At 39.7% G+C, this 457,431-nt stretch overlaps 2 protein-coding genes, 3 long non-coding RNA genes and 1 pseudogene across 39 annotated transcripts; 3 read left to right on the forward strand and 3 right to left on the reverse strand.

Annotated features, from left to right (window-relative positions):
* The first annotated feature begins 7,379 nt into the window (after positions 1-7,379).
* ASXL2 (ASXL transcriptional regulator 2) lies at positions 7,380-146,001 on the forward strand. Of its 2 annotated transcripts, XM_082356866.1 has the most exons (12): positions 7,380-7,786; positions 52,103-52,185; positions 86,530-86,638; positions 89,994-90,144; positions 102,463-102,578; positions 106,345-106,474; positions 107,248-107,391; positions 115,435-115,598; positions 119,537-119,633; positions 121,966-122,071; positions 124,358-125,075; positions 128,648-146,001. In XM_082356866.1, the coding sequence occupies exons 1-12, from the start codon at positions 7,730-7,732 to the stop codon at positions 131,129-131,131; spliced, it is 4,359 nt and encodes a 1,452-aa protein (XP_082212992.1). In that variant the 5' UTR covers positions 7,380-7,729; the 3' UTR covers positions 131,132-146,001. The 2 variants fall into 2 exon arrangements, with proteins under 2 accessions (XP_082212992.1, XP_082212993.1); XM_082356867.1 differs by lacking the exon at positions 52,103-52,185 and having other exon boundaries at positions 7,701-7,786.
* Positions 11,775-359,987, reverse strand: LOC309611905. The gene is made up of 2 exons (XR_014234825.1): positions 346,303-359,987; positions 11,775-45,777 (listed from the first exon to the last, which is right to left on the reverse strand). It is a non-coding gene; the product is annotated as an uncharacterized lncRNA (long non-coding RNA).
* LOC309611904 lies at positions 147,286-163,447 on the forward strand. Of its 2 annotated transcripts, XR_014234824.1 has the most exons (3): positions 147,286-158,253; positions 159,873-160,218; positions 161,717-163,447. It is a non-coding gene; the product is annotated as an uncharacterized lncRNA (long non-coding RNA). The 2 variants fall into 2 exon arrangements; XR_014234823.1 differs by having other exon boundaries at positions 159,873-163,447.
* LOC309611907 lies at positions 176,109-183,904 on the reverse strand. Its single transcript, XR_014234827.1, has 2 exons — positions 183,699-183,904; positions 176,109-177,287 (listed from the first exon to the last, which is right to left on the reverse strand). It is a non-coding gene; the product is annotated as an uncharacterized lncRNA (long non-coding RNA).
* DTNB (dystrobrevin beta) lies at positions 183,941-436,070 on the forward strand. 32 transcript variants are annotated; one of them, XM_082356910.1, is made up of 21 exons: positions 183,941-184,174; positions 207,012-207,079; positions 218,806-218,886; positions 222,494-222,707; positions 248,360-248,445; positions 258,590-258,744; positions 273,720-273,825; positions 276,381-276,547; positions 309,230-309,354; positions 359,994-360,071; positions 376,867-376,956; positions 380,789-380,876; positions 391,767-391,852; positions 392,725-392,838; positions 397,695-397,791; positions 402,687-402,707; positions 425,639-425,798; positions 426,582-426,671; positions 430,138-430,223; positions 433,681-433,715; positions 435,584-436,056. In XM_082356910.1, the coding sequence occupies exons 2-21, from the start codon at positions 207,013-207,015 to the stop codon at positions 435,909-435,911; spliced, it is 2,274 nt and encodes a 757-aa protein (XP_082213036.1). In that variant the 5' UTR covers positions 183,941-184,174; position 207,012; the 3' UTR covers positions 435,912-436,056. The 32 variants fall into 32 exon arrangements, 31 of the variants coding, with proteins under 31 accessions (XP_082213036.1, XP_082213025.1, XP_082213034.1 ...); XM_082356908.1 differs by having other exon boundaries at positions 184,041-184,174; positions 435,513-435,803; XM_082356909.1 differs by having other exon boundaries at positions 184,041-184,174; positions 435,516-435,803.
* LOC309611899 (general transcription factor IIH subunit 3 pseudogene) lies at positions 332,794-338,031 on the reverse strand (annotated as a pseudogene). The gene has a single exon. The product of its transcript is annotated as a general transcription factor IIH subunit 3 pseudogene (transcript).
* Positions 436,071-457,431: the final 21,361 nt, after the last annotated feature.

A 457,431-nucleotide genomic window follows, 5' to 3' on the forward strand; every position in this document is an offset into this window, starting at 1 on the left:
ACATACGATTACCAAAAAAAAAAAAATTTACATCGAAATACAGTGATCAGCTTATTAGAAAAATGAATTTGTGATATGGTGGTATAGGTGCTTCACTGTTAATGCCTCACATAACAAGATATAGTGGCAGGTCTAGTAATACTGAAATTGTGAAGTTATGATAAATATAAAAATATTTCTGTAATATAATATGAAAATATCTGAGATTTCTGTTCGTGACAAAGTCATAGGTGACAAATCAGTTTAAATTTAGTGAAAATAAAGATGTAATTTTGTCTAAGCTAATGGACCCCTCCCTTGGACCCCAGGTTAAGAAACCTGATCTAGAAACTGAGGACATAATGTCCCCTGGAAGACCAGTTCAAAGCCCTCCTAACTGGTTTCCCTGCTTCTAATCTCATTTACTCTCCCTGCCCCATCCACTCTCTTCACAGGTTGTCATTCTAAAGGGCTCCTCTTTGGGTCCTTGCTGGACACCCTCCCCAGACCTAAGCCCCATAGAGTTTATTACCTTTTCACCTATGTCACTCTAGGGTTTTGCGTATATGTTTATGATTGCATGTATGACAATGTATGGTATTTAATTTGTTTATAGGTCTTTTTTACTTTAATATGAGCTACTTGGGAGTAGGGGCTGTGTCTTGTTATTTATTCATTTATCTGCTTTTTAATTTAATACAACTATATTGAGCATCTCCTATTACAAGGTGCTATTCTAGACACTGAAAATATAATAATGAACATGATAGACACAGTCTTTTTCCTCCCTGTTTTGCCATCTTGCACTCATGTCTGGTCCTCAGTGCTTGGCTCATGGTTGAAAGATACTAAATTAATCTGTTTAATTGAACTGGATTGATATTTCAAGGTCGTATTTGTCCCTAAGGGAAATATTTCTTGAGACATTCCTTAATCTTCATATCCTCATATAAATTGCCAGGTATACAGCAGACACTGAATAGTCAATTCCTTTCCTTCCCTTTCCTCTTGCTGTCCTAATCACCAAGTATGCTAAATCTTGTTGCATAGTAGAGAAATGGAAACAGCTGGGTACATAAAAGTTTTGCAGGAAGGAAGAAGAGTTGAGAAAGTCTACTTTTATCCTCTTTCCTGGTCAGGTATAATATACAAGATACAATAACTAACATTTATTGATGGCTTACAATGTACTAGGTGCTAAGCACTTTACATCTATTACCTCATTCAGACCTCATAATAATCCTAGTAGAGAGAAGTGAGGCTTAAAAAGTTTAAGTGGCTTGCCCAACTTCTGACAGTCAGGTGAGGGAATTCCAGCCCAGTCAGTCTGAGTCTGGCACCTCTTTCTGTGTGCAGCCACAGCTGTTGACCAATGTAGAGTCAGAGGCAAGGACTTTGAACAGGATCCACCTACAGCGTGCCTCCTGGTCATGACCTAAGTCAAGGCAAGCATGTTTTTTCTTTTTTAAAAAATTATTTTATTTATTTATTTATTTTTGGCTGCGTTGGGTCTTCGTTGCTGCATGCGGGTTTTCTCTAGTTGTGGTGAGCGGGGGCTGCTCTTCATTGCGGTGAGCAGGCTTCTCATTGCGGTGGCTTTTCTTGTTGCAGAGCACAGGCTCTAGGCGCATGGGCTTCAGTAGTTGTGGCTCATGGGCTCTAGAGCGCAGGCTCAGTAGTGTGGCACAGGGGCTTAGTTGCTCCGCGGCATGTGGGATCTTCCCAGACCAGGGCTCGAACCTGTGTCTCCTGCATTGGCAGGCGGATTCTTAACCACTGCGCCACCAGGGAAGCCCCTCAATACATTTTGGATTGCTTCCCATGGGGCAAGCTATTCTCCATTGACTATGAATCTGTTTATATTTTGACCTTGGGTCCTTTCTCTTTCCACACAAAGTACATAACCCAGTACGCTTCCTGAAGCTTGGCCCATTGGGAAGATTTTCCCTCACTACTATCTTTCAAGAGTACTTGAGGGGCTTCCCTGGTGGCGCAGTGGTTAAGAATCTGCCTGCCAATGCAGGGGACATGGGTTCGAGCCCTGGTCTGGGAAGATCCCACATGCCGCGGAGCAACTAGGCCCGTGAGCCACAACTACTGAGCCTGTGCGTCTGGAGCCTGTGCTCCGCAACGGGAGAGGCCGCGACAGTGAGGGGCCCGCGCACCGCGATGAAGAGTGGCCCCCGCTCGCCGCAACTGGAGAAAGCCCTCACACAGAAAGGAAGACCCAACACAGCCAAAAATAAAATATAATAAATAAATAAATTTTAAAAAAAGAGTACTTGAGTAGACTGTCCTGCAGCCGAGGTCCATTTTCATCTTGCTCCTACGTACCAAGCTGACCCATCCATGAACCGTGCTTGGTTTTTCTCCTCCTTTGTCAGCTGGTCACAAGGAAACCTCCCATGCAGCCACAGTGTGAGCTGAAGGGAGGTGTCAGTGCAGCAGTACTGTGTGACTCGGTGACCTGGACCCCCTGATTTGTGTAGCTTACTTATGCTCTCCAGCCTGCTTGTGCCCAGTCCCAGATGGAACACTTGCATCTTACAGTGAGTTGCTATTCGACCCATCTGACATTATGATTTGGTAGAGGTGACTGACAGAATCAAGCTCATAGTAGACAGTTTTCTGGCTGCATGGTCAGGAGCTCTATCTCTACTGGGGCTCAGTGTCATGCCAGGAGTGTTTTTCTCAAAAAGTGTGTAATTCTTCACCACACATGGCAATTGATTGATTTTGTGGTGGTCTGCAGTCATCCTTTGGTAACCAAAAATAATATCTATTTTATCCTCTCCCTTTTTTTCATCAAATGGGACCATACCATGCATATGATTCTATACCTTGCCTTTTTCACTTTAATATTTCTTAGATCTCTTTCCATGAAAGAGTAGCAAGGGTATTTATCTCAGTATTATTTATAATAGCACTGAAATGTTGGTTAAAGGAAATGTTAACTGGAGGAGATTGGTTAAAATTATTATACATAATCCAAACACTGGAATTATATGTAGCTCTTTAAAATTATGCTGCATGTTGGAGTTTGAGGTTGTTAATCTGCCCAAGTTTGGCAAAAAATTGAAAGATACATAGAGGAGGTAATAAGATGGAGATAAAAATATCACCTTCACAATGATAAAACTGTTGTAGATAAAACAGCTTAGATGTGAGGGCCAAATGGGCTTGCTAGCACTTCCTGTCCCCAATTTCCCCAAGTCTAGACCTTAGGATACCTCATCTTAGTGAAAGTTTAGCTGTGCAGAGAAGACGTACTTAATCAGATACAGTGCCTCATAATGGTCCAGGGCAGGCAGGAAAGCAATGGGGGTGAATTCTTTATAGTCTTTCAATAGATTAGCTGCATCAAACAAGAAATGTGGATCAATGGCTGTCACTCCCCAGGTATACAGGCACCTCATGCCTCTTCAGACTAGGGAATGAGTAAGAGATAGAGCAAGGGACTTCCCTGGTGGTCCAGTGGTTAAGATTTCACCTTCCGATGCAGGAGGGTACGGGTTCAATCCCTGGTCGGGGAGCTAGGATCCCACATGCCTTGGGACCAAAAAACCAAAAAGCATAAAGCAGAACCAATATTGTAACAAATCCAATAAAGACTTTAAAAATGGTCCACATCAAAAAAAAAAAAATCTTAAAAAAAAAAAAAAAAAGAGACAGAGCAAGAGGCCAGATGGTTACTCTAGGGCATTTCCTCCACATGGAAATACCAGGTATTGTATTACTGTATCTCCGGTCCTTCTAGGTCCATATTTATTAAAATGGAAATACAGTCTGTGATATATTTTAAGTATAAAAATATGATTAGGGCTTCCCTGGTGGCACAGTGGTTGAGAATCTTCCTGCCAATGCAGGGGACACAGGTTCGAGCCCTGGTCTGAGAAGATCCCACATGCCGCGGAGCGACTAGGCCCGTGAGCCACAATTGCTGAGCCTGCGCGTCTGGAGCCTGTGCTCCGCAACAAGAGAGGCCGTGATAGTGAGAGGCCCACTCACCGCAATGAAGAGTGGCCCCCGCTTGCCGCAACTAGAGAAAGCCCTCGCACAGAAACGAAGACCCAACACAGCCATAAATAAATAAATAAATAAATAAATTAAAAAAATATGATTAAACAGCATACATAATATAATTCCATTTTCATTAAAAGATATATATGTATATGCGTAAAATAAATATAAAATTGTCATTATACATGCTATTTTGTCATAAACAAAATATGAAAATAATCTGGGTAATTTCTTTGTGGTGGAATTTAAATTTTCTTCTTTTTATTTTGAAATACCCTATTGCTGCATTGCCCACACTCATTTCCAGTGTACATATCTTCCAGCTGCTGTATTGGCAGCAGAGGACTCATAACTGCATTTTTCTCTAGAGAACTGCCCTTGGTCAACAAGAGTTATCTTTCCTGGAAATGCCTGGGAGGTTACAACTGACCCCCTTTCTCACCAGGGAAGGCCTGAGTATAAGAGTGATGAGCAGATACCGAAGCCTCACCTCATATCTCAAGGTGGGATAATTCTGTGGGGCCATTAATGCTTGGCTGAGGTACCAGGCTGAAACCACATCTTCCCTTAGCTTCTTTTTTTTGGGGGGCGTATAGTTGATTTACAATGTTGTGTTAGTTTCAGGGGTACAGCAAAGTGAGTCAGTTATACGTATACATATATCCACTCTTTTTTAGATTCTTTTTCCATATAGGTCATTACAGAGTATTGAATAGAGTTCCCTGTGCTACACAATAGGTCCTTATTAGTTATCTATTTTATATATAGCAGTGTGTATAAGTCAATCCCAATCTTCCAATTTATCCTTAGCTTCTTTTCCTATCATGTTTCCTTCAAATCCTTATAGGTTTCTCCTGAGAGCACTTCAATAAATTAATTGCACAAGGGGTCAAGTCTCAGTCTCTGCTTCTACAGATGTAATGAATATCTATGGACTTTTTATGAGAAATTTTGTAAACATGAAAAATAGTTATTTTTATTTTGAAAATAAAAGTCTCATGTGGATTCCAAGATAGAGCATGACAGGCATGGGGCTGGATATCTGTAGCCTGAAAATTCTTGACTTCATTTTCTGTAGTACCCTAAGCTAAAGTTTGTAAAAGCAGGTCGTGCACTTTACCACACAAGAGTCAGACCTCTATTTTTTAATGTAGAGGAGAGTATCGTTACACTTAGAAGGGCAGAAGAGTGGGTGGAAGCTGTGGAGGTGGAGACTGTGAGTGTAGGCCACGCTTTCAAGATATTTATGGGTGAAGAAGAGAAAGAAAAATAATTTGGTGGAGTAAGGTGGTAGGGTAAAGAGATTTCTTTATTTAATCTAGAAGGATCTTGAGTAGGTTTGTAGAAAATGGTGGAGGGGAGTCAGAGCTAGAAAATTTTTTAAAAAGGCGTATTTTATGAACTAACATTCCAAAGATGGTGAGAAGCCTGGGCTCCTGTATACAGTATGGTATGCAGTGTACTGAAGGAAGGATTAGCCTATAGTAAGGAGAAGGCGGTTAGGATTAGCAAATTTATAGGAAAATCTAGGGGCTGAAGGGAGACAGGGTGGGACTGCAACTGGTGGCCGCTAATTTTTATATGATGTATGAATCAATATTATTCGTCAAATGAAAAGACAAAAGCAGAAGTAGGGCTAAGAAATTTGACTTTATTAGGAATTATGGAGGGTGTCGTAATGGGGGAGGGTTGGGCTTTAAGAAGAACAATCTGGGATCCTATGAAGAGTGGGTTTGAGTAGGGTGGGAGTAGAGACAGGACATTTAGGGATATCCAGAACTAGAGTGGGAATGATATGAGAGATGCAAATAGGCATAACAAATTGAATCAATACACACTGGGACAAAAATACTCTCTGGGGAATTATATATAATTTAATAATAATAATAATGATAATAATAACCATTCAGATCTGTGGAAGATTAAAAAGTAGGAACTGCAATACCACAGTCCCTACCCTTGAAATTAAAATCTGGGAATGGAGCTCCAGAAAATCAAAGTAAGGACAGTGGGAATATCTGTCCTAGCAGGATCTGAAAACAAGCTGAGGTAAAGTGCCCAGGCAACAGGGCTAGATGGCAAGTCCCAGCCAGCAGCTGGGAATGGAGAGGTGCTTCTTGAACTGACTATTGGCATAGGCTTTAGAGTGAGATGGTACATGCCCTGCATGTTACGGGTAGTGCTATGACTGACTAAAGAAATTTGGGAAAATATATCTATTATGAATTGCTGATATGCGGCTGTCTGATCAATGACTGAAGGAGAAAAATAAGGAAGTATCTAAATGCCTCTCAAACTCCCTATTAAGACTTTGTGTGCGTGTGTGTAACAGACCCCTTTTAAAACTTGAGGAAAAGTTATATGAATCTTCTCAGAAAATGCACAACACACAAAATATTGCCCATAATTTTAGGGGGGTCCATAAACTTCTGAAACCTATCCATGGACTCCAAGTTAAGTATTGTTCTCAACTGTCTTTTCTCCCAATAAACAGCTCAACTCTCTGTCCTATTTTAGAAAATAGTAAGTTAGTAGATCGGAAGCAGCTTCTGGAAGCAGGTGGATTTGGGAGATCAGTAGGCGTTACTACACATTCTGTACTTTGCTAAGTATAAAGACATGGAAATGCGATGGGAGATGCCACATTCTGGATCTTTCAGGAGGCTGTTATGGACACTACAAATAATTGTTTCTGACCACAGATACAGCTGAATCATTCAGCAAATATTTACCGGGCTCCTGATATGTACAGGCACTGTGCCAGGGAGCGAGCTCACCAAGATAAAAAAGACATCATTTGTGTCCTTGATGAGACATTCGCATGTAAAAGCGTGAATGTAGTTACTGGTGGCCTTAAAATAAAGGTCACCTAAGACTGAGAGGCATTCTGGAGAGACGGAAAGGACTCTGAGCTCGTAGTTTGATTTTTGGCTTCACCATAGTCTAGACTCGTGAGTTTGGCGTCACTCAATCTCAAATTGCTTCATCTACCAAAGGGGGTTAAAAAAGTGGACGAAAATTGTTGTAAATCTTCAAAATGATAACCTTTCTAAAAATGAACGTGGACAAATAAAAAATGAAAGTTCGAGGCTTACTGAAAGTGATAGTTGGGAGGGTCGCCCCTAGAGAGAAGAGCCCGGGTCTCCCCCCATCTCTATAGCCACCGCGGCGCCGCACGCGGTCAGAATCCACTCAATAAACCTTCCGGGCCGGATCAAGTTCCGCTTCCGCAGGCAGGTTTTCGCTGTAGGCAAAAGCGCAAGACGCCCGACGCAGCGTAGCGTCGGACCTCCCCGATGCGCATGCTCTCTAGGCGAGGCGGAGCGCGGAGGGCGGGGGAGTGGCCAGGCGCGGCGGCTGGCCGGCTCGCTCTCCCTGCATCCCCGCGCGGGAGGCGGGGGCGCGCGCGCGCTCGTTCGCGCGGCCGGCTGCGTACAGTAGTGACGGCCGCGCGGGAGCGGTCACATGACCGTAGCGGCTGCCTGTACAGTAAGGACCCAATATGGCAGCGGCGGTAGCAGTGGTAACGGCAGCAGGAGGACCGGCCGCCCCATAGACCGCCCCCCGCGCACCACCCCCGCCGCTTCCTCTGCTTGGGTGCTCCTCCGGCCTGACTTCCCCTTTCTCCCATCTTTCCCGGCACCGCGGGAAAAACAGCGCAGGGCAGAGCAGGCAGGGAGGGCGGCCGCAGCCCGGACACGGGAGCCTCCCAGTCAGTTCAAGACCCGACATGAGGGAAAAGGGCCGTAGGAAGAAGGGCAGGACCTGGGCGGAGGCCGCCAAGACGGTAAGGAGGAGGGAGCGGACGGGAAGGCCGGGAGGATTTCGTTCCCTCGCCGCCCGCCGGTTGCAGGGGAAGGGAGGTCACTGGCCCTGCGACCCGGCTGAGGGGGCACAAAACCGCGCGGCGAGGGCGGAGGTTAGTGTCGGGTTTGTGGTCCCTGTGGGAATGGAGGCGCCCGGCGGAAGAGGGTCGCCGCGGGGCTGTGGCTTCTCCCTGCATCTGCGACGAGTCCTCTTGGTGTTTTGAAGCTGCCTCTCGGGGTCACGACGCTCTCGCCCCCGCTCTGTGGTAGCCCCCGCCCCGGCATGGGGAAGTCTCTTGGGCTTGCACAGTAACCGGTTCTTCTCCCTTGTGTGGCTGAAGAGCCCCCATTGGATGCAGATAGGAGAAGGCTTGTGCGTGTACCCAGCCCCGGAAAGAAGAGGGGAGCGCTGGAGCTGGGTAGAATTGACCCGCTGTAGCGGACACGCCGCCTGACCCCGGGCCCCTTGCCTGTCTGGGCTCCCGGATCAGGCCGGAGGTCACGAGGCTCTTGTTTTACGTTTGTTGTTGGAGCTGAAAGTGCAGGAGGTGTTTAGAAACGAAGTAACAGGTGGGACTTGTAGAATTTTTTTTTTCTGTTTCCGTAGAGACCTACTCTGAACAAGGCAGCAATGCATGGTGGGACCTGTAGTTTACCCGGCCTTGACTTTTCCGTAGCTAAAGTGATGGTGACCTCACGAAGTTGTAATTAGTGGATAAAACCATCTTTTTTTTTCCTTCTGAATTTATTATAACGAAATTTAGAGGTAGGTTTAAAAAAATAGAATATTGAGGATGAATGAGAAGTTACGTTTTATGAAAAAGTTAAAAGCGTCCACTATGTGGAAATGAAAGGTTTGGAAAAGTAAGGTTTATTCCATCTTTGAGGGCGCAGCAGAAAAGTAATAGGATATAAAACAGCATTTTAGTGTTGGGAAGTGAGAAGGACTGGAGGCATTATCTTTAATGGTGAATCATGTCAGTAATACTTACACAACATGGAGAGCCCTTCTAAATGAACCTTTATTATGTGTTGTGTTTTATTTTTTAAAGGGGAGTTTTCTGAATATAAAAGTAATAAGTGTTCACTGTGGGAAAATTAGTGGAAAATTATAGATTTTTAGTATAAAGAAGGAAATAAATCATGTATTTCACTCCTCAGAGCTCTGTTAACATTTGGTATATTACCATCCAGTCTTTTTTATTTATTTCCCCCAATCTGGGTCCTATTGTTTATTCAGTCTTACACATTTGTTTTGTAAACCTTGTGCATTTGTTTTGTAAATGTTTTGTGTTAGGGGGTTGATGAGTCTTCAACTTGTATGTGTTTTAGTTGGAACTGTGAAAAAAAGTTAGTGAATAAATAAAAGCACATTTTATTTGTTGAGTGTTTTCACTTAACAGTATGTCTTCGTAATTGTGACTGCTGGTCGTTTCCCTCTAAAGAAAAAACTCTAGAAATAGTTTTTTTGGGTGGTGGGGAAATTGGTCCTTCACAAAAGACTATTTTACTTTGTTCTACTTGATTAGTACTACCTCAGGACCTCTTTTATTTAAGGAAGGATGGTAAATTTTATTTATAGGTAAGCAGATCCCAACTCTAATTATGTTAATTAATTTTAAGTCTCTAGAATGTCATGAGTACTTTTTGAATTATCTCTTTGGATAAAATAATCATTGGGAGATTGTGACAGGAAAAATTTGCATTTACTGTTTAGATTTTCCTATAATAAATTAGTATATTTGCTCATTTATAATAAACATTTCAAGCCTTAACTAGGTATGTGAAAGTACTTAAAAGATGTAAAGACTAGTTTAATCAATAGAGCTCTGAGTTCTGAAGGGATTAGTATATTAGTGGCTTGGTATTTTTATTTGATTCTGGCAAATGTATAAGACTTCAGTCTAAATAAAAATGAATTTTAGAAAGAGAATGGTGACACTAAAACTTTTTTTTCTTTTTTCTAGTAGCCAAAATCTAGAAAACACTCTACTCTTTTTTTTCTTTCTTTTTTTTTTAACATCTTTATTGGAGTATAATTGCTTTACAATGTTGCATTAATTTCTGCTGTATAACAAAGTGATTTAGCTATATGTATACATATATCCGCATATCCTCTCCCTCCCACTCTCTCTATCCCACCCCTCTAGAGGTCACAAAGCACCGAGCTCATCTCCCTGTGCTAGGCAGCTGCTTCCCACTAGCTATCTATTTTACATTTGGTAGTGTATATATGTCCATGCCGCTCTCTCACTTTGTCCCAGGTTACTCTTCCCCCTCCCCGTGTCCTCAAGTCCATTCTCTACGTCTGAGTCTTTATTCCTGTCCTGCCCCTAGGTTCATCAGAACCACTTTTTTTTTTTTAGTTTCCATATATATGTGTTAGCATACGGTATTTGTTTTTCTCTTTCTGACTTACTTTACTCTGTATGACAGAGTCTAGGTCCATCCACCTCACTACAAATAACTCAATTTCGTTTCTTTGTATGGCTGAGTAATATTCCATTGTATATATGTGCCACATCTTCTTTATCCATTCATCTGTCGATGGACACTTAGGTTGCTTCCATGTCCTGGCTGTTGTAAATAGTGCTGTAATGAACATTGAGGTACATGTCTCTCTTTGAATTATGGTTTTCTCAGGGTATATGCCCAGTAGTGGGATTGCTGGGTCATATGGTAGTTCTATTTTTAGTTTTTTAAGGAACCTCCAGACTGTTCTCCATAGTGGCTGTATCAATTTACATTCCCACCAACAGTGCAAGAGGGTTCCCTTTTCTCCACACCCTCTCCAGCATTTATTGTTTGTAGATTTTTTGATGATGGCCATTCTGGAACACTCTACTCTTTTTTGTTTGTTTTACCATCTATAAAGTGAAGGATTAAAGTAAACCTCAGTGTTGAAAAGGTTTCTGTTTGTAGGAGGAATAGGTAGAAGTAAATGTGAAAGGAATAGACAAAAGTAAATCTTTTAATATTTTCAGATGCAGAATAATGAGATCAGAAAATTAGTGGTTTGACAAATGGAAAGTTTAACTTTGACCTAAATTAGGAAACTGTATATTTATAAGATCAAGAGGACCAGGAGAAGTAAGTCTTAAACTTATTTCATAGGCATTAAGGTCAGATGTTCTAGGAACAGTTTCAGAAAGGATATATTAAAATTATTTACTGAGTATAGGCAGTATCTGCTTCCTATTTCATTGTGTTCTTGGTACCTGCATTGTAGAGTTATCCTGTTTTAGGGAGCATTATTAAAATGGGGTTGTATTCCTGACCAATGATATAGCAACAGATAAATAAAATTCTTCATTCAGTAATATATATGTATATGTACATACGTGATTTGGGGTGTTGTGTGTATGTGAGAGAGCTATACAAATTGATATAAGATTGCTATAAACAATCTGAAAAAGCAAAATAAGATTCATAATTATTATATAATTATAAAATTATGCCAAAAGGCTGATTAAATGTAGAGTGTAGACTGGTTCCAATAACTAAGGACATCAGACAGAGAAATAATGGGGTTGAGATTCAACTGAACTTGAATGCTCATTCACATTCACTACACTGGATTGTGTCCCTACTGATCTTATATTTGTCTCATATAAGTACATTAGTTATAAAAAGCATTATTCAAGTATTTAATTAACAGTCTTACATGTTTTACATTTTATTATTATTATTTTTTTATTTTTGGCCGCGCCCCACGGCTTGCAGGATCTCAGTTTCCCAACCAGGGACTGAACCCGGGCCATGGCAGTGAAATCCTGGAATCCTAACCACTAGGCCACCAGGGAACTCCCATTACATGTTTTAAATTTCAAAGGTGGCAGTGATGGTGGTGATGAAGTGATTTGGATGAGAGATCTGTAGTAGAGTGTTTGGTGCAATTTAAATGGAAAAATTTGTAGTAAGCCAGAGATATTGAGAACCATTACATTGACTTTAGAACTATGTTCAAAGTTCTGCTCATTCTTTTTAAAAAAACAAAACAAAACATTGTGTCATGTAAACATTTGGTGACATCCCTGAGGAATTAAGCTGTTTTTGCAAAGCAGAGCTTTCGAAATAGTATAATCTTGATGATACCATTTTCTTTTTGATTTTTCCCTTGTCACCCACCACAACTAGGGCAGCATTAAAAGGGAAACATGTCCTTTTAGGACAAGTTTGTTGTGATTGCAGATGCAAGGGGCAGAGAGGCAGACCTTAGAGATTGCACTAGAGGTACCTTTGTGTATCTTTGGGGAGTGAAGTGGTCAAAGTATAAGTGAAGTATGGGTGTTAGAGATCAGGAGCACAGCAGATCTTTAGCATGTGATTTGTAGACTGAAGAAAAAGTGGTTTGTTTTTATGTTTGTATTTCTATGTAGACTTCACTTAGTGGTTAATACTATTTTGAAAGTACATAGGTTTTTATTTATGTTATTTACCTAAAGTCATTTAACTTTAGGGAATAAGTTGGAAAATAGAAAGTTTCTATTAAAGGAGTAACTCTCATATGCTCATTACTTTTATGGAGGAAGTATTGAAAACAGAAAAGAATTACTTAAAAGTAAAATGATAAAATATATGTGATGATTAGAAAGAAAAACATCTGAAAATACACTTTAGAAAAAACAGACGTATTAACTTAGAAATGTTCAGTACTCTTAATCTTTACCATGAGTAATTTTCTTCTGCTAGGAGTATGGCCGGGCCTGGTAATATCTTCTTGGATCTATATTGACTAGGCCAGAGTCCTTGTATGTCTGTATTTGTATTGTATTTATAGTTGTATTAGAATCTCCAGGAGAGAGTGTGCATTTTGGAAAAACATATTAAATCTATTCTTTTGTAATGTTGTTTGTTTGTTTATTTATTTATTTATTTATTTTTGGCTGCATTGGGTCTTCGTTGCTGCCCAACGGACTTACTCTAGTTGCGGCGAGTGGAGGCTACTGTTCGTTGTGGTGTGAGGGCTTCTCATTGGGGTGGCTTCTTTTGTTGTGGAGCATGGGCTCTAGGCACGTGGGCTTCAGTAGTTGTGGCACGTGGGCTCAGTAGTTGTGGCTCGCGGGCTCAAGAGCGCAAGCTCAGTAATTGTGGCGCACGGGCTTAGTTGCTCAGCAGCATGTGGGATCTTCCCGGACCAGGGATCGAACCCGTGTCCCCTGCATTGGCAGGCAGACTCTTAACCACTGCGCCACCAGGGGAGCCCCTACCTTATTTTTAATTTCAGCTTTATTGAGGTATAATTGACATAAACTTATAAGAGATACATTTATGAAATTGCTATTTGCAAGTCTGTTTGTGCTCAGTGATTTGATGTAACATTCTTTGCTTGAGCGATTTTCATTCTTGCCTTAATGTTGAAGTAAAGTTCCCCTGTGTTTTGCTCTTGAATTTTGTATTATTTTCGGTTCATCTTTCCTTCTGTCCTGTTCTCATGATCCTGTCTTGAAAGCCCAGAAACTAAGGAAAAGAAAGGGGAAAAAAATCTTTTTTGAACACCTATTTCTGTGAGAGGTGCTGCTGCTGCATCTCCTAGAATTATGACGAGCTGAGAAAATGATGTCAGATTTGCAGAAGTCCTTGCTGTTTCCTCATCCACAAAATCTACTTTTAAAAGGCTGTGCAATTTTGCTGTCGGTGAAAGGGCATTATATTTTCACTACAAAAGCTGTCTGGAAGGAGGCCACTGTGTGTGGAAGATATAACTACAGGGAACTGATCAGTAAGGTTTGTTAAAACCTGCTATCTTTGTCCTTTTTACAAAAGCCTCTGAATGCCCCTCTACTTCTGTTTTCTTTCTTTCCATACCTCATAGAGGCCATCCTCATAGTTTATAGTGTTGTAGTATTGTGCAATTTAGTATTTTTAGTACAGTTTGACTTATCATGTTTTTATTGTTTTTTAAAAGGTTATTGAATATACTTAGTTTTAGAACTCTTTAGATATGACTTAAAAACAATAGTGCTTAAATTGAGTTACCGTTACAGTTATATAGGCTCGTTATTTTAAAAAAAGTAGAACAGCAGTTTGTAGAGAGTTAGTCTTGGATGAGTCACTATACGGAAAATAGGGATTAAGTGAAAGTCTGCATACGCAGATATTGAAAATAATTTAGTTATCAAACAAATTGACTATAGTTATAGTTGATAGTTTGAATACAGCTTTTTGGACTTTTATACTTGTATGTAGAAATATGTATAAACATGTATACCTATCTATATTTTATATACAGTTCTTCAATTTGCATTCTTTATGAATGTCAAGAATGCCTTTTAATGCCACTACTTATGTATCTGTTTCATTCTTCTTAATGATTTCTTAATATTCCATTGTTTTTAGATGTACCATCATTTAAAATAGTCATTTATAGTTTTTTTTTCCTCTTTTGTAACAGATACTTCAGTATATATATCTGGGCGTATGTGTATGTACATTTGTGTGAATGGAATAGTTAAGATAAAGAGTTTGTGAACTTGAGTTAGTGGCAGTTTATATTCCCCTCCAAAATTTTGAAGGTTCTTGTTTTTTCCCACTTTTCTCTGTTATCCAAGAAATCTATCAGTCTTTACTCTTTGCCATTTTGATATATTAACAAAGCATTTCTTTTGTTATTTTGTTCAGTAGAACTTGATGGAAATGTTCTATATCTGTGTTGTCCAGTGCACTAGCCACTAGTCACATGTGGCCATTGAGCACTTGAAATGTGGCTAGTTTGACTAAGGAACTGAATTTTGAATTTTATTTAATTTTAATTCATTTAAGCTTAAATAGCCACATTGGTTTAGTGGCTACTATTATAGACACTAAACAATAAGCTTCCTACGCTTATTGACTGTATATTTTTCAGTAAACTTGTCTATTCAGATCTTTTGCACTTTTTTTTTTTTTTTTGCTTCCTGGTCGTTTTTGTACTAATTTCTAAGAGTGCTTTTGTAGGTTAAGGAAACTGGCCCTTTGTCATATGTGTCACAGATCTGTTTCCCATTTTTGGCTTTTGACTTGATTTATGCAGTTTTTTTTTTATTCTGCCAGACATTTTTTATGTTTTTAAAAATATTTATTTATTTATTTATTTACTTATGGCTGTTTTGGGTCTTTGTTGCTGCGCGCGGGCTTTCTCTAGTTGCGGCGATCGGGGGCTACTCTTCGTTGCGGTGCACGGACTTCTCATTGTCGTGGCTTCTCTTGTTGCAGAGCACGGGCTCTAGGCGTGTGGGCTTCAGTAGTTGTGGCTCGCGAGCTCTAGAGCGCAGGCTCAGTAGTTGTGGCACAGAGGCTTAGTTGCTCTGCGGCATGTGGGATCTTCCTGGACCAGGGCTCGAACCCGTGTCCCCTGCATTGGCAGGCGGATTCTTAACCACTGCGCCACCAAGGAAGCCCGACATTTTTTCTGTTAATGTAAATAAATTTACCAGTCTTTACCTTTCGTGCTTTTCTAGGTTTTGAGTCCTATTAAGAAAAGCTTTCTCAAAGATTATAAGTTGAGTGCTTTTAAAGAAAATGGTTAGCCGTGAAGGTATATCTTCCCCAAATAAAATACATATTTTATTGTGGACAAGTAGGAGGAAATTCAGTTTATATATGTTAGTAAGTCTGTGTTCTTTGAAGGCAGAGACTTTTAAGTGTTTCTACCTGCAGAGTTTTAACTTGCTTTCTTGTACATGAGTGCTAAATCTTTGTTCACCTTTTTTTATTGGAGATAAAAGGGAAGACACTGTTCTCACATTCAAGAGAGCACAGTTTGAGTAAAATTAGTCAACTAATTTCGAATATCTTGAATATCTTTTTTGTGAAAAAAAGAAAGAAAGTTATTTCAAGACACACCAAGGTATTTGCCTCCCAAGACCCTTTTGAATTACATTTGGACATAGGGAAGTTTCTGTGATAATTCTTACTTCTGACCTTGCTTGACAAAAACTAAAATAGGTTAATGGTAAATACAGATGTACTTAATCCTGGGCATCAAGGGACATTGTAAACCTTATTAATTATAGCGTCTTCTCAGTAATTTGATCTATCTTTTAGTAAAAAATTATGTTTTGAAAGACTTTTCATTTGAAAATTCTTTGGCTGCTGACATTTAGCAGTTGATATTACATTTGGAATGGACTTTCATTGGAGTTCACAGCTTGGGATGGCCCAAATCATCTTGAATCTTTAACCCACTGATGTCTGAATTATTCAGTAGCTGGTTTAGCCATATTCAGTTTCAAATAAAGTGCTTAATGGTGTTAGTGACTTATTCTAAATAGTAACATAAAAATTTAAATGTGTTGCTATTGATTTATAGTGATTAGTTTCCTATATGATTTGAGTGGTTCTGACAAATTTTGTAAGTTTAAATGGATGGTACCCATGAAATGGGTTGATATTTTAGGAAAGGTTTTCTCTTTTACATTGTTTGTGTGTGGGGGAGAGAGAGAGAGGGAGAAAGAAGATGTCAAAAAGAGATGGATTACAAGATAAAGATAATAGAAGAACACTTTTCATGTATATCATTAATCACCTATGAAAGACATAATGAGGAATATAGGACTATTTTTTTGGCTGAGCCGTGCAGCCTGAGGGACCTTAGTTCCCCGACAGGGTTCGAACCCGTGCCCCCTGCATTGGGAGCGCAGAGTCTTAACCACTGGACCACCAGGGAAGTCCCAGGACTATTTTTTTTTTAAAATATTTTATTTATTTATTTATGACTGTGCTGGGTCTTCGTTTCTGTGTGAGGGCTTTCTCTAGTTGCGGCAAGTGGGGGCCACTCTTCATCGCGGTGCGCGGGCCTCTCGCTATCACGGCCTCTCTTGTTGCGGAGCACAGGCTCCAGACGCGCAGGCTCAGTAATTGTGGCTCACGGGCCCAGTTGCTCCGTGGCATGTGGGATCTTCCCAGACCAGGGCTCGAACCCGTGTCCCCTGCATTGGCAGGCAGATTCTCAACCACTGCACCACCAGGGAAGCCCCCAGGACTATTTTTAATAGCAACTTGGGAATAACCTTAACAATCTGGATCTGATCTTGGCTCTTTAATTTATTGAGTTTATTGTGTCAGCTTGAACAAGTTATTTAAACCAGTGCTCAAACATTAATGTGTAAAAGAATCATCTGGGGAGCTTATTATAATGTAGATGATTACTCAGTAGGTCTGCAGTGTAGCCAGGGAGTCTGCATTTGTAACAAGTTCATAGGTGATGCTGGTGGTTTGGTCTAAGAGCCACATTTGGAGTTGTAGGGATTTACACTAAGCGTTCTCAATTTCCCCAAATTGTAAAATAGAGATAATAATAGAATTTACCATTTGGAGTGTTAGGTGATTCGGCTAGAATGTATGAAAAGTTCTTTGTACAATGCCTAGTATGTTGTAAGCACTGTTTGTTAATATTACTGAGAAATTAGTAAATGTAGATCATTTTATGTTTCTGAATGGGAAAACTAAATATTGTGAAGATGTTATTTCTTAGCAGATGGGTGCAGAGGTTTGAAACAGTTCTAATGAAAAGCCTTCTAACCTCAGGGACCCCATTTGCCACTTGTTTCCCAAGGTCAGTGTGGAATCACACAGAGACTTAAACTAGCTATGGACAAGTTTGGGAACCCACTGAAAGATCCATCTCATGCTTTAGGAGATTCTGCCCCAAATCTCACTCTCTTGACTTATACTTTTTGAATTGCTGTGGAGAAGGGCATGTGGCAAGGAATGGCAGGCAGCCTCTGGTTGCTGAATGGCTCCTGGCCAAAAGTCAGCAAGAAAACAGAAAGGGACTAAAAGCTGCCAACAAGTAAGCTTCGTGGTAAGCTTGGAAAAGAATACAAGCCCAAGCCTCAGATAAGTTCACAGTCCCAGCTGTCACTTCAGTTTCAGCTCAGTGAGACCCTAAGCGACCCTAAGCAGAAGACCCTGTTAACCCATGCCCAGAATCCTGACGTAGAGAACTGTGAGATAACTTTGTATTGTTTTCACCTTTTATAATAAAATATAATCAAAAAATAAATTTGTGTTGTTGAGGCTGTATAATAGCAAACTAAAAGTATTACTGAAATTTGGTGGAGGAGGGAACATGGTAAGGTTGGTCTCAGGGAGGGTTTGACCTGGGTATTCAGGGGTGAATATGGATAAGGGTATTCCAGGCAGAAGAAAGGCTGACAAAATGCAGCATATGTTTTATGCATGCTATTTACCTTTGAGTATTGTGAAGTGTAGTAAAAGAAAAGGCCAGAAAAGGTAAGCGGGGACTAAAATGTGAGTTGTACAAATTGGGCGGACAAATATTTTTATTCTAGGAGTTGTAGAGAGTTTTTATGCAGGCAATAACATCTGTGTTTTGGGCCATTTGTGGGGTGTATTGTAGAGAGCTGAAGAATCTAGCTATGGCGAGGTTATAAGGGTTAGAGTGAGGCTCTCTTGAATTAGAAGGATGGGTGGGGGTATACCTTTTTTTTTTCTCATTTTATATCTATTCTCTGTACATCTATCCCACTTACAGGTCTCCAACAGAAGCCTATACTTAAGTTCTGCCAGTCTCCTGAAGTTTTCATAAATACAGGAGGTTCTGGAATGCTCTTCAACACAACAGAATTGTACGATTCTTGAGAGGAAAAAAGAAAGTAAACTCTTTCCCCAGTTATTCTAGCTCATGTTGATTTTTCTTTTCTCTGAATTCTCATACCACTGTTCTTTCCATTCTACTATCCTATGTGCCGCTGTTCTTCAGGTTTGTTGAGGTGGTACAATCAATCAGGAATCTGTGTTGCACAACTCCAGGGGGAACCATTCATATTTACATATTGTATTTATGTGAATATTGCTTCCTGGAGTTGTGCACCACAGTGGCTCTGGGCTCCATGATGCTTTTTGTGAAAACATCATTAAATATTTGTGACAACACTATTAAATATTGATATATTTATTTCTGATAAAAGGTAAGAATAGTTTTGCCAGGAGAAAACCTATTACAAGTTTGTGATAGGAAAGTCACACCTTGAGAACAGATGGGTGGGCGGCAAGAAGGGCATCTTTTCCAATCTTTCATTTAGTGTTGGATTTGCTTCACGTGTATTTCCCAGGTCTGTTTCCTGGCAGACAAGAGGTGGTAGCAAATGACAAAGGTTTAATGAAAATGTTTCTTATTAGCTGTATATTTTTTGTGAACACTTATTACCAGGTTGAGAAAGTTCCCTTTTATTTCTAGTTTGCTGAGAGTTTTTGTCATGAATGGATGTTGAATTTTGTCAAATGCTTTTTCTGAATCATTTGATCATTTGCTTTACTTTTTAGACTTTTAATATGGTGGGTTACATGGATTTTCAAATTTTGAATTGGCCTTGCATTCCTGAGGAAAGAAACCTCACTTGGTTGTGGTGTATTACAATCCAGATTGGATTTGTTGAGGACATTTATGGTTATGATCATGAGGGATATTAATTTGTAGTTTTCTTCTATTGTCTCTGTCTGGCTTTGGTATCAGGATAGTGCTGATCTCATAAAAAAGGAAGTCTTCCTTCCTATCCTATTTCCTGAAAGAGATTATAGTTGATCATCACTATTCGTGGATTCAGTACAGTTGACCCTTGAACAACTAGGGTGTTAGGGGCGCCAACCCTCTGCACAGTCAAAAATCCTTGAGTAATTTGTAGGCGGCCCTCCATATGAGCGTTTCTTCCATATCCATTGTTCCTCATCCACAGGTTCAACCCCCTTGAATCGTTTAGTACTGTAGTATTTACTGTTGAAAAAATTCCACATATAAGTGGACCTGTGCAGTTAAACCTGTGTTGTTCGAGGGGCAAGTGTATTTGTGAATTCACCTGCTTGCGAAAATATACTCCTAACCCCAGACAGTACTTGGCGCTTTTGCTCTTTTGTCCATTCATGGACATTTGCTGAGTGGCAAAACATTTGTCATCTGACACTGAGGTCTCTGCTGAAGTCGAACAAGGTGATCTGCCTTTTCATTTCAGCTCTCATAGTGAAAATATGTCCTGTTTGTGGTCTATTTAGTGCAATGGTGTTTGCATTTTTGTGCTTTTTGTTGGTGCTCTCACTATTTTTTTTTTTTTTTTTTTTTTTGGTGCTCTCACTATTTAAAATGGCTCCCAAGTATAGTACTGAAGTGCTGTCTAGTATTCTGAAGTGCAGGAAAGCTGTGATGTGCCTTATGGAGAAAATACCTGTGTTAGATAAACTTTGTTTAGCATGAGTTACAGTGCTTTTGGCCATGAGTTCAAAGTCAGTGAGTCAATAATATGTATTAAATATCTTTAAACCAAAACACACATAAAGACAAGGTTATGTATTGATCAGTTGACAAAAGTATGACCATAGGCTTGCAGGAACCTAACTGTGTATTTCATCTAGGAGCAGTGCTTCAGTATTTGCTGATTTAGTGTTCATGGCGACTTTATAGAACATAACTATTGTGAATAATGAGAATGGACTGTATGTAGAACTGGTGTTACTTCTTCTTTAAATGTTTGTTAGAGTTCACCAGTGAAACATTCTGGGGTCTGGAGATTTCTTTTGTGGAAGCCTTTTAACTATGAATTAAATTTCTTTTATAATTATAGAGCTATTCAGGTTATCTGTGTCTTCTTGGGTAAGTTTGAGTAGTTTGTGGTTTTCCAGGAATTGGTCCATTTCGTTTAAGTTGTTGAGTTTATGTCTGTAGTTTGTAGTATTCCCTTATCATTCATTGAGTCTGTAGTAATATATCCCCTCTTTATTCTTGATAACTGGTAATTTGTCTTTTCCCATTTTTTTCCGCTAGAGGTTTTTCAGTTGTTTTTTTTTAATCAATTGAAAGAACCAGCTTTTGGTTTCATTAATTTTTCTCTCTTTTTCTATTTTCACTCTTATTGATATTTACTATCTTTATTATTATTAGTGGTCACTTTTCATTCTCCCCTCCTACCAGCCTCTGGTAACCACTAATCAATCTACTTTCTGTGTCTGTGGGTTTGCCTATTCTGGACAGTTCATGTAAATGGAGTCATACAGCATGTGGCCTTTTGTGTATGGCTTCTTTCACTTAGCATAATGTTTTCAAAATTCATCCATATTGTAGCATGTTTCCTTTTTATGGCTGAATAATAGTCCATCATATGGATATACCACCTTTTATTCTCTTCATCAGTTGGTGGATATCTGGATTGTTTATACTTTTTGGCTGTTATGAATAATGCTGCCATGAACATTTCGTGTACAACTTTTTGTGTCAACATATGTTTAATTCTTTTTGGTATATAGGAGTGGCATTGCTAGGCCATATGTTAACTCTCTGTTTAACTTTTTGAGGAATTACCAAACTGTTTACCATATCAGCTGAACAGTTTTACAGCACTACCAGCAACGTTTGAGGGTTCTAATTTCTCCTTGCCAACACTTGTTGTTTTCCTTTTTTTCCCCTAAAATAATTATATCCGTTCTAGGGTATGCGAACTGTATTTTCCTAATGAATAATGATATTGAGCATCTTTTCATGTACTGACTGGCCATTTGTATATCTTCTTCTTGAGAAATATCTATTCATATCCTTTGCCCATTTAAAAATTGGATTATTTGTCTTTTTGCTGATTTCTAAGAATTCTTTATATACTGCATACAAGTCCCTTATCAGACACATTATTTGCAAATATTTTTTCCATTCTGTGGGTTGTTCTTTCACTTTCTTGATATGTCCTTTGGCACACAAATTTTTAATTTTGAGTAAGGGTTTATTTTTTTAATTTAATCATTAGATAATTTGTTTCTCTATTTTCATGTTTACTCACTCTTTTATTGATTCATCCAGTGACGTTTTGGTTTGGTTTGGTTATTTTTCAGTTCAAAAATTTCCGTTTGGTTTTTCTTTATATCTTCTACTTTGCTGAAACTTTGTATCTTTCCCTTCATTTCAAGCATGTTAACCGTTGGAGCATTTTTATAATAGCTGCTTTATTTATTTATTTATTTGGTTGCACCGGGTCTTAGTTGCAGCAGGTAGGCTCCTTTGTTGTGGCTTGTACTTTTTTTTTTTAAATTGATGTATAGTTGATTTACAACGTTGTGTCAGTTTCTGGTGTACGGCAAAGTGATTCAGTTATCCACATCTGTATTTATATACTTTTATTTATTTTATTTATTTATTATTTTTAGCTGCGTTGGGTCTTCATTGCTGCGTGCAGGCTTTCTCTAGTTGCGGCAACCTCGGGCTACTCTTTGTTGCGGTGCATGGGCTTCTCATTGCGGTGGCTTCTCTTGTTGTGGAGTACGGGCTCTAGGTGCACGGGCTTCAGTAGTTGTGGCTCACGGGCTCTAGAGCACAGGCTCAGTAGTTGTGGTCCACGGGCTTAGTTGCTCAGTGGTACGTGGGATCTTCCTGGACCAGGGCTTGAACCCGTGTCCCCTGCATTGGCAGGTGAATTCTTAACCACTGCGCCACCAGGGAAGACCTATATTTATATATATTCCTTTTCATATTCTTTTCCGTTATGGTTTATTACAGGATATTGAATATAGTTCCCTGTGCTGTATAGTAAGACTTTGTTTTTTATCTACTTTATATATAGTAGTTTGTATCTACTAATCCCAAACTCCTAATTTATCCCTCCCTCACCCCCTTTCCCCTTTGGTAACCATAAGTTTGTTTTCTATGTCTGTGAGTCTGTTTTATAAGTAAGTTCATTTGAGTCATATACAATAGCTGCTTTAAAGTCTTTGTGAAACATTTCCAATATCAGTGTTATTTTGTTTGTGTCTTTATTTTCTTTTCCTAAGCAAGTTGAGATTTTCCTTGTATACCAAATTTAGATTGTATTCCGGCCATTTTGGATATTGTATAATTGACACTCTGGGTCTTGTTTAAGTTCTGTGGAGAATGTTAATAGTTTTGTTTTAGCAAGTAGTTGACTGAATTGGGTTCAGGCCTCAGGTTCTGACCTGTGGGTTGTCTGTTCTGTGGGTTGTTGTTTCAATGTCAGTTAAGTTTTCAAAGCCTTTTTAGTGATGTTTGGATTTGTCCCTGTGTGTACCATCAGTGGACTGTCTGGGATTTGGGTGGTGGTCTTGCCCATGGGTTGTGAAACCATGGCCTGTGGGCTAAATCCAGCCCACTGCCTGTTTTCAAAAATAAAATTTTACTGGAATGCAGCCACGCCCATTTGTTTATGTATTTTTTGTGGGTGCTTTCATACTATAATAGTCATAGTTAAGCAGTTGCAACAGAGACTGTTGGGCCCACAAAACCTTAAATTTACTATATGGTACTTTATAGAAAAGGTTTGCTGATCCCTCATCTATCCCATAGTCAGTTCTCAAAGACTTTCTGTACTTTTTAGCGTTCAGTCCATGTATCCACAGCTCAGGTGTTAGCCAAGGAGTTCATAAGCAACTTTAAGGGGATCACTTTCCTGAGTTCTTTTGTCTGCAATCTTCCCAGTACTTTCAGATTCCCTGGGGGCTCCCCTTTTTCATTTATTTGGCCAGAAATTTGGGGGTTTCTTTATTCTACTCCTCTGTGTACTTCCTACAACTATGCCTCCGTCAGGCCAAGCAGCAGGAGACGTGAGAGGGAAAAAGAGCATAGTTCCTTTGATTGGAGGGGAAGATTTCCCTCCTTCAGAGTTTTGGGCACCTGCTTTCTCCATTGCTGCTGTTGCCACAGGATTACTTGGGGTTTGAGGTACAAGAGATCAGGGAAAATTAAAAATAGAAGAAAGAAAGAAAATGAGGAAGTTTCTGTTCTGTCTCTGAGCGTTTTGAGACACCTGTCCTGATGGAACACTTTCTGTCCACACTGATGCCCATTTCCAGATTTTGGGCTGTGTTAGTTCGGATTGAGATACTGGAGGCGAAAAATTGCTAACATCATTGCCAGTTTGGAGGTACTTTGCATTCAGGTGTTCCTCAATCTGCCTGCTACTATTTATTAATACTTTGTTGGGACTTCCATGGTGGCCCAGTGGTTAAGAATCCGCCTGCCAATGCAGGGAACACGGGTTCGAGCCCTGGGCCAGGAAGATCCCACATGCTGCGAAGCAACTAAGCCCGCGAGCCACAACTACTGAGCCTGTGCTCTAGAGACCGTGAGCCATGACTACTGAGCCCATGAGCCCTAGAGCCTGTGCACCTAGAGCCCATGCTCCACAACAAGAGAAGCCACCACAATGAGAAGCCCTCGCACTGCAACAAAGAGTAGCCCCTGTTCTCCGCAACTAGAGAAAGCCCGCATGCAGCAGTGGAGACCCAACGCAGCTATAAATGAATGAATGAATGAATGAATGAATAAAACATACATACATTGTTGGATTTTATTTACTAATATGTATTTTGTTGAGGATTTTTGCATCAGTGTTAACGAGATAATTGGTCTGCAGTTTTCTTTTTTTATAATGTCTTTGTCTGGTTTTGATATTAGGGTATTGTTGGCCTCAGAATGAGTTAGAAAGTATTCCCTCGGGTTCTTTCTTTTGGAAAAAAAATTGTAGAGAATTGGTATAATTTCTGCCTTATAATGTTTGGTAGAATTCACCAGTGAATCTATCTTAGCCTATTTTGGAAGGTTATTAATTAATCATTCATTGTTTTAGATTGTCTGTTTCTTCTTGTCAAGTTTTGACAGATTATGTCTTTCAGGGAATTGGTCCGTTTTATCTAGGTTGTCAAATTTGTGGGCATAATATTCCTTTATTATTCTTTTACTGCACATGTGGTCTGTAGTGATGTCCTCTCTTTCACTTCTGATACTGATAATTTTTCTTTATTTTTTTAAATTTTTTTATTTTAAAGCTTTAGGCTTACTGACTATATATAACTTTTCAGAGAACCAGCTTTTAGTTTTGTTGCTTTTTCTCTATGGTTTCCTGTTTTCAGCTTCACTGGTTTCTGCTCTAATTTTTATTATTTCTTTCTTCTGCTTACTTTGGATTTAATTTGCTCCTCTTTTTCTAGTTTCCTAAGATGGAAGCTTGGATTATTGAATTTAGATCTTTTTCTTTTCTAATATGAATTCAATGCTGTAAATCTCTTTCTTTGCCCTGCCTTTCCTGCATCTCACAAATTTTGGTAAGTTGTATTTTCATTTAGTTCATGATATTTTAAACCTTCTCTTGAGATTTCTTCTTTAACTCATATGTTATTTAGAAGTGTGTTGTTTAATGGCCATATAGTTTGGGATTTTTCCAGGTATCTTTCTGTTACTGATTTCTGGTTTAATTCCACTGTGACCTGGGAGCAGTCATAGCACGATTTCTATTCTTTTAAATTTATTAAGGTGTGTTTTATGACCCAGAATGTTCTCCTTCTTGGTGAATGCTCTAGTGATCTTGAGATGAAACCATTTACTTTGCAGAATCCTTAGCTGCTCCATTCAGGTTTTATAGCTACATTCTTTGGGAGTGATAGAGTGGAATATGCTTACCCCATCTTACCTGGAATTGGAACCCATCCTATATTTTGGAGTATTTCCTGTGGGAAGATTAGAAATATAGTTACTTGTAATTTGCTATGTGGTATACTGCTTTATTTAAGGGTTGTACTAATTTATAATGCCACCAGCAGTACGTGAGATTAGTTTTGCCCCATAGTGGATACATTTTAAAGCTAACATTTTTTGTGTAGAAGTTATAGAGAGATAGCTGGGAAGTTCATTTGTAATAGAATAATATTGCCTTACACGGCTAGAAAAGTTTAAAATATAAGTACTTAAACATATACATATTAGTCTGAAGTTTTCCCTATAAAATTTGGATTTCTTCCTGTGTTTATTTGTCACCACACCCTCCCTTTACCAGCCTCCCTTTGTAACATGAGGTTTTTTTTGTTTGTTTTAAAATTTCCTTTGAAAGGTAGACAAAATGGAGATAAAGAAGACATGGCTGCTGTAAAGTGAAGGAAGGCTCCAAACTAATGTACTCTGGGGTAGGGTGGAGATCACATTTTCTTCTGAAACCTTTTCTGACTTTTTTCCATATAGAGACCAAGGGACATAGTATCGTTATAAATATTGTCAGTTTTTAAAAAAATCAGGTTCTTAGCTTTGTAAGCTAATGGAAGGAGTGGTTCTTTGGTGAGTGTCTTAGGTTGGCTTAGGATAGGATCAATTTGCAAACACCAAATCTCAATGTCATATCATTGGAGATTCAATATATGGAACATTTAATTTAGTTAAATGTTTATTGAGGACTTGCTGTATGCCAGGCATGTGGATGTAGCAGTGAACAAATCAGGAGAAAAGAAAAGATCCCTGTCTGTATGGAACTTAATTTGTGGATGGGGGTGGAAGACAGACAACATGGTAAATAAATAAATTATATGTTTTGTTAGAGGTAAGTGCTATGGGAAAAAAATTAAGCAAGATGGCTGGGGAATGCTGGGCGAGTTTGGAGTCGTTTGCAATTTTAATTGGGTATTCAGGCAAGGCCTCACTGAGAAGCTGACTTTTGACCAAACATTTGAAGGAGGTGAAAGAGCAAAACTTTGCAGATACTCAGGGAAAGAGCATTCTACACAGAGGGAGCAGTCAGTGAAAAGACTGAGGCAGGAGTGTGCCTGTCTTGGTCTAGGAACTGTGAGGAGGCCAGCGTAGCTGAAGTAAAGTGATTGAGGAAGAGAGATGTAGGCGATGAAATCAGGGAGGCAACATGTTTATTGCTAGGGCTAAACTCTGTTGCCTAGAATTCTTGGTAGATTTTCCTATCTTCTTGTTCCAATTTACTTTCCAGCTCCTCTCATACTGAATGTCCTGCCTAGATAACTCAAGGACTTCTGAAATGATTCTGGATTGGCACTGGCCTGTGGAAGGTAGTTTCCATGGGGTATCATCCTTCTCTGTTGCAGGAAATAGCCAAGGTTTCAACCAAAAAATTTGTAAAGTCCTTCAGAGGCTTTCAGAAAATTATGACATTTTTATATTAAGTTTTAACACAGCCATTATTCAGAATATATTAGCTTCCTGGTTTGTTCAGTGTTCTTTATGCTGTATTTCTACAGTAAATTACTTCTGTCTGTATTACGGCAACTAGGATCTATATGTCTGTTGGATCAAGTATTGTTGAAACTGTGTCTGACTTCCCTTCTGACGGGATAGCGGTTTTACTGTTAAAGTATTGAACACCTACCACATATATAGCAGAAGTAATGCTAGCTAACTGAAATCAAAACATGATAACAAATAGGACAAAAAAAGGAAAACAGGCTAATTTTACTAAGCACTTGTGTATGTAAATTGTAAATACAGCAATATAATAAAACAACACACCATGATTAATGAGGATTAATTATTCCAGGAACGCAAAGCTCCTTTGTTTTTAGGAAATTATCATCAAATTATTAGGTCAAAAATGAGAAAACTATATGTAGAGATGTCAAAAATGAGAAACTATATGTAAAGATGGGTACTTGCCCAGCTCCCTAGGCAAGGATTTTATTTTCTAGACTCCCTTGTATGTAGGTGGTGTCAAGTGACTATTTTTAAAGTGAAATGTCAGCATAAATAATGTGTGTCACTTCTGGGTCAAGGTATTTAAGAGCAGGGTGTGCCTACTGAATAGAAACCAGCTGCACTGAACAGTTAATAATTTAGTTCACAGCTGAATAACTGTTTATAACTGAATAATAACTTGTATTGTGTTAAGCTAATGAAATTTTGGGATTTGGTTATAGCACCTAGTGTTACCTAACAGGTATGAGCTATATGATTATCTCACATGTCAAAAAAGCAGTTATTTAAATTCAATATCTGTTTAAAACCTTTCAATTAAAAGAAAGTGTTAAAACACATACATACCCAGGCAGGTAAGCTTAAGTAGAATTTCTTTCTCTATATGGGTGACTTAGATATAATTGACTCTTAAATTTATTTTCCTCCTAAAACAGTAGTCTTGGGAATAGTGGAAATAAACTCAGCATATTGCCCTTTTTAAAAAAAAATAGTAATAAGACACAACAAAACTTCCATTACCTGACCACTTTTTTTTTTTTTGAGTTTGGGCAGAAAGATGCTTTTATAACATAAAGACTGTTTTAGCCTAACAGCCAGCATGATAATGGTGGTGAAACACTAGAGACAAACAGTGGAAAAATTAGAACTACGACAAGAAAACTTGCTATCACTACTTTTATTTAGCATTGTTTTAGAAGTTGTAGCTAGTGTAGTTAGGCATGAAAAATAAATGAGGTGTAAGGAAGAAAAAAAGTATTGCTGTTTGCAGATATTATGATTGCTTATTTAGAAATCCCAAAAGAATCAACTAAAAATCTGTTAGAGATTTACGTAAGAGTTCAGAAAGGTGATTGTTAAGCAAATATATAAATAGAGTTCCTATATACCAATAATTAAAAATATTATGAAAAATATGTTTAGGAATATGTTGAATAAGAAATATACAGGGTCTAGGTGAAGAAAATAAAAATCCTGGGAAAGGATGGAAAAATTGAAGAGAGCCAGTTTGCACCTGGATTGGAAGAATCATTATGATAAAGATTTTAGTTCTTGTCAAGTAAATTTATAAATTTAAAGCAATTCCACTCTGACAAAACAAATCAAAAGTGCATTTGGGTTAGAATATATTTTTTTAAAGAAGTGTAGTGAGGCATAAATTATATTACTAGAGATTAACATGTATAGCAAAGATACAGTGATTAAAGCAAGATGGCAATGATGTGGAACTAGAAAAGACTAGTGAATAGTATAGATGTGAAAGCCCCAAGGCAGTCAGGTATATCTAAAAATTCAGTAAACAGGTAGTGTTGAAATCTAATCATCTTGAGAAAAAAACTTATATCCCTGCTTCATACCATACACTAAAACAAATTACAGAAGGGTTGACATTTATAGGGCTGTATAAATGTATATGTGTACAAGTAATGGGTGCATGTGGCAAAAATCCCCAGTACTTAAGGGTATACTTTTACCTCTCCAACTCTCTTTCCAGTGGAAAACACTGATAATGGTTTCTAAGATAAATGGCTAGAAAGTTCCTTCACATATATATAACACCTCCCCCCCCAAATTGAGGAGTCAAATGGTATCTATAATTCTGCAACTTGCTTTTTTCGCTTAATAATGTCTGAATGTCTTTGCATATCTGCACATAGAGTGCTACATTGTTCTTTTTCCTCATAGTATTTCATTATGAAAAAATTAAAACACACAACAAATTTGAATGAATTTTACAGAGAATACCCACCATATACCCACCACCTGGGGATTCTACCACTAACATTTATTATCTATCCACATTGCTCTTTAAAAAAAATTGTGGTATAATACACATAACATAAAATTTACCATTTTGATCATGTTTAAGTGTACAGTGTTAAGTATATGCACATTGTTGTGCATAAACTCTAGAACTTTTTCATCTTGCAAAACTGAAACTCTACCATTAAACAACTTCCCAACCCCCACTTCCCACAGTTCCTGACAGCCACTATTCTACTTCCAATTTCTTTGAATATCTCACCTCATAAAGTGAAATCATGCAATGTTTGTCTTTTTATGACTGACTTATTTCATTTAGCATGATGTCCTCAGGGTTCATCCATGTTGTAGCATGCGTCAGAATTTCCATTTTAAGATGAATAATTTCATCATAGGTGTATACCACATTTTAAAATCCATTCATCTGTCAATGGACAGTTGGTTTGTTTCTGCCTTTTGGCTATTTAATAATACTGCTGTGAACATGAGTGTACACAGATCTCTTTGAGATCCTGCTTTTGATTGTTCCAGATATATAACCAGAAGTGATATTGCTAGATCATATAATAATTCTATTTTTAATTTTTTGAGAGGAACCACCAAACTATTTTCCATAGCAGCTGCACCATTTTACGTTCCCATCAGCAATGCACAGGGTTCCAGTTTCTCTACATCCCTGCCAATAGTTGTTATTTCCTGTTTTGTGTTTTGTTTTTTTTTGTTTTTTTTTTTTTAAATATTTATTTATTTATTTATGGCTGTGTTGGGTCTTCGTTTCTGTGCGAGGGCTTTCTCTAGTTGTGGCAAGTGGGGGCCACTCTTCATCGCGGTGCGCGGGCCTCTCACTATCGCGGCCTCTCTTGTTGCGGAGCACAGGCTCCAGACGCCCAGGCTCAGTAATTGTGGCTCACGGGCCCAGCTGCTCCGCGGCATGTGGGATCTTCCCAGACCAGGGCTCGAACCCGTGTCCCCTGCATTGGCAGGCAGATTCTCAACCACTGCGCCACCAGGGAAGCCCTGTTTTGTTTTTTTTTAATAGCACCCATCTTAGTGGGTGTGATAACATCTTATTGTGGTTTTGATTTGCATTTCCCTAATGATTAGTGATTATTTTTATATGATTCTTGGCCATTAGTGTGTCTTCTTTGGAGAAATGTCTTACTCAAGTCCTTTCCCCATTTTTTTTCTTTTTTCTTTTATTAATTTTTATTAGAGTATGGTTGCTTTACAATGTTGTGTTAGCCTGCACTACACAGCAAAATGAGTCAGCCATACACATACAGATATCCCCTCCCTTTTGGACTTCCCTCCCGTTTAGGTTACTACAGTGCATTAGTTAGAGTTCCCTGTGCTACACAGTATGTTCCCATCAGTTGTCTATTTTATACATAGTATCAATAATGTCTGTGTGTCAATCCCAGTCTCCCAATTCCTCCCACCCTTTCCCCCTTGGTAGCCACGCATTTGTTCTCTATGTCTGTGTCTCCATTTCTGCTTTGCATATAAGATCATCTATACCATTTTTCTAGATTCCACATGTATGCATTGTTATACGATACTTGTTTCTCTCTTTCTGACTTCACTTTGTATGACACTCTCTAAGTCCATCCACGTCTCTGCAAATGACCCTATTTCATTCCTTTTTATGGCTGAGTAATATTCCATTGTATATATGTACCGCATCTTCTTTATCCATTCCTCTGTTGATGTACATTTAGGTTGCTTCCATGTCCTGGCTATTGTAAATAGTGCTGCTATGAACATTGGGGTGCATGTGTTTTTTATTTATTTATTTTATTTTTGGCTGTGTTGGGTCTTCGTTGCTGCATGCAGGCTTTCTCTAGGTGTGGTGAGTGGGGACTACTCTTCGTTGTGGTACGAGGGCTTCTCATTGCGGTGGCTTCTCTTGTTGCGGAGCACGGGCTCTAGGCGCGCGGGTTTCAGTAGTTGTGGCACGTGGGCTCAGTAGTTGTGGTGCATGGGCTTAGTTGCTCTGCGGCATGTGGGATCTTTCTGGACCAGGGCTTGAACCCATGTCCCCTTCATTGGCAGGTGGATTCTTAACCACTGCGCCACCAGGGAAGCCCTCTAGTTCTCTTTTAAATAAAACATTGACTGTTTTGTCTCTGAATAAGTGCATTTCACTATGTGCAGACAAGAGTAAGAGACTAAAATAACTAGGAATGATTTATATATGTATACACACACATACATATACGTATATAAAATAAATTGCTGAAATTACCCTTTTTAAGTACCTAAGTTAATTGAGAAGGAAGGATGTCATTGAAATGCTAGCAGACTTCCTGGATGAGGAGAGATTTTTATCTGAGCTTGGTTCTTTTGAGCAAGGATGTAGAAATCCAGATTCTGTTCGACATTTGGGAAACTCTACAGTCCTAAGATAATTGCCTTGTCTTGGTAGCTTCAAGGCGATGCTTTGGCTAGTTTCTGGGAATATTTTGTCACATAGTTCTGTAGTTTACAAAGCTTAAATGAAAAATATCATGTGAAATTTTGTTGTTGTTTTTTTTGGCTACAGTATGGTTAAAAGCTTTTTGTGAGTAGTAGGCTAATCATTGCCAGTGTTCACCATAATTTGCTTTACTGTTATGAACCCATATGTATGGATTCAGAATATAGATTTGTCTTTTACTTCAGGAGTTCCTGGTCTTGATCTAGTAATGAGTTCTGTCTCAGGACTGTTTTGAAAGTGGTAGAAAACCTATCCCAAAGTAGTAGAAGGAAGAAAAGGGAATTTATTGGTTTATTGCTGAAAAATATGGAGCAAGAGCTTCAGGTATGCTTGCATTCAGTCTTTAAATAATCACATTGTCAAGATTTTGTTTCTCTCTCTCTCTTTCCCTCTCTCTCTCTCTGCCTTGGGGATATTAGAAAGCTGTTAGCATCAGTCTCACACTATTCAAGTTTAAGTCCAGTAGTTGCTGGGGCAAAAAAAAAGATGTCTTTTACCTGTTATTCTTCTCCTTTAGCCTTAGTTTGAGTGTTGTCCCCATTTCTAAACCTGTTACTGTGGTCAAGAGGTTGCTTTCATGCTTTATTGTTAGTGTTGACTCCCACCATACAGATTGAGAATGGAGGAGGGGGGTGAATCTCCAAAAGAAAACCAGGGCCTTTTACCAGAAGAATGTTGAATGGTAGGTAAGTTGCTAAAAACACAAATCTACCTTAGTCTTCATGGGGTCTGTGGACTCACAAAAACTAACCATAAAAATTATATTTTTTTTTCTGAGAAGAGTCTTCATAGCTCTCATCAGACTTTCAAAGGGGTCTGCGCCCATGAGAAAGGTTAAGTATTTTATGGGTCTGGGGAGAAAAGGGCATTTTAACTGAGGATAGGTACATTACTAAAGGTGTACATGAGAATCATTTTTGAAAGACTGGAATTGGATTAAACTTAATCCAGTGAAGATAGTATGTTGAGGATAGTAGAGTATAAATTTGGATGTTGAAGATGACTTTGTGTTCAGATATTTGTTGAAATCAATTAAATATGGTAAAAAAAATCAAGTAGTTTAAGAGAATAAGTGAAATACATTTACATGTAATAAATTGCTTCCTTTTTCATAATTTTACCTTTCATTTACTTCTTTAGTCTAGGTATTAGAGTTGTGCTTTCCTTCTTGGTCCAAGATTTTTTTGGCATAGGGATTAAAAACAATTTTAATGACTTTACTTCTTTTTTTGTTTTGTTTTGTTTTTGGGGCTGCACCGTGAGGCGTGTGGGATCTTAGTTCTCCCACCAGGGATTGAACCTGGGCCCTGGCAGTGAAAGCGCTGGACTGCCAGGGAATTCCCTTATTTTAGCTTTTGTAATTTATGGTTTTATTGCATAAGAGTCAGAACATGTTTGAACACTTTGTGGTTTTTGTAATTATTGAAGTGTCCTATTACATAGGCAATTTTCCTAACAATTCCATTAGTGATTGGGAGAAAAAGTGGACTTTTTTGAAGAGTTTAAAGTTCGATATATCTTTGAAATCACGCTTACTGGTTTTATTATTCGTATACTCCTATCTCTGTCTTGTAATCATAAATGAGAATTGTAGTAGATAGAAAGTTGGGATAAGAGATGCACCCTAACTTTAATTAGGATCTATGATTGCTATCCCAATTCCATTTTTTAGTGAATGGTTTAGCCCACTTCATTTTATTGGAAAAAGTTTTCAGGGATGGCCTAATAACCCTAGAATTTGGAACCTACTTTTTAGCTTAGACATAGAATCCTTCTATTGAAATTCTTTTGTAGTAGTAACACATTATATTTATAGAGTGGTACTACCAGCCTTGGTTTCCTCCTCCTATTCCTTCTCCTTTGTTGGCTGAACCCTGTATGAAATCTTGATCCTCCAATGTGGACAAGAGTTGGGCATATTAGAAATGTATATAAGCAAAGGAAAATTACATGTTTTGAGCTGATAGAAATGTTTTAAGGAAATGTCTCAATATGCAGTTCTTTTAATTTTTTTGTTAGGGATTAATTGTTTTTTTTGGTGAACTATGGACACTTTTAACTAATTTCCCCTTTTCTTTCCCCTTGATTATCTGGCTAGTAATGTGCCTTGTGGAAAGTTTAAAAACAAAAGTGTAAAGAAGCAGGAAAAAATTATCTTACAATTAATTCTGTCACATAGAGGCATATTCTTAGTCATTTCAGGGTCAAAGTTCCCTTTTGGAATTTAATGAAAGCTGTGAATCTTCTCTCCAGAAAAAGATACAGACACTAAATACTGTACATAACTCCAAAGGAGTTCATGGAATCCTGAAGCCAGCTGTGTATCCTATGGGCCTAGACTGTAAGTTAATAACTGATCTAAGGTAATACCATCAACATTTTGACATTTATTTCTAATCCTTGTGTTCTTTTTCGTAACTGAAATCTTAATTGTGTAATCAGTTTTGCTTGTGGTTTTTGTATATCATAAGCGTTTCCTCATCACTGAAAACTCTGCTTACAGATATCTTTAATGACAACATAATATGTCATTGTTTTCAATTTAGAAATAATTTATTGGGTTCCTCTTATGTTTCAGGTATTGTCTAACTGGAAGGCCATAAAGATAAAAAGGCTTGTGGTTTCTGCTTTGCTCTTGAACTAAAGATCTCTTTATGAGGGGAGTTAAGTTGATTTACTTTATTATCTTAACATTGGGAATTTAGGTTGTTTATTTTTACAACTGTTAGAAATAGTACTACAGTGATCACCTTTGTGCCTAGCTGTCTTGTGTATTTCTGTTATTTTGCTTTTGTAGATTGCTAGAAGAAAAGTTGCTGGGTAAGAGGATGTCACTCTTTGAAAGACCCTTCAAGTTACATGTTCACTAAATTGCTTTCCAGAAAGTTGTGTTAGTTTACTTTCCCAGCTGTGTAGTGTGTAAGTGCCTGTCTTACTCAACCCTCGAAGGATTGAATATCACCAGTTTTGAAAATTTTTGCTGTTTTGTTAGATGACAGATAAACTTTCAGATATAGAAAGGAGCGGAGAGTTATGTCAGGTACAGAGAGCAGCATGTGGAGAGGTGGGACGTTGGCAGTGTGAGTGTTGCAGGACACTGGAAGACTCTGTTATAGTTTATTTCTTACACAGCTAGTGCTCCATATTAAACCCACTCTTGTTACCAACTTCTCAAGATAGAGGCTGGCAGCAGTCTCTAAAAATGACTTAATACAGGACGGTTAATGGAATAAGCTATAGTCTCTGCTACAGTGCCTGGTTCCAAGGCCATAGGTTCATCATTTCCCTCCAATTCTATGTATTCTAGATTTCCTTCACCCTTGGCCAGACTTCAGCTAATCTAGGTTGCTTGCCTGGTAGGGTGACCCAGACTATCGTTCCTGAAGGGACTGAGCCCCTGTTTGCCTTTCCCTCATCATGCCTTTGCCTTATGCTGCTGTTGCCTATTATTACCAGGCTTGGAAGCACTGAGAACCACCTAACTAGTACGGTTAGTTATCCCAACATTATAGTAACTCCTTTTTTTTGCCTCCTGGTCCATCAGCATGAGGAGCCCAAAGTGACCAACAGTTGTTAACTTCAGATTCAGATTAAAAGCCCTCTGATTAAAAATGTTTCCCCATGGGAATAAAGATCTCTAATTCTAGCAGAGCCTAAAGTTGCAGGAATGGGAAACGAGTTCTTGTATTTGCTCACTAGGGTTATAGGAACCAATCCTATTTCTATTCACACCTCTGTACTGTACTTTTAGGATGCATTTACTGTATTTTGGAGGCCATTCCAGTGTTCTCTCAGGCTTACTGCTTCTTGGTGATATAGTGTATGGTGAGATCAGTGCTCACTGCCCATTGTTAAATTTTGTTCATTGTAAAAAAAAGAGTCACTTGGTCTGAGGCAGTGTTTGCCCCATGTTGGTAAACTAGGTACCTTTGGATAGTGGTGCTGGCTGAGGCACTGAAGGCAGGGAAGGCAAACTTATCAGAATGGTTGTCAGTGCCAGTAAGGGCAAATTGCTGCCCCTTCAGGGTGGAGGAGGTCCAGTGTAGTCAACTTGCCATCCAAATGCTTAGCTCATCTCTTTGAGGGATTGTAACAAATAGGGGGCTCAGAGTTTGCCTTTGCTGATGACAAGTTGTGGACACTCAGCAGCAACAGTAGCTAAGCTGCGTCAGTTTTGAGAGAAGAAGGCTATGCTGATGGGCTCATGCATAGCCTTTATCCTTGTCACCATGACTTCTTCATTTGTGGGCTTGTACATGTACGGGGTGGTTTAAGCTAGGATCTGGAACATTTATTCAATAGCAACTCCACTCTCCCCAGCAGTTGGTTTAAAATTGCTAACTCCCTTGCTCTTCTGGACTGCCCTGTTGCTTTTTGGGCTCCCTTGGTGTAGGAGAAGTTCCTGAGGCAGGAAAGTGGAGAGACTTATGGAACCTTGAGATAGGCTACTATCAGCATGAGGTGGACACTGTGAGTGTTAAGTGGGAATTGCCTACAGCAACTGAGGCTGAGTTCATCCGTGGGCTGAGGAGTTGTGATACAGGGTACCAGTTATTTCTGCTGTATACTATACAAAAGAAGGGAAGCAGCCCCCCAGTCCATCATTAGAAGACTGATTGAATAAATTGTGGTATTTCCATATAATGGAATATTATGCAGCTGTAAAAAAAAAAGCTTTTTATATAAACATAAGGACCTCCAAGATGTATTAAATGAAAAAGGTCATGTATTGAATATTGTATATGCCTTGCTGCCTTTTGTTTGCAAAAGTGAGAAAAAAAATATTTGTGTTTGTTTATGATTGCTTTAATGCTAGAAGGATACACAGGAAACTAATAAGTGTCTGAGGAGGGGATGGGCGAGAATGGGAAGGAGATGGGACATGGGAGAGGAGCTAGGGGAGAATGGGAACGGATGGAAGGTGAGGGGAATGAAACATTTTACTTTATGCCTTTTTTTTTTTTTTAAACATGTTACCTGGTTTTTTTGTTCATTTGTTTTGTAAGTGAAACCACCCTGATGAAATACTTATTATTAGGTTTGAATTTTATTTTCCACGTGACTATATAAACTGAAACTTCTTTGAGCTAAACTAATCAAATAGATATTAAATGTTCCCATGCCTGGCAACTTGTCAGTCAGTTCTCAGCTTAAATGTTGCATGGTCATTGAGCCTGACTACTCAGTTGAATCCTCTCTCTTCACATTCACTGTCAAACTTGTCACCCTGTTTTATTTTGTTTATTGTACTTATCAGTACCAGAAAAAAAATTTTTTTGCTTACATATTTATCATCTGTTTCTACCACTAGAATACTAACTTCTTTAAAAGCAAGGACTTGCTGTATATTTGCCACCATTTCTTGGCATCCTATTTTTATTTTTGTTTGTTGGATACAATGGATGCAATATCTTTTACCCTAAGGATTTATTTATTTATTTAGCAAGCAGAGAACTTACATTCTTTCTTCTCCTCACTTCCCCTACCTACCGGCCCCCAACTCTCTTCACTGCCTCTGTTGTTTTGATCATTTAAGGTATTAAAACAGTCTGATTCTCAGATATGAGTAAGTTGAGTTTAATACAAATCATAATTTCCATCCTAACCCATTTTCCAATTTTTTTTCCCCTTAATTTGTGCTTCTCTTGAATTTCAGGGAGTGTGGTAAAATTTTCACTATTCCTACATTTTGTTTTAATTTCTTTAAATATCAACTTATTGAGGTATATGCCAGCTTTATTGAGGTATAATTTCCGTGTAATACAATACATACATTTTAAGCATACAGCTGACTTCTTTCTGACAAATGTATACACCCGTGTAACCACCACCTAATCAAGGTATAGAACATTTCTACTCATTTCCGTTTGTGGGTTTGACAAAGCTTGTTAGTTAATACATAAGTGTTTTATTATTTTGTAAGTTTCCTCTGTATTTGAAATATTGCATAATAGGAAGAGTTAAATCTTCTTTACCTTTGTTTCTTTATGTATCTTTTCAGTATTTCTTCTCTCATATTATAGTTGTCCATTTTTCCCTTCCCCTACTTGCTCTCTACCCTAGTTGTGAACTGCAGGGCTTGTTTCTTATTCATCTTTGTATCTCCAGTTTTTGGCACTTACAAAGCACTTAGTAAATGTTTGTTACAGTAAGAGTTAATTTTAGGAGTAGTATGGATGTATAACTGATTGACAGGCAGTATAGCTTAATGCTTAGGAGCAAAGAAGCTTGTCTTCCACCACTTATTAGCTGATGTGACCTTGGGCAAGTTACTTATTTTCTCTGTGCCTCAGTCTTCACATCTGAAGAAAATGCCATAATGGTTATCTACCTCATAGATTTATTGTAAAGATTAAATGAGTTAATATATGTAAAGTACTTAGAACAGTACCTGGCATTTAAATGCTAGATTAGTATTAACTTTTACTATTATTAATTCTTCAGAGTTTTGGGAGAATTAGGTGCTGAGAATTATTTTTTGCTTGAACCAGGGAGTGTGCATAACATTGTTGGATAATCAGGTGAAAAGAATCTAAGCTAGCAGATCAGAATGACTTGATAGAGCTGTTCAGAATTGAAGGACCTTTAGGTAAAGCTATACCCCTGAGCTTACAAAGCCAGCCTCTGTAATCTCTGGATATCCATAGCTACCTTTCTGTATAGATATGTATTTAAATAGTCTCAGTCCATTCTTACATTCAAGTTTCTGCCCCTGAATCTACAAACATATTTGCTTTTGCACTCACCTTTCAGCCTTCTTTTTTGTTAAAAAAAGAAAAAAGAAAGAGGCATTTTTACTCTTGTCTAAAGCCAGTGTTGCTCCCTGTGTTCCTAATTCCACCAGGCAACCATCACATGTTTTAGACCTATCCTATGCGAGGCACTAAGGGGTGCTAGGTGAGCAAGACAGGTGGTCCCGGTCCTCGTGCAGCTTATGTACCAGTGGGCAAGACAGATGATTTAAAATGCAATTATAGTAAGTACAGTGTGATAAGCACTAGTGGGGTGTATGGAATTCTGCTGTAGGAGCATAATTATTTTTGGAAACCATGGGAGGATGAAAATGCCCAAGGAGAGTAGAAATTGAGACAAGAAGAGAATCTTGAGAAGGATTAACATTCAGAGATTGTGGAGAATGAAGAGTTGCTGGTGGAGAGGTAGGAGGGAAACAAGGAGAGTCTCGTGTCACAGAAGCTGAACCAGAGGAGTGCATCTCAGGACAGAGGTAGTTAGTGATCAACAGATACTGCTCAGCAGCCAGGTAAGGTCCTTCTCCCTCTTTCCTTTTCAGATATTTGGCTCTATCCGTATTCCGTACGTCTAAATTCCATGCTTCCTTATTATTATCTGTTCAGCTCCTGAACTCCTATTGTTTGTTTAGTGAGTTTGGTAGGTGAGGGATACTGCATCCTCTGAATTCATTTGTTTCCAAGTGTCAAATTATAAGTAGCACAAGTTTGGATAAAGAGAGATTTGTCAAACTCTGAATCTATTTGGCTCTGGTATTGGCATGGGGAGAGTCGGTATAGCTAGGGATACCTCTGTTTCCTTTTATCCTGGTTCAGTGAAACTTGTTCAGGTCCATTTGACAAAACAATTATTCTTTGATTCCATGTTTTCCTTCACTGTTCTGGGAAGAGTTGTTTTGACTCCTTGTTGCCACCTCTGGATCTCCCATTGAGTGCTGACCGCCCCCCCACCGCCCCCCAATAAGCTTGATTTCTTCCCACCTGATTAAATGGAATCTGAACTTGTAAAGCTAAGAGCTGCTTGTTGCTAAATACAGTAGACCTTGAAGTTGCTGTCTCAACCTCTGGCGGTTTTTGACATTGCTGATCACTTTATCCTTTTTAAAATGCTTTCGTCTTTTCGGAGGCACCATATTCCCTTTTTTCTTCTTATTCCTCCTTAGTTTGTTTGCTAGTTTTTCTTCTCTGACTTTTCAGCATTGACATATTTGTTCTGTAGCATAGTCTCATCACTTCTCATTCTGCATGTTTCCTGGGGGACCTCATTCACTACTGTGACATTAAATTAAAGCTTTTGGACAGTAAATAAGTCATATGACACTGATGTAAATCTGTAAAGATTACCGTGTTTATTTTTTAAGATTTATTTATTATTTATTTATTTATTTTTGGCTGCGTCGGGTCTTGGTTGCTGCACGCTGGCTCTTCATTGTGGTGCGCGGGCTTCTCTCTAGTTGTGGCGTGTGGGTTTTCTCTCTCTAGTTGTGGCACTCAGGCTCCAGGGCGCGTGGGCTCTGTAGTTTGTGACACGCGGGCTCTAGTTGGGAAGCGAGAGCTCAGTAGTTGTGGCACGCTGGCTTAGTTGCCCCGCGGCATGTGGGATCTTAGTTCCCTGACCAGGGATCGAACCCGCGTCCCCTGCATTGTAAGGCGGATTCTTTACCACTGGACCACCAGGGAAGTCCCAAGATTACCGTGTTTTTATATGTATATTTTAAATGTAAAATAAAATTTTCCAGACTACACAAAAGTCAGCTTCTACATATCTGTGTATATGAATGTAATGAACTCGTAATTGCAGCAGTAATTAAAATACTGCTGTTATTTAGGCAAGAATCGAACCCAAATTTAGGAGCTGTTTACATTATTCTTGAATACTCAAAAAGTATAAGTTTTGTATCCTTTTCTTAGCTGGATGTAAGAATCTACAAGTAAAGAAATAGATGTAAAAAAAAAAAAAAAAGAAATAGATGTATTAGGTACACTTCAAAAAAACCAATTTATTTTATCATACTTTAATTCTGTGTAGTGTTGATTTTAATTCTTCTAAACAGTTATTCAGTTTGTCATAAAATAGTTCCTAAAAATTGTTTTGTAGATTAATGAACAATTCCAATGGAATGATTTTTTGTTTGATAAACACTGCCCTCCTGTGGTTAAAGTAAACTAAATGTTTTGTGAAACTACTGTAGTCTTTCCACTTAAATTAACTCGGGGTAAAATAATGTAGTAGTAATAGCTATACAGTAATAGTATTGTAATGGTAATGGAGTATCAGAAATATATGTGCCCGTTTTGTTTTCCTCTCCATCTCTCCCTCTTGGGTTTCTCTAGTGTGTCTCTGTACATTTTTTCTCACTGTTTATGTACAATTTCTTATAATTAAAAGAGTTAATTGTAAATGGAAAGATGGAGGAATATTAAGCTATTGAAGGGAGGGAAACTGCCCTTAAACATAGACATGCTAAAAGAAATCAAAAGAAAAGACCAGTGAGTTATAATACATGAAATTAATAAAAGCCTCCATGGAAAAAACAGTAATGAAAAGATGAAGAATAAAAAGGAAAAAGTATTTGCAGTAAATGTGACAGTAAAAGTTTTAATATATTTAATAATTTAATATGAAAACTAGAGCTCATACAAGTGGTATATACACAAGCAGACAGTGGTTATGAATAACCAGTTTACAAGTGAGGAAATACAGTAACTAAAGCACAAAAATATATTAAAATTCATAATGGTATTCCATAAAATGGTATTCATAATATTCCTAATGGTGTGTCAGATAAACAAACAAAAAAGCCCCATTCACCTTTGGAGTATACTAGAAAAACTAGCTAATTATTCTGATAATTAATAAATAGGACAGAATCAAGCACTTATCCTGCTTTTTTCTATATGAGTTGTATGTACTTCAGATAACCAACTAGTAGATGGAGGAAAGCATTTATTTTTAGAAGGATTCTAGCTTATAAATGAAGAAGGAAAGATAGGCTATCACCATTTTTCAACACCTAAATAATGAGTCTGAATAGTGGCTACTAATCAGTGGTTAGTAAAGCAATTAGGTTGGAATGCTGATGGGAAGCTTTGTAATGGGTGGATCAGGAGGACATCTGTCCCCCTGATTCATCTTGACATCTCAAAAAAGAGACCACAGATATTTTGTGTGTTCTCATGTGGGGGGGGTGGGGGGAGGGAGATGGGAAGTAAACAACACTGTCTATGAAGTTCTTTTGGTAAAATAAAATCTGAATCTGAGCAGCCCTCTAGGTAATTCTAATTTTCAGGAAATATGAGGGACAGAGTACTATACAATTAGCAAAATACAGAATGTGGGAAACTATAGTACAGTTTTCTTGGTTTCTTCAGTAAATAAATTGGAAGAAAAAAAGGAGAAATCCATAGATTAACAGAGACTTTAAGACATGTGTTAACCAAATGTGGTATGTATGGGTCTTCTTTGGACACTGATTTGAACAAACTAACTGTTAAAAGTGTTTTTTCCCCCATGAAAGTTGAGGACGTTGTGTAAATAATTTGATAATAAAGGAACTATAGTTACATTCTGAGGTATAAAATGATACTTTTATTTTTAAAAAAATGAGTCCTTATCCTTTTTTAGAGATCTGTACTAAAGTATTTATGAATGAAATGTTTGAGAATTGCTTCAGGATAATCCACTTTGTAGAGGTAGAGTGCCTGGAGGGTATAGATGAAACAAGGTAAGCCATGTGTCGACAGTTGTTGATTGCGGTGTTCCCAATAATTTTTTTTTTTCAAAACAATTTTTTATAAAAATTTTTTGGCCACACCTCAAGGCCTGTGGGATCTTAGTTCCCCGACCAGGGATCGAACCCGCACTGCCTGCAGTGGAAGTGCAGACTCTTAACCACCGAATCGCCAGGGAAGTCCCTCTCTACCTTTGTATATGTTTTAAAATGTTCATACTAAAAAGTTAAAAAGTAGAATACTTAAGTCTTTAATTGAAAAACATTTCTCTTTCTCTCCCAAACTATAAATGATTTATAGTTTTAAATATTGAGAAAATTTAGCATAAATAATTTTCTAGATTAAAATTAATTTCAAATGCCTAGTATGTAAAGGTACTAGTCATAAACTTTTTTTTTTTTTTTAAGGAAAGTAAACATCCCTTAAGCAGTTTTAACTAACTGGTTTCTTCTATTTTATTTCTTGAAAAAACAGTATACCTAGAAAATCAATGAAATTAATTTTCATTAAAAAGGCACACAGAAATTTTAGGTCTCTATTTCCAATAGCTTAATGTCCTATGTCAGCATACTTATATATTTTTATATAAATAGTAAAATTCAACCATATTAAAATAAAGTACTTCCTTGCTCTAGATAATAAATCAGGAAATATTTTTATTATTACCATTACCATGGATCATATAAATGTTTTAAATTCTAAATAGAGTTCATTCTGATAGTGGATTAATAGTTACCTTTCAATTAAGATTTGATATGCCAGAGAAATTTTTATTAATTTCCATTTCGTAGCTTCTTGGACAGAAAGCCAACAGCTCAGATGAACAGTAGAGCAGCCACATTCCCCAGTTTGCTCATCACCACTTTCTGGTAGAGTTGGGATTTGAACTCTGATATTCTGCCTTATTATGATTAATTAATCAAAATATTTTTGCATATGAATGTAAGTGCCTTATTCTGTGATATTTTATGCTTGTTTTTCTTGCAGAATAGCTTAATATCTAGTCTTTATATTTGGATATCTGTAATGTAAATAAGATTTAAAGAACATATAAGTGACTTTATAGGGACTGAAGTCTTGGCATTTAACTTAAAACTGTTTCATATTTTCGTAAATTTTAGTTTTTGTCTAATGTTTAGTATTATTGGCAGTATAGGGCATTGTTAACTACTTGTGAAGAAAATAGTGGAAAAATCAAAGGGGCAGCCGGAGAAAAGCATGCTGTCTTTTGTATTTTTCATCCCGCTTAAGAACACTGGTGAAATTTTAGATCAGGATATCAAATGTGAACTGGAAAAGATTTTTGTCATATAATTTATTAGTAATAACAAAAGCTACCATTTATGTCACTTGTGCTAAGTTAAGAATACTGCAGAATGTTTTACTTAATGTTCCTATCTATGAGGGTGTTACTACCCTCATTATACAGATGAAGGATTAAGATCGAGAGCTTTTAGTCATCAGTATTATGTCTTAGAGCTATTAGATGCAGGCTATTTGAGCTCTATACACTTTGAAGCACTTTCATATTTTGCATCAATTAAACTTTTTCCCCCCAACTAAAACCCCTTGATTATGTTAATAACATCCTTTACAGAGACCACCAAAACTGAGTCTTAGTCAATCCATTGTATGCTGGTATGGAGTATTTGTTATAAAAACTTGATATGTGACAGAAAATAAAGCAAATCCCACATTTGTAGTATTATGTAAATTTGTGTCATACATTTTAGTATTCAGGATTTCCTAATGATAGTAACAGAGTAAAATTTAATTGCCAGGTGGATGATTATATCTGTTTCCCTAGAAATCCCTTCTGTTTTTTGATTAAGGCAAGCGTAACACCCACTGCACAAAGTGTTTTTCAGTATGGTTTACAAAAACCTCTATATCTTCCCACTTTTTTTTTTTTTAATATTTTTTAAAATTTATTTTATTTATGGCTGTGTTGGGTCTTCGTTTCTGTGCGAGGGCTTTCTCTAGTTGTGGCAAGCGGGGGCTGCTCTTCATCGCGGTGCGCAGGCCTCTCACTATCGTGGTCTCTCTTGTTGCGGAGCACAGGCTCCAGACGCGCAGGCTCAGTAATTGTGGCTCACGGGCCCAGTTGCTCCGTGGCATGTGGGATCTTCCCAGACCAGGGCTCGAACCCGTGTGCCCTGCATTGGCAGGCAGATTCTCAACCACTGCGCCACCAGGGAAGACCCTTCCCACTTTTCTTAAGCAGAAGTTGTAGCAACAGAGTTCTTAGACTTAAGTGGCAGTATGTTTTCTTCCAGTAACCAAATGGGCTGTTTGAGGGGGAGTTCTGTGTTGGAAGTGAATCGGCCTGGAATAGCAACTAAATATAAAGCCTCACTTATACCCACACCAATGCTCTTTTAAGTTTTTTTAAAATTAATTAATTAATTAATTTTTGGCTGCATTGGGTCTTCATTGCACGCAGGCTTTCTCTAGTTGTGGTGAGTGGGGGCTACTCTTCGTTGCGGTGCGCGGGCTTTTCATCGCGGTGGCTTCTCGTTGCGGATCACGGGCTCTAGGCGTGCGGGCTTCCGTAGTTGTGGCATGTGGCTTCAGTAGTTGTGGCATGTGGCTTCAGTAGTTGTGGCATGTGGCTTCAGTAGTTGTGGCTCGCAGGCCCAGTAGTTGTGGCGCACGGGCTTAGTTGCTCCGCGGCATGTGGGATCTTCCCAGAGCAGGGCTCGAACCCGTGTCCCCTGCAATGGCAGGCAAATTCTTAACCACTGCGCCACCAGGGAAGTCCCCACACCAATGCTTTTGATTCAGTTTTTTGCTTTTGTCTAATAGGTTGTACATTTTCACTCTTTTAATTTGTTGGTAGAAATAAATTTTGTTTAGGTAGAGTTGTAATTTTATCTGACAAATCATTGAATATACTACTTTCTGTAATGGAAGTAAAAGGAATGTATTTCTGATGTTCAGACAGATCTCTGATTTTTTGTGTGTGTGATGTAGCTATTAAATTTTATAATTTTATTTTTTAATCTGATTTTTATTTAGATCAGATAGCTTATTTCAAAAAAGAGGAAATAGTAAAGTCTAAAACATAGGACAAGTTCAACCTCATTAGTAGCTAAAATTAAAAAATTTTTATATATTTTTTCAAATAATTACCAAGGATTTAAAAAGTGATATGAATGTTGGTTAATGGTTAACAGTAGTGAAACTCCTGTACACATGGTGGAAAGCAATTTGGCAATATTATATATTAAAATAACTTTATACAGCAGTTCCACTTGTTAGAAGACTTTGAAAATAGAAGCACTTAGTGGCATTTGTTACAATTAAAGAAAAAAAAAGGAGACAATAGCACACATTTATTGAGAATTTTATATATCCTCAAATTCTGAGCTAAACAGCTCAAAATAAAATATTCTCTTTGTCTCCCATGGCCACTCCATGAGTTATAGATATTTTTCTTGTTTTGATTTTACTGATGAAACTAAGGCCCAGAGATTAACTTTCTAAGGTCACAGAGCTTTAAATTTTAGAGTCAGGTATAAAATTAAGATCTGTCTCACTCTAAACATGTGTTGGTAACCATCGGGAAAGAGTGCCTCTTTAAGCAGTCTAAGTGTGCAACAGTAGGAAATGGATTAAGTGATTTACTGTGTATATGTATGTGTGCGGGTGTATATATATGTGTGTATGTATGTATATATATCAATCAGTGGAGTATCATGCTGCTATGAAATATATCAATAATAAATGTTGCAAGATTTGCAAAAAGGGCTTTTTTTTTTTTTAATTAATTTATTTATTTTTGGCTGTGTTGGGTCTTCGTTTCTGTGCAAGGGCTTTCTCCAGTTGTGGCGAGCGGGGGCCACTCTTCATCGCGGTGCACGGGCCTCTCACCGTCGCAGCCTCTCTTGTTGCGGAACACAGGCTCCAGACGCGCAGGCTCAGTAGTTGTGGCTCACGGGCTTAGTCGCTTCGCGGCATGTGGGATCTTCCCAGACCAGGGCTCGAACCCGTGTCCCCTGCATTGGCAGGCAGATTCTCAACCACTGCGCCACCAGGGAAGCCCTCTGCTATTCTCTTGAGTCTTACTTTCCTTTCTGGTAAAATTATAACTAAACCTGCTCTGCTGTTTCTTGGATTGTTGTGAGGGGCATATGAAATAGAATGGCTACATGATGTTTGTAACTGTAAGGCAGTTGTATGTAGGAATTAAGAGAAAGATGTAAAATTTTTGTATGTATTATCTGGGCAGCACTATAGGAAGATATGTCTTTAATATTGGGCGTGGGCTCGAGTTTTTCTTTGAAAGCCATATCAGTCTTTTGTGTTCTTTTTTGGCCATCTTTTATGTGTATATCTCTACGTAAGAACTTTTTTTATGTTACGTAAATTGGTACAGCATTATGGAAAACAGTTTGTAGGTTCCTCAAAAAATTAAAATTAGAACTACCATATGATCCAGCAGTCCTACTTCTGGGGATATATCCGAAGGAAATGAAATTACTGTCTTGGAGAGATATCTGCACCCTTGGTTCATTGCAGCATTTTTCACAGTAGCCAAGACATGGAAAAAACGTAAGTGTCCAACAACAGATGACTGGATAAAGAAAATTTATATATATATATGTAACAATATTATTCAGCCATAAAAAGAGGAAAATGTGCCATATGCAACAACTTAGATGAACCTTGAAGGCGTTCTGCTAAGTGAAATAAGTCAGACAGAGAGAGACAAATACTGCATGATCTCATTTATATATGGAATCCAAAGAAGTTAAACTCTTAGAAACAGAGTGTAGATTGATGGTTACCAGGAGTTGCGTGGTAGGAGAAATTGGGAGATGTTGGTCGAAGGGTACAAATGAGCAGTTATAAGATGAATATGTTCTGGGGATCTGATGCACAGCATGATGACTATAGTTAACAATACTGCATTATATACTTGAAATTTGCTTAGAGAGTAGGTCTGAAATGTTCTCACCACATACACAGAAAAGGGTACCTGTGTGAGGCAATGAATGTGTTAATCAACCTTAATGTGGTAATCATTTAACAATATATATGTATATCAAAGCATCACATTGTACACCTTAAACTTACATAGTGTTATTTGTCGGTTATATGTCAGTAAAGCTGGGGGAAAAATCTGGCTAAAGTAATAAAATATGTGTGTGTGTGTGTGTGTGTGTGTAGCGGTGGTGGTGCTTGTGAGTGTCTGAGTGTATTTTAGAGTGGTCAGGAATATCTCTGAAGAAGTGAAGTGAGGGAGAGAGTCCATGAATTTCTGGGGAATAACATTGCAAGAGGAGGGAGCAGGTACAGAGACCCTGAATTAGGAATGAATTGGTTATGTTTGAGAAAGGGCAAGAAGGTAATGTGAGAAAAGCGAGATGTAGAGTTTCATGTAGAATCTTTTAAACTGTATTGGGAATTCAGATTTTATTTTAATTTTAGTTAATTTTTTAAAAAGTGACAGGGAGCTTAAAAATCAGAGGAATATGTAATTTAAGCTTTAGGACGATCACTTAAGTGTCATGTGAATAGATTGGTGAGTCATATTAGGCATAACTTTGGCTGCCTGTAACAGTTCCTTAAATGATTTGGAAGTTTATTTCTCTTTCATGCAACAGTCTGGAGGTGTAGTTAGTCCACCGTTCTTAGGGTGCATCCTTATCTGTATGGTTCAGAATGGCTTTGTCACCTCCTCCACTTTCAAAACAACAGGGTGGAGGAGGGGCCAAAGAGGGATGTGTCCCTGCCTTTTGAAAATCTGGGTTTTTGAAGTTATCACTCCCCCTCACATTCTGTTGTCCAGAACCTGCATTCCACACCAAGATTTGAGGGAAGCTGAAAGAAGACCCCCTGTTCCCAGCCCCTGCACAGTCTCTTTTTTCATTTATAGCTATATAATATTCAATTGTGTAGGTATACCAGTTTTGTTAATATCTTATTATTAGATAAGAAGCCTTTAAACTTTTTTCTTTATTGAGTAATATAATGAATATTTTCTTATATTATCAATAGATTGTGTGTATATTTCCATTTCATGGTGTTCATTTACTATTGCCATGTTTTTGCTATCCAAAATAGTAGGGGAAAAAACCATTGAAAAGTGATTTTTTTGTATTTAATTGTTAGTGAGGTCAGACATTCAATATCGTTTTTCCCATAAATTTTTATTATGGGATATTGAATGTGTACACAAAAGCCAACAATAATATATTGAATATCTTTGTACCCATCTTGTAGCTTCTATAATTATCAACTTATAGCCAGTCTTGCAATACTTAAACTCCTATCTAAATTTCCTCTTGTATAATTTTGAAGCAAATCCCCAACATCATATAATTTCATCTGTAAGTATTTCAGTATGCAAATATTTTTTCATATGTCTTTTATCCAGTTGTTTTAACTCTTTTATGAGCTATCTGCCCATGTCCATGGTGTATTTTTTTTCATTTTCAGTAATTTTACACAATTTTATAATAGTATATAGACAGTAAGTACAGGTCCAGTTTTCTGTATGGGCCTTAATTTGGATAAAGGTAGTAAGTTAAATTTTGGACATGTTAAGTTTGAGATGGAATATCCGAGGTTGATGTATAAAAGCAGTTATAAACGGACTGTGCTGCTTCTTTTCATTTATCAAAATAGAGGTGATTGATGAAGTCTTGGGAATGGATGATTTTATTCAGGGAGGGTTGGAGTGAAAAGCAAAAGCTGCAAAATGATGCTTGTAAAGTATTTAAGGGATGCCCACAGAAAAAGACCAAGAAGAAACATCTTGGAAAAAAAGTCTGGAGAGAGCAGTGTCTAAGGAGGGAAAGGTTAATAACATTTATCTGATGTAGCATAGAGCTCAGAGAAGATGACAAACAAATATATTTGTTGGATTTTATGATTAAACAAATGAAAAAAGAGATGCAGACCAGGACACAGTGAGCTGTAGGGTGCAAGATAGACCTGAGTTTGAATTCCGACTGCCACTTGTCTTGCTGCATTATGTTTGGAAATTTGCTTATTGAGCATTAGTTATCCCACTTTTTAAATGGGGGTAATAAGACTTGTCTTTTAAGGTTGCTGAGACGTTTAACTGAGAGAATGATCAGCACTTGTTTGTGTCTTCTTTATAAATGGTAGTTGTGGACATCACATTTTGATACCTTACTGGCTGATCTAGAATATCTGACTTCAAGTGGTTTCTATTACACAAGTCCTGTATCTGTTGTTTTTGACTTGCTGTACTAATTGATATTCTTTTGATAGTATAGTATAGATTCTTGAGAATTGGTTCAATTTTAGCTTTCACTTGCATTTATTAATTGCCAAGGGTTCTAAGAATAGAAAGTGATTTAGGTATAAGAGAGTTTCTGCCTAAAATTTGGATTTAAAAAAAAAAAAGGAAAGAAACCAGAATTGACTTATAAGAAGTCAATTTAAAGTAAGCCTGTTAAAAAAAAAATAAATAAATAAAGTAAGCCTGTTAGGACTCCCCTGGTGGCGCAGTGGTTAAGAATCTGCCTGCCAATGCAGGAGACACGGGTTCGAGCCTTGGTCCGGGAAGAGCCCACATGCCACGTAGGCAACTAAGCCTGTGTACCACAACTACTGAGCCACAACTACTGAAGCCTGTGCGCCTGGAGCCCGTGCCCCACAACAAGAGAAGCCACTACAAAGAGAAGCCCTCGCACCACAACGGAGAGTAGTCACCGCTCGTTGCAACTAGAGAAAGCCCGCGTGCAGCAACGAAGACCCAACGCATCCAAAAATAAATAAATAAATTTAAAAATAAATAAAATAAAAAAATAGAAGTCTGTTAGTGGCAAATACTCTTCGTTTTCCTTTAATCTAAGAATGTCTTGATTTCTCCTTCATTCTTGGAAGATATTTTTGCTAGATAGGAATTTTGGAATTACAATCCTTGTCTTTCAGCACTTAAAAATGTTCTTCACTGTTTCTGCCTTCCATAGTTTCTGATGAGAAACCCACAGTCACTGGAATTGTTTTTCTCCTAAGTGGAATGTTGTTTTTCCTTGGCTGCCTTCAAGATTTTAAAATTTTCTTTAGTTTTCAGTAATTTGATTATGATATATCTGGGTACAGGTTTCTTTGAATTTATGTTGTTTGAGATTCATTGATTCTCCTGAAATTGTAAGTGTATATCTTTCACCAAATTTGGGAAGTTTTCTGCTGCTATTTCTTTAAATATGTTTTCTCCGTGCTACTCTTTATCTTCTCCTTTTGGGACTCTGATGACATGAATGTTAGACCTTTTGATATTGTCCCATTGGCTCTGTTCATTTACTTTTTCTATAATTTTTCTCTCTGTTCATCAGATTGGATAGTTTCTACTGCTCTATCTTCAGGTTTACTGATTCTCTCCTCTGTTATCTCTCTTCTGCAGTCGAGCCCCTCCAGAGAATTTTGGGTTTACTTTGGATATTGTGTTTTTTAGTCTTAAATTTTTATTTGCTTTATACACCACACAGGCACACACACAATAATGTAATGAATCTTACTTCTCTGCTGAGACTCTTAACTGTTTTTTTTTTCCCCCAAGAATCATCTTCCTGGCTTCTTGAAGCATGGTTATAGTAGCTGCCTTAAAGTCTTTGTCTGAAAATTCCAGAGTCTGTAGCATCTTGGGTTTGTTGTGTGTAGGTTGTCTTTTCTCTTGTGAGTTATTGAGATTTTCCTGGTTCTTCATATGTCAAGTAATTTTGGATCGTATATTAGACATTTTGATGTTAACGTTATGATACTCTGTCTCGTTTAAATGCTATGGAGAATGTTGTTGTTGTTATTACTTTATTTTTAGGGATGGGAGGATTTTTTAAGCAGGCATTTGGTCTTGTTAGGTTCAGGTCATAAGTTTCTGCCTACCCTTCTGTGCACTAAAATTCCGATGACTGATTTTCAAAGCCTTTGTTTCCATCTGTCCTGCATGTACACCACCGAGTGGCAAATTTGGGAACCTGATAGTATGTTTAGGGTCAGATCCACATGGGCATAGTTCTTGGGTGACGCCAGGAGTGTTTATAGAACTTCATGGTGTCACTTTCTTGAGCTCCTTTCTCTTTGCAAGTTCCCTGACACTTTCTGGCTCTTAGAGACCCTTCTTCCTTGTCCTATGGCTAGATAACTAGGGTTTCATTTTGGTGTTTTGCTGCACACTTCCACAACTGCATCTGCCTTTGATGCCAAGCAACAGGATGGTGGAGAAAGAATATAAACCATGGGAATTCCCTCCACACTCATGGGATTGGAAGGGATCCGCTTTCTTGAAGTTTTAGGTCCCTGTCCAGCCACTGCTGGTATCATCACTGCCACAGCTGCTGCCTTTGGATTGCTTGGGGGCAGGGTCTGAGAGAAAGGGCAGAAAACCTCAGAGGATCGTCCTCCCTTTTAGGGCCCCCCTTTACTGCTTTTCAGACAAAAAGAGAGAAGACTTCTCTTGGAGCCATTTCTGTCTGCACTTACTGTGCAGTTCTGAGTTTGGACTGACTTTGAGTCTAGGCTGAGTGGTCCTAGGGGAAACAAAACCAGGAAACTCACTGCTGGGTTAGTAGTACTTCTAATTTTGGTTTCCTCCCTGAAACCAACTGCTACCATTTTCAGAGTCCTCAGATAGCTGCTCCATGCATTCTGTCCAGGTTTTTAGTTGTATTCGGGAGAAACAGGATAATTTATGCTTATTACATCACCTTTACCAGAACCAGAACACGGATACTGTTTTAATTTCATTATAACTGTATTGTTCTTTTGTTTTGGTGAAGAAATTACTGAGCAACCAAGATGTACTAGACTTTGTTTGGAGATGTAAAGATGGATAATCTTTAAGGTGCTTCCAGTAAGTCCACAGGTAGTCATGTGATGAGGGAGTGGAGGCAGAAAGTAAACATAATTTCATATTATGCATTAATAATAATTGAATTATTAATCTTATCTTTTTTGATCCATTTCTGCTTCAGGATTTGACTTACAGTTTGTGACTGAAGGAGAGAATATCCTATTTATATTTCATTAATTTTCCACTTATTATCTGAAAATTTAAAGGATGAAAAGTCTCTGGATTTGTATATGCTGGAGGAAATTAATACATAGCTATAATAAATATAATTTATATATGTAATTATAATAAGAATAAAAATTAAAATAAGAAATAATTTACTATTATATACTTGTTTCTCAGGTCTTAGAAAAATATCCCAATACACCCATGAGTCATAAAGAAATTCTTCAAGTTATCCAGAGAGAAGGACTAAAAGAAATCAGGTGAGTTATTTAAGTATTATTAGTAATAATTATAATACTTGATTAGAATATTTGGAAGTATATAGCAGTCTACTTTAGTCCTGAAGATTGATTATTTAGAAATAACTGCTTTGTTAATTTATGATTTATTCAGCTCAGATCTTTGGAGTTTTCAGTCATAGCACAGTTACAAAACCAAAAGTAAGTTAGAAAAAAATTCTTAGAAGGTAGCTATCTCTACACCCATGCACTTTAATTCTTAGGAAGGCCTGGAGCCATCTTCAAGCCTTCATCTATCAGTTCAGGCTTTTGATTTAATAAGCTTAGTCATTAGCAAATTAAAAAGTCCTCTAGTTCGGGGAGAATGGTAAGTGTAAACAGTCTAGGAAAAAATAACCTTGGCCAAAAAGAATTAAATGGAAAAGATACATAAAGCAGTATGTGTTTCAAGTAATAGTCTTACTATGTTCAAATAAAACAGCCTGGGGTCAATTAATATAGGACCAAAGATAAAACACACTTTAATTTCTAAGAGCTTTATTATATTACTATAGCACATAATAGTCACTGTTCATAGTCAAGACCCTCTGCCATCAAGAAATATTAAAATTATGTTCAATATATTTTATATGTTAAGGCAGAAATCCGGGTGTCTACATTAGAGATATTTTCATTAAGAGAAAAAGGTTACAGTGCTACTAGTTGTTCTCACCTGGGGGTGGTATAGTGCAGGGGTCCCCAACCCCGCGGGCCACAGACCGCTAGTGGTCCATGGCCTATTAGGAACCGGGCCACACAGCAGGAGGTGAGCGGTGGGCGAGCGAGTGAAGCTTCATCTGTATTTACAGCCGCTCCCCATCACTTGCATTACCACCTGAGCTCTGCCTCCTGTCAGATCAGCTGCAGCATTAGATTCTTATAGGAGCTCGAACCCTGCTGTGAACTGCTCATGCGAGGGATCTAGGTTGCATGCTCCTTATGCGAATCTAATGCCTGATGATCTGAGGTGGAGCTGAGGCTGTGATGCAAGTGCTGGGGAGCGGCTGCAAATACAGATTATCATTAGCAGAGAGGTTTGACTGCACAGAGACCGTAATAAATCAATTGCTTGCAGACTCATATCAAAATCCTATCAGTGAGTGACAAGTGAAAACAAGCTCAGGGCTCCCACTGATTCTGCATTAAGGTGAGTTGTACAATTATTTCATTATATATTACAATGTAATAATGGAAATAAAGTGCACAATAAATGTAATGTGCTTGAATCATCCCAAAATCATCCCCCACCCACCCAACCCCCTGCCCCAGTTCGTGGAAAGATTGTCTTCCATGAAACTAGTCCCTGGTGCTAAAAAGGTTGGGGACCCCTGGTATAGTGTAATACCCATAGGGAAAGTGTTTAGGATTTTGGGGGGCTATTTTTTTTTTTTAATTTATTTATTTAATTTATTTATTTTTGGCTGCGTTGGGTCTTCATTGCTGTGCGCAGGCTTTCTCTAGTTGCTGTGCGCAGGCTCTAGGCGCACGGGCTTCAGCATTTGTGGCTCTAGAGCGCAGGCTCAGCAGTTGTGGCTCTCTGAGGCATGTGGGATCTTCCCGGACCAGGGCTCGAACCCATGTCCCCTGCATTGGCAGGCGGATTCCCAACCACTGCACCAGCAGGGAAGCCCTGGGGGGCTATTTTTGATTGTCACAATGATGAGAGAGGAGGGAGCACTATGGCATTTGGTTATTACTCTGAGGAACAAATTCTACTAACGTATTCTAATTTTTTTAATAACACTATTGGGTTTTATAGAACAGGAATGAGCAAGAGATTTCATTTCTTTTCATAAAATTAGACTATTCATAAAAATTTCATAAAATTTTCTATTCCTAAAAATACACACTGGGGAAATAGACCAGGAAACCTGATGTAAAGAGGTCAGACTCCATCAGTGCCCTAGGTCTAAATGACAATTGCAGGATCATCCATCTCTAACACAGTAAGGCTCTGACTTTAAACTTGTCATTATTATTTCTAGAGAGTAGGCAAGAACAGTAAATAAGAAAGAATACTAAATAAATAAAGAACAGAAGGGGAAAAACAGAAGAACTTAAAAAAAAAAGTGTAGCAAGATGGTGGAGTCATCAAAAATAGCTTCTGGTTTCACTTAGTAACAACTCACAAGAAGCTATTCTTGGTTAAACTATATTGTGGTGATATAGTTACGTGACCACAAAGCAGTACTTTTAAAGTCACCAGTGACTTCCATTTTGTCACCTCCACTGGACTTTTAGTTTTGCCTCTCGTTACCTCTCAGCATTATTTAACACATATGACTACTACTTCCTTTTTGAAACTCTGTATCATTACCTGAAGTGACCAAACATTCCTACTTTCCTTCCTTGCTCTGCAAGCTTCTTCTCAGTTTTTTTGCTTATTATCTTCTCTCTAACTGAAGTGCAATCGACATTCCCATAGCTTTTTTGGGGGTCACTTTTGTTTTGTCACTTCCCAGTTGTGTAGGGAAGCTAATTCCCACCTCAGCCTTTGTACATGCTGACCCCTTTACGTAGTTAACTGTTGTATTTTTCAGGTGTCAGCTTGAATATTTTCCAGAGAACTTTGGCTGACTTCCCAATCTAGATCACATTTTCCGTTTTTAGTTTGGTATAGTGTTCTGTGTTCTTTCTTTATAGCACTTAAGATTTGAAATTACATATCGTTTTGGTCTTCCAAAAAAATCATGTAGCTTCTCTATAGCTTACATTAAGCTAGTAGTAGCTCCATGAGGGCAGTGACATTTATCTTCCCCCCTCCCCCCCGCCCCCGGCTTGGCATGTAACAGGCATTGCAAACCTACTTGTTAATGAATATATGAAGTATCAGTGATTCAAATGTAGTTCTGGCTTATCCTCTTGCTGCATGATGTGTCTTAAATGGTAGTCTTAAAATCTTTAGAGTTTTCAGGTACATTATGGAATGAAGTAACTATGCTTATTGAAGACGTGCTCTTTTTTTTAACCAGTCTTGGGATTTAATTAACCAGGAAGGGGGATTATTGGGAGGGGCACCCCTGTAAAAATGTACAAAAGGTCTGTGGGGCTCTGTGGAAGGGGAGATAAATATGTACATGGAACCCCGCTTTCCTTTAGCCCCTCCTCCCCCAGCCCTGAGAGGGCATGAGGACTTGGGTGGTAGGTGAAGAGGAGGGGGGCACTTTGGCCTCTGGCTTAGTGAGCCTTTGGGGAGGCAGGCCAAGGGCCTAGGGGCCCTCAGAAGCGACGATGGTAAGATGTCCTCCTTTTTACAGTTTTATTTTCATTCCTTAATCCTCAGTACAAGGCTTTTCAGCTATTTTTCCCTTTGCTGTTTTCCCTCTGCTCCCCCATTTTGAAGAATCTCGCTTAATTTTGATTATTCCATACTATATTGTTTTATTCTAAAATGTATTAAAATGGAAGCAGCTCAAATGTCCATCAGAAGATGAATGGATAAATAAAATGTGGTATATACAGTCAGTGTAATATTATTCAGCCTTAAGAAGGAATGAAATTCTGATAACATGCTACATAGATGAACCTTAAAAACATGCTAAGTGAGTATATGTATAACTGATTCATTTTGATGTACAGTAGAAAGTAACACAACATTGTAAATCGATTGTACTCCAATAAAAATTTTAAAAAAATATGAAAGAGAATGTATGTATGTATTAAAAAAAAAATGCTGAGTGAAATAAGCCAGACACAAAAGGACAAATATTGTACAACTCCACTTACATGAGATACCTAGAATAGGCAAGCTCCTAGAGACAGAAAATGGAATAGAGGTTACCAGGGGCTGAGAGTAGGGGAGAATAGGGAGTTATTGTTTAATTGGTAGAATTTCTCTCTGGGATGATGAAAAAGTTCTAGAAATGGATAGTGGTAATGGTTGCACAGCATTGTAAATACTTAGTGCCACTAAATCGTACACTTATACAGGTTACCATTTTAGCCATTTTACTATGTATATTTTGCCACAACCAGTCAACAAAAAGAAGTATTAAAAATGAAGTGATTGGCTCCTGGCTGAGAAAGATTGAGATACTAGTCCCTTTAAGAAGTTAGGTGATAAGATTGAAAATAATTTACCCAAAGTATGGAAATTTGAATGAATTAATTAGAAACGTACAGTATTCTTAGAATATTATAACATTTAAATTAAATACTGTTTTATAACTATAAAGCATATCAGCATTTTAGAAAACAGGGAGAAAAAAAAAGGGTCCTTGAATTTTCCCCCTCATAATAGCTTATGACTTCATGTATTCCTTTTTTTTTTTGGATACCTAAACGAACTCCTTTTAAAGATAGAGTTTTCCATGGGAGTCATAGGGAAGAAAGAAGATATGGATTTTTTTGTTTCAGGTGAAAGGAACATTTTAAAGTGTTCTAAAAGTAGCTTAGTTCTGTTTAGAACAGATAAGAAGATGTGAAAAGTGTTGAAGTAGCCCTTAGGAAGAAAAGATAGAAAGATTTTAAAAGAAAGAAGAATTTGGGACTTGTAGGTTGTAGCAGTTATTGGTAATTTAGATAGATAGATGCTCTAACTACGGTATTTGATCATTCCTAAAGAAAAAGAAGTTAGTTTCTGTACTGTTTGCCAGTAAATAGTTATTTCAGAAAATTAAAAATGGTTTTTTTTTTTTATTTTAATAAATTTATTTATTTATTTTTGGCTGTGTTGGGCCTTCGTTTCTGTGCGAGGGCTTTCTCTAGTTGCGGTGGGCGGGGGGCCACTCTTCATCGCGGTGCGCAGGCCTCTCACCATCGCGGCCTCTCTTGTTGCGGAGCACAGGCTCCAGACGCGCAGGCTCAGTAGTTGTGGCTCACGGGCCTAGTTGCTCCGCGGTATGTGGGATCTTCCCAGACCAGGGCTCGAACCCGTGTCCCCTGCATTGGCAGGCAGATTCTCAACCACTGCGCCACCAGGAAGAAGCCCCTAAAACTGGTTTTTAAACAATTTGTTGTGACATCTCACTTTCTTGTTCAATTTTCCATGTCTGAAATATAGCCTAATTGTTCTTTCTCTTAACTTACATAGTAATGATAACTTGGCAGTAGTTCCCTAGGGTTGAGCTCTTCGACACAGAATTGCTAGTTCCAAATTTGAAGTACTGTTAGAACCTTTTGAAAAAATTCTGTAAGCTTTTAATCATTTGTTTTTACCTAGACAGTTTCCTTTTTAAAAAGTCAATATTGTTGACTGAATAGAGATTTTTTTTGAGTTTACTTGGTTGAAAAACCCCCATTCACATTATAGCTGATGTGTTATTGAGTCTAAATCATGCTATACATTTATGTGAATCTAAATATTGAAGAAATAGTTATTTTTGTTTCCCTCTCAAGACACTACAAATGAAATCAAGGGTTCAGAGAGACAGATGTATCCACTTCATACAGTTTGTGTACTTCAGTTTCTTTCTAAGGGAAATTATTCAGGGTTTTATTTTATCTTGAATCAATGTAACTTGTACAGCAAATGGCTGTCATTAGCCATCAGTGTATAAAATAGCCTTTCAAAAACTTAAGATGTTTCTTTTTTGTCTGATAATGTCTTAAGATATTTACAGTTTACAGGAAAACTATCTCAACACCCCCCTTTATTCCTGTTTTCTCCTGATTTGAGTCCATACTTCTTCCTGTGATTACAAACTATCCCATCGGTCATGAATACAAACCCCAGAGGTAATTCAAACTCTAGCCTCCCGAATATACTCACACAGCTTCATGGAGCTGTTTCTGGACTTTGGGGCATTCTTTTTTTAATCTTTTAAAATTAAGTTTGTAAAAGATCTCTGCGTCTTTGAGCTATAGTTCTGTAGTTCTCAGGGTCCAGTCAGCAGACAGAAGCTACATGGTTTGAACAGGGAAGTTATTAAGTTAACTGGTTAATTTATTAACTGGAAGTTATTAACTGGTAACCAAGAATTAACTATTGAAAGGTAAAGATAACACAAAAGAATACAGTAATAACAGATACGGGAAGTAACTGCTACCTGTAGGGCTGAGGCAGCGTGCCCCAGGAAGGAATAACTTTCAAGGAGGCCCCTCCATGTCCACAGGGGTTGTGATTCAGCTCTCCCTGGAGAAGGTGGGGCTCTGGTCCAGTGGATGACAAAGTTCACTGGTGCCATAGCCAGGGGTGGTACATAGAAAACTGCCTTCTGGGTAGTAGAAGAACTTGCTGGAAAGCCTCCTGCTGGGTTCTCAATTGGGGAGCCAGCTGAGGCAGCAGCAGAATTTTCTGGAAAGGCACCCACAGGCATTCTGCTGAACATTGCTGAAGGGTGAGCACCATTGAGTGTCCCTCATATTGCTGGGTGCTGCAAGCCATGAGAGCAAGCAGGCAAGAGCACACTAAAACTGGAAAGAAAAGGCTCCCTTTTTTCTTTCTGCAGTGTTCTCCCAGAACTATACTGACAAAACTTAACAGTGAGCCAGCTGGCAAAAGAGAAATGTTTATAGAATCCAACTCCATTGTCACAGAGAAGGGCAAAGAAGGTTGGATTTGGAGCTAAAAGTCAATAAATCGGTAACTGGCACAGAAGGCTTCAGTAGTTTTTCCATAGAATAACTGAGGTCATTGACTGGTCCCATGTACCACTTTTGTTTACTTGATTTCTTTCCATCTGCACCCCAGCTAAACTGATGCAGTGCTGTTGCCTGTATAGGATCTGAGATTTCCTATCTTTACTCAGGACATTAAGCCAGCATTTATCCTCCTCTCTTTATGAAAAAATCTTGACAATCTTTTATAATCAACTCAGTTATTACCTCCACAAAGCTGATGGCCTTTTCCTCTGCAGTTGAACATATCTTCCCCCTCTCAATATTTTTCTTTTTTAAAGGAGAATTATCACCTTATATTTTAATATTATCTTCACTTTTCTTACTAGATTAATTTTTTTTTCTTTTAACGTATTTTTTTAAATTTTATTTGTTTATTTATTTATGGCTGTGTTGGGTCTTCGTTTCTGTGCGAGAGCTTTCTCTAGTTGCAGCAAGTGGGGGCCACTCTTCATCGCGGTGCGCGGGCCTCTCACTATCGCGGCCTCTCTTGCTGCGGAGCACAGGCTCCAGACGCGCAGGCTCAGTAATTGTGGCTCACGGGCCCAGTTGCTCCGTGGCATGTGGGATCTTCCCAGACCAGGGCTCGAACCCGTGTCCCCTGCATTGGCAGGCAGATTCTCAACCACTGCGCCGCCAGGGAAGCCCCTAGATTAATTTTTTATTAAGATTTATGATCAGTTTCCATCAGAAGAATAGGCTCTCAATACCAGAGACAAATGGAACTTCACTATTTTAATTATTTTATTCATAGAATTACAGAGAAAATAGACAAGAAATATGATAGTTATGCTTTTAAATGGAAAATTCAGGTTCTTTATACTTATGGTTTAAAAAATTGAGTGATAAATTTGTACATGGGAGAAAGTAAAAAAACTTAAGAACTGAGATGACTTTAGAGATTATCTGATTCCAACGTATAATTTTGGATAGAACGAGGCCCCAAAAGCCAGTGTCTTCAAATCAGAATTTGCTTTTTCTTGAAATCCTCTCCTATTATTGTTTTGTTCTGGGTTAAGCTAAAATTGTATTCTAAATTTAGAATATATGTAACAAATACATAAATTATGAGACATAATAGTAAAAACACTTGTGAAATGTCCTTATCACCAAATATCATTGGAGTTGCCTCTGTGCTTCTACACTATCCCATTTGCTTCTCTTATTTTGCTGTTATGAACTCCCAGTATTATGCTGAGTTAGAATGGTGAGCACACACTTCTTTGCCTGCTTGTTCATAAGGGGAAAGCATTCCCTCTTCTATATTCTGGAAGATATTATATAAAATTAGTGTTAGTTCTTGAAATGTTTTGTGGAATTCTCAATTGAAAACCATCTGGACTTGGAGGTTTCTTTTTCAGGAGATTTTAAGTAACAAATTTGACTTCTTTAATGGTTATAGGACTATGCAAATTATGTTTCTTATTGGTTGAGTTTTGGTAGTTTGTTGTTTCTGAGGAATTTGTCCATTTCTTCTAAGTTGTCAAATTAATGAGTGTAAAATTGTTTGCACTGTTCCCTCACTGTCTTTTTTATGGTTGCAGAATATATAGTGACATCTCTGTTTTGTTCTTTCGTTTTTTTGGGGGGGGTGGGGCTGTGCCACATGGCATGTGGGATCTTAGTTCCCAACCAGGGATCGAACCGCCAGCAAAGTCCCCTGTTTTGTTCCTGATATTGGTAATTTTTATTTTCTCTCCTATCTTTGTCAGTCTTGCTAGAGATTTGTTAATTTTATTGATTTTTTTTAAAAAAAGAGACCAGAATTTTGTTTCACTGCTTTTTTTCTATTGTTTTTCTCTCTCTCTCTTTTTTTTAAATCATTTTATGACTCAGATTATGGTCTATCTTGGTGCATTAAATATTTCATACATGCTTGAAAAGCATGTGTATATGTTTTCTTCTGGGGTAGAGTGTTCTGTAAATGTAAGGTCATTTTGGTTAATAGGGTTGTTCAGATGGTCTATATCCATACTGATTTTCTGTCTACTTGTTTTATTGATCATTGAAAGCAGGGTGTTGAAGTCTCCAAGCATAATTGTGCATTTGTTTATTTCTCTTTTCTGTTATTTTTGTTTTTGCTTCAAGTATTTTGAATATTTGTTGTTAGGTACATATGCATTAAGGGCATTAAGTTTTCTTAGTCAATTGACCCTGTTTTCATTCTGTAATTACCCTCTTTATCCCTGATAATAGTCTTTGTTTTGAAGTTTATTTGGATACTAATAGAATACCTTTTTTTTTGTTTTGGTGGTGAGATGCGAGGCTTGCAGGATTAAGGATCTTAGTTCCCCCGACCAGGGATTGAACCCAGGCCCTTGGCAGTGAAAGCACGGGGTCCTAACCACTGGGCCACCAGGGAATTTCCTAATAGAATACTTTTGATTAGTGTTTGTGTGATATTTATTTTTTCCATTCTTTTAATTTATCTGTGTTTTTATTTTTTTATTTTATTTTTTAAAATAAATTTATTTATTTATTTTTGGCTGCATTGGGTCATTGTTGCTGTGCGTGGGCTTTCTCTAGTTGTGGCGAGCTGGGGCTACTCTTTGTTGCGGTGCACGGGCTTCTCATTGCGGTGGCTTCTCTTGTTGTGGAGCACGGACTCTAGGCACGCAGGCTTCAGTAGTTGTGGCTCCCGGGCTCTAGAGAGCAGGCTCAGTAGTTATGGCGCACGGGCTTAGTTGCTCCGCGCCATGTGGGATCTTCCTGGACCAGGACTCGAACCCGTTTCCCCTGCATTGGCAGGCAGATTCTTAACCACTGCGCCACCAGGGAAGCCCTACTGCCTTCTTTTGAACTGAGTATTTTGCACTGTATTTTATTTATTGACTTTCTGTCACTCTCTTTGTGTGTGCGTGTGTTTAAAGTAGTTGTTCTAGAGATCATAATACATATCCAACCTTTCACAGAATTCTTAGGATTGATATTTTACCATCTTAAATAAAGTGTAGATGCCTTACAACCATTTAGGTCCCTTTATCCATCCTCTGTATGTTATAGTTGTCATATGTGTTCCATCTCATACATGGAATTACCCACCAGACAGTATTATTAGTTTTGCTTTCAGGCCATAAATAGTTGAAAGACTATTTTTACCCAGATGTTTACCGTTTCTTTTGCTCTTCCTTCTTGCCTTAAGTTCCACATTTCCCTCTAGTATCATTTCCCTTCAGCCTGTAGAACTTTCCTTTTAGTATTTCTTTAAGAGCAGGTCTGCTGGTGATGAATTCTCTTAGTTTTCCTTCATCTGAGTATGTCTTTTTTTTTTTTTTTTGGCCTTCATTTTGAAGAATTTTTTGTTGGATATAGAATTCGGTATTGATAGTTCTTGTCTTTCAGTACTTTAAAAATGTTGCTCCACTGCCTTCTGGCCTCCATGGTTTTTGATGAGAAATACATGCTGTTTGAATCATTGCTCTCCTGTGAGCAGTACATGGTTTTCTCGGGTTGCTTTCAAGATAATTTCTTTCGCTTAGCTTTCAGCAGTTTGATTTTTAATGTGTCTAGGTGTGGGTTTCTTTGTGTTTAAATCTGTTTAGCATTCACTGAGCTTCTTGAATCTGTAGCTTTATGTCTTTTGCCAAATTTGGCAAGTTTTCAGCCATTCTCCAGATATTTTTTCTTCACCACATTCTTTCTCTTCTTCCAGTGTCGGGATTACCTCTGGGTACTTTACCACAGTTCCCTGAGTCTCTGCTCATTTTTTCCCAACCTTTTTTGTCTGTATTTCAGATTGGATCATTTCTGTTGCTCTCTTGTCACATCCCCTGACACTTTTCTCTGTCTTCTGCATTCAGCTATTGAGCCCATCCAGTGAGATTTTTTCAAATTTCTGATGTTATGTCTTTTAATTCCAAAATTTCTGGGTTTTTTTTTTAGTAGTTTCTGTTTCTCTGCTGAAAACCTCTGTCTTCCCATTAATTTCAAGTTCATTTATCCTAACCTCATGGATATAGTAATGAATGCTTTAAAGTTTTTGTCTGATAAGTCCAACATCTGGGTAATCTCAGGATTGGCAACTGTTGATTGTCTTTTCCCGTGAGAATTTGTCACATTTTCCTGGATCTTTGCTTATTGAGAAATTTAAGGTAGTATTCTGGACATTTTGAATATTATGTTGTTTTATGTTCTGTTTTTCTGTTAAAAACTTCTGGAGAATGGTGATTTCTTTGTTTTTTTAAAGTAGGTAGCCCAGCTATTAGACTATTCTCTTACCTTCTGTAAGTTTTAGTTTGATAATCAGTTCAGTTTTCAAAGCCTTTGCTCTGCTGTTCTGCATCTGTTCCATGCATGTGCCACTCAGGGTGAGTCTGAGATGTGAGTAGTGGTTCAGTTCTTAAAGGCTTTACTGTGTTAATTGGGAGTGTCCTAAGTATACACAGCTCAGGGGTGAGCCCAGGCCTCATGTGTAAATTAGGGGATTCCCTTGTCCTGTTCTTTTTCTCTCAGGAATTCCACGCCTCCCCCCACCCCCCAATTCTTAGAATTTTATCTGTCCCCTACAGTAGTACCTCTCCTCAACTAGGACCTGCTTTTTAGTCAAAATGGTGAGAAATAAGCCCCAGAAAATTCACTCTGTGAGAGTTTAGCCAACTGAAGTTAGAGGGTATAGTCCATGACTGTCCTCACTTATTATACCAACTGCATAGTTCACAGGTTTCTAAGACTACTCTCAAGGCTTGATAATTTGCTAGAGGAACTTGTATAACTCACTGAAAACAAACACTTGGTTTTGGGAAGGATACAGATTAAGATTCGTCAAGGGAAGAGACACATAAGGTAGAGTCAAAGTCTAGTACCCAACACAGAGCTTCCAGTCATCCTCTCCCCGTGACTTAGGACAGTGTTAATTGTCAACATCAGTGTGTGACAGTAAGCACAGAGTATTGCCACTAAGGAAGCTTACTTGAGCCTTGATGTCTAGAGTTTTTATTGGAGGGCCATCGCATTATTCAGTTTTCAGTGTCTAGCCCCTCTAGTGATCAGTCAATACCATGTGACCCAAGCCCCCACCCTAAGTCACATTATTGGTATGTCTCAAAGCCCCCACTCCAAATTACAGTGTTACTATCTGGCTGGCCCAAGGCCCTCATAGGGCCTAGCAGTTATCTCTTAGAAGCCAAGGGCAAGGCCAGCCTTCTCTATGGGTATGAGTAAATTCTATCCTATATACTCTCATATGAGTTAGGTTTTGACTTCCCAATGTGCCAGCTTTCTTAATTTTCAGTGTTTTAAGTAGTTGCTTTTAAAAAATTGACGTATAAGTCACATACCATAGAAGTCACCATTTTAAAGCATACAGCTCAGTGGGTTTTTTGTTTGTTTGTTTGTCTTTTAAGTATATTCACCCAAAACATTTTCATCACCCTGAAAAGAAACCCTGTACTGATTAGCCACTCCCCTTCTTTGTCCCCTGCAACTCTCCCCATGCCTCAGCCATAGGCAATCACTAACGTACTTTCTGTCTCCATGGATTTGCCAGTTTTGGATATTTCGTGTTATGAAATCATACACTATGTGGTCTTCTGTGACTGGTTTCTTTTGTATGTTATAATGATTTGAAGGATCATTCATGTGGTAGCATTTATCAGTACTTCATTCCTTCATTGCGGAATAATATTCCATTGTATACATATGCCACGTTTTGTTTACCCATTCATCCATTGATGGACATTTGGTTGTTTTCACTTCTTAGCTATGATGAATTATGTTACTGTGAACATTCATGTACAAGTTTGTGTGTGGGAAGTTGCTTTTTATATTTTTGTCCACAGTCTTTTGTTGTAACTAGCCAGAGAGAGAGAGAGACAGATACAGGCAGACAGGCAGACAGACATGGGCAGGCAGGAAGGCTGGCTGGCTATTGTGGGCCTGCTTTGTCTTCACCAGCACCAGAAATTCTGGTCAATTTTAAATCATGAAATTGGACTGAGCTTTAAATTCATGGAATCTTCCATGATTAACCACAAATTTCAAGCCAGAATCATGGTATTTTTCTTTGACTTAGAATAGAATTCTGGATTTTGGTGTAGCCTTTGTTTTCCAGTCATTTTTAAATTGCAATAAGAGGGAGGCGGGTATCACAAACAGTCTGGTGTAGGCCATTTAACACAGGTGTTTTATGACTAGGTGTTTGGAACCTCAGTGTTGACTAGTTCCATAATCGGAGCCTGTTTTTTCTACCAAATAAGTAAGTGGATGTGAATAGTACACAATAAACCAGTATGAATCCATTGGCATGGTTAAATGTTTAAGCATTGCTCTGTCCAAATGTGTAGTCAGTCCTCAAATGGAAATAAACCTACCCCAAATATTTACATCTGATAATTACTTTATATCTGATAATTACAAGATGATATGTAGTCTGACATTATATATCTTTTATATATATATATATATATGTGTATATATATGAAGAATGCACTGCAGCATTTAGGAGTTGAAGGGATTAAGGAGACGAATAAAGAGGATGTTTTACTAGATTATGCAAGATGTGGTGGTTTGGATTAGGATGAAGAGAATAGACAGATTTGAGATCATGTTTCAGGACTTGCTGTTGGATTGGATATGGGAGGTGTAAGGAAGGAGGAAATAAAACATTATTTCTAGGCTTCCTGATTGTACAGCTGCCATTTACCATAGAGAGGAAGAACAGAGGAATAAACTGGGAAAGTGAAGAGGGTTGATTAGTAAAGAATTCGTTGAGTATATTTTGTGGATTCAGAAAAAAAGGTTTGAACCTCATAAGGGGTGAGGGGACGTATTCAAGTGTGGGGACTGGTGTTGTTATACATGTCAGGACAGCAGTTAAAAGGTAGTAATGATCTGGAGCTGTAGAGTAGGTATCTGTTTTCAGAGATTAATATCTAATACCTGTTTCGGATGTTGATAAATAAATAGTTCCAGGTATGTTATAGAATCTAAAAATATATTCTTTTCCTTCTGTGGTAATAAACTTTAACTTATGTTATAAGTCTAGGTTTGTAAGTTAGGTACTGAAGACAGTTTTTTTAATGTAAATTTTTACTTTTGGAAAATTCCAAACTAAAACAAAAGTATGTATCCTCCAGCATAAATTATAAATAGTCCTCTCACCTCAGACTCTTTTGGGGTGAATTTTAGGTATTTTATTACTTCAGCATTCCAGTATGTATTTAACAGATAAGAACCAGAGAGACTATTTATGTACAGTTGGATATTCTGGTTTATTTTTAAAAACAGAGCAACTAAACATACACGTTAAGCATACATACTATTGATAAAACATACACAGAATAGTACGTAGTACATAAATCAAGTGCTTATGTACACTTTGAGACCATTCCTGCTAATCCTTAAAACGTTATCACTTGTTACTACTTCTATCCTTAGTCTGTTGTACAACAAGTTTTTCCTGCCAGTCAGCTGTGGCTGCCATTATTGTTTACAAATGTGCTTTTACAGCGTTAAGTTTAGGACTTCAAGCCTTCCTTCTGAAGTAACCATTGCTTTTAATAACTACCACTGCGCCCCCCGCCCCCTCAGAGTTCTTTTACCTGCTTTGCTCATTCTGTTGGCTGTATTATCTTGACTCTTTTTATATCAGCTAATAAAGAGTTTTTAGGAAAGAAGAAAATGGTATTCATTTCCTGAGACCCTATTCTTTTACTGTTTTTTGTTTTTGTTTTTTTTGGTCTTGCCATTCATGAGTAGAAGAGGAAAGAGAAAGAAAAAAGATTCTGGGTGTTCATGAATTTATTATCCACAGATTGAGTATATTCTGAATTAGACCATTTATGAGTGGTCCCAAGGGTTCATGATGCATAATAAGTAGTAATTTTGGTGAGGCCCATATGAATTTGAATCCTTTACACCATAAAATTCGTGTGGGTGAGTAAGTTGTGCAGCTAATAAATGGGTATAGCCAACTGCCTAGCTTTTAAATAAGGTTGAGCATTACTTATTTGTCACCTCTGAAACAAGTCAGGAAGTATTTAAAAGCATTGGTTCTTTATGGAAAAAGACCTGGAAAGGAAGACTAAGTGCTAGTTTTATAGTAGTATTGGCAGATTTGGGGACAAGCACGTGACTTGGATGTGCATTCCTTACAAATGAAGCCTACCTAGTTCTATTACAACATTATGCCCCTGATTAATTGTACCCCCAAATGGGTAATCTCTTTTGCATTCCTCATCTCTTCTCCCTCCTCAACCTCTTTTCCAAACCAGTCACTTTATTTTAGTCACAGAATGATACAGCTGGAAAAGATAATTAGGATATTATAGTCATATACCATTGTATTACTGAAGAATTAAGACCCATGGAGATTGAGACTCGGCCAGGGTAGGACAACTAGCTTAGTGAAACTAAAACTCAGGCTTAACTACTTACTTTTGTTCTTTTCTTCAGTATATACTGCCTCTACATCTATAGTTCTCCCTTTCCTTCTGACTAGTATATTTGCTCTATTGTTTTTCAAATAAAACTTATACCATGTGCTAACATAGAACATTAGGTTAGTTGCTGTCTAACTGTAAATTGCTTTCTGGAAGAATTTGAAATAAAAACCCCAGCCATTATAGTAACTTGGCTTCTGAAAGGGCCAGTACATTTTTAAAGAACTTATCTTATTGGAACATTTAAGTAGATCTTTATATTGTCTTGCAGAGCTCAAAATCGTTCTCTAGCAAGGAGTTTTTCTTATGTCTCAGTCTTGTATCCCAAGCAAACTCCTTTAGAGTTGGAATTGTAAAGATCTCTGGGAACCATCTAGCTAAAATCATGCTCAATAAACATTTGCCAGATTAAAATTTTACCTCTTTGGAGGTGTCCCAGCTGCTTCTGATTAGTATTAAATGCATTTACTTAGGAACAAAATCTCCCTCTCACATGGTATTTAAGTATGTTTTAGCTCACCTCCCACCCAAAACTAATCCAATTACCTAATTTTTTTCCTCATCTCTTCTTATATAAAAGTATATAGCAAAGGAAATAAAGTCAACATTCTCTACTACTTTTCAGCAGAAATCTTCGCCACAGAGCAGATCATTTGACTGCAAAACTGAATTGCCTTGAGGTGATTTCACTAGAAAGAGCTCAGTTTAAGAATAAAGAACATTATTAATTAAATTGATACCATATTTATCTAAGGTTGGCTGATACCTTTGAGTTCGGCCTGCATTTTCTTTACCTGCTAGTTGCGGTCTGCTTTCAAGGCTGCAAACCTTGTAGGGATGTCAAAAGGATTAATTATGAAAAAACAAACACAACATGCTTGGATATTAACAGAAAAGAGTATTCTTATCTATTGTTATTTAGCTTCATAATGAGTTCCATTATGGAACAAAGGGAAGCTAATAAACCTTAGGGTCTATAGCTGATGGCTTTATGATGGCTCCTTGAAATTTGAAATGCATGGGAAGGATATTAAAGAATGGGGAATATTCACTGTATCCACATTAACTTTAAGCTGCTGTAATAGTTTTACTCTGCCACGTAATTGAGGTACTGCAATTGTTACCTGAAATGGTTTAGACTATTTAGTTGATGTATTTTAGACACTGATATTTGGGACTAACTTGTAAAATCTAAAGAAGAAATTAATGTTTTGTGTACAAAGTGTTGGGGAGGGTACTAATTTGAAGAATTGTATATTCTGGGAGGGGAGGGGAAAGTTTATTTTTTGGCTTCATTGTTGCTTTGTAAAGAAAAATTAAAAGCTCTTTTTTTTTCCTTCTTTCATTTTCTTGGGGTGCATTCCAACTCCAGAAGGTAAGAATTACTTTATTCTAAAGAAGTATTATAGAGTTATAAGGCACTCTTTTACAAGTTTAATTGAACTTTACCCTTGGTTGCATGATTTTTACTTTATAAAACTAAATAATTAGTCTAGAAACTATTATAAATAAGAGTGATATTACTATGTAAATATTGGTTGTATGTGCTTTTTTTTTGTTCTCGCAATTTATAATAATCATTGTTTGGTCATATTTTTAGAAACCCAATCTACATTTAGTTTTATTAAAATCATTATTTGACTTTCTAGCATTAGGATACCTAATATTATACAGATTAATAAATGAAAATATTTCAGAGATTGGAAATGTGTGAGCTAACACTTGCTGTGTGGCTATAAGATTGAAAATGTATGTTTATGCTCTTACTGATTTAGAGAGAATATTGGTAAATCCTTTATGGGATTGACACGTACTTAAAACAAGGCCCAGAACAGGTTAAAATTCATAGTCTGGATCTTTACTGAATTGGTTTTTTATCTGTGTTTCTGTAACATTTTAGGTACACCTCTGTTATAGCAGTTCCCATGTTATATTATAGTTACTTCTTCTAATTATCTCACTTGCCTGTGACACTAGACAGTAGAAACCATATCCATGTGTTTTCATTTCACTTGGACATGACTTGCTTGGCTTTTAGTTAGAGCTTAATAAATCTTTTTAACTCCAGTTAAATTTGTATTCCATTAAGTTTGTTTACAAGAACCTGTTCATTTTTGAGTGTTAGTTTATGGAGGAAACCTTAATTCAGGTCATACAAACAGTTAAAATTATAATTTTAAAAATTTTAAAGTAGGTAAGAAAAAATGTTTTGTTTTTGTTTTTTGAGGGGGGCTTATTCTTGATTAGGTTCTTTAAGTATGAATAATAGGAACCAAATGTGAATAACTTAAGCAAAATGGAAGTTATTTGAAGAATGTGGGGTAGCTCACAGGCTCAAAGGAAAGAAACAAGCTCTGAAATAAAGAGAACTAAGGTAGCTGCAGAGATCAGGTAGCTCAAACTAATGGATGGGCTCATCAAGGCACTCCAGCTGGGATGAATTAGTCTATGTCTACTCTGCTCAAGGTTAAAAATTCAAAGAAGAGTGAACCTGGCTGGCCTAGTGTCCAGGGATGGTGAGGCATCTTGATGGACAGTCCTACAAAGACTATTTCCAGTGGGGTAAGGCATAGTTCCCCAAAGCAAGATTGCACATTCTTTCCAGAGGAAGAGAGAATATATATTGACCAGGCAGAAACAACAGATGTCCACTATGTTGCTTACTGTAGAAGATAAGAGTACAACAGAAAAACTTAAGCTACAAGCAATTGTAAGAACTCGTTTTTTTTTTTTTTAATAAATTTATTTATTTATTTTATTTTTATTTTTGTCTGTGTTGAGTCTTCGTTGCTGTGCACAGGCTTTCTCTAGTTGCCGTGAGCAGGGGCTACTCTTCGTTGTGGTGCGCGGGCTTCTCGTTGCGGTGGCTTTTCTTGTTGCGGAGCACGGGCTCTAGGCACGCAGGCTTCAGTAGTTGCAGCACGTGGGCTCAGTAGTTGTGGCTCACGGGCTCTAGTGCACAGGCTCAGTAGTTGTGGGGCACGGGCTTAGTTGCTCTGCGGCATGTGGGATCTTTCTGGACCAGGGCTGAAACCTGTGTCCCCTGCATTGGCAGGCAAATTCTTAACCACTGGCCCATCAGGGATGTCCCTAATTACGATATATCTTGGTGTTGGACTATTTTGAGTTTATCTTATTTAGATTTCCTGAGCTTCCCGCATATGTAGGTTTATTTTTCACCAAATAAGAGTTTTTCAGCCCTTAGTTCTTTGAATACTCTTTCTCCTTTCCTTCTGAGACTCTGATGATGTAAACTTTGAATGTTTTGTTATTATCAACTCCCTGAGGTTCTGTTAAATTTTTTCAGTTTTATTTTTCTCTCTGTTGTTCACATCAGGTAAATTTTATTGATCTGTCATTAAGGTCATTGACTCTGTCCTCTGTCATCTCCATTCCACTATTGAGCCAATCTAGAAGTTTAATAACAATTTAATTTTCAAAGCCTTTGCTGTGCTATTTTGGTCTTCTTGTTTTATTTGGTGATACAGAGTCTCTTAGTGATCTCTGCTGCATCTTTCTGAAGGAGTGGGAGGAGTTTCCACAGAACAGGCTGCCTGATGGCTCTAGATGTAGGGAAAAGGGAGTCTCCAGCTTGTAGGGACAGAGAGGCCTCCTGGGCCATATGCTTGTGATGGGGGACTCCCCGCCCCACCCCCCACCACTGGGTTGCTCAGCATCTCAGGGGAGGGAACTAGTAGTACCAGGCCCAGGAGGACAGAAAGGCTTCCTGGGCTGGGCTGCTTCTTGTGGTTTGATCCCACTCGCTGGTGCCACCTTGTGCTTCCTATTTTAGTCTTTATTTTTGAGGCTTGAGGGAAGATACTCGCAGTCAAAGCCATTTAATTATATGAGCTTTACTGTAACTCTGAGTTACTTCTGTGAGTTGGAAAATGCCAAGAATTGGTAAAATTCATGGATCAATTGACTACTTCAAAACTCTGAATCTCGACATAAATGGCTATGTCAAGACCGACAGCTCTTGTTCAAAAGCAGAAAATAATTGTAATCAATAGCTTTGGCTATTTAGGTGTATAAACTACATTGCTAAATGAACAAGAATACCAAATAGAACAGAGATAGAAAATTAAACAAATTCTTATTTTTTGATGTACCTAATCAAATTTGTTAAATTTTATTCTTTCCATAGCTCATTTCTTTCAGGACTATTTCTGTAACTTATATTGACAAGTATTTTATTTTCAGTTCCTGTTTTCCTCACTAATTCTTCTTTTACCTCAAAGAATATGTCCTCACATGTAACCCTCTGTATCGCTTTAGTTCAGAGATACATGGCTGTTTAGGAACTTGGCTCAACCAGTTAAGAAATGTTAGCATCCTGATCAGCTGAAATAAAGGCAGTTGATATTTCTTTATATGCAGTAGTTAGAGTGACAAGCACTGTGTTTGTCTTAAAGTCTTTTTCTTACCTCTTTCTCATCAGACTGAAAAGCAACATGCTGTAGTGAACGAATAGTGGAAATGGCCGTGGACTAAATAAGATAGGAGTCAAGTACTTTATGTTCCATATATTTACTTTAAAATAAGTCATAGAAACACTGGACTCTTTTTCCTCCCCTTTTGAAGCGGTTTTGCTCATTTCTTACTGGTAGTGGACAAGCCATGCTTTTTAAAAAACAGTAGTGGGAAAAAAAGACAATAATAGGAAGGTGAAGAGAATGAAGATTTATAGTGAAGTATTAAAAGGAGAGAGAGAGTATATAAGCACAGTTTCTGAAGAATCTTTTTTTGTTTCTATGACCTCCCTCTCCATGTTGTTCCTAGATTACTCTTACTTGTTTCGTGCCCTTTCACTACTCTGTTAATCCAAACTTCTCATTTTGTGGTCCCAACTGGGCCTGTTTGAAAGTTTTCCTGCATACCCTTTTACCCTTTCTCCAGTGGGTTTATTTCTGTTTGTTTCATGGCATGTTTGGGGAGGAAAATAGTTTGAAGAAACTAATTCACTAAAGGATAGATAAGTCGGATGCTACTTTTTAAATTTAAAAACTACATTTATGTTATTTCTTTTTAAAAAGTAGGTTAGTTGTTAACCCAAATGAACTTCTCTTTGGAAGAATGCAGGTAGTATGACCAAGGGAAGGCAAGCAAAAGGTTTTAACGAAAGTGTTTGTAAGAATACAAAAATTTTCAGTGAATTTAAAGCCTACCAAGACTAATAATTTAATGATTTCTAAACTCACTATTTTCCATCATAAGGGTGCTGTTGAGTTCAGTTTTGTTTTGTGTACTCTGTCAGGTAAGCATGCCACAAATCAGCTGTTGATTTTAAAGTTATGTGGTGCTGATTTGTTTTAGCTAGTATGTGGATAATGATTACTGTGTGTGTGTGTAGATACACGTATATCACATGAGTGAAAGGTTCTTATAAGTTTATTGTCTTTTTACATTTAATATTGACCTGAAATAGGGTTTAGTCAAGTATCTGTTTGGGGAACTAGATAATTCTGCATTTCTTTTAACCTTGAAAGTCTGAGTCCATTATTTAATCCTACTGAAATTCAGGGGATTGAACTTCGAAGGACAGAGTGTATAATAGTTGAGTCAGGGACAGGGAAGCCGATTATGTCTTAGTTTTGACAAGGCTATTCTGTAGGAAGGAGTACAGAAAAATGAACAAGAGATTGGGATTAAAGTCAAAATAAGGCAGGGTTATCTATTGCAGAGTGTTGTATGTCTAGGATTAAATAAATTAGACTGACGATGTCGCTTAAAGCTCTTTATCAAAGGTTTGAACTGGGGATAATAAATGTTGGAAGACATTGGTGAATTTTGAGGATGGATTGTAAAAGTTTTTTATATTAAATTTCTTTAGCTTGGTTGCAGCGGGGGAGATGCCAATGAGGAGAAGAGAGACCAAAAATCTGAAAAAGACTTCAGGGTTTCATGAAGAGTCTTAAAGTACTTGAAGGGCTGTCATATCGATTAGTGAAGAAATAATGTTAAATTTGTTTCCCCCACTTACAAAGATAGTTTATTACAAGGTCATTTTAGCAAATTCAGACAGTAGAGAAAATCACAGAGAGGAAAGAAAAGATCCTCCTAAATTTTTCCACCATGATAACCACTGATTTACATCATAAAATCAGGGCTAAAAAATGGAGTTAGAGGAAGATGTTAGAGGCTTAACTGTTAAGAATTAACTGTTAAGATGTTAAGAGTTAGAGGCTTAACTTAAGGAAGAATTTATGAATATTTGGAAATGCTTGAGGACATAGTGATTCTCCACCACATTATATGCTTGTGCAAAAGACTAGATGATTAACCTGTTTATGACGTTTTAGGAGGGGATATATAAGCATCTGTAGGTAAATGGACTAGATGACCTATGAAGCTCCTTGTCAACCTGTGGATTTTATCTGATTCTTGTCTGTAGGTATTTGCACCTGAGAGATGGTTATGTAAAGTGAGAGTAAGATAAAGAATGATCAAAAGTTGTAGGATTTTATTCGACCCAGTAATTCCATTTCTGGGTATATACACAAAAGAATAAAAAGCAAGGACTTGAATAGATAATTTTACACCGGTGTTCATAGCAGCATTATTCACAGTAGGCAAAAGATGGAAGCAACCCAAATGTTTATTGACAGATGAATGGATAAACAAAGTGTGGTATATACATTCAATGGAATATTTTTCAGCCTTAAAAAAGAAGGAAATTCTAACATATTCTACAACATGCATGAACTTCAGGACATTATACTAAGTGAAATAAACCAGACACAAGAGGACAAATATTGTATGATTTCACTTACATGAGAGACCTCAAGTATAAGTCATATTTATAGAGACAGAAAGTAGAGGGTGGTTGCCAGGGGCTGGTGTAGGAGGGAAATGGGGAGTTGTTTAGTGGGTGTAGAGTTTCAGTTTTGCAAGTTGAGAAGAGTTCTGGTGCTTGGTTGTGTAACAGTGTGAATGTACTTAAGTGGAAGTGAACTGTACACTTAGAAGTGGTTGAGATGGTAAATTTTATGTTATCTATATTTTCCCAAAATAAAGTTGTAGGATTTTGTTGTAATTTGAGTAGGGTACATTTTTATCTAATGTGGGAGAAACAACCACTGTATTTTATTAGTAGGAAATAATAAGACATTTGCCTAAGGTAGAGGGGATGAGCAGAGGTACTTCTTTAAATTTTTGTAGAAGGTAGTAAATGTTTATCTTGCCCTGTTAAATTTAAAATCTAAGCAGTGATAGAAGATTGTAGAAGAGTGTGAGTGTGAATTTTTTTAAATTTCTGCCTACAATGTGATGATACAGAATTGGTGTAACAAGTGAGTAAATTCTTCAAGAGTGCCAGACGGACCTTTAGAATTAGGAGAGCTATAGACAAGATAAAGAAAGGTAAAGATTTTTACTGAGAGTTGATGGGCCTTGTATGTTTATGAACCCTTTTGCAGACTTCACTTACAGTTTTATTTGTATCCTCAAGCTCCAGAAAGAAACTAAAAATGAAAGAAAACAATAGTGAAAATGTCCAGACTTTCTTTCAGTGGAGAAATTGGCGTGATTAGTTATGGGAAAGGTTATCAGTTAATTTTTAGAAGAGATCTTTAGTAAGTTCTAAACCTAAGTTTCTGATTTTGTTCAGTTCCTGAATTGATAGCAAATTTGCAATTGTGGCTAAAATTTTTACATTACTGAACATTTAAAGTCTGTACCAACTTGCCTCATCTTTCTGGTGAGAGGGAAATGTTAATTAATCATAAATGATAATATAGTGTGTGTGTGCACATGCGCGCACGCACACACTAGGAAATAAAGAGTCATATCATTTGGCTGCACTCAGTCCCAGTTCATTTATTTTTACATTAAAATGTAAGAATGTGTGCTTACGGAAACTTCCACTTTTTTTTTTTTTATATCACCAGCACTTACCCCCATGCAGTTACACAGTAGCTATTCTGTAAATGTTCAATGAATGAGAAACCAAGTTCGCTTCTTTTCCACATCATCTTTTTTTAAAAACTTTATTGAGGTGTAGCGTACATACCATAAAGTTCACCTATCTTAACTGTACAGTTCAGTGATTTTTAGCAAATTTACTGAGTTGTGCAGCTATCACTGTAATCCCCAGTAAGATTTTTCATACGTGTATACAGTTAATACTAGTTCCCACTGCCAGCCTCTAATCTACTTTCTGTCTCTGTAGATTTCCCATTTCTGGACATCTCATATAAATGGAGTCATATAATATGTGGTCTTTTGAGGTTAATCCATGTTGTAGCACTTACTAGCACTTCGTACTTTTTCATTGGTCCATATTGTTTTTATAGACTTCTTGTATATATTGCATATTTTTAGCTTTTTATTTATTTATTTGGGTTATTAATTTTAGACTTAAAAGTTGCAAAAGCAGTACAAAGAATTTTTATATAACTTTACCTAGATTCCACAAATGTTAACATTTTATATACTTTATCTATCTAGTTTGTGTTTCTGAAATGTCTGAGAATTGTAGACATGCTGCCCCATTCACATTTAAACACTTGAGTATACTTTCTAAAGGCAAGTATATTCTTTGACATAACCACAGTGTAACTATCAAAATCAGGATATTAATATAATATTACTTTCTAATCAACAGGCTTTATTTAAATTTGATAATTCTTCCACTGATGCCCCAATCCAGGATCACACATTGCATTTACATTTAGTTTTCATGTATCTTTACAGTCTCCTTTAATGTGGGAACATTCTTTTAGTCTTTGTCTTTCATGAGCTTGACATTTTTGAAGAGTTCAGACCAGCTATTTTGTAGACTGTCCTTCAGTTTGGATATATCTGATGTTTACTCATGATTAGATTCAGGTTGTACATTTTTGGCAGGAATGTCACAGAAATGATATGTCATTTTCACTACATCATATCAAAAAGTGTGTGATTTCAGTTTATCCCATTATTGGTGTTGATTACTCTGATCCCTTATTTTATGTGATGTCTGCCAAGGTTCTCCACTATAAAGATACAATTTTTCCTCCTTTGTAATTAACATCTTGTGTGTGGAGGGAGATACTTTGAGACTGTGTAAATATCTTGTTTCTCATTGTATCTTTGCCCACTGGTTTTAGCATCTCATTGTTAGTTATCTGTTGCTGCTTAACAACATTATCATAGATTTAGGAGCTTAAAACAACACACATTTATTATCTCAGTTTCTGTGTGTCAGCAGTCTGGGCGCATGGCTTTACTGGGTTCTCTGCAAGGCTGCAGCCAAGGTGTTGGTTCTTATCTGAAGGCTTAATTGGAGAAGGAACCACTTCTAAGCTAGGTGGTTGTTGGCAGGATTCAGATCCTTGGGGTTTATCGAAATGAGGTGATTCAGTTCCTGGCTGGCTGTTGGCTAGAGGCTACCATGGGTTCTTTGCCACTTGGGCCTCCCCAACCTGTATGCTTCCTTAAAGCCAGCAAGGGAGAGTCAGAGTCACTTTGCAAGGATACTGCAGTCTTTCTCGTAATGTAGTCACTGTTCTGCCCGCTCTGCTGTATTCTGTATTGGTTAGAAGCAAGTCACAGGTTTCACCTACATCAAGGGGAGGGCATTACACAGGATATACCAGGAAGTGATGATAATTGGTGGTCATTTTAGAGTATGTCCACCACAACTTCCACTGATAATACTTGCCTGCAGTGTGGTGGCCACATACGGTGATTTTCTAATTCCATAATTTCTTTGTTAGTTGGAATTACACTGCAAAGAATTCTCCCCCATTCATTGATTTGTTCATTTATTTATATGAGTATGAACTCATAGATTCTTCTCTTATTCTGTGGGTTATGATTTTCTATATTTATTTATTTTATTGCTTAAGTGGAAAGTAACAGTTTAATCCCTACACAAAGAAGTCTTTAGCATGGGTGCCTAAACAGATTTGTAGTATAATGAATCATTTATCAAACATACTTTAGATTAAAGGTAAATTTTAACATGTAAGCTATTCTGTAATACGTTTGCAAAGCCTTTGTAATTCTATTTGAAAATATACTTTGATGTAACAAACTTTTTGCGTTATTATCAAAATGTCATGATTGCTTTTATATTGATATTCTTCAAGGGAATAGCTGATTTTCCCCCTAAAGATCATTACCCTATAATTGAAATGATTAAAAGTTTTGGTGATGCAATCTAAACATACTCATTCTAAAACCACTGAATCCTCCTAGCTCCTTCATCTTTGGCTTGTCTCTTGATCTTTAAATGTTACATATAGGTATCCCTATTCTTAGCATTTGTGGGCATCTGTGACTGACTCTCTTTTTGAGTGTGTCTCTTCTTGTACAATACTTGGTCAACAAATACCTTGCTATTCATTGTGTCTTTTCTCTTTGGAAGTCTTGCACTTCAGTCTATATATAGTCTCCCTGCCCCCTTACCTGCTGTTCTAGTTTTCGTTTTGTTTTAAATAGCATGCCCTGTGAAAAGGAAGTGATTCTGAAAAAGAGCCTTACTGTGTTTCAGAAGTTATATTGTTTTAATAACTTATTCATATATTTTGGACTGTTTAATATTTTTGTAAAAATGATTCCTGATGACCAAAAAAAGGTCAATCAGTAATGAAAAAAATGTACACTAGAAAAATATCCTGAAATTCACTAGCCAGGAATAACCATTGTTTATTGCATTTAATTGAAGAAACTAAGAAAATTGCTAATTTTTTCACTGAAGATTATAAATATACTTCATTTAGGATATTAATTCCTAAATAATCTCTGAAGTTGAGGGAGAAGAAAATAGAAAAATTCTGAAGGTGTGTTGTCATTTTTAAAATGAAAGTTGAAAAAAATAGAAAGCATTTGCGTTTCTCTTATATCACTATAATTGCAGCTGTTTACTTTTTTTTCTCTAAACATTTGTCCATTCCTGAATTTTTTTATTTCTTTGTTGGCTAGATTTAAGTTTGTGGGTGGTCTTTTCCCTGAGCTCTCATGGGCTTGATATCTTTCTGTTGCTTCTTTGTTTGAATGACATCTTGGCTGGATATAAATTTTTTACTGTCCGGTATTGAGTATTGCTAAGAAAGCAGATGTTCCTTGCATTATACAGGGCTTATTAGTCAGTTTTTGCTGCATAACAGTCTTTAATTTCAGTGGTTTATAACAACGAATAGTTCCTTTTCTTCTTCATGTCTTTAGAGGAGCTGGGACTCAGTTATTGTTGCCTTGGCTTGGCTCTAGGCTGTGGGTTCTCTGTTCTCCTGGAATCAGTGGCCTGCTCTTGTGGCAGTCAGGAGTAAGTCAGACTATGCAAGCACATGTTAGCCGCTGTTTCTGTCATTTCTGTTATCATTTCACTGATCAAGTCTTACGGCCAAGCCCAACATCAGTGGGGAAGGGAAATAAATATATTTTCTTTACTGTAAGGTGGCATGATAGAGGGAGTGAATGATGAATTAAAAACAGTAATTCATTCTGCCACTTCTCTTTTCATGCCTAGATCTCAGCTTGATTCTTTCTTAGTCCTTGAAGTTTAAGATTTAGAAAAAAGTTAAGAAATATTTCTGAGTATCTTGGGTACTTGAGTTCGTCTGTACAGGTTTAGTAGTACTTTGCCTCTTCTTACATCATTCAGTATACACTGTGGATTCATAAACATAATATTTTCTCATTGGTAGGAGAGAGTTGTCACCTTTGAATATCCTACACTTTTCTTCTGCATCCTTTTCATACCTCTGTCAATATGAATGCTTTTGACCTAGATGCTTTGTCAGTTAAGGTATTTTCAGTTGTAAATAACAGGAAATGCGATGTAAACTGGCTTAAACATCAAAGGAAATTGTGTGTGATGTAAGTGAAAAAAACCTGGCAAAACTTGATCCAGGTGCTCTGGCAGTTTGATCAGTAACTCAGCTCTGCTTCCTTCATTTTTGTTCCATTTTCATCAGGCTCATCCATCATAGTTGCAGAATTATTGTTTATAGGTCCTGGAGCCTATATGCTTTCGGGTTTGAATATAGAAGAGAAGAGAGAATCTGCTTCCCAGAGCTTCAGCGAAATCACATGCTGTTGAATCTGGCTGGCCCACAATGGAGTCACATGTTAAATTAAAACTTTTTCATTACAATATATGTAGTTATAAATGATATGTATTTACGAAAAGTATTGGATGCTATACAACATTGGCATGGCTTCCTTAAACAGGATACATTAAGGCTGAAATCTGAAGAGTGAATTAATTGGAGCTTGCTAGGAGAAAAGGTGAGGGTTATCATTACAAGCAGAAGCATTAATTAGTACAAAGGCCAAGAAGTCAGGAGAATTGTAAGTTACAAAATGGAAAGAAGGCTAGAGTAGGCCAGAGCGGAGAGGGTGGGGGGGATCAGGTCACTTTGATAATTCTGGACTTTATTCTAAGAACATTGTGATATCATGGATGAATTTTAAGCTGGGCAGAGGTGGCACAATCATACTTGTTTTTATTTACTTATTATTTTTTCTTTTGGTTGGGTTGGTTGCTGTGCGCGGGCTTTCTCTAGCTGCGGCGAGTGGGGGCTACTCTTTGTTGCCGTGCGCGGGCTTCTCATTGCAGTGGCTTCTCTTGTTGTGGAGCACGGGCTCTAGGTGCGTGGGCTCAGTAGTTGTGGCATGTGGGCTCTAGGGCGCGTGGGCTTCAGTAGTTGTGGCACGTGGGCCCTAGAGTGCGCAGGCCTCAGTAGTTGCGGCACATGGGCTCAGTAGTTGTGGCTCACTGGCTTAATTGCTCCGCGGCATGTGGGATCTTACCGGACCAGGGATCGAACCTGTGTCCCCTGCATTGGCAGGCAGATTCTTAACCACTGTGCCACCAGGGAAGTGTCCCATACTTGTTTTTAAAAGGTCACTCTGGCTTCAGAGTGGAGAATTGATGGGGGTGAGTGAAGTTACTGTCACTTGAGATAGGTAGGGAACACTGGAACATTATGAAACTGGAATGGGGGAGCAAGTCGTTAAGGTAACTACCACAGTTACTCAGTCACTTCTCTGTGACATACACTTTATATATGAATTGCGATTCTGCACAAATTACAGATTAGATGGTATTTTCCTCAGTTTCACAGATGAGAAAATTAAGGGTGTTTACAGTGACTTGCCCATGGCCACACTCAGATATGAATTCACATTGGTATGAATACATAAATCTGGCTCGTTTGGCCACACAGTGATGTCTCTTTTCATGAGTTGCTACGTTTGTTTCCTCTGAGCAGTGTGATTATAGGCCTCAGGTCTTTCAGCCCTGCTGGCTACTGCTAAGGAACCACTTTTACTGCGGAGAGAATTAAATAAGGCTGTTGACAGCATGACTGAAGTTACTTTTGTTCTTGGGCCTTGTGTATGTTTCCTTCGTGGGGTAGATCAGCATAAAATTACAGCACTGCACTTGTTCCTTTCCTTGAGAGCCGCCCGCAACCCCTGCTCCAACGCCAGTCTCCTGAGCATGGACAAAAAAATTAAAAGCTAAATTATCTCATGATAGTTATGTAATATTTTGAGGTGTTTTTGCTTCAGCTGCTTCAGGTGTCAGGACTTAACCCCATATTATATTTACTTGACTTTACATCAGTATGATCTCCTTAGTACCAGTGTTTTATCACTTATGAAGGTGATGCCTGTTCCTTCAAGTTATTCAGTTATTTTTATTTAATTATATCATTCTGGAGTTACTTCCCTTGAAGGTATATTCCTGCCATCATGGGCAGTGTAGCCTATTTTACTTCTCTGCCATTGCTTCATTATTCATAAAAATAAACACTGCAAGGATTCTCTGGTTTTTTTTCTTTTTATAAGTATATTCTTTTAATTAATTTATTTATTTTTTTATATTTATTTTTGGCTGTGTTGGGTCTTTGTTTCTGTGCGAGGGCTTTCTCTAGTTGCGGCAAGCAGGGGCCACTCTTCATCGCGGTGCGCGGGCCTCTCACTATCGTGGCCTCTCTTGTGGCGGAGCACAGGCTCCAGACGCACAGGCTCAGTAGTTGTGGCTCACGGGCCTAGTTGCTCCACGGCATGTGGGATCTTCCCAGACCAGGGCTCGAACCCGTGTCCTCTGCATTAGCAGGCAGATTCTCAACCACTGCGCCACCAGGGAAGCCCGATTCTTTGGTTTTTTATGTTTTCTTGAAATCAAATCTATATTATTGTTTTAAACAGTATAGTGTTCTGTGTATCTTGTGGGTTTTTCGAAACTTTATTTCCTTCAAAGGAAAATTACACCGGCTTTGCAAGGAAAATATGATGGTGTCTGTATCTCTGTTACCACATCTTTTCACCAGATGTACATGTGTGCCATTTGCTTTCATTTTTATGGGTTTTACTGTAAGGAGTTTTTTTTTGTTTTGGTTTGGTTGAGTTGGGATTTTCTTGTTTGTTTTTTTGGCTTTTTGTTTGTTTGGTTTTGTTTTTGGTTCTAGGTACTAAGCCCTAGAAGAGATTGTTTCTTTCTCTCTGACCTAAAGTACTTTATATATACAAGCCTGTGTTCTCGATTCTATAATTCCAAAATCCAAAATGCTTGAAAAAGTTTTTTAGTCTTTTGGTACCAAACCTTATTTGTCAACAACACCTTCTCTTGAAACTGACATGAAACTATATGTAGTCTTTGTTTTTCCCACTTAGTGTGAATATTCATGTGTTTCACTGCGTTTGGTTATGGGATTGCTGCCCCTAATCTCTCTGGTGATATTACATAGTATATGGCATATCATGTTGCCTTTCTAAAATCCAAACAGATTTTTATGTCTGAAACATTTGGCCTTAAGTGTTTGGGGTCAGGGATTGTGGACTTATGTCTGTATTGGTAGCACTGGTTACAGGTGCTTGTGGCAGTTTATTCCCTTGTCTGTCTTTCCCATTAGACTTTGAACTAAGAAAGCTTTCCTCTTTGGCCCCACAGACCCTAGTTTATTGTGTACTTAGTAAACAGTACTAAACAGAGTTGGTACTTAATATTGAAATTGAATACCAAAAATTGGGGCAAAGCTTTACCCAGATAGGTTATTGAACTACAGATTATAGCATGTTTTCTTTTCACTTGATTATATGTTCTTTTTAAACAGTCTCTTTCCTGTTCTGCTTCTCTTTTCTTTCTTCTTACTGGAATCTTGACTTCACCACTGACTAATCACTGTGTGATCTTGAACAGCTTACTTAACACCTCAATACATTCGTTTGTTCATTTGTAAAAATGGTGTCATAATTTTGCTTACCTCGAAGGATTGTTGTGAGGGCTAACCAGAATGCTTCCTGGAATTTAGCACTCCTTTTGCTGTTAATGTTGCTGTTATTGATTCATATCCTGTTGGTTACCTTACTAACATATGGTGAACCATCCTCTTATTGACTTTGAGGTCATTTTTAGTGTTTTGACGCTTTTAACAATGCTGGAGTTAATCCTTGCATAGATGTCCATAAGTCTTTGTGGCCTTATTTTTGTAAGATAGATTGAAGTGGGATTGTTGCATCAGTGGCCCCTAATATTTTTAATTTTAGTGGGTATTTGCATGTTACTTTCTTAAGGCAGAATTGAGAAATGGGGGGGTAGGGTAGCAGTTTTCAGTCCCACCAACAGTCTATATAAGAGTGCTCATTTTCCCATAACCTTACCAGCAATGGATTTTATCAATTCATTTTAAAAAAGTAATTATATACTCACGGGAAATTATAAAAATAGTCCCATGGATACCTCACCCCGCTTCCTCCAGTGGTAATGTCTTATATAACTACAGTACAATATCAAAACCAGGAAACTGACCTTAGTACAGAACTGCTAACAAAGACCTGAATATATTTGATTTTTTCGAGTCTGACCAATGGTGTCTCGGTTTCATTTGTTTTCCTTTAACCACTGTAAGGTTTGGGCAGCTTTTCATGTATTCTGTTGGACATTTATATTGCATTTTCATATCCTTTATCCATTTTTTCTAATTGGTTGTTTGTATTTTCCTAGAAAGCTCTTTTAGGTATGCTTGGTATAGTTTTGTTGATGATTTTTTTTCCTGTACAGAAATTTTTATTTTTATTTAGTTATTAAGGTTTTCTTTTGTGGTTTGAGGGTTTTTCTCTCTTATGTAGAAAGGTTGCTCTATCCTGTAGGTTATACTGTTTTCCTTCTACTCTTTATATTTTGGCCTTTAATCCATTTGGAATATGTTTTTATATAAGCTGTGAGAATTAAATAATTATTTAATTATTAAATAAACTATTTTATTTAGGACTCTCTCGGTTGCTTGTGACTTAAAACCTCAACAAAATTCCAAAGGTGGGACTGTTTTAAGGCAAGGCTGGGTACAGTGGCATAACTAATATTACTAAAAAAAATGTTGCTGTTTTCCTCTTTTCTCAGCTCTGCCTTTTTGGGTGTTGAATTTTCCTCTATAATCCTTACCTAGCCTAGCCCTTCCTTTCTCTGTCCTTTGTGTTGTTCCACCCAAATTCCAGATACTCCCCTCATGGTCCTATGACTGAAAGTCTTAGGTATTATTTTCTCATACTGCTCAGGGGAAGAGAAAGATTCTCACCACAGGTGACCATGTCATAACTCAGTCTTCTTCTTGCTACACAGAAATAGTACCTTTTACATTTATTGTGATCTGTTTCTATATTTTCTATTTTGTTCCACCAGCAGTCTGTAAGAGTGAACATTTGCCTATTTATCCTGTCCCAGAAACACATTGCTTCAATAAAACTCTAATTCAATTATTATTATTCAATAATTATTCAATTCAGTAATTCATTATTCACTAATATTCTAATAATGTTCTTAGAGTACATTTTAATATCTTCTTAAGCAAGTCTCTCATCATTTATTTCCCAGAAATTTCTTGGCAATTTTTATATGTTTATTTGATACAAACTTGGGGGTTTTGACTAGAATTGCATTATGTGTATTTTTTTTTTTAAGATCTCTTTTTCTTTGTTTTTGTTTTTGTTTTTTTTTTAATTAATTAATTAATTAATTAATTATTTTTGGCCGTGTTGGGTCTTCGTTTCTGTGCGAGGGCTTTCTCTAGTTGTGGCAAGCGGGGACCACTCTTCATTGCGGTGCGTGGGCCTCTCACTATCGTGGCCTCTCTTGTTGCGGAGCATAGGCTCCAGACGCGCAGGCGCAGTAATTGTGGCTCACGGGCCTAGTTGCTCCGCGGCATGTGGGATCTTCCCAGACCAGGGCTCGAACCCGTGTCCCCTGCATTAGCAGGCACATTCTCAACCACTGACTGTGCCACCAGGGAAGCCCCCATTATGTGTATTTTTAACATGGAAATATCTAAATTAGATAAACATAACTGAAAATCAGCCTGGAGATGCTCAATGTTTTTCTTTTTCTTTTAAATTAATTAATTAATTAATTTTTATTTTTGCCTGCGTTGGGTCTTCGTTGCTGTGCGTGGGCTCTCTCTAGTTGTGGTGAGAGGGGCGTACTCTTTGTTGTGGGGCACAGGCTTCTCATTGCGGTGGCTTTTGTTGTTGCAGAGCACGGGCTCTAGGCAAGCAGGCTTCAGTAGTTGTGGCTTGCGGGCTCTAGAGTGCAGGCTCAGTAGTTGTGGCACACGGGCTTAGTTGCTCCGTGACATGTGGGATCTTCCCGGACCAGGGCTCAAACCCGTGTCCCCTGCATTGGCAGGCAGATTCTTAACCACTGCGCCACCAGGGAAGTCCCTCTTTTTTTGAAAAAAACATATTTTATTTATTTACTTATTTGATTGGCCCGGGTCTTAGTTGCATCAGGCAAGCTCCTTAGTTGCAGCTCATGGGCTCCTTAGTTGTGGCATGCAAACTCTTAGTTATGGCATGCATGTGGGATCTAGTTCCCTGACCAGGGATCAAACCCAGGCCCCCTGCACTGGGAGCGCGGAGTCTTAACCACTGTGCCACCAGGGAAGTCTCTTCATCATCTCCTCATCATTTTCTTTAACAAAAGGTTTTCCTTTATTTTCTTTGTTGTCCTCCATCTTTTCACTTTATTTTATTTTATTTTATTTTATTTATTTACTTATTTATTTATTTATGGCTGCGTTGGGTCTTCATTGCTATTAGCAGGCTTTTTCTAGCTGCAGCGAGTGTGGAGCACGGGCTCTAGGTGCGTGGGCTTCAGTAGTTGTGGCACGCAGGCTCAGTAGTTGTGGCACGCAGGCTCAGTAGTTGTGGCTCGCGGGCTCTAGAGTGCAGGCTCAGTAGTTGTGGTGCACGGGCTTAGTTGCTTCGCGGCATGTGGGATCTTCCCGGACAGGGCTCGAACCAGTGTCCCCTGCATTGGCAGGCGGATTCTTAACCACTGCGCCACGAGGGAAGTCCCCATCTTTTCAGTTTTTGACCCTCAACAACTTCACAGTACCAAAAGACAGTGGTCCTGCTCTCTCCCACAGAGAACTCTTATCTTTAGATACCCAAGATATCTAGCAGCCTCTTCCAGAAGGCTTCTTTGGGTTATTGAGTACTACCAGCAGAGGACTGAGAAGGGAGATATGGAAATGTGCAAATAAGTTGCCTTATCCCTCAGATATTGTGAGTTGTTTTTTTTTTTTTTAATTTAAGAATGCCACATATCTCCATTTATATTACTATAGGAAAATGAAGTTGATTACAATTAGAAAGGAAAATGATATATGTATATTTTCTACAGATAATTTATTATATACCTAAAACTGTAGAAAATATGATAAATGTATATTAGAATTAGTAAACTTTTAACCAGGTTTCTACATAGAAGATGAATATTCCAAAGCCTGCTTTATGTCTTTTTAAGTGATCTCATGATAGGTCTAAATACAAGAGACTATCGTAATATAGATAACTATGGAATCATTATATTTTACACCTGACACTAATACAATGTTATATGTCAATTATATCTCAATTTAAAAAAAGAGAGCATGGAAATGTGTTCGTTCCATAACTCAGATTCATTCAGTCTGGTGCAGCAGTATGCAGGGAGATTAATATTGTTTGTTTCTGTGTGTGTTTTCTTTTTCTTCCCTGTTTTACTTCTGGACATTTAAGGCTTGTGCTAAATGAAATAGATTAAAAAAATTTTTTTTCAGCTTTATTGAGGTGTATTAACAAATAAAATTGTAAGTGAAATAGAATCTTTAGAGAATATATTTGTGATACTTCTGTGAGAGAAATTTGTCTTGACTGAAATGTTAGATGCTGAATTGGGATTAAGAAAATTATAGAATTATTTTTTCTTTAGATATCTGGGAAGGAGTTTTACATCCATTTTCTCCATGGCAGCCTTTCTAGATTTATAGACTTTTTATAGTTTATAAAATGTGTTTATGTCAAATGAGTGTTGATTTGTTAATTTTATCTTAATTCAGTGTTACATAGGATATTCAGAGACAGAAACTAATCATTGTGTTCTCTCTCTCTCTCTTTTTTTTTTTTTTTTTTTTTTTGGCAGTGGAACTTCCCCTCTTGCATGCCTGAATGCAATGCTGCACACAAACTCCCGAGGTGAAGAGGGCATCTTCTACAAGGTTCCAGGTAGAATGGGAGTGTATACTTTGAAGGTAAATATATTTGTTAGGGAGTCATTTTAAAAGTGAAAACAGGAAGTAACTACATGTAGTAAATAATACTTGCATCATAGAGACAGAATTCTGTTCTTGAAAAGCTTACTTTCAGGAAGAGGTAAAATTTTCAATCCCGTATCCAATACATTTTTTTTTTTTAATTAATCTGTAACCATCTGTAGGTAGATTGGAGAAGTAACTTCATTTTTCATTCTTTGCCATAGTATTATTTTGAAAGGATGAAATGAAAATGACTTCCAGTGACTTTTAAAGGGCGTCACATATTTAAATAATAATGAGTGTTACTGTGGAGCATACAGCCTTGATGCTTTATATTACTTTCTGATTTAATTCTCCATTACAATTCAAAGTTGTGGTTATAATTCCTTTATTATGATAGAGAAAGCCGAAGTTCAGAAGATTGGATTTTCTTGCTCAGGGTTGGCCAGATAGTATCAGAACCAGAATATGAATCCATATCTGACTGAATTCCCATGTTCTTTTACCGTAACAGGCTTGCTAAGTTCTAATTTCTGCACTAAAAAGGGACCTTGACTTATCAGTGTCCTTTCAGTTACAAACAGAAAAACCAACTCAAATGAGCTTGAGTGAAACAGAGAATTTATTAGTTCACGTAACTGAAAATTCTAGGGAAACTCAGCCTGAATTTAGGAGCTCAAATGATTGTCATCAGGGATGGGTCCCTCCGCTTTCTTTTGGCTTCATTCTCAGGCAGGCCTTCTCCTCATCATACATGACTTCACTTCCAACCCCCACTCTGCAAGCTGTAAGTCTGGAGAGAAGGAGTCTCAGGAACTGAAGCAGGAGCCCTTTAGTTAGTTCTGATGTGGCTTAATTGGTTTGGCTTGGCCCATGTGCCTATACCAGAATGATCACCATTGCCAAACATATGGAGTCTTCTGATTGGCCACTCTTAAGTTCATTATCACCCTTGATGTGAAAGTGTGGTTAAACCCTCTCAAGCCAGATGAATTGAGGCAAGGGTTGTTTCTCAAAGGAAATTTATCAGCAGAAGGAGAGTTAATGCTTGGCAATCAATGACTATGTCCATGTATATGTGGGACTCTGTCCCCTCTTACCTTTTTAGTTTTGGCTGTAGTCATCACTGTGCTCACTGGTTGTGTGTAGCCCACTAACATTAAAAAGATCTAACTTACCCATAATACCTCCTTTTAAAACACCTTGTTGAACTTCACAGGGTTACAGGGATCTAGTCCCACATAGAGCTTTCTGTGTTTCTTTTAGGTTTTAGTTGTTCTAGACCTTCTATATTGTTAATAACACTTATTAAATGCCTATTCTATACCTGACACTGTAGAGGCTATAAAGAAGGATAAACTATGGTCCCTGATCTCTTGAAGCTCACATAGTTACTGAAATAATTGCATGCTCACAAAACATACTGTGCTGTAAAGTACTGTGAGAGCATAGAGAAATAAAGATTAACCTTGAATAAAGGGATCTGGAAGTTTTAGTTTGTTTTTCTGTTGTTTTAAAGTTGTAAAATTTGAGTTGAACTTTGGCAGATGAATAATGGAAGGAAGGGCCTTCCAGGACAAGGGAATAGCTTAAGCAAAGGCACAGATAAAAGGATTCAGAATGGATTTGAAAGTAAATTGGAGTGGTTAGACCATAATCTGTGTGTGGTCTAGTGTGGTAAGGAGTCAGGATGGGGTAAATGTTAGGTGAAGACCAAACTTTGGAGGCTTTTGAAAACCTGACTGAGCGGTTAAGAGAGAGAAGGAGGGAGGGTAGGTATGTGTTGAGGAAACGGCAGAGGTTTTTTTGGAGAATAGCGTGATCAGATCATGTTTAGGAAGATAATTCATGTAGGATACACTTAAGAGTAAAGCAAGAAAATTTGTCAAAAGGATGGTTATGATTGTTTGGAAGAGATAATTGGCCTAAACTGTGAGAGTGGTGAAAGAGATGGAGGCAAGGAACATTAGAGAAATAAAACGTAAACTATTTGGAGTGGGTAAAAGAAGGGGTGCAGTGATTCTAAGATTTGGGGCATGAGTTGATCCTGGAGGGATCACAAGTTTAAGAAGACAGTTATATTTGTATTTAAAGTACTTGTTGAACTTACAGATCAAGAGGTCTTGTTTGCAACTAACTCTATAAAAGTTTCCTGTATTTTGAAGGAAAGGATAGAAAAATAAAGGATATGTATTTTAAGAAAGTGTGAAATGGCACTGGAGTATAAACATAAGTGGAAAAAAACAGTTCCTTATTAGATCAGAGGTTACTATCTTGACTATAATGTTGTGAGTACTAGTTATAGGTAGGAGGGTCATGTGTCAGAATTACTTTTTATCTGATTATAAAAACAAATTATGTGGGAAAACAAAAAATATATTGAGAAGAAAAAAGAATCATCCATAGTTTTATAACTCAGAAATAACATTCACTAATGTGTTTATTTATATGTATATATTTTACATACTACATAGATACATAGTAGCTAATATTTATTGAGCTCTTATCATATGCCAGGCCTTGTTCTAAGCATTTTATATTTATTAACTCATTTAATTTCAGAATGATCTTTTAAGGTAGGTACTGTCACCCCATCTTATAGACAGGGAAACTGAGGCATAAGAGTTTAAGACTTTGACCAAGGCTGCATAATTAAGAGAAGATAAAGCCAGAATTCAAACCCCCAAAGTCTTAATTTCCTAGTTCTTGATCTTACAACTACCCTGTTATATCTCTCACATACTATGGCTGACACAGGTGTCCTTTCCGATTAGCATTCTCACTATCCAGTGCAGAAACCAAAGATTCATGTGTTGTTTTTTTTTTTTTTTTAAACCATTCCTTTTGTGTTTGACTCTTGCTACTTACTAACCAATTTTTGGAACCAGTTAGATTCAAATAATGCACTATCACTTGCTATCCAGACTCTTAACTGAATTTACAGTACATAGTGGTACTTACATACACACAAATATATATATATATTACATTGCATGATGGGTGTACATACATTTTAAAAAATTGTTATTATATAGATCTTATCCTGAAAATTTCATCATTTACCTGGATTTATATATACCAAGTTTTTTGTCTAATTTAAGCCTCTGTGTTGTGCCTGCATAAGATTGTCATGTATAATTTTATCTTTGAGTATGGATGGAAGCATTAACTAATTTGACCCAAAGAAGAGAGATGACAGGAATTCAGAAATTATTGCTGGTTCTGCTACTGAATCTTATAATACTAAAAATTAATCAGCACAATTAAAAGTCACAGCAATGCATATCAGAAATTTAATTCCTATTTGCTGAAATGGTAATGATTAATCCTAATTGGATGCCTGCATTTTCAGAAAGATGTGCCGGATGGGGTGAAAGAGCTATCAGAAGGTTCAGAAGAAAGCAGTGATGGTCAGTCAGATTCCCAGAGTTCTGAGAACAGCAGCAGCAGCAGTGATGGTGGCAGCAACAAGGAGGGAAAAAAGAGCAGGTGGAAAAGGAAAGGTAAATCCACCTGATCCCTCGATACACTACTGAATGCTGTAGGACAAATGCCCTTGTTAATAGTTCCTCTTTTTCTAGACCCCACTTCAGTTAAGTCTCTTTCCCTTACCAGTTAGATCAGTACTGTCCCGTGGAATTTCCTGCAGTGATGGAAGTGTTCTGCATCTATGCTGTCCAACTCAACAAAGTAGCCACTAGTTACTTGTGTCTTTTGAGCACTTGAAATATAGCTAGTGTGACAGAGGAACTGAATTTGTAATTTTATTTTAACTAAAATTTAAATAGCTACATGTGGCTAGTGGCCATCACATTGGATAACATGGCTCTGGGTTTTACCTGGGTTTATTTTTAGCTCTTGGCTGCCCGTAGCCTTTTTTAGGATGCTCTTATTTTATTTACCTCTCTAATGCTCTCTTTTAAAATTTGAGGACTTAATTGCTCTAAGAACTCTCTCCTTACTAGGAAAATAATGCTTTTCATTTCTACTAGCAAAGACTAAATTTAGTCTGCTGGTCTTTGCTCTCATCTCCTGCTTGGTTTCTGCTTCATAGCTTACCCAAAAACTTTCTTTAGGGAATAATATCTTTGTTGCCGCAGCTTCCCTGGGATTAATTTTCCAGTTAAGGATACATTTTATTACCTCTTCTTCTAATTATTTGTAGCTTCTTGTCAAGAGTCTTTTTGAAGAGGGGAAATCGTTTTTACCCCAATATTGATAAATTTAGCCATACATGGTGGGACAGATTTTAAGCCAGCTCATGCTGGTTCCTTTATAAGGACTGATATAGTGATATTCCAGAGCAATACAGACATCCAAGAGTTTCCCTAGCTTGGATGACCTCTTACGTTTGAGTCATAGGTGAGTTGCCTTTGGATCTAGAAGTTAGAGTGATGCTTGTTGGAATACTTGACTCATTAATTTTAAGTACCTCTAGAACTATTGATTTTGAACTATAACAGAAAAATCATCTGCTTTATTATCATTTCTGTGTTAATGTGTGCTACTCCTGGAGAAAATTCAGGTTAATTGGTGGCATTATCTGTGCTCTCTCATACAGCTACTACACTTGCAAGTTGCGCAAATTTTGAAACCAGAGGATCCTAGCTTTAAGATCACAACCAGTTAGAGAGCAGCTGAGACATCATGTGTTAGGAACAAATGGAATAAAGGCAAGGCAAGGCAAGGTTGGGACCTGTGACCAATATTCTTGATATGTGTTTTTTTAAAGTAATCCCTGTCAGTAGTGAAAGGAGATGTGTCCAGGACTTTATGTTTCTCAGAGTCTACTAAAGACCTTTTCTTTTTTTTTTGGAAGGATAGAGCCAAAAGTATTAAGGGCTCTGTCTCTCCTCTGCTTCTCCCCAGTTTAAATTTTTCTTTTTAAGTTTGGGAATTGTTGATCTAGGATTAGGAACCAAGCCAAGTCATCAGGCAAGAGAGACAGCTAGATTCATAATTTCTGGATGTGGCTGGAAACAGGGAACTCAGTACTAAAGGAGGTCGGACTAGTAAACTGGGAACAAAACCTTGGTTGTGGAGGTCTTTGCTTTTCAGTAGCTCATATGCTGCAGTGGCTGTTTTTTTTCGTTTTTTTTGTTTTTTTAACATCTTTATTGGAGTATAGTTGCTTTACAATGGTGTGTCAGTTTCTGCTTTATAACTGCAGTGGCTGTTTGAAGTAGTGGTTGTTTCATGGTTGTGAAAGGCTCTCTCTAAGGTAAATGTCTTGTGATACAGGAGGATTTAAAATAACAGTAGAACCCCATTGTCCGTAGCTTAATGGGTAGATTAAAATAGCATAACCTCGCCCCACACTCGGCATAATAATAGAAGATATTAACAGCAAGGTAATAGCAAATTCAAAATGGTGGTCCACATAAATTATTTTTGAACTGCCTCTGATTCATTCTTCTTCTAGAAATTGTCACAATATTACTTAGCCTCAGTTTACGTAAGATGAGATGTTCAGTAAAGATCTTTTCTGATTGTAGCCGATTAAACTGAGTATAGAATGGCCTTTATGTGGTGTTTGGAAGGTGGAGATGAGAGGTGCACATGATGGCATATGGACATGCTAACTACTCTAGCAGCTCTGATAGTCTTCAGAAATGGATGAATGCTGAGCGAGCAATAATGAAGAATGATTTCGTCTCTCATAGGATGTGCTTCTCTCATTCATGGGTCATGCATATGACATAGGCATAGAAATATAAAATTTTAGGTTTATATTATATATTTATGAATGTTTTTGTAGTCCAATGCAAGTTAAAGTGGAAAACTTGTAGTTAGCAGTGATAGTAGCAGCATGCTGCACAACAGTTCTAAGGCAGTTGCAGTTATTAATAAAGGTAAAACAAACTAAATGTGCCTATTGCTTTTTCTTATTTAGGGCTTTTACTCTCAGTCTGACATCACTTTATTTCAAATGCATTGTAAGACAGGAAGAACACTGAGATAGTATCAAAACCCACTTCCTTTTATGTACAAAAATAAAGAGCTCTGACAGCAAAACTGATACTTCTAGTTGGAAATCGATAGAAACTCTCCTGATATAGGTATACCTTTTAGCCAGATAGGAACAGAGAACAGAACTTTGAAATTCAGTCCAATGTTAACACTAGTTTATTGATTTCTGTGTAAGGTGGAAGAACTTAGAAGTTTGTAGTTCTGGTTCCTAATTTTCAGACAGGAAACATTGTTCAGAGACGAGCTTTTTGGAATTCCAATCCAAGGTAAGATGGAATAACGCCAGAAAAATGATTAAAATCAACTTTTCTGTTGCTTTTTTGTAGGACTGTAGCTAAGTGAAGTCTCTGCCTTTTCCCTAAAATATAAATACTGCAGCATGGAGCAACTACAAAAGCATTATTTTTATCTTATGAAAAAAGTTCTGTTAAATTTTGGTCTGCTTTCAAAATGTCAAGAAAAAAATTAAGTGAAATATGCTTTTTCACTTATAAGGTGTTACTAATTCTTTCCAGGAACATGAGCTCATTTTAATTTTACTGCTTCAGGAATTTGATACATAGTGTGTTTGGAGTTACTTAAAATACCGTAGACCTGTCTGCCCTCTAACAGCATTTATATATGTGTTAAGTTACTGAATAGTGATGATTTTATATATATATAGAAATGTCACCTTTAAAAAGTATACTGGAGAGAAAAACTCCTTTGGGCAAAGTTAATAACTTACATGGTGAAAGACCTTTGGGAGAGATGCTCTCTTCTCTCCTGGGGTGATTAGTGTCTGAGTTGGAGGTTTTAGCTTTGTCATGTATTAAAGACAGTTACACTACTAGGACTTGGATAGTTAGGGTACCCAGAAGCAAGGGAAGGTGTTCAGGTATGGCCTCTTCATCTTTGGTTAGGGGACTGTTTGAATATAATCAGGAGCCACAGCCTGCTCAGTTTGGAGTAGACTGTACTTGGTGTGAGGAGAAGGGATTTATAAATTTATTTATTTATTTTTGGCCGTGTTGGGTCTTCGTTTCTGTGCGAGGGCTTTCTCTAGCTGTGGTGAGCGGGGGCCATCCTTCATCGCGGTGCGCGGGTCTCTCACTATCACGGCCTCTCCTGTTGCGGAGCACAGGCTCCAGACGCGTAGGCTCAGTAGTTGTGGCTCACGGGCGTAGTCGCTCCGCGGCATGTGGGATCTTCCCAGACCAGGGCTCGAACCCGTGTCCCCTGCATTAGTAGGCAGATTCTCAACCACTGCGCCACCAGGGAAGCCCAGGAGAAGGGATTTAGAACTAAAACGGTCTGTTACTTCTGGAAATGAAATTCCTCTAAAGAAAGACTACTGTGAAAATAAAACTCTCCCTTAAGAGAAGGATTGCTGTTTTTGACCATGCACTCTTTCAACTATTAATCCTTCAACTATATAAAGCTCAATTTCAATTTTGATATTACTGCTCCATTATTTCTGTTAGTCTCTCTCATACTTCAGAGGGGCCCATTGAATGTCTTCAGGAGAAACTAAAATGCTAAGTCAGAGATTATTTACTAAACCTTTTAATTCAAATGCATCTAATATGAATAGTCCATTACCCTTTTGACCTTGTTCAATATGATAATCATTTGTTGAAATGGAAAATTCCCAATGCTATAATATATCTGAAAAATGGTACCTTCTGATCTTATACTCAGGGGATGGTACATATGTATCCAACAGCCTGAAACTACTTCCAGTAAACTGTGTAAAACTGGCTTTAATAAGCCTCAGTTCTAAAATTTGTTTCAAATATTTTTCTGAAAACACTTAAATTTGAGTTTAAAAAGATCTCTCTACTAGGTTGCTGTTTGGTTTTTGTGTGTGACATTTTTGGTTTTTTAAATCAAATAATGAGTGCTTTTGATCAGAACTTGTTAACCTTTTGTTATGTCTGTATGTTTATATGAAAGCAAGCATTTTTATTTCTAATCAGGTACTAAATAAGTTCTTAAATGAGTGCTTTTGACTCTGTTGTGCCGTCCACATTGGAGGACTAGTAGTTCAGGATATAATCTTGAGAAGTGTTGTTTAAGCAGTTAGTTTATTTGCAGAACCAAAGAGTTTTAAACTCTTTGTTTTTCAAGATTTTTTGGTTCTTTTGGCTCATCTCATTTCCATGTAAATTTTAGAATCAGCTAGTCAGTTTTCACATGCCCCCGCTCCCATTAACCTGCTAGGATTTTGATCGGGATTGCATTAAAACTGTATGTCAGTCTGGGCTCTGTTGCATGTTTACATTAAGCCTTTCAATCTATGAAAGTGATATTACTGCATTTTCTGCAGTCTTCTTTCATTAATATATAATTTTCTTTGTAGAGGTCTTGTACATCTTTTATTAGATTTATTCTTTGACATTTTTTATTCTATTATAAATGGATTTAAAATTTTTTCATTTCATGATTGCTTATTGCTAATACATAAAAATACATACAAGGACTTCCCTGGCGGTCCAGTGGTTAGGACGCCACACTTCCACTGCAGAGGGCATGGGTTCAGTTTCTGGTCGGGGAACTAAGATCCCACAAGCTGTGTGATGTGGGCAAAAAAACAAAAAAATACATATAGTTAATTTTTATAAATTGATTGTCAATGTCTGTGAAGGGTCTAGGATTCTGTCCTTTTTGTAAGCTAACAAGTTAGCTTTATATTGGTTCATGCATGTTGACAGAAGATGCAAGACTCCTGGGTCAGAGAAAAAGGACTTTATTACAGCATAGCAAGCAGTATGAACATGGCATATTTGTTGTGTTGGTTCCTCTTTATCTCCAAGTCTTCCATGGTTGATGAGATAATGGGCCCAGGTGCATGCTACTCATGCTGTCGGTTTGTATCTTAGCCAAGGAACACTGAGGTTGAGGAGTTCAATTCCTCCTTCCCTCCCTCCCTCTCTCCCTCCCTTCCTCCCCTCCATTTTTATTGAGATACAATTGACATACAACATTGTATAAGTTTAAGGTGTACAGCATAATGATTTGACTCACATATGTCATGAAATGATGACCACAGTAAGTTTAGTGAACATCCATCATCTCATGTATTGAAATAGATACAAAATTAAAGAAATTAAAAAAAAATTTTTTTCCTTGTGATGAGAACTTTTAGGGTGTACTTTCTTAACTTTCATATATAACATACAGTGGTATTAATTGTATTTATCATGTTGTACATTACATCCCTAGTACTTATTTATCTTCTAACTGGAAGTTTGTACCTTCATCAGTCCCCACAACCTCCCCACCTCTGGTAATCACAAATCTGATCATTTTTTCTATGAGTTTGTTTTTGAAGTATAGTTGACCTACAACACTGTGTCAGTTCCTGGTACAAAACATAGTGATTCCGTATTTCTATATTTCAGAATGATAACCATGATAAGTCGAGTTGTCCTCTGTCACCACACAAAGATATTACACCATTATTGACTATATTCCCCATAGGGTAGGATACATTACATGCCTGTGGCTCATTTATTTGGTAACAAAGTTTGTACCTCTTAATCTGCCTCACCTGTTTCTTTCTTCCCCTCACCACCATTCTCCCCTCTGGCAGCCACCTGTTTGTTCTCCATATCTGTGGGTCTGTTTCTGGGTTTGTTTGGGGTTTTTTTTGGCCACAATGCACAGCTTACAGGATCTTAGTTCCCTGACCAGGGATTGAACTTGGGCCATGGCAGTGAAAGTGCCAAGTCCTAACCATTGGACTGCCAAAGAGTTCCCATTCTGTTTCTGTTTAGTTTTGGTTGTTCATTTGTTTTGTTTTTTAGGTTCCACATATAAGTGAAATCATACAGTATTTGTCTTTGTTATTCTGGCTTCATTTAGTATAATATGCTCTCTGGATCCATCATTGTTGCCACACATGGTGACAAGATTTCATTCTTTTTTATTGCTGAGTAATGTGCCACGTTGTGTGTGTGTGTGTGTGCATGTGCTGTGTGTTTGTATGTACATGCATACATACATAGCACATCTTCTTTATCCATTCATCTGTTGGTGGGCACTTAGATTGCTTCCATATCTTGGCTGTTATAAATAATGCTGCAGTGAACATAGGGGTGCATATATCTTTCCTGATTACATTTTTGTTTTGTTTGGATAAATACCCAGGAGTGGAACTGCTGGATCATGTGGTAGTTCTATTTTTAATTTTTTGAGGAATCTTTGTTCTGTTTTTTCCATAGTGGCTGCACCAATTTACATTCCCACCAACAGTACATGAGGGTTCCCTTTTCTCCCCATCCTCGCCAGCCCTTGTTATTTGTTGTCTTTTTGATGATAGCTGTTCTGACAAGTGAGAGGTGATATCTCATTATGGTTTTGATTTGCATATCTCTGATGATTAGTCATGTTGAGCATCTTTCCATGTGCCTGTTGGCCAACTCTGTGTCTCCTTTCAGGGCTTTTAAATAGTAAGTGGAAGCAAGCCTACTTTGGGAAGAGTTAACTGCCTTCTCTCAGAGTTGCTGACTGTAAATACAGCATTCAGGGACTTGCATTCTTGCCATACCCAGCAAGTACTTGGAGCAACACTGAGGGCCCGTGGTGGATTGCCTCTCCCAACATTGATATTGTATCCAGCAACATTTCTAAATTATTTTCTAATCTAATGGTTTATATATAGGTTTATTCTTAGGATTGTCCACATATACAAACGTGTGATTTATGAGTAGTGGCAGTTTTATTTTTTTGCCATGTTATACTGGCTAGGGCTGCCAGTAAAGAGTGACATAGGAGTGGTAACATCAATCATCCTTTTCATTCTCTATATTTATAACGTAAAGTTTTGAATATTATGCCATTTTAAGAATGATGTTGACTATAATAGGTTATTGTAGACACTCTTTATTAGATGAAGTTAGTTCCTTTCTATTTGTAGTCTAAGAGATTTTATAATGAACAGATGTTGAATTTTATCAGTTGCTTTTCCTTCATCTACTATTTCAGTAGATATATTTTTTTCCTTTATTCTGTTAATGTGGTAAATTATGTTGGAACTCTCATATATTGCTGGTAGGAGTATAAATCGGTACAACCACTTTGGAAAACTGTTTCTCAGTATATACTATAGTTGAACATGCATCAGAATCACCTGGAGAGCTTATTATGATGCAGATTCCTGGGCCCCACCTTCAGAGTTTCTGGTTCAGTAGATCTGGGCTGGGATCTAGTAATTTGCATTCTAACAGATTTTTAGATAGTGATGGTTTTGTTCTTGGTACAACACCTTAGAAACCGATGGTTAAGACATTGTAGTAATAAGAGCAAAAGACTAGAAATTACCAAAATATTCATAAGAGTCCAGCTGAAGAAATTATGGTACATCTGCCAGTGGAATCTCATGCAGGTGTTAAAAGGAAGATCTCTTATGTTCTGTCTGTTCTCTTCCCCAGGATATATTATATTGATTATATTTTAAAAATCAAGGGTATGGACAATTTCTAGTACATGGTTTTTTTTGCTTAAAGAAGTGAGTTAACATATTAAAATACACACACACACGCACGCGCGCGTGCATTCTGTGTTTTCAGCAAAACAAAAATGCAAATAAAAAACAATGGAAGGATAAAAACTAATATAAATTATTTCCTTTAAGGGAAAGGATGTAATAAAGTGGTGTAGACAGGGGAGGGAGCTAGACTTATATGAAAGTAACTTGTTTTATAGCTTTACATAATTAAACCAATTAAAAATTTAAAATGCACTTTCTAGAAATATCAAACAACTTAAAGCAAACTCAAGTATATGTCAAATTTGAACATAATGACATAGGTAAGTTACTGTAGGATATGTCTTAGGTGTAGGAGACCAGACTCAGAGAAATCTTAAACTGCCTTCAGTAGTCTTCTTTTCAGTAATTATATTGATATGATTTCTTTGAAATTAAATCTATAATAGAAAACAAGTTAATAGTTACAGTAATGTTATTAGAAACCAGGATTATCTGGGAAGAAAAGCGATAGAAATATAAAATCAGAAAAGTTAAGTGACAATGCAGTAATCATAAATTCTGATTTGTTATCTTTTGCATGAATTTAAAAAATTTTTTCTTTTGAAAAAATTTCTTTTTTTTTTTGTTCCAGTCACTGAAAAGTTCTAGAACCATTGGTAACTGAGTAGCATCAAGTGCAGTGTTTTAATACCATTTTCAATAAAAAGGTATCAGGTCTCCTTGGAGAAGGGGGTGCTCCAAGTCTGGGCAAAAAAATTATGCAAGATTTGCCTAGGACTCTTTCTGTGCCAGATAGCAAGAAAGTGGTTGGATACTGCTGGGGCCATGTCCCAGAGATGGTTTACAACTTGAAGGAACTCCCACTACCCCAAAAGTGCACAGTTTGAGTGCCAAATTTTTAATAATTGCTAATGATGTAAACATTTCAAATATGTAAACATCTATGAGTTGATACTTAAAAAAATAAAATCAGTTTTAAGTGCTGTATTACTTTTCTAAGGCTGCTGTAACAGATTACCACAAACCAGGAGCCTTAAAACAACATAAATTTATTTATTTTCTCACAGTTCTAGACGCCAGAAGTCGCAAGTCAAGGTGTCAGCAGGGCTGTACTCCCTGCAGACACTCTAAGGGAGAAGAAGTCTGTTCTGTGTATTTTCTAGCTTCTGGTGGTTGCTGACATACTTTCCCTATGGCCATATCCTCCAGTCTCTGCCTCTGTCCACATGGCCTTCTCCTCTGTGCCTGTCTTGTGTCTAAGGTCACTTGTCATTTGATTTAAGGCCCACTGGAATAATCCAGGATGATCTCCTTATCGCAAAATCCTTAATTAAATCTGCCAAGACTCCTTTTCCAAATAATGTAACATTTCCACGTTCTGGGGGTTGGGACATGGACATGACTTTTGGTGGCCACCACTTAGCTCACTACAAGTACTCACTCATTCTGAAACTATACAGAGTCCAAATCTTGGTTGTACTCCTTACTAGCTGTGTCCTTTGTCAGGCTAATTAAATTTCCAGATAGGGAAAATTTAGATAATACCATCACAATATGCAGATGTGTATATTTATTTATTTATAAATGTATATCCTTGAAATTTTTTCTTTCTTTTTTTTTTTTTGGCATAGAAAAATGTCAGCAAGGATGCCATCCCAACTATATTATTTAGTTATCTCAGAGGGTAGAATTGGAGGAGATTGGGTGGGGGTAGAGAGAGAAGTTGTACCCATCATAGAGGGTAGTTACAAGAGTTCAGTGAAATTCTGTTCAAATGAACCTAGCGCAGCATTAGGCACATAGATGATGTTTAATTCATGGTTGCTCTAATAAAGTTATGTGTCTTGTAGACACTAAAAGAAACTAAAAGAGATGAGTTTCTCAACATGTGTTTAAATCTTATTTGCTGTTCGTAGTTTTGAACCCTTAATATTTAAAAGTTAGAGTAAAGTTTGTTTCATTAAAGTTATGAGACCAGTACTTGGCATTAAGTACTGGGAGGTGTTCCTCATTGGTGGGTCCTGGAATTTTCTTGATTTATTTCAGTTGGCTTTGAGATATGTTTATGGATTCATTTGTTAGAAAGGGCTTTTGCCGTAAAGGGAAACATTCCAAACAGTTTGCCCTGGTAATTACAGATAGCTTTATTGTCTCTTTTCCAGGCTACAAAGTAGAATTCTTATGTTCTTTAATGGGGTCATTTTGGCTTGGTCGTTTGTTTTCTGTTTATTTTCAGACAGTTATTGGGACAGGTGAGGACATGAATAATCTCAGATTTCTGCACACCATTAAAAAGAAAATAAATATAGTTAAATATTAATAGTTTTTAGCTTTATTTTCATAATGTCCCTTTAAAAACATTGGTCAAGTCAAAAAGACAGACAATATCAAATGTTGACAAGGATGTGGAGAAATTAGAACCCTCATACATTTCTGGTGGAATTGTAAAAAATGGTTCAGCCATCTTGGAAATCAGTTTAGCACTTCCTCAAAGAGTTTAAACATAGAGTTACTGAAAAAAACAGCAATTTCACTTTTAGGTATGAACCCAGGAGAATTGAAAACATATGTCCAACACAAAATTCTGCTAACGAGTGTTCGTAATGGCAAAAAGTGGAAGCAACTCAAATGTCCTTTTGAGCAACTCAAATGTCAAATCAGCTAATGAATAACAAAATGTGGCGTATACATACAATAGAATATTATTTGATGATAAAAAGGAATAAAGTATTGATACATGCTCTAACAGAGGTGAATCTTTAAAACATGCTAAGTTAAAAAAGCCATTCACAAAACAGCACATATTGTATGATACCATCTATATGAAATGTCCAGAATAGGCAAGTGCATAGGGACAAAAAATAGATTGGTGATTACCTTGGACTAGGGGAGTGGGTTAGGGGAAAGAGGAGTGACAGCTAACCAGTACAGGGTTTTTTTAGTGGGTGATGAAAATTGATAGTGATGATGGTTACACAACTTTGCAAATATATTAAAAGCCATTGAATTGTGCACTTTAGGTGAATTGTATGGCATATAAGTTATATCTCAGTGAAACTGTTATTTTAAAAAATTGGTCAACATCTAAGTGCACTAAGGATATGGTTTCTTTTTGTTGCTTAACCATCTCAAGAATTATCCAACTCCATTTTTTGTATATTACGGTGAATTTTTTTTTTTAACGCCACGCTTACTGTATGTCAGTTCTTTCCCATATATAACCTTATTATAAGGGTTGGGATACAAAGCTAAAGCTAACTATGATAGGTCTTCTTCTTAACATTGTCTACTGTTGTCCTCTTTAAATGTTGTCTACTGTGCATTCCTTTCTTAGGACATCTAAGAGTCCATTGAAATGCCATATTCCAAAGCTTATGTATTCCAGTGAACCATGCTTCTACATTCTTATGTCAGGTAGCTACCTGCCAGCATACTTTATATGGTATCTTAAGACTCGTTAGCCATACCATGAGATGCCATTTTGCTATCCAGGCCCTTTCAGTCCAGCTACTTTGAAATAAGGCATTAGTAAACATGGATTCTTTCAGAGTCATCACTAGCAGTAGTGATTATTATTTTTATTATTAAGGGGTCTGAATCAGCAATTTCTTTGTTATCTCGTATCATAAATAATACACTGTTGAACTTTATAGAACATAAAGATCTAATTGCTATTTATTATAAGAGGTATAGGCCCTTGAAGGGAAAACCCTCATTCACGTAATACTAAGGTTTGGCTAAGCTCTGATGAGGTATAAAACAGCTGGTGATGAAGTAGAGAGTGGTTACATCCTGTGCAAACCTACACTGATTCCATCAGAGAAATCCTAAAGTACCTTTTCACATGGGTAGACCTAAAACTATTGATGTAAGAGTTGAAGGAATATAAAAATTAAAGCTATGGTAGTGTTTGAGGTGGAATGGCCTTATTGCCTTCCATTTTAAAGATAGGGAAAACTGGAACCCATTCTATCAACCCAGGGCTCTTCCACAATATCATGTTGTTATTAGATTTACCTTAAGAACATAGATACTGTTCAACGGGCTCTAGCATCTTTTCTAAGTTTTATCTCAGTTGATGACTCATGGTTTATATTCTACTTCCTGCTTCTTCAGTCAATTCTATTGAAAAATTAAAGAATGAAAAGTAATGAATACTAACATCCATCCCTTCCCCATCCTATCATCCTTCACTAGAGCTTTCTGAGGAAATAAACTGAAAAGGGAGGCTGTTTGCAGTAGAACTCCAAAAAGAAGATCCTTCCCAAAAGTGTTTGGTCACAGTTCTTAATACAGGTAGCAGCATATGATTGGGGAAGGAATGGTGCTTGATATCAACTCTGATAACAAAACTTTTCATTGTCATTTTCCCCCCTAGTATCGTCTAGACTGTCACAACCTTCCTCTCCTCAGTCAGGCTGCCCATCACCCACCATTCCAGCAGGTAAAGTCATTTCTCCGTCACAGAAGCACAGCAAGAAGGCACTAAAGCAGGTAATCATGCTATTCTGTTTATCAGAATTATAATCTCCTACATTAAAAATGCATGATTCTGGCAGTCAGTGAAAATTTCTTGGAAGGATGTTAGGGAGAAATTTTGTGCAGTTTCCCACTTTATATTTAATAATTTATGCACCTCTGTGTTACAGGTTTGTGGTAGATACTCTTTTTATCACATTTTAAAAGTTCCTCATTAGTTTCCAATTTGCCGTGAGGGGTGTGTGTATGTGTGTGTGTATGTGTGTGTGTGTACGTAGGTATTGAATTTTTCAGGTTGAGTTTCTTCAGCATTTATGAAGATGATCAGGTAGCCTTTCTCTTTAAGTCAACCAATATATGGAATTTCAGGGCTAGACTTTCTAATGTTAATGTATTGTTAGCTCTCTGGAATAAACCCTATATGTTTGTTATATAATTTTTAATATGTTAATGGAATTTTCTTTTTTAAGATTTTAGCTTCGATTTTGTTATTTTCTTGTACTATCCTTATACAGTTTTGGAATCAGGATTGTTCTTAGCATCTAAAATAAGTTGTATAGCCCTCTATTATTTTTCTGATTTTTGGAAAAAATCATAGAAAGGATTTTTTTCCCTGAAAGTTCTGCAAATCTCACTTTTACAGCTCTTTTCCTAGCATTTCAATTTCATCTACTACCACTGGTCTCTTTTGATTTTCTGATTTTTGAGCCAATTTTGGAAATTTACTTTTCTTAGAAAATGCTCCATTTCACTTAATTTTCAAATATTGGTATAAAGTTGTACATAGTATTTTTTTTTATGTTTCTCTTTTGTTCATCAGTGTTGTTCGTTTGTGATGTATCTTCCTTTTCTCAGTGTTACTTGCCAACCATTTTATTGGGCTTTTCAAAGAACTTGCTTTCTATTTTTTGAAATGCAAATTATTAGTAAATTTAAATTTGACTAATAATTAAGGGCGCAGACTAATTTTATCCTCAGATTAGTATATATAATACAGCTTAATTATAACATCAAGCACAAGCACTGTCAAGTATGTGGGAAAATGACTACTTGTAGTGTACTGGTGGAATATAAATTCTTATAGCTACTTTGGAGAGATATTTTATGTTTATTAAAATTTTAAATGCATATCCCCCATGACTAAGTAGTTGAATATTTGGGAACTTATCTTAGAAAAATGCATGTATTCATACATACTTACATACATACACACACAGAAAAATGTTTGCATTAAAGTTTGTAATAGCAAAAACTTGCAAGTGGATATATATATATATATATATATATATATGGGAATTCCTTAATAAACAGCGGCATATCCATATGCTAGAAAATTATACAGGATTAAAAGTTTACCTTGTAATTAAGTTTTTCTCTATGCATAGACATGGAAACATCACCACACTATAATGTTTAATCATTAAAATCAAGTTGTGTTACAACATTCATTAAAAACATACACATAGCCACATACATACCCAGAACAATAGTATATTCTTAATGGAAATATGAATCTGTATATACACACAAACACACACATATAATGTAAGTGTAAAAAAAGCTCAATGAGGGAAAATAAATTGATGACTGTGGTTATCTCTGAGGATTGGGGGACAAGACTGAGTGGTGGGCAAAAGAGAGTTTAGCTTTATGTTTGAATTAAATGGTAAAAATGTATTCATGTCATAACTGTTTAATTAAAATTTTAAGGGAGTTCTCTGGCGGTCCAGTGGTTAGGACTCAGCGCTTTCACTGCTGGGACCCAGGTTCAATCCCTGGTCAGGGAACTAAGATCCCATAAGCTGCTCAGTGCGGCCTAAGATAGATAGATAGATAGATAGATAGATAGATAGATAGATAGATAGATGAGATAAAATTTTTTAAATTAAGTAGGTCTTAAAGTGCTTAAACCAAAAGTGCCTTTATTAAAAGATGTCCAAAAATTTGATAAGGTTAATTACCATCTGCCTGGGTATCCTGCAGCACTTGTATTTTTACACATTCTTTGCAAGAGTTTAAGAAGTATGAGATGCTTCTTTTCCACAGAGAAAAGGCAAATATTCTATTAAAACTTGTTAGCTTATTCATGACATATATACTACTCTGTATTATTCTCCTGTAATCTCAGGAGTCAAATACTGTATTTTCTTTAAAGAATACCAGTATGAGAAATTATATAAATTAGATTGTTGGTATGTAAAGTAAGGCCTTGCCTCCAGTATATGTTTTTCATATTATTAGGTGAGAAAACTTATTTCAGTGTAAGTTATCCTTTACCCCAGTGAAGGTTTTTTTTGTTGTTTGCTTTTTAAATTTTAAACAGAATTAGAACAGGGTTTGTAAGCTACTGAGGGAGGGGAAAACTGAGTACAGTTCTTAAACAGAGAGGCTGTAAGTTATTTTGTTTTCATCATATATCTGAATTTACGTGATCATAGCAGAAATAGATAAGATCAAGTGGCTCTATTAAATTTTGCATTAACTTAGAATGACCTAGGTACTGTGAATAGAAAGGAATGAATACTAATGGCTGCCACACAGGAAGCTTACAAGCATTTTCTGTTCTGATTGCAAAGAATGAGAGACAAGCTGTAATCAGTGATCAGACAGCACTGACATTATGCTTCTGCCTCACCTATTATAAATGTCGTAGGTGAACGCAAGCCAGACACCGGACTCTCTCGGTTTCTTTTCTCCGCTGACAGCTTAGACATTATGCTTCTGCCTCACCTCTTATAAATGTTGTAGGTGAACGCAAGCCAGACACCGGACTCTCTCGGTTTCTTTTCTCCGCTGACAGCCTAGATCACGGAGAGCAGGGGTTGCCACTGTGCTTGCATGGCATAGCCCGAGGTATATGTGAATGTGAAAAGGAGAAAACCAGACTGTGAAAAGGGAATGGGAGACAAGTCGGCAGCTATTCCGCACTTTTCTACATGATGGTCTTGAAGGTTAAAGCTTAAACTGGCATTTTAATGAGGTCGTAGATGTTCAACTTTTTCCTGAAATGTGGTTTTACTTTCTTAGTTTCTGTCTTTTTTTCTTTTTAAACCATTGAGTTTAAAAATAGCCTTTATATATCTTTATGATTAAAATCTGGGAAGCTATTTGTCTTTCTGTTCATTCTAAATAGTTTAGTATATTCTCTAAACTAAGAACATCGTAGAAATTAAAATATTCTGAAATAACCAGAAGGAATCATACTGTTCTTAGAACCCATGTTTTCCAATCTTCCTTCCCTTCAGTTTACTGCATTGCTATAAATTGCTGAGATTTATTTGGTCATTGGGCCAAATCTTACTGCTCTTACCTGAGATCAAATTCGAGTAGTTATTTACAACCTTTTGTTCAAATGCAGAACCTCTGAAACATACGTAAGCTAAATATTTACATTTCTACATAAAGTTGATGCAAATAGGACTCTTCTTGGTCTAGGGCTTAGAATTCTGTTTTCAGAATGATTGAAAACATCTAATTCTCTGCTACCACAAGTATGAGAAGTCCATGGCTTACTGGCGATTTTTAAGCTCTAAAAATGTTAATGACAATTTCTCCCATTTATTTAAAGGAGAACATTGGTAAAAAAAATATCCAAACTCTTAAGGATCATTTAAGCCTTGTGTTTAATTAGTTTAGTTTAGAGTTTTGTTTACTTTGATGGATTTCACAGAAATTGGATAATCAGCATACTCTTCTTTACCACTTAAAGTCATTTATTTTTTTGTTATTACTAAAAACTAAAGATTTGTTTTGTTTCTTACAGTCAGTTTTCTCTTTATAGGCTCTAAAACAGCAACAGCAGAAGAAACAGCAGCAGCAGCAATGCAGGCCAAGCATGTCCATCTCCTCCAACCAGCACCTCTCTCTGAAGACTGTCAAAGCAGCCAGTGACTCTGTAGCTGCCAAACCTGGTAGGCAGACTGTCTTTTCAGTGAAAGTTTCTTTTTCCAGTATTTTTGTATACCAAATTCATATACTATGTCCTTTATTTTTAAATTACTGTATTTAAATTACTGCCAAATCATCAGTATAAATCCTTCTAGGGTAAACGGGGAAATTTATGCAGAGTAATCATACAGTTGTTAAAAAATACATCATTGGGATTTACATGTTAGAATAAGATCAATGACTAACTTCCAATATGTCTAAATATTTGGAAGCCTCTAGTTAGTAACCTTATAAAGCTGATGTTTCCAAGATGCTCACACTGAACTCTTCACCGGTTCTCTCCTTTAAAAATAAAAGGTTTTCCTAAGAATTCATGATACATTTGGGTTTCCATTGGACATATCCACAGGCCTTTGGACTTTTTGTTGTTGTTGCTTATTTTGTTTTGAATTTAAACTGGTCTAGATACAGGCTTTGTATTTTATTACACAATTTAGTTTGATGCCAGCTGATTATATGCGTTGGCCAGATTTAAACTGTCTTGCAGAACTTTGCATTTTTGTTAGGAAGGAAATTTACCACCAGAAGCAAATAATGTGCTGGGAGGAGGAAAGGGATTTTATTTTACTTTTTGACTCCTAATTCTCAGACTCAGAACACATTTGAAGGGTCACATTGCCTCATACCTAACTCCTTTGGTTAGCGTTGAATGATTTAATTGTTCATTTGATTGATTGTTTAGTTTCTGTTTGTACCCTCAGGGTCACCCGTCTTTCATATATATTTTTTCCCCTAGCAATATGGGAAGGAAAGCAATCTGACGGACAGTCAAGCAGCCCTCAGAACTCAAACTCTAGCTTTTCTTCTTCAGTTAAAGTGGAAAATCCTTTGCTAAGCCTGGGAAAGAAGTCATTCCAGAGGTCTGACAGGCTTCACACAAGTAAGTTAATTTACAAAGACCTCAGTTCTCGCACCTTAAATTTTCAACTCTGTGTTTGAAATACATCAACTGTTTGGCTTAATTGCTCCTTCCTGTTCACCTTTGAGCTCTTGACTGTTTTCATGTTCTTCCTATCCTGTCTATCAAACTTCATTTCAGCATAAGATCTGTTATCAGCCATTTGTGGTTTATTTCTCTTTCTGACAAGAGGTTTCTTTATCCAGCATTATTTACCTTTTATCTCTGTGTACAGAAAGGTAGAAGGGCTTATAATTAAACATGGCAAACTGAACCCCTTTTCCTGCTTCCTCTAAAATCCCACTATAAAATGAGAATATGGAAATACAAAAGATTAAACCCATTAGGGTGAAGAAAGTAAGGAGACAACAGATGGACAGGAAATACCAACAGATTTTGAAAGATAAAAAAACTGGATGGAGTCTTTCGCAGAGCTGAGGAGCAGACGCCAGTAGTAAGCAAGCCAGCTAAGCCTGTAGAGCACCAGAAAGGTTTATGAATTGGAGATATCATATCAAGGATTGAGATATCTTTCTCATAGTAGAGAAAGATGAAGCATAGGGTTGAAAAGAAAAACCTTTGAAAGTTAATAAGAAGAAGTTTGATGCCTGAGCCTAGCAGGAGACAGGAGATTTATTTTGAGGTGAAATTAAACCATATAGACTTGAAATTCAGAGACACCACACATAGCTGAGGACAGATAATGAGGCAATGTACTGGACTCAGGGAAATCAAGTAAAATACAAATACTAAATAGTGATCCTCCTGCTTGCTTGGTTTCCAGAATGTTAGTAGTGAGGCATATTTCTACTTCCATTACTTTGTTCCTCTTCCCCACCTATGCTTCAGCAAGAGATTGTGGGATTGGTACTTAAAGAAATTGAATAGCCTCAGAAAAAAATCTGCAGGCAAATTTATAGATTCCCAACTAAAAGAGATCATCTTGATCATACTTCTGTGGAGCTCACCAGTCTACAAGATGCACCCAGGCACCCAAAATTTTCAGCCAGTCTTTTTAGTGCCTCTCTTTTACTTGTGATTACTAAGGATCACCTTTGAAGAAAACCTCCGTCATGAGAGAATCTGAAATACAGACTCAGAAGAAACAGTTCAGGAAGGAGAAAACTTAATAAACAAATAACTTTAAAAACTGTAATATCCACAGAAAGAAAAGATGATACTGCATCCATGAAAGAACAGAATACTATTTTAAAAATCAGAAAATAAAGAGTACCAGGATATTAAATAACATGGTAGCAAAAATAAAAAAATTTTAATAGAAATACTAAAAGTTAGAGGTGAAGACATTTCCCAGAACATAGGTCAAAGGAGAGATTCAAAAGGAGAGAGAAGGTAAGAAAGTAGGAACACCAATCTAGGCTGTCCAATGTCTTAAATAGTAGGAGTATCAGAAAGGAAGAACAGAAATTGAAAGGGAGGTAAATGATAAGAGAAATAATACAAGAAAATTCTGTAGAATTGAAAGCCACAGATGCCAGACTGAAAGTACATGATTCCTGTCAAGAAACATGAACATAAAGAAACCTGTTCCAAGACCATTCTTTTGAAATTTCAAAACATCTAGGACAACGAGAAGATTCCAAAGAGAAAAAAGTAGTTCACATATAAAGATTCAAGAATTGGGATGGCAGATATCTCAGCAGCAACATAGAAGCCAAACGATAGTGCAGAAATGCCAACAAAATTCTAAAGGAAAGTTATTTTACATTCTTTTATATAAAACAGACCCTACCAAACTATTAAGTGTGAGAATAGAATTAATGTTTTCAGACAAGTTCTTTGTAAAAATCTGGTTTGAATGTAGGTGGGATTGTAAATTGGTACATTTTTCTTAGAGACAGTATCTGCCTTAAACTCAATATGCCCTTTGAGCATCAGTCGCACTGCCAAAGATTAAAAATATTCATTTATTGGGACTTCCTGGTGCTCCAGTGGTTAAGACTCCACGCTTCCAAGGCAGGGGGCACGGGTTCGATCCCTGGTCGGGGAACTAAGATCGCACATGGTGTGTGGCGTGACCAAAAATTGAAAAAATAAAAATATTCATTTAGTCAACAAATACTTATAGAAGGTATACTAATATGCCAAGCACAGGTTTAGGGCCCAAGAGATGTGGTGATAAACAGAACAAAGTTTCTTCCTTATAGAGCCAATATTCTACTTAAATTCAGTTAAAGTCACAATTTTAGTGTCTTCATTCAATTGCATTTGAAACGTGGAGTTACAAAATTAAGAAAGTATGGGCCAAGAATTTCTGACTTTCATAACACAACTAGGAAAAATTAACTATAAAAAAAGAAGGCATGGTGTATTTAAGTTTGACCTAATGGCCAAGAAATAAATGAAAATTCATCTTCTTTCATGCAAATAGGGTTGTATGAAAAATAAATGAGTTAATACATGTCAGTGTTTAAAATAGTGCCTGACACTTAGGAAGCCCTATATACATGTGTTTACTGCTGCTGTCATTGATCATTGTTGTTATAATTACTACTAAGATTTCAAATTTATAAGTGTAGTGTAGTTATTCAACACAGAATTCTGTGTTGATTGGATCAAGCTTGTTTATCTGAAAAATAGTTCAGCCTTTTCCCCCCCTTGTTTTTTGGACTGCTTTTGGTATGGCTTGATTTATTAATAATTGAGAGAGATGTGTTGAAATCTCCTATCCTAATGGTGGCTTTGTTCACTTCTCCCTGTTGTTCTGTCAGTTTTCATATCACATATTTTGAAGCTACCTAATATTAGATATTTTCAAGTTTAAAATGTTCCTGGTGGATTGAACCCCCCCTTTTTTTTACCTTGTCAATCACTGATCAAGTGTTTTACTTAAAGTGTCTTTCGTTTGATATTACTAGAGGTGCACCAGTTTTCCTATGGTTAGTTTTTGCCTGTTACATTTTTACTTTGTTCATTTCTATGTCCTTGTACTTTAGGTATATCTCTTTACACAACATATAGCTTGCTGAATTTTCTTTATTTTCAATTCAATATATAAATCTTTTTTCTTTGGTGAATTTTATCCATTGATATTTATTGTGATTGTTAATCTATTTGGACTTGTTTCTACGATCTTATTTTTTTGTTGATCTTTGTCCTGATTTTTTTTTGTTTGTTTCCCTTTTTTTTAATGAGTAAAAAATTTTTTTTGGCTTGCCTCAACTTTTTTTTTTTTTTTTTTTTTAATTTTTATTGGAGGGATTTCCCTGGCGGTCCAGTGGTTAAGAATCTGCCCTTCCCCTGCACGGGGCTCAGATTCCATTCCTGGTTGGGGGACTAAGACCCCACATGCTGCTCAGTGCAGCCAAAATAAATAATTAATTTAAAAAAAAATTTTTATTGGAGTATAGTTGATTTACAACTTTGTGTTAGTTTCAGGTATACAGCAAAGTGATTCAGTTATACGTATACATACATTCATTCTTTTTTAGATTCTTTTCTCATATAGATTATCACAGAATATTGGGTAGAGTTCCCAGTGCTATACAGTAGGTCCTTGTTGGTTATCTGTCTTATATAGTAGTGTGCATGTGTTCATCCAAAGCTCCTGATTTATCCCTCCCCGCCACATTTCCCCTTTGGTAACCATAAGTTTGTTTTCTATATCTATAAGTCTGCTTCTGTTTTGTAAATAAGTTCATTTGTATTTTTTTAAAATTATATTCCACATATGAGTGATATCATATAATATTTGTCTTTGTGTTTCTGACTTACTTCACTTAGTATGATAATCTCTAGGTCCATCCATGTTGCTGCAAATTGCATTATTTCATTCTTTTTTATGGCTGAGTAATATTCCATTGTATATATGTACGACGTCTTCTTTATCCATTCCTCTGTTGATGGACATTTAGGTTGCTTCCATGTCTTGGCTGTTGTAAATAGTGCTGCAGTGAACATTAAGATGGCATGTATCCCTTCAGGTTATGATTTTTTTTTCCAGATATGTGCCCAGGAGTGCAATTGCTGGGTCATATAGTAGTTTTTAAGTTTTTTAAGGAACCTCCATACTGTTCTCCATGGTAGTTGTACCAATTTATATTCCCACCAACAGTGTAGAAGGGTTCCGTTTTCTCCACACCCTCTCCAGTATTTGTTGTTTGTAGACTCTTTGATGATGGCCATTCTGCCTGGTGTGAGGTGATACCTCATTGTAGTTTTGATTTGCATTTCTCTGATAATTAGTGATGTTGAGCATCTTTTCATGTGTTTTTTGGCCATCTGTATGCCTTCTTTGGAGAACTGTCTATTTAGATCTTGTGCCCATTTTTTGATTGAGTTGTTTGTTTTTTTGACATAGAGCTGCATGAGCTGTTTGTATATTTTGGAGATTAATTCCTTGAGAATTCCTTGAGACTATCTTTTCTCCGTTGTATATGCTTGCCTCCTTTGTCATAGATTAGTTGACCATAGGTGCATGGATTTCTCTCTGGACTTTCTATCCTGTTCCATTAATCTATATTTCTGTTTTTGTGCCAGTACCATGCAATTTTGATTACAGTAGCTTTGTAGTATAGTCTGAAGTCAGGGAGCCTGATTCCTCTAGCTCCATTTTTCTTTCTCAAGATTGCTTTGGCTATTCTGAGTCTTTTGTGTTTCCATACAAATTGTAAAAATTTTTGTTCTAATTCTGTGAAAAATGCCATGGGTAATTTGATAGGTATTGCATTGAATCTGTAGATTCGTTTTGGGTAGTATAGTCATTTTGACAATATTGATTCTTCTAGTCCAGAAACATGGTATATCTCTCCATCTATTTGTGTCATCTTTGAATTCTTTCCTCAGCATTTTATAGTTTTCTGAGTACAGGTCTTTTGCCTCCTAAGGTAGATTTATTCCTGGGTATTTTATTCTTTTTGATGCAATGGTAAATGGAATTGTTTCCTTAATTTCTCTTTCTGATCTTTTGTTGTTAGTGTATAGGAATGCAAGAGATTTCTGTGTATTAATTTTGTATCCTGCAACTTTACCAAATTCATTGGTGAGCTCCAGTAGCTTTCTGGTAGCCTTTAGGATTTTCTGTGTATAGTAGCGTGTCATCTGCAAACAGTGATAGTTTTACTTCCTCTTTTCCAATACAGATTGCTTTTATTTCTTTTTCTTCTCTGATTGCCGTGGCTAGAACTTTCAAAACTATGTTGCATAAAAGTGGCGAGAGTGGACATCTGTATCTTGTTCCTGATCTTAGAGGAAATTCAGTTTTTCACAATTGAGAATGATGTTAGCTGTGGGTTTGTCATATATGGCCTTTATTATGTTGAGGTAGGTTCCCTCTATGCCCACTTCCTGGAGAGTTTTTATCATAAGTGGGTGTTGAATTTTGTCAAAAGATTTTCTGCATCTACTGAGATGATCATATGGTTTTTATTCTTTAGTTTGTTAATGTGGTGTATCACATTGATTGATGTGCATGTATCAAAGAATCCTTGCATCCCTGGGGTAAATCCCACTTGATCATGGTATATGATCATGGTATATTGTTGGATTCGGTTTGCTAGTATTTTTATATGTTGTCCATTTTAATTCCTTCATAGTTTTTTTCTCTCTCTGCTGAGTTTCATATGCATCCTGTTTCTGTTCTATTAGTTTTAGGTGTGCAACATGATGATTTATATATGTATATAGTGTGAAATGATTACCACTGTAAGTAAACATTCATCACCTCACGCAGTTACATTTTTTTTTACCTTGTGATGAGAACTTTTAAGATTTATTCTTTTAGCAAAAAAGTGGCCATCTTGATTTTCTTCCAGAACTATGGAAGTACTTTATAACAATTTAGCACTGATCTTTTTCTATTTGGACTTAAATAATATTATTATCTGACGTTTTGCTTCTTTGTTTTTAATCTCACAGATCAGGCACTAGAATGCTATTGTTTTATGCAAGCATGTCTGTCTTTCTCCATTGTATTCCAGCCCATCCATCTGCAGTGATTTTCCTTCCTGTAGTACAGGTTTTTGAGAACTTTATTTACAGCATGTCTCTTGGTAGAAAATGCCCTCAATTTTTGTTTATTTCTATAAATATCTTTGTTTTATGTTCATTCAAGGAGAGTTTACTATACATATCATTACAGATGGATGGTTATTTTCTCTCAGCATTTTATAGTTAACCCATTTGTTACAGATTCCTTCATTGTTAAGATGCTTGCTGTTATTCTGTTCCTTTTTAGGAAATCTTTCCCTTCCTTATGGACGCTTTCAAGCTACTTCTTGTTCTTTGATGAGCAGTTTTACTAAGCGTGGATTTCTTTTCATCCTGCTTTGAATATGTTTTGCTTCTAGATCTTTAGGTTTGTGGTTTTCATCAGTTCTGGTAAATGTACTGCTGCAAATTATTCAAATATTTCCTTTTCCCATTCTCTTAATTTCTTCTTTCTGGGTCTCCAATCAAGCACATATATTAGACCTTCTCATTCTGTCATTCATGTTTCTGCTAAAGCTCTCAGAATGTTTTATCTGATCTGTCTTTTCTATATTCTGGATAAATTATTTGGCTATAATTCCCTCCTGTTTAATCCACTCATGGTATCTGATTTCAACAATTTTTAAAATTTAGTTTTTCAAAGTCTTTTTATTCATTCCTGATTATTTTAGCCTCATCTTTACAATTACATTCTTTATTTCTTTAATTATTTTATACATAGCTATTCTGTATTCTATGTATGTGACAGTTTCAGTGATAGCAGTACTTCTAGGTCTAAATCTTTTATTTCTGGTTACTGCTTACTTTCTGTCATACTGGCATACCTCCTGGTTTGTCAGGGTAATCTTTGTTAGGCAGTGCTGGATTTTAATTTGTAGGAATCCTATGGGCCTAAGTTAAGGGGAATCCTTTCCTATCAAGGGAGATGACTTTTGTTTGTGCCAGGAGCCAGAGGTTACCCACATCCAGGATTGTGTAACTTTATGCAAGTATTCCAAATTGTAGAATTTATGGATCCTAGATTCCTATGCACCTTAAAATTTTGCTGTGTATTGTTCAATTTTCTTCTAATAAGATTATACTGATTTCAGCCCCACCAGCATTATTTGAAAGTGGTTTTTGCTTTTTCCGTGAATAGTCCCATCACTATATTGCAATATTTGCCATTTGATAGATAAAACATGTTCATTAGTTTAACTGACATTTCTTTAAATATTAATACCTTAGCAGCTGTTTATGGTTAATCAACTATGAATTGCATGTTAATTCCTTTTGCTCATTTTTCTCTTGGTGATATTTATCTTTTTCATGTTGATTTATAGATGCACATTTAATATCAAGAATAGTAACCTTCTGGGACTTCCCTGGCGGTCCAGTGGTTAAGACTCTGCCCTTCCTTTGCAGGGGGCATGCGTTCGATCCCTGGTTGGGGAACTAAAGATCCTGCATGCCGCGTAGTGCAGCCAGGAAAAAAAATAATAATAATAGTAACCTTTTGTCATGGCTTGCAAATATTTTTCCAAGTTAGTCTTTTTTTTTTTTTGGTGCAAAAGTTTTAAACTTTGTACTCAAATCCATCAGTGTTTTGAAAGACTGAAACCTTCCTATTGTGAACAGATTTTCTGTTGACTGCTAAGCTATTCAATCATAACATTTTTAGCTAATGCAAATAAAATTGATGAAAAGAATTATCACGGGAAGGGAAAAAGAGCCTCAGTATGATTTATATATATATTTGAATTTTTCCATTTTTTAGTCATTCTGTGTAAACTTCCCTAGTTCCATTTGAGAAATGATCGAGTCTCAAACATAAAATGTATCTTTAGTATGGGAAAAGATGTACTTTTACAGACTTTATTCCATTTTTGCAGGGAAGATAACATATTCTTTTATCCTTTATGAACGAACAAAACTTAGCTTTGTTTATTTCTGAGAACCTTAAGTGTTACCTTCTTCACAGTGTGATATTTTAAAGTACTTACAACCGTGTTTTTTTTGCACTGCAGAGAAAGGTATAGTTTGATAAAAACAGGAATGTGAAGGAGGCCCAAGTGATTCTTTTCCATATTTTTATAGGGCAAATGAAGAGGACTAAATGTGCTGAAATTGATGTTGAGACACCAGACTCCATTCTGGTTAATACAAACCTACGAGCACTAATCAACAAACACACCTTTTCAGTCCTTCCTGGAGATTGCCAACAGCGACTGCTTCTACTACTTCCAGAGGTGGATCGACAGGTGCGTTCTTTCAGGCATATCAGCAGTTTTATAACCCATCTGGGGCTTCCTTCAATCATCACCTTTAGAACTCCTTAAGACTTTTTAAACGGCTTTTGTGTGTACCTGTAAAGAAGTGATATCAAAGGTATTAAACAAGAAATAATATTTTTAATAGGTTGGCCCTGTAAGGCTCATCAAGGAAAAGAACCCTCTTATCAGAAATGTCAAGATTATGGAATAAAATTTGTCTAGCTATCATATTAGGATGTAGACATCCACAGAATATAGTTCAGGAGGAAGAATTGTCTTAAGGCGTTACACTGGGGTTTTTTAATGGATTTTTGATGGGGTTAAGAATGTTAATTATTTTTCCTTCTTTTGTTAAATTTTTCTAAAACAAACATTTATTGCTTCTGTAATAAGTTTTGAAATCCAATATAAGTTATACTCCTTAAAAAAAACATACAGTACCCAGAAGAAATGCCAAAGGTTTGGAAGAGTCTAGTCAGGGACCAGAGAGATTTAGGTTGGTCAGGAATAAGGCAAAAGTCTAAGACTTAGGCTTTCATCAAGGAAGGAGTGACTAGCAAGTCAATCCCCCTTTTGATCTTCTGTTTCCTCCTCTGCAAAAGGATCATTATGATTTGTGAGGTTTGTTCAATTCTGAGATTTTTTTTTTTTTAATTAATGATTATTTCGAAGTACCTAACTATGTTCTAAGTAATCTGTTAGGCACTCCACTTTTTTCTAATTATTATAAAAACATGATGACAGAGAGTTGTTTTCCCTGGTTTACAGTAAGAAAGCTAGATATATTCCCTAGTTTATAGAAAAGTCAAAACTAAATCTTTCTCATTCTGAAAATCATTTTTCTACTAGACTATATTGATATCAATTTCATATTGCTATGAATCAGCACCTGTGAAAGGTCAGATTCCATTTCTGGGGAGTTCAGATAAGTCAGGTATACTACCAGCAGTAGGGACAAAGAAGTAAAACTGATCCTTCCCAGCTGCTGCTCTCCCCACCTTAACACTCCTTGGAGAAATTATAGCTTTGGGGATGCCCAGTTCTTGGTTAGAACAAGTTAGGAGACTGAAGTTTTGGCAGAGTTTTTAGAGAGCTTCTCTTCTTGCTAGGGATTGCTCTCATCTTTTTAAAAGACTCAAATTTTAGGTTGGGACTAATAACACAAGACCTAACAGAGGATATATCTATAGAATTCTAGTGTGGGTTCCTCAGAACTGTCTTTTTTTTTTTTTTTTTTGGGCTGTGTTGGGTCTTCGTTGCTGCGCACGGGCTTTCTCTAGTTGTGGTGAGCGGGGGCTACTCTTCGTTGCAATGCGCGGGCTTCTCATTGCAGTGGCTTCTCTTGTTGCGGAGCACAGGCTCTAGGCGTGTGGGCTCCAGTAGTTGCGGCACACGGGCTCAGTAGTTGTGGCGCACGGGCTTAGTTGCTCCACGGCACGTCGGATCTTCCCGGACCAGGGCTCGAACCCAGGTCCCCTGTGTTGGCAGGCAGATTCTTAACCACTGCGCCACCAGGGAAGCCCCAGAACTGTCTTTTGACTAATGGCCCTTATCCTGTCTTAGAAGGAGAATTGCCGCATGTAATTTCGGAATTAAAAGGGACCTTAAAACTTACCCAACTTCCCATTCCTGTGGGGTAATTTTAATAGGAGGCTACTTGCCTGTCTTTTTCAGTTATTGTGGTGGGAGGACATAGTAATCTGAGAATATGGAGTATGGAGTTTATTAGTGAATTTATTAATGAAATTCTGCTTCATTGTCAGATGAAATTTGGAGTTTATCAAAAATTCTGGTTATTACTAACATGAAACATTGGAAACCATCTTTTAGTGTATGGAGTACTCAACAATGAACAGTCGAAAAACATTATTTAGACCAGAGAAAGGAACAAGGGAGGGGCATGGATTAAAACATCTCTCTTCAGATATATTTGAAGACCAATCTGTGGAAGAGGTAAACTTCTTCGTTTCTCCAGGAAGCAAATTTGGGGTTAAAATAACATTTTTTTAAACAGTTGGAGCTGTTAAATTGTAGAATGGATTGACTTGTTTTGGAGAAACTTGCACAGCACTGGAATATTCAAGGAGATGTTGGATGACCTGTCCTCATAGGGAAGCCTGTTACTCCTCTGCCAAATCTATAGAGTACATATCAGCAGCCAGCAAACTGTAGCCCACAGGCCAATTTCAGCCCACTGCCTGTTTTTGTAAAGAAAGTTTTATTGGCATTCAGCCACTCCCATTAGTTTCTGCATATTATCTATAGCTACTTTCTGCCACAGTGTCAAGAGTTGAGTTGTTGCAACAGAGGGTATATGGCCTATTCGTAGTCTATCTCTTAACAGGAAGTTTCCCAATTTCTGCTCTAGGGCCAGGGGAAAATAATATTGGCCCAGATAGATTTAGAAAATAAAGTGAGTTGAGTTCCTTAATCCCTAGGATGTCCAAATAATTACCTAAATTTTCTTCAAAAAATTGTTTATGACTTTAAACTTAAATTTAGTCTTTTAATGCATCTAGAATATTTTTTATATTGTTCTGAAATTGTGGCTCAGCGTATTTTCTACCGACTAGATGGCCAATTGTTCCAGCAGTACATGTTTAATGACCATCTTTTTCTCTCAGTTTGAAATACCATCTTTGTTATATATTCTGTTCATTTACAGGCATTTTATATTTATAGGCACTCTCTCCTCTTTCACTCATTTCTTTGTTAACTCTAATGCTAGTAATAATTGTTTTGATTGCAGTGGCTTTGTGTGGTATGCTTAATAAATGGTAAGGCAATTCCCCCCTCTCAGTTTTTCATATTAATTTTTTTTCCATGTGAATTTTAAGATCATTTTATTAATGAAAAATCTGCATAGAGATTCTGGTAGAAATCTAGATATTAACTTTGGGCAGAATGACAGTTAATAAATAAAATCTCTAATGCAGAGAAGAAATCTTAAAACCTTTTGGCAAGACATCACAAATGAAGTCAGTGAACAGATAGATTGGAGGAAATATCTTTAAAGTATGTGGCAGTTTTACTATGTATAGCATGCAAAGGATTCTCACAAGATAGTTAAAAATAAGCATCCTCATAGAATAATGAGCAAATAATAGGAATTGGCATTTCACTAGATGGCAAATGTAAATATTCAATAAACATGCCAAAAGATACACAAAACTCCAGTAGTCAGGATGAAGGAAATTCTAATCATTTCAAACTCATTAATAGGCAAAAATTAAATAGCATGTTGATATCTCTTGTTCACAAGATAAGGAGTATGCTCGTATATTTCTAGTAGAAATGTGAATTATTTTATTAGCCTTTCTGGAAAATAATCTAACTGTCTCTTAGTTACACACACACACACACACACACACACACACACACAAGTATTTCTTTGCTTTCGGAACCTATCGCATAGAAAAAAGCACTAGTATATTCATCTTTACTGGAATGCTTATTGCAGCTTTGTTGATGATGGGAAAGCACTGGAAACAAAATATATGTTTATGATCAGGAAATTAGTAAATGTATTGAGGGACATTCATACAGTGAAACAATCTGCAGCTATTATAAAGGAGCTAAAACTATGCCAGTTGACTTGGAGAGACTTCCACTTGTATTATGTGAGAAAAGTACCTCTTATATATGTGTTTGCAGATGATTCTTTGAGTATAATTAACCAATGCGGAATGGAATTGAAAGGAGAGGAAGAAGGGAGGAGAGGTAAACAGGAAAGAAGTTTTTTAGAAAAAAAATAATATTACATTATAAAATAGAAGTGTCCATAATAAGCAGCATGGTATGATACAGTCATGTTTCTGTAAAATTTAACTTACACACATTCTTTTCTAAAAGGACAGGAACATCAAATTCCACATGATACAATTGGCTTTCTTTCTAAGCTTTCTGTGGCTTATTCTTTGACCCAGGTTGGTCCAGATGGTCTGATGAAGTTAAATGGCTCAGCCCTTAATAATGAATTCTTCACTTCAGCAGCCCAAGGCTGGAAGGAAAGACTTTCAGAAGGTAAGTGTTCAACTTTATGTGTCTCCTAGGATGTGTATGCACTTGGAAGGCATATTTGCACCTCTGAGCCTCAATGGGTATTTGCCCAGTTTTGGAAGGCAAAGGATAGAACATTTCATAGGGTAGAACTAGCTATTCTATGTGAAACACATTGCTAGACTTTTATTTAGAGCATCTAACCAGGTTTGGCTCCCGAAGGAGTTCAGCAGCATGTTTCTTTAAGGGTTTAAAGTCACCTGGTAAACTAAAAAAAATGTAGACTTTTAGGCCCTATTCCTAAAGATTCTGTTTCATTAATTCTAGCTTAATGCCTAGGAATTGGAATTTTAATAAGCAGAATATAGAATTAGAGTTATTTTATGGTGCTATGAATCATGGTTTGGTAAGCAGTGAGATAACTTCTTTCTTGCTGCCCAATCTCAATGAAACTAACAGTAAAAAGAATCTAAAAAACTAAGAACTTTTTAAAAAACTGCTTTGAGAAATGTTTCACGTACTGTAAAATTCACCCGTTTGCAGTGTACAGTTCAGTAGCAGCCAGAGCATTTTAATAAATACAGGTTATGATCAAGAATTGCTAACTGTGGTTACTGCTTTGCCATGTTTCTAATTCTGATCTAACAGATTTACAGAGGGTATATTATAAAGCATAAAAAAGTGATTGATTTGACTGCGTCTGCATAGCGTGTAGTATCGGTCACTATTAACAGTTCTTAACCCTGACTGCTCATTATAATCACTTGTGGTATTTTTTTAAAGTACAGACATCCGGGCCCCAAAAACAATGATTTTGTTTTGCCTGTGCTTCAGTGGGTTTTTTTAATATCTGTACTTTTCACTGTAGTTGTTGACTTTTCCCTTCCTGTTTTTCTTTTTAGGGCAAATTCTGTGTAGAAGGGATCTCTTACTGATTACTTTCAGCCTTTCTCTTTCTTGAAGATTTCCTTGAGCAGAGACCCCCTTTTTCTGAAAGAGTCAAAATCACATGAGCACTTTAAAACATACCTGTTACCAGTACTTTCTTTAAGAATAATTTGGATTTATGTTCCCTACTCCCCAACTTTTAAAAGTAGATATTATCAACAGTGATACCTTGATTATTATGTTACCTTTTTTTTGCATATGAGCAGTCACTGCTATACCTATAGTCATGCGATCATATTTCATGAGCAGCAAAAACTTTGAACACTGTATACATGTGAACAGAATTCAGTACTATTTATTCCTCATTCTATCAAGCACAGTAGACACAACCAAAGAGCAGAAATTCACAAGTTCTGGGTTGGATTCTGACAGCCAGATCCCTCTTCTCCCACTCATATGCCTAGGATTGTGATATCCACTATCCTCTAACACTTTTCCTTTCCCTCTTCTTACCCTCAGGAGGTCTTAAACTTCAAATCTACCATTTCCACTTCTTATTCTCTAATGTCCTGGGTATTAGAGAATAAAAAAACAGCCTATCTGAGTCACAGGTTTGAAGATGGCCTACCAAGCACATTCATTGTTCTCTACTGATAGAGTGGGAAGAATTGAGGCGTGGTTGGTAGTTTTGAAAATAAATGGCATATTCAGAGCAGCTGGGCCTTTGGCATATTGAGTGTCTTGTTGCTAGGGCACTAGACTCATACAGTTTCTGGAACAATTAGAAAACTAACAACTCCAAAACAACTCCCTACTTTTTTTTTTTTTTTTTTTTTTTTTTTGGCCACACCGTGCGGCTTGTGGGATCTTAGTTCACCGACCAGGGATTGAACCCAGGCCCTCGGCAGTGAAAGCACAAAGTCCTAACCACTGGGCCACCAGGGAATTCCTACTCCCTACCTTTTTACTGGAACCTCAAATGTCTTTAAGCAGGGCCATAACTGTTCATTATGCAGTTAGAGCTAAAAGGTCTAAAGCACAGGTTGCCTTGGAGAAACAGAACTTTTTAATAATAAAGTGTCCAGTGGCATTATTTACTGAAAGCCTATGACCAGATGACTATTTTTCCAGTGGAAGAGAAATGACAGACTCAAGGTTTGTAAGAAATCTAGAGGGACTATGATATTTGAAGCAGAGGTGAGGGTTGCTACAAGAAAGGCCCAGAGAAGTGGCCAGTTAACTTCAGCTGCGCACTGGTAACTACATGGAGTGGCGTGCAAGGGTTTTTATTTCACCTGATGGCTCCTAGGTAGTTCCCCTTACAGTGAGGAATTTGGGGGCATTTCTGTTACTTTCATGTGATAGTATTCTGACTCCTGCATGAGTCTGTCATGATTTACAAATAGTTGAAAGTAGCAAATAGCATATTTCTATTGAATATCTTTTTTTTCCCCCTTGGTACATACAGGTGAGTTTACACCTGAGATGCAGGTGAGAATTCGACAAGAGATTGAGAAGGAGAAAAAAGTAGAGCCTTGGAAAGAACAATTCTTTGAAAGCTACTATGGTCAGAGGTAAATATCAAGACAGGTTCTGTAAACCAGTGTTAATTCCTATACATACGTCATGTGGTGCTTCATCTTATTACCTTTCCAGAAAATCTAGTCTGCAATTTCCTTCATTTTTTTTCACTAGTTCTTTTTTACCAAGAAAAATTTTTTTTTCTTACGAATCTTAGGTACACAGAATTGGATTACTCATAATCCTTGACTCTTTTTTTTAAATTTATTTGGCCGTGTCGGGTCTTAGTTGTGGTGCGTGGGTTCTTCGTTGTGGTGTGCAGGCTCTTCCTTGTGGCACGCGGGCTTCTCTCTAGTTGTGGCGTGCGGGTTTTTCTCTCTCTAGTTGTGGCGCACGGGCTCGAGGGCGCATGGGCTCCAGAGCACGTGGACTCTCTCGTTGAGGCACTCAAGCTCATTAGTTACGGCGCATGGGCTTAGTTGCCCCACAGCATGTGGAATCTTAATTCTCTGACCAGGGATCAAACCCGCGTCCCCTCCATTGTAAGGCAGATTCTTTACCACTGGACCACCAGGGAAGTCCCAATCCTTGACTCTTAACACATTACCATTGTAGATGGTGTGTTTTCTTTTAAAAAAAAAAAAAAAAAAATTTATTATCTTGAATTAGAGTCCTTACTTTGAATAGATTGGTTTTTCTTCCAGTAACTTTATAATATATAAGAATACTGAAGTTCTATACATTTTTTTATTGTAGTCAGTTATCCCACAATAGGATAAGTTATCCAGAATCACTAAGGAATCCTGTAATATGGACCATTGTATTCAACGTGTAATTAAACAGCCTTTCTTCTGTAGAAGGCACTGGAAGATATTCATAGCTGAATCAAGATACAGACCCTTTTCTCAAGGGGCTATAGTCTGAGTCAGTTTTTTTCCTAACAAAATCTTAATGGGGGGATTTCCCCGGTGTTCTAGTGGTTAGGTGGTTAGGACTCGGCGCTTTCACTGCTGTGGCCCAGGTTCAATCCCTGGTTAGGGAGCTAAGGTCCCACAAGCCATGCAGTGCAGCCAAAAAAAAGAAAATCTTAATGGGGACACTTAAATAGATGACAGTGGAGCTATTGTTTGAAATAGAATTGAACACCCAGAGTTTTAATTGTCTATTAGTCTCCCTTCCTACCTGATGGCAGCCTGTAAGGATATTCCATAACCATAGCTTGAGAACGAATGGCTCTTTTCCTTATCTCCATGTAGTGTTCCTTGATCCCCTTCATGGTCATTTCAGAAGTGATTCTTAATGAGATGAAGAGCACTGTACACCAATTTTTCTACCTTCTTGGTATGAGCTTTGAGCTTTTCTACAGAAACGAGGGTGAATACATTTAGACCATTATTACAGGTAGCAGTTATTCCATAAATATTGTTCATTCCCTCCTTATAAGATGGAGCATTACAGCCATTCTTGCGTCTTTCTGTTTTTAGCTATTACTTTTTTGCCAGCTTTTTGGAAGGACTATATTTGATTACTGTCCAGATTTGTCCTTAGCCATTCCATCTCAGGGGTGCAGTACTGATTATTGAAGTCACCAAAGAGGGCTATCTTGTTTTTGCTTGTTGTAAGAGGAGTCTCTAGTGACCCCTACAGGGTAGCCTAGCTCTTAGCCAGGCCACACTGTGGAAGTCTCACTTGTTCTTCACTCCCAGGATAGCTCAGAGGCACTTGATCTCAGAATTTTAGAGCTATACCAAGTGAGTTCTCGTTTTCAACCTCTAGTGAATATTGGCAGCCAGCTCTCCTGCTGTCTCCTCAGGGTCCCTGAGATTTCTTGGGCCAGCCTTTCTGCAGGTGCTGCAGAGTAGAGCTGATCACAGTCCAAACCCACAGTCCCAGGGTACATGGGTCTTTGTCTTCTTTAACTGCTCTGTGGGTAGTCTGTGATCCATGCCTCTAGGCAATGTAGCCCCTTTGTAAGCAGAAGTAATAATAATAATTAACATTATATTGAGCTTTTATTATGTGCTAGGTGCTATTCTAAGTACTTCACATGCATTAATTTAGTTACTCATAATAGCAACACAATGTACAATTAAAGAAACTGAGATACAGAAGGCTAGTCACTTACTTATTACATGGATAGTAGGTATCAGAGCCAGGATTTGAATCCAGGCACTCTGGCTCCAGACCCTTCACTAATAATAATAGTGAAGATAATATATGAAAATTACCTACTAAGTGTCACAGGTTCTTCTAGACATTGTCATACACCATTCTCTCATAATATATTCAATAACATAGGCCATTTCTCAACTACAGTATTTCTTTCTTCCACCTTTTAGTTCTGGCCTGAGCCTTGAAGATTCAAAGAAATTGACAGCTTCACCCAACGATCCCAAAGTAAAGAAAACCCCAGCTGAGCAACCAAAATCCATGCTTCCTTCAGAGGCCTCTCCTGTCAGTATAGTCCCAGTAATTCCCCAGTTAGTGTCTAAAGAAGAAGTACTGCAACTGCCATCACCAGTCAGAAAAGAAGAGCATGAAAGCCAAGATAAGATGCAGCCAAACTCCAAATCCCCAGAGCCCCTACTTTCCTCAGCTACCAATACAAATGAGCTTAGCAGCGTTCCTCCCATCAAGTGCCCAAAGGATGAGGCTCTCTTGGAGCAAAAGCCAGTTGCCTCTGCTGAACAGGAGTCTGAGAAAGAGAATCATCTCACTACAACTTCAAATTATAACAAAAATGAAAGCCAAGAAGCTTTAGTTACATCCCTGAGCAAACCCAAGAGCCCTGGGGTAGAAACAACAGTAGTGAAGCCCATAGTAGAAGCAGGTCTACAGGAGACCACTATGAAAGAGCCTCCATCAACTCTGGCTGATCACAGCCCAGAAAGCCTCAAGAGGAAATCTTCTGTCACCCAAGAAGAGGCCCCTACAAACTGGGAGAAAAGACCACGTGTCACTGAGAATCGCCAGCACCAGCAGCCATTTCAAGTCTCCCCACAGCCCTTTCTCAGTAGAGGGGACAGGTTCCAGGTGCGGAAAGTACCACCTCTCAAGGTAAGAGAGCGGGAAGAATTGAAAAAGAAAGATGGTCTGAACACTAAGTTTTTGGTTGTACCTACTAAGTTTCAAATATTTGTGGTATTTCTTAATGCAGAAGCAGTTGTATATATTTGATATGCATGTAACTGTGGTCATATACGAGTAAAATTATTAAGAAACAGGCATTTAGAACTGCATCCTTATATGTATACATATAGCTGGTTCACTTTGTTCTACAGCAGAAACTAAGACAACATTGTAAAGCGATTATATTCCAATAAAAAAAAATCATAAAAAAAAGAACTGCGTCCTCACAGATCTTTATTGGGGTTTGAATACTTATTCAGATATCTGAATATCTAGTGCAGTCCACCTCCACCCACACCCCTGCTGGCTACTCTTGTATTTTAAGACAGTTATGGAAAGTATTTTGTCTCATGTGACAAAATAATAAGTATAATAATAAACAGGAGGAGGTCATTGATGTGATTAAGAGATCACATCTTTGTATCAAGAGCCATGATATGTAACACTTTATTGACTGGAGATGTAGTATTACAGCCACAGGCATTAGTTTCTACAAAAATTCCCAGTCAATAATGTGTCAATTATTGCTGCCATAGCTGATTTGATGTTCTGAGAGTCTGGAACTACCTTTTAGTTCCAGCCTTTTAAAGGAAATGTGTGTGGCTGCCATGAGTCACCGCTGGTCACCTGAGGGACCTTAGTAAGATGGAATAGCCTTGCTAAGCTCTACTGCTTAGGATATGGGATTAACTTGTGTCTTAGCCCTATATTGCTGCATATCAGATCTTTTAAATTTCTGTAGCAGTGTCACTGCCTTAGTGTGTACTTGGGCTTGTGCCTAATACCAGTTTGCAGTTCATTCTTCATTTTATTAATAGTATTTATTGATTTAATACATTTTATTAACAATATTTATTAACACTATTGTGTCTACTATGAACCCAGGCACTGGGTAGTATTCATTCACATTAGAATACAAGTAAAAAAAAAATAAGCCAAATAGAAATACTTTTTTCCCTTTTTTATTCAACTTAGACTAACCAAAGTCCTACTTGGAAACACTCAAGTTACTAGTACTTGACCTGTTTCATGCACTGTGAGACTTATCTCTCTCATTTTGCATCATAATAGTATGATGTTCTTCATTACTTTTTAATTTTAAGATTTGTGATTTCAGCACTTAGGAATCTCTCCTTTTTTCTTTTTCTTTTTTTTTGATATTTTTCTACCATTAGCATACACTGTCATGCTTTGCTAGAGATTCTGAGTTTTATGATAATGACTTGTATTCTTCTTCTTATAAAAATATGAGAAACCTTTCTTTAATGCATGTTAATTAGAACTTATCTCTAAACCTGAGAGCTGAGTTATAGTCTAGGTTTTACTTTATATAAATGACACTGGGTAAGAACCATCATTTCTATTTCCTCATCTTTCTGCTAATCCAAAGAGACTCTACACTGAAAACTTAAATCCATTGTGACCAAGTTAATGTTATTTAACTTTTTTCCTTTCTTTTACTTCTCCTTCCTCATTTCCCCAAAAACTTTCCACCAGAAGTTGCTTTAGTAACTCTCTTACCTTAGACCCTATCTCAAATCCCGTTTTCTTAGACAGAGCTTAATGTAATTTATAACAGAACAAAATCTTTTAAACAAAACTTAAATAGAAAAACAAAATTTGAATTTTATTACAAATGTTATATATGTATATGTGTATAAAATTATATATGCACATATATCTATTTTATATATGCATATCTACAATATAAAATATATACATATATGTATAGAGAGAGATGGACAACTCAAACAGACATTATGTATTTTCCATTCAGTGTACAATCATAATAGAAAGAATCTAATTCCTTTGCTATACCAGGGTAGGGCTTCTCAATAAGTTAAATTGTTGAATTGTTATCAGTGCCTAGAAAGCTTGTGTGGTTTTTGTACTTAAAAAAAAAAAAGTATAACATCTCATTTATTCTACATAAACAGGTAATAGGACTAGTTACATAAATAACTGAAAATTATCATTTTTAAGCATTAAAACTTTTTATTTTAACCACTCTTAAGGATTGTCCTTATTTAATCAACATGTTATTAATGATATTCAGTCATTATGATAGGTATCCTTTATTGTGCTGGATATGTTGTTATTCTCAAGATTATTCTAATGTAAAGTTGCTTGTTCCCTATATATGATTCCCCTACACAACTGTGCTTTTTACTTTCTTGTTTCTAATTTTCTAGTTTTATCTGTTTTTCCCCCTATTAGTTGTCTCTTCTAGATGGTATTACCAAGGGGCAACAGTTGCTTCTTTCTTACTCTGGGCAGTTTCTAAAATACTGTGTGCAGTTGGATGTAAAGCAGATTTCAGCTTTCAGAGAGAGATTGAGTATATCTCATGATGAGAAATATGTGGGCTTTGTGACAGGTGTTACAGAATCCTACAGGTCTAACTTCTGAATGACAGAGAATTCTTCAGGACTGCTGACCTTTTTAGAAATGGGTATTGCAGATAATGAAAAATCTTTAGTGACTTTATTAGTCTCAATTTAAGGAGTTCCAGAAAGATGACATGCATTTTCTTAGAGCTCAGCGGCTTAATATGTTTTTAATTACATGTCCTAGAACATCTGTAACAGTTTTTTGCTCTTTTAAGCTCTGCCAACTCTTAGAAAGGCCCAGATACTGGTTCATTCTAATTAATTCCAGTAGCTTTCAAAGTATTGTTTTGAACAGGAGTCAGATTCCTTTCAGGTATAATATTTTATGATATGAAAATCAGTGGTTTCAAACCTAATGATGCATCAGAATCTCGTAAGAAGCTTTTTAGAAATGCATTTTTTCTCTAGGAGTTCTATTTGTAATTTTAGGGACAGGACTGAGAGGATGTATATTTTTTAAAAGCTCCACAAATAAGTATAATGCCAGCAGGAGGTGAGAATGACTTTGGTTAACATTACAGACATTATATACCTACCCCGTCATGTGGGTGGGCAGAGTGGATCACACACTGTCTTCCTTCCAGTGCAGTCTAGAAGCCTCTGTAATTTGAGATAATTCAGCCTATATGCTTAGCTGTGCATGTGTGCGTGTGTAAAAGAGAAGAGAACAAGAATTTTCCTCTGGACCTCGGTAGTAAAGCCAAGAAGTAAAAGACAGTAATGGTGTGCTACTTCTTTATTTCTTCTGTTTCTGTCTTCTTGCTTTTACACACATTTTAAAATGTAGATACCATAGAAAGGTCTCTATCTTAAGTGATCAGCTATTATGAGTAGTAGTGACATTAAGAGAGAGCTGTGTTGTAAGAAGAGGTTTGAGGCTTTGGGGTGGGAGTGGATGTCGAGGGAGGGGAGTCCTTGGCACCAGTAGAGGAGTTGAAAGGACCCTGGAGACAAACCTGTGTGGCTGTCCCCATGGTTTGGTCTCTTAGTCACAGGTTTCCCGTCCTTGTCATAGGGTTCACCCTACTCAGAATTTGTGTTAATGAAGTTTGATTGCTCTTATAAATGAAAACTAAGCTCTGTTGTTTTTTTCCCCCCTAATTCTTTCAGATCCCGGTCTCCAGAATCTCCCCCATGCCGTTTCCTACATCGCAGGTCTCTCCCAGGGCTCGTTTTCCAATCTCCATCACTAGTCCTAACAGAACAGGAGCCAGAACTCTCGCAGACATCAAAGCAAAAGCCCAGCTGGTCAAAGCACAGAGGGCAGCAGCTGCTGCTGCAGCCGCAGCTGCTGCAGCCGCCTCAGTTGGAGGGACCATTCCAGGACCTGGCCCAGGGGGTGGACAAGGTCCAGGAGAGGGGGCTGAAAGGAGAACTGCTAGAGGAGGGAGTCCAGACTCAAACAGAGTCAGTGAAACTGGAAAGGGCCCCACACTGGAACTGGCAGGAACTGGAAGCAGGGGAGGTACGAGAGAGCTTTTACCCTGTGGTCCAGAGACTCAGCCCCAATCTGAGACCAAGACCCCAGGCCAGGCACAGTCTCACAGTGTCTCTGGAGCACAACTACAGCAAACCTCCTCAGTGCCTCCACCATCTGCCATCAGTGGAGCGTGCTCAAGTGTCCCGTCACCAGCCCACGCTAACACACCCCCACCAGCTTTAGGGAAAGTAAGTAATGAAAAACTGAATCCCTCCAGGGCGGCAGCCACGGTGGCCTCTCTTAGCCACCCACAGGGGCCCAGTAATGGTAGGCAGGAGAAGGCACCTCCTACTCCAGCAGATCCTGCTCTAATCGCAGGTGCCTCACCTGTTCATTTTGCAGTCGATGGCACAGTTGAGCCCAAAGCAGGTTCTAGTAAGAATACACCAAACCCTCCAGCCTCGGCAGAGATAAGTGCTAGTGCTTCAGTGGATATGACTCCCTCCCCTTTAACATCTTTATTAACAACAGCCTCTTTAGAGAAGCTTCCTGTACCCCAGGTCGTTGTAACCATAGCACCTACTGGATCAGCTCCATCCTCGAGCACTTTGCCAGCAGCTTCTAGCCTTAAGACCCTGGGAGCTTCTTCAAGTATGAATGGACCCATTTCAAGGCCAAGCTCTAATATCCCTGCTAATAATCCTTTGGTAACTCAGCTGCTGCAAGGCAAAGATGTTCCCCTGGAGCAAATTCTGCCTAAACCTCTCACCAAAGTTGAAATGAAAACTGTTCCACTAACTACAAAAGAGGAAAAGGGGATGATGATAGGAGCACTCACAGGTACCAGCGTAACAGAAAATAGCACCAGAGAGGAAGTTAATGAGAGACAGTCCCATCCAGCTACACAGCAACTGGGTAAAAGTTTGCAAAGTAAGCAGCTCCCCCAGGTTCCAAGACCCCTTCAGCTCTTTTCAGGTAAGGATCTAAGGGACGCTAGCATTGACACACACCAATACCAAGAAGGACTAAGTAAAGCAACCCAAGATCAGATCCTTCAGACACTCATCCAAAGGGTTCGGAGGCAGAATGTTCTCTCGTTTGTGCAGCCCTCCCAGTTCAACTTCACTCACTCAGGTTTCCAGTTAGAGGACATCTCCACAAGCCAGAGGTTTATGCTGGGTTTTGCTGGCAGAAGGACATCCAAGCCTGCAATGGCAGGTCACTACTTACTTAACATTTCCACCTATGGCCGGGGTTCAGAGAGCCTTAGGAGGACCCATTCTGTAAACCCCGAAGACCGATTTTGTCTAAGTAGCCCCACTGAGGCCTTGAAAATGGGATATACAGATTGTAAAAATGCAGCAGGAGATAGTAGCAGCGGTAAAGAAGATGATACTGATGAGGAAAGTACTGGTGATGAGCAAGAATCTGTCATGGTGAAGGAGGAGCCGCAGGCTTCCCAGAGTTCTGGCAAGTGTGAAGCAAGTTCAGGACCCCACAGTAGAGAAACCCTATCCACCAGTGACTGTTCAGCTAAAAAGAATGTGAAGGCAGAGACACCAGTGCCTGAGCAAACCACTTTAAGCAAGGAAAATTACCTGTTCACTAGAAGCCAAACATTTGATGAGAAGACCCTAGCCAGAGATTTTATTCAGGCAGCACAGAAGCAGATGGCTCACGCGGTGAGAGGTAAGACCGTGCGGAGCAGCCCCGAGCTTTTCAATTCTACTGCTCTTCCTCTACCTGCAGACAGTACTACCCATCAGTCTCTACTCCTTCCACCGCTGCAAACCCCAAAGCTGTATGGAAGCCCCACACAGATTGGGCCAAGCTACAGAGGCATGATCAACGTCTCCACCTCATCGGACTTGGACCATAACTCCGCCGTAGCGGGGATGCCTGACTGTAGCCAGGTACCTAGCAATGTCGGGGATGTCATGTCCTTTTCAGTGACTGTCACGACCATCCCTGCTGGCCAAGCTATGAATCCCAGCAACCACGGCCAGACCATTCCTGTTCAGGCCTTTCCTGAAGAGAACAGCATAGAGGACACACCTTCGAAATGTTACTGCCGATTGAAAGCCATGATCATGTGCAAGGGGTGTGGAGCCTTCTGCCACGATGATTGCATTGGCCCCTCCAAACTGTGTGTCTCCTGCCTTGTCGTTCGGTAATGAGACTAGAAGGAGAACACACTGTAAAGGAGGCAGGAAGGGGGAAGGGTTGACAGATGTGGTTTTTGAGTTCTTTTGGAATCACAGAAATAAACTAGGTTTCAGTTGTCTTAAGAGACAAGTGTTACTTAATCAGGAATACAGAGTACAGATCTTACATTTTAGAGGAAAAGCACCTTGTATAGTAAGTCCGAGTCAAGCAAGACTTTGTGAATTTGTGACAAGTTTGCACTTACAAAATCATGTAAATATGTCACATCTTGTTTTAACATTTTTCCAGGTGTTGAGGTAATAATGTATTACTTTGACTTCAGATTGATGTTCCACTTCATGTGACTTTGAAAAGTTTAATGCCATGCATGGTGAAAGGAAGCAATTTCCCGTCTGCCCTTTCTTAAGAGGCTAGGAAAAGAAAGGAGTGAGGGAATGGTCTGAAGAAATGACCATGTTGATTATGTCTTGACTGTCTGACTGCAGGCTTTACATAGGTTATTCAGCCTTCGCAGGAGTGGATTCAGGGTTTACACCGTCCCTTTACCTTAGATGGAACCTTCTCAAGTTCAAATTTTTGGTGATAAGGTATTAATTTCACAGGCAGTACTTCAGACTCTGAAAATTCTGACTTGGTTCTTGGCTTCCATGAACCAGTACTATTGCCAGGCACTCTGCTTGCAGTTTGCGGATCCCTGCTGTTCCCTAATCCCACTCCCTTGCCCTGAAGCAGGGAGTGTGGTCCATGAAAAGTTTGCCTCGCTGGGCCCCTTGGGTTACCATCACCTGTGCAGGGCAGTAATCCCAGCAATAATCTCCGAGGATTTAGTCATTCATGGGAGCTTACAAACAAGTTTGAAATACTAGTATAAAATTAACAGAAAAGTGTTAGGGCGATTTGAGCTATGTGTTTTGTTGGGTAAGCAGAGTAAAGGTGCAGAAACTGTTGAACTGAACATAAAGAACTTTGGAAAACAATTTTAACACTAGAAACAAAGTAGCCCCTCTCATCCTCTTCTCTCCCAACCTGTTACCTAATGTTCTACAGTCAGCTGTTGCTACAGGTAGAAAAACTCATTAATACCACATTTACCCATTCTGTTAAACCTGTTTTGACCTCCCGGGCATCTGAGGAATATGGGAGTCATCTTATATATTACTCTGAACATACACGTGTGCGTGCACACACACACACACAGTAAAAGTCAGACATTTTTCCTGTTTTAGAAAACATGTCCCCCTTCTTGGACTACTCTCTACGCACTAGAAATTTCTAATGTAAAGGGGCTTTAGTGAATGACTTAGGGAACATCTAGAAAGGAAAAGAAATCAGCTGCAAATTTTTATTGTTTGTTTTTGTTTATTCTTTTTTGTTTCCTTTTTGTTGAATCCTGTCTCTAGTGACTAAAGAATTTTTGAGTACATACATTTAGGTCATGGTTAAAGAACATTAAAATAAATCTACAGTTTACCAGAATTCGGTATTAAAAAGTTGGGGATTGTCAGTGTGCATCATTTGCATATTGATTTCAAATCTCCTAATTTCATGTATGTAAAGGACATATATTATTAGTGCAACCTAGTACAGTCATAGTTGTACTTAATATTCAGGATGTGATATATACAAAATGCAGAACAGTTTAAACTCGTTAACTAAGTCACATTCCAGATTAGGGGCAAGTAGGCAGTAGTAATCTTAGCTTTGCACCCATTCTGCTACCCACCCCTCCCTACCTCACCTCCCGCATTATACATACACTCTTTTAATACTTTCAAACCCCATAAGAAACTATTTACTTCTATTTTTTATTTTTTGTTTCTGAGTTTTTTGTGGCCCAAAGCAAATATAGGATTAATATCTGTGTTCTAGTTTCAGCCAAGATAATTTGATGTCCTTCTAACTTCCCTTTTTCTTCCAGCACACACATAGCTAAGAGGTAAGAAATCTGTCAGGATCCAGGGATAAGGAGCAAGTTCTCCAACCAATAACCAGTAGGAGTCAGAAACCATGGTTCTGTTCCCAAACTTTCAGTGCCCTGGGTAATCCCAGGGGGTGTTAAAAAGACCTATTGCCAGTTAAAACTCTCCATTCCCAGCTTCCTCACTCCCCACTTGAGTGGCAGGACTGAGGGGTGGTCTGCCTGCCGGAAGTGGTTGACTGTTTCAGAACCGACCCCACGGTGAGCACGAGTTAAACAATTTGGATTTTCAAAATGATTTTTCTTCTTCACACCTTTCCTATCATAGAAAGTCTCTCCTCCATGGTTCTCTTAATCTGAGGATGGACAAACTAACCAGGAAGGGAGGAAAGGCATCAGGGATTTTCAAGTCCATTTAGAGAGCAAACCATATCGTGCCTATTCATCTTGACCCAGGCTCTTGCAGATTAGGTCCTAAGCATTACTATTCACCAGATTCTCTTTACAAATAATACCCAGCTAATAAAATATTCAATAAATCGTCAACTAGGTACACTGCCTCACTCTTGACTGAATGAGAGAATAGTTAGATTCTCTTAGATTGGTAGAAAATTGAATGCAATCTTTCAGTTGGTTTCAAAACGGTTTCACATAGAAGGTCATTCATCTTATGTGCTGACTGAGCTGAAAAGAAGAATTACAATCTGGCCCTTTTGAAAATGAAGCAGTAGGAACAAGAAAACCTTTAAATTATTAGAATATGGTATTCCAGTACCTTTAAAGCAGTTTTTATCTTAGGTTTTCAGTTACTTTACCTTTCAATTCAGTCTGAAATGTTTCTAATAAGTGCTAAGCTTATTTTTATGGTATTAAGTTGCACTATTTCCAGTGACTAGTCAGGCATTATGCCTGATGCTTATGCCTCCAGGGTATGCTTCTCAAGCCTTCAGATAACCTTCCACTTCAGGTCACCTTGGGGAGGTGGCATTAACAATATATCATCTCAGTCTTACTTGCGAATGTTCTAAGTTGTCTAGTAGAGAAGACTCCCTAAATTTTAAAGAGTTTTTATTAAAATTCTCCATCCTATTAAACAGAAAATAAAGCCAAAATAACCTGGAGTTGTTTGCCCTACGTAACCCCTGTGTTGAAGATACTGAAGCTGTCTGTGGTACCCCATGTAACATCTTTAAGAATAAGGTCTGGCAGATGGGAAATTTTTCTTGGGGCAGGGGAAGCATACTTATATGGGCTGGGAAGGCACACAGTGTAGATATTTTAGGAGTTAGCACAGATTTAAATAAATAGCCAAAGGAAGACGTCATTGCCTTCCAGGTGAAGGCATAAATTCGTACATTAATAATTGGACCATTTACCATCCTAATTGCTCTTACTACCTTTCTTCACCTAAGAGTCCTTGAAGAACTCTTGGGTGAAATTATTTGTTATAATGAGGGGGTCTTCTCTGGTCATTACATCACTATTTGTTTCTAGAGCTCATTGTCAGTAAGCAGTACCAGGGTTGTTTTCTCTGTGACCTAGAGATTTCACAGCAAGGAGAGAAAAGTCTCCCCGTTGCATTACAACTATGTGCTAAGTAAACTTGGCCAAGGGTAGTTTGCAGCTCAATTTATAGAATAGTCCAAAGAGACTCCGAGAAACATGATGATAGGCAGGGATCTTTCCTACCGTGTTTCAATACCTACATAACCTATTGAAAGAGAACAATAGGTAAAACAGTTCCTAAAGTTGGAAGTAAGACCTTCATAGATTCTTGGTTACTTATTTTTTTTAATGCTTTACATTTGATACAACTATTAAAGATCAATTTTAAAAATAGCTTTCCAGTAATATATTTTAAGTAATATATATTTTAATATCTATGTAAAAAGTGACAGTGGGAGACTTTGAATTTCTCATATAAGGTATGTTTAATGTAGGGCCTCGCTGTTAAGGCACAAATTATTTCAAAGGAAGTTACTCTAAAGACACTCATTATTTCCAAAAAAATGCAATAAGGGGAAGAGTTTTGGAGTTTATTTTTTATTTTAATAGAAAATTGACTTATTTACCACAAGCTATTTTTTTTTCCTTCTGGCTAAAAGGTTTGTACAGACTGGTTTGGTAAATGCTAAACTTTTGTGTCTTTTGCCTTTTTAAAGGAATTGTTAACATTGGAATTGAGGGTATGTACAGAGAAGTTGGTGTCAACACCATTTAAAAAGTCATATTTTTTCACAAATATAGAAAAATCATTTTACATAAGAATTTTAAGTATTTGCAATAAATATATGTATATAGATTGTATGTATTCATATATTCTTATTTTTCATTTTATTATTAAGTAAAAGATAATTAAAGTGGAAATAAAAACCTTGGAGTTTTCGGTGCATCTTGAGGTCTGACATACATGTGAAAGTGGTGTGGGTAAGGGCCCTCAGTTGTTGCCTTATACTACTATTGGAAGATTACCAACAGATTGCATAGAAAATAGTAAAATGAGGAATTTGGTGATAAATCAGGGTAGCGTATTTCTTTCAAAACTCTAGTAAAAATATTAAATTCTCCTAATATGTCTGTCTCTGTGCTTTCACCCTTGAACTGTTCTCTCTCCTAACCACCTAATGTTACTGGGAAAGTAAAAACAAAACACAGTGCATTGTTTTTTAATGTGCCCATTGTTTGCTTCTAAGACAAAGAATGGCAAGAAAATATCTCGGGGGTGGTGGGGGCGGGAATAGGTTTTCCTTTCTCCACAGTGGTTAATAATTCATTAGCAAACATTCACTTCCACCACCTTCCAGGCTGTAGGGTTTATGTGAAGAAATAATATCGTGAAGACAATAGAAAACTTTTTTTCTGTTTCCCTTCTTTGAGAAGTGAGTTTTGCAGCCAGTTTTATGTCCTTCCCAATTGATCTGGAGATAGAAGGGCTAAGAGAACTTGAATGTTGATCTCCCTGATGTCAGGAAGGGTGTTTATGGAAATGAGGACTGAGCCAAACATTAGGAGAGGTTAACCATAACCTAGAGATAATCGAGTCCTGCTGTTCAAGAGAAGTCATTTTGTGATTGTAAATATTTAGTTTTAGGATATGATTGAGGAAGCAAAAGGATACCTAGATAGTCTTTGGGAATAAAGGCGTATAGTCTGTTCTTTAAAAATGAATAATATATAGCTTTATTGGTGACCTGAAAAGGAAATAAGGTCAGAGTTTGAAGAATATCTTAATGACCCATGAAACACTTTTAATTGTAGTTCACTAGTTCTCCCCATAATTCCTCAGTTGTGGTTATTTTAACTGATAAAAACAGCAATTTTTGGAAATTAGTAAGGATACTTAAGAAGAATGCTTCCCCCACCCCCACCCCGTAAGGCCACGCTCTGTGGCATGCAGGATCTTAGTTCCCCATCCAGGAATAGAACCCGTGCCCCCTGCATTGGGAGCACAGAGTCCTAACCACTGCACCACCAGGGAAGTCCCAAGAATGTTTTTTAAAAGACGGCCTTATTATTTTTCAAAAATGGAAAATTCAAACATAGGGCTGCCCAAAACATTGAAAATAGTTTAGATGTCTAAGAGAACAGCGCTAAGTCTTTGCTGAAAATACACTATTTCTAAAGGAAAAATTTTAAGTCTCAGGGAACATCTGCATCCTCGTAATTCCCATATATGGTAGATACGAATGAAGGTGAAATATTTAAATGTGTGTGAACCAGTTCATGATGACTGTTTACAAAGACCACCCCCCCCCCCCAATTTCTAATATGTACTTACTGTTATTTATTCCTACCTCACAGGAAGTAAAATTCATAGTCAGGTAATGACATAGGACCCTAAGTTATAGTTGGACTGCAGTTAATCGAGAAAGAGCAGTACATCATGACACAGCTTCAACTTGGATCCCCAGCTTTCCTTTATTTACATCACAGAGTCTTAGAAACCTGTGTTCATTGCTTTTAACACTAGTTGACCAAGAGTGGTCTTCACAAATCAAATTTCGCATGTTTCTAGTTCTTGTACATAAATCATGGTATTCACTAATTCAAATACCTTTTGAACATCTATGTGCTAAGCACTGTGCTAAGGTTCTGGTTAAGCAAAGGTAAAGAAAAGCAGTCATGTAAGTTGTAAAAGGTCTTCCTAAAAGTAGTAACCATACAGCACATGTCTAGTTCACAGCTCAAGGAGTAATGCATGCTACGTTATTTCCCAAGACGTGTTGGAAGTTTAAGAGTAAATGAACTATGAAATAGAAGCATTTGAGGCACTTGGCAAAACATGAAGAAAGAAAAGAAAGGCATTGCCCCTACATGAAATTACAGTGTGGAATTGAGGAGCCAGGTTGATAAAATTTACCTTTTTTTGACAACTGTCACTGCAAGATCTAGAGATTAATCAGAATTTCAAGGAATCTCTTGGTAATACCTAAATTGAGAAAATCAGGCCGAAAGCAATCCCATTCAATGAATACTGTTCAGTATGTCAGTAAAGATGCTTCATCTTAGGTTCAGCTAACCCTTTCAAATAACAGTTTGGTAAATAATGCAGCTTTCCTGTCAAACCCAAAATAAGCTAAAGGGAATAAAAAAACATAACCTTGATTTTCATCTTATAGACTGGTGAGAAGGAAGCGTATTCATTTAAAATTGTTAGAGATATTTCATCCCCTTTTTCCCTCCATAATGGATAAAATTACTGTTCTTTTTATTCTAATATTGTAGAATTGACTTTTTTTTTTTTTCCTTTCTACTTCTAAGTCACAGAACTTGAATTAAAAGAGGCTTCAGCCGGACACTACCCCTTATAAAGTGGCCTAAATCCTAATTCTTTAAGACTTTCTGGTAGAAAGGTTTTAAAAGGATAAATGAATATATTTTGTCAGTGCTTATTATTGAACTTTCCTTACCTGGGTTACTGGATTTGCAACTTGAATTCTGTATTCCAAAATATCCATGTTCACCTTCTAGTCAAAAAGTTATGAGGTGTAACCATGTAATACAGTCTCAACTCTGTCCAGGAACTAGGAGGGCAGATATCCTGTATTTTCCTTATACTTAGTGACATTAAATAGAAAATTGGGTTTCTTTCATAGGGCCTGTATAAACTAAGGAATCTCTATACCTCTGTGTATCTTTCAGTCTTAACCTAAAAAGGGAATCCCTACAAAGATTTCCTTATAACAAAAAGGACAGACTAAACCTGGAAGAGAGAGATGATCAGCTGTGGAGATGGGCTGTGACTAGATAGTGGGTTGTCCTGAAGAATAACTGCAAACTCAACTTTCCTGGTTCTTCAAGCTCAAAAGAAACTAAAGGGAATTTTTTAAATCCTGCCTTTCATCTTGACTGCAAAACCTATCGAGTGCCTAGGAGAGAAGAAAGGTAAACCCAAGACTGGATTTAAGATAGATTTAAGTAAACTTGGAATTATTCTTATCCTTTTACCGAATATTTTTTTTAAAGTTTTGGGTTCCCATAATGTAATGAATTGCCGTGAGTGGAACATGGAATTTGATTTGAGGCATTTTGTGGGCTAAGTAATAGTTTTCTGTTGAACTATATTGTCTATCTAGTGACAGCTTTTGCCACTGCTCAGGATTTAGGAGTGTGCACCTGTGTCTAAGTGACACAGACATTGGCTCATAAATACTATATTAAACCAACTTGAGTCAGCACTTTATTAACTTTAATCATGGATCCTCTTTTTAAGTACTTAATATTTAAAATTCAGATTAGCCCAATAAGAAAGCAATGCATTTAACGTCAAAATGTCTGAAGATAACTATTATTTTACACACAGTCTATGTCCTTCCTACGGAAAGTGTGGTACATAAAATTTTACATTTCTTGGGTCAGTTCTTTTCAAAACACCAGTGTCTAATGTTTTCAGGTACCTAGAGCTTGGGAATGCTGGAGTTGGACTTCGACTCCAAGTCAGCAGTTGTTTTCATTTTAGGTTTTCAGACATAGCAATTTGAAGTGACCCCAGCTGAACCTATATGTAATCACTTTGAACAAGCTTTAAATTATGAAACACTTCCAGAGTCTCAAATTTGGTCACCTGCTTGTTGCATAAGGAGACAGATTCTGGGCTGGGAAGGACCTGACAATTTGTTCTCTGATAATAAACTACTGATTGAAGAGCAAGTTTGTTATTAGAGACTTCACGAAACTTCTAGAACCCATGAAAGATCTAGAGTACATGATAAGTGAAACTCTAGAAATTAAAAACCTTTCTCTTAGCCGTAAGTGCTATGACCTATTTTTATTAAACCCGTCTTAATTCTGTGACTCATTGCATCATACCTTAAGAGAAATCAGAATGGAAGAAATGACCTTACGTTGGTCTTACTTTAAAATCTTTGTGCACATAGGCCTTAGCACTTTGACAGATAAAGCTCTGCCTTTTAGCTCCTTCTCACTCTTGTCTTTATTCTTCCCACTTTTAGACTGTTCCTTTTATTGGTCGTATAAAACTACCTTCAGAATTGAATGTATAATAATGTTTCTGCACATGGACAAACTGTATTTTAACGACTCATTTTATGTGTAATAAAGGCATACAGTTTTACTCCAGTGACTGTGCCTTTTCTTTTCCAAAGAAACCAGACACCATATTGAATGACTTACCTGCTTGTTTCCCCTTCCCCTGTTCCTGATTGCACAGTTGTCCCTGGGTCCTGGCTAAATTTGGGTACTACAGAGAATGCCAGTCTCTTCAGGCAACATGCAAAGAGAGTTAAAGAACTCAACATGAGCCATGAAGAGGGAATGTATTTCAAAAATTAAAAGGACACCTATACTACAAAGCTACAGTAATCAAAACAGTGTGGTAATGGCATAAAGACAGACATAGAGGTAAATGGAATAGAATGGAAAGCCCAGAAATGAATTCTCAAATATGTGGTCAAATGATTTTTGACAATGGTGCCGAGAGAAGTCAATGAGGAAAGGGCAGTCTTTTCAGTAAATGTTGGGAAAATCTGATATCCACATGCAAGAGAATAAAATTGGACCCTTCCTCTACACCATATATAAAAACTAACTCAAATGGATCAAAGGCCTAAGAGCTAAAGCTCTTAAAAGAAAACAGGGAAATCTTCATAATTGGATTTGACAATGATTTCTTGGATATGATGCCAAAAGCACAGGCAACAAAAGAAAAGATAAATTGGATTTCATTAAAAATTAAAAACCTGTGCATCAAAGGCCATTAACAGTGAAAAGGCAACCCACAGAATGGGAGAAAATATCAGTATTTGCAAATATTTCATATATTTAATTTAAAAAATCAGTATTCATAATACATAAGAAATTCCTACAACCCAACAACCAATTTAAAAAGTACTTGAATAAAGGACTTCAGTAAAGGACTTGGATAAATCTCCAAAAGATACATACAGGTGGCCAATAAGCACACAAAAAGATGCTCAACATCACTAATCACTAAGGAAATGCAAATGAGATACAACTTCACACACATTAGGATAGCTATATTGATCGTCAAAAAATAAAGCAATGTCAGCAAGGATGTAGAAAAATTGAATGCTTGTGCATTGCTGGTGGAAATGTAAATAGGTGCAACCACTGTGGAAAACAGTTTGCTTCTCAAAACAATTAAATGTAAGTACCTTATGATCCAGCAATTTCTGATATACACCCAAAAGGAATGAGAGCAGGAACAGAGATTTGTACACCAATGTTCATAGCAACATTATTCGCAATAGCTAAAAGGGGAAACAACACGAATGGATAAATAATGTGGTATATACATATGAGGATATTATTCAACCTTAAAAAGGAACGAAATCCTGACACATAATACAACATGGATGAACCTTGACATTATGCTCAGTGAAATAAGCCAGACATAAAAGGACAAATACTGTATGATTCCAGTTATATGAGATACCTAGAATAGTCAAATTCCTAGAGACAGAAAGTAGAATGGTGGTTGCCAGGGAATAAAGGTAGAGGGGGATGGGGAGTTATCGTTTAAAGTTCTGGAGATGGATGGTAGTGATGGTTGCATAACAATGTGAATGTACTTAATGCCAACTGTACACTTAAAAATGGTTAAAACGGTAAATTTTAATGTGTATTTTACCACAATAGAAAACAAAAGCAAAAGGAAACTCAAAGTGGATAGAGAAATAAAACTTGTGACACATTTTCTGAACAACATGAGAATGTTTTTTGTTTTATAAATTTATTGTATTTATTATTTTTGGCTGTGATGGGTCTTCGTTGCTGCGCGCGGGCTTTCTCTAGTTGCAGGGAGCGGGGACTACTCTTCGTTGCGGTGCGTGGGCTTCTCATTGCGGTGGCTTCTCTTGTTGTGGAGCACAGGCTCTAGGCGCACAGCCTCAGTAGTTGCAGCACGCGGACTCAATGGTTGTGGCTCGTGGGCTCTAGAGCACAGGCTCAGTAGTTGTGGCGCATGGACTTAGTTGCTCTGCAGCATGTGGGATCTTCCCAGATCAGGGCTCGAACCCGTGTCCCCTGCATTGGCAGGCGGGTTCTTAACCACTGCACCACCAGGGAAGTCCCAAGAATGTTTATTTAAAAAAGGTTTTAAGGAAATAAAGTATGTAAGTTCCACCAATGGAGTTAAAAAAGACCCTGTAGCACTGGAGAAACTAGTGATGACCTTAGAAGAAGCCATGCATCTTTGAAGGAAGCAAAGCTCTTGGAGCCCACCCTGTGCAGTGACTCAGAAAAGTGTCCTTGGACCTAAGAAGTTACAGCTGAGAATAGAACCAAGTACAACCAGGAACCCAGACTTAGTACAACTAGTACAGCCAGGAACCCAAAATGTATCATCAGTGCTGAAGGTTACCAGGAATTGATGACAACAAGAAGGAAGCACTTTTAAAAATAAGCAAAACTATTAACCATCCTCCTCTGACATATTAAGCAACGCTAGTGAAGAGTAGAATTCTTGTAGTGGACATCTTTTGTTGATCTGAGAGGCAAAAAGCTACTTCATTTTTTTTTTTTTTTTTAATTTTATTTATTCATTTATTTATTTATTTATGGCTGTGTTGGGTCTTCGTTTCTGCGCGAGGGCTTTCTCTAGTTGCGGCGAGTGGGGACCACTCTTCATCGCGGTGCACGGGCCTCTCACTATTGCGGCCTCTCTTGTTGCGGAGCACAGGCTCCAGACGCGCAGGCTCAGTAGTTGTGGCTCACGGGCCTAGTTGCTCCGCGGCATGTGGGATCTTCCCAGACCAGGGCTCGAACCCGTGTCCCCTGCATCAGCAGGCAGATTCTCAACCACTGCGCCACCAGGGAAGCCCTACTTCATTTTTTAAATGTGCGCTTTAAAATTTTTTAGTGAAGTCAAATACCTCTGTATGTGAGCTACTTCTGCTTCTTTGTGAATTGTCTCAACAGGACTTCCGTCAAGTTTCCTATTAGAGTGTTCCATTAAAAAAATTTCTTTAATTGAGATATAGTTGATTCACCATATATTAGTTTCAGGTGAACAACATATTAATTCAAAATGTTTATAGATTATACTCCATTTAAAGTTATAAAATATTGGCTATATTCCCTGTGCTGTACAATATATCCTTGTAGCTTAGAATGTTCCATAATTTCCTCAGTAAGTGTTCTTCATATAATAAGGATACTAATTTTTGCAATGTTTGTTGCACGTATTTTTCCTAGTTTCATGTCCCCCATTCTTGTTTATAGTCTGTTTTGCTATACAGAAACATTAAATTTTCTGTAATTAAATTGATAATTTTCCTTAAAGACTTTTGTTTTCATGATGTGCTTAAGAAGCCTTTTAACAATACATTGTTTGTAAAAAATTTAACCCCTGCTTTTTTTTTTCCTAGTTCTCCTACTGTTTAAATTTTTTTAGCAGTTCTATTAAATTATGACTGATATATAACAAACAGTACATATTTAAAGCATACAGTGTGATAAGTTTTGACATATTGTACCACCACAGTCAAGACTATGAACACAGTTGTCACCTCTACAATTTCCCTGTGCTTCTTTGTAGTCCCTCCAGCCCTGCTGACACCATCCCCAGGCAACCACTGATCTTTCAGTCACTACAGATTAGTTTGCATTTTCAAGAATTTTATACAAATGGAATCATACAGTATGTTTTTGTTTGTTTGTTTTGTTTTTGTTTTTTGGCTGCACTGCGCGGCTTGTGGGATCTTAGTTCCCCGACCAGGGATTGAACCCAGGCACTTGGCAGTAAGAGTGCGGAGTCCTAACCACTGGCCCTCCAGGGAATTCACAGTATGTATTTTTTACTGCTTGGCTTCTTTCACTCAGTACAGTTATTTTGACATTCATCTGTGTTGTCACCTGTAGGGGTAGTTCATTTCTGTTTATTGCTGAGTAGTATTCTATTGTGTGGACATCTGAGTTGTTTCTAGTGTTTGACTATTACAAATATAGCCACTATGAACATTTATGTACGACTCTTGGTACGGATATATGCTTTCATTTCTCTTGGGCAAATACCTAGGAGTGGAACGGCAGGACAATATGGTAGGTGTTATGTTTAGCTTTTTAAGAAGCTGCAAAACTATTAATATTTTCCGAAGTGATTGTAGTACTATTTTAAATCCCCACCAATGGTATGAGAGATCTAGTTTCTCCATATCCTAGTCAACATTTGGGTCAGTGTTTTAAATTTTAGCCATTTTAATAAGTGTGTAGTGTTATCTTCCTAATGACTAATGTTGTGGAACATCTTTTTATGTGCTTATTTGTCATCCATATACCTTTTTTCATGAAGTGTCAGTTCAACTCTTTTGCCCGTTTTTCCAATTATTTTATTTAGTCCTTTGATTTCCATATGAATTATAGAATCAGATGTCAGTTTCTATACAAACAGCATTTTGATTAGGATTGTGTTTATGATATACATCAATTTAGAGAGAATTGAGATCTTAACAGTATTTCACCATCAACCCATTATTCCATTCATTTATATGTTCTTTAGTTTCTCTCAGCAATGTCTTATAGGTTTCAGTAAATAAGTCTTTTGTATCTTTTGTCAGATTTAACCCTACATTAAAAAAATTTTAATGATATTGTAAGTGACAATTAAAAATTTTTTCAGTTTAAAACTTCAACACAATTTTTGAGCATCAGTTGGTAGATATGATGAAATGATAATTGATGGAAAACATTCAATTTATATTTTTATGCTGATTTTGTATTCTACCTTGCTAAACTCACTTATTAGTTTTATTATCACTTATTAGCTTCTTTGTACATTCCATCAGATTATAGATGACTGTTATCTCCAAAGACAAAAAGTTTTATTCTGGATAACCTTTCTTTTTCTTACCTGACCTCACTGGCTAGAACCTGTAGTACAATGTAGAATAGAAATGGTGAGAGTGGAAATCCTTTTTCCTTCTCTTACAGAGAAAGCATTTAGTATTTCATATTAAGTATGATGTTAGCTAAAGGTTTTTCCTAGATGCCCTTCATCAGGCTAAGGATGTTCCCTTTTATTACCTGCCAAGAGTTGGGGGTTTTTTGTTGTTGTTTTTTTTTTAAATCAGGAATGGATGTTGGATTTTGTCAAATGCCTTTTCTTCATTTATTGATTTGATATGGGTTTTCTTTTTCAGTTTGTTAATATGATAAATTACATTGATTGACATCAGAAAATTCAACCAGTTTTGGATTCATTGATTTTTTCTATTGGTTCTCTGTTTTCTTTTTCATTGATTTCCACTCTGATACTTATTATTATGTTTCATTCCTTCTGCTTATTTTAGGCTTAATTTGTTCTTTTTTGTCTAATGTCTTAATATGGAAGCTGATGTCATTAATTCAAGAATTTTCTTTTTTTATAATGTGTTTAGTACTATAAATTTCCCAAGTACTGCTTTAGTAGCATTCCAACAATTATAATATGTTGTTGTTTTATTTCTCTGCAGTTCAAAATACTTTCTAATTTTGATTTTGATTTCTTCTTTGACCAATGTGTAATTTAGAGGTGTGTTATCTAGTTTCAAGATATTTGAAGACTTTTCAGATATCAACCTCTTATAGATTTCTATTTTAATTCCATTGTAGTCAGAGAACATACTTTGTGTGACTTGAATCCTAAATCTATTAAGACTTGTTTTATGGCTCATAACATTCTGTGTGTTTTTGAAAAGAAAAATGTGTATTCTGCTGCCATTGGGGTAGTGTACCATAAATTTCAATTAAGTCAATTTGGTTGAAAAAGTCTATATTTTTACTGATTTTTCTATCTACTTGCTCTATCAATTATTGAGAGAGGAATATTGAAATTTTCAACTACAGTGGTAGATTTCTCTCTTTCTCCTTGCAATTCTTTCAGTTATTGATTCATATATTTTTTTAATAAACTTTTTTTAGAAGAGTTTTAGGGTTACAGCAAAACTGAAGGGAAAGTACAGAGAGTTAACGTATACCTGCAACCTCCCTACCCACCAACTACCAACATCCCACACCAGAGTGGTATATTTATTAAAATCAGTTGAAACATCATTATCACCCAATGTCTGTAGTTTACATTAGTGTTGTACCTTCTATGAGTTTTGACAAATGTATGGTGACATGTATCCACCATTATAGTGTGGTACAAAGTGGTTTCACTGCCCTAAAAATCCTCTGTACTCTACCTATCCCTCCCTCCCCCCCTCCCCCCAACCCCTGGCAAACACTGATCTTCTTTATTGTCTCCATCGTTTTGCCTTTTCCAGGATGTTGTGTAGTTGGAATCATAGCATATGTAGCCTTTTCAGATTGCCTTCTTTCAGTAACATGCATTTAAGTTTCCTCCATGTCTTTTATAAAATTTCTTTATCCACTCATGCATTGATGGACAATTAGGTTGCTTCCATATCTTTGCTATTGTAAATAATGTTGCAATGAACTTGGGGGTGCATATGTTCAAGTTAGTGTTTTTGTTTTCTTTGGATAAATATCAAGAATTGGCATTGCTGGATCATATGGTAGTTCTATTTTAAAATTTTTGAGGAACCTCCATACGGTTTTCCATAGTGGCTGCACGAGTTTACAGTCCCACCAACAGTGCATTCCTCACCAACACTTGTTATTTATTGTTTTTAATAATAGCCATTCTAACAGGTGTGAGGTGATATCTCATTGTGGTTTTGCCTTGCATTTCCCTGATGATTAGTGATGCTGAGCATCTTTTCATGTACCTGTTGGCCATCTGTATGTCTTCTTTGGAAAAATATCTGTTCAGATCTTCTGCCCAGTTTTTAATAAGGTTGTTTGTTTTCTTGCTATTGAGTTGTATGAATTCTTTATATATTTTAGATATTAACCCCTTATCAGATATATGATTTACAAATATTTTCAACTATTCAGTAGGTTGCCTTTTCATTTTGTTGATGATTTCCTTTGCTGTGCAGAAGCTTTTTAGTTTGATGTAATGAACTTTAAAAAAAAGTCTAGTTTGAAGCACAAAGCTGAGCTATAACTTCTTTGTTTTAGCCAGTGTCCATGCTTCTCTTTCCTAGGGCAATAAGCTTCAATCTCATTGTTTGACTGAAAGGTGCCAGGGGTGGGGGGAGGGTGTACGATGAGTTACTGAGAAGGGACAGTACATTATTATCCAATAATATGGATTGCATGTATTAATTAGATTGAAGAAAAGCTTCAAAACACCGAGATACAGGGTATTGAATGGAAGTCTATCCATGTGTATGTTGTTACTGGAATTTTATGACAGGGGTGAACTGGAGGAAAAAAAACAATTATAGATCTCAATCTTCTTTTTCAGTTCTGCATAGTAGGTGTTCAGTAAATCTATGTTGAATTAAATAGAATTCTTCATTTGCAATTTAAAATTTTCTTTTACATTTGAGAGATAGAGAAATAAAAAAAACAAAACAAGAAGGGGAAGGAAGGTTTTTTTAAAGTCTTATCAGTAACAGGGAAGAGTTAAATAATTTCAAATTATATTAAAATTATTAAATTTAAAAAGCTGAAGGGATAAATAAAGGCATATCAATGTTACATACTCTCTTTTTTTATAGTTTTTTAAAATTAATTAATTAATTTTATTATTATTCATTTTTGGCTGCGTTGGGTCTTCGTTTCTGTGCGAGGGCTTTCCCTAGTTGTGGCAAGCGGGGGCCACTCTTCATCGCGGTGCGCGGGCCTCTCACTGTCGCGGCCTCTCTTGTTGCGGAGCACAGGCTCCAGACGCGCAGGCTCAGTAGTTGTGGCCCACGGGCATAGCCACTCCGTGGCATGTGGGATCCTCCCAGACCAGGGCTCGAACCCGTGTGCCCCGCATTAGCAGGCAGATTCTCAACCACTGTGCCACCAGGAAAGCCCACATACTCTTTTAAGTGTACTTGTTGGGAATTTTAAAAATGCTCTTTTAAACATCACCTCTCCTCAATTTATTTGCAAATATGTATTTTAGACAATTAGATACATAGTGCAACTTTTCTGCTTACTGAAACAATTTTTCTCTATTTTAATATTTTATCGCAAGTAGTAATATTTGCAATCAAATATCTATTGAGCATTAACCATGTGCTTGAGGATTGGGAAAGAGTGGTCCCAGAGAGAAGGACAGGAGAGAAGATGATGGCGAACGTACTTCATAAGTATGACAGAACCTCACATGTCAAAGTTAAGTGGGCTCTGGTCCCCTGTAAAGGGCGACATCTGGGCGCTTCTATTATTCATGGCAATACCTCCATCCGTATCACACATCTACAATTCATAAAATGCTTTTAAAAATGTATCCCATTTCATCTTCATCACGCTCCTGTGAGGAAGAGATTATCATGTTTATTTAACATACAAAAATCTGAGGGCCAGAGGGGATAAAGGTCTTCAGTCATACAGAGTCTGCGTGGCAGAGTTGGGCGGGGAACCCCGGTTTCCTGAATCCTGGACGCCAGCTGCACCGCCATCCCGCTTCTGTGACGGGGGGAGCATGCCCTGCCATGGCTGTGGCCAGCCTGCTTGATTTTGTTCCCCTTCTGGTACTGCCATCTCCTAGGGAGGAGTCCCAGGCTCCTCCAGGGGAAAGAAAGCTCTGCAATTCGGCTAAATACAGCCTGGGAGAGGCTGCATCTCATTTGGACTAATTATCTTGTCACCCATCAGAAGAACAAAGAGTGAAGAATTTTCAGGACTCATCGTTCCCGTTCCTCTCACCAGCTGGGGCTTCCATGTAAAAGGCCTGACCTCGGGCCTGGAGGAGCAGACGTGTGAGCTGACTGAGGATTGTCAGATTGCCCCGAGGGAGACCATGGCGATGACGAGACTGTTTCAGTCTCCGGCACAATGGCTCTATTGAGACCTGGAAGCAGGCTGGCCTGGCGAGAGCGCCCTCAGTCCTGGAAATGCCCGGATGAGGGACAAAGAGCAAGGAGAGGCCCTCGGTGAACCATGCAGCCTGACGTCAGCTGCGTGCTCCACTGATACCCATTTTGCAAAGCTCGCCTTGTTCCTCCATCTAACCAACACTTACATGCTGTGTGCAAGGCATGTGGGGAGTTTATTAAATATCATGCCATAAGGAAGCCAGAAGATACTCTCACTGAGTCCCTAAGAGTTGAACTGAAAACCAAAGTTAGTGAAATTCGAGAGAAGGAAAGTACTTTGGTCAAGATATGTGCTTACATCATTAAGGTTTGGGGTCAAGAAGAGTTTCATTATTGAAGGTCAATAGGGGCAAGTCTAAGCAATGAAATATTGTCTCAGTGTAGCTTTTTTTTTTTTTTTTTTTAGTTTATTTATTGTTTTTGGCTGTGTTGGGTCTTCGTTTCTGTGCGAGGGCTTTCTCTAGTTGCGGCAAGCGGGGGCCACTCTTCATCGCGGTGCGCGGGCCTCTCACTGTTGCAGCCTCTCTGTTGCGGAGCACAGGCTCCAGACGCGCAGACTCAGTAGTTGTGGCTCACGGGCCCAGTTGCCCCGCGGCATGTAGGATCTTCCCAGACCAGGGCTCGAACCCGTGTGCCCTGCGCTGGCAGGCAGATTCTCAACCACTGTGCCACCAGGGAAGCCCTCAGTGTAGCTTTTATTAAAGTCTTATTTATATTAGGGAAGTGCTATAGAACACATGGCATCAGCCAGTGACAAAATTTTTTAAATGAAGAATGATGCTTAATAGAACACAAAATTCTGTTCACCACCAGTACTACAAATGATTCTGGTTAAGTTACTTTCTGTTGTGGATGACTTTATGATAGAGGCATAACATCTGCGGGTGGGCTCAAACAAACTGTTACATCCGAGAATCTGGACCAGCACATCTAACATCTGAAACAAGTTCCAAGTAAAACACTGCACTGGAAAAAAAATGTTTTGCACATTTCAGATCAGATGTTTGCACATTTTAAACTCAAATTTCATTTCTAAGAAAAGGCGTGTAGCTCATTCAGCCAATGGGACATGAAATACAGAGTTCAAAGGATTTACGTCACAGTTTGAATCATCATCCAACCCATCTGAGTGGGGACATGAGTCATACATCCAGCTTGTGGCTGGTACTGACTAGTGGATATTCAAACTTCATCATCAACAACAACAGTATGCATTTACTGACAATCTACTCTGATAAGGTGAATGAGCATGAAAAAATAGTCTTGAATTTCACAAACACATTCTAGCTTCTCTTCAGAGGGTTATACTGCTTCACCACAGGATTCTGCTTCAGAACCCAGCTGTGAGACAGGAGCTCCCGCCTCTACCCAGAAGCTGGAGGAGAGAAAAGTAGGCTAGAATCCAATGCAGTGCTTCTGGAAAGCCGTATAGAAGGCAAAGAAGTAAACAGAGTTGGGGAACCAGGGCTCTTGAAGCCTGGAAATTTAAGACTAGCCCTTTCCATTCCTTCTGTGCTTGTTCTCCTCCCCTCCCCTGTCCTGCACCCCACCCCCACTCCTTTGGTTCTCCTCCCTCCCTGCCTCCCTCCCTCACTCCCTCCATCTCCTTCTGGCTTCATTTTATTTTGCCTCACTCTTCCTCATCCTCTGCTTTGTCCAAAATTTTATTGCTGAACATATGTGAGAGAAACATCAGATCAAAAAACCAGTCACTCTGGAAGCCTGGACCACCCTAAAGACTAAGATTAATTATGCCCAGACAAGCTTTTAAAACACTTTTAAAATAAAGAAAACCAAATGAACTGAAAACTTGGGTTCAGTGGCCTTGAGATAATGTGGCTTATTTGCATATCTTGGTAGGGTTTTAAAGACAAGGTCTTTTCCAGGAGCTTTTCGTTTGAAAACCTACTTCTGTAAGAGAATCGGTCAAATATAAGCTCACCAAATGCAGGTATAGTGCTGGATACTCTGAACCAGACTCCCAGCTCAATTCTCTCTGCCGCTGACAGGAACGTGCTTCTGGATGGAGAAGTTGGAAGAGCCTCCTCCCCTTTCCCTGCTCTGACACGGGCAAGTGGCATAGGGCACAGAACAGAAGGGACAGTTTTTCTAAGACTTGTAAGGGTGATGCGTTTCTCTCCCTTCGTAGCCAAAAATAACGGATTGTGGACCAAGCAGGTCCCCTCTAGACCATGGTGTCTGAGTCTTGGCGTTCTGAAATCTGGGGCCAGGTGAGACTGTGTTGGGGGCTGTCCCGTGACTGTAGGATGTTTAGGAGTGTCCTTAGCCCCACCCACAAGAGTAGCACACCTCCCCCCACCCCCCAAAAAATGTCTCCAGACATTGCCGAATGTCTCCTGGGCAGCAAAATCGACCCTGGTTGAGAATCACTTCTTTAGAGAAGAGAAAGGAGTATTCTGTTCCAAAATATACAAAGAAGATCTCAAGTGTTTTAAAATGTTTAGGGAAAGATGATTGTTTAGAAAAAAAAATATGATGATAGCTTAAACTTCATAGCTTCCAAGTTGCTCTAAGCTGTTATTTCTGCTAAACTATAAGCTTCACGAGGGCAGGAACAACATGTATCTTATTTACTGCCATAGTCCTAGGACCCAGTATAGTGGCCAGGACATAATAGGTGCTTAATAAACATTTGTGGAATGCACCATTTAATAAGCAAATACTACATGCCAAGCACCAAGACATGTTCCTATATCAACCCTAATCCTCACAACAACACTAATGGAATAGGCATTAAAAGTAAAACTCTTCAATAAAGCAAATTCAGATGTCACATAATTGTTGACTCCCAACTCCTGCCCTTCTCCCAGCCTCCGTTCTCACATGGGATGAGCTAAAGTTCCTACTTTAGGGAGGGCCTTCTCTGGGGAGGTGGGGAGGCAGAGAGTGAGTCCCTGTGTCCTCAGTATTCTTCCAGCCAAATTTCCCTGGATCCAAAAGACACAATGGGTGCCAGAGAACTAGGAGATTCCTGGAATTATTGCTGCTGTCCTGGGAACTTTAGCCAGTCACAGGACCCATGCTTGTCCCCATCAATATTTAAACCAGAGTAAACAATGCACAGGGGGCACCAAACCACAGCTGAGACTGGAAAGGATTTGGTTCACATAGCCAGAACCCAAATCCAAGTCATTTCATTAACTTCTCAAAACAGGCCCTTGCATTTTATAAGATTGTCTTCTTTTGCCCACCTATCACCTTATGGTGGAGTGAGGTTTTACTGTATCATCTCCATGGTACAAACGAGGAAACTGAGGCTTTACAAGATTGCATGTCTTGTTCAAAAACACAGCTACTATGTGGTAACCCAAGATTTGAGCCATGCAAGGCTGGGCAGACTCCGTACTCTTTCCACATATACTCTTCCAGAGCGGAGCTGGTGATGGCCATTCTTGCGTTCCACGTGTTATAATTCCCTGAATGGTTTGTGTTGGGGGGGGTCAAATGCTCTATTGTGTGGGCTTGGGAGGGGCAGATGAACAGGAGCTGGTTTGGAGCCAACAACCTCAAAGCTATGCCAAGCTGGAGTGCAGCAGGCATCCCAGGATGAAGAGCAGGCAGGACTGGACTGGCCTGGTAAGAACAGGCAGAGGCAAAAAAATGCAGCGTCTACTGTGGAACTGTACAAGGTGAGGCAGAACCGAGATCAGCTGCTTGCTCATCGCTCCCGTGGTAGATGGGACCACTTAGTGGATCACTGCCTTTTAAAGAGGTCTGAGCAGGATGCCTGGTATCAGATAAGCCAGGCGTCTTGGCAACTTATCAAGACACGCCCCCCACCCCGGGGGGAAGACATGGTGTTGGGGAGCGTGCATGTTAAATTACATGCATATACAAATATTTGTGGGGGAGAAAGCTGGCTGGATACAGGAGTGAGCTAGTGTTCCTTACACATATTCTTTTTTATTTTTTAGAACTCTCATTCTTTTTTCTTTTTTTTATACATTTATTTTTGTTTATGAATTTTGGCTGTGTTGGGTCTTCATTGCTGCACGCGCAGACTTTCTCTAGTTGTGGTGAGCGGGGGCTACTCTTCGTTGCAGTGCGCGGGCTTCTCATTGCAGTGGCTTCTCTTGTCGTGGAGCATGGGCTCTAGAGCATGTGGGCTTCAGTAGATGTGGCACGTGGGCTCAGTAGTTGTGGCTCGCGAACTCTAGAGCACAGGCTCAGTAGTTGTGGCGCACAGGCTTAGTTGCTCCACGGCATGTGGGATCTTCCCGGACCAGGGATCGAACCTGTGTCCCCTGCATTGACAGGTGGATTCTTAACGACTGTGCCACCAGGGAAGTCCCCTCATTTATTTCTTAAGGAATGGAAATTTAGTAGCATATATTTTTAAAAATGTATTCAGATACTTACTGATATTTGCTATGTTCTAAGGTTAATTCAAGACCCTAGGGACATAAGACACGAGGTTTTTGCTCTTCTGGCACTGACATTCCGATGGGGGAGTACAGTGGGAAAGAAACATACACGTAAACAAATACACTAATTCCACCTAGGGATAATCATCCCTGAAATTGACACAATACTTTACAGTTTCCCAAATTATTACACTTATTGTTCTATATAGTATTGTGAAGCTCATTATAAATGATACTCTTTCTATTCCTCTGGGTCCTTGATAGACTGTGAACCCTAAGTGCATGTATCTTTTTAGCAGTGGCTCTTATCTCTTAAGCTATTATGTTTTCAGTGGGCTGGTTTTTAGCCTTATCACTTTTTTCCCAGCAATGTTAAAGTCCCAGCAATGTTAAATTATACAAAAGATCAATGAGTCAGTTGTGTCATTGATTTGCTGCAGTTATTAAAGAGGCTAGAAATCCCAGGTAAGAGCCTTTTGGATAAGGGGGCTTTTTTGTTATGGTGAAGATGTTCACATTAAGCATGTTGTAATAGGCTGAATAATGGTCCCCCTGAGATGTCCACATCCTAATCCTTGGAACCGGTGAATGTTACTGTATATGACAGAAGGGAAAAGGGACTTTGCTGGTATGATTAAGTTAAGGATTTTGAGCTGGGGAAATGATCTTGGCTTATCCGGATAGGCCCAATGTAATCACAAAAGTCCTTATAAGAGGGAAACGGGATTGAAGTAGGTTGAAGGCAATGGGATGATGGAAGCAGAGGGGAAAAAAGGCTGTGTGTGGTGGGGCCCCCTGCCAAGGAATGAGGATACCCTTTAGAAACCGGAAAGGCAATGAATTCTCTCCTAGAGCCTCCAGAAAGAAATAGCCCTGCAAGCCTTGATCTTTAACCCTGTAAAACTCATTTTGGACATCTGACTTCTAGGACTATAAAAGAATCATTTTGTGTTATTTTAAGCCATCGAGTTTTGGTGATTTTTTTCAGTAGCGATAGGAAACCAATAAATGTGTGTTTTCACCTAGACCACCCCCCAGTGGAAAAATGTATGAATCCTTCTCATTCCGTTTGCATCTCTTCTATCTGATTGCAGAGCAGCCCTCTATCTGGGAAGCCAGAAAGACACGGTTGTCTAGAGAAGGAAGGTCATGTAAGAGTGGGAATCTGATCTCCTTTTTCCCCAGCTGCTAACCTTATATCCTCTGCCTCCTGCCTTGTTTTAAATTCTCCCCTCTTTGCCTCTCCCTACTCCCAGTTGAGAGGTGCTGCATCGACCTGAACAGGCTAGAACTGGTCTGGAGTTACCTGAACTAGTCCTGATGTCTATTCCCTAGCAGCCAATTAAGGGCTCTGTAAAGGATAAATGAGTGAATGAATGCACAGGGAATTCAACGAGTCAGCAAGCATTTATTGAGCACCTACAATTTGCCAAGCACTGTACTGACACCAGAGAGCCAAAGGTAATTAAGCACATTCCCCGATCTTGAGAAAAGGCAAATGTGCACACCATTAATTACAAAGCAACATATAAAATTCCATAATAGAAGGATTGAATATGCCATAGCGACACAGGGCAGGGATTAATTCTGACTAGCGGATCAGAGGTGGCCCCATATAGGAAATATCATCTGATCAGGGGCTTTGAAGGATGCACAGGAATTTCAACGAGAAGAAGGAATAGATGTTCCAGGCAGAGGAGAAAAGCGATGAAAATGCATTGTTTAGCAGCCTGCAGTCTGCCTCACGCAGCCCTCTCCTTCACGTTACAGGTGGCTGTGCCCCTCATGTGGCTCCACTAACAAAATAACACTAAGCTTCATGGCGAAAGAGTGTGGGTAGGAGTCACGTGTGGAAACCAGAAATAGGCAAGTCATGATAAGGGACAATTTCCTTGTAAATATAGAATTACTGGCCTCAAATTAGTGACCACCCAGCCTTGTTTAAATTCTTCTATTCTAAATCCACCTTTTAAGTCTTATTCCCTATTAATATACAACCCAATGATAGTTGAGTATTTCTCCCTCCACACGTATGTAGAAACCACTATATAACTGTTCAGAAATGTATTTTTTAAATTGTGAGTACAAAAATTTTTACAGAAAAAAAGGGAATTTGATAAATGCCTATCTTGTATGTATCATTTAAGCTTTTCTGGCTTTTGTCAGAAAACTTACCAAAGTTAAATACTAACAAAGTTAGGGACTTCCCTGGTGTTGCAGTGGTTAAGAATCCGCTTGCCAATGCAGGGGACACGGGTTCGAGCCCTGGTCTGGGAAGATCCCACGTGCCGCGAAGCAACTAAACCCGTGCACCACAACTACTGAGCCCACGTGTCACAACTACTGAAGCCTGCATGCCTAGAGCCCCTGCTCCGCAGCAAGAGAAGCCATCGCAATGAGAAGCCCACGCACCGCAACGAAGAGTTGCCCCTGCTCACCGCAACTAGAGAAAGCCCGCGCGCAGCAACGAAGACCCAACGCAGCCAAAATTAAATAAATTAATAAATTTATTTTTTTAAAAAACTAGCAAAGTTAAACACTGACTTTTCAAAGTGAGCCTCCCTCCCTCCCACAGAGACTGGGAGAAGGGGCTCTAACTTCAGGTATTTCTGGAACAAGCTGTAAATTCCTTTGGCAACCTGGAGTTTTCTCAGGCAGGCACTTCTAGTGGGGCCTAGGGTCACCCTTAGGATGTGACCCTGAGCTGTTAGATACGATGTTAGTGTTTGTTCAAGTCCTTACAGACCAAGCTTGAGGCCCCTTGGGAAAGGGCTCAGAGGAGCCTGACTGAGTTTGGTGAAGGAGGGAATTGGTGTCGCCATTCAGGTGCCTTGTCTTGCCCCTGATGACTTTCCAGGTCCAGGTCCCAGTCCTTTGAGAGAGCTGCATCTATTTTGTTGCTCTTGGGAGCCCTGAGATACCTCTGTATTCTCAAAATAAATTTTCCTTCATTTAAGCGAATTGTCTGGAATTCTCTCCTCCAAAGGAAGCAATCCTAACCAAGACAAATCACATTACCTGTATCAACAGAGTCCACATACTTGCCATTTTTAATGGGTCAATGGCCATTCCTTCATGTTAATGTCTCGTAGCCTGTTTCGCAATGACTTGCGTCATTTCCAGATTTTTACACTTATAGATAGACCTGCAAGGAACGTATGTAAGAGTTACTTTTTCCTTCTTAAATAAGGTCAAAAGGTGGAATGACTTTAGAGCTCCTGTTACACTGCTTCCAGATCCTCTCCTGCTAAAGTGCCACTGGCCACATTTCAGGACATCAGTTTTCCCACAGCCCCATCTAAAGAGTTTCATTTTTATTTATTTTGGTTTGCGTAATGATGCCTTGGAATCGTTTCGCTGGTATTTTTAAATTGCTAATGCGGTTTGATGAAGATTAAATTACATAATATATATGCAGACCACAGCACAGAGCCTGGCATATAGTAAGCTATTATTATTATTGACCTTATATATTTGTGCTTTTTCTTATGTATTTGTGTCAAGGGTTGTTTCTCATTTTATCCACACGGCAGCTCTTTCCCAGTCTGTGTGCTGCCTCTGGCTCCGTCCTCGGGCCTCTTCTCTTTTCTGGCTCTGTTCGTGATTTCAGTCACATGTCTTTAATACTATCTGTATGCTGGCAGCTTACATTCATACCGCCAGCCTGGACCTCTCTCCTGTACTCCACACATGTCTCACTGCCTATTCAACATCTCCACTCGGACGTGGCATCTCAAACTCAACCTCTGAAGCTGACCTCCTGCTCCCCGTGAAAGCTGCTCCTCCCATCTCAGCGAATGGCAGCACCGTCCTCTCAGGTGCTCAAGTTAAAAACCTTTGAGTTTTCCTCGACTCCTCTTTTTCTCTCACACTCCACATCCAGCCTCTAAATCCTCTGGGCACTATCTTCAAAATATACCCAGAATCTAGCAACTTCTCCCCACCTCCAATCACCACCCTGGCCAAGACACTATCATCTCTCACCTGCAATCTCTCACCTCTCACCGAAGTGACCTTCCTATTTGTACACTTGGCCATCCTCAGCATTTCAGCTTTGACCTTGGCCTCCCTCCTGATCATGGGAAGTCTGCTATCGTCCCAACTTCATGGTGAGTTATAACGATGTGCAGTGGAAGAAGAGGACAGCTCATTAAAGGTGAGAAAACCATTCGTAGAAGCTCTCCAGCAGGGCTCCCCTCACTTGCCTGTCCCTAAACCAGTCATTGGCAAGAGGAATGGGATCACCGCACCGTCTGAGACTAATCGGGATTACCCCTGAGCTGGGGATAAGGTTACCTCCTCTGACAGGTAGACCCCTGAGCAGTACTGAGGCTCAGTTTGTTGAGGAAGAAATGGGGGACAGACTCTGTCACAATGTGGGAGGTCAGAGAGTCAGTAAAAGAGTCCAATTACTTTTCTGATCTGCTCAGCGTGGGTGGCCCCGGGGCCCACGGGCCTTGGCCGTATGCAAAGGAGCAGAGGTCTGCTCATGACCGAGCAGCGAGAGGCAACTTGGGTGTCTTTCTGCTGTTTGCTTATTGTATTGGTTTCCTAGGGCTACTGGAACAAATGACCACAAACTGGGTGGCTTAAAACAACAGAAATTTATTCTCTCATGGTTCTGGAGCCTGGAAGTCTGAAATCAAGGTGATGGCAGGGCAATGCTCTCCCAAGGCTCTAGGGGAGAATCTATTCCATGTCTTTCTCGAGCTTCTGGTGTCACCAGCAATACTTGGCTCACGGCTGCATCACTCCAGTCTCAATCTCTGCTGTCACATGGCCCTCTCCCTGTGTGTTTCTGGTTTCTCTTCTTCTAGGGACATAGCCATATTGGATTAAGGACCCATCCTACGCCAGTATGGCCTCATTCTAGCTAATCACATCTACACCGACCCTATTTCCAAATAAGGTTGCATTCTTAGGTCATGAGGTTAGGATGTCAGCATATCTTTTGTGGGGGACACAATTCAACCCATAACACTTATATTTAGAATATTAATTAAAACTTAAATTTTCTTTATTTCTTCCTTTCCAATCTGGATGTCTTTTCTTTCAGTTTCTTGCCTAATGGTGGGGCTTGACCTCCCCAGGTAGCACTGCACTAGCTGCATCCCATAAATTTTGGTATGTTGTGCTAAATTTTCTTTACAAATTATTGTATGTTGAGGCTTGACTTGAATTTGTTATGTAGGTAACTAAAATTTTGAAGATAAAAATGTATAAAATGTGTTTCTCACCTTTAAAGAGTGAGGGTAATTTACTGAATAATCAACTAGTAGCCATGAATTAAGAGCTATAGTGTCTATAGAGTGTATGAAGACATTGTGTATTAAATTCCTCTTTTTTCTTTTAGCTGTTCATGCCTAGGTTACGGCTTACAATAGTGCTAATGGGGCCAAAACTCCATCCCACTGCATACCTCTCGTCAGATACTCAAATTGCAGTTGCTGTGCTTAAGAAGAGGAGCCTCAGTAGACCTTACAATTGTAAGACTATATGTGAAATTTTCATTTTTCATTTCAGTGCATCACTGTTTCAAGTTTTATCTGCAAGCCGGCAACTTTTTCTTTAATCATCTCCATTTTACAGAACCATTGTTTAAGACCCATGAGTGGGATTAACTCAATGATAGCGCATTTACAGCCTTAGGAGTCCTAGGGATCGGAAGAGCCAAAGGCAGAAAAGGGAAGCATCACAATGAGACTGAACCTCCTATTGTTTCCCTCGGAAAAAGATAATTCTCATCACCTTCTCGCAGCTCTCTTCCCTGCAACGCCCAGCATCACAGTGGTACTAACACTCTTCCGGCATCACAGTGGTACTAACACTCTTCCGGCATCACAGTGGTACTAACACTCTTCCGGCTCACAGTGGTACTAACACTCTTCCGGCTCACAGTGGTACTAACACTCTTCCGGCTCACAGTGGTACTAACACTCTTCCGGCATCACAGTGGTACTAACACTCTTCCGGCTCACAGTGGTACTAACAGTCTTCCGGCTCACAGTGGTACTAACACTCTTCCGGCATCACAGTGGTACTAACACTCTTCCGGCTCACAGTGGTACTAACACTCTTCCGGCATCACAGTGGTACTAACACTCTTCCGGCTCACAGTGGTACTAACACTCTTCCGGCTCACAGTGGTACTAACACTCTTCCGGCATCACAGTGGTACTAACACTCTTCCGGCTCACAGTGGTACTAACAGTCTTCCGGCTCACAGTGGTACTAACACTCTTCCGGCATCACAGTGGTACTAACACTCTTCCGGCTCACAGTGGTACTAACACTCTTCCGGCATCACAGTGGTACTAACACTCTTCCGGCATCACAGTGGTACTAACACTCTTCCGGCATCACAGTGGTACTAACACTCTTCCGGCTCACAGTGGTACTAACACTCTTCCGGCTCACAGTGGTACTAACACTCTTCCGGCTCACAGTGGTACTAACACTCTTCCGGCATCACAGTGGTACTAACACTCTTCCGGCTCACAGTGGTACTAACAGTCTTCCGGCTCACAGTGGTACTAACACTCTTCCGGCATCACAGTGGTACTAACACTCTTCCGGCTCACAGTGGTACTAACACTCTTCCGGCATCACAGTGGTACTAACACTCTTCCGGCATCACAGTGGTACTAACACTCTTCCGGCATCACAGTGGTACTAACACGCTTCCGGCATCACAGTGGTACTAACACTCTTCCGGCATCACAGTGGTACTAACACTCTTCCGGCTCACAAGCATTGCCCTGCATATCCACAGGCGTTGGCTTGCTCTCTCCAACAAAGGCCTCCAAATCTCTCCTTATGCCTCAGGAGCGGGCGTTTCCTCCTACTGCCCTCTTTCCCCAGGGGAAGATGGTTTTGCTGTCTTGCTGAGTTCACTGTAGGAAAACTTGACATTCAGGCTAATATTTCTCTGACTGCGTTTCTTTGCATAAACACCCCTTGTTTATGCAGTTGCACCCTGGAGTGGCCAGCTGCTGGCATTTCCATCCTGTGGTATTTATAGGCTATTATCAAGGCTCCCCTCACCTCAGAGCTGTGAAAGGAGGTTGGCACTTTCAAGCTTACTTCTCCCTATGTCCACATACAGGCAGAGGCTGAAATCTGCTGCCCTGGAGCATAGCTCAGGATGAGGCGCCAGTCAACTCCCAATCTAGCTCAAACAGAAGTTGTCCAAATAAAAGGTCAGAGTTTGAGCTCTTCACACCACTTAGCCCAGACATCATCCCTCTCATGCTGTCAGTAGCGCATCGCCCAGCCTGCTGCTTAAGCAGCTGCTGAGGGGCTGCTCATCTTCACTTGCACCTGCATCAGGCCATTGACAAGCTCCTTGAACAGGCAGCGCAGGCTCTGGTTGCTGAGAACAGGCTGGGCTCAGTGCTGCCAGCCAGCCCATCTCTTGTGGACTTCACCGGGGATATTTTTGACCTTTCAAGGTTAGTGAATACTCAGCAGTTATATACAGTTCTCTTACTGTAGGTTTCAGTCCTGAGTATGGTTTATCATCTTGTAATTCAGAGAAGAAAAGGGACAGCAGAAAGTTAGCTTTTAATTAACTGTTACACTATAGCACTTTTTTTTTAAGTTTTATTTTATTTTATTGGGGTATAGTTGCTTTACAATGTTGCATTAGTTTCTGCTAAGTGAATCAGCTATATGTATACATATACCCCCTCCCTCTTGGACCTCCCTCCCCGCCCCCCATCCCACCCATCTAGGTCACCACAGAGCACCGAGCTGAGATCCCTGCTCTATACAGCAGGTTCCCACTGGCTATCTGCTTTACACATGGTAGTGGGTATATGTCAATCCCAATCTCCCAGTTCATCCCACCCCCCCTTCCCACCCTTATGTGTCCACACGTCCGTTCTCTTATGTCCGCGTCTCTATTCCTGCCCTGCTAACAGATTGTCACAACTCTCACAAGTTTTATTTTTTGCATATTGTTTTGTTTTTCATATTTTTAGCTATAACGATGTAGATATTTTCTACACTTAATAATACAATTACTTAATAGCATTTAATAAATATTTCCCTAAATTTCTACAAAATCTTTATAATAATAATTTTAATGACTACCTAATTCATTGAGTTGATGTGTATCACAGATGACATAACGCTTCCTTACTTGTTGCATTTTTAGATTTTTGCAGAAGTTAGTTGAAGAAGATGCCAGAGAATGCAGAACTCTGCAGGGGGGTAGTGAGGGGTGCCACAGAGAGGGGTTCTGGTGTTCACGTCATGTGAGGGCAACAGGCATCTTGGGGTTGGGCTTCTAACACAATGCCCAAAACAAACCACTCACCTATTTTATCAGAGACTAACCCTGGTTCTGTGTATGACTCATGTTTCATCCTTCTAAAAAAAAATAAAAATGGAAAGAAAAACATGTTGAGACATGTCTCATCTTTAGTACTGGATCAATCAAATGGTGCCCTGGAGTCCAAAAGCCAGAGCCTACTGGTCACCATGTGGTAAAACTTTTATTTGGCCCCAGGATGAGTGTGGCTGCCACTGGCATTTCTGCTTGGGGATTGTGAAGTGGGTTGTGAAGTGGGTAGTGTACAGGCTTATTTCATAGTTACAGCTGCTTGGTCCTGCCCGAGCACCTGGCCTCATTCTGCTGGTCAAGGGAGAGTTAATTAGCCTTAGGTCTGTGATTCTCAAACTTCAGTGTGATAAGAATCACCTTGAGGAGGAGCGCTGGAAGTATAGATTCTTAGTGCCCACCCCCAGAATGGTAGGTGTGGGGCGGGGCCTAGGAACCAGCATTTCTGACAGGTCCGCCAATAATCCTGATACCATGGTCAACAGGATATGAGACACACTGCCCTAGGACGTAGCTCAGGACTTGTAGTCAAGACTGTTTTCCGCCTGGAACCTACTCCTGATGCTATAGCTGGGTCCCACCAGTGTCCTCTGCCTCATTCTCAGGAAATGGGGCTCTGCTTGGCTCCTCTGCCCCTCCCCAGGCCTGGCTGGGCCCAATGACTGGCTCACAGACTCCATGACACTGCCTGCTGGAATATGGGTCACGACCTTTGCATTGCAACCATGGTTCTACTGCTGGGCTGTCTGCAAACTCACCAGCTGACTACTCGAAGTGACACCCACCAATCTGCAACCTCTCCTCGCTTCCAGTTCCCTCCCCTCACCAGCACACACACCGGGTACTGTAGGGGCCTTCTCCTCTCTCCTGCTGCTGGGGCCACTCCACGTGCCACCTCAACACCAGCCCCCAGCATGTCTGATCTCTGGGTCCCACTTCCTCTCGGCCAGGCCCATCCTGCCTCTGAAGGAACTGCTCTCCAGTCAGAACTCAGAACAGACATGCCAGGAGCTGTTCTGAACGCTGCGTGGGGCAGCAGCTGAGTCTACTTCCAGCTCCCATTTTTTCAGCCTTTCTGAGAGACAGCATGGGCATCCCACTCTCAGTCAATCGAATCCTTCATGGATCACCTCCAAAGTTCCACTTTTCCAGGTCTCCACGGTGCCCTTGTCTGTGCTCCTGACTAGGATGTTATGATATCCCTGGGCTTAAGAAGTCCACACTGGGGGACTTCCCTGGTAGCGCAGTGGTTAAGAACCCGCCTGCCAATGCAGGGGACACGAGGTCAATTCCCTGGTCCGGGAAGATCCCACATGCCGTGGAGCAACTAAGCCCGTGCGCCACGACTACTGAGCCTGCGCTCTAGAGCCCGCGAGCCACAACTACTGAGCCGGCGTGCCGCAACTACTGAGCCCTCGTGCTGCAACTACTGAGGCCTGTGCGCATAGAGCCCGAGCTCGGCAAAAAGAGAAGCCACCGCAGTGAGAAGCCCGCGCACCGCAACGAAGAGTAGCCCCCGCTCGCCGCAACTAGAGAAAGCCCGCGCGCAGCAACGAAGACCCAACACGGCCAAAAAAAAAAAAGAAGTCCACACTGCACTACCCAGGGGCCTCTTGCTCTCCTCGGTCATCAGCTCTTTAACATTTATAAGCAGATGAACATGAGACGAAATATACAGAGTTAGTGTTCTCGTCAGTCTGCAGACCAAATGAATGTGATATATTTAACGATGCCTTCTAATTATTCTGCTAGATAGTATTTAGCCATGAATAGTAAGCAGTAAGCTCTAGTTACAGGGATATATTGCTGATGACTCAGGTATGTGTTTATAAATGAGACCCGACCTCTGATTCATAAACGAATAAAGTTTGAATGTGTAGTTTATTGTTTGCCCATGCAATGGGCTTGTTTCACCACTAGGAGGCAAAGGTGCGGTCTTTCTGTCTTTCTCTTTTTCTGGGCTGCTTAAAACTACCTGGGAAGGTGCCAGAGAGCAGAGGGGTTCTAGGCTCCCCAAGTTCAAAAGAGGGTGGGGGGCCAGTGAAAGAAGCCACTGAGAAGGGAAAAGAAGGAAACCGGTATTTACTGATGGGCTGCTGTGCGCTGGATTCCGTGTGAAGCGCTTACACATACACGTCTCATTAATCCTTTTAGCTACGCAATACATAGATGAGAAAACTGAGAATCAGGGAGGTAATATGACCTGCCCAACAGAGCTAAGACTAGCAGAGCACAGATTTGACTAGAAGTGTGTCTTGACACCAAAGTCTGTGCTTTGACATACAAATAGTGCCAGAAAGGAAAGTCTAGGGTGCCTCACTAAAATTTGGCTTTTTTTCTTTAAAAAAAAAAAAAACCAATAACCAGCTCTGCTCTTATCAGCTGTGCCCAAACCACAGCTGTTTGTGTGCATTTGCTTACCAGGAACGGTGCTTTGGAAGCTTGGCATGGTTCCTTTTTTCCCCAAAAGTAAAATAGCCAACTGTTCTTGAATCCCTTTAGACTGACCTGACATCCCAGCCTAGGGCTCCAGAAACAGGTATGAGTGGCTGCCGTGCCATCAGCCCTGCCCAGGCAGGGGCATTGGTGCCCAGGTCTCCTTGTCCCATGCTCTCACAGGTCTGGCACCACCCATTTTGGTCAAAGTTGCATTGATCTATTTTTTTTTTTGAGAATTATGTATTTCATTATTATTATTTTTAAAATTTTTTGGCTGTGGGATCTTAGTTCCCCGACCAGGGACTGAACCCACGTCCCCTGCCTTGGGAGAGTGGAGTCTTAACCTCTGGACTGCCAGGGAAGTCCTGCATTGATCTATTTTTATTCAGTTATGTATATCATTTTAAAAACATATTATGAACAACTCCACTTGGTGGTATATACCCCAAAGCATTGAAAACAGGGACTGAGCAGATATTTGTACACCAATATTTATAGCAGCATTATTCACAATAGTCAAAAGGTGGAAACAATGCAAGTGTCCATTCACTGATGAATGGATAAAAAAATGTGTATACATTCAATGGAATATCATTCAGCTTCAAGAGGAAGGAAATCCTGACATGTGCTATAGAATGGATGAATCTTGAGGACATCATGCTAAGTGAAATAAGCCAGACACAAATGGACAAATATTGTATGGTTTCACTTATCTGAGATACCTAGAGTAGTCAAATTCGTGGAGACAGAAAGTAGTACAGTGGTTATTGGGGCTGGAGGGAGGGAGAAATGGAGCATTAGTGTTTAATGGGTACAGAGTTTCACTTGGGGATGATAGAAAAGTTTCAGAGATGGACAGTGGTGATGGTTGCACAACAAAGTGAATGTACCTAACACCATATAACTATACACTTAAAAATGGCTTAAATGGTAAATTTTATGTTAAGTTCAGTTTACTATGATTTTTAAAAAATTAAAATAATATCTCACTGAAAATCTCAGTTCAAAGTTCATGTCCTATCCTTTAAAGCAGCCTTGTCTCCCACTGATAACAGCCAAGGGAAAACATCCGTGGACACAAGAAAAAGCCCTGTTGTCTGGCTTGGCAAATAGGAGACCCCAGAAAAGGCTGCCTCTCTCAAGCACATCCCTGAAAGCTCCTGAGAGCCCCTCCCGTCCCACCCTTCCATCAGACTTGTGTCAGCCCCCAGCCTGGATAATCACCGTCATATGCTGCTTCTGTGTGAGGCTGCCAACCTTGCCAGGGAAAAGCTGAGTGCCAGCTGGCTGCACTTCTGATTCATGCTCTCCAACTCAACAGGGACTTCTGTACTGCCTGGAAATCCCATGTTTCCCAGATCAAATGCAATGAGTAGCTCATTTTTCACTGTGACTCTTCCAAATTCTTTCTGCTTTCTTTAAGCTCACCATTTTCAACATCCCCATCATGCCCACAGCAAAACATCTCCCTTTCTCCTTACTAACTTATTCTGTTCTTCTCCATCTGGTCTCCACCCACCCTTTTTGTTTTGCTTGGAGCTAATGCCCCAGGGCAATGAGCGCCTTCTCTTGACCCTCTCCATTCCCTACTGTGACCCAACATCAATGACCTTATATTTCAGGACCTGAATAAAGTTTGACTGAAGGAAAGTTTCTGTTAAGAAAAAAAAGTTTTGAATAGCATTGCCTTGGAGGACCAAGTGTGATCTCTTGCGATGGAGCTGACTTCACTAGTGCTCCCGTGCCCTCCTCTCCAGGGCATTGATGCTCAGTTCTCTTTTTATCCACCGTCTTCTCACCTACAAACATACTCAGTGGTGAATGCCCTAAAGCACACTTTCCCTTGACCCTGCTAACCATTCGGGTTGCCATCCAACTCTCCTCTCCCTACCGCCAAACTTAATGAAAAAGTTATCAGAGTCTGTCCCCACCCTGTGACTGTGCTCTCTGCTCCTTTGAGTCTGGCTTCCGCTCTGCCCTAAATTCTCACTTTGAGACCCCATCCCCCCACCCCACCTGCCTTAACCCCTGCACCATCACAGTCGACACTTGTCATCCAAGCCCTGAGGACCACGTGTCTCCTCTGTTCCCTCTGGTCGTCCAGTTTCTCTGTTGTTTGCTTCTTCTCCTCTGACGCCTACACATTGTTCTCTAAGTTTCTGCTGCAAGGCCTCTTCCCAGACACTTCTGCCTCTCCAGCTGCAGCCTTTTCCATGGATGGCTCTCAAATCTAACCCTGACTGCTCTATCAAGCTCACCTCTAACATCCACCTGCGTATTGGACAAGGCCACTTGCATTTACCTCACCCTATCCCAGGCCAGATCCTTCACTTTCCTCCCCGATCCAGCCCATTCCTCCTGGTTTCCTGTTCCCGTGGTCAGCATCCTCAAGTAGTTTGTCTCCCAGGCTTTAAGCCCTGTAGTTACCCACGACTCCTTCCTCCCACCCAAGTCAGTCACCAAATTCCATCAGCCCTGTCCCCGCAGGGTCCTTCACCCCTGTCCTTTCCTTTCTGTTGAGCCACTGAAACCCCAGCCAGGCTGCTTGCTTCCTGCCTTCCCGACGCCGATTCTGTCTCCACGCTCCTGTCACCGAGCATTATCCTAAAGCACAGCCAGGGAGACCATTTAAGGTGCAGCCCCTCCTGGCTCCAATCTCCCTTCCTACCAGATCTCTTACTGTCCCCGCTGTGTGTCCTCGGTGCAGCTTACCTGGACTCCTCACCGCTACTCAAGTGCCCCAGGGCTCCCCCATCTTTGCCTTTTGGCTTCCACTGTCTTCTCGGCCTGAAACGCCTTCTCAAGTCATCATCTCTGACAAAACCCACCCTTCAAGTCCCAGCACAAGTGATCCTTCCAGCTGGACATGATCTCTTCCTCTTCCTGACTTTGGTAGCACTGGTTCCCTGACTTTTAAATGTTCCGCCTTAGAGCACAGCGCCTTCTGTCTCTCTCTTCCTCCTGCTCCCACGCTGGGATGCAAGCTCTTTGCAGCGACAGCCTTGTTCTAGTCATCTTTGTATCCTCTTCAGTGTCTTCTCTAAAGTAGATGCTCAAAAACGCTGCTTGATTTGAATGGAGAAGATGCCCTTAACTTCAGATGGGGGAGATGAGGTGATGTGTCTTCTCTCAGTACCTCTCTCTGGTTTCCAGCAACAAAAACACCTTGGCAAGGTCACAGGCAACACACATGCCCTGTTTTTCGGTCTCCTGCCAGAACCATCTTGGGCAAAAGGTGGGTTATGTCAGGGTTTCTCAGAATTACCTTGGCATTCTCTTCCTGAGTCACCGTCTTTGGTGGAGTTATAGGCAGCCTAAATTACCCTCTCCTAGTTTAGGAACTCCTGGTCAGCGCTGGGTCCCTGGTGGGTTTGCTGGACACTGCCAGGAGATGTTCGTGCCCATGTCAGGCTTGGAGGGCTCCGGGCACCCCCACCCCAGGCCGAGTGTGGTGGGCTTTCCTGTTGTGCCTCCTTCAGGAATGAGAGTGAAGAGTAGAGGGAGATAATGGGGTTGAAAGCTTATTACAAGGCTAACTTGTAAGAGAGAAGAAAAAGCTCCATCATCTCAGCTCCTTCATACAGCTATTTTTGTGTTTGCATGTTCCTTCCAGCCTTGTCCATATGCAGAGCCTATTTTTACATGTAGTAATATTATATGTATATATATATATATTTCCTTTTTTACTAATTATGAAATCATAAACACTTTCCTATGATTCTATAGCTTTTCTAATAATTCTTGTAATGGCGCCACAATATTGCCCAGGCAATAATTTGTCTATCTTCTTTACTAGACATTTAGGTTATTTCTGATTTTTTTTTTTACATTTGAGGTGATACATGTAGGTTTTACCTTATGTTTAGTTATTTCCGCAGGATGAATACCTAAGAATGGGATTACGAAGTCAAAAGATAAACATTTTTATGACTCTTGACTCTTACTCGCATATTGCTTTCCAAAAGGGTTGCAGCGATTTATAGATAACAGTATTTCAGTGTTACCGTAGCCCATTTGATTGCTAAAGCCCACTCAGATCAACACAGGCTTGACTGCTTATTATGTGGGAGGCACTTACATATTTATTTATAAATTGAAATCTCATCCTAGAACCTTAGACTTTCAGAGTTGGAGGACATCTGCTCATTTTACAAAGGAAGACATGAGACCCAGAGAAATATTATGTGCAGTGTTCATGGTTGCATAGTTTGAAAACAGTAGCACATTGCATGTAGTAAACCTGAATCTGGGGACCTCAAGTCTGCTGCACTTTCTACCCCACCCAGATGGTGCAGTTTGGGTGTTTGTTTATTTCCTGTTAATGAGTGGTTGAGAAGTGACAGTGCGTGTTTGTCCTCTGGCCACCACCATCCTGACAGTCTCTCCCACGGCATGTCTTTGGGCAGTAGGGGTGGGAAAGCTCTGGACATTTAAGTCCCCACGGCTAAGCCAAGACCTCCGCTGAGTAATGAAACACTTAAAGGTGCTGTTTTCTAAAAAAGGGGCCTCTTTACCCCTCTTGGAGTAGTTCCTGCAGACTGTGGCATATTAAGCGTGAAGCAGCCTGTGATGCCCTGACCCTCGCCCTCCCTCCATGCCTTTGCTGACTCTCCTACCTTCTCTTGCAGTGCCGGGAAGAACCTCGTCCTGGCTCTCTATGTGCTTATCCTCTCTGACCTTCAATACCAGCTCCTCCTAGAAGGCTTTTTCATCTTCCTGTGTATCAGTTATCTATTGCTGCCTAACAAAACCATCCCGAAACTTTTTACTTTCACAATGACTTATAATTTCCCTATGATTCTGTGGCCTGGCTGAGTGGTTCCTCTGCTGATTTGGCCTGAAAACCTTCACTCAGTGCGGGGATATGCAGGCCTGATGGGCCAAGACATCCAGCAGCTGGTGGCTACCATCTGGGCACCTTGGTTCTCCTTCACGTGCCTCTCCTCCTCCAGTGGGCTGGACCAGTTTCCTCGACGGCAATGTTCCAGTGTGCAAGCACTTCTCCAGCCTCTAGTTGTGTCCTGTGTGCCATTGTCCCATTGGCCAAAGCAAATCACAACGCCAAGCTCAGAGTCCCTGGGAGAGGGAGATGCACTTGATATGTGTAAGGGGTGGCGTGATGCACTGGCTCATTACTCTAACAACCTACTACAGTTCTCCCTCTGTCACAAATGGGTCACATCCCTCCCACATGCAAAATACCCTCATCCCTCCCAGGGCCCTGGAGTCTCATTCATCATGACCCCGGGCCCGAAGTGTAGGGTCTCGTGATCTGAATCCGGTCCAGGTACGCATGAGGCTCCTCAGGTGGGGTTCCTCATTTGGCTCCTCTTGATCCAAGGACTGGTGAAATGAAAAGATAAACCATCCCCTCCTCTCTGTATACCCAGTGTCTCACATGATGGTGAGACAGGGCCAGGACAACTTCAGTAAACACTCACATCCAAAAAGGGGAGGACTGGGAGATCGAGAGTGATTCTGCAGTTCCACGGGGAGCAGGGTGCACGACCCTCTGTTTGGAGGTAAGGGATGCTCCTGCCTTAGGCTCCCATTACCTCAATGGCAGTGATTCCTCACCTGACTGTTCTCTCTGGCTCTTAGCTTTGCTCTCTGGGCTTTTGGCTCCACCTTCCGAGACACATTTCTGTGATGGTGAGAACTGGCCTCTTCGTGGCTGCGGAGCTTTCTCAACCTGCTTTCTGCCCTTCAGAAAGTTTGGAACCCAAGGCTTTTTTCATTCTGAACTCTCTGTCCTGCAACTTCCTTAAAACTTTGCCAGCTTTTTAGGTATCAGAAAATAGTCTACTTGATTAGACAAAAGCCATTCCCACAATTGTTTTAGAGGTGGTCTTCCCTCCGCTTTGGGCGGTGTCTTGGAGAGCTGTGTGTGGCAGTGACCTTGAGATTCTTAAAAAGCCCCTTTTTCTAAGTGAGAGGGTCTACTGGACACCACCTTAAATTTTTCTCAGGTCTTAAGAAAGAGTCACGGCCTCAAACGTAATTTATCTTTACCCTGAAACCATGTCTCACCCTGAGACTCTTTTGTGGGGTAAAGAGACTGGAAATATGAAACATTTAGTTTTGGAACCCAGCACATCCTCGCCTTTCCGTGTTTCTAATAAATTCTGCTACAAACTAAACAGTTCCTCCTTCACTTATCTTATGGCTAAAGCTGCTAAAAAAGACAATTTACACCTTTAACATTCTACCTGGAAATTTCCTGAGCCAGATTCGCAAGTTCATTAGGTATGTTTTCTACCTTCCAAGTTACTGCGGGTGAAAGTTGTGCAGGACTGATTTCATTACTATAATCGTTTCACGGCCATAGGACACAGGTGGCTATCTTTCCAGCCTCCAGTAGGGTTTCCCCCGAAGCCTCCTGCACTAACAGCCTCCTTGCCACCCTGCCAGCCTCCATTTGCCACGCCGTCCAAAGACAATGCTACATGTTTTGCATTTTTGTTACAGTACCACCTCCTTCCATTTTCTGTATACTATCTTTCCTGCATAACAAATCATCCCAAATCTTTGAGTCTCCAAGCAATATTAATTTATTATTTCTCTCAGTTCTGCAGCTCAGCTGAGAGGCTCCTCTGCTGGGGTCACCAGGGCCCACTCATGTGGCTGCACTTAAACTATAAAGTCAACTGGACTGGAGTGTCCAAATTGGCCTCACTCACGTGCCTGGCAGTAGGTGCCAATCAATGGCTAGGGTGCCTTGGTTTTCCTCCACGTGGCCTCTCATCCTCCTTTAGGCTAGATTTGCTTCTTTATATGGTGTCGCAGGGCAGTGTTCCAAGAGAGCAGCCCTAAGGTGCAAGTATTATCAAGCCTTTGCTTGTGTTGTCTATGCCACTGTCCCATTGGCCAGTGCAAGTCACATGGCCAAGTTAGAGTCAACGTGGGAGGGAAGCACACGAGTTTCGTGGGGCATGACTCTTTAGGGACTGTCACCATTACAGTCTACCATACGGTGGGGACCATCCCTTACAGCCTACCAAACCATGCCTCTAGACTGAATGAGTCTTCTTTGGGCTCCTTCAGCACTTCAAACCTTTATCAAAATGCCCTTAACGTAGTCTCTCTTGAAAACAGTCAGTTCTGTATAATTCACTTGCCATCTGTAAGCTTCTTTAAGCAGAAATTGCCCGGTCTGTTTTCTATCCCACTTTCCATTTCCTGGCCTAGTGCAGTAGGTGTTAATTCAATACTAGCTGCTAGGGAAGTGTCCCAGACACAACCCAGGGCACTATAGTTTGTAGGGTTGGCAAGAGCTCCCTCCTTGATGATTCTTACCAAGTACCCAAAGAACTGCACAGGTTCTGAATCCCCTCACATCTGTGACTTTTCCAGTTTTCTGTAAAGTCATGAAAGGATGCTGACTGGGGGGAGTGTGCTTTAATCCATGTTGGTCTCCATATAGAAAAGTCTTTTCTGTCACAATCACACGCAATACCTGCACCCAGGTGCAGACCCTCTGAGATCCAACCCAAACCTGAGGCCTCTTAAATTAATTATCCTGTGTTCTGACCATGAGCACTGGGTTTGAGGAACTTGAAATCTAGTTGAGGGAACAGAATGGGCCCCATACGAAGCAACCCAAACTACAATAGGGCCTGAATGTGAAGGGGATACAACATAGAAGCAACCGGAATAGAGTGAGGGTAACTCGAAGGAAGCAGTCTTCTCAGAGAAGGTGAAGCTTGAGTTGGATCTTGAACTGGGTGTGGACAGATATTGATGGAGATGGTGAAGGTATGAAGCCAAATGAGTGAGGTAGGACGTTAGCATTTGAGGTGTGGAAGAGAGTAAGCAGACCGTGGGAGTAGGAAACAAAAAAGGTTGGGGAATAAGTGAGGTGATAGATGTGCCTTTAAAAGCCTCAGCAAATCAAATCCAGCTGTACCCAGTAGGTCATCTGGGTACCTGAGATTGCTTCTGTGGATGAGGTTTGTTTCTGGAGATTTCCTCACCCGATGGTGAAGTGGTTTTGCATTGGAAGCAGTTGAAGAGCTGGTGCTGCCAATATAAGGGAGGAACAGAGAAGGTGGGGTGGCTGTCCCCAGGGGGAGCCCCGGGCTCAGCGTGGCAGTGGTAGGAAGCTGCCAGCCGGGAGAGGGCCATTGGGTTACCCCGTGTTCCGCATGGTTTGCTAAAGCTGCAGTGGCCCCTCCAGTTCCAACTGGGTGACAATTTTCCTGTTTGCAATTTGGGCTCACTGCTCCTGCATTTTTGCAAAAGATAGAAACATGTCAACGTGAGGAAAAAGAGGAATTTTCTTGGCACACAGTGGTTCTAACCTATATTGGAAGCACCTTTTTTAAAAAAAATTGAAGTATAGTTGATTTACAATGTTTTAGGTATTTTATGTGTGTGTGTATATATATATATATATACACACACATATATATATTCTTTTTCAGATTCTTTTCCGCTATAGGTTATTACAAGATATTGAATATAATTCCTTGCACTATACAGTAGGTCTTTGCGTTTTTCTTTTTTATCCGTCTTACATATAGTAGTGTGTATCCGTTCTTCCCAAATTCCAATTTATCCCTCCCCTCTTCCCCTTTGGTAACCACAAGTTTGTTTTCTGTGTCTGGGGTCTATTTCTGTTTTGTAAATAAGTTTATTGGTATCACTTTTTTTAAGATTCCACATATAAGTGGTATCATATGGTATTTGTCTTTCTCTGTCTGACTTACTTCACTTGGTATGATAATCTCTAGTTGCATCCATGTGGCTGCAAATGGCATTATTTCATTCTTTTTTATGGCTGAGTAGTATTCCATTGTATATATGTATCACATCTTCTTTATCCATTCATCTGTCGATGGACATTTAGGTTGCTTCCATGTCTTGGCTATTGTGAATAGTGCTGCTATGAACTGGAAGCACCTTTATTTAATACGACATGAAATGAAGCTACAGAGGCCCCTGAGTAGGCCTGAGAAGCCCTAACGGTGGTGATCTAGGCCCTAAAAGAATTTGTTATGTGGAACAAGAAAAGGCACTTGTCTGCTCGTGAGCTCTGAAATGCTGAGATGAGGAACATAACCGAGCAGAAGAGTTAACCCCGGGACAAGGACATTAGTCAACGTTGAGAAGCACAAGGAGATGGAACAGCTCAGCATTAGTGACAAGAAAGCAGCTTCCTGGTCCCACATCCTTCTCTACGGTTCTAGGGAGGGCACAGAATTGGGGCCTAGAAGAGAAAGGGGAACACATAGCTCTCTTCTCTTTCCTTCTTCACATGAATGCAGGGACCCAAGAAACCTGTATTTCCAATGTCTGAGGCTGTCTGGCAACATTCTGCAACGTAAAGCAGCTCAGCCTCCCCCAACCCCATCACCCATGCAGCAAGAGCTTGGACAGTATTCGAGCACGTGAGGGCACAAGCGAGCTGGCAGAATCGCCTTTTCTCTTCCACCCTGGCTTGTTGGCCAATGCCCTTTGCACTCTTCCTGCAGCCAGAACCTCTCAAATAATTAACCTGAACATGTAGAGAAGCTCAGTTGTTCTCCACTTTGGCTACTTGTTATATCACTTGGGGACACTTTAAAAAAATTCAGTTCACCTAGGGTGGGTCCCAGATGTAGGTATTGTCTCAAAAGCATACCAGGTGATTGGGATGTAGCCAGATTGAGAAGAGCTGAAATGACTAAACTTGAGCCAATTTAGAAAGTTTAGTCAACTCAGAATTTGTTAATATTTGGGGTATCTGAAAACACCACATAAATAATTAGCCTTTGGTGAACTAGCAAAACCTAGGAGATTTTGGATACTGTGCCCTCTGGGTTGCCTTCTTGGAGTAATTCTTGAGGATCTTTTTGGGGGTGTCATTTAGCCTCTGGCCTCCTGAGCTTCCAGAATACGGCAGAATGGATGAGGCCTGTGATCATAGGCGCACAGAAAATACCACAGTGGACTATCCAGTCCAGTGCAAGCTTCATCATGACCCAGAAGGACAGTTTTGTTGAAAAACGGTACTGCATCCATGATGTAAATCTTAGAAAGTTTCCTTCATAAAGGTTTTCCGTGCACTTTGTCACAGATTCTCAGAATCCCCAGGACACTACGGAGAGTATGGACAGCCCTGTTCCAGCACTGCCTCTCGTCCTGGTCATCCCATCCCCCACCAGAGCCTCCCAATTTGTCTTCTTTGTCACCTTCATACCACGGTGGACAAGACTGAGAACCAGTGATTCAGCCTCTGGGGGAAAGGATTTCTTCATTGCTACTCACCGTGCAAAATAGCAGTTCCTATGTATTTCTTTCAAATCTGCCTCTTTCAGTCACTACCAGCTACCCTTTACTGCTGGTATTCTAAGATTTGGTGACTGCGTATGTATTCCAGCTATGCACACCTTAGGCATATCACGTCTAAACTCTTTTTTAAAAATAATTAATTAATTAATTTTGTTTATTTATTTTTGGCTGTGTTGGGTCTTTGTTGCTGCACACGGGTTTTCTCTAGTTGTGGCGAGCAGGGGCTACTCTTCGTTGTGGTGCGCAGGCTTCTCATTGCAGAGGCTTCTCTTGTTGTGGAGCACGGGCTCTAGGCGCACGGGCTTCAGTAGTTGTGAAACACGGGCTCAGTAGTTGTGGCTTGAGGGCTCTAGAGCCTGCATTGTGGCACACCGGCTTAGTTGCTCCGCGGCATGTGAGATCTTCCTGGACCAGAGATCGAACCCATGTCCCCTGCATTGGCAGGTGGATTCTTAACCACTGTGCCACCAGGGAAGCCCTAAACTCTTATCTTCCTCTGAAGGCCAGAGTTTGGTTTTTGCTTGCCATTATGTAAAGGACACGCTTTCAGCTTGTCATTTTAATTACTCTCTATTGGATCCTTTCCAGTCCTGTTATGTAATCTGTAAGTGCCAGAACAGAATGACACACATTATGGTGTCAATTTACTGTAATTTGACATAAGGACGGGATTGTGATATTTTGTTTCTAGTATTCTTTTCTTTTTTTAACATCTTTATTGGAGTATAATTGCTTTACAATGGTATGTTAGTTTCTGCTGTATCACAAAGTGAATCAGCTATACATATACATACATCCCCAGTTTCTAGTATTCTTATCTGCATGATATTGGGGGTTTTGGTGGGGGATGGGGGCAAGACAGTAAACTCATGACTTCAAGGAATGGTTTCAGGTTCATGAAATTATTTTCTTTGAATTGATATTACCTTCCTGTTGCCTACACTGACACTCAGCTGGCAGGTGTCGCCCTCCTACACAGTTCTGTACATCCTTCTGCAGAGTTATTCCTGCTACTGTCAGCTCACTACCTGGCTAAACTTGGTGTTACAAACGACCTTGGAGATTCCACTGCGTGCCTCTTCCCCGAATCATTTATCATCATGGAAATTAAGACTTGGATATTCAGACTACAGAATGAAAATGGGACAGGTTCTAGCATCGATTTTTAAAAATATTTTTTCCTGTTTTCAAAAAAGTACACATTCATTTAAGACATTTTGAAAATATAAACAAAGAAAATGAAAATCACTCCTAATCCTACCACCCAGAGATCATCTCTGCTAATATTTTGGTTTATAGTCTTCCATTCTTTTATTCAGGGAGTACAACACACACAGAGACACAAACTCCTTCCCTTTATCTTTTTAAAATACGGTATTTGAGACATGCAAAAATATATGTAACATTATACACACACACACAAACCAGGAAAAAAAAATCACAAATAATTGGCAATAATGTCAATTACCTAAGTGCTCTCTCAGCCTACCATTTCCTCCCCCAGGATAACTATTTTCTCAAAGTTTGGGTTTATTATTCCCTTGCTTTATAAAAGTAATTTTACAAATTGTTTGGCCTTGATTTTAAGATTTATAAAAATGGTATCATATTTTTAAAAAATTTATGTTATTGAAGTATAGTTGATTTCCAATGTTCTGTTAAAAAATGGTATCATATTATAGTATGTCTCTTGCTTTTTTTCACTCAAAAAATACATTGGTTCACTTTACCATGTTATTTATGTATAGTTCTTTCATTTGCACTGTTTAATATTTCCATTGTGAAGATATACACGATTTATTCATTCTTCTCTTACTGGACATTTGGTTTGTTATTAGTACTTTGCCATTATAAGCAGTGCTTGTACATGTCTTTTGATGCACATGTTGAGAGTGCCTTTGGGGTGAAATTGATATAAAGTATGCAAAATTTCATCTTTATAAGGCATTGCCAAAATGGTTTCACCAATTTACATTCCCAGCACTGGTGCATAAGAGTTCCCAACTGATCAACCTCCTGACCGACATTTGAAATTGTCAGACATTAAAACTTTTGTCTTTCTTGTAGGTGTATAACATTGAGTATTAATCTGCATTTTCCTGAATACTAATGAAATTGAAGATCTTTTCATATGTTAACTTGCCATATGTGTTTGCTTTTCTATAAAATGTCTGCTTATACTTTTGTCCTTTTTTCTACTGGGTTGTTTGTCTCTCACACATATTTTTAAGCAAAATTGGAATCATACTACACATACTATTTTACACTTTTCCAAGACATGAAACATTCTTTTACACTGTGATTTTAATGGCTGTGGCATCTTCTTTCTCATGGACATCTCATAATTTAATTAATCAAAGTCCTGTATCTTTTTTTCCCCCAATTTTTGTTTTTAGAATTAACTCTTGTAAGATATCCTAATGCATAAATGTAATTACGCATCACTGAATGTTTTCATAAAATAAGTTGCAAGAATTTGGATTTCTGGGTCAAAGGATGTCAATATTTTAAAAGATTTTGATATGTATTTCCAAATCACCTTCCAGAAAGGTTGTATAATTTACATTTCTTCAAAAAAGTCTTTAACACTGGATATTAAATTTCAAATATTTTGCTAATTTAACTTGTAAATATTAGCAATAAAGATAATCAATATTATCAATTAATATCAACATTATTAATCATTAATATTAATAATTGATATTAAAATATATTTACTGTCCCTTGTGTGTTTTTCTTTTCCTGGTATTCTTTTTTCCCTAGTTTATTGTTTGCATTAGACTAAAGTTATATCTAAGTACTATGTTTGAAATTCTTTGGTTTACTTCTTTCTCCCACTTCTTTTGTGGTATGTCATCCACTTGACATACAATTGGGTTCATTTGTTTCTATTTGCATTTAGTTACAGATTTTAATTTTTCCCTGTGCTGCTGCATGGTATGTGGGATCTTAGGTCCCTAATAAGGGATGGAACCCATGCTCCTTGCATTGGAAGCACGGAGTCTTAACCACTGGACTGCCAGGGAAGTCCCTCCCTATGCTTGTCGATTTAATTTTATTATTTGAATGCATGTAACATTAGCATGCTTCCAAATGCCAAAACTATGCAAAAAGATATACTCAGAATTGTTCCTCCCTCCCCTATCCTTTCCACCCTCTTCCCTCACCCAGTTCCTTCAGGCAAGCAATATCACTGTTTTCCGGTTTATTGTTCTTGTGATTGTTTTTACTAAAATAAGCAAATCCATTACATTTTCTTATTTCTTGTCTTTATTACACAAAAGGTAACATACACTACATTTGCTTTTGTACTTTGCTTTTATAACTTAATGATTTACCCTGGCAATTACTTCATATCAGTTCATAAAGATATCCTTTATTGCTTCCCAGTTGATTGTGTGTGTAAGTGTCATAGTTTACTCGACCAGTCTTCTGTGTTTGGGCATTTAGGTAGTTTCCAATATTCTGCAAATACAATTAATGGTACAATGAAGAAGCTTACATATGTAAGGGTACCTATTATTTTTGGAGATATCATCTTAGTAAATTCCTGTAAGTGGGAATGCTAGGTTGAAAGGTAAATGTACAAATGTTTCAGTAGATATTGCCAAATACCTCTTGGTAGGGGTTGTACTATTTTTCCTTCCCTCTAGTAATATTTGTCTCCCTGTAACCTCACCAGCAGAGTGAGGCTGTGTAGGTCTGTCCAGTTGCCCCAACACCATTTTTTAGAAAGTCCTTCTTTGCCGCAGCCATTTGACCGCTTATCATATACTGGATTTTTATATGTAGTTGGATTGATTTCTGTACCTTTCATTCGGTTACACTGGTCTGCCTCGTCATGTGCCAGAACCACACTGTTTTCACTCTGCAGTATGTTTTAGTATTTGCTGGGACTAGTCACCTCTCATAACTCTTCATTTTCAGTGTTTTACTAGCTATTCTTGAGTGTTTAGCTTTCCATATGAGCTTTGGTATCAATTTGTCTAGCTACATAAAAACTTGTTTATATTTTTTGCAGGAGCATATTAAATTTATAAGTTAACATAAGGGGAACTGTCATCTTGACTATGTCGAGATATTTTAACCAAAACCAAGGGATATCTTGTTCAAGTATACTTTTGTGTCTTTCAAGATTCTTTTATAGCTCTCTTTTTTCAAAGAACCAGACTTATTGAGACAGAATTCACTTTCAATCCATCTATTTAAAGTGTACAGTTCAGTGCGTTTTAGTATATTCATGGAGTTGTGTAACTGTCACCACAATCAACTTTAAAACATTTTCATCACTTCAGAAAGTAACCCCAGGGACTGCCCTGGCGATCCAGTGGTTAAGACTCCATGCTTCCAATGCAGGGGGTGCGGGTTCGATCCCTGGTCAGGGAACCACATGCCGTGCATCGCGGCCACAATCAATCAATCAATACACTTAAAAAAAAAAAGTAACCCTATACACAGTATCAGTCCTTTCCCAATCCCTCAACCCCTCCAGCCACTGGCAACCACTAATCTACTGTCTGTCTCTATGGTCTTGCCTATTCTGGACATTTCACATATATAGAATCATGTAATATGTGGTCTTCTGTGACTGGCTTCTTTCACTGGGCATAATGTTTTCAAGGTTCATCCATGTTATAGCAGGTACTCCATTCTTTTTTTTTGCTGAATAATATGTCACTGTATGAATGGATTTACCATATTTTGTTCATCCATGTATCAGTCGATGGATTTGGGGGTTGCTTTCACTTTTTGGCTGTTAGGAGGAGTAAGACCCGATGTACATGTGTGTATAGGTTTTTGTATGGGCATATATATTCAAGTCTCTTGGGTATATACCTAGAAGTAGAAGTGCTGGGTCATATGATAACTTTATGTTTAACATTTTGAGGAAATGCCAAGCTGTTTTCCAGGGCAATTGCACCGTTAACATTCCTACCAGCAGTGCATCAAGGTTCCAGTTTCTCCACATCCTCACCAAAACTTGTTATTGTCTGATTTTGATTATAGCCATCTTAGTGGAGGTGAAGTAGTATCTCATTGTGTCTTTTTTTCTTTTTCATTTTTTTTAATAGATATGCTTTGTTGCTTATCTATTTTTTAAAAATATTTATTTATTTATTTATTTATTTATGGCTGCGTTGGGTCTTCATTGCTGCGCGTTGTGGCGAGCGGGGGCTACTCTTCGTTGCGGTGCGTGGGCTTATTGCGGTGGCTTCTCTTGTTGTGGAGCACGGGTTCTAGGCGCACAGGCTTCAGTAGTTGTGGCACGCGGGCTCAGTAGTTGTGGCTCGCAGGCTCTAGAGCGCAGGCTCGGTAGTTGTGGCGCGTGGGCTTCGTTGCTCTGTGGCATGTGGGATCTTCCCGGACCAGGGCTCGAACCCGTGTCCCCTGCATTGGCAGGCGGATTCTTAACCACCCTGCCACCAGGGAAGTCCCTCATTGTCTTTGATTTACATTCCACTAATAGCTAATCATGTTGAACATGTTTACAAGTGCTTCTTCACCATTTATATATTTTCTTTGAAGAAATGTCTGCTCAAATCCTTTCCCCAATTTTCACCTGGGTTATTTGTTTTATGATTGTTATATTGTTTATATATTCTGGTTATAAGTTCCTTATCATATATATTATTTAGAAATATTTAATTCCATTCTGTAGGCTGTCTTTGCACTTTTTTATGGTGTCCTTTGACACACAAAAGTTTTTAATTTTGAGAAAAATCCGATTTTTTTACCTTTTGTCATTTGTGCTTGTGGTATTGTATCTAAGAAGGGTTTGCCAAACTCAAGGTAATGAAGATTTACATTTATGTTTTCTTCTAAGCATTCTGTTGTTTTAGTTTTTACATTTAGGTTGTTGAAGTCCTAAGCAGTACTGCAGAATGTGACTATATTTGGAGATAAAGTTTTTAGAAAGATAATTAAGTTAAAATGAGGTCATTAGGGTGGGCCCTACTCTAATATGACTGGTGTCCTTATAAGAAGAGGAGATTAGGATACAGACAGTCACAGTACAAAGGGAAAACCATGTGAGGAAACAGGGAGAAGATGGCCATCTACAAGCCAAGAAGAGAGGCCTCAGAAGAAATCAACCCTGCTGACACCTTGATCTTGGACTTCTACCCTCCAGAACTCTGAGGGAATAGGTTTCTGTTCTTTAGGTCAGTCTGCGGTACTTTGTTATGGTAATTCTGGCAAATTAATACAAAACCCCCACTTGGTCATTGTATCGATATATTATTTTCTTAAATCACTTATTTGCATGTTATTTATGGCTGCTTTGGTGCTACAATGGCAGGGCTGAATAAGCCTGCAAACTCAAAATATTTACTATCTGGGCCTTTAGAAAAAAATTTGCTGACACCTGCTCTAGTAGCTACTTAGGAGGGGCTTAACGTGCACAGTACTGAGTTCTTGCATTTTAAAAAGTTATTATTTTTTTTCCTATAGCCTTTGATGCTTGAAAAACAGCATGGATGGATGCATATAAAATCCTTAGCATGTATTTTCTTTCCTTGAGTTTTTAGTAAATGCTGAAAATGCTGCATCACTATAGGCTTGCTTTGCTCTTAAGAAGTCTGATGCCAAATATTTTGGTTACCAGACTCCATAACAAACTACCCTAAAAGGAACGCATAAAGAAAGAACCATTTTGATTATAATTTCACAACATTTGGGGTCAGAAATTCGGGTACGATTTGGCTGGGTGATTCTTCTGTTCTACGTGGCTTCAACTGGAACCACTCAGTGGTATTCAGCTGATGGCTGGACTGATACAGAATTCATGATGACTTCTCTCATATCAGCTAGGATCAGGTAGACCCCTCTCCCTCTCCATGTAGTCTCAGAACCTCTCCACAGGGAGTTAGATATTTTACATAGTGGCTCGGGGCTTCAAGGGCAAGTGTTCCCAAAGACCCAGGTGGACTCTTCAAGACTTCCTATGACCTAGGCCTGGAAGTCTCGTAACATCACATATTCTATTGGTCAAGCAATTTGCTTAGGCGAACCTGGATCAAAAGAAGTGATACAGAATACACAGTCATCTTTAATGTACTGCAGCCTAATTTTCTTACATCTTTAAATAATTTGAACTTTTTATATGGAGGCCTTGAAGATTATCATTGTTATTTTTTGTCTAATAGTTTTTATTTTTAAAAATTTTGGCCGTACCACATGGCACGTGGGATCTTAGTTCCCTGACCGGGGATTGAACCCGTGCCCCCTGCATTGGAAGCATGGAGTCTTAACCACTGGACTGCCAGGGAAGTCCCTGTCTAATAGTTTCAAGAGGCTAGCTCTCAAATTTGATCATTCTGTGGTCATTTCCCCAAGTACATGTGAGTCCTTTCATTTTGTAGGTTTATATTTTCTTATTTCCAGAAAGTTTCTTAGATTATAGTTTCATCATATGTGGAACTTTGCCTACATATATGTTGGACCTTCTATGCTTGTATTCAAATGACATTCCAAAGAGAGACAGAGAAACAAGCACAAAGGTATGGAGGCAAGGGAAAGTAGGAACATTTCAGGAGCTTGGATGGGGGATGTGTAGGAAGAGACAAGAGATGGAGTGGACAAGGGCTTGATAGATGGAAGGTCTTGTGTGCCAGCAGTGACACCACAAGCGGCAAATTTAAAAAAAGCAATTCTGTTGTATAAAGAAATAAAATTTTGTACTTATATTAAAAAAAAAAAAAAAGCAATTCTGACATGCGGTATGGAATATGGATCAGAAGGAACAAGGCTGCAGGAGGGAGACAAGATAAAAGGGTATTGCATTAGCCTAGGTAAGAGGAGCTAAGAGGGACAGAGTGTAGATTTATGTTTGAGGAGAATCAATGGGATTGTTGGGTGTGGCGGGGGTGGGTGTGGGTAAAGAATGAAGGATGACTCCCAGGTCCTGGGCAACCAAGAGTCCAACAGTTTTAGACAAGTAGAGCTTGAGGGGTCTCTAGGACATCCAGGTGGAGAAGTCTAGTAGGCTTGTGTGTACATGGAACTCAGATGAGCGGTCTGAGCTAGATAATGCACTTGGGAGTTGCCGATATACGATATACGTGGCAGATGAAGACAGGGCGGATGCAACGGCTCAGGGAGAATGTACGGGGTGCGATGAAAGCTGAGAACAGAAGCCTGTAGACGGAGGAGTGGTCAGAGGGGTTAGGAGATGAGTCCCGTTGTGAAGGCCAAGGGGGTGTCAAAAGAGTGGAGAGCTCTGTGTCGTCAAATGTCACCAAGAGCTCTAGTAATAGAGGACTCAAAAATGGCCTGGGGCATTTAGGATGAAGCCAGCGCTTACTGACTGAGAGCAGTGCAGCGATGTGGTGGGGACAGAAGCTACAAAGCTATGGGTCGGGGAGTGAGAGGGGGCTGAGTTGGCAGAGATGAGTGTAAACTACTTTTAAGACTTTTGTCTTAAAAGACAGGGAGGGAATAGTAACTGGAGCATGATCTATAATGACAGAGGTTTCCTCCTTTTTCTTTAGGACAGGAAAAGCTTGCACATGAATAGATGGTGAAGGAAAAGGACAAGTAGGTAAAAGAAGTCGGTAATTTTGGGAGTGAGAGTGATGACTGCAGTATGTTTGAAAGAAGTTTTCTGACTATGTGTGAGGTGATGAAAAACAGAACCGAGATGGAGAGATGCTAATATGAATATATTTAAAGTGGTTAATTCCCAGAATGGCTAGTCCACATATTGAAATTACTTTGGTTTCAGTCAGTAGAGCAAACAGAACAAACCATATTTACATATTGTTTTACATCATTTACATCTCTTTTCTCCAGAGGACAGGATCAGTGTTTTACCCTTTCAATGCCTCCCTCAAAGTTGGTGTTCAATGAGTAGTAAATGAATAAACAACGTGTCTTTTACCTGTATTCTAAGTATCTTAACATATTCAAAACATAGTTAAGACTCTGCATACAAGTGAAAAAGTCTTCTAAGCATGCAAAATAGTCACAAAATTCATGAGTGATAGGTGATGCCAGTTTTTTTGGAGTAATCTGTTTACTCTCACTTAACAAAGTTGGTTACCAGCATTTCCTTCACCACAGGGGTTTAAAAATAGGAAGATAAGAGGGGGAGGAAGAGGATGTCCTAAACACAGGCAGGCAGACAGCAGCAGAAGGTGGTACGATCTGCCTTACCATAAGGTGCCAAAAAGCAGTGAAAAACCAGACTCAAAGCACAGGGGCCTGGGCTCTCTTAGCTTAGGGATTTACATCCTTCACTAACATACCAAAAGTCCTTAAAGGACACTGCTGTCTTGAGCCTTAAATAAAGTTGAGAAAATGATCCTTTGAGCCGTTAAAAAAAAGCTTTGCTGTTCCTCATTTGGCATCATCTCCTGTTTCACATAGTTTGGAAAGGATTCTATCAAAACGGATATTAAAACAAAAAAGCTGATGCTGAGATGGTAAACCTTGGTCACTCTCTGTTCCTTTGCCCAAGCTGTTTACCTAGTTTTTGATGCCCTCCCTTTTTTTCTCCTAGGATTTCTCTCTTTTTCTTCCTTGCAGGCTGAACACAAACGCCACCTCTTCCAGGAATCCCTCTGCATCGTCCAAGCGGAAGTAATCTCTTCCTCCTCTGCCCTCCCACAGCATCTCACCGTGGCTTGGCTTTGCACGGATCACCAGACCTGCTTGTTTACACGGCCGGTTTTCCACTAAGTTACGCGCTCCTGGAGACCAGGGACCTTGACGGTGTACCTACACAGCACCTGGTGCAGTGCTACAGCGCTAGGCACGGAGTCGGTGCTCAGTTAACGGTTGCTGAGCTGAATTAATACGGAAAAATCACTCAGGGCAGGGTCCCATGCTCGAGGTGCGGATGAATGATTCATGGGGGTGGTTCTTTGCATTCTCTACCTTGTAGTCACGTCGGGCCGAGCATCCAGCCGGCGGGGCGCATACCTGTGGAGTTGGAACGCACCTCCGCCGCCCGCAGCTGGCTCACGGGAAAAGCCCGCAGGGGGCAAGTTTACTCCGTCCGCCCGGAACCCGGCCGCAGGGGGCGGGACTCGAGGGGAACTCGGCCCGCTGGCCCGCCCCCTCCTCGGCGCGGCGGAAGCCCCGCCCCCAGCCGCGCGCTCGCGCAGGCGGCGCGTGCCCGGCCCCCGCCCTGCGCCCTCGCGCCCTAGCGCCCTCGCACCGGGGGCGGGCTCGCTGCGCGTGCCGGGCGGGGAAGCGGCGCGAGCCGGGTGCCTGAGAACGTTCGGCGCGGGGGCGGCTCCGGGGCCTGAGCGGGCGCCGCCACCGCCTCAGCCTCGGAGGCCGGGCTGGAGGAGGCGGAGGAGGCTGCGGCCGCCGGAGACCTTTTCGACGCCCCCAGCTCCGGCCGGGAAGTGAGTACGGCGGGGGTTTGTGGCGGCCGCCGCAGGCTGCGGGAGAGGAGCGCGGTGCCAGAGCCTCGCGCCCGCGAGAAGCGGGAAGGAGCCCGCGCAGCCCCCTCACCTCAGGAGCCTGCGGGGGTGCAGGGCCGGGAGCGGCGGAGACGGCGCGCGGGGAGCCGGGGCCGCTGCACAGCGCGCGCTGTGAGGGGAGACGGCGCCGCGCGCCCGGACCTGGAGGGGCGAGCGCGGGGGATGGAGCGGAGCTCCGGGCCGCCGCCGCCGGGCTCTGAGCCCCGGGCCGCGGAGGGGGCTCCGGGGTCCCGAGCGCGCTGTGGCCGCAGGGCGCGGAGCCGGGGTGCGGGCGCAGGGCTGATGCTGCCCGTGCCCGGCTCGCAGGGAGGAGGCTCTGCCTTAGGTGTTTAAGGGGGCGAAGGAGGCAGGTCCTGGCAGAGGGCAGCTGAGGCAGGCAGGCCCTGGCAGAGGGAAGGGAATTTATTTCACATCACCTCAAAACACTATTTCCCGAGGCGCCTCTCAGTGAACCTGTGCACCGAGGTCAGCCGTTAAAGGAAAGTGTCCTGAGAGGAGGAAGGATGCAGCTAACGAATGCTTGCTGTTAAATTCCTGTGCCAGGCCTTGGGATTAGGGAGACCTTCCAGCAGTCTCAGCAAACGTTTATTGGTTAGGTACCTTGGGTAGAGAACCGTGGTCAGCACTGGGGCCACAAAATTGTGTAAAACACAACCATCATTTGCTATTTAAGTGCTGGCAATTTGGTTGTAAAGGTATGCGTATGAAGTACAAAGCAACATTGAATTTTGTCTCATTCACTTTAGGTTTCTTTTCCCCAGTATTGGGAAATTGGAGCCATAAAATTGCTTGCTTTGAGGATTAAAGCAGAAGGGTCAAAGAAGCTTGTGGGAGGTACTTGGGAGAGTTTTGAAGGAACTTCTGCGTAACATTTAAAGAGAGAGAAGGGAAACGGAAATTGGAAAGAGAAAAGAAGTTACCTTTCTTCCCAAGTAGAATGAAGCTCCATGACTATTAACTGCTAAATCCTCAGTGACAAGAACAGTGCCTGACCCACAGCAGGCACTAAATACCTACGTATTGCCTGAATGAATGAACCAAGCAAGGTTTTGCTCTATTTTACACAGAGCACTATTGATTAATCTGGTGTTAGGGATGGCTGAATGGACTTCCCTTGTTCCTCAGGTTCTCTTTTTTTTTTTTTTTTTTTTGCCGTGTGAAGTAACCCAGGTTCTTAGGTCTGGGCATTTAAAGTGATGGCTAAGGTGATGGAGTTGTCATATCTTGTGGTCATGCTGCCACTTTCACATCTTTATTGCATGTTGGCTGCCAGGAGCTTACTCCTTGGGCCATTGCTTCAAATCATCCCGTTCTGGCCCTTTTCTATCACTTGAGGAAGGAGAGTACTTTTGTCTAGAGAACATTTTTTCATTTTTATATTGGTTCTTGGATCTTAGATCTGTCATAAGAGGATGTATCTCTGCTCTTCTGTAAGGGCTGGGATTCTGCCTTTTTTCTGCCTTGGTTGGATTTCTGGACTCTCGAGCTCCAGGCTGCTGTTTCAGTTGCCTGGGTTGCAGTGCCTGTTGGGTTACTTTGTCTGCCAAATTAAAACTTGACCTTTTATGAGTTCTGTGAGAATTTTTATCGTACATAAATGGAATTACTTTTGAAGGGGGTTGTGTAGTCAAGGTAGTGTTGGCAAGGCTTTTGAGTGTCCACTATGTGTGAGAGACAAAATTTCTACTTAGTTAGGAAATCAGATTTAAAACCAATAGAATGCCAAGTTACCACTTGTTTTATATCTTTAGTATAAATCTCTCAGGACCTATGTTTCCTTGTATAAAAATAAAATATTAATTCAAATTTGGCATTGTGTAGTAAGCCTTGAAGAACTAAGTTAATTTCTCTTTAGTTTTATGACTGTGTACTTAAGAGTGCAACCAGCAGGTGTCTACTAGTTCTTATTTTGGGGTGCCTAGGTCCTGTAATTTTGGATGCCTTGTTCTAGGTTTTCTCAGTGATATTGTATTTTATTTATTTATATATTTAATTTACATTTATTTCGAAATCAACTTTACTGATGTCTGCACAGATGTCCTGTGCAGAGCTGGTCTAGTGGGGTTATGTCTGATAAACCCACTGTAAGTTGAAAGTATGGTAAGTTGAAAATGCATTTAATACACCCAATGTACCGAACATCATAGCTTAGGCTAGCCTACCTTAAACACGCTCAGAACACTTACATTAGCCTACAGTTGGGCAAAACCATCTAACACAATGCCTATTTTATAATAAAGTGTTGAATGTCTCATGTAATTTATTGAATACCGTACTGAAAGTGAAAAACAGAATGGTTGTAAGTATCTCGGTTGTTTACCCTGTGGCTGACCAGGAGCTGTGACTCATTGCCGCTGCCCAGCATCACGGGAGAGTATCATACTGCATATTGCTAGCCAGGGAAAGGATCAAAATTCAGATTTGAAGTACAGTTTCTACTGACTGTGTATTGCTTTCGCACCATCTAAAGTCAAACCATGGTAAGTTGGGGACTGTCTATACTTTGTAACCACTATCCCAATCAAGATATAGAAATTTACATCACCGTAGAAACTCCCTCATGCTGATTTGCAGTAAATACTCTCGTCACCTCTCATTTTATTTATTTCTAGTTATATAAGTGTCAGGGCTGTGGCATCTAGTGCAGGAAGTATACTGCCCAATTTTAGGGGATGCCATTCACATCGGAGTGCCTGTGAATGGCAGCTCCTGGAGTTGTATTGTGCAGCCTGGGGCTGTGTACTGCAGCTCTGCAAATGGCTCATGAATGTACACTCTCTTATTAAATGCTCAAACAGTACAGACAGAATACAAGGCCCCTTGACCCACTCCCTTCTCCACCGAAACGGCAGTTAGCAGTTTGTTGTGATCCTTCCAGACCTTTCTCTATGCATTTTCATCTATATATAGATAATACAGGAAAAAGTAGGGTTTCCTCCGATGCCCACATTAATGACATGATACTGTAGACATTGGTCTGCAACTTTTTCCTAACAGAATGTCTGAGATCTTTCCATGATGGAACATAAAGATCTACCTGGTTCTTCTTGACTACTACACAATACCATACATAGTATATATTGTACTGTAGTTTATTTAATCCTCTCCTCATTAATGGCCATTAAAGCTGTTTGCCATTTCACCATTGCCGCAGTGAATGAAAAGTAGAATTGCTGGGTCAAAGGGGTGCATGCTTTAAATTAATTGATGGAGGTTTAACCATGTTGCCACTTGTGGATCTGGTTCATTTATTTTTAAAAGCTGAATAGTGTTCAGTTGCAGACTTAAGTCACTGTTTATGTATCCTTCACTAACTGTGGGACTGTTAGGTTACTTCGGATACTAATTCATTGCTGGATTTATGTGTTGCCAAAGCATCCTGCCAGTCTGAGGCTTGCCTTTTCCTTTTGTTAACAATGTCTTTAGTTGTATACAAGCTTCACATTTTAATGTTATATTTATGGAAAATTTTACACTAAATTAACAAAATTTGTTTCTGTGTCTGGTTTAAGTAAATTTTCTCTACCCCAGGGTATGAATTCTATATATCTGTAGTTTCTTCTAAAATTAAAAAAGAAGTTTTGCTTTCTGTGTGGAATTTCTATATGGTGTAATGGAGTGATATATATATTTTTCAATTTGGAAAACCAGTTTTTTAGCACTTTTCCTCATTTTTTTTTTTTATTGTGGTAAAATATACACAGCATAAAATTTACTATTTTAACCATTTTTAATTGTACAGTTCTGTGGCATTAAGTACATTTACATTGTTGTATAAACATCACTATCCATTTCCAGAACATTTTTATCTTTCTCAACTGAAACTCTGTATCCATTAAACACTGGTTCCCCATTCTTTTCTCCCTCCAGCCCCTGGCAACCACCATTCTGCTTTCTGTCTCTGTGAAGTTGACTACTCGCGACACCGCCTATAAGTGGAATCATACAGTATTTGTCCTTTTGTGTCTGGCTTATTTCACTTAGCATAATGTCTTCAGAGTTCATCTATATTGTAACATGTGTCAGGATTTCCCTTTTTTTTTTTTTTGACCTCTCCTCGAGGCTTGTAGAATCTTAGTTCCCTGACTAGGGATTGAACCCAGGCCCCCGGCAGTGAAAACGCCAAGTCCTAACCACTGGACCTCCAGGGAATTCCCAGGATTTCCTTATTTTTTAAGGCTGAATACTATTCTGTTGTATGCATACATTATGTTTGCTTATTCATTCATCCATCAATGGACACTTGGGTTGCTTCTGTCTTTTGGCTATTGTGAATAATGCTGCTATGAACATGGGTGTGCAAATATCTGTTCAAGTCCCTGCTTTCAATTCTTTTGTGTATATACCCAGAAGTGGAACTGTCCATGATATTAAAAAAATTATGTACATAACTGAATATGACCAAAATGGGTGGATAGTACAGAGAGTCCCTATAAACCCCCTCTTCTTCAGGGGCACTTTCCCATTATTAACATCTTGCATTAGTGTGGTACATTTGTTACAACTGATGAATATATATTGATACATTATTATTAAGTTCATGGTTTAATATAGGCTTCCGCTCTTTGTGTTGTACAGTTCTATGGGTTTTGACAAATGCAAAATGTTATCACATGACATTTCATGTAACGTCGTTGCAGTATCACGCAGAATAATTTCATTGCCCTAAAATCCCCTGTATTCCACCCATTCATTCCCCCCTCCCTCCTGCTGAGCTCCTGATAACAACTGATCATTTTACTGTGTCTATAGTTTCTGGCTTTTTAAAATAAATTTATTTATTTTATTTTTGGCTGTGTTGGGTCTTTGTTGCTGCGCGCGGGCTTTTCTCTAGTTGCGGTGAGCGGGGGCTGTACTTCGTTGCGGTGTGCGGGCTTCTCATTGCGGTGGCTTCTCTTGTTGCGGAGCACGGGCTCTAGGCGCGTGGGCTTCAGTAGTTGTGGCACGTGGGCTCAGTAGTTGTGGCATGCGGGCTCTAGAGCTCAGGCTCAGTAGTTGTGGCGCATGGGCTTAGTTGCTCCGCGGCATGTGGGATCTTCCCGGACCAGGGCTCAAACCCGTGTCCCCTGCATTGGCAGGCGGGTTCTTAACCACTGCGCCACCAGGGAAGCCTTGTGTCTGTAGTTTTGCCTTTTCCAGAATGTCATATGGTTTGGATCATGCTTTCTAGGCTTTCAGACTGGTCTCTTTCACTTAGCATTATGCCTTTACATTTCCTCTGTGTCTTTTCTTGGCTTGATAGCTCATTTCTTTTTATTGCTGAATAATATTTCATCGTATGAAAGTACCACAGTTTGTTTATCCATTCATCTATTGAAGGACATCTTGGTCTAGTTTTTGGCAGTTATGAGTAAGCTCCTATAAATATTCATGTGCAGGTTTTTGTGTGGACATACGTTTTCAGCTTTCTTGGGTAAATACCTAGGAGCGTGATTGCTGGATCGTATGATAAGGGTATCTTTAGCTTTGTAAGAAACTGCCTGTCCAATTTTGCATTCCCAATAATTTTAAAATTATATATCCTAGCACCCTAAATGTACTTAAAAAATAAATCTTTGTCAGACTGTTCTGTAAAATTAAACCGCATCTGGTATGAAGTTATATTCTAATTGTTGCTTTTGTTGGCTGTCTTTCTTAGCATTATACTTCTTTATATGTTTTGAAGTTTTGATTTACAGACTCATTTGAGGGTGAGTACTTTTGCTTTTGTTTCTCTTATTTCTGTGCTCACCCTTCTCTGTGTGGTGATGTTTCAGGTGCTTCCACTTATTGACTGGACTCTAGTCAAGAAATCAGATATGATAATGGTCAGGGTCCTGCTCTTTGAGGTAATTGGGGCTATTTTAGATCCACTCACAGAGTGTGTGAATGTCTTGGTTCATTTCCTGGTCATGAAGCTGTGTTTTTATCTTCTCACTTTTCAGAGCCCAGAACACCACATAAGCCATAGTTCTAGGCAGAGACTGACAGCGGTACTTTTTCACTTCCTTTCAGCTCTAGCCTCATCCTTGGCTTTAAGCAGTGAATCTGGCTCAGATGTCTCCTCTTTCTCCACCTCCTTCACTCTGTGTCACTGTTGCCCTGAAGGAAGTATACACCTGCTTCTTGACTCAGAGTCCAGCAAGCCTGTAGCTTCAGTCCTGCTCGCAGTTTTGTGTATTTGTTCTGTTTCTGATCCAAGTGGAGGGTTGTCTTGTTTTTGAGCCTTTTTAGTAACTTAAAAAATATATTTAAAAATATCTATTACTGTGTATTTGGAGCAGAGGGGATGCATCGAAGTGTTTACTTACTGGGCTGCTTTGACTAGAAGACTTAAGTGACCAGGCTTCTTTCTAAACTTGATACCACTAATCCTGTTTTCTGTGTTATTGCAATGCCTAGACCCTCCAGTGCAAAAGTTGAATAGCAGTGATGATAATGGGCATTTTAGTCTTTTTCCTGAATGGGAATGCTTCCAGTGTTTCACTGTTAGATATGGTATTTACTAAAGGTTTCTGGTAGGTAGGTGTCTTTTGTCAACTTAAGGAAGTTTCCTTCTATTCTTGGTTTATATTTTACTGGGTGTTGAATTTTATTGCTTTTTGGCATTTGTTGAAATTATCATTGATTTCTCTTTAATATGTTAAGAGTAGGACAGACCTTTCTGAGTTGTAGATAACTGAGAGAAACAGATACATTGTATTTGATTTACTTGTTAATACATTTTTAACAACCAAAAAATGAACTTTTAAAGAAAACACATTTTGATCTTGAATTTTTGTATATTAACAATATTATGTATAAGCTATATAATATTATATATATATATGCTATATATTATGGCATTTTAGCAATAATCAGGTTTGGACCAAATATTCCTGTAACTAAGCCTCACTATAATCAAATAGTGTTCAGTAAAAAAAATTTTTTTTAGGGGGGAGTAACTTTAGGGACTCTATAAGGACTTTTTCAGTCCCTAACCATTCAAGTTTCTTCCTGGCTTCTTTTTCTAGACTCTTTACTCCCTCCTTTTAATTTTTATCTCTGCTTGCTCTGTCTCCTCTTGCCAGAGAGAGACTTTCTTCTGCAAGTAATAACAACTGTTATTTAGTGTGAGGCTACTGTATTCAAGAGATTTTCATAGATAATGGCTACACTGTAATCTTTACCACTGTGGAAACTAGGTATGGTATCTCCAGTGTTTGGGTGAGGAAATTGAGCTCGGAGAAGTTAAAACTTGTTTAGGGCCACACAGCTAATCAGTGACAGGAGTGATACTTGAACCAGGTCCGACTTGAAAGCCCATATTCTTTCTACATGCTCTCTCTAAACAAGACTTTTATGTTCCAAGTTCAACTTGGGTTTTGTTTTTTTGGCTTACCGACATGATTCCTGAGCGTGGTGATATGACCACTTTGTGTCTCCAATATGATTTGCGTGAAAATTTTCCTTTAGTCAGGTACTTCATTGCTTTTTACCGGTGTGACGTTTTACATGTTCTTGAGCAGTTTCTTAAAATGACTAAACCTTTTTTAACTGCACAAACAAAAATAGAATAAATAGTGTCATGGTTAAGCATGTGGGCTCTGGAGTAAACTATGTTGCTTGGACCTTGAGTTTATTTTCCTTTAACTTTTTAAATATTGTGAACTATTGTTCCTCAAAAAGGTATAGAGAATAAAAATTGTGAATACCTGTGTACACACCACTTAACTTAAGACACTAGGCTCCTTTTAAAGTTGAACCCCTACTCCTTCCCAGTTGTATTCTCCTCCCCTTCTGAGGGAACCTCTATTCTCCATTTGATGCTTTTCATTCTTGTACATATTTTCATACTTTTATTACATATGTAAGTAGCCCTAAAATGTATATTATTGTTTTGCATTAAAAAAACCCTTTATATTAACAGTATTAATTATATCTTTTTATAACTTTATTTTTTTTTCTCTCAGTATTGTGAGACTCATCCATATGGATATATGTAGCTCTAGTGCATTTATTTTCTTGACTGAATAGGATTCTGTTATTGGGCTATATCATAGTTTACTTTTATGTTTTCCTGTGAGTTGACAATAGTGTGTTCTGATTTTTTTTGTTACTACAAATAATGCTGCTATGAGTATTCTTGTCACGTCTCTTTGTCTACACACGCACGTCTTTTAGAGTGTGTACTAGGAGTAAACTACTGGTATGTGTGCCATGCACATCTTCAGCTTCCGTGTGTATTGCTAAGTTCCACTCTGAAGTAGCTTTCCAGTTAACATTCACACCAGCGATGTGTGGCTTCTGTTCCTTCCCTGCCTTGTCAACCCTTGGTGTTTTAGGCTTCATAATTTTTGCAAATCTGCTGGATGTACCATGCAATCCTATTTTTAGATTAATCTTACATGTTTTTTTGATTACTAATGAGTTTGAACATTGCTCCATGTTTTTATTGGCTCTTAAGTTTTCCTCTTCTGTGATTTGCTGGTTTTCATCATTGACCTATTCTGTTGTGTTGTCTTTTTCAGATTGATTTATAATTTTAAAATACATTTTGGACGCTAATATTTCACATAGATGGCTTCAAATTTCTTTTTCCAGTTTGTGGCTTCTCTTTTAAAACTTTAAAAAAAAATAGGATCTTTTTGGTGCACTTAAGTTTTGGATTTGTGGTTTTAATTTATTGTTTATGAAATCTTACCTGCAGACCACAGGCAGAAAAATTATCCTAGTGTCTTCACATATAGAAAGGTGGTATAATGGACCAGGAGTTAGGCGTTCTGGGTTTCTATTTCCATGCCTTTATTGTGAAGTACAACTATAGCCTGAGACTAGACATTTTATTTATTTGGTTGTGCAAAATATGAGACCTGGGTATTTCTTTTTTTATTTTTTAAATTAATTAATTAATTTATTTTTGGCTGTGTTGGGTCTTCTCCTCTGTGCGAGGGCCCTCTAGTTGCGGCAAGCGGGGGCCACTCTTCATCGCGGTGCGTGGGCCTCTCGCTATCGTGGCCTCTCTTGTTGCGGAGCACAGGCTCCAGACGCGCAGGCTCAGTAGTTGTGGCTCACAGGCCTAGTTGCTCCGCGGCATGTGGGATCTTCCCAGACCAGGGCTCGAACCCATGTCCCCTGCATTAGCAGGCAGATTCTCAACCACTGCGCCACCAGGGAAGCCCGAGACCTGGGTATTTCTAAGCCCTTACATTCTGATTCTCCATTGCTTTGCCTGTGGTTTTTGTAGCTCATAATTAATCATTACTACCAACATGTTAACTGAAATTAAAGATATGAGAACTTAGAAGTGAAATTTTGTTAACATCCAGGATTTTGGTATGAAGGCTGCATGCTGCGTATGTGCTCAAAAAGAAATACAAGTAATTTGATTTAGGTTGGAATACATTTAATTGGTCTTATTTTTTTCACTAATTCCAAAGTCATTTGAAAAAGTAATTCTTATGTATCTTTTAAAAAAACACTTTAGGGTTTTTTTTTTAACTATAACTATAGAAATAACTAACAAGGATACTTTCTTCCTGAAATATGACCATGAAAACTAAAGCTTAGTGTCATTTCAAGAATGTACCCTTTTCTTTATTGTTCATGTTTTTATAAATTTATTTATTTTATTTATTTATTATATTTGGCTGCGTTGGGTCTTCGTTGCTGCACGCGGGCTTTCTCTAGTTGTGGCGAGTGGCGGCTACTCTTCGTTGACGTGCGCGGGCTCCTCATTGCGGTGGCTTCTCTTGTTGCGGAGCATGGGCTCTAGGCGCGTGGGCTTCAGTAGTTGTGACACATGGGCTTCAGTAGTTGTGGCTCGCGGGCTCTAGAGCGCAGGCTCAGTAGTTGTGGCGCATGGGCTTAGTTGCTCCATGGCATGTGGGATCTTCCTGGACCAGGGTTCGAACCCATGTCCCCTGCATTGGCAGGCGGATTCTTAACCACTGAGCCACCAGGGAAGCCCAGTTCATACGGTTTTAATATTTGCCTATTAGGTAAGTAGTTTAGTATCTTTGCTTAGAACTAAAATTTCCTCTTTATGAACTAAGCAGCCCATGGCAGGTTTTAGGAAAAACTATTAGGTTTGTCTTTAGCAGACTAGAGGTGTCTGTTTCTCCTTTTTGTGCCTTACTTTCCCCCAGTTTTCTTCCTTCCTTCCTTCCTCCCTCCCTTCCTTCCTTCCTTCCTTCCTTCCTTTCTTTTTTCTCTTGGCTGCGGCATGTGACTTGCAGGATCTCAGTTCCCTGATCAGTGATTGAACCCGGGCCATGGCAGTGAAAGTGCTGAGTCCTAACCACTAGACCACCAGGGAACTCTCTCTCCCCAATTTTCTTATATCTATTTTCTGATTCCTTGGGCACACTGCATTTCTAGCTCTTTTACCGCCTTTCAATTTTGTTAAAACCCTTTCTCTATTCCAGATTTTTTTTTTTTTTTTTTGGCTGCGTTGGGTCTTTGTTGCTGCGCGCGGGCTTTCTCTAGTTGCGGCGAGCGGGGGCTACTCTTCGTTGCGGTGTGCGGGCTTCTCATTGAGGTGGCTTCTCTTGTTGCGGAGCACGGGCTCTAGGCGCGTGGGCTTCAGTAGCTGTGGCACACGGTCTCAGTATTTGTGGCTCACGGGCTCTAGAGCGCAGGCTCAGTAGCTGTGGCTCATGGGCTTAGTTGCTCCGCGGCATGTGGGATCCTCCCAGACCAGGGCTCGAACCCGTGTCCCCTGCATTGGGAGGCAGATTCTTCTTTTTTTTTTTTTTTCTTTAAATATTACTCTTTTGTTCTTCTTACTCTTTTTATTTATTTATTTATTTATTTATGGCTGCGTTGGGTCTTCGTTGCTGTGTGCGGGCTTTCTCTAGGTGCGGGCCTTTCTCTAGTTGCGGTGAGTGGGGGCTGCTCTTCGTTGTGGTGCATGGGCTTCTCACTGCGGTGGCTTCTCTTGTTGCGGAGCATGGGCTCTAGGCACGCGGGCTTCAGTAGTTGTGGCGCACGGGCTTAGTTGCTCCGCTGCATGTGGGATCTTCCCAGACCAGGATCGAACCCGTGTCCCCTGCATTGGCAGGCGGATTCTTAACCACTGTGCCACCAGGGAAGTCCCGGCAGGCAGATTCTTAACCACTGCACCACCAGGGAAGTCCCTCTATTCCAGATTTAAAATGTTGTAAGTGATTGATAAAAAAGTATTTTCTCTTCTTCCAGCTCTATATTTTTATACTCTTAAATCAGAAAAACTGTAAATTAAGAAAAAAGAGTCTTGCCAATAGAATTCTAGTCTAGGCATCCATCATTCAAGAGGGTAGTTACATAATAACATCAATAATAATAATAATAATGACAGCTAACATTTATTAGGCTCTTATTTTGTGCCAGGCATTGTGCTAAATGCTTTACATAATTTATTTAACAGTTACCACAGGGGATTCCTGGTTAGGACTATGTGCTTCCACTGCAGGGGGCCTGGGTTTGATCCCTGGTTGGGGAACTAGATCCTGCAAGCTGCCAGTCGGGGCCAAAAAATCAAAAACACCAGTTACCACAGCCCTGGGAGGTTATATTTGCTATTCAGAGCTCTGTGTAGTAATGGAGTGCAGTCACTGAATATTTTTTATTGGAACCTAGAGAACTTTTTCAGATTTGCAAAATCAAACAAACAAACCAAAAAACCCAATCTCTAGGGCTTTACCAACGTTTACTTTCCCTGGCTTTTTTTTTTTTTTTAATCTGAAAGAGAAGAGAAAAGAAAAGAAGTATTAGGGGAAGGATAGTTGAGAATTTTCCTGAAATAAGCAAGGAAGTTAGTTCTCTTTTAGGGAAGTTTGATTAGTTCCAGTTAAGAATTTGTTAGTGACAAGCACAGTGATCTCTGACTTCTTAATTTAAGGAGCATCCAGAGAAGAACAGACAGGAGTTTTGCTGGGAGAAAATGAACTTACCCAAGGAGTTTTGATACCTAGATGCTTTGAAGTAGCTGAGAGCTGGAAGTTAAGACATTAACAAAAAGATTCAAGGGAAGTGAGGGATACTTAACACTTAGGTGTAGTATAGAGACTTTCTGGAAACATTTCTAGAGCCTGCTTTCTTTCCTTTAGTCTTTTTTCTTGTTTTTTTAAAAATTATTTATTTATTTATTTATGGCTGTGTTGGGTCTTCGTTTCTGTACGAGGGCTTTCTCTAGCTGTGGCAAGTGGGGGCCACTGTTCATCGTGGAGCGCGGGCCTCTCACTATCGCGGCCTCTCTTGTTGCGGAGCACAGGCTCCAGACGCGCAGGCTCAGTAGTTGTGGCTCACGGGCCCAGTTGCTCCGCGGCATGTGGGATCCTCCCAGACCAGGGCTCGATCCCGTGTCCCCTGCACTGGCAGGCAGATTCTCAACCACTGCGCCACCAGGGAAGCCCTTTCCTTTAGTCTTTACTGTGGGATTTACTTAACTTCTGCCTGCAGACTTAGTCTAGCTCTGGAACACATTGCTTCCCTGACAGGGCTAATGAGGGTCCAGATGTTTTGTTGCACTAGCCTCCTGACCCTGTTTAACTGTGACCTACGGTCTGCGCAGCACCAGGGCTTGGGGACCTGTATTCTTTCCTCAGTCCTGGAGTCATCGTGTTTGCCCTGGAGGGGGTGATGTGGCACAGTGGAAAGAGAATAGGCTTTATCGTCAGATTGGTTGCCTACTCCACGAATTACTAGCTTTGGAATGTTAGGCCAAGTTAACTAACCACTTAGGCTCTAAATTTGCTCATCTGATTCTGCCATTCACATTCCTTATTTGCTCCTCAAGCCTAGCACAGTCTCATCTTTTCATTCTAGTTTTTTTTAAGAGTAATGGTTTCCACAGTGGGAGGCGTGCAAAATGATCTTCTAGGCAGGGTATAACAAAAAAAAATGGGCAATTAACTTTACCAATATTTAAATCATAGTTTGACACTTTACTTCGTCTGTATGTCTGATGCTATACATCAGGTATGGAAAGTGAGGTAACCTGAAGGGAGGATCATGGGCACACCACAACCTGGAGGGGCCGACAGTGTGAGCCTCCTTATTTGTTTGCTTACATTCTATTTGGACATATTACAGTTAACCTCTGCCTGGTTTAGGGGTCTTTCAGATTATATTATCTGATTTGCATGAAATGAACCTTGATGAATGAATAGACAAAGGGCTTAAAAAGATTCCTGCAAAGAATCTGTGGATTGAAGTTTCAGATTCAACTGAAGACTGAAGTGCTAATGCAAGGACACATGAACAGCAAGAAACAAGCGGAGCTGGTACTTCTATTTATGTTATGAGATTGTTTTCAGTCAAATGCAAAGTACAAAACAATAATGGTCTAAGCAGATTGAAAAGGAATCACTAAAAAAAAACGAAAAAAACCCTTAACATTGTTAAAAATACTATTTGATGTATGGGTTTATATATACCATTGAGTATATTCTGCCTTAAGGTATTTGCTTAATGATAGTATGAGGCTAATATGGTCAGTTGAGATATTTTAAAACGAAGCATTCCGAATATGAAGACAAACTTACTGAGCTTTTTTCAGTGATGATCATAGTTGTGTGCTAATTAATATCTTTTTTTTTTTTTTTTTGCCTGCGTCGGGTCTTGGTTGCGGCATGCGGGCTCTTCGTTGTGGCGTGCAGATTTCTCTCTGGTTGTGGCTCAAGGGTTTCTGTCTAGTTGTGGCACGCGGGCTCCAGAGCGTGTGGGCTCTGTAGTTTGCGGCACTTGGGCTCTAGTTGAGGCGCGCGGGCTTAGTTTCCCCACGGCATGTGGGATCTCAGTTCCCCGACCAGGGATCAAACCCACGCCCCTGCATTGGAAGGCTGATTCTTTACCACTGGACTACCAGAGAGGTCCCTGATTAATGTCTTAAAATTTTATTAACTTAATGATATATTTTTGGAAGTTTCTTTGGAGATTTCTTACTTCAGGAGTAAAAGACAAAAAGCCATAAACTTTTCTTCTTCCTGTTTCTTCTTCCTGTATATGAAATAATGCATAGACAAAAATAACAATTTTAGTTTGGTGACAAACTAAAAATCCATCCTTTGTTAGCAAATACTGTCGGGATACTCGTAGAAGACGTTGCTGAGGCTTTGAAATAATAAATATTATACCAAATTATGGAGTTTGTGAGCGTTTCTGTATATTTGGATAAAAGTTCAGAGGTTATGGTTTTTGGTGTAGTCCATTTTAATAATAAAATGTATGGAGACCTGCCTCTTTAACCCTCCAGACCACTAAAGGAAAGGTTTACCAGAGAATATACTCTAATGACTTAAAATTTTATTATGAAATAGGGCATATAAAGCATAAAGAATAATACAGTGTACCCAGAACCCAGCCTAATAAATCATAGCTAATAGAGTTGGTATTCCTCAGCAGTCACATTATTCTACTTCCATCTCCAGAGGAATTTGCTTTTCTGAATTTGGTGATGCATGTTTTATGTGCACTTGTGAAGAATTTGTATTTTGTCATTATTGGGTGGGTTGTTCCACAAATGTCAATTAGATCTAGTTGGCTGATGGTGAAGTTGAGTCCTTCCATATTCATCTTGACTTTCTACGTGTATTGATCATAGAAGAGTGTTGAAGTCTCCAAGTATAAGTGGATTTGTCTCTCCTTTCAGTTCTATCAATTTTTGCTTATTTTAAAGCACTGTGCTTAGGTACAGAGACATTTAAGATTATGTCTTATTAAAGAATTCTGTATGTTACAGGCCCAACAATACAATTTTATAGATATTGTTTTATCTATATTGTATTAAAAAGCAATTGTTTTTTAAGTCAGTTAAGAGAATAAAGGAGAAGAAATATGTAATTGTACTGTCTTTAAAAAAATAAACTTTACTTTTTTAGAACAGTTTTAGATTTACTGAAAAATTGAACAATAATAGTTTCTATGTGTATCCTACACCCTGTCCCCTCTGTTATTAGCATCTTACATTAGTATGGTTCATTTCTTGCAGTTAATGAACCAGTGATGATACATTATTATTAACTAAAATCCATACTTTTTCAGATTTCCTTAGTGTTTACCTGATGGCCTTTTTCTGTTCCAGAATCCCATCTAGGATACCACATTACATTTAGTTGCCGTCTCCTTAGACTTCTCTTGGGTTTGTCAGTTTCTTGGCTTTTTCTGGTCAAGTTTTTGATGAACCTTGATACTTTTGAGGAGTATTGGTCAGGTATTTTGTAAATTTTCCCTCAGTTGAGATTTGCCTGATGTTTTCCTCATGATTAGACTGGGTTTATGGGTTTTGGGGAGGAAGACCACAGAGGTAAAATGCCGTTTTCATCACATCGTGTCAAGGGTCCATACTGTCAACATAATTTATCACTATTGATGTTGTACTTGATCACCTAGCTGAGGTAGTGTTTATCAGGTTTCTCCACTGTCAAGTTATTTCCCCCTCTCCCTTCACCTCTTTGGAAGGAAGTCACTGTGTGCAGCTCACACTTGAGGGAGGAGTTATGTTCCACCTTCTTCAGGGCAGAGTCTCCATGTAAATTATTTGGAATTTTTCTGTACAGGATATTTGTCGATTCTTCATTCTCATTTGTGTCAGTATCAACTTCAGGATATTTAATACTACGTTATTTTGTTGCTGAAATTTTTCCAACTTTGGCCATTGGGAGCTCTTTCAGTTAGCCTCTGTGTCCCTTTGATATACCCCTATCATATGGTTTTTTTCCTCCCAGGACTTCTTTACTTTCTATACTACGAGATGCTCCAGGCTCATTGTGTATAGTTCTTGCCTCAGGCATTTCTCCGAGGAGCCCTAGTTCCTTTTATTGAAGAATGGTATTATAAACAAAAATTTGGCCACTAAATGTGCTGATTGCTTTGGGATACTTTTGTTTCTAGGCCCTCTCAGTTGACAGAGCAAGGACATGTATATGTGTATACTAATGCATATACACATACCTACAAATGCTTTTATATGTAACTATCCATATATCTATATTGAGTTAACCATGAATGTATACTGATGTCTCCAATTGTAATCCATTCCATTACCACCTGGATCATTCTAGCTTCTCACCTTGCTTATCTGTAACCTCACACTTCACCATCTGCCATCTGTTTACTTAATTGTTCAGTTATGCATACATGCATAGCAGTATTAGAATTCTTAATCCATAACCTCTGGGAAACCAGAGTACAGTACTTATATATATTTTATTTTGTCTTTAGTTTTAACAGACTCTGTTCACTTCCAGAGTTACTTAGGTTACTATACTTTCCCCCCACCCTGTTCAGTGAGGTTGTTTCATATATTTGTAATACAGTTAGATTGTTTTGTTATATTCTCCATTTCATTCTGGGGTTCTCTGACCTCCTAAAGGATTAAAAAAAATTTTTTTACATACATTAAGGTTCACTCTGTGTTGTAATTTTCTTTTGGTTTTCACAAATGTGTAGTGTCAGTGTCCACCATTACAGTATCATACGGAAGTTTTACCACCCTAAAAATTCCCCTATGCTTCACCTATTCATTCCTCTTCCCTTCTTCCCAAATCTCTGGCAACCACTGATCATTTTACCATTTGTATTGTTTTGTTTTTTCTAGAAGGTCATAAAATTGGAATCATATAGTATGTAGCCTTTTCAGACTGGCTTTTTTCACTTAGCATTACGCATTTAAGCTTCCAGTTTTTTCATGGCTTGATAGCTTATTTATTATTGCTGAACAATATTCCATTTATGAAAGTAGTAGTTTGTTTATTCACCTATTGAAGGGCATCTTGGTTGCTTTCAGTATTTGGCAGTTGTGAATAAAGCTGGTATAAACATTTGGGTGCAAGTTTTGTGTGAACATTTTCCACTCAGTTGGTTAAATACCTAGTGCAATTACTGAATTGTATGGTAAGGACTCTGATTAGTTTTGTAAGAGACAGCAAAACCGTTTTCCAACCAGGCTGTCTGTGCATTCCCACTAGCAATGGATGAGAGTTCCTGTTGCTCTACATTCTTGTCATCATTTGCTATTGACAGTTTTTTGGACTTTAGCCGTTCTAATAGGTGTATAGTGGTATCTCGTTGTTTTACTTTGTAATTTCCTAATAACAAATGCAGTTGAATGTCTTTTCATATGCTTACCATCCGTATAACTTCTTTGGTAAGGTATCTGTTCAGATCTTTTGATCATTAAATTTTTTTATTTTATTATTTTTTTGGCTGCGTTGGGTCTTCGTTGCTGTGCACGGGCTTTCTCTAGTTGCGGCTAGCGGGGGCTACTCTTCATTGCAGTGCACGGGCTTCTCATTGCGGTGGCTTCTCTTGTTGCGGAGCACGGGCTCTAGGTGCGCGGGCTTCAGTAGTTGTGGCACTCGGGGTGAGTAGTTGTGGCTCGCGGGCTCTAGAGCACAGTCTCAATAGTTGTGGCGCACTGGCTTAGTTGCTCTGCGGCATGTGGGATCTTCCCACACCAGGGCTCGAACCCGTGTCCCCTGCATTGGCAGGTGGATTCTTAACCACTGCGCCACCAGGGAAGCCCTGATCATTTTAAAATGGGGCTGTTTTCTTATTGTTGAGTTTTAAGAGTTCTTTTCATAATTTGAATACAAGTTCTTCATCAGATATGTGTTTTGAAAATATTTCTTTCACTCTGGGGCTTGTCTTTTCATTCTGTTAATAGTATCTTTTGCAGAGCAGTTAATTTTGATAAGACGAAGCTTATCAATTTTTCCTTTCATGGATCGTGCATTTTTTCAGTTTGGCCTTGGGCTTAGGCCATTAAATAATCTTTTCTAGGAACCTAACAGTTTCAGCTCCTTTCAGATGGAAGAAACTTTGCTTACATTCTCATAGCTAGGACTCTGGTCTTCTTTCATTTTGTAGACTAAAGCTGTACTCTGGTTCTTCTTCGTTTTTTAAATTTTACTTTAAAGATGTTTATTGTTGCATTGTTCGTAGTAGTAGATAGTTGGAAATAATTGTCAACAGTCAAGGCTTGGATGAATGATCGTGATAAAATTCCATTCTGTCATTCAAAATTGTGGTTTTGAAGAGTATTCAGTGACATGGAAAGGTGTTCAAATATATTGTTAAAGTTTTCCCCCAGCTTTTTTGAGCTATAATGACAAACAAAATTGTATATGTTTAAAGTGTACAACATAATTTGATAAATGTATACATTGTGCAGTGATTAGTGCAATTAAGTTAATTAGCTCATTCTTTTTTGTGTGTGGTGGTGGTGGTTTAAGATCTACTCTCTTAGCAAATTTCAAATATACAGTAGAGTATTATCAACTATAGTCACCATGCTGTGGATTTGATGCCCAGGATTTATTCATCTTGTAACTGAAAGTTTGTATGCTTTGTATTTTCCCGTTTCTCCCACCCCCAGCCCCTGGCAGCTACCAATCTACTCTGCTTCTACGATGAATTTGACTTTTTTTTGGTATTATTAGATTCCACATATGAGTGAGATTACATAGTATTTGTCTTTTCTCTGTCTGGCTTATTTCACTTTGTGTTCTGATTTTTTTTAATTGGGTGGAATGAAACCCCTAAGTAGGGTGATTAGGATCCTGTGAAGATCAAACACATTTAAATAAATGTACCTAGTGGATTTCACAGGATGAACCACAGGAAGAAGGGGTTGCAGAGTCCTGAGATCACGGCGTCAGAGAATTTTATTTGTGCATTCATGTGGACAAAGATTTTTGGCAGTTGAAATGGGAAAAAAGGGTGGATGTGAGAGTGATTATGAGGAAGGAAATGGCAGTATTTGAAATCAGAGTTAGTATGTGAAGTGAATGATAAGGAGGTGTTGGTTACTTCTAGATTATGAGGCTCAGAAAAGTCAAAGTGCCAGGAGTCCAAGTGGAAGGAAGAAGAGAGATGTGTTTACATTCATGTAACTGTTGATCTTTAAAGTTATTATCAGGAAGACAAGGACATGTAATCAGGTGTGGTAGTAGGGTTAGATCTTTGTTGAGTGTGGACTGTTAAAATCATAATTACAAAGATGGAGGTATTAGTATCCATGGAGCACTGGGATGGAGTCATGCTAAGGCCTGGGGAAATCATTTATAGTAACCTTAATTTATGTGTACTCCATACATTTGGATTTTATGAAATCTGAACTATAAGCTTGGTTGAAATGAAAAGACTTAATATTTTAGTTTGAGTTCTACCAGAAGCTGACTCTTAGACAAGGATTTGCGTGCAAGTATTTTGTTTTGGAGGTTGTCCCTGCAAATATCAGCAGGGGACCGGGAGGTGAGATAGGGAAGGGAAGTTAGCAGATAAAGGTTTTGTTATCAAGCAAGTTAGCACTGTGGGTGACAGAAGCTTATTCCCACTGGGGAACTCTAAGAGCCTGTGTAAAACATGTCCTCAGATTTATACTCTTTAAGGGGGCAAGGTAGGTAGAGTATATACCAACTAAATCAATCATTGGTTAAGACTGTTTCTAGGGAGTGGTAAATTTATAGCATTTCAGGCCTGTCATGCAAGGAACAAAATGGACTTCAGAGGTCAGAGCAAGCCTGGTTTCTCTGTTTAAACAAACAAACAGAAAATGCAGATGCTGTCAGTCAGTATGGAAGGATTCAGTAAAGGCCAGGAGATATGGGGAAGGGGAGCACCCTATTCACTGTTTCCTTAATACCTGCTCTGCAGTTCCAGCATCTCCAGTTCATTTTCTCTAGGCCACCCAAACCCACATGCCCAGCTTAAATGAGCCAGTCTAGTGGCATATTAGGACTGGCGCCAGGTGTCCTTTTCAGAACATTAAATCCTGGATCATGGGATGAGTACCGCCATGTCAACAAACTTTGTCTTACTCTACACTTGGCTCAAGTTCAGCACTCTCAAGGTCCGTTCCCAGGTATGTTCTTCCAGTTCCTGTTAGTGCATATCGTCAGGTCCAGCAGCTGTTTTGATGAATCAGCCTTTTTCCATCCAAAGCAGGGACAGTACCTTCCCTTTCTGATGATGCAAGACTTGACCCTAGTTATTAGCGTAGAGGCAGTGAGGGAGGTAGGAACAGATCCTGAGGAGGGTCAGCATCTTTTGAGGCATGCATCTCAGATGAGAACTTTGCATAGTCTTTAGGCAGAGGAGACTGCCCTTGTAGCAAGAGCAGAGAGCCACTTCTTCAGGCCTATAGGGTTCAGGGGAATCTTGGCTGGACTATGAATTCAGTCTTCTTTGTTAAGCTGCCTACTTTCATAAACAGAATTTGAGCCTGATTTTTAGCACAATCTGCTCTCAAGTTGTGGGAGCTGAGGGCTCCTTAAAAAGTGCTGCCATGGAGGTCTCTGGCTCTCATAACATGCTCTGAGTTGGTACTTGGCTGATTTAAGCCTTGACATTTTCTTTCTTCTGTGCATCCGTCCTACTTAACAAAAGCTCAACCATTTAATTGTCTTTAAAATTCCCAGTTCTCCTATCTCTCTCAAATGCTAAAGCTATTGTGTAAGCCAGTCATCTTCTTCTACCTGTGTCCCTTACTAGCTCCACCACATCATGAGTCTTAGTACTATCCATGCAGCAGCACACCAAGGGTTCTCACCAAGCTACTTACTACCAGCACTGGGATCCTTGTCATCTGTTGGCGAGTGATCCACTTACAGAATTCATCTTGAAGGTCTGTTTTACAGGATCAGATCTGTCTTATTTTGGGTTACCCTAGAAGCAAACGCTCTATAAGGACTCAAGTGCAAATTAAAAAAACAAATTTTTTTTTTTAGATCCTAGGAGATACTGGTAGAAGAGTGGAGAAGTAAGACAGAGAAGAGAAAGTAGCTAATAAAGGATTTCTTATCAGGCACCATGGGAAAGCCAGACGTGTAGTAATGCAATATCAATTACTATTGCTTTAGGTTGGGTTGGCATGCTTTTACTTAAAGGACCAGATGGTAATTATTTTAGACGTTACATGCCAGATGCTCTCTGTTGAAAACACTCGACTCTGCCATTGTAGCATGAGAGCATCCTTAGACAATACATAAATGAATAGGTGTGGCTGTGTTCCAGTAAAACTTTATTTGCAAAAACAGGTGGCAGGTCAGATCTGGTCCAGGTACTATAGTTTCTCTAGCTTGCTGACTCCTGATTTACGTGTTCTCTTGCTCCCAATGCCACAGTAATCACACATGCAGATGTGGGCTCTGAAGTGGCACCGGCAGTACTTGTAGTTTCGTGGTCATCCAGATGATCTAAAATATGTTTATATTAATTTTTTTCAAGATTAATCTGGAAATAAAGGCAAAGTTTAGAAAACTGTAATGAAGAACTTAGGGATCTCCAGGAATTCATAATTCTACCTTGAGAAAAAGTGATTTAAAGAAATAGCAAAAGTAGAAGAAGTATATAATAAATGATATATATTATAAAGGACATTATGATTCTCTGTTTTAATCTGTGTTTAGCATTTAAAATTTGTATTACCCAGTGGGAGACCAAGTTTGGGGACAGGGAGGAGGCTTTTGAATATCTTCGTTTCTTTGTAATTATAGGCTCCTGGTACCAACTCTTGTTTTTTTCTCTAGGACCTAGATTTCATTAGATGTTTGCTGTTTCTGGTTGCTTTTTCTTTGGCTTAACTTTCTTTCTGTTTAAAACTGTTTCCTCTTGGGGGCAAATTGTTAGGTAACCATCATGTACGTTGAAGCCTATTTGGTAACATTTCAGTGATCTAGGAAAGGGATAGTTTTAATGATCAAAATATTAATTGCAGAATGTTAAGGAATATATTTACATTTTAAATTTTCTTTAGGATATATTTATAACTAAACTTTCAGCAGGCACTTTGCTTTAATAGATATGTAATTTGTGTAGTCACCATTTAATTCGTGATTCTAACATATTTGAGAATGTTATGTAAATCACTCCATGATTTACAGCAGTTTAATCTTCTTAGGGATATTTTGCTTATGCTATTTGTCTAGACAGTTTTTTCTTCATAGAGTAAGGTGAAGTTTGGCTGAGATGTCACAGATTTTGCATCAGTAGGGTCCATGCAATGGGCTATTGTGTTCTAGCTTTTTAAGCATAGAGATTTGAAAATATGCATCTAGAGGCAAAAATTATGAAAGAAGTTTAATGAAAGGGTTGGGATTCTACTCTACTGCTTCTGAGTTGTGTGTCCTTGAGCAAGTTAGTGTTCTTTTCTAGGCATCTGTTTCCTAATCTGTAAAATGGGGATAATAATAATAATAATGCCAGCACCCAGAGTTGTTGGGAGGATTAAATGAGATAATGCATGGAAAGAGTTTTTTCTTAAACAAAGTGACTGGCATAGCCAAAGTCATGCGATTAAAAACTTACATTTAGGAGTTCTTTGAGTTTGTGGATGAATACCTTTTTTGTTTAATACTTTTTAATATAAAAATAAAAGATTCTCTTTATACCTTTTATGTATAAGCTAATTATCCTGATATTCTTTATTATAGCTTTTCATTATAATTATTATCTAAATTATCTTTAGTAACATGTTTATCTATGTAAAGCAGTAGGAATATGGGGAAAATGTCTCAACTAATCCAGGACTCTGCAGAGAAAATAAAGTTAGAAATAAGACATGGCCCCATATTTTCAGCACAGGAAGCAAGTGTATGAGCTCATTTAAGTATTGACTTTATAATATTTTAGAAGCTATCAAATAAAGGCACAATAGTTTGTTTTTTTCTGTATCGGGCTTCTACTTTATTTTTACTGATATCCTTTTAATGTGTGCATACACAGCTTGGTTTCCTGTACCTCTTCACAACAGACTGATAAGCACTTGGTGGAATTGTCAAATTACACATTGGTTTATTGTATCCTTCTTTGTCTCTAGGATGATTGAGGAAAGTGGGAACAAGCGGAAGACCATGGCAGAGAAGAGGCAGCTGTTCATAGAAATGCGTGAGTCTTGAGTGCTTCTGGAATTCTGTTTGTATGTGTGGGAATGGTTTTTTTTTTTTTTTTCCCCTGATCAAGTCATAGCATTAATCAGAAGTTTTATGTTATAAGCTTTAGAAAGGGAAGAATGAGAGTTAAAGAATCGTGCAGTTGGAGGACACCAAGCCAGAGCATATATTTTAATTGAATTGACTTGAATTGCTTTCTTCAAGGTCATAAATAAAAAGGCAGAAATGTTACCTAAAATATCTGTGAGTTTAAGGCATGCCAGTCAATTTAGACTTCTTGCTGTAACTCCATTGTTACCATGAGATTGCAGGTGGTGATAAATAATTAATACATTATATTGTATAAATTACCTTACACTAGATAAAGATTCCAAGGTGGTGAGGACTAAGTGCTAGGAAACACTTAGAGCTGTAGGAGAAAGTAAAAGCAGGAATGTGTACTTTGGTATATTACTTTACTGTATACCCTTTGAAATCTTCTGTTAAAAAATTCTTATATTGATGTATTCTTATTTATTCTCATATATTCCTATATTCTTATATGTTTCTTATATGAAACTCAAATAAAGAAAAAGATGGCCAGGAAGAGTAGGGCAGTTCCCAGTATTTGAAGGATTGTTTTGTTTTGCGATTACTTGTCTTTGTGACCTTTACCAAGTGACCTTGACCAGTGCGTTCACACTTGGTGGACCTCAAATTCCTTAGCCAGGAAATAAGGTTATTAGTCTGTACCAATGATTGTGAAACCTTTTAAAAGCACTGTGCTCCTTACAAGGACCTTCAACATGAGTGTCATAAAATTTGTTCTGCTTGGCTGAAGCCGGGCGGGGGAAGTAGGAGTCGGCTTGAGATGGCCCCTGAGGTAGTTGCAGAATCTAGAATTCTACCTACCACAGAGTGAAAATCAGCAGATCAAGTCTCAGAAGACCCTTCCAACTATCAAGCTATTTTAAGTCTTTAGAGTCTTAGTAATGGGAGGCAGAGTTTGACTCGACTCAGACCTACGTTGTCCTGCCAGGCATAGCCTAGATAACTGTTTGATAAAGGAGGCAAAGAAATTTTTGGCATTGGTTAGGCAGTCGGTCTGGGTGACCTTTAAGAACTTTTGTAGCTCTGAGTCTCTAACTGCTAGTCACCTAAGCCAGACACCTTGGAGTCACTTCTCTCCACCTCACCTTTCACCTCCTAGGAAGTGGCAGAGTGCAGCTGAGTGTTCCCTCAAAAGTGAGTCTTGAATCTGTCTGTTCCTCATACCATGATGGTGTTGAATCCAGGCTCTGCGGTCAGACTGCCTGGGTTTGGATCTAGGCTCCCTCATTTCCTGGCTGTATAACCTTGGGCAAGTTACCTTCTCTCTCTGTGCTACAGTTTCTTCATCCATAAAATGGGAATTGTACCTACTTCATAGAATTATCATGAAGATTAAATGAGATAATGTGACTAAAGCACTTAGCACATTCCTTTCCCAGAAAAGTAGGTATTTAATGTGGTTAGCTGTGTTTATTATTAATATTTTTATCCTTGTTACTTTTCTAAACTAATTGGTTTCTGATCCTTTCCTTCAGTCTTGACACTCTCAAATCGGTGATCTTTGATGCTGTCAGATTGAACCCAGATTTATTCTAGGTTACTTCCTTCTTAAATCCCTTCAGGGCTTGTCATCACGGTCCTGAGAAAGCCCAAGCTCCTCAGCGTGCCAGACGAGGCCCTTCTGGACTCTTTCTTGGTTCCCAGTTTCCATCACATGCCTTGTGTGTCATTTCCCAGCAATTCTGAACTAGCTTTCCCCAAGATAGTGTTTTCCATGTCCCTGTGCTGTTGCTTATGGGGTTGCCTTCACCTTCATCTGGCTTGTTGTTCCTGCCTACCCTTCCAGACTCAGCAAAAGGGCCATCTTTTCATTTAATTTTTAACACATTTACTGAGAATCTGTTACATTCCAGGCACCATTCTAGGTGCTAGGGTTATAGGGGAGAACGAAACACAGTCCCTGACTTCACTCATACCACTTACATTTTAAAAGGGAAACCGACAAAAATGGAAACCAAATAAATAATAATTCCTCATACTAAGAATTACCTGGGGTGCACTCACATGAGCATGTGAGAGAGCATGACTGGGGTAGATATTTGAAGTAGAAATTGGGTATTCTGCAAAGAATTGGGTTTACTGCTTAGTGAATGTTATCACTGACACACAAACTTCATATAAATTACCATTCTCTGTAACAGACTCAAGGATATGAACAGTCTGGGAGATGTTTGGTGGGTATGGCTTCTTGAGCCTCCTCTGTTTCTTCACAGGAGGAATTGCATTGGTGGCAATGGTATCTGCTTTGGGAAGCCCCACTCTCATTTCCAACATCACCCCAAATCTCCATTATAATTACTTTCTGAGGATGCAGAAATCACCATTTGCCAGCCTTATGACTTGGCCCTATCATCTAGGTGTTGGGTTGATTTTAGTATGTCAGTTTTGAATCCAATGATCTTTCTCCACTCTTTCATTAGTCTTAATGGTTAGTTTAGACTTCTGCTTAGGTAGGTAACTACATGTACCTCAGTTTTTAAAAAGACTTTATTTTTTTTAGAGCAGTTTTAGGTTCATAGCCAAATTAAAGAGGAAGGAACAGAGCTATCTCATATATACCCCCCTGCCCTGACACATGCATGGTCTCCCCCACTATTAACATCCACACCAGAGTGGCACATCCATTACAACTGATGGACCTACATTGACACATCATAATCACTCAAAGTCTATGGTTTACATTAGGGTTCATTCTTGGTGGTGTACATTCTATGGAACTGCATTATTTTTAAAGAAAGACCATTTTGACTCTTATTTTTGCAATCCGTATACCTCTTTTTCATGACCTACTGTACTGGTTAGGACCTCAGGTATTATATTTAAGAGTTGGGAGGATAGCAGGCATTCTTGTCTTGTTTTTGACTTGAATGGGAATGGATGTAATATTTCACTATTAAAATGATATTTGTTGTAGGTTTTGTACCCTTCATCAGGTGAAGGATCTACTTTTCTGTCCTAATTTACCAAGAGTTATTACTGTTATTTTCTTTAAATCATGAATGAGTATAGAATTTTATCAGTTGTTTTCTGCTTCTCTTGAGATGATACAGTGACATATAATATATTTCTCCTTTACTCTCTTAACATACATAGTTCTGGGGCCAGCAGTCTGTTTCTTAAAGAGCCAGAAAGTAAATATTTTAGGATTTGCAGGCCATATGATGAGTTCTCTGTCATAGCTACTCAACTCTGCTGTTGTAGCATGAAAGAGGTCATAGTAATTTAATAGTTTAGATAGGTTGTGTTTTTTATCTTGTGTTACCTTTATCGTTGTGACTTTCAGTAGTATTCTTAAGCCTTTCTATTTTTAGACAGTATCTTTTAATTTCCTATTTTGAACAGTGATGAAATTAGTTTGTTCTTTCTTTGCTTAATATTTTATCTTCTGGACTCTAAGCACCATGAAAGTAAGAATCACATATATTTATCATGGTAGCCCCAGCAATTCAATAAATATTTATTAAAGGAGGAGTGGAATAAATTACGTACAAATAATTTGATAGTTTACGATTTTTACATGATGTAACATTACTAAGAAAAAGGAAAGGTGATAATCTCTCAACTCTGGTGCTAAAGTAAAAACTTTCTAGATGAGTCTACAAAATACTTGATGCCAGGCCTCCATGCTCAGAGATTCCAGAATTTTTCCTTTTCCGGAATTTTGCCACTTTTATTGGTCTTCTCAAGGAACTTTGGCTTTATTGGTCCTCTCTATGTATCTTTGTTTTCTGTGTCATTATTTCATGCTATTACGTGGTTTATTATTTTCTTCTTTCTACTTTAGGCAGTTCTATTTTTCTTTTTCTAATGTAGGCCATTTATTTTCAGACTTTTTTCTTATGTAAGCATTGAAGAATATACTTTTCTGTGATTTTCTAGATTTGTATTACATGTGTTCTGATATATACTATATTCATTATCAGATCTCTGTGTTTTCTAATTTCTGTTGTAGATTAATGAGAAGTATCCTTTTAAATTCGTAGATGAATGTCTGTTTTAATAATAAAGATGTTTAGCTTAATGGGATTATGGGTCAGGGAGTGAAGGATGTTCTAGAATTTTTGTATTTGTTGATATTTATGTTATATGTTTTTCTAAATATTCCATGAGTGCTTGAAAATAATGTGTATGATTTCTGTATTATCTAGATCAAGCTTGTTATGTTTTATTAAAATCTTTTTGTCCTTACTGATTTGACTGCTTGATCTTAATTACTGGAAGATGTTAAAAATCTCTGCTTTGAACATGGATTTAAAATTTCCCCCCTGTAGTTCTGTCAGTGTTTTGAAGCTTTTGTCCTTAGATGCATATATAGTAAAATGTTCTGTCTACCTGGGAAATTGAATCTTTTATTATTATATAGGTAAACTTTTTTTTTCTAGTAATGCTTTTTTGCTTCAAAGTTTCTTTTGTTGTATATTCATATATCTATACCAGCTTTCTTTTGGTTAGCATGCCTAGAACAGTATATATCTTTTTTATTTTTAATTTATTTTTTATTCTTTTAACATCTTTATTGGAGTATAATTGCTTTACAATGGTGTGTTAGTTTCTGCTGTATAACGAAGTGAATCAGCTATACATGTACATACATACCCATATCTCCTCCCTCTTGCGTCTCCCTCCCACCCTCCCTATCCCAACCCTCTCGGTGGACACAAAACACCGAGCTGATCTCCCTGTGCTATGCGGCTGCTTCCCAGTAGCTATCGATTTTACATTTGGTAGTGTACATATGTCCATGCCACTCTCTCACTTCGTCCCAGCTTACCCTTCCCCCTCCCCATGTCCATTTTCTATGTCTGCATCTTTATCCCTGTACTGCCCCTACGTTCTTCAGAACCTTTTTTTTTTTTTTTTAAGATTCCATATATATGTGTTAGCATATGGTATTTGTTTTTCTTTTTCTGACTTACTTCAGTCTGTATGACAGTCTCTAGGTCCATCCACCTCACTACAAATAACTCAATTTCGTTTGTTTTTATGGCTGAATAATATTCCATTGTATATATGTGCCACATCTTCTTTATCCATTCATCTGTTGATGGACACTTAGGTTGCTTCCATATCCTGGCTATTGTAAATAGAGCTGCAATGAACATTGTGGTATATGACTCTTTTTGAATTATGGTTTGCTCAGGGTATATGCCCAGTAGTGTGATTGCTGGGTTGTATGGTAGTTCTATTTTTAGTTTTTAGAGGAATCTCCATACTGTTCTCCATAGTGGCTGTATCAATTTACATTCCCACCAACAGTGCAAGAGGGTTCCCTTTTCTCCACACCCTCTCCAGCATTTGTTGTTTGTAGATTTTTCAGTATATATCCATTTATTCTTTAATTTTTTCCCCTGTATCCTTATGTTATATATGTATCTCTTGTAAACAGCATAAGTTAGATTATTTAAAAAAAAAACAAAACAACCATTGTGACAATTTTGGCTTTTTCACTGAAGACTTTATTCTGTTTAACCTTTTTTATGAATACTGATATGTTTCATTTTTCTTCCATTTTATTTTCTGCTTCAGTTTTGTCCTTTCTCTGTTTTTTTTCCCTCCTTCCTTGACTTCTCTTAGATGAATTGAGCTTCCCTCCATTCTACTTTTTCCCTCTACTTAGTTGTGAGTTGTATGTTCTTTTTCTGTTCTTTTTGTGGTTACTCCAGAAATTTTAACATCAATTAAAATGAAGCCCAAATCATATCAATATTTATAACTTTGTTCAAAGTAATACAAGAATATTATTAGAATGTGTTAGAGTACCTCCTTTATGAAATATATGCTCTTTTTTGTATTATCTTTTGAACTCCACAAATTAGACTTTATTTTTATCTTGTGTAATCCATTTTTGTTTTAGCCAACCTATTTGGTTATCACTTTCTTTGTTTGCCATTATTTACAAAAATTTAAATCCAGATCTTGGTGGAGCCGGGCATGTGTCACAGCCATTTCCTTCTGTGGGATTTTTAAACTTTTTTTCCTAGTTCACCCACTGAGAGAGTCACCCTTCAGTGATCTTGGTTTTATTTGTACCTTCCTCTCTGCTGGGACCTCTGGCTTCATCTTTGGTCCCTAGGGTTTTTAATTGTACTGCCAAGAAAAAAATGAGGAAGTCATTCGTGTTCATATTTGTTGCTTATTCAGACTAATATTTTTTTTGAAAAAAATTTTTTTTCCTAATTAGAAGTGCTTGTGAAAGTTTTTGGACAATTCAGAAATGTTACTGTACTTACATTTATTAGATTTATAATCCCTTCTCCCCTTTCTCCTACCTTCCTCCTCATCTCCCCAGTTAGATTCATTTTTCAACAAAGTACGTTTACTTCCTTATACCTCTCATTAGTCTGCTGAGCACCTCCATCAAATCCTATGGCTTCCTGGAACACAGTTTGGAGTGCTCTGCCCTACCTGAAGAAAGTTAAAAGCATCAGCACGTTTACACAGGAAAAGGGGTTGGCTTCCCCACGACTTTTATCATCTCCCTCCATCAGCCTTTCCTTGCTAGTGTCTGCAGTTGTATAACCTTTTGACATTACTTTGTATATTTTTGGGAAAAAGCCTTTTTTATACCAGACAACCCAGAACTTCCCAGTTTTCAGTTATTTATTCATTCAATTAATATTTAGGTGCTAGTTTTATTATGTCCTACTTTGGGACATATAGTAATGAATAATACAACAGTAAAATGGTCTCTGCCTTCATGGATCTTGTTTTCCTGGAAGTGGGAACAAGGGATGATAGCACAGTAGGAGCCATGATGGGGGAAGCAAGGGGGGTCCAGGAAGGAATCTGGGAGGAAGTGATGTCTTGGCTGAGTCAGCCCAATAATGTGGAGAAGGAAGGGCTGGGGCACTATCACTTACAAAGGCCCAGAGGTGACAGGACCTGGTATGTTTGGGTAATTATAGGTAGTCCAGACTGATTGGAGTTGAGTGTGTGGTAAAATGTGAGAGGTGCATGAGCTAGACCTTTAAGTTGAGTTGGGTAGTCCTGTGTTTCCCAAAACTAGCTTGATTATAAGACTCTTTAGGGGCATTTGTTAAGAATGAAGATTCCAGCTTCCTCCCCTGGAGATTTTGATATAAGCTTCTGATACAAGCAGATACAATAAAACCCTTCCATATGACTCTTTGCTTTCCTTGGGATTTGGTTATACTATAGAACATTCATATCCCATTCTCATGAATAAAGAGAGCCATAAAGTGCAAAGAAGGCTTAATCCTTTCTTATCCTCTCCCTATCTTTCTTCTGTACCTCTTGGGTACCCAGTGTCCCATTGGTTCCCTGTCTGTTCACGAATTTCACTGGGCTTTCTTACTGGGGCCAGAGTTCTGCCTGGATATTTAGTTAGGGCTCTCTGTATCATTTCTTTTCTTTTTTTAAATTTAAATAATTAATTAATTAATTTTTGGTTGCGTTGGGTCTTTGTTGCTGCATGCAGGCTTTCTGTAGTTGCCGTGAGCATGGGCTATTCTTTGTTGCGGTGCACGGGCTTCTGATTGCAGTGGCTTCTCTTGTTGCGGAGCATGGGCTCTAGGTGCGTGGGCTTCAGTAGTTGTGGTTCGCGGGCTTTGTTGCTCTGCCGCATGTGGGATCTTCCCAGACCAGGGCTCGAACCTGTGTCCCCTGCATTGGCGGGCGGATTCTTAACCCCTGCACCACCAGGGAAAACCTCTGTAATTTCTGGATGGGCTTGAAACATTGTCTGATATTAGTATAAAAATGACATTTTATTGTATTACTTTTAGTGAAATATTCTTGAAATGAATGATAATGAAGAGTAAGCATTTCTAGTTCAGAATTCCCAAAGTGATATTCCAGTCATTTCAGTTTCTTCACTGGGGGCTTTTCTATTTTGTATTTGCCAAACTACCATATTTTCTGATCAGGAAATTAATGTGACACTTACACAGGGGAAGTATTAAAAAAGTGAAGGCTATTCTTAGGCACTGTATGAGGATTCTCCTTATATAAATCAGGGAAAATGACTGCTCCAGAAGAAGGGAAACATATGGGAAGTTTGGTTGAATATTGGTACAATAAGATTTTAATGAAGTTCTAAGGTTATTGATTATATCTTAAGTTTTAGAAATTATTTTTGGATTTGGACTGCTATTAGATTTTTAAAAAATGATGCTCTGGCCAGGACTTCTTAGAATTTCTGAATCCTGTAACATCCCACTGCTCTCTCTACATTTTCCTCAATACATTTAGAGTGATATATTTTCACAAGGATCAGACTGGCAAAGGAAAGCAGAGTGATACTTGATTCTTGACTAGTTCCTGAAACTTCAGTGTAGAGATTTCTGGCAAACTGGTCTGAAGCATTTGGAGTTTCCTATTTTCCTAAACTAGTTAGCTTTGGACTTGTGTGATATCTGCTCTATTTCATCTTTTGTGGTGACACGTCTGACTCTGCACTGGAGAAGGAGTCTGAAAACAGTGAGTTATACCAGGTGCACTATCTTTTTTCTATAGTTACTTTTCCACTAGCAAGCATGGCCTAATAAATACCCTGCACAAGTCTGATCGATCAGATTAGTAATTTTTCTGTTTGATCAGATGGGGGTGGAACTTTCCTTTCCTAGCTGTTAATATTCGTTTTATCAGTGTTTCTCGTAAAAATATTTCATAGAAATAAATGTTTAGACATTAAAATTACCTGCAGTGATTTAATGACGGGTTATTTATTAAATGCTCTTGGACATGTGTTGGCCTTCTTTCTTAAAATTATTGGTTTGGTTTTGAATAATTAATATTTAATGGTTCAAATTTAAAATATTTAGGCTGAGATAGTAATATGAAACTAAATGAGTAAAAGAAAATCAGACTGAATAAATTTAACAAAACAAGTGTAAAACTTATACTCTGAAAACTACAAAACACTGTTGAAAGAAATTAAGGAAGACTGAATAAATGGAAAGATATCCTGTATTAAAGGATCAGAAGATTTATCATTAAGATGGCAGTATCCCCTAAATTGATCCACAAACTCATTGCAGTCCTTGTAAAAAAACTGGCTTTTTTGAAGAAATGGATGGGCTGATCCTAAAATTCATATGGAAATTCGACCCAGAGTAGCCAAAACAGTCTCAAAAGAGAACAGAGTTGGAAGACTCACACTTCCGAATTTGAGAACTACAAAGCCACAATAATCCAGATTGTGTGGTACTGGCATGAGAATAGACGTATAATCAGTGGGATAGAATTGAAAGTTCAAAATTAAACCCATACATCTGTGGTCACTTGATTTTTCGCAAGGATACCAAGACCATTTAATGAAGAAAGAATAGTATTTTGAACAAATGGTTCTGGGACAAGTGGGTATCCATATGCAAAAGAATGAATTTGAACCTCTGCTTCATACTGCATAATAAATTAACTAAAAATATATCATAGCCCTAAATGTAAGATCTAAAACTGTAAAACTTTTAGAAGAACACATAGGTACAAATCTTCATGAACTTAGATTAGGCAAAGCCTTCTCAGGTATGACACCAAAAGCACAAGTGACAAAATAGCAAATAGATATATTGGATTTATCAAAATTAAAAACTTTTGTGCCCCATTAGATACGATCAAGAAAGTGAAATGACTACTCAGAGAATGGGAAAAAAAAATTTGCAAATCATATATTTCATAAGGGACTTGTATCTACAACATATAAAGTACTTATAACTCAATAATGAAAGACAACTCAGTTAAAAAATGGGCAAAGTGACTCATAGGGGGAAGATGTTTCTTTTTTGAGATAATGAAAATGTTCTAAAAACTGACTGTGGTGATGGTTGCACAACTAAGTTGAATACTTTAATGGGTGAATTATATTTCAAAAAACCTGTTATATTAAAAAAAAGAAAATAGGACTATCACGTGTATGTATAGAAGGGTAGAAATTTTGTGAGAACCAGGTGATGGAGGAAATCATTTTAATCGTGACATCAAGGTAAGGGTTGATTGAAGTGAGATTAAGAGAAATCTTTGCTTCACTTTTTGGTCAATAAATATTACTTTCACCAAAAACCTGGAAAAATCCTTCCTTTTTTTTTCTTCTATGAGCAGAAATGAGAGATGACTGTAAGTATTGGTAGAAGATAATTTGTGCTGGTTCACTTTCCCTTTATTGAGTCAAAAGTTGCTGCCAGATCTTACAAAGGCAGCATAGGTGAAATAAAAAAAAAACACACTGGAGGCCAGAGTTCCCTGAAGTGGCCTTAAAATTCAAGGAGACTTACAGCAAATTTTGAAATGAAAACAAAGTTTGATTTATAGATTCATATAATTTAGGCTTTGTTCTAGTTACTATGGCTATGTATTACTTATCCCCAAACAGTCATTTATTTTGTTTATACCTTTTTTGGGTCTAAAATTAGAACAGCATCCAGTGCTGATGTCTTGACTTTGCTGCATGATGTCTCAGGCCTCCGTTGGAAGACTCAGAGACTCAGGGCTGGATCACTTGTTGCCTTGCTCACTTACATGTTTGGTAATTGCTACTGACTTTCAGCTGACAGACTCAGTTTCTCTGGGTATCAGTGTCTCTGTGTGGTTTCTCCATATCAGCTAGTTTGGGCTTCTTCACAACAATGGTGTCCAGGTTCCTAGGGCAAGCATCCTGAGAGAGTGAGAGCACAGACAAGCTGTCCCACATTTTATCGCCCATCTTCAGAAGTCAGGCAGTGTTCCTCTGCCACACTCTATTCATTGAGGCAGTCACAGTGTCCTCAGGTGCAAGTGGAGGGAAATAATCTTTAGTTCTTGATGGGGAGGGGCAGCATACTAGAGGCACATAAAAATACTGGTCTGGGGGCTTCCCTGGTGGAGCAGTGGTTGAGAGTCTGCCTGCCAATGCAGGGGACGCGGGTTCGAGCTCTGGTCCGGGAAGATCCGACATGCCGCGGAGCAGCTGGGCCCGTGAGCCACAATTACTGAGCCTGCGCGTCTGGAGCCCGTGCTCCGCAGCAAGAGAGGCCGCGATAGTGAGAGGCCCGCGCACCGTGATGAAGAGTGGCCCCCGCTCGCCGCAACTGGAGAAAGCCCTCGCACAGAAACGAAGACCCAACGCAGCCAGAGATAAATAAATTAAAAAAAAAAAAAAAATACTGGTCTGGAAATACTGTTGTGTCCCTATTTTGAAAAACACAGGCTGCCACAGACCTGGAAGGGGAACTTAGAGATCAGCTGGTCCAGTTCCCTCATTTTATAGATGAGGACACTGAGGCTGAGAAGAAGGGATGTAACATGGCTACGGTCATGGCCTATGGTTGGTGGTCAGACTGGGGCTGGAATTTAGCTTTCCTGACTCTAGGCTAGGGCCTTCCCTACTATACCACTTTTCTTCATTTTGCGGAATACGTAGTTCATTCACTCAAGTCATGAGTGGTCCTCCCCTCAGTTTTCTTAGGCTAGCAGACAGGATGATATAGGCAAAACTGCTGGCATCGTGCTTGACATGGAGTGGGCACGCAGAAAGCATTTTTAACCCTTCTTCCCCACTTTGTGTTTTATCCAAAGAGGGCCTCGTTGATATGTTATGTATAGACTGTGCCAACACAATGGAATAGAGTCACTTCCCCAGCATGTGGAAATTAAATGGTAACTCTAGTTGAAGATTTTTTATTTGCCCCTTTTCAGGTGCTCAGAATTTTGATGTCATACGACTATCAACTTACAGAACAGCTTGCAAATTGCGATTTATACAAAAACGATGCAACCGTAAGTCATTTCTACTTGTTTCTATGATGACTGGCTAGAGCTCTTGATAATATAGAAGATTTTAATGTGTTTTAGTCATATTGTGATGTTAATTGAATTATTTTGTCTTAAGTGTTTATCAGAATATAAGCTTTGTAATGGAAAGAGCTTGTTAGTTTATTCTGGGTGTCCCTCAAAATATTTAAGAAACTCAATAAGGTAACTAGTTTTGAGATTAATTAATTCTTTATTTTTAAAAATATTGTTTTTTTATTTATTTACTTATTTATGGCTGTGTTGGATCTTTGTTGCTGTGTGCGGGCTTTCTGTAGTTGCGGTGAGCGGGGGCTGCTCTTCCTTGCGGTGTGCGGGCTTCTCATGGCGGTGGCCTCTCTTGTTGTGGAGCATGGACTCTAGGCGCGTGGGCTTCACTAGTTGTGGCATGTGGGCTCAGTAGTTGTAGCTCACGAACTCTAGAGTGCAGGCTCAGTAGTTGTGGCACATGGGCTTAGTTGCTCCACAGCATGTGGGATCTTCCCGGACCAGGGCTTGAACCCCTGTCCCCTGCATTGGCAGGCGGATTCTTAACCACTGCGCCACCAGGGAAGTCCCAAGATTAATTAATTCTTTAAATGGGAGAATTGATTTCTCCTTGTCACTGTTTTTAATAAAAAGTTTTATGTAAAATTAATACAGTTTATCAGCTTCTGGAGGGAAAGAAAAACTAATATTTTGATAAAGGTATAATAAAAATTAACTTTCTTGTTTAAACTTAATATAACACAAATCAGCCTTTTCTATAAGCAGTTGCTTCCACAATTGCTATAAAATAAGTAAATTAAAATATTTGTAAAATGCATATTAAATCTTTCTTAATTTGTGTGCAGATGAACTAACTTAGAATTATTGTACTTTTCTCAGATATGTGTGTGTGTGTATTAATGAAAAACTGTTTTGTGTAATGGAAAGAACATTAGCCTTAGAATGGGAAAACCTGTTTTACTCCAGGTTTTGTTTGTCATTTATTATAAACACGTGACCTTGGACAAGTCACTTTATATTTAAATACTTCTACACTACTTTAAGTCCTACTCAAAAATCCTAGCTTAAAATTCTCTCCAAAGAGTTTACCATACCATCCTAGACCGAAGTCATGTTTCTTCTCTGGTTTCCCAAAGCATTTTTTTCAAATTATGGGTTGTGACCTGTTAATGGTTTCTGAAACTGTTTTGGTGAGCTGTAGCCAGAATTTAAAGCATGTAATGGAGAAAAAAAAAGAGAAAGAAAAAAAAGTCAAAACTTAGCTTATGTGGTAAAGTATTTTGTGAAACGTGTTTTTTATATATCTAGAGGTGTGTGTGTGTGTTGATTTAAGTATATTTGCATGTTGTTGTCAAAAAGTTTGAAAACCGCTGTCCTATAGGAACTACCATTTTTATACTTCTTCCCATAATTATTCTTGGAACACAGTAGTCTATGTGTGGACTGAGCCAGGCTAGTGGCATTAGTAATATAAAGTAAAAGATGCATTGTTCTAGCAGCTTTATTTTGTCACATATGATTCTTCAGTCCACCTGAATTTTTTTTTACTCCAGAGTATAAGTAGGAGTCAGATTTCAGTTTTTTCCATATATATGTTCAGTTGACCCTACACTGTTTATTGAAAAGACCATCCTTTTTCTTCATTACTAAAAAAGTCTTTTTCTCATATTCATTAGGAGAAATGTACAAGAATGTTCATAGCTGTGTCCATATGTGAGAGGATCTGCTTTTGGACTCTTGTGTTCCATTGGCCTGTTTGTCTATCCTAGTACCAATAATCACTGTTAGAGCTTTATAGTACGTTCTGGGTACTTTGTTCTATTTTACTTTTTAAGATTGTCTGAGACATTCTTGGCCTTTTTACATTTATTTTCACACAGATTTTAGAATTTGCTTGTTAATTTCTACTAAAAATGAACAAAAACAAAGAATTGTGCTGGGATTTTTTTCCTTCATTTTTTTTTTAAAGTGTAATTTACATATAATAAAATTCAGCCTTTTAATGTATAGCCCTGTGGGATTTTGTTGGGACTACACTGAATCTGTAGATCAAGTTGGGGAGAATTGGTGTATTTCCATTGTTGAGATTTCATTTCTGTGAACCTGGTATATCCCTCCATTTATTTAGGTCTTTAAGTTTTGCTAATTTATATATTTTTTGGTAGAGATGTTGCACATCCTTTATTGGATTTATTCCTGAGTCCTGGTGTATATTTAGAAATACAGTGACTTTCATATCTTGATTTGTATCTAGCTGTCATTCTAGACTCAAATATTAATTTTAGTGATATACATGTAGAATCTTTATGATTTTCAATGTGTATAATTTTGTCATTTCTGAATAATGACAGTTACATTTATTGCCAATACTTGTACTGATAATTACTGCATATTTATATAGGTTAGGATTTGAAATACGATAGGAATGATGACAGTGGGCATTTCTTATCTTATTCCCAATATCAGAGGAATAGCTTTCAACATTTTACTATTAAGTAATATGTTTGCTGCAGTTTTTTGTAGATATCCTTAATCAGATTAAGGAAGTTTCCAAGTAGTGTGTTTCTTCATTTCTAAAGATAAAGTTTATTTTAAAAGTTTTCTTTTTGATAATGATTTCTGACTTAATTTCATTTTGATCACAGAGCATGGCTTATATGATTTTAATCCTTTAAAATTTATTGAGATTAGTTTTATGACTCAGGATAAGGTCAGTTTTTTTACATGTTCTTTGTGTTCTTGAAAATAAAGCGTATTTTCTAATCACTGGGGGCAGGACTTCATATAGTGTCCATTATGCCTGCCTTGTTAGTTGTAAGTTTGTCTATGACTGTACTTATTTTTTTTGTATGTTTGCTCTGTCACTTGCTAAGAGAGGTGTGTTAATATCTCCCACAAAGCCTGTGAATTTGTCTCTTTGAGGTTCTGTTACATTTTGCATTGTGTATTTTTGAAGCTACAAAGCGGAGGCAAAACTTTACCTCTACCCTCTCAGGGTCTCTAGCGGAGCCTGAGAATTAAATTGACATAAGACAGATTAACAGGAGAAAAGCATGTGGATTTTTACATGTACATGGGAGCCCCCATAGGAAAATGAAAACCCAAAGGAGTGAGTAGGCCTAAGTGCTTATGTACTAAGTTGAACAAAGAGTGGCAGTTGTGAAAAAATAACTAAAATATGTCAGGAGACTAAAGAGTTATTATAATGAAGTCTGCAGATTTCACTCAGACTCAATTCACTGTCTCTGGTGACGAGGATGTTTCTTTCCTCTTGGAAAAGGGAGGGCATTTTTCACATGGGACTTTTATTTCCTGCCTTTGGGAAGAAAAGGGGAGGTCAGAGTGTCCTTCTTGGCATCTTCTGTTTTTCAGGTGTCTTTAGCTCAAACTACTCCGTATGCCAAAGTGGCATATCTTGGGGTGACATATTCTGCCACCCTTCACTATTCTATTAAATGTAAATAAATGTAAAGTTCTTATATCTTTCTGCTGAATTAAAACTTTTGAATTGTTGAAAAAGTTACAAAGTAAACACAGAGTTTGTGTTGGCAAAATAGACACAAAGTTTATTTTCTTTGTGTTCCAGTCCATCTTGTTGATATCTGGAACATGATTGAAGCCTTCCGAGACAATGGCCTTAATACACTGGACCATACCACTGAGATCAGTGTGTCTCGCCTCGAGACCGTCATCTCATCCATCTACTACCAGCTGAACAAGCGCCTTCCTTCTACTCACCAAATCAGTGTGGAACAGTCCATCAGCCTCCTCCTCAACTTTATGATTGCTGCATATGACAGGCTAGTACCTGCCCTGCTTAATCCATTTTAAGAATGTTTCTCTTCTAATCATCCTTCTTTTGTACTGCCTTGCCAAGGGTTGTCAACTTAGAATCACAGTTAAAAGGGAAATGAATTAGTACAAGTCCCTTCTAAAGACTGGTTAAATGCCAGAGTGACTTACTGTCTTGGGGCATGTCACATATTAACCTCTGTAACATTAGGGAGATTCACAACACTTGAGACATAATTGTTTGGTAAAATTGTCAGTACCTTAATATAGCTGTTCTCTATCCAGTGAAATATAGCCAAGTTGTACATTTGATTATGAGGCTTTCTATTTGACTTTTAAACTAACTTTTCTTTATTATGTAATAGCAGTTGCCTTTAGACTACAGTATCTTGTTTTCTCTTTATTTATGTTTAGGATTCTATTTTAATTTTTTTCAATGTAGAACATTGTGTTCTAAACCTTAAAACAATAGAAGAAAACTAAAAGTCCTCCAAATTAAAACAGAAATGAGTTGTTATATTTGTATTTATGGAGAATTAAGTTGGTATGATAAAAAATAAAAAAGAAATCATAGATGATGGAAGCACAGAGGTTAATATTTATTTTCCGGGAACCAGGAGTTCAGATGTCTGATCCCTGCTGTAGTATCAGCAATCTGATTTGGATGGGTTAATTCTCTCTGCTTCATTTTTCTCTCTGTAGGAAAATGAGTTCATGTATTTGTAGAATGCTATTAGTTATACTTTATAATATTGAGGGTTCTGTGAATTAATGGTAAAACCATACAAGTGTCAAGGCCAAGTCACAACATAGGCACTCACTAAATTCACATTTTTCTAAGATGTTATCGAATTAGATATTCCATCCATTTAATAAAAAATTATTTAAAGAAATTTGAATTTTTAAAACATGAGTGTACATGCAGCATATGTCCCAGCATTCTAATGCCATTTTTTGGGCAGTTAATCCAGTAGGTTAAGTTTATACTGTCCAAGGAATGACTATTCTGATCTAAAAACCTTAGTAAAAACCATTATTCTGTGGTGAGTAAGCAGCACCTTATCGTGACACTGACTCACTGAGTAAGTCAATTCAGGGCCACACAACACAAATTAATTTAAGAAACTTTTTAAAGTCAGAAATAAAAGTCATCTTAGAGCCTAAAAATGATAAAGCAGAGATTATAAACTTTGACTCCATAATTATATCAAATAAGTACTACGGCTAAAGAAGGGAGGAGAAGAGAGAGTGAAGAGATAGCCAAAGGGAGAATGGGAAGACCAAAGGTAAGGGCAGAAGGTACAGAGGTGTCCTGGGACACAGTCGGAGAAAGCTGGACACAGGCAGAAAGAGACAAAGGAAAAGAAAAAACAGACAGTAAATCAGCAGGAGGGCACACTGAAGAGAACTAGGAAAACAAAAAGAGATGAATGAGTTAAGAGTAAAGAATATAGTATGGCAGGGGTGAGTTTGGTAGTTCTCAAGTCATATCCTGTTTAAAATGTTGACCGTGGGCATCAGAATAAATCATCACATCTTTACTAACCTTGAAATCTTTATATGATAAGAGCTTATTTAGTTAGCTCTCTGGAAATTTGAAATTGGCTTTCATGTACTGGAAAAAAGAAAGGATCTGGTTATCAGAATTTTATTTTTGAAAATCAGGGCATTTTGTTGTTAAATACTTCCAAAAGTAGTAGTCTCTTTTATAGATTGGCCACTTTGTTATTTAAGCTGGAGAGTCCCTTTGATATGTAGAATTCCTATAATTTTAATTGATCTTTTCAAGCTTTTGTATTTCATAATTTCTCAAAGTTAAAATTTGAATACAGCAATTACTTAATTATTAAATTCCCTCACCTCCAAATTCATAGTCAAATTTTTGGTCAGGTTGTTTCTGATTATTATAATAGATTGTGAGACCCTAAAACAATCATCAGAAACAAATAGGATCTAAGACTTTTCTCCCTTAAGCATGTATTTTCTTAGGAATTAATTTTTTTAATACTTAGATTTAAAATATTTCACATTGGACAATTAAAAACATTGAAAAGTATGAAGAATGATATTATAAACATCTGTGTGTAGACTTTAAGCTCTGAGGAATAGCCAAAACATTCTGTTAGCCTCAGTTTCTTCCTCTTTTAGGTCCTCAGTACCACAGTTACAGTACCATAGGTACATGGTCTGGTCCAAAGGTACAACAGGTGATGCTCTAACCAACATTTTTTTCTTCTTTTTTTTTTTTGATAACAAGGATATCCAAAGTCCCAGTGTGAGGGATAGGAAACCTTCCTTCCTCTTCTTCAGTTGAGCTGATTTAGTGATTTAGAGCTTGGGATTTATAAACCTCCTTTCTGTTTCCAACCTCGGTGTTAGTTCCACGTCTTCAGCTATAAGCAATAGAAAGCCTACTCAGATGGGCTTTCACAGTAACTGGAGCAATAGGCTCACATAACAGAGGAGCCAGAGACAGGATCGTGGTTGAATCAGGGCCCTGGCTGCATTTCTTTTTTTTTTTTTTTTTTTAAATATTTATTTATTTGGCTGCGCTGGGTCTTTAGTTGTGGCATGGGGGATCTTTTAGTTGTGGCATGCGAGATCTTAAGTTGTGGCATGCAAACTCTTAGTTGGAGCATGTGGGATCTAGTTCCCTGACCAGGGAGCGAACCTGGGCCCGCTGCATTGGGAGCATGGAGTCTTAGCCACTGGGCCACAGGACAATCCCTGCATGTCTTTATAGTGGTCTTGGCTTTGACCTTCTCTTCTATTAGCTTCATCCTTATGCTGACTTCAAAAAATGCCTGCTATAGCTACTAAATGCTTCCTGTCAAGTCTAGGTGGGGGAGAGAACCAGTTTTATTTCAACACTGAACAAAAGTACCTGAGCCTCCCTCCAGATATGTGCGTATGGGCCACGTATGTGTAAGTGGTAGGCTTTTTAGCTGAAACAAAGGATTTGTGCTTTTGGGGCAGAGGATAGTTAAATTCTCACCCTCACCCTGTGTTGCCTCATCATGGGGATGGTTGGACTAGATACGAAGGTGATGACCATAGTGTTCACTACTAAACTCCTTGAAGTGCATTATAAACTTGTGGTTCCTTTTCTTGTTAAATAGTCCTACTCTCCATCCTGTTCCTTAAACCTGAGAGTCATTATAACTCTTCCTTCTCCGTCAGCCCCCACATCCAGTAGGTTACCAAGTTCTTTCATTTCTACGTCTTGAATATCCTTCAGGTCTATGTACTTCTCTCCATCCCCACTGCTACCATCCCAGGCCACCAGCATCATCTTTTGCCTGGACTACTGCTATAGCTTCTAAGTGATTTTTTTTCATATACTCTTTTTTTCCCTCATTCATTCTTAGAAATAATAAACATCCACCAACCCACTATCTAACCCAGGAACTTGAATATTGACAATAATTTACATTTATCTCTCCTAACCCATCCCACTGACCTACACTTAACTAAGGCGAACCCTATTCTGATTTTGTATTATCATTTCCTGGTGTCTTAAAAACCATTTTTTTCCACATGTATGGGCATAAATAAAGTATTGTTTAATTTTAAATATTTTTACAATTATAAAAAGAGTGCCATACTGATGTACTATTATCTGATTTATTTTTTTCAGCCAGTAACATATTTTAAAGATTCATTCATGTTGCATTTATCTATAGTTCAGTTGTTTTAACTATTATATAACATTCTGTTGTATTTCTATACCATTCTGGTGTTTTCCAGATTTTTACTCTAAGAAACAACACTGCTTGGAATATTCTTATTTGTTTCCAAGTGTTTCTCTTGGTTCTAAACTGAGGAATAGGATTGCTGAGCTGTGGGGTATATGAAAGCTCAGCTTTACTCTGAACTGATATTTAGAAAGTATCAAATTATTTTTCCAAATCGTACCCATACATAAGAGATCCTTTTGATTCACATTCTGTAAGCCTTAGAATTCTTGGCCTTTAGTTTTTGCTAAATGACATCTCATTGTTATCTTGATTTGCATTTTCTTGATTACTGAGCATGTTCATATGTTTCTTGGCCATATTTATTACTTCTGTGAAATGCCTCATTGTGTCTTTTGCCCATTATTCTAGTGTGTTATTTTTTCTTTTTATATTGATTTGTAAGAGTTCTTCCTATAATTTAGATAACAATCCTTTCTTGATTATGTGTGTTGCACATATATTCTCCCAATTTATAGCTTGATGTTTTTTACTTTTCTTAAGATGTCTTCTTCATAAAATGTTTTTTAACAAAAAATGTCAAACATATACAAACATAGAAAGAATATTATAGTAACGATGTGCCCGTTACACAGCTTCAATAATTACCAATACGTGGCCAATCTTATTTCATCTATATCCCCAGGCTCTCTGCCTCCCTTCTCCCCACTTTCTTGACTTATTTCAAGGCAAATCTCACATGTCATTATCATTTCATATGTAAATATTCCAGTGCATACATATCTCTAAAAGATGGGATGCCTTAAAAAAATTATTACCATAGTGCCCTTATCCCACCTGAAAATTAATAAATATTCATTAATATGTTAAAATATCCATTTCACTAATTCTCTTATAAATTTTTATTTTTTATGTTGTTTAATTTGAGACTCAAATAAGGTCCATGTATTGCAGTTGATTTTTTAAAAAATTTATTTATTTATTATTATTTTTTAACACCTTTATTGGAGTATAATTGCTCTACAATGGTGTGTTAGTTTCTGCTTTATAACAGTGAATCAGCCATACATTTACTTATATCCCCATATCTCCTCCCTCTTGCGTCTCCCTCCCACCCTCCCCATCCCACCACTCTAGGCGGTCACAAAGCACCGAGCTGATTTCCCTATGCTATGCGGCTGCTTCCCACTAGCTATCGATTTTACATTTGGTAGTGTATATATGTCCATGGCACTCTCTCACTTCGTCCCAGCTTACCCTTCCCCCTCCCCGTGTCCTCAAGTCCAATCTCTACATCTGCATCTTTATTCCTGTCCTGTCCCTAGGTTCTTCAGAACCATTTTTTTTTTTTTAGATTCCATATATATGTGTTAGCATATGGTATTTGTTTTCTCTTTCTGACTTACTTCACTCTGTATGACAGACTCTAGGTCCATCTACCTCACTACAAATAACTCAATTTCGTTTCTTTTTATGGCTGAGTAATATTCCATTGTATATATGTGCCACATCTTCTTTATCCATTCATCTGCCGATGGACACTTAGGTTGCTTCCATGTCCTGGCTATTGTAAATAGAGCTGCAATGAACATTGTGGTACATGACTCTTTCTGAATTATGGTTTGCTCAGGGTATATGCCCAGTAGTGGGATTGCTGGGTCGTATGGTAGTTCTATTTTTAGTTTATTGAGGAAGCTCCATATTGTTCTCCATAGTGACTGTATCAATTTACATTCCCACCAACAGTGCAAGAGCGTTCCCTATTCTCCACACCCTCTCCAGCATTTTTTTTTTTTTTAATTTATTTATTTATTTTTGGCTGCACGTTGGGTCTTCGTTGCTGTGCGTGGGCTTTTTCTAGTTGCGGTGAGCGGGGGCTACTCTTCGTTGCGGTGCGCGGGCTTCTCATTGCGGTGGCTTCTCTTGTGCGGAGCACGGACTCTAGGCGTGCGGGCTTCGGTAGTTGTGGCACGTGGGCTCAGTAGTTGTGGCTTGCAGGCTCTAGAGCGCAGGCTCAGTACGGTTAGTTGCTTAGTTGCTCCGCGGCACGTGGTATCTTCCCGGACCAGGGCTCGAACCCGTGTCCCCTGCATTGGCAGGCAGATTCCCAACCACTGTGCCACCAGGGAAGTCCTCCAGCATTTATTGTTTGTAAATTTTTTGATGATGCCCATTCTGACCGGTGTGAGGTGATACCTCATTGTAGTTTTGATTTCCATTTCTCTAATGATTAGTGATGTTGAGCATCCTTTCATGTGTTTGCTGGCAAGCTGTATATCTTTTTTGGAGAAATGTCTATTTAGGTTTTCTGCCCATTTTTGGATTGGGTTGTTTGTTTTTTTGATATTGAGCTGCATGAGCTGCTTGTAAATTTTGGAGATTAATCCTTTGTCAGTTGCTTCGTTTGCAAATATTTTCTCCCATTCTGAGGGTTGTCTTTTCGTCTTGTTTATGGTTTCCTTTGCTGTGCAAAAGCTTTTAAGTTTCATTAGGTCCCATTTGTTTATTTTTGTGTTTATTTCCATTTCTCTAGGAGGTGGGTCCAAAAGTATCTTGCTGTGATTTATGTCATAGAGTGTTCTGCCTATGTTTTCCTCTAAGAGTTTGATAGTGTCTGGCCTTACATTTAGGTCTTTAATCCATTTTGAGTTTATTTTTGTGTATGGTGTTAGGGAGTGTTCTAATTTCATTCTTTTACATGTAGCTGTCCAGTTCCCCTAAAACTTCCAAAACTATGTTGAATAATAGTGGTGAGAGTGGACAGCCTTGTCTTGTTCCTGATTTTAGAGCAAATGTTTTCAATTTTTCACCATGGAGAATGATGTTGGCTGTGGGTCTGTCATATATGGCTTTTATTATGTTGAGGTAAGTTCCCTCTATGCCTACTTTCTGGAGGGTTTTTATCATAAATGGGTGTTGAATTTTGTCAAAAGCTTTTTCTGCATCTATTGAGATGATCATGTGGTTTTTATCCTTCAGTTTGTTAATATGATGTATCACATGGATTGATTTGTGTATGTTGAAGAATCCTTGCATTCCTGGGATAAACCCCACTTGATCATGGTGTATGATCCTTCTACTGTGCTGTTGGATTCTGTTTACTAGTATTTTGTTGAGGATTTTTGTATCTATGTTCATCAGAGATATTGGCCTGTAGTTTTCTTTTCTTGTGACATCTTTGTCTGGTTTTGGTATCAGGATAATGGTACCTCGTAGAATGAGTTTGGGAGTGTTCCTCCCTCTGCTATATTTTGGAAGAGTTTGAGAAGGATGGTGTTAACTCTTCTCTAAATGTTTGATAGAATTCGCCTGTGAAGCCATCTGGTCCTGGACTTTGGTTTGTTGGAAGATTTTTAATCACAGTTTCAATTTCAGTGCTTGTGATTGGTCTGTTTATATTTTCTATTTCTTTCTAGTTCAGTCTCAGTAGGTTGTGCTTTTCTAAGAATTTGTCCGTTTCTTCCAGGTTGTCCATTTTATTGGCATATAGTTGCTTGTAATAATCTCTCATGATCCTTTGTATTTCTGCAGTGTCAGTTGTTACTTCTTTTTCATTTCTAATTCTGTTGATTTGAGTCTTCTCCCTTTTTTTCATGATGAGTCTGTCTAATAGTTTATCAATTTTGTTTATCTTCTCAAAGAACCATCTTTTAGTTTTATTTTCTTTGCTTTTGTTTCTTTCATTTCTTTTTCATTTATTTCTGATCTGTATGATTTTTTTCTTCTGCTAACTTTGGGGATTTTTTGTTCTTATTTCTCTAATTGCTTTAGGTGTAAGGTTAGGTTGTTTATTTGAGATGTTTCTTGTTTCTTGAGGTAGGATTGTATTGCTATAAACTTCCCTCTTAGAACTGCTTTTGCTGCATCCCATAGGTTTTGGGTCGTCGTGTTTTCATTGTCATTTGTTTCTAAGTATTTTTGATTTCCTCTTTGATTTCTTCTGTGATCTCTTGGTTAGTAGCTTATTGTTTAGCCTCCATTTGTTTGTATTTTTTACAGATTTTTTCCTGTTATTGATATCTAGTCTCATAGCGCTGTGGTCGGAAAAGATACTTGATACGATTTCAATTTTCTTAAATTTACCAAGGCTTGATTTGTGACCCAAGATATGATCTATCCTGGAGAATGTTCCGTGAGCACTTGAGAAGAAAGTGTATTCTGTTGTTTTTGGATGGATGTCCTATAAATATCAATTAAGTCCATCTTGTTTAATGTATCATTTGAAGCTTGTGTTTCCTTATTTATTTTCATTTTGGATGATCTGTCCATTGGTGAAAGTGGGGTGTTAAAGTCCCCTACTATGATCGTGTGACTGTCGATTTCCCCTTTTATGGCTGTTTCCATTTGCCTTATGTATTGAGGTGCTTCTGTGTTGGGTGCATAAATATTTACAATTGTTATGTCTTCTTCTTGGATTGATCCCTTGATCATTATGTAGTGTCCTGCTTTGTCTCTTGTAGTAGTCTTTATTTTAAAGTCTATTTTGTCTGATATGAGAATTGCTACTGCAGCTTTCTTTTGATTTCCATTTGCGTGGAATATCTTTTTCTTTCCCCTCACTTTCAGTATGTATGTGTCACTAGGTCTGAAGTGGGTCTCTTGTAGGCAACATATATGCGGGTCTTGTTTTTGTATCCATTCAGCCAGTCTGTGTCTTTTGGTTGGAGCATTTAATCCACTTACATTTAAGGTAATTATCGATATGTATGTTCCTATTGCCATTTTCTTAATTGTTTTGGGTTTGTTATTGTAGGTCTTTTTCTTCTCTTGTGTTTCCTGCCCAGAGAAGTTCCTTTAGCATTTGTTGTAAAGCTGGTTTGGTGGTGCTGAATTCTCTTAGCTTTTGCTTGTCTGTAAAGGTTTTAATTTCTCCATCGAACTGAATGAGATCCTTGCTGGGTAGAGTAATCTTGGTTGTAGGTTTTTCCCTTTCATCACTTTAAATATGTCCTGCCACTGCCTTCTGGCTTGGAGAGTTTCTGGTGAAAGATCAGCTGTTAACCTTATGGGGATTCCCTTGTGTGTTATTTGTTGCTTTTCTCTTGCTGCTTTTAATATTTTTTCTTTGTATTTAATTTTTGATAGTTTGATTAATATGTGTCTTGGCGTGTTTCTCCTTGGATTTATCTTGTATGGGACTCTGTGCTTCCTGGACTTGATTGACTATTTCCTTTCCCATATTAGGGAAGTTTTCAACTATAATCTCTTCAAATATTTTCTCAGTCCCTTTCTTTTTCTCTTCTTCTTCTGGGACCCTTATAATTCGAATGTTGGTGCGTTTAATGTTGTCCCAGAGGTCTCTGAGACTGTCCTCAATTCTTTCCATTCTTTTTTCTTTATTCTACTCTTCAGTAGTTATTTCCACTATTTTATCTTCCAGGTCACTTATCCGTTCTTCTGCCTCAGTTATTCTGCTATTGTTTCCTTCTAGAGAAGTTTTAATTTCATTTATTGTGTTATTCATCGTTGTTTGCTCTTTAGTTCTTCTAGGTCCTTGGTAAACGTTTCTTGTATTTTCTCCATTCTATTTCCAAGATTTGGGATCATCTTTACTATCATTACTCTGAATTCTTTTTCAGGTAGACTGCCTGTTTCCTCTTTATTTGTTTGGTCTGGTGGGTTTTTGCCTTGCTCCTTCATGTGCTGTGTGTTTCTCTGTCTTCTCATTTTGCTTAACTTACTGCGTTTGGGGTCTCCTTTTTGCAGGCTGCAAGTTCGTAGTTCCTGTTGTTTTTGGTGTCTGCCTCCAGTGGCTAAGGTTGGTTCAGTGGGTTGTGTAGCTTTCCTGGTGGAGGGGACTGGTGCCTGTGTTCTGGTGGATGAGGCTGGATCTTGTCTTTCTGGTGGGCAGGACTGCATCCAGTGATGTGTTTTGGTGTGTCTGTGACCTTAGTATGATTTTAGGCAGTCTCTCTGCTAATGGGTGGGGTTGTGTTCCTGTCTTGCTAGTTGTTTGGCATAGGGTGTCCAGCACTATAGCTTGCTGGTCGTTGAGTGGAGCTGGGTCTTAGCATTGAGATGGAGATCTTTGGGAGAGCTTTTGCCGTTTGATATTACATGGAGCCGGTAGGTCTCTGATGGACCCGTGTCCTGAACTCGGCTCTCCCACTTCAGAGGCACAGGCCTGGCACCCAGCCGGAGCACCAAGACTCTGTCAGCCACATGGCTCAGAAGAAAAGGGAGAAAAAAATAAAAAAAAACAAAGAAATAAAAAGAAAGTTATTAAAATAAAAAATAAACAAATTATTAAAAATAAAAATAATTAAAAAGTAATTTAAAAAAAAAGAAAGAAGAGAGCAACCAAACCAAAAAAGAAATCCACCAATGATAACAAGTGCTAAAATCTTTACTAAAAAAAAAAAAACAAAACCTGACAGACAGAACCCTTGGGGAAATGGTTGAAGCAAAGCTATACAGACAAACTCACACAAAGAAGCATACACATACACACTCATAAAAAGAGAAAAAGGAAAAAAAAAGTATATATCTATATATATATATTAGAAAAGGAAGAGAACAACCAAATCAATAAACAAATCTACCAATGATAATAAACTCTAAATACTAAACCAAGACAAACATAAAACCAGAAACACATTAGATGCAGAAAGCAAACCCCAAGTCTACAGTTGCTCCCAAAGTCCACCACCTCAATTTTGGGATGATTCGTTGTCTATTCAGGTATTCCACAGATGCAGGGTACATTACGTTGATTGTGGAGATTTAATCCGCTGCTCCTGAGGCTGCTGGGAGAGATTTCCCTTTCTCTTCTTTGTTCGCACAGCTCCTGGGGTTCAGCTTTGGATTTGGCCCTGCCTTTGCGTGTAGGTCGCCTGAGGGCGTCTGTTCCCTTTTGGGAAGTCTGAGGTCTTCTGCCAGGCTTCAGTAGGTGTTACATAGGAGTTGTTCCACATGTAGATGTATTTCTGATGTATTTGTGGGGAGGAAGATGATCTCCACTTCTTACTCCTCTGCCATCTTGAAGGTCGCCCTGCAGTTGATTGATATTCTTCTAAGATTCTTTTAATCTGTAGGCTCTCCCTTCATCTCTCTCTTTTTACCCTAGAGATTACAGTACATATTCTTGATTTTTCAAAGTCTAAGATTAATTGGTACCATTACTCTCTTTCTAGGTAATGCAAAGACTGATGTGTTTCTATACCATTTTGGTTTTAGGACACTTTAATTTCATTTACCCATTCTTTTATGTCATTGAGATTGTGTATTTTTATTTTATATATATTTAAAATCAAGCAAGCCTTATTAATTTTTTCATACAGTGAGCATCATTTAATTTATAGGTAAACTAAATGATGTTGACTGTATAATAAAATAGTGTCTGCTTAATTTTAAATATTAATTTAAATTAATTAATTTAAATATTAATTTAAATTAATTAATTTAAATATTAATTTAATAATTAATTTTAAATAGTTTTGTTGGTTTTCACTTGCTCCTGCATTTTCAAGCTTCCGTCAGGAATTCTTTTCTTTCTGCCTGAAGAACACCCTTTGGCATTTCCTTTCTGCAGGTCAGATTGTGGCATGTCGTCTTAATTTTCGTTTGAAAATTTCATTCTCATACTTTAAGAATATTTTCATTTGGTATATGAGTTTTTGGTTGACAGTTGTTTTCTTTCAACATTTTAAGAATATTGTTCTAGTATTTTTTTAGCTTCCATAATTTCTGATGAGAAATCAATAGTGGATATAATTTTAGCTGCTTTGATGGTAATCTGTCAATTTCCTCTGGCAACTCTTAAGATATTCTTTCTTTTCTTTTCTCTTTTGGTTTTCAGCAATATTACCATGATGCCAAATGCGTCATTCTTATCTCATAATCCTTAGATATAATAAGCAGAGTTATTGTAAGATCTGTGCTTATAATCCAATATCTAGGTTCCCTATGGTTCTTTTTGTACTGTTTGCTATTTCTGTTTTTCGTTCATGTCATCTTACTTCCTCTCTGCCTTGTTATTTTTTATTATGTGAGAAACATATTCCAAAATTATTTTTTATTTTTATTATGTACCAGACATTATATTGCAGAATTATTTGCAGAAATACTTTGAGGCCTAAGATAATGTTTTCCTACAGAGAGGGTTTATGTTTTCTTCTGCCAGGTGCCTGGAGACCTTAACAGTCCAGAAGCACCTGAGTTATTTCCAGGTCAGCCCATGTGAGGCCCTGTTTTACTTCTGCACACTAGTGCTTTTAGGTGCAGCCTTTGGGCTTTCAACCCAGAGCAATGGGAGCAGAAGTAGGCAGTTTCATCAGGATTCAACGTTCCACATCTCTCTTCTAGACCCTTAATACTATCACAGAGTTACTACTCTGTACTTCAGCCTTGCTGGTGCCCCTCTGAAATGAGAAAATCGCTTGCATGGAAAAAGTAGTTTCAGTCATTTCACTCACCTCCCTGGGCATCCAACTGCTTTGTATTAGGTAACTCAGTTGTTAGTCCTCATTTGCAGTCAGGGAGATTAAAAAAATTTTTTCCCATCTTTACTACTTTTCCTCAGAGGAAGAGGTGATCAGAATTAACTAGTCTGCCATTACCAAATATTTCCCCTGTTTTTATTTATTTTTTCTCTTTTTTGGAATGTTGTCATATTTACTTCCTCTGTCTCCTATTGTTTCTCACATACGCTTCAATTCTTTAACTTTCTGCTTTCCTTTTTTTTTTTATTTTTAAATTAATTAATTAATTAATTTATTTTTGACTGCATTGAATCTTTGTTGCTGCGGGCGGGCTGTCTCTAGTTGCGGCGAGTGGGCTTCTCATTGTTGTGGCTTCTCTGGTTGTGGAGCACGGGCTCTAGGTGTGCAGGCTTCAGTAGTTGTGGCACGTGGGCTCAGTAGTTGTGGCTTGCGGGCTCTAGAGCTCAGGCTCAGTAGTTGTGGTGCACAGGCTTAGTTGCTCCACGGCATGTGGGATCTTCCCAGGCCAGGGCTTGAACCCGTGTCCCTTGCATTGGCAGGCAGATTCTTAACCACTGTGCCACCAGGGAAACCCTCTCTGCTTCCTTTTAGAAGAGTTTATCAATCTGCATTTCTACTCATTAATATGTTCTTTGTCTAGAGCCATTCTACTGTTTGTCTCATCTGTTATGTTATTTTTTCGCTGTTGTATTTTTCAAACCTAGAATATCTGATTCATTCTTTTTCATGATTTGTGGTTCTTATTTCATATTACTAATCTCTCTCTCTTTTAGTTTGATTTTTATTATTTCTATTTTTTTATTGAAATATAATTGACATATAACATTATATTAGTTTCAGGTGTTCAACATAATGATTCAGTATTTGTATATATTGTAAAATGATCATCACAATAAGTCTAGTTAACATGCATCACCATACATAGTAATAAAAAGTTTTTTTTCTTGAAATGAAAACTTTTAAGATCTCTCTTAGCAACTTTCAAATATACACTACAGTATTTTAAGCTATGGTTACCATGGTGTACATTACATCCCCATGACTTACTTATTTTATAACTGGAAGTTTGTATGTTTTGACCCCCTTAATCCATTTAGCCCACCCTCCACCCCCTGTTTCTGGCAACCACCAATCTGTTCTCTATATCTCTGAACTGGGGATTTCTTTTTTTTTTTTAATTAAAAAAATTTTTTTTTCGTTTACACATAAAAGCGAGATCATATGCTATTTGTCTTTTCCCTTCTGACTTATTTCACTTAGCATACAGCCCTCGAAGTCCATCCATATTGTTGCAAATGCAAGATTTCCTTCTTTTTTTATGACTGAGTAATATTTCATTTTATGTATGTATGTGTATGTGTATTCGTATATATATACATACACATACATACACACCATGTTTTCTTTATCTAGTCATACATTGATTGACACTTAGATTGCTTCCATGTCTTGGCTATTGTAAGTAATGGTGCAGTGAACATGGGGGTGTATATATCTTTTTGAGTTAGTGTTTTCATTTTCTTCAGATAAATGCCCAGAAATAGAATTTCTGGATCATTTGGTAGTTCTATTTCTAAATTTTTGAGGAATTTTTATACTGTTTTCCATAGTGGCTGTACTAGTTTACATTCCTGCCAGCCGTGCACAAGGGTTCCCTTTTCTCCTCATCCTCACCAGCACTTGTTATTTATTGTTTTTGATAATAGCCATTCTAAGATGATGCGTGAGGTGATATCCCACTGTGGTTTTGATTTGCATTTCCCAGAAAATGTCTGTTTTCATATGTCTCTTTGATATATTTATGTTTATTTTTAAGTTCCCAGTCCATTTGTTCTAATACTTATGCTTTTGAAACTGGTATAAGTTGTCCTGTTCGTTGATTTTTTTTTAAGGTAGTGGTACCCCTGGGTCCAAGGAGTGGTCTTGGGTTGTATATTTGCAGTGAATGTGGGCAAAACGTGGACACGTGGGCTGGAGTGTCCACATGCATATATGGTTCTTTGAAGTATGGGGTGTGTTGGAGGTGGCAGGAAAAGGGGGCCAGACTCTCCCCATGTGGGGGCATGAAGTGTCTCAGAATCCTAGATTTGAATTTGACTTTCCAGGCCATTTTGAAGGTATATTCGTCATTGTACAGAGATAGAACATATTTTAATTAATAATCTATTAGCTTGATTGATAACTTTAATATTTAGACATATGTATATGGGCCTCTTTTCGTAATCATGGTGCTGTAGGGGCAGGCCTGGGCCCAGCTATTGATTAGGCATGTGATTTCTGACAAAAGATTTAGTTTCTACAAGACTTATCTCAGTTTGAATTGCTGGTGTAAACTTTTATATTTTAATCCTGATAGGGCATTCTTCTTGGATAATTATTGTATTCTGTGTTTTCCACTCCCTGTGTAAGAAAGAAAAATGTTCTATAATGACTTTCTGAGAAATTCCTTTTACACTTTATCTGACTATTGAACCTTATTTTCCCTCTTATTTTTTTCATCAGGATTTGTCTTGTAAAAGAGTCTGTGGCCTTCACCAAACATGTTGGTTCTGAGATATAATGAAATTCCACCTTTAATGGAACAAACCTATTTAAAAAATTATGTATCTAATGAAACTAGGCTTGGATAAAATCTTCAAAACATATCAATATTGAATGTATCAATGAAAGGCTCAGGGTTATTGTTTACTATCTAAAATAACAGTAGAACACACTCTTTCAAATTTGAACAATCTAAAGATTCTTTTAGGGTAAACACTTTTATATATCTAATTTATGGTGATTTTATATGAAAAACGTTCCTGTGTAGTTTGGAAATATGGCTGAGAACTATTTTAAAATCTTGTTTTAGCAGTTTAATTTGGATATGTTGAAAGTTTCCATAGTTGCCTTTTAATACTGGATGCAAAAAATAAAGCAATATAAAAGAAAAAAAGAAAAAAAGCAAAGCCAAACTAGTTCACTTTAAATAAAAGGAAATGTATTCCTTAAATTCCAAATGTGCCCAGCTAGCATATATTATGGAATGGACATTGCTGAAAAAAGATAATATTAGGTTACAGTCTTCCTCATTAGTGATTTTTAAACAAAACTATAATTTCCTGGGAAACAAAAACATTTCATTTATTTATGTACAGTATTTACTAATATCCCTGCTTGTTCTTTGGTGGATTCAAGATGACAGGAAAAAGCCAAATAAAAATAGGAGAGAAAAAAAAATAATAGGAGAGAACTAGTGCTGAATGGGAAGGTTTTGATGCCCTCGATAGTAGCACATTTAACTCTTAGATCTGATCATAGCTTTTTAAGGAAATTTCCAGGGGATGGTGGAGAACGAGCTAGGGGTCTTGAATGTTTTAAAAATGTGAAATCCTAAGGGGAAACCTATTGCAAAATGGAGACAAACAGCCACTTTGGTGGAAGAGGAGGAGTGGAGCCCGTGTGCCCTCACGACATCCCCTGCCCTTCAGGATGCTGCTGTCGTGTGGATTGTGTGATGTGACATCACCAAAACCAGTTCACCGAGCCCCAGTCTAAGTGCTTGGTGGCAGAATTACTTCGAAGTTCACATTACTTTTCCCATCACTTACTTACTCTTTAAATTTTGTAGCTTTTCTTCTCTCCCAAGAGAATTCATGCATTTGTGCTAATTTTCAAAAAGGACTCTGTTTGATTTCAGGATATGCAGACCTGCAAAGGGTTTGACCATTAGCTAATATTTCAGATTTAAAAAAAATTTTTGGATTGTTATTTTGGTCTTATTTTATTGTTTCCTTTTTATAATTTTTTTTAAAGAAAGGGCAAGAGGAATACTTTTTCTGAGTGTTGCTTTTTCTTTGTCTTTGTTTTTCTCTGAAAAGGAGAGAGGAAGTAACAGACTTCTCCAGTCCATTCACACTCACCTCCAAAGTAATTTGATTAAGACACTATTTTCATCATACAACTTCCCACCTTGGAAACCCTCAAAGATTCCCTGTGGTTTTTGAATGAAGTTTGTACTCCTCAGTTAGGTCTGATTCTATCAGTCCTTAATTCCCTGCTCACACCAAACTCTAATTAAGCTACTTGAGGCACTTTTCAGGTTTTCCAATACGACATGCTCATTTCTTCTCTCAATGTATTTTGGTTGGTCTCCTGCCCCACCCACCCTGGTTTTTACCTACCCTGTAGCCTTCCTTATAATCACCAATCCCATTTTCATCCCTATGATGACCTGTAGTACTTACCTATATCATTATTTTGACTTCCAAATGTATGATGCTCTCAACTGCTTCGTAATTATACAAATAAGATTGAAAGTCTTTGAGAGCAGAGATTCTACCTTATATTTCTTTGATTCCTCAATAAATGTAATGCTGGGTTCTTTTTTTAAAATTTTTATTGGAGTATAGTTGCTTTACAATGTTGTGTTATTTTCTGCTGTACGGCAAAGTGTATAATGCTGGATTCTTAATAAATATTTGTAAGATTGAAATGAAAATTAGCAGGCATTCTGATTGTGATAAATTTGAATAGTATTCTGTGTTGATTTTACTTGATTAAACTATTTGACATTTGCCAAATGGATTCTTGATTTGCCGTTGATTATTGCATAATCCATTCACTGTGAAGTTTTGTAAATTAAGATTAATTGGAAAAATACGAGTTTTCGAAAACCAAGGAGAAACGCTCTTATTACTTTTAGCTACATGCGATAATTGGACTGGTAATACTGTTTCTGAAGTAGAAGTCTATTTTTCATGTGAGAAGTACTAATTTATGGTTGACAGCATTTACAGTTGTTTGCCAAAAATGTAGAAACAGCTTGTTTTCTTAAGTAAAAAGTGCTCCCTCTAGTCCTGTTTTCAAAAGTATTAATTTGAATAGCAAGCGCTTATTAGATAGTGCAAAGCTATAAACACCATCCAGTTTGGGTTAGTTTATTTTTTTAAATTTTTTATTGAAATATAGTTGATTTACAATGTTGTGCCAGTTTCAGGTGTACAGCAAAGTGATTCAGTTATACATATATATACACATGTATATGTATTCTTTTTTTAGGTTCTTTTCCATGATAGGTTATTACAGGATATTGAGTATAGTTCCCTGTGCTATACAGTAGGTCCTTGTTGGTCATCTATTTTATATACAGTAGTTTAAATATATATATATATTTTTGGCCACACTGTGCGACCTGTGGGATCTTAGTTCCCCGACCAGGGATCTACCCCCGCCCCCTGCATTGGAAGCATGGGGTCTTAACCACTGGACGACCAGGCAAGTCCCTGGGTTAGTTTAAATGTCAAAAAATTTGAGACTTTACTAAACTGAAATGAGCAAATTCCCGTCCAAACGGCACAGGTGAGGAGTGCAGAGACTTCTGAAGGCACCTGCATGTCAAAACTCAACAGTGTTTATTCAGGGTGACTCACTGTCTGCTTAGCTTGGCGAAGAGCTAATCATGGTGTTTTCTCAGCGTTGGGTGATAAGAACTCTCTTTAGAAGTCATGGGCATGGTTTATTGTCAGACTCTAAAATGATGGATCTCTGGAGGTGAATCATGCAGAGAAGTCTGAGACAGAGAATCATCATGTTCCTTATTGAGGGAGGGTGCTCCCCAGAGGGATTCTGTGTGGGTGGGGTTAAAATAACGAGTTTCCTCTCTCCTGTCATCTTCAACACATATTACCTGTTTATCCTTTCATTGTAGTATCTTTCTGTAGGGGTTAATATTCATTGTTAATTGTGTTATACCTTAAATACCTTTAAAAAAAAGTTATACCCAACTTTCCAGCTAGGCCAGATTTTAAGTGAGTCACATTTTTTATGATGAAACCAGGTTAAAGATCTTTCCAGATCTTGTTTGAAGAGAACTGATTCTGGTATGAACTTGGACTTTACTTTGGAAGTACTGAAAACATGGATGTTGGTGAGGTTATATGTGCGATGGCCAGGGGCAGCTGACTATTCAGTTTTAAATGTAACTTGATCAGGGTGTGTGGATTAAATTCAGATGTATTGTGGGAAGGATCAAGAATGAGTTTTTCCAAGAAGTAATCAATCAGATAAAGGACGGAATCATAGGGGATTAGGCTGCTAAGTGACTGCAGCTTCTCCCTACTGCCTCTAATTGCAGAGGAAGAATGCAGAGCTCCAACCAAACATTACAAAAGTAAAAGCGGCACTTTCGCTTTGCTGTGTTTGGGGGCAGTTATAGGAAGTTGTAGTTAGGCTTAAAGTAGACCGAGGGATTTCCAATGCCAAGAAAAGCATTCAGAGCAAAGGAGTAAATGCTGAAGTTTGGCCTACAAAGCAAATAGTTGCAAGGAGGGAGCTAACTTTTTTTCTTTTTGAAGAAAAATAAAAATAACATGATTTGAGGAAGTAAGAATTGTGAGGCTACCCATTCACTAATTTTATTGGATGATTGTGTCTTCATGCTGTTATACTTAGATTTTTATATAAATATCTTTAATAAATATTTATAAGTATCTTTAAATATATCATTTATTAACTTGTTTAAATTAATATTTCCTTTCGAAGGGTGAATAACCTTTTGGTAGGTGAAACTGTGAACCTAAAGTTGTAAATGATGGTAAGCATTATAAGTGGGAAAGATTAGTTCATAATTAAGAGTGGGCTCAGGCCCATTCCCCCATTCTCAGGATGCACAGTTACATATTTATAAACAGGTTCTTAAACATAAAGGTTCACTAAGCATCATTTCCAAATCTCTCCTGCCTGCAAATTCATCCCCCTCACATTTACTATGACCCTTAATCTCAGATACCTCTCCTTTCCCCCATACTTAAAGCACCCGCAACCTGACATATATTCCCTCTATCCTACTGGGTTACATATTGACACTCAGATGCATATCCCCTCACCCTCAATGAAGCATGCAATGCTAAGTGCAGATACATTTGCAGACTCAGAAGGGCATGCAGGCAGGGAGGAGAAAAGATCCACTGTTGGCTGGGTGGGAGATTGTGAGTGGAGATTGCTGTGTGGCTGCTGTGAATAGGAAAGTGGTTGGAAAATAGATAATGAGAGATGATGAGTTAAGGGGCCGCGTGTTACTGATAATAATTAGTTGAGGAGTTAATGCACTATTCTGTTAATGCATCTACAAACTGCTTGACCTGAGACCAGCTGTTGAGACCAGTAATATCCTAATGAGTGGAAAAGGGCACAGGTGTTTAGTGCTGATCCAGGTCAGTTGAGAAATATAGCTGCTGTTCTGTATTTAAATATAAGACTTTCTGAATCCAGGATAATTATTTGCAACAGAGTTGAGTTAAAGAATATTTGAATAAGGGATGCAAAGTGTTGAGAATATTAGTGTTTCTAAAGCATTTTGAAGATTAGGAAAAAGTGCTGTTTAAATGCTATTATAATAATTTTTAGAAGTAAAGATGTCATAGACCCATTAAGACCTGTTTTATGGCATTTATTGATGAGCACTTTCTTCAGTAACAGTTGATTTTCACCTGGGTCTCTTGCCAGTATGCTGGGCTCTGCCACACTCTCCTGTCTGCATAGATAACATTAGTTTCTTTTTTTGCAGCAGGAATAGATATTATTTTGTCTCTATGAAGGAAGAACGTGAGATTTGGAGCCAGAAGGAGTTATACAAACACAATTGATCAATTCTCTTTCATCTTTCGTCATGTCCTTTGATTTATTGTTGCCTGTGAAATACAAGTCTTAGAATTGCATTCGAAGCTCTGTGTTGGTAGTTCTTAGCTTTGGATGCATATTAAAATAACATGAGGAACTTTTTAAAAGTACCAAGAACAGGGTGGGGTTTAGGCATCTGAATAGTATCTTTCTTCTATTCTCATACCTTAATTGAGATTTGGGTTTAGAACTCTAAGGAAATACAAAGAATCATCTTGTTGATTTTTACAGAAATATCCTATTGTGAATTTGGGATTGCATTGAATCACAACAGGATTCTGATCAGTTTAGGGAGAATTGACATTTTAACAATACTGTCTTTCATTTCATGAACATGGTGTATCTATTTACATTTTATTTGATTTCTTTCATCAGTATTTTGTAGTTTTCAGCATACACATCTTGAACATAAGTTTTAAAAAAAATTTATCTGTTTTTCATATTTTTGGTGGTATTGTATTTCCCATTTTCTTTTGCTAATTTATAGAAATTTGAATTTTTTATGTTGACTGTGTATTCTGCAGCCTTGCTGAAGTCCCTTATTATAGTGTTTTGGTAGGTTCTATATATTTTTTTTGTAGGTTCTTTGGGATTTTCTACACATAAGGTCATCTTGTCTGGAGTAGATACAGTTTTATTTTTAAACTTTCAATCTGTATGCATTTATATTTTTTTCTTACTTTATTGCACCAGCTGTGTTCTCCAATGTGGTATTGCATTCTAGTAGTGAAAGCAGTCATCCTTGACTTGTTCTTGATCTGAGTGGAAAAGTACTTAGTCTTTTCATCATTGAATATGATGTTATTAGCTGTTATTTTTTTTTTTGAAGATGTCCATTATCAGACTGAGGAAATTCTTTTCTTTTCCTGGTTTTCCAAGAGTATTTATCAGGAATGGATGTTGAGTCTTGTCATCTGCATCTATTTGGATGATCGTATAGCTTTTCTCTTTGTACTGATTGATTTTCAAATGTCAAACTAGTGTTACGTCACTGGGATAAAGCCCCCTGGGTTGTGGTTTTTAAATCGTTTTTATATATTGCTACATTTGATTTGCTCACATTTTGTTGAAGGTTTTGTGTATGTGTTCATGAGGGATACCGACTTCTTATTTTCTTTTGTTGTAATGTATGTATGCGTTTTTGTTATCAGAATAATGCTGGCCCTCATAAAAGAATTGGGAAGTGTTCCCTCCTTTTTTATTCCCTGGAAGAGAGCAGAACTGCAATTATTTCTTCTTTAAATGTTTAGAATTTGCCAGGACAGCTGTCTGAATGAGGAGCTTTCTTTTTTGGAAGGCTTAAAAATACAGATTCAACTTCTATAGTGGATATGGGCCTATTCAGATTACCTATTTCTTCTTTTTTTTTTTTTTTAATTCATTCATTTTTGGCTGCGTTGGGTCTTCGTTGCTGCACATGGGCTTTTCTCTAGTTGCAGCAAGCAGGGGCTACTCTTCGTTGCAGTGCGTGGGGGCTACTCTTCGTTGCGGTGCGCGGGCTTCTCATTGTCGTGGCTTCTCTGGTTGTGGAGCACGGGCTCTAGGCACGCGGGCTTCAGTAGTTGTGGCACATGGGCTCAGTAGTTGTGGCTCGTGGGCTGTAGAGCACAGGCTCAGTAGTTGTGGCGCATGGGCTTAGCTGCTCCGTGGCCTGTGGGATCTTCCCGGACCAGGGCTTGAACCCGTGTCCCCTGCATTGGCAGGCAGATTCTTAACCACTGTGCAACCAGGGAAGCCCTACCTGTTTCTTCTTGAGTGAGCTTTAATAGTTTCTGTTTTTCAAGGATTAGTTTGTGTCTATCCAGTTCATCTAAGTTGTTGAATTTATGGACATAAAGTTTTTGTAATATTTCCTTATTATTTCTGTAATGTTTAGAAAACCTGTGGTGATATCCCTTCTTTCATTTTTGATATTGGTAATTTGTGTCTTCTCTTTTCTTAGTCAGTCTGGCTAGAGATTTATCGATGTTATTGGTTTATTCAAAGAACCAGCTTTTGGTTTCATTAATTTTCTGTATTGATTTCCTGTTTTCAATTTCATTGATTTCTGTTCTTACTCATATTATTTTTTCCCTTTTGCTTGTTTTGGGTTTAATTTGCTGTTCTTTTTCTTGAGTCTTCAGATGGAAGCTTAGGTTATTGGCTTAAGAATCTTCTCTTCTAGTATAAACATTTAATATTTATAAAGTGAAAAGTGCCCACTCTTTCATTGCTTTCCTTTGGCTGCCTGCTTTTGACCCTGGATGCAACTAACGTTATTTTTTCAGTATCCTTTCAGACAGCTTATGCATATACAAATATATGAAAATACTATTTTACTCTCTCCTTTTTAACATAATTGCTAGATTGCATTCTAGCAATTATTTTGTTCCATGCCTTGCTTCTTTTTTTTTTTTTTTAAGTAATCTATCTTGGATATAAGTCTCTATCTTTCATATGTTTTTTTTCATTCTTTTTTTATGATAGACTAATAGCCAGTCTTCTATTAATAGACATCTAAAGCTGGGGCCGGGGCCTTGGGGTTTTTAATGTTTTTATTCTTTTTATATATTTTATTATGGAAATTTTCATTATGGAAAATTTTATGCATTGCAGTTTATATATCTTAAATGTTTTTTAGCCTGTGTTTTTCCCTTTCATCATTCTCTCCATTAAACCATTACCTTTGTCTAGTAATGGTAACCCTCACTTTCCCAGGATTCTTTTTTTTTTTTATACATTTATTTTAGTATTTATTTATTTATTTTTGGCTGTGTTGGATCTTCGTTGCTGTGCGCAGGCTTTCTCTAGTTGCTGTGAGCGGGGGCTACCCTTCGTTGCGGTGCGCGGGCTTCTCGTTGCAGTGGCTTCACTTGTTGCGGAGCACGGGCTCTAGGCACACGGGCTTCAGTAGTTGTGGCACGCTGGATCTAGAGCGCAGGCTCAGTAGTTGTGGCGCACAGGCTTAGTTGCTCCATGGCACGTGGGATCTTCCCGGACCAGGGCTCGAACCCATGTCCCCTGCATTGGCAGGCGGATTCTTAACCACTGCGCCACCAGGGAAGTCCCTCAGGATTTATTTTAAAAAAAAATTTTTTTTAATTTCTTTTTTTGGCTGAGTTGGGTCTTAGTTGTGGCACGTGAGGTCTTCGTTGAGGCATGCGGGATCTTTTGTTGTGGCGTGGGCTCTTCGTAGTGGCGTACAGGCTTCTCTGTAGTCGTGGCATAGGGGTTTTCTCTCTCTAGTCGTGGTGTGCAGGGTCCAGAGTGCGTGGGCTCTGTAGTTTGCGGCACGCAGGCTCTCTAGTTGAGGTGCGCAGTCTCAGTAGTTGTGATGCGTGGGCTTAGTTGCCCCATGGCATGTGGGATCTTAGTTCCCTGACCAGGGATCGAGCACACGTCCCCTGCATTGGAAGGCGGATTCTCTACCACTGGACCACCAGGGAAGTCCCGGGATTCATTTTTTAAAACAGTTTTTATTCAGAAATAGAAAACACCTATGGAAGAATAACTAAAACAAAGTACAGTTTAATGAATTGTTATAAAACAAGTATCCATATAAATACTCCAGAGGCCAAGAAATAGAATGTTGTCAGCACCCCAGAAGCCCCTTGTGTTCTCCTTTCTGTGTTACAACTCCTCTCTCTTCCCCCAGAGGTAATCAGTATCCTGATTTCTGTGGAAATCTCTTCTAAGATTAGTTTTTACTTTCCCTTGTGGAATTTCCTGGGTATTCTTAAATCATGAAATCTATGTCTGCAAAAAATGTTTCGAGCAAGTTTACCTTAAAAAATGTCGTTAGCTGTGCGGCAACGCTTGACTTTTCTGCTGGTGAGCACTTGCTCTTCATCCTTGCTCTGCTGGTCATCAGGCTTGCTCACTCTCGCTTTGAGCTTCAGGAATACTTCCTTTTGTCGCTTCATCTTTCTGGGCCACTTTACTTCAGGATAGAAGCTGCATCCATCAGAGTTCTTAGCTGTAAGCAGTAGGAACCATCTCTAGCTAATTCATTAAAAGGATATGGGTGACCAATCGGCTTTCTAAGAAGGTTGGGAAAGTAGGCTTGATGACCACACTGCCAAGAACAAAGCTCAAAATCATACCACAAAACTGGTCTCAGGAAGTACCTCTGCCACCAAGCTGGGCATAGATATTGCTGCTTGTGCTCCTAAAGCCACTGATGCTGGGCTGTGGTTGCTGCCATGAGAATCTCTGTCCCAGCTCTCAGGATGCTGGATGTAACTGCTCCTACTGCTGACATCCTCGCCAGGTGGATTCTTTGGAGTTCTTACTTCTACAGGTTAATTGTTTTCTATTTGAAGTCTAGAGCGGTGCATCTTATTGGTGGAGCTTGTATGATGTGCCCCTGTCTTAGTTTCAAAGAAAGATGGGAAAGTTTTTTTTTTTTTTCTCCTGCTTCATACTTTGGTAGTGGGAAGTATACTTGTCATATAAGGTAGGGTGTGCTTAAATGTAGACTCAGCATTTGGATGGTTGGCGACCAAAGAGAAAATGTCCATTGTAAAAGGTCTGTATCAGTCTTGGAAATCCATCACTTTTAACACAGTTGTTGCTCTTTATAGACACTCACGTTGCTCATATAATGCAATGAATATTTGACATAGGACTATTTTTTATCATTTCCAGGTGATATATTGCCAAGTACTATATAAGACATGGAACCGAATCTGTATTTCTGATGAACTATGTATTTTAAAAGTCCCATTCTAATTTTAGCTAGTTTTGGGGAATTCCTGTTTTATCTTATGAGTAAACTCAATGAGATGTAATAGTTAAAAATCAACTGTAACAAACATTGTTGTCTCCTGGCAATATTTTCACTGAGAATTTTCTGGCTTATTGACCATTTGCCTTTTTTCAGATGTGATCTTACTGTATACAAAAAGAAGGTTTGGAAAATAGGAGACACTCTCTTAGGACCATGAGTAAATATAAATAGGATGACATTTTCTTTTCAAAACCAAGATGATATAGTTCTCATTATTGCAAAGGTATTTTACTCTAAGTTACTGTGAAACTTTGTAAGCACAAGCTTTTTAAAATTAACACAAAAGCCCATTGTTGATTTACATATATGACTTTAAAAACCGGCTAGTGAAGTTTTCATCTTCTCTGAAACCAGGACATAGGTGAATGGTTGGAGCAGTGGCCACAGGGGTTGGGGCCTTGCTGTTATTGTCCTGGCTCTGCAGGTGGTGCACAGCGTTACTTTGAGGAGTTCATTTATGGTCTACATTTCATCTTTCTAGTTCCTGAAGAAGAATTCATAATACTGTCCCTTCCCCTTCACTTTTCTCACAGTGGTGGCAGGAGATCTGACACAGATGTCTCAGATGAGACAGATGAACTTCTTAGAATAAACACATAGTAACATAAAGGTTGTTACAGTGAAAACAAACAAGGATGAAGGTAGTATAAAGTCTTTATAGCAACATGCATCCTCTTGCCTTAGTAGGTAACAATAAACTGTTGTTATAATATCCTGATGGAAGGACACACTTCTGAATTACTATTCAAACCAGGTGGTGCCTCAGATTTGAATACTTAAGCACCTCAGCTGTGGATTTAATGGGCTAAGTTGGTAGGATGTTTACTTTAGGTTCATTCATTTGGCCTTTGCCTACAAAGCCAACAGAAGTTGCTTTATAGGGTGTTTCTAAACTCATTTCCAAATAAACCAGGTTAGTTTTAATACTGTTCACATAGCATATGTGAAGCCTTAATTCTGTAAAGGAAAAAAAGAATCCAGGGTTTCTAAATGTGGTAATATTGTAACAGAAGGGCAGGAATCAATTTACTGGTGATACATTTGATTGCTTTTGTGGTTCCAGATAGCAATTATTTCTAATATAATTTATTTTGCAGTGAGGGCCGAGGCAAGTTGACGGTATTTTCAGTTAAAGCTATGTTAGCAACCATGTGTGGTGGAAAAATGCTGGACAAATTGAGATGTAAGTATTTTTATATTATTTGAAAGATTTTATTTTCAAATTAGGACTTTTAAACACTTTTAAATGAATGTTTTCAGAAATTTGGATGATGGTCTATTGAAGTTTTTTGGTTTTTTTTACTACCATATCACTCATTTTACAGCAGCTGGCTCAGAGTATGTAAGTTATGCCACCTACTGTCCAGATGGAAAAGTTGGTTGAATTAATTTTTTAATTTTTTTTTTTTTTTTAGTTTAAAACAAGAAAACTCTTGAAAAGATTCAGAATAGTAATGTGGACATTTAAAAAATTCTTTAAAAATGTTTTCCATATTATTAAAAATTATGCTTGAAGGTGATTTGTTGATCAGTTTTAATTAGAAAATAAATTTTATCACTTTTACCGGGTTTGGTCAAGTTTAGCCCTTTTCTTAATCACTCGATGCTTTGTCAGGTGGTATTTCTTATGATTAAACTGTTTTTTAGTACCTCAGATTCAAGTGTAGTTATTTAGAAATTGATAACCTATTTATTCACTTATCTTTCCTTAATTTTTTTCTTACTGTTTACCATTTTGGCATTTTACTGTTCAGTAGATACTATTAGAAGGTGGTTAGATGAAACTGAAGGAGATAAAATTCACAATTACTTAATTTTTCTGCTTATCATTTCCATTTATTCACTCAGTAGATAGTCCTTCACTGCCTACGGTATGCCAAGCATTGTGCTAGGTGCTATACATATATTTTCTTACTGAATCCTTAAAATTTCTTTGAGCAGCAGGTGGTATTTTCTCTGTTTTATAGAAGAGTTAACTAGGGGGCGAAGCTGGGATTTCAACTCAGGCTGTAGCTTCAGAGCCCTTTCTAAGGCACTCTTTTGTACTCCACTATGCTCATCCTGTAGTGGGAGACACACATTCAAAGTGCCCTAATACAAGTATCCGTGGAGTAAGAAACTCTAGCAGGTTTCACAGAGGTGAGATTGAAGCTGTGGGTTTTCATGAAGTGCTGAGAAAACCTGTGAATTGATTTGTTGAAGAAACTGGGTCATCTGTCTTGTGGCATTTCTCATGGACTAGATTTTGATGATTGCATCCCCGTGATGTTCCTCTGTGCCCTACATTTTTTGTTTTAATTGAAAGATACAGAATCTTCAACAGATTCAAGTACAAGCTTTTGGGCAAGATTACTTCATGGGTGCATGTTTGTTTTCTGTGCTTTTTCTTACATGTTACCATGACATTAAAAGTTAGAAAGCTAGAAGGCTCACTAGATATAGATTTAGATGTCTAAAGAAAGGTCTTAGTATATTTGGTCAATGTTATCTGGTTATCTCATTTCAAAATCAGCCACAATGTAAAACAAAGTTTTGACAGAAAAAAAGGTATAGTTTTATTTAAATACGCTTCTGAGGTTTTTTCACATGGTATCTCAAAATATTACTCTTTTGGGCTGAAATTTCTTAATATTTTCTTAATTCTAGCATGGTGTTTTTCTGAGGATGATAATATAATACGGATAAAATTATATTTCATTCACAGAGAAAAAGAAAGTTGGGATTTTGTCTGTTTTTTAACGATGATGATACCAGATAAAGAAGTATACATTGCCATTTTTATTAGGACTGGAGAAACTGGTTGAAAATAGAAAATTGATTATATAACTGCACATTCTAGATGATTCTGGACTCTTTAAGTTTCTGTGATTAAATTTGCTACATTTACATAGAGCTGGTACCTGGCCCATAGTAAGTGCTAAAATTTTGCCAAATATAAATTGTTGATTGAGAACTAAAATTACTGCAGCTCTCTGTTGTAGCTATTAGTGAAAAGGTGCAAATCCTAGTTCTGTGTGAAGTATTGAAGGGATCCAGGTGATAGCAGGTGGGTTTTTTGTTTGTTTGTTTGTTTATTTATGTGGCTTTTGAATTTCTTAGAGGAGCACAAGCGACCAATATTCAAGTGGCACAAAAGTACACATACCTAGGCAAATGTGACACGTCAGTGCACTCTCAACACCACATCGTTACACATTGTATACGGAAATACAAGCCACACTAGGTCACTTAATAGCATGTTTACATGATTCAGATAGATTTAAAATCTGGTTTCTTTGTCTTCTTCACGTTCAAAATTATGGTTTCTTTACCATCTGTTGCTCTGTTTCATTATTATTATCTTTTAAAATTAATTAATTTTTCTTTTGGCTCCGTCAGGTCTTCGTTGCTGCGCGTGGGCTTTCTCTAGTTGCAGTGAGTGAGGGCTACTCTTTGTTGCGGTTCGCGGGTTTCTCATTGCGGTGGCTTCTCTTGTTGCGGAGCATGGGCTCTAGGCACGCGGGCTTCAGTAGTTGTGGCACGTGGGCTCAGTAGTTGTGGCTCTTGGGCTCTAGAGCGCAGGCTCAGTAGTTGTGGTGCACGGGCTTAGCTGTTCCGTGACATGTGGGATCTTCCCAGACCAGGGATCAAACCAGTGTCCCCTGCATTGGCAGGTGGATTCTTAACCACTGCGCCACCAGGGAAGTCCCCCTGTTTCATTATTTTTATTGTACTGTAATTATCTAGACTAGAGAGTGAGATGTTTAACCTAAGTAACACGTTCAGGTATTGAAGCCTATCTCCACTTTTTTGTTTTAATCATCTAGGGTGGAAACCGCTTTAAGTGTGGTCTGTGCCTTCTGTTTTAAACAGAGCTCACTGATCATAATTTAAATATTTTTCATCTCTTAGGGATGTCATTCTCTGATGCATTTAGGGCTAATTGTGAGGCTCTGGGTTGTTTGTCCCTTCTCATGTTTTCAGACTGCTGTGTTTTTTCAGCTTTTGAACTTTTTGTCATTGGTGGTGTCGGTGATGGTATATGCGTGTGTATGTGTGTGTACGTGTCCTTTATCGCTGGTAAATGTGATGGTATTATCAGTGTACCAGTCTCAAGAAGTCTCCTTTTGCTACTGACAGAGAAAACATAACCAGCCTTCTTAACATTCTATTCTGTTAGAGAATGGACGAAGTGATTACTCGTATTGAGAGAAGCACTCACTTTCGTAGTTTTGGCTATTGTGAGAATCCTTTTTCCCTTGCTTTCTAGTCACAGCTATGTGCTACTTAGTTGAGGTGGCTGAATAATAGTGTAGAAGAAGGTAGCTGTAACACTGTATTGTAACATAAAATGATATTTGACCATTTATTCACTTTTTTCTTCCTACTTGTTCCCTTGTCTTTGTTCTTAGTTTCTGCAGCCTCTTCCCACTGACTCTACTTCTGTTACCTCTGTTAATGTTCCCATTAAGTTAGATTTTTCTAACTTATGGAATATGCCTCAGCATTTCTACTTTTATTTTTATCTTTTTGCTTTTTACCTCTTATTTTAGAATTTTTTCCTTTAATTTTATCCCCTTTTTCCTTGATCTGTCTTTGTTTGTTTGCTTGTTTTAGTGTCAAGATGGCATTTAAAATGACTTAACTAATACTTGTGTTTTTAGTTTGAAACATTTCCTCTTTTAAGATTTTTTTGATGTGGACCATTTTTTTAAAAGTCTTTATTGATTTTGCTACAATATTGCCTCCGTTTTACGTCTTGGTTTTTTGGCCACGAGGCAGTGTGGAATCTTAGCTCCACGACCAGGGATCGAACCTGCACCTGCACCTGCATTGGAAGGCAAAGTCCCAACCACTGGACTGCCAAGGAAGTCCAGAAACATTTCTTAGACTTTTCAGGTCTCTCTTAAGAGAGTTTCTGTTCCCAGATATCATTCATTTATAGATAAATGGTTAACTGTTGTGACCGTTAGGGACTGTATCCTAGATTCAAAGGCAACTTAAGTCAGGATTCTAAATACCAATGATTTATAATCAGAGTACAGACTTTGATTATCAGCATGATGAAAACTCAATAATGTCAGAAACCCAAAAAATAACTCAGAGAAACAAAGTTTACAGACTGTAAAACCCATTATTTATTAAACCATACTAATTATCAACTAATTTAACTGTGATTTATTTACTTTGTCTAATTCTGCTGTTTTCTAAGAAACTTATCTCTTATGCAAACCCCATCTGTTTTGCACTGAAAGATAGGAGCAGATGATTCATGCAATTTATTTTTAAATCCTTTAGAAAACTGGTGCCACCATTTTGAAGGGCAGTCTAACAGTGTGTCAGAAAGGCTATAAGAACATTTGTATCCAATGACTCAGCCTGCTTCTTGAGTTTATCATGAGGAATTAATCAGAGGTGTACCCCAGGTTTTACATATATTTATTGCAACACTTTTAATAATATATGAAGACTTAAAACAGCTTTAGTGTCCAAAAGTGAGAGCTCAGTTAACACTTTGGGATACCGACACGATTGAATATACTGCCTTTAAAAATATGCTTCAGATCAAAATGCATAAATGTAATATAGTTTTAAATAAAAATTTATTATGCACTTAGGAAAAGAAAGAAATATACCAAAATGATAACACTGTTAGGTATTTTCTCTGGGTTATAGCATAAAAATGGCTTTATAATAATAATTTATATTACTTATGTTTTTGTGTGTTTTTGATAGACCACACTTTGAGCAGCCAGAGAAAAGATGACCTGAGGTGTTTTTTCTCAGAGCTGGCAGTTCTAACATTTCAATTGTTTGCTTCCTTGATGTTTCATTAACAAACTGTAGGGAGCCAACCTTTGAAGTATAATTAAGCAGTTTCACCTGTTCAAAATTTAGCATCCTCTCTTACAGTCTTCTAACCACCTGTCACTGCCTATTTATCCTGGCTGGTTTCTGTTAATCATCTCTTCACTTCATTAGCCCGAAGTGACTCTTTAATCTGAATATTTGCCCATATTCACATTTCTCGTATAACCAAAATGTTTTAGAGCTAGAAGCAAGTAAGAAATGAGTCGTACGTCTGCATTTTATGAAAAAGAAAAAGATAAACAAAAACCAAGGAAGGCCTGGAGACTTGTCTAAGGTAGTTCCTGACTCAGTCAACACTAGAAGCCCAAGGCATGGCTGAATCCCATCCTCCAGCCTCACTCTGACTTAATGAATGATGTAGGAATATTCATGAGTTTGGGAATAAAATATGCACTTGGATTTAGTTACATATAGATATTTATAAACATGCAGATGTGTATACATGTTTTGTGGGTTAGGTTGCTCAGTTGGTAGAAAGATGACAGGAGAAGATGAGAGTCATTTGCCAGGAAAACTAACATATAGAAGAAAATGGCTTTCTTTTCTATAGACTTGAGTCTTTATTGTAAACAGCCCTATCATCTTGCAAAAGTATATGGTTGGTCATGTGGGGATGAGAGGGGAGTGGATAGATGGATAGATGCAATGTAGTAAAGCCAGGGTCATTATCACCAGAAAAAAATTCGAAACATGTGTGAAGATGGTAGAATAGTAACATTATTTTGCCACTACACAAAGGACAGAATATTTTAAAAAGTTTGTACACGTGTGCATGTAAGGGCTTGATTGTGGGTTTTTCACAAGGGAGAAAGCCTGTATTTTTATCTGGAAACAACTAATGGGAAATTAGCATACCTTCTTTCAGAGATGTATAAATAGAGAATTATTGGGGAAATTAACCAGTGATCTGGGAAGCAGTTTATTCCCTTAATGCCAGAAGGGTTTATGGCTTTAATTAAAGGACTCGTTTAATTTTGGGGATGTTTTTATTAAATTGTCTCTTATTTATTTCTTTGGTAAGGTATTTTTATATGTATATAGTAAATCACACTTAGATTAATTGTTATATTTCATTTACAATAAAAAATTAGCAATTATTTTCAGTGTTTTTGTTACAGATATGAGAAGCCTAATCTAAAAAAAAAAAACAAAAAAACTGTTTTAAACAAGTAACTCTAGGAGTCATGACTTCTAAGTAATTACTTAACAGTTTTGAGGTCTACCAGTTTTTCTCTTAAAACCAACCAACCAACAAACACGTTTCTGCTTGTTCTGTTACTAGTGTAATGTAGGCCTATTAAGTTATAGTTTCTTTTTTCATTGATTAAAATTTTTTTACTACTTTGAATCTATTTTATGACCTAGTAACTAAGTATAACTGAAAGTAATACTTTTTTTGAGGGGGAAGTTAGTCATTTCACTATCTCATCACTCCTTTATTGCTCTGAATGAGTTAGGTGTAGATTTGGTGGTGTGGTTGTATACACATATGTTTTTGTGATTGGAAGCTCTACATATGTGTATTTATCAACATATACTTGATAGCTGAAGTCTCTGGTCTTGAATATTTCTACCATTAGTTAACTTGCTAGTTTCTCCATTATGAATACATTGAGTGGCAACAGAAAACTTGACTAACAGTGGCATAAAACCATTGGGATTTATTTTTCTCATGCAACAATAAGTTCAGAGGCTGGCAAGTTCAAGGTTGGTACCACGACTCAGGGATGTCATCAGAGACTTGGGTCCCCCCTGTCTTCCTGCTCTGCTGTATGGCTTTCCTCCTAGGATTATAAGTGACTGCTCTTTACTGCGCCTTATTCTCATTTTAAGTAGAAAGAAGAAAGATGCCTCTATCAGGAAAGCAAAAGCTTTTCCACAAATTCACTTCCGAATTACGACGTGCACAAGAGTCTGGGAAGTAATTTTTAAGGGGAACACGTTGCCATTCTAATCAGAGTTCAGTTCGGGAGTGAAAATGGGAAAACAGATACTGAGTAGTAGGCAGCTTGCAGTGTCTGCCACATCCCATATTTCCCCTTAGTTTTCATTCAGATTTAATGGATGATTATTTTCTTCATTATGAGAACAGCTGCCAGCTATTTGAAAACTAAGTCATGATGCTCTTCCCTCCTTCAAAGGACGTCAGTTATTCACATAATTGGTAATGTCTTCAAAACTCTGTATCTGCTGTCTTGAACTGCAGCCCAGCACTCTGCTTCTAACTGCCTACAGGATGGTTCTACTTGGAAATTTGCTGATTAGTTCAAATACAGTTATGTTCAAAGCTAAGTATCTTTATCTTCAATTTGGTTATTTCAGTCAGGGTTGTCAGCATTTTTCTGAGCTAGAAGCTTAAAATAATCCTAATTTTAGAAATTCCTTTATTCTCTAAGCCAGTTTGCCATCAACTTCAGTTTCCTGCATTGAAATGTCTTGGAGTTGACCAAGCCCTCCCCTCAATACTGTCACTCCTGTAATTCTGACTCTCACTTCCTTACTTGTGCATTATTTACAGGGTTTTCTAGCTGATGTCGCCAATCTTATTCTTTCTTTTTTATTCATTCTGCCAGTCATTAACAGTCTAATTTTCTTGAACCCTAACTTTCTAAATATTTCTTCCCTACTTCAGCATTTTTAAACCAAATCCAAATTGTTTCCTCTTTCAAACTTTTCATTCATAACATACTTTTCTTATTCAGTCTATATTTACCTTTACTTCACAATATAAATTATCATAGTCAGAATGTTCTCTTTGATGCACTGTTTCTTGCCTACCACCACTAATAGACACACTCTATAAATTCCTGCCACAGAGACTTTTATCCTACTCTCCTTTTTTTTTTCCTAAATTGAAGTATGGTTGATTTACAATATTACATTAGTTTCAAGTGTGCAACATAGTGATTCAATATTTTTAGAGATTATACTCCATTTAAAGTTACTGTAAAATATTGGCTATATTCCCTGTGTTGTACAATATATCCTTGCAGCTTATTTATTTTATACATAGTAGTTTGTACCTCTTCATCCCCTACCCCCATCTTGCCCCTCCCCACTGGTAACCACCAGTTTGTTCTCTGTATCTGTGAGTCTGTTTCTGTTTTGTTATATTTATTCATTTGTTTTATTTATCCTGTTCTTCTCTAGTTGTGTCCCCAGACCCCCACCCCCAGCCTGTTTTCACCTCATCATTCCAAATTCTATTTTTCAAGGCCAGGCTTCTAAATTTCTTTCTTGACAGTTCCTCCCTATGTGTTTTTGTATCTATTCTACACTATATTTTGAAGAAGTGTGATGTAATGGAATGTCTTTGCAGTCAGATAAGTGTGGGTTTAAGTCTTGATTTAGCCACTAAGTAACTTTTGACCTTAAGAAAGTTAACCTTTCTAAGCTAGTTTCCTTATCTATAAAATTTAAACAATTATGTGCATACACATGTGCACACACACACCTTTTTGCGACAGTAAAATGAGGTAATGTTTAGTAAACTGTAGTAATACTTAATATTGGGGATTGCTACATGAAAACAAAAACCAAGGTAACAGTATTTTAAACAAAGTTGAAGTTTATTTTTCTCGTATATAAAAGAAGTCCAGCAGTATGTAGTCCAGGGCTGGTATGATAGTTTCATGTTCATCTGGGACCCAGGCTTTCTATATCTTTCTTTTCTATCATTCTAGTGTATGATTTCTACATAAAAGTTGAGATTACCACATAGTCCAAGGTGGCTGCTGGAAGCTCCAGCCATCGTAGCTGCATTCCAGATAGCAAAAGGAGGAAGGAAGAAAAGGTCTATTTCCAGTGCAGTCAGCTTTCTTTAACTAGCCTTCTAGGAAGTCTCTCACAACCCTTCTGCTTATAGTCTCGTTGTCCAAACACCTAGTCACATGACTGCAACTTGTTAGAAGAAGGCTTCAAAGTTTAATCTCTTAGTTGGGTACATTGCTGCACAAAATAAAATTAGTGTTCTGTTACTAAGGAAGGAGATAAGAATATTGGGTGTCTACAGCAGACTCAGCCATAGTTACCTGTTGTGGTGCCTGGCAAATGGTGAGGTTTAAGAAATATCTTATGCCTCCCTTCTTTCTGTTCTATTTAGAGTCAGCTTAGTGCTTTATTCTTCTTTGCTACATGTGTATCTTATTTTTTCCAGCTGTGTTGAAAGTTTCTTGGGGGGGATAAGGACCATGTGTCATACTTCTTTGTTGTTTTTCAAAACACCTAGCAGAGTACTTGGCACTTGGACTACTTAGTAAGAACTTAGTACATATTTGTTAATTAATTGATTTTACTTTCTACTAGGACCATACTTCTTTTAGCCTCTTGTTGGATTTTCCCCACCTCATGGGTATTTAATACTTTTCCCTCAACTACAAGCTAGCAGCTCTTATGAGAGGAATGTACTGGAGATTTTCATTCCTTGATAATTTCCTGTTTTCTAATGCCTTAAAAGTTACCCTGTGGAGTTGATGATCTAAATTTTATCTTTCTTTGATTAATGTACTTTAATGGTTGTTTTTTTCCTACACCTGGTGCTTTGGGATACATATGTATTTCTAATATACCTGTTCATTATGAACATATAGAATATGATTTTTAAAAATGCCATGTTTGGAAAGGCCTCAGGAAATTATTTTTCTCTGCATATTTAACTCACTGATTTGTTTGTAAGAAAGCTGAATAGTTTGAAAAGAAAACTTAGGTTAAAGTTGTCAAGTTGTTTTGAGCTCCTGGTTATTTTTCTTTTTCTCCCCAATTATGGGTGAGAAGAGAGAAATAACTAACTGGACATAGGAAACTCTCTACAAGGAGATAAAGAAATAGTAGTATTACTGGAACTGTCTTTCCAGCTGCTTGGGTCAGACTTAATGTAAAAATAGGACCTTATAGTATCAAAGTATCTTGTGATAGAAGAGATTATATGAGTTCTTTTTATTCTACTCTGGAACTTACTAAATGGAATATTTTAAATAAACATACTACACAGGAATATATTACATCATTAGTATATGAATATGCAAATACAATACAATTTCTTTCGTACCCTATCACCAATATGCAAATATATTCATACACTCAAAGATGTATATGTCTTATATAAATATGTACATAAATGTAAGAGATAAAGATACGCTGCTACAAATTGTTCTTGGAATAAAGTGAGGTGTAAATAAATGAAATAAAAAGTTATATATTATCCAGTTATGTATGCTCAAAAAGAGTAGGTAGGTAGACATACATGAGTGGTTATGTGATGTTTAGGTAGACTATTAAGTGGGTGGGAAAGAGGGGCCTCATCAGCAAAGTAACCACACAGTGTTAATGAGAATGAGAATACATGTTAACTAAAAATCATAATAACTTTATGATACTTTTTAATGATGCTTTTGGACTGGTATACAAATGACATAGAACTGTTTATAAAGAGTTGATATTTCCTTATAGTTTGACTTTATTTGGTTTTGTTCTCATAGATGTTTTCTCCCAGATGTCAGATTCCAATGGCTTAATGATATTTGGCAAGTTTGACCAGTTTCTGAAGGAAGTTCTGAAGCTCCCAACAGCTGTCTTTGAAGGGCCATCTTTTGGTTACACAGAACACTCAGTCCGCACCTGTTTCCCACAGCAGGTAAGGACGGGTTTATAGAATGTAGGATTAGAAGGGCTCTCATCCACCCCTCCACCTGTTGTCAGATTTTGCCAGATTGCTTCACTCGAGGAATATAGGTCTTGAGTAGGGGAGGAAAAAGAACTTTTAAGTCAGAGGAGTGGATGTAGAAAGAAGGGGGGATTAAAAATTCACCTGAGAACTCTTTTCTTGGAAGAGGGGAGGCAAGTCTTTTCTGAAAAAATGGTAACAGTTGAAATATTTTAAATTACTAAAAATTTCAAGAAAAATGTTTAAGGTAAAGTATTTATCTTATTGCTGCTAGACATATATTACTCTCCCTAATGAGTTTTTTAACTGTGAAGTATAGGAATTTTGATATAAAACTCAATATAATACTGGATTATTGTTTCCTGAGCACTGAAGACAAGGAATGCTTATACAGCTCTCAACTGCCAGCTCAAAATCCCTCAAGGGTATACTGCCATTTTCGTATGAAAGAAAGATAGATTTGGTTTCTTCTTTATTTGTGAGCGTCCTTTTGTGGTCCTGCTGTAGAGGTTGAGTGTATTCCTGAGATCTTAACTATGCCTCAAAGAAGTGAGAGCAGAGTGGATGCTGGCTGTAGCATCCTTTTTTTTTTTTTTTTTTTCAGGTAGAGATGAGATAAAGGAGCTTCATGCTAAACTCAGAAAGTTCTGTAGAGCAGAGAATTAAGAAAAAATATCTATGTTAAAACTAGTAGGTAAAAGATTATTGGAAATAGGATACTGACATAGTCTGAAAGTATCTCCCCATAAGATATTTCTTAATTACAAAGGAAACATAGTAACTTTACAGTGGAGAAACCTGTCAGATACCACTTTAACCAAGTGATCAAACCCATATCACCAGTAAAGGGAGAGGCTGATAACCCTGCCTATTGATAGGATGCTCTGAGAAGCACCCAGTGTCACTGCTGTGGTTCTCCTGCCAGAAAAGCACAACCTGAGTCTCATTGAGGAAACATCTGACAAAGCCAAATGCAGGATTTCTACAACATAACTGGCTTGTACACTTTAAAAGTGTCAGTGTCATGAAAGACAAAAAAAAGACTGAGGAACTGTTCCAGATTACAGGTATCTAGAGACATGAAAACTGAAATGATCCAGAATTTTGTTGTTGTTGTTATAAAGGACATTATTGGGACAGTAGAGAAAATCTGAATAAATTTTGTAGACTCAGAGAATTCCCTGGTGGCGCAGTAGTTGAGAATCCGCCTGCCAATGCAGGGGACATGGGTTCAATCCCTGGTCTGGGAAGATCCCACATGCTGCGGAGCAACTAAGCCCATGCGCCACAACTACTGAGCCTGCGCTCTAGAGCCTACGAGCCATAACTGCTGAGCCCACACGCCACAACTACTGAAGCCTGTGCGCCTGGAGCCTGTGTGGCGCAACAAGAGAAGCCACGGCAATGAGAAGCCCATGCACCGCAATGAAGAGTAGCCCCCGCTCGCCACAACTAGAGAAAGCCCGCGGGCAGCAACGAAGACCCAACGTAGCCAAAAAATAAAAAAAAATTTTAAAATAAAAAACATTTGCATTTCTTCTAAAAAATTTTTGTAGACTAGATAATAGTATTCTGTCAGTAATGGTAATTTCCTGATTTTGATACTTATATTTAATTAAGAGAATGTCCTGGTTTTGCAGAAGTACAATCTGACATACTTAAAGGTAAAGGGACATCTCTTTTGTACTGTTAACATTTGAGGAGTCTGGGTTAATGGTAAATGGGAATTTTAAAATAATCTTCTTACAGCGTTTCCATAAGCCTGAAATTATTTAAAAGTAAAAGGTTAAAATATAAAAGGAACAAAACTAAAGGTTTGAGAACTGAAAGGACATTGTAAACCAGATCCTCCTGACCTGTGATACTTTGATTCACAAAGGAACCAAGAAACAAACACATACACATCCGTTTTTACGTTTAAAGTTAAGAACTCATATATGTCTGAATTCAGCCTTCCAAACAGTATTTTACAGCTTGTCTAGGGATTACTCGGCTTTAGCACCGAAGGTGCCACCCATAATACAGGAGAGTTATTTTTATTAATTTCTGAGGAGATGTTCTTCCCAGATTTCTACACACTTTGGCTGATTGCTTTTGTGGAAATTAGTCTCTATACATCATTTTTTTCTCTAAGCATAAGTGACAGTATCAGCTTTTAGCTTATTAAAAATATCTCTCTGCTTCAGTTATTCTAATAAAGCATAGTTTGCATTTTGCCCCTGAGTATGCATTTTTCAATTGATATGAGGCTATCCAAACATATCCTGGTACAAGAGTGTCCTGCATGGGGATATATGTATATGTATAGCTGATTCACTTTGTTATAAAGCAGAAACTAACACACCATTGTAAAGCAATTATACTCCAATAAAGATGTTAGAAAAAAAGTGTCCTGCAGGTGTTAAAATACCCTACAGAGATATAAGTGAGGATGAGTAGGATGAAGACACCACAACCAGTTTTCATTTAGAACTCATCTCACTGCTGCTGCTGCTTTACTAGTACAATCACGTCAAACAGCTGCCTCCACAGTCCTCTGGGATAATCTTGTATATGATACTTATGTGGCTTTTCACATAGATGCTTCCTGGAGATCAGGCTAAAAATTGATCAAGTTCTGGAATGCTGCTGTTAAATAGTGTCCGGACAGGCAAAGGAATTTATACAAAGAAGTATCAGTGAAGAACATTTGACCAATGGATGATAATTATGTGAGGCACTAAACCTAAAGTAATCTTTGATTAAATTGTAATGAGAGTACTAAAGTTAGGACTCTGAATTGGAATAGCAATTTAAAATGTTGAAGAATATAAAAAAATTCCAATTGTTAATTTTAAGACTGCTGTCTAGGGACTTCCCTGGTGGCGCAGTGGTTAAGAATCCATCTGCCAATGCAGGCGACACGGGTTCGATCCCTGGTCCGGGAAGATCCCACATGCTGCGGAGAAACTAAGCCTGTGCGCCACAAGTACTGAGCCTGCGCTCTAGAGCCCGTGAGCCACAACTACTGAAGGCTGCGCGCCCGTGCTCCGCAACAAGAGAAGCCACCACAATGAGAAGCCCGCGCACCGCAGTGAAGAGTAGCCCCCGCTCACCACAACTAGAAAGCCCACGCACAGCAACGAAGACTCAACGCAGCCAAAAATAAATAAATTTATATATTAAAAAAAAAAAAGACTTCTGTCTAGGATTCTACACATTACTTTATACCATGATTGTGAGGCCTTTGAACTCACAACCTGATTGTTGCTTTTCATCTGCTTTAGATTCTTATAAAAAATTCAGTCTTGTTTTGATATATGCCAAATTTGGAAAAGTCAGAAGCTTATCTCAAAAGAAATATAAACTACTGGTAGAATGACCCCTTCCACCAAAAGGAGAGAGAGAGACAGAGAGAGGGAGAGGGAGACTGTTACGACGAAGTTCCATGCAGCAAGAGTTAAATTCAACAAGTTTTGGTTTCTTTTTGAAAATAAGCTTTTTCCATGCAGCTTGCTTTCCTATGTATAAGTTTCCTTAATGTGAGTTAGCTCATACATCATCGGATAGAGAGAATGGTGTCAGTGTAAAGTGGAGTTCATAAGCTGTTTTCCCCAACATATTAATGTTCTGGGCTGAAAAAGAAATGATCGCTATTAAAGAGAAAGTACGACTATTTTTAAGAAAGAAGCTGAAAATCCTGCAGAAGTACCTTTCTTTAGTGAAAGAAATGGCTAGTTTGGAGGATTTCATGAATGCTTCACTTTCTACAGTGTTATGGTGATGAAGTTGTGGATACAAATGAAAAAAAACTGTGAAGACATTCCTCTCCTGACCCCACCCCTTGCTAAAAAATTTAATTGATGGGGTTAGCTATCCACTGGATTCGATAGTTTTGATAAAACTGATATGTCTTAGAACTTGTGTGTCCTGACCATGAAGAAGGAAAAAAGCATCTCAGGATTTAAGGCTGAAAGGTATCATCTTGCTGAAAATGTCTGTGGAGATTTAATTGTTCTGGTACTCTTATTAGTGTTGCTATTGTTTTGTTAGTCCTCTGTTTACAAAACTGCATAGGTTTTTAGGTTTGTTCCAACCCTGTTTTTCTCACATACCTTATTATTTTTAAATTCACAGTTTTGCAGTAGGTACAGTTTTCCAGTAATGCATGTGTTGCATTAGAGCAGAAATACTTCCATTTTTCTTTTTAACATCTTTATTGGAGTATAATTGCTTTACAGTGTTGTGTTAGTTTCTGCTGTGTAACAAAGTGAATCAGCTATATGCATACATATATCCCCATATCCTCTGCCTCTTGCATCTCCCGCCCACTCTCCTTATTCCACCCCTCTAGGTGGTCGCAAAGCACCGAGCTGATCTCCCTGTGCTATGCAGCTGCTTCCCACTAGCTATCTGTTTTACATTTAGTAGTATATATAAGTCCATGCCACTCTCTCACTTTGCCCCAGGTTCCCCTTCCCCCTCCCCACGCCTGCGTCTTTATTCCCTAGGTTCTTCAGAACCTTTTTTTTTTTTTTTAGAGTCCATATATATGTGTTAGCATATGATATTTGTTTTTCTCTTTCTGACTTACTTCACTCTGTATGACAGACTCTAGGTCCATCCACCTCGCTACAAATAACTCAATTTCGTTTCTTTTTATGGCCGAGTAATATTCCATCATATGTATGTGCCACATCTTCTTTATCCATTCATTTCTTGATGGACACTTAGGTTGCTTCCATGTCCTAGCTATTGTAAATAGTGCTGCAATGAACATTGTGGTCCATGATTCTTTTTGAATTATGGTTTTCTCAGGGTAGATGCCCAGTAGTGGGATTGCTGGGTCATATGGTAGTTCTATTTTTAGTTTTTTAGGGAACCTCCATACTGTTCTCCATAGTGGCTGTATCAATTTACATTCCCACCAAGAGTGCAAGAGGGTTCCCTTTTCTCCACACCCTCTCCAGCATTATTGTTTGTAGATTTTTTGATGTTGGCCATTCTGACTGGTGTGAGGTGATACCTCATTGTAATTTTGATTTGCACTTCTCTGATATTAGTGATATTGAGCATCCTTTCATGTGTTTGTTGACAATCTGTATATCTTCTTTGGAGAAATGTCTAGTTAGGTCGTCTTCTGCCCATTTTTGGATTGGGTTGTTTGTGTTTTTGATATTGAGCTGCATGAGCTGCTTGTATATTTTGGAGATTAATTCTTTGTCAGTTACTTCATTTGCAAATATTTTCTCCCATTCTGAGGGTTGTCTTTTCGTCTTGTTTATGGTTTCCTTTGCTGTGCAAAAGCTTTTAAGTTTCATTAGGTCCCATTTGTTTATTTTTGTTTTTATTTCCATTTCTCTAGGAGGTGGGTCAAAAAGTATCTCACCGTGATTTATGTCATAGAGTTCTGCCAGTGTTTTCCTCTAAGAGTTTGATAGTGTCTGGCCTTACATTTATGTCTTTAATCCATTTTGAGTTTATTTTTGTGTATGGTGTTAGGGAGTGTTCTGATTTCATTCTTTTACATGTAGCTGTCCAGCTTTCCCAGCACCACTTATTAAAGAGGTCTTTAATTTCTTTCCTCCATTGTGTAGTCTTGCCTCCTTTATCAAAGATAAGGTGACCATATGTGTGTGGGTTTATCTCTGGGCTTTCTATCCTGTTCCATTGATCTATATTTCTTTTTTTGTGCGAGTACCATACTGCCTTGATTACTATAGCTTTGTAGTATAGTCTGAAGTCAGGGAGCCTGATTCCTCCAGCTCCGTTTTCCTTTCTCAAGATTGCTTTGGCTATTCGGTGTCTTTTGTGTTTCCATACAAATTTTGCAAATTTTTGCTCTAGTTCTGTGAAAAATGACAGTGGTAGTTTGATAGGGATTGCGTTGGGTAGTATAGTCATTTTCACAATGTTGATTCTTCCAATCCAAGAACATGGTATATCTCTCCATCTGTTTGTATCGTCTTTAGTTTCTTTCATCAGTGTCTTATAGTTTTCTGCATACAGGTCTTCTGTTTCCTTAGGTAGGTTTATTCCTAGGTATTTTATTCTTTTAGTTGCAGTGGTAAATGGGAGGGTTTCCTTAATTTTTCTTTCAGATTTTTCATCATTAGTGTATAGAAATGCAAGAGATTTCTGTGCATTAATTTTGTATCCTGCTACTCTACCAAGTTCATTGATTAGCTCTAGTAGTTTTCTGGTAGCATCTTTAGGATTCTCTATGTATAGTATCATGTCATCTGCAAACAGTGACAGTTTTACTACTTCTTTTCCGATTTGGAGTCCTTTTATTTCTGTTTCTTCTCTGATTGGTGTGGCTAAAACTTCCAAAACTATGTTGAATAATAGTGGTGAGAGTGGGCAACCTTGTCTTGTTCCTGATATTAGAGGAAATGGTTTCAGTTCTTCACCATTGAGAACGATGTTGGCTGTGGGTTTGTCATATATGGCCTTTATTATGTTGAGGTAAGTTCCCTCTATGCCTACTTTCTGGAGGGTTTTTATCATAAATGGGTGTTGAATTTTGTTGAAAGCTTTTTCTGCATCTATTGAGATAATCATATGGTTTTAATCCTTCGATTTGTTAATATGGTGTATCACATTGATTGATTTGCATATGTTGAAGAATCCTTGCATTCCTGTGATAAACCCCACTTGATCATGGTGTATGATCCTTTTAATGTGCTGTTGGATTCTGTTTGCTAGTATTTTGTTGAGGATTTTTTTTTTTTTTTTAATTTATTTATTTATTTTTGGCTGTGTTGGGTCTTCGATTCTCTGCAAGGGCTTTCTATGGTTGTGGCAAGCGGGGGCCACTCTTCATCGCGGTGCGCGGGCCTCTCACTGTCGCGGCCTCTATTGTTGCGGAGCACAGGCTCCAGACGCGCAGGCTCAGTAATTGTGGCTCACGGGCCCAGTTGCTCTGCGGCATGTGGGATCTTCCCAAACCAGGGCTTGAACCCGTGTCCCCTGCATTAGCAGGCAGATTCTCAACCACTGCGCCACCAGGGAAGCCCTTGTTGAGGATTTTTGCATCTATGTTCATCAGAGATATTGGCCTGTAGTTTTCTTTTTTTGTGACCTCTTTCTCTGGTTTTGGTATCAGGGTGATGGTGGCCATGTAGAATGAGTTTGGGAGTGTTCCTCCCTCTGCTATATTTTGGAAGAGTTTGAGAAGGATAGGTGTTAGCTCTCCTCTAAATGTTTGATAGAATTCACCTGTGAAGCCATATGGTCCTGGACTTTGGTTTGTTGGAAGATTTTTAATCACAGTTTCAATTTCAGTGCTTGTGATTGGTCTGTTTATATTTTCTATTTCTTCCTGGTTCGGTCTTGGAAGGTTGTGCTTTTCTAAGAATTTGTCCATTTCTTCCAGGTTGTCTATTTTATTGGCACATAGTTGCTTGTAGTAATCTCTCATGATCCTTTGTATTTCTGCAGTGTTAGTTGTTACTTCTCCTTTTTCATTTCTAATTCTACTGATTTGAGTCTTCTCCCTTTTTTTCTTGATGAGTCGGGCTAATGGTTTATCAATTTTGTTTATCTTCTCAAAGAACCAGCTTTTAGTTTTATTGATCTTTGCCATTGTTTCCTTCATTTCTTTTTCATTTATTTCTGCTCTGATCTTTATGATTTCTTTCCTTCTGCTAACTTTGGGGGTTTTTTTTTTCTTCTTTCTCTAATTGCTTTAGATGTAAGGATAGGTTGTTTATTTGAGATGTTTCTCGTTTCTTGAGGTAGGCTTGTATTGCTATAAACTTCCCTCTTAGAACTGCTTTTGCTGCATCCCATAGGTTTTGGGTTGTCGTGTTTTCATTGTCATTTGTTTCTAGGTATTTTTTGATTTCCTCTTTGATTTCTTCAGTGATCTCTTGGTTATTTAGTAGTGTATTCTTTAGCCTCCATGTGTTTGTATTTTTTATGGTTTTTTTCCTGTAATTGATATCTAGTCTCATAGCATTGTGGTTGGAAAAGATACTTGATACAATTTCAATTTTCTTAAATTTACCAAGGCTTGATTTGTGACCCAAGATGTGATCTATCCTGGAGAATGTTCCATGAGCACTTGTGAAGAAAGTGTATTTTCTTTGGATGGAATGTCCTATAAATATCAATTAAGTCTATCTTGTTTAATGTATCATTTGATGCTTGTGTTTCCTTATTTATTTTCATCTTGGATGATCTGTCCATTGGTGAAAGTGGGGTGTTAAAGTCCCCTACTATGATTGTGTTACTGTTGATTTCCCCTTTTATGGCTGTTGTGTTTGCCTTATGTATTGAGGTGCTCCTATGTTGGGTGCACAAATATTTACAATTGTTATGTCTTCTTCTTGGATTGATCCCTTGATCATTATGTAGTGTCCTTCTTTGTCTCTTGTAATAGTCTTTATTTTAAAGTCTATTTTGTCTGATACGAGAATTGCTACTCCAGCTTTCTTTTGATTTCCATTTGCGTGGAATATCTTTTTCCATCCCTCACTTTCGGTCTGTATGTGTCCGTAGGTCTGAAGTGGGTCTCTTGTAGGCAGCATATGTACAGGTCTTGTTTTTGTATCCATTCAGCCAGTCTATGTCTTTTGGTTGGAGCATTTAATCCACTTACATTTAAGGTAATTATCGATATGTATGTTCCTGTTACCATTTTCTTAATTGTTTTAGGTTTGTTTTCGTAGGTCTTTTCCTTCTCTTGTGTTTCCTGCCTAGAGAAGTTCCTTTAGCATTTGTTGTAAAGCTGGTTTGGTGGTGCTGAATTCTCTTAGCTTTTGCTTGTCTGTAAAGGTTTTAATTTCTCCATCGAATCTGAATGAGATCCTTGCTGGGTAGAGTAATCGTGGTTGTAGGTTTTTCCCTTTCATCACTTTAAATATGTCCTGCCACTGCCTTCTGGCTTGGAGAGTTTCTGGTGAAAGATCAGCTGTTAACCTTATGGGGATTCCCTTGTGTGTTATTTGTTGCTTTTCGCTTGCTGCTTTTAATATTTTTTCTGTGTATTTAATTTTTGATAGTTTGATTAATACGTGTCTTGGCATGTTTCTCCTTGGATTTATCCTGTATGGGACTCTCTGCGCTTCCTGGACTTGATTGACTATTTCCTTTCCCATATTAGGGAAGTTTTCAACTATAATCTCTTCAAATGTTTTCTCAGTCCCTTTCTTTTTGTCTTCTTCTTCTGGGACCCCTGTAATTCGAATGTTGGTGCGTTTAATGTTGTCCCAGAGGTCTCTGAGACTGTCCTCAATTCTTCTCATTCTTTTTTCTTTATCCTGCTCTGCGGTAGTTATTTCCGCTATTTTATCTTCCAGGTCACTTGTCCGTTCTTCTGCCTCAGTTATTCTGCTATTGATTGCTTCTAGAGAATTTTTAGTTCCATTTATTGTGTTGTTCATCATTGTTTGTTTGCTCTTTAGTTCTTCTAGGTCCTTGTTAAACGTTTCTTGTATTTTCTCTATTCTATTTCCAAGATTTTAGATCATCTTTACTGTCATTACTCTGAATTCTTTTTCAGGTAGACTGCCTATTTCCTCTTCATTTGTCTCGTCTGGTGGGCTTTTACTTTGCTCCTTCATCTGCTGCGTATTTCTCTGTCTTTTCATTTTGCTTAGTTTATCATGTTTGGGGTCTCCTTTTCACAGGCTACAGGTTTGTAGTTTCTGTTGTTTTTGGTGTCTGCCACCAGTGGGTAAGGTTGGTGCAGTGGGTTGTGTAGCCTTCCTGGCGGAGGGGACTGGTGCCTGTGTTCTGGTGGGTGAGCCTGGATCTTGTCTTTCTGGGGGGCAGGACTGCATCCAGTGGTGTGTTTTGGGGTGTCTGTGCACTTATTATGATTTTAGGCAGCCTCTCTGCTAATGGGTGGGGTTGTGTTCTTGTCTTGCTAGTTGTTTGGCATAGGGTATCCAACACTGTAGCTTGCTGGTCGTTGAGTGGAGTTGGGTCTTAGTGTTGAGACGGAGGTATGTGGGAGAGCTCTCGCTGATAGATATTACGTGCGGCCAGGAGGTCTCTGGTGGTCCAATGTCCTGAACTCGGCCTTCTCACCTCAGAGGCTCAGGCCTGACAGCCAGCTGGAGCATCAAGACCCTATCAGCCACATGGCCAGGTACGTGGGGAGTTTCTTGCCTTTTGGGAAGTCTGAGGTCTTCTGCCAGTGTTCAGTAGGTGTTCTGTAGGAGTTGTTCCACATGTAGATATATTTTTGATGTATCTGTGGGGAGGAAGGTGATCTCCACGTCTTGCTCCTCCGCCATCTTGAAGGTCCTCCCCATTATTCCTTTTAATCATAAGCAAATTTGAGTTTAAATCATCATTTTAAACAACAGCCCTGTTGATGTCCCTAGTTTGCTTTGAAAAAACCTTACTAACTCCTCACTGCCTCCTGGATAAGATAGTTAGCCAGACAAGGTGTTGCTTATCGATCCAACCCCAGCCTCTCTTTCACCTTCATTCCTGATCCCTCCTACCCCGACAGACCCCATCCCTCAGGATGCCATGGATTCTTTTTAGATATTGCCCCAGTGCCACAGGGGTTGTACCATTTACACTCCCACCAGCAGTGTGTAAGTCCATCTTTTTCTCCACAGCCTTGCCAACAGCACATGTTCTTACATTTAGGAATTTTTGCCAATCTGAGAGTTGAGAAGTGTTATCTCAGCATAGTTTTGATTTACATTTCTCTTGTCTTGAGTAGGTGAAAGTGGTATACTTCTCTTCTTTGTTTATGCTGTTAGCTCTCACTGAAATGCAAGTAACCCCGACCTTCTTTGTCTCCTCCAACAAAGGCCTCATATTTCAAGTCACAGCTAAATATCTCCTTGTCTTTGTTGCTCTGAATCTTTCAGTGTAGGATTAATTGTTTCCTCTTCAACAGGCCCTGGCCTGTTACATCTAGCTCACTTATGCCCTGAGGGATGCACCTTGGTCTCCTTCAAATTTAAATCCCCATGACTAACAGTGTCTGGAAAATCATCAGTGCTTACTAGGTAGTTGGATTGAGTAGTGGTTTTAAATCTATTATGGCATGAGAAAGTATCTGGGCTTGAATTCTAACTGCAAGTTTAAAGCTCCTGGATGTGATTGCAACCTTGTTGTTTTCACTGGCATTATTGCATAATTTTCTCAAATGAGACAATCTTTGCAATGAGGAAAATCCCGAATTCCTGAATTTTTGAAGACTTTTTCCATTCTTTTTTAAAAAAAGCTATAATAAATAAAAGTATCTGGATAAAAAGCACAGCAACACTATATTGTTGTGTCATTACAAAGTACTCTAATTTTCAAAGTCCAGAATAAATCTGTGATATGGACAAATTCAGTGTCTTATAATAACTGAAAGGCTGACCCATAGCACTGGTCCTGTAACCAGTTAATGTGTGTTTGCTCTTGTCAGACAAAATACTTCTATAACTTTACACAGAAAGTTTGTATAAAAACATTTTAATCTGAAAGATTTAAAAAATGCTGTTTTTAAGTCTTTTAGCTAAATGTCATACATTGTTTAACTGATTACCAAGTAAGTGATAGGGCAATGGATAAGAAATATTTCCCTGTTGCCCATAAGAAAATAGGAGTTTTGTTTTGTTGTTTTTGTTGTTGTTGTTTTTGGCTGCATTGGGTCTTTGTTGCTGTGCACGGGCTTTCTCTAGTTGTGGCGAGTGGGGGCTACTCTTCGTAGCGGTGTGCGGGCTTCTCATTGCGGTGGCTTCTCTTGTTGCAGAGCACAGGCTCTAGGTGCCCGGGCTTCAGTAGTTGCAGCACACAGGCTTAATAGTTGCAGCATGCGGGCCGTAGAACTTGTGGGCTTCAGTAGTTGCGGCACGTAGGGTCAGTAGTTGTGGCACACGGGCTTAGTTGCTCCGCAGCACGTGGGATCTTCCCGGACCAGGGATTGAACCCATGTCCCCTCCATTGGCAGGCGGATTCTTAACCATTGCACCACCAGGGAAGTCCCAGAAAATAGGAGTTTTTAATGGAAAAGATGAGATTGGAAATTGCAGCTATGATGACCTAATGCTAAATTATTTTACTTGTTTTCTCACGTTATTTTAGTGATACTGGATTTCTCACTTTTATGAGATGATTTCTCCCCTCTTTTAAAACAGGAAAGTTGTAGCCAAGAGTGGAGGGAGGAAGTCAAATGGCATTTAGACTAATAATTGTCAGTATTGATGATTAGAATAACAAAGCGCGGGGAAGTAGGCAACAAACAGAAACACTGGTTTCTAAGAAAAATATGAGAGTGCATACAAAGATAAAAACAGGCTCAATGTTTTATTGAGGAAAGCATAAATAAATCATGGTGGTTTTGCTCAGTGGATGAGGCAGCTGTTAAAATGATTAGAAAAGAAGACCTTGTAGCAAAACAATAAAGTATTTAATAAAACATTAAGTGTTGGATTCCCTGGTGGCGCAGTGGTTGGGAATCTGCCTGCCAATGCAGGGGACACGGGTTTGAGCCCTGGTTTGGGAAGATCCCACATGCCGCGAAGCAGCTTAGCCTGGGCGCCACAACTATTGAGCCTGCGCTTCAGAGCTCACGTGCCTAAACTACTGAAGCCCACACGCCTAGAGCCTGTGCTCTGCAACAAGAGAAGCCACCGCTATGAGAAACCCGTGCATGGCAACGAAGAGTGGCCCCCACTTGCCACAACTAGAGAGAGCCCCCGCGTAGCAACAAAGACCCAATTCAGCCAGAAATAAATAAATAAATAGATTTATTAAAAAAAGAAAAAACATTAAGTGGAAAGACAGATTATATATTTTTATATACCCTATGTACATAATTATATAGAAACATATACATTTGGAGGGAAATACAGAAAAATGAGAATTGTGGCAAGAATGTTCATTACTTGCAATTTTATTATAGTTTTTGTTATAAATATTCTGTTGTAAAAAATAAAGAGAAATGCAAAGAATGTGTTCAACTCAGGAGCAAAACCAAAATAAAACAAAACAAAAAGGTAGAGAAAAATAGTGAATTTTGGGAAATGGGACAGAATTTTAGAGCTGGGAATTCTGTCCCATGAGTTCTCAAACTTTTTGGTATCAGGACCTTTTTACACACCCGAAAATATTTGAGCACTCCGGAGAACTTTTGTTTATATGAGTTATATCTATCAGTATTTCCATATTAGAAATCAAAACTGATAAATTATGAAATATTAAATCATTTAAAAAGAACAATGATAAACCGATTACATATTAACATAAATAATATATTTTATGAAAAATAGATATTCCAAAGCAAAAAAATTTAATGAGAAGAATGCCATTGTTTTATATTTTTTGCAAATTTCTTTAATATTTGGCTCAGTTGAAGACAGCTGGGTTTTTATATCTGCTTATCCAATCTGTTGTGATATGTTGTTTTGGTTAAAGTATGGAAAGAAAATCTGGCTTCAGACAGCTGTGTAGTTGGAAAAGGGAGGAATATTTTAAAAGCTTTTGCAGATAATTGTGGATATGCCACGTTGCCTCTGGAACATTCCACTGTACAGTCATGAGAGAATCAGATTGAAAAAGGCAAATAATGTCTTAGTATTATTATGAAAATAGTTTTGACCTCATGGGCTCCTTGGAAATGTTTTAGGAACCTCGCAGGGGGACCTCTGACCTTGCTTCAAGAACCACTGCTTTAGCCCTTGAGAGATAAGAAAACTGAAACCAGAAAGTTAGGTGATTTCCCCCAAATCACATAGTTAATGGAAGACAGAGCACTGGGACACAATTCTTCTGGTTTCATTCCTCATGCTTTTGGAGGACTTCAAATTGTAGTATGACTTAGGACAACTTTTGGAAACTGATCCTGAGCGTATTTATGAGGGAGTTCTGAGATATCAAGTATAATTGTTCCTTTTCATCTTGAAGATTTAAAAAACCACACAAAACTCCATGATAAGTGAATCAGAACTTTTAGGGAAAGTAACATTAGGATTATAAGTGGATTTGTAAAAGTGTAATTTTTAACAAATATAAGATGATTCAGAAACATTAATTTAAACATTACATTTACGATAAGTGATATAGTACACACGTATATTAACCACCTCTGACTAGCTAAAAACTTCCTAGCATCTTCTTTCTCAATTTTAATTAGAGACTTTTAATTTCATTTTGGTTTATTGCAGTTGTTTGCATATCTATTATAAGAGGCATTTTCCATGTCTGAACCTCCATTCAAATGTTGGGTGACTTTCTGTTTTTATTTTTAATGTTGCTCATGCACTCCTCCCAGATTCCACTGAAATCTCAGAAACATTAGTAACTTTGATGCCTGAGATGGAAAACACTTTGGAAAACTTTATTTAGCCTATTTGAGTAGGCATTTCTCAAACTACACCATCAATGCATAGCTATGTATAAGGACCTTTGGACGGTAACTTCCTACTGTTATCACCCTCATTCAGCCCTCTTGCATATATGTGAGAACCTTTCCCTCCCTCGATTCAGTGCTGGCCTGCAGTCTCTGTCCTGGACCTGAGACTTTCCTTCAGAATTCTTCAGAAATAGTCATTTGAAGGCCACCTGAGTTGTAGTCCTGATTTTGGTAGGACCTTTACAAGTCATTTAAATGCGTCATTCCTATATTATCTCATCTGTAAAATGAAGATAGTAATACCTAGCCTATTTATCTTTTTTCATTTCATATGTTTTATTGAAATATAGTTAACTTAAAATATTATTTTCAGGTGTACAACATAGTAATTCCATCCTAGCCTATTTGTCTTGTACAGTTGTTTTAAGACTCAAATAGAATAATGTAAGTGGAAATGCATTTGAATATAGCAGTAGTATATAGGATAGTGTGTAGCAGTGTCTATAGTAATGCAAAATATTATTTATTTTGCTATAAAATTTCCCATGTATTTCATTACAACTTGGTTGGGAGAATCCTAAGTTAACTTAATCTTAGAGTTCAGAGATATTTGAAAAATATGAAGTATATTTGTTTTTTTTTCTCTTCACAGAAAAAGATAATGCTAAATATGTTTTTAGACACCATGATGGCCGATCCTCCTCCCCAGTGCCTTGTCTGGCTACCTCTCATGCATCGGCTTGCCCACGTTGAGAATGGTAAGCAGAACTTTTATCATTCAGTTCCCTATGCTATAGGAAGTATATGAACTGACAGTATTTATAATGTCCTTAGTTATTATCATTGAAAATGGCAGTTGACATTTGCTGGCACTCCATCATTTGAATTTGTGGTTTTAGCTTTCAAAACAGGAATATTTATTTCTCAAAAAAAAAAAAAAAAAAGGAGGGAGGACTTATTACTTAGATAGGATACCAAGAGGTAGTAATATCAGGTCAGAAAACTTTGTGGTTCAAACTGCAGGCTTTTCCCCCAAGATTCCAGACGGTTGTTTTCTGCTTAAACCCACCTGACTTAGCCATGACTTCCTTGTTTTTCTTTAGTTTATAAAAAACGTAACTCCAAAAAATTGTATATATTCAATATCAACCACTAAAACTATAAAATTTTGGAATAGTTTAAAGGAAAATAGCCAAGATAGAATTTAGTACTGGCTTTCACCCATATTCAGTTTTTTCCTTTACTACTGAATTACTCTCAGTATCCTTCCCAAGTAGTTTGACTTAAATCTTTGTTTCACTTGAAATTGAAATGGTACTTATCTCTTAGTAACTACTTAGGTTTTTCTGCTATTGCTATCAGTTTATCTCCTTGTTTAGGTTGTTTGAGTTCATTAAAGGAAAGGTCCTAGCTTTTCTCTGGAAGCTCCCTTCTCTCAAGGCTCTTGCCTGTCTCTCCTCATTCCACAAAAGAGAAAGAGTGATAGCTGAGTGGCACTAAAAAGCAGAGTCCTCTTTTTTCATTTTGTAAGAATGAGAGAACGCTACTGTACTCTTTTTATTTTCTGTCCCTCCTACTCATACCTTTTTTTTTTTTTTTTTTAATTCTCAGCCTTTCACCCAGTCATGGCTTTATTAGTTCACAAGTCCTTAGATTCAAGATTATTTTCCTAAAGTTCTGGAATCTCTTGAGTAGACTAAAACAGCTAAATTTTTAAACAGGATTTTTGGATAGAGATTTATGCTGTTAAATTATTACAGTGTTGGTTCGAGGGACAATACCTTTACAGCACTAAATGTTTTCGTAGTTTCATATCCAGCTCATTTTCATAAAATCATTTTATATCTGCTATCCCAAGTAGAGAGGATCTCATTTGTTGAGATCTAGTGTTATCCATGTGAACATTTTGTTGTGACTTTGTATGTAGTATATTATTTATAAATTACATTCTTATGTGATTAACACTTTCATTATTCCTTAGAAATATTTTGATAACAAAAATTTAAATTTCTTAGAGGAGGTATGTCCTTTGGATTTCTCATTCCAGATTTTAGTCTTCTGTTATTCTTTAGTGATCTTGTTGTATTATTTTTCTCACCTAGTGCTCAGGTTTTGTTGTTGTTCGTTTGTTTTGAGACTTGATTCTCTAGTTAATATGCATTTTTGGAAGTAGGACTAAAAATCCTTACAATTGAGACAACACTGCCTTTGTATACACAGTGCTAGAAAGAGTTGTTCAAATGAAGATTTGAATATTATATCCCTCTTTCCTTTGACTTCCATTTCTTGTGTTCAGAATTGAATTGCCAGAGGGAACAATTGTGCTATCAACATTTAAAAGTATAAATAACAATCTGTAATATACAGTTGTGCATTTATTGCCCACTTCCACTGAGTAAACTGGACTTTCAGGCTATAAGAGAATCCCAGTAACCCCTATAAATCCTGACTGCCAGCTGGCAGTTTTTCATGAGGTAAGATGCTGTGTGAGGTGGAGAAAGGAGTCTCAGGTCACCTGAGTTTCCCTCTCTCCAAATCACTACCCCTTCATTGGTTAGAGTACCTTATTTTATGCCGATACTTGGAGCTCTTACCTAAAACTAGTATTTTGATATGGCTAGCCTTACTTTTTTACCAGTTACCATTTGCACCCAGGTATGTAGTAGTATTTATTTATTTATTTGTTTACTGGCTGTGCCTTGTGGTGTATGGGATCTTAGTTCCCCAACCAAGGATCAAACCAGTGCCCCCTGCATTGGAAGCTCGGAGTCTTAACCACTGGACTGCCAGGGAAGTCCCTGTAGTATTTAGTTCAGCAAACATTTGGAGGCCTTCAGTCCAAAGGACTGTGTGAAATACCACTTGCAGGTAACAGAGACATAAAGCATGTCGTACTGGCTCTCACAGATTTTATGTTAGTGAAGGAAACATATGTCCACAACTAACAATATACATCTCTTAAAAAAAATAGGTTTGGAAGAGAAATTTTGGAATGAGAGTGTCTCTCCTCCTTACTTGTTTATTTACCTAAACTTTGAGACATGAAAGTCATTTTAAAGAAGGAAATTGGTTGTTTTCTAAGGTGGATTGTAATCTATTCTAAATGGAAAATTTTGTTATTGTCTTTTTATTCCAGTGAATGGCTGGTTAGATTAACTAAATTGAAGACAATTTAGATTCTTCACTTCTAGTTTTGTTTTCACCTTTGCTTTTATGTTAAATTTGGTTTTCCATTGTACTGACTTTATTCTCCAAATGAAAATGACTTCTTTCTCCCTCTGGTCCCCTCTCCTCCTTGCCCTCATCCCTCAAGTCTTCCACCCTGTGGAGTGCTCCTATTGCCGGTGTGAGAGTATGATGGGTTTCCGGTACCGATGCCAGCAGTGCCACAACTACCAGCTCTGCCAAAATTGCTTTTGGCGTGGCCATGCCAATGGCCCTCACAGCAACCAACACCAGATGAAGGAGCATTCCTCTTGGGTAACTGCTTTGTCTCTCAGTCTGTGTCCCTAGCGGTTATCTGTTTCATCCGTAACAGCACCAGGGCCACTTCTCTGATAGATGCCTATCAAATAAGGATGTGATGTCATAAAATATTAACCCTTACATTTATGATGGGGCTTGCAGATATGTTGTGCTTCATCACTTGATTTGAAAAGCAGAGTTTTTAAAGTTTTAGGAGATGGAGGTATTATGACCTTTGACGTGGTCCCTTTTATTCAGTAAAATGGAATGTTGCAGTACTCCCTTTCCCAGTGAAAAGTGTCTCCTTTTAAAATTGTACAAGGGGGTACCACCCCCACCCCAGAAGACTTACTCTCTGAGCTTTAAGGAAGATTTAAAGTTCTTTTTTTCAAGCAAACTTTATTCATGCTTATAGGGTTTAAATGTTGCAGAGAAAACTGCATGAGATGAAGGAGTTAAATTTTTACCTCTCTAAAGTTGGGTAAATACTGTATTTTACAATTGCCACGCTGATGTCTTTACTTTCAAAAGCAATCTTTTAAATAACAGTATTTGGGTAGAGGTCAATGTCTGATTTTTCTGTGGTGTTTATAAATCATGTAACAAGTTTAGCATCAATCATTTTTTCTTCCCTTCTCTCAGTTTATTTCCAGAGTTTAAAAAATGTCATATTTTTATTTCCTAAATTGCTATAGCCTTGCTTTAAATCCTTTTCCTCTAGCTTTTGTTTGTTGGTTGGTTGGTTTGCTAAAAGGTAGAAAAATATATAGGGTCATAAGTATAATTCAGGATCTAGGTTCTTAAGCCCGGTCATCCTACTAGACTTTAAGTATTAGAAAGCTTCAATAAGCAGGGTTTTTTTTCTATTTTCTTTTTTTTCCTAGTTAACCATCTTAAAACTTAACCAAGAAAAAAGCAAATAAGTTTATATCAGGGATTAGTTAAAAACAAGAAACAAACTTTAATCAAGTGTATACTTTACTTCCTACATCTCTGATAATGTGTTACAGATAATTTTTTATTAGATGGCTTTTCAGTTACAGCTAACCTATAAAATTTTGTTAAACTGAACCTCCTATCCTGGGTCTTGTGTTGTAAATTCCAATATTTTTTTTGGTTGAGGAGTCATTATTTTAAATTTTTTAAACAAGCAGAGGGAAAACAAAAAATAAAACCCAGTAGTTTATTCTCTTTTTCATTGACTAGAGAGAATTTATAGATTTTCAAATTGTTACTTTTTCTTCTTCTTAAAGTACAAGTATCCCACTATATTAAATGACTTATTAATATTTTTCAACTGTTTTTTGTTTAGAGTCTAACTGTTTACACTGAGAAAGCTCTTTGCCTTATTACCTTTCATAATGATTGGATTCTCTGGAATGTATCTACTGAAAATTCTCTTTCTAGATGTTGGGGCTAGGAGGATGAGGAACTTCTTTTTCACCTTAGTTTGAACTTGCTCATTTAGCTAATTTAAAACCCTTATAGAAATGGGAATTTTACATTTATTTAAAGATAAGTGACTGTTTGAATATTGCTTTATGATTTACAAAGCAGTTTTTCATATACTCTGTTGATCTATAACATACATAAAGGAAAGTACAGAAATCACAAGTGAATTCTTATATTTCTGTTTGATCTTCACAACACTCTTGTGAAGTAAGTCTTATCGCCATTTATTGTTATTTTTATTTCAGCTTTGTTATTTTTTTCTAGTTTATTAATTTATTTTTGTTATAGTGACTTAAGAGTTCAGGAAAAATCAAGTATTATCAGCATGCATAATTTTGAAGCTGGTATCATAAATGTATTAGTTCTGAATTTTGATGAGTATTTGCATTATGATGGTAGATGCACATTGGTAAGGTCTTTTACGTGTCTCTGTGTGACTTGTTTTTAAGACTAGGAGTGTGTGCAGTGCCCTTGTTCTTTGAGGAAGATATGGATGAATTTTGAGGCTGTCGTGGGTAAAGAAATTTCCACCTAACAAAAAAATGTGTAATCAGTTTAATAGTAATTTCTTTGAAGTTTGTCCACTGTGTTTGTACTAAAATTTTGAATGAATGTTTCTCTGTGTTCACAACAGATGAATTTAGTGTGCATTTAACCAGTTTGTATATGAATTTGCATTGTAGATTTGATATGTGTAGTGTTGGTGCTTGGAAATTTATTTTGATTTTTCCAAAAGTTCTGTTTCATGTTTTATCTAAGTAACTATGCAGTATAATTCACCATTCTTTTATTCATCAATCCATTCATTTGCCTTTATTATAGAAAAAAATGCCATATGGTACCATACCTGTAATTCATTCTGTCCATTCATTATTTATTCAAAAGATATTTTTTGAGCACCTGCTATGTCCCAGGCACTGTAAGAGGCTTGTGAGATACATCTATGAACAAACTAGACAAAGATTCCTGCCTTGGTGGAGCTTAAGTTTTAAGGGTGTTAAAGAGACCACTAGGGCTCATCAACATCACTGTTTTCCTGTTCTTGCCGGGCACACATCTAGACTACATTTCTCAGCCCCACTGTATCCAAAAGGACCATGTGAATAGCTGTTACCAGTGGAACGTGATCAGAGTGATATATGTCTTCCCAGAACAAGACAGTTAATAACTGGGTGCCTTTTCTGTCCCCTCTAGCAGCTTAGTGGAGAGAATTTCATTAGGACCCAGAGAGGACGAAACCATATAATGAAAGGAAACTGGGTCCTTGAACAATGGGTGGAGAGGAATATCCTGCCAACCTGTGTGACTCTGATGGAAGCAAGGGAGAAACTTTGTGTTAAGCTACTGAGGTTTTAGTTTTTGCTACAGTGGTTGGTACCGGAAGTGGAATTCTGTTAAAATAAAACCTTAAAATTTGTTTCGTTGGCTTAGCAGTCAGGTAGCATGCTGATGGGGACACTGATGTTGGAGTTGGGAAAGACAGAAACGCAGGTTCTGCAGTGGTGCCCAATTTGGTAGATTTGTCATCCATGATAACTTGGAAGACTTGCTTCATGCCAAGCGAACTCTAGGCCAAACGTTGGAAAAGGTTAGAGTGTGTGTTGACTCTTATTGGTAAGGTATTACATGAAAGAGATGAGCTTAGGAAAGAATTGGCTAGTTTTCAAGCAAAAAATGAAAGGGAATAGAGAAAGTTCTGAGAGTTGGGGCAGTGAAAGGAAAAACAGACTATTTCTAGAGAACAAGAGATAAGAGTTGAGAGAGGTTTTGAGCATCAAAGACCTAGTAAATGTTCTCAGTTGAAAAAAAATGTGACAGTCCTGTGGCAAAGATCAGATGAAGTGTAGCTCTTATTGGCTGCTCATCAGAATCATCTTGCTCCCACCTTCATAGCTTCTGATTTAATGGGTCCAGGGTACACGAAACCTGGACACAGGCAGTTTTTGAAAGTTCTGTTTTGCAGCCAAGATTCTGTTTTGCAGCCAGAGTTGGAAACTGCTGACCTATTGTTTCATGTGGCCTCCAGGTAGCTTCTGTTAGTTGAAAGCAAGAGGCATGGAGGCATGTCTGGGGAAGAACTTTGTGTGTGGTTACTGGCACATGGAACCGACTGGAAACAAATAGATCAAAGGCCTGCTAAGTTTTTGAGGGAATTCTGTTGGCAATGGAACCATGAGCCTGACTGTTACAGCTATAAAATCACTTTTTAAGGACCCAGAACTTGCCCTGGGAAGAGGTGGGTTATGAAAGTTTTACGGCCCCTCAGGAGGGCGTGCCAGAGCCCACATGGCCAAGGAGAATATTTGATAAGGAAGAACCTTCTGCTCCTGTCCCACTATTGTATATTGGGACTGGGGAGAGCAGGTGCAAATAACATGCCTTTTCAGTTCATAGGTTGTGTCTTAAGGAGCTGCACGTGGTCTTGATGAAGGAAACTGTGCCAGAGCCAGAGGTCCTGCACTTGTAGTTAGATGTGCTGACTGAATGGGACTTCAGGTTTGCTTCTGGGCGGTGGGAGAGGTTTGAGTGTGTTCTTTGTGTAGTGAAAGTGAGCAGAAAGATATTTAGTGATTAGAAGTACTTACCAGTATCAATGTTTTCCTTTTCTTCTGGATATATAACTAGATTATATAGCCATCCTCCTTGTAGCCGGATGGGCCATATGACTAGTTCTTACCAATGGAAGAATTTGTTTGCAAGTCATCTGTGTTACTTCTGGGTCAAGGTAGTTTAAAGCAGGTGTGTCTTCTCCATTCTTTCTATCTCTGCCCTTCCCACTCCCTATGTACACCAGCCCAAATGAAAGGATCTCTGTTAGTTAACAGAGGCAGAGTCCTTAGATGAAAGGAGGCTGGGTCCCTGAATTCATGGATCAGAGCCCCTCTGCCAGTTTACACTGGACTCTCACATGAGCAAGAAATCAGAAAAAGGAATCAAGGGTAGGAGTGGGGATAGTCTTATAGGCCTTGTTGAAAAAGTGAGATTTGAGCAAAGTCTTAGATGTCTGCCTGCAGACATCTGGGGAAGAGCAGAAGTTTTCAGGATCGTGGCCATACAGCAAGAGTGTGTGTGTGAATTCAGGGAACAGCAAAAAAGCCAGAGTAGCCAGAGCAGAAGGAGCCGCAGGAGAGTTGTAGGGAGGGGGTCAAAGAGGTAACGGGCCTTGTTGGCCATTGTAAGGACTTTGGCTTTTACTCTGAGTGAAAGGAGGAATCTTTATAGAGTTTTGGGTAGAAAATAGCTTGAGTTGATTTATATTTTAAAATGATCAGTCTGGATGCCATGTAAAGAGTAAACAGTGGAAGGAAAAGATAGAAGCAGACCATTTCAGAGAGATGATTGCAGTAATTAAAACAAGATATGATAGGATGTTAGCAGTAGAGGTGATGAAAAGAGTTGAATTAGGATATACTTTATAAATCTGCTTCACGGGTCAGATGTGGCTTGTGAGAGGAAAGGAGTCCAGGGAAGCTGTAAGATTTTGTCCCAAACAGTTAGAAGGATGGAATTGCCATCAGCTGAGATGGGGAAGGTTTGGGCTAAACATCATTTAACAGTGATTAAAAAAAACCAACCACAACAACAACAACACTGTATCAGGATCTTCCTCCAAATCTGAATCATTTAAATATGGCAATAAAAATCCTACTAAATATTATGCATGGTTTGAATAAAGTATTATTTTTAAAAGTATAATTTAATAGAAAACATGATAGTCTCTGTGACTGAATGAACCACTTAAACAGAAGTCCTTGTTCAGATCATAAGGCTGGAATGGTCGACAGGACCCACCTCTGTGTGGGCCTCTGAATGTGGCTTGTGCTTTTCACAGCGTGGAGGCATTATTTTAAGAGAGAGCGTCACTGGAGGAAGCATCTGGAGGACCAGCATCTGTGAGAGCTGTGGGGAAGCTGCAAGGCCTTGTCTTACCTGGCTGTACAGTTATGTGGCAACATTCCGCCATATTCTGTTGGTCACAGTCTCTAAGGCTGGAGGGAAGGAGAAGGGACTTCACCTCATGATGCTGGGGTGGCGGTCAAGTCCATCACAGTGGAGCAAGGGTGGTGAGAGAGATCCCCGCAGTTATGTTTGGAAAATACAGTCTGCCACCCAGAGGATAAAGCCTTACATTCTGATCAAGGATTTCCATTCAGCCACGGAGACTATCATGTTTTTCTACTAAATTAGTACAGTTCAGTGGCATTAAGTATATTCACGTTGTTGTGCGACCATCACCACCATCCATCTTCGGGACCTTTTCATCTTCCCAAACGGAAACTCTTAACCCTTTCCTGATACGCAGGGAGGGCTGGAGGTAAACAAGACTGCTCCCATTCCCTGCCTTCCCCCATGCCTTACATTCAGGTGTGCACTTATTCTGGTCTTCACTTTACCAAGAGAAATTTGACCGATCCCTGTGTGGTTACTACTCCATGGCAGGAAGTGTGTATGTGTATACACAATACACTTGTACCACAGTACAGTTTGTTGTTAGTAGAGGTAGTTATATAACTTAGTTGATGATATGGAAATTTCACCTTTCTTCCCAGCAGATGGCAGACTCCACCTCTGAACAAAGTTACTTATCCCGTTCTTCAAAATCTATAAATGACGAAGTATTGGATTTGTTTAACAATCTCTATCAATATTATTGCTTGTTTTTTTTTTTTTTTTTAAGTAAATGTTAATCGGCAACTCACATATGTCCAGTGTAGTTGTTTGGGCACTGATGATATTAAATCATTTACTTTAAGGAGTCGGAAAATTATGTTGTTATAGACTTGGAACAATTAAGACTGTTGACTTTGTCAGAAGCGATGTTTCATTTTCATGTGATCAGCATACCTCTTCTCACATCTCTAGAATTCTAAGAGATAATGTGTATTCACTGAGGAAAAGGTACACTTCTTGGCCATGCCCCTGTTCAGTTCTAAATAGTTACATGTCATAGTTAAATAGCTACTTCGTACGTTGTGCAAAACTAGGCAGGAGGACTACTTTTTTTTTTTTTTAATAGTTTAAAATTTTTATTTATTTATTTATTTATGGCTGTGTTGGGTCTTCGTCTCTGTGCGAGGGCTTTCTCTAGTTGTGGCAAGCGGGGGCCACTCTTCATCGCGGTGCGCGGGCCTCTCACTATCGCGGCCTCTCTTGTTGCGGAGCACAGGCTCCAGACGCGCAAGCTCAGTAATTGTGGCTCACAGGCCCAGCTGCTCCGTGGCATGTGGGATCTTCCCAGACCAGGGCTCGAACCCGTGTCCCCTGCATTGGCAGACAGATTCTCAACCACTGCGCCACCAGGGAAGCCCAGGAGGACTATTTTTTAAAAAGGCATAAGACAGTATACCTACTTGTAGCAAGTTACAGCAGGAGGTAAGATACACACATGAAGAAAACCCAAACAAAAGCTACAAAATCTAGTCCCTTAGGTCAGTGCCCCACACTCCTCAGAAAAACTGCTGAGACTTGCCCACTGTGGCTCTGACCTGTTTTGTTTGGGGTTTTTTTTTAACATCTTTATTGGAGTATAATTGCTTTACAATGGTGTGTTAGTTTCTGCTGTATAACAAAATGAATCAGCTATACATATACATATATCCTCATATCCCCTCCCTCTTGCGTCTCCCTCCCACCCTACCTATCCCACCCCTCTAGGTGGTCACAAAGCACAGAGCTGATCTCCCTCTGCTATGTGGCTGCTTCCCACTAGCTATCTGTTTTACATTTGGTAGTGTATATGTGTCAGTGCCACTCTCTCACTTCGTCCCAGCTTCCCCTTGCCCCTCCCCGTGTCCTCAAGTCCATTCTCTGCGTCTGCATCTTTATTCCTGTCCTGCCCCTAGATTCTTCAGAACCTTTTTTTTTTTTTAGATTCCATATACATGTATTAGCATACGGTATTTGTTTTTCTCTTTCTGACTTACTTCACTCTGTATGGCAGACTCTAGGTCCATCCACCTCACCATACATAACTAAATTTCGTTTCTTTTTATGGCTGAGTAATATTCCATTGTATATATGTGCCACATCTTCTTTATCCATTCATCTGTCGATGGACACTTAGGTTGCTTCCATGTCCTGGCTATTGTAAATAGAGCTGCAATGAGCATTGTGGTACATGACTCTTTTTGAATTACGGTTTTCTCAGGGTATATGCCCAGTAGTGGGATTGTCTAAGCATTTCTTTTAGCCCCTTGTCTTAATAGAAATTTAGCTTTCCTCTAGGTGTTCCACTTCTCTCACAGCCCTTTCAGGTGGTGGCTATCTATTCTCCCACGTCCACATGAATTTTTAGGGTTTGGGAGGTGAAATTATTGTTAGGGTGACCGTATAATTTAGCATATAATCCAGACTCATGTGAGAGTGGAAGGGGACACTGTTAATTATGCAGGGACAACATGCGTAAACTGCAATTATCCTGGGTAAACTATTTATGGTCACTGTTTTAGTTTTCTTTTCCTGCATAATAAATAACCATAAACTTAGCAGCCTAAAACAACAGAAATATGTTATCTAGGTCAGAAGTCCAGGCAATGGCATGGCTGGATTATCTGCTGTAGGTCTCACTGCGTTGAAGTCGAGGTGTCAGCTGTTGAGGCTGTAGCTGTCATCTGGGCTTGAGGGTCCTCTTGTCATCTCACTGGTTGTTGGCAGGATTCATTTCATTGCAGCTGTGATAATGAGGTCCCCGTTTTCCTGATAGCTGCCAGCCAGGGGTGACTCTCAGCTCCCAGGGGCTCCCCGCAGTTCCTTGACATGTGGCCCTCATAGGCAGTTCACAGCATGGATGTTGGCTTTCTTCCAGGCCAGCTAGAGTGCATCTCTCTGAAACCTCTTCTGAAACCAGCCAGAAAAAAATGCTGCTTTTAAAAGGCTCACCTGATTAGACCAGGCCCACCTAGGGTAATCTTCCTTTTGCTGTATAACATAATCAGAGGAGTGATCGTTTATCATATTCACAGTTTCCACCTACATTCAAAGAGGAAAGGCTGATACAAGGATGAGGATTATCCTCAATTATAAGTTGAGGGTCAGCTTATAATTCTGTGAATGCTGTCACCCTGGTTATTTTCCTTCTTGCATTCCTTCCTGCCACTTCTAGATCTTTACACCCTGAATCTCTTAGATTAAAAAAAAAAAAATGCAAGCAAGATGCTGCTTTGAGGATTATGTCATTTTAGCCCTGTTATCCTTCTTCTTTTCTGGTGGTATTATCTCCTTCCTTTCTGGACATACCCCTTCACTGCTGGATGGATTGGTACCCGATTGATGGCCACCTCATGGTGATTTCTGCATCTCTGTAGGCAAACCTTTTAAGACCTTGGCCACATGGTTTCTTGACTTCTTCAACTCTGACACTCTTCTTCTCCACTGAACATCAGACATCTCCTCCCTCAGTTACACCCTGTACCTTTTCACCACTTCCAACTGCTCCTACTTCCAAAATCACTGATTTTGACATCCTATTCTCCTTTGATATCCCATTATCATTCCAGTTGACTTTTCAACCACTCTCACTAAGATCATTTTTTAATCTCTTTCCAGCCTTTTATCCATTGATCTGTCTCCTCTCTATCCATCATTCCTTGCTTCTTTTTTCTTCTCTCCTTACCATTTTAGATATGGCCCTTCATTCCTGTACCATAAATTCCATTGTCCTGTGACTTTTTTATCCATGTTTCTGTCAACTAAATTCATGGATGAACTAATTTATCTGCTTTCTCTAGTACTTCTGGAGAAATCCATACAATAGGACAGATTAGTATTACCTTAAGCTTCATGATCACCAACTACATGTTGATGCTTTGCATTGCAATCCTGTTGCATTTCTCTGATCACCTTGCTTTTCCATTCTTTGCAATGGTCAGTTAAAGTCATAAAGGAGTAAAGTCTCCATTCTTTTTAAACAATCTACCCCACCTCTTCCCTGTCTTTCAGTAGATGACCTCTTTTCTTACACAGAGAAAACAGAAGCCTTAAGACAGGAACCCCCTTAACTTTCTGCTGCCAGCTTCACTAACTCATTTATACGTTTATCCAGCAAATTCTAATTCAGTACCTGCTACCTCGCAGACACTGTTCTAGGTGTGGGGTTACTTAGAAAAGGCTAGGACAAAGTCGGTGCCTTCATGGAGCTTACGTTTTAAAGGGGACAGATGGATAAAAACATTTTAAAAACAAAATCCCCAAAATAAGTGAACAAGGAAGATATCAAATGATGATAAGTTCTATGTAGAAAAGTAAAATGATAAAAAGATGACTAAACAGCTACTTAGGATATGGTGGTCAGCAACCTGCTGAAACTGACTCAGGAGGAGACAGCAAATCTGAATAAATCTGTGATAAGTAAAGAGATTAAGGTAGTGATAAAAAAAACCTTCCCACAAAAGACTGGGCCTCGATGCCTTCACTGGTGAGTTCTACCGAACATTTAAAGAGTTAATACCAAGCCTTCACACATTTGCCAAAATAGGAGAGGATGAACACCTCCCAACTCATTCTGTCAGGCCAGTGTTATGCTGATACCAAAACAAAACCTAACAAAACAAAAAAGAGGATATCAAAACAAAAGAAATTACAGACCAATATCCCTTAGGAATGTAGCCTCAAAAATCCTCAATGGGGCTTCCCTGGTGGCGCAGTGGTTGAGGATCTGCCTGCTAATGCAGGGGACACGGGTTCGAGCCCTGGTCTGGGAAGATCCCACATGCCGCGGAGCAACTAGGCCCGTGAGCCACAACTACTGAGCCTGCGTGTCTGGAGCCTGTGCTCTGCAACAAAAGAGGCCATGATAGTGAGAGGCCCGCGCACCGCGATGGAGAGTGGCCTCCGCTTGCCGCAACTAGAGAAAGCCCTAGCACAGAAACGAAGACCCAACATAGCAATCAATCAATCAGTCAATAAATAAATAAATAAATCTTTAAAAAAAAAATCCTCAATGAAATATTAGCAAACCAAATTCAACAACATATAAAGAGGATTATACATCAGTTTATGACCAAATGTATATTATCCCAGAAATGCAAGGTTGGTTCAACATGCAAAAATCAATCAATATAATACCATATTATTAGAATGAAGGACAAAAATACATGATTATCACAATAAATGTGAAAAAGGAATTTGACAAAATGCAACCTCCTTTCATGATAAAAATCAAGCAGCAAACTAGAAATAGAGGGTAACTGCCTCAATCTGATAACTTTCTTCAACATCTGTGAAAAACCCTTAGCTAATGTTACACTTAATGGTGAAAGACTGAAAGCTTTCCCTGTAAGATCAGGAATAAGACAAGCATGTCTGCTCTTGCCGCTTATATAAACATTGTACTGGCTGTCCTAGCCAGGGCAATTAGGCAACAAAAAGAAATAAAATGCATCCATATTGGAAAAAGAAGTTAAACTCTTTATTTGCAGACCACAAGATCTTGTATACAGAAAAGCCTAAGGAATACATACACACACACACACCCCCACACAACTATTAGAGGTAATAAACAGGTTCAGCAAGGTTGCAGGATACAAGATCGATGTACAAAAATTAGTTTTCTTTTTTATTCTAGCAATGAACAATCCAAAATGTAATTAAGAAAATAATTTCATTTACTGTAGCATCCAAAAGAAGAAAATAGGAATACATTTAACCAAAGAGGTGTAAGACTTGTACACTGAAAACTACAAAAATCGTTGAAAGAAATTTTAAAAGACCTAAGTAAATACATAGACATGCACATTCATGGATTGGAAGATTTAATATTATTAAGATGGCAGTACTCCCCAGATTTATCTACAGATTCAGTGTAATTCTTAGGGAAATCTCAGCTGATTTTTTTCATAACCTTATAAGCTGATCCTAAAATTCATATGGAAATGCAAGGGACCCAAAAAAGCTAAAGCAATCTTGAAAAAGAACACAGTTGGAGGACTCACACTTCCTGATTTCAAAACTTACGTCAAAGTAACAGTAATCAAGACAGTGTAGTATTTGCATGAGGATAGACATATAGATTAATGGAGTAGAATTGAGAGTCTAAAAATAAGCTCTTACATTTATTGTCAGTAGATTTTCAACAAGGGTGATAAGACCATTCAGTAGGGAAAGAATAGTCTTCTCAAAATATGGTGCTAAGACAATTGGATATCCACATGCAAAAGAATGAAGGCAGATCCCTGCCTTATCCCATACAATAGATATGATATTAAAAGTATGAGCAACAGGAGAAAATAAATTGAACTTCACTGAAATTAAAAACTTTGGTGCTTCAAAGGATACCACCAAGAAAGTAAAAAGACAACCCACTGAAAAAGAGAAAATATTTGCAAATCATATATCTGATAAGAGACTTGTATCCAGAATTACAAATAATTCTTACAACTCAGCAACAACAACAGAAAAACACCAAATAACCCAATTTAAACACGGGTAAAGGGAAGGTAGAATGATGGTTACCAGGAGCTGGAGTGAGGGGGAAAAGAAAGGGAGTTGTTGTTTAATCAGTACTATAGAGGTTCAGATTTGTAAGATCCCAGAGTTTGCAAGATCTGTTTCACAGGAATATGAATATACTTAACACTATTGAGTTGTACATTTAAAATGGTTAAGATGGTAAATTTTATGTGTTTTTTACCGCAATTTTTTTAAAGTTAACTTTAGAAGAAAACGGGCAAAGGATCTGAATATACATTTCAGAAGATATACAAATGGCCAATAAACATGTGAAAAGATGATCAACATTAATTAGTCATTAGGGAAATGACTAATCAAAGCTGCAATGAGATGCCCCTTCACACCCACTAGGTTGGCTGAAATAAAGACTGACGATAACAAGTGTTGTTGAGAATGTGAAGAAATAGGAACCCTAATACACTGCTGGTGGGAATGTAAAATGGTGCAGCCACATTGAAAAAACAGTTTAGCAGTTGCTCAGAATGTTAAACAGAGTTACCATGTGATCCAGCAATTCCACTCCTAGGTGAGAATTGAGAATTCTCCTTTGAGAGTTGAAAATATATGTTCACAGAAAAACTTGTTCATGAATGTTCATAGCAACATTATCCAAAATACCTCAAAAGTGGAAATAAAGCCAAATGTCTGTCAACTGTTGAACAGATAATCGTGTTATTTCAACATTATGGAATATTATTAGGGAACAAAAAGAAATGAAGTACTGGTACATGCTAAAACATGGATGAACCTTGAAAATATGCTAAGTGAAAGAAGCCAGACATAAAAAGTCACATAGTGTTTGATTCCACTTATATGAAATATCCACAGTAAGCAAATGCATAGGGACAAAGTGGATTAGTGGGGTGGGCAAAAAGAGTATTGGGTTTCTTTTGGGGGTGAAAAACATCTTCTGAAATGAGATATTAGTTATGGTTACACAACTGTTTTAAATATATTAAAACCACTAAATTGTAACTTTAAAAGGGTGAATTTTATGGTATGTGAATTATATATCTCAATAAAGCTATTAAAAATTGGTCAGGGAAAGTGTTTTTTAAGAAGTGACATTTGAACTGAGATTGGAATGACTAACTTGAGGTTGGTGGTTATGAATTCAAAGTCAGACCAGTCAGCGTAGTTGTATATTTTACTTCCGCCCCCTCATTGTGTGGGTAGAGGAGCAGAGTGGGTGGAGTTGGGGTTTTGACAGAGGAGTGTGACGAAGGAGGAGAGTTGGCGAGAGAGGCTGAAGAGTATGCAAAGACATGAATGTTGTAATGGGCTGTGGAATATAAGTCAGTTGAAGAGAGAAATGAGACCATGAGGGAGACAAGGAACTGTGTGAAGGTAGCAGGCTCGGTGGAGACGGGTCCCATCGGCGCTGAAGTATTGTTCGAGGGCACTGGAAGGAGTGATCTAGAGAGACAAAAGTTGGTATGAGAGCGCAGTGCTTGACATGGAGATGTTAGATAATGTGCGGTAATTGGCAATACGGTGTTCTAGGACGTGACTTGAAGCTGGTGACCCACGCAGAGTGGGGGAACGTTGTTGTAGGAGAGTTCAGGGAAGGCCACTGTATATGCTCCCTGAAGCTACTGTAACAAATTACTGCAAACTTGGTGGCTTAAAACAGAAATTTATTCTCTCACAGTTATGGACACCACAATTTTATTTTATTTTAAAATTTATTTTATTGGCATATAGTTGATTTACTATGTTGTGTTAATTTCTACTGTACAGCAAAGTGGTTCAGTTATACATATATATACATACACATTCTTTTTCATGTTCTTTTCCATTGTGGTTTATCACAGGATATTGAATATAGTTCCCTGTGCTCTACAGTAGGACCTTGTTGTGTATCCATTCTGTATGTGATAGCTTGCATCTGCTAATCCCAAACTCCCAGCCCATCCCTCCCTCACCCCCCTCCCCCTTGGCAACCACAAGTCTGTTCTCTATGTCTGTGGATACCATAATTTGAAATCAAGATGTTAGCAGGGCCATACTCCCTCTGGAGGCTCCAGGGAAGAATCCATTTATATTAGTCAGGGTTCTCCAGAGAAACAGAGTCAATAGGGTTTACAATTATATAAGAAGTGATTATTATAAGGAATTGGCTCATGCAGCAGTGGAAGCTGACAAGCCTCAAGATCTGCAGGAAGAGTCAGAAAGCTGGAAACCCAGCAGAGCCAAGGGTGTAGTTCCAGTTTGAGTCTGAAGGCCTGAGACCCAGAACGAGCAGATGTTTCAGTTCAACTCCAAAAGCAGAAAATCCAGTATCCCGGTTCAAAGGCAGTCAGGCAGGAGGAATTCTCTCTTACTTGAGGGAGGGTCAGCCCCTTTATTCTGTTCAGGTCTTCAACTGATTGGATGAGGCCCACCCACATTAGGAAGACAAATATGCTTTACTCGGTCTACCAATCTGTATGTTGATCTCATTCAGAAACACCCTCACAGGAGCACTCAAAGTAATGTTTGATCGACTATCTGGGCACGCTGTAGCATAGGTTAAGTTAGCACACAGAATTAACCATCACACTGTTCTTTGCCTCTTCCACCCTTTGGTGGCTGTTGGCGTTCCTTGACTTGTGGCTGCCTCGCTCCAGTCTCTGTCCCCTTGGTCACATTGCCTCTTCCTCTTCTCTCTCTTCTCTGTGTGTCTATCTTATAAGGATACATGTAATTGCATTTTGGGTCTACCCAGATAATCCAGGATAAACTCTTTGTCTCCAAATCCTTAACTCAATCACATATTTTGCCATAGAAGGTAATGTTTACTCTTTTGACATATAGGGCAATATTCTCAGGTTCCAGAGATGAGGGTGTGGGCATATCTTTTGGGAGGTCCTCCATTCAGTTGACCACAATAGTGTATGGGAAAGGTCAACTCTGTGGATGTTGAAATCAACAAGAATTGTGACAGTAATATTGGACTCCACTGTAGAGGAATATTTAGGGTTTTGGTCTGATGACATGAAATTCAAAATGGAGGTTTTAAGGAAAAGGGGAGATAATCTGAGAATGGCAGTGAGGTTCTGGGAGGACATCTCCCCACCTGGAGGTCCAGCTGTTTGAGGGGTATGAGAGAGAAAGCAGCTGCCACTTGAATGGCTGCAGAGGAAGCCAGGTCTTCAGGGAAAGCCAGGTTTCCATGTGAAAGTAACACTCGGAGAAGAGGATTCTCAGCCAGAGAAGGGATTTTGCTGATGGTAGACTATGAAGATAAGTTGAAGGATTTGAGAGTGGAGGATTAGTGGGAGATGGGGTCTTGTGAGGCTATGTGCAGAGCCTTATGGGAATGAGAATCCAAGTGGGAGTCTAAGATTTCCTATGAAACAGGCATAACCTATGATAAAGGTTGTGTTGGAATTAGCCCCAGACAGTCTCCTAGGCAGATCATGGTGCTGTCAGCGTGAGTATTACTGGGAGAGGGTCTTGCCAGGAGTGAGCAGAGCTCTGGGCTCCCACCTTTACTCCTGTTAAGGTGGTATGAAACCTGGGGAGATGCACCCTGAAGTTCTCCTGACCACAGCTAAACTGACTGCTTTGTTGACCAAGGCCTTCCCTCTGAAATTATGAATTTCTTGGGCCATCCAAGAGATAAAAGGAATGGGCTAGAGGTATCCTGACAGCATTTATCAGCATTTTCAGTAGGTTGAGTGGGATGTTTTAAATATTTTTATTTTCAGTATTTGAATATTGCCCCCATTCTGCTGTGGTATTTGGATGCACTGTGTATTCTTAAACCCATTTACAGCTGCAGAAGTGCTGAGGTTGAAAGCAGAACATTTGAAATGGACCCAGCTGTTTAAAAAGATGGATACTTATCAAAGAAAGTATTGATGTGTAGTTTATGAAATAATAAGGTGTTGTTTTCAACTAGCCTGATTACTTTTAGAGCAAAGAGATGACAGGGAGGTTTTCCACTGCAGAGAATGTGTGACTTAACCGAAACCAAGCAGTTCTTCAAGTGAACGGTTTCCTCTGGCAGTCATCTTACTCACAGCCCTTTCTACAGTGTTAGATCTTTTTTGATTCTTAAACGTGGCCACCAGAGCTGAACTGGAGAATGTGTATCCTGCTTCCATGTGTAGAGAGGATTAGAGGAATCTGCATGACCCAGCAGTGTGAATTGCTTGTCTGTTTCTACATTAACTCAGATATATCAGTGATTATTGTCTGTATATCTAGGACATTCTGAGATCTACAGATACAGATTTATGGTAGAACTGTTTCTCTAAATACACTTAATACACGTGTATTGTATATTCATTACATTTTATCTCCATTTAGTGACTACAAAATGTCCAATTATGAAACTTTTGATTACCTATGATAAACCAGATATTGTGTTCCCTGGCATTCTCTCCTGAGCTGCTTTTCTTATTCTTTTTTTTTCAATTGAAGTATAGTTGATTTACAATATTATGTTAGTTTCAGGTGCACAACACACTGATTGAGTGAGCTGTCTTTTCTTCTCTTGCTGCAACCTCTGAGCGTACCAGGTTTTAGATGGCCCTCCCCAGCCAACCCCCCCAACACTAATAGATGTATGCAGTTCTTTTTTTTTTTAACTTTATTTTTGTTTATTTTTAAAATATTTGTTTATTTGGCTGCGCCAGGTCTTAGTTGCAGCACGCGGGATCTTTGTTGCCACGTGCGGGATCTTCATGGTAGCATGCAGGATCTTTAGTTGCGGCACACGAGATCTTTAGTTGCTTCATGCGGAACCTTTAGTTGCGGCACATGGAATCTTTAGTTGCGGCACGTGGAATCTTTAGTTGCGGCACGTGGAATCTTTAGTTGCAGCATGCGGGATCTAGTTCCCTAACCAGGGATCAAACCCAGGCCCCCTGCCTGGTAGCATGGAGTCTTAACCGCTGGACTACCAAGGAAGTCCCTCTGCAGGGACTTAAAATAAGTTTATTTATTTATTTATTTTTATTTTTGGCTGCGTTGGGTCCTCATTGCTGCGTGCGGGCTCCCTCCAGTTGTGGCGAGTGGGGGCCACTCTTTGCCGCGGTGCGCAAGCTTCTCATTGGGTGGCCTCTCCCATTGCAGAGCACGGGCTCCAGGCACGTGGGCTTCAGCAGTTGTGGCACATGGGCTTCAGCAGTTGTGGCATGCAGGCTCAGCAGTTGTGACTCATAGGCTCCAGAGCGCAGGCTCAGTAGCCGTGGGGCACGGGCCCAGTCACTCCGCGGCATGTGGGATCCTCCCGCACCAGGGCTCGAACCCATGTCCCCTGCATTGGCAGGTGGGTTCTTAACCACTGTGCCACCAAGGAAGCCCCCCTCTGCAGTTCTTAATTCCAGCCCAGGCTTCTGGTCCAGGTTAAGACTCCTATATTCAGTGGTCCTATGGACATTTCCATCTTGAAGTCTCACTAGCTTTTCTGTTAACACATGGTTCTAATAATGTTTTCAGTCAATTTTCTTAGACTTCTAAGTAGATAACTATATTGCCTGTGGGAAACAGTAACAATCATTTTCCAATAGTTATACCTTTTTTTTTTTTTTACCTTTTTGTTTTGGCAAGAACTTCTAGATCAGTGCTTCCCAAAATGGCTTGAAAAGAATCAGCTGGGCAGCTTGTTAAATATACAGAGTACCAGGTCTCTACCCTTGGGAATTTTAACTTAGTAGGTCTGGGTTGAGTTAGAGGAATCTGTTTTGTTTTGTTTTATTTTGAAACAAATACCCCAGGAATTTTTAAATCTTCAGACAGTTTTGGGGAACACTGTTTCAGAGCTAAGTAATAGTGGTGGTGGTCTTCGGTTCCTGGCTGTGGAGCATCTGTATCATGTGTGACGTTAATTGACTTCTGGCTCCGTTCCCACCTTCACCTGTGGCAGTGTTTGTGACAGCCTTTGGAGATAGCGGGTGCCCAGGTGTCATCATCCAGGGGGAAATTTCAGCCAGGCAGAGAGCTTTCTGCCCTGGTAATCGTTCAGTAAACATTTCTAGTGCCTGTTCTGCTCCCGGCCCCAGAGAGTGCTGCTATACAAAGAAGCACTTGGTGGGTCTTCTTGGTTTTCCAACCTTCATGCTCCCTCCAACCTCCAGCCTCCCTTTTGTGGGACTTTGGCTGCCTGTAAATCTTTTTCCATAGTACTCAAGTGCTCTGCTCCTTTTTGTCTTAGCTGACTAGACCCTTTGTTTACCCAGACCTGAAGTATTGGTCACACTTCTCCTTCCTCATTCTATCCTGCCATGCAATCTGTTGCTGCATTTGGCCAGAGAACTATCTGTTCAATGTATGCTAGAAGCAGCTTCTAAATCAGAGATGATTTGTAACACACTGGGGTTTTATCTTATGGAGTAACATTTTGAAAGCGTCTTCAGTTTTGTCTTTGGACTTGGACTTTTATGTATGGCTTTAACTCATAGACAGCACTATGACAGTATTGAACTATTTCCAGTTGCTTGTTCTACCATATTTTCTTACTTTTATGTCTTTGAATCTGTTGTTCTATCTCCCTTTGTCTCCTCTCCTCCCCATCCTCCCAGATTTCCCATGCCAACTTCTCTTCAGCCTCTGAGATTCAGCTCAGCCATTGCCTCTTTTCCTGATCCCCAAGCTGATTTATATGTCTCCTCATGCTCTGCTATGGCACGCTGAATACCTCTTTTAAGGCACTTATCATGCTATTATAATTATCTGTTCATTTGTCTGTATTTTCTATTATCTCATAATTCCTTAGTATGTTATTAGCCTATATACCCCTGTGTTTGTTAAAGAACATTATAAAGTTGGCATCTCCCACTTGTTCCAGTTTTTAAACTACTTTTGATCATGGGAATGTCTTCCTGACTTGAAAAGTGTGAGAGATTGATAATATTCGATTTTGGCAAGAGTGTAGAGAAGAGGACTCTAGAAGATTGTTGGTAGGAGTGTGAATTGATACAGTATTTGAAAAATAAAATTTTAAATGCATATAACCTTTGACCCAGAAATTCCCCATATAGGAATTCTCCCACAAAGACCCTTGCACCAAATATATTAGGATTTTGGTATGAAGAGATGGCCAAAATCTCCAACAGTAGCAAAATGGCTAAATTTATTATAGTATATATACATATATATATATATACATATATATATATATGTATATATATGTATATATATATATAATTATAGCTGTGGAATTCTGTGTAGCAGTCAAAATAAGTGAAATAGACTTATGTGTTCAGATGTGGAAAGAGGTCCATAGTATATACCCATTTTCCTCCCTCCTCAAGGATAACCTCTATTTTGAATTTAGTACTCAATATTTCCATTCATACTGATATTTTTGTATTTTTTATTACACATGTGTATGTGACCATTAAAATATACAGCATTGTTTCTCATATTTTTAAACTTCATCAAAATAGCAACATATTACATATATCCTCCTGCAGCTTCCTTTGTTCACCTACATTGTTGGTAAAATCATCTCCATGTCGATATGGTTATTTTCAATGCCATATAAAATTCAATTCTATAAATATGCCACATTTTATTTATTCTCTTGTTGATTGACATTCAACTTGTTTCTAATTTTCTACTTTTCCAAACAAAGCTTTAGTGGATTTTCTAGTACAGGTCATCTTGTGCAGCCTGGGGAATTTTTCTAGGGTAATTTTTAGGAGTGGAATTCCTGAGTCCAGAGGAGTGTGCATCTTTTACTAGATTTTACTAAATTGCTCTCCAAGGTGGCTTTACTACTTCACACTCCCAGCAGCAGTGTATGAGTTTTACCATGTATTCACATCTTCGTTTGTAAGGAATATGTTACTTTTAATTCTCTTACGGAGCAACAAAACTCTTAACAAATTGTTTGAAGAAGATGGGAATATGAACTGCCAGTTAAAGCTATTGAGAAAGGAAATTCTGTCCATGTCATCAAACTGATGTTTTAAAGGGCAGTCCAATTCTCAGTGCAGCATTTCCCCTGTTGTACATACTGGTAAGAGTGCCAACACAAAATGGGATGCCAGGCCAGGTTGATATCACAGCTCAATTAGGAGCAAAGTCTGGCCTTGAACTTTGTTTTTGCCTATACACATTCACAACTTTTTCAGTTGTAACTTATTTATGCTTAATGTGGCAATTATTGGTAATTCAAGGGTACCCCTCCCACACCCAGGGTTGGTATGTATGGAACCATAAATACTATATTGGCTGTCGTGGCACACCTAGCAGTGTCAGTCTATTGATGTTGAATTCCAACAAATTTGTATTCTTTTTTTTTTCCTGAAAAGGAAGCTGAAACGATTTGCTGCTCAAAAACCAAGTTACTGCTGTTCTTTACATAACTCCAGCCTCAGCTATTATTGAACCATTTGAGATAGCGGTGGTTCCTTTTTTGTGGGTCAAGAGTTTGTAATTTATAAGCATGTTTCAGAAGCCATATGTGAACTGATTACTTTTTATTCTACCTAGCTATATTCTCATAACTGTCAGAGATCTCATACTCTTAAATCTTGGAAGAGTAACAAAAATTACATGGATTACATTTCTCTCATACATTAATCAGTCAAATTATAGCTTTACAAATTAAGTTCAACTGGAGCTTAGCAACTGTAAATTTTTCCTTTCTAAAGCAGTTATTCTGAATCCTTTTAAAAAATAATATATCATAAGGGATATTATGAATTTTCAAAATACATTTTAAATAAACTTTAATAAACAAAAAAGAACTGGGAATTCCATTTCAGGGTGATGGTCTGAGGACATGCTATCACCTTTCCATCTTGCCTCAGATACTTAGAAATGATAGATTAGCATTTTAAAAATAATTTGCAAGTACACTAGAGGGGAAAAAAAGAAGGAAAACCCACAGCAGGTCCCAGATGTGCAGAACCCCCGTGAAAAGTGTGTGGGGTCAGTTTGCAAAAGAAAACCTTGTTTCAAAACAAGGGCAGGAAAGTATTGCTTCTCAGGATAGAAGTAACATCTAGAGTGTTCCTGCTTGGAAATAGTTGATATGGGCAGCTGAGAGGGGCTCAGGACAAGTGACAGAGTGACCCTGGTACTATAGCCTGGTGATGCAGGTGTCTCAGGCAGATGTAGTGTACATAGGACCTTAGGTTGGAGAGGCAGGGCTGGGGTCCGGGTGCTTGGTGAATTCCAGGAGAACAGGGATCCCATGTTCATTAGACTAACTACAGAGCTTTTCCATGAGGTGTCACCTTCTGTCCCTCCTTCACTCTCACTGAAAACAAGTCCTACTTCTCCCCTCCAAGTAAGCAGTGCACACTGATAGAGTAGACTGTCTCAACAGAGAGCCTTAACTACAAAGATGAGCACTTCATTAAAAATCACTAAAACTGCCATGCAAAGGAGATAACAGAAGAGTTTATTTTGGACATAAAATTCATAGAATAAGCAGAACTAGATTTAAAAACATGTACAGTTGAACTCTTGGAGAGATATGAGCAGTTATTTTATCTACCAAAAATAACTAAGTATTGATACTGGAAATTAAAATTTTGAGTGTCAAAATAAGGAATTCATTAAATGGGCTGATTAACAGTGTCTGTAGCTTAAGAGCAGATTTGTGAGCTGGATACTGGAGCAGAGAATTGTTCCTAAGCACATCACAGAAGGATACAGTAATAGAAAAAAAAAATTAAGACATGGAAGTTAGATTGAGGAGTGCCATCTAATATGAACTCCAGAAAGAGGCTAAAGAGAATGCAGGGCAGTGATATTTAGAGAAGCAGTAGATCCAGTTTCAAGATGGTTGACCAAGCACATACTCCCTCTTACCCTTTCTGCACCAAACCCATAGAAATGATAAAGAATTAATTTGATTAATAAATTCCCTTTCAAGATTGAAAAGAAAAGGAATATTCCTGACCTGAAGCAATAAAGCATCTTTAAGTGAAGGAGTTATACATTAAAGGAGAAGTTTCAGAAAGGAACTGCTTACACTGCCTGTTTGAGGCCATCACTACTGCCAGGACCCTGAAGCTCTCTGCTGATTTTGTCAGAACAGATTCAGCATGCGGCCTCTGGCCAGGATGCCACTATTGGCTAAGATGGCAAGTGAGCAGTCCCATGGGAGATGTTTACACGGCCATGAAAACCCAGAGGAAGCTTAGCACAGTGAAATATAAACAGCAGAACTATACCCTGTGGGGTAGAACAGTCAGAAAGAAACTTTAAAAATAGGTCAATCTAATTTTCTTAGAGGACCAGGGATAGACTTTCATGATTAATACAAGAAGTGGAAGTTATGAAACTATAAATAATGAAAATGAAAAACGTAGTTGTCAAACAAACTCACCAGATGGGCTGCATAGCAAACTGGATATAGCTAAAGAGCACATTATTGAACTGAAAGATCAGGGCAAGAGGTTCTCCCAAAACTCAGCATCAAGAGGTAAGAGAGTATCCTTTAAAAAAAAAAAAAAAAAAAGATAGAGTATGAAACAAAGATTGAAGCATTTAGATTCATGTGGAAGTTCCAATATTTATCTAATAAAATTTGCAAGTGAAGAAAATTGACAAGAGACAATGTTTGAAGAAATAATGTATTAAAAATTTCCAAAACTGAAAAAGTATGAGCCCTTAGGTAGAAGGCCTACTAACTGAAGAAGAATACATTTTAAAAAGAAACAGCATAGTCAGCACCTACATACATCCTAGTGATAATGATTGCAGAGAAATTCCTAGGTGACAGTAGAGAAAAGACTGATGGTCTACAAAAGAATAAGAATCCAGATGACATTAGACTTTATCACTGGTTTTGAGAAACAACAGCAGAATGTCTTCAAGGTGCTGAGAGAAAATAAATTTGAACTTAAAATTCTATTCTCACCCAAACTATCTATCAACAGCAAGGGCACTACAATAACATTTTCATAATTTAAGGACTTTGAAAGACCTTTGCTGAAAGAACTATTTAAAGATACACTGCAATAAGAAAAAAAAATGAACCAAGAAGGTAGTAATGGGATTTAAGAAAAAAAAGGAAGCAGAGAAATCAAAAACAATATTGAATATAAATAAATATTGATTATAAAATATATGATGATTTTTAGTAAGTTGTAACTTAAATCAACAAAAATAGCAACATGGAATTTGTGGTTGGGGGAGTGGTAAAGGGAATTAAAAGCACGCTAAAGATTTCAGGAGGAGGATAAAATGTAATTAACTCTAACTTGTAAGAAACTATAATTTTAAATATACATTAAAAATTTAAGGGTAACTACTTGGAAGAATTAGATATAAAATATAAACCTTAAAACTATTAGAAGGAAAAATGTAGCAAAAATAACCTTGACCAATTCAATAGAAGACAGGAAAATAGAAAAAGAGAAAATCATGGTAAAATAGAAAACACAAAATAAGTTGCTAGGAATACATTTAAGCATACATAGCAGTAATTAAAATAAATGAAAATGAATTAAACTCACCTACTAAAATGATCAAAACTCTCAGATTTATCAAAATGACAAAAACCACATGCTATTTCAGAGAAGATACACAGTTGATAATAAAGGGATGAAAAAGGTGGTATAAAATATTAATATGAGACAAAACAAGGCAAACAACATTGGAACGGACATAGGTGGGGAATTTAAAATGCTAAAAGGTATAATTTGTAAGAGTTGGTATCAGTTATAAGCCTGTTTGTCCTGCTCTTGATAACACTGCATGTTTATGTATATATGTGTATAAATTTATACATTTACAAATTACTACAGAGGCTTTCTAAATGGTATTCCTGATTCTGCCCTTGTTACCTTCAGTTTATTCTAAGTATAGCAGCCAGAATGATCCTGTTAAAAATCAGATCCTTGCTTGCTCAATACACTCCAATAGCTTCCCATCTTGTTCAGGGTAAAGGTAGACTAAGCTAATTGTAGCCTCCCATCCCCAGTGACAAACATGCATGTAGGATGAAATATAATAACAAAACTGAAATGCAGAATTGAACTTGAATAAAAGAGAAATTCCTGGCTATCAAAAATTAAACCCCAAATTGTGATGTCCCCAGGATTTATCAGATGGGATACTGGATTTAGGCCAGTGGTTGGGGTTAGTGCCTCCATGGAGTAGGAAATGCAACTTGGGTCCACTCAAGGTGGGCAGAACTGGTATTTTTGTAAAAGCTGGAATTTTAGAAGGGCTGCTTCCTTGTGAAAGAGGGGCTAAAAATATTCCAGTGGCCCAGAGATAGTACAAGTAGGACTCCCATACAAAAAAGAGTCTCTGCTAAAGGTGAGCTTATCATCAAATATTGCAAACTCAATTATAAAACAGTCTACTATGAGGGAGAATCAGCAAACACAACAAACAGTAGCTTTAGTATGCCAAGGACTTCAGAAAATGGTACATTTTAAAAATTAAAGAAGTAAGTCTAGGAATAGTGACATTTCAAAAAGGAACAAATTGAATTCCTACAAATAAAAAATAATAAGGTTAAGCTCAATGGAGGGGTTAAATAGCAAATTACAGACAGCTACAGCAAAAATTAGGGAATGGAAAATAAGTCTGAGGAAATTAACCAGGATACAGAATATTGAACACAGATATAGGGAAATGGAAAATGTGACAGGCAATTGAAGGATTTGAAGGATAGAATGAAAAGGTCTACCTAGAATTCCATACCTATCTAATCTAAGAGCAAAGAAGGAATATATATTTTCAGAAAAAGTCTCAGTGGGTTTGCCACCAATAGACCATTGCTAAAGGAACTAACGAAGGATATGTTTTGGGGAAAAAATGAATTGAAGCAATAAGGAAGAAATGGAACATAAGAAGAAATGGTGCACAGCAGAATTGGCAAATGCGAGTAAATTTAAATAAGCACTATATGTAAATAATAATGACTAATAATTTTATTGGTCTTAAGATGCAGCTAAAGTACTAATCAACTATGACATTAATATAGTTGGGGCATGGTTAGAGTTAAAGGATTTGAAGTTACAGGATGAGAGTACAGATACTGTGTAAGACGGTGGTAAAATGTTCACATTAAATGAGTTAGAGGAGGTTCCTGACTTCTCTAGGGGATTTAATAGGCTTATGTTTCTGCTTGAATCTATGAGTTCTCATCACAAGGAAAAAATATGTTTTTCTTTTTCTTTTATTTTGTATCTATATGAGGTGATGAACATTCACTAAACTTACTGTGGTAATCAGTTCATAATGTGTGTAAGTCAAATCATTATGCTGTACATCTTAAATTTATACAGTGCTGTATGTCTATTATATCTCAGTAAGAAAAAAGAAAAAAAAAAGACATACCAAGCCAAGAACTAACCAAAAGAAAACTGGTGAAACTATATTAACCTCAGAAAATAGATTTCAGGGCAAAAATCTTTAGGAGAGAGATTAAAATATTATATTTCATGTTATGTATATTTTATTACAATAAAAAAATCTTCACCAGAGGTAAAGTTTACAAAAGATAAAAAGATGAAATTAACAGTTATACATAAATATACAACTAATAGCATAGCTTTAAAATGTGTAAATAAAAATTAATTAATAAGAGCACAATAAGAAATTAAAAATACATTATTAAAATGGGTAATTTTAACGCACTTCTCTCAACAATTGTTAGAATCATTAGACAAAAAACACAGAATGTAGAAAATTTGAATGTATCCAGCAATTAATGATTGCACATTCTTTTCAAACACACAAAACTTGACCACATAAATGAAGTCCCAGAAAAGAATTAGTGTCGATTATAGTGCATTTGAGCTAGGAATCAATAACAAAAAGATAAGAAAACAACTGTACATTGGTTATTGAAAGATTAGTTGAAATGAACAAACTCCTAAAACAACCTTGCTTTCCAAAACTGATTCAAGATAGAATAAAACCTGCAAATATTAGTATAATCATTAAAGAATTTGAATTAGTAGCTTAAAATATTTATACAAAGGAAACAACCAGGCCTGAGTGACTACATAAGTTTCAATGAACATTCAAAGAAAAGAATTCCAGTATTATAAAAATTTCCCAGATTCTAGAAAAAATAATGAGCATTCTGATTTCATTTTTGAGGCTAGAACTACCTTGGTACCAAAACCTTATGAGGGCAACAAGAAAGGAAAATTACAAGCCATTCTAATGAAGGCAAATAAAAGCCTAAACAAAGTATTATGAAACTCAACTCAGCAGTGTATACAAAAGATCATAATCACACTGGTTTTATTCCAGCAATTAAAGATAGATTATTATAATTTAGCCATATTCATAAGTTGATGGATTAAATCTGTATAATCATCTCAAAAGACATGTAAAACAGTGATTAAAACCTCATATCCACACACACACTGCACTTTAGCAATCTAGGGGTGGAAGAATTTCCTTAACCTAATACATATAGGATATTTATAAAGACATAGTATCCATTATATTTACTGATGAAATGTCAAGAGTATTTGTTTTAAGATTGAAATCTTAAGATTTTAAGATTGAAAACAAAACAAGGAGGCTTGCTATCACCACTTCTATTCAGCATTTTCTTGGAGATCCTAAAGCAGCAGAGTAAACAAGGAAAAGAGATAAAAGGCATTTTAATTGGAAGGAAACAAAGTTATCATTATTTAGTGATGACTGTTAATGTAGAAAGATTGAAAGAATCTCCAAATCACTAGAATTAAAATAGAGTAGGGGCAATAAAAGTAAAAATAGATAAATTAGACTACATCAAAATTTAAAACTCCTGTGCATCAAAGGACACATCAAGATAGTAAAAAGGCAAACTATGGTATGGGAGAAAATATTTACATATCATATATCTGATAAGGGGCTCATATCCAGATTATATAAAGAACTCCTATAACTTAAGAACAATAAAAACCAAATAACCCATTAAAAAATTGGGTAAAGGAATAGACATTTCTCCAGAGATGATATATAAATGGCCAATATACTTAACATTACTTAACTGTACACTTAAAAATGGTTGAGATGGTAAATTTTATGTTATGTGTATTTTGCCAAAATTTTTAAAAATAAGAGAGCAAGGTTGCTGGATATAAAATCTTTCTATAACTAGAAATAAATAACATACATATATCCTTTATCAACAAAAATCTATAACTTTATTGAAAGATATTTTAAAAGGCTTAGGGGAATTCCCTAGTGGGGTCCAGTGGTTAGGACTCCGCACTTTCATCGCCAAGGACCCGGGTTCGATCCCTGGTCAGGGAACTAAGATCCTGCCAGCCGCATGGTGTGGCCAAAAAAAAAAAAAAAAAGAGGCTAAATACATGAGGAGATGAACATATTCACGGAAAGGAATGTTCAGTGTGTGAACTGACATGTGAAGATGTCAGTTCTCTCCAGAATTGTCTATATATTCGATCAGTTCCCATCAAAATCCCAACAGGATTTTTTTTTGTGGTAAATGGACAGACTGATTGTAAAATTTAAGTGGAAGTGTGAAGGGTCAAGAATAACAAAGACTCTCCTAATGAAGAATGAAAGTTTGGGGCACTGGTACTACCTGAAAAGATAAGAGGAAACTGTAACAATTAAATCATCATGATACTGGTACAGGGATAGAAGTAGAATATCTATCTTGTAGGAGAAGAATGGATTGTTTATTAAGTGATCCTGAAGCAGCTGATTATCTATATTGGATACAATTGGATTATTTCCTTATACCTATCAAAGAAATCAGTTCTAAGTAGATTCAAACTTAAATATGAAAGATAAAAACTATGGAATAATGAAGACAATCTGGGAGGATACTGTTATGACATCAGGGAGGGGAATATTTCTTAAGATACAAAAGGCACAAAATAAAGAAAAGGTTAATAAATTGGGACTACTGTATATTTAAAGATGACCATTCATTAAAAACAATAGAGTGAAAAACCTTAAAGTGAAAGTTGTTTGTAAGATATAACTTCTGTAGGGTTAAAATACAAAAAATATAAAGAACTCTTACAAATCAATAAGAGAAAGACAAACCCAGTGAAACACGACGCCAAAGACAGGAACAGGCATTTCACAGACAAAGAAATACAAATGGCCCATAAACATTGGAAAAGATGCTCAGTATTTCTAGTAATAAGGGAATTGCAAATTAAAACCACAATAACATTTGTCACCCACCAGATTGGCAAATGTTAGAACGTCTGACTGTAACAAGGGTTGGCCAGAATGTAGAGTCAGGAAGTCCCTCACATAGCTGATGGGAGTGGAAATTAGCGTAACCACTTTGTAAAAGCAAATTGGCAGTGCCTAGTAACACTGAATGTGTATAATTTATGACCCAATAATTCCACTCTTAGGAAATTCTTTTACACGGCCAGCAGGAGACACGGACAAGAAAGTTTTATAGCAGCATTGTGACTGAGAGGGAACAAAGGGAAACAACCCAAATATATAAATTATGGTGTAACTGAGCAATGAAATACAATCAAGCCATGAAAAAATGAGTGAATTTTATCAACATACGCATCAACATGGACGAATTGTAACATAATTTTGAGTAAAAGAAGCCAGTTGCAGAAAAAAATATATATGTAAATCTATATAGGTTTTAAGCATGTACTAAATAAATCATGTATTTTTTATAGTACATAATTGCTAAAATAGTAAAATCAAGGAAATGATTAGTACAAAACCCAGGATACTGATAACCAGGAGAGGTGCGGGTGTGGTGGGAGTGGGCTGTATTGGATAAGGGCTCACAGCCAGGCTTCCAAGTGACCATAATGGTATATTTCTCAGGCAGAATAGTGGGTAGATGGGTATTTGTTTTATCACTTTTTAGACTCTACAGCCACATTTTATACACTTTCGAAGTATTCTTTTTTAATGTAACCTGTAATTTTTTTTTCCAAGTTGACCTTACTTTATTCATTTTATTTTATTTTTTTAACATCTTTATTGGAGTAGAGTTGCTTTGCAATGTTGTTAGTTTCTGCTGTATAACAGAGTGAGTCAGCTCTATGTATACATATATCCCCATATCCCCTCCCTCATGCGTCTCCCTCCCACCCTCCCAATCCCACCCCTCTAGGTGGTCACAAAGCACCAAGCTGATTTCCCTGTGCTATGCAGCTGCTTCCCACTAGCTATCTATTTTACATTTGGTAGTGTACGTATGTCAGTGCCACTCTCTCACTTCGTCCCAGGTTCCCCTTCCCCCTCCCCGTGTCCTCAAGTCCATTTTCTACATCTGCGTCTTTATTTCTGTCCTGCCCCTAGGTTCTTCAGAACCTTTTTTTTTTTAGATTCCATATATATGTGTTAGCATATGGTATTTGTTTTTCTCTTTCTGACTTACTTCACTCTGTATGACAGACTAGGTCCATCCAGCTCACTACAAATAACTCAATTTCGTTTCTTTTTATGGCTGAGTAATATTCCATTGTATATCTGTGCCACATCTTCTTTATCCATTCATCTGTCGATGGATATTTAGGTTGCTTCCATGTCCTGGCTATTGTAAATAGTGCTGCAATGAACATTGTGGTACATGTCTCTTTTTGAATTATGTAACCTGTAATATTTTTAAGAGATGGTAGGAAATGTTTTGAAATTAGGTAAAGTGGATGAAGGTATTGAAAATGTACAAAGATTGAAAATCATTGCCTAAGAGGGTTTGGAGGAGATCTAATTTTCTAGGTTAGGGCCTCCCCGTATATCAGTGTGAGGGTTCAAGTGAGGGGAAAGGTACAAAGACCTGTCAGAACATCTCTGGCCTAGTGGCTTAAATGAAATGTGGAGTCACCAGTCCCTACACCTGGATTGCTTTTCTTCCTCCCTCACTCCCTGCACTTCTGTAAATATTTAGTGACTGACTACCAAGTCCTGGGCATTGTCCTGGGGGCCGAGTAGCCAGAAGAGGTAATGTCCCTGTCTTGGCACTTATAGTGGTTTTCGAACTCTTGCTCACACACTTAGTTAATCTTAGTTTCCTAACGTAGCTCCACAATGAAATCACTTTAGGCCTATATTGTAATTCATGCGTTGAGATCTTTTTAAGGAAATCATTTATCTACCTATTTAGACAACCTAATTGACTGCATTATCTTTAAATTTTCAGGATAACGTTCTTTTTGGTTTGATCCTAGCCCTTAGTTAGTTCCTATATATGTTTATTTCCAGTCTTTTTCCTCCTTCCCATACATATCAAGCATCTCTTGATGTACTCTACGTGGAATTGGCTTTGATGTATTGATGTATTGATTTTACCTTTCTATCTATCTTTTTGAGACTTGAAATGGGATCTAATCTTAAACCTTGACTTGGAGCAGTATTTTTGAAAGCACAACAAGCATGCTGCTAGAGAATATTAGGTGGTACAAAGGGAAACGTTTTTTATTTTAACAGTCTTATTTTAATGTTTATGGTAAAATATACACATGAAACCTGTGATTTCATGTCTATTATAATCCATCTCACATAGACTGCATGAATTAATGGCCCAGGTGTTTCTCAGATGTAGCCAAAAAATCACGAAATGAGTGCATCGATTACACATGTAGTGTTTAGTTGTAAAGGTGAATTAAGATATTCTCTGGTGTCCTCTGATGGTCTTCTACTCATATCATAACTCTCAAAAAAATTAAGCTTATGTGGTTTAGTCAGGAAAAAGCAATCTAGAAAATTCATCTAGGCAAATAATTTATTCAAATAACATATTCTGGTATAGGTCAGGTTCTGGAAATACACAGTTGAATAAAATGTATATCCTACCCTTCAAGACCACTGGTCTAACAGAGATAGGCATGTACATTTAAAAGTGCAGCATAGTATTGGAACAGTGCAACAGTGGAAATGTGTACTTGGCAAGTGGGTAGCTTGGAAAGATGGGTGCCGACTTACGGAGTAGTGAGGAAAGTCTTCAGAGGGGAAGGGAGGCTTGCAAATAAGCAGCCTTGAGAGATGAGCAGAAAATTTAAAGAGAAATAGATTGGGAAAGGGAGATCTCAGAAAGGCACGTGCCAAGGTACAGAGATCTAAGAGAACATGGTACATTGGGTTAACTGAGCAGCTTGATGTTTATGCTGATGTGGGGTGAGAGGTGAGGACAGAGGGGGGAGCTGGATATGAAAGCTCCTAAGTGAGCTGTGATGGCGTGGATTTAGATCTTAGTCTATAAATGATTATCAGCCTTTGCAAGATTTTAAGCAGAAGACTGCATGATGTCTGGGGCAGTGTAGAAGATGGAGCAGAGGAGGAAGAATCAGAGTCATGTTACAGCTAGTCATTGGGCAAAGGGATGATGGAGAACAGTTGTGGGGAAGTGCAGAATTTCTGCTTTGTGTAGCTTCATATAATTTTCAGGAAATTAGATTACATATAGATTTCCCCCAGAATTTAATGTGTTGAAGGGGATGGTGGTAGGTGATTTGCAGCCAATATATGAACTTTCTGAAGAGAATGGTATTATTCAGTCTGTCATAAACAAGGTATTAAGTAACTTTCCCTATATAGTCTGAAAGGTAAATAGATTTTGGCTTATTTTCTGTTAAAATATATGTAGGCAGCATATAAAAGTTAAGTGGAGATGTGCTACTGATGAGACACACAGCTGCAAACAAGGTCTATTTTCTAAAGTAGTACATACGGTAATCCACGGCAGAGGCAGAAGAATGAAATATTTAAACTTTTTTGCGACTAGTATCCTGCCAAGAAAATCTCAGACAACAGTTATTATCTAAAGGGAACTGGGGGGCTTCTCTGGTGGCGCAGTGGTTAAGAATCCTCCTGCCAATGCAGGGGACACGGGTTCGAGCCCTGGTCCGGGAAGATCCCACGTGCTGCGGAGCAACTAAGCCCGTGCACCCCAACTACTGAGCCTGCATTCTAGATCCCACAGGCCACAACTACTGAGCCCGCATGCCACAACTACTGAAGCCCAAGCACCTAGAGCCCATGCTCCGCAACAAGAGAAGCCACCACAATGAGAAGCCTGCGCACTGCAACAACGAGTAGCCCTGCTCACCGCAGCTAGAGAAAGCCCGCACAGCAATGGAGATCCAACGCAGCCAAAATATAAATAAATAGATAAACAAATTAATTAATTTTTAAAAAAGTGTCCTTTAAATATGGGTTTCATATTCTACATATCTTAGTCGTGGCATATTGTTTACTTTTGTGCATATTTACTATTATACCTTAGGCCTGCTAGTCTTTGGATTTAGTGTATATTGTTCTACCTTCCCAGGAAATATATTAGTATGCCAACTTATTTTTGTACCTTCAGCATATCATAATTTATAGTCACAGATCTGATGCTTCCTGTGTATGTGAGTGCACTCATTTGTATCTGTATACATAGCCAGACCCTTAACACCAAATGTTCTGTTTCATGTTCATTTGGGGAATATTCTCTTAATATTTTGGGGGATGGGGGTTAGTCAGCTAATTTGCTAACATTCGAGAGCTGTGAGCTCTCAGCATTATCTTAACCTTTTAGTATTTTAGTCCAGCAAAAATTTCTGACTCTGATCAGGGAATTAACTCTAACATCTTACCAGAATGATCCAGAAGCATCAAAAGAGGGAGTTCCTGCAAAGGGCACACAGAGATGTTCAAAAGGAAAGTTAATACTAACTGAATAGTGTGACTGCATAGTAGAAATGAGGGAGTTAGGACAGAAACGAAGGGCCACAAACGACCTTGAAACAACCCCTTGAAACAACCCCTTGAAACAACGGTAGGTTCCTTTCTGCAAGGCTCAGTAGTGGTGACTGTAATGCAACTTAGTTTGTATTTACAAAGATATTTTCTACAGCTCTTGTCACTAAGTTAAAATTCTGTTTCATTCTTTTGAAAATTCAATTTCTTATTTCCATATTTTCTACTTTGACACAGAAATCCCCTGCAAAGAAGCTGAGCCATGCAATTAGTAAATCCTTGGGGTGTGTACCCACCAGAGAACCTCCGCACCCTGTTTTTCCTGAACAACCAGAGAAACCACTTGACCTTGCAAATATAGTGTAAGTATACGATAGATGTGGATTATACTGAAATGGAAACCTTGCTGAATTCTTTTGGGTCAAAACCGAATATCACCTAACATGAACATTTCACCTTCTGGTTTTTACTTTACTTTTGGGGATCTTAAGACTTCAAGCTTTCAGCTCTTTAAATCACCATAAATACCTGCATGGAAACTTAGCTCCTGAGCCCTGAAGCCTAAGTTATGTAGCGGTCCCCTTCAGAAAATTAATACGTTAAGAGTAATTAGTGTGCTGGGTCTAACAAGGTTGTCTTTTGTTATTTGTGTTCTTCCCTTAAATCAGCAGTAGAGATCTTTTCTTCTTTACAACAGTTAATGACCATAGAGATTTTAAAAGTTAGTTTAGACCACATGGAAATGAAAATCAACCTAATTTGCTCTTTTTGTATTGAGAGAAAATTAGGAACCACAAGACTGTACTCTATAAATAAAACTAGTGTTTTATTTTTATTTTCAGTTAAATATTCTTGCTAAAGAAAAGAAAGCTGGAGGGCAACAAAAAAGCTAGAGAAATGAAGAGGAAAAGTAAGGAGGAGGAGAAACAATGAAGGATAAGATTCAGCCTTTGAACTGATTTCTTCCCTCTGAATTAAATAATGATATTAAGTGTACTCTGCTAGATAAAGTTGGTAGGTTTTTGATTATTAGTCTTACTCAGGTATTTAGAAGTTTTTCTGTTGCAGTAGACATCCGTTTTCTTTTACCTAGCTCAAATTACATAGTTTGATTAAATGAGCTCTTAGAGTTCTTGATCTTTTCTTTCTCTTCGTTCAGTAATTTTCAAAACTTTTATATTTATTAAAATAATACACACATATAGATTAAAAGTTCAATAATACAGAAAAAATACAACAATACGTATAACGAAACGCAGCACATCCTCCCCAGTTTCACTGTGCTTTGTTTGGGTTTTTAGATCTCCTAATGGATACCTCCATATCGCTAAATAATATGTCCAGAGCACCATTTCTTGGCTTATCCGTTTTGGACATTATTGAATTCCTTCTGTGGTGTAAGGGACCAACCTCATTTATAACTCTACGTATCAACCCATCTCATCTTTTCATAATTATGTCACCATTTTAAAAATTAGTTACCTTTGTACTCTTGAATGTAATTTTTAAACTTCTATTTCTTGTAACTTCTTTTGACTTCTACTATGTAAACAAAGGAAGTTTTAACCTTCTATCTGCTTCTCCCTTCTCCCTTTGCCTCCTGACTTCTGTCATCTGTGCCATTACTTTTATTATCAAAGCTGATAATATTTCTCTTCTCTCCTATGATCATAACTAAGTCTTCTGAGATTTATTAAGGGCTCAATCTAAAAGTTGAAAACCAAATAACAGCATTTTCAGTTAATTCCATTCATTACAAAGTCAAGCAGTGTGCTGTCATTCTGTGTACCCTTTGTTTAGTTCCAGTGTCACAATCCCTGTGCAGTTGTTCTCGTCAGAGTTCAGTGGGATCTTCTTTCTTATATACCACAGGTAGCTCAAAAGTGTGCCTGTTGACTTTGTAACTGGACTGACTTTCTTGTACTGTTTTTGTGGTGGTTTTTCCTTCAGTTTCCCGTTGATTTCTTCTTCCTGGGGAAAATATATGCTTTTCTCCCACTGTGTTCCATAGTAGATTTTACTTATTTGTGTGTAATCCATTTTTTGGTTAAATTTGTTAACCTTTTCCCTTTTTCGTTAGTGTTTTTCATTTGAATTAAAAACAAAAAACAAAACGCTTGCCTGCTCCAACATTGTAGTGATATTTCTCTCTCTTTTTAAGCTTTGAAGATGTCCTTTTTACATATGTCTTTAATTCATCTGGAACAAATTTTTGTGTGTGGTGTGATGTGGAATATCCAGTTTTCTCTCTCTCTGCATTTGAATAATAACTTGTCTCAATGCCATTTTTTGGATAATCCATCATTTCCCCACTTAACTACAATGCCACCATTGTCATAAATGAAGTTTGCAAATACGCACACTCTGGTTTCTGGGCTCTTTATTCTGTTCCTTTGGTCAAAATGTCTATCACTATGCCAATATCATACTATCTTAATTACTGTAAGGGATTAAGTCATCTTTTTTAGGAGTGTCTTGTCTATTCTTTGCCCTTTGCTCTTTCATATAAATTTGAGAATCAGCTTATTGAGTCCCTCATAAAATTTTGTTGGAGTTTTGATCAGAGATTTATTGAATCTAAAGATCAAATTGGGAAGAACAGACATCTTTATAATATTAAGTCTTCCATTCCATGAATGCGTTATGTCTTTCCATTTATTTAAATATCCTTTTGTGCCATTTAGTAAAGCTTTATAATTTTTCCTCAGAAAGGTCTTGTACATGTTAAATTAATTCTTGTGTACTTTGCATTTGTTGCTGCTGTTGCAAATGATGCCTTTTTTCTCTGCAGTTATTTTGAGATATAATTTACGTGGAATAAAATGCTCCCACTTTAAGTGTACAGTTCAGTGATTTTTGGCAAATGTGTACAGTCATGTAAATGGTATCTTTTTTGAACTATGTTTCTTAACAGTTTGTTGCTGGTGTATGGACATGCACGTTGCTTTTGTATTTTAATCCACTATGTAGTCATCTTGTGTAACTTGTTCATAATTCTAGCAATTTGTACTCACATTCTTTTGGATTTTCTATAAATCATTATATCACCTGCAAATAATGATTGCCTTTTGTCTTCCCTCCCATTCTTTATGCTTTTAAATATACTCATTTTTTTTTCTTTTGCTTTTATTATGCCGGCTAGAGCCTCCAGTGCAATATTGCATGCAATGGTTTGATAGGCATTCTTGCATTATTACTGATACCAAAGAGAATACTTTCAGCATTCATTTTAGCATGTCTTTTGATGTTGGTTTTTTGTAGAAACTGTTTATCAGATAAAAGAGGTTCCCTTTTATTCCTAGTTTGCTAGTGCTTTCTTTTTGTCATGAATGATGTCAAATTTTATCAGAGACTTTCTGCATTGAGATGATAGCCTGAGTTTCTTTATTCTCTTAATATAGTGAATTACATTAATTGTTTTTTAAACAACCCTACATTCCTGGAATAAACATAAGTTGACCCTCCCTTTAATACACTGCTAGATTTCACTTGCTAATATTTTGTTTAGCTTTTTTCTATGTTTATGAGTTAAATTGTCCTGTAGTTTCCCTTGATTTTTTTGTTTTGTTTTCAGGACAAAGTTTGCCCAGTTTGCTATCTTCAAAAAGTTGAGGAGAATTCTCTCTTTTTATGTTTTTTGGGGAGAGCTTGTTTAAGATTGGAATTATTTGCTCCTCGTATTTTTGGTAAAACTCACCAGTGAAGCCATCTGTGCCTTAAGCCTTCTTTGTGGGGAGATTTTTAACTATTAATTCCATTAATAGTTAAAAAAAAAGTCTTTTAAAAAAAGTATAAGACTATTTTCATTTTGTATTTCTTTTTGAGTCACTTTGGAACATATTATAGATGTAGGAGTTTGTCAGTTCCATCTAATTTTCAAAGTTATTGGCACAAAGTTTATAATATTTATCTATAGTATCTGTGCTAACATCTTTTTCATTCCTACTCTCACATATTTACAGTTTTTTCCTTTTTTTTTCTTTCCTTGAAAAATCTTGCCATAGGCTTGTCCAGTCTGTTAGGCTTTCAGAGGACCAACTTTTGGTTTTGATGATTCTTTTATTGTATGTACTGTGTTTTAAAAATTTCATTTATTTCCATCCTTTATTATTTCTTTTGTTAAAGCTTCTTTGGGTTTATTTTGCTACTCTTTTTCTAACTTATTTAAAGATATGGTTAGCTTACTGATTTCAGGTTTTTTCCCCCACATTTAAGCATTTAAGGCTATAAATTTCTCTAAGCACTACCTGAGTAATGTCCAAGTTTTGTTATGTAATTTTTTTATTGTTTAATTCTAAATATTTTCTAAGTTCTGTTATTTCTTCTTTGAGAAGTATACTTTCTTAATTTCCAAACATATGAGGGTTTTCTAGTTACCTTTTTGTTATTAATTTCTAATTTAATTTCATTTTGGTCTGGAAAATGTTCTGTATTATTCAGTTCTTTCAAATTTGTTGAGACATGCTTATTATCTACTATATGATCAAGTTTTTATTATGTTCCAAGTAAACTTGAAAACGTTGGGTTGCTTGTTGGGTACAGAGTTTATAGTAAATGAATGTCTGTCAATTAAGTCAAATTTGTTAACCATGTTACTCAAATCTTCTACAGCCTTACTTACTTGTTTAAAATTATACATATTTCACTAGGAAGTTAAAAATTTATTCTTATGTAGTGACTTTCTTTATTCCTAATAATTCTATTTGTTCTGTAGTATATTTTATCTGCTAGTAACATCTTTTAAGATTTTTTGCTAGATATGTACCCGGTATAACTTTTCCCATCCTTTTTCTTTCAATTTTTCTGTGTCCTTAGGTTTTCAGTATGTTTCTTATAAATTGTAAGCTGGATTTTAAGGGTGACATCCCACTCTAGTCACCCTTTCCCCCACGGGTAACCATTCTAATGTGCTTATTGTATATCCTTTGATTACAATAAGGAACAATCCTGTTCTTGAAAACTAGGTATTGTTTTCTATGTCCTTTTTTTAAAGTTTACACAAGTGGTATGTGAACTGTGTTTTGCCTATCCATTCTCCCTGGGATGGACATCTGGGTTGCCTTCAGATCTCTGCCTCCACATATAATGCTGCAGTAAATGCCTCAGATGTTTCCCAAATGGAACTGGGTAAGAATTTCTTTATACCTAGAATACAGTCGTTAGGTGAAGGATTATGTACATCTTGACCAGAAGAAGTGTGTTGGGGAATCCAGTAGTTCAGTGTAGACTTTCAGTTAATCTCTCCATTCTAATTCATACCACACCTCTCCCTGGTGTGCCTGAGTTTGAAGACTTTCTGGTCAGTTTGACTCGCAGGTAACCTCTAGTTTCTTACCAGCCCAGAAAAAAAGTAGTCACCTGGCTGTGTGCTGCTGGGGAGTGCGGTGGAGGAGGTGGCTGTGTTCTGCGTCACAGGCAGACTTTCAACTAATCCCGCTCTTTCTAATGCAGCCCCTCACTTCTCTTTCAGAGGCACCAGGCGTCTGTAATTGCTGAGCATTCATGGTCATCTGTGTTTCCACTTCCCTTGTCTCAGGATGAACTTGACCTCAGATTTCTTCTTCTCTGTATATTAAAAAAGCCCTCCCCATTTCTAGTTTCTGTTAGTAAGGAATTCAGTGTAGGATTGAGAGCTAAGAATTGAAACCTGATTTTTTCTATATTGACTATTATCATTTTATTGTATTTACCTCAGATCTTTTTTAAAAAAAATAAATAAAACTTAGTAGATAATGTTGTGGTTTCCTAAGTCCTTCCTAATCCCATTACCGTTTCTCTCTCCCAAAGAGTAGCCACTAACATTTATTTGGTATCTGTCACTCTGTACATGTTTTTATACTTTTGCTAGATGTATATGCATCTTAAAATCACATATTTTAAAACTTTATATAAATGGTCATGCTCTGCATAGTCTTCTGTAAGCTTATTACTTTATAAATATTGGGTGGGCCAAAAGGTTCATTTGGTTTTTTCCATAAGATGGCTCTAGTAGCACTTAGTTGTCTTTAACTTCATTTGAAACAATTTTGTTAGATTGTATGTGACAGCTGTCATATCAGTGTGCATTTAAAAAAAGACTTATCAAAATCGGTGCATTTTTGTGTAGCCATTTTAATATTGAAGATGGAAGAAAAAAAGCAACATTTTTGGCATATTATGCTTTATTATTTCAAGAAAGGTAAAAACACAACTGAAACTTACAAAAAGATCTGTGCAAGTGTACGGAGAAGGTGCTGTGACTGATCAAACATGTCAAAAGTGGTTTGCGAAGTGTTGTGCTGGAGATTTCTCGCTGGACGATGCTCCACGGTCGGGTAGACCAGTTGAAGTTGAAGTTTCTGGCTCTACCATCTTAATACGAGGCCTCATTGGTCACTGCAGCTGGGGAAGAGAGTGTGTGGGGACCTCACATCAATTCTTCTGTGCTTTGGTGACACGTGTCGTTTCCTTCACAACTGTACTAACTTCAAGTATAGATCATCTTCCGGGTACCTAGGAAGGAGAGGAGAACCAGATATTGGTCAGCTCTAGTAATGTATGCCATAAGTGTATTCAACTTTACTAGATATTTCCAGACTAGGTATAACCTAGAACTCAAATTTTATAGTTCAGGTATTTATTAATCTAAATTATTCCCAAGCCATGTAGATAGTCAGTAGACCACTCAGAAAATGTAGTGATAGCTTCCCTTTTGTATTCTGATGAAATTTTGAGTAATTAATCCTATTTGGATTGACTAGACAACTTTTAAAGTCGCATTCAACTTTGAGGTTCTATGTTTAACAGATTTTTTTTAATGTATATATTCACATACCAGTGGTTCCCAAACCTGGCTGATACCAGGGTCACTAAGCTTTTAAAAGTATAGAATACTAGATTACTTCTGTTTTAGGTCAACTGAATCATTATTCTGGGGGTGGCCTGGAATCTACCTTTTGAAAAGGTTTCCTTGTGAATCTGATCAGATTATGGAACCACTTCATTAGAACATAAATGGTTTTAGCTATATGAACAACAAGCTAAGAATTCACTATTAATTATCCAAAAATGCATATAGAGTACAACTGAAATATAAATATGTGAACAACAATTCTTAATGCTTGCTGAAATTTAAATTTTCCATTCATTCAGCAAATATTTATTAAGGATCTTCCAGGTATTATGCAAGGTGCAAACAGTATTCACACAGTACTTTGCTTACTTGCAAATAGGTTTGAGTGACAGTGAAGAAGCCAATTTTATAAAGTACAGTGTTTTCGGCTGGCTTCCTTAGGAAAAAGTTACAAGTATAGATGAGAAAATTGTGAGGAGTGGGCCACTGTGCATTTCTTAATCATGATCAGGAAAAAGAAAAAGATTGCTGTTTTGCACTTAGAGATGAAGGTAGCTCCTACATTTGAATGCTTAAAGTCAGCAAAATATTTCATTTAGATAGGATCATGATTGTTTTAATCATTGTTTCACTATATTAATTTAGAAGGGTCCTTTTTTGGACAAAGAATAGACAACATTCTTGTACTTCAGGAGTCTTTACACATTGCAGGTATTATTTTCAGACACTTAAAGTTGCTTTTATTTGTTTTACTAAAAATCAGTAATCCTGATTTGGTTGAATGCCATCTACGAAGGAGGCTGAGAGTTGGGAATAGGGGCTGGATGACCAATGTACTTGAACTACGCCACTAATTACACACTTTTCAACTAGGCTCACCCTTAATAGTTATTTCTTACATAGCATGCTTATTTGCTCACAAATTTTCAAAAAAAAAGGGAGCATGCTGGAATGTATATATCTTTGACCATTTCAAGCTTGATCTTTCTCAGAGTAGAGAATAAAGTTTCTTACTGAAGTTTTAGTTTAATGGGCAAACTTGTTAATTTTTTTCTTTATGTTTCTGGCTTCCATTTCGTATTTAAAATTAATTTTCTCCCTTCAATATTATAAAAATACCTCTGTCAATAAATTTCTTATTTCTGTATTTTTTCCTTTTTTGTTGTTGTTGTTGTCAGATATGAGCTAGGAATTTAAGTTTGTTTTTTTCAAAACGGAGAGCCATTTGTCCCACCTCTATTATTTTCCTGTTTACTGTGTTGCAGTTTTAATTTTGCCTTCCTTTTGACAATTGATACTCACTTTGAAAACTCTGAGAAATAATATAGATCACATATTTGTCCTATATATATAAAGTAATTGTCTAATAAGATGTCTTTACCTTATAGTCTGTCTTTATCTTACTGGTAGGTTAAGAAAGGGTTTTGTGAAGAATAACATTTACAGTGAAGCCTAAAACATAAATAGGGATTAGGTACATGGAGGGCAGCGGGAGGAGTATTCCCAGCAGAGGAGGAGCAGGAAAACAGAGAGCAAGAGGAAGGCTGCAGAGGTAGGCAAAGGCCACCTGAGATTTGGGACATTATCCCAAATTGAAGGGGTTTGGATAGGAGAGGGACATGTTGAATTTTGCATGTTAAGAAATCACCTCCTGTTGTGTGGAAATAGGGAGTGGGACAAGGATGAAAAAGCCGAGGCCAGCTAGGTTTTTTCTTTTTCATGTACCAGGTGAGAGATGATGGTGGTTTGGACTATCGTGGTGGTAATGGAGATGGAGAAAAGTTTGTAAACATTTTATTTTATTATTATTTTTTAACATCTTTATTGGAGTATAATTGCTTTAAAATGGTGTGTCAGTTTCTGCTTTATAACAAAGTGAATCAGTTATACATATACATATGTCCCCATATCTCTTCCCTCTTGCATCTCCCTCCCTCCCATCCTCCCTATCCAACCCCTCTAGGTGGTCACAGAGCACCGAGCTGATCTCCCTGTGCTATGCGGCTACTTCCCACTAGCTATCTATTTTACATTTGGTAGTGTGTGTATGTCCATGCCACTCTCTCACTTTGTCCCAGCTTACCCTTCCCCCTCCCCGTATCCTCAAGTCCATTCTCTAGTAGGTCTGCGTCTTTATTCCTGTCTTGCCCCTAGGTTCTTCATGACATTTTCTTTTTCTTTTTCTTAGATTCCATATATATGTGTTAGCATATGGTATTTGTTTTTCTCTTTTTGACTTACTTCACTTTGTATGACAGACTCTAGGTCCATCCACCTCACTACATATAACTCAATTTCATTTCTTTTTATGGCTGAGTAATATTCCATTGTATATATGTGCCACATCTTCTTTATCCATTCATCTGTTGATGGACACTTAGGTTGCCTCCATGTCCTGGCTATTGTAAATAGAGCTGCAATGAACATTTTGGTACCTGACTCTTTTTGAATTATGGTTTTCTCAGAGTATATGCCCAGTAGTGGGATTGCTGGGTCGTATGGTAGTTCTATTTTTAGTTTTTTAAGGAACCTTCATACTGTTCTCCATAGTGGCTGTATCAATTTACATTCCCACCAACAGTGCAAGAGGGTTCCCTTTTCTCCACACCCTCTCCAGCATTTATTGTTTGTAGATTTTTTGATGATGACCATTCTGACCAGTGTGAGATCATATCTCATTGTAGTTTTGATTTGCATTTCTCTAATGATTAATGATGTTGAGCATTCTTTCATGTGTTTGTTGGCAAACTGTATATCTTCTTTGGAGAAATGTCTGTTTAGGTCTTCTGCCCATTTTTGGATTGGGTTGTTGGTTTTTTTGATATTGAGCTGCATGAGCTGCTTCTAAATTTTGGAGATTAATCCTTTGTCAGTTGCTTCATTTGCAAATATTTTCTCCCATTCTGAGGGTTGTCTTTTTGTCTTGTGTATGGTTTCCTTTGCTGTGCAAAAGCTTTTAAGTTTCATTAGGTCCCATTTTTTAATTTTTGTTTTTATTTCCATTTCTCTAGGAGTTGGGTCAAAAAGGATCTAGCTGTGATTTATGTCACAGAGTGTTCTGCCTATGTTTTCCTCTAACAGTTTTATAGTGTCTGGCCTTACATATATGTCTTTAATCCATTTTGAGTTTATTTTTGTGTATGGTGTTAGGGAGTGTTCTAATTTCATTCTTTTACATGTAGCTGTCCAGTTTTCCCAGCACCACTTATTGAAGAGGCTGTCTTTTCTCTACTGCATATTCTTGCCTCCTTTATCAAAGATAAGGTGACCATATGTGCGTGGGTTTACCTCTGGGCTTTCTATCCTGTTCCATTGATCTCTATTTCTGTTTTTGTGCCAGTATCATACTGTCTTGATTACTGTAGCTTTGTAGTATAGTCTGAAGTCAGGGAGCCTGATTCCTCCAGCTCCGTTTTTATTTCTCAAGATTGCTTTGGCTATTCGGTGTCTTTTGTGTTTCCATACAACTTGTGAAATTTTTTGTTCTAGTTCTGTGAAAAATCCCAGTGGTAATTTGATAGGGATTGCATTGAATCTGTAGATTGCTTTGGGTAGTAGAGTCATTTTCACAATGTTGATTCTTCCAATCCAAGAACATGGTATATCTCTCCCATCTATTTGTATCATCTTTAATTTCTTTCATCAGTGTCTTATAATTTTCTGCATACAGGTCTTTTGTCTCCTTAGGTAGGTTTACTCCTAGACATTACATTCTTTTTGTTGCAATGGTAAATGGGAGTGTTTTCTTAATTTCACTTTCAGATTTTTCATCATTAGTGTATAGGCATGCAAGAGATTTCTGTGCATTAATTTTGTATCCTGCTACTTTACCAAATTCATTGATTAGCTCTAGTAGTTTTCTGGTAGCATCTTTAGGATTCTCTATGTATAGTGTCATGTCATGTGCAAACAGTGACAGCTTTACTTCTTCTTTTCCGATTTGGATTCCTTTTATTTCTTTTTCTTCTCTGATTGCTGTGGCTAAAACTGACAAAATTATGTTGAATAGTAGTGGTGAGAGTGGGCAACCTTGTCTTATTCCTGATCTTAGTGGAAATGGTTTCAGTTTTTCACCATTGAGGACGATGTTGGCTGTGGGTTTGTCATATATGGCCTTTATTATGTTGAGGAAAGTTCCCTCTATGCCTACTTTCTGGAGGGTTTTTATCATAAATGGGTGTTGAATTTTGTCAAAAGCTTTCTCTGCATCTATTGAGATGATCATATGGTTTTTCTCCTTCAATTTGTTAATATGGTGTATCACATTGATTGATTTGTGTATCTTGAAGAATCCTTGCATTCCTGTGATAAACCCCACTTGATCATGGTGTATGATCCTTTTAATGTGCTGTTGGATTCTGTTTGCTAGTATTTTGTTCAGGATTTTTGAATCTATCACTGATATTGGCCTGTAGTTTTCTTTTTTGTGACATCTTTGTCTGGTTTTGGTATCAGGGTGATGGTGGCCTCGTAGAATGAGTTTGGAAGTGTTCCTCCCTCTGCTATATTTTGGAAGAGTTTGAGATGGATAGGTGTTAGCTCTTCTTTAAATGTTTGATAGAATTCGCCTGTGAAACCATCTCCTCCTGGGCTTTTGTTTGTTGGAAGATTTTTAATCAGTTTCAATTTCAGTGCTTGTGATTGGTCTCTTCATATTTTCTATTTCTTCCTGGTTCAGTCTTGGAAGGTTGTACATTTCTAAGAATTTGTCCATTTCTTCCAGGTTGTCCATGTTATTGGCATAGAGTTGCTTATAGTAGTCTCTTATGATGCTTTGTATTTCTGCAGTGTCAGTTATTACTTCTCCTTTTTCATTTCTAATTCTATTGATTTGCGTCTTCTCCCTTTTTGTCTTGATGAGTCTGGCTAATGGTTTATCAATTTTGTTTATCTTCTCAAAGAACCAGCTTTTAGTTTTACTGATCTTTGCTATTGTTTCCTTCATTTCTTTTTCATTTATTTCTGATCTGATCTTTATTATTTCTTTCCTTCTGCTAACTTCAGGTTTTTTTGGTTTTTCTTTCTCTAATTGCTTTAGGTGTAAGGTTAGGTTGTTTATTTGAGATATTTCTTGTTTTTTAAGGTAGGATTGTTTTGCTATAAACTTCCCTTTAGAACTGCTTTTGCTGCATCCCATAGGTTTTGGGTCGTCGTGTTTTCATTGTCATTTGTTTCTAGGTATTTTTTGATTTCCTCTTTGATTTCTTCAGTGATCTCTTTGTTATTTAGTAGTGTATTCTTTAGCCTCCATGTGTTTGTATTTTTTACAGTTTTTTTCCTGTAATTGATATCTAGTCTCATAGCATTGTGGTCGGAAAAGGTACTTGATATGATTTCAGTTTTCTTAAATTTACCAAGGCTTGATTTGTGACCCAAGATATGATCTGTCCTGGAGAATGTTCCGTGTGCACTTGAGAAGAATGTGTGTTCTGTTGTTTTTGGATGGAATGTCCTATAAATATCAGTTAAGTCCATCTTGTTTAATGTATCATTTAAAGTTTGTGTTTCCTTATTTATTTTCATTTTGGATGATCTGTCCATTGGTGAAAGTGGGGTGTTAAAGTCCCCTACTATGATTGTGTTACTGTCAATTTCCCCTTTTATGGCTGTTATATTTGCCTTATGTATTGAGGTGCTCCTATGTTGGGTGCACAAATATTTACAATTGTTATGTCTTCTTCTTGGATTGATCCCTTGATCATTATGTAGTGTCCTTCTTTGTCTCTTGTAATAGTCTTTGTTTTAAAGTCTATTTTGTCTGATATGAGAATTGCTACTCCAGCTTTCTTTTGATTTCCATTTGCATGGAATATCTTTTTCCATCCCCTCACTTTCAGTCTGTATGTGTCCATAGGTCTGAAGTGGGTCTCTTGTAGACAGCATATATACAGGTCTTGTTTTTGTATCCATTCAGCCAGTCTGTCTTTTGGTGGGAGCATTTAATCCATTTACATTTAAGGTAATTATCGATATGTATGTTCCTATTACCATTTCTTAATTGTTTTTAGTTTGTTATTGTAGGTGTTTTCCTTCTCTTGTGTTTCCTGCCTAGAGAAGTTCCTTTAGCATTTGTTGTAAAGCTGGTGGTGCTGAATTCTCTTAGCTTTTGCTTGTCTGTAAAGGTTTTAGTTTCTCTGTCAAATCTGAATGAGATCCTTGCTGGGTAGAGTAATCTTGGTTGTAGGTTTTTCCCTTTCATCACTTTAAATATGTCCTGCCACTGCCTTCTGGCTTGGAGAGTTTCTGGTGAAAGGTCAGCTGTTAACCTTATGGGGATTCCCTTGTGTGTTATTTGTTGCTTTTCGCTTGCTGCTTTTAATATTTTTTCTGTGTATTTAATTTTTGATAGTTTGATTAATATGTGTCTTGGCATGTTTCTCCTTGGATTTATCCTGTATGGGACTCTCTGCGCTTCCTGGACTTGATTGACTATTTTCTTTCCCATATTAAGGAAGTTTTCAACTATAATCTCTTCAAATATTTTCTCAGTCCCTTTCTTTTTGTCTTCTTCTTCTGGGACCCCTGTAATTCGAATGTTGGTGCGTTTAATGTTGTCCCAGAGGTCTCTGAGACTGTTCTCAATTCTTTTCATTCTTTTTCTTTATTCTGCTCTGCAGTAGTTATTTCCACTATTTTATCTTCCAGGTCACTTATCCGTTTTTCTGCCTCAGTTATTCTGCTATTGATTGCTTCTAGATAATTTTTAGTTTCATTTATTGTGTTGTTCATCCCTGTTTGTTTGCTCTTTAGTTCTTCTCGGTCCTTGTTAAATGTTTCTTGTAGTTTCTCCATTCTATTTCCAAGATTTTGGATCATCTTTACTGTCATTATTCTGAATTCTTTTTCAGGTAGACTTCCTGTTTCCTCTTCATTTGTTAGGTCTGGTGGGTTTTTGCCTTGCTCATTCATCTGCTGTGTGTTTCTCTGTCTTCTCATTTTCCTTAACTTACTGTGTTTGGGGTCTCCTTTTTGCAGGCTGCAGGTTCGTAGTTCCTGTTGTTTTTGGTGTCTGTTCCCAGTGGCTAAGGTTGGTTCAGTGGGTTGTGTAGGCTTCCTGGTGGAGGGGACTAGTGCCTGTGTTCTGGTGGATGAGGCTGGATCTTGTCTTTCTGGTGGGCAGGTCCACGTCTGGTGGTGTGTTTTGGGGTGTCTGTGGCCTCATTATGATTTTAGGCAGCCTCTCTGCTAATGGATGGGGCTGTGTTCCTGTCTTGCTAGTTGTTTGGCATAGGGTGTCCAGCACTGTAGCTTGCTGGTCGTTGAGTGGAGCTGGGTCTTGGCGTTGAGATGGAGATCTCTGGGAGATTTTTGCTGTTTGATATTACATGGAGCTGGGAGGTCTCTTGTGGACCAGTGTCCTGAACTTGGCTCTCCCACCTCAGAGGCACAGCCGTGACGCCTGGCTGACACACCAAGACCCTGTCATCCACACGTCAAAGACTGAACTTGATGAGATTCAACCAGTGCCAGCAGAAGACAGATGATGGCTGAGGCCAAGGTGTCACCCTCTTACCTCATGTCCAAGACCACCACTTTTTTAGCTGCACCCTCAAAGAAACGTACAGCAGGGAAGTTAAGACCCAGGTGTCCACTTGCAAGAGTCAACAGAAGCTCTACAGCGGCTAGATTGTGGACCACAAACCGTGGGTCCGAAGGCAACACAGGAAATGTTCACACACTCATGTAAAAGGGTCTCCCGCACTCTTGTCCAGTCTAATACCCTTTCCTTTTCCTAATCTTGTGTTTACAAAATCGTTTGGCAAGGCTTTCAGTAGAGTGCAAATACTCCTAAGAGATTAGACTCCCCCAAAACAAAACAAAAACTGATTGCAGACCACTGACACCTGCACTTCAGGAACAGCAATGTCAGCGGAACACGGAAGATACAGAGCTTTTTAGCAGAGAGACAAAAAAAAAAAAAAATCTACTAGTTCCATGAAAATCAACCAAGCAAAAGGTTAAGAAACAGACAGCTATTGAAACTGGTGCTTTGGTAACAAGGGTGACTTCTAAAGTAACTCTCCTAACAACACAGCCCTTTCCCCTTCTTCACTCAGCGTACGCGCGAGAGTGGCCAACATATTTTAAAAATCTTAGGTTTTACCATTAAATGCCTAGAAGTAAAATTAAGACTCCGGTGGAAATTCGGCACAGGAATTGAGATTAAGTATATTTTAATGCTAATTGCTTACGTTTCATTGTTGGCATAGGGTAGAGATACTCAGATGCTCACAAATTTGAGATTCAAGTGTTGATATTTATTGAACACCCACAGTGTTCTGAGCCCTTTGTTAACCTCTTCCGTGTATGTTATTTCATTTAACCCTCACAGCAACCTTTGTAGTATACATAGCATTAACCTGTTACATATCAGGGAACAGGATCGGGGAGGTTGCTTGACCTGCCCAAGATCACACAGCTACAAAGTGCTGGAGTTGGGACCGGAGTCTGGGACTCCTCACTCCATGCCAAACCTTCTTTCCTGGTTTCCTAACATGCTGACCCAGTAAGAAATTGTTATTGTAGAAACTTATGGTAATCAAACCGTTGTTGAACCCTGTGGTTAGGTTTAGAATCAAGGGCAAACATCGAATAGCTGTAACTGGGTTGGTTGAAAAATATAAGGGAGGCAGTGTGATGTGACAGAAGAAAAACTAGATTAAAAATCAAGAGACAACAGTTTACTTTTCTGTAAAATGGTGGTAATAAAACTCATCTTAATTATCTCAGGATATTGTTTAAGGATAATGTATCTGAAAGTGCTTCTAAGAGGTTAGGATGTTATAAATACTGTATTCTAAACTTTTAAAGTCTTTTCCTCAGAATAAAGTAAAGCATGTCATAAAAATGTACACTCTGCAAAGGCTGGGACTGTCTTGTTTGTTCTTCACTGAGTTCTCAGTGCCTAAAATAGTGCCTGGGACATGGTAGGCATTTAAAATGTATTGAATTAATGAATGACACTAAACATGATTTATATAAACAGACATCTACCCCATCCCCCTTCTTCTGTTTGTTTGTTTTTCTTTCAGTAAATAATATAGGTCACATACCTACAGTACCTAAGGCTTCCACTAGATGTCAGGCATATTTCCTCGATTGGGCCATTGTATTTCTTTTCTGGTGAGCTGAGAATATTATGTAAACAACGTTTTTCAAATAAACTTCAAAAAAAAAAAAAACCAGTTTACTTATCATCAACACTGTAGCAAGTTTCCTTCTAAGTCTTTGAGAGAAATTAGTTGTTTCTTTTGGTCAGAACATTTTTGTGAAACTTCTGACCGTTGAAGAGTCTGATAAACTTTCTGCTAGCCTAATTCAAGCAGTTTGCTGGTGCTTAGGATCTAATTATCTAAGCACATAATTCTTTTTTTTTTTCTTAAATTTATTTTATTTTATTTTATTTTATTTTGGGCTGTGTTGGGTCTTCATTGCTGTGCGCGGGCTTTCTCTAGTTGTGGCGAGCGGGGGCTACTCTTCGTTGCGGTGCACAGGCTTCTCATTGCGGTGGCTTCTCTTGTGGAGCATGGGCTCTAGGCACGTGCGCTCAGTAGTTATGGCTCACGGGCTCTAGAGCGCAGGCCCAGTAGTTGTGGCGCACGGGCTTCGTTGCTCTGCGACATGTGGGATCTCCCTGGACCAGGGCTTGAACCCGTGTTCTCTGCATTGGCAGGCGGATTATTAACCACTGCGCCACCAGGGAGGCCCTAACCACATAATTCTTATATCAGATTTCTTTAATTAGCAATTCATCACCATTACATTTCAGTTTATGGTTTATATATTTATTTCTGATGTCGGCTCAGTATATTTGTTCCTCTGAATTCCAGCAAGGAGGAGCATGACTGGTGTCCCCCTCGATGCACCACCTGTGACTGATCTGTTCTCTTAAACAGCGGTTACTGCAGCCCACAGGCTAAATCCAACCTGTCACCTGTTTTTGTCTGGCCCATGACCTGAGAATGATTTTTTTATATTTTTGAATGGTTGAAGAGAAATAAACAGGAGAATAGTATTTTGTGAAAGTTATATGAAATTCAGATTTCAGTGTCCATAAATGAACGTTTATTGGGACACAGCCATGCTAATTCCTTTACGTACTGTCTATGGCTGCTTTTGGGCTACAGTGGCAAAATTGAGTCTTTGTAACTGAAATCGTATGACCCTCAAAACCTAAAATATTTATTATCTGGCTCTTCACAGAAAAGTTTGCCAATCCCTAGTCTTAAAAAAGAGTTGATTAAAACTGCAAATTTAGGGCACTTTGTGCTTCTTGGTATTCATTTTTCTGAATGCTCATCATATTCTTTGGTTTGATGGTCCAGGTTTTTTTTTTTTTCCCCACCCAAGCGTAAAGGTTAATTTGGTAACTTCTTCTGTTAAAACATTTGGATAAAATTTGTTACTTAGAAACCAGACTACCTTCTTCCTGTTTCTCACAGCATGTGCCTAATAAATGTGTAGAATGTTTGAACAGCTAAACTAACCAGTTTCCTCCACACCTTGTATCAAAACAGAATTAACCTAGACAATTAAAAAACTGTTAAATTATAATTAACAGTTAATTAACATTAACTTTAATATGGCTCTTAATTGTCCTATTTTAACTACTCTTCTGTTTAATACTGACTTAGACTATACATATGCACTACCTTGATTTAATCAACCCATATCTGTCCTCTTTGTTGTTTTTCTATACCAAGACATAGTTTATTTTTTTTGTTTTTTGAACTTTAGACAACTATGCTTTAAACATCTGGTGCTTTCAGTGTTTGTGAACTTTTTAGCATAATGCAAAAATTCTGCCAGTTTTGTTCTTATTCATGATGACTTTAAGTAGATCAGTAGGAATTCACCAGACCAGGAGTAATCTAAGACCATTTGTAACCCTATGAGAAAACAGGTCTAACTTCTTGTTTATGTTGTTTAGTTATTTAAGCACATATTTCTGACCCTTCTTTTAAAATGATGGATGGATTTGGAATTTGAAATGACTTTTGTGACAAGGGTGCTTCTGGCTAATTGTCCTGTGCCAAACCAAATGCCTTATTGTTTGCAACTTTCTTTATGAGCCAAATTTGTTTTTTTTCAATGAGAGTTATTAACTGCTTTTACTATATTCCAAAATAAATTGTTGTAGAATTTATGATATTGATAAGTTGATCTGGACTGAAATCACTGTCTTCCACAAGTATTTACTGAATGTGAATTGTGAGTGGGGCTCTGTGGGTGCTGGAGGAGAGTCTTGTTTGAGGAAACCAGCAAGATGATACTTTTCTCTTAGATTCCTAGGTGAATCTGATGTTCTAGTCACTTGAAAGGAGTATCAGATTCATTCTGGTCTCCTGAGGCTGAACCTATTTGGAAGGTTATAATTTTGAGCTATTTCCAACAGGCAAGTCATACTTTGGCTCTTAGATCATAGCTCATCTGGTATTAATTCTGTCTTGCGTTTTGCCGTAATGATTTTGAAAAACCTAGGCATGGTGACACAGTCTGCTCACTAGTGGGCCATCAGATATCTAACATTTCAGGTTTATCTAATTTGACCTTTTGAGAAAAGAAAAGCTGCTTTTTATTCTATTTAGATAACCTAGAATGTGAAGGCTCTTATGGTTCTCAGGTCACAGCTTATCTGACACTAATTCTGTCTTGCATTTTGCTGGGATGATTTTGAAAACCTAGCAGCTGAAGAACACAAGATTCTCTTAGAGCCTTGAGCTTCACTCAGTTCTGGTTTGGGTGTTGTCTGTTTGGCTCCATTTCAGGCTGAAGGTCCCAGATAATCATTCTCTTCTGGGCTTTGGGTAGCTGGCCCGGGAAGTGTATCTCTCCCAAGAAGAAGGAGGGAGCACAGAGAGCACTGGTACCAAGGGTCACGCATCATGTGAGATAGTCCTAGGAATAGGATAAGACTTTTGCCTGAACTTCTGTGTGTGTGTGTGTGTGTTGGGGATGGGAGAACTTGCATATACTCAGAAACCCACACATGTGAGTATATATGTGTGGTTCCTGTGTGTGTGTGTGATAGAGAGGGATGGTCATGTGAACAGCAAATGTGGTGATTGATTGTGATGCAGTAAGGAGAAATAGCATTATTTAAAACAACCATACTCAAGGTTTAATCCTAGGAGGATAATTATAAGTGGTTGTGACTTTGATCTGCTCAGTTTCACCCACCCCTTGGGATTTTTCTCACTCTGTTTAGCACTGTACTGCCATAAAACAGCCTGCTTTTAAACTGTAAATCTAGCATTGCCCAAACACCATCCCTTGGTTTTCTTTCTTTCTTTTTAATTGTGGTAAAATACACATAACATAAAATTTACCATCTTAACTATTTTCAAGTGCACAGTTCAGTAGTGTTAAGTATATTTACATTGTTGTGAAACAGATCTCCAGAACTTTTTCAACTTGCAAATCGAAAACAATATATCCATTAAGCATCAACTCCTCTTTACCAAGATCCTCTGGTAACCACCATTCTACTTCCTCTTTCTATGAATTTGAGTACCTAAGATACCTCATATAAGTAGAATCATATATTATTTGTCTTTATGTGACTGTCTTATTTCACATAGTATAATGTCCTCATGGTTCATCCATGTTCTAACATGTGTCAGGATTTCCTTCCTTTTTAAGGCTGAATAATATTCCATTGTATGTATATACCACATTTTGTTTGTCCATTCCTTTGCCAACAGACATTTGGGTTTCCACCTTTTGGCTATTCTGAATAATGCTATGAAGATGGGTGTACAAATATGTCTTTGAGACCCTGCTTTTAATTCTTTGGGTTATATTCCCAGAGGTTGGACTGCTAGATGATATGGTAGTTCTATTTTTAGTTTTTGAGGAACCTCCATACTGTTTTCCATAGTGGTTGCACCATTTTACAATCCCATGAACAAAGTATAAGGGTTCCAGTTTCTCCACATCCTTACCAACACTTGTAATGTTCTGTTTTGTTTTGCTTTGTTTTTAAGTTACCCTAATGGGTATGAGGTAATAGAACATTGTGGTTTTGATTTGTCTTTTTTTTTAAAACAGTTTTATTGAGGTATAATTTACACGTCATAAAATTCACCCACTGTTACAGTTAAATGAGTTATAGTAAATGTATGTAGTTTTGCACCCATCACCACCATCCAGTTTTAGAACTTTTTCATCATCCAAAAAAGTTCTCTTGTACCCATTTGTAGTCAATCCCAGCTCCCACCTATAGCCCCTGATATACATCCTGTTTCTGTAGTTTTGCCTTTTCTAGACATTTTATATGAACAGAATGATATGTAGTTTTTTGTTTCTGGCTTCTTTCACTTAACATAATATTTTTGAGGCTTATCCATGTTGTAGCAAGTATCAGTAGTTTATGCCTTTTCAATGCTGAAAATATCCCATTATATGAATACCACATTTTGTTTATCCCTTCACCTGTTGATGGACACTTGGCTCATTTACAGTTTTTGACTATTATGAATAATCCTGCTATGAACATCTTTGTCTTTGTGTGGACATATGTTTTCACATGTCTCTTGGGTAGATACCTAGGAGGAGAATTGCTGGGTCGTGCAGGGTAAGAGTATATTTAACATTTTAAGAAACTGCTGAACTGTTTTTTGAAAGTGACTGTACCTGTTACAGTCCCACCAGCAATACATGAGAGCTCCAGTTTCTCCACATTCTCACCAGTGCACTGGGTATATTGTCAATCTTTTGTATTTATAGCCATCCTAGCTAGTGAGTAGTGGTACCTTATTGTAGTTTTAATTTGCATTTCCCCGATGACTAATGATGTTGAGCACCTTTTCATGTACTAATAAACCATTCATATATCTTCTTTCTATAATTGTCTATTTATATCTTTCACCATTTTAGGGTAGTTTTAGATTTAGAGAAATGTAGCTAAGATAGGACAGAGAGTTCCCGTATACGCTGCACTCAGTTCCCCTGTTGTTAACATTATACAAATGAACCAATATTGATATTGTTATTAACTGAACTCCGTGCTTTATTGAGATTTCATTAGTTTGTTTCCTAATGTCCTTTTTCTTTTCCAGTTTCCTGTCCAGGGTACCGTTATGTTTATTCGTCACGTCTCCTTAGGCTCCTCTGGCCTGTGACAATTTCTCTCACCCATTTTATACCTGGTTGGTTTGTCGTCTGCTTACTGAGTTTTAAGAGTTCTTTATATATTCTGGACACAAGTTCTCTGTCAGATAGATATATGATCTACAGATAATTTTTTCCAGTCTGTGTCTTATCTTTTCATTTTCTTAATGATCTTTTGAGGAGAAGAGCTCGTAATTTTGAGGAAGGCCACTTTATCCATGTTTTTCTTTTATGGATTGTGCTTTTCATGTCATATCTAAGAAACTTTTGCCTAACCCAGGGTCACAGTGATTTTCTCCTGTGTTTTCATCTAGAAGTTTTATAGTTTTAACCTTACGTTTCAATCTGTAGTCCATTTTTGTGTTAATTTTGAACTAATTTTTGTGTATGGTTTAAGGTAAGGGTCTAAGTCTCTTTTTTTGCATGTGGACTTAATTATCATATAATTCATGTGGCTCATTCCCTTACTTCATTCAGATCTCTCCTTAAATGTTAGCTTCTCAGAGAGCCTCATCTTAACTGTCTTACCTAAAATAGCACCATCGTCAGTATCCCATTGCCTTGTTTTAATTTCTTCGTGGCACTGATACATGACATTACTTTATACGTTTTTGTATTTCTTTATAATCTGTACTCCACTAGATTGTAAGCCCTTTGAAGACAAAAACTTTATTTTGTTTCCTGCTGTATCTCCAGGGTATAGAATGGACCTGGCAAATAGTAGACCTTAAATAAATATTTGTGGAATGAATAAATGCATGTGTATATGCTCACGACTTACTAATAGCAGTGATCTTCATGAAGTATTCAGGCTATACAAGAAATTGTATCAGTATGTGAGGATGAGGCAGGTCTTTTTCTTGTGTTTTTAAAGAGCTAGAGCTAATAATATCAACATTTTGGGGTTGGAAGCCATGATCCTGCAATTCATTATGATTACTAAAAAATCCTTGAAAAATAATCATTAATATTGGAGAAATCTGCTTTTCTTTGAGCTTTATTTCTCCCCTAGCTAAACCTAGGGTATACTTGTAACATAATTTCTTGCAGATATTGAGCCTCAGAAGTTTATTTCATTGAGTTAAATTTCTTAATAGAATGTATATGCTGTGATCTGGTTGCAATTCAGGGTAATATGAATATTTCTTAGCACCTTTACAGGTCTTGCCCACTTTTGACTACTGCCTAAGTTTAACACCTGCTAAGTTAGCCTTTTTCATTCTTGTTAAACCTCAACTCTGTGTACAGGGTTGACAAATCAATCTTCTTGAATCACTGCCTTTGTCATATTACTTCCCTATTTAAAAATCTACAAAGCTCCACTGACTGTAGAATTAAGGAGGCACTCCTCAAGCTGGAATTCAAGGCCCTGTGTAATCAGGACCCACCTTACTTTTTTAATCTTATCTTCTACTGCTAAATTATGCAGGACAAAGCCTCACTTTGGCCAGACCTGCCTCCTTCCTACCCTTTAAAAAATTTTATCTCTTCCCATACCTCTGAGCTGGCTCATGATGTCCTAGCCCAAATACCCCCTTTTCCTGAATGCCCTTCTTGTCTCTTCCAGACTTTCCATGCTTTATATGTCCATGAGCCGAGCTTAGATTCTGCTGCATTCATGAAACCTTTGAACCCTAGAGGCAGCTAACTCATATGAATCTCTTCTTTCCTTACCTAGATTCTTTTAGCTCTTGTTTTATTAGTCATTTGGGCACCCAATAAAGTGTTCTCTCCTTCTTTAAGGATTTCTTGAGTATGTTTTGGACCTGGATTTCTTGAAGACTGTAAGCACCTCCTTTGCACCATCAACTTCTTAAGGTCTGGGCTTGCATATCCTTAGTAACTGGCACACTCCAGTGTTGGTGGAACTAAACTCTACTGATTTGTTGTGCTTCTGGAGTATGGAGCCCAGTTGTAAATTCTAGTTAAATCAGGTTAAATTTGTCAAGTTTCTTGTCCTTCCCTTCAAGGTCACACTATAGGACTTTACTACTTGTTTATTTGATATGACTTTGATATGCCCTTACTGAAGCTTTGGAAGGCAATTAAAGAAAGGTTACTCAGATTGTAAAAATCTGTTATTTTTTATTAGATTTTGGAGAGAGGTTCTTATTTTACTACTTGAAATAATTCTAGAGATCAAGATAAGGTTAAAGTAAGGCATCTTTTCCTTTCGTAAAAGGACCTTTCTCTTTTGTCTCACTTATTTTTTCCCTATTGGGTAATTTAATGGGATCATTTTAAGAGTAAAATTGGATACATGGACTCCAAGCATGAATTTAAGAAAATATTCTGTTAATTCATATTGAATAATCTTCCTCGTTGGTTTCTCGCTTTTTTAGTAGAATTCTTTTTGGAATTTAAGTGACTTCTTTATTCTCCTTAGCCATTTCTTCCAAGCTGTCACCACCTCATGTTTAATTCTGTATAAGCCCAGCTGTTATTTTTCACTCATTTCCTGTGTCCAGTTTATTACAAGAAAAACATTCTTGTTAAGAGCTTCTCCATAGAGTTTCTTGAGATGAATATTTAACATCTTCAGTTCGAGAAATTGATTAAACTGCCATTTATGTTATCTGTCTGAGCTCAGCCTTTAAATCTAGACCTGGTATAATATGTAGGGATAAAAATCTTGCTGACAGATTGGATGTGGAGTTTGAGAGGAAGGGAGATGTCACTTTGACCTGAACAATTGGAAAGATAGAGATGGGGATACCTATAGGTGAACAAGTTTGTCTAGAATGAGAACTCCATTTGGACATGTTGAGGTTTTTTTGATACCCAAATAGAGATGTCAAATACGCAGTTTATATAAGTCTTAAGGGCATTCATGGGTTTTTTTCCCTTCCTTCCTTCCTTCCTTCCTTCCTTCCTTCCTTCCTTCCTTCCTTCCTTCCTTCCTTCTAACATGTAAGGATCAAACCCTGTTACTATTTTCTTACTTCTTTAGATGGTTATTCATTTAATTGATTTTTTTAAATTCTTTTTTTCTAATATGCAGAGTTAAGGTGATTTTTAAAATCTCCAAACACATGAGACTTTGGAGGGTATTTTTTGATGCTTTCTGATATTATCGACTTTTGGTAGGAGGTGGTATTCTGTATGATGTTGATTCTTTGGTAGAGTTGAGATTTCTTTTAGGGTTAAGTATCTGAACAATTTTTCTAAACATCCTCTGTATGCTTAAAAATGTTCTCACATCAGTTTTTTTTTAATTTATTTATTTTTGGCTGCGTTGGATCTTCGTTGCTGCACGCAGGCTTTCTCTACTTGCGGCGAGTGGGGGCTACTCTCCATTGCAGTGTGCAGGCTTCTCATTGTGGTGGCTTCTCTTGTTGCGAAGCACGGGCTCTAGGTGGGCGGGCTTCAGTAGTTGTGGCATGTGGGCTCAGTAGTTGTGGCTCGCAGGCTCTGGAGCGCAGGCTCGGTAGTTGTGGCGCACGGGCTCAGTTGCTCCGCGGCATCTGGGATCTTCCTGGACCAGGGCTCGAACCCATGTCCCCCACACTGGCAGGCGGATTCTTGACCACTGCACCATCAGGGAAGCCCTCAGATTAGTAGTGAGTGCAGTGTTCTCCCATATTCTCATTAGATAAAGCTTATTAATTATGTGTGTAGAAAAGATTAAGTTTAATTTTAAAAATAAAAATGCATTAAGTGATTATAGATGAAAATGCCAACTGGCTTAATATTATGGGAGAAGCTTGTGGTACATTTTCTACTGAGAACATTAGATACAGAGGAGTTATTTCTAAACAATTTGGGCAGAAATGACCATGATGTACTCTGGAGAATTGTGTGATGACTCAGAGAACCTTTAGTGATGATGAAGACACTGATGTCAGAGATGCATTTAAAGAGTTTGGATGAAATTGAGTCATCAAAGTGAAACGGAGTTATATTTCTAATTTATTGTGATCTTAAATGTTATAAGTAGCAGTGGAAGGAAGGAGAGTAATAGGAAAGTAGGAGAAGTATAAGTGGCAGCAAGCTTTTGATATTTTTCTTTTTTAAAAACAGGGAAAGCAGTCTCATATATAACTTGATCTTTCCCAAGGAAAGATCTCCAAAACTAACTTGAACATGTAAACTTTTAAATGGATCAAGTCAAATGTTTTGTTGCTCTGGGTGCACTGCAGTAAGTTATGAGTGAAAAAGCACTGGTGGATCCAAAAGCTTAACATCTTTGAAATGAAAAATAGACCCCTCCTAACACATCATCAAAGTCACTTTCAGCATTCTGTCTACAGCAACATCCTTTAGCTTCCTGTGACTGTGTCCATTTGTCATTTCCCCAACCTTTATATGGGGACAGAGGAGAAATAGTGAAGACCTTGAGTGAAGAAGCTGTAAGAGTACCATTATCAGCTGTACTTCTACTCTGGGAATTCCAACAAACCATGCAAACAGAGGTGTGGGGTGTGAAGTAGAGTTCATGGCGCTGACAGGGGCACCAGTTAGAGAGCTACTTAAAAAGCCTTCATGAACTGTTGTTTAATCCTTACACAGTGTTTAGACTTAGAAACTCTTTCAAAGACAATAATTTCAGATATTAATTAGGGATTTCTGTGTAACTGCAGAGAGTGACGGATAATTTATGAATATCCCTGAACCTTCTAACATAAAGCAAACTAGTCTGCTTTGCAATAGGTTTGTAGTAAGTTTGAAATCAGGAAGTATGTATCCTGCAACTTTTGTTCTTTTGGGAGATTATTTTGGCTGTTCTATCTTTCTTGTATTTCTATATGAACTTAGGATCACCTTGTCCATTTCTACAAAAAAGGCAGCTGTGGTTTTGATAGGGATTGAGCTGAATCTGTAAATCAATTTGGGGAATATTACTGTTTTCACAATGTTAAGTCTTCCAATCCATGAACATGGAGTGTTTTTCCATTTATTTAGATCTTCTTTAATTTCTTTTTTTTTTTTAATAAATTTATTTATTTTATTTTTGGCTGCATTGGGTCTTCGTTGCTGCGCTTGGGCTTTCTCTAGTTGCGGCGAGCGGAGGCTGCTCTTCGTTGTGGTGAGCGGGCTTCTCATAGCAGTGGCTTCTCTTGTTGCAGAGCACAGGCTCTAGGTGGGCAGGCTTCAGTAGTCGTGGCGTGCGGGCTCAGTAGTTGTGGCATGCGGGCTCTAGAGCGCAGGCTCAGTAGTTGTGGTGCACAGGCTTAGTTGCTCTGCGGCATGTGGGATCTTCCTGGACCAGGGCTCGAACCCGTGTCCCCTGCATTGGCAGGCGGATTCTTAACTACTGAGCCACCAGGGAAGCCCAAGATCTTCTTTAATTTCTTTCAATGATGTTTTGTGGTTTTCAGTGTACAGGTGTTGCATTTCTTTTTTTTTTTTTTTTGAAAATTTAAATTATTTTATTATAAACATTTATACAAAATAAACCACAAACACAACTGTTAAAAATAAAATTTAAACAGAATTAGGCCAGTTCATAAAACATGTCAAATGAAAAAGTAATAACAAAAACCTTATCAGCTTGTTTGAAATTATTCATCTTTAGATATATGGTGCTTTGCTTCCTAGACTTAAAATAGAGATCTCCATTACACATAGTTAGGCTGTGAAATATTAAATATTATTTTTAAAAGACAAACAGATTCTTAAAGATTAGCAAATACTTGCAAAGTGATCACCAAAATCTTTGTGTATTTGTTAACAAAATTGTAAATCCAGAATATAAAATCTACTTGAAATAATCCAACCAAACACCAAATTGCTTAAGTGAGACTCAGTTTCTGAGATGGTATCAAGAGAAAATTAAAATCTTATTTATATACAAGGTTGTATACACAAATAGGTCTTTGTCAATTTCCTTTTTTAAAAACAAATTAAATTGGCCACCATTCCTAAAAATGCTTCCTACACTCTGCTGGAATTTAAAAGGACTTTTAATAACTTCAAGGTTACAAAGAAAAATAAGTTCTTTATTGTTGCAAATAATTTTTCTTTTGAACTTATAGAATTTTTCAGTATTAATTCCAAAGCTTCTAGAGAACAGTTCTCCAGTATTAATGCTTTCCCCCTCCTCATTAAAAAAGGGATGAATTCTATGTGGGGCAACGCTTCATTGTACAGAATCCATTCTCCCCAAGAAATTCCCCCTCAGAACCCAGACACTGGCTTTCACAAATAAGCTCTTCACACAACTGTTCTTAAAGAAAAAGTTCCCACCAGACTACTGCACTCACTCTCCTTACTCATTTAAAATCAGATTTTAGAGATATTCAGTGACAAACTGTCATTTGGATAGCTCTGTCCAAACATGTACTAATGTCAGACAAAAGAATAAGTATCTGCTAATATCTGGAGCTAAATCTCAATCTGGAAAACAAGGATTTTATTTACGTGACTACTGTCGAAGTTAAGTGTTGACTCAAGTAACATGTTCTATCTTGATTAATGCCATTACTCCATAAATAGTCACTTTTTCTAAAACTGTGTTCAAATTTCACGTCATACATTTCACAGTAAGAACCTAGACTTGGTAGGTTCTGACGCTTATAATCAGTCAGGACAGACTGGCTTTGACAAATGATCACCTCATTTAAAAAAAAAAAATCACAAATTTGTGCTTTCTTCCTCCATTTCTGGACAAAAACCAGTCAGAAAAAATTTTAGGGTATATTGCATAGAATGACTCCCTCAAATAAATCAGCCCCCAAGAAGCATAGGATGAGGATGATGTTTTAGTATATTTCCTGTAAGAAAGTTCATTAAAATTTATCTTACACATATCTCTTTTTTTCAGAGCCTTCCTAACAAAGATTCTGTCGTATAATTTCTATTAATAGCTCTAAGTGATGGGGAAACAATTTCTACTGTCATGCGGACATTTTCAGTTTCTTTTTCTTGGCCTTCAGTACAGGAGGGAGAGAAATCTTAAAGGCTGTCTCGCATGTAGTGCAGATAGGGCTGAAGTTGCAGAATATTGACAAGCACACAGAACACACGTAGCCGATTTCAATGAGATTTCGATGGCAGAAGCAAGCAGCCCGGTAGTCAACGTGAACTGGGGGTGGGAGGGTTAACTGAGACCTCTGATCTTGATCAGGAAGAAAAACCCACAGTAAATACTGCAGAAGGGAGGGTATCTGAGGCACCTTCAAGTACAGTCCCCCTGTGATGTCACAAGCCTGTTGGAGGAGTCCTGAATCGGAGTCTGATACACAGGCATCAATCAAAATATTCTGCTTCTGTGCTGCAAAGGTGACATTCATGAAGTTCATATACTGCAACGTGCTGTCTTCTGCAGCCTTAATCACCAATATCCCTGATTTCATTTCCTGATTATCTTTAACTTCCTTGTTCATTCTATGAATGTAGCAAAGAGCTTTGGCGAGGGATCCTGCCAGCAGAGTTTCTGTATGTTGACCTTCTATGTCACTCTTGGTCATTAGATCTTTGATCTCTTCAACAATAACTTCATTTGCTGCTGTTAACAACTCGTATTTTCCATCTTTACTTCCTGAGGGAGTAAATTCAGAAGAAGGGTTGCCAGGGTCTCCAAAGAAGTCTCCGAGTCTGCCGTTCTTTCCAGGATATAAGAATCGACTTTCTTGAATGTGACTTGCTATCACAGCAAGTTTGTTGGAACGATTCATGAATAAATGAGAATTTCCTAACACCATCACTGCATCTATGCATTTTGATAAAGTAAACTGAGATTCCTTTAATGCTTGCTTTCCCCACCAAATTGGGTTGGTATCAACTATGATAACCAGAAGATTCAGTTCATCTTCGTCTGAGACCACAGCTGCCCGTGTCCCTCAGCGAACAGCCACTTGCAGTCAAGCGGGCCTCCGGGATACGGCGCCGCATTTCTTTGATTAAAGTTATTCCTAAGAATTTTATTCTTTTTGATGCTGTTATAAATGAAATTGTTTTCTTAATTTCATTTTCAGATTGTTCATTGCTAGTATATAGAAATGCAACTGATTTTGTACATTGACCTTGCAGTTGTTTATTAGCTCTAACAGTTGTTTTTTGGGGAGTGAGGGGTAGATTCTTTAGGGTTTTCTATATATGAGATCATTTCATCTGCAAATAGAGACAGTTTTACTTCTTCCTTTACAGTTTAGATATCTTTCTGATATCTGAGCATGTGCTCAGTCTGCCAGTTTGAACCAGAAATCCCTACACTATACCTTCAGCTGGTTTCTTTTTCTTGCCTAATTGTTGTGGTATACCCTCACTGTTGAATGATAATTTGTCTGGGTTTAAATTGTAGCCAAAAGATGTTTTTCCTTCATTCTTTGAAGATATTCCTCTATTATCTTGTAACCAGTCTTGATAACAATCTGATTCCCCTTCCTTTTTGTTGACCCTCTCATATTTCACTAGTAACTTTTATGGTTTTCTTTATAACATTGGTAATCTGAAGTTTTACTATAATTTGTCTGGATACAAACTTTTTTTAAAAGTTTATTTAATTTGTTTTACTACTCAGAGAATTCTTACTCTCTAAAGGCTCATGTCTTTCATCAATTCTGAAAAATTCTCATCCATTTTCTATGTTAGATACTATTGCCTCTCCTTCATTGCCTCTGGTCTCTCTGGAACTCTGAGTTATAGACTTTAAAACTGGATTTAGCTCTCATGTTTCTTAACTTAAAAAAAAAAGTACCATCAGCCTTTAGCTGTATTCAGGCTTGTATATTCAGCCTATCTGTGGAGGTTTTAAAAAATCTCAGTAGGGACTTCCCTGGTGGCGCAGTGGTTAAGAATCCGCCTGCCGATGCAGGGGACACAGGTTCAAGCCCTGGTCTGGGAAGATCCCACATGCCACGGAGCAACTAAGCCCATGTGCCACAACTACTGAGCCTGCGCTCTAGAGCCTGTGAGCCACAACTATTCAGCCCACGCACCTAGAGCCCGTGCTCCATGACAAGAAAAGCCACCGCAATGAGAAGCCCTTGCACCACAACGAAGAGTAGCCCCTGCTCACTGCAACTAGAGAAAACCCGTGCGCAGCAACGAAGACCAACGCAGCCAAAAATAAATAAATAAATTAAAAATAAATAAATAAATAAATAAAATAATAAAAATCTCAATAATTATGGTTTTCATTTTAAAAATTTCTAATTGGTTCTTTTTCTGAACATTTAATGAATGCTATTCTATCCTTTAGGTGCCTGAGGGTATTAAATATACTCATTTTAAAGACCTTTTTAGATGCTCTGTTTTCTCTGGGATTTTTTTTGGCGGGGGAGGTGGGATTTGGTCAAGTTCTTCCAACCTCCTCAAAGTTGGCCTGCAATCCTGTGTGTAGCTGATGGCAGCTCAGCACAGCCCTTGCTCACCACGATGGCTTCTTGTTTATTTTCTTCCTTGGGGGATACTTCTTCATTTTTTTTAGGCTTAAAGAAAGTTTCCCTTTTTTTTTTTTAAATTGGATTCTAGCTATGCATGCATCAATTAATTTTTATATCTTTAAATCATTTTTCTTTGGTACAGGAGGGTGAGCTCTCAGCATGTGCTCAGTCTGCCAGTTTGAACCAGAAATCCCTACACTATACCTTCAGCTGGTTTGTAATTCACTGTCATAGCACTGTCTCCAAAGGTCTCTGTATGGCCTTTTTAGCAGAGACTTTGATACACATTTAATGAGTGGCGTGTGGTTCTTTATTCCCCTGGCAAACTCCCTAATGTATTAGGGCATTTAAAATTACTTTTAGATTCTTTTGGCCCAGAAATTAAATGCCAAGCCTGATTTAACAGGCAGAGTTGACCTGATGCATTTAGTACATATGAGAAATACTCCTGTTTTCCTGTGTCCAGGTAAACTCCTGAGAACATTATTTAATCATCATTACTCCTCCCACTCAAGAATTTTTACCATCCCAAATGGCCTGTTAGCTATCCTTCTTTGACTTCCTTATCAGGACATCTCTTCCATGAGCCCTTCACCAATTTGCACTTTTTGGTTTAGCTAAAACATTGTTTCATGTAGAGTGGAGTGGAAAGTAGAATCATAAAATTTCATTATTGAAAAATATTTGTTGCGCGCCCACTATGTGTCAGTCGCAGTGTTAGGTAAGCAGTGTGAACACGGTGGTGGAATAAACCCTATGGGCCCTGCTCTCATGAAGCTTACAGCCTCTTGAGTGAGGCCAGTCAAAAAGTAAATGCTAATTATATGTAATTGCAAACTGTGACGAGGACTATACAAGAAAAGAAAGGGATACTATGAGTGAGTACAGCAGAGACTTCTATTTTAAATTTTGTAGTAAGGAAAGGGGTTTTCAAACTTTTTAAAACAGCGGTGGAACATTTTTATATGAACTCTTACATGGAATAGAAGTGGAGCTGCTTTATTGAAATGAGGTTGGGACCTAATCCCCTTGCTCTCCTCATTGGGTACTGAAGCACCTTGTGGAATCTTTTGATGCCCAGGGAATACATGTGAAAACCACGGTTCTAGAACCAGCCCCAGACCAGTTAGCTGAGGCACAAAGGGCTGTATTGTCCAGAGTCATATGGGTGACTTCATCTGCTTAGTACCAGAATTGGAAGGTGAACCCAATTCTCCCACACTTGTGTTCTTTCCACTCTCCACTGCCTCTCCTTCCCCTTTGATGCATTTTTATTATAAAATGAAGGCATTTCAATCTCTGGTATTCTGTAGTTCTTTTTTTTTTTTTTTCCCCTGAAATTAATTTCACCCGTTGTTGTTCACATTGCACTTCTTATTCTGTGCTCTCATCCCTCTTGTATATCCTTACAGTTTGTAGCCTTGAAAGATGTTATCCCACCACTATTTTGTTTTTGTTATATTTCTGCTATGTCATATGAATCTACTCTTATTTTCTGCTAAGCATTCAAACACATGCATTCATTTCATTCTGTAGAATTTTATTATTGATATCAAAGTGTTTATGTTAACTAGCTAGTGGTCTGATTTGTTGGGTTGCCTTTTCTTGCCTCTTCATTTATCTCAAATGATAAGAGTTCTTTCCCAGTCCTAACAACACTTAGGTTGTTAGTCTGGCTTCCATTTTGACTTACTCTGTTTTTAGTGTAAATAGTTGTGTATCTTTTACCATTTTGTCTTACTTTTGCTTTACTGTGGCAGAAAAGTTCAGGGCCTGCATTTGAATGGAGTAGCATATTTGCCCAGAACACTTAGGAAGTGTAAAGAAGTCGTGAAAATTAAGGTGGACTAGGAGACCTGGGCTGTAGTGTCTGGGTAGTGACTGTGGAGAGAAAGATGTTTATCCTGACTTGGGAGATTAGTAGAGAATTGATGATGAGGGGCAGAATGGTAGCATGAGGCCTGTGCTTAGGAAAGTAATTTTAACCATAAGAAATCAGATGAGCAATAGCTTAAAGGTTCTCTGGACACCAGTGGACTAATAGAAAACCTTTACGGTATTTAAGTTACACTAACCAAATGCATTCTGAAAGGTGATGATGCCAGTGGAGACGGTGGAGACCAGGAGCAGATAGATTTAAGAGCTCTCGAGCAGATGAAATAGAAAAGAGGCCACAGGATGACTCTGAGTGTCAGGGACATTCTCGTCAGGTGATTGTCCTGCTAGAGGTGTCCCTGAAAGCCCACTTACTCAACAGCTCACACTGTATAGCCCTTCTCTTTCAGCTGCCCTCTGATGATATGCCTTTATGGAGTAAGGAGCTCTTTGCATCTAAGGTAGATGCAAAGGTAGGTAAGGTAGGTAGGTAGACACCATGGTTCTGTTTTTTTCATTCTGCTTGTGTTTCCATTAACTCCTCTTCAACAAAACAAAACAAAAAAGTCAAGGCTTGCTAGTTCTTCCTAGCTCCCAATTGCTACCTACCTGCATGGCTTGGCAGAGTTCTGCCAGCTGCTTTCTTATCAAGAGGTTGGCAATTAGGAGAGGCCCTAAGAAAAGAGGTAGGGGGGTGCTCCTTAATATCCCCATCAGAATGGAATTGCAGACTGTGTTAATTAGGTCACTGATTTGCAGCAGAACTTGGATTCTGTCGCAGGAGGGTGTGTTTCACGTTTAAGCTTCTAAGGATTGGTGCCTACTCTGTGTGCTGCATCTGCCTTCCTGTCATTGGCTGCATTTGACTGCTTGATGGACTCGCTGACGGAGTGCAGAAGTGTGCTTGCTTCTAATGAATTGTTCTCTTGTACCTGCTTTTTCCCAAAATGCTCTGTGGGATATACTACCTTGTAGAGAAGATTCTTCATCATGTGATTGTTCTGTTTCCTTAGAGACAACAGCAGTGTAATAATGCATTAGATGCCAGATCCATAGAGAAAGAAGAAGCGTTTGCTACAGAATGTAAAGGTTTGATAGCTTTTCCTTGCTTTTATGTTTTTGCTGCTTGAGCTGCTGGGCTGATGATGATTGTGTTTATTTTTGACAGGATGCTAGAGCCTCTGGAACTTCCCATCCAGTTATTATAAAGAAGGGAAGTCTATTGTATCTTTTCTTGGTTAATTGGTTAATTTTAAAAATACACAAGAGTCAGCTTGTCTCCTATAATATGTTTGTTTCCATTTTTGAAAACAGGTTTCAGTAGTAACCGTATGAACAGGTCAGGAAATGACATTGCATCATGTATTTCATTGACCTCTCTGTGAGCAGAAACTTGATAAAGTATTTAACTTGTCCTCTTTTCTCATCTTTCTAGAAATATAGGAGTTGACGTCTGTAAAGTATTCACAACTTCCTCTCTAATGAACAAGGAGAACAACAAAGGAAAGATTCAGGGATTCATTGTGGAAAGGTTTTTAAAATAAAACAGTACATTTCTGATGATTTAATTATCTCTTTCATAGGACCCTTTGCCTACTTTTTCAGTGTAATCATATTAAACTGAGCAATACTACTAAATAATTTGCTAATTATTGCCTCATTTTACAATTCTGTCCTTTTCCAGAGCTAAAGCAAGATACCTGGCTTCCTCTGGGTGTCTCTAGATGCTATCTAGTCGTGAAAATTCTGTATAAGAATGTGTTTGTGGTAAACCTTTCCTTCCTGAGAAATATTTCATTCTAAGTCTTATACCACAAATGGCTACGTTGAACTGCTAGAAATAGGAATTGAGGCATGTGTGTCTGTTGATAGGTCTTTTTTACATCAATGGATTAGTTGCAATGTATTTAGAAGTTGGTTTTGGAAATCTTAAATCTTTTCTTTCGGTTAATTAATTGTCGGTGACCAATAAAGTAAAATGTACTTTCCTAGAAGTCAGAGAAACCTCATTATAAATATATAATATTATATTTTGCTACATTTACAATACCATATGGTTATTTTTTTTTTTTTTAAATATCTATTTATTTATTTTGGCTGCGCTGGGTCTTAGTTGTAGCATGCAGGATTTTTAGTTGCAGCATGCAGACTTAGTTGAGGCATGCGGGTTCTAGTTCCCCTACCAGGGATCGAACCCGGACCCCCAGCATTGGGAGCACGGAGTCTTACCCACTGGGCTACCAGGGAAGTCCCCATATGGTTATTTTTTTAATGGTTTTCCCAAAGGCAGTTTCATTGGCTTGTTTAAGCTCTTTGCTTTGGCGGATAACCATAGAACCTCCTGGAGTAATGGGAGATGGTTGGTCTGGTACATAGACATTAATAAAGAGCAAAACATCACACTACTCATGGAGGATAAAAGTGAGCTGCGCTTGTCATAACTGTTTTCTAGAGTCAAGGTGCTTTTAGAGAGAGTAATAGAGGGAATTCCTTGGCAGTCCAGTGGTTAGGACTTAGCGCGCTCACTGCCAGGGCCCCAGCTTCAATCCCAGGTCGGGGAACTAAAATCCCACAAGCCGCGCAGCGAGGCCCAAAAAAAAAAAGAATCCTAGAGATTAAGGAGATCTTAGAATCTGCCCTCCTTAATATTTCACCAGAGCTACAGTGTGCCATTATTATAGATCATTATAAGTCCATGTTTCCTCTTCATTATAATGGAATAATTAGATAAACTGACTTTCATATTAGATCATATATTGTTTCAATGTGGAGGTCTGTGAATAGGTTTATAGGCTACCAAATTTTGGAGGGTAATAACTAAGAAGAGAGAAACAAATACCACCTTCATCCTAAAGCAGTGTCATCTGGGCTTATCACCCCAAGCAGAGATTCAGGAGTGCCTGGACTCCAGACTCGGTCATTTGACACTTTTCCTTCAATAAAACTTAATCCTTAAGTAAGTGAATGTTTTCCGTTGATTTGCTCTTCAGTCTTTTTTCTGGGAGTATCACCCACTTCTTTGGAGAAGTGGTGCTCTCTCAGTCCTAACTGTGTTGTTCTAAGAGGACAGCTAATCAAAGTATTGGGCCCTCTGTCTGCCAGAGGGGGTGGATGACTCAAGGTAGGTCATCTTGAGTCTTTTCTGGGAATCTCAAATTGAAATGTGGGAAGAGATTTTGTTCACCAAGGGTGAAGTTACCAGGAGTGAGGCAGAAGTTGTTTCTTCTTAAGCATAGAAAGCTGTGAGATCTGTATAGACTCTGATTCAAAATGAGGTCTCAGCAAAGATAACAATGAGTGTCCTAATGACATTCCAGTGTCCTGGAAGCCCCCACCCTTCATGAAGTTTAGTTATGAATTTAGTTATCATTTAGTTATGATACTTAGTAAATTCATCTTTTTTTTTTTTCTAAGATACTTCAAGTTAGATTTGAAGCCAGTGGTCCTGAAGTAGGGCAGTGTTTCTTAAAGATGAGAATTTATTCTTCCCTGAGAACTCTAATCTGAAAAATTCATTTGGACAATACAGAGATGCCTGGGTTGGGATGGTGAAACTGTGGATTTGATCTATTCAATGTCATTAGAACCAGATAAAAGTGGCTTCCGATGCTGGTCCTGCCACTTAACTAGTTTTGTGACCTTAAGCATGTTAATAATCCCCTTTAACCTTTATTTCTTTATTTGTAAAATAAGAATACCATCATGAGTAGTAGCAAGAATTCTGGTAATGTATCTGAGGACCTAGCTGAGTGCTGATGCAGAGCTCGTACTCGGCAAATGTTTGAGGTGAATTACCCCTTCCCTCCCAACCCTCTCCAGTGTTCTAAAAGGAAATATATGCAAATACACAGCAAATCTTGTAACTGTTAACTTCATGGGATTTTTTATATTGTTTTCCTGTACTGGTCTGTGGTTAATTATTTAAAATAATTAAGTTGTCTTTGTTAGAAATGATTTTACACATTTTTATTGTGAATGATCATTATCAGTTAGATTTGACCTAAAAATTGTAATATGTTAAGCTAAAGCTTAAATGCCTATTGTGAAGACTAAGTATGAAGGCTAATTGGAATATAAACTTCTTGTGGGCAGGAACGGTCTTCAACTTGTTTTTGTTTTTTTTCAAAGCCCCTAATAGTGCCAGGCATGAATAAGCCATGGATTTTTGTTTGTTTGTGTATTGGTAAGACCCTTGTTTATTTAAATGGAGTTTGTAGTAATCAGAAGGGCTTTATGGGGATACTGAAATTTCTGGAGCCATTTCTCTCATTAAAAAAAAAGTGAGAAAGAGGGTAACCTTGGCAAGTCTATGAAGAAAGACATTCCAGGGTGGATACCTAGGAGAAGCTTTGAAAGCAGGGGCTTAGAAGAAGTGAATGAACAACTTGCTTGAAAGATATGGAAGACCTGAGTTTTGATAGATAAAAGAATGAAGTAGTCACAGTGTGGGTTTTAAATTTGTCATAAAGTATGGTGAAATCTGCTGCATAAACTTAATGATGAGAAAAGTATGAACAAAGTGAGTAGGGAAGATAATTTCAGAAACAACACAAGTATCTAGGATTGAAGGTGAAATAACTGGCTACAAAAATTGTAATAAGCTATTCAATGTACTTAACTAAAATGGATAAGTACCTCATATATAAAGCATTGTTGTGGGGAATATAAAAAAGTAATCAAGTAAATGAAAGCATATAGCGTAATAAAATCTTTTTTCCTTGCACAATAACAGTAATAAACAGTCCAAAAAGTCTGGTAAAAAGTCCCCATGTGCATGATTGGCAGATAACTGTCAAGGTAAAAGAGAATTGCAGGGCTGTAACCATAACCTCTACAACTAAAAAAATATTCTGGGAGGAAGAGCAAGATAATGAGCAAGTGCTTTTAAAAGTATAGGGTAGGGATAAGTATCTGTCTATATGGATGACTTCCTACAGAAGAGGTACACCAAAGGGCCTGCGGAGAAGTGACAGGTGCCCGAGATCTCACTGGTCCTCTCAGGCTTCAGACTTGGCTTTGTTCATGCACCCCTTTATTCACTCACAATTTTTTTTTTTTTTTTAAAGAGAAATTTTTAAAATTATTTATTTATTTATTTATTTAGGCTGTGTTGGGTCTTCGTTTCTGTGCGAGGGCTTTCTCCAGTTGCGACAAGTGGGGTCCACTCTTCATCGCGGTGCGCGGGCCTCTCACTATCGGGGCCTCTCTTGTTGCGGAGCACAGGCTCCAGACGCGCAGGCTCAGTAGTTGTGGCTCACGGGCCTAGTTGCTCCGCGGCATGTGGGATCTTCCCAGACCAGGGCTCGAACCCCTGTCCCCTGCATCAGCAGGCAGATTCTCAACCACTGCGCCACCAGGGAAGCCCCTCACAATTTTTAAGTAGAAATTTTGCTTAAACAACAATATTATACTTTCACATCCTTGGTTAGAAAGGTCATATCCAGAAACTGTTTTCCCCTAAGTTGATCTAAGTCAACTTAGAAAGTCAAAAACAAGTAATCACACTCAGTATTGGTCCTGAGCCCAGCGTTAAACTTTTTTTTAAGTCAACTGTCTGGCTGATATAATAAATAATTTCCTCATCAAATGTATGTATTTTGTTAGGCTGAGATGAGGATTCCAAAAGATCTTTGAAATTAAGACTAGATTTGAAAGTCATTTTAATAAATTAGAGATACGTTTTTGAAGGAAACAGTTCATACTAGCTTACCTTGTTTCCCCTGGGACAGTCTAGAGGTGGTTAAAAATGCAACCAAATGGTTTGAGTTCGGAGAGGCATTTGTAATACAGAGTTCTGTTGAGGTGACAGGGGAAAGAATAAATCACCCAAAATCATACCCTGGGGTTATTATTGTTTTATCTTCCTATAGAAACAACTTTACAAGAGCTGATTCTCACATCATGCTGTTGCTTTTAATTTATAGACCAAACAGTCTTAAGTTGTTCTAAAAATGCAACAAAGGTAGTAGAGTCACTATACCATAATGATTAAGAATACAGACCCAAGAGCCATGCTGCCTTGGTTCAAATCCTACTCCTGCCACACGTCTTGACTGTGACCTCAGGTGCATTACTTCTCTCCGTGCCTTACTGTCTCCATTTGTAAAATTAATAATAGGATCTGCCCCCTTGGTGGTTGTGAGGTTTATATGAGTGAATCCATGCACAATGTTAGAACTGAGTCTGGCATGTATTAAGCACTCAGTAAGTAGTATTATTGTTGTGAAAGACACTCTCCACTCTGTTGATTCCATTACTAAGTCACAGATGAAAACTAGCTATGGCTACAAACATTCCAAACATGCCTACCAAATATAACAACTAATAATGCTAATTCCATTCTCGGAGAAGAGTCTCACCAAAGCTAAATATAACAGAAAGGTTACTTCTTACGCACTCTCCACATGACGTGGTGCTGACTCATGATCCAGTATTTCCTGAAAACCTAATCCGTGTCTTGTACCGTGCTAGGTACTCGAAATACAATGATAAAAAAAGCACACAAATTTCCTGCAGTTTAGTAGAGGAGATAACGTAGACAGATCTAAAATATTTTCTTTTCTTTCTTTTTTGGGGATGTGGTGGTAGGGATGTTGGGGGGTTGTGGAATTTTGGATCTACTCAGAACATCTAACAGGTCTTTCTTCTACTAATAGTCTCAAAGTTCTCTTTAAGTTTATAAAACACTTTCCTTCTCAGTTTGCTTTCTTAGTGATAACAGAAACAGTACAGGCTCACTTTAGAAAATTTGACTCAGTGGTATAATAAGGGGTTTTTTTCTGGTTTTTTTTTCATATATGTATATATATTTTAACAATTAAGCATGTTTTTCTCTGAAAATCAGGAAAAAATTAAACTTGAAAAATTGGAGGAGTACAAGAAAGTATAAATAAGCAAGAAAAATAATTCCCATAATTCCACTTAAATTTTGACATATTTCCTTCAGATAGTTTGCTTTACACTTATTATATTGTTTAGGTGAGACCATGCTGTGTATATATGAATAATTTTATCTTATTTTATAAGGTTGTTGTGAAGATAAAATAAATAATGTATTTAAAACCCTAAACACTGTGTCTAATAGCTATATATCAAACATTCAATAATTGTTAGCTAGTATGACAGTTATCTTGCCCTTCTTTTTACTTTTTACATGGTAAGCTATTTCTCATGTAATTAGAAAACTCTTTGTAAGCATTATCTTTTGATGACAGCATAATATGCTATATTTATTGATGTACTGTGGTTTACTTTTCCTTTCCCTCATATTTGAATATTCTAGGTTTCTTGCAGAATTATTCTATTGTAAATAATATTTTCCTAAATATTTTAAAATGTAAAATTGTCTTTACATTTCTGATGAATTCCTTGGAATATATCCCTAGAAAGGAAATCAGTGAGTCAAAATACTTGAACTTTTTAAAAGATCTTTGATGGACATATTGTCAAATTGCTTTCTAGAAATTTTGCTTAACTTTGTACTTTCACTCTTTCTTGCCTAATAGACAGTTAAGGGCCTGTGTCATAAAATCCTCTCCAGCCTTAGGATTACCTTAAGTTTTAAAAATATCATTATTATTTTTTATAAGGGAAAATGGTCTGTAATTTTAACAAATTTCTTTGCTTTTTCATAAAGTATTTTTAAATTGAATTATTTGTATTCTTTTTAAACGTGTATTTTCACTTTGACCATTTTCTAATTGCAATCTTAATAGTTTTCTTATAAATTTGTATGAATCCCTTGTACGTTAAGGCTGTTAATTCTTGCTCTGTCACATTTGTTGAAATAGTTCCCCAAATTTGTATTTTTCTTTCTTTTCTGATTTTTTAAATCATTTGAATTAGTCTCTTTCTTCCTAATTTTTCCATTGCTTTTGAGCTTAGAAAATCCTCTCTATCCATAGACTTATACGTTTTCTTGTGAGTTGTACAATTAAACATTTACATTTAGTTCTGTAACACACTGGAAATATATTTTTTCTTTATGGGGTGAAGTGATCTCAGTATTTCCCCATAGCGTGTCACAGTTTATCTTTTATTAAATACTTACTGCATTATAATTATTTTTTCTGAATTTTTATTCTTCATAAAACTTCAGTTTTCATCCTTTTAATTTTTATCCCCAGCAGCTGGCACAGTACCTACCACTTTGTAGAGACACAACAAATATTTGATAAATGAAAGAAAGAAATGCACAATTATATATAATCTGTCCTGAAAGATTTTAAAGGCATGATCAGTTATTCTTCATCTCTTCCTAGCTTTAATAACCTTAAGAGAGATTCTGTAGTAATTCTAAGTTCAAGTTAGTCTACATTCCAGAGCATCCACAGAATGAATTGGAGTGGTCTGGTTATAAGAAAGGTAATGCGAAAATGACTTGTACAGTAAGCTAAATTTTTACTTTCTAATAGGAGTTTTTTTTTTTTAATAGATCTTTATTGGAGTATAATTGCTTCACAATACTGTGTTAGTTTCTGTTGTACACCAAAGTGAATCAACCATATGCATATATATGTCCCCATATCCCCTCCCTCTTGAGCCTCCCTCCCATCCTCCCTATCCCACCCCTCTAAGTCATCGCAAAGCACTGAGCTGATCTCCCTGTGCTATGCTGCTGCTTCCCACCAGCCAACTATTTTACATTCAGTAGTGTATATACGTCGATGCTACTCTCACTTCGCCCCAGCTTCCCCCTCCCCACACCGTGCCCTCAAGTCCATTCTCTGTCTACATCTTTATTCCTGCCCTGCCTCTAGGTTCATTGGTACCATTTTTTTTTTTTGATTGCATGTATATGTGTTAGAATATGCTATCTGTTTTTCTCTTTCTGACTTACTTCACTCTGTATGACAGACTCTAGGTCCAGCCACCTTACTAAAAATAACTCAATTTCATTTCTTTTTACGGCTGAGTAATATTCCATTGTATATATGTGCCACATCTTCTTTATCCATTCATCGGTCGATGGACACTTAGGTTGCTTCCATGTCCTGGCTATTGTAAATAGTGCTGCAATGAACATTGTGGTACATGACTCTTTTTGAATTATGGTTTTCTCAGGGTATATGCCCAGTAGTGGGATTGCTGGGTCATATGATAGTTCTATTTTTAGTTTTTTAGGGAGCCTCCATACTGTTCTCCATAGTGGCTGTATCAATTTACATTCCCACCAACAGTGCAAGAGGGTTCCCTTTTCTCCACACCCTCTCCAGCATTATTGTTTGTAGATTTTTTGATGTTGGCCATTCTGACTAGTGTGAGGTGATACCTCATTTTAATTTTGATTTGCACTTCTCTGATGATTAGTGATATTGAGCATCTTTTCATGTGCCTCTTGGCCATCTGTATGTCTTCCTTGGTGAAATGTCTATTTAGGTCTTCCACCCATTTTTTAATTGGATTGTTTGTTTTTTTGATATTGAGCTCCATGAGCTATTTGTATATTTTGGGGATTAATCCTTTGTCTGTTGTTTTATTTGCAAATATTTTCTCCAATTCTGAGGGTTGTCTTTTTGTCTTGTTTATGGTTTCCTTTACTGTGCAAAAGCTTTTAAGTTTAACTAAGTCCCATTTGTTTATTTTTGTTTTTATTTCCATTACTCTAGGAGGTGGGTCAAAAAAGACCTTACTGTGGTTTATGTCAAAGAGTGTTCTTCCTATGTTTTCCTCTAAGAGTTTTATAGTGTCTGGTCTTACATTTAGGTCTTTAGTCCATTTTGAGTTTATTTTTGTGTATGGTGTTAGGTGGTGTTCTAATTTCATTCTTTTACATGTAGCTGTCCAGTTTTCCCAGCACCACTTACTGAAGAGGCTGTCCTCTCTCCATTGAATGTTCTTGCCTCCCTTGTTGTAAATTAGGTGACCATACGTGCAAGGGTTTATCTCTGGGCATTCTGTCCTGTACCATTGATATGTATTTCTGTTTTTGTGCCAGTACCATACTGTATTACTGTAGCTTTGTGGTATAGGTTGAAGTCAGGGAGGCTGATTCCTCCAACTCCGTTTTTCTTTCTCAAGATTGCTTTGGCTGTTCGGGGTCTTTTGTGTTTCCATACGAATTGTGAAATCTTTTGTTCTAATTCTGTGAAGGATGCCATTGGTAGTTTGATAGGGATTGCATAGAATCTGTAGATTGCTTTGGGTAGTATAGTCATTTTCACAATGTTGATTCTTCTAATCCAAGAACATGGTATATTTCTCCATCTGTTTATGTCATCTTTGATTTCTTTCATCAGTGTTTTATACTTTTATGAGTACAAGTCTTTCACCTCCTTAGGCTGGTTTATTCCTAGGTATTTTTTTGTTGTTGTTGCGATGGTAAATGGGATCGTTTCCTTAATTTCTCTTTCTGATTTTTCGTTGTTGGTGTATAGGAATGCCAGAGATTTCTGTGCATTAATTTTGTATCCTGCAACCTTACCAAATTCATTGATTACTAGTTTTCTGGTGGCATATTTAGGATTTTCTATGTATAGTTATCATGTCATCCGCAAACAGTGACAGTTGTACTTCTTTTCCAATTTGTATTCCTTTTATTTCTTTTTCTTCTCTGATTGCCGGGGCTAGGACTTCCAAACCTATGTTGCATAAGAGTGGTGAGAGTGGACATCCTTGTCATGTTCCTGATCTTAGTGGAAATGCTTTCAGTTTTTCACCATTGAGTATGATGCTCGCTGTGGGTTTGTCATATATGACCTTTATTATGTTGAGGTGGGTTCCCTCTGTGCCCATTTTCTGGAGAGTTTTTATCATAAATGGGTGTTGAATTTTGTCAAAAGCTGTTTCTGCATCTATTGAGAGGATCATATGGTTTTTATTCCTCAATTTGTTAATGTGGTGTATCACATTAATTGATTTGCATATATTGAAGAATCCTTGCATCCCTGAGATAAATCCCACTTGATCGTGGTGTATGATCCTTTTAATGTGTTGTTGGATTCTGTTTGTTAGTATTTTGTTGAGGATTTTTGCATCTATGTTCATCAGTGATATTGGTCTATAATTTTCTTTTTTTGTGATATCTTTTTCTGGTTTTGGTATCAGGATGATGGTGGCTTCGTAGAATGAATTTGGGAGTGTTTCTCCCTCTGCAGTTTTTTGGAAGAGTTTGAGAAGGGTCAGTGTTAGCTCTTCTCTAAATGCTTGATAGAGTTTGCCTGTGAATCCATCTGGTCCTGGACTTTTGTTTGTTGGAAGATTTTTAATTACTGTTTCAATTTCATTACTTGTGTTAGGTCTGTTTATGTTTTCTAATTCTTCCTGGTTCAGTCTTGGAAAATTGTACCTTTCCAAGAATTTGTCCATTTCTTCACGGTTGTCCATTTTATTGGCATACAGTTGTTTTTAGTAGTCTCTTATAATCCTTTGTATTTCTGCAGTGTCAGTTGTGATTCCTCCTTTTTCATTTCTAATTTTATTGATTTGCATCCTCTCCCTTTTTTTCTTGATGAGTCTAAGGGTTTATCAATTTTGTTTTGTTTATCTTCTCAAAGAACCAGCTTTTAGTTTTACTGATCTTTGCTATTGTTTTCTTCATTTCTATTTCATTTATTTCTGCTCTGATTTTTATGATTTCTTTCCTTCTACTGACTTTGGGTTTTCTTTGTTCTTCTTTCTCCAGTTGTTTTAAATGTAGGGGTAGATTGTTTATTTGAGATTTTTCTAGTTTCTTGAGGTGAGATTGACTTGCTGTGAACTTCCCTCTTAGAACTGCTTTTGCTGCATCCCATAGGTTTTGGGTTGTCGTGTTTCCGTTGTCATTTGTTTCTATGTATTTTTTAAATTTCTTCTTTGATTTCTTCAGTGATCTCTTGTTTATTTAGTAGCACACTGTTTAGCCTCCGTGTATTTGTGGTTTTTACATTTTTTTTTTTCCTGTAATTGATTTCCAGTCTCATAGCGTTGTGGTCAGAAAAGATGCTTGATACGATTTCAGTTCTCTTAAATTTTCCGAGGCTTGGTTTGTGACCCAAGATGTGATCCTTCTTGGAAAATGTTCCATGTGCACTTGAGAAGAAGTTGTATTCTGCCACTTTTGGGTGGAATGTTCTATAAATATCAATTAAGTCTATCTGGTCTATTGTGTCATTTAAAGCTTGTGTTTCCTTATTTATTTTCTGTTTGGATGATCTGTCCATTGGTGTAAGTGGCATGTTAAAGTCCCCTACTATTGTTGTGTTACTGTCAATTTCTCCTTTCACGGTTGTTAGCATTTGCCTTATGTATTGAGGTGCTCCTATGTTGGGTGCGTAAACATTTATAATTGTTATATCTTCTTCTTGGATTGATCCTTTGATCATTATGTAGTATCCTTCTTTGTCTCTTGTGATAGTCTTTATTTTAAAGTCTATTTTATCGGATACGAGTATTGCTACTCCAGCTGTCCAGCTGTCTTTTGATTTCCATTTGCATGGAATATCTTTTTCCATCCCTTCACCTTCAGTCTGTATATGTCACAAGGTCTGAAGTGGGTCTCTTGTAGACAGTGTATATATGGGTCTTGTTTTTGTATCCATTCAGCCAGTCTATGTCTTTGGTTGGGGCATTTAATCCATTTACATTCAAGGTTATTATCGATATGTATGTTCCTATTACCATTTTCTTAATTGTTTTGGGTTTGTTTTTGTGGGTCTTTTCTTCTCTTGTGTTTCCCACCTAGAGAAGTTTCTTTAGCATTTGTTGTAATGCTGGTTTGGTGGTGCTGAATTCTCTTAGCTTTTGTCTGAAAAGCTTTTGATTTCTCTGTTGAATCTGAATGAGATCCTTGCTGCGTAGAGAAATCTTGGTTGTAGGCTTTTCTCTTTCATCACTTTAAGTATATCCTGCCACTCCCCTCTGGCCTGCAGAGTTTCTGCTGAGAAATCAGCTGATAACCTTACGGGGATTCCTTTATATGTTATTTTTTGGTTTTCCCTTGATGATTTTAATATTTTTTCTTTGAATTTAATTTTTGTTAGTTTGATTAATATGTGTCTTGGTGTGTTTTTCCTAGGGTTTATCCTGTATGGGACTCTCTGTGCTTCCTGGACTTGGGTGACTATTTTCTTTCCCATGTTAGGAAAGTTTTCCACTATAATCTCTTCAAATGTTTTCTCAGACCCTTTCTTTTTCTCTTCTTCTTCTGGGACCCCTGTAATTCGAATGTTGGTGCATTTAGTGTTGTCCCATAGGTCTCTAAGATTGTCTTCAATTCTTTTCATTCTTTTTTCTTTATTCTGCTCCTCGGCAGTTATTTCCACCATTTTGTCTTCCAGCTCACTTATTCGTTCTTCTGCCTCAGTTTTTCTGTTATTGATTCCTTCTAGTGTATTTTTCATTTCAGTTATTTTGTTGTTCATCTCTGCTTGTTCTTTAATTCTTCTAGATCTTTGTTAAACATTTCTTGTATTTTCTCAGTCCGTGCCTCCATTGTATTTCCAAGATTCTGGATCATCTTTACTATCATTACTCTGAATTCTTTTTCAGGTAGATTGCCTATTTCCTCTTCGTTTATTTGGACTTGTAGGTTTTTACCCTGCTCCTTCATATGTGACATACTTTTTTGCCATCTCTTTTTGTTTTTTTTTTTTTAATGAGTGGGATTGTGTTCCTGTCTTACTGGTTGTTTGGCCTGAGGCTTCCAACACTGGAGTTTGTAGGCTGTTGGGTAGAACTGGGTCTTGGTGCTGAAGTGAGGACATCCATGAGACCTCACTCCGGTGAATATTACCTGGGGTCTGAGGTTCTCTGTTAGTCCAGTGGTTCCGACACGGAGCTCCCACCACAGGAGCTTTGGCCCGATCCCCGGCTCGTGAACCAAGATCCCGCAAGCCATATGGGGTGGCAAAAAAAGGAAAAAGAGAGAACAATAACAAAGTAAAAAATAAAATTAGACTAGGAAACTAACAGATATGTTAGAAAGAATATAAAAATAAAAACATAGATCAATCAACAATCGGTAGGTACAACAGTACCATAATAGTAAAAGAGAGGAAGAGGGAAAAGAGAAAACAAAAAACGGGGAAAAGGCCTTGGCTGTGGAGGGCAGGGCCTAAGCAAGGGCGAGGTTTGGGTGGTAGGCGGGGCCTATGCTTAGAACCCACAGGGCTGGAAAAGGCCCTAGGGGCTATGGGGGTGGGGCTTAGGCTCAAGGAACAGAAGGGGCCCAGGTGTGCCCCCAACCCCTCATCTCAGAGGGCAGGGGACCTCACCTGGGAGCCCAGCAGGCCTCCTGGGCTTGAGTGGGCCGGGCAAATGCCCTCCTCTCCTCTCCTGCTCTTCCTGTCCCAGAGGGCCCCTTCCACCTGCTTCTCCTGTTGGCCTTCTTCCTATGCCCCCAGGAGGCGGGGGTTGTGGGGGGGAACCTTGGAGTGCAGAGGACTGTCCTGGGAGCTCAGCAGGCTCCCTGGGCCTAGTGGGTGGGGCAAACGCCCTCCACTCCTGTCCCCCTCCTCCCAGAGGACCCCTCCCGCCTGCCTCTCCTAATCTCCCTGGCCTCAGGGATGCTGATCCTGTTTGTCCTCTACTTCTCCTCCCTGTTCTGTTCCCCGAAGTCCTACCAGTTCACTTGGGGGTTCCTCCGGTCTCCTTGGGCATCAGGGTTTTCCACCAGCAGCCGGCAGGTGCCCTCGTTGTGGGGAGACTCTAACTCGGTGTCTTCCCACACTGCCATCTTGGCTCCACCCTTCTAATAGGAGTTTTGTGTAACTAGTAACCAGAAGCTCTATACCTATTATCTAAGCCACCCTATTACTGGATATTTCCCCAAACTTATCCTGCTCCACCTAAAAAAAGTAAATTAAAATGCACCTTTATGATGATCAGAGTTTTCAAATGAACAGCTACAATTTAAATGATGACACTCAAATATTTTCAAACTTGACATCTCACCTGGGTTCCGTTCTCTTATTTCCAACTGCTTGGAAGATACAGGTAAGATATCATTTACCTGTGCTTACCAATGCCACTTCAGATTCAGCGACTTCACACCTGAAATCGGTTCACCCTTACCTTCCTGCTCATTCTCTCTACCCCCACCAGTCCAACACCAAATCCTGTTTCCTACTCTTGCGTTCCCTAGTTTGGATATGTTATCACTATCTACCCAGTAGTCGAGGTAAAAATCTCAGTTATTCTTTATTCACTCACCGTGTGTACTTAATCTGTCACCACATCTTATCCATATTACCTCCACAGTGTTTTCCCTTTTGTCTCTTCCCCGCCTTAACTACCACTGTCCACCCTCATAATCACTGATCTGGACAATTGCCATAACCTCTTCACTGAAGTCCCAGCTTCCATTCCCTCCTCCTTCCAAACCTCTTCCACATAAATGATTTTTAAATGGGGGTGTACATTAGAAAGAATCCTCTTGCCCCTAGAGATTCAGATTCACTAAATTGAGGGTAGAGCTTGGGTATCTCGTTATATAAAAAACTTCCCAGATGATTCCAATGCACACCTGGATTAAAACCAATATTTTACAAGCTTCTGGAGTTATCATTTCAAAAGCCTGCTATAGTCACATCATCCTTTGGCTTAAAAAGTTCTAATGCTTCCCCCACTGCCTACAGTATAAAGTCCAGACTTCTTCGCTTGTGATAGAACAGGTGTCATTCACATCTGGGCCCTCATCTCCCTTTCCAGATGCATTTTCAACTACTCCCCTCCCAAGGCCTTTGAGTCTAGCCAAATAAGTTATACCCAAATATGCCATGTACTTTTGGATTTTTTGTGCCTTTTTCCATACCATTTCTTCTAAGTTGCCCTTAACTTTTTTCTATATCTGGAAAGCTGTCTCCTCAATGTGACTTACACCTGACTATACCCCTTGTTCGTCCAGGCAGGAGTAACAGCTCTTCCTCTGTGACTCCACAACACTTTGTGTGTACTTGTGTTGCTGCTCTCATTACTTTGAATTGTGATGATTTGTTTACATACATATAGTTAGGTTCTTAAGATAAAGATAGTCCTACTTATCTTGTATGAGTAGGCACCCAGGAGGCATGCCTCTTTCCTTTTGATTAAGCATTAACAAATTCTCTTGGGAATTCCCTGGCGGTCCAGTGGTTAGGACTCGGCACTTTTCACTGCCAATGGCCTAGGTTCAATCCCTGGTCAGAGAGCTAAGATCCCACAAGCCTCGTGGCATGGCCGAAAAAAAAGGAAAGAAAAAAAAAATTAACAAATTCTAAAAAAAAATATTTAAGAAAAAAGAATTAACAAATTCTAAGTCTTCTTTTTATACCCACCTTTGCTAACTAGCAAATTACCTTCTATCTAGATCATTTATCTGTTTCTATCTCCTCATCCAAAAAATTGGCCTGTCTTATTAACAAAAGGAACCTCTCAAATCTCTGTACCAAGTGACGGTTGGTGGTCACTTGGGTATCATGGGACTCATTAGTGTCTAAAAATACCTTGCTGGGATCTTGACCAAAGGAAGATATAGAACATCTGGTGACATGTTCAAGGTATTCAGCAGGTTTTGAATGTTAAAGATCAACAAAACTGATGTGGTGAGTTGTGTCAATTCTACTGCTTTGTAAGTTTCTGTAACTGGTACCATTAATGTCTACTTCACACCTAGAAGCATTCTTTTTTTTTTTTTTAAGCCAGAAGTCATTTTTGGTGTATTACATCTCCTAAGACCACATCTAAGCTGTTGGCTTTCACAGTGAATTGTGGGCCTACTGATAGATTCTACAGGAAAGACCTCCTTTAAGTTTGCAGATGCCTCTTTCATCTTGGACTATAAACACATACCTATTTCCCTAACAAAACATTAGGAGTTCAGGAATGGTATGAAATTTGGGCGCAGTTATGATTAGTTTACAACTTACAATGTAATCATTACTGTCTGGTTTTCAGTATTAGAGAAGAGGCTTTGATATGTGTGCTGTAAGATAATAATTGATCATGATGTCTACCAAGAGATAGAGATAATTATTAAAGACTTCTGTGGCATCAGACCAAACAAAATGCTACAAATCGTGAGATTTTATCACATGGATCCACACTTAGGGAATTAAAAAACTTTTTTTTCCAATTGTCATTTTTCCTTGGAGAATGTCAGAAAGGAAATTGAATGCAGTAGTATCTTCAATATTGAAATATACTGGGTAACTACATAAGTTCTGAAATCAACATGAACATGTCCTTATCTTGTTTTGGAAATGGGTTGCTAATAATAGTATATTAAAGAAGCAAAGGCCATTGTGTTTGCAGGGCCAGAATGTTTCTGGTGCCTTCTGTATGAAAAGTTATGATGCTGGATTTGTTTCTTTCATAGGAATTGTCTCCTTGTTCCCTTTGGACAATGGATTTAAAAGAATCAGAGGCAAAAATATAAATTTAGGGCTAAAATGAAGCTAATTTCTGTGTTCACTTCTGTTATTAATCAACCTAAAACAGTTGATTAATTGATTATATCTCAGCACAGCACTACCTTTAGGCTTGAAAGTTTGGAGGCAAAATTGGATAGCTGCCTGGAAAGTAGGTAGTGAGATAAATAACATGGAATTGAATTCTAGCCTAGAAAAGCATATTTCAATTCTGAATTGAAGAAGGGAGGAATGTGTGACAATAAGCATACTGCTGTGGCTTAAAAATCAAGAGACCTAAATCGATTCCCTGCAAATTACTTCCCATCTTTGATCCTCTCCATTAAATGAGAAGTCATTAAAAATATTTCCCTACACGGAAGTGAAGTTGGTTTTTTTTAAAAAGGAAGGTAGAGGTCGATCCATCCATCCATCCCTCTTAAACTTTTCTCTAAGTACATTGGACCTACCTGAAAATTTCCCCTTGAGCCTGTGTTTGAATGGACTATGAAACCTGCAAAAACAATAAGGGTTCTGGTCCCTTAATGTTCACCAGGACTTGCTGAGTATAACCTCTAAAAAACAATTTCATAGTTATCTCAGCTCTTAGAGATAAGGAGGAATCAGGAGGTAGTTCCCAAACACTTAAATATGAGAGAAGGACTTTTCTGTTTAACTTTTCTGCTTTTGATGGACAAATTTCTCTGAAAAGTACTTCTTTCAGTTTAGGAGAGGAAGTGAGAGATTTCCCAGGAGGAGTATTTAGCAATAGTCATGTGGTTCCAAGTGCAAGACAGAAGCCCTTTGTAACTGAACCTGGCGGGGAAGGAGAGGGGCTGAAGAAAGGCTGAAAGGCAGAATCACAGATTCTTTTTGATAATTTTGGAGTTGTTCATTCAAGACTCTCACAAGAGGAAGAAAGAGACCTTGAGTCCAGAAAACCAGCCGCTAAAGACAAGTTATCAAAAATGCTTACTTCAAATTTAAATATGGATTAGTTTATGAAAGAAAACCTAATCAGAGTACAGGTATGAACTCATTGTTAAGATTCTAGTAAAGGATTAATAAAAGAACTTAGTATTTAACAATTTAATTGTTTTGGTAAAAAGTATACAAACTAAATCTAAGGGAAGACAGTGAGCTCTAACCAAATCTCAGGAAAAACATGCATGTTGCTGTTGTGACCTTTGTAACACACTACAGATGCCACACACCTAGCGATCCTGTAAACACCTGAAATGCAGAATGCAGATTCTTGTGTGCTAAAACTGTAAAACAAGAGTCACTGGAGTTATATCCCTGTAGCCGTGTGGGTACAGTTCGTTGCTCCTGTCCGGGTAGCACATGGCTCTGGGGTCCTTTGGCTTTGTGCGAGAGGACCTTCTTGTTGAGTTTACTTAGGCTGAAAGTATCAATTTCTACCCCCACTCCGTATGGGTCCCACTGTGCTTATCAGGAATGATAGTTGGTCCTTTGCCCTTATCACTTTTTCTTTTGTTTCCCCTAGTCTCACTGGTAATTATTAATATAATGTCAACGTCTTTTCTTTTCAGTCCTCCTCGCCCTCTGACGAATGTGAATGACACCATGGTGAGCCACACGTCCTCCGGGGCACCCACTCCCACCAAGAGGTACGTGATGCTCACATTTGGGTACTGGCCTCTGGCCTGGGAAGCAGAGCATTCCACAGGGCAGAAAGGACTGGCTTTCCTCCCCTCCTTTGACTGTCTTTTTATATTATTTTCGACTTTTTATCTTCCTTTTTTTCCCTACTAACTTATAAATATAGCAACTGAAGGAGGCTGCTTTGGAGTGGTGCCTGAGGTGGAAGCTCTCCATTTGTGACAGGCAGTGAACATAGTGTCAAAGCAGATTAGGCATGTTTGAGGTCTTTTTTTTTTTAACATCAAACAATATTTTGATGAGCACGAATTTCAACAGTTTTGCATTAGAGTTCTTGAAGCATCAAAGATCATTTCTGCTTCCTGATTTGACTCTGTAAATTGAGCGAATTCCTTATATTCTGAATCATTCTACATAGAATTCATAAACATTTAAGCTGAAAAGCCTGAGTCCCTCTCTCAGTTATACAGGGAGTTTCCTTAGGGTCCTTCAAGGAACTAGAACAGTCTACTTCTTTCTCCTCTTTATTTACTTTACTCTTCTCCAGAATTCTCTTAGGCAGGACTTAAAAGATCTGTATGAAATGGTTTGCTTTCTGTCTGATTTAAGCTGTTCCGTCACCAGAGCAATGCAGAAAGTCCCTCAAGGGCACAACCATTAAAGAATTCTTTCTAACAGTCATCACTCAAAAAAAACAAAAAAACAAAACAAAAAAGAATGAAGACATTCCAACCCACTCCCCAAGTCCTTCCTGAAGAAAAGCACTTTGTACTGCAAACCTGAAGAAAACCATATGTACCGATTGCTTTGGATCAATTTAGCTATAGAAATGTCATTTACTTAATAATACTTTGACTTAATAAATATAATATATAATACTTAAGATCAACTATGTTTGTTCCATTGGGTAAAACTCCTAGGGCAATATTTCCCGAACTTGAGTGATGAGAAGAATCACCTGGGTCACTTGCTAAACATACACATTTCTGAGATCACATCAGACCCAGTGGATCCTGAGATCCTGGGAAGCTACAGTTTTAAAAAGTATTCCAGGTGATTCTTATCATCAAGTAGATTTGGGAAATAGCCTTAGAAGCAAAGGAGTAAACTATAGGAATCCTCCACCCTGGAATAGAGGATTTAGGGACTTAACAAATGAGAGTGACTTGATAATACAGTGTTATCCACATGGAGACTCAAGACCCTGACCAGGTGAGAGTACTTGTCCGCAGCCTTGTTGGGACACTACTAGCAGGGCAATAGCCGAGCCGCTTCTTTTGGGCAGAATTGAGTGGTATGAGCACGGTCTGTACTGAGCACAGACTTCTGAGCCAGACTGCATTTGAATTCTGGCTGTCACCTGACCTTGAACAAGATTCTTATCTTTGTTGATTTATCTGTAGAATGAGGAGAATAATAGTATCTATGTTGTGGGGTTTATGTGAGAATGTAACATACTATTGTCATTATTTAGGAAGTAAACTGTAATGAGAGAACAGGTGGGGAAGAGAGAATAATTTATGGTAATGCCCTCTCAAGGAAAAACAGAGGCTTATGAAAGAGTACAAAGCATTTAAACCTCTCCCGCCTGCCTAGATTTTACAACCACCCTTGCTGGCCTTAACTTTTTATATTAAACACCCATAGCATTCAGACCCAGACCTAGAATCTAAATATCAACTCAGGAATGTTTCTGTTTCAAAACTAGGAAGACAAGGTAGATTATTGAAAGAAGTCAGCTTGTAGGTTTTATGTTAGTTTTAGCAATGCCATCTATTAGGGTTTCACTTCACCTGAGTTCTCTTCATTTACGACTTTTGTCACTTTAAGTCACCTGAGTCCCTGAGGGCCCTAAGTGCATGGTGATCAAGGGCACCATGCATTCAGTGACCACAGCTGAATGTAGCTCCTGGAGGGTGTTGGAGGGAGTGCATATTTCTGGATGATGTTTTACTGCTTGAGAAGACTGAAAGAAGGGACTTGGGAGCAGTAGTCATCACAGCTCCTCTCTAGAAGGACGACTTACCTTTAGGCTCGATGTTGCTGTATGAAGCCCCAGCTCAGTAGTCAGTGGCCAGCTGTAATTGTCAGTCACAAAATATCTACCATTTCTGAAAGTTGTTTCAGATAATATAGTATAGCCTGGGTTAAGATTTTATTTTAAAGTCAGCATTTCAGCTAGCATCTCTTTCTAGGTAGGCTCAGTCAATGCTAGAGGTGGTTGTCACAGACTCTCCATGGGCTGACCAGCGGACCAAGCATAGCCAAAGCCCTTAGGAGACCGAAACCAAGGCGGAGCTCTGTAACTTAACCAAGAAGAGTAGTTGCTGGAGGAGAGGCTACATGGGAACGTGATGCCCCTGTCCTAACAATATTGTCCTTAGAATTTTAGGAGATTTCATTTATTTTCAGGATGAGATTATGATAGAACATATGGACATGAATTGCGTAATTCATAGATTTGGCTCTTCATGGCCCCAGTTTCTAAATGGTATAAATTTCAGGTAGTATCCTATTTACTTCCTCGAGGACTCATCCGTTTTTATTTGCTCCTCTGAATGTCGTCAGACCTTTGTCTCCAGAGTCTGATGAAAGCCAGGAACCCAGCATGTCATCCCAGTCATAGATCCTTCCTCTGCTGGGGCAGAGAATTCTCAAGGGGCACAAAGCTACTCTCCAGAAATAAGAGGTTTTCTTTAGAACTCAGCATAAGACATAAATCACTGAATCAGACAAGAACATGCACAGTAATAAAAATGCAGGAAAAAGTTAAGAGCTCCAGTTTCTAACTTTTTGATAAGCTGTGCATTTAAAACTGGTGATAACCCGGGACTTCCCTGGTGGCACAGTGGATAAGACTCCATGCTCCCAATGCAGGGGGCCCAGGTTCAATCCCTGGTCAGGGAACTAGATCCCACATGCATGCCACAACTAAGAGTTTGCATGCTGTAACTAAGGAGCCCATGTGCCACAACTAAGGGACCAGTGAGCCGCAACTAAGGAGCCCACCTGCCACAACTAAGAGCTGACAAGCCGCAGCTAAGGAGCCCTGGAGCCGCAACTAAGGGAGCCCACCTGCCGCAACTAAGGAGCCCACGTGCCGCAGCTAAGGAGCCAGCAAGCTGCAACTAAGGAGCCCACCTGCCACAACTAAGACCTGGTGCAATTAAATAAATAAATAAATATTTTAAAAAAAAATAGTGATAGCCCCAGTGGTGAAAAACAATACTTGATTAGTCCAAATAAAAGATGATCTCAAATGTAATGGTTACTTTGTACAGAAGAAAACCTTATAAATGGCAAAGATGCTGGCAATCATGTGAGAAACTGTAAATTATGTTCCTGAAAGGTTCCACTCTAGGAATTTGCCCTCTGTAATATTTTTATTGACATTTCTACAGTTGAAAAGAAATTTCATCTTTGTCTTAGACTAAGTAGTTTCTGGAAATTTGCTTTCTGTTAAAGAATCAGAACAGTACACATAAAAACAAACAAACTTTCAAAACTTTAAAACAGAGACTTAAAATGTCCCTCCACTCTCCGACTTCCTACAAGGCTTGCTTCTATCCCTCTTCTTCCCCAGGGTTCAGAGTGTGATTATGTTATTATGCTCTGTACTATTGTACTATTTTAAGTCATACCTTATATTCAGACCAATATGAAAAATGATGCTAATATTTTTAATGTCTTCTAAAGCTTTGGCTTTAATTATTTATACACATATAAATGTTTACAATTCTGTGGGCATTTCATACAAGGTTGGCAGCAACAAAAACCTTCCGTATGAAACTTTTGGCTTTGTGCGTTTGATTGGTATAGTAGTTTTAACTCTTTTAACTTCAGGTATTTAGAAGTACAAACCCAGTTAAGCACGATGAAAAAGTTCCAAAGATCTAGTGTACAACCTTGTGCTTATACTTAAAAATACTCTAACATACACTTAAAAATTTGTTAAGAGAGTAGATCGTATGTGTTCTTACCGCAATAAAATAAAGAAGAAAATAAAAGGCACAAACCCACAACACAAAGGCAAAAGCAGAAGGGAAGGGCAGAAGTGTCCATAGATCACAAAACAACTGAACTGCCACCAGGATGTCCATCTGTGGCTTCTCCATCTCTCGGCTTCTCTCAGGGTGCTGTCTTCATCCCCTCCTCCTACAGAACAGCCACCTCTCAAGATGCCAATGGCTTCACTCACATCTACAGCCTTGTCACTCAAGAGGTTGTGCTTTTCCTCCCTAGGATTAGAAAACTCCACGAAAGGATTCTTATGGTCCTGGATGGCATTACTGCCCATCCTTGTGTATGTGTGATAAGCCACACTCATTAGACCTGTATCATCAGAATAGAGGGAGGAGCATCTCCCCAAAAGAAGGTTCTACCGTCAAGAACAGGAGAGATCCTGGGAAAGAAAAATAACAGAATTTGTTGGCAGAGCACTGTTTTGCTACCAAGGACACAGATGTGTGCACAAGTGTGTACATGCACACACACATACCCCTTCCCATGCACATTTCTACTTCCAGAGCTTTCCTCCTCAGACAATGCAGCAGTACGACTGCAAATGCACACTTGCCTTTCCCAGGAGTCTTATCCACCTCCTGCAGACAGCACTGGGTCCCCAATATCTAGGTCATGTCCATTCGTCAGGATCAGGTCTAGGTACATCTTTTGTGATTCGTTAACCCGTTCTACCATGGACCAAATTATAAGTTTTAAGAAATCACACATCTCTACAACTCACAGCTCTACAAAAGTAGAGATCTGAAAATAGGATAATTGCATTTTAGAGAAGGGAGGAAAGGGAAGTAACAGAAAACATGGCATATTAAGCCACATTTGCCTGTTTCCTCCTGAAACACCATGAAAATGACAGTCGAGACACTTTCTTTAGTAGAAACCAACAACAGAGAAAAATGGACAAGGAGACAATAGCAACATTTTGGAAGCAGCAAAGCAGATGGATGAGTGGTAACTGATTTTCCAGACTGGAGAGAATTAAAACCTAAGCCAACAGAGAAACCCGGAGGAAAGCCCACCCGGGAATTAGAAGGCGCTGAGGGAGGGATACAGAACGACAGCTGATAGTCTGTTTAAGAAGCACTTACAGTCTCAGATTGCCTACATAACTGGGCCTCTACACCTACCCCACCCTGCCAGAGTTGAGATTTATGTTGGTGGTTTCTAGAATAGTACAACCCCCATAAAAACCCTAGTTGTCTTAATTACCTCACCTTGGGCTGAGGCAACTGGCTTCCAGACAACGTATCTCTTTCCCTTGCAGTAGCATATTAAAGACTTCAAGAAATCACTACTGCATCCTGTTATTCCTCTCAAAGTGCCTGGGACTCCAGCCAGAAGGGGCACAAGATCTAAGTCCCAGGATCCCAGAGATTACAGTTTAACCAGTGGCTTTGCTCTGTAGCCGTATAGCAAAGATTGATGTATTCCCTCCCTGGGATGGAGAGTTTTGCTACCATCGACACCTCAACTTTACTTAGCTAGTTCCAATCAGTGTTACACCCCACTCCTAGTATTAGTTTCTATTTTGGTCAGAACGCTTGGCTGTTAAGTAACAGAAGCTCAGTGTGAATTGGCTTAGGGAAAACGAGAAGATTTTTTGTTTTTGTAACCAGACTGTGGGCAAAGCAGGGGGTATGCGGCTGGGCCTCCTGGATGACAGAGCAAGGGGAACTCTAACTCATGTAGGTGTTTCCCCCCAACCCACCCCCTGCCCATGCTCCTTGCTCCTCTCTACTACACATCTGCTCCTTCTTCCCTAAGGTAACTACCTTTTCACGCGGCAGGGAACAAAGCCAAGAGACCCATGTGTTCACATTTTGTAACCTCATTACCCTATGTGGATCCAATTTGAAAACTTACAGTGAAAGTTCCGTTTGATCCGTCTTGGATCGTGTTATCCACCCTGGGGTTTTCTGTTTAGTGGTCCTACCTAGAATACCATGGTTGAATGGGTGGGGGTCAGTTCACAAAAAAGCGGGGGGGTCTGCTGCCCCTGGAGAAGGTAGAGATGCTGAGGAGACATGTAGGTATAAGCTTCTTTTTCAGGTGGTTTCTGACAAAAAATTGCATGTGTAAGTATATTACATCACACTTGCATTTGCATAGATTTGTTTCAGGAGACCTTTTTTCCTCTACCACCTCATTTTTATTTTTCTCAAGGGTTAAATAATTCTTTCTATTCTGTTCAGTTTATGAGGTGATTGTGTTGGGACATAACACCATCTTTGGGTGGTAACAGGTAAATATGAGAGCCACAGACCCTGAGTAAGCCACCAGTTGTGAGGAATCTTAAGTAAAGGCAAGATTTTATCAGAACTTTTTTACTTTAATACATACTTCACAAGAAGGAAAAGCAGTTTTTAAAGACCAGAAGATGCTACAATATAAATACTATTTCTGAGCTGTAGAAACATGACCAGTTTAAGAGGTGGGTTGTTAAAATGGCTTTTTGCCTGGGTGCCAAGGTAAAAAGTTTATCTTGTTATCTACAGAAAACAGTGGAATGACAAAAGCCACGGCATGCTGCTTTTTCAGACTGAAAACAACAGCGGTGTGGGGAAACTGAGAAAAGAGGCAAAATGAAATTGGTCAAGGCAGAAACTATTCATATGTGGACTCGGGCCACTGATTGTCTTTCTTTCTGTGAAATGAGAAAAATAGAGTTTGGTTGAAAAGCAAGAACTAATGAGGTTTTCAGTGTGGCCATGAAACAACTACCTTGTGTGAATTCTTCGTGAGAACCTCTCCAAGGCAACTCAGGAATTATTTTTTTCTCCAATCTTTTTTTTTTTTTTTTGGAAAGACAGAAAAGCAGAGTAATTGAAAATTAACACATAATCTTATGGAACTGCAGGGTCTCAGTGTTGGCAGATTTCCAAAGTTTGTCTGATGGCCTGGGCACCCTGCCAATTTTCAACTGCTTCTGGGTTGGGATTAAATTCCATTTCCATTCAAGCATTTAAGGTAAACCCTTCAGCAGTTCTAACTCAGGTCAGTACGAACTAAAAGCTTATTTCCAATTCCATACTTCAAAACCTTAATTTGAATAGTTTCCTCCTCTCGTCGGACTGAGGCTTGAGGTCCTAAATGTGAGCAAGAATCACATCTATTATGGACTGTCAGCAAAGCAGAGGGGAAGAAAGAACAGGCTTGCAGAGAAAGATGGTGAGTTGAGTGTTGTCATGCTTGGATTGAGATGCCTGAGGGATCCTGGGAGTGAAGGCAGGCTCTGTAGATTTTGGATGCTGGGGTGCTCTTTCTGGCTTGAGTTAGGTACCTTTGGTTAAAACACAGGAGGAAGATTTTGGGAGGAAGATAGCAGAGTTATGTTGAGTTAGAGGTGCCTGTGGGACACCAGGGAACCAGACCATAGCATGAGTTCTTGTCCTCCAGATACTTCCTTCCAGCTACCTTGGATTCATGCTAGCAAAGGGCAGACCAGTCCTGAGATCCAACAAATGACCAGTAGAACTTACACACACACACACACACACACACACACACACACACACACACAGCCTCCCTCTCTCTCTCTCTCTCTCTCTCTCTCTCTCTCTCTCTCAGCTGACTTGGTGCAGTGTGCTGCTTTCTAATGATGGGATGCTCCATGAGCTTGCGCACATGATGGAAATTCCTATAGCAATCCTCAAATTCCTGCGCTGATCTGGCTTAGACCTACATGGTTTTTTTATTCCTTTTAACATCAAACTATTAAAATATTTCAACTTCTTTTAATAAGCAGACATTTAAAACAATCAGTGCTGTAGTAAAAGGTCTTACCTTTTCCTGGATCTTATTAGGAAACCTCCAGTGTACTCCCCACCAATCCAGTCTTGTCTTTGCAACCAAAGGGATTTTTCTGAAATGCAGATCTGAGTATGTTACTCTCCTGGATAAAAATCTCCAGTGGGCTCTTCCTTTCTGCAGTGCTGTCCAAGAGCATGGATATGTTTTGTGCTAACTGGTATGGTAGCCATTAGCCATATGTGGGTATTGAACACTTGAAATGTGACTGGGGCAACACAGTGAATTTTAAGTTTTATTTAATTTGAATTAATTTGAATTTAAACAGCCACATGTGGCTAGTGGCAGTGCAGTTCTGCAGGATAAAGCCCACATTCTTCATTTCTGAGCTGACCCTTGCTAGCCTCTCCAGCCGTGCCTATTCCACTCGTTCTACTTGGCATCTACACTCAGAATTACTTAATCACTCACAGTTCCCCAAGTAGGTTTCTGCATATGCTGCTTCCGCCTTGGTGCTTCCCATCCTTTTTCCTGTTATTCCCCTCTCCTTGTCATCTAATTCCGCCTTCTTAACTTAGCTTCAACCCCTCCAGGAAGCCTTCCCTGAATCCTAAAACTAGATTAAGTGTTCATCTTCTGTGATCTGTAACATCTTGTACATATCACACTGTTGTAACTATCTATTTGTTCCATGCCTTTCTAGACTCTTAGCTCCCTGAGGGCAAGAACTCACCAGACTTTCTCCAGAAACCTATTCCTTTTCTCCAAATCTTGCTGCTGCTTGCCTCTTATTATCACTTCTTCTGCTAGGAAAGGGATTTTCTTCTTCAGTTATTTCAAGCACGTAGCATCTTATAATATTGCCTGCTTGTTTCATTGAGGGCTGAGAAATAAAGGACATGAGTTATACTGGACTATCAGGTTCTAATGCAGTAGCACCTGGCTCACTCCAGCTGTCCCCTCTTGGTTAGCTGTAACTTCCCTCTTTAACACTGAGAAGCCTGACTCCCATCAGTCACCATCTGTTTACTTACTCAGTCAGTTCTAGTAGCGTGTATAGCAGTTTCAGAATCGTTGATTTATTTTTTACGCAGATTATTGAGGTATTAGTCATATATTATACAGCTCATCCATTTAAAGTGTACCATTTAGTGGTTTTTAGTGTACTCACAGAGTTGTGCAGCCATTACCACAACCGATTTTAGAACATCTTCATCACCCCTCCGAATTGATTTGTTGCTAAAAAATCTCCACAGTGTGGAGGCCCAACTGTAGAGGACAAGAGTGGAAGAAGAGAGACCAGTCAAGAGGCTCTTGGAGTAGACCAAGTGGCACTGGGTGAGAAATTCCAGATGAGAAATTGTGGCAGCAGTGGAGGTGGTGAGAGTGGCTGGTTTGGGGATCTGTTTTGTTTATTTATTAGTTTGTTTATTTATTTTTGGCTGCGTTGGGTCTTCGTTGCTGCGGGCAGGCTTTCTATAGTTGCGGTGAGCAGGGGCTACTATTCATTGCAGTACGTGGGCTTCTCACTGCGGCGGCTTCTCTTGTTGCGGAGCATAGGCTCTAGGCACACGGGCTTCAGTGCTTGTGGCACGCAGGCTCTAGAGCACAGACTCAGTAGTTGTGGTGCACAGGCTTAGTTGCTCCGCAGCATGTGAGATCTTCCCGGACCAGGGCTTGAACCTGTGTACCCTGCATTGGCAGGCAGATTCTCAACCACTGCGCCACCAGGGAAGTCCCTGGGGATCTATTTTGAAAGTAGAGCCAGCAGGACTTGTTAAGAGATTAGATATGGAGCATGAGGAAAAGAGAGAAATTAAGACGACGACTCAGCTTTTGGCTTGATGACTGGGTGAATGGGGATGCTTTTTATTTAAACTGGCCAGTCTGGGGGAGTGGCAGGTGAGGAAGTAGGGTAAGGAGAATCAAGAGTTCTATTTTGAACATGTTGGGTTTGAGATGCCTGTTAGGCACGCAAGGAGAGATGTTGAACAGGCATCAAATACATGATTCTAGAGCTCCAGGGAGAGGTCAGGGCTGGAATATAAAGTTGTGAGGATTACAGCAATACCTTTTATGGAAGATTGTTCTGAGAACAAACAAAAGAAGACCTATAAAAGTATCTGATGGGTCACAGGTACTTTGTTGATAATGACTACTATGTTATCTTATTTAATCCTCCCAACACTCTCTAAAGTAAATTTCATGAGGCAGATTTTGTATTATTATTATTTTACAGATGAGAGGACTAAGACATAGAGAGGTTAATGTTCAAGCTCACACAGCTAATAAGTATCAGAGTTTGGATTAAACCCAAGACTGCCTGACTCCAAAGCCCGTGCTCTCAGTTGCTATGCTCTGCTGCCTCCTACTTAGTAAATAATTCCGCTACCAGGGCTGCACACTGCCTCTCGCATGCTTGTACTGCCTCTGACCTTGTCCCACCGCTGCTTACCCTTCATTCCGACCTCCCCCGCCTCAGATCCCTTCCCCTTGCTGCCCGTCCCCACAGGAGTGCTCTTAACCTTGGCCAAATGCGCCCTCTCTTGCTACCACTGGAGATTATCACCTAGGCTCCAAAGCCCCCATCATCTTGGAGAGCAGTTCTCACACTGCAGTGTGCACCTGGAGCACTGGCAGCTCATTTCAAATGCAGATTCCCAGGCCTCGTTCCCAGATAATTTGATTCAGTAAAGCTTGAGAGTTCTGAAGGAAGAAGTCTGGGGAAACACACTTTTAGAAATGCTGCCTTTGGGACTTCCCTGGTGGCACAGTGGTTGAGAATCCGCCTGCCAATGCAGGGGACACGGGTTCGAGCCCTGGTCTGGGAAGATCCCACATACCATGGAGCAACTAAGCCCGTGAGCCACAACTACTGAGCCCGTGAGCCACAGCTACTGAAGCCCGCGCACCTAGAGCCCATGCTCTGCAACAAGAGAAGCCACCGCAATGCGAAGCCCGCGCACTGCAACGAAGAGTAGCCCCCGCTCGCCACAACTAGAGAAAGCCCGCGCACAGCAATGAAGACCCAACGCAGCCAACAATAAAATAATAATAAATAAATCTATTAAAAAAAAAAGAAGAAGAAATGCTGCCTTTGACCCTACCAGTCCCATCAGGACCCTCTGGCCCCAACTATGCTCATTTTTACCATTGGTTTAGAGTTGGGCGATACCTTGTGAGGGAAAGAATGCTCTTTAGGGTACCCGGGGAGAAACGTATTCATTTCATTGTCACTCCTCTTTTTAAGTCTGGTTCACTCTACTCATCCTTGCTTTTGCTGACCTCCCTAATTGGGTAGAATTCTACTATTATGTCCTCTCATAGGAGAACAGTGTCCTCATTGTAACCCTCATTACATTTGCAATTTTACTTGTTTTGTGATCATCTCTTTTCTTCTTGACTGTTAGCATCAAGAGAGCAGCAACCACGTCTGGGTTTTGCTTGCTGTGGTGTCCTCATCTCCTGGCACAGTGCTGATGCCTAGTAGGTGCTCCAAACATTGACTCAAATGTCCCATTTCCATCAGAAGTGCTATTCAAACTGTTGTATACTCAGGCATGAAAATCACCTACTTTTATGGATTGAATTGATGTTTAACAGCTTAGAAATAGAACAATTATTATTTTTATTATTTTATTATTTTATGGGGTTCCAAACTATTCCAAACTTTTGACTCTGCTTTAGAAAAGCAGATTTCTAAAGCAAAATCGGTTTGTAAGTTGGGAGTTGTATATGTGTTGCATGTACACATTGCAACACATTTTATGCATATATGCATAATCAAAAAAAGAAAGAGTTTAAATTCAAAAAGTAAATCTGGGAAAACAGGTACAGTTTTGAATGTGAGTAGAATAATATAACATCCATGCCCCAAACAAAATTGTCAGAAAATTCATGGACATGTAAATTCCTTATTTACCATAGGCAGCTATTGTTAATGCTTCTCATTTTGGCTTCGATCCCTAATTATCTGGCAAACAACACTAGTTCTGAATAGCCGTCTTCGTATAACACTAAAATGGAGTTTAATGGACTGTTGCTTCCGTAGTAAATGTTTCCAGTTTCTCTTCTGCCATTTCCTTTGGAACACACCCTGGTCAGATTTTCACTGCCCATTACTCTGCCAAAACCACTCCTGTCAAGGAGACCAGTGACTTCCACATGCTAAATCCAATGGTGAATTCTCAGGACTTATCTGGCTTGACCTATCAGAGGCATTTGATGTAGATGGTCACTCCCTTCTACTTGAAACACTTTCTGCACTTGCCTCCAGATACTGTATTCTGGTTTTCCTCCTATTCCTTCTCGGCCTCCTTTGCTGGTTTTTCCATACCTCTTTGACCTGTAAATGTTAGCATACCAGAAGGGCCACTTCTCTTTTCTGTCTTTATTCACTCACTGTAGGTGATCTCATCCATACTCATGGCTTTCAATAACATCTGCATACAGGTAACTCCCAAACTTATTTTTCTGGCCCAGACCTTTTCCCTAGCTTTTCCCTTTTCCCTCACATATCTTCCTCCTAATCAGTATCTTCTTTGGATATTTAATACATATTTCATAATTAGCACATTTTAAACTGAGTTCTGTATCTTCTCCCACCAAATGTACTTCTTCCGTAGTCTTCCCCATCTCAGTGAATGGCAATCCCATTCTCCTAGTTGCTTGGTCAGAACCCTTGATTCTTCTCCCATCTAAACTGTCAGATTATTAGATCAAATCTATCCAAAAACACTGTCAAAATCTATCCAAGATCTTGCTATTTGTTATCACTTCTACTGCTACTCCTATTTCCTAGCAACTCTTGTCTTTCATCTGGAATGTCCAGTAGCCTTCAAATTGCCTGCTTCTTCCCTTGCTCTCTGGCACTTTATCTTTCCTAGAGCAAACAATCCTATTAAAATATATCATACCTCACTTCTGCTCAAAACCTTCCAGTAACTTCTAATATCACAGTAAAAGCTAAAGCCTTTGTAATGGTATGCAGGGTTATATAGCCTACTTCTCAGTGTATCTGCCATGAAGACGCAGTTTTGTTTTGTTTCAATTTCTAGTTTGAAGTGGACTGATACTTTACAAAAGTATGATAAAAATAAGTTACTACAGAGAGAACTTCCACCCTGGTCATGGTGAACTAACTGGTATCAGAGTAGCTCTCCCACTATAAACTACTAGAAAACTGGTCTGAATATAAGAAACAGCTGTTTTCAGGAATTAGTAAGTAGCATGGGAGTGATGCCTGAGAGAAGGGAAACAAATGAGAGAGCCCTATGATTGCCCAGGTTTTCTGCTAGAACACATTTGCCAAACTATAGTGCAGAATACAAGCAGAGCAAGGCAGTCTTGCTGAGAGTAAGAAGGTAGAGATTGGAGTTTGAGGAGGCTGGAATTTGCTGAGCAAAACACCAGAGAGGAGGAAGTGTGCAGAGAAAGAGCTCAATAAATCTGAAGACAGATCTCTTGAGTCTTTGGCTGAAAACTAAGCTGTATTTGCATAGAATGAGATTTCACAAGACCAGCAAAGAACAACTACCTGGGAAAGAACAACTCCTGGAGATTTGAAAGTGGAACAACTACCTGAGCTCACATAGTTGTTTGAGTTCCAACCAACCAGAGTAGAGAGATATCACTGAACACTTGAGGCATTCAGTAAAGACCCCAGAAAGACCACATCTTAAGAGCAGGGTGAAATTGGCCCTAAATAAAGGTTACTCTAGATCTGCACTAATGAAGCTTAAACACAGGCCTCACAAGGATCAAGCTGTTCACAAGGAAATTAAGTTACTGCCAGATTCTTTAGAGGAAGACAACAAAATCCAGACATTCAGCAACATAATACTCAGAATTTGCACCATCCAGTGAAAAATTAGAAGACATAGGAAGAAGCAGGAAAGTATGACCTGTAACCAGGAGAGAATTAGTCAATATAAACAGAGCCAGAAATAACAGACGTGATACAACTAGCAGACACGGACTTTAAAGCAGCCATGATAAATATCAAAAATATAAAAGAAAATATCAACATAATGTGGAGAAAATGTGAGAAATAAAAAAGAACCAAGTTTGAATGTTATTGGAACTTTCTGCACATATAGTCTACTTCCATCAAAACTTTTAAAATAAAAAAGAGAGAACTTATAGAGTTGAAAAGGATTATACCTGAAATGAAAAATTCAATGGATAGACTGAACAGTAGATTAGAAATTGCAGAATAAAAGTTCACTGAACTTAAAGACATAGCAATACAAACTATCCAAAATGAAGCACAGAGAGAAAAATGGTTGAAAAGCAAACAGAGCCTCAGTGACCTCTGGGGCAATGTCAAACAGTCTAACAGAGGGGGAAGAGAAGAATTATTCAAGGAAATAATTTTTTCCAAATTTCCAAATAAATTTTTACATATTTGATGAAAACTATAAACCCACAGATACAAGATGCTCAACACACTATAAATAAGCAGGATAAACACAGAGAAAAACATACCAAGACACATCACAATCAAATCACAAATCACAATGATAAAGAGAAAATACTAAAAGCCGCTAGAGAAAAAAAGACATGTTACATACAGGGGAACAAGGATAAAATTTTCCAGTGAGTTCTCAATAAAAATAATGCAAGCTAGAAAATGGAATGGCATCTGAAAGTGGTGAGCGAACTTAGTTTTATTCTCTCTAAAATATAAAAATTTCCTAGCTTTCTCCACTGAAAAGACCTAGAAGCAGTGACAACCCAAGAACAATAAGCACTCTAGTACCCTGATTGTGGCCTCTGGGTGCTCTTTCTCAGTAAAGGGAACCTGGGATCCTTGGAAGAACGGTTGATTCCAAGTGTGGAGCAGCATATACAAGATGAGATTGGGGCATCTTATTGTACAAACAAGGAAGCTGATAAGCTTTAATGGATATGTCAGAAGAACACCAGAGCCTGCTTCCAGGGGTTCCCACTGGCCAAAGTTAGGACAGTTTGAACACCAAAAAGATGATTGCAATGGATTGAAGCACATCAGATACATAAAAATCTATGAGTTCATAATTATACAAAAAAAAAAAAAAAACTCCTAAGGCACTAACTTGTTTTTCTGTTGTTGTTGTTAAATAATAAGAAATATCAACCATTTGGTTTACCTTTCCGAATGAGCAGTATTTCACAATAAACAAATAGAAGAAATTAATAAATGCACAAAAGATGATAAAATCGGAAAGTCAACATTTTGCAACCCCTCATGAAATAATGTATTTAGGCAAGAACCATTAGTAAATGCTAAAATTATTAGGTGAAAAGTTGATGGAGGATTTTGTAATGGAGAGATGTAACCAATAACATCTGGGGGCTTCCCTGCTGGTGCAGTGGTTGAGAGTCTTCCTGCTAATGCAGGGGACACGGGTTCGAGCCCTGGTCTGGGAAGATCCCACATGCCGCAGAGCAGCTGTGCCCGTGAGCCACAATTACTGAGCCTGCGTGTCTGGAGCCTGTGCTCCGCAACAAGAGAGGCCGCAACAGTGAAGAGGCCCGCGCACCGCAATGAAGAGTGGCCCCCGCTTGCCACAACTAGAGAAAGCCCTCGTACAGAAACGAAGATCCAACACAACCATAAATAAATAAATCAAAAAAAAAAAAAAAAAAGATTCACTTCACCTCCTGTGGGCTGCTCTAGATTCTCTATGTAATCTTAAAAAAAAAAAAAAAAAAATCTGAATCCACTGATCAGTATTTACATTCCATTCCATTATGTGCCTCCTGTTTGATTTATAAGTACATCATATTACATATGATGGATTCTAGCCTCTTCTCAATAACAAAACAAAAGCAAAAACTTTAGTCAACATCTAGATCTGACCCCACAGGGGCTAGAGAAACGAATTAAATGACGCCTCCAAAATGTAGGATATGCTACAAGGTAACCTGTTTTATTCACAAGTAGATGACATGGAAGAAACAGGGAAAAGGAAGAACTGTTATAGATTAAAAACAGAAACATATAATCTAACACAAACATAAAAGAAACATATCAACCAAACGCAAAGTGTGGACCTTGTTTGGATCTTGACTTTAACTGTAAAAGGATATTTTTTTTAAGATTTGCGGAAATTTTCAGATGGACTAAGATATTAAAGAATTTTTGTGATTTTTTTTTTTTAGGTGTGATAATGGTGTTCAGGTTGTATAAATTCTTTCTGTATCTGATAGATGTACAGGCTCAAGTATTCCCAGGTGAAATAATAAATTGTCTGGGATTACTCTAGCCACCCCCTCCTGCACAAAAAGTTGGGAGAAGGAAGAATAAATTAAACAAGTTGACAATGTTCTTTTTTGTTGAACTTTGGTGATGGGTACATGGAGGGTAGTCATTAGATTACTCTTTCTATTTTTGCGCATATTTTAATACTTCTATAGTAGAAAGTTAAAAAAAAAAAAGATCATGTGCTTAAGGACCTTCCGTATATCTATAAGAGAGAGCCTCACTCAGATTATATGCAACATTGTCTTACAATTAAATACGCTCCTAACAAGTTTGGTTTAAGTACCAGTTTTATGGGAGAAAATAGAATGATGCTAAAGGCAGTGTCCTTATAGAAATAAAAAGGTTTAACTGGTATTATGAGGTAACACTGAAAACTCTTACATGCCGACAAAAGCTATAGAAGCATTAAGGGGCCACTTAGTGATTAAATGGAACCACTCTCCCTCAGTTTTCCTGCCAGAGGGCATTTCCTAAAAGGTGCATCCATCGCAGAGCCCAGAACTGGTGGGCAAGGCTCTTTGGTGGCTCCTCCTTGGTTTCTCCTTCTCAAGGGCTGTAGTGTCAGTCCGCCAAAGCTGTTTTCTAAGGGATTGCTTTGTTTAAAGGATTTGTGTGATGTATTCCCTATGGTCTAACACCATATTGCATTATGCATTGTGGTTTTTTATTGTTTTCCTTATCATGATTTTCTTTTCTATTTTTCTTTGACGTTTGCCCATTTTAATGCATGTTCATTTCTTGCTTTGCGTTTGTGTCCCGCTTGCTGTCTTTGCCTCCGTTGTTCCTAGGTTACAGTATAGCCAGGATATACCCAGTCCCTTGGCTGATGAGCATGCGCTGATAGCCTCCTTTGTGGCCCGTCTGCAACACTGTGCACGGTCAGTGGTAGAGCAGCAGCAGGCGGGTGGCCAAGGGCTGATCAAAGGGAGGGAGAGCTCTGTAACCTGGGGTTGCCAGCTGGAAAAAGCTCTGCATGTGGGGTTTTTCTTGAGAAGCTACCAGCTATGTTTGGCGGAGTTTAAATAATTGCTAAAACATTGGCTTCTAATAGAGAAGGAGCCTTGCCAAACCTAGGCACTTACCTAAAGATATAGTCAGAAATTCTTCTTTAAAGTGGAGTTCCCTTCCTTCAGATTACACTTAAAGAGTGTATAAACCTCAGAGAAATGTGCGGTCCCGAAGATGTGTATTCACAGAGGTATTTGATGCAACCTCTTACTGTTCATTCTTGCCTAAATAATGAAATCTTTCTGTCGACATTCAAAGTTTAGGATTGGTCAACACACTTTGTCTTATCTGGGGGCTTTGACACCATCACCTTGTTACATCTTTACATGTTGCATCTTCATCTGTTCCCCAAAATCTATCATTGTTGATTATTTAAACCAGTGATTTTCAACAGTGGTACTGGGTTATTGTCACCTGAGAGACTTTTACCAAACTAGATATACCTCTGTGTATTATAATAATTATATGTATTATAATAGACCCACATACCTCTTTCCCTGGAAACTACTGTTAATATGGGAATATGACTGATCCCTCAGTGGATTATGGTGGAAAAACATTTGATAACCACTATAACCACTAACTATAGCAAAGTTAACCCTTTAAAAGAGTTAATACCAAACAAAGTGCCATTACATTCAGGCAGACCCAAAGCCACCTGCCCAGTCCATGCCCACACCTGCCACCATTCTGCAAGGAGAATGGCAGGTAAAGTTTAAATAATCCCCTTTACATAGCAGCAGAGTCTCTGTGCCAAACAACCTGAGATTCTTATTCTTAGAGAGAAAACTATAATTTTTATAAACTTAAACACATGAGAGAGGCTGGAGCCTTAAATTTTGATCTTAGTTTTACCCTTAACATGTTATGGCTTCATGGGAAGCTCTTATTCGCCATGATAACAGAAAAATAAATTAATAATCAACTTTAAAATATATATCCTTGGGGCTTCCCTGGTGGCGCAGTGGTTAAGAATCCACCTGCCAGTGCAGGGGACACGGGTTTGAGCCCTGGTCCGGGAAGATCCCACATGCCGCAGAGCAACTAAGCCCGTGTGCCACAACTACTGAGCCTGTGCTCTAGAGCCCGCAATGCACAACTACTGAAGCCTGTGCGCCTAGAGCCCGTGCTCTGCAACAAGAGAAGCCACCGCAGTGAGAAGCCTGCACACCGCAACGAAGAGTAGCCCTCACTCGCCGCAACTAGAGAAACCCTGCACGCAGCAACGAAGACCCAACACAGCCAAAAATAAATAAATTAAATAAATTAATTAAAAAATAATAATAATAAAATAAAATATATATCCTTGAAAAGGACTGCTTTAAGTATTATACTTCATAGCATTTCGCATAGTTTTCCCAGTATGACCAAGTGGCGTTATTACTTTTAGGCATTTATCTATCTCTAAAGCCTTAGACTATTGGCTTCTCCTACCTCCCAACTATGTTTAATAGGCTTATTCTGTAGGAAGGATGCCTGGTAATTGTGCATTGTATCACAGAGTGTCTCCTCATCCAGCAGATGATTTCTGAGCACTCTATCCCAGCCCCTTGGTCTCTAGGAAGAGAGTTTTCTTAACCCTGGCAGGACAGCTTATTTATTATCAGTAAGGGCAATTGTCCAAGTTATTAAAAATTTCCATGGTGAATATAGCAGCAGAATTTTAGACAGACACTACTACCTGATAGCCCAGGAAGATTTATGCTAAGTTTAACTGAGATCCTCAAGTCTTATGGCTTAGGGATTAGGCTCCCTGAGCAAGAATTGGTGGCCAGGAGCCTTGGAAGAACATGAGGACTGGGTGAGTACTGCATCTCTTCTTGATTTATAGTCTAAGGAACTGAGCTTCGTACTTCCTCAAAGAAGTCAGAAATTTCCTGGCTAACTAATTCTGAGATTGAAAATCAGCTCAAGCAAAAGAATAAGGAACCTTTCTAATTTCCCTCATAGTTTTCACTGACCTTAAAACCTCTCATCAACATAAAGTTCTAGTTTCTGGCTTGAAAGCATAGCCAGTTAAAACAATCATGTCATCCACACTCGGGTTTGAATGACAGATAAAATTGACCTTCCTAGGGAGATGGAATGTGATGGAGAAGGAGGAGCTCTTTTGCACAGAGAAGCCTATTGTGTCCCTTGCCAAAAAACAGAGGTCAGCCACTTCAAGTCCCACTTCTTAAGCTGCTGTTCCCTCCATAATAGTATCCACTTGTGTTGTTAAATGTTCATTTTGTTGTTATTTACAAGATAAAGATAGTCCTTTTCTTTCAGACAAACATATTTAAGGCACAAGTATTATAGTTCAGCCCTGACCTTGGGGTCTTGACCCTAAAGTATTAAAGTCAACTGATGGTAGCATGTTCTTATTACAAGGTCATCTTTTGAGAAAATGGTTATATATGCTAGAGACTGACGTTTGCACACCTAAAATTATATAGTGTTGAGAAGTGTCATTGCCAGAAGGCAGTGACAGTGGCAGCACATTTTAAAAAAATCCATCCTAGAGGAAAGACCAAGTTAAGCTTAAAGAGTTAGCCACGGAGATAGAAATATAGGATGGTTAAAAAAAAAAAAAAAAATCTAGGAAAAATACAGTTGATTTCATACATGAAAAGTCCAGACAGGTTTCTATTGATTTAACTCCATCCTTCCCAGATTCCCCTCAGTAATTATAACAAGATTTGATGAATATTGAACTCATGTCTTTTTTTCATATTTCATATTTTGTCATACTGTTAAATTCCAGTCAGGGGTTTGTGGAACTCCAAGAACCTAGAGCCAAAGTAGAAGCAAGCCACGACAGCCATCTCTCATCACTTAGTCATCATTATTATTGTTGTCTTAAAACATCTGTCAGACTTAAACAAAGAAGAATTACATAGCCACAGTCCCGATTAATCTAGGAGTGCCCTGATATGAATAAATAGCAGTTGACATCACATGCTAAATTAAAGATGTCAATCATAATCAGCAAGAAGTTCCATGTGAGCAGCACATATACACAGAACTAGCCTCCTGCTCAAGAACCCTTCTTTTATTCAGGTGCGGCACTTTCTGATGTCCCACCTTACTGGATCTCTAAATTTTTAGAATGCTGGAACTCTTGTTAAGAGTAATGGACTAAATTAATTCACGCTAAAATGGGACTACAGTTGTAGAACAAGCATGGTAAAAGAAGAGAAAGAGGCATTGAAGGGGAACGTTTGACGGCATCTTCCCCAACTTTACCATATTGTAAGCCTGCCCTAGCTTAGGTTCCTCAGTTTTGCTCAGCCAGTGTTAAGGGTACTTTTCCTCAGCCCTCTGTTTTTCATGATGCTTTAGTTTTCTTTCGGGCTTTTTGAATTCAAGACCTATATCTAAAAGTCATGAGGTTTTCTTAAAACAGTTGATAGGAAATCGCTCCCTCAGGCTTTATAGATGCCCTGTCTTTTCTCAGCCCTTGCATTCAAAAAGAAGTGTCTCCTCTGAAGGTGTGAGAGCCAACAGAGATATACTGCTGAAGAGAAATGTTATGCGTGGCCTCGTCATTTCTCTAAATCCTCTTTGTCTCAGAAGACCATTAGTATCTATGATTCAGGTCTCCATTTCTTTTGTTACCATTCTTTTTCACAAGTGTTTCTCCCATCTGTTCTTTCTGAGAGAGAAGCAAGAGTAGGGGATGTTTAATACATACCTGTTGAATTTTTATCTCCTTGGCAGTGTCCTGGACAGTCCTAGCCGACTGGATGAGGAACACCGGCTTATAGCTCGCTATGCTGCCCGGCTGGCTGCAGAGGCAGGAAACATGGTGAGTAAATAGAGGATTCCAGTAGAGTAGCAGAAATTTGCATTACTTTATTTATTTATTTATTTATTTATTTTAATAGATTTATTTATTTATTTATTTATTGGCTGCATTGGGTCTTCATTGCTACGTGTAGGCTTTCTCTAGTTGTGGCGAGCAGGGGCTACTCTTCGTTGTGGTGCGTAGGCTTCTCATTGCGGCGGCTTCTCTTGTTGTGGAGCACAGGCTCTAGACGCGCAGGCTTCAGTAGTTGTGGCACGCGGGCTCAGTAGTTGTGGCGCACGGGCTTAGTTGCTCCACGGCGTGTGGGATCTTCCCGGACCAGGGCTCGAACCCATGTCCCCTGCATTGGCAGGTGGATTCTTAACCACTGCACCACCAGGGAAGCCTGCATTACTTTAACATACAGGTGGAATGGGAATGGTAAACATGAAACTCAGGAGAGTAGATATCTCAGAGACAGGAGGAGGGGAATTGGTTTAGGGAAGGGATTGCAGTGGCCTTTAATTTTATCTACAGTATCCTCTTTTAAAAGTGAATCAATAAAAGAAAATCAAAGAACCAGAATTTGGTTCTTTAAAAAGATGGATAAGATTAATAAGCCTCTAGAAATTCTGATCAAGAAGAAAGGAAAGAGGATGTGGAGAAAAGGGAACCCTTGTACACTGTTGGTGGGAATGTAAATTGGTCCAGCCACTATAGGAAACAGTATGGAGGTTCCTTGAAAAACTAAAGATAGAACTACTATGCGATCGGCAATTCCACTCCTGGGTGTATATCTGGAAAAAATGAAAACACTAATTCGAAAAGATACATGCACCCCAGTGTTCATAGCAGCACTATTTACAATAAGCAAGCCATGGAAGCAACCCGAGTACCCATCAACAGATGATAGGATTAAGAAGATGTGAGAGATGTGTGTGCGCACGCATACACACACACACACACACACACACACACACACACACTGGAATATTACTCAGCCATACAAAAGAATAAAATATTGCCATTTGTGGGACTTCCCTGGTAGCGCAGTGGTTAAGAATCCGCCTGCCAATGCAGGGGACACAGGTTCGATCCATGGTCCAGGAAGATCCCACATGCCGTGGAGCAACTAAGCCCACACATCACAACTACTGAGCCCATGTGCCACAACTTCTGAAGCCCGTGCACCTAGAGCCTGTGCTCCGCAACAAGAGAAGCCGCCACAGTGAGAAACCAACGCACCACAATGAAGAGTAGCCCCTGCTCGCCACAACTGGAGAAAGAAAAGCCCGCGCACAGCAACAAAGACCCCATGCAGCCATAAATAAATAAGTAAATAAATAGATAAATAAATAAAAATATATTGCCATTTGCAGCAACATGGGTGGACCTAGAGAATATTATGCTTAGTGAAATAAGTCAGACAGAGAAAGACAAATTCTATACAATATCATTTATATGTGGAATCTAAAAAATAATACAAATCAATGTATATACAAAAACAGAAACAGTCTCACAGACATAGAAATCAAACTTGTGGTTACCAAAGGGGAGAAGGAGGCAGGGAGGGACAAATTAGGGATATGGGATTAACAGATACAAACTACTATACATAAAATAGATAAGCAACAAAGATTTACTATATAGCACAAGGAATTATACCTATTATCTCGTAATAACCTATAATGGAATATAATCTGCAAAAACCCTGAATCACTATACTGTATACCTGAAACTAACACAATATTATAAATCAACTATACTTCAGTTAAAAAAAAAAAGAAGGAAGAAAAAAATGCAAATTACCAATATCAGGAATGAAATAAGGGACATACTACAGATTCTATAAACATTATAAGGATGATAAGAATATTATGAACAACTTTTTGCCAGTAAGTTTGACAACCTAGCTGACATAGACAAATTTCTTGAAAGATACAATTTAACAAAACTGACATAAGAATAAATAGAAAATCTAAATAGTCCTAAATCTGTTAAAGAAATTGAATTAATAATTAACTTCAAAAACTCTAAGCTCAGGGGCTTCCCTGGTGGCACAGTGGTTAAGAATTCGCCTGCCAGTGAAGGGGACACGGGTTCACGCCCTGGTCCGGGAAGATCCCACATGCCGTGGAGCAACTAAGTCCGTGTGCCACAGCTACTGAGCCTGCGCTCTAAAGCCTGCAAGCCACAAATACTGAGCCCACGTGCCACAACTACTGAAGCTTGCACGCCTAGAGCCCGTGCTCTGCAACAAGAGAAGCCTCTGCGATGAGAAGCCTGCGCACTGCAATGAAGAGTAGCCCCCGCTCACCGCAAGTAGAGAAAGCCCGTGTGCAGCAACGAAGACCCAACGCAGCCATAAATGAATAAATAAATAAATAAATAAAAATTCTAAGCTCAGATGGCTTAATTGTTGAATACTATCATATGTTTAAGGAAGAAATAACAATCTGGCACAAACTTTCAGAAAATAGATAAAGAAGTCATTTTATCAGGCCACTATAACCTGATACCAAAATAATACAAGGGCATTACAAGAGAAGAAAGTTGATGGCCAAGTTCTATCATGAACACAGATGCAAAAATCCTTAACAAAATATTAGCAAATTGAATCCAGCAATATGTAAAAAGGATAATACTCCATGATCAAGTGAGGTTTATCCTAGGAATGCAAATTTATTTAACACATGAAAATCAGCCTATGTAATTCACCATATTAGCAATTTAAAGAAGAAAATTATAATATTTCAATAGATGCAGAAAAAGTTTGTCAAAATACAATGCCCATTTTTTTTTTTTAATTATTATTTATTTATTTATTTTTGGCTGTGTTGGGTCTTCGTTTCTGTGCGAGGGCTTCCTCTAGCTGCGGCAAGTGGGGGCCACTCTTCATCGCGGTGCGCGGGCCTCACTATCGTGGCCTTTCGTTGCGGAGCACAGGCTCCAGACGCGCAGGCTCAGTAGTTGTGGCTCACGGGCCTAGTTGCTCCGCGGCATGCGGGATCCTCCCAGACCAGGGCTCGAACCCGTGTCCCCTGCATTAGCAGGCAGAATCTCAGCCACTGCGCCACCAGGGAAGCCCATACAATGCCCATTTTTGATAAAACTTCTCAATACTATAGGAGTAGAAGAAACTCCTTTAACCTGGTAAAGAACACCTACAAAAACCCTATAGCTTATATGACACTTAAAGGTTAAATTTTGGAATATTTCCCCCTAATATTGCAAACAAGTCATAGATGTCTACTTCCACCACCTCTATTCAAAATTGTCCTGGGGGTCCCAGTCAGTGCAGCATGACAAGAAAAAAGGGACATAAATATTGTAAAGGAAGATGTGAAACTGTCATTATTTGCAGATGACCTGATTCTATATAAGAAGTCCTAAGGAAAGTCCTACAAGAACACTACTAGAACAGATACATGACTTTATAGCAGTGTTGCAGCGTACAAAGTCAATATTTAAAAATTGATTGTATTTCTATCTACTAGCAGTGAACAATTAAGAATTAAATTTAGGAAAAATAACATTTACTGTAACATTAAAAACCATCAAATACTTATGGATAAATTTAATGAAAGATGTTCGAGACTGAAAACTATAAAATATTGCTAAGAGAAATTAAAGAAAACCTAATAAATGGAGAGGTATAGCCATATTCAAAAGATTCAATATTAGTAAAATGGTATATTTTCCCAAATTGGTCTATAAATTCAGTACCAATCAAAATGCCAACTGATTTTCAAATATATTTAGAAAACCAAAACAGTCTTGGAAAAGAGCAAAGTTGGAGGATTCAACCCTACTTGACATCAAGACTTACTCTAGGGACTTCCGTGGTGGTCCACTAGTTAAGACCCCACGCTCCCAATGCAGGGGGCCCGGGTTTGATCCCTGGTCAGGGAACTAGATCCCACATGCTATAACTAAGAGCCCGCTAGAAGAGCCCACATGCCACAACTAAAGATCCCACATGCCACAACTAAAGATCCCACGTGCCACAACTAAGACCCAGCGCAGCCAAATAAATAAACAAATATTTTTTTAAAAAAAGACTTACTCTAAAGCCACAGTAATCAGGAAAGTATGGTATTGGCAAAAGGATAGGCAAATCATCCATAAAATAGATGCACACATATAAGTTCAAGTGACTTTCAACAAGGCACAAAAGCAATTCAATTGGGAAAGGAAAGTCTTTTTAACAAATGCTGCTGGAACAACTGTTTATCTGTATGAAAAGAAAGAACAACTGTTTGTATGAAAAGAAAGAACCTCTACCCCTACCTCACACCATACATAGAAACCAATTTGAAATGTATCATAAACTTTAAATGTAAAAGCTAAAACCATAAAGCTATTAAAAGAAAACAGAAAAATATCTTTATGACCTTGGGGCAGGCGAAGATTTCTTAGAGAGGTTATAAGAATCACAAACCATTGGGTCCAGTATTGTTCTGGAGTGAAATTAGACAGGACAGGCAGGCCAAGATCTCGCAGGACAATATTCTACAGTGTTAGTTTTAGAAATGTGTACTAATTTATGTTTACTTCCTCACAGGGAAATAGAGTTATGAAAGCTGCCAATAGAGAGTTTTGCTTTCTTTCTCTCTCAAAATGTAATTTATTCCTTTGGGTTTGTTTAGTCTTCAAAATCTTTTCCTTGAGAATCTAATACTAAGTCATACATCTGACTCTAACATTCCAACTCTAAAGGTTAGTGAAATGGAACAGAATAGGGGGAAAAAATGTCTGGGAAAAAGACTAGTTTTATTTAATTAATTAGTTAAAGCCTACACATGCCCTCAATCAGTCACAAATGTTTGTTATTTTAGAAATTAAAATTTATAAATAACATTAATTAAATTTTTTGAAATGGAGTAACATTGTGGTGGATTTTTAAAATTAAGTATACGTAATACCATTATATAGTCTTGTTGACTTTACATAGTACTTTTTAAAATTTGTAAATAAAAGCTCCAAAGCCGTTTGACCCCGAAAAGGAGATCCTAGTACTCCTTTACTGCAAACAAGATAAATCTGTTTACACCTGATAGTTTCTGATGCCAGTTCTCTAATTCATGTGAAAATAGTTGTTAGAATGGTCTTGAGACTAAATACTGATATGGCCCCTTTCATCTTCAGTTTATTTTCCTAAGTGTAGTTATCTTATAAATATTGGGTCTCTCAGGAAGGACTCTTCTTAACTAGATTTCTATTAAACAGAAGACTTCTAATCTGCTAATCTCTCACTGATACAAGTGCTTTGCATAAAGTGGGTGTAGTGCTCAAAAGAATTTATTTATAGCCTGCCAGATAGGCTTTGTATTGATTTTTTTTTTTTTTTCAAAAACCTTCTACAAGAAAGACCATTAAATCATTTTAGCAGCCGGCATTACACCCTGTGAAATGCTCCAGCATCAGACCCTCACGTCTCCCCAGGTGGCAGACATGGCCACTGGAACCTCTTCAGGCTGACCCTCAGATAGAGAAATTGTAGGTTGCTTAGATGAGCCAGGAGAGCTAATTTGTTTTCCTGAAGTGCCTAAATTCCATTTTAAAACAACAACAACAAAAATACAGTGTGTGGCAAATCATGGTAATAACAGCAAATCTTAAATTTCATCACAAACATCACTGGCATTAGATGTAGTCAGGTGGTTTTTGTTTATTTAAAAAAATTTTTTTTCTTTATGAAAAAATTAAAAACTCATTATGGAAAACTTGGAAGAAAGGTGAAAGGAAAGGGAAACCATTGTCCATTGTCATGCTACCTAACATTTACACGTTTTTGAGATTTTTTTTTCACATAGCCCAGTCCTGGACTTCACAGCCTCATCATCCTGTCAGCTGCTCCACCCATACACCATTCCAGAAATGTCCTTACGGCTTCTTAGAATTAAAGATCAAGAGTATTTTCATGTGGTGTTTTGCACACATTTAATGACTTAAAACCCCTATAAAATAGTCATTGTCAAACCTGGCTACATATTCTAATCTTTTGTACAACACTTAAAATATATGTAGATTCTTGGCCTTGCCTTAGACCTACTGAATCAGAACCTCTGGGTTTAGTAGGGTCCATTGATTTTAGTTTAAAAAAAAAAAAAAGAAAACTTTCAGTCTTTTGATTTACAGCTAGCTTGGGAACCACTCTCCTAAAAAACATTACTGGGTTTTTGAGAGCAAGAGAGAGGTATTAATAATCCATAGCCCTCCAGTTAGTCTAAGCGAGGTTGGGATGATGGGAAGGCTGCCCTTGGGATGCAGTGAAAGTCTGGTTGATATCAGGCACATCTCTGTGGAACTCCTCCTGCCAAGTTCATCCAGATGGGAAACTTCCAGTCTCTTTTTAGGAGGCTCCAGAAATGCATACCAGCAGATTACAGTTTGCTGACTATGTTGGCTTTCCTTGGTTTCATATTTGCCCAGTTTTGCTCAGTGGGGTCTTGTTCCTTATCCTGTATTTTTCAGATGTGTCTCTATCTCATTAAAGATGATGGAGCTCTGTGAGATTACCTAAACCTAAGAGAATACTAGTGTAACAGAGGAAGGGATCCTCTTCACATCTCTTTCCATAAATATTCCCATTTTACAGACAAGAAAATAAAGGTATATAGTAAAATAAAGTAACAAGTTTACATGCGACTAAGTAGCAAACCCTTAGATTCTTAAGTGGTCCACCTACTTCCATTCTTATCCCACTACAGTAAATCCTCCACTTAGTAGCCAAAGCAGTGTTTGTTTGTTTTTAATAAGCTTCATTATAGAACAATTTTAGATTTACAGAAAAATTATTAAGCTAGTACAGAGAGTTGCCATATAACCCATGTTCCGTTTCCCCTGTTATTAACATTTTACCTTAGTATAGCATGTTTGTTGCAATTAATGAGCCAATATCAACACATTATTATTAACTAAAGTCCATGCTTTATTCAGATTTTGTTAGTTTTTACCTAATGTCTTTTCTCTGTTCTGGGGTTCCATCCGAGATACCACATTACATTTAATTGTCGTTATCTCCTTAGGCTCCTCTGATCTGTGACAGCTTCTCTGACTTTCCTTGTTTTTTTGTTTGTTTTTTATTTATTGAAACATAGTTGATTTACAATATTGTGTTAGTTTCAGGTGTACAGCAAAATGATTCAACTATATATATAGTTATATCCTATATGATAATATATATGATAATCCTATATGATATATAGGATTATTTTCCATTATAGCTTATTACTGACTTTCCTTGTCTTTGATGACCTTGACAGTTTTGAGGAATGTCCCTTAATGGGGATTTGTCTGTTTTTCTCATAATTAGACTGGGATTATGGGTTTTGGGGAGGAAGAGATAAGTGCTATTTTCCTCACATCACATCATACATAAATAATATCAACGTAACTTATCACTGTTGATGTTGACCTTGATCACCTGGCTGAGGAAGCTTTTTTCAGGTTTCTCCGACATAAAGTTACTCTTTTGTCCCCTTTCCACACTGTCCTCTTTGGCAGGAGGTCACTATGGACAGGCCACGCTTAAGGAACAGGGAGTTAGGCTCCACCTCCTTGAGGGCAGAGTATTTGGAATTGATTCCATGTTTCCCTGTTCAGAATCCTACAGTGGCTTCACACCACATTTGGAATGGAATGGAAACTCCACTGCATGATGAAAAGGTCCTTCATGATCTGGGCCCTCCCAGTTTATCACCTATCCCTGCCTCGTAGCTCGCGCCACTCCATCAGTACTGACCAGAACACACCAACCTGGAGCACTTGTGGGCCTTTGCCCTTCTTTCTGCCCAGCAAGCCCGACCCTCCCAACCCCCAGACCTTCACCTGGTTTGCTTCCTAAGTTCATTGAGTCTTTCATAACTACCTCATTTAAAAAATCTTCTGTCTCAGTTTATTCTGTGTCATTACCCTATATTTCTTCATCAAATTTATCACTACTGATGCCATATATATATATATATATCACCTACATATGTATATATATTTATTTATTTATTTGTTTATCATTCTCTCCCAATGTAATGTAAGGTACGTGAGGATAGAGGCTGTATTTTATTCACTAATGCATCCTAGTTTCTGGAATAGTATCTAACACATACTAAGTGCTCAGGAAATATTTGTTGGATAAATGAATGAATGAACTATTTAATTTTTGAAAGAAATCATCTTTAGGGATCTTCTGGCTAAAGTTATCTATGTCTTTATAAACTAACTGTTCCCTCTTTTTCCCTTCAGTGTCCTGGGGGCATTTTAGGAAGGGATACCTGGCTTTTTTTGTTTTTTGTTTTTTTAAGGAGTACTGTGGTGTCTACGATAGTCAATAAATAAAATCCTACATTTCTCTGTTGTTTAGTGTACACTCAACTGTGTTTGACATTTGTCTGGGTGAAATAAGCCATCATTCAGCTGTCCACTGGGGGCTCCCTGTTGTTACGTCCAGGTGGAGGAGCTAGGGTGCAGGCTGCTCCAGGTGGGACTGCTGACTAAGGGTTTGAATCTTCTTCCGCCCCTACTTCTCTATATTTGAGTAACAATGCTTCTTGGTGCCGAAGAGTCTTTCCTGGTTAGGAATCACTATTGATAATAATTCTTGATTCCTATGTTAACTTCCTCTTTGAAAGATGCTTCAGCATTGCAGTCAGACACTCAAAACTAAAAGGATTCTTTAGAAATTTCCAGTGAAATACTGTAGGGTTTTTGGGTTTTTGTCATTATATGAAACAAATTCCTTTCAGAGCGCGTTTCCTCATCCATAATTTTCCCTGGTCCCACTCTCATAAGGAGCCATTAGTTTTAACTCTAGTCTTCAGGAATTGTAAACCTATTATTCGTAGCAGTTTTACTCTGAGGCAAGCCATTTTTCTGAGGTTCAACTCAGGCTCTCACAAGACTCTGAATAGAATATATAGAGAACTTGCTCAGTTGACTGCTGGCCCACTCTTCTCTGGAGGAAGAAAGATCAGTTTTCTTCCTTTTAAAGAAGGAAATTGCTTGGTAATTTGATAAAAAGGCTCCCACCCAGATTTGCTATGCTATTTTGCCCCTGTTTATTTAGGAAATTTCACATGAAAAGAATTACTTATTGCATCTTTAAACTCTAGACAGGAAACAAGGTTTCTGCTTCATCATAGATCATGTTTTGGGAAGAACCAAGAATACCTGGAGTGAAGCGTAACTATACCAGAGCCTTCATTAAGAGCTTCCACTCTGGTTAATCAATAAAAGGGAAATGTCACCTAGTCATCCATTTTCCTATTTTGTGTTGATTCGCTTCCATATTCTTAAAGGAGGTACAAGGGTCAGACCCAGTAGTGAATATGCAAATCGAAACCATAATGACTCCTCCAAAGAAGATATATAGATGGCCAATAAGCACATGAAAGTATGCTCAACATATTAGTCATTAGGTGAATACAAATCAAAATCATGAGATACCATTTTATACTCACTAGGATTACTGTGATCAAAAAAATGGGCTATAACAACGGTTGGCAAGAAAGTGGAAAAAATGGACCCCTCATATATTGCTAGTGGGAATGTAAACTGCTACAGCCATGTAGGAAAACAGTTTAGCAGTTGCCCAAAAGGCAGTTACTATATGACCCAGCAGTTCCACTCTTAGATATATACCCAAGAAAAATGAAAGCATGTCTCTACACAGAAACTTGTCCGCAAATGCACATAGCAGCATTATGCAAAATAGCCCGCCAAAATGGGAACCCAAATGTCCCTCAGCTGTTGAATGGATGAACAAAATATGATATGTCCATATGGTGGAATATTATTCATCCATAAAGAGAAATGAAGTACTGATATATGCTACAACGTGGATGAGCCTTGGAATCATTTGCCAAGTCAAAGAAGCCATACATAAAAGATCACATACTGCGTGATTCCATTGGTATGAACTGTCCAGAATAGGCAAATCCATAGATAAAGAAATTAGATTAGAAGTTGTCACAAGATGGTGGAGGGGAAATGGGGAGTGACTGTGGGTTTCTTTTCAGGGTGATGAAAATGTCCTGCAAGTAGATAGTGATGATGGGCTCACAACCTCATAAATATAGTTTAAAACCACTGAATTGTATACTTTAAAAGGGTAGGTTTTAAGGCATGTAAATTATATCTCAATTTTTTTTAAAACCCACAATTAGGTACTTCACGCCCACTAGGATGGTTAAAACCAAAAAGACAATGACAAGTATTGGTGAGAATGTGGAGAAATTGGAACCCTCATTCATTGTTGGTGGGATGGTAAAATGGTTCAGCCACCTCGGAAAACAGTTTGACACTTTCTCAAAATGTTAAATACAGAGTTACCATATAACTCTGGAATTCCACTCTTAGGGATTTACCCAAGACAGATGAAAACATATATCAACACAAGATTTGTAAATGAGAGTTCAGAGCGGCTTCATTTGTGATAACCCAGAGCTGGAAACAATGGAATACTATTCAGCAATAAAAAGGAGGGAACTCCTGATGCATGGAGCAACATGGATGAACCTCAGAAATACCATGCTAAGTGGAAGCCAGAAACCAAAGACTGCATGTTGTGTGATTCCATTTATATGAAGTGTCTAGAAAAGGCAAAACTGTAGACAGAAAGCAGATCACTGGTTGCCTGTGGTTGGGGATGGGAGTGGAAGTTGACTACAAACTGGCATGAGGGAACTTTCTGTGGTGATGAAAGATGTTCTAAAACTGGACTGTGGTGATCGGTTTGCATAACTGTTTAAATATACTAAGACTCATTGAACTGTACACTTAAAATGGGTGGATTTTATGGTATGTAAATTATACCTCAAAAATCTGTTTTTAAAAAAGTCAACAGTCCATCTGGGCCTCTGGATATATTTGAATCAAAAAAAAAAAAAAAACCTTTCTTCTTCCTCACTCTAGACCCGTCCTCCCACCGACTTGAGCTTTAACTTTGATGCCAACAAACAACAAAGACAGCTTATTGCAGAACTGGAAAACAAAAACAGGTAAGAATGCAGAGGTCGAGCCAGTTTCTGAAGCCCAAGATTATCACGTGAGTATCTGATTCTCATTTTCCTTGCAGTCTAGATGAGTTTTGACCACAAAGGAAGATCCCACCTCAGTGAAGATAGGCCAGCCCAAGTCCAGTACATGCCCTGGACACTAATTTGTATATCTCTGTATGCTGTTCATTCTGGTAGTCCAAAACCCCGCTCAGGTGCTCTCAGGTAGATTCTTTTTCCCACCCACCAGTGTGTTCCCCTCCCATTCCTTTCTCCACTCTGCTCCCAGGAGCCTTTGCTCTGTCTTGTCATCTTGTCCTGGCCCACGATGCAGCACGCGACTGTCTGGTCTCTCATTGAAAAGCCATTTACAGGCTTGGCGACCAGACAACACACCATCATGCACTGAAAAAGCAGAAACCAGGACAAGGAGATTGGTCATAATGTAACAGGCACAGTGGAGGAGGTGGCAACCATCAGATCTCGGGGTGGGAGTGGGGTTCAGGAGAAGAAGGGAGACAGAGGAAGATTTGAGGGGAGTTAGCACAGGACTTGCATTAGAAGGTTGCAAGTGCCCCCCAGACAGGAACAGACACTTCTATTGATAGTTGTCATTTTTCTTCTGTGGAAATGTTTCAAGTTCTTGAGAAGAGGGTTTGTAGGACTTTTTCTACCACAAAGGATTGTTTCATTGAGGAAATATCGAGTGCAGCAATTTTAAGACGGTGTCCATTTCACATCTTGGTCATTCAGAAACGATCAGAACAAGATTGGTAGAGGCAGCACGACTAGAATAAAAACTTCTAATGGAAAAAAAGAGAGGGCGCGAGCTGTGAAGCCGCACGTGGCCATCTCTTTTTCATCCATCTCTCTAGAGAGATCCTGCAGGAGATTCAGCGTCTCCGTCTGGAGCATGAGCAGGCTTCCCAGCCCACCCCGGAGAAGGCCCAGCAGAACCCCACACTGCTGGCGGAGCTGCGGCTGCTGAGGTAAGTGGGGAAGCTGCACCACTGTCCCCAAGTTATAATCTGCTACAGTAGGAATTCATATCTCAGGAAACCAAACTAGTGGGTTCGAATCTGTTTATCGGTATAACTAGTCATGTTAGAACAAACAGCTAAAGCATTCCACTCATTCTGTTACTGCTTCAGATGTTTGAGTCCCTTTATTAATCACTGTGAGATCTCCTGCCTTCATTTCAGAACTAGGTAAACACCAGTCGCAGTGTTTATACTTTTGTGATTGCTTTAGGAAGACCATTGTGCTGCACTCAATCTTCTTATCTTGCAAATTAGTCTGACTTTAGAGACTCCCGGCAGGAGTAAGGCTCTCCGTGTCCTTTGAGTATGTTCTCCCGCACTTCATAGTCAGAGGAGGATTCCGTTGCAGGAACTCCTCTGAGATGTGAAACCAAGTGGGAATCCCTTGCACTGTGGCTGTGGTACCTTCCACCTCAACATAAGTATAAACTGTCTCAAGGATCGAGAGACTAAGGACGTAGGATCAGGATGGGGGTAGAGAGCAACTTCAGCTCCCACTTGGTGCTGTTTTGGAGGGAATGAGGGCATCTTCCAGAAGAGTATAACATGAGCATGATCCGAGCAAAATTATTAGGGTCTTATTTCCTATCGGTCTTAGAAAGATGTGTGTATACTCTTTGTAAGTGAAGACATTATGGAAACTAAGTGAGTGACTTGATTCTCACCAGACCTCTAGATTTCCAAATAGTGGGTTTTTTCTGTTTAGGTTGTAACATTTGACATTCTGCAGTTGATTTTTAACGTGCTGTCACCTGGGATTCTACAGAGCCGAATGTCCTTTCTTAGTTCTTCCTTTGGCTTAGGTCATTTAGCTTCCCAACCAATGATTTCTTCTCTTACAGAATAGAGATTATTGTTTTTCTATAACTGTCCTTCTGTTTAGATTTATGTCATTAATAAATAACTCATCAAGAATTTAAACCATGCAGATGAAAATCATTAGGGATACAGAGATTCCCATTCTCCTAAAAATTCATTTTAGTTTCTAAATTTATTAGAAACTGGGCTGAGATTTTGGTTGCTCTGGGTCCACTGTCACACATTGGAGATATCAGCATGTTGGGTGTCACACTAGGGAGGATGGGAAAGCAAAAGCTGCTGACTCAGGTAGAGCATAACTCTAAGCTATCAGTGTAAGATACAACTGTTTTCTTTCCCCACCTCAGCTCAGGCACAAGTGACTATTTTGTATCTAGAAAAGCAAAAAACTGTCATACTTTAGTTTAACTATTGCTGGAACTAGGATTGCTGAAAGGGCTTCTTTATGCTAGAGGGATCTGAAAAAACTGTAGATTCAGTAGGCAAAGGACTGAATCCAGCGCTGTGACATAAGGCAGTAAGAAACAGGAATTTAATCTAAATCCAAGGAGGGTCTAAATCCTGAGAAATCAGAAAGTATTTAATCTCAAAAGCAGCTGTATACCACTGAAAAAAGAGGGACTATTTAATAAGTTTGCTGGATCAATTGGTCATGCATAAGGACAAACATATTGGCTCTCTTCCTCACACTATATACAGAAACACCACCAGGTAGATTAAACATGGAGACAAAAATGTTAAAACTTCTAGAAGAAAACGTAGGAGAGTTTCTTTAGGGATTTGGGATAGAAAATAATTTCTCAGAATTACTAGCCATGAAAGAAGTTGGTATATTCATCTATGTTAATATACGAACTTTTGTTTATCACAAGACACATAAAGGGCAAGATTCATTTGTAGGTTCTGACATCCTTCTGGTTTTAATGAATATACATGAATCCAGGAACTGCCAATACCCAGCTAGTATAATAAAACAAGGTAGAGAATTTCATCCTTAGGGTTAGTGGTTATGAATCCTGAACACCAAGATTGTCTTTTCCCCCTTCATTATTTTTAACGGTATATTTGTTATTATAATAATATATGACAATGTGTGAGATATGAAGCATAATGATAAAATGAACACCCAGGAACTCACGTCCTACTTGAGAATTCATATATTGCTAAAGCCATGTCATCTGGAAAAGTGCCCCCCTTATTCCACTTCCTTGCTTCTGCCTTCCCCACAGAGCTGACCTCTCTCCAGAATTTGGTTTATCATTCCCTTGCTTTTTTTTTTTTTTTTTAAATATTTATTTATTTATTTATTTGGTTGCACCGGGTCTTAGTTGCGGCACGCATGTGGGATCTAGTTCCCTGGCCAGGGATCGAACCCAAGCCCCCTGCATTGGAAGCTTGGAGTCTTAACCACTGTGCCACCAGGGAAGTCCCGATTCCCTTGCTTTTTAAAACAGTATTGTCAAGTATGTGTGTATGCCCACGTGATAAAGTGTCTAATTTTGCTTTTTGTTTTTTGAGCTTTATAGAAATGGTATTCCATGCAGTCTTCTGGGACATTTTTCCCCCTTAATATTACTCTTTAGGAGCCTTCCATGTTGTTGCATGTAGCTGTAGTTCATTCATTTTTGCCACATATTATAATTATTTGATCATGCACAGCACAAAGAAAGAGTACTGCATCCAGGCTTGGGGGTTCAAGGAAGAAAGGCTTTCTAGAAAGTTGAATGAGTCAACTCCTCTTTATTGAGTTTATACCTGCACTGGAAATTTAGGGAGTATGAAGACGAGAAGACAATGATTCTATCTTAAAAATTTATAATCTAGTTTTGGAAACAAAACTTAAAATAATTTGCTAGTCAGTTAAATAATATTGTACAATGTTAATAAATAGTATGGATATTAGAAGAAATGTGAGTAGGGAAAGACACACACACACACAGGCTAGAAGCAATTTGACCCTTGAAAGTGCTGGAATTTGGGCTGGACCATGAAAGGTAGGTGTGGTTTGAATGGCGTGTGGGACAAAACATTTAAGATTAGAAGCAGAGTTGGGGTTCAGCAAGATCCCCCAATAAGTATGACACATTTCAGACAGGGGAAGGAGTCTTGGAGCTAAGAATTTGTTTTCAATCATCCAGGGAATTAATCTTCAGAGTGCCAATGATGGGAGATAAAATTAGTTGGATAATTGAGACCAGATTCTGAGAGCCTTAAGTGATAGGTCATTGGAAATCCTTGGAGGGCTTCAAATAATGATTTCATTAAGTTCACTAGATGTTAATTGAGTCCACACTGGATGCGTGATATTCTCTTAATCATTAAATCTATGCAAAGATGAGTAAGGTCATCCCCTGACCTCAAGGATTTTGCATCATGGTAGGAGTGACAGCAATACAAGGTAAAATAAATTAAGTGCCACAGAGAAGCACCAATTGCTATGTGATTAAATAAGCAGGATCCTATACCTACTGAAGTAATCAGGAATAGCTTCCTGGAAAGAGTGACGTTTGGGATGGACACTAAGGAGTGAATAACATTTGGAGGAGAGTAGGGGAATACTCACTTGTAAAATGATGCAGTCTGCTTAGGGAAAAGTGAACCATGGCTGGAGGTCCAGACATGGAAGGGAAAGGGAAGTAAGGAACTAAGGATAGGAATGTAGGTAGGGTCTGGAGCAGCACTCTCTGATAGAAATATAATGTAAGCCATATATGTACCAAAAATTTTCTAACAACCATGTTGAAAAACAAAGGAAAGAGGTGTCACTAAAATTAATACTATCTTTTATTTAACCTGTGGGAATAGAAAGATAGACATGTGATTTCCAAGAATCATCTGAATTGGGTGACTGATTGAATATAGGAAATGAACAGGAAAGTATCAAAGAGGACTGAGTTTTTCAGCCATGACAGAAAGAAGAAAAAGTAGGAGAGAGAGGGAAATTGAGAAGAGAACCATTTAGGGAGGAAAGTCTCAAGTTTGGTTTTGGACAGATTGAGCTAGACTTGATGACATGAAATCTGTCCTCAGGGAAACAGAAATCTGTCCTCAGAATTCTCTTAGACACAGAGTCGTCCTGATGTCTGTCATACTTTTTGAACCTGATGTGTGGTTCTGGAAGCACTGACTCCTGAACCCTGTCTTCCCTGAGAAGTTTTCATACATTTTTCTCCACTATTAACTTAAATTTGGACTAGTTTTATGTATATGTGAGGCATTTGGCTTCCTAAAGAATTTTTAAAATCACTTTAATAATATTAACAGTACTTTTTCACTCTACGGCAATGTATACTTTCCAAAGCATTTTTTTAAAAAATAAATGTATTTATTTATTTATTTATTTTTGGCTGCATTGGGTCTTCGTTGCTGCACATGGGCTTTCTCTAGTTCCGGCGAGTGGGGGCTACTCTTCGTTGCGGTGCGCGGGCTTCTCGTTGCGGTGGCTTCTCTTGTTGCAGAGCACGGGCTCCAGGCGCGCGGGCTTCAGTAGTTGCAACACGCGGGCTCAGTAGTTGTGGCTCGCAGGCTCTAGAGCGCAGGCTCATTAGTTGTGGCGCACAGGCTTAGTTGTTCCGCGGCATGTGGAACCTTCCCGGACCAGGGCTCAAACCCGTGTGCCCTGCATTGGCAGGCGGATTCTTAACCACTGCGCCACCAGGGAAGCCCTCCAAAGCATTTTTGCATACTGTTCCTCACAGCAGTAAAGAAAAGTGGGCAAAACAGATATTATCACCATTTTATATATCCAGTATCAGAACTTAAATGATTTGCTCAGCATCTCATACACTGCTAAGTAGCAGAATCAGGTCTAAAACCCATTTCACCTGGCCTTCGACTCTTCTTTGAGGATCATTTTATCTTCATTTTCTTTTATATTTGTTCAGTAGACACATTACAATTTTTAATATTTTTAAATTACAGTGTCTTTTTGTGATCTAACTGCCCTTCCATCTCTGCATTCCTCATGAGCTTTTCCTCTCCGACAGGCAGAGGAAAGATGAGCTGGAGCAGAGGATGTCAGCGCTGCAGGAGAGCAGGCGGGAGCTGATGCTGCAGCTGGAAGGGCTGATGAAGCTGCTGAAGGTAAGAGCAGCAGCCGCTCAGGCCTCCCCCCACCTCCCGGCTCTCCTTGTCCATCTCCACCTGCACTTCAGCTTCTGCCTCCCCGTGATGTCAGACAGGATGAGGCTAACAGGTTAACTCCTGCTGCCTAGACTCAGTTTTCAGGTAGACCTCCATGAAGTTAACCTAATTCAGTATAAAAGTTATCTAAATCAGTGTAAAGCCTGATTACAAAAAATTAGTAACTGGAACTAATGTCCTCGAATAGTTGCTTTTATGAATAAATAAGAATGTTTATAAATCGGATATTAGCTATGTGAAATGAATATTTCTCAACTATATAAAGTTTCTTTTAAGACAAGTTTTCAAATATTCTACCTAAATGCGTAACAAGTATTGTGTCCTATTTTAATAAGTATTACAGAGGCAAACCAAAGTAATCAACCAACTCTAATCAATAATTTTACTCTATTAGGAGCAATAAAATAGCAGCTAGCTCTAGGTTTGGTATATTGGAGCTTGAATAAATCTAGAATAATTCAGGCCCACTATCTATTTTTTGTGAAAAATATATTACAGCCCCTACACCCTAGAGCAGACAAAGGCACACTTGGCATTTAAATGTCCTCACCTGGATGATTTGACTGGCACTGAACAGAAATATTTACCCAGCTCTGTAGCAGCAATACCAGGGCACATTTGTTTATGCTATAAATTCCTAAGGTCTGTCTGTCTATACTGTGAAACCATTGTATTTCATGGTCTGACACAGAATGGAAGTCACAGTGTGGAGTACCTCAAAAGGCAGGCTGAGGGGGTAGATTTAATCCTGTGATAAAGTGGAGTCATTAAAGGTTTTGAAAACAGTAGTTTAGGAAAATGTACATAGCAGGTTGGGAAGAGGAGAAACTAAAGGATAATAGGAAGCTAATGAAATCATCCAGACCCGAAGTGACAAGGGTCTAGACTAGGGGGGTAGCCCAGGAACATGTCAGCTTGAAGAGTTTTCTTCAACTTCTCCATTCTAAACCAGTCCTTTAATAATAAAGCTAGTGGGTATTTAGCAACTTGGGTAAATGGCGTGTTTGTGTTTTAAACTGACTTTTGGCTTGCTCAAGACAATCACTTCTTTTACTCTTGAGCTGAGTTTTTTCTAGCTTTGGTCCTGGGTATTTTGGGACATGTTTCTTCATTAACCCTGTTAGCAGGATTTCTCCTGAGAAATATTTTGTCTAAATGGGTCTTGTTTAAAGAAAACCTTATGCGTAAAACCTGGCCCAAATCCTTCAAATAGTTGTCAAGTATCCAGCTAAGCAACCCAATCAGCCACTCAAGAGAGCAGAGAGGTACTTAAATACATTTGGCCAGTGTAACATCTGGAGCCATGTGGGGCTTTGAAAGCCCTGCCATTGTGGGGTTAGTCCACCCACAGGACAGAAGGCCATAGGGGATTCACCTACCTTTCAGAAAAATGTTCTCAAATATTACCCAAACATAGATGGGAAGGTACCCTTTTTGTAAAAGGCAAAAAGGTTTATGCAAACTGAAGGGAAGTCAGAATGCATTTCCCCTAAGTATCACAGTAAGCTTTCCCGTCAGCTGGTTGCCCTCAGTGTTCCTTAGAGTTCCTGGCTCAGGTCCCATGTGCATTCCTATGACCTTGTCATGTACCTCTGACACTTGTATTCAAGGCCTAAGCAGAATGAACTGATGTCTCGAACTGTATTCCCAAGCCCTGAGTTTCTTTGTATTTCCAGCTGCTGTCTTACAGTTACAATTTCTGTAAAATAACCAGGACCCCACTGCTCTGTTTTGTAGGATATCCTACCAAGTTCTTAAATGCCTTATTATTTACCTACCTGACAGGCTGAGGTCATTCAGAAAGGGAAGAAGAATTTGCAAACATAAACCAGGAATGTTGTCTTTTTATCCATTGATTAAGAGTCATGTTTAGGATATGTGGTGTATAATGGTGACTAAGACTCAATTCTTGTCACCAAGGAGTATCAGAGACCTTCTTATTGTTGTTGTTTTTTTCCTAATGACATAATGTAGACTGACACTCAAGTACCCATGTTTCAGAATGTATCTTTTCTTTACATTTTTTCCCCTGATTAATGAGTATATATGGATAACCTCTACCTCAGACTTCTTATTTAATCTAGAAATAGTCGTGTGATGGTGTTTTAGTTTCTAAATTACGTTCCCAGTATTCTTCTGCCTCATTTTCCATTTTTCCAATATTGCTTTTGAAATGCATTTACCAGATGAATTCTGTAGTTTTAAATTTTAACCTCATATGCAAATGAGGTTTTGAATATAAATTTTTTTATATAGATGACTACAGTGGCTATGGCATTACTTTGGCCATCTAGCCAGATATCCCCAATGTGACGGGTCTCCCATGTTTTTAGGTGACTTGAGCAGTCCTAGATTTGCACTTTATAATTAAGGCATTATTACCCCCTTTAAATCAAATTGGCTCCTATACCTTGTCACCAGTCAATGTTTACTGACCCCAACTGACTAATTGATAACAAAAAGGTTCTAAGACCTTATATCTGACCTGTTTACTGTGTTGACAGAGCCTTCAAAGCTATATCTGATTAACTTTTGTGAGTTTGGATTATACAACACCATCCTAAGTAACACTTTGCCAAAGTCCACCCTCTCCCAATGCCAGTGCACATGGGGGGCCTGTTAGTCCTGAAAACACTGCCCTGTCCACTCCCTCCATCCTAACCTGACATGTGTCTACTGCAAATTATAATGATTTTATATCAATGGATAAACTATATACAGCAAAGTCACCAAATGTACAAACATGAAACATCGCCTTCTGAATTTTTCTTTTTTTTTTTTTTAAACATCTTTATTGGAGTATAATTGCTTTAAAAAAAAATATGGAACCCTTCACGAATTTGTGTATCATCCTTGTGCAGGGGCCATGCTAATCTTCTCTGTATCGTTCCAATTTTAGTATATGTGCTGCCGAAGCGAGCACTGAATTTTTCTTTTCTGTTGAACCAAGGTAATATTATTGTCTCCAATACCAAACCTGGAGAAAACAGTGAAAATAAGGAGGTGTTTTAGAAACAGTTCTAAGAAATTACATACTGGTCTTTTGATCTCAGATGCAATTCCAGCTTGTCAGGATTGCCCCATCCCTCCCCTACCAATTTCCATTTCAACATTTAGTGCCAGCAATAAAAACACATTTTTAATTGTTTAATAACTCTTCTACGGCTGGTTGCCTTGCCTAGTGAATGGAAGAAAAGTGTTCTGCCTCACAGGAAAGCCTGACTAGGCAGGGAGATCGCTTCCCAACTGTAAAACTCTAACCCCTTCTAACTGGAGCCATGCATGCCAGACGCAAAAGCTAAAAGATGCTAACTCCTTCAGGCTAACTCAGCGAACGCTCAGGGCCCTCTTTGCCTGGGTGCCTGTGATATTAGGTTTGGCCAAGCATCTAGCAGCTGGCTTTGATAATGAAGAACATCTTCTGGTGCTGAGTTGGGAGTCTCCTCAAGAGATTTCTTGGTGCCCATTTAATTTCTAGTGCATGTCTCTCCCTTGCGGGAATAAAATGACTTTCTCCAAATTCTTACTTTCCCTCTCCCTTTCGTAATTCCTTGGCTTTACTGAAATCATTCTCTCCATTGCACCCAGATCTGCAGACTGAGAAGCACTCATCCATTCCCAAGACTTCCTACACACATGTTTAGTAAAGGCAGTCTGCACGGATGGATCCAATTTAAATAGAACCATTGCAACAGATTTTAGATCTGTGTATTTGGGGCAAAGAGCAGAGGCGTCCTGACCACAGTTACCCATGATGAGGCATAGAAAAAGGAAATGAAGAGACCCATTAAAAGACAGAGTAGCTGAGAAGCACAAGACTGAGGAGAGAGGAACTCGGAAGTGTTTATCTCATCTTCATCGTGCTTCCTTCTTCAGTGTCTAGAGGTGCATTCTGAGAGCTGAGAGTTAGCAAGGGCCTGCTCTGAGCGGCGTCACTGTAAGGCTCTGAAAGACAGAGACCGTATCTCACCTTCATGTTCCCAGTGCTTCATGCATAGGGAGCATTAAACGAACCTTTGTTCAACTAATGAGACACCAAGGTCAAGAATTCTTTTTGAAAAGCCTCTTAGGGCCTTGAAACAGTTCCAGTTTATAGGGGGAAGGGGATGTATGTGCATCCTTGAAAAGAACCACACAGCAGCCAAAAGCTCCAAAAGTGGAAGACAGGGGACTAAATAAGAGAATCTGTAGTCAGATGGAATTTCCAGTTTCTAGGAAGTTCTTAGGAGCAGTGGTTCTCAAACTAGCAGGATTCAGAATCCACTGAAAGTTTCATGAAACAGCGCTGCCCCCACCCCAAGAGTTTTGATTCCATTGGTCTAGGGGGAGACGGGGCAAAGCATGCATCTCTGACAAGTTTCCAGATGCTGCTGCTGCTGGTCTATCTATGTTCTGCGCTTTGAGAACCACTGACTTAGAGAAATGTACCTGACACATTTGGATATTGTGAATCGTGAAACAGAGTGATCACGGAGCTTTTGAGTCATGGTTGAGCTGCTGCTTTCAGTTTACCCTAAATAGTGATATAAACTTGGGCAAGTCAGGCTCTCTAGGGCTTTTTCGCGTATAAAAGGGGAAGTTGGGCTAGAGGGTTTAGAAGGTTCTTTCCTTCTAACTCTAGAAGTTAGCGTTTAAAGGACCAGATAGGGCAGAGGCTCGCCATTTGCTCTGCCCAACTGACGGTGCTCTGATGGTGGTCAGGCCCTTGGATCTCTGAACCCACGGGCCTGGCCTGGTTTGCCCTTTTCTATCATTTTTTTCCAGTTGTTTGTGGTGATGGGCATTAATTTCTCTCCTTTTTCCCCTCTACCTTTTTTCGTCTTCACCACCTCTAGGAGGAAGAGCAAAAGCAGGCAGTAAGTGAACTTCAGAATTCTCCACCTGACTCTTGCTTCTTTTGCATGTTCTTCTTTTCCTCATATAACTGTTACATACTTTCTCCTCTCCTCCCTGTACCAAGATCATCTCTGTGGAATTGGTTATGTGTAAAACCCTCAGCAGTTCTCTCCGTGGTATTGTAAAATGGCCTAAAAGGCCACGTCATGTTTACCTAGTAGAGCATGTTCTTATTTGAAACCAGAGCTTGTTGAATTTGTTTTCAAAGTACACATCTGTTGTGTTTATTTAAATATGCATGACTAGCCAGGCTACAGTTACATTTTCCTGCACTTACATTCTCTGCTGCTTCATGATTAGGCTGACTTTAATTGCTTGAAACAATTTTCAGGGTGGTGGGAGTGACCTCAGGGTTAAGTACAATGTCATGAATGACTGTGCATGAAAATGAGTAGTTCTTTTGATAACTTTAGTTGTCCTTTAGTCTTGAACAGTCTTCTGGATGTTCCAGCTCCAGTAGCCTTCTTAACAAAGTTACCAATGACAACTAAGTGACTGATCATGCTGTAAGTGATTTCCTATTCAAAGCCCACTGCAGAGGGAGCTCTGGTTTTCCTGAGCTGCATGGTGTTTAGGGAAAGTTTATGTTTGTTTTTATTTTCCCTGATAGCCACTAACCCACACAGGAAAATCAATTGAGGGCTTATCCATAATGATAAGACTATATGTTTATATCATATAGTAAGGTTTTCAAAGCATACATTTTTCACACACAAACTAAAGCTTATTTTTAATTTACCTCAGGGCTTCTCTTTAAAGAAAGAAATGTGAAATGTGTAATTCAAAAAATGTACTCATTTCTTATTTCAAAAAACAAATGTATCCATGTTTCAGATTAAGAATAGGAATATAAAACATTATATTTACCATTATTTCCAGTTAGGAAAGCAATGGAGTCATAGGGTAAAAGGGAGAGGAAAGGAAGGAGGAGATGGGTAAGGAGGGGAGGAGGCAAGAGAAGAGTAAAGGAGACTGTCAGGAAGAGGGAAGGAAGACAGAGTATGATGTCAGGGTAGGCTAACAACCCGTACATCTCAATGACTTTAATGTGACAAAATTTTATTTTTGTCTGTGCTTTATTTGGTTTTGTTTTTTCCTCATTCACACATAATTTATTACTTTGATCTTATGGCACTTTTGTATCAATAGGTATATTCACATGGGCAAAGCAGAAGAAAACCAGGATGGAAAGTCAAGCCCAGCCATTAAATGCCTCTGCCAGGAAGTGACACACATCACTTTCACTCCATTTCATTGGCCAAAGCAAGGCACATGACCACACTTAACTTCAATGGAGGCAGGGAAGTACAATCCTCCAGTTTGCTTAGAAGAAGTAGAGAAGCAAGTGCTGGTAATGCCTGTCACAAACAAGAGGATGAGTGAGATTGTGTTGGAGGGAGGGAAAGAAAACATCTGTTCTTCCTGTTCCCTTCTCCCCTCCTTTCCCTGACAGCCTCATCCCCTTGCTGTGACCACACCCTTCCTGCAGATCAGGGTATCACCTGACCTGTAGTTGCTGGCACCAGCATTCCCCTCCTTTTATTCATCCCTCTGCGCCCCAGAGATGTGCTTTACAGCTAAACCACTTGCTGGGAACTTCCTCCTGCAGTCCACCCAGACTTGCATCTCATGATCCCTCTCCGAATGGGCCAGCTCAGAGCAAAGCATGTAATCGGGAACACCCACAGCCCACCTGAGAACACCTTTCAGAGGAGGGCAAACATTATGGATATTTATGTTAATGGCAACAGTAAGGGCTTCCAAGAGACACTTCATTATTTAAAAATTTTATGGATTACTGTGTACTCCAAGAACCAGAAATTATCACTGCTGTCGTATTATTTCAGGTCAATTTAAAGCTGATCTTGAGCAGACAGGGGATTAAATAACATGTTCATTCCAGTGATCTTTGATTGTGTGTGAGATCATCTTCCCCTTGAGGTTGGCAAAATGAGAAGCTAGACCCAGATCACTGAAGCCTGCCACTAACAAGCCACTTGTGTGTGTGTGTTGGGAGTTCTCGGTGGCTTGTGTGTGTGTTGGGCATTCTCGGTGGCTTGTGTGTGTGTGTTGGGAGTTCTCGGTGGCTTGTGTGTGTGTGTTGGGAGTTCTCGGTGGCTTGTGTGTGTGTGTTGGGAGTTCTCGGTGGCTTGTGTGTGTGTGTTGGGAGTTCTCGGTGGCTTGTGAGTGTGTGTGTTGGGAGTTCTCGGTGGCTGAAGTCCTGAGCTCATGTTCTAGTCCTCACTGTCCCTGGGGACCGTCCAGAGCATGAATTTGTACAAATTGTTTTTCCCTCATGTTTCCCCACTATGGTGAGGTAAGACATTCTGCTCTGTGGATATAGGTAGAAATTTCCTCTGTCCACATCACAGGTTTAAACTGTACCCACCTAAGGCTCAGCAATGAGGCTCAAATGTGAACTGGATGGCTTTGCATGGTTCAACATTTTTAACATGTACAGCTGGAAAGACTATAAAGCTTTAGAACTCGAGCGTCTGCTTTAATCTATATCATTACCGAGTGAGGCACCAAAAGGTATTTACCACAGAGCTAAGTCATAACCCTTTCTTCCTCCCAGATTCTGGCTGGTATAGTTTAATTTCTTCCCTATCAAAGTGTATTACCCTATATGAGTCATAAAATAATTGTAAGACTTTTTAAATGAAGAATTTACTAGACATCTTCCCCAAACTGGCTCTGTAAATCCATTATAGAGAACTTTTTATGCAGTTTGCCTTCTTCATTCCCTTTCAGGGATTATTTTGGCATTGGGGAAATTTGAGGGAAATGAGTAATAACTGTGACTTTAACTGTGACTTTGGGTCTGTGGTTCTACCTTCAACCTCAGCCACTTTTCCAGTGCTTTAGTGACATTAGTACCTCAGCTGATAATTCTTCTGTCTTTCCTTTCTCCCTCCCTCCCTCCTTCCCCTTCTCTTTTCTCAGCTCCAAGGTTTATAATTAAGGGCAGAACTGCCTGGCTATTTCAGATAAGACTTCACTGAGTGACTGTTCGACCCATGACATACCCTACAGTTTAACAGGCTCAGGAATTAGATTGTATCGGTTGAGTCAGGGTTAATCAGGCCCATGATAATCGTCAGACTGTAATTAAAAGACCTTGTCTGCCTTTTTCACTACTGCATCCCCTTGCTGCTAGCCCAGTGCCTGCCACATGGCAGATACTCAATAAATAGTGGCTGAATGAAAACTGCTATTAACCAGATTTATAAGATTTTAACTTAAAAACAGTGTGAATTCATAAGTTTATTCGTTGTAAGGGACATAACTGGTTCGAGTACCTAAGGCAATAATTTTGCTCAAGGTACTCCCATATAATAGGTAGATCTATTCAAGAGACTAAACGATGGTTAGAAATGTCCTTTATAAAAAGAATCAGAAAAACAAATTTCAGCGTTACCAAAAGAATAGGAAGACCAAGCTAATATATTAGTATTATTATTAACTCTATTATTATTTCTGTCTAAAGAACAGATATGTTATGTAGAGTAAAATCATCCTCTTTTTTTTTAGCACAGATAATCTACAAAACGCAGGATATCTATAGTTATTTGTATCATTTGAAAATATTTTGAGCATTTCTCAGTAAGAACCCAATGCCCACAACCAGAAATGTGTACAGAGGGGTACACTAAAGTAACAACAGACTGGTGAGGACCCTGCTGGCAGTGGTGTTTACTGTTGAGCTGTGGGCTACTCCCTCAAGGTCAAACAATATCCCAGTCCTAGTCTGGAGGGATTCCAATGTACAAATTTATTCTAGGGACACCTTAGGGTTCCATTTTTCCCAGAGACTCAACATACCATAAAATTTCACTGCTGGATTGCTGACGCAAACTAAAATGAGCTATCCAAGGCAAGGTTTCAGTTCATTCGTGAGGGATGTATTTCTTTAAACATTTCTCCGGTTCCTCATATTAGAAGATCATTACTTTCTGGAACTTCCCTGGCGGTCCAGTGGTTAAGACTCTGGGCTTTCACTGCAGAGGGCACGGGTTTGATCCCTGATCGGGGAACTAAGATCCCACATGCCGCATAGCCAGTCAAAAAAAAAGATCATTACTTTTCATATACAGATCAACATCAGAGTTAAAGACTATAACTGTAAACAGTGATGAATAAGGATAGGAGGCTGCCGCAGGGGTGGCCTTGATCCAGGTTCGTAGGGTGGTGGTCCAGAGGGTTATATAGGTGGTACTCTGAAAGTTATGTAATTGGAGGAATCTTGGGATTCCACTAAGAGAACATGGCCACAGTTGGGACCTCTCTTTCTACTTCAGCCAGTTGGGATATCAAGTGGATCTTGCCCCATGCCCTTTCTGATTTCCAGAACCAGACAAACACCCCACCACAACTCAACCAAAGAAAGCATGGTGTGGGCTGGCTGTCAGAAACCCCCACCTCTGACCGCGGCTTCACCAAATATGCCTCAGAGGAAGGGCACTCAACATTTAGTTAGCCAGGTTGACCCATGAGGCCTCCATGACGAACTTCATGAATGTTAACTTTGTAAGTTTGAGAGAAAGTACTTAAAAAAAAAACAACCTACACAACAACAAATAAAAACCTCTTCTTTGTCCATTAAAGAGATTACTGGTAAACCTCTTGATGTGTTCCTGGGTCAGGTTCCCTCTTGGTTCACTTAACCTTTGGACACAATCCCATTGGGAAGTGATTCACATGCCTCCCTAAAATTTTCTGGATTCCTTGGTCCCACCATACTCTGAAATAGAAGCCTGAGTCTACTACTTCCTGAAAAGCAAAGGATTGCCATTTATTTATGTCTTCAGCAATGTCTTACTACATATGTTGAAGTGAGCAGTGGGTGAGCTTGGCCTTTGGAGGATCAAAAGAGAAATCCTGCACAAATCCCACCCTCAAATGGTATGATCATTATTTCATGGTTGGCCTGATGCCCTGTATACAGAAACAGAGGCCAGGTCAGTGATATCTGGAGGCTTAGGCACCACTGCCGCCCTCCCAAGTTTGCAAGCTGCACCAATGGATTTTGGTAAACAAAGATCAATGTGCTGTACTCTGCGACTATGCGCCCAAGCCTTTAGCCTAGCCTGGGTCCCAGTCCTAGTCTGTATACATGGACTCTGGCTGCCCATTGATGGCCTCATGAAAGTCTACAAAGTATGGTCATTCATCAGTCTTGGCTCTTGTACTCACTATAGGGACCTGGTAGCTTGTTGGGGGGTTTTGTTTGTTTTCTCCAAAAGAGGAAATGTCATAGCAATATTGAAAAATAGGTACTTGCATTTCACTCCCCCAAAACTCCTTGAACACCTAGAGAGAGTGTATAGTCTGAAAATATAGAGGAAATAGCTTTTGGGTCTTTGCAGCACCCCCCATGTTTTTCATCACTCTCATCAATCACGAGCTGAGAGATTGCCTTACCTGCTTGTTTATTTCCCCCTGTCCTATATTTGTGTCTTTTCCTCTTCTGACCAGAATGCATACAACATATGAAAAATATACACCAGGGTCTCTGGGAAAAAGTCTCTACACACCAAGCTGGAGATAGTCACCTTCCACTAGAGGAATATGAATTCCTAGGACACAGTATCTCCCCCCAGAATACTACAGTCTGGGTCTCAGCAAAGCATCAGCAGAAAAGAAGATGACTTCTAGGTTTTGAGCCCAGGAACCTGGGAAATTGACTGAAAAAACGAAACTGGGGAGATGATGTGGGCTATAGAAAGGGGACTTTGATCTGATTTTGAACATACCGAGTTACATAGAATAGGCAGGCAGTCAAGCTTTGTGTCTGGTCTGTTAGATATTTAGGGATAGGCAGCTGGAAATTTAGTGGGGAAACAGGGCTAGCAATGTAGATTTGGAAGTCTTCAACATAAAATTAGTGTTGAAAGCATAAACATGGGCCATCGGGAAAACCCATAGTAGACAAAATGAAGAAAGAGGAGGTAGGAGGGTAGGATTGTGGGTTCTCATGAAAAACCAGAAAGTTTCAAGGAGAAAGTTAATAAGGCAATAAGACAAGGATTTGACAATAAGGAAGTTATCAGCAACCTTGGAAAGGAAATTTTCAGTATGGCAGAGTGTAGACAGCTCTGAAAAATTGATTTTGTCTTGTCCAACCTCCTCACCCCCACCCCCATTGGTTTCACCTCAGCGAAGGAAGGAGTTATATCTTCAGTTTGCCTTATTGGGTTACGTGTGAATAGATTGTTCTGACTCATGGCACCTTGTTGACAAAACCTCATTTCTTTTCTATCTCACCATGTATATAACCTTTACAGACCTCAGTTTTCTCATCTATAAATTTCCAATCCACAGTTCTTTGATACTGTCATCACTGATACCAATCGATATATTGGGGAAAGGCTATGAACCAAGAAGGGTCTGCAGAAATCCAACTGGGTTCATTTGACTGATGTTTCCTTTTGTGACTTTGAAATCCTCTGGCCCTCGATTCATTGTCTGGGTTTTCTAACCAACTCCTTCCCCAGGGTTTATTCATGCCAACCATCTACCTCCCACTCTTCCAGACAAAAGAAAGCATCCTAAGAAAACAACATCAGCTGCTTTCATGATGCCCTCTCTTTGGCTCATCTCTAGGATTCTGGGCCGTGCCTCCCACTCTCTTTCTTTTAGACCTCACACAGCATCCTCACTTGGCATGAGATTGGATCTGTGACCCTCCACTTGGAGAGCACCTGTAGGCATTTCCTTGAATCCTGATGCCGTGCCAATCTCTAGGGTTTTATAGCTGACCTCAGGCTGGTTCTGATGTCCCAAATTAACAGCAGTGCCAAAGTAGGGAGCTTCCTGGCCTAGAGTCCTTAACTGAAGTGAACATCTGCTTAATTTCAGCCAAAGAAGCATATTATAAAGGATATGATAGACTCTTTTGCACTCTTCTCCATTTGCTGCTAATCATAATTTGGCAAGTAGCATTACTCCCATTTGGAGCTGCAGTATAGATGCCCAGTGCTTTAAAAAAAGAGAGAGGGGAGAAGAAAGAAATATAGAAGCGTGTTTTAGAAAATTAGAGGCAATGGGGCTTCCCTGGTGGCGCAGTGATTAAGAATCCGCCTGCCAATGCAGGGGACACGAGTTCGAGCCCTGGTCTGGGAAGATCCCACATGCCGGGGAGCAACTAAGCCCGTGCGCCATAGCTACTGAGCCCACATGCCACAACTACTGAAGCCTGCATGCCTAGAGCCTGTGCTCCGCAACAAGAGAAGCCATCGCAATGAGAAGCCCGCGTACTGCAATGAAGAGTAGCCCCCACTCACCGCAACTAGAGAAAGCCCGTGCGCAGCAACAAAAGACCCAACGCAGCCAAAACAAATAAATAAATAATAAAATAAACAAATTTTTAAAAAATAAAATAAAATTAGAGGCAATGCAGAAAGACAGTTACCTGCAGCTAGACAGGTACCTTTAATAAGAATCCATGCCAACTCACTACTGCTCTACAAAGCTGGCTAACCGTAAATCCTTCAGTGCTTTTATTATTATGTATTCTAATTAATATATATGACATTCACTGTTTATTCACTGCTTTCACATTTCAAATTTCAACTCCTGTATTTAACCAGCTCAGACCTCAGGAAACCAAGAGAGAATCTAGGAGACTCTAAGGCCTGTAGCTGTCCCCAGGACATCTCCCAAATGTGCAGAAGGTTATCAGCGTTTATTCTTGGCCCCTTGAAGTTTCTAACCTGATCTGAGGCTACTGGTGGCCTGCCTTTCCTTCTACAGCAGCTCACCACCTGGGACAAGAAGCCCTGGACAGGCCACCGACTTTAGGACCTCGTAACTCTGTCACCCTCAGCCAGGTTTTCATCCTCAGCACTATGGACATTTGGGGCCAGATTACTTTTTTTTTTTTTGGTGGGTTGGGGCGGGGGCGTGTTCTATGCATTGCAGGATGTCGAGCAGCATCCTTGATCTCTACCTGCTAAATTCCAGGGATGCTCCCACCCCCACACCGACACCCAACACCAGGTTCCTAGCAGGTAGAATTATCCCCAGTGAAGAACCACTGCTCAGGAATTCCCTAGTGGTCCAGTGGTTAGGACTCTGCACTTCCACTGCAGGGGGCACTGGTTGGATCCCTGGTCAGGGAAGTAGGATCAGAGAACCTTTCTCTGTGATACCAGTCTGAGCCCTTGAGGCATTCTCAGCATCCCTTATTCTGAGGTTTAGATATGGGATGGATGGTAAAAGATTTCCAGTCACCTTCCCCCACAAATCACCCCTTTGTCCATATGTCCTGCTTCTGTTAACATCATTACCAGCACTCCCTACATGCATGCGCTCTTCCAGTCCCCTACTCTTCCCACTCAGTTGTCACAGTCTAGTCAACTTTTTCTCCAAAAGCTTGCTTGTGTCTCTCTCCTCCCAATTCCTATCACCATTCTCCATTCCAGCCTCCGTCATCTGTCACCTGGTCTCCCTCTCTCCTGCCTCCTGCCTCTCAGTCCCTCCTTCACTTTGCCCCGGAGCCAGATTCCTAAATCAGACCAGATTGACCACACCACTCCCTCCTTGGAAGTCTTCACGGGCTCCCTCTGCCATTGTCTATGGCAGGGGTCAGCAAGCTTTTTCTTAAAGGTTAGGTAGTAAGCATTTTAGGCTTTGTGAACCAAATCAGAGATATTATGTAAGGACTTATATAACCATTTAAAATAAAACCACTTAAAAATGTAAAAACCATTCTTAGCTCACAGACTGTAAAAAAGCAGGTGGCAAGCTGGATTTGGCCACGGGCTATAGTTTGCCCATCTATCGCCTAGTAAATAAACTTGATGACCATTTATTTAAGGCTCTGGATGATTGTGGCCCACACTTCTCTTTCCCACCATATATCTTCTGTGCTCCCTGCATACTAGTGTCCCCACATGCTCCTCCCCCGTCCCCCAACACACACATACAGCTTCCTCTCTCATGGTGCCTCTGTTCATGCCCTTTCCTCACCTGGATTGCCCTTCCCGAGCCGCTTCTGCCTATTGAAATTATACCCCTCAAGACACTCTCAGATGCCACCTCTTCTGTGAAACCTTAGCCTGTTCCAGAAGGTCAGTGTTAAACTCTCTCGCCTCTGTGTTCCTTTTCCTTTGTACCTCCGCTACGGTACGGATTTCATCCTCCTTTGTATGCTAGCTGCGTACATGCCGAACTGCCTAGGAGGCTGTGAGCCTGCTGAGAGTGGAGACCTTGCCCCTTCATACCCCTACTTTGCACCTTTCAAAGTGGAATCATGGCAGGTAGTACCCCATTGAGCCAGCATGTGAAGCACTTTATGTACATCCTCACCAACCCATGAAGATATTCTTGTCTCCACTTTACATATGAAGAACCTGAGCCTCAGAGAGGTTAAGTAAGTTGCCTGAGGTCACACAGCTAGTAAATGGCAGAGCTGGAATCCAAACTAGGTCCATCTGACTGCAAAGCCTGGGCTCTAACCACCTTATTATATAGAACAGGGACTCAGCAGAGAGTGTGGTGCTGGATCAGGTGCCACACCTCATCGTACAAGTTTTACTTACTTACCCATAAGCAGCATTTAGGTTTGACTCATTGATCTTTAAAATATCATTGATAGGTTCAGGCTGCCTGCCCCATCATTGAATTCATGTCTGAATTAAGGACCATGCTCTCCTGGAATCCTGTCCTCTTTTGGTTTCTAATATGCAATCTGAGGGTTTGGTATTCATTTTATAGGGATTTTTCCTTCAGTGAGGTCCCTGATCATTTTGCTGAGAACTAGCTTTGAAATCCTGCAATGAGAACTAATGGGATACCATTTTCAAATAGAGCTGGGCAAACTAGGAGAAACAAACAGAAAGAGGGTAATTCTAGTCTTGGAATTTATGAGCTTCCCTATCTAAAAGTTTAAATTTCAGCTTTCTTTTGATCTTCGGGTTTATGGTGAGTTTTAAGAGGTTGTTCTTCTGAGACAGTCTTACGAACTTAATACGCTTTCCTCCTTCCACTGAGAAAGATCTAGACATCTTGCCCCCCAGCTCTTTCAGCCTCGGGTAAGCTTTGTCTTCTATATAATTTAGTTTGACTTGAATAGGGGCAGAATCATGGAGATTGAGAACCATAACCTTCTCCCCGTTGCCAACAGTGTGATCACAAAACACCCAGCAGTCCTGCCATTGCTGTTTCCCATCCATAGCAGTAACCCCACAGGGAGTGACACCTGAGAGCCACCGCAGGGAGTGACAGGTCATGGGTAAGCCCTGAGTTTCCTGAAGTGATGTGGGAACAGACAGGTGTCAGCCCTCTGAGGAGGGACCTCAAGGCAGACTTTTTGGTGGCCCCTCTCCTTCCAGCAGACACACACGATAGATAAATGTGTATTAACGGTGGTGAGAGAAGAGAGACATCATAGAACTGTTTGGCCCTTCTCTCGGGTGTTTAGAAGCCAAGTTCATCCTTAAAAGCTGCACCGCCCTTTACCTCAGAGGTGGACACTTTGGGGAGAGAGGAAGGTCTCCAGGCGTGTTCTTTACCTGTTTCTAATTCGCCCCAGAGGGAACCGCGGCTGCTGCTTTGCTCACTGCCACGTGACTGCCTTTCTCATCTCCTCCACCCCTGTTCTCCTTGTGTGCTCACTTCCACCCCTGGGCCTAACTCCCAGCAGTCTTAACTCTTGTCATGTTAGGCAATTATTTTCAAATCTTGCAGCAGGACAGACAGTACAGCGTCAGATAATCCTCTCTCTCTCCTTTTAGTTCCACATTTGATGAGACAGCTGCATTTTCCTAGCAGAGCCACCACCTGCAGCAGCTCAAAATAGTCTGTGGGGGGTTTTTTTGTTTTTTTTTTTTAACCTTTTGTTGAAGAAAAAAAACGTACCAAGTCCATTCTGTATACATCCCAGTTCTCTGTATGTTCACGGTTGCCTCATCTAAATTTCAGACTTGTAGTTCCTTTCTCCCAACATTGTTTTTTCGGTTTTTTTGTTGTTGTTGTTTTTCCGAACGGGCCTCTGAAAATCGGCAGCAAAGAGGCCAGTTTGTTTAATTTAAATACATTGCAGGAAAATGAAGGTAATTGTCCACACAGGCCATCTGCTACCTGGCAGGTGTCCATGAATCAGAGAGAGAAAAATGGAGACTCAAGTGTCTCCTTCTGTTACCATGATAACCGCTTAGCTCAGAGTTTTCGTTGGGTGTGTGTGTGGAGGGGATGCCGTTAACAGTGCTCTGGCGAGGGCATTAACTCTCAAAATCAGGCTTTTTGCCATAAGCCTCCCTGGGTTTGATTGCCTGACGATAATCAAGGAGATTAAAAAAAATTCATACCTGTTCCATCAGGAAAAAGAAGGGAAGGAAATAGTATTTTTGGAGCCCCTACTGTGTGCCAGGCACCCTGCTGGGGCTGGCTGAGCACAGCCCGGGACTGTATATCCGTCATCTTCCTACTGCAGACAGCGCCTCTGCCCCTGCATGGCCACGCTCTCTGCCACAGCATGTGAGTCCCCATCTCCACTCACAGTGTCCTCAAGTCACCTTCTCTGGCGTTCTCTTTACCTGTTTTGGCTCCAGTATTAGACTTGTGCTCAAACAAAAGACTAAGTCGGAATCACCGTATTCTCCTTTCTCACATTTCTCACTCGTGTTGGAAATTAATTTATGTTGCTATCAAAAATCATGGTTCGGGGCTTCCGTGGTGGCGCAGTGGTTGAGAATCTGCCTGCTAATGCAGGGGACACGGGTTCGAGCCCTGGTCTGGGAAGATCCCACAGGCCGCGGAGCAACTGGGCCCGTGAGCCACAGCTGCTGAGCCTGCGCGTCTGGAGCCTGTGCCCCGCGGCGGGAGGGGCCGCGATAGTGAAAGGCCCGCGCACCGCGATGAAGAGTGGCCCCCGCTTGCCGCAACTAGAGAAAGCCCTCACACGAAAACTAAGAGACCCAACACAGTCATAAATAAATAAATAAAATAAATAAATAAAGTATTAAAAAAAAAAAAAAATCATGGTTGGCCTCGGCAGTGAGAAGTCTCACCTGACCCATGTTCCTCCTGACCTCAGAAACTTGGGATCCCAACGTGCTTAGGGTTCTCCCAGCAGTTTAAGGCCACTGGAAGACCCAGGTACCCATCTTAGCCTTGCTACTAATTTATTTGTGACCTTGTGACTTCTCTAGGCCTCCATCTCCTCAGATACGGTAATGAATGTTGGACTAAAACAGAGGCTGGGGCTTCCCTGGTGGCGCAGTGGTTAAGAATCTGCCTGCCAATGCAGGGGACACGGGTTCGAGCCCTGGTCTGGGAAGATCCCACATGCCACGGAGCAACTAAGCCCGTGAGCCACAACTACTGAGCCTGCGCGTCTGGAGCCTGTGCTCCGCAACGGGAGATGCCGCGACAGTGAGAGGCCCGCGCACCGCGATGAAGAGTGGCCCCCGCTCACCGCAACTGGAGAAAGCCCTCGCACAGAAACGAAGACCCAACACAGCCATAAATAAATAAATAAATAAATAAATAAATTTATTAAAAAAAACAAAAACAGAGGCTGTTTTCCTGGGGTCACGAACCCTTTGACATTACAAGCATAACTTCTGAACTCTTTTCTTGGAACACATAGCTTTCTCAGGTTCTCAGAGTCTTTGCTGATTTAGAAGAAGTGAAGGGCCAGCAGAGGAGAGAGCTTCTCAGATTGTAACATTTCTCTAGCTCTGTCTTTCCAGCAGAATTGTTTCCAACTACAAGGGACCTCTGTACTCAGAGAACCTGAGTTACAGGGCATTTATTGTGTTTAGTTGTTGGTTAGACACGTGACTGGCCTTTGCTGTGTTCAGGCCTTTGTAGTAAGTTGTATTTCAACAAGGTCCCACTGTCCCTGCTTCAGGAAACGTTAAAACACCAAGGAGCGTGTCGTGAAGCTTCCCCAGCCTCTCTAGGCTCACCGCCCCTCTTCTGGCAGCTGAAACCCAGAGGCACGCGATTCTTTTGGACCCTCGTTGGACAGCTTATCCCCACCCCGCAGAGCCACCAGACTAAGTCCCTCCACCTTTGCTGATTTCTGTGTCAGTCTCAGGTTCCCCATAATCTCTAGGTCCCAGCGGTGATGCGCCCCCCAGCCTCTGACTGTGCTGCTCATTCTAGATGGGTTTGCTCTGAGTGGAGTGCTTAGCAGTCTCCACGGGGAGGGCCTGCCTCTCTGAACGTACAACCCATCTGTGCCTTTGAGACAAGGTGCAGTCTCTCAGTGCAGCGCTTCATCCGCACTGACTTCAGCGCGGCCGTCCGGCACAGACCTGTCGGGAGGGCAGAGGATGAGCAGCCTGTAAGCAGGCTAGAGGTGACTGTCGGCGAGCCGGGAGAGCCACTGTGCGCACTGCAGCGCTGCCTTCAGCCGTGTGTGCTGCAGGCGCTCCGGTCTGCGCTTCTGTAATGAGGAGCACCTTATTTCAAGCTGTCTTCCTTGAGACAGCCCGTCCTCTGCGTACCTGCTCCCTGCACCTCCCCACCGGCTGCGAGTGCAGGAGGCCTGAACAGGCAGCACCTCCGCTGTGGACTCCGCTCGTGAGAAAGGAGAGTTAGGAGCAGAACATGCCTTGTGTGACCCTGAAGCGGCCGCTGAGAGCCCTCAGAGGAGGATCCTCCACCGGCAGGGCGGTTATGACCGAAGCAAAGCCTTGATCACTCGGCATTTCTGAGATGAGGTAACTTGGTGAAGGTCGTAGAATCTTAGCATTTTATATCTGCAAAATGCTTCACAGGTCATCTAGTTCGATGCCGCTCGGTTTGTAAAGGAGAAGACTGAACTCCAGAAGAATTAAAATGCATGTCCTGTACAGTCAAAAGAAAACCCCAGGTCTCCGGACTTTAAGGGTGCGCCCCTCCCACCGAACCTCACCGCCTCCTCAGCGTTCACCCAGGCGGTGGCCAGAGCAAGATCCCCTCTCGGTGCCTGCGGCGGCCCCTCCTCTTCTGAGTCATTGGATTTGCAGCAGAGAATTGTCTCCAGGCCCTGCCATTTACTCATTACAAAGTAAAGAGGTTGAAACTTTTCAACCTCAGGACAGGCTAATGCACTGAGGGACTTAGGCACATTCTTAGATCCGGAAAAATTTTTCTTGATGCTCTATCCTTGCCTCTCTTCTCATCCACGGTCCTCTTTCCGGGGTCTTCGGCGTCTCATGAAGGCCTCTGGGCCTGGTCTCATCCCAAAATTCTCCCTCCTGCTCCCTCTCAGTCAAATGCTCTTCAGATGGGACTGATCTAATAATGTAGAAAGAAAAAAATCAAGCTCAGCACATGAGTTACCTATGGCTGCATAACAACTTACCCCGAAACTTAATGGCTTAGAAGAACAAATTTAACTCACAGCTTCTGTGGGTCAGGAGTCCAGGCGCTGTTTAGCTGGGTCCTCACAAGCTGAGGGTCAGGGTTTCTCACAAGGTTACAGTCACCTCAAGCCTCAACAGGTCACGTTGTTGTTGGCAGGATTCCTCGTGGGTTGTTGGATTGAGGGCCGCAGTTCAATGCCGGCTAATGGCCGGAAGGCACCCTCAGTTCCTTGCCAGGTGGGCCTCTCCACAGGGCAGCTCACAAGATGGCAGCTGGCTTCCTTAGCATGAGCAGGGGCAAGAGCGGGAGAGAATATGTGTGGACAAGACAGAAGTCATGGTCTTTTATCAACTGATCTCAGAAATGACATCCCATTGGCCTGATTCATCAGAAGCAGTCACTCACTACACCCAGCCCACGTTCAAGGGGAGGGGATAACACCAGAGGTGACTACAGGGAGGGAGGGTGTCACTGGAGGCCTCCTCAGAGGTCTGCCCGCCACAGTTAGTTACCTAGTTAAAGTATTTCACATAAAGCTTTATTGATGACGATAGATTTAGTCCTCCCCGGAGATCATTGCCCGCTCTGGCTGTGTTCCCGCTTTCCATTACAGAAGAAAAAGGGTCAGAAACTTGATACACCTCATTGTCATTTAACAACTATTTATTAAGCCTTTACATGTGGTAAGCACAATGGTAAGGAAGATAAATTTGACGGGTGAGATTACGGCTGTACAGGGTTCTGAGGGAGGTGGCAATGAAGCAGACAGCTGGAAGACCAGTGGGAGCTGGTCAGGCACCACAGAGTGGGTAGTGCTCCTGGCAGAGAGAACAGCAAGTAGAGGCCTGAAGGCAAGAGAGAGTGCAGTCCTTTCAGTAGATGGTTGTTGTCTAAACCGCCCAGGAGCAGAGTCAGTTGACCTCCGTTGCACCAACATATGCCTCATTCCAGATCAACCCCATTCCGGATCCCTCAGCTTCGGGCCTGGCTGAAGTACCTGCATATCGATTACCTATGACTTGTGCCTCTCCCGGGGCCTTTGGGATTTACTGCCCCACAAGGATGCCAAACCGGCATTGCTCTGCTGGACCCAGAATGCACATAGGGTTCCTGACAGCTCCATCCTAGCATTGCTTTAATCCAACATGATCCTAAAGCCAAGGGCTGAAGTTTGAGATCCATGGGGAAAATTATGCCTTCCCAGTGGTCTCAGCTTTTCTCTTTCTACTGCTCTGAACAAAGACAATGTCAGGAGTCTGGTTTCTATCTTCCTCAGAAGACATGTCCTGGGCAGTGATCCCAGGAAGGGGGCCTGATTATTTTCAAGCTGATGGTGGGCAGTAGGTTTCATTTCCTGATCCTAGAGATTTAGCCACATGTGGCTGTCTACCCCTGTCCATCCCTCTTACTTCATTCCCCATCATCATTTTCCTGTTAAAATATTTGCAGAGGTTCAGCTTCATGTTCTTAAAAAGCAACCTATTTGTCCATCTCCGGTCTTAACGACTGTGACACTCAGTCCTTGGGTGGCGATGCCTGGCTCCAGTCTCACCAAGATTTATTGAGTACTTGCCACATGTTTAATGCTGGGTTGGACAGCATAACTGTCCAGATAACTGTCATACAGTGAAGTGAATTTGAATTTCACAGGCCACATACTTAGGAAAAAAAATTATTTAAGTGGCCTTAATTTCCCTCTTGAGCGCTCACTTTCTGAGATGGGCACTTAGTCTGGGCATTTCTAGGAAAACTCTGAAGCCAGTCATTTCAGAGATTCTTATCCCCCTTCCTGCACCCAAAATGAGTGCTCCACCTTGGGGCCTTTTGCTGGGTGCTGTGGCGTCAGTGGAGGAGTGTCCATAGCTCCAAGTTGACCTGTGCTGAGGCCATCATGTCCTTTGCTTGTGGCCAGGCCTGGTTCTCGTGGGCAGCACCCTCCATTCGGTGGCTGAGGCATCTGAGTTCGTAGACTCCCCCGGCGTCCAAGGTCCACACCTGACCTCGCCGAGGCTCTAAACTCCTCTGTGATGGAGAGACAGCTTTGGGCTCATCGCTTCTCACAGTGTCAGCCTATGGGAAGCTATTGGCTGCGTGGGGTCCTTCCTTGAGGCTGCCCAGGCAACCCAAGAAACGACCTTTATTCTGTTCCCCTCAGCCCTGGGAAGGCCCAGGAAAGGCCTGGGCATTGCCAGTATCCACCACTTCTGTGATCTCCTACATCCCACACTGTGCCGGCTCAGGACCTTCCTGCAAAGCCAGGCCTCTGCATCAGACTTTCTTGCCTTCTCTGCAGATTCTCTCACCTTCTTCCCAGCTTCCTTATCTAGTTTGTATTGGGGCTGAAACTGCTAGGTCTGATTGCTCATAAGCACTTTCCAAACTAGAATGAATTTTATGCTTTATTATTTGCCCCCTCTCCCATAAAAATGGCCAAAAAAGCAGAGGGTGATAATTATAGGGTGAAAGGTGGAGGTTTTTTCCCAAAATACAATGATTAATATGTGATAATGTTATCTGGACAGAACCAGACTCCTAAGGTTTATAAATTAGTCGGGAAGAAAAGATATATATCCTGAAAGAGTAAATAATAATAAATGTTTTATAACCCCTGACAAAATAGAAGAGAATATTTCACAAGATAGAACATGTTGAATTGTCAATGGAAAATTATTATAAAAGTTAAACCGGGATAAAAACATCAAAAAGAGATTTCGTAGTATTCCATTATATGGATTAACCACATTTTAAGGCATTCACCGGTCAGTAGACTTTGGGGTTATTTCCACTTTTGGCCTATTAAACTAAATGTTGCTAATAAACGTGTACAAGTTTTGGATGAGCATATGTTTTTTTTAAATTTTTTTTATTTTTTAAATATTATTTTGTTTTTCTAGATTTTTTTTTTTTTTTAATGACTACATTTATTTATTTATTTTTTGGCTGTGTTGGGTCTTCGTTTCTGTGCGAGGGCTTTCTCTAGTTGCGGCGAGCGGGGGCCACTCTTCATAGCGGTGCGCAGGCCTCTCACCATCGCGGCCTCTCTTTGTTGCGGAGCACAGGCTCCAGACGCGCAGGCTCAGTAGCTGTGGCTCACGGGCCCAGTTGCTCCGTGGCATGTGGGATCTTCCCAGACCAGGACTCGAACCCGTGTCCCCTGCATTAGCAGGCAGATTCTCAACCACTGCGCCACCAGGGAAGCCCAAGCATATGTTTTTATTTCTCTTGGGTACATACTCAGGAGTGAAATTGCTGGGTCATATGGTAAGTTTACATTTAACATTTTAAGAAACTGCCAGACTGTCTTCCAAAGTGGTTGTACCATTTTATAGTCCCATCATCAGTGTACAAGGGTTTCCCTTTTCCCACATCCTTGTCAGTCTTTTTTATTGTAGCTATTTCAGTCAGTAAGTGATATCTCTTCGTGATTTCAGTTTTCATTTCCCTGAGTACTCGTGTTGAGCATTTTTCATGTAATTTTTAGCTCATTTGTATATCTTATTTGATGAAATGTCTATTCACGTCTTTGCCTGTTTTGTAATTGGGTTGCCTGTCTTATTATTCAGTTACAAGAGTTTTTTTATATGTTCTAGACACAGGTTCTTTTTTTATAATTTATTCTATATTTATTTCAGCTTTATTGAAGTATAATTGACATATAAGATTGTAAGATATTTAAAGTATACATTGTAGAGACTTAATAAACCTATACATGGTGAAAGGATTTCCCCATCTAGTTAATTAACACATCCATCACCTCACATATTTATCTTTTTTGTGTGTGTGAGAACACTTAAGTTGTTCTCTCAGCAAATTTCAACTATACAATAGTATATTACCAACTGTAATCACCATGTAATATTAGATCCTCAGACCTTATGTTTTAGCCAGAAGTTTACACCCTTTTACCAACCTCTCCCTATTCCCCCACCACTCAGCCCCTGGCAACTACTTTTCTACTCTCAGTTTCTGAGTGTGACTTTTTTTTAGATTCCACATATTGATGATACCATGAAGTGTTTGTCTTTCTTTGTCTGGTTTATTTCACTTACCATAAATAACACAGCAGGATTTCCTTCTTTCTCATGGCTGAATAATATTCCATTGTACATATATACCATATCTTCTTTATCTGTTTATCTGTTGATGGACACTTAGATTGTTGGCATATCCTAGCTATTGTGAATAATGCTGCAGTGAACAAGTGTATATGGAGTTCAAATATCTCTTCAAGATTCTGTTTTCATTTTCTTTTTTTTTTTTAATTTATTTGGCTGTGCCAGGTCTTAGTTGTGGCACGCAGGATCTTCATTGCAGTGTGTGGGATCTTTTAGTTGCCACATGCAGGATTCTTTAGTTGCAGCATGTGGGATCTTTAGTTGTGGCACATGGGATCTAGTTCCCTGACCAGGGATCAAACCTGGGCCCCCGCATTGGGAGCATGGAGTCTTAACTGCTGGACCAACAGGGAAGTCCCTGTTTCCGTTTTCTTTGGATATATACCCAGAAGTGGGATTACTGGATCATATGGTTGTTCTGTTTTTCATTTTTTGAGGAAAAAGGCCGCTTTGCCTAGTGGCTGCACCAGTTTACCTTCTCACCAGTAGTGCGCAAGGGTTCCCTTTTCTCCATGCCCTCGCCAACACTTTTTTTTTCTTTTTTTTTTTCTGGTTGCATTGGGTCTTCGTTGCTGCCTGAGGGCTTTCTCTAGTTGCATCAAGCAGGGGCTGCTCTTCATTGTGGTGTGCGGGCTTCTCATTGCAGTGGCTTCTCTTGTTGTGGCGCACAGGCTTCAGTATTTGTGGCACGCAGGCTCAGTAGTTGTGGTACACAGGCTTAGTTGCTCCACGGCATGTGGGATATTCCCGGACCATGGATCGAACCTGTGTCCCCTGCATTGGCAGGCGGATTCTTAACCACTGCATCACCAGGGAAGTCCCGAGGTGGCTTCTCTTGTTGCGGAGCACAGGCTCTAGGTGCGCGGGCTTCAGTAGTTGTGGCACACAGCCTCAGTGGTTGTGGCTCACGGGCTCTAGAGCACAGGCTCAGTAGTTGTGGCGCACAGGCTTAGTTGCTCCGTGGCATGTGGGACCTTCCCGGACCAGGGATCGAACCTGTGTCCCCTGCATTGGCGGGTGGATTCTTAACCACTGCACCACAAGGGAAGTCCCCAGACATTTGGATTTGTTTTCACTTTTTGGCTATTATATATAATGCTGCTATGAACACCTGTGTACAAATTTTTGTGTATACATAGATTTTCATTTATCTCCAGTATATACATGTAGGAGTGGAATTATTGGGTCATATGATAGTCAATGTTTAAACTTTTGAGGAACTGCCAAACTGTTTTCTAAAGCAGCTGCACCATTTTTATATTCCTACCAGCAGTTTATGAGCGTTTCGATTTCCCCACATTCTTGTCAACACTTGTTATTATCTGTCTTTTTTATTATAGCCATCTTAGTGGGTGTGAAGTTGTATCTCATTGTGGTTATTTGGTTTTTTTTGGTTTTGTGTTTGTTTTGTTTTTTTGGCTGCATTGGGTCTTCGTTGCAATGTGCAGCCTTTCTCTAGCTGCGGCAAGCGGGGGCTACTCTTCGTTGTGGTGCACGGTCGTTGCGGTGGCTTCTCTTGTTGTGGAGCACGGGCTCTAGGTGTGTGAGCTTCAGTAGTTGCAGCACGCGGGCCCTAGAGCGCATACGCTTCAGTAGTTGCAGCGCGTGGTCTCAGTAGTTGTGGCACGCAGGCTCTAGAGCGCAGGCTCAGTAGTTGTGGCGCACGGGCTTAGTTGCTCCATGGCATGTGGGATCTTCCTGGACCAGGGATCAAACCTGTGTCCCCTACATTGGCAGGCGGATTCTTAACCACTGCACCACCAGGGAAGTCCCGCTCATTGTGGTTTTGATTTGCATTTCCCTAATGGCCAATAATATTGAGCATCTTTTCATATGCTTATTGGATATTTGCATATCTTCTTTAGAGAAATGTCCATTCAGATCCTTTGCCTATTTTTTTTTTTAAAGATTTATTGATTGATTGATTGATTGATTGATTGCTCTGTTGGGTCTTCGTTTCTGTGCTAGGGCTTTCTCTAGTTGCGGCAAGTGGGGGCCACTCTTCATCGCGGTGCGTGGGCCTCTCACTATCGTGGCCTCTCTTGTTGCGGAGCACAGGTTCCAGACGCGCAGGCTCAGTAGTTGTGGCTCACGGGCCTAGCTGCTCCGCGGCATGTGGGATCGTCCCAGACCAGGGCTCGAACCCGCGTCCCCTGAATTAGCAGGCAGATTCTCAACCACTGCGCCACCAGGGAAGCCCCCTTTGCCTATTTTTAAATTAGGTTACCTGTCCTTTTATTATTGAGTGTAAGAGATCTTTTTTTTTTTTTAATATTTATTTATTTATTTAGGCTGCACCAGGTCTTAGTTGCGGTACGTGGGATCTTCCTTGCAGATCTTCTTAGTTGCAGCACGCGAACTCTTAGTTGTGGCATGCATGCAGGATCTAGTTCCCCGACCAGCGATCGAACCCGGGCCCCCTGCATTGGGAGCGCAAAGTCTTACCCACTGGACCACCAGGGAAGTCCCAAGAGATCTTTATATATTCTTTTTTTTAAATTAATTTTTTTATTGAAGTATAGTTGATTTACAATATTGTGTAGATATTCCTAATATAAGTCCCTTATGAGATATATGATTTGCAAACATTTTTCCCATCCTCTGAGTTTTTTTCACTTTCTTAAAGGTGTCCTTTAAAAATAGTTTTTAATTTTAATGAAGTCGAGTTTATCTGTTTTTCTTTTGTAGTATGTACTTTTTGTGTCATATCTGAAAAGTCATTGCCTAATCTTTCCTTCTAAGAGTTTTATAATTTTAGTTCTTATATTTGGTATGATCCATTTTAAGTTAGTTTTTGTATATAATGTGAGGTAAGGGTCTAAGTTCATATTTATTTTTATCATGGAAAGATCTCAAAAAGTATGCTAACTTTGCTGTACAGCAGAAATTAAACACAACATTGTAAATCAACTGTACTTCAGTGAACATTTTTTTAAAGTATGCTAGATGATAAAAGCAAATTGCAAAATGATATGTGCAGTATGATACCCGTTCATGCAAAATTTAAAGGCACAAAATGTCATGTATTATTCATAATTACATATGTACACATAGGTAAAAAGTTTCACACCAAAACCTTTGACAGTGGCTGCCTCTGAAGGGAAGAGAGGAGGGGACTGGAAAGAATTAGTAGTCAAAGGGGTCTTTCAGACTTATCTGCAATGTTTTTAGGTTGGAATAAATTTGACACAATATTAATTATCAATTTGAGTGGTCTATTATGTTCCACTTGTAAGCTTTCTGTATTTTGTAAGTTTCTCAAATTAAAACACACAGACGTGAATCAAAGCAAGAACGATGGAGAACAGACCATTTCCATTTGGTCCGGCGCTCACACTGGGTGAGGCATTGAGGTGGGGCTTTGTGCACACAGCCTGTCAGCCTGTTCGAGGTGGCAGGTTCTGTTTGTACGTGGGGTTTCTGAGCCAGATCCCAAAAGATAATTATCTTCCTTTGAACTCATTTGCACACTTTGGCTTATATTTTCCCAGTTTTGCTTCCAAAGAAAACCCCGGTCTATATGCCACCCTCAGTTGCCCTTCCTCTGAAGAGCAGCAGAGCCCAAATCTCAGCGAGCTCCCTTTAACTGGAGTTTTAAAATTTCATCCCATTGCTCCAAGCTTTCTCCAAAACTGAGGCAGAGCCTCACAAGGAAAGTTTGGTTTCCACTAAACGTGTGTCCATTCTCACCTAGTCCCCACGGGATGGCTCACAGAAGACCTCACTGTGTGTACTTGACGAGTGCAGCATGACGAGTGCAGCATGACGGGCCAGATGACCGGGCTCCTGGGAACAGCCTGGAGCTAGACTCCTGACCCGCAAACTCAGGCGCGCTCCCTGTGGCCTGGCAGCTGCAGAGGCGCAGAACACGTGTCATTGCCCTTGAAGTAGAAGGGCTTGTTCCAGCATCTCCCACTGACGAGCCGTGCAGCCTGACACAGAGCTCTTCCTCTCTTCATCCTTGTTTTTCTTCTGTAAAATGGATACAAGAGACATGTGCCCCTTCTACTCACAAGGTGTTATGAGGATCAGATGAAATAATGCGCCTGAATGTGTTTGCAAACAAAAGTCAAAGATGTTTGTATATTATTTCCCAGCTGTGTGACCCCAGCCCCCACCCCCAGATCCTCCAACCAGCTGCTCTGCTCCTTCTGTCCACCTGGAAGGCCCCCCTCCCTGTGCGCGCTTCTGCCCCTTTCCCTCCCGCTTTTAGTCCGTTCTTCAGTGTTCCCGCTGCCTCTTCTCCCTCCTCCCCCTTTGTTCTCTCCCCTTCTCCCTTTCCTTCCCTTTTCTTCCTCTCACCAGTGCTGGAGGCAGCCTGACTCCTTCCTTTCAAATGTGATCGTGCACTGCATTGCACCACTGAACTGAAGCCCTGGGCTGGCTCAGGTTGACTGAAAAAAAGGACTTTCCCCTTCCTCAAAGAGGTAAGGCACCTGAGATGACATGTTTTATCTCTTTGATTCTCCCAGGCTCAGGCCACAGGATCGCCACATACGTCGCCCACTCACGGAGGCGGCCGCCCAATGCCCATGCCCGTGCGCTCCACCTCCGCCGGCTCCACACCCACCCACTGCCCGCAGGACCCGCTGAGCGGAGTCGGCGGGGACGTGCAGGAGGCCTTCGCCCAGGGTGAGTTCGGGAGCAGAGTATAATGGAGCGCTGAGGGGGTTTGGAAACGTGGACAAGATTCCTACTGAGGTTTTCCCAGTTTCTTTTCTTCTGTGCACTTTGCTTTAAATGATCAGATTTTCACATACAGTAAAAATAAGCCAAGCGCTGACCCCTTCTCATTAGATGGGCTGGTCTGCAACGGGAGGTCTGCAGGCTTTGTACATGTGCGAAGTACAGGCCTCCTGGGCTTCTGTGCTCTTTTTTCTGGGTTGTGGGAAGTGCCTTGTCCTCTGGGCTTTGCCTCCTCCAGAGGAACTGGATGGAAGCATTCCCGAAGTCGGGTGCTTGGCCTGGAAAGTCTTTAGAGCAAACAAGAGAAGGAGTGGAACTCTAAACGGGACCTTGCTGAAGCCTCCTTGTACGTGGAGCTAACAGCCAGCGACGTTATGTGGTTGGGGGAAGACAAGGCAGCGCAGGAAGTCTTCTTGGGGCGGAGACAAGAGCAGGGAGGTGGAGCTGGCGAGTAAGTCCTGCCTGAGCACTTGTTCTAGAATCCACCTCCTTTGATTGGGGCTGAGAAGTATGGAGTTGACAGGGTCCTGCTCTTCAGGTAGAGAAGAGGGAGGAGGACCACAGACCTGGGTACCGGTGCTCCTGACGGCCTGGGAGCGGGCAGAGCTGCTCGGCCCATCTCCCCCTAGGAATTCTGCCCTGAGTCCCAGGGCCCCGCCGACCGAGGCGTTCACTCAGCTCTCTCCCCCCGACCCACCCGGCATCGCCATCTGCTCTGACTGCCCTCAGGTACGAGGAGAGACCTCCGCAATGACCTGCTGGTGGCCGCTGACTCCATCACCAGCACCATGTCATCCCTGGTGAAGGAGCTCCACTCAGGTGACGCCCACAGCGCCCACCCAACCTCCCACCTCCCCCTCCACGCCCTCCTCGCTGCCTCACCGCGTGGTAAAGCGTCTCCCTCATTTCACCACGCAGTCTTCTTGCCTTCCAGGGATGCGCTGGATGCCTTCATCCTGGGAGCCTCTCTCCCACACGTGATCACATAGAGATAATCACACGTTTAGGTTCCTCTTAAGAGTATGCCCTATGGAGCAAACACAATTCCGACTTTAAAGAAATTCAGCTCAGTTAGGCCCCTTCCTCACTTAATTTGTCTTCCATCTGTGCTTCCTCCACAGCTGCTCTTTCCTTAGGCCCGCTCAGCTGTCTCGCTCCAGAGCTTTCCTGGATGACTGGAACCGCATCAGCTGCAAAAGCTTCTGGACTTTCTCCCGGCTGCCTTTCTGCTCTCTCCTATTTGATTTGGTTTTGAAACCCTATTCTCTCTTTTTGTCCATGACGAGGCTCTGATTTCACTGGAAGTTCATGACCTGAGTCTGTTGCTTCCTTCGTTCCTCATGTTCAGTCTTATCTATGACTTCTTTCTCAGTCTGTCTGTCTCTTAGCTATTTCAGTGATTTTCCAGAGACCCTTACCTCATGGCATATTTCCCCTTACATAATACCCAGGAAGGAGAGAAGAAATAGAAGGCCATTCCCATATCAGCATGTCTTCAAGAATCCCCATGATTACATCAGTTTTGAAGCCGTCAGATATTTTGCTAATCTTTTTTATGGTGGTCAGATTCCCGTGTTATATATTAAACAAACAGATTCCCTTCCTAAGTGCTGTGGGTCACTCATACAGATGGCCCTCTTTTGTGTCTTTCCACCTAATGTAATGCTTTTGGATACCTTGAACTAGCTTAACAAGGCTATTGAATAAAAATATAAAGCAGGTTTTCCGTGAGCTATTCAGACACATGTACTTATTCAAACACAATACATTGAAATCATCTGTGCATGCGCTTAGGTAAGGCGAGCCTTGTGTACTCCTTCAGACCTTTGTAGGAGAAAGCATATGCCTTTAGTGTTGTCATGGGACCAGGCCAAGGTCTGGCCCACGGCTTCGCTCTCAGATCTGCTGTTTTCATTTAGAAGAGAATAAGTGTGTGGCCTGTGTTGGTTTTTTCAGTACAGTTAAGATGCCAGTTCTCCTGTTCAGGCAGCATTACAGTAACACTGTCTCCATTCTGGTACCATTTCTCAATCCCTTTTAGAAGCACTGCTCCCCTCCACACACACACAAACAGAAGAGATGACCACCTTTGAGATGACCTCATGGGTGCTTAGAAAGTCCCTTCCCTAATATAGCTCCCCACAGATGCCAGAAATCCCACTTCTGGAGGGAATTTCTTAGGGGATTTCAGGCCATGGAAATTAGCCACACTCATGCCTCATGGCCACGTATTAGGGTTTGTGCAAAATGAGTGGTTCATGAGCTCATCACACTAGTTTGGGAGGTAACTAGACATCATTAAACACAAAGCACATAGAGACCAAACAGCTTCATAATAAGTAAGGGTATGGGGATACTCAGCAATCTCTCCTAGTAAGAAAGGATAGTTTTAACAAAACCATGTAATGTATTTGGAAGGTACCTTAGAGATCACATTGTCCACTCCCCTTACTTTAGAAATGCAGTGAGTGATTATCAGCAAAGAGATTTGCCTAAAGTTACACAGCTTGAAGGGGCAAAGCTGGTCCTAGAGCTTAGGTCTGAACATTAAGCTGATGCTCTTACCACCATACTGTCCTTATCCCCACACAGGACAAGGGATCATGTCTGCAATCCCACAAGGGCCCCTTTCACTGATGCTCCACTCTCCCAAGCCCTGAAGTCCACAGTAGATGTGGATGGACTAGGCCCACACATGGCACAGTATCTCTGTCAAACACAGAGGTAAACTCCCTTTACGTGCAAGGCTGCCAGTTTCTCAGTGAGTGGAAGAGCCCAAAACCAACATGTTTTTTTGTGTTTTTTTTTTTTAATTTTTTTAATTTATTTTTTTGGCTGCGTTGGGTCTTCATTGCTGCGCGCAGGCTTTCTCTAGCTGCGGCGAGCGGGGGCTACTCTTTGTTGCAGTGCGCGGGCTTCTCATGGTGGTGGCTTCTCTTGTTGCGGAGTACGGGTTCTAGGCGCGCAGGCTTCAGTAGTTGCGGTGCGTGGGCTCTAGGGCGGGCGGGCTTCGGTAGTTGCAGCATGCGGGCTTAGTAGTTGTGGCTCGCAAGCTCTAGAGCGCAGGCTCAGTAGTTGTGGCGCACGGGCTTAGTTGCTCCGCAGCATGTGGGATCTTTGTGGACCAGGGCTCGAACCCACGTCCCCTGCATTGGCAGGCAGATTCTTAACCACTGCGTCCTCAGGAAGTCCCCAACCTGTTTTTACCATCACTGTCGAGATTTTCATGAGGATGAGATTGGGTGCTCAAATTATCTTCCATGTATTCTGTACAGCGTGGGCATACTGTTTATATCCATAGCTTGCCCTTCTCATCTTTTCTGAAATCTTTTCACAAATGATGGACTCTTAGAGTTGGAAAGGATCTTGGAAGTCATTTCATCCAGCTTGCTGCCTGATATAAAAGTTCTCTGTTTGAATATTTCCAGCGAGTTCGTTCATGACCAGCTCTCCTCACTGGGAAGTTCTTCCTTGTCAGGGAGCCAAAATCATCCTTTCTACAGCGAATTGATCCTCATTCCACCCTCTAAAGCTACCCAGAGTGAGCTCAGTCCCTCCTCTCATGTTAGCCTTTCCAGTATTTGATGGCACATCACGTGGCTCTCCCGCAGCCTCTCCTCTTTAGGCAGCCGTTCACAGTTCCTTCAGCCATTCCTCACGTGACGTGGGTTTCACTTGGCCATCCCGTGTGCCCAAGTGTTGCAAGGCCCTGGTTCAAAGTGAGTTTCCAGGGCTGAAAACGTCTGCACATTGCAAGGGGTCTTCCCCCTGCCCCCCGCTCCGCCCCCAGCACAGTGAGCTCTGCCACCTCCCTGAGCAGGCCCCAGGGAAAGTAACCTTAGATGGCATTAGCTTTTTTCCACACAGCCACTTTGCACTGTTCAGTCATTTTAAGTTTGTCATCAGCTAAAACCCGTTTTTTGTTTGTTTGTTTTGGTTTTTTTTAACGGAAGCCAGTGTTCATCTAGGTATTCCCTGCTGTACACTTTTATGGTTGTTTTCTTGAACCTGAATGCAAGGTATTAGCCATATACCTAGTAGATATCATCCACTTAGAGAAGCCAGCAATAGAGCCAGAAGCTGGGTGGGTGACATCAGACTGCACTGCTTCTCTGGGCTCAGGGCTTATGGGGACATGATGCTGGGGCATGGACCACACAGGGTGCAGACTAGGTGATTTCAGCACCCTTGGAGGCCTGAAGCCATGAGCTTTTAGCTAGGGTTTCATCCCAAGCCTCCTAAGCTACTCACTTCTCCCTCCTCCTATGCTTCTACTGTGCTGAAGGGTCACTGGCCTCCTTGGACTTGTTTTCACAGCAGGGGAAGGTGCAGAGGAAGAAGAGGAGAAGATGCAGAATGGGAAAGACAGAGGTAAAGGCAGCTCCACAGGACCCCTAGTCTGAATGGGAGCCAGAGCCCTAGCCCCTGAACGAAATCCCCCTCTCCCTTTTGTTTCTGCCTTCCTTCCTGCTGCCACCTTTCCCCAAAGCTTTCAGACCCCCACGGATCCTTCTCCCTACTTTTCCCAACTGACCATCAAGTTTTTCCCTAGAAGTGGTTGTGTCAGTGGATCAACAAAAGCTTCCTGATTTCCTGACACTATGATAGATGGATGGGATACAGGAAGTAGACACAAGTAAAACACCAAACGTGACCCCTTGCCTCAAGGAGTTTATAATATAGTTAGGAGAGCAAAATTAAGATATGCAAAATAAATAGGAGATAAAAGGAAGTGGCAGGAAAAGTTAGTCATCGAACTTTGAGTGTATGATTATAAGTACAAGAAGAGTTTCTGAAAAGGCAGAGATTATTGTGGACAGAATAGCCAAATGGTTTTGTGGCTTCTCGGAGGAATTAAAAGCAATAGAGAAAGGTATCAGCACGGGACAGTAATGCTTCCTCATTTTATTGTATATAAAACCTTCTTAATAACTTATGTTCAAAAGAGCTGTGCTAAACGATTTCCATGTATAATCTCATTCAGTCCTCAACAACCTGGTGAGATATGTAATATCATGATATCCCCATTTTACCAATGAGGAAATAGGCTCAGAGAAATTTAGATCAAGTAGCTATTAAGTGGTAAAGATTGGATTTGAGCTAGGTATTTCTCACTCCAAACTTCATGCTCTTAATCTTCATGTTTCTATGTTACCCTGAACAGATAACACAATTCTCTTTGGACATTTGAGAGTTAGCTGTTATTTCTGTGGTGTATTAATATGTCCAGTTGCTGGATTCCTTCAAAATATAAGCTCCACAGGGTAGAGACTTCGGTCTGTTTTGTTCAGGTTGTATCCCCAGTGCCTAGAACAGTGCCTGGCATGTAGTGGGATGTCAGTAGATTCATAAACGTAAGGAAATAAGCAGGGCGGTGTGCAGGAGAGCACTTTGTCAGGGAGAGAGGTGGGCGGCTGCCCTGAGGGGGCTGTGGAGCGTGCGACCGAGCCGGCCCAGCTTTCTCGGGTCCCTGTTGGATGCTCTGCACGTAACACACTCTTCCTGTTTGATTCCACGGCCCCATGAGGAAAGGATTCTAGACAGGGCTCAGGGTGGTTAAACAACGTAAGGCAGTAAGTGGCAGAGCCTGGACTCAGCCCAGGTTTCTCTAACGCCAGAGCCCATGCTTTAGTCTGAGCAGACTGCGAGACCACGTGAAGGGAGAGAAGTCTTAAGGAAGGATGGAAAGAAGTAGATACGGGAAAGGAAGTTGTGATGGGAAAGGGGGAGCATCTTGGGAGGGGGGTGTCCAGAGCTTTTACCCATAGTGGCTGGTGTGGATAAGAGGTGAGGTCTTTGGAGTTTGTCAGCAAGGACACTGGAATTGCCAAGGAAGAAACGGGGAGAAGAAAAACATACTCCAGGTGCTGAAATCATCGAGTGAGTCAGAGCGAGGCCTGGGAGAAAGTGGCCGATAGCTATGATGAATTGCTGAGAATGATGTATTTGGCATGGCCGTCGAAAGGTCAGCAGTAGAGGGCAGCGGTGTTTGAAACATCTAGAAATGCGGCAAAGAAATGGAGAGAAGACTGACTTCCGCATACCGATGGGGGACTAGGAAGAAGGCAGGAGGGTTGTAGTGCAAGAGGTGAAGAGAAGAGGAGACACACAGAGATAGATTTACGCTTATGTAAACACATGCTACAAACACATGCATGCACGCACACACAGTCCAACCAGATCCCGGCATTCATGTGGAATGTTCTTGGCTGAAGACATAACAGCTGCTTCTTTGGCCTCTCTTCCCTTTTCCCCCCGTCCCTTCCCAATAGCTTTTCCCATGGCCTTTCCTCAGTCTGCCCCACTCCCCCGAAGCACACAGAGGACTGTGCCTTGACCACTTGGGCCTTGCCCTGACCACAGACTCTAGCCTTAGACCTGGTTCAAGTCTGGATGTAGGCTCTGTCTCACACATGGACTGGGTATGGTTTCCCTTGTCTGGTACCTGGTACCCTCAAGGGCCCTCTGTCTTGGCACCTGTGTTGCCCTGTCAACATCCCTTCTTTCTTTGCACCTCTTGCTTTGTATGTCTGTGTGAAATCTTTTCGTGAGAATGCCTGAATTTCTGTTTCTGTGGCTTTTAGGTGTCATTCCCAAGGGGAAGAGTATTAAGAGTTGGGGTGAGAGGTGGGTAGGGTTTAAAAAGGATGTTTGACTCTCAACATTGTATAGGTCCTAGGATATGTCCCTGTAGCTAATGTGTGGCTGTTATGTGGGAATAGTTCTAAAACCAAGTGTTTTTATGGATGGACCTTCTGATTCTCCACTGTGATCTAGGCGTGAGCTTTTACTATAGACTGAGGTAGCAGTAACTACTGTCACCTAGGCATTAGAGGGCAATTAAGTATCAACCAGAAAGAACGATTTGCTTCTTTGGGGTTGAAATCATGCTGACATAATACAAACACAACTGGGTCAGCACCCTGTCAGGCACAGTCTGCTCAGCGCAAACACTGTGAGAGCCAAATGGGCACTTTTGAAGAACTCACGACCCAGCCAGACTTGCCAACCCCATTCACCTCTACCTCGGCCTCTCCCTGCCTACCCTGGCTGCCTGTGTGGCTGCCCCCTGGGGAATGCTTCTGCTCCGCTGGGTTCCCACTGCGCACCCCCTCACCTTGAGGGGTCAGTACTTGTAACCAAGACCATATAGATGAAACGCAGGCTAACATAACTTCCCCCATATTACTTCAGAGCCCTAAATTCGTCTCAGCTACTCCACGGCCTCATTTTCTGTCCCTGTGTCCTTCAGAATCACCTCTCCCAGAACCTGCCCCCACGGTGTTGGGAGCTATAAATCCAGTTTGCACACTTAACGCTAGTACGTGTCTGGTAGACTGACAGCAGTGGTCCTTGGTGAGAATAGATACAGGCTTTTGAGGGTCCAGGCGATGGTTCAAGATTTCAGGGTGAACAAGGGTATGATTTAGTATCCCAAGCAGATACGTCTGCGGGAAGGAACTACTGCTCCTATCATAGTTTAAACCATTTTCACCTTGTTCACTTTCAGAACCACACAGACTGTGCCCCCTGATGTAGCTGCTCCCTAGGTTTAAGGTAGATTCCTTTCTATTTTAGTATTATTGTCTTCCTCCTCCTGAGAGGCACTTGTTTCCATGGCTCTATTAGGTCAGTTGTAGTTGCTGGTTGTAGGTTGGGTGACTCCCCTCTGTTTTCATACCTGGTCGGGCAAAGTCAACCTACGAGGAGCAAAAGGGGAGAGGCAAGTCCAGGAGCCCATGGGTCAGGGAGGCCCCAGGAGAACATCCAGGTGGCGAAGAGACCCCGACTGTGACCTCAGTATATCGTTTGTGTCTGTGCTGCACAGGTTAGCGGAGGAGCCGGGACAGAGAGGAAGCGCGGGTGAGTACGGTGCTCTCTGCCCGCCCCACGGCCCCTTTCCCTCCGCCCGTTCCCTCCGCCCTCTCCCTCCTCCCTTTCCCTCTGCCCTTTCCCTCCGCCCTTTCCTCTCTCACACTTCCCAAGCCAGAGCCACCCCAACACGTGAGAGCCAAGTTGGGGTTTCCTTTACGAGCCCAGCTGCTCCTCTTCTCTGCTCAGACCCGCCAGCGTACCGGCTGGGCCGTCCTGCACTGCTGCGGGCCTGGGCCTCAGGCAGGCCTTGGTGTCACCTGTGTTGGGATGCAGGTGGCTCACCAGACGCCGCTGGCTGAAACCGGCGCTGGGAGCGGGCGTCAGAGGCCACTCCCGGGGCTGCCGCTGCCTCCTTGCTCCTGGTTTCCCCCAGCCACTATCATTTCTCTCTGGGGGTCCACACCACAGCCAGCTCAGGGTCACGATGACTCTGCAAAGCCGACCAAGTCGTTTCCCGTGATGCCTGGCCAAGCTGCACCTTCTCACCTCCTAAAACAAATTGATAGAAGTACAGATTTCCTCACAGGCAAATGCCCATTGCCTTTAGGAATTAGTCTTTCACACTTTTCCATCTCAGGACCTTAACTTTCATCTAGTTCCAGTTCCAAGGTATTGCAGTTTCGGGACATGCGCTGCACACTGAAAGGAAGGGACGAAAATAATTGGACCACTAATCTGTTCAAGAGAAGTGTTCTTTCAAGGATAGATGCCTTTGGTGCAGCCTTGAGATTTCTCTTTATTTTTCAGTCTTTTCTTCCCTCCCCTCCCCCACCTCTTGTGTTTAAAAGTTAGGCCATCTTCCTCAGTTACAGATCTTCCAGGCAGAAAAGCCAGGGCTGCAGCCCATGATCCAGAAAAGGAACTTTCCCAGGCCCTTCTCAGCAGTCTTACCCTGGAGCAGCCTCCGGGCTTTTCCTGACACCCCCGCCTTCCCCCCCGTCTGCACCAACCCGTTGGTTCTGTCCTGCTCGCACTCCAGGACCTGCTGTCTCTGAGCCTCCACTGACTCAGGGATCGTGCAAGCTAAAGATGGGCAGTGCGAGCTGCGGAAATTCTCTCGGTGCCCTGGCAATCACGGACCCTCCAAGGCTGGGGCGGGCTTCTCCCTGAACTCACTGCGCATGCAGACGAGGCCCTTCCTGACAGCAGGCCTTGGCTGCCGCAGCCATGAGGCAGTCAGGAGCTGACTTGCCCTCGGGGAGCCTGTCAGAGCCCCTCTCCTTAGGGCACACAGGAACTGGGGGACGAGGAAAGGCGTGTCTGCCACCTGGCCCACCCCTCTTCGTGCACATGAGGAAACTAAGGCCCACCACCCAGGAGCTTGGTGCCAGAACTGGAATCGGAGCTGGATCCTCTGCTCCTAGTGCTGTCCTCTGACCCCAGGAGGAATACTGAGAAACTCACGACTAGTGGAGAGTCAAATGAAAAGCCTGCATACTCAGGTGGACCCTTAAGTTCTGCTCTCTTCAGGCATGAGGCTAGGGCTTTCTTCCCTTCCACTCAGTGCTTCTCAGCACATCTCTGACCTCTTTGCCCTTCTCAGTCACAATTCTTCTTCCCATGAAACCACCACATTCCAAACCTTGCACTGCGAACACAGTTCTTTCCTGGAAACATTTCCTGACCCTGTGACCTAAGCAAGGACTCCAAAGACTAGAGATACCCCCAGAAAAGAGAATGCGCCCTTCCCTAAAAGGGGGTGTGAGCACTGTCGCTCTTGGCATGTCCTGAGTTGAAAGGTAAGCGTCCCAGCAGCGCCATCCCTGCACATTGTCTTGTCCCCAGCAGATGTTAGCAGCCTTTGCTCGGAGACCCTCGGCAGTGCCCGGGAGTCACAGTGCGTCTGTCCTGCATAGGCACAGGGGACGTGGAGTGAGCTGGCACCGACGCGAGCAAGGAGAGGTGTTCCCCCAGAGGCGCATTCCTGTCCATCTTTCCGCCGCTCACCTGGACCAGGCTTGCAGGCTGCCAGACGTCACCACCCGCTGGGCGAGGGGAGCCCAGACGGTGGGAAGTGGGAGGGACTGCTGGTGCTGCCTCGGGCACACCCCCCCACCTCGCCCAGTCCTGCATGAACTAGCATCTTCATCACTCCCCTCCGGGCATGGTCTCATCTCTGCAACAGGAATTTACTGGAGGTTGAAAAGAGAAAAGAAACAGCACGAATCTCCTGTGTGTGTGTGACTTGGTGGAGTTCTTGCTGGCGTCTCGCCAGCACTCGGGGTGCTCCCCAGGATGGGGGCACAAGTTTCCGCCTGACCTTTGACCTTTAAAAACCAACAGGTTTTCTTCCCTCTGTCATGCAAAGACAGCTTCAGGCCCTGCTCAGTTCTACCAACATTCACACCCTGGCCGCTGTGCTAAAAATAGCCTCCTTCCTTTCTCACTGCTTAGGCTTCCGCCCTGTTTGATGCCGCGACGCTGCAGCCCAGGCGGGAAGCGGGAGCAGGGAGGGAGCTCTACGCTGCAGCCCCGACAAGTCCTCCTCCTTCCCCTCCTTCTCCTCCTCCTTCCCCTCCCTCCCCTCCCTCTCCTCCTCCCTCCCCTCCCTCTCCCCCTCCTTCCCTCTCCTCCTCCTTCTCCTCCTCCTTCCCTTCCTTCTCCTCCTTCCCCTCCCTCTCCTCCTCCTTCCCCTCCCTCTCCTCCTCCTTCCCCTCCTTCTCCTCCTCCTTCCCCTCCCTCCCCTCCCTCTCCCCCTCCTTCCCTCTCCTCCTCCTTCTCCTCCTCCTCCCCTCCCTCTCCTCCTCCTTCCCTTCCTTCTCCTCCTCCTTCCCCTCCTTCTCCTTCCCCTCCCTCTCCCCCTCCTTCCCTCTCCTCCTCCTTCTCCTCCTCCTTCCCTTCCTTCTCCTCCTTCCCCTCCCTCTCCTCCTCCTCCTCCTCCTTCCCCTCCTTCTCCTTCTCCTTCCCCTCCTTCCCCTCCCTCTCCTCCTCCTCCTTCCTTCTCCTCCTCCTTCTCCTTCCCCTCCTTCCCCTCCCTCCCCTCCCTCTCCTTCTCCTTCCCTCTCCTCCTCCTTCCCTTCCTTCTCCTCCTTCCCCTCCCTCTCCTCCTCCTCCTTCCCTCTCCTTCTCCTTCCCTTCTCCTCCTTCACCTCCTTCCCCTCCCTCTCCTCCTTCCCCCCTCCCCTCCCTCTCCTCCTCCCTCTCCTCCTCCTTCCCTCTCCTCCTCCTTCCTCTCCCTCCCCTCCCTCTCCTCCTCCTTCCCCTCCTTCTCCTCCTTCCCCTCCCTCCCCTCCCTCTCCCCCTCCTTCCCTCTCCTCCTCCTTCTCCTCCTCCTTCCCTTCCTTCTCCTCCTTCCCCTCCCTCTCCTCCTCCTTCTCCTCCTCCTTCCCCTCCTTCTCCTTCTCCTCCTTCCCCTCCTTCCCCTCCTTCTCCTCCTCCTCCTCCTCCTCTTTCCCTCTCCTCCTTCCCCTCCCTCTCCTCCTCCTCCTCCTCTTTCCCTCTCCTCCTCCTCCTCCTTCCCCTCCTTCCCCTCCCTCTCCCCCTCCTTCCCTCTCCTCCTCCTTCCCCTCCTTCTCCTCCTTCCCCTCCCTCTCCTCCTCCTCCTCCTCCTTCCCTCTCCTCCTCCTTCCCCTCCTTCCCCTCCCTCCCCTCCCTCTCCCCCTCTTTCCCTCTCCTCCTCCTTCCCTTCCTTCTCCTCCTTCCCCTCCCTCTCCTCCTTCCCCTCCTTCTCCTCCTTCCCCTCTCTGCCCTCCCTCTCCTCCCTCTCCTCCTCCTTCCCCTCCTTCCCCTCCCTCCTCTCCCTCTCCTCCTCCTTCTCCTCCTCCTTCCCTTCCTTCTCCTCCTTCCCCTCCTTCTCCTCCTTCCCCTCCTTCTCCTCCTTCCCCTCCTTCTCCTCCTTCCCCTCTCTCCCCTCCCTCCCCTCCCTCTCCTCCTCCTTCCCCTCCTTCCCCTCCCTCCCCTCCCTCTCCTCCTCCTTCTCCTCCTCCTTCCCCTCCTTCCCCTCCCTCTCCTCCCTCTCTTCCTCCCTCTTCTCCTCCAGCCAGGGCAGAAGAGTAGCCAGGCCAGGCGCGCTGACCCGTGACCACCAGAGGGAGCACCGTCCAGGTGCTGGTGCCATGGTGGCCCAGCCTCTCCCCTCTCCGGGTTCCATTCTGCTCCCGCACACATGATAATCAATCCCAATTCCCGGTGATTTTCATTTATTCTTTCCTCCTCCCTGGGCTCCAGGATGTTATTTTTAGTAGCAGGACTGCTATAAATATTTATAAAGGGCAGTGACTGGAATGAAGTGAGAGGCTCCACAGCTGGCTCTCGCAGCACCCCCAACACACACGCCCCTGCAGACCCCTGCCCACTGTCTGAGGAGGTCTGTGCAGAGGCCGTGGGCTCACCCCACGGCCATGCTCGGAGCGTCATGCGGAAGCCTCGCGAGGGAGCAGTCAGGGTGAAGCAGCAGGGATGGGGCGCTCTCCATCCTTCCCTCCACACACCCTCCTCCCTCGGTGACTCCCATTCCTGAAGGCGGTCAAGGCTCCTGCGGGGGGACGGTGCCCTTGTCTTAAGACGAGGCATGAGGGTCAGGCGCAGCTTGGAACACTCCAGATGTGTGAGAGCGGGAAGGAAAATGGGAGCCAGGGAGCTGGTTTCCCCCAAGGTGTAAGAAAGAACACTCCCCCTCTGAGCCTCACGAGAAGCCCCCGCGCCTGGGGGAGAGCCTGCACCCGCGGCGGCTCCCACGCTGCCCTGCGGAGCCCACACTGACCAGCAGTGAGCTGAGGCCCCGGGAGGCCGCAGCGGCTCTGGTGAAAGAGAAACCGCACGTTTCTCTGGTGTAAAGGTGCTCCCCCGCGCTCAGGAAACGGGGATCCCAGCTTGCCTGGAGGGCCAGCAGGGGCAAGGGGGAAGTAAGCAAATGGAAGGTTCTGGGGGGACACTCAGTGCCAACCAATGGGGAGATCAGGTGGGGAACGGCTGGGCCGGGGCCTTCCAGATGACGCTGTTGGGTGACTGCTTCCCCCACAGCACTGACTTCTCACTTTGTAGGCTGTGCCCCTGAGGACAGGGCAGAATCCCCGCCTCCTGGTTCCTCCCATGGACTGCTTGCTTCTTAAAGAGCAGAAAGATTCAAACGAACAGTCAGATTAAAAGCACCAGTGGCTTCAAAACAGCCGGGTGCTTGGGCCAGCTGCGGTGCCTGTGCGGATGTCTCCTGGGCCCTGCCTGGCCCCACGGGGCTGACGCTCTTCTGGCCTTTGCCAAGGAGTAGCATCAACGTCTTCAAACAGGAGAGGCTCCAAACTCCCAGCCTCCCACTGTTTACCAGCACCTAAGGGTGGTAAGGGGACTGGAGAGAGCCACAGGGACGACTCAGGTGCCGGGTGGTCCGTTTTTTAAATAAATTCTCTACAGTTGATTTCTTTTCGAGCTAGAATATCTACCATTATCTAAGGCCCCTGAGGTGCCTCCTGACTGCTTGGCATCTGCTTTAGAATGCAAACCCATATCAAAAGCTTGAAGCTGGGTCCCTTTCCTCAACCCTGACCCGGAATGGGACACAGGTGGTCATCCTATAGTGGGTACTTACTTACTTCTTAATTGCTCTGTGACCATTCAGGAGCCAGCCTACTTTAACCTAAGTAGAGGATCTTTTGAGAGAACTGACATATACCGTCAGCATCGTGGGCCCCGTGGGCTGGTGCTGATTTGTAGCTGTGAAGACCCCTGGAGAGGTCCCAGATGCATCCTGGGTCTTGAGGAAGTCGAGGCCCCACCAAGCTCAGGTTCGTAAATCCCAGCCATGCTGAGGTTCCATTTATTGTCACGGCCCTCTCCTCTGCTGGGTGTGCTTTTTCTACCAGCGGACTCCCTCTCTTCTGCATTGCTTACGCCCTGCTCCCGTAGCCCGTGACAGCTTCGGAAAGGTACAGTTGCTATGGCAATGCCTAGAGCCATCTGAATTCCTGCTGCACCTTCTGGAAGAAAAGGGCATGTGAGGAGCCATGCAGTAGATTCCAAACCTAGCCTTCCCTAGCCTCCTCTGTCAGGGGTCAGGTGACTGCTACAGATGGAGTGGGGGAGGTAGGTAGCCCACCTTCCTTGGGCAGATATTCCATCGCAGCAAGCCACATGCACCTGGACAGGTTCTCCGTGTGTGTGGTTCAGAAAAACAAGTGAGGTCTCCTACCAGGGCCTCTTAGGTGTAAGAGACAATGCCAGTGGTTCTCAAACTTAGAATCAATATCCCCTGGGGGAGCTTCTTAAAATATGGAGAGCTGGGTCCCACCCCCAGAGTACCTGATTCAGTAGCTCTGGGGCGGAGCTGGAGAATTTGCAGTTCGAACAAGCTCCTGTGTGGTGGTGGTGCTGCTGTAGGTCTAAAGACCACACTGTGAGGACCACTGTACTACACATTCATGAGGAGAAAAGCATCCACATCAGTACAAGAAGCCATCGCCAGTCAGGTGGAAGAAGGCCAGCGTCCGCTGTCTCCTCTAGAGGGAGGAAGGGCTTCCCGTTCCAGGAGGGCTCTGCAGTCGCATTTCTTGGCCAGGGGGATCACCCCGGGGGATGGGTGATCCTAGACTGTTTCTTTTTGGTCCCCACCAATCAATAAACAAAGATCTTCCCCTAGACATGACGGTGGGGACAGCATCATAGGCGAGGCCTTGAACTTGCAGAAGACCAATCTCACAGATGCATAGTGGCTGAGTGGGTCCTGCACAGTCTAGAATGTTAGCGGTCAGGGAGACAATGACCTGCCTGGCTCGGGAGGGAGGGAGAAGAGGGGAGAAGGGGTGTTGCTGGCACTTAGCCCCTGCAGTTGGCGCTTTTACACCAAGATGCCTTCCCCAGAATGCAAATACCATATGCTCCACTAAACGATATTCAGGCCCCAGCTGGGCGGCTTACCTTCAGCCTACCTGAAGCTCCCACTGCCTGGGGTATTGTTCTAAGAGAGAAAGTGATGAGAGGAGGACCTGATAGGTGTTGCAGCCCCTCCCAGTTACAAACAGCAGGTGCCAAGTATTCTGACACCTCTGCACACTTAACCCCGCCTGGAAAACCAGGGCTCTAAGCGGTGGGCTTGGTGATTCTCCCACCGGGTGTGTCTGCAAACAGGTGGTGTGTGCTGACGCCATCTGCCTCCTGCCTCCTACCCCACGGGGGGGGGGGGGACAGCTGGCATAGGGCCAGGCATGACATCAAATGGGTTTACCAATTCCAGAAAGCACTATTCGTTTCCCAGCTCTGTGAAGGTTTGGGTGGGTGTGACTGCTTGCATTTAGAACACGTAGAATCCTTAAGGGAGGCCACGAGGAGAACTGGGACTTGCTGGGGAGGGGGTCCTTTGAAGAGGCAGACACCAGATAGCCATGCTTGGTTTTCTGAGACAAGTGGAGCCTAGCACTGCTAGAGGTAGAGGTTAGGAAGGGACATGTAGCCTAGCATGGGACTATTATTCAAGAAGATACTTGATATGCACTATGTGCCAGCCACCAGGCCCTCTCCTCAGGTCTTCAGTCCTCACTGAATGCAGGACCTTAAAGGTTAAGGTTGAAGCCCTATCTGAGGGCATAACTAGGGGGTGGGGAATGGGCTTGGAGGAACTGCACTGCCCTCTGAAGCCCATCAGCCTCAGGACAGTGGGTGCCAGCTGAGGCCACTGCAGGGAGGAAGGGAAATGGTCACTCAGAAGTGTTGATCTTCAGGCCTGTGAATGGGAGCGGAGACCGGGAAAAGGGTGTCCCCATGAATTTAAGGGTCATGACTAATACATACTTTATAGCTCCTGGGGCCCAGGCACACTACCAGTGAATAAGCAGTTATAGTTCATAATCAGTTATAGCCTGAATCCTCTGCAGCCCCAGCAAGTGTCCTCAGACACACTTCACCCAGCTTTGGTGAGGGGGGCAGTGAGTCCTCAGCACATGCGCACGGGAGTGTACACACACGCACACACACACTCGCACCTGGGGGGCCCTCTGGCTTGCGAGGTTTAGGTGTCAGGTACTGCGGTTTTCCCTGAGGAGAGCAGAGCCTTAGACTCGGCACCTGACTTGGGGCTGGGAGAGCGTCTACACAACAGGCCTCAAGATCAGCTGCACATGCTGGGCTTTTCATTCAGGTCCCTTACAGGTCACACCTTCACCACCACGCCTGTTCCAAGGCCTCAGTCACTTAGTCTCCTTCCCTCCCCCCAGAGATGGCATCCTTGCCCACCAGGCATTCAGCCCCTCACTGAGGAAGAATGATTCAGTCTGGGTCCTGAATTTAAAAACCTCTAGAAATTCTCCCCACAGCTCCTCAGAATCCCAGGCCTTGTGGTCAGGGCCCCCTCCAGGCTCCCTCAGAAAGCAGGCCTTGCAGCTCCTCCTGCCTCTACCAAGCCTGATGGCCACTGGGGGGCGATAGGCCATGTGGCTTTGGTTCACCTCATCAACCACCTGAGGAACTCTGCCCTCTTTGGGGCTCCCCTGATGGCGTTGGTCTTTTAAAAGAAAGAACATGCCCCAGGGCTGCTGGAAGAGCAACTCTGGGACGGGGCAACAGCTGGGTACAGATGTTGCTTGGGAGGGAGACTTGGTGGGGGCCAGACAGCCAGCCTGAGTGCCCCTCTGGGCCAGCGTCTGGGGATGGGAGGACTCCAGGCTTGGGATCCTCTGTAGGTCCCCCTCTTCCCTTGACTGCGGGTCAGTATTTGTCCTATTTTCCTCATTGCCTCGGCGACCGTTCTGGGGTCACCCTTTGCGGCCAGCCTATCCTGGGAGACCAGAGCCCGGCCATCAGAGGAGGGGAACAGAGGATGGGAAATAGGGGAGCAGCAGGGTGCTGTGAGGGCTGAAGGACCAAGGGAGGAGAGCGCAAGAGGAAGAAAAGGATGGAAGAGAGGCAGAGCCCAAGGTGAGGGGGGACATTTCACAGTGAGATACAGGGGACTGGACTGCAGGCTGAGACAGGAAAAACCAGGATGGAGGAAGTGAGGAGAGGCCGGTGAAGGCGAGGCTGGGAGGAGGCAGGGTCCCAGATGGATTCGCCTGCCCCGGAGCCCTAGGCGAAGGGCATCTCGTTCCTTTGCCCTGGCTCGCTAGCCCCACATTTTACCCTAACTATCCCCACTGGCTTTCCACCCCATCCCGATGAACTCAGGCTGGGGACAGGGCTGCCTGTGCCTCCCTGGGACCTCTACACCCCCTAGCACCGCCCCTGCCCCGGGCGCAGGCCTTGGCCTCCCACCCCCCCCCCACCCCCCCCACCCCCCCCCCCACCAACCCGCCAAGGCAGAGGCCTTATCTCCCCGCCCCTCCCTCCGCCCCACATCCCACCCTGACCCCAGCCCATTTATGGAGCCGCTGCAGCCTCCGAGGGGGGCTGATGGAATTTCCCTGGGGCTTGTCTGGTTCAAGGAGTCGCTTATCTTCCCGCCTTCAGCCATCACTGGAGAGTGGAGGGGAGTTAGACTGGGGTCACTGGGAGGCCTCTGGAGCCAAACTTTGCAAACCGTGGGGTTTAATGCCAGGGTGGAGCTGGGAGAGGCCCATGTTTAACATTTCTGTTTACCGAGGCCGACCCTGACCTGCCCGTGGCCCACCTCACCTGGCTCCTAACTGGTCTTTTCCTGCCCCCACTTTATGATGGAGATTGGGTCTTTCTTCCCCTGCACATGCTTTCCTGGGAGCCAGCTCCCTGGACAAGGTCACCATCTACATGTGTTGTAGACACAGAGCTACCCTCACAAAGGTCTTTTGGCTTGGTACACCCAGGGGCACCTGAGACAGGAACTCCAGCAGAGACCTGGAGGCGCCCCTTGTCTGGAGAGTACTGTCCAGGCCCTGTGAAGACGAACCAAGGAAATGCAACTCTGCCTTGAGAACCCAGCCAACAGAGTGACTTAAAGACATCTAGGAGGGAGTTAGTGAAGGAAAATACTAGAACAGAGAAAACAAGATAATTACACACATAATCAGCTGTAGCCGTTGTGTTAGATGCATGAACGTCTAGCTTACTGATGCTGCTGGGTGATGAGAACCAGGTGGGCTTCTTCAAGAGGGCTTTGCTCTAAAAGGAAGGGAACGAGCATATATTAAGTACCTGCTGTGTGCCAGGTGTGTTCGCATATGCAATCTCTAGTGTCATCGCCCAACCAAGCTGTGATGTAAGTTCATCAATTCAGAGGACGAAGACTCTGAGAGGTCAAGTAACTTGCCCCAGATCACACAGCTGGGAAGTGACAAGCCCATCCATCTGCTTGACTGTGATGCAACTCCACTTCCCACCATGTCAGACTGCTGAAATGGCAGAATTTCAGCAAAATTTCAAGGAAGAGGAAGAATATCCCAAGTTTGGGAAAGGAGGAGCAAGGAGATGGCTCAGAGAAGGGAAGGGGAGTGTTGAGTCAATTGCCTTAACTGGAGCCTGATTTGCCTACTTTGAAAACCCAAGTGGAGAAATAATTGCCCAGATTTGCTGATATTTAAGACAAAGATTCTTAACCAGGATAGTGTCTCTAATTCCTTCTGCCACCTCCACCTCTGGGCATACCCTTCTCCTGTGCTCCCTAGTCAATGCAAATGGAACCTCTACCTGCCCCAGACAGTTTCGTTAGTTTTCCCCTAAATACAGACTCTATGAGACCAAATCCAGCAGGAAGAGAAGGAAGGGACAATGGCATGAGCCAACGCCTGTGTGTCACGCACCCATGCCGTTCTGGGCACATTGATGACTTTCCCTAAAAGGTACGGCTGGCACCATCACCCCCTGTCCACAGATGAGACAGCTGGAACAAGAGAAGTGTTTTGCCAGGGACACAAGGGTGGCAAGTGGCAGGGACTAGAATCCAGGCAAGCTGTCTCCAGAGGCACCTCCTAAGCCCCATGTTCTGCCTCCAGGGCCAGCAGACATTGACTGAGCCAGAGTTCTGTGCCTGGCGCTGTGCCTTCCACGTGTCATCTCATGCACGCAGGGAAGGAAGAGGCGGAGTCTCAGCCTTGGGTTCAGCCAGGTGGCATTTCACTAGGCCCACCCTGCAGTTGGCGAGTAATGTCCGGGGCGCCTCCATTTTCACCCTGACTTTGCAGGACAGGATTGGAAGGCCCCCTATCCACCTGTCACATTCAGCTCTGACCAGGCCTCACACTAAGGGACTTACTGGGGGCTCCAGCAAGAGCCCCGGGTGGCAGAACCGCCCGTCCCGCATCCCCTCTATGGGGAGGGACATCAACAGGAAGTTAATTGTTAGCCCCACAGAGACACTGTGATGTTGCCACTGCTATTCAAAGGTTAGGGCAAGCTGGAGAGCTTTAGAGTGTGGACAAGCCATCTTGACCCAGGAAACTGACGCCAAGGATATCGAATGGTCCGGGGCCACACAGGAAGGTGATGGAGGAGCTCTTGGAGGATGTGCTGGTCCTTCCAGGCTTCCTTGTGTTAATATGCACCAAGGGAACTGACCCCGCTGTTTAGGATCATCCTGAATGTTAGGACAGGGTGTTTAAGGACGCTCCTCCTTGAGAACATAGCAATCAATCCACACCTCACTTTATAACCTGGTCTTAGGTGAATCCTTGAGCATTCACCCCACCCTCCCTGCCTAAGCCGTGTCACAAAGCATGCTCATTAACTGCCAAGGATGCTTCTGTCTGCTCTCCAGGCTTTTCCAACCATAAGACAGAGGGTCCCCTCCACACACGATATCCACCTTGGGAGAGGAAGGTCTGCCTGGAGCCCTGTCCTCCAGTGATTACAGAGGGGATCCCCTCCTCTCTGCTGCTTTTAAGACTCTTGCAGGATTAGAGGGGTAAATAGGTACTTGTTGCATTAAAATAGAGTTCCTAATTTGCCATCCACACTTAGTCATGTGTGGAAAATGTTGTCTCTGCCCTCAAGAGGCTACAGCCCAAGGTAGGAGGGTGTATATGGAGAAAAGGCAATAATGCAAAGTGATGCTTGTTAATTACCAAACACAGGGTACAGAAAAGTGCTAAGGGAATCAGAGAAGGAGGAAGAGTTTCACCATAGGTAAATAAAATGATACCCAAACATGAAATAACAGAAGTAACATACCTGTCTCCTATTACACGAACTCATTCCTTCACTGGCTCACACACAGCCTGTCCAAGGCTGCTTTTAGATGGAGTTCCAGTGAGTTCTTTTACTGTTTCCTACATTTGTAAGATCTTCAGTGTGCCTGGTCTGCCCCGTTAGCGTCTTTGTTTTTAAAAAACACATACTAAACACTATTTTTGAAGCAAAACCTTCCTCCTGGGATACAACTTTCCTTCACTGGCCCTTGCTTTTGAAGTCGCGCATACCCTTCTCCGAACAAGCGTGCCTCCTCTGAGGTCTCTTTCAGGCTGGAGGCCTGTGGGGTATCAGTGTGCTTCGCCTGTTTTCAATTAAACCCCTCAAGCTGAAGCGGAGTAAATGGCTTTAGCAAGTTGATTTTCCAAAGGGTCAATCTTATTTTTGAACCAACATGTCAAAACAAAACAACTCAACCTACAACACACACAAAGCAAATAAATACATCTGTTTGCCGATTTACCTTAAAAATTACTAGGGCAAAGGGAGATGCAGAGGGCACACAGGGCTTCCGGGGAGGGGGGGAGGATCTCTTTCAGTTTCCCCCGCCATGGTGGGGGACTCAGAGAAATGGCAGCACAAACCGGTGTCCTGGCCTCAGGGTGCTCAAGACTGGACTCAGGCCTGGAGAGTTGCTGCCTCTTCCCCTGCTCGGGCCCAGGATCGGGCCGGGCTGATGAGAAAGCACCCACTTGGCCTGCGGTCGCCTGCCTCCTCATCCTTGCCCACTATAGACGCTGGGCCAGGAGGGGTTCTGGCCCCCGTGGACATGGGCATCAGAGGCCGGGAAGGGGAATGCTCCCTCCTCAGCCCTACAGCAGGCTGACACCTCTTGGGGCGGGGGTTAGCGGGTGACCCACACTGACGCTGGCACTTGCGCCTGCCCCGATCTCACCTGCCCGCTTGGCCCTCTGGGGAAGGAGCGCTCTGAGGACCACAACCCCAGTGGCTGAGTCCTTAGCATCTGGACTAAAGAGGCAGACACTCTGCTTGCTGTTTGGGGACCAAACTGGAGGGTATAACAGAGGGTGGCTTAAAGTCATTTTCTTTGGCCCAGAAGGTATTTTTAAAACAATTTAGTGGGTTGCAAATGGTGAAATATCAGAAGATTTCATAGAAAAATCCAGATTTACAGCTTCTCTGGAAAAGTTAGAATATCTGGCTGTACTGGTCCCACGATTCCCCCATGGCAACAAGCCTGCTAAAGACCCTCTGAAGACTCTCAGACACCCTCCTCTCTCATCGCCAGGCCTGTGTGTCCTGGGGCGCTGCTCTGGGGGCCGCCGAGGGCATGGAAACGTCAGGCTCTATCTTGCTCGAAGGGGTGTCCCTGCATCCTCTGAGGCCCCAGCCAGAGAACTCCCACCCCAGCCCCCCACCATTCCCAAGCAGCAGCCCACAGGGAGCCTCTCTCTGACTCTGAGGGTGTGCATGGGAAAAAGGCAACAATGCAAAGTGATGCTTGTTAACTACCAAACACAGAGTACAGGAAAGGGCTCAGGAATCAGAGAAGGAAGAAAAGTTCAACCATAGGTAAATAAAATGATACCCCAAAATTAACAGAAACAACATACTGTCTCTTCTTACATTAACTCACTCCTTCACTTGCTCTCATACAGCCTGTCCAAGGCTGCTTTGAGATGGAGTTCCGGTGAGTTCTCTTACTCTTTCCTATGCTTGTAAAGTGTTAAATATGCCTGGTCCGCTCCATTCACGTCTTTGTTTTCAGAAAACACATACTAAAAGCTATTTTTGAAGCAAAACCTAAAATCATTTGCACTTTGTTGCTACTTTCTAGAGTGTGACCTCAGACAGGTCACGCCTTTTTCTCTGCATCTACAAAATGAGAAGATAATTCTAACTTGCATGTTGTTTATAAAGATTATATTGAAACATGTGAGACACCTGGAACGGTGCTCGGCATGTAGCAAACGGTCAATAGCCGTTACTCTCCTTCCTTCCTCTGACACCGCAGGTGCTGCCCTTTCAGGCCCCTCAGCCTCGGGGAAGGGCTCCTGAACCCCCTAGCCCAGGCCCTCCTGGACTCACAGGTGAGAGGCTGCGCTGATGGGGACGTAGGAGCCTGGTGCTGCCAGGGCCTAAGCTCCACACCCAATGCCAGGTGGCTCAGAGTCACCCCAGGGAGTCTCCCCGGGGCTGGCGAGAGCTGCTCAGGCCTGGGGCACCGATTCATCTCCCCTGCACAGACACGTGAAACGCCACCTTCAGAGGTCAGAGGATGGGTCCGGAACACCAAGCCAAACCTCTAAACCCCGCTGCAGGCTTCACATCACAGAAAAAACCACTTCTGGGGGTGGGAGCTGACTCAGGAGTGCCAGGTAAGGACCAAGACAGGCTGGGGAGGGCCACCTCACAGACCTCACCCCCACCATCGAGTACACCCCTCCCCGGGAACTAACTGCCCCTCAGCGGGCGAGGCAGTTTTTTCAAGACTCTGAAACACCAAGGTTTAGCCCAGCCTTTTCTCCCAGGGCAAAGAGGCTGGTTCGCCTTGGATGAAAGAGAGCCCTCTCTGAACAACTTACCCTTCACCGGGGATGCTGGGCTCTCCACCGCTACATTGAGACTAAGGGAGGGTTCTCTACAGACCAAGAAGAATCTGCTTCATTCATTCACTTAACAAATATTTGTTGAGCAACTACTATGGGCCAGACATATTCCAGGCCCTGGGGATATAGTAAAGAAGGAGACAGGGTGCCCGCCCTCAGGAAGTTTACATTTTAGTGCAGGAGACAGACAACAGTTGTGTGAGGGCAGGTGGTAAATGCTCAGGGGGGAGAAGCATGGTGAAAGTTGAGAGAGTGAGTCATGGGGGGAGGTCATGCATGAGCTCTTCAGGGTGTAGGTCCCCGCCCCTACTTTTTAGGTGAACAAAGAGAAAACACACACTTACATTTGGCAGGAAATTCCCCCGGTAGGTCTCCAGTTGAGAACAGACTCTCTTGCCCTCGCTGTTTATGACTCTCTGGATCATGTCCCACTGTTGCCAGCCACCTGGGCCAGACTCTCCCAGCAACTAGTCCAGCCTCAGACTTACCTTCCTGCCTCGTTTTCCCTCCTTCCTCCCCCTGCAGTCCACCCCTGGGTCCTGGACTCCAGGCCTTTGTTTCACACCCCAGTGGTTTTTTGTTTGTGTATTTGTTTTGCCAGTCCTTCTTTGACCACCTTCTCCAGTGACAAAGTTTACAGTCCCCCCATCATAGCCAGTCCCAGAGCATGACTTTCTATCTGCAGCAAAAAAAAAAAAGAATATTCTGGAAGTTACACACTTTCCAGAGCTTTCCTCCACCCTGGCCATACAGGAGGCCAGGGAGCCCATCTTGGCTGCCCCGAGGTATCCCCAAACCACCTCCAAACTCCTTCTACTCCTCCTCGGCTTCCCCACCTTCACAAGGGAGTCTTCTAAAATGAGATCAATTTAACTTCAGTCTGTGCTCTTTGGCAGAGTGGCCCTGCAGCCACTGCACTCAGTGCTATACTTCCTCAAAACTCCTGCTCCTCTCCCAAGCACCAGCCACTTCTCATTTATTGCCACAAGGGAGTTTTAAAATTTGACATGTGTGTGTAATTGCTGATTTGTGTCTGTGAGCTACTTGAGGGCAGGGCCCAGGTCTGTTTTGTTCATCAGTGACTGCAAAACCCTGCTCAACGCCTGGCAGAAAGTGGACGCTTAACAAACATTTGTCAGATGTGCGAATAAAGTACACTCACAAGTACAATTATATTGGTAATTCACATACAACGTCAAAGACTAAGGAAACATGAAAAAAGAAGTGGTTTTGGCTGAGTGGCAGACCCTAAACCTTAGCTTCCTTATAACGGTATATTTATTATAAATAGGTCCAACCAAGAATTTTGCCTGCTGTGTAAATTTATGAGGTGTCTTATAAAGGTATGAGAAATGGAAACTCAGTTAATTGTAAAGAAAAAATAACATGACACACATTCACACACCCTCAGTTAATTGTAAAAACAAACCACACACACACACACACGCACACGCGCACGCACACACTTCCTCCCGCGTAGCTCAGGAGCTTTGACTGGGTGCTCTGGGTGCTGTCCCTAAGACCTGCCTCTGGACACGGAAAGAAAGCAAGACCAAGTCCAACCAATCAGAAGTCGGCACCTCCAAGGCCCCGCCCCCCCCCCCCCACATGGGTGACAGACAGCAGACTCCGCCCCAGCCCAGCGCCACCTGGAGGTCTAGGCGGACAAACGCGGCGCCTACCGAGAGGCTTCTCTGGCAGCCCGAGCGCGCTGAGCTGGCCCGGGTATTCGTGGTCCGCAGACTTGCGGCCTCCGCCCGGCACCACTCAGGCCGTTTAGGGGGCTACTGTGGGGTCATTGAGGGGGAGCCGCTGAGGCGCTGTCGACAGCTGTTAACCTGTTCACTCAAGTGACTTTTCCCACAACTTTCCGCTACTTCCTGTTGTAAATTATCCCTGCTTGACCAGAAGAATGGGTGTGATGAGGGAAATCGGCTCAGAAAAGTGAAACAATAGTGCTTGCAAATGCTTCAGTAGCATCTCTGTGGGGCCCAATCTGCATGGACCCGGAGAGCGGGTGGCGCCCTCTCCCTGGTCGCCAGTCAGCGGGGTGGGGACGCAGGGGCTGCCCTCCAGCTGGTGGCCTAGACGTCCGGCAGGAGCCCAGGCTGCGGCCTTGCGCTCAGATCTCAAGGCCGGGCCGCCAACGTGTCTTCCGCGGGCCCCGCCCTGAATGGGCCTGACGGGGTGGCCGTGAGCCCTGCCCTCCCTCACCTGCTCAGGGCACAGAACTAAAGTCACCGTTATTCATTTCATGCTCCTTGTTCCTAATTTGAAAGGAGGTCTGAGGTCGCAGTCAAGTAGCCTGTGCTGAGGGTAAACTGGGGCAGACACTGTTGGCGCCCCTGAGAAATATCCTTTCCCTCTCTCGTGCAGCCTAACACCTAATGGCCTCTATTTCCCCTCATTGTTCCGATTACCTGCTAGTTCCCTTGTCCCCAGAGACGTGCAAACCCCAGTGCTGGTCACAAAAATTGGCTCCCATGGCCCAGGTTCTCTCCCCCACCCCCAGCCTCTTTTTCCCTCTCCACTGCTCTCCTGCCCTGTTCATGTACCTCAGTATCCCCAGGGCTACAAGTCATGTTCAGCTCCTGGGAATTCATTAATTGTAGAATAAAAGGCTTGGTCTCCAGTAAAGAGATTTCAAGACGTTGGGGGGGCAGGTGGGTTTTCTAAATACTGTTTGGATGCCGGGAACCTGGGATGCTCTGGGGGGAGGGTACTGCAAGAGGAGGGGGAGGGTTAGAGCAGCGGGGTCAGAGCTGTGGGCCCGAAGGCCCATACTCAGCAGGTGAAGAGCCTGGGTCCGCTGTCACGGCCATCCTCATGTGCTCGGGGAGCCCTGCCCCACCCTGGGAAACTCCATATGGGTACAGAGTGGGGCTGGGCGTTCAGGTCTGGTCCTGCTTGGTCACTGAGTTGCCAAGATGCCCCTCCGGGCCTCAGTGGCCTCCTCCTTAACACTGGCATAACAGTCACTGGCCTGAGTGCCTCTGGGATTGTAATTAGGATCTAATGAGAGCTTGATCTGAAAGCCCATCTCAAAGATTATGTCCTATTGAGGGTATTTTCCTCATTCTTCTGTCCCCTTAGGTGACAAGGAATAGAGAGAAGGGGTGAGACAACTGATAAAAGCACTGTTAGCTGCTTTTTTAAGAGTGCCAGGGGTTCTGCTCTCCCAGCCGCCTACCAGATCCTTGGGGGTCATTTCTAACATCCCTGGCCCCGATCCTGTGTTGGGCTAGAAAAGGAATTCAAGTCGGAAAGGGAGTCAGTCCTGGGGAGTGGAAAGAGCTATGGAGTTGGGTCCTGTCCCCCCATGCCCCGAAGACGCTCCTGTGCCTCGATGGCGAGTGCCAGTTGGTGGGATGGAGATGGTGAGCCAGGTGCCTGCTTGTGTGGCTCTGCTCTGGGCGGGGCGTAGGGTGGGATGAGGAAGCAGCCCATGCAAACAACCCAGCTCGGACCTTCTGGGAGCTGGTGGGCGCTCCGTCTGCAGAAAGGAGGTGGGACTCCTGAGTTCGTCCATGTCTCCCTGAAGTGCTGGGGGCAGCTGGGATTTGGGCATCACCACCTGTCTCGCTCCATTCTGTCGTCTGCCCCTCACACTCTTCTAATACTGTCCTGTCAGGGCCCCCTGGGGGAGGCTCCGGTTGTCTTTGCTCCCCGTAGTACACTGCAGCCCAACTGGCTTCCTGGTATGCAGACCCTTATATAATCCTCTCCCCTTGAGTGTGGGCTGGTCCTAGTGACTTGCTGTTCATGAACAGAATAGGGCGAAAGCGTCTAAGACTCAGTTATAAAAGTCTGTGTTGGGGGGCTTCCCTGGTGGTGCAGTGGCTAAGAATCCGCCTGCCAATGTAGGGGACACGGGTTCGAGCCCTGGTCCGGGAAGATCCCACATGCCACGGAGCAACTAAGCCCGAGCACCACAACTACTGAAGCCTGCGTGCCTAGAGCCCGTGCTCTGCAACAAGAGAAGCCACCGCAATGAGAAGCCCGCACACCACAACGAAGAGTAGCCCCCGCTCGCTGCAACTAGAGGAAGCTCGCCCGCAGCAACGAAGACCCAACGCGGCCAAAAGTAAATAAATAAATTTTAAAAAATAAATAAAATAAAATAAAAGGGACACAGTAAATGTGTAACACATTAAAAAAAAAAAAAAAAAAGTCTGTGTCAGGACTTCCCTGGAGGTCCAGTGGTTAAGGCTCCATGCTTCCACTGCAGGGGGCACGGGTTGAATCCCTGGTCGGGGAACTAAGATCCCATGTTCCACGTGGTGTAGCCAAAAAATAATGATAATAAAAATTTAAAAAGTAAAATAAAAGTCTGTGTCCTCCATCTTGCCCTCAGACTCTCGCTCTCTCCTGTTCGCTCTAGCGAAGCCAGCTGCCGTCATGTTAGCTGCCCGGTGGGAGGCCCACGAGGCAAAGAACTGGGGGCAGCCTCTAGCCAACAGCCAGCGTTGAATTGAAGCCCTCAGTCCAACAACACGTGAGAAACTGAATCCAGTCAGCAACCATGTGAGTAAGCTTGGAAATGGACCCTTCCCCATCAAACCTTGGGATGACTGCCGTCAGACACCCTGAGCCTGCGACCCCACCAAGCCACCCACAGATTTCCTGACACACAGAAACTGTGTGATAATAGATGTTGTTATTTAAGCCACTAAGATTTGGGTTAATTTGTTATGCAGCATAGATAAAAAAATACACATTTGGCAGGATATGTACATTTCCTCCTTTCTCCTCAACCCTGTTGCCTCATCAGTGCTAAGTCTCTTTGTCCTTGGCCTTCATTCACTCCTCTGGTTCCCACCCTCTACTCCCTGCCCCTGCCTTTCGGAGGCTCCTCTCTCTTTGCCGTCATCTCTCCCACCACCTAATTGGGGTTTCCCCCAGCATCTCTGTCTCCATACTCCTTGGAGAGCCCCTTGCTCATGGCTTCAGTAATGAGTAAGCACTGTGTCTATGGAGATATTCTTCCAGTCGTTTCCCCCATTCCACCCGCTCATCTGCGTTCAGTTCCATTTCTCCCCTGGCCCGTGAATATATATTTTATCTGGATGTTACTATAACAACCCAAATCAGCTAATATGTCCCTCCTCGTCATCTCTGTTTTCAGTCAGCAGTAGACGTTCCCTTCAGAAGGCGGCTCAGAGCTTCCCCGGATCCCCTGCCAGAGCTGAGCACAAATCTCTCTTCCGAGCTGCCTCTCTCCAGTTGAGACTCATCTTCTTTACACACGACTTTCAAGACATCAGATTATCACTCACTCTTGAGTCTCCATGCTTCCTGCTGAGCCCGCCTGGTGTTTCCCACCAGTAGCCTTATGTGGCTCATGCAAATGGACCAGGGCTCACACCACGTGCCAGTTCTCGCATATTCTGCCTGTGTACCCTGGTACAAGTTGGTTCACTTCCCTGGCCCCGGTTTTCTATCCTGTAGCTAAAAACTAGAAATTCCCCAGATGTTCTTCAACAGGTGGTTGAAGCAAGAAAAATGAAAGCACTCTTGACACACACAACAACCGGGATGAACCTCCAGAGAATTATGTTGAATGAAAAAAGCGAGTCTCCAAAGGTTGTATACTGCATGACTCCATGTATATGACCCTGTTGACGTGTGAAAACTACAGAAACAGAGAACAGATGAGTAGCTGCCCAGATGAGCAGTTGGGGCGGTGGGGGGAGGTAGGGGAGAAGTGGGTGTGACTGTAAAAGGGCAACGTGCAGAATCCTGGGCTGATGGAAATGCTCTCTAACTTGGCCACGTCAGTGTCAATAACCTGGTTGTGATATTACACTTAGGTTTTGAGAGATGCTATCATTGGGGAAAACTGGTATAGGGTATAGGGGATTTCTCTGTAGTAGTTCTTACAATTGCATGTGAATCCAAATTGATCTCGAAAGAAAAAGTTTAATTAAGAAAAGACACCCCCTTTATTGAGTTGCATGGAACTCAACTTATAACCTAGAAGGTACATTACCTAGAAGGTACGTTCATTCCTAGAAGGTATGAATGAAAAAAAAAAAATCACTGCTGTTTTTGAATAATTTGACCACCTATAATTCGTTTTTTAATTCTTTTTTCTTCATTTTTTATTGAAATATAGTTGATGTACAATATTATAAAAGTTACAGGTATGCAATATAGTGATTCACAATTTTTAAAGGTTATACTCCATTCGTAGTTACTATAAAATATTGGCTATGTTCCCTGTGTTGTACAATATATCCTTGTAGCTTAAAAAAAAAAAAAATCACTGCTTTTAACCCCCTAAAATGTTTGTATTTGAAAAGTAGTAACAGAACCACAGGCTTCCAATCTTTTACCTTGACCTTGAGTGGCACCTCCACAGAAAGCTAGGTGGACTGTGGCACGGCCCACCGTACTCCCCTGAGACCATAAGATCCGGTTCAGTACACCTACTTTCCTCCCCCCTCTGGCGCGCCTTTCCTCTTCCGTCTGGAGGAGCAGTGAAAAACCAGGAAGAACTTAGGGAAGTTCCTCAAGGCAGAGTAACTGAGTCTGAGGGTTTGGGCCGGGGCATAGGGAGAGAGATGAGGGGAAGTCACCACAGGCAGATCAAGTTCTCGCCCTCACTGTGCCTCCCCTCTAAGCCCAGGATGCCCTCACTGACCATAACCCAACCATCCTCTAGCCCTGGCTCAGATCCCATTTCCTCAGGGACACCTTTGCTCCAGCCCACACCCCTTCTTGTTTGAGCTTCACAATTTAGCTTGTGATTAAGTGGCTAACGTAAGTCTGGATTGTGTCATGTGTAAACTCCTCACAAGCAGAGACCAGCTCACCAGGTTCCTCGGTACAACGCTAGGCACTGAATACACGGTACAAAAATTACTGTTGGCTCGTAACACAGTCAAAGGGATAACCTCCTCAATTCATGAAGAGGTCATCAAAATCAAGAAGAAAGACCCACAACTTGATAGAAAAGTGGTCAAAAGATAAACTGAGAGTGCTCAGTGTATAAATGCAAATGGCCCTTAAACACATGAAGACGTTCAACCTCCTCACAGTCAGAGAAATGCAAAACAAAACGTATATGGAGAGATCACTGCTCACCCAACAGGCGGGCAAAAGTCCAAGAGTTTGACTACATACTCAGTTGGCAACATTCTCTTTTAGTATGTATTCCTGGTGAGAAGGCAAAATACTACAACCCCTGGGGGTAATTTTTAAAACTTTTTATTTTAAAACAATCTCAAACTTACAGAAAAGATGCAAATATGGTAAAAGAATTTATTTTTTTTCTAAACCATTTGTGAATGTGTCAACATGGTGCCCAATCACCCCCCAAAACTTTAGTATAGAATATATTTCTTTTTATCCTATACTAGAAATATATTCTTATAAATAAGGACACTCTCATAACTAGAGTACAAACATCAAAATCAGGAAAGTAGCACTGATCCATTACTACCATCTAATCCTCAGACCCAATTTACATTTCTCCAATTGTTCTAATAATGTCCTTTATACCAAAAATATCCAATCCAGAATCACACACTTACTTGTGATGTCTCTTTAGTTTCTTTTTTTTTAATTAATTAATTTTATTTATTTTATTTTTGGCTGCGTTGGGTCTTCGTTGCTGCGCGCAAGCTTTCTCTAGTTGCGGTGAGCGGGGGCTACTCTTCGTTGCTGTGCGCGGGCTTCTCATTGCGGTGGCTTCTCTTGTTGCGGAGCACGGGCTCTAGGCGCGCGGGCTTCAGTAGTTGTGGCTCGCGGGCTCTAGAGCGCAGGCTCAGTAGTTGTGGCTCATGGCCTTAGTTGCTCTGCGGCATGTGGGATCTTCCCGGACCAGGGATCAAACCGTGTCCCCTGCATTGGCAGGCGGATTCTTAACTACTGTGCCACCAGGGAAGCCCCCTCTCTTTAGTTTCTTTCCTTCGATCTGGAACACTTCCTCAGTCTTTCCCCGACTTTCATGACCTAGACACTCCTGAAAAATACAAGTCAGTTATTTTGTGAAATATCCCTCATTTGGGGTTTGCAATGGTGTGATGTTTGTGTCCTCTCAAAATTCATATGTTGAAACCTATCCCCCAAGGTGATGGTATTAGGAGGTGGAGCCTTTGGGAGAGGATTAGATCATTAGGGCAGAGCCCTCATGATTGGGATTCGTGCCCTTATAGAAGAGACCCCAGGGAGCTAGCTTGTCCCTTCCACTGTGTGAGGACACAGAGAAAAGACGGCTGTCTATGAACCAGGAAGCATCACCAATCATCTAATCTGCTGGCACCTTCATCTTGAACATTCCCCAGAACTGTGAGATAAGTGCTTGTTGTTTGTAAATCACCCAGTCAATGGTACTTTTTTATGGCAGCTCAAAGGGACTAGGACAGGGTTTGTCTGATGCCTCCTTGAGATTAGATTCAGGTGATGAATCTTTGGCTGGAATACGTATCACAGAAATGATGCCGCGTTGTTCTCACTGCATCCTGTTAGGTGGTGTATCATTTCAATTTGCTCCATTACTGATGAGGTTAGCTTTGATCACTTGATTAAAGGGCTTTTCCATTGTAAAGTTATTCTTTTTTCCCTTTGCAATTAAGAAGTATTTTGCTGGGAAGTACTTTGAGACTATGTAAATATCCCATTCCTCATTAAACTTGCAATTTATTCCTTTATTTATTTCTAGCACTGTGGACTCAGGGATTCTTATTTTACGCAGTGGGTTTATAATCTGTTGGTATCATTATTTTGGTGCTCAGATTTTCCCATATTTTGCCAGTGGGAGCACTTTTTTGTATCCCATCATTCTTTGAGTACTTCCTAAATTTTTAAGTGTGACATGTTCTGGGCTCATCTTGTTCCTTGCTTGACCCAACTCTAGAATCTGCCATTTCTCCAAGAAGGTCCAGTTCCTTTTAGTAGAGAATGGTATTTAGAAACCAAGATCTGGGCATGAGGTATACTCATCACCATTGAGGTTTAATTGCTTGTACGTGTTCTCAGTGGAGAGAAAAAGAGGAATATATGTATGCATATATTGGGTTGGCCAAAAAGTCCGTTCGGTTTTTTCCATAAGATGGCTCTAGTAGCACTTAGTTGTCTTTAACTTCATTTGAAACAATTTTGTTAGATTGTAT

Source organism: Balaenoptera borealis, assembly GCF_965194805.1.
Source record: "Balaenoptera borealis genome assembly, chromosome: 15".
In the NCBI taxonomy this organism is placed as follows: Eukaryota; Metazoa; Chordata; class Mammalia; order Artiodactyla; family Balaenopteridae; genus Balaenoptera; species Balaenoptera borealis.

Coding starts and splice junctions, on each gene's coding strand:
- ASXL2 (XM_082356866.1), top strand. CDS start 7,730: ATGAGGGAAAAGGGCCGTAGGAAGAAGGGCAGGACCTGGGCGGAGGCC. Junction 52,186..86,529: donor GAAGGACTAAAAGAAATCAG/GTGAGTTATTTA, acceptor TTTTTTTGGCAG/TGGAACTTCCCCTCTTGCAT. Junction 115,599..119,536: donor TTCCAGAGGTGGATCGACAG/GTGCGTTCTTTC, acceptor TCTTTGACCCAG/GTTGGTCCAGATGGTCTGAT.
- DTNB (XM_082356910.1), top strand. CDS start 207,013: ATGATTGAGGAAAGTGGGAACAAGCGGAAGACCATGGCAGAGAAGAGG. Junction 276,548..309,229: donor TGAAGGAGCATTCCTCTTGG/GTAACTGCTTTG, acceptor ACTTTGACACAG/AAATCCCCTGCAAAGAAGCT. Junction 309,355..359,993: donor CTTGACCTTGCAAATATAGT/GTAAGTATACGA, acceptor TTTTCTTTTCAG/TCCTCCTCGCCCTCTGACGA.